The sequence below is a fragment of the Hyperolius riggenbachi genome, chromosome 1, assembly GCF_040937935.1.
Source record: "Hyperolius riggenbachi isolate aHypRig1 chromosome 1, aHypRig1.pri, whole genome shotgun sequence".
NCBI classification, from domain to species: Eukaryota; Metazoa; Chordata; class Amphibia; order Anura; family Hyperoliidae; genus Hyperolius; species Hyperolius riggenbachi.
The window spans coordinates 545,744,607-546,321,322 of record NC_090646.1 but is presented as its reverse complement, the minus strand read 5'-3'; the positions used below and the strand labels follow the sequence as shown (position 1 = coordinate 546,321,322).

The following is a 576,716-nucleotide window of genomic DNA, read 5'->3' as shown; positions in this document are numbered from 1 at the left end:
GTTAAATGCAGAGAGCCATCTGAGTAACCTCTCAGTTACACCCTGCTCAGTGAAGCAGGTTATCTTGGTGCACGGCACTGAGTGGCGAGTGCTGAGACTGGGCGCCCCATAACCGCACCGTAATGCTGCGGGGGCACAAAGCGGTAATTTGAGGCTCTGGCCGAATCACATCTGTTTCTAACTTAGAGGGGCAATAGTATTTAATGCCGCCGGGGAGTTTTGCAGCAGCGGGGAGAGCCGTCATTCTGCTCGCCCCGCGCCGAACTGCCCGGCGCCGCCACAATATATACTCCCTGCTCAGGGCTCTGTATAGGGAAGGAGGGAGCAACTCGGGGAGGGAAGTGGGCCACCTTTCTATCATCACGCGCTTGTAGGCACGTGCCTACAGTGCTTTATGGTAAACCGGCCGAGCCAACAAGATACTTTCCTTTCAGCTGCTTTACACTGCAGTGGGGAATCAATCAAATGGTAGTAACGCGTGCAGGATCATTAGTCTTCAGAGTTCAATGAACCCAGATGGTAGCATTTGATTAGTTCTCTAGCTTGAAGGCTGCCCTCAGTGCAACATGCAGTAAAAGAGTCACATGCAATGGGTACTAATGTGTCATACCCGATGGGTATGTAACTTTTGGTTCACTGATTCTCTTTCAAGATTTCAGACATTATATACATATCATTAAACATGTACTTCATTTAACTGGTGGTGTGTCGAAAGCAAAGCCTTATTTTACATTTTCCAAGCTCGTCATTAGTCATTGGAGTACTAATTCCTTGATTGCTTATTATAATTCTCTGTCATATAACTACACGCAGCAAATGCTCAAGGCGCTGAACACATGGTTTAAAACAAATATATTATCACAGAGTTTAAAGTATGGCATTTTTTTTCTTTTCTAAAACACTATAGCCCCACTCACAAAACATATGGATATTCTGAAATCGTGTAATTATATTTTTGCTGGTTTAACAGTTTGAAGCTAACACTTAAGGTAGTAAAATAATTGAGTTATATTAGGCACAGCTGCACCAGCCACAGATTTAGCCTTCAGCTTAAAATTGATTGTTGGTGAAGTTCCAAGTTTCGAAAATAAGAGTTTTCCATATCAAAACCAATGCAAAAGCTAGTGGGGCGGATGAAAGTATTCATTTCCAAGACTGTAACATTTGTATGAATGGTGAAATTAAACGTTTGGATAGGCTCTGGAGACTCTGGTTACTTCCAGCGTGGCCAAGTACACCTGTTGACCTGTTTAGTGAACTTGAGAGATAATCACTTTATTAACACCATGCAACTTCAGGTGTCGGCAATAACATTTGCTTACCAGATGTTCCTTTTTCTAAACTGATTTTCTCTTTCGGGATTTTGTCCTGGACTTTACATGTTAGCTAAATCCCTACAACATTATGAAATAGCCGTATCAGGTTTGTAGTTATCTCAGATATAATCAGAGATTTCCACTAACATGGAAATCTCTATTCATCCAAGGAAAGGAAGTGAGGACCAACAAATCAAAGCTGCAAGCTGCCAAGCAATTAGCTGACAGTTTAAAAAAATCAGATGCCGGCTAAGGGATCAGTGGCTATCTGCTGCATTTTATCTTGCTGGGCAATGGGGATTTGCATGTGAAGTGAATTCATCACTGATAAATCCTGTAGCGTATTCTTGCAATCTGTAAAACAATATCCCTTATCCTTTTTAATCCACTCTCTTAAAAGGATTTGTTTAATGACAATATGTAGAAGACAATACCCAGTTGCCACTATTTATCTGCTGCAAGGATTGGTCCTCTTATAAAATGACAATTTCCAGGCTGTAATAATACTAATATTTCATCTTCAGAAGTTTTATTAATACCTGCAACATGCATGCAGCCAATAGAATCATAATGAACTTTGAACAAATGATCTGCATACTTTTTAAAAAAAAAAATGTGACTCAAAGGACTGTTTAATAGTGCAAATCCTTATTTGTACGATATTCTGAGTTTTGTTCAATAAAGTTTTACTGTAAAAAGAAAAACTGTTAAAAAAATAGTGCAAATTGCGAAACATAATTGCACATTTTTTTGCTATGCGATTTTTCTGCAATTGCATTTTGCAATTTCCACTGGCTTCTAGGAACTCATGGAGAAACGCAGAAGAAATGCAATCAGGCAAAGTCGGAACGCAATCAATAAGTATTAAGGGCAGCCCAAATTTTCTTTAATTTGAAGTTGTCCTTGCACTTTGAATAAAATCACAATACATAGCAAATCGTATCTAGTAAAAAACATCTCTAAGTTTTAGCTGCAGTGGATCAAAACAATAGCCAGGTAAGTAGCATATTAAAAAAGGGTATTAAATGACAGGTTCCATATCTCTCTTAGTGCAATTTTCCCTTACGTTCCCATTCACTGCTCACAAGATCGATGATGCAGTTGCAGTTGACAAAGACAAATAACCTTTTAAATTGCGCTTTTCTCCTGGCGGACTCAAAGCGTCAGAGCTAGGCCACACTCTAGCAGTGTTAGATGGGTCTTGCACAAGGTCTCCAGGTGATCAGGAAGAGCCAATATTCGAATCCAGGTCTCCAGGTTAACTGGTACACTGTCCAGCCACAGCAATTACATATACAGTGGTTTGCAAAAGTATATTGAAGTTTTCCACATTTTGTCACATTGCTGCCACAAACATGAATCAATTTTATTGGAATTCCACGTGAAAGACCAATACAAAGTGGTGTACACGTGAGAACTTAGAAGTGGAAAGAAAATCATACAGGATTTCAAACATTTTTTACAAGTCATTAACTGCAAAGTGGGGTGTGTGTAATTATTCAGCCCCCTGAGTCAATACTTTGTAGAACCACCTTTTACTGCAATTACAGCTGCCAGTCTTTTAGGGTATGTCTCTACCAGCTTTGCACATCTAGAGATTAAAATCCTTGCCCATTCTTCTTTGCAAAACCGCTCCAGCTCAGTTAGATTAGATGGACAGCGTTTGTGAACACCAGTTTTCAGATCTTGCCACAGATTCTCGATTGGATTTAGATCTGGATTTTGACTGGGTCATTCTAACACATGGATATGTTTTGTTTTAAACCATTCCATTGTTGCCCTGGCTTTATGTTTAGGGTCTTTCTCCTGCTGGAAGGTGAACCTCTGCCCCAGTCTCAAGTCTTTTGCAGACTCCAAGAGGTTTTCTTCCAAGATTTCCCTGTATTTGGCTCCATCCATCTTCCCATCAACTCTGACCAGCTTCCCTATCCCTGCTGAAGAGAAGCACCCCCAGAGCATGATGCTGCCACCTCCATATTTGACAGTGGGGATGGTGTGTTCAGAGTGATGTGCAGTGTTAGTTTTCCGCCACACATAGCGTTTTGCATTTTGGCCATAAAGTTCAATTTTGGTCTTATGTGACCAGAGCAACTTCTTCCACATGTTTGCTGTGTCCCCCACATGGCTTGTGGCAAACTGCAAACGGGACTTCTTATGCTTTTCTGTTAACAGTGGCTTGTTTTGTGCCACTCTTCCATAAAGGCCAACTTTGTGCAGTGCACGACTAATAGTTGTCCTATGGACAGATTCCCCTACCTGAGCTGTAGATCTCTGCAGCTCATCCAGAGTCACCATGGGCCTCTCGACTGCATTTCTGATCAGCACTCTCCTTGTTCGGCCTGTGAGTTTAGGTGGATGGCCTTGTCTTGGTAGGTTTACAGTTGTGCCATACTCCATCCATTTCTGAACGATCGCTTGAACAGTGCTCCATCGGATGTTTTAAGGCTTTGGAAATCTTTTTGTAGCCTAAGCCTGCTTTAAATTTCTCAATAACTTTATCCCTGACCTGTCTGGTGTGTTCTTTGGACTTCACGGTGTTGTTGCTCCCAAGATTCTCTTAGACAACCTCTAAGGCCGTCACAGAGCAGCTGTATTTGTACTGACATTAGATTACACACAGGTGCACTCTATTTAGTCATTAGCACTCATCAGGCAATGTCTATGGGCAACTGACTGCACTCAGACCAAAGGGGGCTGAATAATTACGCACACCCCACTTTGCAGTAATTGATTTGTAAAAAATGTTTGGAATCATTTATGATTTTCGTTCCACTTCTCAAGTGTACACCACTTTGTATTGGTCTTTCACGTGGAATTCCAATACAGTTGATTCATGTTTGTGGCAGTAATGTGACAAAATGTGGAAAACTTCAAGGGGGCCGAATACTTTTGCAAACCACTGTACTTCACATGTAGTTTGCATGCAGTGTGGAGCATTTTATAAATACTTTGACACGCAATAGCTCCAATCTGCAACATAGGCTTCCAAATGTACCTAACTCAGGCTGCAACATACTCTGTCATAAAATAACATTGTGGCATGCCAAGTATCACTTTAACTAATTAATGTACATTTTTTATGGATTTATGGTTACTAACTATAGTATTCTCCTCATATGGTATGTCCAGTAATCTGCACCTCCTCCCCCCTCTTCAAAGGTTTATTCTTCTATCACTAGATTTATGTGTCCTTCAACCATGTTTGGATGGCAGTATCAGCTAATCAAAAAAAAAGGTGTCAGTATGTCTTCTATGCAGAGCTAGGGAAACATCAAAGCAAATTTACACCTACACCATATGTGATCACCACCACGCTTTCCACAGTTCCATGTGGAGCATACCATTTTTGAACCCCCACCCGATATGCCCTGCACATTTTTGGAACACATGCATGCTGGTCTGTATGTAGTATGCATGATGTTATTTTGGAATGTCCCGTGTGCTCTAACAGATAATTTACATAGTGCCTGAAAGCACAGTATCTTTCTATGGATGTTCACTATGCAAGTAGAATCTACTACTACTCCCTATATCGCCTCTCTCCAACCCCACCTACACACCATGCATTTTTTCACCATTTATGCTATCTCTCATCAACCCCACTTACCTCCAAGTGAAAGCATAGTATCAAGCAACCAAGTGGCTAGACTTGAGTAGGACCTTTTTCGAATATCCAGCTACCTCTTATGTCATCTTTCCTCACCAACCCCTCATGTACTCTCCTACCCCATGTTACATTTATCCATGTCCACTTACCTCTCATCTATAGTGATGGGCCGAACCTCCGATTTTAGGTTCGCAACCGGGTTCGCAAACTTCCGTGGAAGGTTCGGTTGGCGGAAAAGTTCGCAAACCGCAATAGACTTCAATGGGGAGGCGAACTTTGAAAAATAGAAAAAATTATGCTGGCCCCAAAAGTGATGGAAAAGATGTTTCAAGGGGTCTAACACCTGGAGGGGGGCATGGCGGAGTGGGATACACGCCAAAAGTCCCGGGGAAAAATCTGGATGTGAAGCAAAACAGCGTTTTAAGGGCAGAAATCACATTGAATGCTAAATTGCAGGCCTAACGTGCTTTCAAACATCTTGCATGTTTATACATCAATCAGGTAGTGTAATTAGAGTACTGCTTCACACTGACGCACCAAACTCACTGTGTAACGCACCGCAAGTTACCAGCTGTTTGTGTAGTGACGGCCATGCTGGACTACTGCGCAACATGGCGAGATTGCTCTTCCTCACTCAGTGATGTCAGGTAATGTGTGACTGCCTTCTCAACTTTCCATGGCATTGTTAAAAAGCTTACGTTTTGTTTTTAAATTACATTTTCTACTTGTAGCGGTACTTGTTCAGTACCGCTACAATGAGAATCCTATGGAGGCGGGCAAGTCTTGCATTGTGACCCCGGGTAATGGCCGGGGAATGAGGGATGGAATCCGGTGTGGAGCCTGAGCAACGGCTACCACTACACATCCAAGGAGGGCAGCAGTCAGGCATGCACGCCCGCCCCGAGGTAGTGACCAAAAATAACAATACAGGAGGACTATGGAGGGCTTGCTGTATTTGACATGAATGTACTTTAAATCCTTTAACGAGAACCAGTTATGGCGGGCAAAGATGACACCACATTCCTTTCATGAGAATCATATAGAGGCGGGCAAGTCTGCCATTTGTGACCTCGGGTAATGGCCGGGGAATGAGGGATGGAATCCGGTGTGGAGCCTGAGCAACGGCTACCACTACACAGGCAAGGAGGGCAGCAGGTAGGCATGCACGCCCGCCCCAAGGTAGTGACCAAAAATAACAATACAGGAATCAGGAGGACTTTTGAGGCCCTAATTGTAATGAATCAACTTTAAATCCTTTAATGGGAATCCGTTATGGAGGGCAAGTCTGCCATTGTTTGTCACCCCGGGTAATGGGCGGGGAATGAAGGTTGGATTCCGGCCCGAAGTGGGAGCCTGCTGAGACCCATGCTGTAGCTGACCTGACCGTGCTTTGCAGACCAGGCATCTGTGATCAGATGGACCCTTGACCCAGCGGAAGACAAACCAAGTCGAAAAAGCATTTGCCAAGAATGTTTTACGGAGGGTAAGTTTTCTGCCTTTTTTTTCAATCGTTTGAAACTGTAGATGGTTGTATTTTTAAATTGTTTGAAAATGTAGATGGTTGTATTTTTAAATTGTTTGAAAATGTAGATGGTTGTATTTTTAAATTGTTTTAAAATGTAGATGGTTGTATTTTTCAATTGTTTTAAAATGTAGATGGTTGTATTTTTCAATTGTTTTAAAATGTAGATGGTTGTATTTTTCAATTGTTTAAAACTGTATCCATTCAAGTGCAAGTTATGCACTGACTGCCAGGTATAATGTGCAGTCACAGATGCAGTGAAAGGTATGCAGTGACTGCAAACAGCCGTTTGTGTAGTGACGGGCGTGCTGGACTGGTGCGCACCATGACAAGAGTGCAGGTGATGGTGGCTTTTCAGCCCACATGGTCGCCCGGCTGATGTAGCTGAATGACAGAACAGTGACTGTCCAGCTGATCAAATTTGGTCTGACCACAATGAAACAACGACCTTATTATTTTTGGTGTGCCACCCCCACCCGAGACACTCATATAGCCGGCGGGCATTGCTTCATTGTGATACGCAAAGGAGATTGCTGCCGTTGTCACACACCACGTTGCCGATCTCCAGCTGGTGCGGGGTCAGCCATTGCTCCACCTGTTTGTTAAGAGCAGCTAGGAGAGCTGCTCCAGTGTGACTCTCCGGCTTTAAGGCAAGACATGTCTAAAATTGCGTGACATCGTCGTACCTGGCATGCAGCGTAGGCTCTGGGGAGATGGGGCTGTGTAGCTGGAGAGGAAGAGGAGATGGCAGCACCGCTAGAGTTCAACTGACACTCGGCTGAGGAGGAGGAGGTTGAAAGCGAAGAGGATGTAGCTGGAGGAGAAGGAGAGGAGGTGGCAGGAGGCCTGCCTTCAAGCCGTGGAGGTGTGACAAGTTGGTCCGCTGAACAGCCACGTACTCCCTGCTTGCTGCCACCGGTCACCAGGTTGACCCAATGAGCTGTGTACCTAATGTAGCGGCCCTGCCCGTGCTTGGCAGACCAGGCATCCATGGTCAGGTGGACCCTTGACCCAACGCTCTTCGCAATAGATGACACCACTTGCCTCTGAACTGCACGGTACAGTTTGGGTATGGCCTTTCATGAAAAATAAGTGCGGCCTGGTATCTTCCACTGCGGTGTCCCAATGGCCACAAATTTACGGAAAGCCTCTGACTCCACCAGCTTGTATAGTAATAGCTGGCGAGCTAATAGTTCCGCCACATCAGCTGTCAGACGCCGGGCAAGAGGGCGACTGGCTGAAATTGGCTTCTTCCGCTCAAAGACTTCCTTCACGGACACCTGGCTACTGCTGTGGGCAGAGGAGCAGGAACTGCTCAAGGGCAGAGGCGGTGTGAAGTAGGGTGGCTGTGAAGGTTCAAGGGAGAAAGCGGATGAAGACGATGCACCTGAAGGAGGAAGAGGAGAAGGAGGGTGGCTTGTCTTTTGAGGGGTGCTGCTTTTCCTCAGGTGTTCTTCCCATAGCTGTTTGTGCCTTCTCTCCAGGTGCCTTCGTAAGGCACTTGTCCCCACGTGAGAGCTGGCCTTTCCACGGCTCAATTTTTGCTGGCAGAGACAACAGATGGCTTTGCTCTGATCTGAGACACACACGTTAAAAAATTTCCAAACCGCTAAGCCCCCCTGGGGTGATGGCGCTACGGTGGCATCAGCAGCTGACGTTGAAGGGCATGTTGGCTGGCTGGCCATAGCTGGCGATACATGGCGCCGGACACTGCCCCCAGCTGTTTCTGAGGACGAGCTCCCTCTGCTTCTATCATGGAGTCGTCTCCTCCTACTCCTCTCTGGCTCCCCCTCTGAACTGTCCCCCTGGTCATCTCCTCTATTGGGAACATACGTGGCATCCGTATAATCGTCATCATAATCCTCCTGCCCAGCTTCGCTTTCCTCAGACAACTCCACAACTGTACCAACGTCAGGTGGTTCATCATGGCTCTCCTCACACATTACGTCCATACTATTGCCACCTAACTCAGACGTATGAGGTGGTGTACCTGCACCTTCTTCTTGTTGTTGCAGTAGTGGCTGTGAATCAGTGATTTCACCACCACCACCACCAAATAACTCCTGCGATGTGTCAAATGCAGCGGATGTGGTGCTTGTACTAGTGCTGGTAGCACTGGCTGCGGGAGATGAGGTCTTCTGTGTTAAATACTCAATCACGTCCTCACAATTTCGTGCGGAACTGGACCAAAGTACAGTGCCTTCTTCTGAGCACTGTACTTTGGTCCAGTTCCGCACGAAATCACAGCAACACCACCTCGCACAGACCTGCCAGTGCCAGGTGGCCTTCCTCTGGGTCTTCCTCTACCTCTTCCTCTACCTGGTTTGTCTATTTTGTCCATCTCAGGGGGAAGCTAGGTATATGCAGTGAGGTGAGTTCACTCAACAGAAAAGGTAGATATGCAGTGAGGTGAGTTCGCTCAACCCAAAGGTAGCTATATATGCAGTGAGGTGAGTTCACTCAGCCCAAAGGAAGTTATATATGCAGTGAGGTGAGTTCACTGAACACAAAAGGTAGCTATGTGCAGTGAGGTGAGTTCACTCAACCCAAAGGTAGTTATATATGCAGTGAGGTGAGTTCACTTAACCCAAAGGTAGTTATATATGCAGTGAGGTGAGTTCACTGAACACAACAGGTAGTTAGATGCAGTCAGCTGAGTTCACTCAACACAAACGTAGTTATATGCAGTGAGGTGAGTTCACTCAACAGAAAAGGTAGATATGCAGTGAGGTGCGTTCATTCAACCTAAAGGTAGCTATATATGCAGTGAGGTGAGTTCACTCAGCCCAAAGGTAGTTATATATGCAGTGAGGTGAGTTCACTGAACACAAAAGGTAGCTATGTGCAGTGAGGTGAGTTCACTCAACCCAAAGGTAGTTATATATGCAGTGAGGTGAGTTCACTCAACCCAAAGGTAGTTATATATGCAGTGAGGTGAGTTCACTGAACACAAAAGGTAGCTATGTGCAGTGAGGTGAGTTCACTCAACCCAAAGGTAGTTATATATGCAGTGAGGTGAGTTCACTGAACACAACAGGTAGTTAGATGCAGTCAGCTGAGTTCACTCAACACAAACGTAGCTATATGCAGTGAGGTGAGTTCACTCAACAGAAAAGGTAGATATGCAGTGAGGTGAGTTCACTCAACCCAAAGGTAGTTATATATGCAGTGAGGTGAGTTCACTTAACACAACAGGTAGTTAGATGCAGTCAGCTAAGTTCACTCAACTTAAAAGGTAGTTATATGCAGTGAGGCAAGTTCACTCAACACAAAAGGTAGTTATGTGCAGCGAGGTGGGTTCACTCAACACAAACGTAGGTGTATGCAGTGATGAGGTGGGTTAACTAAACACAACAGGTACTAGTAGTAGGTAAATGCAGTACTGGGTAGGTCGTACAATGTGCAGCTCCCTGTCACACACACAGGTGTCACTGAATGTGCTGCTGAATGCTGGTGGGCTGCTGGCAGTGGGACACACACATTATGAATTAGCAATGTTGTCTAAGCAACACAAGTGTCTCACACACACAGGTAGTAGTCACTGAATGTGCTGCTGCTGCTGGCAGTGGGACACACAGTATGAATTAGCAATGCTGTCTAAAAAACACAAGTGTCTCACACACACAGGTAGTCACTGAATGTGCTGCTGCTGGCAGTGGGACACACAGTATGAATTAGCAATGCTGTCTAAAAAACACAAGTGTCAGTTTCAAACACAGAAAAAAATAATTGATCACACGAGCAGGATGAGCTCTGAAAAGAGCTTTTCTGGGGCGCTATTATAGCAATAAGATTCAGCTAAGCAAGCTAAGAAGGCAAGAGCCTGACTAATCTGTCCCTAGGAGAACAAGTCTGCAGCAGCTGTCCCTATTCTGTCTCTAGCAGGCACACGAGTGAGGCTAATGGCCGCCGGAGCCTGCCTTATATAAGGGGGGGGGGGGGGTGCTCCAGGGCTTAGTATAGCCGGATTGGCTACAATGCGCCTGCTGACTGTGATGCAGAGGTTCAAAGTTGACCCTCATAGAGCATTATGGGGCGAATCAAACTTCCGGGAAAGTTCACCCGATGTTCGCCTGGAACCGTTCGCCGGCGAACCGTTCGGCCCATCTCTACTCATCTACTCTACTACCACCTATATCTCCTCTTCCCAACTCCACCTGACCCTCATCTATTTTTTTCACCCTCTATGTTATCTCTCTTCCACCCCATGTGCCTCCAAGTGACATCTCTTGACCCTCACCCATCCACCCTCAATCTACCTTTCTAATCCTCTTCTCACTCTATGCCTCTTCATCTGTCCCACGCTCTAAAACTGACCATCATCACATTCTATGCCCATATGTGTTTTCCATTCACCAGTGTCAAGCCCGTCTAACTCTATCTAATAGGCCTGCAGTGTGCCCCTTGGGCATGTATTTGCTAGCAATTTTAAATGCATATTTTTATAACAAAATTTTTTTGAAATGCAAATTATGAAGATGAAGGTGAACTTGATCTCAATATAACAGGCTGGCCACTTACGTTTCCAATAGTTTGCAATTTTACATTTATGATGAACACAAAGAATATGAAGACACTTTCACTGAGTTTACCGAGCTTAGTACCACAAACATAATAAAGTTACCAAATTATTTTATTACTATTATTGTTATTATTTTTAATTTATGTAGCAGCATCATCTTCCATGGCAGTGTTATACACGATAAGTGCAAGAAAAGCATCAATTGCTGAGACTAGAGTAACCAATCTTCTCAATTCATAAAAAAAAGTAACCACTGCTGCGCTAATTCTCAATTAAACTGGAACGGTTGCCGTGGACAACATCTCCGCTTTTGCTGCAAAGTTGTTGATATCTCTGAAATACAATTTGTGAAAATTGGTCCAAGTTTCACTGCACATGAAAAATACATTAAAGGACCTCTGTCGCAAAAATCTTAAAATTTAAAATATATGTAAACACATACAATTAAGAAATACGTTTCTTCCAGGGTAAAATGAGCCATAAATTACTTTTCTACTATGTTGCTGTCACTTACAGTAGGTAGTAGAAATATGACAGAACCAACAGGTTTTGGACTAGCTCATCTCTTAATGGGGGTTCACAGGGATTTCTTTATTTTCAAAAGCGCTTAGTGAATGGCAGCTGCTCCATCCAACTGGCAAAAAAGTGTGCAGCGAGCAGGGAGGCTGGTCAGCATCTTTGTATACATCTTTTTCAGGGAGTGTCTTTATAAAGAATGAAGGCCATGCTGAGAATCCCCTATGGAGAGATGGACTAGTCCAAAAGTAATCAGTCAGTAATGTCAGATTTCTACTGCTTACTGTAAATGGCAGCAACATAGGAGAGAAGTCATTTATGGCTCATTTTACTCAGGAAGAAAAGTACTTCTTATTTGTATGTGTTTTAAATGTTAAGATTTTTGCGACAGTTCCTCTTTAAAGAGGGATTGACAGACATAACGTCAACTTCCAATTACCCACTGCTCTGTTTATTAAGTGGTCTACATTATGACCCTGCATTGCAAGCATTCCAATATAATCTTTTATTAATTAATTTATTTATTGTATTTATAAAGCGCCAACATATTACGCAGCGCTGCATAAATGAGTCTGCTGTAAGTAATCTAATCTCAGTCTCCCCTGGCTCTTTTCCCTACATTTATGGACAGAGGGAAGCTAAAAAAAGCCTTGTTATCTTAGCCTCATCCCCTCCCACATTCCTGATGGGCTGATTGGCTGAGGGCAGTTCAGGGAGATTGTGTGACACGAGGCTCAGAAACTAGAACTAGAACCTAAATCACCCCACCTCTCTGCAGAAGCTGCTGAAATCCAATGTGTGTTCTGCTCACGTGTGTTTACAAAGCAAACTAGAAATGACAGTGCAGTTCCTAGTACAGAGTTCATTGGGGAGGAGGGCAGGCAATGCATTCACCATTTCAGGCAGAATAGATAAAAAGAGTAAGGGAGGAAATTACATCAGGATTGGCTTCAGTCAGAGGCAGTAAAGATGGAAAATGTCTGGAATGGTTTTCTCTTTATCTACTAATATAAAAAAATTCACTGAAGTCAAAACGTGAACAGTACAATACATATATTATGTATATTATGTAAGTATAACAAGTATTTATCTACTTATATATGTGTTTTTTTTTCCCTGGGATAGTATAGCTGACCCTTGTGCTCTAAAGATTTTCTTGATAACAGAGTGGATTTGACAAGATGTTCAAATGAGACCCAATTAGAAAATCAGACAAAGTCTTCTATGAGTCTTATTCTAAAGCCTTCTGCTCATATCCATACAGCAAAGACGTGTGTTGAAATTTAAATCATATTAATAACAAATCAAATTATTTTGTATGGAAGAAATGTCATGCATCATGTCAAATCTAGTGAGTCATAGCACATCAAATAGTGAAAGAACATGGCCTACTTTTGTATTAATCCTTCACAGGCTTATGCAAACGAATAGCTTCAGATTTAACAAATGTGTGAAGAATTGAAATTAAGCACACTGAATTAAAAAGATTCATTCTGACATCAGTTTCCTACAGAATGAGTTTGACCATGAGCAGCTAGGCATCACCCTAGGTCACAATGTGAATGTATTGTTCTTATTATTTTTATTATTAAGCTGTAATTTGTTTGATTAGGTTTTATAACAGAGCATACCATCCAATGAACAAATTCAAGAAAAATAAATAATAATAAATAAAAATAGTCGCCTGAGCTGATTTACTAATACAAAAAATAAAAATGAAAGGGAGAATAATGATATAAGCAGAATTCAGCTAAACCAAACAATGGGAACATAGCTTTTTGCAATAATTAAATCTAAAAACAAACAAACAAACAAAACGCACATTCAACCAGCTTTTTGAAAATCCAGTATTTTTTTCATTCAGGGCATTCAAACTGCACACCACAAGTAATATGTAAATGGGGGTACATTGATCATTTTTATCAGCACAGGGAAAAGAGATCAGGAAAAGATAATAAATAGGGTTGAAAGAGGGTGTGTTAAACTCCCATAAATTTGCATATCACAATCCCTGTAGGGGAGTACGGAATCCAGTAATCGCGAGTAATGTCTAGTAAAGCATCAGGTATGCAGCAATCCGCAAATAGTCAGCTGTAAATCTATGTACCCATGGCCAGAGGTGGCCTTAGAGTACGCGGGGCCTGGGGCGAGTGTCATATGCGGGGCCTAGAGACATATGCTGTGGATACACACGTTGTGGAAGCACACACTCTGTATAGGTTAGATGGGTAGGTGCCTCCAGTATAGGTTAGATAGGTAGGTGCCCCGCAGTATAGATTAGATAGGTGCCCCGCAGTATAGATTAGATAGGTGCCAGCCTGCAGTATAGGTTAGATAGGTGCCAGCCTGCAGTATAGATTAGATAGATAGGTGCCAGCTTGCAGTATAGATTAGATAGATAGGTGCCAGCCTGCAGTATAGATTAGATAGGTGCCAGCCTGCAGTATAGGTTAGATAGGTGCCAGCCTGCAGTATAGATTAGATAGGTGCCTGCAGTATAGGTTAGATTGGTGCCAGCCTGCAGTATAGAATAGATTAGTGCCCCGCAGTATAGATTATATAGGTAGGTGTCCTGCAGTATAGATTATATAGGTAGATGCCCCGCAGTATAGATTATATAGGTAGATGTTCCGCAGTATAGATTATAAAGGTAGATGCCCCGCAGTACAGGTTAGATGTGGCTGCAGTGCTGGGGAGAGCGGGCATAGTTGTTAAAACTCACGTGTCTTCACCGATGCTCACAGTCACAGCTACCATCTATTTCCTCTCCCAGCATCTGTGTATTGGTAACAGTGCCCCCCTGTGGTGACATGCGATCACGTCATCATAGGGGGCGCTGTTACCAATACACAGATGCTGGGAGAGGAAATAGATGGTAGCTCTGAGCGAGCATCGGATGAAGACACATGAGTTTTAACAACTATGCCCGCTCTCCCCAGCATTGCAGAGGGTGCGGGGCCTCCTCAGGCGCGGGGCCTGGGGCGATTGCCCCACTTGCCACCCCCAAAGGCCGGCTCTGCCCATGGCCAGATGGATTGGGGACCTCCACGGATAAACTATCATTCCCCAATTCATCTGGCCAAATCTGCAAACCTCGTTGGTGACCATGGAAACAAACGATGATGTAAACGATCCTTTAACACAATCACTGCAAAGTAAAAAAGAAAGACAATGGGGATCTGAATGATCCTCCACTATATGATCCAACATGGTGGCCATTTAAAAACAAATGATCGCTGCGGGTGGCCTGCATCATGTATCATCATTTAATGTATTGAATGAAATGCAATATTGCAAAAAATGTTGTTTGGCTTGAAAGCATTGTCTGAAAAATTACATCGTGGGTATGGACCAATATACAAATGGAGGGAGGAGAAATGGGCTGAGAAAAAGCGGAGACAGAGGGGTCCAAGTACAACTGGTGAATGATACACAAAGATTCAGAGACCCTCAGCTCCCTTGTTGGCTGAATCTGTCATCTGACAGTGTCAGCTTTTGTGCTTTTTGCCACTATCTGGGCACAGAAATCATCTGGTATCAGCAGGAAGCAGGAAACTCCATCCAGGGAAACCAAGTGGCTCCAAAATTATGCAAAGTGACACCTTTTTTGGCTATAAACTCATCCATTTTATATACACAGTTTGTCCTCCTTTAGAAAGGAAACAGAACTGCATTTCCAAAAACTTGGTATGAGAGATTCTTGTTACGTTTATAATATATATATATATATATATATATATATATATATATATATATATATATATATATATATATATATATATATATGGTGTTCCTAATAATCCTTTAGGTGAGTGTGTATCAAGAATTGCACCTTTAACCCATTAGCAGCTTCAACAGAGTTATCTTGTTTGAGAGAAGTGAACTGCTTTAGACCTCAGCCGGCAGAAGTCGTTGTGCTGTAAATTCTTGGAATGCTTAGATCTCTCTCTACTAGCACAAAATATAGAAAGCAGAAGTCCTCTGTTGTTGTCTCACACTGCCGCCTAGTGACAAGTGGCCATGAATACACATTACAGCAGTACTAATTAGAAGCAGGGAAATATAACCTATAAGAAAAAAAATGTGCCAAAATAAATGGACCTGGAGCACTTGCAAGCCTCTAAATAAAATGGCTGCTAAAGGGTTAATACACTTTGATTTCATGTTTTAGGTAGTCCCTCATATTACATAGAAGTGGTAAGATTATACATATATCAAGATTGTATCATTAATGGGCATCTTAGGGAACATCATTTCTAAAGTGTAAATAGATATGGAAAAGCCGTATATAGGACAAGCATACTGTATTACTTTTTTTTCTTCTTAAAAACGTAACTTTATGGGGAATAGTAAAAATAATAATAAGTTATAGCAAGGATAATTCTTTCCAATTTCACTAATCTCTTTACTCAGTGTAAAAAGCACTCCTGTCTAATAATTAGTAATCATGCAAGTGGACTCCAAGCAATGTCTAGTCTGGAAGCATAAAACCTAATTAGGTAAGCTTTTTGTGTGACACATTGTAGTTCACAATGGAATTATCCATAATTTCATCAGTCAATGCGATTTTGCAGTCGGGTAAAAAGAAGCCATCCAGTTAATACAAAGGACGATGATCTTTCAATAGCGTTTTCAAAGGTTCTGTACAAGAACAGACACAAAGCCTAGCCACTGAATACAAATCACAAGCCAGCACTACTGACTGATTTATAATTAAATAGGACAATCTGCAGACTGCTGGGTTGTATCTTACAGCAGAAATGATAACTATAATAGTATTGACTAACGATGAAGACTGTTCTTTTTCTAATGTCATCATTAGGCTCAGCTACCAGTCACGGTGGCGTAGAGGTTAGCTCTCTCGCCTTGCAGCGCTGGGTTCCCGGTTCAAATCCCAGCCAGGGCACTATCTGCAAAGAGTTTGTATGTTCTCTCCGTGTCTGCGTGGGTTTCCTCCGGGCACTCCGGTTTCCTCCCACATTCCAAAAACATACGGATAAGTTAATTGGCTCCCCCTAAAAATTGGCCCTAGACTACAGTACTTACACTATATAATATAGACATATGGCAATGGTAGGGATTAGATTGTGAGCTCCTTTGAGGGACAGATAGTGACAAGATATATATATACATTGTACAGTGCTGCGTAATATGTTGGCGCTATATAAATACTAAATAATAATAATAATAATAATAATTAGGCTCCTACATCGCTGAACACAGAAAGAGGGATTTTTTTTGCAATAGTGGCTACCCCTGGCCTTCACTAATATAGACTTATGCTACAGTGGCGTAGCTAAGGAGCTGTGGGCCCCGATGCAAGTCTTACAATGGGACCCCCCCAAGCACTCTATACATAACAATTGCTACGGCGCACCAAAACCTGCCAATGGCAACTACGGTGTCTGAGGTGCAAGAAGGGGATGGGGAACAGTTTGTTAATGATTACCACTATTCAAAGTATCTACAGAAGTGATTATTATGAGCACAGGACCAATAGAGAGCTAATACTGTAGTTGAGGGAGGGCCCTTCGGGGCCCCTCTGGCCCAAGGGCCCCGATGCAGTTGCTACCTCTGCACCCACTGTTGTTACGCCCCTGCTTATGCATACAGCACCTAAAAGCTATTTTCCTAATGAAAGATACGCTCCTCAACTATACAATCACGTTCGATTTAAAGCTGGAACCTGACAATGCTCCTTATTTTTTATTTAGTCTTATTCTTTGTATTATGCATCTCATACACTAGATCACTATTTACAGATTATTATTTAAAGTGGTATGAAACTCAAAAAATAAATTTTTTGCCCTGAATTATTCAACATAGCAAAAACCAATAGAAAACTTGAGAAGACTGTTATTACATTACTAAAAGTCATGATCACAGTTCACTAAGGGCCTGTTTCCACTGGCGTTTAGGATGAGAGTCGATCGTCGCATCGCTTCGCATTCCCTCTGCAGGTACTTCTGGTTGTCTTCCATACAACTGGATGTGGTGTCATGCGGCTTCCTGTCGGCGGCTATGGGGACTCGGATGCGTGCTGTAGAAAACTGCAGCATGCTATCCATAACTACCCCCGCATCGCGCCAGATCACGTAGGTAAATTTGCGTCAATGGAAACTACTCCATTGACGTGAATTGGTTGCGGTTTCCTTGCATTGCGATGCGGAGCAGTTTCTGCATAGCAACACGTCTAGTGGAAACTGGTCCTAAAGCTAACTGAGAACATGGCCGATTTGCAGAATAAATAGCCAGATTTACTAGTAATAAACTAATTGCTGTGCAAACAAAAAAAGAAAGATCTCTGCTTCTCCCCTGGATCCAGCAGGAGCTATTCTGCATTGTTCACACAGCTAAGCATGGCTAAAGGCAATCTTATAATTTGAGCACAGTAACAGCACTCGTATTAATTAGCTACTGAGTGAAGTAGAAGTTTCAAAACCTTTTTTTTTTTTTTTTACAGGGCCGGTTCTCTCATGAGGCAAGGTGAAACATTTGCATCAGGCGCAGAGATTACAGGGACAGCATGTTTGTACTGTGTTTTTAAACCCACAGCATGTAGTCATAGTAGGAGGAGAAGCAAGAGGAGAACGAGCAAGGTGAAGCAGTCATCATTGGGTAAAAGCAGCTTGTTGTGCTGTGTGAGAAGTCTGACAGTGAGCGAGAAGGGGAGAGGCAGGAGAGCAGCAGTGCTTCATTTGACTTGCACAGCATAATGAAGGAGGTGGCACTGCTGTCCTGACTGAGGAGGAATGGAGGACGGCCGACTGGCTGAGAGTGAGCAGTTTGTTTGTCACCAACTCACAGCCAGTCAGTGTGCTACTGTGTTGAGCTGCAGCATGTCCTGTGAGAACATTAAATGAAGCAGAGTAAATTGTCGGTGCTCTGTGATAATTTCAAATTGCGGGTAAGGGGAGGGCGCATCTATACAAGTTTGCCTCAGGCAGCAAAAAGTCTAGAAGTGGCCTTGAGTATAGGGCCTCTTCCTTGGATCTAACTTCCCTCCGTTGTGGCTAGTAAAACACACACACAGCTTCCCCCCACTGCCTTGGCTCCCATCTGTCCTTCCCAGTAACTGCGCGCTCTATACTTCCATACCTCCAGCTTCTGATCACATGACATGCATTTGGAGCCAGAGGCTGTCAGGAAGACTAGAGTAGACTCAACACAGCACTGAAGCAGCTGAATATTAAACTACTCCACTGCACCACTCTGCAGAATGAAAGGAGCGGGGAAGGAGCAAGCCCTATCCCACCCCACCACCACCACCACCACCATAGTTAGGCCATTTTATTTGAGACAATGTTGCCCAGGACTTAGACTATGTTTTAGATTTTGGCCCCTTACATGATTGAGTTTGACACATTATTGATTCTAGACAAAAGTGCAATTTCCCTTAAAGTAGATTAGTCACATAAAAGTCAAAGAAAAATCAGTAATTTCTCCACACTAGCTCCAGGTAGAAGGCAGATATCTAAAATGGACAGCAGACAACTTATTAACTCCACTTTGAGCTTCATGCCTGGAACTAATTAAGCTGTGATATATATGACAAAAAAACGTTCCACACATGGTAGGGATCCTGGCTGGGTGGTCTGAACACATTTAGATAATAAAGCAGACAACTAGAATAATTTATTGTCTTTGCTCATCCTGCTTTAATATTACAGGGTGGGGGAGATGTGCGGAGATTGAGAGCTTACTTCCACCTTCGCAGACCAAACACTGGTTTGATTCCTTTATCATGTGTATGATTGGTAGAGGTACGACATTCCATAAACAGCATTTTCACAGGAAGAATTGCTTTTTTTTCCATTTAGCTGTCTATATGACCAGTTTAGATACATAAATGTGACCTAATTTATTATACATCTCGAAACTGCATTAAGTCAACAAGTAGCAACTATAATGCAGCTCGGCATTTAAAAAAAATATTTTTCTCTATCCATAATATAGATTGCGGAGATTAAAGAGACTCCGTAACAAAAATTGCATTCTGTTTTTTATCATCCTACAAGTTCAAAAAGCTATTCTAATGTGTTCTGGCTTACTGCAGCACGTTCTACTATCACCATCTCTGTAATAAATCAACTTATCTCTCTCTTGTCAGACTTGTCAGCCTGTGTCTGGAAGGCTGCCAAGTTCTTCAGTGTTGTGGTTCTGCTATGAACTCCCCCTTCCAGGCCCCTGTATGCACACTGCCTGTGTGTTATTTAGGATTAGAGCAGCTTCTCTCTTATCTTTTACAAGCTGGATAAATCGTCCTCTGAGCTGGCTGGGCTTTCACATACTGAAGAATTACAGACAAGGGCAAAGCTGTTTGCAGGAAGAAACAAGCAGCCTGAAACTTCAGTGCATGAGAACAGGGGGAAAGAAACACACAAATAATTTCTTGAGATTCAAAAGGAAGGTTGTATACAGCCTGCTTGTGTATGAATGTATTTTCTATGTGTGGACATACTGTACATCAACCTACTTCCTGTTTTGGTGGCCATTTTGTTTGTTTATAAACAAACTTTTTAAAACTGTTTTTAACCACTTTTAATGCAGCGAGGAGCGGCGAAATTGTGTCAGAGGGTAATAGGAGATGTCCCCTAACGCACTGGTATGTTTACTTTTGTGCGATTTTAACAATACAGATTCTCTTTAAGGCTCAGCTAAATCGAAAAATGAACAAGAAAATCTAATAGAAATCAACATGATAAGTGAATATAAATGGTGTATAGAAACAAAATGGTTGGCACTGGGCAGTTTGCTTTTTCATGGGAAAAACATGCTTGCCAGTACATTACAGCTTGCTTTCTCTTCTCTCTGGATACACCTTGTGACCAAGTTAGCTAGTTGTGTCACCAAGGGACTACAAGAGGTTGCTGACATGTATTGAGCCTTACATAGAAGAATTATAGTAGGAAGTTGGAAATTTCTGGGTGTATTGACCTATGTGTCTACAGTCAATGATTCATAAATCAACTACCTATGATTTTAAATTACTTTAGTTTTTTGGTTCAAAGTGAACATGGCAGCATCTCCAAAGAAATTCAATGCGGAAGAGAATAGGACCATTATCATGTTCCTGACTTCCTGTTTCTTCAAAAGAAAGGTGCAAAGCAGATCTATGATGAAATGTCATAAACTTTGGGTGACAGTGGCTCTTCATATGCAACAGTTTCAAAACTGGTCATTTTGGTGTTGAAAGTGAAAAACCCAGTGGAAGGCCTCTCTCTGTCTCTGTGCCTGCAAATATGAAAGCCATACATTACATGATTATGCAGGACTGGAGAATATCAGCAAAAGGTATTGCTACATATCTGGGAATATCATGTGAGAGAGTTGGTGCCATTATCAACAACAACTTGGAAATGAAGAACCTTGTCGCAAAGTGGATCAGATACCAAAACTTTTGACAACCAAAACAAAAAAGGAGATGTATGGAGACATTGATGGCTGTTTTTTAATTACTTTTCAAGAAATATGTTTTTGGGGAATATCCTGGACAAACTTGTTACTGGTGATGAGACATGGATCTACTGTTATGATCCTGAGACCAAAGAACAATCTAAGGAATAAAGGCACAGTGGGTCCCCTAGGCCAAAATAAGTTCTGTGTGTAAAGGTCAATGCAGAAATGAATGCAAAAAAAAGGTGATTTTTTTTTTAGGTTACAAAGGGAGTTCTGCTTGTGGGCTACTGGTTCAACCATCGAAGCAAAATATTACTGTTCTTTATTGACAAAACATCAAGGAAGAACATCTAGGAAAGCTCTCCAAATGTGTCATCCTGTTGCATGACAATGCCTCATCACAGGCAGATGACAGTATTGCAAAAATGACCTCATCTGGCATTCAAATGATGCCCCATTTACCCTATTCGCCCAATCCGGTTCCTTCTGATGGCGCTGGTAACGGCTGCCTCGGCACACAGCTCCCGGAGGATTTCCTCTTTTCCCCCTTTTTTCGTTGTTTGTTAGTGTTTTTTTTAGTCGTTTTAGTCGTTTTAGTCGGTTTGTTAGTAGCTTACAGTTTAGTCGCCAGCTTAGGATAGTTTTTAGTAGGTGCAGTGCAGCTTTTGCAGGACACATACCTCCCGACCTCCTGACCGCCACGGAACGCAGGTGCAGACAGCCCGGCTCTGGTCTCCTGCCCCCATCCTGCCGCTCTCCAGAGGGACCTCATCCTGGCGCCACCAGAGGGACTTCAGCAGCGTCCCCGGGTCCTCGCCCGCAGCGGTGGCTCCTGGACTCTCCGGCTGTTCATAGCCATATCCAGCTCCCACGTGCTCTCCTGGACCCCCCCGACGTCAGTGAGCGCTGTTCAGGCTGGTCTCCAGCCTCGGAGCCTGGGTACGCAGCGCAGCCCTTCTGCCTCCAGCTGCGGGCCGCTGCTCTCGCCGCTCCAGCACTCCATCTCCAGCACCCACGTGCTCTCCTAGCCAGAGAGCGCTGTTCCAGCCTCCAGCTGCGGGCCGCTGCTCTCGCCGCTCCAGCCCGCCATCTCCAGCTACCACGTGCACACCATGTGGACTGCTCCTCTCGGCTGGACCCAGCACTGGAGGGGAGGCTCCACCAACGCTCTGGACACCAGCTCAGCTGACCGGGTGTCGGCACCTCTCCTTGGCCACCCACGTGGAAGCGAACCTCACCGCAGCTAATCCCCACGCCTGGAAGGGACTCCACCGGCAGCCGCAGCACCCCTCCTCCCTCCACAAGGCTCCTCATCGCCTGCTCATCAGGGTAAGCCTGCTGCCCCTTCACATTGCTGCTGCACCCCTGTCCTAGAGCCGGCATTCCCATCACTAGAGCCCCCTCTCCTTAATGCCCGCTGAACAGGCCCAGCCCTGCACTTGCCACTACACAGGCACAACTGGGGGTGATATGTCCCTAGGGCCGGCTCCTCCAGCTTAGAGGCACACTGCAGAATCTGCCCCTAGTACTGGGCTTATGGACTATCTAAGGGCTCGGTGGTATATGGACTTGCATAATGAACTGTATTAAATGCACTGGGGCAAATGAAATGAAATGAACTGCTTGTTAACTGCACTGGTGCATATGGACTGTTATCCTAACTGCACTGGGGCACATGAACTGTTTTAACTGCACTGGGGCTAAATGAACTGCTTGTTAGCTGCACTGGTGCATATGGACTGTTATTCTAACCGCACTGGGGCATATGAACTGTTTTTAACTGCACTGGGGCTAATGAACTGCTTGTTAGCTGCACTGGTGCATATGGACTGTTATTTTAACTGCACTGGGGCAAATGAACTGTTATTTAACCGCACTGGGGCAAATGAACTGTTATTAACTGCACTGGGGCAAATGAACTGTTATTTAACTGCACTGGGGCAAATGGACCATTATTTAACTGCACTGGGGCAAATGGACCATTATTTAACTGCACTGGGGAAACGGACTGCTATTTAACTGCATGGCGGCACATGGTCTGTTTATCCAACTACTTAAACTGAAATGTGGCACACAGATTGCTGTTAACTGCACTGTAGCATATAGACTGCTATTAACTGCCACTCTGTAGACTCCCACTGAGTGGGTTCTACACCCATGGATCCCACATGGCACCCCCCACACACCACCTACTCTAGAGCACAACTCCTCACATGGGAACACACTGTAGCCCCACACCCAGAGGACAGCTTCCTGTCCAACGCCGTATGGAGCCACGTCCAGAAAATCACTGCCCCCGAGCTGGAACCCCGCACAAGCCGGCGACACAGAGGCTGTCGAGCAGGCGCACGGGCTAGATTGAAGAGGAAAGGCCTGCGGTCAGCCATCCCTGCAGCCCTCCTCGCGAATGTCCGCTCCCTCCCCAACAAGCTGGACGAACTGAGACTCCTCGGGGACAAACGCGAACTTGGCAATAACACCCCAATCCTTTGCTTTACAGAAACATGGCTCAATGATAACATCCCTGATAGCGCACTACATCTCCCAGGCTTCAGCCTCATCCGCGCAGACCGTGACAGCACCCTCACGGGGAAAAAGAAAGGGGGAGGCATCTGTTTTTACATTAGCTCTGCTTGGTGCTCCAACTCCACTGTACTCGCGAAGAAATGCACACCAGAACTAGAGCTCCTTCTGGTAAATTGCAGGCCGACATACTCACCCAGGGAGTTCTCCTCCTTCGTTCTCGCTGGTGTGTATATCCCACCTGATGCTGAAGTAAAAAATGCCCTGAGGGAGCTCAGCGACACTGTCATGCAGTGGGAGACGGCCCTCCCGGACTCACTGTTCATCGTCATGGGCGATTTCAACAAGGCCAACCTCTGCCAAGAGCTTCCCCGCTTCTATCAGCACGTCACCTGCCCCACCAGGCATGCCAACACACTGGACCACTGTTATACGGTCCTGAAGGATGCATACAAAGCCTCCCCTTGGGCAGCTCTAGGCTCATCCGATCATTGTCTCATACACCTGATACCAACTTACAGGAGACGCCTGGAGACATCGAAACCGGTCCTCAAATCCTCCAAAGTGTGGTCAAGCGAAGCGAAGCTACAACTTCAGGCATGCTTCGACCGCACAGACTGGCAGATCCTGGAATCCCCAAACTTGGACGAATGGGCAGACAATGTTACCTCATACATTAACTTCTGTGAGAATCACTGCATACCAACGAAAACCTTTAAACTCTATCCTAACGACAAACCGTGGTTCTCAAAAAAACTACGGCAACTGCGCAGAAGCAAAGAGGACGCGCACAAGTCAGGAAACCGGGATGAATACAGAAGGGCCAGAAATGACCTGAACAGAGAACTGAGGGCTGCCAAGAAGGGCTATGCGGATAAACTGGAACAGTACCTCTCCTCAAGCGACTCTCGAGCTGTGTGGAAAGGGCTCAAGGCCGCCACCAACTATAAGCCTCCCCTGCAGCACGCAACACCGAGTGCTGAGCTCGCCGAGAATCTCAGTGAATTCTACTGCAGATTTGAGAACCAGTCTCCTCCACAGCAACAGGCACCTCCCCCCTCCCCTGCCCCCGAGGCCCCGAGACCAAACTCGCCCCCTCCACCGGTGAACGAGGCGGATGTTCTGCAACACTTGTTGAGGATAAATGTCAGGAAAGCCTCTGGCCCGGACGGTGTGTCACCAGCCTGCCTGAAAACCGGCGCACGACAGCTCGCCCCTATTCTTTCATCCATCTTCAACAAGTCCCTTCAGAGTGGGAAAGTCCCCGCATGCTTCAAGAGGTCCACCATCATCCCTGTCCCCAAAAAGCAAGGCGCCACCGACCTCAACAACTTCAGGCCCGTGGCACTTACATCAGTCATCATGAAGACTCTTGAAAGGATGGTGCTCCCCCTCCTCAAGCTCACCACTGAGGCCCTGCTGGATCAGCACCAGTACGTATACAGAGCAAACAGGTCCACTGACGACGCCATCAATATCTGCCTGGAGCTCGTCCATGGACATCTGGACAAACCCGGCACGTATGCCAGGATCCTCCTTCTTGACTTCAGCTCAGCATTCAATACCATCAGCCCCAAAGTACTACAGGAGAACCTTGCCACACTCGGGGTCCACCCCACTCTATGCCTGTGGATCACAGACTTCCTCACCAACAGATCCCAGGTTGTAAAGCTAGGCACCATCTCCTCTCATCCACGGATTACAAATATAGGAGCACCACAAGGGTGCGTCCTGTCGCCGTTCCTGTTCTCCCTCTACACGAATGCTTGCAGATCCACAGCGGACTCCGTCAAAGTGATCAAATTCGCTGACGACACCACCATTGTCGGCCTCATCACTAAAAATGACGAGGAAGCGTACCGCCACCAGGTTGAGAGCATCTGCCACTGGTGCAGGGAGAACGGGCTGGTCCTAAACACGGCAAAAACTGTTGAGATGATTGTTGATTTCAGGAAGCACGCCAGCGCCCCCCCTCCAATTTGGATCGATGACAAAGAAGTTGAAAGAGTTCCCTGTGTCCAACTTCTGGGCACAACCATCTCCAACGACCTGAAGTGGAAGGCAAACACCTCCTCCATCCAGAGGAAAGCCCAGCAGAGGTTATTCTTTCTCCGTCAACTGAAGAAGTTCGGATTGTCCCCGAAACTTCTGACCAGCTTCTACTCTGCTACAATTGCATCTGTCCTCTGCTCTTCCATCCTAGTCTGGTACGCCAGCTCCTCCGCCAGCGACAGACACAAATTACAGAGTGTCATCAGATCAGCGGAGAGAATTATAGGAAAACCGCTACCTGCTCTGGACCTCCTCTACCACTCAAGGCTGAGCTCTAGAGCTTTGAGGATTGTAAATGACCCCTCGCACCCAGGCAACCGTTTTTTCAGCCAGCTTCCTTTGGGCCGGAGGTACCGGTCCATCTACACCAGGACCACTAGACACAGAAATAGCTTCTTCCCCTCAGCTGTAAACTCACTAAACTCACACCACGCACTCCCCACCACAACGTGATCATGTACTGCCGCCACACATATCCCTCACACACCTGAGTGCTGTGTATCTATGCAAAAATTTGGAAATGTAAATGTAAATTGAGTGTTGAATGTTGTCTCTGTATGTAATATCTGATATAGTGTTGATCCTTTTGATGTATTCTGTGTACCCTATCCTACCTGTATCTGTACGTGCCAAGACCAATTCCGGGCACGACCCAGTCGTGCTTGGCGAAAATAAAGATTCTGATTCTGATTCTGATTCTGATTCTGATTATCATCTGTTCCATAATGTCAAAAAAACACCTAAAGAGACAATAATTTGGGAGTGTTTTGAAGGCCATTAATGCTGCAAATGAGTGGCTACAACAGCAGTCAGATAATTTATATTTCCATTGAGATAGAAAGGTGCAGGGCAGATGTCCAAGTGCATTGTCATCCTGGGGGAATATATAGAATAATGTGGCAGTTCCTAGCACAATTGTTTCTGGGTAAGGCTCAATACTTGTCAGCACCTCCTTGTATATGAGGAGGCATAGTTTAGTTTTGACTTGTAGTAGATTGAATAAAATTATTTACACATGTAATATGTGGACAATTAACACAATTCCCTCTCCAAAAAACAGTACGCTCGTAACTGATCAAACTTAGAAGTATTTTGCTTTGGTGAGATGCACAGAACATGTATTGTCAGTGGGCAAGTTTGAGAAGCATGATTTATACTAATTTTGGAGCTTAGCTGAGCCTTAAAACGCACATTTTCCATGTATGGTCCCTACCACAGTTATGGGTCCTTCCACAGGAGGGCACTGGAGGTGGGTGACATCTTTTTCCATAAATGAAAAATGATACAAGCCCACTTTCTGCTTAGTTCTTGGCAGTCACATCCTTAGTTAATATTAGTCCCGTCTGACTATTACTTTCCCTAGTGTACACAGAACACTGCTCAATCCTGATGTTAAGATTGAATACCACAAATCATCCAGTTGCTGTTATAAAGAGAATTAAATAGTGGTAAGGGAGAGGATGGGACCTGCAAGAAACAGAAAAATTCATGTGAAAGGTCAGACCAGCATAATGACACCAAAGCACTGCCTATAATTGTGAACTTACAAATAACCTCCAAGAATGGAACCTGTTTCTAAGTAGGGGACCTCCTGTATATTACATTGCTTTCAATTCACAAAGCCTTACTGCATTTGGTAAAGCAGAAAACATTTTATTGAACATCTTGTCAAATGTCAATTCACCTAGTCTATTACTGCATGTAAAAGTAAAATTACAGACTGGTGCGGTCAATGCATATACCTAAAAATGGCGCAGGGTAAAAAATGGCGCACCGTTCCGCCGATATGTGTATTATAAAACGTTATTTACCTTTTTAATGTGAATACATTAAAATGTTAAATAGCGTTTTAAGATACATTTATTGGCAGAACGGTGCGCCATTAAAAATGCAGGAGGGGCTAGTGTTAGGCAGCGGGAGTTGGGGGGGGGAGAGGCAGCGAGACACTGGTGTCATGCAGCGGGGTGGAAGGAGTAGGGTTACGTGGAGGGAGGATCGGATTTGTGTGCATAGGCAGCATACATTACCTAGTCCCAGCTGGCGATCTCTCCTTCACTTCTTCAGTTAGTTTGCTATAGTCCTGCATCCAGCCAATCACCATGAGGCTTCTGTCCCCACATGGGGATTGGCTGGCTGCAGGACTCCTGCAAACTAACTAAAGAAGTGAAGGAGAGATCGCTGGCCAGGACTAGGTAGTGTATGCTGCCTATGCACACATCCGATCCTCCCTCCACCTAATCCTACTTCCTCCACCCTGCTGCCTGACACCAGTGTCCCGCTGCCTCCTGACACCAATAACGCTAAATAGCGTTTTATAATATAACTTAATGCAATGCATTTTTAACATTTAAAATGCTATTTAGCGTTTTACAGTATATCTTAATGCAGCGCCATTACTTTTTTTGCCTGCTCCAGCGGTGAATACCTCAATAAATGTTAATTTACAAAGATTAGAGCATTTTAACTACTTACCCGATTGGTACCAACATGCTGCCGGGTGAGACATAACAAAATAAACAAAACACGAGAGGCAGGAGCAGGGCACAGTCATAGAGGTTTCCCCTGTGACCCTTTAGACATGATCAGGGTAAGACTGCGTTTGTGTTTTTTTCAGCAGATTGACAGCAAGGAGCAGTTAAGGCAAGGTGTGCAAGGGCTGGTGGTTAAGGTTAGGCATGGGGGAGGTTATGGTTAGGCATTGGAGGGGGGTTGGATATGGTTAGACATAGGTAGAGCGGGTTCTGTGAGAGAATAGGGTTAGGTTTAGCTGTAATAAAATATTGTTATATATTTACAGATATTTTACTATCATAATTGCACTGCAAAACAGTAGACTATTTGTAAAATTGCCAATATTCTACTATCTGCTTTTTCTAGGCACCCTTTTTTGCATCTACACCGCCGTAGATTCCTTTTACTCTTGTACGCTGTCACAGTACAGAAGCAGCAACTTGCAAAGGAATAGCTCATGTTTTATGAAGACTACTGGAAGAATCATCACAACTCTGACCAGAAGTGGGAAATCCCCACCATAGCAGAACACAACTTCTGCTCCATAGCTATTAGACTTCTACTTTTTACCGAAAAGGTCTTAGGGAATTGTACTGTAATGCAGTTTTTTGGTGGATTTCAGAACTATTACAGCATGTGTAAATATCTTAGTGAATTTGGAAGAAAAAGGTCTAAAACACCAAATGCGTTAATTTACCGACTTATTATTTTTTACTACACAGTCTTAGTGATTTGAAGCCACTATACCTGGTGCATCAGTAGTGGTTGGATGTGCCCTTTTGACAAGCATATTTTGTCTATTTAATAATTATGGTATTGCTTTTCATGGTATAATATGTTAATTTTCACATGGTTTGCCATATGAGAAAGACAGTGAACTGCCCTGTGCTCCACGGCCCCCTTAACTCACATGTCCGCGACCCAGCAGAGAGTAACCATGGTAACCAAACGCTAAGCGGCAGGAGACTCTCCTGCTGCTTAGCGTCAGGTCGCCATGGTTAGTCCCGGTGTGGACGCCTCCATGATGTATGTTCTCCTCTCTCCCTCGCTGCTTCCTCCTAGTGCCGGCTTTAAGTGATTGTGTCACTATGCGACATTAGCACTAGGAGGAAGCAACAAGGGAGGAAGAGAGAATGCTCATCATGGAGGCACCTGCGTTGGCAGCAGGTGAGATGACTGCTGATGCTCCAGGGAAAAAAAGAGTCACAGTGGGACAAGGGGTGGCAAAGAGGGGGACAAAAGAGGCACAGGGGGGCATGAGGTGACACAGGGGGACATTAGGTGACACAGAGGGGCACCGAAGAGACCCAGGGGGACATGAAGTGAAACTGAGGAGGACTTGAGGTGGCACAGGGGGAATGGAGGTAAAATGGGGACAAAAGTGGCATAAGGGGAACTGAGGTGGCACAGGGAAAACAGAGCTAACACAGAGGGGAAAAAAAGGCACAGGGGGAACAGAGATGACACAGGTGGACAAAAGAGACAAAGGAGGATCAGAGGTTACACAGGGGGACAAAAGAGGCACAGGGGGAAAAGAGGTGACATACAGGGGGACAAAGGAGGCACTGAGGTGACAGTGTTCAGGCTTTAGGTTAAGAATGAACCTACAGTCCCTATCTTGTTTGTTAACTGGGAACTACCTGTATTTCGCTAGCCACTTTATTAGGTAAGTCTTGCTAGTACTGAGTATGACCTTTATTGAATAAGAACTGCCTTAATTCTTCATGTCATTCTTCAGAGATTTTTGGTTCATGTTGACCTGACAGCAACATGCAGTTGGTTCTGCCCACTTCATGTCATGGACATGTCACTACCTTCATTGGGGGGTACGTTCATTTTTTTGCCACTCCCTTTGGTGCAGGGGCGGACACATAAATTATGTGCAGTTTGGGGCCACAAAAACCTTAGCAGCACCCCTGGAGGAGAGTTTCATGTTGAGACAAATTGATAGTTGCATATGAAGTGACTTCGGATATGTAGTGCGCTTAGTCATTTACATAACAAAAAAATAAAAATAACGGTTAGTAACTGCTAATCTCTCATCTAATCTGAGCAAAAGAAAAAAGAAAACAGTGCTGGAAAGAAATGTAGTTTTTTCTTTAAACACGACTTTTCTGTCTTTTGATGATTTTGCAGCAAATGTCACAAAACCTAACAAGAGTGACGCAGGATGTCCTATTTTACTCCTAATAGTACTTAAATTGCAAGGTGACAAGTCAGAAGGTGTTTTTTCTTAATAATAGACTTTCCAGTCTCGTTACTTTATTTCATTATATTCACTATATTTCATTTTCACACCTTTTAGCCTATTGTACATTTTTATCTTTAAAGAAAACTTTCATCTTCATTTTTTAAAGTCTATTTATAAACAGGAGTCTGCAACAGCAATTGAGATTCAGAATTATGCATGTTATGAAGATATGGTTTAATTCCAACTTGCATGCAAAAATAACATAATAACATATATTTGCAATTTGGATCAATTGGAAAGATGTTGCCATTTTTGAGTTTCCACTGGTTTTTGCCTTACTTCCTGTTACTGTGACTTCCATGGCATTAGTAACAACTGTGGTGATCCCAGGGTCAAGACATGTGGGACAAGAAAGAACCCAGCAAACTCTTTCCTACTCTGCAAAATAAAAAAGATTTGATTCAGTCTCAGCAGTCTCTGTTGGTAAATACAGCTGATTCCTCCCAAAATTTTCCCTGGTGGCAACATTGACAATAATATCAAAAGGGGGCAGGATTATTAAGCCCAATTAGCACTACACACACACACGCACGCACGCACGCACGCACACACACACACACGCAAAATATCCCAGTTTTATTGAAAATAATACACTATTAGCCAAGATTAAAACCAATTAAAATATCCTCTCCATATCAAATCCATCTCGAATAATATCACCGTAGGATTATGTAGGATAACTTAGTGTCACTCTGTAGGCAGATAATAACCATCAGTATATAATATCAACTGAAGTGCTCCAGAATTTAGCTCCCATCAGGTAATGGACCTGGGTTCACTTGTACTCAATAGTAAAGTGCATGAGTGAAAACAAACAATAATAAATCTGATTACACATAAAGAATAAAAACATTAGTGAAACAATAATAGTGAACAAATAGTAAAAAGGCAAATACTAGCTCATCAGAAAGTGGCAAAGTGCTTGAGGCAATATCTATAGTTACTGTGAGTGCAGGTGTGCATATATGTAGTGCACAGGAGAGCACAATACCATACCCAGGGAGAGAGGACACTGGAAGTCCGCTAGTGGAGGAGGGAGGAAGGAGCCCCTGGCGGACAGAAAAGTGTCACCCTTTAGTGTCCAGTGAATTGAATAATTATTGCCCTTCTTCTACTGAGATAAGATTGTTTATTTCATACTTCTTCACAACTGTTCACAATTTTGGGGGTGCCTCCTCCCACCTATTGGAGTTCCCATATGCCATGCATGTGTCTGGTTGGTCTTTGCTTTGTAAATGTGTGTATGCTAGTGTCTAGCATTCATGCCTTTGTTGGAGGTTTATGAACTAAACTGAAAATGCTGTAACATGGAATACCACATTTTAATCTGGGCCAGGACACTATCTGTGTGGACTGTGGATTGTATCTTCTACCCATGTTTGCATTTGGTTTTCTCCATTTTAATAATAAATTAACTGGCTCCCCTCAGAAATAGGCCTTGTTATGATAGGGAAAAATGTCTATCACTATGGTAGGGATAAGATTGTGAGCTCCTCTTTAAGACAGCGACATGACTATGGACTCTGTACAGTGCTGTGGAAGAAGTCAGCGCTATATATATTCTCAATAATGATAACAACCTTTTATGTCATAGGAACCATCTGTGGATTTGTTAAGGGATGTTGTGTGTGTTCAGAGGTCAATAAATCCTCATATGTACGCAATGTACTCATATGGCTGGGATGGAACAAGTAAGGTTGCACAGCGTGAGGTTTGGTTGTGACTGTAACACAGATGTTTTGTTTTGCTTTGTGACTTAAAACAGGACACATAATTTATAGGAAGACCAGCATGATCACAGTCAGATTCTCTGATGTTTATTGATCTATAGCTTACCATTTCAATAGCTGTGAAGGCTTGGATTTATTCCAAGATTTTCCAGATTACTAGAGCTTTTTGATCATTAATGATCTAAATATCATCCCCAAACCTTGTCTTGTAGCGTTTTGTACATATGATATTAAATATCACTGCTAGAGATTGGCAGAGTTGGCAAATTCTGTGTTCATTGGCCTATTGACTTTCTAATCTAAATTCCTACTTACATTCCAATGTTTGGCTATTCTGACTAAAATGCATTAATATCTATGGTGCTGCCTTTTCAAATTTGCAAAGTTCCCACAGCAAGTCTTTGTGTCCAAAAATGCTGCAGAGGTAGTGGAAATTGAAATCCACTTAAGTCCATAGCAAAGTAAAATCCTGATTCCAAAAAATGCAAGAGGTCCTAATATCTCTTTCAGCACCACCTTTAACTGTAAATGTAAGCCTGGTACCTACTTTCGATAATGATTGACCAATCACTGACTAATTTTACTATGTCCACATAGTATGAGAGCCTCAAGTTCAAATTCCATTTCTAGCGTCTGTTCAGGGTGCCTTTAAAGTATTCAGGAAAATAAGAAAGTTAACTATAACAACATGTTCTCCTTTGTTTACATTATTATGGATTAATTAACTACTTCCCTTCCCTTGTCATTTTCAAAGTTCAGCTCAGCTCTGATTTCTTTGGCAATAACTTTATAAATAATTATCACAACGAAATGATCTATATATTGTTTTATTCGGGGCAAATTAGGCTTTTTGTGGCTATTTGTTTTTATTAATGATCTTATTTTCTATGTATTTTAAAAGGAAAATAAGGGGAAAAAAGTGAAAAAATACAAAAATATATCCACTTTCAAAACACATTATAGCTTTAATGCAAATAGCTTATATTGTACATTAACCCCACACATTTTATTTGTCTATTTCTCCTGTTTATTTAAACAGTTCATTTGTTTTAGTATGTATTAGTAACACATTGTACATACCCTACTCTCTTGTTACATTTGCCTGCTCCTGGAATGTTTGTTTTACACTTGTTTACACGTTAATCCTGCCATTGAATTCCCTGGGAGGAAGAGAGGGGTTTGCTGTCATTCCTTTACAACTGTGAGTATTGTTATCAGCTCAGAGATAAATAAACAGTGTTAACTAGGATATTGTAGGGGACGGAGTGCAGAGACTTTTTTTCATGTCATGGGGCAGGAAGTGGTTAAGAACTGTTAATACGATAATAATGGTTTTGAGCTGGTACAAATTGTATTTAATTTCATGCACTTTAGACTTACTTGTAAATAGAATAAAAAAAAAATGCCATCTGTATAACATCTTTCATCCGATTTCCCTACACTCTAATACTCCATTAAAAAATAAATAATATAATAAATAATATAATGTAAAAATACCACATGATTCCTTAAAACACTGAATGAAATACTGCATGAGGTACAAATGTTTGTGAATAGTCATGCATTTATTTTTCATTTAACAGAAATTCAATAAAAACGGTCGGTTATACAGAAAAATCAAAAGCTCTTTTTCTTATTCATTTGAGAAATCTGATTAAATTTCCAATTTTTTTCCCTTAAACATTGATCATGAGTTGTGGATTTTTTTATCAATCTTTATGAAAATTTAATGGTGTAGGGGAGATTTTCACATTGTTGATTTAAAGATCCAAGCAATTTTCTCAGTTTTCAATCATTTATTTTTATAATTGGGGAAGACCTGCACACATGTGTGGCGCATTGGTCAGATTTTTCAAATGTTACAATTAATCAGAAACATTGATTGTAATTCTTAAAATGCATCTGAGATCTAGAAAGAAAAAGATTTTATACACGTCCGGGGTTTCCTCCAGCCCCATAAGCACCAATGCGTCCCTCTCCGTCCTCCGGAGTGCCTCCGTTAAGCCACAATTAGTCCCTGTAATCTCGGTCAATCGCACCAGCCTCCTGCACATGTGCAGCCTCTCCAAGCATGTGTAGAAGAGCCGACTGGTGTGACTGAGCCAGAATACCGGGGACTAATTGCAGCTGAACGGAGGCACTCGGGAGAGCGGCAAGGGACGTATTGGTGCTCATGACGCTGGAGAAAGCCCCGGGTGAGTATAAAATCTTTTTCGAGATCTCACGTTTACTTTAAATTGAAAAAAAAAATTGTATGGTGTGGACCACCTAGTGAATTCAAACCAATAAATAGTATATTCCACTCCAAAAAGTACAGTGCCCAAATCACCATGCCAAAAAATTACCATCTCTGTACTGCAGCTGTCTTCCTCAACTGTAATACAGTATTTCTTGAAGAGTTTCAAAACAAAATCTACATTCGGAATTGATCTAGACAGGGCTGTAAATAATGAAGGGTATTCTAGTGAGTAAGCAGGCACTTTTAAAAGCACTTTGAAGGCCAGTAGGAATTTTAATTTGACACTGACAAAATGCTTTTGTCAGATGGGATAAACTTATACTTTAAGTTTAATAGACCTTTCAGTAAGAAGCGAACATTCAATAGGGTCTTGGCAATTTTCTCTTTCTCTGTAAATTCATTCTGGTGCCCTAGTAAGGGAATAAGGCCAAATGTGAGGCCCCCTATAAAATGTCACACGGCTCACCAGTGCTCCATGCAACAAGGGAATTGGTAAAATGCTTCTCATCCATACACTATAAAAAGACAGATATGGCTGGCCGGTGAGAATTTCCACTCTTTGAAGTAAGCTATTTAATTAAGACAGATGTGACAGCAAGCAGCCACTGCTATGTCCACAGGTGTGATTAGCTCATACCATGAGAAACAGAAGTACAAATAAATGTCACTTCAAACCTTTTATTTTTTTATTCCTCCTATAGTTTCCCCAGTGTACAGAACTTCAACCTCATTTGCAGTGTTATGCCAGGTAAATGCCAAACCAATTCAGGTTGGACAAGAGCCCCAGAAGCAATAATCAGGACATTATATCATAAAAAAAGGTTAAAAATACAATGCAACACATTGCTGTGATTGTTATATTTGTATACATGTATGTTTGCACACCCTGTACTCTAGCTATCTGTCTGAAGCTATGGCCGATGCATTCAAACCACCAAGGGTACTTGATACCCTGGAGCTTGTCTGGAACTTCATCAAGGGTTACTTATCTTGAAGCACAGTCTCCCCTCCCTAATGCTTAATGGGTTTGTTTAATCTTAGCCTGTGGGCAATAAAGTCTAACTAGAAGAGTACTTATCTGCCTTTCATCTTCTGTTGCTTGCAACCAGCTTGCAGAAGGAGGAAGTAGAGGAAGTAGAAAAATACTGCCTGTATTTAACCCTTAAATGTAAAAGGTTTTTTTTAATAATGAGCTACATTTTTAGCATGCATTTTTTACTTGCTATTGAGCTGCCCTGGGCGTTAAAATAATGCTCGGTTCCCTTTAACTGATAAAAAGATCTATCTTTGTAAATTAGCCATGACAGGTGGTGCTAATGAAGAGAAAAAAAAAAGGTGAATCACACATGTCTCAGTGATGGAACTACTAAAAGATATGATGTTTCAAAAATATGAGGTCCAGTGCACAGCAACCTTGACAGCAGGTTGTAGTGAAAGGAAAAATCTTTGGCAAAAGTGTAGCGACATCGGAGGATGTAAAATACACATTGATGCAACACAAGACTTCACCAGTTCTTCACTCTCATCCACTGCAATAGTGAACAAGGTCATAATCGACAGATCATTTTAATTTCATGTTGACCAACCGAAATTCAGTGGGAAAAGTCCCAATGGGTCTTCTAATCACAAGAATGGATGGTGCGCAGGGTTGGCAATCAAGCCACAGAAAAAAAGTACAGACATGAGTAATAGAATCGGAAGAAGGATGCCTACTGATAAAAAAGAAGAAAGGGGTTTCATTAAAATATTTATTAAAATAAAATATATGTTTTGGGGGTATTTCAGCCCTTTGTTAAAAATAGGTAGGCGATAAAAAATTATCCATTTTACCTGTTTGCCTAGGAGGAAGGTGACATCTGGGGACCACCAGTTTCTATTAAAGGCGGTTCCACCATATGTGGCCATTCTGCCGCATATGTAGTTCTGAGCACCAAACCAGGGTTGGGAGAAGCCTGTAGTGGGTAGGGGTGTGTGGCCATGCCAAATCCCCCTCTTTTGCAAAGTGCTCCCTCCCCAATAATATGTGGGCTGGATTAGCTCAGAGGGGTGGAGACCTTGAGAAATACCTGACTACATGGGGAGAGGGGCTAATAAGTCTTGGGAAGGCAGTGGCTTTATTATAATATTTATTAGAATTATTATTATTTTGCTTAAAGAAGCACTGTAGTGACATCTAGTAGAAAGGAGTCAATTATTCAGGATACCCACTTTTATGCTAATTATCTTGGTTTCAGCATCAAAAACACTTCCTATATCTACACTCACCTAAAGGATTATTATGAACACCTGTTAAATTCCTCATTAATGCAGTTATCTAATCAACCAATCACATGGCAGTTGCTTCAATGCATTTAGGGGTGTGGTACTGATCAAGACAATCTCCTGAACTCCAACCTGAATGTCAACATGGGAAAGAAAGGTGATTTAAGCAATTTTGAGCGTGGCATGGTTGTTGGTGCCAGATGGGCCGGTCTGAGTATTTCACAATCTGCTCTGTTACTGGGATTTTCACGCACATACATTTCTAGAGTTTACAAAGAATGTTGTGAAAAGGGAAAAAAATCCAGTATGCGGCAGTCCTGTGGGCAAAAATGCCTTGTTGATACTAGAGCTCAGAGGAGAATGGGCTGACTTATTCCAGCTGATAGAAGAGCAACGTTGACTAAAATAACCACTCATTACAACTGAGGTATGCAGTGAAGCATTTGTGAAGCCACAACATGCACAACCTTGAGGCGGATGGGCTACAATAGCAGAAGACCCCACCGGGTACCACTCATCTCCACTACAAATAGGAAAAAGAGGCTACAATTTGCATAAGCTCACCAAAATTGTACAGTTGAAGAATGGAAAAATGTTGCCTGGTCTGATGAGTCTCGACAGAGTCAGAATTTGGCATAAACAGAATGAGAACATGGATCCATCATGCCTTGTTACCACTGTGCAGGAGGGTGGTGGTGGTGTAATGGTGTGGGGGATGTTTTATTGGCACACTTTAGGCCCCTTAGTGCCAATTGGGCATTGTTTAAATGCCACGGGCTACCTAAGCATTGTTTCTGACCATGTCCATCCCTTCATGACCACCATGTACCCATCTTCTGATGGCTACTTCCAGCAGGATAATGCACCATGTCACAAAGCTCGAATCATTTCAAATTGGTTTCTTGAACATGACAATGAGTTCACTGTCACCAGATCTCAACCCAATAGAGCATCTTTGGGATGTGATGGAACGGTAGCTTCGTGCCCTGGATGTGCATCCCACAAATCTCCATCAACTGCAAGATGCTATCCTATCAATATGGGTCAACATTTCTAAAGAATGCTTTCAGCACCTTGTCGAATCAATGCCACGTAGAATTAAATGGACCCTGACCTCTAATAATAAACAAATTTGGTACTTACCTGGGGCTTTCTGCAGCCCACCGCAGGTCGGGAGGTCCCCTGGCATGGTCCTGGCTCCTCTCCTGGTCTCTCTGCCGCATACCGCACCGCCGACACCCGGGCCGGGTGTCGGGCTCCCACTTCCTGAACCGAGACGCTCTTCATCATCACGTCGGCCGCTGCGCATCATCACGGCGGAGGGGGCATGACAGTACTGCACATGCACGGTTAAATCTCGCATGCGCAGTACTGTCACGCTGGCCACCGTTATGACGCGCAACGGGCGACGTGATGATGAAGAGCGTACCGGTTCAGGAAGTGGAAGCCCGGGTGTCGGTGGTGCGGTATGCAGCGGAGGGACCGGGAGTGGAGCCAGGACCATGCCGGGGGACCTCACGACCTACGGTGGGCTGCAGAAAGCCCCAGGTAAGTACCAAATTTGTTTATTTGAAAGCTCGGAGTCCCTTTAAGGCAGTTCTGAAGGCGAAAGGGAGTCAAACACCATATTAGCATGGTGTTCCTAATAATCCTTTAGGTGAGTGTATATATTCCTGTATATCATTATGTAAACCCACTCTCGCAGTGAAGTTACAGCCTAGGCTGTACAGCTATGGAGAATTCTCTTCCCAGAGCATTTTGGGGTACCAGGTATTATTTCTACTGCCTTCAGAAGACTCAGTAAAAAAAATAAAAAATCTGCAATGATGCACTGCCAGTACTTCAAATGTCACCATCTGTGATAAATTTCAAAAGTTAAATCAAGGTGAGGAAAGGGCAAGGAAAGATTTTACAATAGGAAAAATTTGACTAAATAATTTATAAAGTAATGTTGTAAAAAAAACAAACAAAAAAAAAAATATTTTATTAGTTACATTTTCAGTACAGTTCAGAAGTTAAAAAAATGAACATACGATCCGCGGGATTCCGACGGGTTAGTATTTAAGGGCACGTCGAAATTGCACGGATGAAATTACCTTTGAGAAAGAGGCAAAGATCCTACGCTCCCATTTCAGAGAAAGGGGATATAAAGATTGGTGGTTGAAGAGTGCATACAAACGGGCAAAATCCACACAACGTTCCGAGCTACTCGCGAAAAGTTGCAAGGTCTCAGATGGCCAAAAGACATCACGATTGATTACTAGATTTAGTGATCAGAAAAACGAGGTGGTCAGGATCCTCCGTCGTCATTGGCATGTTCTGATGAGCGATACTAAGATCAATCAGTTCATTTCCCCCACCCCTCAGGTTACTTATAGACGCAGTAAATCTTTACGTAATTTACTTACTTCTAGTCATTTTTGGGGTAAAGATGGTCCCCATAAACATTGCATTACAACTGGCACGTACAGCTGTGGAGGATGTGTCTACTGCCGATACCTGGAGATAGGCAAGTCGGTGATGCTACCCAATGGCAAGAGATGGCTGTTGCAACATTTTGTCAATTGCAACACCATTGGTGTAATATATCTGCTGCTTTTATGTAGGCAAGACATCACGAGCGTTTAAAGAAAGGATTAAAAACCATGTGGGCGACATCACGGGCTGTAACTTCAGGTCTCCGATTGCTAGACATGTCCATTTGGAACACAGAGGGGATGCCAGTTTTGTTAGATTTATAGGCTTGGATAGGGGCCATCTACATCCGAGAGGTGGTGATCTTGATAGATCGCTCTTACAGCTCGAGTCTCGGTGGATCTATAACTTAAGGGCCACAGAGGACAAAGGGTTGAATGATAGTATTAATTATCGAGTCTTCTTACCCCAATAATGTTCCACTTCCTGGGCCCCCCACATTTTCGCTCCTTCCCCCCCCTTCCATTCCACCCTCCTGTCCCCTTTCCTCCCTCTCTTGTCCTCCCCCTGCTTCCACCCCCTGCCCCCCCTTCTTCCTTGATCTTCTCTTCCCTCCCCTACCGTCCCCCTCCCCCTTATCCCTCCTCCTTCCCTTCTCTCCCCCCCTCCCCCTTCCTCCTCCTCCCCCTGCTGCACCAGGGGGTCTTCCCTCTACTGTTGGCAATTTTCTGGCCTTTTGTGACTACGCTGGGTTGTAGTTTTATACACCCCTCTTTATGGTTCATTTATTGTATTGTGAGCCACTTACCCATTCCTTTCCCATTTATAATTCAAATGATTTTGCAGGGCATGATGTTTGTCTGCCCGTCTGTCTGGGAGTCCCTGGCTGGCTCTGTTTACTGGTAGCGGTTCCCGTGGGGACGGGCATTCGACCTATGCCTTCTTTAGTTTTTGTTCTTTTTCTCATATATTTTTTATTTACTCATTTATCTCTGATGTTTAGTTTATCATTTATTTAGTTTTTTTTTTTTTTACTTTTTGACTTTTCCATAAAATATGTTTGAATGCCTTGCCCGCCCTTCCTCGCCGGGTTCTCCCCTTGCGTCTTCGCCATTGCGCATTGGGTCACATGCGGCATCCCTGGTCAGCGCAGGTTGCGCATCCGGGGGCCGCTTCTATGGAGCGCATTTGCGTTTCAGTGACGCGCTGCGCACGCGCCCGCCTATGGCTTAGGGCGGGCGTGTGTGGTGACGCTTTGGGTGAGCGTCGGCGAGGTGGGCGGGACCCTCGGCATTCAAAAGACGCATGGACGAGGTCTCCACAACTTATCCTACGGCTGTCTAGCCTTTGAAAAGGCCGCTAGAGCGGCGAAACATGTCAGGCAGTGACTGACAGCCGGCATACTTCACCGGGCACTTCACATGAGTCTTCACCGGATTCTCCTCACTTCCTTAAGGCAAGACTTCACTAAACCAGATTGGTAACTATGCGACTCCACTGCTTTTGACCACAATTTTGATGCAAGGACCTGTTTGGCATAGAGCTGCATGGACAGTGACTTCAACCATTCACATGGACTTACTCCATATGCTTGCTGCACCTTATCTGCATTGTGGCTGTGCTGATTATTATCTTTGCCCTGCGATTGGGGGACCTTCAGCTGGTGTTGCTTACACACCACAGCTGGCATTGCTTTGCTTCAACCAGACCACGACATCTGTTGCTTGCAAAAAGTATCATTCAGATTGGTGCAGTGTGAATTTATGAACTTTAGACAGGTAACCCTGTGATGGGATGATCCTTATTATGTTAGATCCATAATCCTATGCTGCAAGAATCCATTATGACCACCGTGATTGCCACAGGCTTGCTCTGCACACGCTGAATTCACCATAAGAATATCTATTTATGAATGTCGCATCATTTGGCCTTAGTAGCATTTGGCTTCTGAACTGCCTTTGAACCACATTGGAAGCTGTTGTGGGGGACTGCAGCCCCCTTTTGTGATCTGGTGAAGTCACTATGCCCGGTTGAGGTAGCTTCTCGTTTTTAGCGTTTGTAGGGGGGATATATATATTTTTTGATTGATTTTTTTGATTTATTTAGTATTTATAGGTTTTGATATATTTGATGTTTTTTGTAATAAAGCCCTATTTATCTTTTCATGCACCCAAGAGCCAATTCTCTTCTTTGTTGCTGAATCATTAAAAAAAATGGAGCCTCTTCAATAACCAAAAATTATTCACCCTCCTAGTCCATTAAGTTTTTTGGTGTATACTTTATATGGAGGTTTTGTCCTTCCAAACATTTTAGTTTCAATAGTTTTTATTGGGGTTTTGAAAAGAGAAAAGAAACAGTACAGCCAAATAGGCAGTTGTATAAATTTGTCCATAAGAATTTCACATTGGTGACAATAGCAAAGCAATTATAACGGCCGTTGAGAACAGTTTTTCAGATCAAAACAGTATTCATAATAATGAAAAACACTTGTGTTAAATGTCATATATGCAGTAATAGACAAAGTAATGCAATAAACGCATAAGGATTTACGCAACATATTGTTGTTAGTTGTATTATTAGATAAACGTTTCATAATACAAAGAGATTGATGATACTTCAATAGATAAATGATTAATTGACTATGTTGTTTTGAGATTAGTTATAATTACAATTGAGCAGATCTCCCTAAGAGTTGGGAGACCAAAACCACCCTGCTGAACTCTCAGGGGTCGCATCCATCTCAATATGGAATACCATAGTCATATATGTGTTTTAGGTTAACAAAAAGCTAAGAAGCTACATCAGCTTATGTATTTTATGTTGTCTAAGCTTATTTGTGTCCTTTCAAACTTTTCAGCTGCAAAAGTTTTTAATGTTTCTAAAACTCCTGTGTGTGACCCCAGGCCTTAAAAGAAGTCAGATTTTGTTTGGGTGCAAGGATTGGATAAGCTCACCATCTGTTACGGCTTGTTCACACTATGAGTGTTTACAGATTTTTTTAAGCGCTGGCGATTTTTGAAATTGCTCTAAAAGCGCTTGTGCAATAATGTCCTATGGGAGAGTTCATATATGAGCGCTCCGCTTTCTATTGAATCACAAATGCGCCACCTGTACCATTTTCTGAGCATTTGCTCTTCAATAGAAAGTATAAAGAAATCACAAAGCGCTTGAAAAATTGCTTTGAATGGCGATTTCCCATGAATAAATGCATTGTAATTATTCATTTCCGGGTACAAGAGTTCACTTCCTGACTGACTTCAGGAAGTGAAAAAATCCATCGCTCAACAAAAGCACTTAGAAAAGCACTTATAAAAGCTCTTTTCTAAGCGCAAATCACAGGGAAAAGCTCTTCAAAAATCACAGTATAAATCGCTCAGCGCTTGCGATAGCGCTGGCCATTTATAATGTGAACAAAACCTTGCTCCTTTTCTGTTGTAAAGTGAAATTTCACCTTAAGATACAATAACCTCTTCTCTCAGCTAAGCACTACATATTGTCAAGATTAATGTCACATAGAATTCCAAATTGCTTAACCTTTATTAATGAATTCAAATGCTGAGCTACTTTACACTGATAGTAACACAGCTGATGTCAGTTAGCTCTTGTTCACATCTAAAATCGCAATCGCTGACGCCAGCGTTGTGATTTTTTGTAAAGAACTTTTCCAATCACTTTTGCAGAGTGATTTGGTTTTCACTTCCTGACGCAAGTGAACTCTTTGACCCGGAAAAGGATAAACACAATGTATTTATTCTGAAAAGCTCTGGGGAAATCACTATACAAAGCGCTTTTTCGAACGTTTTGCGATTTCCATGTGCCTTCCATTATAGGCAAATCGCCCCAAAAATGGTACAGGCAGCGCTTTGGTGAGCGGATCAGGTTCGAACAGCTCATTTGTGAACACTCTCATAGGGAATCATTGCACAAGCAATTTTAGGGCAATTTTTTAAAATCGGCAGCGCTTAAAAAAAAGCCAAAAGCGCCCATAGTGTGAACAAGAACTTACTGTTGTTGTTTGAAGGAAGTGGAAGGTTCCTGAGCTGATTACACAGAAAACCACTGTAACAGAGTATAGATACCAGATTAGAAAAACTAATGCAACTTGGGCATTCAGTCAGTTTTGAAAATTCATAGCTGCCTGAATTCTAATTGGACTGGAACAGTAATATTTAATAACATAAAATTGCAAAAGATAAGTAAATTAATAAAAAATATGCATCAGTGATTCACACTTCCAGGAAATATGTAGCAAGAGTAGAATTTCAGCTTCAGAACAAGTCTACATTAGTTCTTTTTGCTCAATATAAACTTAAGCTTTTTTATACAGTTGTGTTTCCCACACAGTATTTTCTATATACCTCAGTTCTATTTAACAGCAGGAGTGAAGAGAAACCGAATAGGAACAAACTGTTAGTACGCCGGTAGTTAAAATCATAATCAGACTTTAGTATGGTCTCTGCATGGGACATTGTATACAAAGCCTGCAGTTTTCTATTCCTGTGATGTCGCTGTGTTCTTGTGATAGAACAAACTTATGACAGGTGTGGAATGGAATCATATTGATGGTAAACGGTGCTTCTTCTGAAGGAGATGGATTATAATCTGTTTGAGAAGCAGACACTCCATAAACAATCATAACACTATACTCAGCTCAGGTAGTCATCATTATTACTGTTATTATTAATAACATTCAGCAAAAACGTACATAAAAACTGTTTAGTTTAGACCAAATTTATAATTTTGTATCAACTACTGGATGATGATGACAGAGTCTGGAGAAGCAGAAAGTTGTCAACCATGCCAAAGACTAATAAAGTTTAATTTAGACCAAATTGATAATCTTGTATGAACTATTAAAGTCCTTGATTGAAGCAGGTCATGTGGGCACACGCACGGAGTTGCGTGGCGCCAGGCGATGGCGCGGCTACAGCTCCAATGCCATAGTCCGCGCCCCCTGTGTAAGGGTAATTCGGGGGTGTAGGCGATCGTTCGACCACAAATTACTTCTCCCTCCAAGTTGCTGGGACTTGGAGGGGGAATAGTATTTAACACCACCCAGTGATTCAGCGACAGCAGGGTGAGCTGTCATTCAGCTCGCCCTGCACCCAACTGAACAGGGGGCATACTAATATGTAGGCTCCTTGATAACTGATGATGACAGATCCTGGAGAAGCAAAAAGTTGTCAACCATGTCTAAGACTGAGGAGTAATCAAGAAGGATTCCCCCGGTTAACGAATAAGGTTCAAAACTCTGTGCCATCTCTGTCCACTGTACCTCCTCTATGTTGCCCTGTGCCTCCATTGTCCCCCTTTGTGTTTTCTCTGTTCCCCATGCCTTCGGTGTTTCCCTCCGTGCCACCTCTGGTACCGGTAAAAGGTCCAACCCCCGCCATTACTTGGTTTAGTCTTTGCGTCCATGTAAGCATGTCGCTATGGCGGTGGGTGGTGCACTGCGCAGGGAAGGCTGGCCTTGTCACAAAAATATGTGGTGCAATGTCAGCGAAGCGATGTCTATCCAGCATCACTTTTAAGCCACACCCCCAACACATCAAATCTTCTGCAGGCAATAGAGTACTTGTTGCTAGTGATGTCGCGAACCTCCGATTTTCGGTTCGCGAACCCCGTTTGCGAACCTTAGCGGAAGGTTCGGTTCGTGGAAAAGTTCGCGAACCGCAATAGACTTCAATGGGGAGGCGAACTTAGAAAAATAGAAAAAATTATGCTGGCCACAAAAGTGATGGAAAACATGTTTCAAGGGGTCTAATACCTGGAAGGGGGCATGGCGGAGTGGGATACCAGTCCCGGGTAAAAATCTGGATTTGACCCAAAGCAGCGTTTTAGGGGCAGAAATCACATTGAATGCTAAATTGCAGGCCTAAAGTGCTTTCAAACATCTTGCATGTGTATACATCAATCAGGGAGTGTAATTAGAGTACTGCTTCACACTGACACACCAAACTCACTGTGTAACGCACCGCAAACAGCTGTTTGCGTAGTGACGGCTGTGCTGGACTGATACGCAACATGGCCAGAGTGCAGGCCGTGGCAGTTTTCCAGCCCATATGGTCGCCGGGCTGTGGTAGCTCAATGATAGAACAACAGTGACTGTCCAGCTGATCAAATTTGGTCTGTCCACAATGAAGCAACGACCATATTATCTTCTTGTATGTAGGTAGGCATAGGTAGGAGTCCCAGTATAGGTAGGTAGGCATAGGTAGGTGACTCAGTAGTTAGCTAGACATAGGTAGGAGACCCAGTATAGGTAGGTAGGCATAGGTAGGTGTCCCAGTAGTTAGCTAGGCATAGGTAGGTGTCCCAGTAGTTAGCTAGGCATAGGTAGGAGTCCAAGTATAGGTAGGTAGGCATAGGTAGGAGTCCCAGTATAGGTAGGTAGGCATAGGTAGGTGCCTCAGTAGTTAGCTAGACATAGGTAGGAGTCCCAGTATAGGTAGGTAGTCATAGGTAGGTGTCCCCGTATAGGTAAGTAGGTGTCCCAGTAGTTAGGTAGGCATAGGTAGGTGTCCCAGTATAGATAGTTAGGCAGGGCCTGGCTGGCACAGTAATAACAATTACAAAGGTCCAGCTGCAACAGATAGGGCTGTATAATGTCAGTGTCAGTGAGCAACACACACCAAAAAAAAAACACATCAGGAAAACATTAGCTCTCAAAAGAGCTGTTGAGGGGTGCTATTTTAGCAATAAAAATCAGCCAGGAGCAAGCCAAGAGCCTAACTAATCTTTCCCTAGGAGAAAAAAATCTGCAGCAGCTCTCCCTAGTCTGTCTATTTGCAGCAGGCACACGAGTGAGTGTCATGGTCAGCGAGCCTGCCTTATATAAGGGGGGTGGGGCTCCAGGGCTTAGTGTAGCCTGAATGGCTACAATGTGCCTGCTGACTGTGATGCAGAGGGTCAAAGTTGACCCTCATAGTGCATTATGGGGCAAATCGAACTTCCGCAAAAGTTCTTCTGGTCCAGGCGAACGCAAACCACCAAAGTTCGCCTGGAACCGTTCGCCGGCAAACCGTTCGGCCCATCTCTACTTGTTGCCAACATTTGGATCACAACAGTGAGTCAGTGAAGTGCTTATGCAACTTTCTGCATATAATCTGGGTGCTACTACAGGGCATCCCTGGAGCGGAGTGTCTCAGCAGCTGGGAGAGGAGATCACAGAGCCATTGCTCTACCCAGCAAAATCCTCATCCAGAAGTGGAGTGGGGGTGCAGGGGGGTCTTTGCTTGGTTGTAGATATAGAAGAGAGGGCCTGTCTCACTGTAGACTAGAGAAGTATAGTCTGGAAGTGTAACCTCTCCCCTTGTATAGGGATGGGGGGAGGTGGGTGAAGTGGGGCACAGGCTTCTTGCCTCTGCATATGGGATCTTCTTGTTTTCCATTGAGAGAAAATGCAGCACTACATGTCCCAGCAACTTATCTAAATGTGTATTTATTTATTAATTGTGTATTTATTATTAAATGTGTAATTATTATTAAAGGTGTATTTATTATGTTTTTTGTTATTTGTTTGGACACTTATTTCATTGAGACAGAGCTCTATCTCCCAGTGACAATCAGAGTGATGTAGACCTTGCCTTACACTGCTTAGTTTCATATATGATTTGCTGCATGCCATATGGTCTGATTTTCTCTGCTCTTTTTTTGCTCACCCTCGGTCTCTTTGTCCGTTGTTCTCTGCTCTCCCTTTGTCTCTCTGTACTTCATTCTCTGCTCATCCTCTGTCTCTCTGTCCTTCATTCTCTGCTCATCCTCTGTCTCTCTGTACTTCATGCTCTGCTAATCCTCTGTCTCTCTGTACTTCATTCTCTGCTCATCCTCTGTCTCTCTGTCCTTCATTCTCTGCTCATCCTCTGTCTCTCTGTCCTTCATTCTCTGCTCACCCTCTGTCTCTCTGTACTTAATTCTCTGCTCATCCTCTGTCTCTCTGTCCTTCATTCTCTGCTCACCCTCTGTCTCTCTGTACTTCATTCTCTGCTCATCCTCTGTCTCTCTGTCCTTCATTCTCTGATCATCCTCTGTCTCTCTGTCCTTCATTCTCTGCTCATCCTCTGTCTCTCTGTCCTTCATTCTCTGCTCATCCTCTGTCTCTCTGTCCTTCATTCTCTGCTCATCCTCTGTCTCTCTGTCCTTCATTCTCTGCTCATCCTCTGTCTCTCTGTCCTTCATTCTCTGCTCACCCTTTGTCTATTCGTCCGTCATTCTCAAGTCCACCCTCTGTCTCCTTGTCCCTTGTTCTCTGCTCTCCCTCTTTATCCCATCATTCTCTTCTCACCCTCCGTCTTTCTGCCCCCTCATCTTTTTATTGGGATCAAAAAGATAGCATACATAATAAAACAGAATATGAAATATACAGGAGACATGTATCCCATTAATTATATACAGGGGTGTAACTAAGCCCCACCGGGCCCCCCTGCAGAAATTTTAAGTGCCCCCCCTGGGACCCATTCAGGGCCGTTTTGGGGGGCTGGAGGGGTCGCAGCATGAGGGGAAAGCTATGGCCACACTCGGACGGTATCCCCCTCCCTCACCTCACCCTCACCATGATTATATATTAAAAACAAAAAACAACAGGGACTTATTATATTATTTATGTATTTATATAGCATGAACATCTTCAGCACATTATCTTCTACATACTCATGTTATTGACTGTCCTTAGAGGAGCTCACAATCAAATACCTTCCACCATTTTGTGGTTAAAAAAGGTGACCAATGTGAGTTTATGGTGGGAACACTAGTTACTTGTTTGAGGATCACTTTACTCATATTTGAGGAGGAAAGATGGGCCCACTGACTTTGGGTTGCTCTTTTCCCAGGATATATTCATTGGCATCACCCACTGCCTGTTGTGGCCATGACCCTGCCTGTTGTGGCCACACCCACTGCCTGTTGTGGCCACACCTTCTACCTGAGCATAAAAAGTATTACCTGTTGGGGCCACACCCACCTTCACCAGTTCCTTTTGGGGGGGGGGGGAGGTGTCATAGGTTTGAAGTGCTATGGGCGGCACAAATCTTAAATAAAGCCCTGGAAACACAGAGAAAACATATAAACTCCATGCAGACAGTGCCTTACCCAGGGTACCCAGCACTGCAAGACAACCGTGCTATTCACTCAAACTACTTAATACTTTTCCTGCTCATTTTCTTTCACCAGCTGTGTAACCTCCCCAGAAACGGTGTCCCTGGGTCTTAGAAAGTTTACATCGTACTGTTCTTCTAAAAGCAGGGCTCATACCTAAATGTGCATAAAAGAGGGACGTGATTTGCTCCTTTTTTGGACACCATGCACATTCATATGAAAAATATTTTTTTTTGTTTTACCACAGCGTTTTTAGGCGAACTCCCATTGAGGGAAATTGCATGCAAACTGGTCAAGTGAGATTCCTGCCTCAGAAGGGATCACTATACCTTGTCTCTTCCCACTTATCCTCACTCGCCTCTGCTTAGATATTACCATCAGCTGTTGACTGAACTGTACAATTCTGTTTATGTTTATTAGCTCAGAGATTGCTCTTAAAGCATTGAACACACTTGACTGTTTTTGTGCCCATTTTTTGCACATAAATACTGAAATCTTATGTTAATCAATGTAATAGTTCACACTTCATGTATTTTTCACACGCAGAAAAAAATGTGACATTCTGCATCATGGTTCTGCACATATTGGCCCAGTGCACACCTAAAACCTCTAGCAGATCTGAAAAATGCTAGAGGTTTTTGAAGCAGATTTCAAAGCAATTCTAGGCATGTTTAGAGACGTTTTCTACACATGCCTAGCGGTTTTGGAGCGTTTTTGTGTAGCAGATTACAAATATTGTTACAGTAAAAGCTGTTACTAAAGTAGCGTTTTTCAGAGCTGTTTTCCACTTTTCTATACTCTTACATTGAGGCAGAAACGCGTCAGAAATCAAAAAAATGCTGCAGCCCCTGAGTTTGCGTTTGTGGAAAAAACGACCCGCTCTGGTGTGCACCATCCCATTCACTTTCATTAGCCAAGCGGTTTTCCCCCTGCAAGCACGTTAATGTGCGAAAAATTCCCATTAACCCTTTTTTCGCGCCACACCCGTTTTTTAACGCGAAAATGAAAAGCCGTGCTTAGAGCCGTGCTAACAGTTAGCACCGTTTTGTGAATCAAGCCCTTGGTGTGCAGAAAACACCCGCAGAAGAACGCACACAGAAAACTGAAAGGCAAGTGTGTTCCCTGCCTCAGGCAACGCACTGCACCTATATATTCAACATGCCTCAATTATCTATGGGGGAACAAAGGTATGACTGTCCACAGCATGATCCCTTTAATTTCTACCTATTCTGATGTGTCTGTTACATCAGACATGTCATAGATAGCATGCTATCTATGACCTGTGTCTTCTGTCCAGTGTCTGGAAAGTCATACTGGTCAGAACTTTGTGTTCCTTCTCCACAATGCAGTGTTGGTGGAGCAAGCACCCATGCAAGAGGACAAAAAATTCAAAAATGTATACCATAACTAGTGTCTCTAGGTACTTTAGTACACACAAGAATTCCAAAGTGCAAAATGGTCAGCAGCACCGTGGGTTACTAAAAAAGTTTCTCTTTATTAAAGCAGGTTTGAAAACTAGTACAGGGACAACCTACTGTTTCAGGCACGATGCCTTTCCCCAAGCTGTGCTGCCTCAATATTATTGTATTGAAGCTGCACAGCTTGAGGATAGGCTTCGTGCCTGAAACAGCGGGCTGTCGCTGTACTCAGCCTTCACCACAATGGGAACAACAGACAATGGACAGAATGAACATATCAAAACATCTCTTCATGCATCCATTTCTTAGGATCTGTCAACGTGTCTGTTGGTCCGTTGTGTGAAACGGACAGGTTTAATCCTGAGGTAGAACATAGCCTAAGTCTTTTTACTTAAACAATTTAAAGGTAATATTATATATGTAATAAATAATATAGAATTGAATACAATATAAAACATGTGTTCCCCTATATGTCTTTTTTCTCCTTTGCATCTTTTAGTATTCTGAACAATAAATCATTTTCCTTGCTTGTAGAAAAAAAAGCCACAGATGGACACTCACGGAAGACTTCATGCTGGGTTTAATATTAACAGCTCAAGTATATTGGGTCTAGCAGCAGCAGCATCTTTGTGCAGGGCTATGGGAGGATGAGCCAATAATTGCTAAAAGCACCGAACGAACAAGCTGTATTTTTAGTAAACGTTATTTTGTAAGAACTGCAATACTGTTACATGTCACACAGGAACTAGATAGAAAATGTTGCTAAATATTGTATACACTGCATTGCCTTGCAGTGCAAGAGCTTCAGGTTCATATTCCAGCTATAGGACCTTTTGCATGGAGTCTGTATATTTTCCCTGATTATCTGGGTTATTTTCAGTTGCTCTACTTTCCTCCCACAGGTCAATGGACTTCCCTCAAAGTGGGGCCTAGATTGGGAAAGAAACAATGCATTGTGACCCCACTGATGGACAAAGCTTTTCTCCTGCATTATCTCACTTTACTTATTTTTCACTTTGGTGGTCAAAGTGGCCATTCATCTATCAACTTGGTGGCAGATTGACAATGACAATCTGATTCGATAATTCTCAACATTGGATGAAAATCAGTGCCGCCAACAGCATGCCCAATCGTCAGTGCAATTCATTTTGGGCCAAAATTGATCGATACATGCAACTAGACATGCTGTAAAATGTCGGGCCATAATGGTTGATCGGGTGAGCAGCGTGACGAGGACGAGTGGCAAATGTGACAGAACCCTCGGTGCTGTCCCCCCAGTGTAAAATGTGCCTGTCTGGTGCAGTATACTTTACCTATCTGTGTCCACCGCAGGCTCCGGGCTCCGTCTGCAATCCACATACACGTGCCCCTTGTGGTTGCCAGGGTAACATGGGCACATGTGTGACGTCACACACACACCCTCCTAAACACGGATTGCAGACAGATCCGGGACCCAGCAGCGGACAAGGACAGGTGAAGTATACTGCACCAGGCACAGGGGGGTTCCTCATTTTACCTTAGGGGGGACAGCGCAGGGGCGGCGGGGATGGCATCACAAGGCCAATCCTTAAGAGATTTCATGCTGAAATTGATTGATCGATCTCTCTCTAAACAGGTTCGAGAGAGATCTGTCTCTTGGTCCATCTGCCCATACATCATTTGATGTATAGGCACCTTAATGATGGGTTTACACGAAAGTCTACATGAATAGAGTCTGAAGAAGGCTTATTATTAGCTTAAAGCTTAATCTTTTAAAAAAAAAAAGTTTAATAGATGCCACGCCAGTTCTCTCCCAGCAGCCCGCAGCTCACCTCAGCCTGCGGGAGTTTTTGGGAGGCAGAGCAGGGCTACGGGGAGATGGTGTCCGAAGCCCTGCACTGGAGATTTGTAGTACAGGGCTTCGGGGGCCATCTCCCCATAGCTCTGCTCTCTGCCTGTCAGCGCAGGAGATTTGCTGCAGGAGGATCGTCGGGGAGCTGCGCGCCAGAGGCCAGCTGGGAGAGGAGACTTCTGCCAGGTGAGTCAATTATTATTATTATTATTTTTTTGCAGGTGCATTATTTTCTGCTGAAATGCTGTCCACTTTAAGATCATTTTCTGGTGAAATGCTTATGCTGCCCACTTTACGATTCATTTCTGGTGAAATGCTTATGCTGCTCACTTTACAATTATTTTCTGGTAAAATGCTGCTCACTTGACGATTAATTTCTGGTGAAATGCTGCCCACTTTTTTACGATTAATTTCTGGTGAAATGCTGCGCACATTATGATTATTTTATGGTGAAACATTGCTGCATTACTGCATATGGAGAACTTATTTATGAACTAAACAAATAAGGAGTGCTAATTCACAAAATAATCAGAGAAGGAAAGATAAATTATGAGTTAAGACAGATAGGGGTTTATTCTAAGAGGTCAGTAAAATATACATATGCAAACAGTGCACATAAATTGTTTTTGGTGTTGCACAAACTAACTTCACATAGTTTGAGCAACTGGCGTTATTCACGGAACATCTATGTTGAATGTATGACCCAAGTTATGCAGACTGCATAGTTTGCATAACGCCCAATAACATTTACGTGCACTAAGCTCATACATTTTACTGAGAGAGAGATAAATAATAAGGGAGAGATAAATAATCAGTTACGGTAATTCAGATAAGGAGAGATAAATGTTAATGCATGAGATTTTGTGACTCAAACTCAGTAAATGATGTGAATGATTTGATGTTCTCTGTAAGCCACTGCGAAAATAAAATGTGTAAAATAGATATGCTTCATTAAACAAGAATTAACTTTATTACTGAGTAATTATTTGCAGACATTCTTGTGGCTCCAGTAAGCCATATTTTCTGCTGTTTTGAGAAAGTAAGTGTTTTTTAAAAGCCAACAGTTCTGTAGCTCGCTTCTCCAACACATCATTGTTCACACCTATTTCACTGAAGGTGGATTGATGCTATGGGTTATTAGTATGTATAGCATCATCTGGTCATCAAAAATGAGATGTTAATGCAGTTGAAATATCACAATTTATTTGTATCACGTAGCCACAGTCATTTCATCTGACTAGAGCTTAGAGTGGTTTAACTCAAGATAAGTCACAGATGAACTTTGCATTTGCTTTGACTTACAAGGCACTATGGGTCATTGATAAGCTACACTAAACTATAAATAATTATAGCACAGTCTGGCCTTAGTCATAATATTTATTTAAACAAAACTTATTAAAATTAATGCGAATCTGCAAGCAGTAAAACGCCTAACAAAAAGGCATCACAGGGTCTTAAAGAGGACATTCAGCCTAAACAAACATACTGTCATTAAGTTACATTAGTTATGTTAATTAAAATAGATAGGAAATATAATCTCTTACTCACCCTGTTTTAAAAGAACAGGCAAATGTTTGTGATTTAATGGGGGCAGCCATCTTTTTCATGGGGGAGGGGGGGCAGCCATCTTTTAGGTTGAAAGGAGGTGAAAGGGAGCATGAGACACAGATCCAACTGTCCTGTGTCCTGATGATACCTCCCAGCTGCGCGTGCTAGGCTTCAAATCTCACATTCAAAAAAAAAAATTGCGCCAAAAGGGCAGAAGGAGAACAGCAACATCAGAAGTTCCATCATGCTTTGCACATCATCAGGGGAAAAATGCCAGGGCAATTTTCATCTGTGCAGCTAAAAATGAGGCTTGGGTAAGAAAAACAAAATTCTGATGCTGTGAAACTGCTTTTTCAGTGCTGCTGAGTAGATTTTTAGTCTGGAGGTTCACTTTAAGACTTACAGTACACCTGCTGTGTGGTTGATATCAAAAGCCACATGCATGGGGCACCAAGCAGTCAACACCATTAACACTTTCATCCATGAACTCTATTTTGTACTCATGCAAATCCTACCCAGGATGAACATTCTACTGCAGCAGGCACAAATCCCATCATCCAGTGGGGTACAAATGAAGCAGTCAACTGTCAGACCATGGACTTACTTACAAGACGTTATGAGCAATAAGAACTTCAGACACAAAGCCTGCTTTATTGTTCATATTTTGCTCTTATTATAAAACTGCCATTTTATTTCACAATTTATTCACTCATTTTTCAAAACGCCAACCTCTCCATATGTGTTCCATACACCCTCACTTTAACACGTTATCATACTGAAAGCTTTTAGTGTGAACTTTTTATATGCAATGTTTCATCAACAAGGGGGTCACCCCCAGCTCTGGTGCCTAGGAGAAGGTGGGGCAACTACCTTCACTCCTGTGGGGGTAGGCCTTCATGGGGGTGGTTAATGTTGGCATCTGGGGGTCCCCCTTAACAAGGGGGCCCCATATGCCCCTCCCCAAAAGTTAATTGGATATAATGGCAGTAATGTATTCCTTTACTCATTTCCACAAAGAGTTAAAATAGAAATAAAAAAACATAACCACAAAGAAAGTCCTTTAATATTCTTAATTAACCATAAATACTAAACTTTAATTAATAAACCTACACCAATATCATCAGAAATGCCCCACGCCAATATCTTCCAAGGTTTTTCTTAAACATCTCAGCTAAACACTGCAGCACATGTCACTCCCTGCTGTCGCTTAAGTATAGCAAGCCCCAGCAAAGCATCTTTAAAGGTGCCGCTGAAGCACTTAAAGGACTTCCAAGGCCCACACTAAAATCTGTTTTTTACTCACCTGGGGCTTTGTCCAACCCCTCTCAGCCATCTGAGTCCCTAGCCGCAGCTCCGGTGGTCTCCGCTGTCCAGTTGGCGGTCCGTGATGATTGTGCCCCCGCCGGCGCATTGGGTCTTCTGTGCCTGCGCGGGCATTCATGCCCAAGCATCCATGTCATCTGGCGTGTACTGCACCTGCGCAGTTCGAGGACATGAACGTGCCGGCACGAATGCCTGCACAGGCACAGAAGACCAGACCCGCCGGCGGGGTCGTGATCATCATTGGCGCCCAGCTGGACAGTGGGGACCACTGGAGCTGTGGCTAGGGACTCAAACAGCTGCGAGGGGCTGGAAGAAGCCCCAGGTGAGCAAAAAATAGATTTTAGTGTTGGCCTCGGAAGTCCTTTAAGTATAGCAAGCCTTCTGGTCCTCGTGTGACAGCCACCAGCACCCGCTGCCCCCCCAGCCACCCATAACTCGCCCCTCACACACCAACTGCCAGCACCCGTGTTCACCGTTGCTCAACTACTAGGGGAACCCCGGCAAAAGCATCATTTTTCCGCCAGGATTTCCCATTCATTATTACACTGACCAATGGGATTCCTTAAAATTGAGCTATTAGCTGTTAAAGTTGGTACCTTTGACTTCAATGTAATATGTTCCTGCTGGCGAATTTGCGAAAATTTAAAAGGTGAATTGAAAAGCAAAATACGTGGCAATTCTGCAGACATTTGGTAAGCGACAATGGCTCAATTTTCTGTGAGATCAAACTTCACAGTGCTCATCACTAGTCATAAGTAATCACACGCCAAAAAACAATAAGGACTTGTAATAAACCCACCTACCACCATGGTGGGCTAACTATAATAGTGTACAAGAATGTGCCAAAATCATAATAAATATCTAAAAGCAGGTTAATAGAAATGGTTTTACATACCTACAAGGAAAACAACAATTACTGTAGATAAAAAAAATATCTTAATTAAACACATGCCTTGTGTGTCTAATAAAGACTTTTTGAACTAGTTGTGGTTGTCCTGGAAGAAGGAGACAAGTCATCACACTTTCTCCTTTTAACACGTTTTTAGGTTTTGTATGATTTTTGCACTTTATATATTCTTATGAAAAGTGCATGCTCCTTGAATGTCTACCTGGTCCATGAGCTAAAAATGTTACTAAGAAACAAAATTGTCTGACATAGAGGATTAAAATGAAAGCATAATTTACTTGTTAATAACTTAGCTGCCAGCTAACTGATCAGTAGCTACTGTATTTAGAGCTGCATTGCCAAATCAAACAAATTCATGCATTTTTCCACAAATAAAAAATGCACAGAAACGCACGTGCGGGTGTAAGTGCGTGAAAAAAACTGACAATATGCTGCATCTTCCCACACGCATGTGACTTGCGATCAATGTTTTCATATGGCGCTGCAAAGGAATGAATATTCGTGTGTTTTTCTATGTGGAAAATAATTGCGTTTTTCCCAAGATTCCCAAAAATCTATTTCCGCCCGGTTGCTGTTTCCTGTTTATTCCTATTAGTGACTGCAAGTAAGTGAGATGATGGAAAGCTCCACTTTCAGCATTGAGGGTATAATCTTCAAAATCCATGGGAGGGGATGCTCATGGTCTCTATGACCAACGCCTTCCTTCAACCCACACAGAATGTAGCAACTAGGCAAATGTTATAATATGTTATTCAGTAGGTGATAAGCTGTTGCTGGGTAGAATTTTTGGCAATGTGGAACAAAATGCATGAGAAAATCCTAGGATTCCACACAAGCAGATTACAACGCATGTGTGGAAATGCAGCCAGATTGTTTCAATTGCAAGCTAGTGGAAAGTGTGTATATTGAAAAACAAATGTGTTCATGTCTGTTCTCTATTCAGAAGTGACTGCTCCCCCCCCCCCACCCACCCACCCACGATAAAGCAGATGACCAGAGTTGTAGCAAAGAAATTATGTTGACAGAAAAGAAAGTTTGAAAAGTCAGAAAAAAAGTTAAAAAGGTTAACAGTAGCAGCTACAATATCCTTTAACTGTGTCCCTCTGAAAAAGGGCTCATACTCCTCTGTTTTAGTGTGTATGAACAGGAAATATGAAAAGATTAGACTCCCTTTGACTTCCTGTAAGTGGATCTGAAAGGCACTGAAGAAAGGTGACTATGCACCACTAGAAAATAACATCTCACTTGGAAAAGTAGCTAGCATCAAAGAAATACAATTATCGCACAAATGAAAAGACTGCTTTTCCCAGCGCATGTAATCACAGTCTAACAACACACTGTACTTTTTTTTTTAATAAGCAAAAGCTTTCTCTTGAATCTCGAGACGTAATGAAGGGGTTCGGCTGCCACAGCTCCTCAGTTATTCATTTTTAAAATGTCAGCAATTCCTTTTCCATAAGTTAACTTTTACACTGTCTCAAAAAAAATGTAATAAAATTGCCAGCAATTCATCAGTACCGTGTTCCTGAGATTTATGTTGAACCCAGCACAATGCTAGTGGAATGTAGGATTGCTTATGGCAAGAAGCCCAGAGAAGTGGTTGTCTGCGTAGCCGAGACTCCTCCACTGGCTGACTTGGAATCCTACAGGAATATTATGGGATACAGCTGCAGTTCAAGCGCATCAGGTTACCTCAGGATAGGATCAGCACATGTGGACTGAGGATGGTGCTGCAAATGTCACAACAGAATATCAATTGAACTGTGAAAACATGCTTTTTTGCAGAGGGCTTTTTATGTGAAGTAGTATTTTAAATGGCTTCCTCTTTCACTGTGATATTGTGTTAGGATAGCTGTTTGGCCAACTCCTCATATTTTACTTTAGTAAAAGGCACAATAAACACAAATCTTATTGTCTTTGGGGAACAACTGATCTAATTTACATGAGACAGATGTGGACCTGACTGTCAGTCCTGCCTATTGCTTTGCCTTGATACAAAACAGAGGGTTTTTGTAAAAGCAGACATTTTGTAGGAACCTGGTGTCTGGTCTTGAAGTTCACAATATGAAATAATCATAGGTATTTATATCAGCTCAGTGGCCACCTCACACAGTGAATTTCAATACTATATTTCATACTATGAGATCATCATTAAACTTTCATGGTGTCATTACATAACTATAAGGACTCTGCAGGTCACAAGCTGGGTCCTGCTTTCTGTTCAGGCTCTCGTAAAACTGAAATCCTTCCCGAATATAACATATTTCATTCAGGAGCACTCAAACCAAACATCAACAATGCTTATGAGGAAATTCTTCAGGCTATCTCATGATGCACACTGCCACCACAGCAACCAATCAGTGGTCAAGGTTGGGCAATGTGTACTACGAGAGTCATCCGGAAAGTAAAGACCGCTTAGTTACAATAAATAAATAAAGTGTCCATATCCTATTCACTTGTTTCTTCAGATATCCTATTCACTTGTTTCCTCAGATGCAGTATTTCAAAAAGTGAGGACACCTATCACATTTGTTTTATTATATATTTTCAAGGGACAACACTGAACACATGACGCTTTGATACAATGCAATGTAGTCAGTGCACAGCATGTATAACAGTATAAAGTTGCTGCCCCATCAAAGTAACTTAACGCACAGCCAGTAGGGCCTGAGCCCACTAAAGGTCCTTTTCCCAGCAAAATGCAAAACACAAAAGTTTGCATTTGCGTTTTTGACCAATTTTGATGTGTTTTTGTGCGTTTTTTAGGCGTTTGCGTTTTTCTGATTGGCTAGTGTTGTCTTGATTTTCGAAAATCGATACTAATGCTTTTTTTATGCATTTTTATGCGTTTTTCTACTTTACATTGAAACGCGAAACGCATCATAATCGCACAGACATGCATTTGCATTTTTTTTTTATCGGAACGCAGCAGTGGAAAAGGCCACCCAAGATTGTTATTTTAAACAGGCTGCACTTAAGAATCAGCAAACGCATGCGTTTTGAGTTTTTTTGCAAAAAAAAGTGGAAAAGGGCCCTTAGGTCAGGCCCTTAGGTCAGGCCCTTAGGTCCGCTTTTCAGCAACACATCAATGTTACAGATGCTGAAAGGTGGACAAAAGCGGATACAACTGCATTAGTGGGCTCAGGCCATTAATGTCTAAAATGCTGACAACAAAAGTGAGTACATCCCCAAGTTAAAAATCATGTTAGTTTCTCCTTTTTCTTCTGATTATCTCCCCATATAATCACCACATATGTTTAAAGGATACGTCCAAGCTGCTGAAAAAAACAAAATCCTTTTATCTGGGGCTTTCTCCAGCCCCAGGCAGCCGTCCTGTGGCCTTGCCGCAGCTTCGCTCACTGCCGGTGTCCTCCGCTGCAGAAGCCGACCTCGCCAGGTCGGCTTCCTGGTCGGCTTCTTCTGCAACCTGGCGAGGTCGGCTTCTGCAGCGCAGGACAACGGCAGCCACCAGAGTTGCGGCGAGGGCACAGGAAGCCCCAGGTAAGTGGATTTTTTTTTTTTTTGCCTGGACCTTCCCCTTAACCCATTCACGTTCCGTCGTTTTCACTTGAAAAATGTTCACTTCCCATTCATTAGCCTATAACTTTATTACTACTTATCACAATGAACTGATCTATATCTTGTTTTTTCCGCCACCAATTAGGTTTTCTTTGGGGGGTACATTTTGCTAAGAGCCACTTTACGTAAATGCATTTTAACAGGAAGAATAAGAAAAAAATGGAAAAAATTGATTATTTCTCAGTTTTCAGCCATTATAGTTTTAAAATAATACATGCCTCCATAATTAAAACTCACGTATTGTATTTGGCCATATGTCCCGGTTATTACACCGTTAAAATTATGTCCCTATCACAATGTATGGCGACAATATTTTATTTGGAAATAAAGGTGCATTTTTTTCCGTTTTGCATCTATCACTATTTAAAAGTTTAAAATAAAAAAAATATAGGAATATTTCATCTTTACATTGATATTTAAAAAGTTTAGACCCTTAGGTAAATATTTACATGTTTTTTTTTTTATTGTAATGTTTGTTTGTTTTTTTATATTAAACATTTTATTTGGGTAGTTTTGGGAGGGTGGGAGGTAAACAATAGGTTTATAATGTAAATGTGTGTTGATTTTCATTTTTTTTTTACTTTTAGTTGTAGTATTACTTTTTGGCCACAAGATGGCGGCCATGAGTTTGTTTACATGACGTCACTCTAAGCGTAACACACGCTTAGAGCGACGCATGGGGGAGGTAACAGCCAGAAAAGGCGCAGCTTCCGAGAGAAGCTGTCGCTTTTTCAGCCGGGGGAGAGGAATCAGTGATCGGGCACCATAGCCCCGATTCACTGATTGCCTGGCTAACGAATCACGGGCCGGGAGCGCGCGTGCACACGCGCGATCGGCCGCGGGAGCGCGCATGTTTCCTGGACGTAGTTTCTACTTCCAGGAAGCAAAATAGGTTAAGCATCTAAAACATTACATATTACAAAGTTTTCAGTCTCTCTTTGTAGCACCCCCTCTCCACTTGGCCACTTTGCCTCCATACATGATACTGCAAAGGCCACCCCTCCTCCCCCCACCCCCCAACATAAATAAAAAATATAAATACTGACGAGGCTTAACACTAAGGACCTTTCATTAAGGTTTAAACTATTTATAATGTTTTTTCTGTCCTGTAATACTCTTGTAAACCAACTTTATTATACTAGCATAATTGAACAATAAAATCAATATCAATTCCTCAGACTTTAATGTACTGTACCCCCAACCTAGGGGCAACATTACCCAAATGCAAATCTAGAACCACTAAACTATTTATTTATTTATTCAAGTATTTATATAGCGCCGACATATTACGCAGCACTGTACAGAGTTTATTGTCTTGTCACTAACTGTCCCTCAGAGGGGCTCACAATCTAGTCCCTACCATAGTCATATGTCTATGTATGTATCATGTAGTGTATGTATCATAGTCTAGGGCCAATTTAGGGGAAGCCAATTAACTTATCTGTATGTATTTAGGATGTGGGAGGAAACCGGGTGCCCGGAGGAAACCCACACAGACACGGGGAGAACATACAAACTCCTTACAGATGTTGACCTGGCTGGGAATCGAACCGGGGACCCAGTGTTGCAAGGAAAGAGCGCTAACTACTACGCCACCGTGCTGCCCACAGTAAACTAAGATAGCCTGCTGCCTAAACTATTAAAGGGGGAAAGGGGGGGCAGAGCAGTCCCATAAGTCCAGCACACTAACTGATTGCAGGTCCAGGCATTTTGCAAAAGTTGACAGTGAGCAGGCTGCAGAGATATTTCAGCATTCTGTGCTGGGGCCGTTAAAGTACTCAAACGATCAGAGATAGAGGTCAAAGACATACCATTGACTGATGTCAAAGCATTGCATTTCTTTGAGAAGGGAGAGAAGGCACACTTGTAAAGAAAGGAAAGAGCTGGGTTGATCAGTGATGTTGGTCACTCTTGTGCTCCTGTAGGTCTCTTTCCCTCTTTTTTGTTGTAAATTGTCAATCTGCAGTCCATATCATGCCATTGCAGCTGGTCATAAGCACTTTAGAACAATGGAGAATGGGCATGGGCTAATTAGGAGCTAGTGTTACTACTGTATTTATACACAACTAGATTGACATAAGGGTATAGAGGTAAGGGTATAGATGCCATTACCTCCTTTCCACACAAAAAAAGCACTCAACAGCCCCTTGATGGACTTTCAACTGAGTTATTTAAGATTTACACAGAGGTTCTTTCCACCTGCTAACTCGGATATACAGTGAGTCTCTCCTTAGGGGTCAACTTCCTAAATACATGCTTACAGTCCTGATCATTGTACTGCCCAAATCTATAACCCCAGTGCAATTCATATAGACCCATATTCCTCCTGACAGTAGATATGAAAATCCTTGTAAAAGTTCATAGGGCTCAACAGGCTTTACTCCTGGAAAGAAAATAACACTGAATATCCGTAGGCTTCTTGAAAGCATTCAGCGGGGCATATCTTGTACCAGGAGTACATTCAATTCAATTCAATTCACTTTATTGTCATTGTGTAACACAACAAAATTACTTTTCATGACAACCACACGGTGCATATAGGGAACATAGTGATAGTAACAAGGAAGAGAAGAAATTATACAAGTATGCCAGGTATTACAGATGTTTAAACAATTTGTACACAGTGTTAATTATTTCAGAGAGGATTCAGAGTTCATCAAGTTTATGGCGGATGGGAAAAAGCTGTCTTTCAGTCTGTTTGTGTGTGTGCGGATTGATCTAAAACGTTTACCTGATGGAAGGAGCTCAAACAAGGCATTTCCAGGGTGAGTGTTGTCCTTGATAATGTTTTTGGCCCTTCTCACGCTGCGAGTATTATACGAAAGTTCCAGTGATGGTAGTTCAGTGCCAATAATGGCTTCTGCTGTTTTAACAACTCGCTGCAGGGCTTCTCTAGTAGCCTTCGTGCAGCTGTTGTACCAGGCCATCATGCAATTGGTCAGAACGCTTTCTATAGTGCATCTGTAGAAATTAACCAGCAGCTTCTGTGGGAGGTTAGCGCTCCTTAGTTTTCTCAGAAAGTAGACAGGTTCTCTGCGATGGTGACTCCCAAAAATTTGAAGCTGGAAACTCTCTCCACAGCCTCTGCATTGATCATTAGCGGTAGGGGATTGGTCTTTTTGGTGGTCCTAAAGTCCAGAATAATTTCTTTGGTCTTCTTTGTATTTAATAACAGGTTGTTAATGTCGCACCATGCAATCAGGTTCCTAACTTCTTCTCTGTATGCAGCTTCCTCATTGTCTGATATAAGCCCAATGACAGTCGTATCATCTGCAAACTTAACAATTATGTTTGAGGTATGGATAGGCTGGCAGTCATGGGTGAAAAGTGCATAGAGGAGAGGGCTTAATACACAGCCCTGTGGCACGCCAGTGCTCAGGGTAAGGGTGGAGGATGTCTGTTTTCCTAGTCTGAAAGTTTGAGGGCGATTAGTAAGGAAGTCCAATAACCAAGTACATATGGAGGGAGCAAGACCTAGTGCATGGAGTTTGTTGGTCAGCTGGCTAGGTACAATGGTGTTAAATGCTGAGCTGTAGTCAACAAAGAGCATCCTAACATAGGAGTTGGGCTTTTCCAGGTGTGAGAGTTCAGCATGGAGAGCTACACAGATGGCATCCTCAGTCGATCTATTTGTTCAGTAAGCAAACTGGTGTTGATCTAGATTTGCTGGGATGGAGGCCTTGATGTGTGTGGCTACCAGTCGTTTAAAGCACTTGGTGATGACAGGGGTTAGAGCAACGGGTTGATAATCATTAAGACAGGTTATCCTAGGATTTTTTGGGACTGGCACAATGGTTGTAGATTTAAGGCATGATGGGACTACACCCAAGAACAGAGAGAGGTTGAATATTTGTGTAAAAACTTTCGCTAGTTGACCAGCACAGGCCTGGAGCACACGTCCTTGCACACCATCAGGACCTGCAGCTTTCCTGGTGTTGATATTTGTGAGTGCTTGCTGCACTTCATGTATGTGAAGGATTAAAGGCTGTGAGTTTGTAGTGGGCCCAAAGTTGACTGGAGGCCGATTGTTGTCTTTTTCAAATCCAGAAAAGAAGTTGTTAAGTTCCTCTGCTAGGCTGGGGATGTTATTGTCCAGTGTATATTGAGTGCTATTCTTCTTTTTGTAATCTGTGAATAGTTGAATGCTTTGCCACATCCTCTTTGGGCTTGAGTAATTTTCAAAGTTTTCCTCAATCCTTTGTTTGTATTTAAGTTTTGCATTTCGTATGCCTTTTTTCAGACTTATCCCACATAAGCAGCTTGACAGGCTTTTGTGGGATAGTAGCCCTGTCTAAGATCCATCTATCTAAGATACCCCATTTCAGTGCTTTCCTTTTCCTTTATCCTACCCAGGACTGCTTTATCCATTACAAGTTGTGAACTATATAGGCCAATGAGCAATGAAACCAATATACTTGTTAGCTAATGGCGATTGCAACATGTTGACCATCAGAACTGCAGAATGTTGTAGAATTTAGGTAACTATTTTGTACTATATCTTTTTCATTCTTGTATAAAAAAAATTGCATGAAATAGTTATTAGCAATAAAAATTAGCTCTTAGCTGCCTACTGTTATTAGACGACCCCTATACCCATCACCAGACATTGCCTTATTAACCATTTTCTTTAACCTAACTAACACCAACCTCCCTCCTCACCTATGGCCAACAATAACCATATCACTCCCATAAGCTCAACCTGATCTCCCTGGCCTCCCACAACAGCTACATTTACCAATCCAGTTCAAGGACATAAAAAATATGTTTTAGCATTGTACTGAGATCCTCCAAGGAGAATCACTTGAATGGAAAATAGTAAACAGAACAAACTGTGTTTAAATTGACTTTATAACCATATTACCAGCTACAATATGTGTGTGAGGCGGGCCAAACATGGAGCACGTTAACCTTACGCTACTTCAAACTTAAATTTTTGTTGACAATGCCTTGAGTCAATGCACAGTATGCTGTGTGCTACAATTGAGGAAATTCCCAACAAATCGTTAAATTACTCAATAAAATAAGATTAAACTTACCCATGTATTTATAATTTAGGCAATGTCAGTCATGGTAGTTAAAGGGTTTAAGTGAAAACTTCCCCAGTTTAACTTACCGTATTTTTCGCCGTATAAGACGCACTTTTTCTTCCCAAAAAATGTCTTATACGGCAAAGGCAGGGAATCCCCGACTTCAATACACCCGCCAATACGAACCGCCGACATCGGGGATTCCCTGCCTGTGTCCCCCCAGCATCTTCATGTGTCCCCGCTGGCCTGGCCTGCCCCCCGCTTACATCTCCGGCCCCCCCGCTTATGTCTCCGGGTCCCCGTGCAGTCAGCGGCAGCAGCTTACCATCTCCATCTTGCCCGCGCCGTTTGAAGACATCCGGCTTCAGTGTGTGGATTCCTCTAGTGCCGGCTTCTAATGACGCGTCATCAATTACGCGTCATTACGCAGAAAAGAACAGAAAAGTAAATATTACATATATCATTATAGGAAAAAGTACAGATAGCCATACACTGTACAATTCATTTGCCCAATTAAACATTTGATTAGACAAAACAGTCTAATCGATCATATACCAAAGTGGATTTAAGTATTTAAGATCATAATTACGATCAACATTATGATTCTAAAACCGGATTTCAATGATGGTTTTTGGTTGGGCGATCATAATGTTGATCATAATATCGATCATAATTATGCATACAAAAATTGTATAGTGTATGGCCAGCTTAAGTACCACATCCTTTACTATTGCATTTTCTTTTTTCTATCATAAAAAGCAGAAGTTCTGAAGTGGAATAAATCTACTAAGCTAACGATCTGTGTCAAATGAAGGAAATTTCATTAACGAGCATCTGCAGTTTGCCACAGCTGTGAGCAGAAAATTACAAAAGCACCTGCGCCACTCCGCGCTCGCTTTCCCTACGTCGATTCAAACGGGAAAGACGGAAGAGGTCTTTGTGCAGTGTAAATCTTGCAAAGGGTTTTGCATAAATAAAACAAAAAATAAAATACAAGTAAAGATTTGCTCACTGCACAGGAAAGGCCTTGCTGAAGGCCGAGTTAATCTTGTAGCTGAAATAATTGTCAAATATCTGTTAAAGCATAAAACTAAATGCATGTTTACGCCGTTTGCCCAGACTAAACTGATCATCGGAGATTGGCTTGCAGTTTTTTAATGAGGGTTGAGTAAATCCATGGGTGTTACTAAAAGACCCCAGGGCACCATGATTAAAGCAAAATGTTGCAGGTCAACTAAAAAGTCATGGTGAAGTGTGGGAGTAGCTCTGTCCTTTCCCTCTATATCACCCCTCTACTCTCTCTTACTTGTTTTACCCTTGCTTTATTTACTTCATTTTCTATTTGATTGACTCATTCATGACTCTCAGCTTTAAAACAAATGTATTTTGACTGCATTTTAGATTATTTTCTGGTGGGTTTAATAAGAGTTAAACGTTTTAAAAGAAACCTACAGGCAGCTTTATTTTAAAATAACAATGTTGGTATCATGTGCTTGCAGGCTTTGAGAACTGTAACTCTGGTGCAATTTATCCACCTTGCATTTGTAAGCGGTGTCGTGTTGTTGCTTATTCAAATCGTAACTGAGGAAAGGCTAATCACATATCATAATTGCTTTTTAGATTTACACGGTCACAGAGCAGACACAGGGAGGGAACATACAATAATAATAAAATAACATTTTAAAGCGCTTTTCTCCAATAGGACTCAAAGCGCATAATATATAAAGTAGTGGCATAACTGCAATTCATGGGGCGCCCCAAGGGTAACATTGATAGTGACCCCAATGTTCACACCCCATCTTGCCCCCCCCCCCCAGATGCTTTTCACAGCCTTGAGGCCCATCTCACAAGGCTCATAAAAGAAGTGTGGCCATCATGATCTTTACACCCATAACAAGTGTAACCACAAACACACTTGATGTGAATTATAGTCTCCTATATCGGAGGAAGGGAACTTTAGTAGTTGGGGCCCCCCACAGCTCTTGGCCCCCTGTGATCGCACGGCTGCTCCCCTCTAGTTACGCCCTTGATATAAAGGTTTGCTATAAGACCAGAATTGGGTTTAGGTAAAATTGGGCCTGTGCAAAAATGGACATTCTTATTCGGTACTAACAGTAAACTTGGGATCTTTACAGTCCCTGACTTGTGGCCCCCCTAAAAAACTTGGGGCCCTCCCACTTTGATGACTACCAGAAGAATCTGGAACGTTGTACATTTGTTTTCATTTATGATACAAAACAAATAAAAATTGTTTGAAAAAAAAACTTGGGACCTTGAGCAACTGCCCAGTTTTACCCTATGGAATAACCGGCCCTGTGTAAGACATTAAGGCAATTGTGGTTATGTAGCCCTTTTGTTCGGTATATGTTAGTAAGAAGGATAACAGGATGACATCATTTATTGGCAGCCTTTAATTGAGAAAATGGAACAGGGTTCTGGTGTAACTCCACTAAGAAATAAACCTAGTGAGCCCTATATTATTTTTTTCCAACAATTCTTTTCCTCTTGTGTGTTGTTCGCTTTATTTACATTTGGTCCGTTGCACAAGCAAAGCTGTATGATCCATAGTGAGGAATAATTTGCTATGAAAGTTTACCTCTTGCCAGATAGCCAAGGTCACGACAGCTTCTTTCCAGGGAAAATAACTGGGTCATTGATATTCATTAAAAAACTATACTAGTTGAAGATTAGCAATTATTGTTATAATTATGAAGCATAAAGAATGAGGAGGGAAATGTATTCATCTTCCTGCAGAAAGTCCCCACATAAATCTGATAGCCGTGTGTAATGTGTTACATGGCAGTGCAGTCCTCTTCATAACACTCCTTCCACGCTGCACAGAGGCAAAGGTGCCTCAATTCATTTCTGATTCTGTCACCTGTTTCTGCCTCTGCAAATCAATTATACATCGCCATGAAATACGACGCATTATGGAACACGGGCACACCTCACAAAGTTAAAGAAACTACTTTCCAAATGAGTTACCACATGATTCCACATTGATAAACGTCACTCTGGAAAAAAGTGTCTACTTTTGCTCTTGACGGTCCATACCGGTTACCAGAAATTTAGAAATGTTCTTACAGCCAGGCTATGAAAAATGAGTGTGCAGCACACAACATCTTAAACTCGAATACATTTTGGCATGTGTCGTTTCAAATCGAGAAGAATTACCACTTTTAAGGTAAGTGTTCATTCATCGTATTACAATAATATCTTGAACCTGAACTCTGTGAAGACTTTAAATAAAGCCTGTCTGCATTTCTCATCTGAGGCATAATTATACATACACCTTACATTTTTCTGGGAAGAGCCAGTCCTGAAATGTCCTTACTTTTTTTTTTTTTACATTTATTTACTTAGTACTTATATATTCTGCAGTGCTTTACACAATATATAGTCTATATACAATGTATAGTCTTGTCACTAGCTGTCTAGATGGGCACACACTCTAATCCATACTACAGCCATATGCCCCTATCTATAGTCCCTACAGCCATATGTCCCTATCATAGTCCTCTACTACCATATGTCCCTATCATAGTTCCTAGAGCTATATGTGCCCATTATTGTCCCTACAGCCATATGTCCCTATCTATAGTCCCTACAGCCATATGTCCCTATCATAGTCCCTACTACCGTATGCCCCTATCATAGTTCCTAGAGCTATATGTGCCCATCATTGTCCCTACAGCCATATGTCCCTATCATAGTCCCTACAGACATATGTCCATATCATAGCTCCTATAGCCATATGTCCCTATCATAGTCCCTACAGCCATATGTCCCTATCATAGTCCCTACTACCGTATGCCCCTATCATAGTTCCTAGAGCTATATGTGCCCATCATTGTCCCTACAGCCATATGTCCCTATCATAGTCCCTACAGACATATGTCCATATCATAGCTCCTATAGCCATATGTCCCTATCATAGTCCCTACAGCCATATGTCCCTATCATAGTCCCGACTCCCTACAGCCATATGTCCTTATTATAGTCCCTACAGCCATATGTATAGGTAGTCAGGCATAGGTGCCCCCAATAGGTAGCAAGGTATAGGTGTCCCCAGTATAGGTAGCCAGGTATAGGTGCCCCAGTATAGGTAGCCAGGTATAGGTACTCCCAGTATAGGTAGCCAGGTATAGGTGTCCCCAGTATAGGTAGCCAGGTATAGGTACTCCCAGTATAGGTAGCCAGGTATAGGTGTCCCCAGTATAGGTAGCCAGGTATAGGTGCCCCCAGTATAGATAGCCAGGTATAGGTACTCCCAGTATAGGTAGCCAGGTATAGGTGTCCCCAGTATAGGTAGCCAGGCATAGGTGCCCCAGTATAGGTAGCCAGGTATAGGTACTCCCAGTATAGGTAGCCAGGTATAGGTGTCCCCAGTATAGGTAGCCAGGTATAGGTGCCCCCAGTATAGATAGCCAGGTATAGGTACTCCCAGTATAGGTAGCCAGGTATAGGTGTCCCCAGTATAGGTAGCCAGGTATAGGTGCCCCAGTATAGGTAGCCAGGTATAGGTACTCCCAGTATAGGTAGCCAGGTATAGGTGTCCCCAGTATAGGTAGCCAGGTATAGGTGCCCCCAGTATAGATAGCCAGGTATAGGTGCCCCCAGTATAGGTAGGGTATAGGTGTCCCCAGTATAGGTAGCCAGATTTAGGTGCACGCAGTATAGGTAAGCCAGGTACAGGTATCCCTAGGGGGTTACTATGAAATGGAATGCAGGACCACTAAGTAAGTACATGCGGCTTGTGGATCCCGGCAACGTAGGTGTTGTGATTGCCCCGCCTCGGCCGCAGAAATCAGCCCTCTGTGACTCTCTGTTCACGGGCCCGTGTGAGTGCGGGGCCATGGGCCCTATGCCACTGGCTGCAGCCTGCCCAGCCCCAACATAGCTGCCGAGCTGGGGCAGGTCGCAGCAATGCAGGTATATGTATCCACAGAGCTTTGGAAACACTTCAGCCAACCAAGAGGGGTGGAGTTTCAGAGGTGCAATGATTTACTGGGTGAGTTACTAACCCTAGCATCCACCAATCCTTGCATCACTGACACAGAGCTTTACATACAGGCTCTTTTACACACAATATTTTTAACTGTGGTCCTCTTTAACTTAATGTTTACATTTGCGCTCAGTAAAGCCATATGTAAAGTCAGCTGCTGCTCGCTAGCATTGAACACAAAGCTGCACCACCTGCTGGAGGAATGCCTTCACCTTGATACTTTGAACAAGGCTGAGTTTGGATATGCAGAATGCTTGACACGCTGGCCAGGATTACCATTCCAACAACCCAGGCCTCTGTTGCTAATGAATGGGAGAGGTCTGGAATCAGTCACATTTTCATATCATATTGAAAAGTTTTTATTTATGAATTTTCTTTTCTCTATAAAATATTAATGTGTGAGAGCAGGAGGTCACAGAGAGCCATGGATATTACAGATGCAAATAAACAAACAAAATCATGCAAAGTCACCAGGAGCTCATCTAACCATTAAGTGAAAGACAACACCTCCTGGCTGCTCAGTTATACAAATATGTAGCCTGCTTTCCCTGTGCAAATACAAAATGCAACACCACAAGCTTCCCAGGCAATCAACAAGGCAACTATTTCACAAGGGATAAACAGCCTTAAAGAGAACCTGTACTGAGTAAAAATATTTAAAATAAACACATGATGTACCTGCAAATGAATATTGCATACTTACCTCACTGTCAATTTCTCTCAGAAGCACACCATTTTCTTCTTACAACGATCCCTTCCAGTTCTGAAAGATTTTGTCAGAACTGAAATATATCAGTTGCTGTCAGTTATATATCAGCTGTTGTCAGTTATAACTGAAAGGACAAATGATGTGGGAGGTAATGTCCATTTTCCCCTATGGCTCAAGTAGGCAGTATTCCAGTTTAAAGTGGAATTAAACCCAGCATTTCTTCTTTGCTCTAATAGATTATTTACACCATATTATATACAACCAGCATATTTTTTTTTACTAGAACAGCATTCAAAGGGTTAAACACAGACCTTAGAAGCTCCCCTGGAGGGAAAGCTGGACAAATCCGAACTAAAGATAATGTTATCATGTGTTTAATTGTATCAAGTGAGAAATGTAAACAAACCCTTCTCTGCCACTGCAAACTCTCCTGAAGACAGTGAGACAACCAGAAACCATTAGAAAGCATTTCTGCTTTCGTTAGAAGATGAATAAAGCAGTTATGAATACAATGCAAAGTCAGCTTTCAGAGCAAAAGAAGTGTACTTTGGGAACATATAATTTCTAAATGAATAATAATACTTATGCACAAAAGCAAATATGATAACTGTATGGCATATAAAAAGTAGGAAAAACTGTTTTTATTGAATATTATGTCAGGGTTTTATCCCGCTTTAACAGTGTGCTGACCAGGAAGCGGTTATGGGGTAATGGTCATTTTCAAAATGGAGGATGGACAATTCCATTGCTCACAGTGAACAAAACAGGATGCGGGAGAGGAGAAAGAGATTGATGAGTAGACTACACAGGAGGGAAGTATGACTCACGTATGTTTATTTTAACTTATAATTTTCAGTTCAGCTTTGCTTTAAAGTGAAATCCACTTATTTTGTGATTTTCCTGCAGGTGCAATGTAACCATTTTCACACTGGGGCTGGTATAACCGGCTGACGGAGGTGTTGTGCACATTAATGATCACAGCATTGAACTGTTACCTAAACTGTAAAGAAGTGAATTTTGAACATCTAGCAGTTTTTTATAAATTCATAACTGTCTGTATATTAAACTGGAAATACAATATTTAATCGTATTAAAAAGTAGCTGCTCTTTCCCTTGGAAAATCCATGCTTACTTTAACTCTTTACACGCAACAAACATTTTAACAATGTAAACAAAAAAGCAGTAGTTAAGGCATCAACGACAGTCTCAGATGTCACCACTATCCACTTGGGTGTGCTGTAGTGAATTCCAGTTCACATGTATAAAGAGATAGGACTTTCTCCACAATGATCAGTGTCCTGAAAAAGATTAAAGTGGACCTGAACTCTTGCACAGGACAGAAGGAAAACAGGGAAATGCACCCTGTATATATTTAGAGAGTTTAGCCTGTGTAATTCCCCCTCATCTGTATCTAATCACAAGTTGTAATTTGATCTCTGCCATGTGTCACCTGACTGTCACGGCAAATAAGCTCATTTGAAAGCACAGGATGTTAAAGTGACACTGAAGCAAAAAAAAAAAAAAACAACCCTCATGATATAATGAATTGGTTGTGTAGTACGCATAATTAATAGAACATTAGTAGCAAAGAAAATAGTGTCATATTTTTATTTTCAGGTATACAGTACAGCTTTTTTTATAACATTGCATCATTCTCTAATAATTTCAGTTTCCACAATACACTCAGCATTGTAAATAATTTCACAGTGCAGGCTACTGAGCCTTTGAACTTTTTGCTGCAGAAAAAACAAACAAAGAAGAAACAATGAGAGCCGAGTTGAGATGGGTGCTTCAAAAGACAGTGCTGCCCACGACTTTATAAAGTTGCAGAGCTCACAGAAGCTCTTTTGTATAGATAACAACTGAAGTCTCTTAACTCTTCCTGTACTAGAAACAATATGAGACTCTTATATGTGCTAATAATGTTTTTTTTCCCTAGCAGTATTACACATACAAATCATTATATCATAAGTTTATTTTCACTTCAGATTCCCTTTAACAATATGTCTGCTTCCATGAAAGCAAGAAGTATAAACACTGCAGATTTATTGTAGGATTTGTGTCAGCTGTAACAAAGAAATGTTTTTCTTTAAAGGTTATTATGCTGTTGCATATCTTTTAGAGCAGAGAGGAAGTTCTGAGTTCAAGTCCGCTTTAAGGCCCATTGCTTTAGCCTTCCTGCACGCAGGCTAACTCATTGGCAAAGAAAGTGTATGGGGCCTAGTACACTAACTGTGTCACATTATTCTGGAAGTACCCAAATCACCGCCAACCGCTGCAAAATTAACAGCTTGTTACCTTGTAACTTACGTGGCGACAGAATGCAGGAAGTCAATACGCGATGCAGAAATGTAAAATTTGTTACAGCGGCGGTGCGGCACGCCTGATGTAAATACGACAGGGATGCTAGGAATCCCAGTGGGGTACTTCCTGTCCAGCAGGGAGTATGACATTGGGTGAGGGGCGGTGAAGGGCATGCAGGGGGTGTCGCTATGCATATGACCCTATCAGGACACTCTGCCACAAGGTCATAGGAATCTATTTTTTGGCATTGCGGTGCGATTGCGAAGGGGCGGAGCATCGCACGGCATCGCACCACAACCCAGTGGCCATGTGTAAAACTGGCCTTAACCTTGCATAGCGTAATACTGTTGCAAATACTCCACAATGCTTTTTCATCAGCAGCTCACCAGGCAGTTTAGTCAGTCAATGGAATAGGTGTGTGATAAAGTATGAAACACAAGGTGAGGGGAGTACAAATCTGGGGGAGGGGGGGGGGATTAGAGACATTAGGTGAAAATATCATGATTTATATTATATGGAAAATGTCCTTGCGATCAGAAAAACATATAAATAGAAAACTGAGTCAAAATGCATGCAGTGTGACAGCGGCAGCCTCTAAGGGCCATTTCACACTGCACCTGGATTTCTTCATTTTGCGTTCTGTTTCTGATCGCTTGCAGATTACATAACACAAGAACATTAGGTGTATACTGGAAATAGCACAGGGATGTTCAATAATTGGGATGTGATTGAGTTGTACATTCTTAAGCGATTGTGCTTCCGAAATAAGTATAGGAGGACAGGAAAGTCGCATAGCAAATTGTGTTACTATGTGATTTTCTTGAGATCCAGCAATGTAAAAAAATGTTTCTCTACCCCCATTCTGGAAATCAAAAACGCAATCAGGCATTGGAACCCCTTTCATACGCTAATTGTGTCGCAATTATGTCCACACAATGTATGTAGAGGAAATCATGATCATATTAGCGGGTGATAGTGATCTCCAGTGTGAATGAGCCACAAGACAAAGAGATGAGGCGTCAGCCAGTGATGGGCTACACCCTATTGTTTGTGGCTGGATAGTGTGCTGGTTATGGTCTCTGCCTCTGACATAGGTGACCTGGGTTCATATCTCAGCTCTTCCTATTCAGTAAGCCAACACCTATTCAGTAAGGAGTAATTGGGCAAGACTCCATAGCTGCTAGTGTTACTGAGTGCACTCTAGTGGCTGCCTCGCATGCGCTTTGAGTCCGCCAGGAGAAAAGCGCTATATAAATACTGTTATCATATGTAGTTTTAGGCAGGTGAATAGTAAGTGTCGTGCATGAGAATGCCGCCATTGATTTATGTTCCTGCTTGTCACGTCTGCCATCTAGTTTAATAAAACCCTCTATAAAATATACAGGAGTGACTGGCACCCATAAAATATCAGAGAGCTGCACTGAATCATTACAAAGCCGTGCAGAGCATTATCCCTGCAGGAAAGTATTCATGAGACGTCAGGGCAATGTGATCTGTTTGCCAACTAGTACTCAATCCACTGGTCTTCGGGGACCTGGGGGTAAAGTATTATTTACTGGATGAAAATGCCATCTACAGTGCAGTAACCAGTCTTTCTACCCGCAGTGTTTTGAGTCACAAAATCAAAACGGTTTTTGCATTTGGATGAAAAGCTAATCTTGCTCACAGACTGATCTCCTTACAAAACATGATTTGCTTTTTGCAGAATGAGAATGTGAAGAGTGAATTTATAGTCAGTGCATGGCAATGATGAGCTTACAATATTACCCATGAAACAATCGCAGCATTCTGGAGGCTTGGAGCTTGTTAGATTCTCACTGTAATCATTTCCATCAAGTTCTGTAAAACCTCCTCCATTTATGAAGAAGTCATTTGGTTACAGTGAAGCGTATGTCTGAATAAAGGATCCCCTCTGATGGGTGCAGATGCTCCAGGAATCCTGGGAATGTCCTGACACCATTCCATGTGTGCTAATCATTTTCCAGAATCATGACAGCCGTTTGCAGACACGCGCATTAAATCTCCCAAATATGCACTGAGGTACATAAGAATGTCTAAGCCATATGAGATTTAATATAAGGGTTTGCAGCGCATACTATAAGTATTCTTCCATTCTTGGATGCACAGTAGAGATGGCCTGAACTGTTCGCCAGCGAACGGGAACAGGCGAACTTCGGTGGTTCGCGATCGCGGAGAACCGCAAACTTTTTCGGAAGTTCGATTCGCCCCCATAGTGCATCATTAGGGTAAACTTTGACCCTCTACATCACAGTCAGCAGGCACATTGTAGCCAATCAGGCTACACTCCCTCCTGGAGCCCCCCCCCCCTTATAAAAGGCAGGCAGCGTCAGGCATATGGACTCACTCGTGGGCCTGCAGTAATTAGAGAAGGGAGAGCTGCTGCAGAAAGAGATATAGGGAAAGCTTAGTTAGGCTGTTGTAGGCTTGTTAGCTTGCTCCTTGCTGATTCTTTTGCTAAAAAAGCACCCCTCAACAGCTTTTGAGAGCTAATCTTGTTCTTGTGATCTTTTTTTTTTGTGTGGCCCACTTGCATTATATACAGCCCTGTCAGTCAGTCACAGCTGGCCTTTGGCCCCTTAATTCCTACTGTGCCACTGCCAGGCCCAGCACATTCAGTGACTACTTGTGTGTGTGACAGACAGCTGCACATTTGTAATCCCAATCACTGCACCTGTTCACTGTTCAGTGCACCTACCTACCTATACCTACGTGAGCGCACGCATTGTTAATACCACCAGTCATTGCAGTCCGTGTGTGTGTGTGACAGGCAGCTGCACATTTGTAATCCCAATCACTGCACTTGTTCACTGTTCAGTGCACCTACCTACCTATACCTAAGTGAGCGCAGGCATTGTTAATACCACCAGTCATTGCACCTGTTGAGGGTACCACTGTGTGTGTGTGTGAGACAGGCAGCTGCACATTTGTAATACCAGGCAGTCACTGCAACCTGTTCACTGCACCTGTGTGACCGCACATTGTTATACCAGCAGTCACTGCATACCTGTTCACTGCACCTGTGTGACCGTACGCTGTTTTATATACTAGTCCATGCATACCTGTTAACTGCACCTGTGTAACCGCACATTGTTGTACCAGCAGTCACTGCATACCTGTTCACTGCACCTGTGTGACCGTACATTGTATTAGTCAAGTCAGTGCATACCTTTCACTTCATCCCCCCAATATGGACAGAACAAAAGGCAGAGCCAGAGTCAGGCCACCTGGCAGGTCTGTTCGAGGTCGCGCTGTCGTGATTTCATGCAGCCCTCGACCAAAGTACAGTGTTCAGAAGAAGGCACGTGCCATCAACCCCCAATATTGTCAGGACGTAGTTGACTATTTAACACAGAACACCTCATCTTTCTCAGCTTTCACATAGCTTCCTCCTCCTGCTCTGATTCTGGCACCCCACTTAACACTCAGTCGGCCGCCACCACCAAAGTGCCATCACCCCAGGGCTCAGCGGTGTGTGGACATTTTTTTTGTGCGTCTGTCTCAGATGAGAGCAATGCCATCTGTACTCTCTGCCACCGAAAATTGAGCCGTGAAAAGATCAAGACACGCGTAGGGACAACTACCGTACGAAGGCACATGTTGACAAAGCACAAACTGCAATGGGATGACCACCTGAGGAAAAGCAGCACACAAAAGCAAAGCCACACACCGCAGTGGAAGATACCAGGTCGCAATTATTTCTCAAAAAAGGCGATACCTAAACTGTACTGTGATGTTGAAAGGCAAAAGGTGACATCTCTGGCACACAGCGTTGGGTCAAGGGTCCATCTGACCACTGATGCCTGGTCTGCAAAGCACGCTCAGGCCTGCCCGAAGACTAAGTCAGTCCCCACACACAGCATCTCTTCCTGCACGCCGTATGACTGCCTTCTCTGCCGCCACCAACAGGGTCCACCAGGACTCCAGGCGGGTTCCTGAATTTTTAAGGCCGCTATAATAATTTTTCTGGTGCGTGTACATGCCTGCCTAAGTTTTCTGGTTGCACTGCAGTTGCAACAACAAAACAAAAGGCATGTACATGTGTCAATTCCCCTTCGTGATCGTAACCTTGCCGCGGTGTAGGGGCTTGCGTATCATGAAGCAATGACCGACGGCTATATTAATGTCTCGGGAAGGGGGGGGTGGGGCACACCCAAGATAATAAGGTTGTTGCTTGCATCTGAAAATGAATATCCTAGTGGAAAGGGAACCTTAAAACAGAGCAAAAATGAGTTGCATGGCTCCACTCACTGTCCATATATTACCAATAAGTAATTTTTGGATGGTACATCTCTTTTGCTTTAAAGTGTACCCGAGGTCGTGCAAGGGGGGGGGGGGGGCAGATGGGACACTGCTCCATGCTATGCCTCTGTGTCCTCGCTGTACCACTCTCTGTCCCCGCTGTGCCACGCTGTGACCCCCCCCCCAAAAAATTATAAACAGGGGTGTCCTTTGCAGGAGAGGCAGTCCTGCAAAACTTCCCCTCTGGTGTTAGTAATGCCCCTTTCCCAGCTCTCATTGGCCCAGCTCTGCCTCTCCCCCGCCCATTCCCCTCCTGTGATGAGACTCACAGAGCAGCGAGCTGCAGCGTTGTGCCCCCGAGGTGAAGGCCATTTTTTTTTTAACAAAGTGAAACTAAAGGTGGCCACTAACATCCAATTTCTAGCGAAAAATCGTTCGAGCGATCAGAAATTCTGATCGGAAGTGAAATCATTCACTACACCATCAACAAACCAATCTTTGCTTTCTATCTATCACAACCAACAAGAAAATCCAAATTTTGGTTCGACGTAAATCCAATCATAATCCATTGTGCCCATCAACAGAGATTACAACCAATCAGAATTTTTGATCGCGCAAACGATTTTTCGCTAGAAATTGTACCGTTAGTGGCCACCTTTATCAATTACCTTGAGCAGGAGCAGTGGTAATATATGCTACCTGATCAGGCTAGTTGTGTTCCCTCCATGTCATTCATTATCCCCCATGTGGTTGTCTTTCATTATGAGAATCATTATCTTGTGAAGATGGCAACACTATATAAATAAACAATAATAATATGGTAGACACACATTAGACCAGTGTTCCTCAAACTAAGGCCCGCGGGCCGAATGCGGCCCCCTGAGGCTTTTTTACCGGCCCCCCACACACAAAATGTATTACTTATAGATGCAGTCAACTACATCTTTAAATATTGGTGGTCCACATATGGAATAGCAGTGCTGGCTGGCACCACCCATCCACATGGAAGCCAGAAAGCAGTAATTCCTTGGTTTCCGATCACATTTCACATCAGGTGACACTGCTGTCCAATTGGATTTCAGGTTGTGTCACCTAAGTATGCTTCACTGTCTGGCCCGCGAAGACATCATTTTATGTATACTCCGCCCCCCCAGCAGTCTGAAGTATGTTGACCCGGCCCTCGACCCAAAACGTTTGAGGACCCCTGCATTAGACTATGATTATGCTAGGGATTACATTGTAAGCTGTTACTTTCCTGTGATGACAGTCAGTAACATGATTGTACTCTGTAAAAAGCACTATGGAATATATCAATGCTGCAGAGATACAAATTAATATATTATTATTAATAATAATGGTATGGTAGGTTTTGTTTTCACCGTTTACATTTGTACAAGTTTAAATCTTTTTCTTAGAAGCACGTGACATGCTGCATGAGGAGCAGTGATAATTGCTTGCGGCCCAGCTATGTATGAGGCATTATGAATAGCTAGAAAATATGTGCTACAGTAAGGCCCGGCTCACACTGGCGTTATGTGAAAAATGGATCAGTGAAAACGGCTCTGATTACCGGTCGATCGGATCCGTTTTCACTCTGTTGCCATACAGCTGCTTCCATTCCGTTTCCTCAGACTCCCTTCACCAAAGTAGATTTTGCTGGCTAGTACGCTCCGTTTCTTCACTAGTGTTTTTTTCATTGCTCCCAATGCAGTGTTTCAGATTCCGTTTCCATTCCGCTGGGCTTAACGGTCCAGAAAAATTGCTGCAGAACCAATTTTTTTCAGCGGATCGTGCAGAACGGATCCGTTCTAACAGATCAATGTGAATAGATCTAAAGGTTAAGATTGGGTCCGTTCACATTCATTAGGATCCACGAACAGGCGTTTTTTTTTTCTGCCATTGGGAACCAGGTCTTATATGGTGCCTACAGAATGTAGCCTAGGTTCACATTCTTTTGTTATTGATCTGTTATGATCACGCTCACTTGCATGGGTCTTCTTACATTTATTCTGCACAAGGGCCCACTGCTGGCTTTGCCCACCACTAGCAAGTGCATATATTTCTATAGAGTGCATTTTAGTTTTGTGTGCTCTTGATTTAGGGCTGTATATTTTCATTATGACATTTGCCTGGAATTCTGAATTAAAAGATCCCCAAGGTGTCATGGTAAGATGGATATGTGTATGTACAGTGCCAAGCACAGCTGTGTTCATTTTTTTCTTTCTCTGCCTGAAAGAGTTAAACATCAGGTATGTAAGTGGCAGTCCCTGTCTGAGTCAGGACTGAGTCAGACTACATTGTGACTCTCACTGATAAGAAGTTCCAACTATAAAACACTTTCCTAAATTCCTAGCAGAAAATGGCTTCTGAGAGCAGGAAGGAGATAAAAAGGAGCAATCGTTCATAGATTTTAGCTCTGGCATACTTCAATGAATGTTTTATTGAGCAAAAACAATAAAACAGTAAAAAATTAAAAAGTAGATTTAAATATAAAATAGAACTGTGGAATATATTAAACAGTAATTTTTAGGAGAAAGAAGATAGATACAATTGTTTACTTCATTAGTTTATTTTCACCTCGGGTGTCCTTTAAAGACAAGAAGCAAAAATAATGCAATAGAATTATGCAGTAACCAACAACCATCATAAACTCTTGAGAAAACATTTTTTTTCATTCTTGAATGCAGTTTCCTATTAATAAATAAGATTTCACATGTCTTAGAAGAAATACCTCTGAAGCAGTTTTGCAGTAAACCGCTTTTTCACTTTTCAGAGTTCTGCTTTTGGCTCTTTTTTTTTTAATACTGTCTGGCTAACAGCAATGTTCCGTTTAGCAAGCATAATAACTTAATAATGTTGCTGTGTTTTATTTGTATGCACAACTTGTTAATCAGCCTGCTTACATCCTATTTACTGCAGCAGTATTAGCTTACAGAATTTCAGCGCTACAGGAGATCTTGGACTAGGAGCATTCAAACAAAATAAATGAAAAACAAAAATGATCAAGAAAAGCGACTGCAAATGCAAACATACCTGATTACCAGGGACCCTTAAAGGACCACTGTTGCGAAAAAAATAAAAATGTAAAATACATATAAACACATACAAATAAGAAATGTGTCTTCCAGAGTAAAATGAGCCATAAATTACTTTTCTCCTATGTTGCTGTCAATTACAGTAGATACATAGGCAAACGCAAGTGGGGATTACAGCTGCCCAGAATCCCCACTCAGCCCAGGGCCAGTGCAGTGTCTGGGGACAGGCAGAAGCTGAGACACCAGAATATCTGCAGGCATCCTGCAGCTCACAGCACTGCCCCTTTCTTTCCCGGCTACAGTTGACTTTGGATGGAGCAGCGGCATGTGTACAGAGCAGCTCTGGGGAACTTAACAGAGTCAGGTATGAGCACAGCTCTAAAGTTAGCTTGACCTTATTACAGGAATTAGAGGAGGAGGACCTAAAGGCTGTGGATTTAAAGATAAAACAAGTTTTGGAGTCTCTTGAGACAGTTAAAGAACATCCTCTGTTTAAAACTAGAAGTGACAAATTAAAAACTCATATTGAAAAATATAATAGAGATATTGTAATCAGGAGGTACAATAAATTTGAAAAAGATAAAGCAGCCTACAAACTAGTATACGCCTATAGGTGGGGCAAAGCTCCGCCTGACTAAAGGGGCCCTAAAGTACCCCCCCTCGGGTCTTCCAAGGGCCCTGCCGGCAGATACCCCAATCTCTAGTGCACCTGAAGATTCGGACTCTTCAATTAGTGCTTCCAGTACAACATCATTATCATCTACGGGAGTTTTATCTCCCGCGGGTCCAAATACTAGGTCTAAAACCTTTGATAAAGAAAAAGAAAAAGAAAAAAAGAAAGATATTAAGCAGAAGAGACAAAAATCAGAAAACAAAAAAGAAGGTCCGATTAATAAGCATCTATCAGGATGCACACTAACAGAGGAGAGTGGTGGGGGACCTGGCGGGGCTGTTGGGGGGATCTGCTACATCTTTGTCCTCCTCTTCTTCCTCTTTTTTAGAGAGGAATACCCAATTGACAGGAACAACTTAGTTGAAGACGGAGCTATGGACTTGGATTTTGGGCAAGCGACACCCCCGGGTGCAGATGCAAGTACTTCTGTGCAGGTGATCAACATTTCTAATCTCCTCGCTGTTCAACCAAATGTAAGTTACACTTTTTTTGCTTAGCTGCTCCCAAGGTTTTAAATTTAGGTTAGGTCACTTGCCCGGAGGTTTGCCTCACCGTGGCGCAAGTGTCTAGTATAATATACTTTGCATGCAAACCATATTGGAAGCTAAAGTTCCTCCTAGTTTAATAAATGTTAGCACTTGTCTTGGATGCAGGGCATGCATTTTTCAGTCTGGCAGAGGCGGTGTATGCCTGTGCGATTAACCATTCAATTGCAACATGTGTTTAGGGATGCGCAGCATTTCCCCCTACCTTTCCTCAACTATGTAACTATGTAACTGTCAGGTTAGCTGCTCCCAGACCCTCCTCCTGTGTTTCCTGTTTGCATGATAAGTAGTAGCAGATTTGCATATGATTTGCATCTGAATTGAATGCGAAGTGTGCAGAAAATCTATTTAGGTGCTGCACACTGGGCTGGTAGACTAGTCATTTCAGATGCAGCCTTAGTGGTATGCGCTGGCGTTCTCCTAGCTGTTCAACAAAATGTAAGTTACACATTTTTTTTGCTTAGCTGCTCCCAAGGTTTTAAATTTAGGTTAGGTCACTTGCCCGGAGGTTTGCCTCACCGTGGCGCAAGTGTCTAGTATAATATACTTTGCATGCAAACCATATTGGAAGCTAAAGTTCCTCCTAGTTTAATAAATGTTAGCACTTGTCTTGGATGCAGGGCATGCATTTTTCAGTCTGGCAGAGGCGGTGTATGCCTGTGCGATTAACCATTCAATTGCAACATGTGTTTAGGGATGCGCAGCCTTTCCCCCTACCTTTCCTTAACATTTCTAATGTAACTTTGGATTCCAGTTTGGAACAACTTTTAAGGAGAGGTCTTGGTTTTTGCCCGAATCGGGCCTTAGACCGTTTTGAGTTTGTTAAAGATTTACATATTTTTAGTCGTAACATTGTGTTGAAGAGCCTGCATAGAAAAAAAGCTGCAGCACCTTCGGGGGGTGTAATTAATGACTGGAAGGATTGGACGAATAAGGATTATAGAGCACTCATGGATTTGACATCTTTGGGTGATGAGAGCAATTGGGAATCGGGAGTTTTCGATGATCCAAAAACTCAAGCCCTTACTAGCAAGAGGAAATTTAAAAGGAGATCCACCTCATTCCCACCTTTATCCCTTTGACCGGGGGTTCAAAGTTTTATATCTCTGGGGGAAAAAGATATACGAAATTTATGGCTGGAGCCCAGTAGGGATTCCAACCTTGAACTTAAAGAAAAGGAGGCTTTACAAGATTTTCAAAGAAAGGAACATCTAGTTATTAAGCCCTCGGACAAGGTGGGCAATGTGGTTGTAATGACGGTGGAAAAATATTTATATATGTGTCACAGGATTCTGAGCAATAGGGAGCGTTATCATAGGATCTCCCCGTCCAGGGTCATTGAGAACCAGCGGGCCCTCTTTTCCTTAATTGATGATGCAGTTGTGGTCTGTATTATTGACGTCGGTGTGGGGAAATATCTGAAGATTGATGACCCCATAACCCCGACTTTTTATGCTCTGCCAAAGGTCCACAAATGTCTACATAAGCCACTGGGTCGCCCGATTGTATCGTGTTGTGGGGCCCTGACAGAGAACATCAGTAGATATGTGAACCATTTTTTACAACCTCATGTTCAGAGGTTACCTTCTGATGTGAAGGATACAATGAATCTTTTGAGCATTTTGGAGGGTCTTCAACTACCCCCGGTTCTCTTTTGGTGACCCTGGACATAGAGGCCTTATACTCCACTATACCCCAAAATAAAAGTGTAGAGATGGTAGGTAGATTTCTCTCAGAGAAGGACATTGGGGAGGAAGAGCATAGTCATTTTCTTTTGGATTTGTTGTCCTTTATCCTCGGGAACAATTTTTTGTTTTCGATCGGTGCCATTATCTCCAGGTGCAGGGCGCGGCAAAGGGGACAACTTTTGCCCCTTCACTGGTGAAACTGTACCTGGGGGAGTGGGAATCGACATATTTTGGGAATGACTCTTTGGCCATGTACCTGTGCCACGTTGTATCGTGGAACAGGTACATAGACAATATTTTGATGTTTTGGACCGGGGGTGTTGATCTTTTAAACAACTTCGTTCTGACATTGAACCATAATGATTTCAATTTGAAATTTACAATGAATAGTGACCCTGTGACTCTGTCATTTTTGGACCTGAAAATTAATATCAACACTGAAGGGTATATTTACACAAAGTTGTACCGTAAAGAGACAGCTACAAATTATTTTCTGAAAGCTGACAGTCGGCAACCACAACATACTATTCGGGGAATCCCCATAGGACAATATTTGAGAGTTCGCCGTAATTGTTCCAATGATAATAATTTTGAAGGGGATGCCAAATTGTTATGGGTCCGCTTTCGGGAAAGGGGCTATAAGGACACATGGCTTAAAAAAGTGTATAAAAGAGCAAATAGTACCCCTCGTATCAATTTATTAAATATGGATAAAAGCAATGGAACCAGTAATATAGAGAAACAGACTGTCGGTTCGAATGAGGAAGTTCGATTTGTCACTCGGTACAATGATCAGGAAGTTAACATTCACAGAATCCTGCAGAGACATTGGCATGTGCTCACTGCTCCGCAGTGACTCATCTGTCGGTAATTTAGTCTCAGAAAGGCCACAGGTAACATACAGATGGGCGAGAACCCTAAATCTTATGACGAATAGCCACTTTGATCGATGTTCAAGGTCTAGGCATTGCACAGTGGTAGGAACTTATAGTTGTGGTGGCTGCGTCTACTGCAGATATTTGATGATAGGATCTGAAGTTGCACTCCCTAATGGGCGTCTTTGGAAGTTGCGACACTTTGTCAACTGTAATACTAAGGCTGTTGTATACCTTTTGATGTGTAGATGCGGTTGTTTTTACATTGAGAAAACATACCGTGAATTTAAGGAACGAATAAAAGAGCATACTGCTGATATTAGGGGGTGCAACTTTGAATCGCCTATATCTTGACACAGGCGCGTTGCTAGCGCTATTCGATCGTGGCTCATGCCACGAACCTGGCCTTAGGGTGCCCCTGATCTATTAAATGGGGTGCCCAGCAGAAGTGCCCCGAATGTAGGGGCACAAGTTATCAGCAAACGCAGCCGCCGTTCGCTCACATACGGCGGCCGCATACATTTCCGGCTCCCGACATCACACTTAAAAACTGACAGCATGCGCTGCCTTAATCCGCCCCCCTGCCGCCTCCTGCTCCAATCAGAAGCGGAGGAACACCTGGCAGGGGGCGTGGAGTTGCATTGAACGGCAGGAGGCTGGAGCCGTGGAGCGTGAGTAGCTCCGCCCCCTGCACAGCGTGTGACCCGGGCCACCAGGTGAGCACATGGCATCATATTGGCGGCACCGTCCGCACCCGACAAAACTTTAGCCTGCCACCAGACCATCAGGCACACCAGCCACAGACTGCTCCACGCCTCCACCACCGTCTGGCCTCTGGCCTCGCCGCCTCACCACCGCTCGACCAGCGCCCCCCACAGTGCCCTTCTCAGGCAGGTTTGGACTGGTGACTGTGCCACTGCCTGCCAGAGTGGCTGACTTAGTCAGTCAGTACACCCCCGTCCCTCTCCCTGGCATGCCGCTGCCAGATGCCCCAGACCACCTCGTGGACACTGACTGGTCCTGGACAAGGAAGGAAGCAAGTAAGGTGCCACTGCCTGCAGCCAGATGCCAGAGGCCACCCACCAGGCAGCCTGCAGCCAAGAGCATTCGTAATTCACACAGCAAGTGGCACCCTGGCCCAGCAATTGCAAGTGGCGGGGGTTTGGTGGGTGAGGGGTGAGGAGAGTGCAGCACTGTCTGCAGCCAGAGCCAGCTAGCCACACACAGCCAGCCAGCCTGCAGCCAGCAGAAGCCACTAGCCAGGTGGGGGGTTGGGGTGGAGGAGGGGGAGAGTGCAGCCAGAGCTAGCTAGCCACACAGCCAGCCAGCAGTCAGCCCAGTAGTAGCCACAAGCCAGGTGGGGGTTTGGGGTGGAGGAGGGGAGACAGTGCAGGCAGAGCCAGCTAGCCACACAGCCAGCCAGCCTGCAGCCAGCCCAGTAGTAGTAGCAGCCACTAGCCAAATAGCACCTGGGACTGGCTGGGCCTGTGAGCTGTGCTTTCTCTGTGTACTTATCTCTGCTACCTCCAAAATGTACAGTATGAGCTGTTTTCTGTGCCTGCACTGATGGTAAACTAGCTGCAGTGTGTGCTGATCTATGCTACCTCCAGTATGTAGAGTATAAGCTGTTACTCTGTGCCTGTACTGATAGTAAACTAGCTGCAGTGTGTGCTTATCTCTGCTACCTCCAGTATGTACAATACAAGCTATTACTATGTGCCTGTACTGATAGTAAACTAGCTGCAGTGTGTGCTGATCTCTGCTACCTCCAGTATAAGCTGTTACTCTGTGCCTGTACTGATAGTAAACTAGCTGCAGTGTGCTGATCTCTGCTGCCTACAGTATGTACAGTATACGCTGTTCTCTAGTGCCTGCACTGTGTGCTGATCTACCTCCAGTGTGTACAGTGTAAGGTGTAACTCTGTGCCTTTACTGCTTGTAAACCAGCTGTATTGTATGCTGATCCCTGCTACCTTCAGTATGTACAGTATTAGCTGTAAAGCCTGGTACATACAATTTTGATTAGCCAATTTTAGCTCTGTTCATATTCATTGTCTGTTGGCCCACTTACTACATGGGGGTGGTAAAATTGGTCAGTGATTGACCAATTTAAAATTGTATGTGTGTATACATCTTTAATCTATGCCTATACTGATTGTAAATTATCTAAATAAAGGACATGGAGCTCCATCTAATATTTCGATGGGCAGGCCCGTTATCTGTAGCTTACACCACTGCTAAGTTCATGTACATTTGGCCCCACCCATGACCACGCCCACTCACAGAATGGCCACACCCTGCACGCGCCGCGTTTATGCCCCACCTGGTGCCCCCAGGTGCCACCGATCTTCAAGGACCCTAGGAACGCCCCTGTCTTGACACATTAATTTGATGCATAAAGGCAATGTGGACTATGTCCGCTTTGTTGGCCTGGATAGAGTCCACACACATGTGTGAGGAGGCGACATTATTAGACAGTTGCTTCAAGTGGAACTGAGATGGATTTTCGAATTGAATGCCACTCAGGGAAAGGGTCTCAACGATGCGGTACACTATGGAGCTTTCTTGCCCCCATATTAAACAAGAGTAAAAATAATAGAAAATACATAGTCCAGTGAACATGTGACCAGTGACTTCTCCTTTCCTCCCCCCCCCTCCCCCCCCTTTTCCTTGTCCCTCGAAATCCCCCCCCCCTTCCCTCTCCCTTTTGTTGATATTCCCTCCGCTCTCCGTCCTGTCTATATGGACGGTGTATCTCGCTCATAATGGGCATGTCCTGGTGAGTCTTTTGTGACCAATACACATACATATAAATGCATTTGGGTTTTTTCTTGATGCGCAGTGCACACTATTCTAGTTATTATCATTTTTCATCGATTTATGTCTGTGGGGGTCCTGCTTTTTTCTGTGCGTGTTTGTCTATATTTACATATGCGCACATTCTCTGTGCGGGGACTTTTCCACAGTCAGTATTATTATTATTTTGTGATATGAATATATATGTAAATAAGATTTTGGTAATTTTACAGTAATTAGTCTATTGTATTTGGTTGTGGCCTTTTGGCCCCTCCCTCTTCTCTCTCCCCATGTCTGTGTGCCGGCAGCTGCATTGCTTTATGGCGGCCTTCGGCATCCAGTGTACGTGTCCGGGTTTCTGCCCTTGATGGGAGGGCTCTCATGGCACACATTACGGGGCCGAACCTCCCGCTGAGTCTCTTTGTGGAGCGCACTTCCTTGCGTTCCACGCTGACCCGCACGACGCTTCCCCTTCCTGTCTTCCACTCGGGCGGTGGGCGGGCTGTGTGGATGTCGGGCTCTGTGGTTGGTTGGGCTGACGGCACTCGGGAGAGCTATGTGAGGACATACTTATGCCTACTCAATGGCGGCTCTGGCGTTCTAAAGAGCTCGTGTTAGTGTATATCGCGCTTCATTATCTGAAGAGGCTGACTGTGGATTCAGCGAAACATGTCATGGTAATGAGGCGCTTTTTGAACCACCTATCTAGGACTTAACCCCTTTACCTAGATCATCCCCAAGATCAATGAGACTGGTAACTATAGATGGTCCACGCTACTTTGTGATATTCAATACTGGCATATGAACTGATACAAGCTTCTGCTGTTTGGCTTAAAGAGAATCTGTATTGTTAAAATCGCTCAAAAGTAAACATACCAGTGCGTTAGGGGACATCTCCTATTACCCTCTGTCACAATTTCGCCGCTGCTCGCCGCATTAAAAGTGGTTAAAAACAGTTTTAAAAAGTTTGTTTGTAAACAAACAAAATGGCCACCAAAACAGGAAGTAGGTTGATGTACAGCATGTCCACACATAGAAAATACATCCATACATAAGCAGGCTGTATACACCCTTCCTTTTGAATCTCAAGAGATCATTTGTGTGTTTCTTTCCCCCATGCACTGAAGTTTCAGGCTGCTCTTTTCTTCTTGCAAACAGCTTTGCCCTTGTTTGTAATTCCTCAGTATGTGAAAGCCCAGCCCGCTCAGAGGACGATTTATCCAGCTGATTAGAGCAGCTTCTCTCTTCTCTCTTATCTAAATAACACACAGGCAGTGTGCATAGAGGGGCCAGAAAGGGTGAGTTCATAGCAGAACCACAACACTGAAGAACTTGGCAGCCTTCCAGACACAGGCCGACAAGTCTGACAGGGGAAAGATACATTGATTTATTACAGAGACTGTCATAGTAGAAAGTGCTGCAGTTAGCCAGAACACATTAGAATATCTTTTGGAACATGTAGGATGATAAAAAAACAGGATGCAATTTTTGTTACGGAGTCTCTTTAATATAAGATTCTTTTTGCTGGAGGCATAAGCACATTTATATGACTGACATGGGTATATTTCTTCAGTTGGACTGCGAGTGGGTCCTGTGACTCTGAGATTTATACACTGCTTTGCATCATCTTTAACAGCCTGCATGCAAGCTTCCTAATGCACGATCTGCGAGTGAGATTGTGGTGTATATGGAATGAAGAACTTCTGCTTGCTTACTAACATCGAAGCCTTTATTCAAGCATCATCTCTCTGCTTTATTCACCTGGCCGTTTTGCTCTTTTGCTGCATATGGTTGTCTGAAAGCCATCACCAATTTGTTTTCATCAGCGTTTAGGACCAGTTCAGTGCATTTTAACACCAGGAACTGTACCAGGGTGGAGGATTGCAGCCGCTTTATTGTGAGTTCATAGATAGTGTGTTTCACTTTTAAGATGTGTGTATTTGTTTATATGTATATTATGTGATTTGGTAAAGATTTGTAAATTTGTCATAATAAAGATTAGTTTTTTGTATGCACCCAAGAGCCAGTTCCTTTTTTGTACTATCTCATATTTAATTGTTGGCATGACATGAAACGTTATTTGGACGGTATGATTTTTCTTTAATAATATTTTCCACGTATATTAGCCTCTCTCTGCATGTTTTTCCTTTTACCAGTAGTGATATAATATGAGCACAGCCCTGTGCCCTGCTGTGTGAATACATCACTTTCCTCTTCATTAGCAATGTTGGCTGGGCTGTCCTCATTATTATCTGTATCCAAACTGCTCCTGATCGATCCGATTGTCGGTCGGGAAATTGCATGATGTCCTACCTTATTATTATACTGTATTGTGTGTGGCTGAAATAGACCTTTGAAGAACCCCCTCCCTTGAAAATCCTGGGTTTGCCCAATAGTAGACAGAAGGTTGGGTGATGGGCACCTTTGAAAAAACACAGAGACAACGGGAGCCCAATAGTACAGTATGCCACTTCTTTTTGTGGGGAAATAAGACTTGAAGAGGTATTATACTCACAAAGGTGGGTTGCATAAAGGGGCAACCAACCAAATGAAGCAGGTGGAGAACTTTAGCCTTTCTCGGGTACTGGTATGAATGTAAGGTGGTCGCACTCTGGGAAAATAATTAAGGCCTGCAAGTAGGTAGTAGACAGAACTGATAGGTTTTGGACTAGTCAATGTATTTATGGGGGATTTTGTAGTATTTTGTTTTTACCAAAATAATCCCTGGAAGGGATTTACACAAAGATGCCCGCTTCCCCCTTACCTGTTTGCACACTATTTTGGCAGTTGAGCAACTGTCATTCACTTAGGCCCTGTTCACATCACAAACACGGACAGCCGTGCGTTCGGAACGCAACGCATACGAACACACGCCATCTGCGTTTGTATGCGTTGCGTGGCTGATCCCATTCACTGAAGTGAATGGGTCAGCCATGCGCTTCTGTAAATAATGCGTGCAGCATGCGTTCGTGGACTGCACTGGTCCGGAACGCATGCAGTGTGAACATCAGACAGTGCACTCAATGCACTGTCTGATGTCGTGCGTGTCGGCCTCCTGCACGCATTCCCAAAACGCGGCTGGAAACGCGTGCAGTGTGAACGGGGCCATAGTGTGGGGCCTAAGTGCTTTTGAAATAAAGAAAACCTTGAGCTTTCCCATGAGGAGACGAGCTAGCCCAAAATCTGTCAGTTCAGTCAGATTTCTACTACCTGCTGTAAGTGCCAGCAACATAGGAGAAAAGCAATGTATAGCTCATTTTACTCTGGGAGAAATGTACTTTTTAGTTGTATATGTTTAAATGTGTGTTTAATTTTCACGATAGTGGTTCTATAAAGCGAACCTGAAGTGACAGGAATATGGCGGCTGACATTTATTTCTTTTTAAACAATGCAAATTGCCTGGCTGTCCTGCTGATCAACTGCATCTAATATATTTAGCTATTGACCTCGAAGAAGCATGCTTGCATCAGATGTAGTGAGACTGAAGTCAAACTGGATTAGCTGCATGCTTATTTCAGGTCTGTGATTCAGTCACTACTGCAGCCAAAGTGATCATGAGGACTGCCAGGCAACTGATATTGCTTAAAAAAAAAAATATATATATATATATAGCAATCTCCATATCACTTTCACATCATTCTTAACTGAGGGGCCATGTGCATGAAGTGGAGGGATATAGGAAGCCTGTATTCTTTTTTTTGCCACTGGTCATCCAGCCAATACGTGTGTGCTCCTGTATACTCACCATCACTATCCTGATGGTCTTACCCATGTGCACCAAGCCACACGGACACTTCTGGCCATAGACAACATAAGTACTGTAACAAAAAAAAAATGATGACTATTCCACGTATTCTTGCCAGAAGGGTGGGATACATACAGTAAACCCCTTTATAATCACATTGCAGAAATTGCAGTTAAGACATGCATGCACATGTACCTCTTTTCTCAATCTGTTCTCCCTGTGATATCTGTTCTACAAGGTGCCGTATCATCCTACTCCTCTTGTAGGCAGAACAAGGGGTTACTTAAAAAAATAGCCAAAAGCAGCTTGACCTAAAATAGGCAAGTATTTCCAAACAATACCCCTGATCTGATCTGAGCTCAGGTGCTTACCCAAAGAGAGGAAAGTCTCTGAATCCTAATGAGGCTTCCCATGGCGTTCTCTGGGCCCCCATTGCTGCTCATAAGCCTTCTAGCTAATTGGGCCACACTCCTTCTGGCACGAGCACGGCTGCACCTGCGCAGTAGCACGGAGCTGATAATACTCAAACTAATCTATACTGTTTTTGTACTACTACTCTAATCATTTTTTTGTAGTATAAAACTGAATAAAACTTTTTAGGCTGCAAGACCTGTTATATCTCAACTCATCTTATCTAGGAGGATGTTGAGGAAACTTGATTGCTCTCAGGTATTTAGCTGTTAACACTCAGTCTGACTCCTGCTGTTTCCTCCAATAGATCATGCCGACAAACAAGTCACTAGCGTGGATATGCAGGGCCTGAAACTTCCTGTCTGAATAACAGCCAGTCAGATTAGTTTTTAAATGTGGACTTCTTCTTATGGGAATCTTCCACTTCTTAAGCTCTTGTATTTACCTTATGACCATGCATTACTTGCATAAGTTTCTAGATTTCATGATTCATTTTACTGCCATCTTTCTGTTTTGGATAAATGGAGTCATACAATAACAGGTTTTCAGATACTAAATTGCTGACTGTTTATAATCTGTCAGTATCAAAAAGTATTCAAGGACAAGAAACAGAGGGTTTTGCGACATGTTGCCATGCTTTTTTTTTTCCCGCTTCCTTATCACAAAACTTCTTGATGCATAGGTTTCAGCTGTGCTCAGAAATCACACATGCAAATGGGGTTTCCAGAAGTAAGCATAAAAGTCATCGCCTATCATTAGGGAACACAGAGCTATAGGGTCACACCATGTGTATCAAAGAACATTAGAGGTGTGGCTTTATTCACTGTGGGACACAAACAGGATTTGGGGGCCATTGCAAAACTCACTCGACTGTTGATTTAATTCCAACCAATGATGATAGAAATTTGTCACAATTAGGCTTAAGAAATACAGAATCCTCTCTGACATTTGAATGGTTTTAGGTCATGTTTTAGGTCAGTCAGATGCCATTTTCTAGAGAGCAGTGGCGTAACCGTTTTAGTGGTACAGCTGGGGGGCTTATTGCAGAGTTAGCACAGGGAAGCAGTGGCAGCTCTTGTACACTTACCTTCTTAGTGCATAGCATTCTTCCTCATGTCTGTCTCGATGTCCAGCCGGGTGTCTGGGTCCTCATATCTGTCTCCTGCTGATGGCCTTCTGGTAACTTCACGTTAATGGCAGTTGGATATGAAGAGAGAAAAGGGAGCTGGAAAGTAAGGCAGATAGGAAGAATATCTAACCACTGCATCTGCTTCATTAACTCTGCATGAAGGGACCATGGAAGCGGCAATGCTGTGTCGGGTGGACATAGCAATGCTGTGGACTGGGGGGTTTACTATTAGATGGGGCGTGTCCCTAATGGGAAGTGAGTATGGGCATGATTCAAAAAGCTTTTTCCCCTGTTTTCCTTTGTTTTCACCTTATCTATGTTACGTTCTTAAGCTTCCAGAAAGCAAAAATATAAAATAATTAAGGCAAGAAATGTAATGTTGAAATGAAGTTCATCGGAAACAACTTACTTTGACTGATTGTTTTGCTTGTAAATCTGCTGAGAGGTTATTTTTATCAATTAGATGATAAAAAAAGTCATTTATGAGAAGTTTTGTGAATAGAGCCCTATGTGCCTGTGTATGAGAGAGGGGAAGGTGGCAATAATGACCATACTGGCTTGCTTAGGGCCCTAAGTTTCCAAGCTTTGCCCCTGTTTAGAGGAGTATAATTTTACTTTAACAGCACAAAAACTGCATATTCATTGCAATAAAATTTTGTAGATAGTACTTCCCAGAATTCTTACTAGCCACCCTACTTCTGTACCTGGCTTACTACTTTTCACAATAATCAGCACATGGTTTGAAGGCAAATTCCTAAGGGTATGTTTAAGGTTGTGCTGGGGAGGTGAGGGGTAGAGTTTGTTATTGATATTTCAATTCATTTTAGTCATATGACTATAATAGACAAGTTCTTCCATGTAGCTCTGTGCACTGGGATGACTTTGCTTAGTGTACAGTTTAATTTTCTAGTTGTATATTTGAATATTCCGGATATATACAATATATCCTTTTAAGCACTAATAACGAATGATGAATTTATTTACTGGAGAATGTGTGTCCTTAAAGCCCCTCTCAGAAATGCTCTTGTATAGAAACAATTACCAGTGCTTGATATTTTCCAAGAAACAGTGGTTTACATTATTTGTGAATTACTCAATTTGACTTATTTGGAAAGAACTAAAAAAAAAGGTATAGAGTGAAGTAATAGTCCTGTCTGGTAACCATCAGCTTACAGCTGTGGCAGTTATGATGACATTACCAGTAAGATGCTGAGATTTATTCAAATGATCCTGATCTGAGGAACACTGCTGAACACAGAACATAAGCGATCCAGCAAAAGTAGATTTTTTTCTTGCATCTTTTACTGGGTGTTACAATATTCTGGGCCATATCAGGACATAAGATATTTTTGTTTTCTGGAAGGACTAGTGAATTAGCGTTTATGCTTTTTTTTTTTCAATAAATCCAGGACAACCTGCCTTTGTTAAAAAGTGTGCATATGACTGTAATAACACAAACCCTAATTATTAAAATTTTAACACATCCCTGAAATGATACAACTCAGATAGGTGCTATACACTTTTGCCACATAATAGTAGACAATTAAAAAACAGAATCCAGTTCTGGTTTGCATGATTACTTGAGTTGTCTCAAGCAGTGTATCTACAGAATCATCTGTAAAAGTGTACATTTTACACTACTCTGCATTGCTTTGTTATAGATGTAAAATCAATAAACATTATATATGTAAAATCATATGATATTGAGCATCAAAACCTGATTTTTAAGGACAATTGTATTGTGAGAGGTGAAAGCAGTTACAGGGGAACCACTCGCTAATGGTTGCCACTGTTTAAAGCAACTACTGTATAATGGAGATCAGTACTACTAGAGCATCAGGATTGCTGAAGGAGGGCCCTACAGGGATCCTGGTAGCATAGACATATTCTGCATCCCTTATCCCTGTGCCACTGGTTCTCTTGTCTTGTCTTCTCCAATACTCCCCTGCTTATGAGAACCCCAATCAACTGATGTGCGTTTTCCTAATAAGATTTCACATACTAAAAAGAAGAACCAATACTTGCCTGCTGCTTCCCCTGAACGGCAGACTGCGGGAGGACGGGGAGGGACTTGCACGTGTTTATGCTGCAGGAGGAAGCAGCGAGTAAGTATTGGTTCTTCTTCTGTCAACAGCTATGGTACACTTTAACCTCTTGAGGACCGCAGTGTTAAACCCCCCTAAAGACCAGGCCATTTTTCTACAAATAGGCCACTGCAGCTTTAAGGCTTCGCTGCAGGGCCGCATAACTCAGCACACAAGTGATCCCCCCTCTTTTCTCCCCACCAACAGAGCTTTCTGTTGGTGGAGTCTGATCGCCCCTAGTTGTTTATTTATTTTTTCACAAATATTTATTGTATATATTTTTGAATAAATGGTGTCATTTTTTTTTCTTTTTCTCCCTCGCCCTCCCTCCATCCCAGAGCCAGCCAATCATAGCGATCGGCTATTTAATAGTTTTCACTGCATTCTCATTATTATGAGCACGATAGAGGTGAAGGCGGCTGTGACGCACATGCACAGTACAGCACACCTTGGGATGACTGGAGAGAGAGAGTGGGTTGGCCAGAGGAGGATAGGAGCATCCCAGGAGGATGGTAAGAAAGCCCACGGGGCTGGAGGAAGCCCAAGGTAAGTATAAATGATTTGAATTCCCTGGTGCTCCAGTGACAGGTCCCTTTAATTCCCTGGTGGTCCAGTGAGTCCTTTTAACTGCCTTGTGGTTTAGTGGGTGGATCTGTGCAGGGGCATAACTAGAAATCACTGGGTCCCCCTCATCCCCTCAAAACTGAAATTGGAAAGGCAGGCCAGTTAGTCAAGATGTAGCCCTCCAGTATAAGTGCCTCCAGTATAGGTAGCCAGGTACAGGTGCCCCCAGTATAGGAAGTCAGGTATAAGTGCTCCCAGTATAGGTAGCCAGAGACAAGTGCCCCCAATATAGGTAGCCAAGCATGGGTGCGCCCAATATAGGTAGCCTGGTATAGTTGCCCCCAGCATAGGTAGCCTGGTATAGGTGCCCCCAAAAAGGTAGCCTGGTATAGGTATATCGGCATGGCTCCTGATCCGTGAGGGGAGATGTTAGCTGTCATATGATAGCTGATTCTCCCCCTTCAGTTATGCGCGATTGCACCTGGAGCAGCAGGCCTACGGTCAGTTACAGTTATGTCCTATCAGCAGCAAGCAGCCACAAACAGGATGTAACTGTAACATCCTTAGTCCTAAAGATGTTAATATTTTTGTTTAACTGCCGAATGCAACTTTACCATAGAGATCTTTTAAAGCAGAGTTCCCCAACCCTGTCCTCAAAGTCCACCAACAGTACATGCTTTGCAGGAAACCACAAACATTCAGGTGGGGTAATTAGTGCCTCAGCAGAGCTAATTAACTACCTCTGTTAGCTAATAGCTATTTAATTGAGTTGGTCATTTGCAATATCGGTGAGCGGACAATTTTGTTGAAAAGACTCATTTGACTTTTTTGCCGATAAAGTCGTATTCGCGATGTTTGTTTGCAACGACTTTTGTATAGTGTGTGTACAGACCGTAATCCTCTTCTCTCTAAAACTTAAAAAAGACAAAAGTTTTGCTTGGACTTAAACTCTTAATATATGTTTTCTCCAACAGATCCATTATCTAAGTAATTGTGTAAAGATATATGAAAATGATAGAAGTCTCCTTCAGTTGACATTTGCTTTAGTCATTTCATAAATCTGCCAGGCTGAAATGTTTTATTATATTTGTTGTGCCAGCTCTTGCAGCTACATCATGTGGCTGCATTGGAAAAGCAAAGGGCTGCCAGCTCTGTATGCAAGGCTTGCTAGTATAGCTGTCCCACATTTGCTGAACAGTCTTTCTGTTTATCCTGTATGACAAGAGCCAAGGAACTATCCCATATCATCACTGGCACTTAGGGCAAGTGTTCTGCCTGCTCAGCTAAATCCAAGACAATGTATAAAAAATTACATTAAAGCTAAACTCCAGGTAGACAGCTACATTGTGCACCAAGAAATACAGTATATATTAACTGTATTCCTTGGTAAAATATCCAACAATGGCCTCAATTTTGGTAGGGTTTTCAAACAAATTATAAATTGCATGGGATAATGACATTTAGCAATTCTAGTAGGTTTTAGTCATGAATTACCGCATGTGGTAACTTGCATTCATTTTACCGAAAATCGCTATTCTTATGGAATTTAGGGGGTATTTTGGCACATAATTTACCGATCAGTTTAAGCTCCTGAGCGTTACACCACTCAGGAGGATTTGCACTATTAGTCCCCCCCCCCCCCCCCCGCGCTAATTTATTCATTTAATTGTAACTATTAGATACTAGCTAGCACTGGGCTAGCTAGTATTGTGTGCTGGCATCTCCGGACCTCCCCGATCCCCCCCGATTGCCTGCTGGATACATTAACTTGCCTGGATCCCGCGATAGGTGCAGCCTCCCCGCTCAGCTCCAGTCTTCACTACGGGGAGGATCGTACATGACGTCTTGACGTCACCGACGTCATGCTCAGTCCCGATCCTCATACTGAGGACCGGAGCTGAGATGGAGGCTGCTTGACCGCTGAATCCCGGTGTGGTAATGTATCCAGCGGGCAATCGGTGGGTGCCGGAAGACAATACTAGCTAGCATAGTGCTAGCTAGTATCTAAAGGTTACAATTTAACAAGTAAATGAATTCCGGGGGGGTCCCGATCAGCCAGAAAACCTCTGTAGCGGGATGCCCGACACAGTGTCGGGCATACCGCTAAGGAGGTTAAGGCTGGATTTACAATGTAATTTGCCTGCCACACCACCAAAAACAGGCCTTCAAGGAACACCACGTTACTAGTACACGGTCGGCCAAGCAGGAAGTGATGCGCGCTTGCAGTCACTTCTTGCTTCGGTTGTGCGGAAGAGCAAGTGTATTGTAGAAATACGCATCCACGCATGCGTGTCATAACGTTGTCCACTGCCAGTTTGCAATTTTTAGTGGAGTTCTCATTCAGGCTGTGTAATAGAAAATAATAGTAGAAATAAAACTCTAAATATTTACTGGATTATTATTTTTTTATAGGGGATGCCTATAGATATACTTTTCATCGGTTGCTACATAATCAAATACACCTTCCCCCCACCCTCAAAAAAAAAATCTTCCATAGACTATCGTAACATATGGAAGACAATTAAAGACTACTATTTACTTACCATGTGCTTACCACTGAAATACTACACTTTTCACCGCACTTTATGCATTTACTGCACGTTTTACCGCATGTTTAGAAATGCAGAAAAATCTTTCAGAATTGCTTAAAATGGAGGAAAATATGGCGACATGAGGTATTATACTGACAAAAAAGTATTTGCCGCACATATCTACCAGAATTGAGGCCGATTGTGTCCAGCCAATCCAAACAGAAAACAGGAAGTAGAAGCAGCTCTGTTTTAGCTGCTTTCTCCCCTTTACAGACAAGCAACTTACAATCTATACATTTAAACGTACTGCAAGTTAAAATGGGCATGAGATGTCGCCACTATTCCACCATCCCCTTATCTTATACTATCCTCACACTAAATATCCCCTCCCCCCCAAAGTCACCACCACTAACTGGAGCTCAGCTATACATTAGCCAAACTCCATTGTCGCGCTGCCACCACCACTCCCCTTGAGTACGATGTGACACAATAGCGATACACAGTAGTCAATATAACACAATGGAGATTGTTGGAGATGCTTGGCACATGGGTGGGGGTAGAGAAGACAATATATACATGAGCTCCTGATGAAGTTGTTATTTGAAGTTGTTACGTGGAGTGTTTGCATGACTTCCTCTACCCCTACTTGATTGCTGTGATCATCACTCACCTACACAGGACCATCTATGGGTATTGTGTGTATCACTCACTTGGCTTGTCTTTCATTTGTAGGCCTGCTTTATCATCATTAGTTTTCTTTTTCTTTTTTATTGCTTATTTTCATACACACAAGGTATATTGTTTTGATCTAAATATATAAGCATGTTTACGTAATTGTGACGCCGGGCGACGCCCAGTCGGCCAAAACGCGATTGCGGTCGGTTAGCGACGCAGATCGTTAAACCAAGATTTGATGTGTAGTATCCCTCTGCCTAGGAACAGCTGGGGGATTTGTCTTGGCTGAGTGAAAGCCTGGGGGAGGTGTTAATTAGCTTGAACATATTCCCTGTGGAAGGCAGAATAACCTGGAGGCATTAACTCCCCTTTCTGTTCTGGGAACCAGGTGACACCTAGATGTTAATTAGCCAGCAAAGAGCCCACTCTGCCTTTTGGGAAAAGACAGGATGAGCTCACAGCAGGGGGCTATTCAAAAACCTGCTTTACTCTAGACTGGCCGGAGCCATATAGGCAGAATAAGAAAGCATGGAGTTTAGGATTTTGAGCATGTTTAAGCAATACCGTTCAGGTGAGAAATGTGAAAGTTATATCATTCTGCTGGTCCGGATCTTGTGAGTATTTTGATATTAAATTTGGGCCACTGGCATAACCAGAACTCTGGGAATTCCACCGTTTTTTAACTGGGCATGCAAACATGCCCAAGTTTGATATCATATTAATCGGTAGGTTCTGGGGATCAAGAATATGTAATTATTATTTGTGTGCCGGCCGCGCAGGTCTGTCTAGAGAAGTGTCAGGGTTATGAGGGCTTGTGGAGGCCCCTGCCCCAGATGTGATTACCATAGTCCGGCCTGGGGGCCGACTCTGGAAGCCCGCCTCTGAACTCAGCTCCATTAAAAGTGAATGAGCTGCCCGGGCGAATTATTCCTCCATTTTACATCTTCATGAACACACGGCCACCGTGAGGAACAAGTGGTGGCAATCTTGCCGGAGCTGAAACAAAGGGCACATGGCTAGCGGCCATCTTGTCTGAATTGAAACAAAGGACATCCTCCATTTTGTTTGGATTTTAAAACTTGCTGAGCTCTGAATTTATCTCTGGAACAAAGAACTTTGCAGAACTTGAAACCGTTTTGCTTGGACTTTATGATTCGTCCCACAAAAGGACATATTTCCACAAACCCTAAGTATTTTCTCCCTTTTATTTTTTATACTGGCTATTACTGTTTTAATAATTGTTGATTTTAATAATTGTTTGTACATATTAATTATTTATATTGCTTTCAATAAACCGACGCTATCGTCAGTTGTTGTTCTAGCTACCCTACTATTCAGCACGCACACAACTGAACCAGACCTCTGAAGAGACGTTACTATTGTTTGTTGTTGGCTAGACAGAATACAGCGTGTTTTAACCGTTTTTATTCGCAGGACCAGTCAGTCAGTAAATCGGGTCCACTGGCCCATATCAGTGGTGGTGGCAGATACCCTGGAATCGTGTGTAAGTTGTAATTACCGATATCTCACAGGCTCCCTTCTGGTTTGTCTGCGGTTTGTCCCAACGGTTCCTGCGCATTGACTGCGACCAGAGTTCGCACGATCCGTGCGCTGGCACCGTTTGGAAGGCCATTTGCGGTCTGACCACCAGGGCTCCTGTGACAGTAATGCACGTTGATTCATTATTCACTAAGCACTGCCACTTTTCCAACCCCCATTACCCAGACCTGGATCTCAGAACCCCAAGTCAGGCTCTTTTTAAACCGACGTGGATTTAATCACACAGTGCATGAAGTCAATTAAGATGGTGAAAACACTTTATATTGTGAGTTAAGACACTTTATATTGTAGATCCTCCAGATTAATATCTGGGTTCATAGGTTTGTGCAATGTTGTTCAACACATCGATTTGAAATAGTTTTATTGCGTATTGATCCTGTTGTTTCTATTTTGTAGCAATAAAAATTATTGATTGAGATACATCCGTTCTCATTCAGGATTTCTTTTTCTACTCTCACTAATCATTCAAATAAAGTTACAGAAAACAAACAAACAAAATGTTTAAAATGTTTTGGGTTTTTTAAGTTAAACTGTCACATTAAAAAATAAACTTTTTGGTGAAGTGTTAAAGTGTACCTGAGATGGCAGAAATTAAAAAAATATACATACATGGGGCTTCCTCCAGCCTTCTTCAAGGTAATTGGGCCCTAGCCATCCTCTTCCATCACCTGTAGCCTCAGCAAATCGTCCTGGTAATCTGGTCAGTCAGCGAATACGCAGTCCCGCCGGGCACTCTCCCGCAGCTGGGAGCATTCTGTGCCTGTGCAGTAATACTGCACTAGCCCAGAACTCTGCCGGGCCCTGCAGGCGCAGTACGCTCCAACTAGCAGAGCTACTGATACGGCTTGCGGAGGCTACAGACAGCAAAGGAGGACAGCAAGCACCCGATTAGCCTACAGGGGACTGGAGGAAGCCCCAGGTATGTATATTTGTTTTAATTTCTGCCATCTCAGGTACACTTCAGCTTTTTACAAACCTTCCAACCTACTCTGCCTGACATTAACCTGCCCTTTCTTCAGCTTAACACTACCCTATACCTGTTCTCTGCCTAACACTAACCTAACTTTTTCTGTGCCTAACACTAACCTCTCCTCTCCCCTTCCCCATTAAGACTTAAACTCTGCCAGGTCGCATATAGTACTACAATACTAGCACCAGCGTATAGTGTCACTCAGCCTCCAGTTCCCATCAAGTGCACTGACCTGCACTAGACTCCTAGACTAGGCCTGCACTAGACCCCACCCCTTAGTCCAGCTGAGCCCATATCTCAGAGCTGTCCCTCCACCAATCACCAATATGTATGGATGGAAAGACTATGGCACCAGACATGGCACCCCACTTACCAGGGCAGGTTCTAGACTTTTTGCTGTCTGAAGCAAACATTTTGAGGACATCCCCTTCCCCCTAAACATGCCCTCCATAAGCAAATGCGGCAATAAAAATATGAGATATCAACCATACAAATTACTATCATAAGCTTAATAATACATCAAATAGCACATAAAATTGATAATAGAGCCAAACTTTATTGGCAAATACAAACGGTCATAGAAACTGACTGAAAAAAACTCACCTAAAATCAATATTCCCCACAATATCAGCCTTAAGATTTCTCATGGGAAAGGAGGATTCAGCTACTGATTGTAATGAAGTTCAAACTTTCTCTTTAAGTATAAGCCACATACCCACGTGAAGATGTACCAAGGATTAACTGTGACCAGTGATCATTCCCTGATCCATCTTCCCTACCGCAGATTGTTTAAACAATCACAGTAAAATTATCATGGCCGGCAATGGGGATCTGAGCGACAGGTCACTCAGTGATCCATCATGATGATCGTGATTGTCCCATGTTGCCAAACATTGTTTAACCAATTTTTGTTAAATGATGTTAAACAAATTCCCAAACATGATTGTTTGTCACGGAAAAACTCAGCAAAAAAATCATGTCATGGGTATAGACCTTCAGGAACACTGATTGGCTCAGGGATGGGGCCCCATGATCCCTTGCACCAATTATTACTACCTTGGGAGGCATGAACATTTTTTTTTAACAATTTTTTACTTTACACATGTATTCTTACAATTTTTTATGATAGTGATCATTGAGGTACATTGAGGACACTGATTGACCAAGCGATCACATGATCCCTTGGGGATCACATTGTCCCTTGGCCCAATCACTGCAGCCACAGGGGTCAACAGATCATATGATCACTTTGAACAATCAATGGTGCAGCACGGGGTGCACATGCACACACGATCATTACAGGAAGTAATGTACTTCCTGTATACACTTTACAAAAATCATTGTCACTGTTTGTAACAGTGACCATTGCAGGTTAGCGGGGCTCTGATAACGTAGAGGAACCACATGGTCCCTTTCGCCAATCGGTGCTGAAGCGGGCAGATGCACACGATCATTTGCGGCGGAGGGTTTCTCAATGACGTAGCTCTTATGTCCAAGAAGCATGAGCGACCTGCTTTTGGAAGTAGGAGCTACGGCCTTAATGCATAAGTAGTTGAATATATTTATTGCAAAAAGTACAGACTAGCACTGTAAACTTTAGGCCCTGCTAATTAATGCAAATTTACTATCAAATGCATTAAAAAATGGGAGGCTGAACTGGGACTTTAAAATGTAGTGAACAGCTTTTTAAGCACTAAAATGCATCACATACCTTTGTTGGTTTATGACTGATAGAGCCCCGCAGACTTGGTTATTAAAGATATAATTAAAAAGTGTAAATGACAAACTGCTCTAGTAATTCAAGAAGGCTTTTGCCTAAATGAACAGCCCTCAGGGGGTTATTTTGGATTGGTATCAGACATATAGAAGCTGTTTTGCTGCTTGTTTTGAATTGCAGACGAGTTCCTAGTGATATTTTGTTTGTGGCTGAGCATGCATCCTGACTGTCTAAAAATACAAAGCTGTGGATCAGCCTTATTTAAATGTGTTAAGACGAGATTGCAGATTAGAAAAAAAAAAAAGAAGTTACAGACAGTTTGTCCTTTCACTGACATATTTAATATTTGCCAGGCTCTCAGACTTAGAGCATGTGACAATATGTCTAACACGGGTCTATTTCTAGCACAAAAATACTGTCTCTCAGTTCCCAGTCTGAAATGCCATTTTGATTGAAAATGTCTGACAGTTCAAGAATTTTACATTAAGGTCATTGTGTTGAGGAATGCCATTGATTACTACATCACTGTATCTTTGATAATAAATGGGAGATGTATACAACAGCTATTGTGAACATTCGACAAAAACATGGTATTGCTTTGCAAAACATGGAATCCACATTGGATGTGTTACATTAATACTGAATGATTAAATATCTGTTTGTGAGCTGAGTAGTGAACAAGGTCCCGACCTTGCTTGTTGTTAGCTTGTGAACATGAACAATACAGAATGAATCTGACTGCAAATGATTTTCAGAACAATAATATGAACCTCTCATAAGGTCCTATCAACCATGAACAAAGCAAAAGCTAGTAACTTAGTATAAAATTAATGCTTTGCTTGCTTCCAATGTAATTGACCATTTTTTTCAGCAGAAAATTTACTATTTAGTATACAACATTTGTAGTGTAGACTTTCTAATGTACAACAGGAATACATGATTGGGGCTTTCTGACATATTAGCTCTCATAAGTATATAGATTTAATGGAAAGGTGGCACAACCTATAAAGATTACAGGTTCAGTTGCTGTTTATTTTTGAATTGTGTTTGCTAAATACATATCAAACTTGTTGCAGTGGCATAAAAGTGTGGGGATGGGAAGAGATTATCCACCTTTTTTCGCTCCATACAGTGGCCCCACTCTTGTACTTCCCTGGTAGTCACCATTGCCATCCCAAGTTGCTGTGTCCGTCCATGTGAACGTAGTGTCCATTGAAGCAGTCATGTCTCGGATGGCATGCCCATGTACCACCTGTTGTGCTAATTTCCAGCCTATTTATACTCCATGCCTCCTCCTTCTTTTATGCCCTTGGCTCCTGTAGTCTTCCCTTCTCCAGATGGCCCTATGTCTCTCCATGGCCCATATGCAATAAAGTTTTTACCCTGAGATTTCTCCTAGGAGATTTTTCATCTTCTATTTAAAATAACTTCCCAACACTTTGTAATTGAAAAGGTACCAAAAAGTAGGTGAAAAAGTACCACCAAAACTAATTTTAGCATTTTCTTGCTTGCTGGTGTTTTAAAGGGGATTTTATTGACAAGTTTAAAAATATCACCTAAGAGTTTAAAAATAAACTCAGGAGAAAAAGTTAATTGGGCCCATATATCATTATCCCATGTAAAGACTGCTAACCTTAATTACAATGATTAACCACCCATTATAACCACTTCTGGATTTAGACAAGACAGGACAAATAACATTTATATCGCACTTTTCTCCTGGCGGACTCAAAGCACCAGAGCTGCAGCCACTAGGATGCGCTCTATAGGCAGTAGCAGTGTTAGGGAGACTTGCCTAAGGTCTCCTGCTGAATAGGTGCTGGCTTACTGAACAGGCAGAGCCGAGATTCGAACCCAGGTCTCCCGTGTCAGAGGCAGAGCCCTTAACCATTACACTATCCCGCCTTTTTCTTGCTAAAAATGACCAAGTACCTCATCCTGCCACTCTAAGCCATTATACCTTTATAACATGGCAACCAAGATTTAACAAAATCATGCAAAATCTCTACAGTTTTAGTCAATCACTTCAACCAGCTTAATACCTCATGCTGGCTGCTGCCCAAAAACCTGCACTGCCAGGTTCAAGGAAGCCCCCATTCCGAAGAAACAGGAAAAGGGGGATCTAAAGGTGGCCAGTGGCCACGAATGATCCAATCTTTTTATCCAATTTTACCAAATTTATGTAGTAGTAGGGTAAATTGGTTAAATATATTGAATGGATAATTCAGGCAGTTCCCTTATATTACATAGAAATGGTAAGATAGGATGTAAAAGATTGGGTCATTAGTGGCCACCATTACGCTAATATACACCTGCTCCCCTTTCCTAAATACCCAACATGCACTTTGAATAAAGGGAACAGTTGCTGTTATATAAAAGTTGGCTTGCACGTGAAACAAAAGTCAGCTCCACTTGAAGGCGGTGCTGTCAACATTATTTTGAGTATTTGTTTGCTTGCTGGTGGCATAAAAGGCATTTTATTTTATTTACAAGTTGTGAAAATATCAACTAGAAGAAAACTCAGGTGAAAAAGTGAACTTCATATAGTCCATGGTTTCATAATTTAAGCACACTGGTCCTTTCTATCATTAGGTTTCCTTCATAGTAACACCTGAAGATCAGAAATCAGTACCTACGTATTATACCGTCTGGAGAGTTTGGCAGTTCCTTGTGTAATGCCCCACTACCGAGATTTAACCCTTTTTGAAAAGCTGAAAGTCCTGGCTTTCCATTACACCAGGTTCCGTGTCAGTGTAATGCTCCATTGCTAAGTTAAATGGGTTTTGAAGGAGGGGTGTCCCCTGCATCTTGGCTGCACAAAGCGTGATTGCAGAAGTACCCGACAAACCTGACACTGATGATCAGCAGCACCCCGGGAGGTCTTCTGTTGCAGGGGTCTCATTACAGAAGATGAAGGAGCAGAAATGATATGCATCCTTCTGACCTCTCTCTGTGTGTTACTGGCCGGGGCTGAAGACTCTATTAAGACGAAGAAGCAGCCTCTTCACCTCTCAAGATGCAGGGGAGACCCCTCGTTCACAACCCTTTAACTTGGCAACGGAGCATTACACTGACACGGAACCTAGTGTAATGGAAAGCCAGGACTTTCAGCTTTTCAAAAAGGGTTATATCTTGGTAGTGGAGCAAACAGAACTTAAACAAGGAACTTCCAAACTCTTCAGACGGTATAATACGTAAGTACCCAGAAAGATATCAATTTAGAGCACACCTGAAGTGATAAAGACATAGAAGCACAAGTAAAGTATTATAAAGAATGGCATGAGAGCAACATTCACCTAATGTACATAACTGACACAGATTACTAATGCAACACCTTCTCTGTATATAAAGTTAAGCCACTGACAAGTCATTTTATAATATTTTCCCTTAATGGAGCCTTAATTGGGAAAACATTGCCTTGCCATTATCACTAGTCTGCCCTAACAGGTTATTTATGTTGTTAAAACATATTGGTTTTGCTTGATTGGAGGTTTCTGTAGATTGTTGTCATAGTACTGTTGCCGTGGAGATGGATACTCTTTCTCCCTCTATAAATACAAGACAGATACAGTACAGCTGTTGTGTTACTAATATGGCAATTATCCCCCTCCACCAGTTAGACATCTGTCATTATCTAAGCCGTATACCTTTCCATCTGCACAATTTTCATTCATGCTCCTCCATGATCAGCCTCTACGCACTGCTTTTTTTTACTCCACAATCTGCTCTGGTAGGAGTCAATAAATCATCCGCACAACATGATCTGCCACACAACTTTTTTACATGACAGGTATGACGACAGGACAGACACGACTCACGATAATCAACTAAACAACCAACTCAATTAAATACAGCGTGTGCACTGACAAATCCACATTCAAAAACAACAAGTTATTCAAACTACTTGTACACATGTAGCCAACCTGCACTATAGTTGGGCAAGTTGATCCTCCAGTTGGATTGGGCAAGCCGCCTGTTATCAGTTGGAAATCATGTGGTTGATTCACAAAGCATAGCGCAGAGTAACAGTGTGAGTTAGCTACTGTTACATGTGCTAGTGAATCAAAGGGCCTTAATTCTTTCTCCCCGCATGCTAGTGGCAGCATAGCATGCGTAATCAGGGGAGCGGGCACTCTGCACACGCTATGCTGCTGTATTGCAGTATAGCGAATGCTAGTAACGGAACGTCGACTCCACTCCTCCTGCCCTGAGCACCTTCGGGTCCAGTCACAATAAAGGACCTGATCCCTGCACTCTGATTGGCCCAATAGGCTGCCTGTCACTTGACAGACAGCCTATTGGGTCAATCAGAGTGCGGGGATCAGGTCCTTTAATGTGAGTTGACCAGAAGGTGCTCAGGGAAGGAGGAGTGGAGCCGACGTTAAGTTACTAGCGTTCGCTATGCTGCAATACAGCAGCATAGCAGTCGCTGAGTGCCCGCTCCCCTGATTACACACGCTATGCTGCCACTAGTGCACGTAGCATGCAGGGAGAAAGAATTAAGGCCCGCTGATTCACTAGCGCACGCAACAGTAGCTAACTCACGCTGTTACGCTGCGCTATGCTTAGTAAATCAACTCCCTTGTCTTTTGCCAGCATACACATGCTCAACTATCATCCAACAGACCAAGTTCAGATCATAGTTGGGTGGAATAGTTGCACATGTGTAAGAGCATTTAGGAAAACTGTAAGATAAGCAGATGTTTTTGACAGTTTCAGGTTTGGCAGCACAACCGGCCAGATCACAGTAAACAAACATGTTGTGGATCTCATTTTCTCAACCCAGAGAACCAATCTGCTCTAAGATTCGGTTCCCACTTGCACAGAAAATGTATCTGCTCGGAACGTTTTGTGCAGAGCAGCAAGCTAATCTTATATTAAAAATAGCTTGTGCTTCTACTTGCTATTTTTAAGTGATCCGTTCAGTACATTGCGTTAAACGCAACACAAATTCCTAACTTGCAGAGTTTTTTCAGATAGCGGTGGTGGAAACACATCTGCTTCATGAATCGGAGAGGACACTGAACTGTCTGCTCTAATCTGAACAGGCCATTGTACAGTGTTGCAACTGGGAACCGAGCCTCAGATATGGAGCATTATGAGGTTTACTTCGTACTCATCTGAAGCTGAATACTTAGAAACACATTCCATTTTAAGAAGCTAAAAATGAACTTGCCATTGCTTTTTAATAAGACCCTCTTTACACAATGTGTTGCTTTGCGTTGCATCCCCTTTTCCAAAGTGGGACACAACGTGATCCAAATCAACACAACTCAATGCATTAAAGGGACACTTAAGTCAAACAAAAAAAATGAGTTTTACTCACCTAGTGCTTCCAATAGCCCCCTGCAGCTGTCCGGTGCCCTCGCCGTCTCCCTCCGATCCTCCTGGCCCCGTCGGCAGCCACTTCCTGTTTCGGTGACAGGAGCTGACAGGCTGGGGACGCGAGGGATTCTTCGCGTTCCCAGACACATTAGCACCCTCTATGCTGCTATATAGTATATGATATATGCTATAGCAGCATAGATGGCGCTATTGTGGCCAGGAACGCGAAGAATCACTCGCGTCCCCAGCCTGTCAGCTTCTGTCACCGAAACAGGAAGTGGCTGCCGGCGGGGCCAGGAGGATCATTAAGTGTCCCTTTAAGTGTAAACAGGGCCTCTGGGGATTTTTTTGTTCTTTTTGGCCCTTTACAAAAATGTGGTTCCTCCTGACTTACAGTAACTGTTTACTCTGTTAGATCCATGAGACCTAAGAGATGATCTGAGCCCAGCCAGTCTGCTGGTTGTGACTAATCCAGTCAGGCAGGAGTTCCTGCAATATTAGTCTCACACAGACTGCTGTGCACAAGGCTGGCGTCTGTAAGTACATGTGGTCAAGATGTGCCACCTGTGGCGTCATGAAATCTGGGCACCAGAGAGCCACCAAAGTTTAGGCGCCATCATAGGTGCCCAAAGAAATAGCGGTGAAATAAGGAAACTTGGGCGCCTGACAATTAGGGGGCAGCCCCGGGGGCCTTTGGCATTCAAGTTTCCTTCTTTCACCGTTATTTCTATGGGTGCCTATGACCACTCCTGACCTTTTTTTTTTTTTGCAGCCTGTTTGCATTGAGGGAATGATTAAGGTGATCAATAAGGGGGTTAGGCTTTAGAGGGGAGGGTTCTGTATGAAAGTGGGGTTAGCTTTAGCTGTACTAAAATATCTAACATTTTCTGATAGTTTACTCTTAAAAATGACCACTGTAAAGAGTAGAATATCTGTAAATGTAAAGATATTCTATGACCGGCTAATTCCTGGCACCCAGACTTACCCAGCGTGCTTTTTTTTTATATACACCGATGAGCCAATAAAGAAAATTGGTTACCAAACAATACATCTGATTATACAGGCTGCAACTGTCCTGCAACTGTCCTGCTTTCAGATTGACATAAGTGACACATCAGGAGCTACAGCACTATGGGGCACTGGGCTACACACAAACCCTTGGCAGTAACTGAAGTCCACCATCAACATCTGGGCTATACACAGTGGCGTAGCTAAGGAGCTTTAGGCCCTGATGCAAGTTTTACATTGTGTGCGCCCCAAGCTTTCTATACATAACAATTGATATAGCACACCAAAACCTGCCAATGGCAACTACACTGCCAGAGGCGGAAGAAGGGGATGGGGAGCAGTTTCTTACTGATTACCACTATTCAAAGCATCTATAGAAGTGATTATTATGAGCAAAGGACCGATAGAGAGCTAATACTGAAGTTCCCCTCCGGCCCAAGGGCCCCGATGCGGTCGCAACCACTGCAACCCCTATTGCTACGCCCCTGACTATACCATTCTGTGACTACAGTGAATACTTGACTCCAGTTTACCACTGACTAACTTGCTCAGTTTCACAGTGAGAAACAACAGACTCTCTGCTGGCCATAGAAACAAATACGCCTGTAATATTTTGTTCTGTATGAATTTAATAATCTTGTCACTTTCCTCTGATGTCTTTCAATATCAGGTTCCAAATATTTTTTGCTGTGCTCCTATTGGTTTACTTGACAAATTGATGCTTAGCAGTCCCCTGATATTGTCCAGCTCTGCAATGAGTAAATAAATCTTCCCACTTCAAGAGATTAATGAGTGCCAAGTGAGGTCTACCAGCATACCTCCATGTCTCAGTGTGGCCATAAACAATCGGATTGAGCCACAAGGTCTGATGTCTGTGAATGCTTAGAGTTTTCTAAGTAACCAACTCTTTCTTGAACTCTAAAAATAAAAAAAAATAAGAGCGATAACAGTCTTAGGAATGTTTCTTTTAGGAAAAAAAAAACATTCATTTTTTCTGTTAGTAATCTGTGAATTAAACATAGTTCACACTGAAATATTTAAATTTGATTATCAGCACTTCTTTCAAAAACTGTTTTTTTCAAAGAGATACTGTCATTTTCAGAGAAACAAACAACTTTAATGAGGGGAATTAAATTATTTGTTTAGGACACCATAAACAGTAGATCAACAAAGTGTTCATAAACAACGTTATTCAATTAATTATTTTAGATAAAATAGGTGCTATCAAAAAACACTTAATTTAATAAACAAAATGTCTTTCCTGGCATTATTTCATCTGCTCACATTCAAGCAGAAAACCCCACAGGCAACTACTAGTGTTAGTGCCTGCAGGTTCATTGCTGAATGGTGCTGAATTGTGGTGTTCAGGTGAATTTAAACACTACCAACTACCAACATAGAGGACATGCATGCTTGTTCAGGGTCTATGGCTAAAGGTATAAGAGGCAGAAGATCAGCAGGACAGCCAGGAAATCGACACTGTTTAGAAGGAAATAAATATGGCAGCCTCCATATCTTTCTCACTTCAGGTGTCCTTTAACCATTTCAGCCTTTAGTGTTTTTTCACCTTATGCATTCGAGCACTTTTCACCTCCCATTCATTCGCCAATAACTTTATCACTACTTATCACATTAGAATGATCTATATCTTGTTTTTTCCACCACCAATCGGGCTTTCTTTGGGTAGTACATTTTGCTAAGAACTATTTTATTCTAAATGCTTTTTCACAGGAATATTAAGAAAAAAATGAAAAAAAAATCATTATTTGTCAGTTTTGAGCCATTATATCTTTAAAATAATACATGCTACCATATTTAAAACCCACGTATTTTATTTGCCCTTTTGTCCCGGTTATTACACCATTTAAATGATGTCCCCATCACAATGTATGGCGCCAATATTTTATATGGAAATAAAGAAAGAATTCACAGAGCTGAAACCTCATCGTTTTCTGCTGGCAAATGTTCCACCTCCATTTCAGTGGCCTTTGTACATGTCCTGATAAACTATCCACTATGGGACCCCATCTGTAAAGAATGTTACAAACACTTATTTCCCAACAATGTCATGTGATCCAAACTGATCAATCAGAGGCCAGCAGAAAGTTTATCACAGCAGTGTTGATTTTGTGCACCAGTGTATGAGCATATACGCAGGGCAGCACTCGAAAAGGCGATTCGCTGCTATTTTATAAAAAGGCCCCTTTATGTTATGAAATGTACAAGTGATATCAGAAGGCTTGGCAGTGTTTGCTGCAGAAGATGTACCATGTGTTGAAATAAAAAACATTTACTAACAAAGATTCTGCTCTTCTACCTAGAGAAGCAGCTATGATCCTTTTCCATGTGCTGATCTTACAAGAGAACGTAAAAGTCAGAAAGAAACATTGCAGCACGTTAATCGCTTGGTAACTGCTATACATGCATCTCATGATGTAGCTACTGCCAATATTTGATGAGCTTCACACAACAATGGTTCATATTTGGCAAAGAGGATCCTCAACCAGATGAAGGTGGTTGTGATTAGTCACATTTCTATCTACTTGTGCCATATCCATCACAGAGAATTGAAGACTCCATAACTTCTTATTCCTTAGTACTGATAGTGTTTTGTGAATGTCAGCTTTATGCGTTATACCCAATGTGTTCTGTACATCTTTGCCATATGCTTCAGGTATGCATACCTTTTCCAGCCTAGACAAGACAGAACATTTATATCACGCTTTTCTCCTGGTGAACTCAGAGCACCTAAGCTGCAGCCACTAGGGTGCGCTCAGTAGGGAGTAGCAGTGTTAGGTCTTGCCCAAGGTCTCCTCACTGAATAGGTGCTGGCTTACTGAATAGGAAAAGCCGAGATTTGAACCCAGGTCACCTCTGTCAGAGGCAGAGCCTTTACTCAGTACACTATCCAGCCTAGACACTGTCCATTCATGGCACAGCTAGAAAATATCTGCTTTCCCTTCCTGAAGAGTCACTTTGTCTGAAAGCTCTACTCTGGTCCTCTGGACTCCTTAACTCTTTAGTACAAGTTGGACCCCCTCCTCTAATCAGAAGCTTGTGCTCAGCATGTAGAGTTAACCAATTTTGGTTCCTGGACGTAGTTTCTACGTCCAGGAACCATGCGCGCTGCCGCGCGCTCCCACGGCCGATCGTGCACGCGCACTCCCGGACGCGGATTCGGTAGCCAGGGAATCAATGTATCGGGCTATGGTGCCCGATCATTGATTCCTCTCCCCCGCTGAAAAAGCGACAGCTTCTCTCAGAAGCTACGCCTTTTCTGGCCGTTCCCTGCCCAATGCGCCACTCTAAGCGTGTGTTACGCTTAGAGTGACGTCATGTAAACAAACTCATGGCCGCCATCTTGTGGCCAAAAAGTAATACTACATCTGTAAAAAAAAATAATTTAAAATTAACACACATTTACATTATAAATCTATTGTTTACCTCCCACCCTCCCAAAACTACCCAAATAAAATGTTTACAATAAAAAAAAAAACATTACAATAAAAAAAAAACATGTAAATATTTACCTAAGGGTCTAAACTTTTTAAATATCAATGTAAAGATGAAATATTTCTATATTTTTTTTATTTTAAACTTGTAAATAGTGATAGATGCAAAACGGAAAAAATGTACCTTTATTTCCAAATAAAATATTGTCGCCATACATTGTGATAGGGACATAATTTTAACAGTGTTATAACCGGGACATATGGGCAAATACAATACGTGAGTTTTAATTATGGAGGCATGTATTATTTTAAAACTATAATGGCTGAAAACTGAGAAATAATGAATTTTTTCCGTTTTTTCTTATTCTTCCTGTTAAAATGCATTTACAGTAAAGTGGCTCTTAGCAAAATGTACCCCCCCCCCCCCCCCCCAAAGAAAGCCTAATTGGTGGCGGAAAAAACAAGATATAGATCAGTGCATTGTGATAAGTAGTGATAAAGTTATAGGCTAATGAATGGGAGGTGAACATTTCTCACGTGAAAACGACGGAACCTGAATGGGTTAAAGAGGAACTTTAACCAAGGATTGAACTTCATCTCAGTCAGTAGCATATACGTCCTTGCCCATGAGAAATCTTTACCTTTCTCAAATGATATTGTGGTGAAACCCCTCCCCCAGTGTGATGTAATGACCATGGTCCTGACAGTTTGCTGTCTGTGAACCTTGTTGCATTGTGGGAAATAACATATTTTTCCAACTGGCAGGCAGTAGCTCCCTCAGTGCATAGAACTCTCAGTTAACAAACATTTTGCTGAGATCACCAGGCAAAACTACTGCAAAACTACAAAATACTACCACCTGTAATAAATCTTTAAATGTAAAATAGGGAGAAGAAAGCTTTTACACAGGGCAAACACTGACTGAATAATTTATAAATAAATAGTATTAAAAAAAAGCATTATGTTATTTTCACTACAGTCCCTCTTTAAGCCTACACAATAAAAAGTGCTTAATTACAGAGGAACAGGAACAGAATGTTATCAGTTTGCAGATATAAAAGTTTCAGTCCCAACCAGGCAAATCACAAAATTGCCAGATATCGGACAATGAAATTTATGATTTTCTCACTTAGCACATACTGTGTGTAAAGTGTTGCCACATGTATCCCATTGGTATAAATGAAATCTAATAGTATATTCTGCTTTCAACACATTGGCCTCCTTGCCTTGTCTGGGCTTAAATTACATGGTACTTGCTGTATCACTCCTGCACACCAAGTATATACTTTACAAGAAATTCAGCTTTTCCAGCAGTGTCAACCTCTACATGTGAAAATATATTACGGGAATAAAGTGCATGGTAGGTTTTAAGTGTTGGATGGAAAATGTCATTATTATTGTGCTGGTGATGCAGTGAGATCAATTCTCGTCTACAGTGAACTCTACAACAAGACTTATAACCGAGTTCTCTGAAATACTGAATTAAACCTATTACACATATTTTTCTATATTCTGTTCAGAATTTTAAACTTATAAGAATATCTTCCATTAAACCATTACAATCCTTCTACCAATAACATATCCCTTTGTATTCCCTGCCTTTGACATCTGTATTGAAATATTGTACGATTTTATAGTAACTTGCAACTTTTTTTTATGTTTTACAAAGCATCTAAAATTCTTTAAAGGGACTCTGTAACAAAAATGTCATTGTGTTTTCTACCATCCTACAGGTTCCTAAACCTATTATAATGTGCTCTGGCTTACTGCAGCACTTTCTACTATCACCATCTCTGTAATAAATCAGCTTATCTTTCCCCTGACGGACTTGTCCTCCTGTGTCTGGAAGGCTGCCAACTCTTCAGTGTGATCTGCTATGCATGCCCCCTCTATGCACACTCCCCTGTGTGTGTGTGTTATTTACATTAGCCAGCTTTTCTCTGCTCTCTTATCTTTTACAAGCTGGATAAATCCTCTGTTCACATACTGATGAGTCACATACTGCAGAATTATAGACAACTGGGCAGAGCTGGCTGCAAGAAGAAACAATCAGCTTGTAACTCTTCAGTGAGCTGCAGGGGGAAAGAAACACACAAATGATCTCTTGAAATTCAAAAGGAAGGCTGTATACAACCTGATTGTGTATGGATGTATTTTCTATGTGTGGACATACTGTACATCAACCTACTTCCTGTTTTGGTGGCCATTTTGTTTGTTTACAAACAAACTTTTAAAAACTGTTTTTGACTACTTTTAATGTGGCGGGGAGTGGAGAAATTGTGACAGAGGGTAATAGGAGATGACCCCTAACACACTGGTATGTTTACTTTTGTGTGATTTTAACAATACAGATTCTATTTAAAGCAGTTTAAAACCCTGACATAATATTCAATAAAAACATGTTTACCTACTTTTTATATTCCATATGGTTATCATATTTGCATTTGTGCATAAGTATTATTATTCAATTATAAGTTATAGGTTTCCAAAAGTACAGTTTGTTGGTTTGTGAGCTGACTTTGCATTTTATTAATAACTGGTTTTATTTGTTGCTGTTTTGCAGGCAGACATGCTTTCAGTGTCTCTCTGTCTCCAGCAGCTCCTGCACAGTCAGAGGATGTGTCACATTCCTCACTTGATACATTTAAGTAAACACAAGATAACATTATCTAAAGTTCGGATGCATCTGCAAATCACTGCACTTAACTTTCAAGCTCTGTGTGTAACCCTTCAAATGCTGGTCTAGTAAAAATAAAATGCTGGTTGCATATAATATGCTGTAAATAATGTTTTAAAGCAAAGATGAAATGCAGGGTTATATTCCACTTTAAAGGAAAACTTAAGTGAACTATAAAAAATGAGATTTACTCACCTGGGGCTTCCCTCAGCCCCCAGCAGCCAATCGGTGCCCTCGCAGCCCCGCTCTGACGCTCCAGGACCCGGCGGCGAACACTTCCAGTTTGGCCGTCACCGGCCGACAGGCATGGGAACGCGAGTGATTCTTCGCGTTCCCAGCCTGTATATTGCCCCCTATGCTGCTATTGGGACCAACTGGCCGCAATAGCAGCATAGGAGGCGATATACAGGCTGGGAACGCGAAGAATCACTCGCGTTCCCATGCCTGCCGGCCGGTGACGGCCAAACCGGAAGTGTTCGCCGGCGGGTCCTGGAGCGTCAGAGCGGGGCTGCGAGGGCACCGATCGGCTGCTGGGGGCTGAGGGAAGCCCCAGGTGAGTAAATCTCATTTTTTATAGTTCACTTAAGTTTTCCTTTAAGAGACAAATAGAATGTGGTAATTTCCACTTCATGTAAATACTAGATTTATTTAAAAATGGTACAAGGATAAAGTATTAACCAAAGCAGAGGGTATCGGGAGAGAGACGTACAAGGTGCCTCTGCAGAGGGTGATGAGGGCCCGAAAACAGTCTCTAGGGCTAGGGCCTTGTTTGTAAATATGTTTTCTCACACAAGAAGTAGACAGGCCTTCTGTTATTACCATCAATAGGTTGTTTTTAATCTCTTGGGAAACGCTTACATGCGGTTACATCAAGTTTTCCTTACTGGGTGTTTCCAAGGGGAGTGCTCTTGGAGTAGTGGGTGCCAGGTAATGGAGAGCCCGATGACTGTTTCACACTGTGATCTCTTCATCAATATATTTTCTCATGCACTGAATGAAGCAGAGCAAGCTGAGTTGGAGAAGGGGCTTGGATTTTCCTTGGTTTACACAGTGGACATGCATTTAAAATATTCAGGGGACTCTGCTGAGAGCCAGGCGAGGGAACAACTTAAAAAAACAAAAAAAGTAATTGTGTTCCAGAAATTAAATCTACTACTCTGATGACTTTTGAATCATGTGACCCTAGTCAGAATATATTTGTATACTTCTGCTAAAATGTCTGATTTCTCTACCCACCCCACTTCAAGAGGGCAATAGGCACTTTTGATGTTCTATACAAATCCAGCTGTTTTCTTGTTTATTGGCAACCCATTCCATTACCCCATATGTGATGCAGGCCTGGTGATATTTGTCTTTATGTCTGGTACACCCGTACTGCGTACATGTAATAAAAGCAGCTGCAAAAAAAAGTGCCAGAGTTTGCCACTAGTAGAATAAAATTGGTAAAATTACTGATATTCTACTATTTAATTCCAACACTAAAATATTGGTAATCTTTACTCATATTTTACTATAACCTAAAGCTAACCCTACTCTTACCCAGAACCCTCCCTCTACCAACGCCTAAGCCTTAACCCTCCCTTTACCGATGCTTAACTCTTAATCCTTTCTCTACCAATGCATAACCCTCAACCTCGCTCTGGTGGTGACTAAGCTTTAACATTCCCCTGGTGGGGCCTAACCCTTAAACACCGTGATCAGCAGAATTACAGGGGAAAATCTGGGCTCCCAGAGACTTACACTAATTGATTTTTGTAATGAGACTTGTAATTGTGGTTATATGAATTCCCCTATGATTTTTGTATTGAGACTTCCATTACATGATCTTCATATGGATACTTCTTATTGCGGTTATATGAATTTCCCTATGATTTTTGTATGGAGAATTCCTATTGCGGTTAAAAAATTATTATACCGTGGGCACCGCAAAAGCTGCTAATAACTGTGCTCTATGCGGTGCCCTTTTTAACTGCTTGCTGTATGTGCCCTTCTTACCAACTTCGACACATACTAGTCCTGTCTTTGAATCTTGCTTTTAGTATCAAATCATTTCCACAAAGTTAGATCTCAACTTTAGGATAAAGGAACCTGGAAGATTTAATTTAACGACCTTCATTAAATAAAATTTTGGAAGGTCATTTATTTTCACAACATCCATTCTGCCCAGCTACAATTGGAGATCCTTCATCAGCTTTTCTAAAAGATAGAAAGCAACTCTGAAGTATACAAGAAAAAGAAAATGCAAAAATCAAATACCTGCCTCCTGCAAATACCACAAAGCATCTTCATTATTAGCTCCAGTGTGTCGTTCGGCCGCTAGATGCCTTGGAATCCCAGGTCATCGATTTTCAAAATGGCACCAACCTTGTAACAGCTTCCGGTTCAGTGCATGGCAACTTTACCAGCTTGTTCTCTGCTCTCTGCGTTCAGTCAGAGAAAAGTGAGCGTGCACAGAGGGGCAGATGAAGAGAGGGTGGTAATGGGCAGGAAAGGAAAGGACCAATTGAGGTGGTCAGCCTCTTTCTGTAGCTTTGATATTTGACTTTTATCAAATATTTTACTGGCTGATTTCCAGGACTTTTGACAACACTAAATAGCTAGAGGGGTATGTAGAGACAAAAGTACAAAAAAAAAATACCATTTCAAGGCTAGAGAGGTTTGTCTGCCGTACAGGCACATGCTAGCATAGCCATTTTACATTATTTAAAATGAGTTCAGGTATGCTTTAATACAAAAGAATTGCATTGCTACTCCTGTCAATTGGAACTTGAACTGCTGCTTGCATGTCATCATTGTCCCTTAAAGCGGATTAAAACCCAGCATTTCTACTTTGCTCTAATAGATTATTTACAGCATATTATATTCAACACGCATTTTTTTTTTACTAGAGCTGCATTCAAAGGGTTAACACAGGCTTTAGAAGCTTCCCTGCCTGCAGAGCTGGCCGATTCAAAACTTTACATAATGTTATCTTGTGTTTAATTGCATCAAGTGTGAAATGTAAACAAAGCCTTCTCTAACACTGCCCGGTCCCCTGAACAAAGTCAGACAAGCATAAATGCTTTCTGATGCTTTATGATTAAGTTAGAGTTATAAATAAAACGCAAAGTCAGCTTTCAGAGTAAAATAAGTGTACTTTAGGAACGTATCATTTCTAAATGAATAATAATACTTATGCACAAAAGCAAATATGCTAACCGTATGGCATATAAAAAGTAGGAAAACATGTTTTTACTGATTATGTCAGGGTTTTATACCACTTTAATGCAACATTTAGAGTCCACAATTCAGGCTAATTAGTTTTGAAATAAGAAATCTTTACATAGAACTAAAAAGTACAGAAAAGACTTGGCAGAGTTGTTAGATAATGGATTTAAGAATTGTCGTTTATCAGCAAAGTTTATCAGCAAGCAAAGTGTTTACGGTAATTATAAAAATTATAAGTAATTTTAAGAATCTAGCATGTGTACAGGAGCCTCCAATGTCATCTAAAGATCCAGCATACTGCAACTTTAGCAATGCCCAATGCCAAACTAACAACCCAATTGTTCTCCTACTCACCCTTCCCACCAGAAGCCGCACCGTTGTGCGCCATGTCATTCCTCCTCCTTGTTCCATCGTAAGAGATGCGTCACTAGCTTCACTAGTATCTAGGCTCTCTTAGTGTCAGTGGACACGTGGAACCTCTTTACCAAACACTCACTCAGCCAAAGGTCTATATCTAATACCTTTGTTACAGTGCCTGTAGCTTCCTTCCTTTGTATAATTAAAATTATTTAGCATTTTGCATTTATATGATAATAGAATACACCATACTTTGTGGTGCATATGTGAATATTTCTCTGAAAGGTATCTATCTGCTTGTCTCAAAAGATGTGGTTTAAGGGTGCATTTGAAGATTGAGAGGTTTGAAGCATGGTGGACAAGATGAGGAAGAATCCCACTTGGTTGTCCATATTAAGAACCCAAATTAGGTGGTAGATACAGTCCACAGTATTGTGGGCTTTTATTGTAAGAACCACAATATTAAACTGCAATAACTTGTCTACTTGGATCAAGGTTGTTAAAAGTTTTGACAAAGGGTGTTGTCAAGATGTTCTTAAAACATGTATTATATGAACAAACTCATTAGAGCATGGACCTTTTTTTTGCGGTTTTATTTCCGTCAGTATCACTTTTTTTTTGTAAGTAAACGTGATTCTAGGTCTTTTGCCTCTACATTTGTTAACAATCATAACATGCTCTTGTCTTCAGCTGATTTTTGTTTGCTTCAATGTTAATATTTAATTTAATGTAAATATATTTAAAATAAATCACAGTGTATATTCTTTCTTGATGTCTAGTAGCATGTCAGGTAAAGGTATGTACAGTTGGTAAATGAAATAAAGGAATATCTATTTAGCATCTCTGTATTGTGATAGGCCTATAGTACAGAGTAAGAAGACAGGAACAGTGTGTTTTGTAATCCTTTCAATCCTAAGATATCTCTACATCAAGTATTGAGAAACATGAGTTCCAAGAATTGAGCCACACACTAGGTAATGTTGTCAATGCTTACTAAACATCCCCAGTTTCAGAAAGTTATTTGATGGAAATTAATTTAGCATAACTGCTAATCTTTTTAGAAAATAAAAGCCAGGGGTGTGTATATGGAATAATCAAAAGCATTTGGTAAGTCCCAAATGACCACATTGGTGTGTAACTGTTACAGGAGCTTAAAGAAAACCTGAACTGAAAATTAAAAGTCAAAATAAGCATACACCAGTTATACTTACCTCCTGTGTAGTCTACTCCTCAATCTATTTTTCCTCTCCTGCATCCTGTTTGTCCACTGTGACCAATGGAATTCTCCGTCCTCCATTTTGAAAATGGCCATTACACCATAACCGCTTTCTGGTCAGCACACAGTTAAACTGTAACATCGTCCACTTAAGCCATAAGGAAACATGGACATTAACTGGCACATCAGTTGTCCTTTCAGCTATAACTGACAGCAATTGATATATAACTGAGAGCAACTGATATATTTCAGTTCTGACAAAATGTTGTCAGAACTGGAATGGATCATTGTCAGAAGAAAATGGTGAGCTGCTGAGAGGAACTGATGGCGAGGTAACTATGTAATGTTCATTTGAAGTTACCTCGAGTGTTTATTTTAAATAATTTTACTCAGTACAGGTTCTCTTTAAGTATAATGTGCACTGTACTGTATATAATGGTGTACATATAATGTACGCAAAGGTTAATGGCGTTATGCATAATACATATATGTTTAATAAAGAATATGATCTAAGCGTCTAAACATTATTTAAAAAAAACATATGGTTTGGAATAGAAGTTAATAAGGGTGTTTATAAGAACATATTTTTTCATCATATAATTCACGCATATTTCAATTGCTCTCTTAAAAAAAAAAAGTTTTGTAAGATCACGAAAATCCATTTTCTTTGAAACCAGCCCAACACAAAATGGAAAAAGGATTAACTCAGGATGCAAGGAGAAATGATCTGACCATAAAACAGTTACATTCTACAATTTCATATGGTAGCCCCGGTGAACAAGGCTGTTACTTTAATTAAATCCTTTGTCTCCAACAGTGGACAATGTCAATCTTCTAATCTGGATGTTGCCAACAGCAGAAAGACAAAATAAATAAACGCCGCCAGAGATGTTAAGCCCAGGAATTAAGAGGGCACCCTTAGCAAAACATAATTTACTCTGGTGAGATAAACTAAAATTAAACATGAATGATCAAATTACAAAAGCTTATTTGTCTTGTGAAAGGTTAATAATCAGTGTACTATTGTATAGCACAAATAACATTTGGTTTTAGTAACATTAAGGAAAAACTATGTGAAGAATGCAGTGTTTTTAAGATAGACACACAACAATCGGTTTAAAATGGTATACATTTAGAAGCCATTTTTGTTACACTAATGGTACCATCCATGATTGTATGCAAAAAGCATTGACTCTAACTTGGTAAATGATATAGATAGATAGATATATAGATAGATAGATAGATAGATAGATAGATAGATAGATAGATAGAGAGAGAGAATAGTGGTGGTATCAAAGTAAGCACAACTCAGCACTGTAAAAATGGAAATATATTGTAGAAGAGGTAACTGCCATACTTGGCAGCATGGTAGCATAGTGGTTAGCACTCTAGGCCTGCAGCGCTGGGTCCCCAGTACGAATCCCAGCCAGGGCAGTATCTGCAAAGAGTTTGTATGTTCTCCCTGTGTCTGCATGGTTTTCCTCCAGGCACTCTGGTTTCCTCCCACACTCCAAAAACATACAGATACGTTAATTGGCTTCCTCCTAAAATTGGCCCTAGACTTCAATACATACACTACACGATACATACATAGACATAGGACTATGGTAGTGATTAGATTGTGAACCCCTCTGAGGGACAGTTAAAGGGAACCTAAACTGAGAAGGATATGGATGGTTCCTTTCAAACAATATCAGTTGCCTGGCAGTGCTGCTGATCTCTTTGGTTGCAGTCGTAATTGAATCACACACCTGAAACAAGCATGCAGATAATCCAGTCTGACTATTATAGTCAGCAGACTGTGATGTCATTGAAATGAAGTTCCTGGTTGCATTACAGAGCAGAACACACATACCAGGCAAAGCTCCACTTTCATAGAATGTAGTTGAGCTATAGGGCATCTAACTAGATCAGATGCTATATAACCAGAGACAACTCCAAATCATTTTCTAGCCAAGTTTTGTACCTTAGTGTGAATGTATAATTTTCAAAATCATATCTGGCTATATACTAAATACTAGTCTTTGACATGAAAACAACATCGGTGACAAAGTATATCCTATTTAAATAGGATCTGTAATGCAATGAAATGTCTGTGCAACGCACTCTACCCTTAGAAATCTGGATTCAGCAGAGGGGGCTGATAGATTTAAAGCGGACCTGACCTCAGAACTACTTCTCTGCTCTAAAAGATACACAAATTCATAATAACCTTTGAAGAAAAACATTTCTTTGTTACAGCTGATACAAATCCTAAAATAAATCTGCACTGTTTCTACTTCTTGCTTTCATGGAAGCAGATTGTTAACATCCTGTGCTTTCAAATGAGCTTATCTGTCATAGTAGTCAACTGACACAGCTGAGGGGGAATCAGAAAGGCTAAACTCTCTAAATACACACAGGATGCATTTCTCTATGTTTTCCTTCTGTCCTGTGCAAGAGTTCAGGTCCGCTTTAAGGTGCGTATACATGCACAATTACTTAATCCCTCGGGCAACAGTTTGCGGCAGAGTTCTGCACAGATGCATCACAGGCTTTACAGCCTCAGCCAATAAATATATAGTATGTGTACAAGGCTTTATGCCAAACACAAAAAGTCTTGGGCCCTTATTCAATTCACTTTGCGCAATATGCAGTTATCTTTTTCTCTTGAGTTTTCTCCTAAGTGATATTTTCACATCTTGTTATAAAATGACTTTCAAGCCACCATCGAGCAAGAAAATACTAAATAAATAAAATTGATAGTACTTTTTCACCAACTTTTGGGTACGTTTTCAATTCCAAAATGCTGAAAAGTTAGTTTAAAGAGAAGATGGAAAATTATCTCCTGGGAGATAACTCAGGTGAAAAAGTTAATTGCATATGGGCCTTTTTCTCCTAAGATTTCTCCTAGGAGATTTTTTTAATTTTCTCTTTAAAATAACTTTTCAGCAGTCTGCAATTGAAAAAGTAGCAAAATGAAGATGAAAACGTACAGCCAAAATTATTCTGATTGTTTTCTTGCTTTCTGCTGACTTAAAGGGAACCAGAGAGGATCAAGTATACATACCTGGGGCTTCCTCCAGCCCCATACTCACGGATCGCTCCCACGCCGCCATCCTCCGCTGCCTGGAACCGCCGATACCGGGTCCCGTCATTACCGCCAGTCGGCCGGCGGACGCGGCCAATTCTCCGCATCAACGGGGGCTCCCTCCATACAGCTACGCGTGTGGCTGCCTACTGCGCAGCCGCATGCATACGGGTATGGAGGGAGCCCCTGTGATGCGGACAATTGGCCGAGTCCGCCGGAAGTGACGGGCCCGGTACCGGCGGATCAAGGAAGCGGAGGATGGCGGCGTGGGAGTGATCCAGGCTTATGGGGCTGGAAGAAGCCCCAGGTATGTATAAAATCTTTTTCTATTTTAAACAAGCATTCCTCTCTGGTTCCCTTTAAAAGGCATTTTATTTAAAAAGCGAAAAAATATCCCCTAGGAGAAAACTTGAATTGAATAAGGGCCTTGGTAGGTCTGGGTTTCTGTTCTATAAATGTGTTACCTGCAGTACAATTTTTTATAATCTATAACATGAACATTCAAACTTATTGTTAAGCTTTGCATCTAACCGAATGCCACTCTCTAACCGAATTCACATATCAGTAAATATTACAGTATGGGAGTTTGTGTAGTGCTTAAAGAGGAATTGTTGCAAAAATCTTAAAATTTAAAACACATACAAATAAGTAAATTTCTTCCTGAGTAAAATGAGCCATAAATGACTTCTCTCCTATGCTGCTGGCATTTACAATAAGTAGTAGAAATCTGACATTACTGACAGATTGTGGGCTAGTCCATCTCTCCATAGGGTATTCTCAGCATGGCTTTTATTCTTTATTAAAACATTCAATGAAAAGGATTTATACAATGATGCTGGCCAGCCTCCCTGCTCACTGTACACGTTTTTGGCAGCTGGATGGAGCAACTGCCATTCACTAAGTGCAATTTGAAAATAAAGAAATCCCTGTAAACCCCCCCTGAGAAGATAGGCTAGTCCAAAACCTGTCGGTTCTGTCAGATTTCTACTACCTACTGTAAGTGACAGCAACATAGTATAAAAGTAACTTATGACTCATTTTACTCTGGAAGAAACATACTTTTTAAAGGGACTCCGAGCTCAAGTTAAAAAGGAAAATAGTACTCACCCGGGGCTTTCTGCAGCCCAGTGCTGGTCGGGAGGTCCCACGATGGCGTCCTGGCTCCTCTCCTAGGCCCCGCTCCGGAATGGCTGCCCGGCGGCAGCCTGGCGACACTCCACTCTTCTTCCACGTATGACGCGGCTGACGTCACCACGCCGGCCGCCTCGCGTCATCACGGCGGTCGGCGTGACAGTACGGCGCTTGCGCGATTAAAGCCATACGCGGAAGAAGAAGCCCGACACTCAGCCCAATGTTGCCGGGCTGCCGCCGGGCAGCCATTCCAGAGTCCCTTTAACTGTATAAGTTTACATATATTTTAAATTTTAAGATTTTAGAGAGGTCCTTTAAGTGATACTGATAAACTAAACTGCATAACTTTATCCTTGTCAGCAGCTGCATTTACCTTATAGATGATCGAAATATTAGCAGTGCCTGTAGAAAAACCTGCCACCCCTTAGGAACTTAAGCAAAGCAATCTTCTATACATGTGCTGGTGTGGACAGACGTGTACCTACAACCTGCACAAATTGTGTTTTTCAGAGAGTAAAAACTTGAATAATCTATTTTAGAAGCTGTCGTGGGCAGTTTAATGTAATAAATCTTGCTTTGTTACATAGTATTCTTGTAATAGAGTTATTTCATATAAATAATCACTGACAATTTATAAACACTTTTTGTATTTCTTTAATTTTTACAAAGGAAAGTACAAAAAAAAAGTGGGGAAAAAATAGAAAACTATCTACAATGTGCAGTCCTAACATCTATAAATATAGATTAAAAAAATTTAAAACCTAAATATAAGATCCTAAACAAAGCAAAATACTTGACAACAGATCAACAAAACACAAAAATACTGACAGTTTACTAATACTTGTTACAGCACTAGGAAATTATTCTGCAAGCAATTGTAACACAATACTTCATTTTCTATCACATGGAAAATACTAAGCGTGTTTGTTCTTCCACTACAAATTAGCTTCCTTGTGTAAGGATACATTGTTATACATCTCCATTTATGTATGTACTGAAAAACTTTGCCATTAAATGAAATAGTTACTATGTTGCAAAGTATGAAAAAAGTATAGCAAATATTGCTTTTTTTGCATTTGAAAATACACAATTTTATAGAAATGTAATATAGCTAAAAGTGTACATGAACACATATATATATCAAACAAACAGCTACCACTAAGCGGGAAGTGGCAGGTGTCTACTCTCCTTGGTCCTGTATTGTACTCATGGAGCTTCTGACTTTGCTATGCAAATCTCAAAGCCTCTGGTTTTCGAGGTTTGGATATGCACTCTGACACAGTAATAGTTGTTGGTACACAGCAGGCCATGCTACATGACAGTACCACTCTGTTCATAACCAGAAAGGAGCAAACTAGTTATCCTCCTGAGTTGTAGTATTGTTACAGAGAATATGAGCATTTGTCAGATCAAACACATTATGGTGTCAGTTGCATAATTGGGGAGAGGGGTATATTTAGGGATGGGCAAACTTGTTTGCGGGTGAACGGTGCCTGGTGAATAACAACAGTTTGCCGTTCATTTTTTACGGCAAAATTTTGCTCCCAAAATTTGCATTCGCATTTAACATTGAAGTCAATGGCCACTGACTAGCGGTTAGTAGCAAAGCCCCCATCTATGCTAGAATCATTTTTTTCATTGTTTTTTATTTTTTTCATTTTAACTCTTTGTGGAAATGGGTAAGGGGTGCATCAGTACCACTATACTCATTTCACCTGGGGAAGTGGCGAGTTTCTTGGGGTAACATTCTTGAAGGGTTCTCTCAGATGTCACCATGAACACCCCCCACCAGGCATCGATGCCCCTACCTCCTCCATAGATTGGACAAGGTCTCTGGGGGAGAGGGGGAGGCTTGGCTGCACCTCTCTTCCAGAACCCCCCGTAGCATTGATCATGTGGGATGGTCGAGCTCAGGCTGCAGGGACCCACACAGTCTGGACAGCGCAATCAGGCTATCCTAGCCTGCATGGGTGACAAGAAGATTTAATGTAACTTTTTAATGGCCAAATTACAGTTACATTTTTAAAAAATGATGTGGGGTCTCCAATCCCAAGCCTCTAACTGCTTGTCACCCATGCAGGCTGAGATGGCCAGATTGCGGAGCAGGGAACACATGGGGCTCCTCAGCATGAGGTATACCAGCCCACATGGGCCATGGTATGGGGGAGCTCTGGAAGAGAGGGCGGGCCAAGTCTGCCAAGCATTCCCCTCTCTCCAGAGCCCTGGCCCAATCTATAGACAAGGGTCTCTTCCCCTCCTCAGGTGCCCAGGAGGTGTTTAAGAAGGGGACCCCCAAATACCCACTCCCTCCCCAGGTAAAATGTGTATAGGGGTACCGATTTACCTCTTAACCCAGTACCCTCAGAAATGATCCAGGGCCATATCCTCTCGATTCCCAATGGTGAATGGTGTGTGCGTTGATCCCAGCCCCGATGACTGAAAAATAGTGCTGCACACATTCCCAGCCTTGGACTGGCTATACTAGTATAGCAAGCCACAGAGCAAAGATATTCTGAATCCTGCTGCAGAATGCCATTTTGCTTTCTGCGTGTTAGAGATGATCGCCGCCGCTCGCCGCCAATTCGCCGCGTTAAAGGGCCCCCCCAAAAGCCGAGACCCTGTGCGCAGCCTGGCCAATCAGTGCCAGGCAGCACTGAGGGGTGGATCGGGACTCCCGCTGACGTCACAACGTCGATGACGTCATCGCGATCGTCGCCATGGTGATGGGGGAAGCCCTAAAGGAAATCTCATTCAGAACGGGATTTCCTTATGGGCAAGCGTGCCGGTGGCAATCGGAGGGGTGGGAGGGACGCCGCAGGGAGGGGGCATCATGTAGCTAGCGCTAGGCTAGCTACATGATTAAAAAAAAAGCAGGGCCGCGGAAATCAGAACGGCAGGGAGGTTAAAAAACATTTTCCTTTCAAGTATTCAAAATTGATTTTCTCAAAAACAACTTGGTCTACTTGAACTTTTTTTGTTCTTGTTCCCAATGTTCTCCTTAACATACCCTTGAAATTCGGTGATTCTAGAATGTACGTGGGTTTGATATTAACCGCTAAAGTTCTTAGACATTCGCCTGCCATTAAAGTCAAAGGTAAAATTCGGGAACGTCTTGGTAGACGTTCGTTGGGGATGTTCACCCATCCCTAGGTGTATTTTGTTTGTTGTTTTTACAGGAGTGTAAGGTTTATTTTAAGGCATTTGATATTTGCACATATGCTCTTCTGCTTCCTCAAAGAAAGGAAATAATGCTTCATTTCTACAGATAAAATAATCTTAAATACCTGTTTTTCTTTACACCTGACCTGCTTATTCAAAATTAGAAGAGAGCGTCAAACACCATTAAATTAAACTCAATACTTCGATAATGATTCAAACAAAACAGGATTTAAGAAAAAAAACAATTATGTATTATCAGTTACTGAATTTTATCCTGACCACTTCAAAATGATGTGATTGGGGTCACACCTTATAGGAATGCTCCATGAAAGACATTTTTGAGGTTTTGTCAAAGGCAGGACTCTATTTCCCTGTTATTTTAACACTGTGGGCATTGTATTGTTCAACTAATCAAAATCAACTATTTGTTATTGAAATCTTCTACATCATTATTGTTCTTCCCACCAACCAAAATGTTTTTTACTGTATGACTGACAGATCACTGAAGCGGTGGGGAGATAAAGCGGTAATGAGCGCAATATTACACCCAGCAGTAAAATAATACAATTTGGTAATACACATGTTGCAATAATACCTAAAACAAAGTTACCTGGTTTGCCTCAAATCAGTCCATATGGGTCAATATCATGCAGTCACTGTCTAGCATCTGAGTACAGGCAGACAGATAGATAGATAGATAGATAGATAGATAGATAGATAGATAGATAGAATGTCAGTCAATAAACGGGAAAAGAAAAGCAGCATTTCTATAATAATAAAGAAACAGACATAATTACTCACATGTTCTAAGTAAGATCACCTACCCATACTAACTTAAAATATTACACAAAAAGTACCCTTATCTCATCTGAGCCCACGGTCAGGACATCTCCAGGACCTGGATCTAGATGAAATCATGCTAGGAGAGTTCTGAAGTCCATTGCTGTACATGAACAGGACTTAATTTGTTATTCAATATGCAGAAGACATCCTGGAGCAATGAGGACAGTAGTGGTGGAAGCCTCTACTTGTAGAACACTACTACACAGAGGTTTCCAAAGTGGCATCCAATAAGTGCATCAGCTTGGCTTACAAAGCCCCACCTAGCATGATACTCAAGTGCATTAGCCTGCACAATTTTGCCCTTGACACCAGTGATTTCAAACTCCTCAGCACTCTAAGGCTAACAGTAAGTGGAGGTGGGAGCACACTGGCATCACACTGAGGACTTATTTCGGTCTTATACCTGCAAAACTTTTGAGAACAGTCTTTGTGGTGTGTTTAATACTGCTATATTCAATACTTAGTAGAAAAATATACATTTTTCATATCTATCTAGGACATTTGTATTACATGTGCATAGTGATTTAGAAAAATATTTCTGTGAAAAATATTATAAAAAGAGAAGTAGAAAATAGATACATTATAAGTAAATTGCCCCAAACTTGAAAAAATATTCCAAGTTGAAGACTGTTGTGCAAACTAGAAGAAACAGAAATTGAAAGTGTTCATAACAGTAATCTCATCATACGTTTTACAATATATGATGAACTACTGTTGCAGATGGTCCCAGTAAAATGGAATCATTTTTAGGAGGTAGCCACTATCGTTTACCGTGCCCTACAATGGCAGATGGCTCCAGATGGTGAACGGACCGGCTGGGTCGGCTCATTCTACTGCCATGAATGCGAGCAAATGCCTTGGGTGGACTTGGGGCTGCAGTCACATGTTCACTTCTCCGAGGAGCAGAAGGCTCTCCACCACAAGTCCTGCTAGACAATGCTGCATCCTTAGAAGCACTAAATAGCTGGATACCTTGTTGCATCACACTTATGAACATTTGTGAAGATTGCTGATGGTGTTGGGACATTAACAGAAGATTGGAGGCAATTTTTTCTAAGATTGCGTTCTGCTGAGCAAGAAGATCAGTACTGGACTTCTCTGAAGCCACGATCTGTTTCAGGGATTTATTAATATCCTTCACATGACCATTCAGGGCATTAAACTTCCTGGACATCGTTTTCCGTAATTGGCTCTGTTCCGCATAAATGAGAGCTGTGTGCTCGCTGATGTCATTCCGCATAGCAGGCGGTACTTGATCACTACTGAAAGGAGGCATCATTGGCAGTTCATTGTATGCCTCAAGGGAGGCTGTCTTTTGTACATTTATGTGCTCTTCTTTCTCCGGTTGAATGTCCTGCTGCATAAAGTAATCTTTCTGCTTGGAATCTAGGTGACTTGAAAGAGGAGCCATATATATTGCTGCTTTTTCTTCTTCTTCTACATCACTGAAGTCTGCCTTGTCTTGAAGAGCACCAGTCTTGGCCAATCCAGTAAATATTTCTAAATAAAAGTAAGAGAAATTTGTTAAATGACATCAATATACAGATTTTTTTTAAATAGGTCTGAAAACCACACCACACATACAGTATTATAAGCTGAAGTGTAGGTATTATGCAGAAAATGTAATCATAAATGAAAAGACCACTACGGTCTACTAAAACTCAATTCGTTCAGAAAAGTAAAAGGCTACGGTTTACATGAAACAGTAGACTGTATGTGTAAAAGTTATAAGAAGTTATCAGAAGTTTGAACCTCTGAGATTATAAATAACTGGGGCATAAGAGGTCAGAATTATCTCTTTCAAATTTCGGGAAGGTAATTTAATTGCCTAAAAATATTACTACTGATGGCTTCTTATAAGTTGTTTTCTAGGTGGATGACCAAGCATAGTGAACACAGACAAGCAGATAGAGCAGCACAGTGGCATGTTCAGATCCCACTGAAAGCACAATCTATTTGGAGTTTGAATGTCCCCCTTTTGTTTTTGTTTGCATTTCCTTCAGTATTGACAAAACATAAAGAAAGGTCAATGGGCTCTCCCAAAATCGCTCGTAAACTTTGACAGGAACACCAGAGTGCAAGTTCTTTTGAGTAATCATTGCTCATGAGAAATGTTCAATACACTTGGTCGAGCAGAAGTTTTCTTGGTACGATACATATATGTAAAATAAATGTGTAAGGTAAATACATTTAGTAACGAATGAGTGAGAGACACCTGCTGGGTTCTCAGATGAGACAAATCATTCCACTATCAGGTGCTCAGATAAAGCTTTTCTCTGATTATAAATCAGATCTTTTCACAAAGATATCTCAAGCTAAAAGGGACTTCTTGGTGCCCTCTACCATAATCCTTTATGGGCCACACTGTACTCGAGTGTCACCTATGGCAATCAAATAAGCAGTAATATCAAGATCGGGTTGTGTTGACAATATATGTGACATGGGACACTGGAATAGCTACTCGACTACAGGCCTGACTGCCAATATTGTGCTGCATGTCTAAACCTCAGTTCTGCCACACTGGTCCTGGTTTAATAATACTACTACATCACACCCCCTGCAAGTACTGTGGTACCTGAACAAATACTCATACACCACAAGTACTGCTGCCCCTCTCCAGTACTGCAGACTAACCAAAACTACTATTAACTCTGCTAAAATATTGCCCCCCGTACTGCTACCAACCACCTGAATATTGCTGCACATTTCCCTATACATATTGGTAACCCACCCCTGGGACCATCTCCCACTGTAAATTTGGGTTTAAAAGACAAGTTCTCCTAGTGTTCAAACTTACCGGCTTCTCAATGTGTCTTTGAAAATAAATACTTAAACATAACTTTTTTTATAGGTTAGCATTAACATCTTACAGCTGTGTTTCTTGATTGAACTGCCAAGTGTGTTTAAAGGTTACGTATACTTCCTTTTATTCTCCTACTAATAAGGATTTTAGAGGATATGAAAAGTACGGTACTGAAGGCCAAGCTTTGACTTTTTTCAGAAGTGAGACTGGTGACATATATAAGTATGATGTAGCATGATTACTCATCCCTTGATATCTAGCTTTAAAAATAAAAAAAGATTTGTCGTAGTCACAAGGACATGGGGTATATTTATTTTTATATAAGTATTTATATAGCTCCGACATATTACGCAGCACTGTACAAAGTATACTGTCTTGTCACTAACTGTCCCTCAGAGGGGTTCACAATCTAATCCCTACCATAGTCATTTGTCTATGTATGTATCGTGTAGTGCATGTATAATAGTCTAGGGCCATTTTAGGGTGAACTTATCTGTATGTTTTTGGGATGTGGGAGGAAACCCACGCAGACATGGGGAGAACATACAAACTCCTTGCAGATGTTGGCTGGGATTCGAACCGGGGACCCAGCGCTGCAAGGTAAGCGCTAACCACTATGCCACCATGGGATGTATAAGGGTTGTAAATAACTTTTAATACGGTAACATCAATAAAAGAATAACTAGTCTTCACCTTAACTTGACTCAAGTTCTGCATTTTATTTCCCACGCTTGCTCACTGCCTGCTACATCAAAGAGGCCGGATCAGAAGCCACTTTCGCCTAACCATCGAAATGGAGGAAATGCTATGCCTATTTAGGTTTGAACAGTATGCGCTATATAGCATATAATCTCAGCAGTTGAAGGAGGACCCCATCTAGGCCCTCTAGAGCTAGGCCTATGTGGTCAAAACCCTATGTTACGCCTATCCCTATGCTGTTGTGTATTAAAAGGATATAGAGGCGCCAAAAGGAATATTATAAATATATATATATATATATATATATATATATATATATATACTGGGATGCGAAAGTTTGGGCAACCTTGTTAATCATCGCAATTTTCCTGTATAAATTGTTGGTTGTCACGATAAAAAAATGGCAGTTAAATATATATAGGGGACACATACAGTGGTATTTGAGAAGTGAAATTAGGTTTATTGGATTTACAGAAAGTGTGCAATAATTGTTTAAATAAAATTAGGCAGGTGCATACATTTAGGCACTTTTGTCATTTTATTGATTCGAAAACCTTTAGGACTAATTATTGGAACTCAAATTGGCTTGGTACGCTCAGTGATCCCTGACCTACATATACAGGTGAAACCAATTATGAGAAAGGGTATTTAAGGGGGTCCGTTGTAAGTTTCCCTCCTCTTTTAATTTTCTCTGAAGAGTAGCAACATGGGGGTCTCAAAACAACTCTCAAATGACCTGAAGACAAAGATTGTGAACCATCACAGTTTAGGGGAAGGATACAGAAAGCTGTCTCATAGATTTGAGCTGTCTGTTTCCACAGTTAGGAACATATTGAGAAAATAGAAGACCACAGGCTCAGTTTAAGTTAAGGCTCAAAGTGGCAGATCAAGAAAAATCTTGGATAGACAGAAGCGACGAATGGCAAGAACAGTCAGAGTCAACACACAGACCAGCACCAAAGACCTACAACATCATCTTGCTGCAGATGGAGTCACTGTGCATCGTTCAACCATTCGGCACACTTTACACAAGAAGATGCTGTATGCGAGAGTGCTGCCGAGGAAGTCTTTTCTCTGGCCACAGCACAAACATAGCTGCTTGAGGTATGCTAAAGCACATTTGGACAAGCCAGCTTTATTTTGGAATAAGGACGAATTAAACTAAAATTGAGTTATTTGGGCATAACAAGGGGTGTTATGCATGGAGGAAAAAGAACACAGCATTGCAAGAAAACACCTGCTACCTACAGTAAAATATGGTGGTGGTTCCATCATGCTGTGGGGCTGTGTGGCCAGTGCAGGGACTGTGAATCTTGTCAAAGTTTAGGGACGCATGGATTCCACTCAGTATCAATAAATTCTGGAGACCAATGTCCAGAAATCAGTGACAAAGCTAAAGCTGTGCCGGGCCTGGATCTTTCAACAAGACAACAACCCTAAACACTGCTCAAAATCTACTAAGGCATTCACGCAGAGAAACAAGTACAACATTCTGGAATGGCCATCTCAGTCCCCAGACCTGAATATAATTGAAAATCTGTGGTGTGAGTTAAAGACACTGAAGCGAAAAAAAAATGATGATATAATGAATTGGTCGTGTAGTGCAGCTAAGAAATAAAGCATTAGGACAGGATACATAAGTCTAATATTTGTTTCCAGTACAGGAAGAGTTAAGAAACTCCAGTTGTTATCTATGCAAATAGCCATTGAACTCAGTCGCAGAGAGTTCTGACTTCTCATTAGGTTATGTCAACTGTATTGTGTTTTTCTTTTGCAGAGAACAGTTCAGGACAGGTCAAAAGTTCACTGCCTGTTCTGTAAAAACATTAAGAATGCTGAGTAATGTGTGAACTGCAAGTATTAGAGAATGATGCAATGTTATAAAAAAAAAAAAAAAAGATGTATAACTGAAAACAAAAATATGAGAATATTTTTTTTGCTACCAACGTTCTAGTAATTACCCCTACTACACAACCAATTTTTTTTTCCGCTTCAGTGTCTCTTTAAAGAGAGCTGTTAATGCTCGGAAGCCATCAAACCTGAATTAACTAGAGATGTTTTATAAAGAGAAATGGTCCAAAACCAGAATCCAGACTCTCAATGGAACCTACAGAAAGCATTTAGGCCTGGTGCACACCAAAAACCGCTAGCAGATCCGCAAAATGCTAGCAGATTTTGAAACGCTTTTTCTTCTTTTTCTGTAGCGTTTCAGCTAGCGTTTTGCGGTTTTGTGTAGCGGTTTTGGTGTAGTAGATTTCATATATTGTTATATTGTTACAGTAAAGCTGTTACTGAACAGCTTCTGTAACAAAATCGCCGGCAAAACCGCTCTGAACAGGCGTTTTTCAGAGTGGTTTGCGTTTTTCCTATACTTAACATTGAGGCAGAAACGCATCCGAAATCCAAAAAAATGCCTCACCCCGGGAGGATTCATTTCTGCAAAACGCCTCCCACTCTGGTGTGCACCACCCCATTGAGATACATTGACCAAGCGGATCCGCAGCCGCAAGCGGCTGCAGAAACGCTGAAAAAGCTGCTCGGTGTGCACCAGCCCTTAGAGGCTGTAATTTCTGCAATAGGAGGATCTACTAAATAGGAGGATCTACTAAATATTTCATTTATTGTCTAATCTTGTTTATATCATTATTGCACACTTTCTGTAAATCTAATAAACTTCATTTCACTTCTCAAATATCCCTGTGTACGTCTCCTATATGATATATTTAACAGACATTTTGTATCGTAACAACCAACAATTTATACAGGAAAATCATGTCGATTAACAAGGTTGCCATCCCACTGTGTATATATAAAGCAATAAAAACAAGGGGAAGTAACACTGAATGAAGAGTTTTAGACAAAAAATGTCATCAGAAATGTTTAATTTGTACTCCAAATTTGTTTTTGATGACATTTTCCATCTAAAACTCTTCATCGGGGAGGTAAGTATTACTTTCCCTATATATATTTTATCCTCTTGATGCCTCTGTATCCTGTTTTAAACAACCGTTGGTGGAGGGGTCTACCCCAGTCTTTTTCCATTTCTACAGAAAGTGACATCTTAACCACCCCGAGGGGACGGGTATAAGTTCCCCTCCTACCGTAAAGGTGGTTGCCTATCTGGTATTCAATCTAAAAAAAAAAATCTCCCTTGATAAACAAATACTACACCATAAAGGACTCTCGATTTCTTCTCTTCTCTATGCTACTGAACAGAGATTTTTGTGTATCGCACTCAGTGTGTGAAAATCTTGGGTTGGAAAGCTCGGCCCTGGCTCAGGAAGCAAAAAATATGTTCCACCAGATTCCTGAGCATTTTCCTTGTTTCATCAGAACTGCTTTTGGCTACTGAGAATCATTTTATGGGGGCCTAATGACACTTCCAACATGCAAGTAGACATTATTGTCAAGTAATCCTAACACTGCACTTGCCCAAGAGACAGCTACTTTTGACCCTCATTTGCTTCTTGTCAAAGGAGATGGAAAATGTCTGATCAGGGCAAGAATGAGTGTTAGCATCATATTCTCTACCCTTTTTTTCCCCTTATTATGCTAAAAAAAATCTTGCGCTGTTTTCCCATGTTACATATGGCAGCAGTTCTGGTAGGAAAATAGTTAATAATGAAGATTTAAATTCATTTTGTATTAACACAGCTCAAAGTATTCTTTTTCCAAAATGCTACTTTTTTTTTTGCTCCCTCTTGCTCTGCACTTTTCCCAGCTGCTTCTGCGGGTCTTAACAGAGCTACACAGCCAATGCGAAAGTAACTGTCAATTGTATTTCTTTGTAGCTACACAGCTTTTTTTCAGCAGTCATATTCACACTCCAATCAAATGTATAGATCAACAAGAGGAGAAAAAAAAATCAAACACATCACCTTTGAAAGTATATTGGTGGCCCACAAATATTTTATACATCAAGGACCCATCAGAAATGCTTAAAAGTTTATGAAGTCTTTAAAGTTTTCTGTATTTGTATATGAATGTAATCTAAAGCATCATCTTATTTTCAAACAAGTCCTAAGGCTTAGTTCACATTGCAAAACACAATCGCAAAGCAATTACCGATACAGATTTTACAATGTTATTATCAGAGCAATTTTTAAAGAGGAGCTGTCAGCTATACTATTAAAAAAAAATAACCAGCACATATATAAGTAGATAAATACTTGCTCTATGTACATAACGTATGTATTGCACTGTCCAAGTTTTTATTTCAGTGAATTTTAAATAGTAAATAAAGAGAATTATGTTTCAGGCATTTGCCATCTTAATTCCCTCTGACTGAAGCCAATATTGATGTCATTTCCTCCCTTACTCTGGGAGGAGGGCGTCCAATGCAAACACAGACAGTCTTCAGACACTCCCACCCAGATCCACAATAGAAAGTGCATTGTCACTGTGTAACTCTGTAGCTTGAGAAACATGAGAAATATTGGCCAATCAGAGAGGAACAGAGGTGTGCCAATCAGACTGAGGGGATACTAAACAAGCAAAAAAAGACAACCCAGCATGCCCTGAAACTTCCTTTGTGCGGCAGATGTACCAAATAAGAGCCAGGGAAACTGGGGCAAGATGTTTTATGGATAAGAAAAAATAAAAGTGATTTTTAACTTTTGGATTGCCTGGTTAGCATCCATATTCCGTGTTTACCAGATAAAAATAAATAATTGATTTTTATTTTATGCCCGGCAGTTACACTTTAACCACTTAAGCCCGAAGGGTTGACATTTTTTTACATCCGAGCAACTTTCACCCCCCATTCATTTGCCAATAACTTTATCACTACTCATCACAATTAATTGATCTATATCTTGTTTTTTCTGCCACCAATTAGGCTTTCTGTGGGTGGTATATTTTGCTAAGAGCCACTTTACTGTAAATGCATTTTAACAGGAAGAATAAGAAAAAAATGGAAAAAATTCATTATTTCTCAGTTTTCAGCCATTATAGTTTTAAAATAATACATGCCTCCATAATTAAAACTCACGTATTGTATTTGCCCATATGCCCCGGGTATTTCACCGTTAAAATTATGTCCCTATCACAATGTATGGCGACAATATTTTATTTGGAAATAAAGGTGCATTTTTTCCGTTTTGCGTCCATCACTGTTTAGAAGCCCATAATTTATTAAATCATATTGATATACTCCTTTGACATGAATATTTAAAAAGTTCAGACCCTTAGGTAACTATTTATGTTTTTTTTTTTTTTTATTATTGTAATTTTTTTTTTTTATTTAAACTTGTATGTGGGTATTTTTTGGTGTGGGAGGTAAACAGGGTTTTTTTTTTTAATATATTTATAGGTTTATTCTTAAAACTTTTTTTTTTTAGGTGTAATTTGCTATTGGCCACAAGATGGCCAGAATCAAAAAGTCCTGGGAGCGATCGATCTCGCTCCCAGGCAGAAGAAAGGAGACCAGAGCTCAGAAAAGCCGCAGCGTCTGAAGAGACGCTGTCGGCTTTTCTCCGGGGGGGTCCGATCAGCGAAAGGGATTTATAATCCCTTTCACTGATCGGTGGGCTAGCGGCCAGCAGCGGGGGCGTGCACGGGGGGGGCCCGCGGGGGCGCGCGCGCGACCCGCGGGAGTGCGCGCAGCCCAACTGGATGAGAAATCTCGTCCAGTTGGGCTTAAGTGGTTAAAGGAATGTCTCTAAGGGCATATTCACAGTGGGATGTTGCGGTTTAATGCGGCATTAAAGTCGCCACCTGTCTGCATTTAGCAGTAATGCACTGCAAGCAGCGAGTTACTATAACGCTAAATTTTTCAAGGCGACATTAACGTTGCACAGTGAACGTCCCATAGGATTATCATTGCAGTGCGGTAAGCTGCGTTATAAGACTTTATAACTCAGTTCCGCAACGTGCCACTGTGAATGCGACCTGGAAAATAGTACATGCAGCAAGATATCATGTTTCCAAAACTCAAAATGCTGCAGTGAGAACACCCTTATGGGGCGACACTGCACTGGCGTTTTGCCAATCGCTGGCGTTCAGCAATTGGCCCCAGATTGAATGAGCCCTAAAAGTATATGAAGAAAGCCTACTTAAACAAACAAACAAAAAAAGTTACATTTATGTATATATTAAAAAGAAAAAAAATATCTGCATATAGTAAAAGACAGTAAATCATGCTCATCGTATATGGTGTAACCTCCTTGTGCCACAATAACTGCAACTATACCTTTGCAGTAACTGTTGATCAGTCCTTTCAATAAAAACAGTTACTTAAATTTTTTTACGTGATATTAAAGGCACCTTATATTTAATTTTTGAGTCTCCATTCCTACTTTAACTTGTATAAAATAATAATCCAAATTATAAAAAAAAAACAACACACGAGAATCAAATGCAGAGTGCATCAATCACACCAAGTCGCATACCAGCTCAGCTTTATAAGCCTCAACTTACAATATTTTTGTCAAACTGGGTTTTCTGGAGAGGAAAATGTAATATTGATTTTTGGCAACTCATAGCGAAAACAACTGCATTTCTGTTATGAAGGTAGAAAAGGTGATTATTTTTTTTTCTCTTAAGCAAAACACAACCAAACATACATCCAGAAAGGTTATTTTCTTATCATGTGCTTCTAACCGAAGAAGCAGTCAAGTATTGATTTGTTACAAGCACCAATCAGCTCTTCTATGAACAAAGCGGAATGTATCTGTACAGAATTCAGGTCATCTCTTTGCTATTATATGTCTATTCTTTGTAGTTTGGTTAAAAAAAAACAAAAAACGCTGGATGTTCTGAAAACAGTGAACAATAAGAATGAGCACAGACTCTAATCAGTTGCATAGCACTATCCAACAAACAGGACCAGACTGAATAGAATCCTGGCCAAAATCCAGCCCTGTTCGACTATTTTCAGATGGGATAATCAAGATATATTATTGGCAGTGAAAGAACATTTTGACAAAAGCTGTTAACCACTCAAGCGCAACCAAAATGTTTAACATTTTTGACTACCAGTGTTTATCTGCTCAGTGGAAAATTATTTTTTGCTTGTAATAATTACTGGAGGCATAGATATTTCATAGCTAAAATATTGGCGACTTTCTTTGGTACCATTTCCTACTGCGCTCAAGGGTAACGGCACTAGACACAGCTGGGAAAGGGCTTTTTATTTGCGATTGTTTTATTACATAATCAAACGTGCCAAAAAAACTTTTTTTTTTACACAGCTGTTGAACTTTTAACTGCAACATGAATAGGGAATCCAAAATCCCTGCTAATTAAATTAACCATTCTGTTAAATAAAGCAAAACTTTGTCATGAAATACTAAACAGATGGGTCGCTGATTTGTATTTGAGCCCCAGAGCTTGCTTAGGATGTTTTTGGGCCAGAATGCTGATGCGGATAATTTGACATTACATTGATTGTGATATTTTTTCTATTTGACTTGTATTACCCTTTTGGAAACCAACAGTCCACCCAGACAAATGGTGTGCACAAACTAGAGTCTGGGTGGCAGAATAATAGTCAAATGTTAGATCAATACATAGAACAATAACATGGATGTAAATCAAGTACAATTACATGCAGATGCATAACTCGGGAATGGAATATTACATTTAAAATTGCCTTACATTTTAGAGTGCAACTCTTAGGGCTGAATTTCTGGACAGGCTACAATGGCATGGGCCTTGGGCAGCTGTAGCCTGAGGGGGTGGCTAGACATAGGTGAAGGTTTTCTGCATACGGGATATAGGTTGCCAATGGAAAAGTGAAGCAGCAAATTGTGAGCAACATATAGAAGAAGGCAGCTGCACATAAAAGAGGGGGTACACATGAAAGAGAGGGCTGTACATAGAATGGGAGAGGGACTGCTGTAGATCAGAGGAGAGCCACAAGAAAATTGGCATAGTGCTAGAAGAAAATATACTGTATATTCAGCTTTGATAACTGAACTACTTGTAAATCAGTAGAAGGATTAATCTGGCCTTTCAAAAGCAATTACTCTCCTATTTCACATTTAAAAACCAATGCCAAGTAATTCTGGGTTCCATCAACTGGCATTTTTTTCAATTATTGCCTATTCATGTGAAAGCAATAGTCTTGAATCTAATACCACTTAATTTCCAATCACTGACTGTACTGATGTAGTTTATAAATCATACAAAAACTTTGCTTTACATGCACTGAAATAAAGTCTAATATTAACACGTCTGGGTCCTAGTGAACGGCAGCTTCACTAACTACAAACACTAAATGGTTTTATTAAACAATGAACCAACAGAATTAGAGAAAGCCCTTTCATAAGAGGCATGTGGATGCATTCTTTTCAGACCTCTGTCAGAAAATTGTAGGCTATTGGCTGTAATACTGAGCCTCTGGCGAATGTAATATCCCCTTTTACTTAACTGGGGCGTCTTTCAGCCCCCATTGACTTGTAGGTCCCTTGCTGTTCTCTTGGTCCTCTTTCTCAATTGATTTTCTGTAGGCCCCAGTAAAGTCTTCAGGTTGGCCAAGTTGTGCACTACTGCACTGTGGCACTGATGTTTAATCACGCTCGAGTGGATAAGGAGCATTCTGTGCGTGTGCGGTTACGAGTCTTAATGTACTGTACATGCACAATACTATGTTCCATGGCCAACTTGTGGACTTTATTTGGTCCTTCGGTGGATTGAGGAAGAGGACCAAGAGGACAGTGAGGGACCTACAAGACTATGGGGGCTGGAAGAAACTCCAGGTAAGAAAAAGGGGACACATTACACATCCTCCTCTATATCCTTTCAGATAGAACTGCAGACACATGGAAAACTGGCATTTACATACATCTTTTGTCTTTAGTTCTCTAAAGTCTAAAGGGAATTTTTAATATTTGAAAAAGATAAATGTTTCATATCATTTCTTTGAAAGATTGCATCAAGTTATTATAGCAATTAGCAATAGATTATAATGCTTTTGCACTATCTCTGAGTATTTATAGAAACAAATCTATGAATAGAAAGAGTTGGTTTGGACTTGTGGAGATACAGTCACCACTGATGCTCTTAGATTTATATTATGCCTGTTTTTAGACTTGCTAGCATCATGGGTGTAATAACAGCCGGTTAACTTGTTATATCCACGTACCTGGGTGCCATGTGACAGTGACATTATTCACAGTACATTTACTCAACTTGCCACATATTTATTTCTGTAATATGGTTTGAAAATGACATTATGTCTGTCCTAGTTAGATTCGGTAATGTAACAATTACTTTAAACTTGTGGGATAGGTTTCTGTAGCCTCCTGATTTTTCCATCTGTCTGGTGGTTACATTTATAAAGTATAAATGAGCTTATTGCTGTGAAGCTGGGAATTTTGTGAAGATTTTAAGTAGCACCTCTGGCTATTCTGAAGCTTGCCAAAGCAGATTATACCGACACTCGTACAAAATAGAGCAAGTTCATTTTATTTTCTTGGAATGTAACCATCTGAAAGAGGTAGTCACATTTTTAAAGGGACATCCTGGCCAAATAAAAAATGATATCCTCAGAAATGTTTCTGAAAGGCTCCATTCAAAGCTATTCACAATCACGAGAGATTTTTCCCTGTATGATAATTCAACATCTTACCCTGAATGATTCTTGCCTTCCTTCCTACCCCAACCAGGAAGATGAACAGCTCTTACAGAATATACAATGGAAGGCTGCATAGCTTTGTACTGCACTGAGGAGTACAAAGCTAGCAGTGCAAGAATGATCATTCATTGCGATTCCAATGTGCGTTTCCGATTTTCCCTGGATACTATCAAAATAGGAAGAAAAACGCTGAAAAAAAGACCAAACTTTCTCATAAATATAAAAGTGCTGTGCAGCTTATGAACTGGCCACTAGAGCTCCAGGCTCACTGTCATGTAACCGCAGTGAGTTTGGCGCTCTAGATTCCTATTCAGAGAGCTGCCAGGGACACTAGAGGATGCAATCCGGAGTGAGGACAGGTAGCTTTACATACTGCAGCACGGTCCTAGTGCACTGTGCATACGGGGCCCCCTACACATATAACCTATAATATATCCCCCATGGATAGGCCCGACCACCCTGTCTGTAAGCCTAACTGTCTGATAAAAGCTAAAATATTTTTTTTTCCCCAAACACAAACTTTTGCAACATCCTTCTTTGTGGTTAGTCAACAAATTTGTTGACACCTCTCCAGTTCATCCTAGACTTGCAGTTTGTTACTGAAAAATATATTTCCCACTGCACTGCTCCCACACAGGCTAAACAGCTGATAGTCAGCAACTCTGAAGCCTTGCACACATGCCTGACTTAAGTCGGCTGAGGTGGCCAATAACGACAACCTCAGCCGACAATCAGGCATGTGTACAGCAGCCGGCAACACTCAAGCATTCCACCGAGCAGATTTACTCACCTCCAGGGACGTGATCCCCCGGCTGATCCAATAATTCGCCTCAATGTCACACATGCGACACTCATCGGCCCTCCATCGCGCCATGCATAACACAGCGCGTCATCAGCTACGTAGCTGACATGCGTGTGTGCAGCCTGGCCCAGCGATGTTGCCCCAAGGGTGACATCCGTCAAAAGTGTGTACCCACCTTTGGGATACTCTGCACCCACCCACTATCCAATTCTGGAAGAGTCTCACTCTAACAGCAACTGTACAATTTTTCAAGGGAAACAAGGCATACTGTGACTTAGTGGCTACCTTCTTATAGCATGTCATCTGTGACTGGAACTAAGTCAAAAGGCCTTCAGAGTTGTGGAGACATGATTTAGATCCCAGAAAGCTTAGATTCCCCCCACGCCTCGAACAGGAAAGTATACTAAATTCTCTGGACAGAACCTTGCAATCCATATTAATTCATCCCTAGCATGGATTTTTCTTTTCCCAAAGATTGTGAGCAACATTCAGATTAATCAAATGACTATCTCCTTGTTATGCTTGTAGAAGGCAGAGCTTGAAGCTCCAAAACAGTATAAAAGTGGAAAATCAAACCCGTGGAATGCATACATACATATATTTGCTCTTAACACCAGTGATCAGAGACTACATTATTTATACAGTAGCTGGTTGAAAAGATTTAAAGCTAGATAATAATGTAACCTTTGAGGATTCATGTTTTATTTAGACATTTCATTCCATAAGGGATATAAATAAGGTAAAAACACCTGACAAGTCAACACAGGAAAGTCAATCAAGCGCCGGCTGCAAAAACGTATGAATACTAATCTTACCACTAATTCTCCAGCCACTGTTATTAAGGGGATAAAAGAGCAGCAAAGGCTAGAAGACTATTTTTTTTAAGAAAAATGTGGCAGCCATATTCCACATTTTGATTAACTATTGTTCTAATAGTGAGGCTCATCAGAACCAATGTCTTAAAATAAAACTTCAGCTAAAAGTTATTTTAGTTCAAAAAGAACCTTTCTAATTTTCTATTGCTTTAAAAATATTGGTCCACGGAATTAACTTACTCTGCTAAGATGCCAACCAGGACAGGTGCTTGCGACATGGCTTCTTCACAGAGTTGGCTTGTCAGACGCTTACATAATATTCTCAGTTAGGGTGGCAAGTAAACAAAAACTAGGAGATTGATGGTATTTCATTTAAATATAGTATATGCTACATTAAACTTACGAAGAACATATACTATTTTATCATATTTCGTTAACAATAAAAAAAAATAAATTTTTTTTTTTTACTTGGAAACATATGAAACATTACAAAATGAATGTTTCAGTCGTTTGGTGTGGCACCTGAACATCAACTTGTTAATTTTTTGTATGCAGAAGAGAGTGCCATTTATCTGTCAAAGTAAACAAGTCAAGGCATCTTCACTGCACTGCCACAAAATGAAGCTGTTATCATACGTACAAAGCATGCCAAGTCACATTAAAAAAATTGGGGATTTAGAAAAAAAAAATCAACTTTAAACTTAATAAATAAATAGCAAAAATAAATAAATAAATAAATAAAACCCCACAAAACAAATGATTCCATTTAACACCACTGGAGAAATGTACATATTAAGTTCTTGGAAAAGGTTTAACCACTTCGCCACTGGGGGTTTTACCCCCTGACCACCAGAGCAATTTTCACCTTTCAGCGCTCCTTCCATTTATTCGTCTATAACTTTATTATTACTTATCACAATGAAATGAACTAGATCTTGTTTTTTTGCCACCAATTAGGCTTTCTTTAGGTGGGACATAATTATGCCAACAATTATTTTATTCTAAATGTGTTTTAATGGGAAAATATGAAAAAATGTGGGGAAAAAATTATTTTTCAGTTTTTGGCCTTTATAGTTTTTAAATAATGCATGCTACTGTAATTAAAACCCATGAAATGTATTTGCCCTTTTATCCTGGTTATAAAACCATTTAAATTATGTCCATATCACAATGTTTGGCGCCAATATTTTAATTGGAAATAAAGGTGCATTTTTTTCAGTTTTGCTTCCATCCCTAAGTACAAGCCCATAGTTTATAAAGTAACAGTGTTATACCCTCTTGACATAAATATTTAAAAAGTTCAGTCCCTAAGGTAACTATTTATGTGTTTTTTTTAATTGTAATTTTTTTTTAATTACAAAAAAAATATATTGGGGAGTGTGGGAGGTAAGGAGTTAATTTTTAGTGTAAAGCTCATTTATTTGTATGTTAAAAATGCTTTAGGGTGTAGTTTTACTATTTGGCCACAAGATGGCAACAGTAACTTTTTTGTTTAATGCGAGAAGCAGCGGATCATTGCGGGGCTTAGATTAACGAACGGGAATGAATTTTCCTGTTCATTGATCTCCGGGCGAGCGGCCGACGGCGAGCGGAAGCGCGGGCAGCGACGCGGGCAGTGGCGGGAGCGAGGAATCCCTGGTGGTGAAAGGATGGAAAAGGTGACAAAGGTGACAAAGAAATGCGTACGCCTGGGGTTAAAGTGGTTAAAGGTCGGAGGAATTTCATATTTGTTATATTTACTATGTTTATTGTATGGTTTCTAATTATGCGGTTTAAAAAATGTGTATTCTTGCACAATGATTATTCTAGTGCTTTAGCAGAATGACTGAATGGGGATTTTTCCAGTTTATGCTCCCTGGTCTCTAAATTGAACCTACACTCTGCTAACCTTCAGCTGATCTCATGTCTGCCTTTTTTTACAGAGATAAAACAAAAAAAAAACCACAATTGTACAATTGCACAGTGCTAACTTTGAGAACCTTGCTACAGAATCTGCTGTTCCCTGGCAGAAGTCCTGCTGCTACCTGATTGCTCTAATAAGTAAAGGGGAAAAAATTATTTTGTTTATTTGGTCTGTAATTTTTTTTTTTTAAATGTAAAATATTATTCCCTCCATTTTTCTTCTCTCTCTCACTTCTACATTATTTTTTTGACTGCAAAATGTTTTGGCATGATAATATTGGAGATCGCTCAATCATCTTCCTGGAAAACAATTTGCCTGATGTCCAGTGCCTATACATTTGCTTGGATTCCCTTAGTGACATCACTAACCATTCATGGTCATGTAGCAAGAATAACAGGATGAAATTGTTAAAAACTGTTTAAAAGAGGAAGAAGTGATTGACTTACCTCCCCAGTAAGTAGACACCAAATTGGTTGATTTAATAGTCAACAATAACATGTATTTATACACTCCACTATGAAACGTGTTTCAAAGGATCAAACCCACTTCATCGGGCAATAACTGGTGCAATATCTAGTACTGGTCAGTGTAGCAGCCAAACACCTCTATGACAGAGGCATTCTCTCAGCAGCATATCACAGATATGTTTCTGATGTACCAGATACTTTGGGCTCTATACAGGACAGTGGCTTTGACACTTACTAGAGTTCCTCCCCTTCTTTGTCCACTGGGTGTACAGTTTCTGTATAATAAGCCACTGCATATCGTGAGGCACTTCCAAGTCTTCACATCGGCATCCTCTATGTTCTCCTCTGGCCAGTGAGGATGAGTGAAATCTTCCCCACACTTCTGCTTTCACAGTGGAAGTTCTGGTTTAGAAGGCAAAAGTGTGGGGAAGATGGAGAGTAGCATGGAGCACTTCCGCAAGAGGCGGCGATTAAGGCGAGTTAATCCCCTTTGCATGTCCCACATGCTCCAGAACTATTTAGTTTTTCATAAAATTGATCTTGCCAATCCCTATTGGCCTGCTTAGCACACCAGCCGGGCATCTGATAACTGGCAGCACATATGCATTAATGGTATTCTTCCCACTGAGCCTCTGGTGGTATTTGGCCGTTGCTGTCTCCCATGTCTCTTCAATGAGGTTCCCATGTGACTGTGGGATATCAAGGTACCTCTAGTACATCTATGCCAGTAACCCTGGCAGCTGCACCACATCAGCCTTAAATATTTTCCTCTATCTACTACTACATGGCCAAACTTCTCCAGTTCTAATGACACCCCAATTTTCTCAATGCAAATCCATGTCAGGTGGATTAGCAAATCAAAGAGATAGCATATCCTAGCAATCCACATGCTAGCCTTGCAATGATCTGGTTGAGGGGTTCAAGGCCTGGAGCCCTAGCTCAACTGGCTTGCACAGGTATGAAAATTAAGATGACTGTCTTTATCAGTAATGTCCAACTCCTGTCCTCAAAGGCAGAGGTCCTCACACATTTTTGGCACAGGTCATTTTAATTGATGGGAGTGAATCGGCAAAGGTGCAATTTATCAAGTAGAACACATTTCTCTGTTCATCCTAAGCACTGGCATGGATATGGCCCTCAAGGTCTGGAATTTGACATCCCTGGTCTGTAAATAGTGGGAAGCTATTCTTGGGCATGTAGGATGGGGACTTTAATGTTAGATCGGTTTCCAAGTTAAGATTCAGATGGCTACAGGTTACATTTTGTGAGTGAACACCTTTAAAATAGCAGAATTCAACAATTTGAATGAGGTTTGCCAAGCCTGGGTTGACTGCAGGGGTGGCACAAACATGCTTTGCAACATAATAACTCCTTAGACCATAATTGATGTACCTTTGCTTATCCTTACACTGCATTTACCCTCCAATTTGTAGGTTTGTAATTAGTTGTAATTGATGCCAATTTTCTTATTAAACGATTATGTTTAGGTTTTAGACCTTGGTGTTTAATTTATTTTGTTATGAAAACTTTAATAAAAAAATGGTTGAAACTAAAATGGTAGAATTAATAGTATTAGAAAAACTGCCAAATACATTGTTAAAGTCTATTGTCCAATAATATAAAATTAAATTTCATTTCTTTGTAGACACTATAACATATTAAAATAAATTACAATAAGGCTGTAAGGTGCATCAAACTCAGAACTTACAGCCAGAAAGGAAATGTCACAGTTAATTGTCACAGAGCAGAAGAGACAGATCAGAGTACATTAAAATACATATTTAATTCATCCATTATGCCACAAAAAATGCACATGAGAGTGATTGGATCTGATGGCAAGCAGATTCTAAGTGCTCTCAATTTGAGTAAAGTATCAGATGCTGTCTCTCTTGGTACCACTTGATGTTAGAATTTGTTGGAACAAACAAAATGGAACACCATCTAAGATGTCTGTTTCTACAGTCTATGAACCTATGAGAATAATGTAGTACAGATGACTGGAAGGGCATATTGAAGGGATATCTCAAGGACACTCAATGCAAATATGCTTTAACCAAATTTCCAAAATTCTTGAGTCATAACAGATACATACTGTACATATCTTCTAACAGTTGGATTCTACCTGGAGAGAACTCAACAGTGTAACTTTAAAGCCATACAAGTAAGCAGATTAGGTTGTTAAAGGGAACCTAAACTGATAGGGATATGGAGGTTTCCTTTTAAACAATACCAGTTGCCTGGCAGCCCTGCTGATCTCTTTGGCTGCAGTGGTGGCTAAATCACACACCTGAAACAAGCATGCAGCTAATCCAGTCTGACTTCAGTCAGAGCACCTGATCTGCATGCAGTGGCGTAGCTAATGAGCTGTGGGCCCTGATGCAAGTTTTACACTGGGCCCTCCAAGCACTCTATACAAAACAATTGATACGGCACAACAAAACCTACCAATGGCAACTACAGTGTCAGAGGTGCAAGAAGGGGATGAGGAACAGTTTTTTAATGATTACCAATATTCAAAGTATCTATAGAAGTGATTAGTATGAGCAAAGGACCAATAGAAAGCTAATACTACAGTTTAAAGAAGGCCCTTCGGGGCCCCTCTGGCCCAAGAGCCCCGATGCGGTCGCTACCTCTGCACCTCCTATTGCTACGCCTCTGTGTGCATGCTTGTTCAGGGGCTGTGGCTGAAAGTATTAGAGACACAGGATCAGCAGGAGAGTCAAGCAACTGGTATTATTTTACTTCAAACTTACTTCTCAGTTTAGGTTCCCTTTAAGCATGGGGCAGAAGATAGTTGTGGGGGCGCCAACTTCTCTATATTTATATATATGGATGCTTAAAGGAGCACTATCGCAAAAATCATAACATTTAAAGTACATGTGAACATATACAAATAAGAAGTACATTTCCCCCAGAGTAATATGAGCTATAAATTACTTTATCCTATGTTGCTGTCACTTACAGTAGGTAGTAGAAATCCGACAGAATCAACAGGTTTTGGACCAGCTCATCCCCTAATGAGGGGTTCTCAGTTTTTTATATATTTTGAAAAGCACCTAGTGAATGGCAGTTGCTCCATTCAACTGCCACAAAAGTGTTCAGTGAACAGGGAGGCTGGCCAGCAGATTTGTATACATTTTTTTCAGGGAGTGTCTTTATAAACAATGGAGGCCATGCTGAGAATCCCCCATGCTGGGATTGTCCAAAACCTGTCGGTTCTGTCAGATTTCTACAACCTGTTGTATGTGACAGCATCATAAGAGAAAAGTAGTTTATGGCTCATTTTACTCTGGATACTGAAAATACTTCTTATTGGCTTGTGTTTACACATATTTTAAATTTTACACTTAATATAAAGGGGAAAGAGGCGCCCAGAGAAGATAAAATGAGTTAAAAACAAATAAAATGAAAAAAAAAGTGAAGTGGCTCACCTTATTGAAGACAAATTTACATATTAATAACATTTTATTGCACTGGCAATGCGTTACGTGGGTGCATACCCACTTCCTCAGGCCAAATAGCAGTGCCTAATAGTGCTTGAAGCCACAAATAAGGCGCCTCTCATTTGGTGATAGTGGTCCTTTAACCCTCTGGGCGATACAATTATATCGCCCAGGAGGTGGCGCAGCACTATTTTTTAAATTTTTTTATTTTTTAAATCATGTAGCGAGCCCAGGGCTCGCTACATGATAGCCGCAGCGCAGCGGCATCCCCCCACCCACTCCGATCGCCTTCGGCGATCAGAGTAAGCATGAAATCCCGTTCTGAACGGGATTTCACGTTTTCTCTGATCGCCGGAGGTGATGTCGCTGCACAGCGGCTATCATGTAGCTAGCGCTAGGCTAGCTACATGATTTAAACCAAAAAAAAAGTAAAGTGCTGCGCTGCCCCCTGGCGGTTTGATAAGACCGCCAGGGAGGTTAAAGCAGATTTCCCCATCTCTGTCCTCAAGGCCCACCAACAGTACATGTGTTGTAAAAAAACCACAAACATTTACAGGTGGGGTAATTAGTGTCTCAGCAGAGCTGATGAATGAGCTCTGTGATTTTATACAAAACATGCACTGTTAGTGGGCCTTGGACAGGGTTGGGTAACACTGCTTTAAAAGATGTGATCCAGCACTTTGATTGCCCCAATAGGCTGCATGTCACGACATCACTTGACATGCAGCCTATTGGTTCAAAGTGCAGGGATCACGTCCTTTACAGTGACTAGACCCACAGGGGCTCATGGCGGGACAAGTGGAGTGGACATAAAGTAACTAGCGCATGCTATGCTGCACTACAGAAGCATAGCGTGCGCTCCGGTGAGTGATGTTAATTACGCACGCTACACTGCCAGCAGCGCGTGTAGCATGCAGACTGATTAAATCATGCGAATAACAGGAGGTTACGCACGTTATGTTAGTGAATCAACCCCATACTGTTTGTGCATTACAGAGAAAGTTGGTTGGATACACTTCAGACTGACTATTTCCTTCACACTAGTTTCTGCTGACTGCAAGACTGAAGCAACTAAATTTTGAGAGATGCTATGCAAACTTTCACACCCGTGGTTTTCAATTAAATATTCACAAGACTAGGCATTAAATAACATTTCTCATTTTTATCTATTTAGTTTTTTTTATTAGCCATTTTAAATTACTTCAGCCTGTAGCCCACAATAACAATTTCTCAACGCAAGAGTTTGTAATCATTTCTAAGCTGTCTTTTCAGGCAGCTCACCAATCCAAATGCAAGAAACCTGGCGCAGGAGATTTGGGTGCAGCCGGCGCCACCATAGACCGTAATAGGAATTACGGCTATAGCGGCGCACAGTCAGTAACTTCAGCGCCATCAGAAGATGGTAAGAAGAAGTAACTTCATTACTTTTAAAACACTGTAATTTGTCCGCCAGCAATAACTGGCAGTCGAATTACATGATTCCCCACCATCCACGGCGACCTGGAAGGAAAATAGTAATTAACGCAGCCGGGACTTGTGCAGCAGCAGGGTAAGCCATATATCGGCTGTAGCCTGCGGCCAAGTCTCCCGGTGGTGATTTCCTTTTGTATCCCTCCAATCAGGTTCCTGCAAATGCCATTGTTATATTTAAGAGCCCAGCCAACAGCTCCAAAAGGAAATGCATTAATTGGTTTGCCTAGGTGCATGTGTTTATTTCATTTATCAATGAGCTCTTTCATAAAGGGATAATTTCACTACAGTATATCTACATCCTCTGTGACTTCATCTAAACCTCAAGGGCATGGATATACGTCAGAAGCAGTGCTGTGCATGATAGGGCATTGCTCCTGTGCACACTTCTGGCACTATCTGATGCAGCACTAACTGGTGAAAGGGAATATATGTTCCATGAGCTAATGAGATTGATTTTTACCATTAAAAATACTTTTATTTTTTCAGTTCATAGTGAAAAATACACACTGTAGCATTATTTCAGAATCCAATATCTTCACCATAAATTGTAACAAGATCATAATAAAAGTTTTGAGGAGCGGTAAGAATAGCCAAACAAAATTTGTGTTTTTTTATCTACAGTAGCACTTTTTAAACTGGAATTGGTGAAACAAAGAAATGTGTTTTTTCTATTTTTTTTTCCTTTTTTCCCCATTAAAATGCATTGAAAACATAATTGTTTAAGGGAAAGAATGTCATACAATGAAAGCCTAGTTTGTCCTTAAAAAAGCAATATATATTTAATGTATGTGTCATAATAAATAGGGATAAAGTTATTGCTGATTAAATAGGGACATAGCTAAACTGTCAAAACTGCTCTGGTCTAGAAGGGGGAAACAAGGTCTGGATACGAAGCGGTTAACAACCCGTACCAAGCCTTAAACCCCCCTTGTGGTGCCTAACCCGCAACATTTTCGTTGCCATGGGCTTGATTCACAAAGCCGAGTTAACTGTTTAGGCAAAGTGCCGCGATTCACGTGATCGCGGACTTTTGCACGTGCAATTTGCGCATGCAAAAGTCAGCGATCGCATGAATCGCGGCACTTTGCGCGCGCAAAAGTCCGTGAACGGCTCTTCACGTGCTAACTGTTTAGCACGGCTTTGTGAATCAAGCCCATATGTGGCAATGGTAAAATCGGCTATAAGCAGTAAATAGTATCTATAAATTGCTAAATAGTGGTTATAAGTGCCTAGAAATGGTAAATAGCAGCTAACACCAACTATTTTATCGAGAATCCATATCGGCGTTTACAGCTGCTAATCGGGGCTTTTTAACCATTTCAGCCCGCGGGGATTTTTCGACTTATGCATCAGAGCAATTTTCACCTCCCATTCATTCGCTAATAACTTTATCACTACTTATCACAATTTATTGATCTATATCTTGTTTTTTCCGCCACTAATTAGGCTTTCTGTGGGTGGTACATTTTGCTAAGAGCCACTTTACCGTAAATGCATTTTAACAAGATTAATAAGAAAAAAATGGAAAAAATTCATTAATTCTCAGTTTTCGGCCATTATAGCTTTAAAATAATCCACGCTACCATAATTAAAACCTATGTATTTTATTTGCCCGTATGTCTCGATTATTATACCATTTAAATTTTGTCCCTATCACAATGTATGGCGCCAATATTTTATTTGTAAATAAAGGTGCATCGTTTCCGTTTTGCGTCCATCACTATTTACAAGCTTATAATTTTAAAAATGTTTGTAGTATACCCCCTTCAAATGCATATTTTAAAAGTTCAGACCCTTAGGTAACTATTTATGTCTTTTTTTTTTTTTTTCTAATTGTAATTTTTTTTTTTTTACTATTAAAACTTTTATTTGGGGAATATTTTGGTGTGGGACATAAACTGTTAATTTTTAATGTTGTTTTCTGTGTAAATTGTTATGTTTAATATGTGTAGCTGTAGTTTACTATTTGGCCACAAGATGGCCACCTTCGTTTTTAGTTTCCCTCCTTGTACTTCCTGCTACGCGGAAGTACAAGGGGGATGCGGAAATCTGGCCGGGCAGAAGAGCCGGAGCCTCACAGGTGAGCGCTTCGGTTTTTCTGCGGGGGAAAGGGATCGGTGATCGGGAACCATGTTCCCTTTCACTGATCCCAGGGCTACCGGGCGGCACAGCGGGGATGCGGGGGCGCGCCCGCGATCGCGGGCGGGAGCGCGCCCAAGCGCGGGAGCGCTGCTGAGCTGCCGCCCAGACGTGAGCTTCACGTCCGGGCGGCGGAAATGGTTAACATTGACACCCCTTCTTTGTGACCGTTAGCTCTTCCTATAAAACTCTGCATTATTTAGAATTAAGGAGGTCACTTACGGTCCAATTTCTAGTGAAAAATCGTTTGAGCACTCAGATAATTCTGATTGGATTGGTTGCAAATCTCCATTGATGGGCACAATCTGTTACGAACAGTTATAATCTTCCGATTGGATTTTGTTGAACCAGAATTTGGATTTTCTTGTTGGTTGCAATAAATAGGAAGCAAAGATTGGTTCGTTAATGGTGTAGTGAATGAAGTATTATGATATTTCACTACCGATCAGAATTATCTGATCGCTCAAACAAGTTTTTGCTAGAAATTGTATTGTTAGTGGCCACCTTAAAGGAGGAGCTCCAGATTCCATAAGCAAATCTGTCGCCTCTGATTAGAATCACCTGGAGGATTTTAAGCATGTCAAGCCTGCTTTTGTATATGTTACGGCCAAAACCAGAAATCGGCCAAAGTGGGAAGTGGCCGGCCATTTCTAGAACTGGCCGATTTGACGTCGGCCGAAGTCCAAAATGCTGGGAATTTCCGACATTGGCTGGCCAGTTTGCAAAATGGCCAAAGTCAGTTGGCCAAAGTCCAAAATGCACAAATCCCAGCACATCCCAGCAATCCCAGGGTCCTGTCCGGCAGCAAGAAAGGTACTCAAAACTTCCTCTCTGCTCTGAAAGATACAGCACAATGTTTAAAGAAAAGCATTTCTTTGTTACAGCTGATACCAATCCTGCAATAATTCTGCAGTGTTCCTTGAAAGCAGACGAAGTGTTGACATCCTGTGCTTTCAAATGAGCTTATCTGCCATGGCAGTCAGGTGACACAGGTAAGAGATCAAATTAAAACTTGTGATTAGTTACAGATGGGGTTAATTAGACAGGCTAAACTCTCTAAATACATACAGGCATGCATTTCTCTCTGTTTTACTTCTGTCCTGTGCATTTGATGGTAAAATTCTGCAGGGTCCTCTGCAGGGAAAGCAGCTGCAGCTGACAGTATGAAAGGCAGTCCCGGGTCCTGAGAGAGAAGACAGAAGGCAGAAAAGGAAGGTGGCGGGTGCGGAGAAGATGGAAAGAAGACAGAAGGCAGAGAAGGAAGGCGGCAGGGAGAAGATGGAGAGAAGACAGAAGCCAGAGAAGGAAGGTGGCGGAGATAGCAGCTTCAGTCGGCTGCAGGAAAGGCATCCCTGGATCTCTGCGAGACAAGATGGAAGGTGGCGGTGAGCGGCAATCTGCTTGGGGAGCAGCTGGAGAGCAGATCAAAGGCAGTGGTTAGCAGTGCAGACAGAAGGTAGTGGGAAATTCAGAAGGCAGATGCGGTGCTGTCAGAAGCTGGCGAGTAGGAGGCAGGAATCGGTGAGCTGCTCATCCCGACTTGGCTGGCCATGGGAAACAGTAGAGTCAGAAGCTGCCGGGTAGAAGGAGGCGGGAAGTGGTGAGCTGATCGGGACTTTGCCGGCCATGGTGCAGTGAGAAGCCACCATGTAGAAGGAGGCGGGAAGCGGTGAGCTGCACGGGACTTCGGGACTTGGCCGGCCACATTTAGTCACATCGCGATCTGGCCAGCCAAAGTCCGCAATTAACGCTCGTTTTGCATATTGGCCGCATCAGGCAGCCACTTCTCGTTCTGACCAGCCAGAACCCGAAGTGACCAGACTTTGGGTTCTGGCCGTAACATATACACCCCTTGTAAGCTTACAAAGCTTAGTACATTTGATGATGTCATATCAGTTTCCCCACCTCATCTGCTGCACTCATGTGCAGGAAGCTTAAAAGATACCCGAGGTGAGAGGTATATGGAGGCTGCCATATTTATTTGCTTTCAAACAATACCAGTTGCCTGGCAGTCCTCCTGACCATGTGTCTCTAACACTTTTAGTCATAGACCCTGAACAAGCATGCAGCAGATATTCTGTATTCTGAGTCAGTTGACTCATGTTTTACTGGATTAGCCATATGCTTGTTCCAGGGTTTTCACCCAGACACTACTTATTCCAAAATATCAACGGGGCTGCCAGGCAACTGGTGTGGTTTACAAGGAAATAAATATAGCAGCCTCCATATCCCTCTCACCTCAGGTTCCCTTTAATTTTCAGGGCACATTCACAGTGAGACGTTAATGTCTTGCATTATAAAGTCATTTATAACGCAGGTTAACGCACTGTAATGTTAAGCCTATACGACATTCAGAGAGTGGGGTTAACGTTACGTTGTAAATGTTGTGTGCATGCAGTGCGTTACCTCTAAACGCAGACGTTTAACAGATACAGAGAGCATACTTTTCATTGACTATGCTCCACTGCATCTACTGTATGCCATGGTAACACAGCGTTAAAGAAAGTCTAAAGCGTCCCTAAATCATTGTTTTTATTTCACAATACTGTTAGGCATGATTGCCCTACCTGAAACGCCACATCCCTGCAGCTGCAGTCTCAATTAATCCCCCCAAAATCCCTTGGGGAAGATTTGGGCAGCGCTTCCTGTAGAGGCAGAGCTTTGAGCAGTAGCTCTGCCTCTATTCCGTCAATCTGCACGGATCTCCACCTCCTCCCCGCCCTCTCAGTCTTCTTTCACTGAGAGGGGCAGAGAAAGGCGGAGATCAGCACAGATTGATTGGGCTGGAGGCAGAGCTACAGCGCAAAGCTCTGCCTCTCTCGGGCAGCAAAATCCACGACCAGGAAAGTCGTGGATTTTTGCCCTGTGGTTTTGGGGGATTAATTGAGATTTCAGCCGCGGGGATGTGGCGTTTCAGAGGGGGCATTCATGATTAACAGGGTTGTGAAGTAAAAACAGTGATTTAGGGGAGGCTTCAAAGTCTCTTTAAGGTGCATTACCACCTTTTTTTTCGTGTTGCAGTGTAACACTGCGCTGCGACTGTCGCATTACAACGCAACGTCCCACTATGAATATGCCCTCAAGCATAACTTAATGCACACCTTAATGGAGAGAGATATGGAAGCTGACATTTATTTTCTTTTAAATAATGCAGATTGCCTGGCTGTCTTGCTGAGTCTCTACCTCTTATGCTTTTAGGGTCCTTTCACATCTCTGCCATTGCATTGCACAAGTACATCACATCCTGATGCAGAAGCACTGATAGCCTTATGTGGCCATCACATTGATTGCGGTGCGTCAGGTTCCCTAGGGATAATGCTAGTGATTCTCTTGTGCTATGTGCATTTACAGTGAGGCATACTTTCATTTTACTGTATGCCTCACTGCATGGTTGCGCCACACTGTTGCCGTGCATTGCACACTTTTGCAATGGAATGTTTAAAAGGAACCCAAGTTATGAGAACTACGGAAGCTGACATATTCCCTCTACCATTTAAAACAATACCAGTTGCCTGCAGTCCTGCTGATCTTTCTGGTCAGTAGGGTCTAAATCACACACCTGAAACAAGCATGCAGCTAATCTTGTCAGATTTGTCAGACATCTGATCTGCATGCTTGTTCGGGGTTTATGGCTTAAAGTATTAGAGGCAGCGGATCAGCAGGACAGCCAGGCAAAGTGCATTATTTGAAAGGAAACAAACATGTCGGTCTCCATATCCCTCTCACCTTGGGTTCCCTTTAAAGTGTGAAAGGAGCCTAAGCCATAGACCAGTGATGGCTAACCTTGGCACTCCAGCTGTGGTGGAACTACAAGTCCCATAAGGCATTGCAATACTCTGACAGCTCTAAGCATAACTCGGGGAGGCAGAGGCATGATGGGATTTGTAGTTTTGTCACAGCTGGAGTGCCAAGGTTAGCCATCGCTGCCATAGACCCTGAACACATTTCTGACTGAAGTCTGACTACATTAGCCACATGTTTGTTTCAGGTGTGTGATTCAGACACTACTGCAGCCAAAGAGATCAGCAGGACAGCCAGGCAACTAGTGTTTAACAATAAAATACATATAGTAGCCTTCATATCACTCAGTTCAGGGTTTACTCTAAGGATTTCACTGGTATGTACAAAGTGTGTAAAGGGGGGCTGAAGTATAACAATTGTGTTTAACCTGTGATTCGAAAGGGTAGCATTCTGGAGACCGTCAAGTTTCAAAAGATTCCTGTGAGCCAAATTTCTTGACTAGTTAGACCTATAAACACTAGACCTGTTATGATAAATTACAGGAGGTTTCAGTTCATTACAAAGATGTACTCAACTGGCAAGCTCTCTATTCTCTGCATCAGAGATGAAGAGAAGCAGAGAGAATGCCTGTTGCCTCAAGGAAGCCAATTATTTTGTCTTTCTCCTGGTTCAGGCCTGCTCAGCTAAGACATGCTAAGGGAAATCGACTACAGGAGCTGAAAAACAAACGTGTACGTCTGTTAAGCAGTCATTCACATCACTTTAAAGAGCAAACTCTTGTTGCGGAAAAATACAGAAAACTCTTGTAGAAAAAAAAAAGTGTACATTTACTAAATGTATAGTGTAAAGGTGGCCACAAATGATACAATTTGCTGAACGTTTGATTGAGAACGATTGTTGGTATGAACGATCGTAAATGATGGTTTGGGACCACTAATGGACAAAAATCTCCTAACCAATCCGATCAGATTAATAGGCTCAAACTAAAATATGGATCGCCTTCTTAAATCTGTTCGTATTGGTTAGGAGATTTTTGTCCATTAGTGGTCCCAAATGATCATTTACGATCCTTCATACGAAGAATCATTCGTAACCGATCATTCCGAAAATTGTATAATTAGTGGCCACCTTCCCACCTGAAACCAACGATGTAATGTTGTAATGTAAAAATTTGGACTTTAGATTATATTTTTCTCTGGTGCAAAGATCGATATTGGGCCTAACTGAAAAAAAAAAAAAAAGCCCACAGGAAACTCTCTGAAGCCTGGGACACACATCCACTTTTAATTGGCCAATGATCAACTAATTTTACCACTTTAATGCCGCATTGGAGCTTTCCTGCACAGTCTGTTCATAGTAGTTAATATTTGTTGGCACTCATACTACATGGAGCTGGAAACATTGGTCAGTCACTGGGCATTCAAAATTATATGTGTGTACTCAACCCTAAGGAGGACCTTGGTTTGTTTAGGCATTTAAAGTGAACCTCCAGACTAAAAATCTACTCAGCAGCACTGAAAAGGCTTGGTGTTTAACAGTTTCACAGCATCAGAACCTTTTTTTTCTTACCCAAGCCTCATTTTTAGTTGCACAGAAGAAAACTGCCCCGGGCATTTTTCCCCTGATGCTTTGCAAAGCATGATGGGATTTCTGATGTTCTCCTGCTGTTTTGGTGCAATTTTTTTTTTTACATGTTGAATTTGAGATTTGAAGCCTAGCAAGCACAGCTGGTAGAAGTGATCAGGACACAGGACAGATGGAACTATATCTCAAGCTCCCTGTACCTCCTTTCACCCAAAAAGATGGCTGCCCCCATGAAATTTCAAACATTTGCCTTAAAACAGGGTGGGTAAGAGATTACAGGATCTTCTCAAAAAATTAGCATATTGTGATAAAGTTCATTATTTTCTGTAATGTACTGATATACATTAGACTTTTATATATTTTAGATTCATTACACACAAGTGAGGTAGAAAAGTGTTTTTGAAACAAAATAAAAAAAAAAGTTTTTGAAACAAAAAAAGTTTTTGAAACAAAAAAAAAGTTTTTGAAACAAAAAAAAAGTCAACCTTCAAATAATTATGTTCAGTTATGCACTCAATACTTGGTAGGGAATCCTTTTGCAGAAATGACTGCTTCAATGTGGCGTGGCATGGAGGCAATCAGCCTGTGGCACTGCTCAGGTGTTATGGAGGCCCAGGATGCTTCGGTAGCGGCCTTAAGCTCATCCAGAGTGTTGTATGTAATGAGTTGTGTGTAATGAATCTAAAATATATGAAAGTCTAAGGTTTATCAGTACATTACAGAAAATAATGAACTTTATCACAATATGCTAATTTTTTGAGAAGATCCTGTATATTACCTATCCATTTTAATTAACATAACTAATGTAACTTAATGACAGTATATTTGTTTAGGCTGAAGTTCCCCTAGAGGGAACACCTATAGGGGGTCCATATACATAAATTTTTATAGCACTGAAGAGTTTCACAGTGCTTTACAGAGTACATAATCATGTCCCTACCTGTCCTACAGAGGAGCTCACAATCTAATCCTTACCATAGTCCTGGTGTGGTGTCATATTATTATTAGGTAGTATTATTATGTACATTACAGAGTAATTACTATGATTTTGGTGTGTGAGAGAACACAGAACATAGTGAAAACATACAAACTCCCTATAAATACTATCCCTTTCTTTCTCACTTCGTCATGGTTTCTTTATTTCTCTTTTTCTCCTCACTCACTTGCACAGGAACAAAAGAGAAACATTTTTCCTGCAATAAACTAATTAAATTTATACTTTTAATAATGTGGCATTTGCAACTCATTAAGGTTACAAATTAAAGAAAAACTCCAGAATGTGTTCAACTGTTCCTTCAGTCACGTCAGTTATTGCAGCTTATTTGGAGAATATGGGTTTCTTTATGTATAATATGCTGTAAAGTGTACCTGCGGCCTTGTTCACATTGCGTTTGGCTCGTGTGTCCGTCCGCGGTGGGCGTTTTCTTAAAGCGTTTTCCAGCGATTTTCTGCGCATGCACTCATTTTTGTGCACGTTTTTGTAAGCGCTTTTGCAGAGCGCTTCCGTCTTTTTATCAGGGACAAAATCCGGAATACATACAATATTTTTTTTAAAAACACTCACGCAATCGCTTGCCAAAGTGATTTTGTGAGCATTTTTCCTATACTTTCCATTGAGGCAAATCGCCTCAAAAATGGCACAAGCACACCTTTTCAAAGCGGATCGCAAACGGACCGCTCTGATATGAACTCTATCATAGAGAATCATTGCACAACCGCTTTCAGGGTGATTTTGAAAATCGCTTGCGCTTAAAAATGTTTCAAAAACGGATATAACGTGAACAAGGCCTGAAGTGGTTCTTAAACAGTGAACGCTAAACATGCCTCCAAATATCCTATACTCTTCCGAAACATCTCATTTTTAAACAAATCTTATAATTTGTCCATAGTGTAAGGTTAAAAGTACTCCCCATCCCATCCGTGAGGCCTGGAACCCACTACAAAGTGCTATCGCTAATCGGAATCGCTAGCGTTTTTAATGAGCATTTTCTGGCGATTTTGGTAGAAATTTTAAAAACTGTAGGCTTTTTGCCAGCGATTGTGTAGCGATTTGCGATTAGCGTTTTTAATTATGATTGATCCTTTCAATGAATTTTCATTTTTTTACAGTGTACAGTAATTTAAAAATGCTAGCAAATCACTCTGTATAGCAATATATGAACCAGCGTTTATATACTTTACATTGCAGAAACGCTAACGCTCAAAAATGCTGCATGTCCTGCGTTTGCGATTTTGGTAATCGCACTCACTCCAGTGGAATTTGGCCAATCCATTAACATTAGCTAAGCGTTTAGGGAAATTGCTAGCGTTTTGAAAACCTCCCTAGACACAAAAAAAACAAAAAAAACAACAAAATGCTCTAGTGGGTTCTAGCCCTGAAGGATAAAGTTCATTTTTTCCCCAGAAGCTGAACATTACCCTTGTCCATCTCCTCATGCAGCCAGTCGTACAATTCCCTGCCCACCTTTCCCCATAATAAAGGTGCGTGTTCACTTAACTGTTTGAAGTGCACCTGACCTCTTGCACAGCACAGAAGGAAACTGCTAAATGCACTCTGTATGCATTTAGAGAGTTTAGCCTGTCTAATTCCCCCTCATCTGTGACTAACCACACCTGTAGTTTGCTCTCTCAGCTGTGTCTGCTCAGAAATCTCTGCTGCCTCAGGAGGGCATTGAATTTGTAAACAGCATGTTAACCCTATATCTGCTTCTGTGAAAGCAGGAAGTAGACACACTTCAGATTTATTGTAGGTTTTGTATCAGCTGTAACAAAGAAATGTTTTTCTGTAAAGCTTATACTGTTGCTTATCTTTTAGCACAGAGAGGAAGCTCTGAGTACAGGTCCACTTTAAGGAATATTTAAAGATCTCTTTGAATTTTTTTTTTTTTTTAATTTTAACCACTTCACATCCAGACCTCGTTTTCCCCTTATTGACCAGAGCAGTTTTGACGTTTTAGCTATGTCCCTATTCAATCATCAATAACTTTATCCCTACTCCCTACACCTAATTGATCTATATATAGTTTTTTTTCAAGACAAACCAGGCTTTCAATGGGGGGGGGGGGGGGGGTATTTACTCCCAAGAACAATTTTGTTTTCTAAGCACTTTAATTGAAAGAAGGGAGCAAAAAAAAAAAAAAAATCATCATTTCTCAGTTCTTAACAATTCCAGTTTAAAAATAAAAAGTGCCACAGTGAAAAACCCATTCCACCAGTTTTATGTCCCCCCTAATATAGTCAGATGTGCCCCGAGTATTAGCCCAACCTTCCCAGTTTAGCCAGATGTGACCCCAATATCAGCACAGTATAGTCAGATGTGTCCCTTGTATCTACCACCCCCCAGTACAGAGACAGTAACGCCGCCAGGATTGACACCCCTCATTATAGGCAGATGTGTCTCCAGGATAAAATTTCCCCCTTTATAGCCATATTTGCCCCTAGAATTGCCCCCCACCAATTATAGCCAGATGTGCCCCAGTATTAGGTTACCCCTCCCCAGGTAACCAAATGATCCCCCATTGTTATATTTTATCCACCAGTTACCCAGATGCCTGGCAGTTGTTTTGCACCCCATAACCCCCCTCCCCCCCAGTGTGGATAGCCAGATGTGCGCCCCCTCCATCAGGCAGCCCCTCCATGCACAGATGGCCAAAAACATGTAAATAAAGCTGCCACTCTTACCTTACCTTGTTCCAGCGATGAGCCTGCAGCCTGAGCATCCGATCCCAGCCACGTATTGCCGGTAACCCGGGTCCCGGCTTGATGACGTCATCTGAGTTCAGAGCTGGGATCGGATGCTCGGGCTGTAGGCTCATCGCTGGAACGAGGTAAGGTGAGAGAGGCAGCTTTATTTACATGTTTTTGGTCATTTGTGCACGGAGGAGGGGGAGATGAAGGATCACGTGGTTTGCTACAGTGGTGATCGTTCATCCCCGGGGGGTCACTAATTGGCTACAAGGGAACATGTTCCCTTTTGCCAATTAGTAAGGCAGCCGACAGTGCGGGGGGGCGCTCTGAAGCGCACCCGATCGTGCACAGCAGGGCTGAAAGCAGGTCAGTATATCTACGTGGCTGTGGCTTGGAGGATGCCACAGCTGACAGATATACTATAGTGGTGGGGAAAGTGGTTAAAAAGATACTGTAAAGAATTACACAAGTAGTAGGAAGCTTCTGGATGGTCCAGCGGCTTCCCAGATTCTTTTCTTTGTGGCAATGCTCCCATCCATGTTACAGCTTATCCGTACGAAGCATGTGCAAGCACACAGTCTGTGCATGCCCAATGACGCTGCTCATGCATAGAGGAAAAAGAGCATGGCCAGTACAGATATTATACTGTATGGATGGGAGCATGGCCATGGCCATATTTGGCAAGCTCTAGTCAGATGTATTCAGAGGGACCAAGCACTGGATTAGCCCTGAAAAGTCTCAGGATTATCCAGAGGCTTACTACTATGGATGTACAGTAAGTATCTAACTTTGGTATTCCTATTCCATTGCCACGTCATGGCATTCCTCTGCAAAGGAAAATCACCTGCTAGAAATCTTACATTTTTTTTTAGGGCTCTTTCAAACAATGGGCAGTGCTGTCATTTATACTACACCATATATTGGGCTCGATTCGCTAAAGCGTGATAGTAAAATGCTCAAGTGTGAATGGGCCCTAAAGCGTGAACTGCTATCGCAGCAGTTATCACGCGATCTGCTGCGCGCAAAGGTTTTCATGCGCACATTGTTGCTTCACATGATAAGTGAAGGTTAGCGCGTGATCAGGTGCGCGATCAGGTGCGCATTTCACATGAAACGTGCACGTCATCGTGTGCAAACCTTCGCTTATCACGCAAAATAACTGTGAGCGTGAAAACCTTTGCACGCGGCAGATCACGTGATAACTGCTGCTTAAAAAGCGCTAGTGTCATAATACCCTATGGGCCCATTCTCACTTGGGCAATTTGCATTAATCGCCGGCGATTCACGCAAATCGCCAAATGCAAATTTGTATCCTGCACCATTTTCAGGCGTTTTCCCGGCGATCACGTTTCAATGCTATAGAAGCGCTAAACGTGATTACGGAAAAAAAAATAAAAAATCGGCAAGTGTGAATGGTGATTTTTTTTCAATCGCCTGAGCAAAATGATAGTTTTGCAAGTGTGAATGGGCCCTTAGTGAATCGAGCCCAATGTGTGCAACACACATGGTAATGTGCAAGTCCATTGACTTTCATGTTACCACTCACAATATAGAAAGTGGTAACACTAACGGATGATGCACGTGATTTCCCAGCAGGTTATGTGTTGGACCCCTCAGCGCAGTTTGTGCATGCGTTGTGTATTTGTTTGAATGAGCCCTTATAATACTGATCATTTTTTCCAGCCCATTTGTAGTCTCTTTCTGGATTGATATAGGATTTTAGTAATTTGTAAGGTTTCTGGTGGAGACAAAATGAACACACATGAACTGAGCCAAGTGTAGAAAGACTGGTCAATTATTTGGAACAAAGTGTCAACAGTTTTGGCCAGGGTCGTGTATTATGGGCATTTTAGGTGCAAATAATGCCAGTGCAACATGCAATGGAAAGGTCATTTCATAATTTGGCCTATCCCCATTTTCATTAAAGAATTCATATTTGTGTAGGAAATTATGTAAATGTGCACAATTTTTATAATGTTGTAGACATTCCATCTGTCACTAGACAAATAATCATAAAAAAAAAAAAAAATAGATCACAGAAGATACTTTTTTTTTTGATACTTTCCAAAAGCCTAGGCTGATTCATATGGGGATTCGGGGAATATGTTGAATGTAATATTAGATTAACTCAGAAAGCTCACAGTCACACTGAATCATGCAAAAAAAAAAAAAAAAGTCCTCTGCCATGGTCAAAATTCCAGGGGAAGGTGGTGTGATAAGCTTCAGAGCACTCCGATATAATAAAACCCTACTGTCTCTGCGTCCCGTGTCCCTGTGAATGTCCCATCTGCGCATGTGCAGGGACGCAGAGACCATGAGGAAGAGTGACGTGAGCCGCACAGCCAAGGGGCGGGCGAGCGCGGTTCGGGTGCATGTGCGGCGGGCGCATGTGCAATGAAGACCTAGCCCGTTTTTAAACGGGCTTAGGTCCACTAGTGTGAAATAATTGTTTATAGAAGTTATGATGTGGCCAACCTGCTGAAGAAGAGGGGATTGCAGTTTTACACCCCCCCCACTAAAAAAAAATAAACAAAATAAAGCTCTTCTTGTGGCTAGCAGGGCCAGATTTAAGCTAAGGACACATAGGCCACGGCCTAGGGCACCACAGGATCAGGGGCGGGTGGGCAGCAGGCTATACTAGGGGGAAGGAATGGGTCACCTGGCTACATATACTAGGAGGGGGTCATCAGGCTATCTATACGAAAGGTGGAGTGGATTATCTGGCTTCTTATACTAGAAGGAAGGGGGTCATCAGGATACCTATACTGGAGACAAGGGGAGGGATCATCAGGCTATCTAAACTGAGGGGATGGTCATCTGGCTACCTATACTGGGGGGGGGGGGGAGTCATCTGTACTGAAGGGGGTGGCTGCTGACAGTGGCCTTGGGCAGTAAAGTACATATCTGGACCTGGTGGCTAGGTTCCCATTAGTGCAATTCCAAAGCTGCTATTTCATTGGCCTTTCAGTAACTCTTATAGTCCACGTACAGTGCTGCAAACTCTTCCCCCACACAAACCGATATTTTAATACCTCCAATGATCACTTGAGCTAAAAAAAAAATAAAAAATCATAGTATAGCAGACCCATAATGCAAATACAGGCTGCACTTATAAACTAACTGCAATATTTATATATAATTTCTTGTTAAACTGTACCTGAGACCATGAAAAAAATTATACATACCTGGGGCTTCCTCCAGGTTGCCTGGATCCGCCGCTAGGTGGCTTTGAAAATACACCAGTCGGCGCAAGTGCAATACTAAACCTGGTGCGTCTATAATGCAGGTGTTATGGACCCTTTTTCCCACAAAATTGCCCACCTGTACTACCCCCACCAACTACACTTACCCCTGATGCTACTCCATTACAATAACTTACAATTCCCACCAGTTACACTGCACTACACTAACCCCAGATGACCACCAGCTAAGCCACACTATACACTAACCCCTGCTGCTGCCGCCGCCCCACAGCTACACTATACTACCCCTGCAGTGGATGATCTCACCTGATCCTGCTGCCACACTCCTCTCCTCCTCTGTCTCCGGTCATCTTGCACTGTACACTCCGATCCTCCAAGGGTGTTGTCTTTCACACATCAGGACTGTAGCCAATGCGCTCCTCTTCCCCTCAGGCTCCATCTGCAGCAGCCACACATATGCCCTTCCTGGTTAAGGCAAGTGGGCAACAGTAACTAGAAAGGACCCCGTAACCAGGAAGGATGGTGCGTGTACAGAATGATGATGTGGTGGATGCAAATGGAGCCTGAAGGGAAGAGCAGCACTGGGGTCCTGATGTGTAAAAGACTGTGCTTTCATGAGGTCTGGAGCATACAGTGCAAGATTACCAGAGACTGAAGAGAGGAGCATGGCAGCAGGATCGGTACTCTGCACCATACCTTCTTCATAGAAGTTGCAAACAAGGTAGAAAAAAGTATCCGGGCACCAATCGCAGCAGTTTGATGCTAAACAACCTTGACCTCAGCCTCCTGGTAATGACATACAGCAAGTTGCGGCCTGAAAGCAGTTTCACAGGATTAACCTGCTTCTTCAGAGGCAACCATTACAGTAATCATTACCACAGGGATGAATTAAAGGGGAACTGAAGAGAGAGGTATGTGGAGACTGCCATGTTTATTTCCTTTTAAGCAATATCAGTTGCCTGGCAGCCCTGCTGATCCTCTGCCTTTAATACTATTAGCCATAGCCCCTGAACAAGCATGCAGCAGATCAGGTGTTTCAGACTTTAAAGTCAGATCTGACAAGACTAGCTGCATGCTTGTTTCTGGTGTTATTCAGATACTACTGCAGAGCAATAGACCAGCAGGGCTGCCAGGCAACTGGTATTGATTAAAAGGAAATAAAATATGGCAGCCTCCGTATACCTCTTACTTCAGTTCCCCTTTAAGGCCCAGTGCAGGGATGCTGTCACGAGTAGATTAGAGTGGCCTAAGCACTCGAACTCGTGATTCAAATGAGCAATAATTAATGCAGGTGAGGAGCGGGACATAAGGGGTTATTTACCCATAAGGCTGCGTGCTCCCTGCGCTCCAAATAGGATCCATACGTGTCCTATTCATCGCATTACAAGCCTCGCTGCAGGCACTTCTTCCGGCTTGAAGGAGGAAGTGCCCGCAGTGCCTGCAGCGAGGCTTGTAACGCAAAGAATAGGACGCGTGTGGATCCTATTTGGAGCGCAGGGAACACGCAGCCTTATGGGTAAATAACCCCTTATGTCCCGCTCCTCACCTGTATTAATTATTGCTCATTTGAATCAAGAGTTCGAGTGCTTAGGCCACTCGAATCTACTCGTGACAGCATCCCTGGCCCAGTGCACACTGGGCGGATCCGCCGGCCGCATCCGCCTGAAAATCTGCGTGGCTAATGAATCTCTATGGGCTGGTGCACACCGGCGGTTTGAGGTTTTTAGCAAACCGCAAACGTGCCTCTTGCTGCACGTTTGCGGTTTGCTTAAAGGGATACTTAAGTGAAAATAAAAAAATGATTTTTACTCACCTGGGGCTTCCCTCAGCCCCCTGCAGCTGTCCGGTGCCCTCGCAGCCCCGCTCCAATCCTCCTGTCCCCGCCGGCGGCTACTTCCGGGTTCGGCGACAGGCTGGGAACGCGAGTGATTCTTCGCGTTCACAGCCACAATATATCGCCCCCTATGCTGCTATTGCCTTCTTGCCGCAATAGCAGCATAGGGGGCGATATATTGTGGCTGGGAACGCGAAGAATCACTCGCATTCCCAACCTGTCGGCGGCTGTCGCCGAACCCAGAAGTAGCCGCCGGCGGGGACAGAAGGACCGGAGCGAGGCTGCGAGGGCATCGGACAGCTGCAGGGGGCTGAGGGAAGCCCCAGGTGAGTAAAAATATTTTTTTTTATTTTCACTTATAAGTATCCCTTTAAAACCTCAAACCGCCGGTGTGCACCAGCCCATAGAGATACATTAGCCATGCGGATGCTGAGGCGGATGCGGCCGGCGGATCGCATCAAGATCCGCCCGGTGTGCACTGGGAGTAAACTCTGTCATCCGCACCCAAAACCGCTAGCGTTTTGTGGATCTGCTAACGGTTTTGGTGTGCCCCAGGCCTGAAGGTTGTTTAGCATCAAACTGCTGCGATTGGTGCCCAGATACTTTTCTCTACCTTGTTTATAATTCATGGCTGTTTAATCTGGAGGCACAGTTGTTGAGACCTGCTACCCCCTGTGTGTCTGCAATCTGCAGCATCTTGTGCCAATCATCTTTATCTACCTACTATTTTAATATAAGTTGCACAGACTTTCCCCAACCCAGTTTTAGGGAAGAAAAAGTGTGATTCCAAAAAATAGAGCATAATTTTAATGTACCAAAAAAACTTCAGCACTTAGCAAATTAAGAAGTACTAAAAACAAGGTTACAAAAAAATATCAAACTTATTTTGAGTAATTTCTTGTTTGGTGGGAGCTTTAAAGGTATTTTGAGAAGGCTTGAACATATTTCCTTGGAGAAAACTAAAAGAGGCTAAGGGCCATAAGGTGAAGAGACAAAGACAGGCCCATTAAGCTATTTGCAAATTCAGTCTATAAGATGAACCATTTGATCCTGGTTCTTTGTCCTGTTTATCAGTTATCTGTCCCAGTCAGGTGAGGGTTGTTTTGTGTTGTATGCTGGGCATACACGGGTTGACCTTCTCTTATCAATCGAGGCGCTGATGGCTCGATTGATAATATCCTGTTGAAAAAGTTGTGACAGCGCTTCTCTTCTTATTATCTACACATCTGAAAAGAACAAGCTCCACATGGTGCATTACTGTTGATAAACATTGAATATATATGCATCCACCCAGTGAAAAATAGTGACTTGTGTTCCACTCCAAGTGACATCCAAATCCACTCCCTTTAGTACAGCCGCTCACCGGATAGATGCCACCTCAAACTCCAGGTGGGTCTAGCGCTTTGCATGGCAACAAACTTCACAGCTCCAAAGGCTCAACTTGTATAAAATCTCCAATTTAATCCACATAGAACCAGACACCGTGGTGAGAGAGCGATATTGCTGGGCTGAGAAGCCCGATAAGCGCATAATTTCTGACATTCAAGTGAGTCCACTGGAGTGCGCAGGCCAGGGGATTTATGTGCAAATGGTATTATGCTATATACTATTTATTTGTTTTTACATGTTCTATGTGGATTAAATTGGAGATTTTATACAAGTTGAGCCTTTGGAGCTGTGAAGTTTGTTGCCATGTGGCAAAGCGCTAGACCCACCTGGAGTTTGAGGTGGCATCTATCCGGTGAGCGGCTGTACTAAAGGGAGTGGATTTGGATGTCACTTGGAGTGGAACACAAGTCACTATTTTTCACTGGGTGGATGCATATATATTCAATGTTTATCAACAGTAATGCACCATGTGGAGCTTGTTCTTTTCAGATGTGTAGATAAGAAGAGGAGCGCTGTCACAAATTTTTCAACAGTATCTGAATGGACTTGTGGTAGCGAATACTCAAAGACAGAGATCTATTAAGGCAGGCACAGTTTGCATGTATATTGGATTGAAAATAACCGACCGGTCCAATCACCGCGCAGATCGATTCCCTGTTCGATACCAGACGAGTGGGAATCGATCCGGGCGGCCGCGCGGATGAGCGTGGATGCGGCGGGAGTCAATCCGGAGTCTAATCGAGCCGCCGGATCGCTTTGTGTATGCCCAGCATTAGACAAAGATAGAACTCCACTAGTGTGACCAATATCAATTTAATGCTGGGAATACACCATGCAAATTTTTGGCAGATTGTTCGATTGAAGATCAGACATGTCGGAAATTATCTATCGATTTCTCATAGAAGTGAATGGAAATAGATTGGAAAAATGATCAAAAAATCGATCGGAGAATAAACATGATGAAATATCTCATGTATTTCCAGCATAATCTAATGTTCACACAACTACTAGACTCCTCTTCTTACTGCCCATACAATCTAAATGCAAATTTACATTTTACAATGCAGTTGGCTGTGTGTTAGGGCTGGAACCCACAAGAGCGGTTTTTTGAGCATTTTGGCAGCGCTGCGATACGCTAGCGTTTTGCCAAAACGCTCAGCTGATGTTAATAGATGGGGCAACTTCCACAGGAGCGTTTGCGTTTCTGGGAAACGCAAACGCAGGACCTGCAGCATTTTGGGAGCGTTAGCGCTTCAATGTAAAGTATTGAAACGCTAGCAGAAACGCTCAGCAAAACCTAAACTGAGCGGTTTTGCTAGCGTTTTGCGGTTCAGCACACTAACAAAATTAAAAATAATTCACAGGACCAATCAGGATAAAAACGCGAAACGCAAAACGCTACACAACCGCTGAGCAAAAAAATACACTGTTGCAAAACGCGACCGAAAACGCGCATGAATCCGCTTGCGAACCGCTCAGACAAAACGCTAGCGGTTGCGTTTTGCGTTTGCGGATTTCAGTGGGTTCCAGGCCTTATACTGCATTCGTGACATTCAATAAGGCAGTGACTAGGGATGGTTAATGGAATGCAAATAATTAAAGAGTTGCTGCAAAATTTTACAAATGTAGTAGGCAAACGTCTTCAGCTTGAAAGTGGACCATTTGCATTCCACCTGGGTGGAACTTGATAAGTCAATTTCCAAGCTGCATACATTTGCATAATCCTTCAGCAATTCTGATTTATTTGCATCCCATTAACCATCCCTAGCAGTAATGCTTCTTCATTATGCTTGCACAAAAATATGTATTGAAGGGCATATATGGCACCTGACCCATATCAAACAACACAAACAAAAATAATGTATGTGTAGCGTGGTACATTGTGTTGAAATGCATATAGCGTTATTGGGCCCTAAAGGCCAAAAATACTTGAGTAGTAGGCCTCCTCTTTCACAGGGATCGCTGAATAGGCAAATTTGTCTGGCAGTTCAGTATCCAGTCTGCTGGCCATGAGTGCCATTTGGGTGCAATTAAAATGCATCTGGATGGAAGCATTTCCAACAACATGCATGTTATTCTTTGAGACACTGTTACCCGGTGGCAGGTGCACAAGCAGCTGCAATTAGGATCGTCTTAAAAGTCCAATATGAAAAAATGCAACATGTCACAAACCGGAAGTCAAAATAAGCTTATGAAATAATTAAAAGTATGTGTAGCATGGATGTTAAAGTGAACCGAGCATCATTTTTAACACCCAGGGCAGCTCTATAGCAAATTAAAATTGCATTCTAAAAATGTGGTTTATTGTTAAAAATAAACTTTAATTTTACCTCATTTTTTTTTACATCTAAGAGTTAAATTAGCCACTTTGTCCATTGGTCTGCAAAGGACCTGTGTTCCCTGAGCAGGAGATGGTGAAAACAGATAAGAAATCACCTCTTTAGACTTAATTGACCACAAACAAACCCCCATTGTACTTCAAACAGAAAACATCAGTTACAGTTGAAGAATGTCACACCTAGCTTGGATAACAGCAGTCGTAAAACAGCAGGGGTTGAGCTTCTGAACAATGGCAGCCCTTGCAGCTATTTGAAGCCAAGAGCTGCTTGGATCCCTTTAAATGGAACATTGGCAGTATGGAAGATAGTCATTTTTATTCTCCGTTTTAGAGCTTTAGGCCTCTTTCAGAGTGCGACGTTAAAGTCACACATTAGAAAATGTTTTAACGCAGACTAACGCACAGCAATACTAAGTCTGTGCGACATTCACAGTGCACACGTTGCGTTTGTGTGTAACGTATAGCGTTATTAGAAAGTGCTGCATGCTGTGCGTTTAGCAATGAATCTGCTGCGTTATTTGTGTTGCACATGCCTAGTAATTTTTTTTTTTAATGTAATGCATGCACCGTTTTCTTTGCATGTAAAGAGCCCCAATAAAGGTCGCACCACATTCATTTCAGTATTTCATAACACTTAACGCGGTGTTAAAGAACGCACAATAACGTCCAAGTTAAAGTCTATATGCGTTGCGTTAGGGCCATGTTGTGCGACCTTAATGTCGCACTGAAATGCAACGTCCTACTGTGAAAGAGGCCTTATTTTTTTTAACATTGCAGCAGACTGTCACAGTTGCAGTTTAGAATGCATACTCCGCCTTTTTGAGCTGAAAAGAAGCAGAAGTAGTGACTCTGAACTTTCCTGTAGTATTTCTGCAGCTTTCTTTTCCCAGGAAACCAGACTGAATTTCACAAGCTGTTTTGCATAGATAAAAACTGAAGTTTTTAACTCTTGCTGTACTCTAACAGAAAGGGACTTCAGATAATTTCTTAGTAGGGCTAGTGCTATGTGTATAAGAAACACCAATTTTCTCACTAACTTCCCCCATCTACGATTAACACTAACGTTTCATCTACTCCCAACTAGAGCAACCACAACCTGGACTAAACGGATGACAACCATGATTACAGGCTACATTTTGGTCAGTCCCCTGTACAGCTGCAAGATCTGAAGTTAGTAGCATATATAGGTGAGGGGGTTAATGTTGGGAGTAGATGAAAAGTTAGTGTTAAGCGTAGATATAGGAAGTTAGTGTGAGAATTGGGTTAAGGTATTACCATGCACCTATTTTACCGGGCAACTTTATTGAATGTACTCTTTAGATTGTATAACGTACATCTGACCTTTCATTTTCTAAGCCTTTGATCACAACTTAAAGCTAGAGAAGCTTGCAAACAATAGAACCTTGCACTGGCATTCACCTAAAAATGCTGCCTGCGAATCATTGATCTAAACCAGGGTTGTTCAGCGTCCTTAGAGAAGAGGTCGTTTTTGAGACAGAACATACACACTCGGGGCTAATATCCGATTTGCATCTCTGGATTTAGTTTTTGAACCTAGCAAATTTTGGCAGCTAAAAAATAGACAATACTTTCCTGGTATTGATAGTTTACCTCATCTGCCAACTTACACAGGTAGATAAATGTTAAGCCAATATTTTGATGAAATATCTGGAATACCCTAGTTTTTAATCAGATTTTAATGAGATTTGAGGTTTTCATTGAATAAAACATCTCACCCATTAGAAAGGTCTTATAACCTATGCCTAACCATGTTCTCCGCATTCTAACAAACTTTAATGCTAACAAGTGACAAGTGGACTAGTAGCACTACAGGAATACAGCATGCGGACTAATCACTACCGTGTCTGAGGAACGAAGGTGATTACTTCCATGTAGCTATTTAACTACTGCTAAGTCAAAGGAGAATGAGTGACAATTCTGTGTTAAGAGGCTGAGTGACCATCACAAGAGACTGAATACACTGCAGTGTTATGCTGAATTAAATTCATTGGAATAGGAGAGTCTCATTGATTGCTACTACGTCAGCAGGGGGGGCAAGTGCACTGCTAGATCACTAAAAACTGCAGTATCCCAGACGTCTCAGTGATGACTGTTGAGCAATGATGGTCCAGGTCTAGGAGAAGCATGTGATAAGTTTTTCAAATCCATCAGCTGATCAATCTAATTTGTTGTGATCAAATCATGCTTTCTCATATGATCATAACTTATATATCCATCACTTGACCAAACTGATCACATGCTTCTCTAGAGGGGACTATCACTACTGTTGTGCCATGGGAAAAGTAGCTGGGTTTTAGGAAGGTTCTGTAAACAAGAGAAATCAGTGATCATGCCAAGACTTGACTGTTTCTCTTTAAACTAGGAAGTACTTTATGCACATTAACAACCTCTGTAGACTCTCTAGGGTAGTGCAACATGCATCTACATTGCTTCTTGGCCTCCATATTTTATATTGAGCTAAACACTGCTGGTATTAATGGTCCATCTTACAGTCAACTCTTGTGACCTTGTTTTAGGGGTGGCATCCATCCCATATAAAACATTTGATCAGATGGATCAGTCGCCTGAAAGTGAAACCCCCAAATTGCTATAAACAAAGTGATGTAATGTTAATTAAATGTTAATTTCATTTATTTTTTTTAATTGATGGCAAGCTCTATACTGTACTAGCTTGCAATTGTGGGTCCAGTACGGTTTAGGGTGTATAGACCACTAATACATTCCCACTTGAGTAACCCCACAGTGCACAATCCTTTGTTAAAGAGGACCCAAACTCTTGTACAGCACAATATGAAAAAAAGTTTTCCTTCCACATATAAATGCTGCAGAATCCACTGCAGTGAACTGTGTGTGTTTGTTTAGCTACATAGGAATGTAACTAGCCTCATCAGTAGCTGTTAATGAGAGCAATAGAGACTCTGCCTGTACAAAGAAATGACTGAGGCGTAACTCTTTCTGTGCGCCTTTCAAAGTTAATCCAGTTAAAAATGTCAAGTTTTTTTTTTTTTTTTAGGATTTTCATAGAGATTTTTCCTCTCAAAGGTTATCATGCTGTACCTAATCTTTTCAGAGCAGAGAGGAAGTTCTGAGTTTAGATCCACTTTAATAGGTTTCATACTTGTATAAATCAACTGAACGTAGGGGTTCTTTATCCCTTGGAATGTCGAAGATATGCACATTAGAAAGGTGTAATATTTTCTGCCAAAATATTTGTAATCAGAATAACTGAAGTCATTTTCACATGTGACAGAGGTAAGACTACACTGTAGTATATTGCTGATACAAGAACAGGTTGTCATATGCATATTCATGAGGGTGTGTGTCTCCATCAGCTATGAAGGTTTTAATTTTGACCTTTGTATCTGTCTGCACTTAGGTACATTCACACTATTGTCCGCTAATATTTTGTGGACAGCTGAGGTTTTCAATAAATTTCAATAAATGTAATGAAGACATGTGTGTGATAACCTGCCTTGGTCCTTTTTTTTGCTAAATAGCTGACGTGAGGAAAGGTTTTTTCCCTCTTAAAAGTGCTGTTTTTGGCACTGTTTTTGTGCCAGCATTGCTTTTTGCCTTAAGAGACATATCAACAAAAGCATGCAGTTATAGTGCAGAAAATATATACTGGAACTCCACTTTGCCATTAATGCAATACCTAGCCTCAAGGAGATTGTACGCATCATAAAAAGGGGTCGTATGATGGTTTGTGGCCTCAGGCCATGGGCAGAACATGTCTGATCTACACTGTCTGAAGACGGAGTCTCTCTGATGCTGTGGTCTATATCTGCCAGTTCGACAACTTTCATGTATAAGTTCTGTAGGCAAATTCTGTGACAGAGATCATGACAACCAAAACAAATGTAGAACAGTCTGTTTATTACCTTATGTAATAAAGTTTTTTTTTATTTTTCATTTTTTGTACAACATACATTAATTTGTGTATCAGATGTTAAGGGATGTGGAGATGAAGAAAAAATTTGGTGACATCACAATATTTTACAACAATACACAATTAGGAGTCTGAATTTGTTCAATCTCTCAATGTATAACAAGGGTGGATAGCAAAAGGCACACATAGGTTTATAAAAATAATAAATAAAATGAATACATATGCAGCCATGAGCCAATGGCCTATTGAATAAAAATACTGAAAATGCGGATTTAAAAACTATAGGGGTAGAGTGTACAATGGAGAAACTAATAACTGAATGTTGCCCAAAGCAGCAAATCACATTACTATTGCCAGCTATCTGATTTGTCGCTATGAACACCACCCCTATATTCATTTCCTCCAGTATCATAGGATTGGGTTGTTGGAATATTGATAGTGTGGTAGTACTTTGGATTAAGTAGTAAACTTTGCCATATTACTGTAAACAAAAGGGTTCAGTTAAACTTCAGAGTAAAGCTTACATTTCTAAAAGGATCATTTAGAACTAAACTACAGTTGTGTACATAAGTTTACATAACCCGGCCGAACTTATTTCTTAACCGTTTTTATAGAATATGAATAATATCACAAAAATGTTTATTTTACTCCTGGTTAATGCTTGGCTGAAGCCATTTTTTCTCAAAGAACTGTGTTTACTCTTTTTAAATCATAATCACGTCTCAAACTACCCAAATGACACTGATCAAAAGTTGACATACCCTGGTGAATTGGTCTGATAACATGCACACAACTTGACACAACCAGGTGTTATAGCTATTAAAGGTAACCTTCATCTGTAATAGATTTGCTTGTAATTAGTAGGTGTGTATAAAAGGGCAACATGTTTCTGGACTCCTGACAGACCCTTGCATATATTATGCAGTGCTGCACTGATGTTTTGTGGATTCTAAGTAGTGGGAAAAGCAAAAGAAATGTCAAAGGCTCTGTGTGGAAAGTTAGTTGAACTCAAAACAGGAAAGGGATATAAGAAAATATCCTAGGGAATGAGAATGTCAATCAGCAGTGTTCAAACTCTAACAAGGGGAATATTTTGGGTTTTGTTGAAACCAAAACACGTTCAGGAAGAGGAACTAAAATTTTAGCCACAGCATACAAGACTTTCTGAAAAATTAGGCGTGGCAGTTTCAAGCTGCACAATAAGGAGGCACTTGAAGAAAGATGGGCTGCATGGTCAAGTTGACAGAAGAAAGCTATTACTATGCAAATGCCACAAAGTATCATGCTTATAATATGCCAAACAGCAGAGACAAGCTTCAAACCTTCTGTCCCACAGTCATTTGGAATGAGACTAAAATTAAACTTTTTGGACATAAACGTTACATTTAGAGAGGAGTCAACAAGGCCTATGATGAAAGGCATGCCATTCCTACCGTAAAACATGGTAAATGTTCACTGATGTTTTAGGAATGTTTGAGAATTTGCACTCATCTGCCAGGAAACCGAGCATGGGACGTACTTGGTCCTTCAAACATGACAATGATCCAAAACACAAGAACAAGTCAACATGTCTTTGGATACAGCAAAATAAAGTAGAGGTTCTGGAGTGGCTATCTCAGTCTCCTGCCCTTTATAACAACATTGAGTCACTCTGGGAAGACCTCAAACATGCAGTTCATGCAGGACAGCCAAAGAATTTACATAAACTGGAGGCTTTTTGCCAGGAAGAATGGTCAGCTTTACCGTCTGAGAAGATAAAGAGCCTCATTGACAACTACCATAAAAGACTTTAAGCTGTCATTGATGTCAAAGGGGGCAAGACACTGTATTAAAACTGGTGTATGTAACCTTTTGATCAGGGTCATTTTGAAATGATGAGGATTTAAAAAGCCTAAACACAATTTGACAATAAATGGCTTCAGCCAACCACTAAGCATGAGTGAAAGACAAGTTTTTGTGTTTTTCCTATTCTATAAAAATGTTTAAGAAATCATAAATTCTGCCAGGGTATGTAAACTTATGAGCACAACTGTATACTTTCAGTAGATATTTCTATATTTTTATTTTTTTTCAATTTTTGTATTTTTTAATTCCTGCAATTAGAATCAAACTACCCTAGAGTTCCCAACAAAAAATAATAATCCCCATATAGAGAGTTAATAGTTAGCAAAAAGTAAAACTAGGTACTTGAACTGCACTGCAGTTAGCTTCATCCACTCTGAAGTAGATATAATCAGTATGACTGCCATTACAGCAATTATGGATCCTCCAAAGCATACACCTATTCACATAAATTGAAGACACACTAGGAATGCAATATGCAGTGTATTTAGTGTCTCCATCGGTCATGTATAATTTCAAGGATAACAGAAGTATAATATATTTATTCAACACATGGCATGTACTGTAGTTCTTCAGAGAGCTAGAGTTTACATGGGCTTTCTCTGCACAGAATCTAAATCAATATGGAAATGCTTTCTTTCAGTAATACAATGTACTGAGTATGATTAACTCAACTCAAAATGATGGCCTCTTATTGGCTGGTTGATGCTGCTGTGTTCTATATAGTTGTATATGTATGAGCAGACCAGAAATCCTTTTATGAGCAGACCTCTCTATGGTCAAAGAGGTTAAAAAAAACAAAACCCATATAAATGCCAGTCTCTGTAATTGCAGTTATTTTGCAGCTACTGTTCCACTGAAGCATTAGGGTGCAGAGATAAAAACAGAAAATCTCTTCAAAGGATTGAGTTGCATACATTTTTAGGCTGAGTTCACACTGTGTGCATCGCATAACACATGGGTTATAATACATGTGTACTGAATGCACAGTGCACGGCAAATGTCTATTCAATGTGCACATATTGGTACATGTTCAAAGACTCACTGCATACAGAGAGTTGGAATAAAAATGTGTTAAAATGCAGAGATATGAAAAAGTGAAGTATGTATTGACTGGGCGCTGCTCCGTTCGTCTCTCCCTGCTGCCGCTAAACTCCGAGGTGGCGTTAAATACTATTCCCCCTCCGAGTTGTCGCAAGGAGGGAGATGTAATTCAGGGTCCCTGAACTACCGCTATATGGGGTGCACATCATAGCAATGCTAGGATGGTTCCCAGCTTCGGCGCACAGTGCTCAGCGCCACATGCTGAAATAATCTGCTTCGGAAAAAGCGAGTTCATATGCAGAATTAGTCTGCAATGCAATACACAGTTAAATTTACAGGGAGAGGCATCTCAGGTTCCATACTTGCCCCGGGATGAATTGCCGGGAATCAGAGCCACCCGGGGAGATGGCGAGGGATGAGTGGGCTTAAGGAAGCCCCAGGTAAGTATGGAACCTGAGATGCTTCCCGTCCCAGGTACACTTTAAGGCCCTTTCACACTTACCACGGCCCGTTGCACAAAAATGCTGCATACCATTGCAGAAGCAGTGATAGCCCTATGCCGCCTTCACATAGAAAGAGGTATGGCAAGTTCCATTGTAACCATGCAAGAGTATCTGTGTGTCGTGCACATTTCACTCAGAAGAGAGGCATACTTTGGAAAGTATGCCTCACTAGATAGTTGCAAGGTAACGCCAACATGTGGTGCAAACTTTCAGGAAATTCACACTGCAACTGAATGACTGAAATATGAAAGGGGCCTTAAGTTAACTAAATTATATACACTGGAGGTTGGTAATTAGAGTAACTTTCCATGTGCTATGATCTACCTCAGTCTCATGTCATAGTATAACTGCAAAGTACACAGTCATAAATTCATGGACACAGAATTCCATGTATTTGCCTTTTCAGTGGTGGTTTTGTTTTTTACAAACATATCAGTGATAAGTTAGGCCTGAAGAGATATTAGAGGTGGATCAGAAAAATTCATGTTTAGGACTATGGTGAGGGGAGTAAGAATCGGTTAACATTCTAAAATATCTGTGCCTGTTTCCACAATTCCCAGGTCACCTTTCCTATGGAAATAGTGATTGGTGCTGTAACAGAACTGGCAATCGAAAAGAAAGTCCATCGGATGACTATACTAGTAGTAAAGCAATTTGTGAAACATGAAATTGAAAATTTTTTATAAAATGTACCAATGATATGTACACACCTGCCACAACCATAGATTTGAACTTTGGACAGGAAAAGTTAGTAAATCACAGTGCCAATGCCCTGGCTTCCCCTTCTCACCAGCCTGATTCAGAATGTCCAGAATTTCAATATGGAGGTGAAATCGAGACACTTCAGTTAAACTCCGTTGAATTGTAACAGAGTTTATACACAATATGGCTAAGAATGATTGACATCTCCATTCCTCTTGACATGCAGCTCTGGACATCCTAAATATTCCTGGTGAGAGGAGGAGGAGGAGGTCAGGGGCTGTAGCTCTGTGAGCCCTTGACACTTTTCTGCCCAGATTTAGATCTCATGTAAAAGGTGGCCACTAACAGTCCAATTTCTAGCGAAAAAAATCCCTCGAGTGATCAGAAATTCTAATCAGACTGGTTGTAAGTCATCGTTGATGGGCACAATCGATTATGAACGATTAAATAAACCGTTGTCCGATTGGATTTTCATCGAACCAACATTTGGATTTTCTTATTGGTTGTGATATATAGCAAGCAAAGATTGGTTCATTGATGGTGTAGTGAACGATTTCACTTCCGATCAGAATATCTGATTGCTTGAACGATTTTGCAGATATTGTAAAGTGGTGGCTTTAGTTTTATACATCTTGTAAACAGCACTATCGCTTGCATGGTCATCTGATGACCCCATTTCCTAATGGTTTAATGATAAAGTCTCACTGATTATTTCCATACGAAGGGTGGCAGGGAAGTTTTGGAGAAGAGAGGCAAACATTCTAGGAAGTAAACCGTTCTTTGTTAAAAACATTGGTGGTATTATACTGTATTAGGGTGTTTTTTTTTGTGTATTTTAAAATGGACCTTCACTTAAATTCCTTATGTTTAGCCTGTCTAACAGTTTTACAGTTAAGTCATCAGTTAATGTAGTTATTAAATCTTCCCATGTAAGCACAGTTTAATGCAGACTTGGAAATATACTGTAGCCAGATCAAAAATTTCTGTGGAGCATGTGGGGAAAGTCACATGACCAGCTGTGGGCACATTGAAGAGAAATCGGCAGGAGGTTTTCCTCAGGGGGAGGCATTGGACTGATTTGTCATCACCACATAGGACATGGCCATATTCATCTGCATGAATTTGAGTACTGGCTGTTGATATCACAATAAGTGGGAGACACTTCTACAGCATGTAGTAAAAATGACAGTGCAGACATGTCTGCTTTGGAAAAGCTAAATGGCAGATTTAATTTAAAGTAGATCTCTGCTTACATTGAGCATTTTATACAAGATCCTATTTTTACATGAGTTGAAGTCCAAATATTTCCTTGCTTCCAACAACATTTGGTCATAACATTTACTACATCAAATCATTTGACAAACTTTGGCCATGGATAGCTGGTTAGTTGGCAAACAGATGACAGGGTGCAATAACAGTTGTTTGAATTTGACAGCCAAATTGTTGAAAATATAATAAACATCAATTTTGAGTAATGGCAAACCAGAAATGGAATGAAATGCAACCACCCTTGTTATACACATTGTTCTAAACCATCTTGATTTTGTAAAAATCACTTATACATGATGGATCTTTAAATAACTAAATTTGAACCAATTAAATTACATCTAACAAAACTGGTATAAAAGAACACAAAAACTTAAAGTAAAAAAAACCAAAACAAAAAAAAACAAAACAAGGTCTCTAAAGTATGCTGATACAGATGTTACAGTAGGTAGGTTTTGTAAAATATATCCTCTGAACAGAAACTAACAAAATGCAAAAGGAAAATTAAAACAAAATTAACGGAAAAAAAATATATATGTACTTGCAACATCCTTCTGGTTTTCCCTATTCTAACATTATTCGATTACAGCAGGAGCCAGCCTGCTTTAGGCCTATCTAAATGTATTTCAGACTGTACATACATACTGCGAGTGTGGTTCGAACATTTTTTTACGGAAACCAGCCAATCACATTCCGTATTAAATCCAGTGTGCACACCAGACATTAAGACAGTACATTAGCTGATGCATAATATCACCATACTGAAATGATATAAGGGAAAAAAATGCCACCCACAACAGTGGGACATACTGATGGTATGATACAAGGGTGGACTGAGAACAAGATTGGCACATCCAGAATGATCACATGAATTACAGGGTGCAGTACTGTCTTGGGGGATTATGGAGCTGTGTATTTCGCTACATTCTTCTCCAAACTACTATGGTTTAATCTCCAAAATACCCTGCAGGCACTGCAAGCACTGGTCAGGAGCAAGGAGGTATGGGTAAATAATTATTGGGCATCTATCTGATGGGAGAAGTTTTAGGTACTACAGCTCACAAGTACACAAAACTCAAGGTGTAAGGCACAAATTTACATGTGGAAGAAAAGGTTATTCACAGATACAGTCTTCCGATAAACAACCTGTAAGATCAGTCTATGCATGGTTTCAAAGCTGGCAGATTACTTGCGTTCACACCATTGGTGGATTTCATTTTGTTGACACACATGCAACATAAAGCAAGATGGCACAACACAAAATGGTGCCTTCACAGAAAAAGAAATCACTACTGACAAGGCAATTTTGACAGCAATGTTGTCCGCAGAAGTGCAAGATATACCACAAGGAGGATTTTACAGGTCCTACTTGACATTAAATTAAAATGAGATCCTTGTTTGAAGATGAAATGGCCCCCCTTCCAAAAAATAAAATCAAAGGCCCAGCCAGTGAATTCTTCCTAACATAAAGTAAATACTCCCCCTTTTAATCCTATGCATATGGATGGTTCTATAATATACTCTTGAACATTTCTGGATATGATAAGAGTTAAACATTTACAAAAGCGGATGAAGAAAGGAAAAAAAAAAAAAAAAAAAAAAAAAAAAAAAAGAAGAGTAGAAAATGGAAATTGAAGGGAGATTGAAACGAAATCCAAACAAATTTTCAAATGCCAGCTTAAAATGATTTCCTCTGTCAATTTATTGGAAAAAATAATTATAATAAAATAACTCAACTACTCCAGTTAGCAGTGTCATGTTGAATAAGAATCATAAGTTCATCATTTATCTGTTTCTGTCCACAGAGCTGCTCATAAGGTGATTTACAGGACAGTCATTTCCTTAGGAAAGACAAAATGAAAAATAAATAATCAAAGTTACTATTGTTAACTGGTCACGTTATTAAAAAAAGAGAAGTGTAGCAGAGATCGGAAGGAGCAGCGCCCAGTTCGGCATCCATCTGCTAATCAAGTGGTTGTAACACTGATGGGCATTTCACAGTATCTGCACGTAGTAAACATCTGCTATTTTTTTCTGTTTTTTTTCTTTTAAGTTAGCGTCATGTCTGAAATCATGCGTCCATTTCTTTTTCCGTTGTCTGTTACTCTTCTGCCCTCCATCTACCAGTCCTGGAGGAGTTTCAGGAGGTAACTTTCAACATTCAACGTTGTGCTTTTGGCTCATGAGATGTGATGTTTTGGGGTTAAGTCTTTAATAAAGACAACTGTATAAGATTGTGTGCAAGTCCTGCAGTTGCAAATATAAACCGTACATCACTTATTTCATAAGAAAATATTTCACTTTTCTTTCCAAAGAGTCCTTAGCTTAACTATAGCCTTCTTGGAAATTGAAGTTTATTGATGAAGTTGCAGTACACTGGCTCATAATGGCAATTTCTTTTCTGCTGGTATTTACCCTTCTGCTTTAATTATGTACATGCATCACTGGACTTAATAGAGGATGAAAATGAAGGTTTGGGCGGTACATCTGGCTTTAAAGAAGGAGTACGTTTTACACCTGATCTGGGCAGAGAGTTATAGGCATTGATGCTAGGCTGCCTAGTAAGAGTCACTGTCTGTCCTTGTGCAGCACTGAAATGTATAGAGTCTACTCTTTGAGGAGCAGGGGGAGGGTTGTCCCCTCTACCAAAGCTCTGATGTCTGGAGAGATGAGAAGAATTGGATGAATTAGTATTGTTTCTTTTGAGAGTCGATGACTGGTGAGTTCTTGTGAGAGAATTTGTAGGATAATTTCTCTTGTATTCCACACTGTATGCTGAAGAATGCATGTCTATACGTTTTCCCATTCCATTCTGGGACATCGAAGAACTTGGAGGACCCAGTGAAGCCTCTCTTTGTGGAACTTTTGGTGGAATGGTATCTAAACTTTCCACCAAGTTAACACCATGATTCGGACTTTTACTGGCAAGATGCTCCTTGATTGTTTTATACTCTAGAGTGGAACTCTGGTTTTCAATGGATATTTGTGCCACTTCTGTTATTTTTGGCTGGTCTACATAATCATGTTGATACCCTTGTTGAGTTATTGGAAGCACCACTACACTTGGAATGTGGCTGGGTGATGCACGAAGAGGCAAATCAGTTGGAATAACAGGTGATGGAATAGGTGGCATATCTTTTGTACAGGCATTAATGATGTTTTGATTTCTTTCCCAGTCCCTGCTACCTCTACTGGGCTTTCGCTTTTGTTGCAAAGTTGGAGTGGACTCAGGAGTTGGAAGAGCAGCCAAATCTAAGTGGTGCTGTTCAGCTTTGATTAACATTTTTGCAGTTGTGCCTGGTGTGGAAAGTTTTCCATTATGCATTAAAGGTGTAAGGATGGCCTCTGGTTTAGGCTCCTTGCCCTGCCCATCACTAAAGAGTCCACTTAACTTGGTAACACTTGCCATTGAACCTCTACGGGAGTGATTAAGGTCTTTGTTTTTTCTCTGGACCACATCCACATCTCTCCTGCGGTGGTCACAGATACAATACACAATAATTCCAGAGAAGACTGCACCCATGACAAAAGCAAGAATTACAGCAATGGCCAAAAGTGTGACTGGAACAAGCTGGTCGTGACCTTTGAGATAACTTTCGCGAATCACTCCTGCAATAAATATGACAAAGAGTTAACTAAGTAAAAGTGTATAAATAACAATGGCTATTTTCATTTTGTTCTGCAAAGTGCTGATTATTAAGTCATACATTTTCATATGGCTATAATATGCTACATACAACATATTAGTATGTGTTTCATGTCTTTTGGTTCTATCTATTTTAACACCTTAAAATTATGGCAAAGATATGATGAAAAGTGTGTGTTACATTTTAACATGCTGGAACGACTATAACCTCACTGCTTCTATTTATTTGCTAATCAAGAATGTCTACTGCAATTATACATATGTCCCCCCATCATACTGACAGCATAAAAGTGAATGTGTCACAATGTCATGTTTGATTAATTTAATAAAAATAACATATACTATTCTAAGTGCCATAACGGTGGCCTGGGGATATTTTCATGTATAAAATTGAATAGTGATGGCATTATAATTAAAGGAACACATTCTGTGCACCACATACAAAACAATCAAAACGTTTGTCTGTGTGCATAATTCACCTGCTATGCACTCAAAATAAACACAATGTACATACTATGACTATTACCGTAAATGCAGATTGTATGCAGAATAGTGCAGTATGCACAATAAAATACTAAGATTTTAGGATTCAGAATGGAGTGTAGATAGCACATAAGATAAATAAGACTGTGGGCCGAGTACATTTATAAAAGAACTGGAACTCCATGGTGAATCTAAAACTGTACACTAAGACAAGTACTGATACATGGCAGTGTGTGTTTGTTGTAGAAGTTTGTATATTTTAAATTAAAAAAGGGAAAACTATTAAAGCCTTTAGAGGAATTTATTTAACTACTTAAGGACCAAGATAATTGAAATCTATGCTGTGTTTTGGTGGGCTCCTGGCTGGCAGGGTGTAGATTTCAATTAGCCACCGCTGCGCGCATCTGCCGTTTCCATCGCTCCCGCCGATTTCGGCGCTTGATCCGACGTGTGTCGCCACAGCGCTCAGTCTCTATGACGGCAGAGCCCTGTGAGCGGGTCAGAAGCCAATTTCATTGGCTACTTGCCCAGTCTTTCAATGTAATCCGTTCCCATTAGCTTACATTGAAAGACAGAGTCAGGAGCCAATGAAAGCAGCTCCTGACCAGCTCACAGAACTCTGTCATAGAGAAGGCAGAGTGGGTGGCCCAGGATACTGACGTGCGGCGGTGACTGGTATGTGCGGCGATTCGTAGATATTCCGTCGGGATTCCGCCATTTCTGTACCAGCGGTCTCTGGTCCTTAAGGGTGGTTAAACTGTTATGCCGTGCATAGACGGCTCGTTTTATGCGCTGGATCGAGCCAGCGGCTCGATGCCGGAGCATCCCTGCTCGTCCGCGCGGATTGATTGCCGCTCGTCCCCGCCGGCGCTTCCTTATCACCGCTCGATTCCCTGCCATTGTCCGCCGGCGTTAATTGAGCGGGCGCGGGTCGAGCGGCATGATCGGACCAGCTGAATATTATCAGCTGGTCGATACACGGTACAGAAACGTACCGTGTATCCCCAGCATTCGATACGAACTTGAAACTAGCTATTCTGATATTTTACATTTACTGGATTTAAAAAACTAAAAATATATATTTTATAACAATGTATCAAATAAAAAAAAAAGTATACATTTTAAATAGCAACAGTTTAACAATTTAAACAGTACTTTAACAGCTATTAAATTTATGAAATATTAAAAAAAAAAAAAAAAAAAAAAAAGTCATCTGCCACTGCCAGTACAAAATAATTTGAACTGATGTAGGCACATAGTTAACTGGATGTAGTATAATTGCTAATCTGCCTAGTTTTGCTTTTTTTCCCCCAATCTCAAGTAAATAGCATTCTATATGTATGATTACATATATCTCAGTATTAAATACAGATTATTAAAATAAAAATACAATTTTGATGATCGTTTAGGTGATTCTTGAACTTCAGGACCAATTCAGGCTGATATGTAAGTGACCCAAGCACCATTTTTAGCACCCAGGGCATCTTAATAGCACATTAAATATGCATGCCAACAATGTGGCTCATTATAGCCTGTCCAATCATAGAAGTTTCAGGCAGGGCAGGGAAGGACTGATGGATTATTTTATTGCACAAATTAGCAGAAAGCAAACAAAAGTAAGTGTGTGTGCGTAAGTGTGCGTGCGTGTGTGTGTAACACTTGACCTAAAAAGGTTTACAGAAGTCACAGATGCTATCTTCACAACTTCCCCTAGGTAAATAATGGGCAGCTAGAAGGGGAGGAGGGAACATGGCTTTTATATATCTATTGGAAACCAGAAAAAAAGTGGTGATTGGTTTCCTTTGACAATAAACCTTGCAATACTAAGAAATAATGAAAACAATACATATTTGGTAGATTTGTAAATGTATATTTATAATATTTGTATGTATACTAAATACATACACTGCTAATCAAAATATTTAAAATATTATAAATTCCTTGTAATGCTAGACACACGCAGAAATTAAAATATTCTAAAACTATACATTTCAAAATGAAAAGATATAAAATGATATAGTTTCAAGGTTTTAAAATTATCGATTTAGTTTGATTAGATCTTAATTTCCTGGCTGTCTCAAAAAAAAAAATTGTCACATTTGATATGTCACATTTGATATATTAAAAAAAAAAATAAAAAAAAAAATAGATAATTCTCAACTTATTATAATTTTGCATAGATTAAATTGTTTTATTGAATGAAAGGTATCATATATATGAACACGCATGTTATACCTAAATTAGCATGGGTAAAGGCTGCATATAAGCAAAGATTAATATGTAGAGGGAATGCCTATTTTTAAACTGTGTTAATTATTATACTTCATACTTTTTTTTATAATACATTTTTTAAATCAAAAATAGTGAAATCATAGCTCAAAGTCCTATGATCCATACTTTACTGACAGGAATGATAGATTGAGTACAATTATGGAATTAGTTTTTACAGTATTAAATGCAAGAACTTAAGTTTGCCAGTGCCACCACCAAGTGTACACACACACACACACACACACACACACACACACTTTTACATTCTTTTGGTTATTAAAAAAAGAAAAAATTGCACTTACCCCAATAGACTAAAGGTACGTACACACATAAGTCAATGATCTTTTAATTGACAAAAGAACGACCTAGCTTTTAAAGGTGTGTAACGATCTAAACGTTTATGAACGAACGATCCGGAACAACATCACATACTGTTCCTGGAAGTTACATCATAGCAAGTTCCGCCCACACGTAACGAATGGTTCAAAACGTACGTTACACTGTAAAACTAACGTTACGCATATGACATAACAAAATCTCTATTTCATACTGTCGGTATGTAGTAGAGCATCTAGATAATATAGTGTTGACAAAACATACAAAAATACACTTTGTCCTGTTAAAATAAAAATTATGGTATAATCATGTAGTATACAACGCATCACTGGGCACAATCATAGAATGAACGTTACATCGCGAGGGGAAAATTTAATGTGCTGTGACTATAAAACGAAGTGCGCATGTCTCGCCTACTACGAACGACCGTAACGATGTACTACTTTTGCTAACGATCGTCGTTTAAAAAAATCCGCCAGGACAGATCTTTCGTTTTTAACGATCTAGCTCGTTCATCGTTTGACTTAACCCTCCTGGCGGTAAGCCCGAGCTGAGCTCGGGGTAAGCCGCCGGAAGGCACCGATCAGGCCCCGCTGGGCCGATTTGCATAATTTTTTTTTTGCTGCACGCAGCTAGCACTTTGCTAGCTGCGTGCAGTGCCCGATCGCCGCCGCTACCCGCCGATCCGCCGCTATCCGTCGCGCCGCAGCCGCCCCCCCCCCAGACCCCGTGCGCTGCCTGGCCAATCAGTGCCAGGCAGCTCTATGGGGTGGATCGGAATCCCCTTTGACGTCACGACGTCGATGACGTCGGTGACGTCATCCAGCCCTCCGGGAGATCCCGTTCTTTGAGGGGCTGGGGGGATCATGTAGCGAGAGCGGCTATCATGTAGCGAGACTTTGTCTCGCTACATGAAAAAAAAAAAAAATAAAAAAAAAAAGATTTGCTGCCCCCTGGCGATTTTTTAGCAAACCGCCAGGAGGGTTAATGATCGTTGGCTGTTTTTTTTTTTTAAACGATCGTCGTTTGAAATGATCAGGGAACGATCGTTTCAAACGACTATAGTCGCATGTGTGTAAGGTGTAAGGCTTGGTTTACATTGACATAAAATCTTTCCATAAAAAGTTCCATTTATCGGAACGAAACAAACGATCCAAATGGATATGAACGAATCCCATGCAAAGCACTAAGATCCAGTCTCATCACTCCATTCGAGAATGGATCCATTCATTCCATTCTGACAAATGGAGCGCAAGTTTGGGTAGTCTGCAATACCGTAATTCCAGACTGAACTAGATTATCGACAGATGCAAATGAATAATAACCCCTGCACTTAAAGCTTATACTTGCATCAACACATAACAGCAATAAAAACTGTGAAACAAAATAGGGAATTTTATTTATTAAATTAAGCCAGTCCACCATATCCACTTATGCCAGTCAGCTACAAGCACACAATTAATGCACACAACTTGAAATTTAGACTGGGAGCACCTGGGGTTCTTTCCCTTAAAATACAGGAAACACAAGTATGCATTCAGCCAAGGACGTACAAACTCACTCTCACCCAATTAAAATAATGGGCTGTAGTGCTATAAGGACAGGAGAGTGACAACTTTAAAAAATGACCAACATGGCGCCCAGCCTTTGTTTGAGATCAGGGGCGTCGCTAGCCCTATTTTAGGGGGGGCCCGTGTCCCTGTCACTCACTACCTAACCTGGGGGGTGCCTGTCACTCACTACCTAACCTGGGGGGTCCCTGTCACTACCTAACCTGGAGGGCGCCTGTCACTCACTACATAACTCCCTGTCACTCAGTACCTAACCTAGGGGGCGCCTGTCACTACCTAACCTGGGGGTCCCTGTCACTCGCTACCTACCCTGGGGGGTCCCTGTCACTCGCTACCTACCCTGGGGGCGTCTGTCACTACCTAAACTGGGGGCTTCTGTCACACTACCTAAACTATCCAGGCCAGCCAGCCCAGCATGGCCACCAGCCAACCAGCCCAGAATCCCTGTCAAAAAGGCCACAGTATCACCACCAGTCAGGCCAGTTTTCAACCACTTGCCAACCGCCCCCAGCCGATGGGCGGCGGCAAAGACTGGGAATAAACGACCGCAATACGCCCATCGGCGGAGGCGGCGGTAGGCGTGGTTATGCGTGACGCGATCAGCCGCCGGCGACTGGCTCCGCCCCCCTCGCGCTGTAACCCGCCGGCCATTCGGAAGCGCCGGCGGGTTACTAGCACCCGGATCGCCGCACGAACAGTGTATAATAGGCTTTGTAATGTATACAAAGCCTATTATACTGGCTGCCTCCTGCCCTGGTGGTCCCAGTGTCCGAGGGACCACCAGGGCAGGCTGCAGCCACCCTAGTCTGCACCCAAGCACACTGATTTCCCCCCCCCCTGCCCCCTGATCGCCCACAGCACCCCTCAGACCCCCCCCCACTCCCCTGCCCACCCCCCAGACCACTGTTAGCACCCAATCACCCATCAACCACTCCCTGTCACTCTCTGTCAACGCTATTTTTTTTTAACCCTAAACTGCCCCCTCCTGATCACCCACCCCTCAGATTCTCCCCCCCCCTGTGTACTGTATGCATCTATCCCCCCTGATCACCTGCCAATCACCTGTCAATCACCATCTGTCACTGCCACCCATCAATCAGCCCCTAACCTGCCCCTTGCGGGCAATCTGATCACCCACACAAATAGATCGCCTGCAGATTTGACGTCAGATCACCTCCCAAATGCAGTGTTTACATCTGTTCTCTACCCTAAACACCCACCAATTACCCAGTTTTGAGCGCGCCCAGACTGGTGCTGCTGCTCTCTAAGGCTGCTCCAGACATTACATCTCACTTCTGCTACTTTAAACCTCTTAATGAAAAGACTGGACAGTTTGGCATTTGCAGAAATATAACTTTTGTTGTGTGAATACTTCATCCTACTAATTACTGAATCTGAGAGAGCCTAAGCGCTTTGAGTCCTATGGGAGAAAAGCGCTATAGAAATGTTATTGTATTGTATTGTATCAATCACCCATCAATCACCCCCTATCACCACCTGTCACTGTTACCCATCAGATCAGACCCCAATCTGCCCCTTGCGGGCACCCAATCACCCGCCTACACGCTCAGATTGCCCTCAGACCCCCCTTATCAATTCGCCAGTGCATTATTTACAACTGTTCTTCCCTGTAATAACCCACTAATCACCTGTCAATCACCCCGTCACTGCCACCCATCAATCACCCCCTGTCACTGCCACCCATCAATCAGCCCTAACCTGCCCCTTGCGGGCAATCTGATCACCCACACCATCAGATTGCCCCAGACCTACCCTCAGATCACCTCCAAAGTGCATCTGTTCTGCCATCTAATCACCCACTAATCACCCATCAATCAGCCCGTCACTGCTACCCATCAGATTAGACCCCTATCTGCCCCTAGGGCACCCAATCACCCGCCCACACCCTCAGAACGCACTTAGACCCAGCCCTGATCACCTCACTGTAAGGAATTTTAAGCATAAGTATATACACTGTCAGCAGCCATTTTGTCTCTTCTGCAGCCATCTTAGAATCCATGTATAATATAGTGAGTTTCTAACTAGCTAAGAGCTTGAAGACTGTAGCTGTCATGCAAGACTGCTTTGTTACTTCTGCTTTCCTGACCTATTTTTGCCATCGGCCGAATAAAACCGAGAGTAACTTCTAACTGTCAATAGCACCTGCTAGATATGTCATGGGTTATGCTGGGAAAGTCCTCTCATGTATTATGTAAATCTTGTAACATGTAAATCGGGGCTGGAATTTCTATGTCTATTGAGTTTGCGCAGGGTGTACAAAATTGTGTATAAATAATGATCAAAGGCAATACATTTTCAATCTGTCTATCAGTCACAACCTGTGTGTGTGTCTCTTATTGTGGCTGACCAGATTCAAAGCCAGTACTGGTAAAGAAATCACAGAGTATTATTTCTAGGTCATCCTCGAGGGTCCAGTGAGTCTGTAAAGGAACCAGTCCTTACAGCTGGGGATCTCGTCCTGGGATTCTTCGAACACCTCACTTCTCCAATTCATGTAAGTACTAATTATGTCTTTGTCTTGAAGACTGTTTGTTACTTATGTGAATTGGTGTGGGTGTCGATGCAGGCAACTCAGGGTTTGAATAGTATTCAGACTTGGGGTCTGGATTTTTGATAGTATACTTTAAATATATAGACCTTAATTTGAAAAAATAAAAAAAAAAGGGGGAGGATGACAGGTAATAGGTTGATAGGTTGACTTTTGGTAAGTCTAAATTTTCGGACTTTTTAGGTAAAAGTCTGAATGAAGTGGGTGTTAGATTTTTTGGGAAAATCTAATCTGTCTATCTGGGTTTGATCAACTCAGCAAATAGGCTTCTGTAGGGAAGAAGTTTATTTTCCTTTTGGTAAGGAATATAGGAATTTATAGGCCATAAGAGTTTAAGTATAAGGGTTTTGATAGGCACCATAGTACATATTGATTATGTGGGTTCAAATACTTTGTGATTTCTAAAATATGTTTGTCTGGTTGTCTGCTTATCTTATCTGTTGCATAGAAGTATAAGATAATTTGTTGGTTTTTGTTTTTCATTTGTGTGGAACTTCAAGTCCAAATCATTATATAGAGTGATTTGGCTCCACTGTATTGTGTTCTTTACTAAATAATAGATTGGGTTTAAAGAGAATCCCTAGACTTGAATAATATATATAAGAATCCCTAGACTTCAATAATATATTTCTCTACTAATACAGTAACCTGAATAGATGGCCAAGAAAGTATATTATAAACTTGAATTGAGTGAAGAGGGCCAGAACATTGTTAAGTTAATTCCTGCCCCTACGCCTATGAGTTTTGAGTCATGTGTAGATTTTGTTATAAGAGTATCTGGAAAAAGATATTTAGTTCATCCCTGGGTAGAAAATATAGTGGAAAAGACAAGGGAAATGAATTTTAGTCCACAATTCCCCTTAATTGGTAGTCTAATGCATATGGACTTAATTAAGGACTTATGTTTAAAGAGAAAAAAGGATTTGTCATAGAATACTAACTGGGATTATCAATATATGTACCAAGGAGCGAAGAATTGGTTAGAATTTGCCCCGCATTATTATTACCGAACAGTTGACTAACAACGTGTGTTTTATGTCCGTCTGGTTGCGCAAGCGATGGTATAAGATTCTTACTGTATTTCTGAAAGATGAGTAGTAAAATTAATATTGAAGACACTCATGAAATTCGGATGAGAACGGTCACTTATCAAAATCTACAGTATAAATTCTATGTACGTACAAACCTGGTTCCAGATGCCATATTCAATAAATATCTGTTTATACTGAGATCTGTACATTGACCGTCAGAAATTATCTGAATTATCCATGGGTCATTTAGTATAAACTTTTTTGTAGGAGAACATTTCCGAAATACAGTAATGTAATTATTTCCTATAAATTAGGATCTAGTTATAAAAGAACATGTATCATAATGTATTCATATATATTGTATACAACCTGACACATATGTGTGTAAAGTGGGAGATTGTATTGAGTGCATGTTTGTGATGTATGATAGAGAGGTGATAACCGCAGGGACGTAGAAATAGAGGGGGTACACTCCTCTACTTGCATCCCTGCCACTGTGTTTGTCTTTGACAAATTTTGGCACGCTGTATCAATTGCCCTGTATAGAGTTCTTGGGGGGGGGGGCCTGATGTAAAATCTACACCATGGCCCGCAGTTCCTTAGTTACGTCACTGGGCACCCGCTAAATTATGTGTTGAAACCATGGGTATATCTGCCTCTTTAAACTAGATTCTCTTCTTTCTCATTAGGAGATTACTTCTTTAATTAGTTAGACTGATCCTGCAGAGTTATGGGTAATGATTTTTTTTTTAGCTAAATGCAGATGTAATTTTGAAATAATCAGGAATACTTAAGTAGTTTTATTAAATAGTGTTAGAATTTCCCCTTTAATTTGAAAGGGTTAAAGATGAGGACATGTCATTTTTAAGGGATCTAATCTGCGCCCGCCAATATCTGTGTGGGTTTCTCTTCTGAAGTAGTCAGTGACAGGAAAGTAAAATGAGGAGAGAAATGAGGAAGTAAAAAGTTTATTACTTTTTACTCTAATAGGGTTTAACATTAAAACATTAGATTAATTAGGAAACATATATGTCCGTATGTATGAAGAAATGTCAGAGATATTTGCCTTCTGAAATAGTATTTTTTTTTCTCTGTTAATAATGATTTCTGCATATATACGGATGTATACTTGATAGTGGCAGAGTATGGAAAGGGTTAAATGTCATTTTTTAAATGTGGGTTTTTTTTCTCTTCTCTGAGAAGCTACGCCACCAGAAGTAAAATGAGGAAGTAACTGGTGTTTCCGCCCGGTTAATTACTTAAACGTACTAGTTTTTTTCCTGCTGAAGAAAAAGAAAGTGCATTCTGAATACGTAATGTGTAAGAATGTAATTTAATTGTCATACGTATCTAAAACAACATCTTAGGTTTTTCTCTTAGTTAGTTATACGTGTCCAAAAGGGATTCTGATATTTTTTCATAGGTAGTATAGTGAAATCATATATCATAGTTTGGGGCCAATCTGGAAGGAAGCCGGTTGATTTGTCTGTGGGTTTTTTTGGGTGAGGAAACTGAGTGCCTGGGGGAAACCCATGCAGACTCCGTGCAGATGTTGACCAGTCAGAGATTTGAGTAACATTGTAAGGCGAGAACACTGGCTGCTACGTCACCGTGTTACCTTAGTTTCATAGTGTAACGAGAATTGAGTTTTAGTACAACCTAATTCCCTTAGTCTAAGGTGGATTAATTGAGTAATGGCGTTTGTCACCCAGACTTATACAAGTGAGTAGAGTTAAATCATTTCCCCATGTAATGGTAGTTTGCCATAAGTTTGTTAGAATAATGTTCATATTTGAACAGAATTTATATAGCTTGTAACTTTGAAGCATATAGATTCAAATGATTTACTTAATAGTTCTCCATGAATAAGTTCCTTCTTGAATATTGTATCATAGTTGGTAGGCTGTATTTTATATAAATCGCAGCAGAAAAGGCATTTAATGATGTTTGCAACTCATTGTTGAAGTGTTACGTGCTATTGTAACTAAACTGTGTCTAATTTAATTCTTCACTGGCCTGGTCACCCAGTTGAACGAATTCTCTCAGCTTGCTCCTCCTCCAAGCCATACTGATAAAGCACAGTTATTGTAACTTCAATATTTCTAAATGTCATGCAACTATCGAAAAAAAAAATAATGCATTGTATACTGTTTGTACTTATATTTTAGTGGATATTGTGAAACTCTGAAAGCCATATTCATTTGGGAAAATGTATGGAAAACATTGAGGACATATTAAATAGTCAGGACAGGTATACAGTTTTAGGTCAATTTAGATCGCATGTGTAGTTCTGGGTCACGATTGCTGTTTATTTCATATCACCCTTTAGATTATGGGAATTCCTTTCCAATAGTGGGGTTTTGACCTTAATAACCCCTCTTCCTGTTAATAAATCCATCTCCTTTAAATTCAGAGAGCTGTTTAAGGCTCTGACTCTAAGTCACTCATATTTTTAGTGAGAATATATGTTTTTTTTTGTAAGCCCAAAATCCACTCAGCATAGGAAAATAAGTACATTTTTTTTTTATCCTTAGAAAAATAGTTTATTTTAGTTTGCTTGAACTTTTTGACAAACTGCAGAATCATTTGATGTTGGTATGACAATTATTTTACGGACTTTTCACTGTTCTGAAGACTCCGGAGGAAAAAAATACACTGTTTTATAGTGTACTGCCTAGAAGCTTTACCCCTGACAGGATGTTTAATTTCTGTTCTGCTTGATCTGTAGGTCAGTGTCTGTTTAGTAAGGAGGCCTTAGCCTAGTCTTGTAGTGCTGTTCTTTGTATATGTGCCTATAGAAGTGTGTCTCGGGGACAACCATAGGTATAGTACCTTAAGCGCACTATGGGGAAAAGGACACTATAGATGTTCTGTGTATGTCTGTAACTTTAAATCTGAAAGGGGACCCAACCCTATTACAGGGAGACAGTGCTGGCCACTGTTCCCCTGTACTGGGACCCTGCTCATAGTATGCCTTATAACTTACTAACTCTGACCAGACATTAAAATAACTTTAATGTATGGTCAAATGGGGGAAAAGAGGAATATGTTAGTTTGTTGTCTATACACATGTCCAGCCCTGCCCAGGCCTAGTGATCTGTGTCATGTCATTTCATGTAATGGTGTAGTAAGAAGGGGTAGTGAGATATTGCCACCTAAGTTCATATTGCACTAGGGCCACCTAAGTTCTTTAAATACATCACTATTTAGGGTTTGGTATGATTGTGGAAGGTATGATGGAATGAGAGTGTGACTTGTAATGGAAGAATGGAAAAGTGGGAATTCATTATGGTGTAAAAATTCATTGGGAATTTATCCTCTCTGCCATGTATGGAGTCACATACTCGCACGGGTACAACGACACGACGTCATGCGAACGGGGTATTGCGAGAGATCCGTTAGGATCATAGAAAGAGCCGCTAAGTATGTTTTGAAGTTCATGGTGGAGAGTATGAATCATATTAGTATTACAAGTACTGGGAAAAATAAATGACTTATTGGATTTTTGGGAAAAACATGATGCTCGCACATTTTTCTTTATTCTTTCAGAAACAACTTGTCAGACATCTATCCTGAGGAGGATAAGGGTTGACTACCTGACCAGAGCCATCCGGAAGTCATCCATCCAGAGGGAGTCTGGGGCTATCCTGAGTCTATCTTTAACAAAAGGATTTTCTACTGGTTCCACTGTAGAGGGTGAAATAGGTCGACTAAGTCCTGAATCCCAAGAAAAAAAAAGAGACTATTCATCAGGTGGACAGTAACGCGTGCTCTGATAAAAGTTTCATAGTTGCGTGTGTCATGTGTTGAAGAATGGAACAAGATCTGGATCTCAGATCCAGGAAGATTGTATGGATTGTGGGACATTCTTATGTGTATTGGGCTTGTAGGAAAGCTACTAATAGTGACTATGGGGAAAACCTTGGGTTATCTAAAAATAACTTCATGATCTATTGGTTCAGTATTAGAGGGATGATTTGGAATATGTTTTTTGGTAGGGTTACTTCTTTAATGCGGAGATTTCCTATGCCAGACATTCTTATTTGTCACTTGGGTGGGAACGACGTGGGTAAAGCTAACACTATTGATTTGTTACACCGCATGAAATATGATTTTATGCGCATTCATGAGATCATTCCCCAATGTGTGTTGGTTTTTTCTGAAATCATTCCCAGACGGGTGTGGATTTTTCCCCAAGATAGATTAAGGGCCATTAAGACATTCATTAATAGGGCATTATCTAGATCCCTGCCAGCTATAAGGGGTTTTTCTTACTGGCATAATAAGCTTGAGGGTTCCCGGCCTAACTTATTCCGCCCGAATAGGGTTCACTTGTCTGATCAAGGATTGGATATTTTTAATGCCGATCTTAGATCAATGATTGAATCAGCTGCTATGAGGGGTGGGTCACCATATTAAGGATATGATAGAAAGAGAGCTAGTTGTAAGTCACATTATGGGTTACTGCTTTCTGAATTAGTAACAGCCTTCATCTCTGCTATATCATTCTTTAAGTAAAAATTAGAATTAGGGTTTTTGTAAGTTAGATAATGGGTTGATATGTAATGAGCTGATATTTTTATCTCAATTACTAACTAAGGCCAAATGCCGAATAATCCAGGGATTTTTTCTGATTGCCATTTTGGAGTCAGGAAGGAATTTTCCCTTTATGGGGCTAATAAAACTATGCCTTATGAGGGTTTTTCGCCTTCCTCTGGATCAGCAGTGAAATGGGCCGGTGTGGTGCTTTGTTTTGGTTAAACTTTATGTACACACATCTTTCTTCAACCCAGATAACTATAAAAGTGTATATTTATCAGACAGTAAAATATATATATATATATATATATATATATATATATATATATATATATATATATATATATATATATATATATCTACATACCCACGCTTACGTGTTGCTACACATATAATTCAGCAGACCTGATCTCAGTGGGCAATTTTCAGGGTACAAGTCTCCTATTTTTGGTACCTTGGTCTTTAGTAGATTCAAGTTGGCCATAGTTGTCTTGCTAAGCTTTGCTAGAGTATTATATTTTGTCCTATCCTGACTATGAGTATAATTGCTGAGTGTCCATATGTGTGATTAGCAGAGTCCGTCTAGTATGGTTAAATCTTTGAAAGAGTATCTATGACTTCAGTTGCTATTAGTTACATCTTTTTCTGCTCTGATTTGTAGGGTGTCTGTATAGATATTTACCATTACTGTGGTAAAAAGGTCAATTAGTTAACATTCCCTTCCCTTGTTAAATCAGAGTTGTATCTGTTTGTCTGAGCAAGCATAACAGGCTTCGGTTGGTATGATTGGTGTGATGGACTACAATTTCACAGCAACACAGTTGCCTTGAGCAACTGGATTGGTATATTTAATATGGGATAATTGGAAGGCCAGAGATGTTGATTGTCTCATGTAACCTTGTTCCCTAAGTCTCCTGCTGTGATCTGTGCATTCCTTCTCACAAATACGTGCTGTACTGAGGCCTGTAGCTATGTTTTGATTTGTTTGGTGAGTTCTGGCAGTACTCCTGTATTTCTGATCTCAGCCTCTGTACTCTGGGCATTAAGGCCTGAGTATGATTGTATTTGGGTTGGTGTCCACCCCCTGGGTTAACAGGAGTGTGTGACTCTGAGTAAAGGACGCAGAGATAGCTTGGAGTACAGTGGCTGATGGAAGATGAGTGGCCTGCCATGCCTCACAAACGGTTTGTGAACTAAATTGTAGAGTCAACACCACCCTCTCCCAAATATAGCCACCTTATGCCTGTGTTAGTTGCTATCATAAGGGTTTTTGACCTTGGCCTACCTAAGGCCTAGTATTTAGAAAAGCCTTTTTCTAGACAGGAGCAGATGGAAGCTTCTCTTGGAGGAAGTGCTGATATAAGGCAGTTTCTTTCTTGTATTGATCTAGGGGAAGTGTTCCTGCCGCAGGCTAGGTTATACGCATGAGTATACCCTCGCCTGCGGTACACATAAGATTTTTTGTTGTATTACATCAGGAAAGAAAGGTGTTCTTAGGTCTGATCTGCATCAGGAAAAATAATTGTTGGGTTTTTTCCTGAGGTACTTTCTGATTTAGTTCTTTCATGGTTAGTTTGAGTTGGTTGACCATTGTTTAAATGGTTGTTCAAGATCAGTTTGCTATTCATGTACTGTGCTAGAGTTAATTTTGCAAACAACTTTTCATGTTATGTCCATTATCTCATTGGGAGACTGTGGCCAGAATCTTGCCCACTGATACGGTAGTTCTGTATAAGGCTAAATAATTGACGTTGATATGATTATCTTTTTTCATAAAGATACAATTAGATTGGCATCCCCCAGGATACTAATCCTTGGGGGACGATACCAGCATAGTCTGTGTAGCCATTTTTCCTTTGGAAAATGTCTAAAAAGGAGGGAATTGTAAGGAATTTTAAGCATAAGCATAAGTATATACACTGTCAGCAGCCATTTTGTCTCTTCTGCAGCCATCTTAGAATCAATGTATAATATAGTGAGTTTCTAACTAGCTAAGAGCTTGAAGACTGTAGCTGTCATGCAAGACTGCTTTGTTACTTCTGCTTTCCTGACCTATTTTTGCCATCGGCCGAATAAAACCGAGAGTAACTTCTAACTGTCAATAGCACCTGCTAGATATGTCATGGGTTATGCTGGGAAAGTCCTCTCATGTATTATGTAAATCTTGTAACATCTAAATCGGGGCTGGAATTTCTATGTCTATTGAGTTTGCGCAGGATGTACAAAATTGTGTATAAATAATGATCAAAGGCAATACATTTTCAATCTGTCTATCAGTCACAACCTGTGTGTGTGTCTCTTATTGTGGCTGACCAGATTCAAAGCCAGTACTGGTAAAGAAATCACAGAGTATTATTTCTAGGTCATCCTCGAGGGTCCAGTGAGTCTGTAAAGGAACCAGTCCTTACACTCACCAGTGCATTGCTTGCATCTATTTCCCCCCTCTAATCACACCTTGAGACACCCATCAATCACCTCCTGTCACCACCTGTCACCCCCTAGCACACCTACCCATCAGATCAGGCCCTAATTTGCCCCGTGTGGGCTCTTGATCACTCGGCCAAACCCTCAGACCCCCTTCCGATCACCTCCCCAGTGCATTGATTGCATCTATTTTCCCCTCTAACCACCCCGAGACACCCATCAATCACCTCCTGTCACCCCCCTAGCACGCCTATCCATCAGATCAGGCCCAATACAACCTGTCATCTAAGAGGCCACCCTGCTTAGGACCGGTTCCACAAAATTTGCCCCCTCATAGACCACCTGTCATCAAAATTTGCAGATGCTTATACCCCTGAAGTCATTTTGAGAAATTTGGTTTCCAGATTACTCACGGTTTTGGGCCCGTAAAATGCCAGGGCAGTATAGGAACCCCACAAGTGACCCCATTTTAGAAAAAAGACACCCCAAGGTATTTTGTTAGGTGTATGACGAGTTCATAGAAGATCTTATTTTTTGTCACAAGTTAGCGGAAATGGATTTGTGTCATTTTCCGCTAACTTGTGACAAAAAAAAAATCTTCTATGAACTCACCATACTCCTAACAGAATACCTTGGGGTGTCTTCTTTCTAAAATGGGGTCACTTGTAGGGTTCCTATACTGCCCTGGCATTTTAGGGGCCCTAAACCGTGAGGAGTAGTCTAGAATCCAAATGCCTCAAAATGACCTGTGAATAGGACGTTAGGCCCCTTAGCGCACCTAGGTTGCAAAAAAGTGTCACACGTGGTATCGCCGTACTCAGGAGAAGTAGTATAATGTGTTTTGGGGTGTATTTTTATACATACCCATGCTGGATGGGAGAAATCTCTCTGTAAATGGACAATTGTGTGTAAAAAAAAAAATCAAACAATTGTCATTTACAGAGATATTTCTCCCACCCAGCATCTGTGTGTGTAAAAATACACCACAAAACACATTATATTACTTCTCCTGAGTATGGCGGTACCACATGTGTGGCACTTTTTTGCACCCTAAGTGCGCTAAGGGGCCCAAAGTCCAATGAGTACCTTTAGGATTTCACAGGTCATTTTGCAACATTTGGTTTCAAGACTACTCCTCACGGTTTAGGGCCCCTAAAATGCCAGGGCAGTATAGGAACCCCACAAATTACCCCATTTTAGAAAGAAGACACCCAAAGGTATTCCGTTAGGAGTATGGTGAGTTCATAGAAGATTTTATTTTTTGTCACAAGTTAGCAGAAAATGACACTTTGTGAAAAAACACAATTAAGATCAATTTCCGCTAACTTGTGACAAAAAAAAAAAAAAAAAAAATCTTCTATGAACTCACCACGCCTCTCACTGAATACTTTGGGATGTCTTCTTTCCAAAATGGGGTCATTTGGGGGGTATTTATTCTATCCTGGAATTTTAGCACCTCATGAAACATGACAGGTGGTTAGAAAAGGCAGAGATGCTTCAAAATGGGAAAATTCACTTTTGGCACCATAGTTTGTAAACGCTATAACTTTTACCCAATCCAATAAATATACACAGAATGTTTTTTTTTTATCAAAGACATGTAGCAGAATAACTTTCGCGCTCAAATGTATAGGAAATTTTACTTTATTTGAAAAATGTCAGCACAGAAAAGTTAAAAAAGTAATTTTTTGGACAAAATTCATGTCTTTTTTGATGAATATAATAAAAAGCAAAACACGCAGCAGCAATCAAATAGCACCAAAAGAAAGCTGTATTAGTGACCAGAAAAGGAGGTAAAATTCATTTAGGTGGTAGGTTGTATGACCGAGCAATAAACCGTGAAAGCTGCAGTGGTCTGAATGGAAAAAAAGGCTCTGGTCCTTAAGAGGCGAAAAGACTGTGATCCTCAAGTGGTTAATTCAACCAGCCAAGCACAGCCCAGCCAAGTCACAGCATCACCGCCATCCAACCCAGCCACAGCATCGGCCACAGCATCACCGCCAGCCAACCCGGCTACAGCATCACTGTCAGGCCTTTCAGCCCACACATCCCCAATCCAGCCAAAACCAGTATTGCCGAGCACAGCAGCCAGTAGAGGAGAATTCAGAAGCCAGGTGAGAGGTGTCTACCATATTAAGGGGGCATTCCGCCTATTTATGTGAAATGCTGTCTATGTGCCTCATGACTGCTGAATTTGTCTTGTTGGGGGCCTCATGATTGCTGAATTTGTCTTGAAGGGGGGGCCTCATGATTGCTGAATTTGTCTTGTTGGGGATCACATGATTGCTAACTGAGAGACTATAGGAAAAGCTGAATCATCATCATATGAGACAATAGCATTAAACCTACTTTTTTAGCTTTTTAAAACAGAAAATAGAACTGGGAGGTTCTAAAAAAAAGGAATACATTTTTCAGGAGTAGGATGGATGAAAGTTTATCTTCACATTTTATTTTCAACTTGGATTTTCCATAATGTTCATGTATGAGTTAAAACATTTGTACAGTATTTAGTTTAAATTGCTGTTGCCACTTTGCGATAGATAAGTGACTTTTGGGTTGCAGTTTGGGCACTCGGCCTCCAAAAGCTTTGCCACCACTGTCCTTATCTAATGTCCCACCATTGCTAAGTTCATGTAAATTTGTCTCCACCCATGACCACACCAACATTGTGGTCCATGGCCCACTCATTTTTCGGCGCACCGTACAACGTAACCCTCATATTTTTAGGCACGCTAGCTGCAGTGTGCTGATCTCTGCTGCCTACAGTATGTACAGTATACGCTGTTCTCTAGTGCCTGCACTGTGTGCTGATCTACCTCCAGTGTGTACAGTATAAGGTGTTACTCTGTGCCTTTACTGATTGTAAACCAGCTGTATTGTATGCTGATCCCTGCTACTTTCAGTATGTACAGTATTAGCTGTAAAGCCTGGTACACAAACAATTTTGATTAGCCTATTTTAGCTCTGTTCATCAAATTCATTGTCTGTTGGCCCACTTAATGCATGTGGGTGGTAAAATTGGTCAGTGATTGATCAATCAAAATTGTATGTGCGTATGCATCTTTGATCAATGCCTATACTGATTGTAAATGATCTAAATAAAGGACAGGAGGCTCCATCCAATATTTCGATGGGCAGGCCCGTTATCTGTAGCTTACACCGCTGCTAAGTTCATGTACATTTGTCCCCACCTAAGGCCACGCCCACGCACTGCACGGCCACGCCCATTTTTGCCACGGCATGCGCCGCATATACCCCCCACCTAGTGCCCACAGGTGCCCCCGATCTCCAAGGAACCTAGGAAAGCCCCTGTTCGAGATTCAACAAAGGAGGGTATAGCCAGCCACCTCAGCCGAGAACCATCTAGGGTATGTTGTATGAAGCTAAAGCTTGATGATCAAATGAAAACTACATGAAGTTTTTATGGGGCATCACACCTATTGAATGCTGCTCTACTTCATATCCTCATTGTCTTTCTACAGGATACTGCTCCCCCTCTTTCCACTTAGTTAATGGGATCACTTCATTCATCTCTTAGGTGACTTTTTGCTTCCTCTACCACTTCCTACACCGGGCATTTGGGGAGTTGCACACGCCTTGTTACACATGGTCAATATTTCCCACCTTTAAGGAAGTGAATGGTGCCTTCCAAAATGTTCACTATGCTTGCATAGCAAGTCCCTGGTTAACATACAAGATAGGAACTGTAGGTTCGTTCTTAATCCGAATGCATCAAGTTCTGAACAGTGTGCCATCTCTGACCCCTGTGCCTCCAGTGTCCCTCTCTGTGTCACCTCTATCCCTGTCCCTTCAGTATCCCCCTCTGCCCCCCCCCCCCACTGTCACCTCTGTCCCCTCAAATGTGCACCCTCTGTGCCACCTCTGCTTCCCTCTGCCACCCTGTCTTAGTTTGTGCATCCTTCTGTCCCTCTTTATCCAGCACAACATAGGTTTGCTTTAAATAACAACTGTAGCGAGAGGTATGTGGAGGCTGCCATATTTATTTCCTTTTAAGCAATTACAGTTGCCTGGCTATCCTGTTGATCCTTTTAGCCATAGACCCTGAACAAGCATGCAGTTAATCTTTTCAGATCTGACAATGTCTGAAACACTTGATCTGCTGCATGCTGGTTCACGGTCTGTTGCTACAAGTATTAGAGACAGAGGATCACCAGGACAGCCAGGTAACTGGTATTGCTTAAAAGGAAATAAATATGGCAGCCTCCACATACCTCTCACCACAGTTGTCCTTTAAAGGACAACCAAGGTGATATGTGACATGATGAGATAGACATGTGTATGTACAGTGCCAAGCACACAAATAACTAGGCAGTGCATTTTTTTCTTTCTCTGCCTGAAAAAGTTAAACATCAGGTATGCAATTGACAGTTTCTACCTGGGTCGGGATCGGGCCAGACTATAGCATAACCCTCACTGATAATTACTGGCATAAAATAATTTCCTATCAGTAAATGGTTTCTGAGAGCAGGAAAGAGATAAAAGGATCAAGGATTCGTAGATTTGAGCTCTGGCATACTTCAATGAAGGTGTTATTGAGCAGAGACAATGAAACCGTAAAAATTAGATTTAAATATAAAACTAAACTGTGGGATATCTAAAAATTGATGAGAAAAACAATTGTATCTATCCTCAGTGTTTATTTTCACCTCGGGTGTCCATTAAAAACGCAGAACTCGGAACTTGCTATATAGTACACTGCAAATTGTCATTTTACGGAGTTTAAAAACGTTTTTTCTTTGAATTTTTTAAAATTATTTTCCCCCCAAAAAACTATAAGGTGTATTTAAAAATTTTTTCGACTTGTTCCCATTTTCATGCCATTATTCGTATTGGTGGGTCGTTTGTAAGTTGGACGTTTGTAAGTCTGGGACTACATATATTATGAAGGCTTTCTATACTGCAACCATTCTGTGGCTCTGTATGCACTTTGTATGTTTATATTTGCTACAGTGTGAATTACATTTTTATGATCAAGTATTAGTGAATGCATTGTGCACACACAGCAGGCTGTACATGGGCACTTCTAGAAGTGTGAATTTGAAACTTTAATGCTATACAGTACTGTTCTGATCATTTTTGTGTTTACAATAAAACTTACTATTATGCTTATAAATTATGTAAGCAATAACTTTACATTACTGTATTTTACGTACGCACGCCCATAAAGGCTCTAATTTGCAGCTCTTCCTGCTCTCCATTTGATGTATAAGTTTAGGGTATTTCCCTTCACCCCAAGTAATGCCATTTGGGTTAAAATCTTATTTCCTCTTGGTCACAATCTGCTAGTAATGGAAACAACCATCCAGCATAATAACTTAAAATTTGTAAGACATACAGCGTTTTCAGTCTGTACAGCTTTCTACCAGTGTAACTGGCACACAGACTTTCCTTGCTACAAACCAAGCCTTATGTTCTGCACTCAGATTCAAGCTTAATCTTTCTGCAACCTCAAGGGCTCGTTTCCACTGTTGCGGTGCGGAATCGCCTGCATTCCACCGCGGACGAAATCGCATGCGGGTGCGATTCCGCATGCGGTTTTGCCCCGATTTCGCATGCGATTCCTCATGGGTAAGGTTATGTGCGAATTTATGTATGTCACTGCCTGTGTAAATTAACATTATACCTATGCGAAATCGCATGCGACTTCGCGGCAAAAACCGCATGCTCAACCCGCAGGCGGTTTCCCTATTAAAAGCATTAGCGGCGATTCGCATGCATTCCTCTCGCACGCGAAATCGGACGGCTCTGCCATGCAGATTCCTGCCGCACAAAAAAACGCTCCCGCAGCCGCACAAGTGGAAACAGCCCCTTCCACTTGCATTGCCTATGTGAATCCGCATGCGGACACCGCATGCAGATTCGCTATAGTGGAAACGAGCCCCAAGAGATCAGTGCAGCTTAAGCCTCCTATACACATAAGTAAGAGGAGCTGCAGGGATTGGGACTTGATCTCTCGAGCAATAGTTTGGGCCACAAAATGGATGCACTTCAGGTGAAGGGATGTGAGAGAGGCAGGAGTTGGGGGCATGAGGAGGAGAGCAATGTACTCTATGGATCTTTAGGCAACATTGGAGGGTTCCTGCACAGACACTTAATTCCCGGCCAATACAGTCCTCAAAGTCAACCAGAGGTGAAAATAAACTGATGAGAATCAGTTGCATCTATCCTCTTACTCCTAGAAATAAACTTTTTTAGATAGCCCATTGTTTTATTTTATATTTAAACATTTTCAAAGTAGAATGAATGTCTTGTTGCCTCTGCTCAGTGGCAGCCTATTAAGTATTCCTAAATCAAAATACATGAACTATTGACCTTTTCCTAACTCCTTCTGCTCTCAGCAATTGTATTCTTCCAGGAAAACTTTTATGGCTGTAATATCAGTGATGTTTACAATATTCCCAAGGTAACGATAAGACAGAAACCGACACTTCCATGCCTAAAATGTAACTCTTTCAGGCAGCAAAATAAAATGATGATCATTTGGTAAAATGTTTGCAGCACTTTATAAAGCCTTTGGTGGAGTTAAAAACATAATTACAGTGAATAGGACTGTTTGCAAATTTGAGATCTTCCTTATTTATATGTAGTGGCTAAAACTGCCATGGGCAAGCATCCATACTAACTGGTAATACAAGTAACCACAAAACCCTAACCAACCCTGCATCACTAAAAAAAAAATGGGAACGGATGTTCATTTCTTAAACACTGCGGCTACTTACATATACATATATACATATATACACACACACACACATATATATACATATACATACATACATACACACATACATACATACATACATACATACATACATACATAAACAAATTGTAGTTATTGGAAACACCAACTAGCAAACAGTGTAAACTAAATATGACCTGCTGTTAGATAGGTTTAAATACATTATCCTGATGATGCTGGTGGATTGAAAAGTGACCTAATGTATATAGGAAGAAGCTTTCAATATTGAAATTGGATAGTCTGCTAGTATCCAGTTGTCAGTTTCCTATGAATGTTAAAAAACCCCATGTAATTCCATTTGGCTGATAAAACAGCAATTAGAGGATTTTAATGACAATAATGAAATGTTAAAGAGGAGCTGTTAGGTATAGGGTCTCAGAGAAAATAAACACATATATCAGTAGCTAAATATTGGCTGTACTTACATTACATATGCATTTCACTGTCCACGTTTGGATTTTACAGAATTTTTATATAGTATTTGCAGAGAATGATGCCCCTGACAGCTCATGGCAGGTTTCATGTTTGTCTGTCTCCTATGAAGCCAATTGTGATGTCATATCCTCCCTGCTTCCTGATTCGACTCACAAAAAATATCCTAATGGTTCATGATCTGGACAACACTACTGTGCAGTGAATATCAATTAGCCATGTGGCTAGGAACAATAGCTGACTCATGCAGTATACTCTAACGGAACATGTGCCCTGTGATTTTTCAGTGCTGTGAGTTTAGGCTGCTGTTACAAGCTGCTGTAACATGAGCCTGTAACTTCTCACTGTGAAAGCAGCCTTAGGGCGTGATAGGGAAATGAAGGGGAGGACCCAAGGTAGTGCACTGGGGAGAAGAAGCAGCCCCAGAATGCTTTGCAGTATCTGTTGTGCATCCTGCCGGCCTCCTTATGAGCTTGGGAATAACAGCCTTGCTGTTCAGCACACATCAAAGTAAGAGAGATTTTTAACTTCAGTATTGCCTTTTTGGCTTCCTTCTAAACTGTTTAACACAGGAGAATAGAGGTTTAAATTAGCTTTTGCAGCCTGACAGTTGCTCTTTAATGATTCTAGAAGCCTTAATAGTGTGAATGAAAGCAGGCAAGAAAGAAAAATAATGAACTGAATTGGAAATGTCCGATTACCTATTGGCGGGGACTAGTAGGAAAGATGACCGGCACCATCCATATATTCATGCTCTTATTTTTATACATCATACATTGCAGCAGTAAGGCAACGTTTCAGGGTAACCACCCCTTTGTCAAGCTGTGCTGTCAATGCTGACAGCACAGCTTGACAAAGGGGTAGTTACCCTGAAACATTGCCTTACTGCTGCAATGCATGATATATACAAATAAAAGAGCATGAATATATGGATGGTGCCGGTCATCTTTCCTACTACTACTACTAAGTGATCTGGAGTGCAGCTGGATTCACCATGGCACATCCATCCTTATCCTTTTGATGAGTGCTTTGCTACTACAATTGATAGGACTATTGACATGGACTAGAAATATGGTAGGCGTGGCCAAAATCACATATAGAAATATGACGGGGCTCAGAGGCGTGTCTTGTGTAATGTATTTTATAAGAGCCACTACCTCTATATATTCAAAGAGAGAATTGCATAAACCGGATTGTCAGGCAAAGTTCTTTTTGAACAATCCACAAGCAAATTTAGCTTGACCCAATATAAAAGTTTCAGAAGATTTTTTTCCTTTTGTGAAATCCTTAATTAGCCACGTATAATGATAGCAATGGTTCGGCCAGATCATTGTCTGTACAGATTTTTTTTCTAGCCGTAGCCTTGTTGAGTTCTTTCAAAGCAGGCCTTGACATATAAGGCATACAAAAAGCTTTGCTCTAAGCTACAAAATGTGAATGCTAGTTGAAACACCAATCATGTTGACTGCAAAAGAAATGAAATGGCATGTCGGAGTTCTTTCAGAAGTAAGAATTCATCGGTTTTTTTTTCGTTTTTTAACAGGCTTGTAATAGTTTTCTCTTGCTGTCTAAAATATATTCAATTGATTAGACCTGATAATACACTTCTGATGCATAAATATGTACAATATAAATTACAGATTAAAAAAATATATAGCTTTTGCTTCTAATGTTCAGTTCTGTACACAAAAATTAAAAAAAGCTTCAAAAAATTGCTAATTGTAAATAAAAAGTTCCAGTTAATTTGCAGGGACCCATAACCACAATGACTGCATATATGAAAAGACAGGTTAATGTCCTTCACTCCCCTCAAATTTCATCTCTTACATTAGTATCAGTCTAAAAATATTTATCATCTATATAGGCACACAGATAAAACCGCATACTACTGCATATAAACTATTCATTTTTTTTTTAAACATGCAGATGAAAGAGGATTGGACAAACCATTCTACCATACAGCATTCCAACAGTAATTTATTCTATCGGCCAGAAAATTGACATCTAACAAGTGGTTATTATATAGTTAAGTAAAGCGGCTTTCTAGTGATGAACAAGAAATATCCTAACATGTAAATTAATCAGCAGCTAAAGGCTTTGATTTGCTAAATGTTATTCTCCCCCTGGATCAGTGGAAAGTTGCTTGTTATGGCCCATACTCACGGGCTACAATTGTCGCCGCAACACGCGGCGCGCTCGTGTTGCAGCGACAGGTCGCCCCTGAGTATGCGGCGTTGCACGGGCGCGCACCCCGAACTGTCGCTCATCGCTGATGTCGGCAGGTGATTGAACCGCTGAGCCGCCGCAACTCCGCCGCCACTGTCGCTAGTCCGCGTGAGTACGCGGACTAGCGACAGCAACAAGAAAGGAATACATTGGGCTTCCGGCGGGGGGAGGAGCAACAGCGACAGCTTCCGCCGCATCAGTTGCCAGGTCCCTCCGCCGTGTGTATGCGGCAGGACCTGGCGACGAGCTGTCACCGGCCTGTCGCGCACACGCTCACGTGTGCTGGCGACAGGCCAAAAAAGTTGCCCGTGAGTATGGGCCATTAGAATGCTTGCCTAATGAGCAGATTGTGGCAGGAACGTGGATATTAAATAAGACACCTGTACTAATATTGAGTGGGGAACTATAGCAAGGTGGTAAATAACTTACCACATCTGCTTTATGTGTGGCTAGCACAAGTCAAATCACTATGACGATGTTACTGTTGATTTAAGGTTTGAGAACACAATCAAAGAAATCAGGATTTTTTTTTAAACAAACTAGATAGTATAAAGCAAAAACTTAAAGGACAACTAAAGTGAGAGGGAAATGAAGGCCGTCATATTAATTTTCTATTAAGCAGTACCAGTTGCCTGGCTATCTTGCAGTTCCTCTGCTAATACTTGTAGCCATATACCCTGAACAAGCATGCAGCAGATCAGGTGTTTGACATTTTCTGACAAGTTTAGCTGCATGCTTGTTTCTGGTGTTATTGTTCAGACACTACTTTAATTGCCGCACCTGAGCGGCTAGATGCGGCGGGGTTAAATACCCATAATGCCACTCTCCGCCCAGCGTTTCAATGAGGTGCAGGCGTCCTAATGGATGCGTTGCAAGCCTCGCTATGCAGCACTTCCTCCTTCCAGCTTGAAGGATGGTGGGGGGTTGGAGGAAAGCCCACGTATGTCCAAATTTTAATTTTATGCCTCTGCTCAAGGTCCCTTTAAAGGGAAGGTTCAGGGTCGATTAAAAAAAATAAATAAAAATCCGCATCCACTTACCTGGGGCTTCCTCCAGCCCGTGGCAGGCAGGAGGTGCCCTCGGCGCCGCTCCGCAGGCTCCAGGTGGTCTCCAGTGGCGCGCCCGACCTGGCCAGGCTGGCGGCCAGGTCGAGCTTCTTCTGCGCTCCAAAATGCGCCTCACGGCGGCGCGTTGACATCGGACGTCCTCAGGGCTGTACTGCGCAGGCTCAGAACTACTGTTGCCTACAGCTTAACCCTTTAATTTTAATAAAGACTCCCTTTTCCACCTATGTGAGTCTTCTGATGAGGTAAGATACCTCTTATTTTTTATATTTTTATTAGAATACTCTATATTGGTTTTGATACGTTTTAAGGGCGCCTCCACCGATTTGCCTCCGTATCCCATACCTCTTTGAGGTGCCACTATATTACTGGGGAGACCTTCCACCAGTATATAGGACCATAGGAGGAGAGCGACCGTCTGGTCCCAGAGTGTTCCAGAACACCGAGCGGAAACAGGATTTTTTCCGCATGCGATTGTCATTGGTTGCATCAGGGCAACCCACCTTTGTAAGTATTCATTACCCACATAATTATATAACCCACTTGTTCTAACGATACTACACCATAAGGGCTCCTGGTCTCATCCTTCCCTAGGCCGAAGACATTCTCCCCCTTAGTGTGGTGATCATCAAGGACCTTCTCAGTCACCACCAATTAGGCTTTCTTTGGGTGGTGAAAGACATCCATGGCTATAATTACTAGGTAATGCCCAGTGGTTTTGATCCAGGAATGTTATCCGATTGCCATTGAGAGTTGGGAAGGATTTTTTTCCCTATTGGGGCTAATTGGACCATGTCTTGTAAACGTTTTTCGCCTTCCTCTGAATAAACAGGGATATGTGAAGGAGCAGGCTGGTTTTGTACTTTGTTTTCTGGTTGAACTTGATGGACGTATGTCTTTCAACCCAAATAACTAATTACAGTGGTGTGAAAAACTATTTGCCCCCTGCCCAAATTTCTTATTCTTTTGCATGTTTGTCACACTTAAATGTTCCTGCTCATCAAAAAACGTTAACTATTAGTCAAAGATAACATAATTGAACACAAAATGCAGTTTTAAATGATGGTTTTTATTATTTAGTGAGAAAAAAAAACCTCAAACCTACATGGCCCTGTCTGAAAAAGAAATTGCCCCTGAACCTAATAACTGGTTGGGCCACCCTTAGCAGCAATAACTGCAATCAAGCGTTTGTGATAACTTGCAACGAGTCTTTTACAGCGCTCTGGAGGAATTTTGGCCCACTCATCTTTGCAGAATTGTTGTAATTCAGCTTTATTTGAGGGTTTTCTAGCATGAACCGCCTTTTTAAGGTCATGCCACAACATCTCAATAGGATTCAGGTCAGGACTTTGACTAGGCCACTCCAAAGTCTTGATTTTGTTTTTCTTCAGCCATTCAGAGGTGGATTTGCTGGTGTGTTTTGGGTCATTGTCCTGCTGCAGCACCCAAGATTGCTTCAGCTTGAGTTGACGAACAGATGGCCGGACATTCTCCTTCAGGATTTTTTGGTAGACAGTAGAATTCATGGTTCCATCTATCACAGCAAGCCTTCCAGGTCCTGAAGCAGCAAAACAACTCCAGACCATCACACTACCACCACCATATTTTACTGTTGCTATGATGTTCTTTTGCTGAAATGCTGTGTTACGTCTATGCCAGATGTAACGGGACACGCACCTTCCAAAAAGTTCAACTTTTGTCTCGTCGGTCCACAAGGTATTTCCCCAAAAGTCTTGTCAATCATTGAGATGTTTTTTTTTTTAGCAAAATTGAGACGAGCCTTAACCACTTGATGACCCACCCTTTACCCCCCCTTAAGGACCAGCGCTGTTTTTAGTGATCTGTGCTGGGTGGGCTCTACAGCCCCCAGCACAGATCAGGGTGCAGGCAGAGAGATCAGATTGCCCCCCTTTTTCCCCCCCTATGGGGATGATGTGCAGGGGGGGTCTGATCTCTTCTGCCTGCGTGTGGCTGGCGGGGGGGGGGCATCTCAAAGCCACCCTCCGCGGCGAAATTCCCCCCTCCCTCTCCTACCTGCTCCCCCCCGGTGATCGAGGCTGCACAGGACGCTATCCGTCCTGTGCAGCCAGTGACAGGACGTCCCCTGTCACATGGCGGCGATCCCCGGCCGCTGATTGCCCGGGGATCGCCGATCTGCCTTACGGCGCTGCTGCGCAGCAGCACCGTACAAATGTAAACAAAGCGGATTATTTCCGATTGTGTTTACATTTAGCCTGCGAGCCGCCATCGGCGGCCCGCAGGCTATTCACGGAGCCCCCCGCCGTGATTTGACAGGAAGCAGCCGCTCGCGCGAGCGGCTGCTTCCTGATTAATCAGCCTGCAGCTACTGCGTCGCTGATCCTGCAGCTGCCACTTTGCCGACGCACGGTATAAGCGTGCGGTCGGCAAGTGGTTAAAGAGAACCCGAGGTGTGTTTAAAGAATGTTATCTGCATACAAAGGCTGGATCTGCCTATACAGCCCAGCCTCTGTTGCTATCCCAAACCCCCCTAAGGTCCCCCTGCACTCTGCAATCCCTCATAAATCACAGCCGTGCTGTGAGGCTGTGTTTACATCTGTAGTGTCAGTCTCAGCTGCTCCCCCGCCTCCTGCATAGCTCCGGTCCCTGCCCCCATCCCTTCCCTCCAATCAGCAGGGAGGGAAGGGATGCAGGCGGGTACTGGAGTTCTGCAGGAGGCAGGGGGAGCAGCAGACTGACACTATAGAGATAAAACACAGCCAGCTCTGACAAGCTGTTTGTCAGCAGCGTGGCTGTGATTTATGAGGGATTGCAGAGTGCAGGGGGACCTTAGGGGGGTTTGGGATAGCGACAGAGGCTGGGCTGTATAGGCAGATCCAGCCTCTGTATGCAGATAATATTCTTCAAACCCACTTCGGTTTCTCTTTAATGTTCTTTTTGCTTATAAGTGGTTTGCGCCTTGGATATCTGCCATGTAGGCCGTTTTTGCCCAGTCTCCTTGTTATGGTGGAGTCGTGAACACTGACCTTAATTGAGGCAAGTGAGGCCTGCAGTTCTTTAGATGTTGTCCTGGGGTCTTTTGTGGCCTCTCGGAGGATTTTTCTCTGCGCTCTTGGGGTAATTTTGGTCGGCCGGCACTCCTGGGAAGGTTCATCACTGTTCCAAGTTTTTGCCATTTGTGGATAATGGCTCTCACTGTGGTTCGCTGGAGTCCCAAAGCTTTAGAAATGCCTTTATAACCTTTACCAGACTGATAGATCTCAATTACTGTACTTTTGTTCTCATTTGTTCCTGAATTTCTTTGGATCTTGGCATGATGTCTAGCTTTTGAGGTGCTTTTGGTCTACTTCTCTGTGTCAGATAGCTCCTATTTAACCACTTGATGACCCACCCTTTACCCCCCCCCCTTAAGGACCAGCGCTGTTTTTAGTGATCTGTGCTGGGTGGGCTCTGCAGCCCCCAGCACAGATCAGGTAGCAGGCAGAGAGATCAGATTGCCCCCCTTTTTTCCCCCCTATGGGGATGATGTGCAGGGGGGGGGGTCTGATCTCTTCTGCTTGCCTGGGTGTTGCGGGGAGGGGGGGAACCTCAAAGCCGAAATTCCCCCTCCCTCTCCTACCTGCCCCCCCCCCCCCCCCGGTGATCGGGGCTGCACAGGACGCTATCCATCCTGTGCAGCCAGTGACAGGCTGTCCCCGTCACATGGCGGCGATCCCTGGCCGCTGATTGGCCGGGGATCGCAGATCTGCCTTACGGCGCTGCAGCGCCGTACAATGTAAACAAAGGAGACATGTGTCTCCTACGTTTACATTTAGTCTGCGAGCCGCAATCAGCAGTGGTTAAGAGATTTCTAGATTGAAACAGGTGTGGCAGTAATCAGGCCTGGGGGTGACTACAGAAATTGAACTCAGGTGTGATAAACCACAGTTAAGTTATTTTTTAACAAGGGGGGTAATCACTTCTTCACACAGGGCCATGTAGATTTGGAGTTTTTTTCCTCACTAAATAATAAAAACAAGCATTCAAAACTGCATTTTGTGTTCAATTATGTTATCTTTGACTAATAGTTAACGTTTTTTGATGAGCAGAAACATTTAAGTGTGACAAACATGCAAAAGAATAAGAAATCAGGAAGGGGGCAAATAGTTTTTCACACCACTATATATACACATTATGCTAAGAATTTTATGCTAAATGCATTTTAACGGGAAAAATAAGAAAAAGAAAAATGAAAAATTTAATTATTTGGCCATTATATTTTTAAAATAATACATGCTACCATAATTAAAACCCACACATTTTATTTGACCACTTTCCCTGTTATTAAAATGTTTAAACTATTTCCTTAGTACAATGTATTATAGTATTTTATTTGGGAATAAAGTTGCATTTTTTCAATTTTACGTCTCCGGTTCAAATCCCAGCCAGGTCAACATCTGCAAGGAGTTTGTATGTTCTCCCCATGTCTGCGTGGGTTTCCTCCAGGTACTCCGGTTTCCGCCCACATCCTCAAAAACATACAGATAGGTCAATTGGCTTCCCCAAAAAATTGGCCCTAGACTACAATACATACACTATGCTAGACATATGACTATGGTAGGTATTAGATTGTGAGCCCCTCTGATGGACAGTTAGTGACAAGACGATATACTCTGTACAGCGCTGCAGAAGATGTCGGCGCTATATAAAAATACTAAATAATAATAATAATAATAATAATAATAATAATAATATACCCTTTTGACGTACATATTAAAAAAGTTCAGTCCCTAACGTAACTATTTTTTTTTTTGTCTTTATTATATGCTTATTTATTTACGAAAAACTATGGGAGAGTGTGAGAGGGAAAGAGTTCATTTTAAGTATGGGTCTTTTTATTAGTAAATTTACACAGACATGCATTTTTTTATTATTTGGCCACAAGATGTCCTCGCACATTATTTCCTATTAGCGTACTATAAGTACGCTAAACTGAAAGTAACGCATGGACGTGTTACTCCACAAGATACAATGACGCAGGCGTCTCATTGATGCCGGTGATCATACCCACGGGGACTCAGATTAATGAAAGGGGAACTGCGCTCCCATTCATTCATCTCCCCTCTAACGGGTGGCAGGAGTGAGCGGCAGCCATTGACAATGATCTCTTTGGCTGGGCAGGAACTGAAGTCCTGCCCGACGTAGATATACTGAAGCAAACCACGGAAGTGGTTAAAGAAGAATATAGAGTAGAGGTTAGGTGGGCTGTTTTGCTTTAAGCCATGAGTTTCATGAATAGAAGAAGACTTCAATAACATGAGTTGATGCAGCTAGAAGATTTCATCACTAGATGTCAGTTCAAAGAAAAATCTCTTTTTCATGGGTTGCAGTCCTTTACTGCTGTTTGTGCCATGTTACTGAATAAAGCTCAGACCACAGACTGCAGGAACTCATTCTTCCTGAGTGAGACACATGAAAGGTCATCTCTGCATAGATGCGCATGTATTTATATGTTACTTATAAATGCACAGAGAACAGTAACTGATTATCAGACAAAAATGGACAAACCAACACTAAAGCCCAGTATACGCAAGCCAGTTTCTGGTTGGTCAGGCATCTACCCCGTGCCTGTCTTACCACTTTGCACTATTGTATAGTCATACAGCCTAATGCACATGTACCTTGGGTGCCATCTATTGGTGAGGGTGCACACTGCACCCTTTCACAATTGCAAATCCAACTTCATTCTTGAATGATTCCATTAGAATGCATGGAGAGTAGTTGGTGGATTTTAAGCTACCAATAACCACCAGAAAACTAAGCGTTTAACCAGGGGTATAGCATAGCAAAAAATCATGGGGCCCCATAGCAAGGTTTTGATGCTGCCCCTCCCCCCCCAATAATAATTAGAAATGTATGTAGTGCCCCCCAGTACTGATTAGCCTACCAGTAATGGTAACCAGAAGAACCCCCTTTCCCCCCATATTGGTAGGCAGAAGTAGCCCCCTCAGTAAGAGCTGGTTCACATTAGATCCGGAAACGTATCCGTGGCTCCATTTTTCAGCCCTGATTAAAAACCGAGCCGCAGATAGCAATGTTAAAAATAGCAGCCGTCCTCACCCAAGAAAAAAAAACGGATCAGTCTGCGTTTGCATGGACCAGTTTTCAAAACCTGAACGGAAGGTCCGGATCTGCTGCATTTTCACGCAAGGGACCTGGACCCTGATACACGCAGGGGTAGTGGCAGGCAATAAGAAAACAGATTTCCCTCTACACAGGCACATTTTGACACAGAAATGGATGCTGGAGGGTGACAGCGGTCGGCGGGGATGTGGGACATGTTTCCATGGACTGGAAACATATGCACCAAAATAGCACAAAAAGTAAAAGCAGAGGGGGAAAAAACAAACAAAACAAAAAAACCGGGTCAGTTTCAAACTGATCTGATCTGTCACGGATCTAGTGTGGACCTAGCCTTAAGGTAACCACATGGCCCCAGGAGCAGACACTCCCCGCCCCCCCCCCCCCCCGATTATATGCAGTGTGAGTAATGCCCCTCAGCATTGGTAGCTAAAGGACTTCCAAAATAAGTACCCAGAAAAAGCCCCTCCAAGCATAGGTAGGGAGAAGGACCGTCCCAGTATATGTAGCCAGAAAATGCACCCCCAGTATAGATAGGCAAAAGAACCCCCAAAGAGTAGAGGAAGAGGTGTAAAAGAGAAGTGACTTCCCTCTCCAAGCATCCCAGTCTGCCCTCTTACCACATAACCTGATGAGAGAGGGTGCTGTAGTGATGTAGACGGGGAGGCCTGGAGACTGTAGATTGCCAGTAGAGCCTGGAGAGGCGAGTCACTTCTCTTATGCTCGGTTACCACCATTCTGTGCCTCAGGGGCCTGAAGCGGCCAGCTGGGAATTCCTGTATCGTCACTGGCCATGCACACCAGCCCCCTGTGGCTATAGGCCCCATAGTAGCTGCTACAATGATCCCTACACCACTATGTCTGACAGTCTGTACAAACCCTTATGCTGTCTCACATGTATAGGTTTTAAAACACTCTTCTTAAACTAATTTTTTTAAATGATTTTTAAAACAATATAATACAATTGCATGAATGATATTTAAACTAATTTACTTCAATGTAATTAACATTTTCCCGCTTTCCCGTAAGCTAAATTAATTGCATGTGATTGAAAGCGGACACAAATAATTCTTAACTTGTCAAATTGATTTTGCATAATAAAATTTCACTGATTCTAAGGTGCCATTGAATGATCACAACTAAAACGTGTGGGCAGCATTACGGTATCGTCAAAGATTTACATTCAGGTGAAAAATTCAAGTGACGATTGTGAAGGCAGAAGCAGGCAGGAAGGGTTTAGGATTAAAACTGTATCATCGACTTAGTCCTAGTCGATTTATCAAGGGCTGTTTGCATAAAGTGTACCAAAGGCGATATGGGACATGAGATAAACTTGTATGTACAGTACAAAACATTAATAACCAGCATGTTTTATTTTGCTGCCTGAAAGAGTTAAGTTCTCGGAATGGAAGTGACAGCTTCAGTCTTGTCAGTAGCTTGTGGGGAATATAGTAAACATCGCTGATAAGCATATTACAGCCATAAAACTTTTCCAGCAGAATACAGCTTCTGAGGGCAGGGTAAGATAAAATACATGAACTATTGACTTTTTCTAACTCTGGGACACTTATTAGGCTGGACAAAGACCATAAAACATTTAAATTACGATTTAAATGTTTAAACCTAAAAGAAAATCCTGGGATACTTAAAAAAAAAGTCATTTTTAGGAGTAGGAGGATAGACAAAGGTTTATCTCATCAGTTAATTTTCACCTTGGGTTCACTTTAATACTGTATGTTTTGAATGTGGGCAGGGCAGTGGGTTATCCTAACCAGGACACCAATGTGATGTAATACCAACCCAAGAAAAGGCTAGGTTGGTAACGAACAAGAGAAAAAAAAAAAAAAACAGACACAAAGTAAACCTTCCACTCCATTAGTAGTATGAAATATCTGACGCAAAACAGCAAGGTCGATCATAAATCATACTACAGCACACAACGGTGAAGCCCTGCTACTTTACAGAGTTCCTTGTTAAACCAAAACTTCTTAATATAAGATTTTAACTGTGCTGTGTTAATGGCTTGAGGTTAAGGAAACAGACCAATGAGTTATACAGAATTCTCCATACAACTCTTTTTATACCTTGGTTAGGTGCTACAAGCCAAAAACCATTCAGTCAAAAATGTGCTGAGCAGGCTAAAGAAAATGACCACTATGTGCACCTCAGGCGTGTTCTGCAGATGATGGCTTAGCCCTAGAGTATTAAACACACAGTGTAGAGGTGTGAGATTTCTTGTGGGAACAGAAAGCCTCAATATTAATATCAGGATTCCGTACTAGAGTATCATTTTCCTGATGTGAATACTGAATAACCCAGCAGTTCAACTAAAGAATGTAGAAATGAGGTCAACTCCCTCTTAGAAGCATTAATCATTAACAACAGGGGACATCTACTTGGCACTATCACAATGTTCTAGTTGCATACAGCCAAACTTCCACAGCACCATGGATCGGTAAGGCTGAATAAAAGACTGGGATTTACAGCTACAGTACAAGTTGATCTTACACAGAATAACAATGTAATATAATTCAAAAACCTGTGAGCAGAGCAGGCAGCTCAGTAAACAAATATCAAACTGTCCCAATGCATGGCTATCAAACTATAAATATCTCTGTAGTAAAAGTAAACCGGCTATTTCACTTATTAAACCAATGCAGATATTTAAAGGGACTCTGAGCAGTGCAGGAACTATGGAAAGATGCATACCATTTTGAAGCTCTCTTTCTCCTCTTTCCAATGATATTTAAACAGTCACCCTAAGCCTTTTAGTGTTCGTCATTTTCGTCCGCCATCTTGGATTCCTTATTCAGCATTGTATTATGCAGGACGACCCTTTCCCCAGTGTCGGCAGCTCCATTCAGTGCAATGCAATGAAATACAAGGAACCCAGGGGGATATAATTACAAACATCATGCCGGTAGGTGTGAGGATATAATTAATTAGTTGTGGGTATGCTTAAAGGCATACCCACAGGCACTGCTCGGAGTCCCTTTAAAATACCTTGAGACACCTGCATGCACTATGAATTGTTATTTGCTGCAGAACTGGTGAAGGAGAAGACTGGGTTTGAGGGTGCGTACACTGAAAAACCGTGTCTGGAAATTTGGGTGCTGAGTGAATTAACAATATCCTGCTATCAGGCAATGGATATTGTTGATTGTAGAATATTTGTTATATTACCGATATTCTATAGCTTTAACTAACCTATATCTCACACTAACCCCTACCTACTCCTTACACCAGGCTTTCTCAACCCCCAGGGTTCCTTGAGTACTCTGCAGGGGTTCCTTGCCATTTTCCCCCATCGTGGGACAAGTATGATCGAGCACATTATATATAGTAGAGGGTACTGTAAAAATAAGCACTAAATTGGGGGTCAGAATAATAATTATCACATTAATATAAACCACTAGGGTAAGGAGACAGTATAATGAGTGGCTTTGTAAAAGTAGGTGAGGCTATTTATTTCACTACCCCCTATTAAAGACCATGCGTATCGCAAAATAAATGCAGGGGTTTCTCAGGATCAAAAATTTGTTTGCAGGGGTTTCTTGAGATCCAAATTTTTTACCAGGGTTCCTCCAGAGTAAAATTTTTGAGAAAGGCTGCCTTACACTAACCTACCTCTACCTATGCCCAACACTAAACCCCTGGCTAACACTATCACTGCCAATGTGGGGGCAACCTACATCATAGCCATCCACACCCCTATAGGTCCTTCTGCTGCTTTCTGCACTATGAGCTGCTTCGTCGGGAGTTGGGCTATGTGCGACCCTCTTATTATACAGTGGGCATTGCAATAGCTGCAATTAATATTGTGGTCTATGGTGGCACCCAAATAACCAGGCGGGCAGACGCGCCCAATTCACTTCATTGTTGGGGAGAGGGGTGCAGAATGTTCTTTTCTTTTTTAGATCACATTTCTCTTAAATCTGACAGTGAACACTAAAATGACAGGATAGGCAAGCTAATAAATAGTGTCTTATTGGGTTATTTATTAGTGTCTTATTGGGTTATTTATTAGCATTTTTTCAGCTAATATGGAGTTTCATCCCACTTTAAGCTCTGTACACACACACACAAAATATGAAACTTGGCCGAGGCATCGGATATCGACCACCTCTGCCGAGAATGCAGTGTTTGTACAGCAAGGCCCAACTCCTCTCAACCACTCATTGCTGTACCTTTAAATCAGCTGACTGGTTTTACCCTGCAGACAATTCCAATAGCCATTTGCTGCTTGGGAATGAGCATCTGCATCTCCTTGTGATTGATTTGAGTAGTTTCCCTGGTGGTGAGGGGGTTATCTACTCTGCCCCTGTGGTGGTCCCAATCAGTGGTAGCGCTTGGGACCCTACCCGTACTGCTCAACTCTGATTTCTAAAAGTGTAAAAAATCCATTAGAACATTGTGCCTCTTCCCGATGTAGAGGAAATACAAAGTACTTGTAAAATAGAACTAAACTCAGAACTTCCTCTCTGCTCTAACATTAGTCACAGCATAAACAGGTGGGGACTTTTGTTAATTACAATTTCTAGAAATCCTATAAAAAAATAAAATAAAATAAAAATAAAGATTATTAACTCAGTTTCACATGCCTTTGAGCACAAAAAGTGTTAAAGTTGCGTTCACACCTGACTAATTTCACCCATTGGGGTTCGGGATCTGATACCCTTGGGTAACAGTGGCGCAATGCTGTAATGATGCAAAGTCAGCTGTATAAGCGACATAGCCTTCTGCTGCTAAATGGGGGAGGGGGGGGGGGTGGAGGGACAAGAGAGTGGAGCGTGTATGACATGCAGGGGGCGGGGGAGCGCCGTGCACAATGCAGTCAGCCATCACCTGCCAAGATGATCCACCCTACAGATCACTTGCAGGGTGGTGGACGGGGGTTACTGTACAGTTGTCTGAATGTTAATCAGCCACCACTAACTAAGTTTGCGTATGGGGCTTTAGGCTCAGTGTTTACTTATGAGCAGAGAGCGGAGGCACAGCTCTGATTCTTAAGCTGCTGATAACGTCCAATTGGACAGTTTAATCTGCTTGGCCAAACACAGAACACACAGCAGTGAATTTATTCAGCAACTATATATGTGGAATAAAAAAAAAATTTTCATTGTGTGCTGTGCAAGAGTTTGGGTCTGCATTAAAGTGGATCCGAGAAAAAAACTTTTACTCATTGCATAATTGTGTTCCTTACATATAGTTTATAGAGCATTCCTCAAGCCAAATACTTTTTTTTTTGTTTTAATACGCTAACTCCCTAAAAGCTAAACAAGCCTCGCCCACAGCTCAAAGTACCATGGCACTCCATGTAGCAAGGGCTTATGGGAGCTCAGTCTAGGCAGGAGGAGGAGGTTGTTACTAGCCAGAGATTTCAGAGGCAGAGAGGAGGAGGATAGGGGAGTGAGCTGAGGGCTGGAGATACAGTTGCAGCTTGCCTGTGTGTAATGTGACAAACTAAACATAGCCGCTGTCATTGTATCACAGGAATAAATAAAGTATATAGGTAGAAAAAAAACAACGTTTTGTAAGAAATAATACCTTTTAATAAATTAATTTTTAAGGAATAAAGAAACAAACTGTCGAAGCCGTTTGCAGCTAGATATGCTGCGTAAACTATCTAAACTTTAGATACAATATGTAGACAAGTCACTTGTCATAGTTAGTTTTTCATCTCGGATCCACTTTAAATTACCCCCCCCCCCCCCAAAAAGTAGAAAAAAGCAGCACACAGCGATTGTACCGATACTAACACTGGGGGAGCACTGCCTATTATCAGGACAACATGTGCATTGCTATAGTAATGTGCACTACCATAGTAATGTGTGGCACTATTAAATTAATGGGGCAGTGATCCTCTAACATTACTATCGGTGAAATTGCCACTCTTACTGCTGGTTGGTGAATCAGGACCAAAGAGATTTCCGACAAGGTCCCTCTATTGTTAGTTTTAGTCAATTCATATTAGGAGATACTAGACAACTTTACTAAACAGGTTAAGGCAAAGCAATGATCAGAAACTGATGTACCCTGACAGGTAGGGTGACAATGCAGAATTAATTCTCCCGTTTCATGCATAGTGCAGATATCACCAAGATGGCATGATCATTGCAAGGAGAGAATTAAAAACAAAACAAAAACACACAACCAGCAGAAACTAACTACAAAAAAAAAACATACAGGGGCGACGATGTCTGTCACCTCAAAACACAGATAATGTGATAATGTCACATTATTTAAAGCTTTATAGGTTTACATTACAGCAAGCTGTACATTTTTCTTTTCTTTAACATTAGCTGAAATCTATAATATCATTAAAGAGAACAAATGAAAACTACTAGACCATAAAGCACACTGAATTTCTTTGACAAAGAAATGGTTTTGTCATGTTAGCGTACTAGTTCCTGCTGAGCTGCTACAGCCCACTGGTTCATTTTTCCGAATGAGCCTATTAGAGCCCCATTCACTCAACACTCACAGCTTCAACCTGTTCCTCTAATGATTGGGCACAGACTGCTAAGCGCAAGACCAATTGGAATCATTTGAAACAGAATGTAAGATCCAGTCCTTCAGTGCTTACACAGTAATGCAGAACAGATGGTATTGTATGAAACCTAAACATTGCCAAATGGATGTGGAATGCCATAAATTAGAGACGAGGCTTTTTTTCATGAAGCTACTAATTAGTTGCAAACTTCTAATAAAGGAATGTGTTGCAGCCAGCGAGTTGTGCCTACAGTGGGTGTTAGAGCTATATTCAGCTTTCTCATCTTCAGGCAAAGCTTAGCACAGATAGATGCGATCAGCCCACTTGCCTTCCCACCACCTCCAGGTATAGTTTGCCTGATGGGAAATTATAGCCGTATATATCAGAGAGATTCTGCTGAAATTTTCTTCAATCACTTTCCTTGCATGCGTTCTTCATTCACACAATTCTTTGAGCGTAATAGGACAGAGGAGTCCGTCATGTTTGGATAATGGAACGGTAGCTTGCCAGGCTTATGACAAAATAACAGAGAACATGCAGGGAATTAGCCGATATATTCCCCAGATGTATATATGCAAAGCTTCAATGGAAATGTGCAGCATTCTAAACGTCAGGTTCAGAAAACAGCCAGCGCTGCGTTCCTCCAGGCTTATAAGGTAATAGAGCACAGCAAGCACTAGGAGTCAATAGCCTTATTAACGTGTACCTGCATTTAGGAATTCTATTGCAAACTAAGCTTCACTCATAATCCCGGTTCTACAGCAGTATTGTTTTTTGGTACTTTTCCGTTAGCCGGGCGCATCCACTAGGTGGTGATAATTACTATTCCCCTTCCAGGCCGCCATGGATAGTAGGGAAAGATTTAATTCTGGTGGAGTTTTAATCGCCACCTAGTGGATGCGCCCATCTAATGGTAAAGTACCGTTTTTTTATTTGTGTTTTTGTAGATTCTTTTTTTTGTGAAGTGAGCCTTAGCCATCACAGATGGTCCGTGAGAAGCTAGACATTCCAGAATGCATGCACATTTTAAGTGGACCTGAACTATTGCACAGGGCAGAAGGAAAACCGAGAAATGCACCCAGTTTGTATTTATAGATTTTAGCCTAATTCCCCCATCTGTGACTAATCACCACTGTAATTCGATCTCTCAGCAGTGTCCGCTCAGGAATCTCCTCTGGCACAACAGAGCAGCTAATTTGTAAACACAGGATGTTAACAATAGGTCTGCTTCCATGAAAGCAGGAAGTAGAGACACTGGATTTATATCAGCTGAAACAAAAATATTTTTCTTTAAATGGAAACTGAAGTGAGTAAAATTATTTAAAATAAACACCGGACGTACCTGCAAATGAACATTACATACTTACCTTGCCGTCCGTTCCACTCAGAAGCTCACCATTTTCTTCTTACAGTGATCCCTTCCAGTTCTGGCAATATATTGTCAGAACTGAAATATACCAGTTGCTGTCAGTTATATACCAGCAGCTGTCAGTTACAACTGAATGTGCAAGGTAATGTCCATGTTTCCCTATGGCTCAAGTAGGTGATATTACAGTTTAACAGTGTGCTGACCAGGAAGCTTTTATGGGGTAATGACCATTTTCAAAATGGAGGACAGAGAATTCCATTGATCACAGTGGACAAACAGGACACGGGAGAGGAGAAAGATTGATAAGTAGACTACACGGGAGGCAAGTATGATGTGTTCATGTTTATTTTGACTTTTCATTTTCAGTTCAGGTTCTTTTTAAAGGTTATTATGATGTTGCGTATCTTTTAGAGCAGAGCGGAAATTCAGGTCCGCTTTAATGCAGATTGGATTTAGGCTAGTCAAAATAAGCAGGAAATGCATCAGAATGGTCCTGTTCCAAGCGCCATGTAATCTGCATTACATTTGTAATAGTAGGCGATTTTCTGCTCAAAACCTCCATCCAACATGTGGCAGTATAGGCCGCACAATGTCAAGTGGATATAAAAATGCTTTATTCAATCAGGCATAAAACAGGCATGAGATCAACATGCTGACCTGTTTCGGACGCAAATAGTCCTTAACCACTTAAGAACCGTGGTGTTAAATCCCTAGTGACCAGGCCATTTTTTACTAAATAGGCCACTGCAGCTTTAAGGCCTCGCTGCAGGGCTACACAACTCAGCACACAAGTGATTCCCGGACCTCTTTTCTGCCCACCAACAGATCTCTGTTGGTGGGCTAAGATCGCTGCCAGGATGGTTTTTTTTTGTATTTTTATAATCACCCCTCTCTCCCTCCGCCAGCCAATTATAGGCTTCAGCCTATGACAGCGGATCGCCTTTGTGCTTCTGGAGGGGACAGCCGAGTGACACGGCTGTCCCCTGTACAGCTCTGCCTTAGACCGCAGCGCTGTACAATGTTAATAGACGGCGGTTTCGCTAACAGTCTCCAAGCGGCAATCGCCGATGGGAGACTAAAGGCGGAGTGGAGCGTCGTCATTCTAGCGGCGATGCGCACACATCGGCGCGCACAATCCCCTGCAATCACTGCCCAAAGCCAATCATGTCAATCGGCGTGGAATGGTCCTGGGGCTGCCACTGCGTTCACGCCAATTGGCGTGGATCGGTCGGCAAGAAGTTAATCATAGCATGGGTATAAAGATTCAGATGTCGTCCTTAAAGGACTTACGAGGCAAAATGAGGAAAAAAGTTAATCACTTGCCGCCGTCCGCGCCGATCCGCCGGGTCCCCCCGCTCATTAGCCCCCCGGGCCGGCTGCCGACCCCACGGCCCGGGTCGGGCTCTCTTGCCTCTCCTAAAATGGCCGCTTGCTCTGGCCGCGGCTGCGCAGTCCGCATAGAGGCGAGTGCGGCTGCGCAGCTCTAATGCCAACCTCCCCGATCCACGCTACGTAGCCTCACCATCAGTTCCTCTCAGAAGCTCACCATTTTCCTCTTACAGTGATCCCTCCCAGTTCTGACAATATTTTGTCAGAACCGAAATATACCAGTTGCTATCAGTTATATATCAGCAGCTGTCCGTTACAACTGAATGTGCAAGGTAATGTCCATGTTTCCCTATGGCTGAAGTGGGTGATATTGCAGTTTAACAGTGTGCTGACCAGGAAGCTGTTGTGGGGTAATGACCATTTTTAAAATGGAGGACGGAGAATTCCAATAATCACAGTGGACAAATGGGACGCAGGAGAGGAGAAAGATTGAGGAGTAGAGTACACAGGAGGTAAGTATGACCTGTGTATGGTTATTTTGACTATTTTCAGTTCAGGTTCTCTTTAAGGACTACTCACGTCCGAAACAGGTCAGCTTGTTGGTGTTGGACTCATGCCCGTTTTATGCCAGACTGAATAAAGCATTTTTATATCCACTTGACAATGTGCGGATACACTGTCACTTCCTGCATCACATTTGCACACTAAGAATGATTTCACTAGCGCTGCAAGCCATACGAGGTAACAGCTCAATCTGGCTAATGGCTGGTATATACCATCCAATTTTCCATCAGATCGACTGGGCGAATTGATAATTTCCAACTGGCCTGATCAGCTCCAGATCAATAACAGGAGTGTGCAGTAGTGATCGGAAAATCAATCCAGTTATCAATTAAACCCATTGATCTGATGGTTAATTGCATAATGTGTTCTGCACCCCCTCCTCCCAAACAAATCCATTTGGATATTGATTGGGTGAAAGAATTCGCAAACATGTGTAAAGCATGGTTCTGCTGTTTGATATACAGTTCATGAGCAGTGGCCTACATAGAGTGACGTCAGTAAGCTCTCCTAGTACTAAAAAGGGGTAAAGAGGCGCCCAGGTATATATAAAACAAAGTTAAAAATCGCTAAAAACAAAACGTTGAGGTGGCCTATCTAAATGACAGTCTCATGAGACAAAAAAAAAAGAAAAAGAAAAAAAAAATGTTTATTAACCCATTCGCGTTCCGTCGTTTTCACTTGAGAAATGTTCACCTCCCATTCATTAGCCTATAACTTTATCACTACTTAGCACAATGAACTGATCTATATCTTGTTTTTTCCGCCACCAATTAGGCTTTCTTTGGAGGGTACATTTTGCTAAAAGACCACTTTACTGTAAATGTATTTTAACAGGAAGAATAAGAAAAAAAACGGAAAAAAATCATTATTTCTCAGTTTTTAGCAATAATAGTTTTAAAATAATACATGCCTCCACTATTAAAACTCACGTATTGTATTTGCCCATATGTCCTGGTTATTACACCGTTAAAATTATGTCACTATCACAATGTATGGCGACAATATTTTATTTGGAAATAAAGGTGCATTTTTTCCCGTTTTGCATCTATCACTATTTACAAGTTTAAAATAAAAAAATATAGAAGTATTTCATCTTTACATTGATATTTTAAAAGTTTAGACCCTTAGGTAAATATTTACATGTTTTTTTATTGTAATTTTTTTTTTTTATATGAAACATTTTATTTGGGTAGTTTTGGGAGGGTGGGATGTAAACATGTGATTTATAATGTAAATGTGTGTTTGAATTTTATTTTTTTTTACTTTTAGTTGTAGTTTTACTTTTTGGCCACAAGATGGGGGCCGTGAGTTTGTTTACATGACGTCACTAAGCGTAACACACGCTTAGAGCGATGTATGGGGTACGTTACAGCCAGAAAATGCGAAGCTTCCGAGAGAAGCTGTCGCTTTTTCAACGGGGGAGAGGAATCAGTGATCGGGCACCATAGCCCGATACACTGATTGCCTTGCTAACGAACCGCGGGCCGGGAGCGTGCGTGCACGCGATCGGCCGCGGGAGTGCGCGGTAACGCGCATGGCTCCTGGACGTAGTTTCTACGTCCAGGAACCAAAATAGGTTAAGGACAGCCTTTTTTTTGTGTATTTTTAACTCTACAAATCACTACAAGTGCCAGTGTGCATTCTGCAAGACACATGCTGGCTCAGTGGAAACTGGCCCTAAGAGCAATTTATCAGCTCTCTCTAAAAAGGCAAGACAACATACTGCACTAATAAAACATGTTATTTATTTATGTACAACATGGCAGAGGTGGGCTGAAGCAAAGAAAGCTTTAGTTTCCGATGTGCATAAATAGTATGCAAACAAATTATCCTAAAGTTGCCTTATCTTGATATAGGCCAGAGTACGATCAGAGGTTCCCCATGAAGGGATTTCCATTCTATAGATACTGTACATATGAGAGACGGCAAACACATTTTTAGTTTTAATCACCAGTGGTGCACTGTCCCTCAACTCCTGTATGACCATCGCTGAACTCACCCCTCGGGTATTAGAAATGTGGGTTGCAGCTACTGTTCAACATACCCTTGCAGTACAGCACCTTTCATCCAGGAAGTTATGTCACTTCCTGAATTGCCAGAGTGGCTCGTAGAACATCCTTGGCAGCCTGTCCTGTTCTATGGAGATGTGCAGAAGGCACCAAGCCGGAGGAAGCAACTGAACGGTTCAGGCAGGTATATACTTATGAATATAGCATGTATATACTTATGTAGCAATTGAATATTGTAAGACATGTGCTCAGTTGACTATGAAGCAGATGGCTCCTATAACCATTTTTGCTTTTCTTTTGTATCACTTGGCTTGCTGTGTTTGCAAAACTGACTTCCCGTGTAAAATGTCATATGTAGATTGGCTAGATTGAATTGGCAGTCTAAACTCCCTGGGAAGGGAGACCAGTCAGTATTTTCCTGCCCACAGAGTGTTCTCCTCCCTGTGCTGCACAGGAAGGAGTAGCAGGAAGTAGGTGGGGCCGAGGATGGTTCTGGGCTGGGGAAGAAATTTCCTCTGTGCTGGTATCTCTATACTGCATTTTTTAGATCTATAGGCACATGACTGACTTTTGCAAAGCGAGTTTCCCTGGAACGGCTGCATCATATTTAAAATGTGCGAGTAAGGGTGCATTCACGCTGCGGCATGTTCACATACCTGCATTGTAACGGGCCACAATATCCACAGTGTGTTTCTGGAAAATGCAGCAGAGCGAACTAGGGATTTATATATACGGAGTGTGCTGAAAAAAATTCAACTCAATTTTCACTTCAATTCTCGCCTTCCTGCATGCATGGAAAATATGTCTATTGGAAGTAGAGAACATATGGCGGTTTCAATTAGCTGCCTCTGACCTTAACCTGAAAAGTGGAAGCACCTTGAAGGTCTACTTTTTTTTCCTGGTTGTCTCCTAGACACCAAGACATGTAATTCAGAGCGCTGTCCTCTGTGTATACATCTAAACACAGCTAATGCATCTTGAAAGCCTTTAAAGTCGTGCCACTGTGTCTCCTTGACAAACCAGTTATTGGTTCAGTCAAATTAAGATAAATACAGCACAAACAAAACAGAGTAGAGGGAAGAAATAGAGCATTAAATACCGTAAGCAATAATGTAAAGTCTGTACGGCTACATGGCACTGAATTGTACACCAGTCTAGTGGATTTATTTATATACATTTATATTACGGTTAGGAAATCTGACCATGAATTCTAAAAACACCAAAGGAATTCAGGAGAAAAAGTAGTTTAGCATTATCAGAATAGTTAACCTCCCTGACGGTACGATAATTTCCTGATTTAAGGGGCTAAAAAGCGATGTGGTACAATTTTTTTTCCACACATTTTTAGACCCTAACAGCAGGAAAAAATACTGCAGTGAGATTAGCGACAACCTTGCACTTACTCAACCCCCTGGGATCCAGTGCTGCAATTCTTCCTCCGTCCTCCAGGTGGTGCTGTGCACCTATAGTGAGATCGCCGTCTGTCGTCATGACAACCGTCGATCTCGCCAGAGGGATTGAGAGCCTCTGAAGACTGGAAGAAGAATGGCTGCCAGCGTCAGGATACCGGTGGAGGATAAGTTATATTTGTTCTGATTTTACCATCAGAAATCGAACGTAGTAAGGATTGTCAAGATATTAGGTTTTGGTGTGACTATGATCTTCTCTGGTGTTGGTAGAAACAAAGTGTTTTTTTGCATCATGTTTTAGTGTTTATGATATAAGGTCACCTATGATGGGAAAAAAATGAATGTAATATTTCCTATAAAATCCAATTTAAAACATGAAATATGCATTGCATTGCTGATCTGTCCAAAGTTCTTCAGAAACGCAGACCAGACATGAAATATAAACGCACCTGTACACAAAGCCCTTTCACTTAACCTCTAAACCAACTAAACTCCTGCTTGAAAACGATATACAGCCTGTTCCCAAATCAAACAGCTGTCAGAAAAGTTTTTCAAAGAGAATGCAATTCCGTATGTGTTGTTTTGACTTGTGTTATACAGTACATGTCATTTCAGCTTAAAATCCAACCGCAGCTTATATGTATTGGATTGGGGGGGGGGCGCACAGAACCTGTACAGGTTTTTTTATTTTTGAATTTTTGTTGAGAAACTTTCCCATCATTCTGCACACTGCTGGATTCGGGGTCTCTGTTCTGAGCTGAGGTACCATGCTCCCCTTTTTTCTACAGAACGGTCATTTATTCTTTCTGTAGAAGTCTTGACATGCCTCCTGGTATTACCAGCATAGGAAATGAGGAATACAGCCAAAGGTAACAAAAATAAAAACCCTCCCTTTCTCAAGAACACAGGGATTAGTGTAAAGGGGACAATAGCTGATCAGAGCATTGCTTTAAACACTACGGCCTGAGCACACTTCCACAGTCCTGTGCATTTTTCAGCTCACATCAATGTTACATTGAGTGATCTATTTTGTTGGTAAAGTGCACAGAAGTGTGTTCAGCCACCCCCCCCCCCCCCGGTACACAGACCTTATCCTGACCAGTTTATTTGTGCTATGCTTTCAGAATCTAATTTGGACATGCAGAAGTACTGTAAAAATGGTATACAGGCTTCTGAAGTGATCATATATACGTCACAATACTTTATTTTTTTTATATAGGAGACAGTGTATCTTAAAAGCGCAACATTTATGGTGCTTTGTGATGGTAAAACCTCTACATGGCATCAGTAACGACAAACCTCTACAAACCTTATAGACTTGCTATATATCTGCTCAGTTACAGTTACAGTAGGCCCTTCAACCTTGCAGATACCCTTCAATGCATCATGAAATCAAGCCAATAAGCAGTTTCCTGCTGCCAAATTTAATTGTGCTACCAGCTTGCCAAAATACATATTGGCCAGTTGGTATGTCTGCTTGAGATGCCCATTTCTAAATAGATTAACAGTGATGACAACTTACTGGCTCGACTTTCAACAAGACATTAAAATGAGAAAGGAGGACAACTTACAAATGTGCTCATGTTGAAGCTCACCTCAGGAGAATAGCAGAAAACATTCTAATCTCTTATAAACAAGAATAGACAATGCCATTATAACGCCCTATACCCTTAAAGAAGCACCTCTGCTAGCTCCAGTGCTCTGCTGACATCAGACTATGTATGGTGTAGGTTGTCCTAACACCTAGGTTCTCAACATGCGGTACGCGTACCCCAGGGGGTACTTCTGATGGGTCCAGGGGGTACTCGGGCTTGATATACTTAACCAAGAATAACAAATTTAGAGATTTAGAAAATTATAATTCTTATTTAAACATCAAATTAGTATTTTAGCTAATTAAAAGCAATAATAAATGCTTGCACATTGTTTAGAACCAATTATCATGTAATACGATTAAATATATATTTGTCAAGGGGTACTTGTGATCATGTTTACTAAGCTAGGGGGTACTCGATGAGTACAGGGATTTAAAAGGGGTACACACTAATAAAATGTTGAGAAACACTGTAAACAGATGCTCTCCATAATATTCATCACATTGTAATCCTTCAGTTGAACACAACTAATCTACCTGCTTTGCATCTCAGAAAGGTAATACTGTCTTCATATGTAAAGCAAACTGCTCTGCTAGACAACAGCGTCCTTGTAGTTATCTAGATGACACAGAGAGTCTGGTTACAAAACAGCATTAAAATCCATAAGCCCTGTGGTATTCTCAGAAATCTGGAGTCTGAGAACTGCCAGTAAACCTAGCTCTAAACCATGCATGAAAAACATTTGCACAATAAAGTTCTCGTAAACATTTGCTCATATAGTTTGCCAACCACAGCATTATTATGCAAAGGTAAAAAAAATATATATGTCTAGGTCTTTAAACCGAGAAGAAAAAAGGTAATGGAAAAACAGCGGGTCTCTCGGTTTTCACAGAATGGAAAGCTGCAGACTTTCCTGAGCTGATCAGTATCCATTTCAGGTCTGAAGGTTTGAAAGACATCTGCTTCGTAAAATATTTATCAGTATTGTCACAGGTGTCTCAACCCAGCCTTTCAGTGACAGACAGGCAGGACTCTGCAGCTGACACTGGGCAACTGTGAGCAGCTCCATTTGGCAACCACTTTAGTATCACAAAAGAGAACCCTGACATGTTTTCATCTAAACATTGCTCTGAAAAATAGCATTTCAATATAAGCGATAAAAAAACTGCAGCACGTTTACATAATGCAAAGCTATTTTTAAAAAAGTACTTAAAAAGTAGAAAGTAAAATTAATTTTTTTTGTGAAAAAAAGAGACTGATACGTATGGACAATAAAAAAAATTAAAACACAAAACAAAAAACAAGATGTCTAAATAGCTTCAAAAAGTCTCTGCAACAGGATCAAAAGAGCATGATAGAACCACAATTTTTCTACATGCCCATATTAGTAAAATAATTAATAAATACTGTGCTCAACACAGATAAAAGGAAACAAAGGCTTCTGCTTTCGTAACTAACTGGAGCATTTTCTTAGGTTTCCTCTAAATACTCCTATTTTCTCCAAAATCCTCCTCAATTGTGGCACTGGGATGTCCATAGCACATCCATACCCAAGCAAGCCACTTTGTACTTTGTGTTCTGGCACCCTTTTCACATGTTCAACCTTACAGCAGATACATGTTAATCAGATCACTGCTCATTTTGAAGAAAAGTTGAATACTTCACTCTCACTGAAAATTTTGACCAAAGATGGGCTTCAATTTTGTTTAAGCAATTTGTGCTAGAGTAGATCTCATTTTGGATCAGACCAGGTGGACACTGCCCCAGTCACTTAGTCATAATAATTTTCATCTTGTCAAACCTTAATCCTCCTACCCCAATAAAACAATATAAAGATGAGCTACAGTTAAAGCCAAAATAATTAGCCCCACTTATGAAATTAGACAACACTTGATTTCTCCATGAAAATGACCACAAGGGTTTATTATTTTGGATAAAAAAAACAATGCCCACTAAGTTTAATTAGGATATTTTATTGATACACCAAGTTGAAATAAGAAAGGGCAAAAATGAGACATCCAAAATTAGCCCCATGGCCATTAATAGTGTACCGTTTCTGAGAAACAAATGACAATCTCTTCGAGTAGTTTTTGTTACTAGGTTGGCACAGGTCTCCCAAAGGATCTTGGCCTATTCTCCTATTGCAAACTGTTCTAGCTGGTCCAAATTACATGGTTTCCGAGCATGGACATTCACTTTGAATACTTGTCACATATTCTCAATAGGATTGAGGTCAGGGCTCTGTGCAGGGCACTTCAGGATCTTGGTTTTGGTATCCTTGAGGAACTGTTGGACTAATTTTGATGTATGCTCTGGTGGTCAGAGTCTTGTTGGAAGACCTAGGGACGATCTAAGCCTAAACTATTAGCAGTTTTCTTTATATATTCTACCTCAAAATGTCAATGTAATTTTCTTTTTCATGATTTCATACACCCGAACAAGGTTCCATGTGCATGAGGCTGCAAAACAGCCCCACAGCATGATATTCCCACCGCCATGTTTAACTGTGGGAACTGTGTTCCTAGGGTTGAAGGCCTCTCCCTTTCTTCGCCAAACATAAGTGACAGCCATGTGCTCAAACAGTTCCAGTAGTCTCATTAGACCAAAGCACAGACTTACAAAACTCATCTTTACCTTTAAAATGTTTGTGGGCAAACCTCAGTCAGGCTGTGATGTGCCGTTCTTTGAGTAAAGAGGTCCTTCTGGGACATTGGCCTGAAGCCCACCACAATGAATAACCCTCACAACTGTGTTCCTTGAAACATCAAATCCAGAAGAGGCCAGGTCAGCAACAATCAACTTGGCAGATGTCCAGGGCTCCTTGCTGAAATTTCTAACTATTTTCCACTCCAGAGTTTTAGAAATCTTGCACTTATGGCCACATTTGCTTCTTACAGAATTTTTCTCATTGTACTTGGCAATGATGCAACGTAAAGCAGTTGTAGACCCTGAATTGCTTGGAAATGGCAGTGTAGTCTTCCCCTGTATCGGGAGCCTCTACTATTTTTTTTTTCTGAGCTCCAGACTGATTTCCTTTGTCTTAGGCATGGTAACAGTAGTCCCTCGTGTTCAGGTGCCCTGGTACTTGGAGTCTTTATGTTGATTGAATGTTATATAATTGACTGCAGGTGTTGCTAGGAAGCCAATGCATTGCTCAGGTGTGGGTTGAAAGCTGATTGGTTAATTATAATACGTGTGTTTTAAAGCAAACATTCACATTGGGCTAATATTTGTGACCCCCCCCCCCCCCCCCATTATTACTATATTTGATTTAAAATCTAAAAATGTATTTTATATTACAAAACGTACCAAAAGCTACTAAACAGCACTGGTTTGATTGTATTGTGTTTCATCAATGCTGCAAACACTGGGACAAAGTTTAAAAAAAGTTCCATAAAGCCTGAAAACATACATTTCGCATTAACTAGTTAAATTGCAATGTTGCTTATCAATTGCAGTGTAATTAAAATGGAGGAGTTTTACAAAAGACTCAGTATGGAGTTTCACACTGTTCCCTCTTTAACAGACAAATAATTGACCAGTGCCGGCGGTGGGGAACGGAGGATGGCACTGGACATGACAGCTGCAGGGGGCCGATAGAAGCCCCAGGTAAGTGTCAGTTTTTGCTCTTTTTAATGATCCACAGAACCCCTTTATGGACAACAGAAGTCAGAAGAATGTGGAGGCTGCCATATTTATTTACTCTTAAACAATACCAGTTGCCTGGCAGTCTGGTTGATCTATTTTTCTGCAATAGTGTCTGAAAACCACCAGAAACAAGCATGCAGCTAATCTTGCCAGATCTGACAATGTCAGAAAAACCTGATCTGCATATGCTTGTTCAGGGTCTATGGCTAAAAGCATTAGAGGCAGAGGATCAGCAGCATAAGCAGGTAACTGGTATTGCTTAAAAGTAAATAAATATGGCAGCCTCCATAACCCTCTTTCTTCAGTTGTCCTTTAAAGTATACTGAACTAAACATAAAAAGGTAAACAAAAATCAGCGACAGCTACAACTTTTCCTCTGCTGTTGGCATCAGCATCATGCACAGCTCCTGAATGACTTATTACAACACCTAAGCATAATCACATGAGTATAAGGTTATGTCACAACTGGAGCCTTAGAACTTATGTTTGTTTCTATTACTTTCTGTAGTTCACGCAAAGCACCAAACAGAAAAAAATATGGAGGCTTTTATTATTGTTCTGCTTCTGAAAATGCTAGTTACTCATCGGCTATATTGATTTTCTTACTTCAGTACTTTGTCCTGGAACAGGCAAATCAAGTCTGAAGGGAGTCAGAACTCTCCATCAGCCCAGCAGATCACCACAGCCAAAGCATCAACAGGACAATCAGAATAATAACACATGTTGTAGTTTTATAGCGATAGCAAAAATATTTTTCTCCTGACTGTACAGTGTATGTATACTGGTAACATGAACGGCTCATTTAGCAATACAATTTCGAATGCTTTGTTGCAAATTTCTTCTACATTTTACACTACTATTAAAGTGACACTGAAGCGTTAAAAAAAAAAACACCTTAAATAATGAATTGTATGCATAGTATGGATAATTGATAGAACATTAGAAGTAAAGAAGAGAGTCATTTTTACTTTTTTTTTTTTATAACACTGCATGATTCTCTAAGGGCTCTTTCACATTAGGGCAGACTTTGTGCATTAACGCAAACGGCAGCCGTTTGCGTAAACCAAGGTAAGATGAAAGTCCATAGACTTTCATTTTACCTTTCACACTCAACGCTGCGTTTCGATGCGTTGCGGTTCCGACCCACCCGGGCGCAGTTTTTCCTCCAACGCACCCGCGAGCCGGCGTTTTCCGTCGGGTTTAATTACCAGCTACCGCCGCTGATTGCGTCGCACCGCAGATACCCGACACGCCGCAGGCAGACAACGCGTGCAGGAGAACGGCTCCTGTTCGCGTTGTCTGATGTGAAAGAGCCCTAAGATTTGCAGTTTTCAAACTACGCTCTACATTTTAAACTATGAAACAGAACAGAGTATGACCCTTTGAACTTCCCTGCAGTAAAATCTTATCCAAAGTCGTCTTTGAGGGCCCGTTTACACTATCGCGAATCCGCATGCGTTGTCCGCATGCGGATTCACACAGCCAATACAAATGGAAGGGCCTGTTTCCACTTTTCAGTTTTGCTGTGCGTTTTTCTGTGCAGGATTTTTCTGCACGGCAGAGCCCTCAGAATTCGCCTGCATGTGGAATGCAGGCGAATCGCACACAATGTATTTAATAGGGAAATCACATGCGTTTTCCCCATGCGTTTTTTGCCGCAAATTCGCATAGGTACCAATGTAAATTCACACAGGCAGTGACATGGTTAAAATCACATATACCCTCACCTATGCGAATTCGCGGCAAAAAACGCATGCGGAATCGCATCCGCATGCGATTTCATCAGCGGTGGAATCCAGGCGATTCCGCACCGCAATAGTAGAAACCAGCCCTCACTGTTTCTTTGATGTATAAGTGCTTCAGAAAATAGCACTGTAGCTGACCAAGTTTCTTAACAAACCACTATCCCGAAAAAAAAAGTAGGGAGTTAAAATCTGACAGAACCGACTGGTTTTGGGCCAGTCCATCTCTTCATGGGGGATTCTCGGGGTTTTCAACAGCATTTCCTGAACAGTTGCAAAGTCTTTTACTGACAAAAAAAAGTGTGCAAGTGATTAGGGAGGCTGGCTGGTATTTTACCATTTTGGCAGTTAAACTGTTGTTCAAGAAAGCATTTCTTGAAAACAAAGAAACCCATGAGAATCCCCTATGAGGAGATGGACTGGCCCAAAACCTGTCGGTTCTGTCAGATTTTAACTGCATACTTTTTTCGCGATATTAGTCCTTTAACTCTTCCTGTACTGGAAACCATAAGAGACTCGTACCTTTGCTACTAATGTTCTCTTAGCTGTGCTGCACATAAGTTTATTTTCACTTCAGATTCCGTTTATTCATTAGTTCTGTAAAATCAGTATACGCTCCAATTTGTTTTGTTTTATGATAATGCAATGAGCTATACATTTCTGTCATTTTGTGAACGTGTGCGTTCATACCCAAAGCATGCTGAAACGTGGGCATGTCCAATCAGCATCTTCAGTATAAACATTTTGCCTCATTAACCAGGGGAGTTTATTTTCTGGTACAAATTAATGAGCCAGTAAACATATAATACAATTTGATACAATATAAATAGTGCATATAACATGCATAATTAACTGTATAAATTTTCAGATCGTGCCAAACTTGGCAAGCTGTGTCAAGTGTCTGCTCTCACTTATTCCAGCAGACTTGTTACTGCAGCCCTCACCGGCTAAAGACAACATACTGCAATCTTTACTTATTAATATTCCCCCCCAGTTCAGAGAAGCACCCGATACTGGCTGAATTGGAATTACTGTAAAAAAACAACAACTTTTCCATGCAAACCTCTACTGTATATCACTTCCTCCATGAGCGGTTTGTATAAAATGCTAGGCATCAGGTGTTAGGCTTCGGCATACACAGCATCTTCCATGGGATGCATCATTTGGGGACATTCTAAATAAAACAAAGTCCTGAAGTAGTAAGAACTCCTTTGATTGGCTTCTGTGAGTGTGTGGTCAAGTATTCTTTCAGTGGATTAGCTAATCAAAATCTGTGTTCCTTTACAGTGAACCCGAGGTGAGAGTGATATGGAGGCTGTCATTTTTGTTTCCTTTTAAACATTACCACTTTGCCTGATAATCCTGCTGATCTATTTGGCTGCAGTAGTGTCTGAATAACACCAGAAATAAGCATGATCTTGTCAGATCTGACAGAAGCACCTGATCTGCAGTATGCTTGTTCAGGGTCTATAGCAGGGGTCAGGAACCTTTTTTGTCTGAGCAAGCCATAAATGCCACATTTTAAAATGTAATTCAGTGAGAGCCATACAATAGGTTTCAAACTGGGACAGTGGGGCGCACGTCTCTGTTGCCATGGTAATGTGTATACAGTTGAACCGCCGGCAGCGGAAGTGTTGGACACGTCTTCAGCTTCTCTTGGGTTTCAGCAACATCAGTAATTTCCCAGAAAGCCATAGGTGAAATACCAACAAACAGCTTGTACAATTAGCTAGGTGACTTGGGGTTGATTCACTTTGTAGGATGAGATCCCCGCACTTTGGCCCAATAGGCTGCCTGTCAAGTGACAGGCAGCCTATTGGGCCAATCAAAGTGCGGGGATCTTGTCCTATAAAGTCACTGGACCCGACAAGATCCAGAGTGGGACAATTGGAGCAGCCATTCGTTTTGGGGTAGCGCAAGTAAGTTAGTAGTGTATGCTACAGCAGTGGTGTGCACTACTTTGAAAATGTTACTTGAACTTCCACACTAAGCTGTGCTGCTAGAGCGGTGTAGCTTAGTGAATCAACCCCTAACTGAGCCAGATGTAGCCATCAAAAGAGCCACATCTGTCTCCCGAGCCATAGGTTCCCTACCCCTGGTCTATAGCTAAAAGTATTAGAGGCACAGGATCAGCAGGATAGCAAGGAAACTGGTATTGCTTAAAAGGAAATAAATATGGCATTCTCCATAGCCCTCTCACCTCGGGTTCACTTTAAATGCTTTCCCTTAGGATAATCTAAAAGTATAGCAATCTTGTTAAAGCATTAGATACATCACAAAACTGAACACTGAAAAACCTAAGCAATTCTGGCATGGATTAAAAAACGGTCTTCGGTGACAAACATTTTTGTTCTCACCTGAGTCATATCAGAAAATAGTGAGTGTTGCTAAAATGCTGGTGTATTAATGCTTGTGGGATTGCAGTTCCGTGCACATGCCCATTTAAAAAAAAGAAAAAAAATGAAAATCAAGATTATCTGGAATTATTAAAAAATAAAAGTTCTAACTGTTGGCTTGTGCACGTGGCTGAAATTGCAAGGTGCAAATGCTAACTCACTAAGCAAATATTGGTATAGTCCAATACGGCCCAGGCAAGGGACCTACTAGCAGATTATTCACTACTTAGGGATCACAACAAAAAGGGAAAACATCCGAAACAGCTAGTGGTACTTCATAAGGCTTTAGTAATGTTGCCCAGCATAGTGAGCAAGGTGGGCATCTGACAATGGTTAAAGGACAACTGAAGTGAGATGGATATGGAGGCTGCCATATGCATTTCCTTATAAGCAATACAAGTTGCCTGGCTGTCCTACTGATCCCCTACCTCTAATACGTTTAGCAATATACCCAGAACAAGCATGCATCAGATCAGGTGTTCTGGCATTTCTAAATGCTTGTTTCTGGTGTGATTCAGGCACTACTGCAACTAAAGGTTGCCAGGCAACTGGTATTGCTTAAAAGGAAATGAATATGGCAGCCTCCATATACCTCTCACTTCAGTTGTCCGTTAAACAATAATTTGGTATAATAAGTAGCAACTTATATTGCTGCAGTGTACAGACAAAACTGATGGTCACCTAGTGGCTATGGGTGCCCTAACGTGTCAAAAAGGTTACTGTAAAATGTGGAAACCTAAAAAGTTATGCTTTTAACTGATCATAGGCTTTATGACACAGAAAATGTGAATCCATTCAGTCTAATTTAGAGCACAAATATATAGAAGACATTCTAAAGTGCTTCTAGATTATTTGTTTCCTGCAAAATTAGTTTTCATTGGTGTGGATCCTCTTAATGGTGTCTAAAATGTCCCCAATAATAAGGTAAACAAGCAGCGTCTGTTGACAAGTACTCTGCTTTGCACTCTTAAAAATACATTACAGTCTCCTTCAATACAGAAGTGTCAACTGTGCTGAAATATATGCAAATGTGAGAATTAGCATTTTCACATGTTACATCACAGAGCAAGAGCTAATTTATGTAAATACAGCACAAGGCTGATAAGCCTATTTATCAGTGTTTCATCCTCATGTTTACCCCTGATAAATATTCTTGGGCAAACATTGACTTAAGCATGTGTCATTCTACATTGTGTGATGCTAATGCACAAATTGAAATTAGATGTCTCATTTTATTAGGGAGTCGAGCACATCAAAACCAAGGGAGTGATTCTCTATGTCAGGAATCTTTATTTGATACATTTATTGTGCCAGCAATATAGAGACTAGCTAAGCCTCTCAAAGTAAGTCTGTTTACTCCGATAACAATGGGAATGTACGGTTGTGGTTAAGAACACTGAAAAAAAAATAAAGTCTTCATAGATGACTTTTAAACTGGGACACCTTCCTGATCTCTTCACTAAGGGAAACAAAAAGTCTATTTATTTGTTGGCTGACAGATTGTCAATATATAATTTTACTTTCCACAATCATTTCACCACCAGGGGGCAGAGCTCTACCAAGACCTGCAGTTCTTTAGGTTTTTAATTTAAAGCGGATGTGAGATGAAAAACTAACATGTAACTTGTCTACATATCTAAAGTTTAGATAGTTTACACAGCAAATCTAGCTGCAAAAGTTTCAAAAGTTTATGATTATTTATTCCTGTGATACAACAAGGGCAGCCATGTTCTGTTTGTCACATTGCCACAGGCTAAGGGCTGGAGATGCTATCAACTTGCCTATGTGTAAATTCAGTCCCCTCTCCTCCTCCCCTCTGCCTCTGAAATCAATGACTAGTAGCACCTCCTCCTCCTCCTGCCCAGACTGAGCTCCTGTAAGCCCTTGCTATCTAAAAATGCCAAGGCACACTAAAAAGCTGTGGGCGAGGCTTGTTTAGTTTATAGAGAATTAGAGTATTAAAACGAAAACAAAAAAAGTATTTGGCTTCAGGAATGCCCTATAAACTATATGAAAGGAAAGCAATTATGCAATGAGTAAAAGTTTATCTCGGATCCACTTTAAAGTAAACATTTTATTTGTACTTTTATCTGGCGTTACTGTAAAATTTATATCATAAAGGACAACTGTAATGAGAGGCATATGGAGGCTTTCATATTTCCTTTTAAGCAATACCAGTTTCCTGCTAATCCTCTGCCTCTAATACCTTTACCCATAGCCCACTGAACAAGCACATGCACATCGGGTGTTTCTGACATTGTCAGATCTGACAAGATTAGCTGCCTGCTTGTTTCTGGTGTTATTAAACCACTACTGCGACCAAATAGATCAGCAGGGCTGACAAACAACTGGTATTGCATAAATGGAAATAGCTATGGCAGCTTCCATATTCTTTACACTTCAGTTGTCATTTAAGATTCTTAATTTCTAAAATTGTCCATCATGTCTGAAACAAATGATTCAAAGAGACTGAAAACTAAATGTCTGAAACAAAGCTTGAAGCACACTAAAATACAACTTCTAGTAATTTAGTAGGTTGTAAGGTATGGGCAACCTAAAAGGTGCCAATCAACTTTTAAGCTTTGAAAATATGCAGTAGCACATAGTAACTTCTTCCAGGACTTGATGAAGGTACAAAAGCAGATACAGTCATTGGCTTTCCTGTCCCTCCTTTCCCCCATCTCAACATCTAGTCAATAAAAATTTTACTAAAATTAAAAACACAAGAAATTTAGTAATTTTATTAAAAAGGTCTTTCAATTTCAGTCTGCAGCCACCAAACCTTCTACACATGTTTTTTTGCAACTATACCAACAGTATAACTTTTCAGTGTTTTCCCCAGACATTTTTTCCCACCGGGTGGCATGACAAAGTAGCCGGGTGGGGCACGACCGGGGAATGCAAGGCCAATGCAACTTTGCTTACAGCATTGGAGGAGGATGTGGACGTGAGCCAATGGCAGCCAGGTGGTCACCAAAATTAGCCAGGTGGAGAACCCGGCTAAAAGAGCCTGGGGAGAACACAGACTTTTAGTACAAGTAGTGTCCCAAGTTCTAAATCCTGAGCTTGTATGATTGCCTAGATAAGTAGGAAGTAAACTTCTGATATCTCTAGCACAAATCCATAGGTAATACATCCTGAATGCGGTGTCTGCTTCAGTCATCAGGATGGGGACTATGTAAACTGATTCTAAAAAGCAGACAGCCTGTTTATTATTAGGACAATAAACATTTATAAAGGTGTAATAATATTGCTAGATTTTAATATAAAAAACAAAAAGAACAACGTGTATTTAGTACTCCTCCAGTCCCAATGTTGTGACACATCTGCAGTGCATTCTATTATGTGATGTTATACAATCACTGGATGGATGTAGATTTCCTGTTCCTGAAAGCATTTCCACTTCCCTAGTCAGACAACTGCAGACATCTCCATAAAATGAATCAATCAATCTACAGCACCTAACAGTTTCAAGTCAGAAGTTTTGTTTACACGCAAGATTTATTTTGTCAAATTTATCTCAAAATTTTACATTTTCCACATTCACTATTGGTGAGACTGAAGTGTGATACTTATGCATATTTCAGGTATTCAATTTGGCAAGCTTAAAGTATAAGAAGTCTTGATACATCAATGAATGACTAAATCTATGCACAAACTGAAGTGGTCTACAGACATCGTATCATTAATCAAGCGGACGTCATGTGACTGCCCATGTTTTACAGGATGTGAAAAACAAAACAAAACGGAAGAGATGTGTATAGACTTGGCTCAACTGTGAACAAAGTTTATGACTACGAAGATGGGAGGGTGAGAAATCAGGAACCAGGCAGCAGATGCTGAAATCACAACCTGGTGAAGAGGAAAACAACAACTGTATATTCTATGTCATGTTTCACCTAATGGTCAGCAACTGCAGTCAGGAGCCTCAGGCACATGACCATCACTCAGTCAATCTAAAAACCGCTAGATCAGGTACTGGTCATCTCAAGTCTGTACTTTGATGTAGAACCCTCAAGTGTAATGCCTAGGGTAGTGGTGCTGTTAAAGCCACTGCATTTCATATAGCCCCAGAGGTCAGAAGAGGAAGGATGCAGCAACCAAGTTAGAAAAGAAGTTCAAGAAATTATTCTAATGAGTCACTACAGTGGCCTGCTTAACACAATTTTGGATAATTGAAGAGGCTCCTCAAGGAGCAGTTATCTTCTGTAGGATGTAGTTTGTATTAACTTTTCAATCTACAGGTTTTTTTTATTGTATAAAGCCAAGGAATCTCCTGTATATAGTGCGGTCATCCAAAATGCCCTGTTCAGTCTCCTCATACCTGCTCTCACCTCATACACAGACGCTCCAGGCTTTGAGTGATCTGAAAAGACTTGTTGGCAGCCAATGCCACCTGGCTGCGTGAGTCTATTTTAGGGCTGGAACCCACAAGAGCGTTTTTTTGAGCATTTTGGCAGCGCTGCGATACGCTAGCGTTTTGCCAAAACGCTCAGCTGATGTTAATGGATGGGGCAACTTCCACAGGAGCGTTTGCGTTTCCCAGAAACGCAAACGCAGGACCTGCAGCATTTTGGGAGCGTTAGCGCTTCAATGTAAAGTATTGAAACGCTAGCAGAAACGCTCAGCAAAACCTAAACTGAGCGGTTTTGCTAGCGTTTTGCGGTTCAGCACACTAACAAAATTAAAAATAATTCACAGGACCAATCAGGATAAAAACGCAAAACGCAAAACGCTACACAACCGCTGAGCAAAAAAATACACTGTTGCAAAACGAAACCGAAAACGTGCATGAATCCGCTTGCAAACCGCTCAGACAAAACGCTAGCGGTTGCGTTTTGCGTTTGCGGTTTTCAGTGGGTTCCAGGCCTTACAGCAGAATCTAGGCCGACTAAGCATTGGAATGAACAGTAAGGGCCCATTCACACTAGAGCATTTTGCCGGCGATTTCAGCAAAACACTCAAGCGCTAGCGCTTTTTAACCACTTTACCCCCGCGCGTACGTATTTCTCCGCTCCTTTTTCCATCCTTTAAAAACCAGGGACGGAGAAACACGTACTTTCCGCGTTCCCGACGCTGCCCGCGCTCCCGCTCGTAAACACGCCGCGCGCCGCTAGTAAACACGCCGCCGCCCGCTCGCCCAGAGATCAATGAACGGGAAAATCCATTCCCGTTCGTTGATCTAAGCCCCGCAATGATCAGCTGCTCTCCTATGGGCAGCGCGATCATTGTGAGAAAAAAAACTCACGTGTCCAGCCTCCTTATTCTTCCTCCAAGCTTCCGGAAGGAAGCTTGGAGGTCGCATTAAAACAAAAAGTTACTGTGGCCATCTTGTGGCCAAATAGTAAACTACACCCTACACATTTTTCACATACAAATAAATGACTTTTACACATAAAATTAACTCATTACCTCCCACACTCCCCATTTTTTTTTTTTTTGTAATTAAAAAAAAATTAAAAAATTTACAATTAAAAAAAATACATAAATAGTTACCTTAGGGACTGAACTTTTTACTTTATAAACTATGGGCTTACTGTTACTGTTTACTGTTACTTTATAAACTATGGGCTTGTAATTAGGGATGGACGCAAAACTGAAAAAAATGCACCTTTATTTCCAAATAAAATATCGGCGCCATACATTGTGATAGGGACATAATTTAAATGGTGTAATAAGCGGGACAAATGAGCAAATAAAATACATGGGTTTTAATTACGGTAGCATGTATTAATTTCAAACTATAATGGCCAAAATCTGAGAAATAATGATTTTTTCCATTTCTTAATAATCCTTTAAAAAAAAATTAGAATAAAATTTTTAATTTGCGTCCATCACTCTTTACAAGCCCATAATTTAAAAAATTATATTAATATACTTCTTTGACATGCATATTTAAAAAGTTCAGACCCTTAGGTAACTAGGTTTCAATTGCAATTTTTTTTTATTTGTATGTGGGTCATTTTTGGTGTGGGATGTAAACTGCTAATTATAAATGTAAAAAAATGTATTTATTAAAAAATGGATGTGTGTGTAGTTTTACTATTTGGCCACAAGATGGCCACAGTGAAGAAGTCCTGGAAGTGTGATCGTATGCTTCCAGGAAGAAGAATGAAGACGGGGAACTTTTTGAAACTCAGAAAAAACGCACCGTCTGATGAGACGCTGTCGGCTTTTCTGCGGGCGGCTTCGATCAATGAAAGGGATCTATAATCCCTTTCATTGATCGCTGGGCTAACGGCCGGCGGCAGGAGCACGCGTGGCCTGCGGGAGTGCGCGCGACTCCAACTAGACGAGAATGTTCGTCCAATTGGGCTTAAGTGGTTAAAGCGCTAGTGCAATAATACCCTATGGGCCCGTTCTCACTTGGCCGATTTGCGTTAATCACTGGCGATTAACGAAAATCGCCAAACGCAAATGTGTAGCCTCCACCATTTTCAGGCGATTGCATTTCAGTGCCATAGAAGCGCTAAACGCAATCGCGACAAAATCGGCAAGTGTGAATGGTGATTTTTTTACGTTCAACGCAAAAAAAAATAAAAAAATAGCCTAAGCAAAACGCTAGCAAATGCGCTAGCATTTTGCGTTTTACACGTGTGAATGGGCCCAAAGGCTGCTTTCTACTCAACATGGTCATCCAGTTGTCAGATAAAGTAAGTAACAACAAAAAGAACAAAAGTAGAACAAACTACTTAAAAAGTGAAGTGAGAAAAATTTGCAACCCTTACATGTTGGAATATGGCCAGAATTGCCAAAAGCTTAGTGAATTTCTGCATTAGGTGTCTTAATAAATCCTGGACAGCTTACAGCTATTAAACAGCTTACTCTAGTTGCATATCTTTGATTACAGCCAATCAACTACTAATGTATATAGTCTTGCAACTCCACTAGGTTACGATTTGAACACCTACTGGAAAAGAGGTTTTTCAAAATTCCCTGTGTGCTAAAAGACTAATGTTCTAGTGTTCTCCAGCTTTACTACATCAATCTCATTACTTATCCAGCTCCACGAGTTAAGACTCTCTTAAAGGATCTGGCCTTCCCAATGAAAATAATTACTACTTTAATGGGTCATAGAAGGCCAGCAGACCCAACTTTCTCCATAAACAATGAAAAGTCGGTGCATACTTAAAGAGGAACTCCAGTGAAAATAATGTAATAAAAAAGTGCTTCATTTTTACAATAATTATGTATACATGATTTAGTCAGTGTTTGCTCATTGTAAAATCTTTTAAATCCCTGAATTACATTCTAACATTTATTACATGGTGCCATTTTTACAGTTGGCAGGCGATTTAGCTGCTGCATGCATTTTTGGCAGTTGGAAACAGCTGTAAACAGCCATTTCCCACAATGCAGCAAGGTTCACAGACAGGAAACTGCCAAGAGTTCGTACTCAGAATCTCTTTGTGGGAGGGGTTTCACCACAATATCAGCCATACAGCGCCCCCTGATGGTCCGTTTGTGAAAAGGAATAGATTTCTCATGTAAAAGGGGGTATCAGCTACTGATTGGGATAAAGTTCAATTCTTGGTCGGAGTTTCTCTTTAAGACTCAACTGTGTCTACACTGCAAATAATGTGAGCATTTCTCTGAGGAAACAACACACACCTTCAAACACTGATGCACACAAATTAATAAGCTAGATAGTGCATGCAATAAAAAAAAATCAGGTTAAAGACTTATTAAAATTGTACCGTGTTATCTAAAGACAACAGTGCAGCTTCAGCATTTTCAAAAAATATGGTCAATCTGTAAAATGTTTACAGTATTACTACAGCTACTAGTTCTTTTAACACGAAAAGCAAAACCTGCTAAGGCTCAAAGAACTCTTCTTTTGGAGAAATCTGGTCTTCAAAACAGAGCAATAGCCAAAGATAACACAACAGCCCGGTATAACAGTTAATGTTGTTTTAAAAAGTAAGACCTTAAATAGATTTACATCATTTGTAAGATTCTCCAAAGTCGTGTTAGTTTATCATCGGTTGGTCTGCAGCTTCAACAGGGCTCAAAGTACACCGGTACATGCAGAAACAACAACGTTTGTAGCTTGGTAACCTCAGTCACACATTGAAACAACACAGTAGCTACAGTTATTTTCCACTAGTCAGGAATGAAGATCAGACAAATTATGTCATTTAAAAATGAAAAATTACAAATGTGGCTCTATGATACAATGAGCTGCTTCCTTTGTTTGCCTTAAGTCAATGTTTAGTTGCACCAGTTATATCTCAGTTATCTATGTGACAACAAAGGGTGATTGCATACATTCTGAACATTGGTCTACATTTCACATATGTATAGGGTTAAATCCAATTTTCACATTAAGTCACCATTAATCACAGTCTGCCCAATATGAGCCAGAGGGGAGGAAAAAAAAAAAAAAGACTGCAATAATCATTTTCCATTACCAAATATTAAAAGAGAAGCAGGAACACAAGACGTGAATTGTTCTAACCAACCTGGGCTTCACATGTGTGTTTAATAAGACAATATAACATAGGTATGAACCTCAAGCAGCTTGCTACTGCGGCTAATTTATAAAGCTCATTAAAAAGGCTGGGAAGGCTCCAGACGTTTGGAGACATGAAGATGAAACAAGGAAGTTGGAAGCGTTTACCTCTATGTTATAAACAACTAGAGAAAGGTGCAAGAAGGAGAATAACTCAGACGAGGACCAGTAGGGAAGGTCATGGGAAATGCAGCTTAATGAATGAAGAAAATGAGTTCATTTTCTCCCCCACTGCATTCAGACACAACTCTGACATCTACAGGTTCTGTTAGTATATCTAACACACATACACAAACATTATGTCATCACTAACAGGGTAAAGCCTTGGAATACGTCACAAAGAGAGATTGGATGGTTTCTTTTTTTTTTCCTTTTAGTTTTAAAGACAGTAACACCTTAAATTAAAGTTGGACTCATCCCTAGACAGCATATGTGAAAAATGTTTTCCGTTAGATAATGTCCTAAGGCATAAAACCGCTCTTTCATCGGTTGCTAACACAGCGATGGTGGCATAAGCACACGACTGGCTATTACACCCATAATGGACGTTTCACTTTTAGATGGAAGATTTAGGATGACTCTCCTGCTGACTTCTCAGCTGTTCCATTGGTGAGATCTCTGTACCAAGGTGTATGGTTTACCTACTAGCATTAGGCTTGACAATCGACTCCATTTATTCTACATGAGGGAGTATATTAAGTATGCAGAAAGTGTAGGGAGACCCTGAGATGGGAAAAAAAAAAAAAGGACGACTGAGATTCCACCGATGGGGTGTGTGTGTGTGTGTGTGTGTGTGTGTGTGTGTGTGTGTGTGTGTTTAACCTTTCCCCTATGTGATAACACTGTTGTGCAGTTTACCTGTCCTACCACTCTGCATCATTAGATAAGGTTTCAGTAGAAATATTGCCTAAAATGGAGCTCACCTCTATAGCCATTAGTTTTAATTCCCACAATGCAGTATATGCTTTGACACACCCTGATCACACCCTGCTGCCCGTGAAACAACACAAACACACACACACACACACCTGTCTGAGATCCATCCCCCTTCCCGATCCTCCACACTCCTAGTGGTTTCTGGCAGTATCAGTTCCCCAATATGCCTATTGTAATATTAAATCTAAGGTCTACTCTGTTGGAACAGTCGATAAGTATGTGGGCACTGTAATACTAATTTGCCCTTGTGCTCCAATGTGTTAAAGGTTGATTTAGGAGTATCTGCAATAAGTTACAGCTTTAACTGCATCCTAATGTTTCAGATTAAGGAAAAGGTTAACATTCTAGTGTAATAAGGTGACATTTAGGGTAAGGCATTAAGTGTTAAAGTAAGCAAGTTAACATGTATTACTTGTATCAGTATCTAGACCACAGATAAAATATTAATTCAGAATGATTTGATCCAGGTTGATCCATTGGATGAGCACATTTTATGCCTTAGTAGTGTACTACGAAAACACTCTTCTATGCCTGAATGACTAGCAGTGCATACTGCAGTATGCACACATGAGCCCTATTTAGTTTGAGATGTTAGTGAAACTTTAAAAGGGAAGTAGTCAAGGAAGGCCAAGTACAATGGTAGCAGGAGGAGGGAAAGGGTTATTGTAGGACGTGAGGTTAAGTGTATTTTTTTTCAAAGGTGAACAACACACAAGTCAGTGAAAAAAACAAAAAACATTGCACAGGAAGATATGCACTGGAGTTGTAAGAATTGAATATGGTCAATTTAAAAAAAAAAAAAAAAGAAACCCTAAGGTCAAAAAGGTTGAAGCCCAATTATAGGATATTTATTTTTTATCTAACCTTGGATAGTGAGGAAAGGGGTTAAAAACTTTTGGAGTTCTTTTTGCCGTCTATGTCTCCTTGTAGAGATTTTACTTACATCATGTCAATGGGACATCCAGGAAGCTTTGTGGCTTAACTGTGAAAACTAGTAGTTGTGGGGAATAATAAGGGACAAGGCAAACCAGCCAAAGATAACTCCTCCCCATTCAATTAGAATAAATAAATATCTGTCTCACATCCTCTCTGAACAGGATGTGATGGAAATTTTCACACATGGGGACACAAGACCACAATAATAATAATGATAAAAAAATAAGCATCTAAACATTTTTTCACATCCAAAATAAAAGCTTCTGGAAATTGGCTTTACCAGCATCTAATATAAGCTAAACAAAATAAGTAGACACTGTCAATCATGGGTGGCAATGTTTTTTTTTCAGGGTCCATAAAAATATAAAATCAAACAACTCCAGAGTATATTTACGGTTGCTAATTAAGCAGTGGGGAAAAAATGTCACATCCTGCCGAGTCAAGCAATTTCAAGGGCTACTCTTCCTCAAAACATCAGGTATCTGAGCTAGAGTGCATGCTGACCACATGGATGTGACATCATCAAACCACTGGTTGTTATTGCAAACAAAGCAGTGAGTGAATAAGGAATTAGTACAGAGAAAGGAATTTTACTCTCAGCGTGAAAAATGAAAGAAAACACCTTTCAAAGAAATTACACTAAATACACCACAGAGCACTTTGCAAAACAAAAAGTCAAAACCAAAATTCGTAGTTTGACAAAATAAAAAATCATTGGTTAAAGTGTAAAAAACAAAAACGAACGTAAATAAACAAATAAAAAAAAAAGAACAAACCCATAAAACATCAAGCTCTTTCTACTTAACTGCTGTACAGCAAGGTTACTCATTGTCTTTCTGCTCATGATTAATATCGATACCATGTATAATGTACAGAGACAGACAAGGAGTATTAAAGCACACAAATGTGAAAATGGTAAAAAAAATTAAATTTAAAAACACCCATGCGTAACCTCTGCCACCATTGTGCCTTTTTATAACATTACTAGTTATACGTTAATGTGCAGGTTGCTTTCAGCTTTATCAATATGATGACACTGAATACAATTGTCCATAGCATGTGTAATGATAGAACGTCTAATTAAATGTTGAAACTATAAATAAAAAAAATATATAAATGGTGTTTTAAATAAAAAAAGTAAGCCAGTGAATGTGATTGGAATGTACCTGGCACAGATTTTTGAACTGTAAAAATAAATCCATAAGATCTTGGGAATGTAATACTTTAAATGCCCAGTTTAACTTTTGCTTCAAATTATACAAAATAAAAATTGCAGGGTAAAAACAAAGAAAGTGTTTTTATTTCTATTAGCATTTTGTGTGCCAGTTCTGTGGTTCAGGTCCTTGTTCATTTATCATGTCTGTCTACCACTCTTGAGAAGCAGTCAGGCAGAATATAGCATCTATTATTTGCTCAAATGACAGGAGAGAAGCACTAAGATGATGTTAAAAAGTGTGCTTTGGATGAGCTAATGCTTTTATTCAGTGTACCTTTTCTTCATGAATGGATCAGAAATCTTTGAGGGGATCTGTTCCAAATTTGACAGCAGATGATGAAATTACATAGTGCATAAGGCATGCCTCTAGTCTCCTTGAGTTAATAATGTGTGTGTGGGGGGAGAGGGCTATTTTAATCAAACGTGAACCTCTACAATAAACATTATGCTGGGTTCTGCTGTCGGCTATTAAGCATAGAAGGAATTGAAGACCACGGGTCGACCAGTCTGGGTTACAGGTCAACAGTCTTCATCCTGGTACCAATTTCTCATCATACAGAGAAGGACACCAGCAATTAATTTACAAAATGTCCCTTCTGAAGTGATACGTAAGTTAATGCATTTCGTGTGCTGGAGGCAGCTTTTGTATACGCACAACAGTTAATATAAACTGGTAGTCATTATCTCCTTAACTGGTACTCATTATCTCCTCATATAGGTTAAAGAGAAGCGGGTGTATTACATTAGTGTACAGTAACCGCACATTTTTAGTCTAATATTCTTACAATCTAAACTCAAATAGCATCCAGATTTCCTTAACAGGTTTCGTAAGAAGAAAGCTGCCAGGTGCTGGTAATGAAATGAGGTTATAAATTCATACTGTTACTATTTCTGGATAAATCAAAACGATAACTGTGGAGGGAAAATTCTGTGATAGGTTACATGCAGAATTGAGTATAGTATACAAAATATGTGCTGTTTACAATCAAGCCAATCTTTCTATTCTTTAGGAATAAAAGGTTTTCCTAGTTAAAACTTTCAAAATCCAATAACCTGCTGCTGTGAGTGTTTGTAGACAGCATGTTTAAATTCGGAGTAAAAAAATTTGGAGGAAACTTTTAGCAAACGATCGATTCTATTTTATACTAATGGATACGCCTTAAAAGTATTCTCTGAATTTGTCTTGATAGCCAAGACCATAAATAAAAGCGTATCATAATCAACTAATTCCTACAAAGAATGACAACTGTATAAATGTGTGTATGGGTATAAAGACAGTAAAGAAAACAAAAACAAAAAAGGTATAAATTAACTTTTTGCTTTTAACTTTTTTTGTAGTCAGGCCACGCAAGTTCAGAAAGGATTGAGTACATATTCATCATATTGAATTATTCCAGCTGAAAGCATCCACACCATTTACTCCACCCTCCCTCCCCATTTGACCTCTCAATGTACATAAAAGCATGTTTTCCAAGGCCTTACCCTTTTTGTCCTGGTGATTATGGAAAGAGTCAGCCATATGAGGGTCTGTGTTCTCAGAGGAGTCATAAGTGTCCTTCCAGTCCAGGACAGTACCCCTATCGTAACTCTCGTGTCTTCTGGAGTGAGAGGTTGTGCTGGGATCTAAGGAATTTGAGGGTTTAGTTTTAGCAGAAACATTGTTAGCAACAGACTTTTCTTTACAGTGCAGTCTGACTTATTGATGCTCTGGCAAGATGTCTACATAAAACACATTTTTCATTATTCTCCGGGATTTTTATGAGGGGTGCTATAAAACTTGCCATCATCGGTTAAGACCAGCCATCTCTATATCACTCTATTATGCTGTTTTGAGAATAACCGTTTATTATCCCTAGACTTGCTCAGCAATGCACAGTGTCTTTTTGTTCCTGAGATGTACATTCTACATCCACGGTAAATCTTTCTGGTTAGATGCATGTGTGGGTTTTTGTATTGCTTGGTTATTCTGTGTATTTTGTTTTACCTTACTTTGTAAATTTGTATAAGGTAGCAACACAACATTTATGAAAATGTAGCTTATAATAAGTAACATAAGAAACAATTTGGCAAGTGTAGGTAGAAAGTGAGGTTTGGACTAACTTAAAACAGATTTGATTAAAAAGGCTAAACATTTAATGGTGTATAACATACCATAGGGATCTAGACTCCACGCCCATCCAGCTCAAGATGTCATAGGCTGTACTCAAGTATCTACATTTATTATGTGAAGTTTGGCCCTCAATTCCATATCACAGAGTGTGGTCATAAGGGAAGAGGTGGTTCAGCATGGGAGGATTGGGTGCAAGCACTCAGCTACACAGCCATCTTTGAGGTTCAGCATTCATAAGGCATTGAGAGGAAATATTATGACATAGTGCTAGTGGAATAGGTACCAAGCACTGATGCCAAAACAATGAAATGCTATTATTTTGGTTAGGCAGAAAAGAGGAAGGTTAGATTCTGGTGTAGATAAAGAAGGTTCGGGTAAGGAAACAGAGTAAAAAGATGTTAATTTTATCAAGGATAGAAGGATAGAGTTAGACGGGTTCAGAAGGGGACTTTCAACAGGGAGAAGAGTTTCAGGTTAGGTGCTTTTGTCAAGGCGTACAGGTTAAAGTCCGGTATAAAAAGTAGAGATTAAACGTTAAAACCCAACTAAACCCTGGCCCATGGTGCAAAGTCTTGAGAGTTGGGAGGCCTGCTGCAGTGACAGCAGCTGTTAATTGGCACACTGTAAAGGTCAGTCCTCAATCGAAGATGGATCGAGGAAACCTCATCAACATTATCCGATGGATGAGCATTCCCCCGATTTATCTTCCTACTTGTGTGATCGCGATGGCCATGAACAAGCATTCAAGTAATCACAGCACTTTACACGGGAGTCACCGGGGTTCTTAAAGGAAACCCGAAGTGAGTAAAATTATTTAGAATAAATACAGGACGTAGCTGCAAATGAATATTACATACTAACCTCACCGTCAGTTCCTCTCAGAAGCTCACCATTTTCTTCTTACAGCGATCCCTTCCAGTTCTGACAATATTTTGTCAGAACTGAAATATACACCAGTTGCTGTGAGTTACAACTGAATGTGAAAGGTAATGTCCATGTTCCCTATGGCTCAAGTGGGTGATAATACAGTTTAACAGTTTGCTGACCAGGAAGCTGATATGGGGCAATGGCCATTTTCAAAATGGAGGATGGAGAATTCCATTGATCACAGTGGACAAACAGGATGCAGGAGAGGAGAAAGAGATTGAGGAGTAGACTACACAGAAAGTAAGTATGACCTGTGTATGGTTATTTTGACTTTTTATTTTCAGTACAGGTTCTCTTTAAAGATCCAATCCGCGGTGTGCAAAATGTAGTTCGCTTAACTACCCACACATACCCATGTCACAAAATCACAGAAACTATCACTTGTCACACAAAATAGTAAAATTGCTGGTCACGGGGGAAATGAAAATAGATTGAGAAATTGCAACATGGGTACGTAGCTTTAGGAGCTGTGGTTATTGTACAAGATCAGCCCACTGAGAAGATTTCTGCTATGCCACTCTTTGCAATTGCATTATTATTATTATTATTATTACTACTATTATACAATAAAGACAATGTTTTATTATTCACACCTCATTGGAGATATGAAAGTAGGTGGAGGGGACAAAAGCCATTTAAAGGAATACTGTAAGGGGGGGGGGGGGGGGGTCGGGGGAAAATGAGTTGAACTTACCTGGGGCTTCTAATGGTCCCCCCCAGACATCCTGTGCCCGCGCAGCCACTCACCGGATGCTCCATCCCGCCTCCGGTTCACTTCTGGAATTTCAGTCTTTAAAGTCTGAAAACCACTGCGGCTGCGTTGCTGTGTCCTCGCTCCTGCTGAGGTTACCAGGAGCGCACTGTGCAGGCCCAGTATGGTCTGTGCCTGCGCAGTACGCTCCTGGTGACCTCAGGCAACACAGGCGCAGTGGTTTTCAGGGCTGTGGAGTCAGAGTCATGGAGACGGAGCAATTTTGGGTACCTGGAGTCGGAAAAGAAATGTACCGACTCCTAATAACCAATTAAAATAGAAAATATTATAAAATGTGCTATTTCTCAGATAATAATCATAAATAATTTATATATACAGTAATAGCTGTGCTTAGTCCACAAAAATGAAATAAACCAATCAAAAAATAGTTACTTGTGCTGCTTCAATAAAGCAGTCCCCGTATTTTTAAAGTCAAATATACATATCTGATTGTGACTGTATATATGATGTGTACACCGGAATTTTTTATATATACTAAATAAGATCTATGCTGTAAGAATAAAGCCTGATGTGTAGCTGTGTCACTAATGGAGATGGTCAATGAGATGGAAACAATTCTGTGCTGATGCTGGTTTATGCAAATTTATGCACTCCCTTTGCTCATGAAATCAAATAATTTGATATGTTGTTAAAATTTGGTTTGTTGACTACGAATTAAAGGGAACCTGAAGAAGAAGAAGGCCGGCACCATCTGTATTATGCTCTTTAAGTAGAATTTATTGCAATAAATACTACTTGAAGAGCATAATACAGATGGTGCCGGCCTTCTTCTTGACGTATATGGATTGGTGATCCTTATGCCGGGCACATCACGGATACATAGACAAGAGTGCAAGTCTACAAGTTTTAAAAAGGTACCTGAGACGGATGAAAAGTAAAGTTGTATACATACCTGGGGCTTCCTTTAGCCTCCTTCAGGCTAATCAGTCCCTCGCTGTCCTCCTCCGCCATCTGGATCTTCTACTACGAGTCCTGGTAAATCAGCCAGTCAGCGCAGTCCGGCCACGTGCCGCTCCGTCAGCCAGGAACATTCTGCACCTGCGCAATAGTGCTGCACTGGTGTAGTATGCTCACTACACCCGACTGGCTCAAGTACCTGGACCCATAGTAGAAGATCCAGGAGGCGGAGGAGGAGGACAGCGAGGGACCTAAACTGAGGAGTCGGAGGATTTTTGTACCGACTCCACAGCCCTGGCACTGGTTTTCAGACTTTAAAGTCTGAAATTCCAGAAGTGAACCGTAGGCGGGGCCGGAGCATCGGTGAGTGGCTGTGCGGGCACAGGATGTCTGCGGGGGACCATTAGAAGCCCCGGGTAAGTTCAACTCATTTCCCCCTGACCCCCTTACAGTATTCCATTAAGCAGGAAGATAAGCTAGGGTTTGCTGAATGACTGGGGGACAAGTGATGAAAACCTTTGATGAAAATAATGTAACAGTTGAATCGTATAGGTGAAACCCAAAAGCTCAAATCTTCCCATGCTACATCTACACATTCCCAGACCTATAAAGTAGCTTTACTGCTTGAAGGACACTAGCATAGTTCAAAGCTGGCATCTTTTTAGATAGTCAGTCCTTTTAACATTCAAATAGTTATTTCTCTTTTAGGCACAATAAAAAAAGCAAATTGAATTTGGAAATGCACTTATTAACTTTGTGTCCAGGCCTTTAAATCAATGTGTGGATAGCGGAGTAACCAGGCCATCATATTTTAGAGGGATACGATACACTATAAATCTCATATCACTTCCCAAGAGGAAATCTATGCAGATGAAGTATTAGCCAGGGATATAAAGATCATCCTAAGTAGTTCTGATAAGCTGTTTGTAAGAGCTAGGATGTTTTTTATATTCTTACTAGATTTTTTTTTAAATGTTAAATGATTTCATGGTAGCAATATGGCAGTTGCCCATTGTACCCCTTCTCTCCTGCACATCCTATGGATTTTCTGCTTAAAAGGTTACTGACCTACAATGACCATGCAATAAGTAAATATGGACTTAGTTACATGATTGTTTTGGTTATGGGCTCTATTAGTAGTAAAACAATGGCATGACTGCCAAGGAGCTACAAAAAAACTTTAAAATGTCATTCCTGGCATTTCACATTTCGAGTGGTTCACCTTACCAAGCAGATTCATTGTAAAAAATTAAACTTCAATGCCATTTTACATTGTTACATAACCCTTTAAAGAAATGTTAAGGTTGTTTATTTTTATCCATGTGTATAAATGACATTTTGTTTTTCTCCTTATTACAATATTTCTACTGTGCTACAGGCTTGATGTAGATCTTTTTTGGCACAAATATTAGGAAATACACAAACAAATCAATACATCTATCTTCGTCTGTGTTTTGTGTGTCTTTCTTTGGACCATTGTGTTCATTGTGCGTTCAGGCATCTATCATTTGTGTTCCACGAGGAGTCAATAAAATTGTCATCTTGCTACAATGAGACTAAGTGTACTTCAGACAACTGCCCCACTGTTTGACCCACTTGTGGTGTAGAAGTACCTGCAGGTAACAAAGCGGCACCATTCCTTCCATCAACAAAGACTCTTTGTTGGAGGATTGTGTGCAAAGTAAACACGACTGCTTGACTCCGAGAGACCATTGTGTTAGAAACAGAGGCACAAAAACAATGGCGCATGGTCTCATTCAGAAGTTGTGCTGGTCATTTAAGGATAATGCGAGGAACACAGTACTAGTTTGTATCTGTCTCCCCCTCTGTCATCGGTTTATCTGAATTTAGATCTCGGATTTCAACAGTACATTGAATATACCCATACCATTCATACCATTATTGAAGTAGGACTCTACCCTTTATACATAAAGTACAAAAGCAATCTGTCGATTTTGGAGACTTTAACAAATCATCCAGTACAGCATCAACTGCAAAATATAACTAAGGGGTTAACGAATAATGACCATTACATTTGAACTGAATAGATCTATAGCTCAATCTAGATCACTCATTTCAACTATTTGTAGTTGGACTAAGTAATAATTGGGTGCCTGTATGGGTAAATAATTGGGTGCCTGTATGGGTAAATAATTGGGTGCCTGTAAAGGTAAAGGATTGGGTGCCTCTACGGGTAAATCATTTTGGGTGCCTCTACGGGTAAATACCCAAGTGCTTGTACAGGTAAATACCCGAGTGCCTGTAAGGGTCATCCTGTGATCTGGAATTAAGGGTTTAAGGGAAAAGCAATTTGCCAGGTTGGATCTTCCTGGTGAATCACTGCTGCTTTCTCTGAAGTTGGAGATGAACTGCTTCTCTCCCACCTTCACAAAAACATGCATGCTTGACCTAACTGTTTTTGCCTAACCTAACATTTGTATAGCGCTTTTCTCCTGTTGGACTCAAAGCGCTCAAGGGGCTACCCTGAAGTGTTGTGTAAGAGACGAATGAAAGTAATGCGTAACATGTTAAACTATATCTGAAGTTCATGCGTAGCTCAAAGCTTTAAGTAAATGAACAAAAGTTCAAATATATAACTATATTGAAATAATTTGATGGTATACATTAATATGATTTCCTGGAATCTCCCATGACCACACAGTGATATGTAGATTTTTTTTTAAGACGTTCATGTGAGTACATATTTTACACCTTTTACATAAGACATAGCTAAAGTAACATATTGACTATTATTAAAATCAATACACAAAGAACTCCATCTAGTCTAGGATTTCTACATTAAATGCTACATCATGAGTATTGCGTTGTAACAGACTAGCTGGTAATAGCTACAGAAACCTAAGGAAACGTGGAGAAAGAATAAGGTATTAGTAAAACAGAGGTGTATAATAAAAGCTCCAGTTCACCAAAATTGCCTCTGCTAAAATAAGGAACAGACAGCTGAAGAGAATGGATTGTAGTTCCTCACGGATGCTGGCCTGAAATCTAGACAGGCCTTTGACAGAGTCAGTAGGCCGTGCATGGCCTCAGGCAAGTTTTGCCTATCAGACATGCAGATTTACCACACATATCAAACTGGATTTAATTAGAGCCTTCTTTTCAGTGTGTGCCTCCACTTGTCAACATACACCCCTCAGAAGCAATTCAAAAACTGTGCGAGATGTACAGAAAGTTCTGCATAAATTTAGACATGTCAGTTATCCACCTACATGTTCAATGATGGTGAAGAAATGTCATTCCTATTGTTAATTTGTAGGGAAATACTGTCAGGAAAGCAATCTTGAAGGCTATTAACCACACATTATCAGGTTAAAGGAAATTACTGCATTATTAATGCAATATCAATTTATTAGGTTATTCTGTGGCACTGGATATCAGCCTTCCCCCATTTCATATCCTATGTTTCATTATCAGTGAAATAAGACACTACTGCTGATGCACGAATACATACTACCATTACTGCAAAAATGTCAACGCAGGAGAAATACTGTTATTTCAGCTCGGTTTTTATTTTAAACATACTGCAGAAGTGCCCACGGGGAAAAACTGCCAATGTAACTGCCAAAAAGCAATCAGATACAGGCGTTCATTCTCCCATAACCCTTTTCATTGCACGTTTGAATCTGATTGGTTGTTGTAACACAACACATGCCTGTCTGAAAAGAGAAGCCTATTCTGCACATTTTGTAATGCTCAGAAAGTACACTGGTACAGTAAGGATCTAGTGCTCTGTTTTGAAATGAAGTATTGAGTAGCAGGACTGAAAGTAGAGCTTAAGTGCCCATGTAGGGCAGGAGGTGCCCTCACGTTTTCGGCTTGTGAGCTACTTCAAAAAATTAGCAGGTCAAAATGATCTACCTATGTACAATTTTAGGAGCACACTTGTATATACAGAATAAAAAATGTAGTGGGTCGGGATATACCATAAGTCTTTTGGCGATCTACCGGTAGATCGCGATCTACCTAATGGGCACCCCTGATATAGGGACTGTATGCATATAAATCCACCGTTATATATTGAAACAGATGCAGTTTCTTACCAGAACACATTTTGTTTGGTCTTACTTAGCCCTATGAAAACAGCATTGCAGGTCACTCTAGCCTGCTTGCTGCCTTCCATGTGATCATTCCTGACCCCTCCCATCTGATGATTCATGCTGTCTGCTCTCTACCCTGGGTAGCATGACATTTTAAGCGAGAAGTGTGAGGAGTGATCACCATGTTCATCTGTGACTGGACTACTCAATAGTTGGAATGAATTGTAAGATTTTTGTATTGCTAGATAAGAGAGCAAAATACTCAAGGTAAAGTGCATCTGTACTTTGGATTCCCTACAGGGCCATTAAAGAGCATATGCTACTAGTAGTAGTGCATACTACAGACAATTTGAGCAGCAGTCAGTGATCAGATATATATATGTAATTACTTGTGTAATTTCTGAAAATGACTAGCCAGTGAGATGTAGCAATGTGACAAAGGTTTTCCTCTTTTCAGATCGGCGCTTTAAATGGATGCCCCGCTGATTATTTGACTGTCCTCAGAGCTACAACAGGTAGCAAGGTTTCCTTACAGCAGAGTTACCATCAAGCTTGCTTTAAGGAAAGCACACAGGACAGAACCATGGACGTTATCACTGCTAACTTGCCTTAAAAATAATAATAAAGTTTTGGAGTGGGCTTTCACTTCAGCTTCTGTACTTCTAAGCTTACGATTTCTTTTAAAAACCGAGGATACAAACCCTGGCGTATACACATTATGTCCAAGCTATAGCAAATACAGTGGTGTCACTAACAATATTGGATGGATATGAAGCCTAAACACAATGTGTAGAGACTACAGGAATCCTTACCGAAGCATTGCTGGCTCCAGCTTAGAATCCCACACTAGCCCTGTCAGCCCAGAAATAGACTCGCACAAAAGCAAGGCTTTTCCAGCAAATGCCAGAACTGCTTCATTACCAAGTTGAGCAGAGTGTAACCACTGAAGCATCATGGTTAGAAAACTTGCCACAGAAAAGAAAAAAAAAATGAGATAGGTGATCTCATGCGAGTATGCGCCACAAAATGACTTTAGACAAAGTAGTAAAAATGATATGGCATTCATTGGAGCATAGCCAAACGCTGACCCCACATGGAGCTATTGCAATCTATCCAAAATTAGATAATGCAAACTATACACTTAAGAACAATGGATTTTAACAGTTTTCACTCAAACGTGACAATTTTATCTCTTGGGACAGCTGTAAAATCTTGACCAGGCAGAATCCAATGGATCCTTTTTAAAGCAACACTATAGATTTTTACTGATTGTTTTAAAACTGATCATTTAACATAATTTGATTAAAATTTAAGTCTACTTTACAACAATAAAAATGCTTATCTACTGGAGATCTTTCTGGATGGAAAGATAATGCTTGAAAGAGAGTGGGCCAGGTGTGTGGCGGAAGATTAGCAGTTGATCGATTGACCTGGTGTAGGTCTACCTCCAATAAAAACAGTGCTCGCCCGGGCCCAGGCAGAGTGTTGGCAGCGGAACACACACCTGTCCACTGGCGCGCTTTTTCCTGTGTCCTGTCACCATCCCTGCTGGTACACCTTTTCTCCGTGACCTGGCGGCATGTACATTACATGACTACATACATGCCATGGTTTACGGGGGAACAGGTGGCTAGCAGGGATGGAGATAAGACACAGGACAACAGGTGCACTGCCAACACCCTGCAGGGGCACCACAGGAGCACTAGATGGAAGGAGGGGGGACCTGGGAGGCCTGCCAGTCAGCCCACCCTGCGGCGTTGATTTTTTTTTATATCTAGATTTCAAGGTGAAATATATTAAAAATCTATTTGCAGTGTGTGGCAGTAATAGATGCCTCTCTGGTCAGATTTTGATCTGAGAGGGATTTGTTGGTCAAATCTGGTGGCTGTCTACTAGTGTATGGCCACCTTAACTTTGAGAGCAATTTGTAACATTCTACAGTATAAATATATCTATCTAGAAATTAATAAACAACTCCACTGGATAACTTTAGCAACTACTGTGACATTGAGGTTCTAACGATAGCACCCTGGAGGACATCTCAGAGTCAGCAAGGCTACACTTTAAAATAAAATTTTCATATTTAATTTACCGATAGAAACTCCACCCAGTTTTATGCAAACAACTGTTTATGGTTCCTAAGTATTATTGTATGTGTTTTATAGTCAGATGTATTTTTTTTTTTTTGAGGAAAATGCGGTAGCTTGCAGATCACCAATGATTAGCTGTTCCTTTTTATTGGCAATTTTGGTAAACCCAGAACGACAGCTAAAGTAGTATAAAAGCTATCTAAAACATAAAGGTGACTACAAGGAGTCTCTTAGTGAATGTTTGACAAACATGTATAAACTGACCATACACTGTGTAATATATTTCCTGATCTGGAGTTGAAGTTGAGAATTCTATGGAAAAACAGTTTAGGTTGAAATTTGTAGGCACAGAAAGAAAAGGAAATAATAATAAAAAATACAGCAAAAGATGCAAGTCAAAGCAAAAGCAGAAATGCTAAAAAATGTAGGAAAGAAGAATGGGTTTAGCTTTTTTTTTTCTTACCATTTAATGCCACAAAAGAATCTGGAAAGAGAGAGAAACAAACAGTTACTCCAACTTGCACAATTCAGGCTGTGGTTTTTGAAATATAACACCTCTTTATGATCCGCCTACATCTCCTGTGATTTTTTTTCCACCACATCAGTCCTATATACATTTACCCCCTACATTCTCCATTCTGCAGACGTTAAGAGTTTTTTTCAAATCCATTTCACAAAGATAGGATTCTTTTAACAGCAAAGTGTGTCTGCTATTGTTGTTGCAGGTAATGTTGACACTGGATGAAATAAGCCTTCTAAATTTCCAAAGTAAACAGCAGAAGGATTCTTTGCTTACTTTGGCAGTCGCCTAGGCCGTCTGTATTGCCATGCTCTATGTCTTGCTCAAACGATGCTCTGAAGAGGAAAAGAAATATTGAATTAGAAATCCTCGAGTACAGGCTTCATACAGCTAGTATAAAAACATCAAAGATACATGTGCAGAATTTGGACAAAAAAACTACACGCATCACAGAGACAAAAAGACAAAAACAACAACAATAGACCTGGAATGCCTGCAGATCTAGTGACACTGGATGTATTCCATTAAAAATAATTGGACAGCTGGTTAGGACAAATCTTGCAGATAACCGTGTCTTAAATACTGTGATTCTTTGAGGCAAATTGTGGAATTATACATATTTAAGACAGAAGGAGACTTTCTACTAGCCATGTTAAACAAAAAATAAAAGGGAACTCCACTATCCTAAAACAGTGCTATACACAATGCTGACTATTCTCTGACTGGCATCTCTTTATAATGTCTAAAAACTAAATCTTGAGGATGCCTTTGGATACTTTTGACATAATGATTGCACCCTGACTAAATAGTAGGGCTATTTAGAAGGACTGATGCCACCTTCTGTGCCATCTTCTGTTAGACATAGAGCTACATGTCACACAAGATTCCAAGTGAAGATGTGGTCACCACATATGCCCAACTCTCCAGAAGGTGCATGAGTAAGCTATCAAGAATAGTCTGAGCAGTGATGCTGGCCAGATAATCTGGGTGGTATTACAGCATGATGAAGCCAACAATGGCTTATGGCAGTTAATAGTTCTGTTGGCCATCAGATGAAAAAGGAGAATCACTATAACTAAAGGTGCCCACACACAGGTCTATTGAATAGATTTGATATAGTCATCGATATCAAATGAAAACCTATTGAAATTACAACATTTTCAACCTATATTTTGATCAATAGATAGATCAAATATAGATCAGAAAGGTCTGTTCGCTTGTGTGATCGATCTGGGGTTACTGGTCAGGAACCGGAAACTATGTCCAGACTTTATGTAGGTTGTTGTTGGGTTAGACAACGCAAAGAGCACCAATGTTTCTGCAATGCATCATGATTGGGGAGGGCATGGCCATAGGTTTTGGTCAAAGAAGAGCTCCCACTAGTTTAATTAGTGTAAAATGTTTTTCAGTTATGCCAATAAGTCAATGTCTATTTAGATGTTTCTTTGTCATACTAAGCGGGCTTAAACCAATGGATTGAATATAAAATTAGAAGGCAAAAAAAAAATTCCCTAAAAACCTCAGAATGACTATGTCCATCTTCACTCCATAACAGCCGATAGCACAGCGAACTATGCACATCATTTGTGGACAGCACAGCATGTGTCAACCAAGCAGCATCTTGAACAATAACAGTGTTGTGTCTGTGTGGATCATTTCCTCCCGTCAGCTGTGGTCTAGAATGCTGCTCAGATGTAGGTATATTTTTAGAAAACCCGTTCCATACGTTAGTCAGATGTTGGCCTACTACACAGTAACTTTTGCTTTCAATTCCTCCCCACTGATGAAAACATTATGCAGATGACTGGCAATGGACGAAGGGATTTATTTTTTTGTTTTTAGTAAACGAACTCAAATTGTACACAGTAAACTTTTGAAGCGGTAATGGCTTACTACAAAATTTAACATCACAAAACAAAAATGAAAAAAAGGTTTTACTGCTGGGCGTTACTGTGCTCTCAGCACTATTATGTAAGAGGCTGAAGATATTACAGTTCTCACAGCTGTTTCCAGTTTATTGAAAATCTTCTAAATGTCCTTGCCAGACTTCTTTAGACACCTCTAACACTAAGAGCTTTAAGAGGCTATTAAGAATGCTTTAAAGCAGTATTTCAGTCTGAGAGTTGAAACACGGTACAAGTGATATTACAGGTTTGCCCAAAGATTTTAACATTTAACACAGCCAGTTTAGATCCTTAAGGCTCATTTCTTCTACAGCATGCCAGTACCCTGCTGACTAGACAACCTGGTGGTGTGGTGGAGCAGCAGCAGCAGCATAGAGCTGAGTCACCATTCAGCTCACTTCTCCTGCATATCTGCTAGCTCTGCAATAAAGTAGAACCTGACAGGCACTATCCCTGGCGCCCAAATTACTACAGTGCCTTTTCAAATGTAGGCCACCAGAACAAGCTTATCAGAGCTACCGTATATACTTGCATAAAAGCCGACTCGCGTACAAGCCGAGGTACCCACTTTTCCTTCAGAAACCAGGAAAAAGTAATTCCCTTGTGTATAAGCCCCCTCCCCGTTATAGCCCCCTTCACAGTAGCCAGATGTGCCCCCAGTAAAAGTCATCCCCTCTCCCAATACCCAGATGTGCCCCAAGGATGATACTGCTGTGTCTTAAGAGGCCACTAGATGGCGTCAGATATGAGACAGCGATTGCCACACAGAAATAATCCCTCATCATTGCACCACTGACACATTGCTGGCACACTCCGCTCCACAAGCTAGGGGATTTGGGCAGCCCGGGGGCCTAGCGGTTAGCACTCTCGCCTTTGAGCGCTGTGTCCCAAGTTCAAATCCCAGCCAGGTCTTCATGTGCAAGGAGCCTGTATGTTCTCCCTTGTCTACGTGGGTTTCCTCCAAGCAATCTGGTTTCTTCCCACATTCCAAAAACATACAGATAAGTTAATTGGCTTCCCCCTTAAAAAAAATTGGCCCTAGACTACGATACATACATAGGACTATGGTAGGGATTAGATTGTGAGCTCCTCTGAGGGACAGTTAGTGAACTCTGTACAGCTCTGCGGAAGATGTCGGCTCATTATTAGGCTTAGGCGAAGTTTCCACTGTACCGTAACATTTTCCCTGCAAAAAATCGTATAAGATTTTTCTGATTGGTGAAAATTTGCATGTAAATTTGTATGCGTTTTTATGCGAAATTTCGTATGCGAAAATTCACATTAGTTAAATATACATAATCTGCCTAGTAACAGCTTAGTCATGAATGTTGACAACTTCTTGTAACCATGGATCTAATGCAAATTTTTGCGTAAATAATGCTAAAATTCGCATTGCCTATACAAAGCATTGTACGTGAAGTCCGAAAATATGATGCAGGACCTCAGATTTTTTCATGCGTACGAAAATTCGCATGGAGTGGAAACTGCTGCATTGACTTACATTAGTTTTAAAATGTATGCAAATTTTCTGACCCAAAAAAAAACTGACAGAAAACTGACAGTGTAAACCAGGCCTTATACGCGAGATTATAAGGTATATAAGTAAGAGCCTGGTGGCAATGTTAACGTATTTACTGATCTAACTTACAATACCCACTTAGTCAGAAAAGCATATAAAAGGGAGAACAACCATTTATACACCAATGAAAACATGCTTTATGGAAACGGTGAGCAGAAGCGAATAGGCAGCAACTATTGTAGCACATAAAATAAGTTAAATGAATTGATCATTTGGTTCATTTAGTTCGGCCTCAGCACAAGGCTTCTGTGTCATCATTCCTCCCAAAAACTGTTTACTCGTCTTTCACTTTTCACCCGCATATTCCATGTGTAACAAGTGACTGCTGTAAAGTTGCTGGATGAATTGAAAAGTCCTATTATATTATCCATAACTGGCCATAGCTGGCTCACAGACACCTGCCAGCCAAGGACAACTCCTCCTTGTTACAGATTTCTGCCTTCCACGCGCTCTGCAAAATCCCTCCCATACAGAATGGAAACATTGGCTCATTGTGCAGATCTGACTGTATGTTATTCATTTTGCTATATAATTACCAGTGTATCGCAGCAGTCAAGGCTGTGAAACAAAGTCAAGTGCTTATCAAAATGAAAACATTCACTGATGGAACCTCTGGAATAGTTATATCAGTTGATTTGTATCAACTTACTTAGAACCAGGTGGCAGCTGTGAACATGTCCCTGCATCTCGCATCCAAACGCAGTATGGGTCTCTGGAAGCTATGCAAGTCCTGCGCACAGTGAAAAAAGGAGAATTACAATTTCACATTATTGAGCTCAACAGACAAATTCCTGTAAAATGTTTAGGATACCAGTGCCTAACTGCACCCCCCCACCTAGCAATATAGGCAAATCGTAAAGGAGAACAACATTTTTCATGATAATAGATCCTTTACATATGAATGACTTTGGTGTTTAGTACCAGTTACCAGCAGCTGTCACTAGTCCAGTAGTGATCTCACATACTGCAGTGCTTCTGTGAGGCCTGGGACTAGTCGAAAAAGCCAGCTGTACACATCAGAAAATAGGTGGACATGAAATAATGATCTGAATGCCTGATGAGGACTTTTGATCTAACTTCACATATACATAAATAGTGATTCAGCCAAATATTCATGTTCTGCTGTGGGTGAGGTAAGTGTATACTGTATATCTTATTCTGAGTGTAAATGGCAAATAACTATACTCTAGGAAAGCTTTCGGCTTGCAGCGTCTGCATATTCCTACACACTGGAGTCTTCTGTCCATGGCTTACAATTAGCAGCTCCACTAGAGTTGTCTCATGTTCGACTAGGACTGCATAATGCAGAGTGGGCACAGGGAGCGCTTTCATATTTTCCTGTTCCAATGCTGGATAGGCTCTCATGTTCCTCCGGAGCGGGTGCTGCAATGCCAACATCCTCTTCTGGGTTCCGATCACGATATGACATGATCAGGACCCAGAGGAAGGTGTCAGATTTACAGCACCGCTCAGTAGTGGAAGACTCTCTTCCACTACTGCGTGGCATTGCAATGCCGATACCATCCTCTGGGTCAAGGCATATCATATAACCGGAACCCAGAAGAGGAGGTCAGCATTGCAGCGCTTGCTTCAGAGGAGGAAAAGGGAAGCAGATCCAGTGCCTGGAACAGGTAAGTATGAAAGAGCTCCCTGTGCACACTCTCCACATTATAGCCTGCGGGGGGAGGCACACTAGGGAGGCTTAAAACAATATGGTGCTGCAGCGTAAGGTGAGAAATAAAAATCAGCTTGCACAAGGTTAACATACCAGGCAAAGGGGGAAACAAAAACACTAGCTTGGTGGTTGGCATACACACCTTGCACCTCTACAGTATTAAGTTATGACAAAATACTACATGCATCATATTTCTGTGAGTTTCCTCTGGGAACTCCAATCTCGTCCCACAAACAGGTTAATAGACATTTAAAGGGATACTGTAGGGGGTCGGGGGAAAATGAGCTGAACTTACCCGGGGCTTCTAATGGTCCCCCGCAGACATCCTGTGTTGGTGCAGCCACTCACCGATGCTCCGGCCCCACCTCCAGTTCACTTCTGCAATTTATGACTTTAAAGTCAGAAAACCACTGCGCCTGCACGCCCGTGTCCTCGCTCCCGCTGATGTCACCAGGAGTGTACTGCGCAGACACAGACCATACTGGGCCTGCGCTGTACGCTCTTGATGACATCAGCGGGATCGAGGACACGGCAACGCAGGCACAGTGGTTTTCAGACTTTAAAGTCTGAAATTTCAGAAGTGAACCGGAGGCGGGGCCGGAGCATCGGTGAGTGGCTGCGCCAACACAGGATGTCTGCAGGGGACCATTAGAAGCCCCGGGTAAGTTCAACTCATTTTCCCCGACCCCCCTACAGTATCCCTTTAAGCAAACTAGGCCTGGCAATGCACGTATACAGTGAGATTGGACTGTGAGCCTTTTGGCGACAGACAGGATATGGGGGATACACATACTTTTTGCACTTCATGTGACGTTCACATCTTGCAAGTGGAACCCAGATGACGCAGTTAGAAAATGCCACATAGAGAAGATTATTCGGCTTGTCAAGCTGCAGCCCAGTAATCCTCTTGTCGTCTGTTCCTTCATAGCTACACCTGTGCAAATTAACGGTGAATATATAGATCAGTATCAGCAACAAAGTAAATCCACATTCACTTGCTCACAAACAATTAACTGTAAGGTATTTTCTGCAAGATGACAGAAGAAGACAGTGCGATTAGTTATTCTGGTTTCCGCATTACTTTAAATTACCACTACTGCAGCCCCAGATGCATTTCTGCCATTCAGAATCACTGTTAAACCTTTGTAGCTATGTGTACCATTTCCTAAGAGTGTGGCTGCTCTGTCTCTCAGCTAAAGCTGTCACTTGAATCTATGCACAATGTCTCATTCCCTGCGTGTCTGGTATAAATACTCTTTACAGTTAGGCCATTTACCAGCACCTAATCAAGACAGTGACAAAATGGTTTGGGGAGCCCACGGTAATGGACACTAATAGAAACTGCTGGTCATCAGTTTAAATCACTGTGTTCCTTCTAGCTGTCACCACGGTAAGCAAGTTGTTTCATGGAGTATTTTCAATCTTGCAGTGTCTACTAAGAGGCAGATGGACGTGAACCTTAAAGTAAAATTCCACTCTTAAGATATGAGCAATCCCTTCACTTTAGTGCTGCATATTGCTAGAAATAATGCCTTCTAATATTTAAAATTATACAAATGGATTTAAAACGCTCAGCTGCTCCGCACTGAATATGATTGTGTCTCTAAATAGCGAGAGTATCAGAGCTTCCTGCCAGTCACTCTGTCCGAGCAAGTGTGGAAAATAAGCAACATGAAAGTGGGCGGATCGTGTACTGGTTACGGGTGGCACCTTTGATGTAGGAGACCAGTTTATAAATCCTGGCTGGAGCTAGTACCCAACTAGTGAGTCATGTCTAGGAGAACTCATGAAGAAGCATGTGATCAGTTTGGCCAAGTGATAGATATGCAAGTCTCTAATTTGCTAGTCATGATCATGTGCAGTATGTGACCGCAGAAAGTCAGAGCTTTGCAAATCTATCAGCTGATCAAACAAATCACATGCTTCTCCATGAGTTCTCCAAGACATGACCATCACTATACCTAACCAGTAGAAAGTCCTTGGGAAAAATTCCCTGACGTGCCCAGAAATTTCACTTCAAGGCTTCTGCTTAGATTCCATGCTCTGTTGAGAATAATGTAGAATGTCAATGTTTTGTTAGCCACAGTTAACCCAAGTTTAAATAAGAAGTTTTGAATCTGGGTGATATTATTTACTGGCTAACCTAGAAAAAGAAAGGGTAAGCTTTTGGCTGATAAGCCTTCTTCAAAACTGTGCAACAAAAATGTTTTTAAGTGGAAGGCGATAGACCCACACTTGGGTTTTATGACAGTCTGTGTCCCTACAGATAATTATGTTTCTCATAACTTCCCTTTACTGGAAATGGAAATTAATAAATCTACTTAACAGGCAAAGGGTCAGCAAGAAACACTTGCACTATAGAACAGAAATATGTGGACTGCCTCTCATTCTATTGTTTCCTTCACTAATGTCCTACCCCCAGGCCACCAAGTTTTCTACTAAAAGCATGACTAAGGCCTAGTGCACACCAGAGCGGTTCTGCTGCGGTTTGCGATCCGCTTGGGGGTGCGGATCCGCTAGGGTAATGTATTTCAATGGGCTGGTGCACACCAGAGCGGGAGGCGTTTTGCAGAAACGCATACTCTCGGGCTGCTGCAGATTTTGTATTGCGGATGCGTTTCTGCATCAATGTTAAGTATAGGAAAAAACGCAAACCGCTCTGAAAACGGCACTTCAGAGCGGTTTGCAAGGCGTTTTTTTTTTGTTACAGTAGCTGTTCAGTAACAGCTTTACTGTAACAATACATGAAATCTACTACACCAAAAACGCTTCACAAAACCGCAAAATGCTAGCTGAAACGCTACACTAAAAGAAAAAGCGTTTCAAAATCTGCTAGCATTTTGCGGAGCTGCTAGCAGTTTTTGGTGTGCACCAGGCCTTAGGCCTGGTGCACACCAGAGGAGTTTTTCTGAGCGTTTTGAGTTTTTAAATCTGCTGCTAATGTTATCCTATGTGTCTGTGCACACTGGAGCGATGAGGTTTTGTAAAAAACCCCATAGCATTACATTGGGAAGAGCTTTTGAAACCTCTAAAAGCTCTTCCCAATGTAATGCTATGGGTTTTTTTACAAAACCTCATTGCTCCAGTGTGCACAGACACATAGGATAACATTAGCAGCAGATTTAAAAACTCAAAACGCTCAGAAAAACTCCTCTGGTGTGCACCAGGCCTAACAGTTAAACTATCTTATGCTGGGGATACACGGTATGTTTTCCCCCTTATCAATCGAGCCGCTGATGGCTCGATTGACAATTTCCGACAGGTCCGATGACCCCGCGCGATCCCCGTGGGTGGACAATAGCGGGGAGTCGAGCGGAAGATAAGGAAGCACCCGTGGGGACGAGCGGGAATCGATCCGGCGGCTAATCGAGCCGCCGGGTCATACTGTGTATCCCCAGCGTAAGACCTCATGTTTCGGTATCCATTCATGAGACTCCAAGGTGAATACACTTCATTGTAAAAGCTTTCATCTAAACACGGAAACCTGTAGACACTACTAAGCAGTGACAATTAATAAAATGAATCAGTTGTTGGTTAATTGACCACAGTTCCCTAATCTGATTAGCCCCTGCAAATGCATTACATAAAAGTACTCCCCCCCCCACCCCCTCCTCTCCCCATCACTACTGGTAAGTTAAATCAGACCCGGGACAAGGTCCTCCAGCACCTAAGGCTGAGACATCAAAGTGCCATCAGAGGATGAGAGTCCCAATATTTATGGGTGTCAGTCCTTGTATGTGTGTAAGAAAGAACACCTGAAGAGAGGCATATGGAGGCTGACATACTTCAAATTGCCTGGCGGATCCTCTGCCTCTGAGCGCACACACGCCTATGCATAAAGCCAGGAGATTTTTACCATGTGCATTTCTGCATTCTTCTCTGAGTTTTGTGATTTTGGTTCTAAGTCTTTGTATGCGTTTGCATTTGTGATTTGCAAATTATTTTCATGCGTTTGCGTTTTGCTTTTTCATAATTTCCCTTCAATACAGTATCGTATTTTTTGTAAAAAACACATGGAAAGCATTGTATGCAAATCACATGTAATTTGCATAAAGTATGCGGAACGAGCCAACCTTCTGCACTTTTTGAAAAGTAACTTTACAAAATGCAGATGGATGCGTTTTGCAATGATGCCCATAGACTTGTATCGTGTCAGATTTCGCTGCCGTTTTTAGCACACAAAGGAAATGCACGCGATTAAAACAAATGTACTGCCAGCCTAATACTTTGAGCCACAGACCCTGAACAAGCATGCAGATCAGATGCGCTGACTGACGTCTGACTCAATCGCAAGCACACAGCTAATCCAGACACTACTTATACCAGGAAAATCAGCAGGACAGCCAGGCAACTGCTATTGTTTAAAATGAAATGAATGTGTCAGCCTTCATATCCCTCTCACTTTTGGTAGGTTTTCAGGGTGTACTTGATAGTATTGCAACCAATTCACTATACTCATTTTTCACATGAATACAATATATCATGCAAAACAAACTTTAAAAAGTAATTTCAGTTGATCAAACAAACATAAGGGAATGTTCAGAAAGCTTTCATAAATCCTTACAGATGCTCCTAACAAACATGTGTCAAAGTGTAGTGGAGAGGATTCTAGTCACAGCAAGGGGTACGTGGTAAGCGCTGTACTTCATAAAAGAGCACATACTGCAATAATGTTGAGACATACTGACACTATTGTAGCCCTTTAGCCATTACAAAAAGCTTTCTGCAGAAGGGTAAATAGCTACAGGTCAGCGTGCGCTGCTATCAGACAGTTACTGACATGTAGCCCTCTCTCTGCCAGAAAGGCAGCACAATGGAGAACAGCACAATGATGTATACAGCAAAACCTACTTCTCAGGATTGTAAACATTCATTTCTTCCAGGAAGAGACTGTCACTAAGGAAGCCACTGTATCCAGTTCTCGCCAGAAACTTCAGCACAACTCCCCTTTCCGATCCCAGGAACACTACAGTGTGGTTGTGATATGGACCAGCAGCCGAGTCGACCGCAATTTTCGTTAAGCGATACCTAGGGAGAGAATTAAACACACGCATGACTAAAACCCATGACCTTGCCATTGTGAGCACTTTATTAGAACAGAAATGTATTTAAAACACTACAGCAGAACTTCAACAAAAAAATGTGACATTTTGAATGTGGATGACACCAATATGTTAAAAACCACAATCACTGCAATTTTGGCCAGTCCATAACAATAAAAGCCGCCCCATCCAAATTGGGATCTCTAACATGGTAACACTATAATATGGGAACTTTAATGAGGAGATGGAGAGTACTGTAAGGTTGATATATTAAATAGGGGCTAAACATGGGAGACTGCTGCAAGGCAAAAAGTATTTAGCAATGCCTAATGACCAAACCCAGCTGCAGAAAAAGAGTAGCAGTAGAGAAGAGAAAGGGAGGTGGAGGAGAGACTATGGAGATGGAGGGAAAGGAGAAAAGTGGACCATATACAATTACCTTTTTTTCGAGTTTTCTTCTTTAAAATAACCTTTCAGCATTTTGCAATTGAAAAATTACCAAAAAAGTAAATTAAAAAGTGCTATCAAAAACATTTTGAGTTTTTTTTTCAAACAGTTTCTGGTGGTTCAAAAGGCATTTTATTGACGTGTGAAAATATCACCTTGGAGAAAACTCAGGAAAAAAAAAAAAGGTAATTGCATATGGGCCAGGGTGTCTATTGGCAGCTTAAAGAGGTTTCCTCACTTTGGGCTGGGGCACACTGAGCGGGTTTTTTTTGGAGTTTTTACAGCCGCTTGCGGCTGCGGATACACTTGGTTAATGTATCTCAATGGGGTGGTACACACCAGAGCGGGAGGCGTTTTGCTGAAACGCATACTCCCGGGGTGAGGCATTTTTTGGGTTGCGGAGGCGTTTCCGCCTCCAATGTAAAGTATAGGAAAACCGCAAACCGATCTGAAAAAAACGGCAGTTCAGAGCGGTTTTGCAGGCGTTTTTGTTACAGAAGCTGTTCAGTAACAGCTTTACTGTAACAATATATGAAATATGCTACACTGAAATCCGCAGCAGCAATCAGCAAAACGCTAGCAAAACGCCTCATAAAAATAAAAAATAGCGGTTCAAAATCTGCTAGCATTTTGCGGATCTGCTAGTGGGTTTTGGTGTGCCCCAGGCCTAAGGCCTCTTTTATACAAACAGCTGAAGGCAGTGAATTCACCACCTGTCAGCTGCTCTCTTGCACCTGCTGGGCACTGATGGTGGACATCTCAGCGTGGCTGCAGCTGTGCTCTGATATGGCATGTTGCGGTCGCTGCCACTGGGTTACGCCACTGCATTTCAAGCACTGACACGCATGGTGTCAAAAATGCTACCACTCGGCTGCATTTTAATTGCCCTTGAGTGGCACTTGTGGCAGATGGGGTGCTGAACTGCCTGACAAGCACACAGTTCAGCTTCCCATTTGAAAGAGGCCTTAAGGTGGTTACACACATCAGATAAAAGTCTTTGGAAAATGAAACATCACAGACCAATTTTACCCCATTCCATGTAGTATGAGAGCCATACCTACACAGTCTATTCTATTGAGCTGAACTCCCCATCAGCTAAAAATCTTTTCAAGATTCTATATACACACAGATGCTGTACACATGCAACAGATCAGTGTCTGCAAAAGATCTGTTCCTGAAAAAGATCCGTTCCTTCAAAATGCATTCATAGTCTATGATATCTGCAGATCTCATACACACTTTAACGGACATTCATCTGCAGATCAGACAATCATCTGCAGATCTGAAGATCCATCCTGGTGGATCTGATCTGCAGATGAATGTCCGTTAAATGTGTATGAGATCTGCAGATATCAGACTATGGGCTCGATTCACAAAGCGGTGCTAACCCAGTTAGAGACTTTAGGCGTGATAGCCATGTTTATCATGCCTAAACTCAGTTTAGACATGATAAGTTTAGGCATGATAAGTTTAAATAAGTTTAGATCGCATGCAAAGTCCCGCACGCAAAGCAGCGCCATTAAACTCTATGCAAAGTGCACCAGACTTTGCTAGCGCAAAACTTTTGATCAGCTGTGCACTGCGGTGCTAACCCAGTTGGTGCTTAAACTTATCACGCCTAAAAATTTATCACACCTAAACTTATCACGCCTAAACTTATCATGCCTAAACTTATCACACCTAAACTTATCACACCTAAACTTATCATGCCTTAACAGAGTTTAGGCGTGATAAAGGGCTTTTCACCAGGGTGCTAACTGTTAGCACCGCTTTGTGAATCAGGCCCTATGAATGCATTTTGTAGGAATGGATCTTTTGCAGATACTGATCTTTTGCATGTGTACATCATCTGTGTGTGCAGCATCTTGCAAAGATTTTTATCTGATGGGGAGTTCAGCTCAATAGAATAGACTGTGTAGAGTATGGCTCATTACATGGAAGGGGGTAAAATTGGTCTGTGATCTTTCATTTTCCAAAGACTCAAAGACTTATCTGATGTGTGTACCCACCTTTAGACCTGTGTAACATAAGGCTGTTTTGAGGTGTGGTTGCTGCACAGTCTATCACTGCTGACCCCAAACAACTATGTAGATATCTGCACTGTGATGCATGTGGTACTGGGTAAGTGTGTCCTTCAACTGTCCTCCTAAACTAGCCCTTAAAGCAGTAGGATCAGCCATACTATTCCAGGAGAAAAAACACATATATAAGTAGATAAATACTTGATCTACTTATATAACACATGTATTGTACTGTCCACGTTTTGATTTCAGTGAATGTTATATAGTAAATGACGAGAATTCTGGTCCTGGTGGGGGCCATGTCTTTTGCCCACAGTAAAGGCTAACTCGTGATGTCATTTCTGCCCTTTACTTTTTTTTCTTGCCTCCTCCAAACGCTGAGTCACCTCAGCCTTGCTTGTAAACACAAGTGAGTAGGGGATCAGGTTTCAGATAAGCAGCAGGCAGGGAAGGGAAGAAGAGGAATATATTATAGATAAAAAGAACCCCCAGCATGCAATTCTTTGGCACCGACTACTGAAGAGCCAGTGCTCCTAAGGTATATGATAACTCCAAATCATAACAGTAGAAAAGGTTTTGAAAGTTTTGAATGCAGGGTTAGCATCTTTATCACTTAATACACTCAGACCAGTTGATGTTGAAATTTGATTTTTATGGTGACGATACCGCTTTAAGGAAATGGACTCCGGTTTACATACACATCAGGGAAGACTAATGGATGCCTGATAGCAGCAAGCTTTTATAGTAAAGATTGACTGGTAAAATCAATCAAGCACTGAATGCTGTGGTAAACATCATGTGACAAGGTTTTTGGAATTTAGCATAAATACATGTTAAACACCTTACAATGCACACTTACCAAATGACAGGAATATATTGTATATACTGTTATGATGCACACAGACACAAAAATCAGTTACAAAAGTCTTGTTATAGAAGCCAATGATTCAGTCTGTCTGGACTAGATTATATTATACTGTGTACCACAGAAGCACAAAAATTAAATTTGGTTCCTTCCATTACTCTCAGCTGCGACAGCATTTAACAGCTAATGTGCACCATATTTTTCTTTCCAGGCTTTTTCTTCTCCAGAGAGGTGCTTTCTGTGCCACTGGTGTGCCAGGATGTGCAGATTTCTATAAAATGTTATTAATCGGGATAATCTCGGAACCTCAAGAAGGGGCAGAGGGTAATGGCTTAAAAAGTAAATTCACAAATATGTCAGCGTGATATTGAAAGTTTTATCCCCTTCTACCCACATGAGGCGAGCTAACCTTCTGATCTCTATCTTCACTGACATCTGCTTTTAGCAGAGCCGAAATGACATTTCATATCTTGAAAGCAGCCCTGGGACGTTTGTGGCATCTGCCCTGTGCTCTCATCAGTTCATGTTGGAAAAAGGCCAAGAACAGCAGAACAGCATGGATGTTTACAGACAGTCAGAACTCCTGTCACACATTTCCTAACAGCGGTGCACACACACCACATTCTGTTCCAAGTCTTTCGGAAACCACTTACCTAACCATAGTGCGCAGGAACAACGGCCTGTTGACTATAGAGGGCACCGCCTCGTCCATGAGAGGATGTGTTTTAATGAAGTTCAGGGTGTCGTCTGGAAGGTCATTGGATGTGGCGTATCTCTCTACTGTGGCGGAGCCAGCACAGCAGCCAGGCCTGGAACACAGAGCGGAAGGAGGAGGATAAGACAGAGCACAAATTACAGAGTCCTGTAAACATTGGTTTCCTGACCACAGCCTCAGCAATGCTTTTACGCAAAACAAATTAAATCATACTGTTCGTATCCAAGTTGTGAATACTTTTTTTGTTTGTTTTTTTAAATCGGGAAAATTTGTTCCAAATTTAGTTCCTTTTAAACAATTCCAGTTGCCTGGCATCCTGCTGATCTTTCGAAAATCAATAGTGTCTGAATGCCACACTTGTAACAAGCATGTGGGTAATCCAGTCAGAAACACCTGATCTGCATGTTTGGAGTCTATGGAGGCCTGTACACACGCTCAACCAAACCACCTGGTTGTTATCAGATGTTGGTCTGTTGGACGGCAATCAGCCATGTATATGTGTGGCAAATGAGACAACAAACTGATAACAGGCGGTTTTGCCCATTCATTCCCTGTTGCCCGGTGGACCAACTCACATGACTGTAGGGATGATATCTTGCAACTGACCAGAAGTGTAACAAAGTCATTTGAACAACGTACTTGTTGTGATGCAGCTATATTATGCAGTTTGGTGTTTTGCATGCAGTATTTAAAGAGAACCCGAGGTGGGTTTGAAGAATATTATCTGCATAAAGAGGCTGGATCTGCCTATACAGCTCAGCCTCGGTTGCTATCCCAAACCCCCTAAGGTCCCCCTGCACTCTGCAATCCCTCAAATCACAGCCACGTTGCGGACAAACAGCTTGTCAGAGCTGGCTGTGTTTATCTCTATAGTGTCAGTCTGCTGCTCTCCACGCCTCCTGCAGAACTCCAGTCCCCGCCTGCATCCCTTCCCTCCCTGCTGATTGGAGGAAAGGGACGGGGGCAGAAACCGGAGCTATGCAGGAGGCGGGGGAGCAGCTGAGACTGACACTACAGATGTAAACACAGCCTCACAGCACGGCTGTGATTTATGAGGGATTGCAGAGTGCAGGGGGACCTTAGTGGGGTTTGGGATAGCAACAGAGGCTGAGCTGTATAGGCAGATCCAGCCTCTGTATGCAGATAACATTCCTTAAACACACCTCGGGTTCTCTTTAAATGAGTTGGTCGTTTAGATGTTTGGTGTGCGGAAAATACAAGTCATGTCAATTTTGCAATGTTTAAAAGGAAATAAATATGTCAGACTCCACATCCTGCTTGGTTCTAATGTGCTTTACATGCAAATAGTTTTTAGCATTCAGCCAAAGCAATACTGCAGCTCCAGCAATTGTCCAGCGTAGTGGAATCTTACACTGTAGATGTGCAAATTTGGACAGAGGCGCCAGGCAGGTTAAAATGATCTAAAAACAACTAAAAAGGAGTACAGGTGGACTTACCTCCTGAAATGATGGGCAATCGAGATTGTTCAAATCGCAAATAATTTATTTTGGCACTCCGCAACGCGTTTCGCAGGTATAACCCGCGTCATCAGGCAAGGAGTGCAAGCTCAAAAAGGTCCAATAGTGGCAATGCGCCTCTGTACTTAATTATTTCGCCAACAATTGTTAGACTTACTGCACTATATTGGGCTCTCGGTTTTTCTTTTTGTTTCAAGTGCATTACACTGTAGATATGCAACTTGCATGCTAACCCAGAATATACACATCTCCCCTACCACCTCTGCTCCTGTCCACCAACACATAATTCAGCTCCATTGTTCATAACAGACCTATCCTTACTACACAGCTGTAAAACAAGCAACATTTCTAGATACAAATCCTGCAAACCAAAGCCGCAGATAGATCAAAATAAGAAATATCTGTAGTTTTATATTTGTATTCTCAAAACAATAAGTGTTTTAATACTTAAAAATTAAAACAAAATTGAAAAAAAACAAATTTTTTTTTTCTCAAAACAGGTATATAAAATTCCTTTGCTATTTACTGTGTGGATTTATTCATTACCTTGGCTTAGGTACACGATCGTCAGGTACCGGCGTCCACGTGGAGTCTGGCGACTTCTGTTCCTTGAATCTTCCAGTGAATGCACTTGCGATGTCGGCCATGTCATAGGCGCAGACGGCGGAGCCTGGGATGCTGCAATGTGACATTTCCCAGAATTTCTTAGTCACTCCACAGTTATGAATACAATTTGCAGCTGAAATACATGCTTTATAGAGGCCTTTCTGTCACAGAATGCTTGGCTGTGAACTCTGTGACCCCCTCGCTATTGCTAACTAGGGGCAATCCCATGCAAAGCAGACAAACGTAGCGCCAGCCGAGTTTCTGTTAGCAGCCTTGTTCCTCAATGTATTCTGTATATAAAAAGACCTAATTACAGTGAAGTTACAAAGAAAGAAATCCCCTGAGGAAGTATCACTGGCACGGGGTTTGCTCACTAGGTAATAGGCTGCTGGAAAGGATGGCCTATTATTTTGAAGTGTTGGCTTGTGGATATGATCAACACATTTCTAATGTTAATTCACAAAAAAACCCCACTGCGCCTCCGAGCCAATCTAGGCCTGTCGTGGATGTAGCTTAATGCTAAAGCCTCCAATTAAGACACCGTCAGAATGACATCATTTGACATTCGTGTTCTCCAGTAGACTACTACTAAAAGACAGGTCAGATGGGTCAGGGGATTTATTTCCAGGCATTACAGCGCTTTTCAAGTCATTCTAATAGCAGTTTTATTCTATGTAAAAGTGCACCTGTCAATTTGTTTGCCAAATCAAACAAGATAATTATAGGATGGAAATTCTAGTGTTGAGCAGAACATTTAACTTGCCTGCCCTAGATATTGTACAGACTGTAGGCTGTGCATATAATGCTTATTCAACTCGCAATTCTACTTTTCAATTTTAAATCTTTAAGAAAATATAAGGTTTAATTGTGAATAAAAGGACATTCAAAGTGCCCCTTACCGATTTGTTGTACTGTCTGCTTAAAGGATTGCAGGGTCAAAGCATTTCCAGGTGGTATAGTTAACCACACATTCTATTAGTACAAACTTTTTATGAGAGCAGGATAGGGGATTCTGAAATTTCATTAGAAGATATTTCTACATCACATGATCTTCTGTAACCAATGACATGCAATTATAACAGCTGGCAAAGAAGCAAGCTGGGTAACTGGAGATAACCTGGAAGTGACAAATACCAATCCCTCACTGCAGTTGCAGTCTATTTTTCATAGGGGGCATGCACTGATTGGGAAAAAAGGTCATTTAGACCTCCGTACCATTTCGCAAGAGCGGGCAAAACTGCCACTACCAAGGTGCAACTTCCCAATTGTAAATACAGTGCAAAGTATAAGGTAATGTATTCTAAAAGATGCTTTTCATAGTGTGATTTGCTGTCAAAATGATATTGAATGGACAAAGTTCCTCTGGTCAATACACCATATAAAATAACAAAATGCCTACTCCTTATTTCAGCTTGCAATGCCCTTTCCTTTGTTATACTTTTGTTAACTTTTTCTTTTTTATTCATTGTCCCCAATGGTCCCACTGAGTGCCATGGCGTTAATCTAGTTGTAAAACAATTATTTCTTTCCAGGGAATGTGACAGTAATGGCCCATACTCACGGGCTACATTTATGGCCTGTTGCTAGCACACGGGAGCGTGTGCTCGACAGGCCGGTGACCGCTCGTCGCCAGGTCCCTCCACATACACACGGCGGAGGGACCTGGCAACTGATGCGGCGGAAGCTGTCGCTGTTGTTCCTCCCCCCGTTGGAAGCACAAGGTATTCCCTGCTTGTTGCTGTCGCTAGTCCGCATACTCACGCGGACTAGCGACAGTTGCGGCGGCAACTGTCGCCAGGCGATTGACCGCGCCAATCGCCTGGCGACAGCGACGAGCAACGGTTCGGTGTGCGCAACCCCGAAGCCGTGCAACTCCTCATACTCACGGGCGACAATTGTAGCCCGTGAGTATGGGCCATTAAGCAAGTGCCAAGACACTCATGTAAACTCAGTGCTCATCATATATTGTTCAGATAATTCCTGAATATAATTCAACTCCAGTTCCAGGTAAAAAGAAATGATGGTGTTGGGAAGGAGAAGGTTACTACTAAGGCATTGCCAACATTGGAGAAACACAGAAAGCCCAGACAAATGCAAAGTCACTAGTAAACTATTATGGTGCCCATACACGATACAAAATGTTCGATTTTCCCATTTATTCAATCTAAATGATCGAATCGATTAAAAGTAAAAAAAAAAAAAAAAAAAATGTTTTTGAACAAGAAATTTGATGGATTATCCAGTTTGTTCGAGAAAAATCTTTTTCTCGAAAAAACGGGATAATCATTCAAATTTCTTGTTCAAAATTTTTTTTTTTTTTTTTTTTTTTTACTTTTAATCGATTCGATCATTTAGATTGAATAAATGGGAAAATCAAACATTTTTATATTCGATCTAACTGAACAATCGCACTAAATTATCTAATCAAAAAAAGAAAAATGAAAAATTGTACCATGTATGGGCACCTTTAGAACAAGCTGGTGGGTGGGCAACAATGCAGAAAGGTTTACTTTTTGATTCACACTTATGGTGGCCATACATGGTACACATTTTTCATACAATCTTACCATTTCTATGCAGTATAAGGGTAAATTAAGGGAATATACTGAAAGGATAATTTAGGCAGTTCCCTTATACTACATAGAAATGGTAGGATTGTATGAAAAAAATTGTACCATGTATGGCCACCATTAGAATGGTTAAGTACTCATGCAGTGGAGAAAACAAATGCACTATGAAGCCAATGGACAACCACCGTTAAGGGGAACCTGATGCAAGAGGTGTGTGGAAGCTGCCATATTTATTTCCTTTTAAACAATACCATGTGGATCTATTTGCCTATAATAGTGTTTGCATAACACCAGAAACAAGCATGCAGCGAATCTCGTCAGATTTGACAAAAATATTACACTTGATCTGCTGCATGCTTGTTCACGGTCTATGGCCAAAAGTATTAGAGGCAGAGGATCAGCAGGGCAACCAGGCAACTAGTATTGCTTAAAAGGAAATGTCAGCCTCTCACCTCAGGTGTATTTAAATGTATTTGAAGTTTGATTTAAACAAGCTTCTCATGAACACCAATCCTGGTGTAAATCAAGAACCCCCATGTATAATCAGTCGGTAATGTGGACAGAGTTCATCGATTCCATATATAGCATCATTAGCCATGGCCAGTAGTATTTATGGTGTCCCTAATAGCTCGCTATGAAATCAATGTGTGATTATTTTAGCCATGCTGTAACCATCCTGTCATGTTGCAATGCTTCCACATACAACATTATTAAAGGGGAACTGAAGAGTGAGGTATATGGAGGCTGTCATGTTTATTTCCTTTTAATCAATACCAGTTGCCTGGCAGCCCTGCTGGTCTATTTCTCTGCAGTAGTATCTGATTAAAACCAGAAACAAGCATGCAGCTAGTCTTGTCAGATCAGACTTATAAGTCTGAACCACTGAAACACCTGATCTGCTGCATGCTTGTTCAGGGGCTATGGCTAATAGTATTAGAGGCAGAGGATCAGCAGGGCTGCCAGGCAACTGGTGTTGTCTAAAAGGAAATAAACATGACAGCCTCCATATACCTCTCTCTTCAGTTCCCCTTTAAGTACTCTGCAATAAGCAGGAGCAAAATGCCAGCTTATTTTTAACAAATCTGCATGTGATGCTGAGAAACAGAGGGGAACAATCTCAGCCTTGCGGCATCATTCTGAGCAGTGAATTATTAAAAAGGCCTGAACAGCGTGAGGCAGGAGCGTACCTGTTGTACGGTGTGGAGAAAGTGGCTAGAACAACGTCCCGCCCATTAATATGGATAACATCAGTAACAGCTTGCAGGATGTTGAAGTAGAAATGGGAATCACCGGGGACGGAGCAATTCAATCGAGCTTTAAGAAATGAAGTCCACTGCTTCTCAAGCACCCTCTGAGAGCCCCCTATGTCATTCTTGCAGACCTGGGCAACTCTTGGAAACACCACCTGCAGAACAAAACAATATTTCAGCCGCAGCAACAGAAAACGCCAGAACGTGTAATGGGATACAAAAGCTATATAATCCTCTGGAGAGAGAAAATAGTCACCAAAAGGAAAATTCAGCGCTGAGACCATGTGCTGCAGGAGATAAGACCGTGCCATTTAAAGCAGTGCAATAAATCCCCCGGAAGATCAGATGTCTGCAATATATAAATTAATTTCTAGAAAGACTGCTTAGCTTTCCATTTCCACAGACAAAAGCACATTCTGCATTTATAGAGAAGATTACGCACAGAGTTGGATGCTTTTCCAAATCTCTGCTCTCTATAAATGTTCAGAGGATCTTCAGAGGGTCCCCCCTCTTTCACTAACCCCCCCCCCCCTCCAATCTTCCTTTTTTTGTAACTCATTTTGCTCACCGCTGTCTCTCTCTGTTTTAATAAGCAGGGAGTCTCTATGACATTTCAATCGCTGAAGTCATTCTAACAGTATTTTGTTTTGGTTTAATTAAAGATTATGCAGAATTAGCATTTGCACTTATGAATTTATAAGCTTGTTTTGCTAATCGTTTCAAGTGCTACATATTCACTGCAATATGTGTGGGATGAGCCTGAAAAATTAGCTTCTACTGGAGTTGTGATATCCGCCATAACACCCAGCTTTATGTGAGGTATGCATGTTTCTGCTGGAATGATACACAACAGGTAGGCGGGAGCAGGCTTTTATAGAACCTAGTCCTAGTATGGGACGCAGCTATTTACAGTTTTGCTAGGCTCAGAACATCAAAGCTATTAGTGTTAGGCCTCTTGCATACTACATGCAATTCCGTTTTTCATACAATCAGATTTTTTATTCTGATAAAAAAAACGTAGCAGCATGCAGTACTTAAATCGAATCGTATAAAAAACTAATCGCAATCGCATGTAGTGTGCAAGAGGCCTTATACTCTGCTAGTAGTTTTAAAGTACAACTGTAGGTAGACATCTGAATATATAACCGTGTTTCCCTGAAAGTAAGAAAATGGCCTCAATTCACTAAGATCATGCTGGAGATAAGGCAAGAGAAAACTTACCACCACAAATCGATCTTGCCTTAATAAGGTGTAGAGATAAGTTTTCATGGTGAGAGAGTTATCTTATCTCTTCAGTCCTTAAGTTACCTCCTCTATAGTTATTTTCACATGCAGTCAATTAACAGCCTGTCTTTAAAGAGACTCTGACCAGTACTGCAAAGTACCTAAAGATGCAAATCTTTCTGTAGCTTGTGCTCTCCGCTTCCATTTGATGCCTGAATCACCCTTCTACACCAAATCGCTTTTGTTTGATTTCAGTTTAAAAATCGCTAGGGCCATCTTGGCTATGTTATAATGACTTTGCACACATAGCTCGACTTTGTTGGAAGTCGTCTGGCCCCATGCATTTTAGAGCGGCAATACCAGGGGGAGTTTGGACAAAGCAAGTGGTGATCTGAGAGGTGCTCTTAGTCCTTTTAAAAACTTTAGAATTCTGGAGTTAATTTAAGGATTGAGGAGTTAACTTTAGAGATCTCTCCTTAACTTAAAGACAGAAGAGTTAACTTTAGGTTTGCCTGAGATAAAATGTTTCCTGAATACTACATGCCTTATCACCATGGTCATAACTCTAGAAACGTCATAACTCACAAAAGGGCACTTTACAAAACTCATTTTTAGAAATGTATAGTTTCTAGCATATTTAAATTTAATTTGCGTGTTAAGTGATAAAAAAACAAAACAAATCTAGCAACTATAATGGTTTACTAGTACAAATTGGTTTCTTTTCTTACCGCTCCTCCTAGTTACTATTAACTATTATAAAGTATACAGTTCTCTATGGTGGTAGTTTATCTTTATTACACTGCAGTAAAAACACTTTAAAAACCTAATTATTCTAACGGTTGGATTTCTAAATAAATAAATTCAAATATTAAAAAAAAATTCAAACATAGAACTCAAACACACAAAAATTGATCATTGTGCAATCATCTTAATGACTAAACACATTCGACTTTTTAACCAGGAAAAATGAGCGACCACTGCTGATTGGTTACACATTGCTACTATATCTGCCTTATTAAATAAAGTCTTAGGTTTCAAACTGAAAAGCATGCACAGTGGTAACCTCATCAGCAAAAGCACACCATAAGGCTTAACTTTAAAAGCCTGAATGATTGAAAGCATCACAGCAGACATATATTACTATTGACATCACATTTTTTTTTATATCAGCCTGAAGCAAATCTATATTTACTTATAGCCACTACATCACTGCATAGTAATGTTTCTGTATGGGTGATTATGGGCTGGAGAGAGTGTGGATGTGCAGAGTTTGAGCAGTCCAGAGTTCAAATTTCACTCAGTCTGAGGTTAATGTTCCTTAGTTACATATTCAGACCACAGACAGTTCTTAAATAGCAGCTTCTTTTTATTGCTGATCCCCATTACTGGAATAGTCTTGAAGCTAATGTACTGCTCATTAACTTTATTTTTTGTAATTACTTTACTCTATAGGGATAATAAAAGACTAGATTATTATCAGGTACAAAATGCACTATTTAATATACGTTTTGCTGACAGCAAGTTTAAGAATACATACTGTATAACACTTTTCTATAGATTATAAAAAATATATATATGTGTAATTTTAGAGTGAACCTGTTACAAAGATTACAAAAAAACAAAACAAAAAAACAAACAAACAGAAAAGTTAGATACTTGCCTAGGTACAGAAGCCTCTGCAGAGGCTTCTCCAGTTCTCTTCCAGCCCACCACTGTTCTCTACTTTTCAGCCACACTCCCGTCTGTGCACGAGCATGGCTTCACTGTACAGTCAGCATGTGGACCCGTGCATGCAAAGTAGCAAGGCGCTGCTCATGCACAGAGGCAAAAGCAATGCACAAGTGACTGTTACTGTGTGCGCTGTCTTTGTGGCTGCACAGTGCAGCTGCATTCATACACTGACTTGTGGTCTTTATTTTCTAATTGGGGACAGGATGTTTATTATTTAGTATTTATATTGTGCCAACATCTTCTGCAGCGCTGTACAGAGTATATTATCTTGTCACTAACTGTCGCTTAACTGGCTCACAATCTAATCCACAGGTGTGGAATTCCAGGCCTGGAGGGCCAGATCCATGCCAGTGTTTAGGATGGACTGAGAAAGATGCCTGATGGTCCACACCTTTCCTGATTCAGACCCATCAATTCATTTGAGCGGTGTAAAAAATGTGTGAAGATCTCGGCCCTCGAAGGACCGGTTTGACGTCCCTGAATTAATCACTACCATACTCAAATGTCATTTATGTATCCTAGTCTAGGGCCAATTCAGGGGGAATCCAATTAGCTAATCTGTATGTTTTTGGGATGTGGGAGGAAACCCACGCAGACACGGGGAGAACATACGAACTCCATGCAGATAGTGATCTAGCTAGGATTCAAACCAGGGGACCCAGCGCTGCAAGGAGAGAGTGCTAACTACTATGCCACTGTGAATCCCAGGACAGACAGTTCAAGAAAAGGACTGTACTGACTAGGTTTAGTTTAGAATTTTAAACCCATTTCCAGTTGACTAACTACTTGCCGACTGCTCGACGGCAATTGGCGCGAGCAGTGCGGCAGCAAAAGGACCGCTCCACGCCAATTGGCGTGAACAGTCTTTTATGGGGCTAGCAGGGGATCGCACGCACGCTGCATTCACATCTCCTGCTTGGGGGGCAGAGCTCCGCCCCGCCTTCAGTCTCCGAGTGGCGCTCGGGAGACTGTTAGACGGCTAAACCGCCGTCTAAGTACTTTGTACAGCACTGCGATCTGCAGCTGCGCCGTACTGGGGACAGTCGTGTGACACGTCTGTCCCCCTGGCCCACAGGAGAGCGATCGGCTCTGATAGGTTGAAGCCTATGACAGCCGATCGCGTCATTGGCTAGCTGGGGGGAGGGAGGGGAGTGAAAAAGAAATAGTAAATTTTATTTAAAAATAAATAAATATATATATATATATATATATATATATATATATATATATATATATATATATATATATATATATATATATATATATATATATATATATATAACAAAAAACAATGGGGGCGATCAGACCCCACCAACAGAGAGCTCTGTTGGTGGGGGGGAAAAGGGGGGGGGGGGGAAATCACTTGTGTGCTGTGTTATGCGGCCCTTCAGCTTTGCCTTAAAGCTGCAGTGGCCCAATTAACTAAAAATGGCCTGGTCATTAGGGTGGTTTAACACCGCGGACCTCAAGTGGTTAGACTACAGGTTTTAGGAGCTCAGCCTACTCAAATTCTAACTGACAAGAGGAGAATATGAAAGGTACCAAGTGGGCTACATGAGGTCACAAATCCCACGCTTCACATAAATTTTTAATCATCATCTCTCCTTATAGCAACTTTCTTTTAGTTGTGGAGAAGTCCGGTATAAGAACTGTGTTGCCTGTTGCAATTGTTGTGTATCAAAAGTTTTTTTTCCCCTAATTTTGCTTCACTACCTTCTAAATAAATAAAAGCATACTTCAGGATTAAAAAACAAACAACAAAAAACAAACTCTTTATAGCTAAAAACCACTATCCTATTGAATGCTTACTTTCGAAATCTAAAGGGACATTCAAAGAGCATGCATGCAGGAAGTAGGGTCAGGCAACACTTATGCTAGGTACACAATGCAATTTTGTGACAGATTTACTGTCAGATCAATTCTTTTCAACATGTCCGATTTGATTTCCAATGATTTTCTGCTCACTTCTGATTTCAGATCGATTTTTTTTTTTAACGATTTTACATAGATCGAACATGTTGGAAATAGCTGATCTGACAGTAAATCTGTCAGAAAATTGCTTTGTGTGTACCTAGCATTGCTCTGTTGTGATAAAATAGTTTATGAGTAACAAATAGTAAATGGTCTTGAAAGTTAGCCTGGCCACATTGAAACCTAAATTCTTCCATTGGCAAAGTTATACTTTCATTGGTGCAGTTTGGAACCAATCACCTTTTTTAATTTCCGAGAGCTACACCATAAAAATACTTTGCCATCAATAGAAAACCTGGATTCATGGAAAATGTGTCTGAATTAAATAGACGCTCAGTGTATTCATAGTATAAATGCTTCTCATTATATATTTCCTGTCTGTTGCGCACACTGCATAAGGAGACAACTGTTTACAGCAAGCTAGTTCTGCAGAACAACTGTTCAAGGCTGTATAAATAGAAGTGACTAACACCAGTGAAAATATATGTTCTGCAAACTGTTGCCTTTCACAAAGTCATATAGCCACCTACTGCAGTTCTAAAATAAAATAATTAAACAGGAACACTATACCAATCGAACTCCACTTGCTAGATCTTTAGAGTACTGGTACTGTATAATGGACTTATTTTTTTTAGCTCTATGGGCAATATTTAAATCCAAATACTCAGCATTTTCCATAAGTAGCTTTTGCTTGCACTGGTAGTTTTAAAGTTCAAACTGAGCTACAATTGTTGTCAGCCATTTTGGATGGAGATGGGTCAAACAGCTGTAGCCGATCCTTGTATTTAAGTTACAATACAGTTGTGGTAAGGAATTTTCCTAAGGGCTCGTTTCCGCACAGTGCAGGCAGGCGTCTTGGTAGACACGATGCTGACACAGCTATGATGCAAGATGCATCCAAATCTCTCAAGCTGTGGCATGTGGATGCGGGATGTGAAAAAAAAGTGTAGCATGCGGTCCGTTTTTTTACCCTACATGCGAATCGGACGGCATCCTATTGATTTCAATAGACTGCATTTCCCTATCCGAATCGCATGTGGTAGAAGTGCCTCTCTCAGCTCCCTCCACCAGAGTCCAGTGATGTGCATCCTCATGTCCTTGGTGCTCAGCTCTCCCTCTAGTGGCATTTCTTCCAGCATGATGTGTGATAATACAAGTGCAGAAGGAGATGCCGGGCACTAGAGCAAGAGCTGAGCACGCATGAAATGACAATGCTTATCGCTGCACTGCTAACACTGCCATGTCCATAATCTGCGTTTTATGTTGGGGAAGCACAGGAAGGGACCAAGATACCGGCTGGGCCACCAACCACAAGACCACCAGGGAAGTTTAAATGGGAAGGAGGGGGGACCAGTAGACTACAGGAAGGCAATATTGGGGGTAGAAAGCCCTAGACCACCAGTGAAGCAATGAGGTGTGAAGCACTAGGGACAAGAGAACTACATAGGGGTGGGAGGGGGACTACTAGACACCAGGGAACTTTATAAGGGGGAGCCTCCTATATAAAATTGGGGCGGGGCTAAAGGTGTGGCGCTGCAGGTCTTAGGGTCCTTTTTTCTTGGCAATAAAAGTTATCACATCTATTCGGAGAATAAGATCAGTGTGTTGGACTATAAATATATTATTGTTTGGAGGGCAATGTGAAGCTGATTTAGCATACATAACTAGGGCCACATACAGACATCAGACTATAGTCTTTGGAAAATGAAAGATCACAGACCAATCTTACCACCCTTCCTGTAGTATAAGAGCTATACTCTACACAGTCTTTTCTATGGAGCTGAACTCCCCCATCAGACAGAAATCTTTGCAAGATGCTGCACACACAGATGCTGTACAGACACAAAAGATCAGTATCTGCAAAAGATCTGTTCCTGCCAAAAATCCATTCCTGCAAATTGCAATGATAGTCTATGAGATCTGCAGATCATCATACACACATGATTTAACTGACATTCATCTGCAGATCAGATCCACCAGGATGGATTTTCAGATCTGCAGATGAATGTCAGTTAAATCATGTGTGTATGATGATCTGCAGATCTCATAGACTATCATTGCAATTTGCAGGAATGGATTTTTGGCAGGAACAGATCTTTTGCAGATACTGATCTTTTGTGTCTGTACAGCATCTGTGTGTGCAACATCTTGCAAAGGTTTTTTTCTGATGGGGAGTTCAGCTCCATAGAAAAGACTGTGTAGAGTATGGCTCTCATACTACATGAAGGGTGGTAAGATTGGTCTGTGATCTTTAATTTTCCAAAGACTATGGTCTGATGTCTGTATGTGGCCTAGGAGTATCGTGCAATTTCAGCATTTCAAATAGGTTTCCTCTGACACAATTTTGGCAATACCGCCTTATAAAACGCATTTTTACCAATGCAGAGTTACACACATAGACTGATCAACTTAATCCAAACAGTGCAATACATTAAAATGTAGTGGTATTAGTCACACTGTATGGATATTTGAAAGCTAAAATGATGTTATGCAGAGATGGCCATTTGCCTGGCTAATTGCCAAGCAATATTGCCAACTCACCCCTTTTAGCTACTGACATTTATGATTTACACATTTACTATAAGTAAGGTTCAATGCAGGTAACTGTAAGCCTGAAGATGTATTACTTAGGCTTGCTGGCTCAGCTTTTAATTGCTGTCAAGTCTGACTGTCCACTTTCACATGTAACCTGTCCCAAGCACTGAAATGATGCAGTACAAAGAGACTTACATTAGCAGTAATCTGCCTCATAAGGGCACTACACTTGAGAGACGTTACAAAGTTTCAGGATCTGCAAAGCAATCTCCCCAAAAGGTGGCCTTGTCACGGTGATTAATGGCTCTCATTGCAAGGTCTCTTATTGCTAGAATGGCTGGAGAGCAGTTGTACAGGTAATTTACTTCCATTTTTGCCCTACCTTTCCCATGCTGTTGTATTCCACTGCAATTTCCCGATAGAAGAAATAGATAAGGTCTCCATAATCCACGCCATGCACAAAGTATGGCTCTGCAAACAGAAGAGACAGAAATGTGAGCAGACAAAGGATTTCCTCCTATTTAGAGACACTATATAGGACCATTTACCATTGTGTGGGCAGTCCTTATCTCCTAATCTTCAGGTTTCAAATACGCACTTAAAGGGAAATGTATGCCATTTGATGGCAGCTGCCATTGTTTGACTTACAGGCCATATGACAGCACTAAAACACCAGCATCCTTGTGAGCACAGGGACTGCCTGAAAATAAATATACTGCATGCTAGTCAGACAATGGCAGCTATTCTACAATAGATTCTTTTTAAAGCAAACCGGTCACGAACCTTAAAAACAGAGACTGAATGTATGAGAAAAATATTCAGAATTGATAAGTTACCTTCAAGCTGCATGTCAGAATGACCACATATTCTACAGAATAATGACCCCCACCAATGCTCACATTACTTAGGTAGAGCGGGTCGTGCCAATCAGGCAATGACGCTACACTGCCGGCGGTGCATGGCAAGCTTACTGTAGGTTGGTGAATTAGGGCCAAAGGATGCTGAACACACAACACCCATTCATACCACCACCCTGTACCTTGCAAATCACACTAATAGATCTGTAATCTAATACGGGTCTTTAAGGACCGCCATTTATTTTTAATTTGCTTATTAAAGCGGACCTGAACGCAGGACTTCCTCTCTGCACAAAAAGATACGCAAACAGCATAACAACCTTAAAAGATAAACATTTTTGTTTCAGCGGATACAAATCCTGCAATAAATCTGCAGTGTGTCTACTTCATGCTTTTATGGAAACAGACCTATTTTTAACATCCTGTGTTTACAAATTAGCTTCTCTGCCATAGCACAGGAGATTCCTGAGCAGACACCTCTGAGAGATCAAATTATGGTGGCGATTAGTCACAGATGAGGGGGAATTAGACAGGCTTAACTCTCTAAATACATACAGGGTGCAGTTCTCTAGGTTTTTTTTCTCTGTCCTGTGCAGGAGTTCAGGTCTACTTTAAGAAGTCTATAACTGTATCAGGGACCCTGGCAATGTGAGAGTGCTATCCACTATGCCACCAAAGATTCAAATTGTGGCATTATGTGTATGGAGCTTGTAAGATCTCCTTGTGTTTGTGTGAGCTTATGCTGGGCGCTCAAGTATCATCCCACATCAGAAAAACATACTAGCGAGTTAATTGGCTCCCCCCCCAAAAAAAAAAACTGTATGATGATGGGGGCACTACTATGGTAGGGATTAGTCAGTGAGCTCCTCTTATGATACCCATACATGATACAATAAAAACGTTTGATTTTCCAGTTTATTCGATCTAAATGATCAAATCGAATGAAAGTTGAAAATATTTTTTTTTTCGATCAAGAAATTCGAACAATTATCCAGTTATTTTTAGAAAAATCTGATCGGACATGCTAGAAAAATCTTTATATTCGATCTAACGGAATAATCAAACTAAATTATCTACGGTAATAAAAAAAAATGAAAAATTGTACCATGTATGGGCACCTTTAGAGTCAGTTAGTGACATGACTATATATTCTGTAAAGCTCTGTGAAAGACGTCAGTGCAACATAAATGCGCAATAATAATAATAATAATCTAGTGCCAAAACATTATGCTGCACTGTAGAACAAACAACGTGGGTGTAAATGACAAACTATGACAGGAGAAGAGGACCTTGCTTAGTCATGCTTACAGTCTAGGAAACTGCTGCTTATCCTCCTACTGGCCACTTACCCTTCTGACATACAGCTTTCACTGATGGCAATCTCAAATTCTATAATTAGGTACAGATATATTATTCATCCCTTATTCTATAAGAAAGTCTTATAACATGATGAATACCTAGAGGACTGTACTCCCTAAAATCAGTCTGCATTTTTTTTGCATGTCTAGAATTTCATATACGAATAAAATAAAGTACCTGCAAGCCGGCCCGTTTATGTACTTTATTATTATTCAGTGCTGCTAAATATTTTCACGCAATAAATTAAAGTCCCTCTCTGTGCTTTTTATTTTCATTATTAATATTAAAGCAGACCATCCTTTACTCTCCCAGAGGTCACATCTATAGTAATAATTTGCAAGGTGGCTGCTGTGTGTCTGTGTCCCTCTGACCAACAAACGTCCCGCCCTGGCCTGCATCGCTGACTGGATGGCGAGTGTGCAGTGGGATGGCGAACCTGATGTCTAGAGAGATGGGACGCACACTCCTGACCCACCTAGTGTGTATTGCGTGCCACCAAGTAGAATATAAAGGTATAAAAAAAAAAATGAAATCAGGTGACCAATGTTGCACCAATTGTAAAGGCTGACAAGTCCCAATGTAGGCTGCCCTTAGGGCGTGCCCCCCCCCCCCCAATTGACTTTAAGGTGTGAGTGACAGCTTGGTCATGCTTCCCCTTCTCTGGGACACACTGACTGGGATGGGTGGTGAGTGGCAGCTTTGCCATGCTTCGTCTCCCAGAAGGCATGTAACGGTAAGCAGTATAGGGACGAGCGCCGAGCACGACGAAACCCCAGGCAGTGCTCCCGCAATGTATAAAATGTATGAAATGTGTGCACTCATACATTACCTGTTCCGTGTCGTGGTGTCCATCCGTCTTCCAAATCCCCATACAAGCACCGCCAGCATGATTGCGGCTATGGAAGAGCAGAGGATTCGGAAGAGGACGGGCTCCGTGACACGGGACAGGTAATGTATATACATTACATACATTTATACATTAGGGAAACAGTGGCGATGCGGCGGATGGGAGAGATTTCATGCTGAAATTGATCGGGAATCGGCCTGCGGTGAATGGACAGCCGACAGAGCTCTCTTTAATCAGATTGGTTTAGAGAGAGATTTGTCTCTAAAGGTGGCCACACACCATACAATTTTTTAAAAATCTTTATTCAATTGAAGAATTGCAATCAATTTTTCTGACCAATTGTAACATTTCAAAAATATGACCAATGTACCACACACTTATGTTCAATTTTTTCCTCAATTATGGTAAAAATGATTGGATATCAGAAAATTGCTAGGGTGTGTATATTAACCATTTAGTGGCATCCTAACGCATTAATACGTCATGCTTTACCCTATTAACGGCAACATGACGTATTAATAAGTCGCGCGTTCCCGCCGCTGCTACCGCCGTGTGCGCGCTGCTGCGGCCGCCGTTTCCGTCAGGATCCCGTGCTGAGGGATTGGGGAAGAGGACCAAACGGTCCTCTACCCAAATCGCAGTGCCTGGAGTGAATGGACGTGACTGCGAACAGCGGCTACGTCCATTCACAAAAACAGGAAATGTAACAATTAAATAAAGTGTACAAAAAAAATAAAATTGAACACTTACTATAACAAGTGTTCACTAGCGCCATCTTGTGGCCAAAAAGTATATGACACGTACAAAATACATACATTTACAAGTACATACACATGAGTAATAAAATTCCACTTCCAACACTCCCCCTCCAAAAGAAAACACTTGTAAAAAAAAAATCAGCTTAAAATAAATAAATAAATACTTGCCTTAGGGACTCAGCTTTTTTTAATCTATATTTTATGGGGGAAAATTAATTTTAATTTATTACATTGGGGCTTGTAATTATGGCCAGAACAAAAAAAAAACAGAACAGAAAAATAACACCTATATTTCAAAATAATATACTGTTGCCATACATTGTGATAGGGACATAATTTAAATGGTTTAATAATCGGGACAACTGGGCAAATACAATGTGTTTGTTTTATCCACAGGAGAATGTTTAATTTTAAAACTATAATGGCTGAAAACTGAGAAATAATGATTTTTTTTCTATTTTTTTGTTTTTTTCTCATTAAAATGCATTTAGAATAAAAAAATTCTTAGCAAAATGTACTACCCACAGAAAGCCTAATTGGTGGTGAAAAAAAACGAGGTATAGATCATTTTCTTGTGATAAGTAGTAATAAAGTTATTAGGGAATAAAAGGGAGAAGCCCTGACAAGTGAAAATTGCTCTGGTCCGTTAGAGTAAAAACCCTTGGGGGTGAACTGGTTAATAAATTAACAATCCAACACACACCATACAATCTTTAGTAGAAATTGGAGAACTATCTGGCATTCTGGATCGATTTAAATCGGAAAAAATTGGAAATCCGTTCGGATTTTTGAGTCGAATGAATAAAATTTTTTCGATTTTTTCGAGAGATACGATCGTTTCTATCGAATTACTGTAAAATCAAATCGTTTTATTGTATCGTGTGTGGCCACCTTTAGTCGAATCTGCCCATCATCGCTAGATGTGTGGCCACCTTAACCCTTTTAAGCACTGTTTTTAAACAAGTTTGTTTTCAGAACTTTTAGAACGGTGTGGCCAATAAATTGGAACAGATGGGAGATTTTGACTCAGTAAAATCATTAATGCGATTTATTTTTTCTAGAGGTACAGCAGTCAGCAGGTTATGAACAGCCAGATTAACACAGCCTACCTTTCAACCACTTAGAGTCATATTTGACTGTTCGTAGAGTTGGGCTTTCTCCTAGACTTCGATAAATGACTGCATCAATGGCCAGGAAATCAGTGACCGTTGCAGAGTACAGCTTCCCATCTACAAAAGAAGATGTGGATAAATAAGGAATAAAGATCATACATACACAGCTTACAAAAAAATAGAATTCACATGTGAAAAAAAAAGTCAAGGCACACAGTGTGTTTTACGAAAGAAAACCTAACTGATTTCACACCATGAACTTTTACTTACAGAAGATACGTTGTAGCAAAACCAGACAGAGCGGTCTGAAGCAAAGTGAAATCCAGAGGCAGTTTTGCCTTTAGTTAGCTACAAAATTAGAAACTATTATCCTGCTTAAATGTTTCAAGTCTTTCAAACTACAGACGTATAAATGATGACTGCTGCCAGCATAGTGAAATATATAAAGCCTACTATAAAGGCTGATTTACATTATAATCAATCTAAGCATGGGTTTAAATGAAGGACAGAAAGAAGCAGTTATGCAGGCTGAAGGTGGAACAAGGAAACCCGTGAGAATAATAGAGAGAATAGCCTTGCCGTTTGGCTAAGAAAGGTCTGACAACTTGATAATTTTGTTGCACTGTTAAATTATTACAACCTCATAAAATCTGTTTAAACCTTCATCTAAAACAAATGAAAATAAAGAACACTTCTAAATGGAAACCTCTTGGACAGTACAATGTCCGAAACCACTTCAATGTCACAAAACATTTAAGCTGAGTACACAAACTCGGCCGAGGCAGCAGATAACATTTGCCAAAAATCTAGCATGTGTACAGTGGTCTCCAATGCCTCAACCAGCAATTAGCCCACCAGATCGATTCAGCCCAGTGTTGGCTGAGAGCATGTTCTCCGTACTCGCCCCACCCCTGCGTGATGCACCTCTCATGCCACTCCATCCAGTGCTCCTAGAATCGGAACAAGTTGCTAGACTGCAGGCTAGCAACCCGTCTGAACAGCCTTCGCCCTTTAATGTTGCCCAATGGATCGAGTACTGCTAGGACACATGACAAGTACGCATGTACGAGGCATTAAAGTTTAAGGATTACAAAGTTAAAGAGGACCTCCATCCTGAAAGAAAAACAATGCAGCCCTGCGGTTATGAAAAGTTATATTTACCTCCGGAGTCTCGTCCCACAAAGCCGTCCCGAAGTCCCCGCATCATCCCACTTCCGACACTTGGCCCTGCCTCCTCGCTCTCCTCCAAGAAAAAACGCCCGGGTATTTACTGCATTAAATTGTTAGGCAAGAGAGAAGAGGTGGGGCCAAGCGGCGGAAGTGGAGTGATGCGGGGACTTTGGCTTTGTGGGACAAAACTCAGGAGGTAAATATAACTACCACCTTAATCCACCCATCCAAGTCAGGATGTCCCAGCGAAGGGGAGCCATGACCAAGCTGTCACTCACACCTTAAAATGAAAACTATATGTACACACATTAGCTAATAGTTGCCTGATGTGGTTATGATCAATCAGGCAATGTCTGTATGGGGAAGGGGGGGTCAGAACTAACATCTTCAGCCTATACTGCCAAAGCCCATGGTGTGGGCCATCTGCTACCTTTTCATTCATTTGGGCGCCCAATATATTGACATTATGCCAGAAGTACCAAAAAAACTGGGGCTCCTATTAATAAGCAAGTATCAATTATTTTATATGTTATGTAGGACATGCCATGTTAGGAAGAGGCGAGTTTAGCCCGAAACGTGTTTGAGGCACTTGAGAGGGAAATTAGAGTTGGGTTAAAAGAAAGTGGTGGGGCTAGAGCTGGGTAAAGGAATCAGAAAAGCCCAAAACTTAAATCTGGCACACATAAGATATGTCGCCCAGATATCAAGCCTCAAATCTTTCCCTTCTTCCACCCCCTTCTCTATTGAAAAAAAAAAAACAAGCATATTTGCAATACTTAGGTAAGCCAAATGCTAACACTTGCAAATACATAATTGGTCAAAAAGAAAAAGCGCTGATGCAAATCACAATTACCCTCTTATGTGTGTACCTAGCTAAACACTGTCATAAGGGCAAGAGAGCATTGGCAGGAAAGTCATTACTATAAGTAGAATTCAAAATGTTCCATAAGTGTGGACTAAAGAATGTATTGTACTATAAGGCTCGGTTCTCCCAGGTATAAAAAAACCAAAACCGTAAAAATACCCGTTGGGTAAGTTTTTCCAAGTGGAGGAAGCGGATTCTATTGTTAAAAATAGGATCTGCTGCCACTTGCTAAAAAAAAATGGATCAGGGAACGCAGAGTCAGAACTAACTGCATTTTTTCAGACAAGTGGATGCGTTGCCCATAGAGGCCTCTGGTGCAATGCACGCACCTCCGGACGCGAATGTGCAGGTAAAAACAGAGTGGAGCAGACCCAAAGCGGTCTGTGCTGCTCTGCGCCAAACAGATCCGTCACAAATGGGAACTGAGCTTAACTCTACTACATTCCCAAATGACTGGTAGAATATTATAGCTCAGAGGTTGTAACACAAATAAGAAGATTATCCAAGTGTTTTATTCTATGGAGGCAGTGCATTTCTTTTACTATGGAAACAGCAGATCAACAACTACAGGCCTCCCAAGGATGGAGCTAGGAACGGTGGTTAAAACATGTAAATGGGATTATATTTCCAGAGCTTTGCTCTATACTTTACGGTAGAAGAGCTTCAATGAATATTCACATCATTTATACCAAGCTAATGGAGAAAATCCCCTCATTTGCCAGGGAGGATTTCCCTTCCACAGCACATGGCTGCACCTGAACTCCCACGTTACGTTTGCTTGTTTATAGAAGATTATAAGGTTGATGTAATAGGGAAAAGCATGTCGCTCCCTAAAGAACTAATGAGGCCCGGCTTCCTATGGATTTGTGTCTTATGGCTGATTGTTTCCAGAAGAGTCTGAGATGAAGTGGATCCCTGTTCAACCTGGCAACGATCGGAAAACAGGCCGACGCAGGAATTATTCCAGAAATCCTATGCTAATTTAGATCCCCAGGCAAAAGTAATATGTTTCATTTCATTCATCCCCTTCTTATTCCTTTCATATTATGTCAGGCTGCTAAAAAAATTACTGGCACAATGTAAGGCAGGAGAAGGTCAGAGGAAAAGTATCAACATTAAGAGTAAACTTCAATTCCTTCAGGGGAAAAAAAATATATCTTCCCAGCTACAGACTTTCCAAAGGATTTAGCAAACATTATTGCAGACTCTTGCCCGATGACTCTTCTGCCCATATTGAAAAACGGCAACTTTAGTTACTAAGTCAATAACATGTAAAGAATTCTGAGTTGTTGGTGAATTATGCAGGTTTTTTTTTCATGCAATTTCTTTTGCAGCATGAAATGGACTGAATTCATTGACTATCCCTATTAGTTATTGCTAAGAAGTTCTAAATGGGAGTGCCCCTCTGCTATAATGTCAAGTGAGACCCAGAGTTGTTAAAAAGATAAAAACCTTGTCATGATCCCAAGAGCAAGCAGCAGCCTTCATTTGTACAGCTTAAAGGGACCTTGAGCTCTGCCTAAAAATCTCAATTTGGACTTCGGACACGGGGCTTCCTCCAGCCCTACGTACAGCATTTCGGGACGTCCCCCTGGCTCCTCTCCCACTCCTGCTGGCGCCTCTGTTAATCGGCAACTTTGGCCTGGTGATGGCAGTGTGCGCTTCTGCTGCGCATCATCATGCCTTGTGGGCATGAGAGTCCCGCGCATGCGCAGTTTAGTCTTGACGCGTAGCATGGCTAACTTCAGGCTAAAGTCACCGATTAACGAAGCCACCAACAGGACCAGGAGAGGAGCCAGGACACCAGGGGGAGTCCAAATTGCGATTTTAGGCAGAGCTCAGGGTCCCCTTAAAAAAAGTCTATAAGTTAGGTAAACCTACAAACTTTAAGACAGTATAGGATTTTGAGGAAACACAATAAGCAATTTGGGAAGTATGGCTGCTATCGGTGCTTCTTAAGATTTTCTCAACTCATTAAAATATCCTTCATCTTTAACATCTCCATGTGCTCTATGCACTAAGCATTTTATTTACAAGCTGCCATGTCTGCTCACATGCATAGAGCCCCATTAAAATGATCCTTCGTGTCCACGATTTCTAAACACAGCACTGTCTGTAGGATCCAATCTTGGCATGACGTCTGGAACTCATGATCTTGGCATAAACATACTTGCATGGGTCAAAAATTAATGTTATGCGTAGGTGGTAAGTATTAACCTTATTTTGCAGGTGTTGGCTCAAGGGAAAAAATAACAATCATTTGGGAAAATCTATTCCAGCTGACCAAGGCTTCCCCTGAGATTCAGTTGTTTAGGTGCCGGCAAACTGATCTGTTCATTGCAGATGGATCACAATGTCTATAAGCAGGCTGTATGCATGTTGGATTGGTGTGGCTTTCTAAAATATATTAGCTACAGGCTCTCTATACACCAGCGGATCTAGATGGGCATCTGGCTTTCAGTGGAATTAAGAGATTGTTTACATATTTTGAAGTGATGCATCTTGGGAAACCACAGTTGCTCACTTAAAGCTGAATTATAGCAAACTAGACCTAATGCTGGATACACACAGTGCGTTCCCGCACTCGATGCCCCACTCAATTCACGGCCGCTCGATTAATTCCAAGCATTTCCGAGCGCTTTTAGATGATTGTTAGGTCGATTCTCATGCAAAGTATGCCAAATCGACCTAACGATCCATCGAAACGGGAATTGGACATGTCGGAAATAATCGAGTGGCCGGGAATCAACAGGAATCTAGTGGGGGAATGCACCCTGTGTATCCAGCATTAGGCCCGTTACAACAACAGGTGCTAGGCCTCTCCCCTCACTACCCCCCTCCCGCCCCTGTTGCTGCCACATCTCCCGCAAGGTTAGCACTCATATGGCCGCGACATGGCCCGACCCCCTGGCCCTGACCCAAAGCATGCGCGGCAAGCCAACGCACAGACAGGGACAAGGGAGGACGCAGGGACACAGAGGGATTATTAAAAAGAATACCTTCTGTTTTAAGAAGACAAACTATATCTAGCATTGTTTTTTTAGTAAGAGGACTTTTCGGTCTCTTAACCAATTATTCTGTCCTAATGGTTCTGGGTCACCCTGAGCTTTCTGGGTATTCAGAAATGTGTATGGGATGATCATATCTGTCATACCTACCTGCCAACTTAGTTATTGTCCAGATTTACCAAATTTTGCCAAGATCAATAGTAACTGTTTATAAATACCTTTGGCTACACCGGTATGTCTGATTGCTCAGTCAAACCTTTTCTCACAGGCTCACAGCAACTGGCTCTTTTGCAGGCCTCCCGGCAGACTGCTGCCAATTCCTTATTCCTAATATCAAGTTTTACATAGTTTTATAACAATGTCCTGAACTCATCCCAGTTTCCACTAACACACATCGATAACATCAAGAGAAAAAAAAAAAAGACATTTCAGTAACTCGGTGTTACATGCCAGATTATTTTGAGTACTGCAGATGCCTTCAATTACTTTCTTATACATACATGAAGTTACATGGTTGTTTTGGATGAGACTTAGGGCTAGCAGGAGTCATGGGAAATTATCTTTCTTTCCAATCTCATTATCCCCTCTGGATTCTTTTTTACCATATTTTTTTTCAATCTGTTGTAGTCGAGGTATAGTAATGAAAAACAGCTCAAACTTGGCTGCAGTGAACACTGAAAAAGCTCTTTACTAGTCAGAGAGGAGTGTAACTTCCAAATGATTGATAGCTTAGGGGTGAATTGCAGTGGTGGTCACATACTATGCAGTGCATTTGCGAATAGCAAAAGGCATGCAGAATAACAGCAGGAAATTCACCATAAAGACCTGGAAAGCTTTTGGAGGCCCACTTGAGTTTAGCATTAAGAAATGTATGTAATACGTAAAGTGATCAGCGACTCTAGGATTTAGCACAGCAAAGGAGTTTTTGCCAACAATGAAATGCTGCACAGACACATCCATCAAAGTTCCAGCAAATAAATTCCCTATTTCTTGGAGGTGTGTTCAGGGACTGCTTACAGTGTGAAAACGTTGAAAGCAACACGAATAAAAGCCAATTACGTAAAAGACAAATGCTCATGTGAAAAATACAACAGAATACATCATAGTAACGTTAAATACATTTACTGCATTCGTACTTGTATTCTGCTGAAAAGCAGCAATGAAAACTGTTTAGATTTGTCTTAGCTATGTAACAAGTACTCACTGTAATGTGTATAACTTGTTTGACCACTAAAAGTAATATATTTTTATTTAAGGTTGGCATCAAAACTACACAGTCAAAAGATCCTGGCTAAGGCCTCTTTCACAGTGAGATGGTGCACAACGTGCCCCTAACGCAGCGCATGTAGGTTATAAAATTGGACGTTATTTTGTACTATGTTATGTGTCTCTTGGTGCGCCATCTTCGTCGATGGAAGGAAAACGGTGCATGTGTTACATAGTTACATAGTTATTTGGGTTGAAAAAAAAGACATAAGTCCATCGAGTTCAACCAGAGAACAATGTATAACACCAGCCTGCTCCCTCACATATTCCTGTTGATCCAGAGGAAGGTGAAAAACCATTACAAGGCATGGTCCAATTAGCCCCAAAAGAGAAAAAAAAATTCCTTCCCAACTCCAGATGGTGTTACATTTAAAAACAAACAAACAAACAAACAATTACTGAGCATGTGTAACACACATAACGCAGCAAATGTATTGCTAAACGTACTTTATAAATATTGCTACACGTTACACACAACGCAACGCGTGCACTGTGAATGTTGCACAGACTTAATATTGCTGTACGTTAGTCTGCGTTGTAACATTTTCTACCGTGCGACTTTAACGTCGCACTGTGAAAGAGGCCTAAAAGTGTTATATTGCTCAGTGCTGGAAAGGTCCAAAGGGAAACTTAGTAAATGTCTTATTATAGTGTAAAATATAGTTTTAAATTAAATTTCTAGTTCACCCTCCTGGGTTTTTTGATTGTTAGTAACAATAAATGGGAGTAGGTTGTCCTTGTGGTTCCAACAAAGAACCCCATGCAGACTAAAACCTGGGTTTCAAAAGGCAATACAAATTACAATGATATAACCACATAGAAAAAAAAATGATAGTGGCTGTACCCACACTTAAAATGCTAAGCCTGGTATCCATGAGTATTAAATCTAATATGCTGGAGTGCTAAGATCATGAGTATAAAACAATAAACCACAAATATGAATATAACACTATAAAAGGTATATGGTATATACATAAAACAAACAACACAAAGTAGTGACAAAGCAGTGCCAGTTATGCATGTATAACATTGGATATGAATACTGTGCAAAAAGACCACCAGTGGTATAAATGAAGAGATCAGAGCAGCATATATAGGATTAAGCCCACAGGTATTGGCTAAATAGTGGCTATTTAGCCAATACCTGTGGGCTTAATCCTATATATGCTGCTCTGATCTCTTCATTTATAGTGTGATCTCAGCAACAATATGGAAGATACTTCTACTGGAGAGAGTATGGGTAAGGTAGCAAGAGGATCCCAAGTATGGCAAGACAAGTGGAGGATTTAGGTAGCCAAATGGTCATACATAATTTGCAGTACCGACACTGGTACCAGGAAGGTTGTTGGGCCTTCTGGCTACCTAAATCCTACCCTTGTCTTGCCTGGTTTGGTATCCTCTTATTACCTTACCAGGACTCACTCCTCTAGATAAAGTATACTCCATATTGTTACTGGTGCCAGGAGAGGCGATTTTGTTTTAGTGGAGGAGATTAGGGTTAGGCACCAGGAGGCGGGATTTTGTTTAAGTGGGAGAGACTAGGGTAAAGGTGGTCACTAACGGTCCACTTTATAGCGAAAAATCGTTTGAGCGATGAGAAATTCTGATCGGATTGGTTGAAAATAATCTCAGTTGATGGGCACAATAAATTATGAACGATTATAAAAATAGTCGTCCGATTGGAATTTTGTCAAACCAAAATTTGGATTTTCTTGATTGGTTGTGATAGATCGGAAGCAAAGATTGGTTTGTTGATGGTGTAGTGAATGATTTTTTCTTCCAATCAGAATTTCTGATCGCTCGAACGATTTTGCAACAGGAGGGTGAGTTAACATCAGGGGGAATTGCTTGAGTTTGACAGTCGATAGGAAGATGAAACACCGAGGAGCAAACCAGTAATAAAACTGGTTATCAGGCGCTGGCACCCAACCTACCCACAGTGAACCTGTATGTACTTTGTGGGCAGTAATATTAGAATGTTTTGCTCATCATTACAAAATACAACATAGGACATATCTAATCTAAGGGCTCGTTTCCACTAGTGCGGCGTGCGCCTCGTAGACGCACGCCGGCACTGAGCGGGTGGGCGGGATCGCAGGCGATTCCCATCAGCCGTGCCATGCACGGCTATGGGAATCGCAGCCTCCGCCGCGAATTCTGTGGGGGTTTCCGGCCGAATCGCTACTGCAAGCGATTCGGCCGGCGGCGCCGTTGTCCCCTATGGCAGAGTTTCCCCGCGCGATTTGCCTGCGGGGAAACTCTGCGGATTCGCGGCCGTTTCCGCGAGAGTGGAAACGGGCCTAAAATCTAGCGGTATGTGGGCAGACTAGAATAAGAGATGGACGCTGCTCTGAGCTGGAGGTGACTGCAATATGCCTTTCACTGAAATTAAAATGCTTCTTTTCACACAATCAAGCATGCTAAAAACAAATCAGTGAAATTAGGCAACTAAGCTGACCTTCGGAAGGAAGACATTGTGAGATGAATACACTGACCTTTCTGATCTATTAAAGTAATATTTCCAATCACATATGACATTTCATCTTAACAATGAAAGTTTCATACTGTCTCGGAAAAGCGTGTCAAGGTGTAATCAGAAATTTCATCCAAATGGCAGAAAGCTTCCATTAGCCATTTGCAGAGGACACAATTTCAATAGGAAAACATTAAAGTGCTGCTATGCATGGCACTCATTAAAAATAAGACTGTTGATGATCTTACCCCCCTTCTTTTTAATACACTACTTGGTAGAAACAACATATGCTGCAAAGCAATAATGAGTTACGGGAGGTAATATGTAAGTAAACAGTTGCTAATGATTATATCAACATTCCGCTCAGTCTCTTTGTACTGGCTGCCTGCTGAGATGTACTCTGCTGAGACAAAGCTAACTGAGTGCTTCAGAGCTGGCAGGTCTTAATGAAGAACTGCTAGGCCTTTTTGGGATGTGCTGACACTGATCAAATTCCATAGACCTGATAATGCAGAATATTGTGCTGCTGGAGAGGTGTAGGCTTACAGAGAGGTTCAGGCTAAAGACAAGTTCATGTAAATAAACTAGAACTGTACATCTAAAATAAAATTAGACAGTTTGGAGGGTTGTTTGCTTTCTGTATCCCTGAATGGCATCATGAGTTGTGATATGTCATTTAACCATTTCAGCCAGCGGGGATTTTTCCTTTAAGTATCAGAGCAATTTTCACCTCCCATTCATTCGCTAATAACTTTATCACTACTTATCACAATTTATTGATCTAGTTTTTTTCCGCCACTAATTAGGCTTTCTTTGGGTGGTACATTTTGCTAAGAATTATTTTTTTTATAAATACCGTACTTTTCGCCGTATAAGACGCACTTTTTCTCCCCAAAAAATGGGGTGAAAAAGTCCCTGCGTCTTATACGGCAAAGGCAGGGAATCCCCGACTTCCGAACGCCCGCCGATACGAACCGCCGCTATGTCGGGGATTCCCTGCCTATTTCCCCCTGTGCCTGGCTCCCCGCTATGTGTCTATCCTCCATCCGCCCCCAGCTTACATGTCTAAGCCCCCGCTTACATCGCCGGGTCCCCCCTGTGTATGCAGCGGCAGCGGGCAGTAGCTTACCTCCTCCATCTTGCCCGCGGCGATTGAAGACATCCGGCTCCTGTGGGCGGCTTCCTCTAGTGCCGGCTTGTAATGACGCGATGACGCGTCATTACAAGCCGGCACTAGAGGAAGCCGCCCACAGCAGCCGGATGTCTTCAATCGCCGCGGGCAAGATGGAGGAGGTAAGCTACTGCCCGCTGCCGCTGCATACACAGGGGGGACCCGGCGATGTAAGCGGGGGCTTAGACATGTAAGCGCGTGGTAGGATAAACACATAGCGGGGAGTCAGGCACATGGGAAACATGGAGGGGGCGACAAGGCACAGAGGGGGCAGACCAGAGGACACAGAGGGGGCATACCATAGGACACGGGGAGCAGACCAGAGGGCACAGGGGGGACCAGAGGGGGCATACCAGAGGACACGGGGCAGACCAGAGGGCACAGAGGGGGCAGACCAGAGGGCACAGGGGGGACCAGAGGGGGCATACTAGAGGGCACAGGGGACCAGAGGACACAGAGGGGGCAGACCAGAGGGCACAGGGGGACCAGAGGGTGCAGACCAGAGGGCACAGACCAGAGGGCACAGGGGGGACCAGAGGGGGCAGACCAGAGGGCACAGGGGGGACCAGAGGACACAGAGGGGGCATACCACAGGGCACAGGGGACCAGAGGGCACAGAGGGGGCAGACCAGAGAGCACAGGGGGGACCAGAGGACACAGAGGGGGCAGACCAGAGGGCACAGGGGGACCAGAGGACACAGAGGGTGTAGACCAGAGGGCACCGGGGGGCAGACCACAAGGAACAGAGGGGACCAGAGGACACAGAGGGGCAGACCAGAGGGCACAGGGGGGCAGACCAGAGGACACAGGGGGAACATCACAGGACAAAGGGGAGAGACCAGAGGGCACAGGGGGGAGTCCACAGGACACAGGGTAGGAGACCAGAGGACACTTGGGGTAGACAGGGGGAGATAAGGACACATGAGGTACACAGGAGGACACCATTTGGGGGAGGACATGTACAAGATGCTCCTGAAATATGGACGCACCAGGTTTAGTTTATACTTTTTTTCCCTGTTTCTTGCCCTCTAAACCTGGGTGCGTCTTATATTCCGGAGCGTCTTATACGGCGCGAAATACGGTACATTTTACCAGGAATATTAACAAAAAAATGGAAAAAAAAAAATCATCATTTCTCAGTTTTCGGCCATTATAGCTTTAATAATACATGCTACCATAATTAAAACCTATGTATTTTATTTGCCGGTTTGTCTCTGTTACTACACCATTTACATTTTGTCCCTATCCTCTATCACAATATATGGCACAAATATTTTATTTGGAAATAAAGGTGCATTTTTTCAGTTTTGCGTCCATCACTATTTACAAGCTTATAATTTAAAAAATGTTTATAGTTTATCCCCTTCACATGCATATTTAAAAGGTTCAGATCCTTAGGTAACTTTTTTTTTTTTTTTACTTGTATTTTTTTTTTCCATTAAAAATTTGATTTGGGTAATTTTTGGGTGTTGGGAAATAAACAGTTAATTTTTAATGTTATAAATGTGTGTAAATTGCCTTCAAAAATGTATGTAGATGTAGTTTTACTATTTGGCAACAAGATGGCCACCTTGAGTTTTTTTTTCCTTTGTGCGTCTCGCTTCACGGAAGCACAAGGAGGACGGGGAACTTCTTTTTCTGAAAAACTGCAGCCTCTGATAAGAGACCGTCAGTTTTTATGCTGCGGACTTAGATCTGTGAACGGGAACCATGTTGCCGTTCACTGATCTCAGGGCTACTGGGGAATGGCACGGCGGCGCGATCGCGCCACTGCAGTAGAGCAGCCGCCTGGATGTGATGATCACGTCCCGGCGGCTGAAATGGTTAGGGAAAAAAAAAAAAAAAGAAACAGACCAGTTGAAATGCCTCATTTTCTTTCAGGTGCACCCCAATCTAAAAATGCGAGCTAACATACTACTATCATAAGACTCGGTTGTTTCATAAACTGAAGAATCTGGCTCAGATTTAAGGTACCAAAAATTGCTCCATCGTCTAATTTTTACAAAGGCTGTGGCTGAAAATTTAAAAAAAAAAAAAAAATCACCCGACTCCTCGGTTTATCGAAACTACCGACTCCGACTGCAAGTACCCAAAGTTGCTCAGACTCCAGCTCAACTCAGACTTCACCGCCCTACATACTACAGCAACAACATTTGCAAAGCACATTTATCTCTTAAAGTGGGATAAAACGCTGACATAATGTTCAATAAAAATGTGTTTTCCTACTTTTTTTACCCATATACGGTAGTTATCAAATTTGCTTTTGTACACAAGTAATATTGTCTGTTTACAAATTACACTAATGTTACTAAAAGCACTAATGTTCTTGCAATTATCCGTATTACAAAAACAATTCATTATATCATAATGTATTTTTTTCGCTTCAGTGTCTCTTTGTTGATTTAAACTTTATCAACTCTATTCAAAATCAGTTGGTACAAGGCAGTGAAAGGATTGCTTCTCCCTAATTATCTTTAGATTGTAAGCTCCCAAGGGCAGGGCTCTCTCCCCCTTTTGTGTCTTGGAAATCATTATACATTTTATTTATGTTACTTTTATATCACTGTCATTACCAATTCTGTATTCTGTATCATTTTTGTATTTTGTCACTAATTATGTATCTTGTATATTGGTGTACACCATTGTCTGTATTATGTACCCCATGTTTATTTCTTACTTTGTACAGCGCCACGGAATATGTTGGCATTTTTTAAATCAATAATAATAATTAATAGCCAAGGCATCAGCTGTGGCTCCCATTCTGCTGCGTAGCCACAGCCTGAATTGCTAAGCTGTACCATGCATGGCTATAGCGATTCACCTGCTTGCTACAGAAATAATCAGCATGCCGTTTAGATTTGCACCGCAGGCAGTGAAACTGCAGAGGTAAGCAGCGTTTCCTCGCCTCTCTCGTACATGGGGAAACGCTGGAGATTTGGTCCAGATTCGGGCTTAGGGAAATAGGCCCTTACAATGAGCAGTAAGGTTTAGCACAGGCTAAACTATAGAATGTGTCACGAATGTGTACTTTTCCGTTTCCTCTTGAAGCATGAAGCATCCATTGCTAGGGTATGATAGCCATCATGTAATGAACTGTATAAGATCTGGAATAGAACAATATAAAATGCAACTCATACCTGCAAAGAGTGCAACATTGGGATGCTTGGAATCGTACGGACATCTAGCCATCCCACTTATTTCTTCATCAATTAAATCAAGTGTATCCATCTGAAAAAGAAAACAAAGATGACATGAATAGGTAGCACTGCATTAACTAATAGAGTGCGAGAGCAGGAAATGAAGGGAAAGAACGTGTTGCCTCTACCAACTCATAAGAATCAAACTGTTTCAACATTATAAGTTAGAAGATGAAGTCAGATATATGACTGGATGCTATAAGGCAGTATTCCCAGTATGAATGCAATGTGCTTCTCACACATCAGCCAGAACATCATGCTGCAATCTCAGATTTTAAATTTACAGCTTCAGCCCTTGAGAACTGTGGCTCTGGCAGGATCACCGGGATATAAGATTATCCATGGATTCGGGTGTTACCAAAAAGCAGCCTGCCTACTTATTGGGTATACAAGTACATAATGGAGTCCTGTGTGCAGTGCCAGATTTGTAGGTAGGTCTCACAGGCCCAGGCCTAGGGCGTCTGCAGCCCAAGGAAGGAGCTGGACATGGAAGAGGAAGCTGCAAAAGGGGAGCAACACATGGGTGAGGGGAGCAAGTAAGTTGGCCTAGGAGCCAAAAAGTATAAATCCAGCTCTTTCTGTATGAATTCTTCTGCCATCTTTGCCTACATTTAAACCCTTATAAGAAAATCCTTTTACATCTGCATCACTATATATTTGTTATAAAATGTTGATAAAAATCATGGCTACTTTTGATAATCCCCTATGGCGTATATTTTTTTCAACTTCCAATGTATATAAAAACTTCATTTAATGTAAACCACCAATTCAGAGAGTCTCCCTTACATCCCTTTCACGAAAACGCCTCTTCCCCTTGCTTTCTGCCGATACTGCATCAGTTTATGGGATTTCATTCTGAGCTGTATCTGCCTATGTGGTCTGTGGTGACTGGCACACACTCAACACACAAAGTAGTAATAAAGTCTTCTCTGTTCAGAAGAACAAACTTGGAGAAGTTCCAGGTAGCAGCTAAACACTGGCTGATGTAGGTCACTAGCCTGGGTGGAAGTCACATGAGGGCCACCCATGCGCCACAATAACCCACATCACTGGCTATATTTTTGTTCCAGGGCCATGACTGACACACTGCTGAGGCCAAAAGGTCAGCATGACAGCCAAGCAGCTGGCATTAAAAAAAAAAAAATTATACTAAAAAAATTGCAGCCTGCATGAACATCTCAGTTTACGTTTCCTGTAATAATCACAAAAAGGTAGGCCAAAGTGTAGTCAGTAACAAAAGGAAACACTACACTGATTAATCTCCAAGCAATATAGTTACTCCAGCAATACCACTGACCAGTTGCTTGAATTGCTCAGAAGAGTAGAGTGAAATTGCACAGGAACATTGGATTTTTCAAAAGACTACCGTATATACTCGCAAGCAAGCCGACCCGCATATAAGCCGACCCCCCCCCCACTTTTACCCGAAAAACCAGGAAAAAATGATTGACCCTCATATAAGCCGGGGGTAGGAAATGCTGGCCACGTGATCCCCCCAGTGTGTCCCAGTATAGCTAGTATAGTGCCCAGTATGGGTAGGTAGTGCTTCAGTATAGCTAGTATAGTGCCCAGTACAGCTAGTATAGTGCCCAGTATAGGTAGGTAGTGCTCAGTATAGCTAGTAAAGTGCCCAGTATAGCTAGTAAAATGCCCCAGTATAGCTAGTATCGTGCTCAGTATAGCTAGTATAGTGCTCAGTATAGCTAGTATAGTGCTCAGTATAGCTAGTATAGTGCCCAGTATAGCTAGTATAGTGCTCAGTATAGCTAGTAAAGTGCTCAGTATAGCCAGTAAAGTGTCCAGTATAGCTAGTAAAGTGTCCAGTATAGCTAGTATAGTGCCCAGTATAGCTAGTATAGTGCTCAGTATAGCCTGTATAGTGCCCCAGTATAGCTAGCATAGTGCTCAGTATAGGTAGTATAGTGCCCAGTATAGCTAGCGTAGTGCCCCAGTATAGCTAGCGTAGTGCCCCAGTATAGTGCTCAGTGTTGGTAGGTAGGTAGTTAGTTTCCTGCCCCCCCCGGCGCCGCCACCACCACCGCTGCTGCTATTACCTTACCGGCGGCCTCTAATATTCCACTCTCCGTCTCTCCGTGCAGGCATGTAAATAGTTCGCAGCAGCTCGCCCTACAGCGGCTGCTGTGTGATGACGGAGGAAGCATGGAGAGCGGCTTCCTGTAGCGGCGATTTGTATCGCCGTTACTATGGGAACCGCTCTCTCTACGCTTCCTCCGTCATCACACAGCAGCCGCCGTAGGGCGAGCTGCTGCAAATTATTTACATGCCTGCACGGAGAGACGGAGAGGGGAATATTAGAGGTCGCCGGTAAGGTAATAGCAGCGGCGGCGGCCGGGGGGACATGACTCGCAAGCAAGCTGACCCCCCAACTTTTGGCCCACTTTTGGGGGGTCAAAAATTCGGCTTGCTTGCGAGTATATACGGTACTTGCTTTTGAATGGTTTTGCACTTCATGTTGTACAAAACAAACGCTCCACTCTTGAGCACTGAAAATGTTCTGCCATACCCAATCATAGTTGGATCAATTTGGCCATTCATCAAAATGTATTGGACATTTCACAATTCCTAATGCAAGGTACACACCAGACAATTTCCCATCAGATTAACAAGGCAAACCAATAATACAGACATGTCTAATCTGCTCTCTCAATAACTGGATCAATTTTCAGATCACTACCGCAAAAAATCAATCCAGATTGGGAGCAGGCAGATCAGACACGTCGTAAATTACTGGAAATTGTATCATGAAGCAAAAGGCAGATTTGATAACAATGACAGAATCTATCAAATATCAATTGTCACAATCTGTGGCAGTTAAGGGAGTTAAAGGGAACTTGAAGCGAGTGAGTATTGGAGGCTGACATTTATTTCTGAAGTCTGACTGGATTTGCTGCATACTTGTTTCAGATGTGTGATTCAGTCACAACGGATTAAAAAAAAAATAAAAAAAAAAAAAAAATAAAAGTTATCTACTCACTTGTGTACAGGGAAGGCTCCGAATCCAATATAGCCTTCCCGATCCTCTCTCCGTGACCTCGGTCCACCATTGTTCCCCGTAACAGTTATTCAGCTGAGTGGTCAAATACGCATACCCAAGTAAGCGCAGTATGAATGTGCTAATCTTCAGAAGCATTCAGGGACATGAGTGCTTCCGAAAACTTTCGGAGGACTTCCAGATGGCAAATTTGAACAGGGGACAGCGGGGGTATGAGTACACAGAGAGACGACCAGGAAGGCTCTGGGATCAAGAGGTAATTATCTTACTTACTCTATCTTTAGAGGACTTTGCTTTAAAAGGAAATAAACATGTCCACCACCATATCCTTACGTGAGACTACATTCAAAAATTTACTCCAATAGAGAGGAACTACAGGTAACCGCACAAAGTCTGACCAAACAGGACTTGGAAAGGAGCATCCAGTGACAGGAACTTCCGCAAACCATCCATAATTTCTTTGCCATTTGGTAAACCTGAATATAATCTGTCTCGCAGATAAATTCTGAAGATTGGTACACCTGACATAAATCAAAAACTGTGTATGGCTCATGAGGAATAACCTTGCTTGCCATACTAGGCGGCAATTAATGCTTTAACTCATATGTTATGATGCTTTCATCGCCTAGCCGAGGACCTGTCATTTCTTTCCTGTCATGAATCTTCACTGTCCACTCAGAAAGCAATTACTTTTGTGGGCAGCACAATTAGGCTAGAGCTGGAATTGTCAGCAAAGAGAAAATAAGCTAGTTCTATTCCACCTATTATGCCCATCTGCGTTTTTACTTTGCAGCCCAGGAAAGCGGCTCCGTCATCTGTTCTGCGTGTCAAAGGTTGATGGAATGCCATCTGCAAAGCTAGCAGAACAGACAGGAGGAACACAGGTGTCCATGTTAACTGTTGTGAGTTCCCCCTGCTCGTCCCACTTGTGGTTCAAATGACATGGGCAGCAGGTGATGATATCTGCAGAGGCAGGCGATTATTATAAGGAAACATCTGTGGGAAAGGATGAGATGGATCGTTTGTATTCAGTAAGTTATGCTGCCAAGGAAGAGTAGAAAAAAAACCCCAAAGACAAGGACAGAGCAAAAGAGCAGAGGCGACTTATTTGAATTTAATTGTAACACACGAGAAGGAAGCGGTGGCAAGGCGGGTAAGGGTAGTCAGTGCTTGGCACGGATACTGGGGAGCCAGCTGCAGTCTCCTCACAGCTACAATCAGAGAATGGTGGAGGTGGAGGAGAGCAGGAAAATGTGACTTTCCAATCTCATCGCCACTGCCTACCAGCAAAGACAGATGAAAGGAATTAGAAAGAAATAAGCCCGCTCTCCTGCTACCAGCATCCCTCATGATCCTCTACACAGGGACCCGTTTTTATCTGTACAGCTCAAGTACTCAACAAATAAAAAGCATTGTGACAATATGGAGGTTTGTACAATCCAATAATTTGTGACTGAATATAGCAGGAAACAAACGTCGAGTGATGCGTATTTAACAGACTCCCACTCCTTTCATTAGAAAACAGCGAGAAAGCATTCATTTAAAATAAAGCATTTTGTTTATTCACTTCAGTATGATAAAAATAAACAGGCTTCAGCTCCAGCTTTGAATCTAAATGCTGTAATATGCATTCAGAGAAGGAAGGGAGAGAGCTACAGGAGGTAAACAGCGAGGGCAGGCCCCCACGGCTATGGACGTTTATCAGTGGAATAGACAGGCCCTTAGGTGTGGGAGGTTGTTTTACTTCTCTAGGCCTGCAGCAGTGAGAAACAGGGAAAGAGAGATAGCAAAGCCAGTTGTGCTGCCATATAATTTATCTACAAGGCCTGATGACAGGAAACTTGGCTAAAGGTACAACCTGATATTAGCTGGTAAAACGATTCGCACATCGGCGCTGTCACATTCACTTATCTCTTCTGGACATGCGGCTGGTACCTATGGTTACCCACAAGCTCGATAGTGTGTCGAGTCTTAACCCTATGTGTTGGGACACAAACAGGCATGAGCAAAGCCTTTGCCCATGATGTGGTTTAAGCATCTGCATTGAAGGCATAAAAGTGCATTTTCGCCCAAACGTGAGAATACCCTCGTGCAAGCACAAATTAACAGGAAGCAAGCATGGGGGAAAACCACTCCCTAGCTGCTAGAGCACTGCAGTGAGTTCTGTTGGGGCCATTCACATGTATCGCGTGATGTCGTCAAGGACAGGGAAAGTCTATGGAAATCTTCATACTCACAGGATTATTACCTCGTGGCCATTTTTTCCTGATGCCCTATGTACATGTATGTCTTAAAGCACATGTGTCGAACTCCAGGCCTGGAGGGCCAGACCCATGCCAGTGTTTAAAATGGACTGAGAAAGGAATGTGTTCTACCTGATGGACCACACATTTTCTGATTCAGACCCAGCAATTTATTTGAGCTGTATAAAAAAATGTGTGAGGATCTCGGCCCTCGTAGAACCAGTTCGACATACCGGTCTTAAAGGGAACCTGAAGTAAGAGGAATATGGAGGCTGAAGCTGGAGGTTTAATTACCTTTTAAACAGTGCAAATTCCATGTCTGTCCTGCTCACCCTGTGTCTCTAATACTTTTAGCTATAGACCCTAAACAAGCATGCAGATCAGGTGCTCTGACCGAAGAGGTTTGTTTCGGGTGTGTTATCCAAATACTACGAATGCAAGAAAGATCAGCAGGAACACCATGTAACTGGCAGTGTATAAAAAGGAAATACATATAGCAGTCTCCATATACCTCTCAGATTCCCTTTAAGGAAACTATGGGCCTAATTCAGTGATGGCTAAACTTGGCACTCCAGCTGTGACAAAACTGCAAAACCCATCATGCCTCTGCCTCCCCAAGTTCTGCTTAGAGCTGTCAGAGTATTGCAATGCTTCATGGGACTTGTAGTTCCACCACAGCTGGATTGCCAAGGCTTAGCCATCACTGGCCTAGTGCATAAAATGTTGAGAGAATTTCTTTTATGTTGTTTTAATTAGCCTTCAGAAGTCCTGAAAAGTTATTTTATAAATACATTTAAAACCGGATGAGAGATAACTCATATGAGATACATTTTGTGAATTAAATCCAATAATAAGAACATATGGCAGCCAATTTGAATCTTCCTCATACTGGATTTAGGAAAGTAGACAGTAACTGGCTGGAACATCCATCTGAATAAGTAGGTTGTTGTCTTACAGAATTGCACTAATAGCAGTTTCAGTTCTCAGTGCCTTAGTTAAAATGTGTATGTTTACACAGCTTGGAGCAATTTTCTTTATACTGAAAGCAAACCGCTATTTAAACAGGGTAATAACAAGGGTCACTATCACCAGTAAATAAAAAGTTTAGTGCATGGACCCAAGGAGAGGAAAATCTTTGCAGTTATCGTAGCTGTAATCCTCTCAAATTGCAACATGTATTTGTTAACACTGGAGCTTGATAAATTCATGCAAAAAAACAAAAACCAGCTAAAAACATACCTTATAGTTTCTACAAGCAGGATTGAAAGCATTTGTCCCGCATACAAACAACGTTTCTTCATCCCTTCTTAATAGAACTTTAATAAAATTGTGGCATTCATCCTGCAGGAAAGACAAGAAAAATGCGTGAAGGTATTTGCAGACAGTAATAAAGAACTCACTACATTATCTACAGGCATTACATTAGTTTTCTACCATCTCACCATTAATAACGGCAATGAATGACAGCTGGTTTGTAGGTGTGCCCCGCCTCCTGTCCCCGACAAAGCTTTTAAGTAACAGGCGCTACAGGAGTCACACCGTCCAAACACCGCCCACTGCTCCCTGCACCACTCATCTCATAGGCCTTTAAGAGAGAGGTTGAGTGGCACACAGCCCCTGTGCCCTCACAAAAACAGTGCAGCTCAGCCATGCTTGGAAAATAAAGAGACACTGAAGCTCTGGCAACCTTAACCTCAGCCGCTTTGAGGATTCATTTTTTCATGTGCAGCTAAGTCAGGGCTGTCTTTTCAGCAAGATAAAAGTATTTAGTAGCTTCTTCATTAATCATAAGTTTAGAGAATAAAAGAAAGGGTAACAAGGTGTTTCTTTAATAAAAGCTAGACACAGGGGTAAAACAAAACACAGCACTGCAGCCTTCGGCAGTACACATGTTCACCATTCCCAAAAATCTTGTGCAAAATTCATCTTAGCATGGTATTTATGAGTAAACAAGCAACTGTTCAGCAATTTAAAATCACGGGCTTAATTGAAAAAGTAATTACTACTGGAGCAGCGTGCGTGGTGATCCGTAGCACACATGCGGTTCAGACCACAGACAAGAAGCTAAAGGGTAACCTTCGGTGTCAGCAGAAGAAATGGAAACTGCTTACCTTATGCTTTCCCTTCATTCTGCAGGTGTCTACATCAAGCTGCTTGGATTTCCATGTCAATTTCTGCAATTAGGAGAGAAGAAAATCAATTAGTGCTCCTCAGGCTGTGATATCTTTGAATTTTTCTTGTGGAATGTCAGGGTTGAATTTGGTGAAACAAGCTGCAGGACACAGGTTTAGCTGAAGCATATGCCTCTCTTACGATTCATTTTCATCTCTTTAAGGTATCCTATGATACAAAGGCTATACAGTTGAAAATGAATGACAGCAAAACCCTCTCCTCCCCCAGGAAATTCAATGGCAGGGCTAAGGAGTAAACAAATGTAAAATAAACATTCCAAGAGCAGACAGATGCAACAAGTAAAAAGGGTATACAATCGGTTAATAATACATTATGAATACAAATGAACTAAATAAAATTTTAAACAGGAGTGATAGACAAATACAATGTGTGGGTGTAATGTACAATAGACCTGCTTACATTACAGCTATAATGTATAAAAGTGGATAAATTGTGTATTTCACTTTTTTCCTTATTTTCCTTTTAAGTTGCATAGAAAATAAATTCCTAAAAACAAATCAGCCACAAAAAGTCTAATTTGTCCTGGAAAAAAAAAAATATACACAGATCATTTAGTTGCGATAATTATTGATAAAGTTATTGGCAAAGTAATCAGAGCCGAGCTGAACTGTGAAAATGACCAGGGTAGGAAAGTGGTACAAATGCCTGACTTGTCCTCTATGACAGATGCATGGTCACTCGGGCAATACAGATGTATAAGGCTGTGACAGTTCCTGAGTGCCCACCTGTACGGAAGCCACAAAATGCCTGTTTAGCTGTCTCTATACTCTTTTGTGGTTGGATGAAATGTATTTTCTGTTCTGCATTGGTGTGTCATTCATAACAGAGGACCGCAGATGTAAGCTCTGCGAACGTCAAGCTCAAAGAGAAGCGGCATTCCGATAGAGGCACAGACATGACATACATCGTTGCTGCCTGTATCAAGGGATAGGCTTATTAGTGCTTTAGTTCTTCTCTGGTGCACCACAGGCATAAGAGTATGCTAATGAGGCGTGCAGTTCCAGCAGGCCATATAGAAATCCCTGGGTACAATTCCACGCCATCAGCATAATAACACTGAGCAAAGTACAAAGTTGAAGAAAGATGCTCAGCATTCTAAAGCAGGATTCCTGTCTCTTTGATGTGAGCTCCATTATATATCATAGCTAAGAGTAAGGAACCTATGCATATTCAAGAAGCAGTATGGGTTTTCTAACTAGCACAGAACGCAATGCCTGTAAGTCCTCCTCTATATTTAGCACAAATTGGTTCAAGGAGGAGGCGCAGATGTTGTTCCCTTGAAAGTTATTAGACTAAAAGCTGGGGCTTGGATAGTGCTGGATCTAATCTAAACCCCTCACAGCCCATTCTTCCGATTAGTTCTGCCATCAAATCATCTGGTGCATCATACCTGTGACTTTAAAGTTACCAAAACACAATGGATGGTGGTGGCTAACACCGACGTCTTGTCACAATAATTAGAATGCTAAGCCCCACTCTGTGATTATTACTATTCTGAACAAAAGACATCAGAGAGTGATCATGAAGTGGATTTCTGCACTTCATACTGGTAGCAACACTGTATACAATGTGCTGCACTACATACTAAAAGGAACACTGTATACTACATGCTGCACTACATACTGGTGGTAGTACAGTACACTACATGCTGCACTACATACTGGCAGGAGCGCTGTATACTACATGCTGCACTACATACTGGTGGTAGTACAGTACACTACATGCTGCACTACATACTGGCAGGAGCGCTGTATATTACATGCTGCACTACATACTGGCAGGAACGCTGTAAACTACATGCTGCACTACATACTAGTGGTAGTACAGTACACTACATGCTGCATTACATACTGGTGGTAGTACAGTACACTACATGCTGCACTACATACTGGCAGGACCGCTGTATACTACATACTGCACTACATACTGGTGGTAGTACAGTACACTACATACTGGTGGTAGTACAGTACACTACATACTGCACTACATACTGGTGGTAGTACAGTACACTACATGCTGCACTACATACTGGTGGTAGCGCTGTATATTACATGCTGCACTACATACTGGCAGGAACGCTGTATATTACATGCTGCACTACATACTGACGGTAGTACAGTACACTACACGCTGCACTACATACTGGCAGGAGCGCTGTATACTACATTTTGCACTAAATAATGGTGGTAGTGCTGTATATTACATGCTGCACTACATACTGGTGGTAGTACAGTACACTACATGCTGCACTACATACTGGTGGTAGTACAGTACACTACATGCTGCACTAAATACTGGTGGTAGTACAGTATACTACATGCTGCACTAAATAATGGTGGTAGTACAGTATACTACATGCTGCACTAAATAATGGTGGTAGCGCTGTATATTACATGCTGCACTACATACTGATGGAAGTACAGTACACTACATGCTGCACTACATACTGGTGGTAGTACAGTACACTACATGCTGCACTACATACTGGTGGTAGTACAGTACACTACATGCTGCACTACATACTGGTGGTAGTACAGTACACTACATGCTGCACTACATGCTGGTGGTAGTACAGTACACTACATGCTGCACTACATACTGGTGGTAGTACAGTACACTACATGCTGCACTACATGCTGGTGGTAGTACAGTACACTACATGCTGCACTACATGCTGGCAGGAACGCTGTATATTACATGCTGCACTACATACTGGTGGTAGCACAGTACACTACATGCTGCACTTCACATTGGTGGTAACACGGTATACTACATTCTGCACTACATACTGGTGGTAACACTATTCTACATGCTGCACTTCATATTGGTGGTAACACTATACACTACATGCTGCACTACATGCTGGTGGCAGCACTGTATACTACATGCTACACTATTTCACACACAATGGGGGTTGCCCACAGACCTCAGGAATCACTCTGTTAATCTCGGGGAGTCACAGATCATCGTAGGAGGTCCATCAAGCCTCCAATCATAATCCAGTCCATACACAATCAATCGATTCCGGACTCAACCCTTGCACGAATAATTTTCAGAATTTATTGTAGTAATGTATGCGGTTTCACACATCACCATTTTACCATCAATAAGTATTTGCCTTGCACAGCAAACTGGAATAATATAAACCATTAGGCAATAAAGTCTAGTATTCAACTAACATTTCTTAGATCTGTTTCAATAATTTGTGTCTTCATGTTTTCAACTTATGAAAACACCTACAAGCTTTATACACATCTTTAAAGATGTGAAATACAGTTTTATCGCTCACTTCACTGATACCATTTTTGAAGGTGCTAAGTAGCACTTACACTGCAGCATTTTTGTTTCCATCAGAGTAGTGAGGTTTATGTAACATTTACATGGTGGCACTGAAAAAGAGTTTGAAATCAATGGGGTGGGGGCATAGATGTATGGCCCATGGAATTCCACTGCATCAAACAGTGCAATGCTGCAGTTCCACTGATGATTTTGCTGATGAAATCTATTGGAAATTGGTGTGCAGTGTGTGGCAGGAATCAATTCCTTCTGATTTAATTCTCTTCAAAAAAAGAATAGATCATTTTGTAACATGGGGTGGAAATCTATAGCCAGCATTAGTGTGAATCTTGGAATATATACAAATATAACGTAATGAAGATTCATTTTATGATTTATAACAACGCTAACTACTCTCCTCACCATCATTACAAAGCAGTGGCAAAGCACCAGATAAGATTAGACTTAAAGGGACTCCGAGCAGTGCAGAAACTATGGAAAGATTCATACCATTTTGAAGCTCTCTTTCTTCTCTTTCCAACGATATAGAAACCACCGCCCTACGCCTTTCAGTTTGCTATTTTCGCGATCAAAATTGCGGCCGCCGCGATTTCGATCGCGAAAATATCGAAAACTAAAAAGGCGTAGGGAGGCAGTTTATGTGTTGTTGGAAAGAGGAGAAAGAGCTTCAAAATGGTATGCATCTTTCCTCTTGCTTGTATTACACAGGACGACTTTTCCCCAAAGTCGGCAGCTGAATGGAGCTGCCGACTTTGGGGAAAAGTCGTCCTGTGTAATACAAGCAACTATGGAAAGATTAATTTTCTTTATTTTCGATTTCGATCCCAAAAATAGCGAAAACTAAAAGGCCTAGGGCGGCGGTTTATATATTGTTGGAAAGAGGAGAAAAAGAGCTTCAAAATGATATGCATCTTTCTATAGTTTCTGCACTGCTCGGAGTCCCTTTAACTTTATTCACCAAGTGCGACAGATGAAGCGCCCAGATTTTTTTTGGTACGCACAGCAATTAACATGGCGAAAACAACAACATATGACATAGTGCAACAGGGAAAAGGCAAATGTAAGGACATGCTTAAAGGACTAGGACAAAGGTGCAGTACTCCAAGTCTCCAGAGATGCTGAAGGGGGATTCAGGGAGGAGGAATGGGGAGGGTGCTTGAGTTCAGGAGGAGGCCTGCTTGGGGGGGGGGGGGGGGGAAGTATTCCTTTGCCTGGAGGATTTGGTGGCGATGGTCCTGTAGCAGCAGCCTTAGGGGAGGTGGTTGAAGAAACATCTGCCGGGGTGAGAGGTGTCATGGGATATCCTGCTGGCCCTGGACCATATTGTCACACACACACACACACACACACACACACACACACACACACACACACACACACACACACACACACACACACGTAGTATATAACTGTATAGCCCTTGCTTGCCCATGTTATTTCTTTGTAAAATGCATGATACAGCACTTTACAAAATAATAACTTGTCTGCTCAAAAAGCAAATCTTGTTTTTCTGTACTGGAAAGGTTATAAATGTATTGTTTTGTATCTCTCGAAAGTCATATGTTTCTGATTTTTTTATTATTACTTTGTGCGACAGTATACCTATTAGGTAATGCATCAAGTTGATGGGAAATTGCGAATAAAAGCGCCGTGCTAAGGCAATCACTTATTAACAGCAAGACAAAACATTGCTAAAACCGCCGTTTGTGTTTTAAGTAAATGTTAACACATAATGCAAATGCATAACTCAGCTGGATGAAAGCCATTTGATGGATAATCCTGCAGGGATTCTGAGACATTTCCAGAAAGGCAGCATACGGCATGGGCTAAAGCCATTCTCACAAATGCAAGTATTAAGGAATAGTATTTTCTCCAACTTGCTTTGTCATCATGCGGGAGCAAACATCCTTAAAGTGAACCCGTGTCCCACTATTTATGAAGCGAGATTCCTGAGTGGTTACTTGTGCAGTCTCTTCCTTCCTTTACTATGGTAAGTTGTTGTATCCAGACCAATGCCAACTAATCCTGTTCTAGTGATGACAGTCAGGAAGGACACAGTTTACAACTCTACAGAATGAGACTCCGGCCAAACCGTTGGCTATAGGTTCAGATTAAAGTGGACCTGAACTCTTGCACAGGACAGAAGGAAAAGAGAAAAACCCACCCTGTTTGTATTTAGAGCATTTAGTCTGTCTAATTCCCCCTCATCTGTGCCTAATCACAAGTGTAATTTGATATCTCAGCTGTCAACTCAGGAATCTCAGCAGAGCAGCCAATTTGTAAACAAATAATTTTAACCCTATGTCTGCTTCCATGAAAGCATGAAGTAGAAATCCTGCAATAAATCTGCAGTGTGTATCAGCTGAAACGAAAATGTTTTTCTTCAAATATTCTGTTGCTTATCTCTTAGAGCAGAGAGGAAGTTCCGAGTTCAGGTCCGCTTTTAGGCAGCAATAATTTACCAGTGTGGTAAATTATGAATATCTACCCAATATCAGTTTACCACTGTGCCCCAGCGGATATTACATCAGATCTCAGCAGAGGTCTGGGCTCATATTCATCTACCCACCACAGCCGCAAGATTAGTACTGCTGGCTGTAGTACACAGTTCAGACGTTGGGGTCTTGCGTTGTTCCTCCCCATGGCCAAATGCTTGATTTTCTGTATAATGGCCTTTCCTGATCAATGTTTAATCAGCACAGCAATCAAACACCAATCTAGACAGGTCCTTTTTCCCCTGCAAACTCTTACACGGAATGCTATTCAGTTCCACAGAAACTGCCATTAGTGTAACCCTTATTGCTGCACCCATCACCTAAAACACCACTCACCTTGTTGAAATAGATCTCTTCCGTGTGTGCTGTGTCCAGGTCTATCGTAAAAATGTGATCCCTGGAAGGTAATAAAAATAATGATTGATAATAGATAATGGTTATACATAATTATACATAAAGGGAACAGCATAGGCTTACTTCATGTAAGGTTGGGGACAACTGTTAAATAGCAATGGGGTCAGTGAAGGCTGCATGGTAAAAGTAAGCATGTCAGAAGACGTGGGTTGTCAGGAGTGGTAATAAAAGGGAAATGCATGGTGCCAAAGTTTATAGAAAAGCGAGCCACATGACAGGCAAAGGGTTGTTTCTATACCACCAGACATTTTAGTATGATCACAAAGTGGCAGTAAATTATAGATGTATATAGCCAACATGTTAACGTTTACCAGCATTTAGGGAAACTGCATAGCATGTATGCATTATACAGATTGTGTAGCGCACATTATACACAAAACGTCCACATTGTTTGTATACTACAGACTTGGTCAGGGTTTGTCACCGGGTAATGCAAGTTATCCATGTAGCGTACGGGTTGCATGTATACCACAAGTTACGCTATTTGTGTAGCACTTGCGTAATTTGTGTAAACTCAACTAAAATTTACATCTGATGCTAGTGCAAGTAACCTTTTTGTGAATAAAACCCATTTTTCCAGGTTAATAGTTTGTAAGGTCACTTAAAAGGGACCTAAACCCTTGCACATCAGACAAGGAAAACACAGTTTCTGAGAAATTCACTGTGTGTTTAGTGTGAGCAGCCTCTGCCAACGGTGTGCCATTGTTTTGTGCTAATATGAAACACTGAAATTTAACCCTTTTTGTGTTCCCAAGAACATCCAGGAAGTAAACACTGCAGGTTTATTGTTGGAGTTCTACAAATTGCAATGAGGAAACGTTTTTCTTTCAAGGTCATTATGCTGTTGCTTCACTTTTAGAGCAAAGCTGAACGTCTGAGTTTAGGTCTATGCAGAGTATAGCGCACAACAGAGTTTTTAACTTACCTCCCAGGGGATCCAGACGTCGGTAGCCGTTCTCCTTTCTGTCCTCCAAGGCTCTGAATCACTCTGGTAAGATCGCAGTCATCGATCTAACCACAGTGTTACAGCGCCACCTGGAGGACGGAGGTAAAATTGCAGTGCTGGAGCCCGGAGAGGTGAGAGAGCAGGGGCTGCTGCAGAAACACTGGCGGCATGATTTTTCCTGATTTTAAAGTCTGAAACTTTTCAAAAAGACCCTAAAATCCAGAAATCATACCGTTAGGGGGTTAAAGGACAACTATAATCAAAAATAAAATCGTAAGATACTCACCTCAGGGGAGGGAAGGCTCTGGATCCCTTAGAACCCTCCTGTTCTGTGGAGATATATTGAGGTGCTGATGATATTAAGGATAACAGGAACATATTCTTTCATTTTTTCTGCCAGAAGGGAGCAGGTTACCTTGAGTTGCTTGGGGCAAGGAAATGGGTGATTGTCTTGACCATATCAGGTGCTTTGAGTCTGTATGCAGTTCCTCTGAGAGTGCTAATGGGATTATCTGCCTGACTGTTTGAACTCAGGAGACGGCCCATTGTCTCAATACACAAAGCCAGAGGACCAGAGTCTGGAGACTAACACAGGAACGTTTGAAATGTACATGACAGGCTATTAGAAATGGGTGAAGTCCTGTTGATACCATTTTTTGCCTGTGGAAATTAAATCATTAGTGGAGGTGCTATAGTACCCTTTTCATGTATGTGGATCTCTGGAAATCCCATTTATGTCTGAGAACTGAGACAGGAAAAAGCCATAATCAAGTTTTCACCTGGAGTTGAAAGGCTCACTTCACAATCTTTGATGTATGGACTTTTACCTGGAAATGGAATATGTCTGAGATTTAATTAAAACCTAGTTCCTCCCCTCCCCAAGGAAGTTGCAGCCTACAGGCGTAGCTCAGAGTATAAAAAGCAGAGGCGGATGCCTAGTGACTGTCTTCTCTCGGAGGTAGCGAATAGCTAGGGAGGATCGCGACTCCTGGTCGAACCGGCGTCCTCCCGTCAAACAACGTTCTAACCTAAGCTGGTAACGTTTTTTTTAATCCCCATTTTTATTTTACGCAAATATCCGTGTGTGTTATCTTTGTAACTTTTATCTTGTAACTATTTTTACTTTGTTTTTTGTAATCTTTTTGTATATATTAAGTTCTGCATTGTTCTATGTTTTTCTAGAATATTAAATTATTATTTAATAAGTTTGACTTCTGCCGTACTAAACTAACACTCATAGCCTAGAAGAGACTGAAGTGTAACTGTGTATAAGTTCATGCCTAATTGTACGCTTGAGCAACACTACCGTATGAAATTGTAATTGCATTGTGTGTGGGGGCGTTTGTCATACGTTGGCCTAAGCGCGCAGCTGACCCAACGTACGAACAACGCCAGTGCGAGTAGCGACAGCAGAGTGGCTAACCGTATCATTCGGAACGACTGTTAGTGGGTCTTTGCTTCACGACAGTGTAAGATTGCAACTGTGTGTGTGTGTGTGGGTGCGTGGCGTTCCCGTATTTGGCCTAAGCGCAAAGCTGACCCAAATACGAAAACGCGGAGTGCGCGCTGAGGACTCGACAGCAGAGTGGAAGTGTCTAGCGAACCGCTAGTGGTGGCAGTGAGAGGTGTTCTGAGGGGTCCCAGCCTTGTTTTAGCTTGACTAAGGCTGCTTCCCCTCTCAGTCTGGTCAAACCCGCAGTCGGGAACCGTATACGCGGGCCGGTTCCTGACATAATTGGCTGGCAGTGGTGGCATCGTTTAGTACATTAGTACGCAGTTTAGCTCGCTATTCTGAGTACTAAAGGCTGGAAGCTTGCTAGAAGCAACTAGCCTACAGAAGTCTACTCAGTGCAGAATCTATATACGTTTTTTTTTTTTTTTTTTTTCAAAGATACACACTTGGTATTTGCTTTCCCTTCCCCCCTTTTTTCTTTTTATTTTTTGCAACACGATGGCTCAGAAAGCATCCAGCTATGCAAGGCAAAACAAAGAGATACTACTCAACCTGTGTGAGCACAAAGGCATCGAGACGGTGAGCGGCCAGACTAAGGAGCAGTTAGTTTGTGCGCTCGAGGAGTATGATGAGGCAGAGCGAGCCCGTGCTTCAATGTCAGCGGATGCAGCTCACGACACGCCAGAGGAGGAATCGCTCCCGCCACAGAATGCGAGTGGAGACGATGTCCTGGACGATCCACCAAGCAGGGAGATGCCATCTCTGGAAGCTGATCTACAGCTACTGAACTCTGCTGATCCTGAACTGCGCCTAAAGCTGATCCTACTGCACCGACAGGCAGAGGAGGGAAGAGCTGAATGGCGACGCCAGGCCGAGAGGGACAGACTCCAGGCCGAGAGGGAACAAGCTGCACAGCGACACCAGGCCGAGAGGGAAAGTGCTGAACGGCAACACCAGCTGGAGCTGGCTAAACTTCAGCAGCAGAACCAGTCTGCTGGACCCGCAGAACGCGAAGGTGAGCGAGTCCACAGAATCCCCCTGGATAAGTTCCTGGCTATGGACAAGGACTCTGACATAGACACTTTCCTACAGGGGTTTGAAAGGACTTGTCGGCAGTATGGGGTGCCCCGTGAGCAGTGGGCAAGATATCTCACACCAGGCCTGAGAGGCAAGGCCCTGGAGGCGTTTGTGAGTCTCCCCCAGGAGGAAGAAACAGACTTTGAGGCGATTAAGAAAGCCATTATTGCGCGATACCACCTCACGCCAGAGGTGTATCGCAAACGTTTCAGGACAGTGCAGCGAGGTCCTAATGACAGCTACCTGGATCATGCTTGCAACCTGCGCACTGCCTTCCAGCAGTGGTTAAAAGGACTGTCGGTTGAAACCTTTGATGCCCTGCAGGAACTGATAATAAAAGACCAGTTCCTCCACACTTGTCCTGTTGAGGTCCGGCAGTTTGTACGGGACCGAGAGCCGAAGACCGTGGATGAGGCCGCAAAAGTTGCTGATGCCTACATGTCCAATCGAGCATCTGACTTTCGAAGGACTACGGCGCCCAGCTGGAAGGGAGAAAAGCCTGCGAGACCTTCTCCTCTGAGCACCCAGCGAAGCCAAGTCCCGCAGCCGCCTGGAGGTAGAACAGCCACCGTTGACACTCGGAGATGTTTTGCCTGTAACAAACCGGGTCACATCAGTGCTACATGCCCAGAAAAGAAGAAGGAAGCCCCAAACTCTGGCGGGGCCCAGAATGCGTTGTGTGCCACCAGGAATGCAGGTAGCTATGCAGAGAATCTGCAACCTGTCACGGTTGGGGATACGGTTACCACCGGTCTAAGAGAGACTGGAGCAGAGGTGACTCTAGTGCACCCCCAGCTTGTGAACCCAGAGGAGTACATTCCTGGCAAGACTATGGCTGTCAAAGGAGTAGGGGGTGTCACCCCCGCCATACCCACCGCCTTGGTCCACCTGGATTGGGGGGCCGGCAGCGGAATGAAAGAAGTGGGGGTAACGGATGCCATCCCCACGAACGTTTTGTTGGGTACTGACCTGGGACGGTTAGTGGCCCGGTATGAGCCTACTCCAAACCTCATGGAGCCTGCCTCCCCCGCAGAAGTTCCGGACTCTGGCAAGGTACTGTGTGATAATGCTGTGCAAGCGGGGAGTGCTGGTGAGGCCCCAGGGGCTACGGACTGTGTACTAGGAGCCAGCCCTAGTGAGTCTCCAGTGCCCAGGCCTGGAGGAGGACACGTTGTTACCATGAATGCAGATAATGTTGATGTAATATGTGATGTGTTGCATGATGACATGTGTACAGTGAACGCTCCGTCAGCTGCAGTGGTGACCCGCAGTGCTCACCGGGCTGCAGCAGACGAATTGTCCACTGAAGGGGCTGATGTCACTGGGTCGGGCTCTTCCACTTCAGAGCCTGGCTCTGAGGACCCAGAGGCCTCTCAGTTTGCCACCTCCCTGGTGCCTGTGGCCGACAGCGCTGAGTTCTCCGAGGCTGTGCGACTTGATATCAGCCTGGAAGAGCTCAGGAGTCTGGCGGACAGGGCACCGGTGGAGGGCGACAGAGTGAGGGTGTACTGGGAGCACGGCAGACTGTACAGAGAGGTTATTCCCTCTGAGCCATCTGAAGTGGAGGAGGCCGACCGGCAGTTGATTGTTCCCCACAGGTACAGGGAGCAGCTATTAAGAATAGCACATGAGGTGCCCCTGGCTGGTCACTTGGGGATCCGCAAGACCAAATCCCGGCTTGCCCACAATTTTTATTGGCCCCACATGGGGACAGATATTGCTGATTTTTGCCGGTCTTGTGTAGCCTGTCAGCGGGTCGGCAAAGCAGGTGACACCGACAAAGCCCCACTGAGGCCCTTACCCATAATAGAGGAGCCCTTCCAAAGGGTTGCTGTTGACATAATTGGGCCTCTAGCGATACCCAGCAGCACAGGGAAACGTTTCATTCTTACGGTGGCAGATTATGCCACTCGCTACCCTGAAGCTGTAGCCCTGAGCTCCATACGGGCAGACAAGGTTGCGGACGCATTGGTGCGCATTTTCTCACGGGTCGGTTTTCCCCGTGAAATGCTCACAGATCACGGCCCACAATTCATGTCGCGCCTAATGGAATGCCTCTGTAAACAAATGCAGGTCGAACACATCATGGCCAGCCCTTACCACCCCCAGACAAATGGGTTATGTGAGCGGTTCAATGGTACTCTGAAACAGATGCTAAGGGTGTTTGTTGAATCGCAAGGGAGAGACTGGGAGCGATACCTGCCCCACTTACTGTTTGCTTATCGTGAGGTGCCCCAGGCATCCACCGGGTTCTTGCCCTTTGAGCTCTTATATGGGAGGAGGGTACGCGGACCCCTCGATCTCATTCGAGAGGTCTGGGAGGGGCAGGACATGGGTCCCGGGGTCTCCATAGTGGAATACGTTCTAAAGTTCCGGGAAAAGATGGACACCCTGGTGGGGTTAGTGCGAGGGAATCTGACTCAAGCCCAGGCCACCCAGAAGCAGTGGTATGACCACGGGGCTAGGGAGAGAGTTTATGAGGTAGGTCGCAAGGTATGGGTCCTAAACCCGATGCGACAGAATAAGCTGCAGGCCGCTTGGGATGGGCCCTATACCATACATAGGAAGATTAGTGATGTGACCTATGTGGTCGCGCTGGATGACCGAGGTAAGCAGCTGAAAACATACCATGTAAATATGTTAAAGGAACATCATGCTAGAACCGCTTGCGCTCTCCCTGTTACATTAAAAATAATGTAAAAAAAAAAAAAAAAAAAAAAAAAAAAAAAAAAAAAAAAATGTACTGTTTTTCGTTTAAAAATAATGTTTGAAAAAAAATATTGTACTGTTTTTTGTTTAAAAATAATATTTAAAAATGTATAAATCATTAAATAATGTGTAATCATGAGAAGCAGTAATAAAACATTAAGTCTCCGGGCGCCGCTTTTAAAACGTTATTTTTCTCCGGCGCCCTTTTTTCCTATCGGGCGCCCATTAAACGATATTTATTATAGGAGTGAATGGCGGCGCCCGATTTGTCCACTAGCCTCAGGCGCCCGAATTTACTGTTTCCGCCCTAAAGGGCCTGAATAAAGAAATTTGTACTTTTTAGCGCTTAGAAGACACCCCTCCAGCATGTGAAATTAGCTGCACAAGTCAGGAATTTTTACAACTCTACAAGAGTAGAAGCTGCACTAATCCAAAAATGGTCACTACTCCATATGCTTTCAGGAAGGCTAAGGCTCTGCTCCTACTTGAGTGGAGGAACGGACATTTTTTGTCCGTTTTTTATAAATAGGAGCCGTTCACACTTTGTCACGCTGCATCGGATCCATGGGACTTCTGTGCATTTGGCGATCATCCCAGGAACAGTGATGCATTCCCCCATATAGCATATAGGGGTAACACATCTGCCCCGGGCTACAGCTGGACCACAGCAGAACCATCAGCTCCCGCTGGGCGCATGTGGTCCAGAACAAGTGGGGACACCGCCTACTGATAACACCAATGTAACACCATTGGAATGATAAAATGTCTTGTGATGTGAAATATAACAAAAGGATACATTTAAACGCAGCAAGGCTAGTAGTGATGAATTCAGCATTGCCTTGTATGCCTTACCCACCAGAGCTGTTGCTTTATCTTCTGTAGTGGGTGTGTAATCCCTAAACCCCACTTCACCTATCCACTTCCCACCCTTTCCCATGGCCATCTGCAAGGTCTAAGCTCTGACTGTAGCTTCTTTTACACGTCCAGTCAGTCAGCGCTACCCACAGATTTAAAGGGCACCTGAACTAAGAGGGATATGGAGGCTTCCATATTTATTTCCTTTTAAACAATATAGATTGCCTGGCTGTCCTGCTGATGCTTTGCCTACAATACTTTTAGCCACAGACCCTGAGCAAGCATACCAATCAGGTGCTCTGACTGAAGTCTGACTGGATTAGCTGCATGCTTGTTTCAGGTGTATGATCCAGCTATTACTGCAGCCAAATAGATCAACAGGACTGCCAGGCAACTCGTGTTGTTTAATAGAAAATAAATATGGCGGCCTCCGTATCCCTCTCAGTTCAGGTGTCCTTTAAGTAGGTGACATGCATGTACTCTTGGTCAGGATGGGGAAGCAGGATTTCATCCACAAACAGCTGTACCTGAAAATCCTGTAGAGGATCACATGACTGGAATAAAGTGCTAAGGCAACATACTGTTCTCAGCCTTGGTAAATCCAGGTATATGGCTGGACTTGCTACCCCCTTGGCCTGGCCCTCTCAGATGCAATGCTGAGGCCTAGCAGATTCCAGCTGTACAACAGCTAACAATGTTGTAGTATGAAGGCTGTACCATACCCAGCCTTACCACCTATTCAGTACAGTATGTAGAGGTCCCCAATACAAGGTTGTGTTAAAAATCAATTCTATTCAGACTATCAGAAAAAAAAATTCTGACTATCAGGAACATAATATATTTTACTTCTTTATGTATATATGTTATACATGCCGCTGGTGTAATGCCCTTTTATTTTTTACTTTTTCAAAATCACGTGAAAATGACATTTACTGTATTGTAACCGCAACAAGGGATACATGGAGTGTTCAGAAAAGAAGGGGTTAATAATCCTTTTCAAGCCTTTATGTATTGAGTCACATGCCAGAATAACTAGAAACGAGTTGAGGATTTCCAACGACTACTTAACGCTTGTGGCTAAATTCTTTTGTAATTAGGTTTTATTGTCTGCCAAATTCTGCAATATGGAGTGTTCTGGTTTACTGAAGAAAAGAACTTGTGTGTTCTTCCTAGGAGCTGGGCAATGCAGTTTATCACGCAGTTCACTTAAATGGCTCAACCGCAGTCTGGGTCATTAGAAGAATAACATTAGCTTTCAACTTCATTTGCTGTGCCCACTTTGTGTTCTACTGCAGAGCAAAAAACTGCAACACACAACAGACACAATAGGAGCAGCCAATCGCTTCCAACTAAATGTTACAAAGTGAGCATTAGGGGGGGGACACAACGCCCCCCCCCCCCCCCCCCCACCTTGCTTGGACTGTGCCTAAAATTGAATTGGCCAGTTTGCTATTTGGCCTTACAAAGTACTTCTGAAAACAAGCGTACACGGTTTTTATAAGCAGCATTATGGGGTCCTTTCACTGGGACAACTCATAATTGCCAAGGAATCTTAATTAATACAGTCACATTGAGAAAACCTGAAAACCTTTCTGCTTGGCTTCCTCTTTCCCATAATGCAAAGTCCGGCGTATAGCATAAGCAGCTCTCTTTCTCCCTATGAAGCCTAATAAGGGGATAATTGCACTTCCCACCTGTGTTTGTTAACACAGCGCAAAACCTCCATCTCTAGCGCAACCCAACAGGTTTACTAACTACGGCTCATTTTCTTGTAGACAAAAAGACTTTGTGTTGCCCAAACAGTAAATTCCATAAACCGTACATTACACCAGCTTTTCATTCAGCTGCATGAGTACAAACAGAGAATAAAGTTCTTCTCAGACCTCGGAGCGAGATTCTGTTACCATGACATAAGTCTTTTGCAGTAAGACTATTTGCTCAATGCCGGTGGCTGTTCATGACCCATGGTCACTCATGTAATGTCTGTTTACAGGATGTGCGCAGCCACAGCTGTTCACTGAACAGTCCTACAGATTCCTGAAGGGTGTGAATCTTCCAACATGTTGCTTTACACAGTGGGAAATCATTCAAGCCTTCTGGCAAGGTGGGTGTCCAGTGTGCTGATCAGAATACTTGTACTTTAATGCTTTCATTGTATTACACAAGCACCGTGACATGACTGCCTGTCTACAATATTTACTTTTCAAACAACGGGAATCCATTTTAAATGGACACCTGGGAAACCCTGGGGCCTGAACTTTGCTCTTTAAAGCTATAGCATCTTTAGACTTGTGGAAGACACATACACCTAACCTTACTTTAATAGGGTAATAGCTAGAGAGAATTAAACCTTAAAGCTAGCCATATATGGGTCAATAGCAGCCCAATTAGGCAATTGATCAATGGCACTGGGAGCCGCTTCAGCTCCAACTGGCAGAGTGTAGCATGCGCCCCACAACAACCCTCCCTACAACAGCCCAAGAACCCCTACATTGTACCTAGGATATAATCACTGGAACTTACAGTGTCTGGGGGGTTATACATAGTAAACACTAGTGTTGGGGTTTGAATTCGGCATAGCTAATTTGGAACACCTGAATACTTCTGATTAATGCTATTCAGCACCGAACAAGGGGACAGGGTCAGGAGAAGTTCACTGCCTTGCATGTCACATTGTGTTTCATTACTCTGATACTTCCTTCTTCCAAACCAGCTGTCGGGAGTATTCGGTGTTCCAAAATTGGCTATCCTTAATTTGAGCAACATGCAACACTAATGAGCACTGTTCATGCATGTGCCTTTATGGCATGGTCACCTTGGAGCAACATAGTTATATAAAATACTACTATAAAATGTTGGGCATACATGATTTCACCAGAGTAACACACCATATGCAAATGCAAAGATAAAACGTTCAAAATTTTAAGAAAAAGCCAAACGCAGCATAAAAGACGTGAAATGAACAGGAGCCTGGTGCTTTCATTATTATTGCAGATTTTACATTTCTTGAATAAAAAGAAAAATGAATGCATATGCATGATTGACGTGAACATTTTCACTGGTAAATAATCATCTATGAATTACATTCAAAGGCCCATAATTAGAACAAGCCCATATCCCCACATTTATTCCAGTCTGATAACACGAAGCGAGCAAATCTTATTGCCTCTATTGTCTGCTATGGTAATTACCTAAGCACTTTTAACTGGTACAGCATTCTGCATGAGAAGTGCTGAGAACAGAGAGATGAAATTGTACACTGCGATGATGAGAAGGATAACGTACCAGTAAAATGGGTCCAAGGCTCACAGTAATTAAAAGGAGACAGATTCTTCATCACAGACAGCGCAATGGCAGAGATGATCTCTGCACATTGCTCAGTTACACCTTGTAATGGAAAATACAGAGTTGACGAGCCATAGGCAGAAGTGCCCACGTCTTGGTGTCTCCTGTCTCTCATAGAAGAGCTCTGTGAGGAAGGAAAGGCTGTAGGGGGCCTATCGGAGCCTGACTATAGATGCCTAATATTACAAAGCACAATGATAGTTTTGTTCAGAACAGGAGTTTTCCTTTCTTGTAATAACAAGTCATTAGGAGTCATTTTCAGTGATTGACTGAAAATGTTTAAACTGTGCGAGGAGCAGGAAATTAAGTTCAGTCTTTAGCACATTAAGCCTTCACCAGGAGCACAGCGTCACTGTGCCAGATCCAAGTTCTATTTGACACCTTACTTTTCAGAGTTTGGCCTTTTAAGGACCTTTACTCAATGGCCACATTGTGATTTTTTTCCCCTTAGAACTAGAGAATTATTTGTCTGTCATTCAGCTGAGGAAATAATGAAGCTCAGGAAAGTCCTCACTACTACAATCCAATACAGTTACAAACTATTTACAAAATGGTTATTAGTTTAAGTGATTTATAAACTGGATTCAAGGTAATGGTTTTGTTTATGAGATGCATAAGGCACAAGAAGTTTTTACACAAAACACATAACTATCTAATCTACTGGAAGCAGATGGCCATACATCAGGCGATTTGGTGCAATGATGCAATGTGGCTGTCCCAACAAATAATTTAAAAACAAGACAAGGGTCAGCACATCCCTAGATTCAGTTCAAAGCAAACCTCAGTGTAACATATATATGGACAATCATTTCAGGACCGCCTGGGATAGATTCCTCATAGCACAAATAATGGCATAAGCAATAATCAGCATATAGGACACAGCATGACGAATACAGATTTTTTTCATTGAAATGGCTTTAGGAATGTGTTGATCCTTATCTTACGTATATTTTTTCACAAAAGCGTAGACTTCTTTTGAGATGATTAATATCACTGTAGCTCCCAACCTTCCCACCAGTCCCAGAACAGTGAGGCATTTATCTGGCATTGCCGCAAGTGAGGTCACTGCCTTGGAATGGGTATGCAGCTTGTGAGTCAGCAAGTGTAGGCTTCTGCATTGCTCACTCTATAGCCAATAAAAAGCATTTTCAGATATTTCTTTAATTAAAAAATGAAAATATGAGGTAAGGTCCCCCACCTAGCAGCAATATACAGTGTCCGGTTCATTATGATGATCTGCTGGATGTCCATTTTGTGCCTCTGTGTGTTGTTCCTTCCTGGTTTGTGCCCCACAAATACCGGATACTGCTTTGTATCTGTCAAGAAAAGAAAAACAAAAACAGAGTATTTAGGACAAAAATATCACACAATTTTCAGGTCTTAGGAAGTTTGTTCACACAGTCTTCCCTCCTTTTAGATGCACAGTCCATTATTCTGAGGGCTATAGTAGCATTAACAATGAAATGACACACAGTGGACATTGAAGAAGCTGAGACCTACTGAGAACAATGGTTTCTTCAGAAGATTATTGCTTTCAAGTACCTCAGTCCTCACACTGAGTTTCAGGAAATTTTTAAGAAGCTTAAAGGTTTCAGGGATCATCTTTCCCAACCCTCTTCCTCCCCCGTCTCCTTCAACAATCATTTAAGATTTATGGGTAGAAATTTGAAACTGATCGTTTGATAAATTGCTCGCAATGCCATTTTCCATTATGAGAAATGAACACATCCCCGAGGATTTCCTTCAACAGAATATGTTCTCTTAGAGATAAAATATAAACCTTAATAAATAAACAGTTGGTAAGAATATAAAAATAATCAAGAGAAGAGGAGAAATTCCAAACATTGTATATTTTTCGCTTTAACACAAACTGTGCTGTTATTTGAACAACGATGGTAATTATGCGTTTGTCAGTGGCGTGGCTGTGAAGTCCCCCGCAGTAGGGTGTTTGTGTTACATCTGCCCAGTTGCCATTGAAAACGTGTTCAGCCTTTCTTTTTGGACCATTTTATTAAAATGTATTAACAGTCACAAAATTGGGGTTTAAAATCTGTTTTGTATCAGAATTCTTAGATAAACTTCAAAGTGGCTTATGGGCATCTTCTATTCAACACTTAGGGCTGATTCACCCTGCAAGAGCTTTTTTTAGCACTAGTGATCTGAAAAGCTCTTGCTAATACAATGCTATGGGTGATTGTTATTAAATCACATTGCTCAAGTAAGAACACACACTTCGCATTCAATGAGCAAGAGCTTTTAAAATCACACTTAGAAAAAGATTTGCAGTGTGAAGCCCTCATAATACATCTTTAAAGAGTCAAGTACAGATAAGAGCAACACACATCCCCTTTTCCTGTATTAAAGAGTAACTGTCGGGCATAAAATCAATTCTTTATTTTTATCTGGTAAACAAGTAATTAGGATGTTAATCAGGCAATCCAAAAGATAAAATCACTATTACTTTTCTTGTTGATAAATTATTCCCCAGTTGATAGGACTTATTTGGTACACAGAAAATTTGGTACACAAAAGAGAAGTTGCAGGGCATGCTGGGTTGTCTTTTTTTGCTTCCCTACTTCCCCTCAGACTTAACTAATGCAGCCCGATTGGCTAAAGCCTCTTTCCCTCCTGTTTTCCCCTCCCACACCTCGGTTCCTCTCTGATTGGCCAAAATTTCTCATGCTGAAACAATACACTTTCTATAGTGAAGGGTGGGCAAATCAGGCAGAGGAGACTAACGGACGACCTGTCGCCGCAACACACGTGTGCCACGTGGTTGCGGCGACAGTTGTAGCCCGTGTGTATGAGGCTTTAGACATAAGAATGTTTTCTTCTTGACAGCTGCTAGTGTTCCCGAAGCTGGTGTCAAACTCTATAAACATGCTTGCCAAAATACTCATTTGTACCACATCAAAGAAGGAGTATTTACATTGCACATGTTCAATAGTCCAGAAAATGCTGTTTTAGCTGGTGGCGATGTCAATGTTGGTCCTAAACAGACCAATACCTTTCCCCCTAATTAGTTCAAATCAAGCATCAGTCCCTTTAGAATATGTTCATATCAAGCAGGAAATTTCTTTCAGGAAGAGATCTCCAGTTCAGCTGAAGCTAAATTCTAATAAACCCGATTTCCTTCAGTCTATTCACAAACATGTGGCCCTTAGGAGGACCAAGGAACCCCCACTGATCAGCTGAATAAAAAATAAACTTTAATATGGTGCAGTTCTTTTAAATTATGAAATGTGTAGGTCAGACACGGGAAAACGAGGTTCTTTAGATGGGGTAAAAAGAGGCTTTTATGTTCTCTAACACAGAGGGTTATTTAGCAGGCATCTTTTCTCTGTTATAGGACTACTCTATTTCAGTTTTGCGAGCTGCCAGGAAGCTTAATGTCATGACAGCTTCTTCTATATTTCTCCTGTGGTGAGAATATGTCCACAAGTATTCCCAATCCCACCCATCTGTTGCAGCCAATAAAAGTCAAACTGATGATGTCATGCTCCCCAATGCATTCTTCATAATGCAGAACAAACAAATAATTAAGACTCCAGCTGCAAGGCAACAGCATTATGGTTTTGTGGAAGGGGATGGAGGAAAAGTCTGCAAGAAAAGATCACCATTGCTATTCTGCTATAGATGTTAGAAAAGGATAGGGGATTTCAAACACTGGCATCAATCAAGTACCTTTTGGAGTAGCCCAATTAAATAAAGGACCAAAATTATGCATCATATTTAAATTTGCTTCTAATATTTATTAATGCAAAACAGAAGCAGCAATATAATTACTAGGGATGATCAGAGAGACGCAAATCTCTCCTTGCATTCAAATTTCATATACAGTATCTTTCAGAATATAAGAAGCACTATTTGTTCCCTGAAAAAGGGGGGGGGGGGGGGGGGAGGGGGAGGGAAAGGGAGAGTGGGCGAGTCTTCTACTCAGACTACACAGTGCAGAGTGAGCAGGGAAGCACTTGCCGATCCTGCTGCCATACTCCTGGACATACTCCAGGAACATAGCAGAAGGATCAGGAGAGATCTTCCACTGTTAGTGTAGCTGGTGGTAATCAGGTGTTCGTGTAGCTTAGCTGATGGGACAGCAGGGGTTATTTTAGTGTTGTGTAACTGGGGGGGGGGGGGCCATTAGGGGTTAGTGTAGTGTAGCTGGTGGGAGCAGCAGGGGGTAGTGTAGCTGGGCAGTGTAGCTTAGATAGAGACAGTATGGAGGAGTGTAAGGTTGATTGGATGCGCCTGCGCCATAAACGCACCAAGTTTAGTATTTTTTCCCCTGAGTTTTGTCCTCTAATACTAGGTGCATTTTATGTACAGTAGAGAGTAGATTCCGCACAATGTCAGTAGGAACAAACTTGCTTTATTCAATCACGTACATGACAAGCTAAAAATCCATCACCACATGCTGACATGTTTCGGACGTTACACGCCCTTAATCATAGCATTTTATGTGTCATGTGTCCCGCAAAATATGGTAAATGTTATGCAGCTTGAACTTGTACCAATAAAAATGGACAAGAAGTTATTCAAAATGGTCCAATTTGAAGCTGCATTACATTTACATGAAATTTGAATGCAGGAGAAATGTGAATTTAATTGTTAATCCTTAATTACCAAGTGGTAGAGAGAGAGAAGCAATTGATGGAATATCTGATCATTCCAAACATACAATCGTGTAAGAATTCCTCTGCACATGACTGGATGTTTGAAGTAAACAGAGTAAAAATGTACCGGATTTTAAGGCACTACTACTTTAGCAAATCGCACCCAGTGCATCTAAACCCATGTAAAGTCCATACAACAAGCAGAAGTACTTTCTCTAGAACGTTATATACTTTTCCTGGTCTCCTTCGCAATAAAAAAAAAAATGCTAGAAGTAATGTTGAAAGGAGGCCTTAAATAGTGTTGGGAATAACCTCACTTCATATGCATACAAATGAAAAAGGTTTTATATAATGGACCAGCTTGCAAGCTAAAATTAACTTTAATATGTTATTGAGCCTGGGTTTATGCATTTTTTAATTTTGCCTCTAATTTCATAAGCATGTGGTATGCGCCTGTTAATCCTCCCTGTCTCCGTGATTTAAATACATGTAATTGAATTTGTGATTATTAAATATCACAATTATGGTTTAGCGCTGGCGAGAACGTAGGCTTTCACTAGCAGACAGATCTCTGTGGTTTTTGTGATGTAGCCTACTGCTCCATATTAGACTTGTATATCCTTGCAGTATTAGAATGCAATGCTGGCTCATGGTTAAGTTGATAACGCTAATAAAGATGAACTAAGCAAACGGCAAGGTCCATGTTCATCACACGAGTCTCCAGATCTTAGCAGCAGCAAGGAACCACGCCATGCAAAGCTGGGATAAGCTACAGGAAGACACACTTTTCAGAAAAGTCAAGTCTATTCTGCAGGTAGATAAGGCGGAAAAGTAGGGGACTGGCCATGTACTTAAGAACCTACAGCTTTTAAGAAGGTTAGCAGAGGGGATTAGTAGGAGATGCACAGATTATCCCCTGTGCAGACAAAAGGACTCTGACTGCAGTCAGCAATTTAAAAAATATTTTCTGATTATTATTACTTTCAAATTTATTAAGAGATTTTGTTTCAATCTGCTGCAATTCCTTCTTATGTAATGTTAAGTCATATCTAACAAAATATGTGTGTGTAATTATATATTCACACACACCTATAGAACTCCTCTGACACCACAACACATCAGTCACTCTCGAAATTTTGAAATCTTTAACCACTAAAGGTTTTTTTCCCCTTTATGACCAGAGCAATTTTCAGCTTTCAGTGCTCCTCCCTTTCTTTTGCCAACAACAATAACTACTTATGACAAAATGAACTATATAGCTTTTTTTTTGTTTTTTTTGTTTGCCACCAATTAGGCTTTGTTTGGGTGGTACATTATGCTAAGAATTGTTTTATTCTAATTGCATTTTAAAAGGAATAATAAGAACAAAAAGATGGAAAAAAATGCTCAGGTTTCAGCTATTATCATTTTAAATTTAAACGTTCTACTGTGAATAAAACCCACACATTTTATTTGCCCATTTGTCCCAGTCATTGCAATGTTTAAAATGTTTCCCTAGCACAATCTATGGTGACTATATTTTATTTGGAAATAAAGGTGTATTTTTTCAGTTTTGTCTTCATCACGAACTGCAAGCCCACATATGCAAAAACAGTAATATACCCTCAAGACATACATATTAAAGAAGTTCAGTCCCTAAGGTAACCATTTATGTATTTTTTTTTTTTAAATATGCAAATGTTTTATTTGGGTAACTAGGGGAGGGTGGGGAGGAAAAGGGTCAATTAAAAAAAATGTAGGTGTAATTTGACTTTTTGGCAACAAGATGTCCTCACAGTTTTTCTCCTGTGCCTACTGTTAGGCCTCTTTCACACCAAGACGTTGCGTTTTAGGGGACGTTAAGGTCACATAACGTGCCCCTAACGCAACGCATGGTGGTGTTGAAGTTGAACGTCAGATTGAGCCGCGTTATGCAGCCCTTGGTGCGCGGTTTTCGTTCTATCTATACTGATAGAACAGCAGCTCCAGGATAGTGATAGTGATGGGAAGTCAGGATCTTTTCCAAGGATTCGGATGATTCGAATCGGATCATTGAAAAGATCTGGATCTTTGAACCGAATCATTTGAATCATTTTGCTAGGGAAGCAGACTGGGGGTAAAATGACTAGCAGGACAGGAATTTCCCTGCACTGTACATTCTGTATGCTCTTGTTTCTTCCAGACATCCACTGTGAACCGAATCGGTCATTGTGATGATCCGGATGATTCGACTCACAAAAAAGATCCGGATCAAATGAAAGATTCATTCATGATCCGGACAACACTATGAGTCCAGGTTACGTCACCACAGTGCAGTGAATATTAATTAGCCATGTGGCTAGTCACTCAGCATGTGCAAGCAGTCTAACGCAGCTAAAGCCCAGTATAACGCACAGCATGCTGCACCTTCATTCAACGTGTAGTGTTACACTGTAACACAACGTGTGCACTGTGAACAGCCCATTGATTTTTCATTACTGTGAGTTGGGCTGCGTTACAGGCTGCTCTAACGCGCGCCTGTAACGTCCCACTGTGAAAGCAGCCTTAGGAAGTAACGTGTACATGTTTTACTTAGTTTGTTACAATGCCCACTGGCATCTCATTGACACAGAGACTTGGATCAATGTATGGGAACTGCATTCCAATTCACTGATCTCACTGCTAACGGGTTGCAGTGAGAACGCACAAGGGAATGCTTGCAGCGCCAAAATGAAGTCCTGCAGGGGTAGATACTGCAAAATTCTCCGACAAGCATAGGCTCTAACTTAGGCCATTCCACCTTTGACCTCTAGCCAAGTTGTACTCCTTACTAAATAACCTAAAAACACACTTCCTAGAGGTATGAATATTGTATAATATCCCACCTCTTGCTCCCCCACCCCATTCCTTTAGATTGCAAACGCGCAAGACCAGGGATCTATCACCCTTTTGTGTCTTGGAATTTGCTATCTGGAAACACTTTCAGACTATAGCATTTATTTTACCATCATTCAGACAGTTTCTGTGAAACAGAAAACATTCAGTCCACCCTGGCCCACAGAACACACACAGATAAGGAAGGTTAAGCTTCATTTCCATGAAGGAATGCCATCAGTTTGACAAGTTCCAACCCACTGCATTCAGTTCAACACTCAAGAGAGCTTCACGGTTAACATGGTATTGTCATTGCAAACTAGTGACATCCTTTTGGGCCAATAGGTAAGAGTCAATTTGTTTTCACTGTTCATGGATGAATGGTTTTGCATGCAGTGAAATGTTTTACTTACAGTTGCCATGCGAAATACTGATTGGCTCAGAATCTTCTGGGAATCCAGCCCCAACGAATTGCAGTATTGTGAAATATAGCAGCAAAGCTTCTGACCTCATAGTAGTTTAGCTCGAAGACTTTACTTTTCACTTCACCCTGAAAAACAGAACGTGTACAAAAAATCTTGTTAAAAGAAAAAAAAATTAGTCAGATCAAGCAAATTTATTAATATATATAAAATTAGGTAACACTGTAGGAGGAAAAAGGAACAGAACACAGGAGCAGATCAATGCACTTTTATATAAAGATACAAATTGCACTAATTCCGTATTCTCTTTGAATGGCTGATTGCCACAGAAAGTACATCAAACATGAACATCTTCAAGCTAGATGTGCATATTAATGGTCAAGCAACTTACAATAAAAAAATAAATAAAAAAATTGTATAAAAAAAAAAAATTGTATTAACACTTTCATTTACCACCATAATTTTATTTTCACAAGGTCCATCCCACCATAATAAAGCTGTAGGGAACTCTGGTGATGTGGCCATTCAAGGTATGTTCCCCTTCTAACCTCGACAGGCAGAAACTGTTCCATGGCGCAAAAAGTAATCATCACTCTTCCCCTCTCCACACAAACCGTACACATCGCTCGCTCTCTGTAACGCTTGAGTCCAGAACTGCCACCCTAGTGACCGGGTCTCAATCGCTACAGGCAATTGTCATCAAGATTTTAAAAGTAATCTCTTTCAGACAAATATTTATGTGTACATGTATGATCTAATTATATTATGTATGGCCATCTTCAAAGGAACCCAAGGTAAGAGACATATGGAGGCTGCCATATTTATTTCCTTTTAAAGGGACTCCGAGCGCCTCTCTTTGGCATGCCTTTAAGACTCCGACCAGTACTGCAAAGTACTTAAAGATGCATACCTTTCTGTAGCTTGCGCACTCCTCTTTCATTTGATGCCTGAATCTCCGTTCTACACCAAATACTTTTAGTTCAATTTCAATTTAAAAATTGCTGCTGCTATCTTGGCCATGTTATAACTTCCGGGTCAACCCTGTCTTCTCTGTTAGAGAAGTGCATCACTGAATTAAGCAGGAGGAAGTTACACGCATGGCCATTACAAGAAGCTCCTCCAGAGGGGTCATAGCATGACTTTGTTGGAAGTCGTCTGTCTTAAAGGCATGCCCATGAGAGGTGCTCGGAGACCCTTTAAACAATACCAGTTGCCTGGCTATCCTGTTGATCTTTCTGATCAATAGTGTCTGAATCACACACCTGAAACAAGTATGCAGCTAATATTGTCAGAGACCTCTCATCTGCATGCTTTCTCAGAGTCTATGGCTAAAACTATTCATGCCCGTAGCCACTGTGCGATTTTTCGAGCGATCGTTTTCACGATCTAGCTATGTGGGTACAAGCATGCAATTACGTGGACGATAAGCATTGTGTGACAATGACCATCAGGGCGGATCGGATCTATCCGACGACTCCCATGCAAAGTACCGCAATGGCTTGTACTCTCGTTCATGCCCGTTGTGTATACCTGCAGCCAAGGAGATAATGATCGAGGAGAGCTTGTGGTCGTGGGATGTCACTGGGATCCATCTTCCTGGGTCACAAGGTGAGTATTCAGCTTTAGAAGCTTAGGATCAGCAGGACAGCCAGACAACTTGAATTGTTTAAAAGGAAATAAATAGGTCAAGCCTCCACATGTCTATGGTCCGAATGTTTTCTTTATAGGGAACCCAAGGTCAGAGGAATAGATCTTGAAAGGGAAAGGGGGGGGGGGGGGGCATAATATGCAGAGATGCCCAATGATTCTGGCTTTTCTTTTCAATCAATTCTTTAATTGGCCCAATTTAATTTTCATGGAATTTGTATACAGCCGGAATTATGCGCATCTCATTGACCATCTCCTTGATGGATCAGGATTCAGGAATGGATGGTTTAATGTAACTCTAATCTGCCTAGGATCATGTGACCTTTATTTCAAATTCATCTTAAGGTAACTCTAGGAAAATCACACATTTCATTGCTTAAACTATTGATGCGGGATTATTATCAATCTACATGTGCGTCTGGATTGCTGCCTGAGGCTCATCATTAAATCTGTCTTAAAATAATATCCGAGCTCAGGTGGGATTAGCAGCTGACAATTTGTATGCTTGAACCGAGTAAAGCACACAAAACTTCAGAAGATGAATGCTTTTATTCTCATTTAGTAACGTGTGATGCTGCCAGTCAGATTATCTCTCAGAATAAAGCCGTGTCTGAGCCTGCGGTGATTCACTCAGCATTTGCTGTACAAAACAGTGTGCTGCACATTAATAAACCTCTAAACTGCCATTTACAGTTAATGTGTCATAAATGTGCCGGCCTGACCTTTCCAGGAGTGTTCTGTGTATGAGGCACCAAAATGGCAATATGGCATCCGAGCTCCATCGCTGCGGCTTGCAGATCGCTCCCTACTGCTGACACTGGCTGCTCAATTAGCAGAAGTAATAAAGCTCATCATAATAAAAGGAAAGCACCGGCACATCTGTGACAGATCCCAGTTCAGAGAATACCACAATTTAGGGTAACCGCACTTTTGTTTACAATAGAGAACAACCCAACCATCAAAAGTTTTGTTTTGGGCATAAGCACATGTATAATCCAACCATCAAAGCATACAGCAGAGGCAATGGCACTGTGGCAGGGGAATGCTGCATTCATAATGAATAATAACAGGGAATCAGCTGGGGAAAAAAAAATCTATTTGTCTGACGGTCATGATAATCATCTTATATGCTAAACTCACCAGAGCTGGGTAGCATGTAGTTTTAATGGCTTTATGAAAAAATAAAACCACCAGTGCCATTAACGGAAATGAATATGGCAGGAGCCAATTCTGGTTTCTTTTTGTAAGGATCTCTGCCTTCTTGTGTGGATCCTCAACATATGAGACACTGAATCAGTTCTCTGACTACTTACCACAGCATGATTTTTGTAGCAGTGTAAGGGTGCATACACACATCATTCTGATAGACCAATGATTGGCCAATTTTACTGTTTCACAAAACAGATTGTGCAGGTTGTGAGATTGTGCAGGTAAGTTCCCACACTACATGGAAGTGGCACAATTGGCTAGTCAAAATTGGATGAGTGTCCTCGCCCTACAAGCTTTGCTTCAACCCTCCCAGATTCAGTAAAGCCTGGGGTCCACTAAGAACGCTTTTAGCAGCATTTTGGAATCCCTTAAGAATCCAAAAGCATTAGCTTAATCAAGATCAATGGAATTGATTCCACAGTAGCGACTACGATTCCCAAAATAATCACGGTGCCTGCAGCATGTTTGGAGAGTTTGCGCTTCCAAAGGATCACTGCGAAATCACTTTTCAATCGCTGTCCAAAGCAATTTTGTGGTGGTTTTACAACACAAAACCACTTGTACCCGTAAACCCTTGCGCTAATGGAAATCACCATTAAAAAAAACAAAACAACTCTGCAGAAATCACTCTGGAAAACACTGAAAAATCTCAAGCACTTAATTGCGATTTCTAGTGGGCCAAAGCACTAAAGGTAAGTAGTCACAAAACCTCATTAGTTTAGGACTATCAAAAATAGTAGGCAAGGCTTGCAGGCTACAGTTTATGCATGGAGTTGGGGGCACTGCCAGGCTAGCATTTGAGCATGGGTTGGGGGCAATGCTGGGCTACAGTTTATGCATGGGTGTCATCACATATGTATGCCTAAGCCGGTGTATAAGAACAATGCCAAGGGAAGGTATAACCATATGAAACAAACAACTGGCAGTGGCCCTGGAAAACAAAGAAACAAAGAAGCTATAGTCTGTCTTCCATTTTCATTCAAGAAACATTTCCTTCATAAACACAAAGACATTTCATTATTTCACTGCTGTTTGCACCCCAGCATACAGATGAATGAGAAATATTTACATTTGAGTGCAAATAGTAGGGTTTATTATTCTAGCAGGGGCAAGTTTGGGCAAAAGGACGACAAACCAGGATTTTTATTACACGTACTGAGATTATGGCATGAAGCTAGGTGTTATATGACATCACATATGATTATTATGGCTTTTGACGCCTTATCAGTTAATATGGTTGTCACCAAGGAAGCAGGCTCTATCAGATTCCATATATCATTCCTTGAAGGGCCTCAGAGAGGATACATGTAATTAAATGTGTGTTTTCATAACACTATGAGCTGTTTGAGCTGTTTTCATGGCACACTGTATTTATAACTGTAAGCAGGGAAAAAAGTGAATGGAGTGGAATGTTTGCACGCTGGGGTGCAGTTATTTCAGATTTCTGTTTGAAGTAAGCAAATTGTTTAATGTAATGTCTCTATTTAAGTGCCACTTTAGGCTAAACAGCCAATATAGCCTTTCCCTGAGGGTGTCACTTCCTTCTTTATGTCAACAAGTTTATGCTGTCAACAAGTTATGAACGCACATATTGTGGAACAGATAGATGCACTGAAAGCCGCATACAGAGATCTTTCACGTTCTAACACCTAAACAGCCTACATCTGCTTGTGTTCTTGTCTGAGGCTGTTGTCAGAACAGAATACATCGCAATGTTTTTTTCCTGCTTGTTTTCCCTTAGGATTATGAGACTTCATTATCATGGGCCAGCCTTTACACAAACGGTTTTAAGCCTCTTGCTGAGAGAAATGGAGGTTGAGAAGTCTGACCAAGCTTGGTGGAATTAGCACATTTTTGAGAGGATCTGCCTACTTAGCTACCAAGCTTGGTGGAATCGCATCAATGCTTAGCGCTGCCTACACTCCTTCCAAACTTGGTGGAATTACCACAATGCTAGGTGCTGCCTACACTAATATCAAGCTTGGTGGAATGACCACAATGCTGAGCACTGCCTACGATTCCCATCACGCTTGGTGTAAACGCAACAATGCTGAGTGCGGCCTACATTTCTTCATTCTAAAGCAAAAACATAGCATGAAAACACTATACAACAACAGATAGCGGGTGCAACACTATACAACAAATAGAGGGTACAAATTTCAATTTAGCATTCATAAAACATACTGTACTTTTATGAATAAACCCAGTTTCCTCCAATAAACAAAAGATAATTTGATCAGTCAGGTAACTACTGAAAGCTACACTATGTTAGTAATGTTTGCCAACTGAATGAGCCGCTCATTCTGATGTTATAATGCCAGCTTCCCCTATTTACCACAGCCATTTTCTCTTGAACCATAATGTCAAAGACCTTGATTTGAGTTCTACCACCATAATATAGATGTCTCTGTTTAGAACTAAGGAGAGAGCCTCACTGGCAATGCAGTGCATTGCAATACTGCTTCGTCAGTGTGGTCTGAAGCCTGAAGTAACAACTATTTGTGTGTATTCCCCAATATGGGATCCAGCAGACAACCTTCTCCAGGAAAGTGCTGAAAAATCAGTCTCAGCAACGACAGAAAGCCACATAAGGCCTCTTGCACACTGCACGCGATTCCGATTCAGATTCCGCTTTTTAACCAGTTTTTATATCCGATTCAGATTCCGATTTGCAGTTTGCTCCCTGCACACTGCAAATCGGAATCTGAATCGGATGTAAAAACTGATTAAAAAGCGGAATCGGAAATGCATGCAGTGTGCAAGAGGCCTAAGAGTTCATGCACATCAGCAGTCAACGCCATATGGCTTAAGTCCAAACATTTACAGGGCCTACAGTTATTGGTTACACTGTTCTAGCCTTGGGAAACTAGGCAACCACATACAGAAATCAAACATGGAGAAGTTTTTTTTTTCTCCCAACAAAGTCACCCACCAGCAAGTATTAAAGGACAACTAAGATGAAAAAAATGTAAAAACATATGTACACAGACATAAGATATACCTGTACATAGATGCCGACTGGCAGGCCCAGATTTACATCACATGAGCCTATAGGCACAGATGGTCTGGCACCCTAGACTGCGCCCTTCATGAACCTACAAACCACCACCAAACCACACCGCAAGTGTGCTGGCTGACCTAGCTGTCACTTCTCTCCCTTACTAGTCATAGGTAGCTACAAGTGCCCCTTAGCATTAGGTAGCCAGAGGTACCCTCAGTACTAAGTATGCAGTGGTGCCCCCGACTGAAGGGAGATCTTGTCAGTGGAATACAGAGACCCGGTGAGTAACCTCATTATGCTCTGTTTGGGACTCTGCAGAAGGAGCTTGGGGAGGGGAGTGAGCCGCCTTTCCAACATCAGGCGCCTATAGTGCCTTATGGTAAATCCAGCCCTGCCGACTGGCCTGCCTACTCGCAGTCCACTATTCTCCCGGCTGCAACACCTGCTGATATCAGGCATTAGGCTCCGCCCACCCACCGGCTATTTAGAAGCGGAGGAGGGTTAATGCATGCAAAGTGTATAATACACTTTGTATTATATACAAAGTGTATTATACAGGATGCCTCCTGCCCTGGTGGTCCCAGTGATCGAGGGACCACCAGGGCAGGAGGCAGCCCCCCTAGTAAACACCGGCACACTGATTCTGCCCCGCCGGCCCCCTGATCACCCACAGTTTGCACCCAATCACCCATCAATCACTCCCTGTCACTATCTGTCAACGCTATATTTTAGATTCGGTCCTAAACTGCCCCCTGGGCGGTCCTGATCAACCCCCCCCCCACCCCGCACACCCCCCCCCCAGCTCCCCCCCCCCCTCAACTTGTGACAAAAAATAAAATCTATGAACTTTCCATACTCCTAACGGAATACCTTGGGGTGTCTTCCTTCTAAAATGGGGTCACTTGTGGGGTTCCTATACTGCCCTGGCATTTTAGGGGCCCTAAACCGTGAGGAGTAGTCTGGAAATAAAATGCCTCAAAATGACCTGTGAAATCCTAAAGGTACTCATATGACTTTGGGCCCCTTAATGCACCTAGGCTGCAAAAAAGTGTCACACGTGGTATCGCCATACGCAGGAGAAGTAGTATAATGTGTTTTGGGGTGTATTAACACATACCCATGCTGGGTGGGAGAAATATCTCTGTAAATGGACAATTGTGTGTCAAAAAAAAAAATTAAAAAATTGTCATTTACAGAGATATTTCTCCCACCCAGCATGGGTATGTGTAAAAATACACCCCAAAACACATTATACTACTTCTCCTGAGAACAGCGATACCACATGTGACACTTTTGCAGCCTATGTGCGCTAAGGAGCCCAACGTCCTAGGAGTACCTTTAGGATATCACAGGTCATTTTGAGGCATTTGGTTTCCAGACTACACCTCACGGTTTAGGGCCCCTAAAATGCCAGGGCAGTATAGGAACCCCACAAGTGACCCAATTTTAGAAAGAAAACACCCCAAGGTATTCCGTTAGGAGTATGGAAAGTTCATAGAAGATTTTATTTTTGTCACAAGTTTTTGTGACAATATGTAATATATATTGTGACAATATATGTAAAAATACACCCCAAAACACATTATAATATTTCTCCTGAGTACGGTGATAGCACATATGTGACACTTTTGCAGCCTAGGTGCGCTAAAGGGCCCAAAGTCCTATGAGCACCTTTAGGCTTTACAGGGGTGTTTATAATTTAGCACCCCCCAAAATGCCAGGACACCCCACAAATGACCCCATTTTGGAAAGTAGACACCCCAAAGTATTCAGAGAGGGGCATGGTGAGTCCGTGGCAGATTTCATTTTTTTTGTCACAAGTTCGCAGAAATGGAAACACTTCGTTTTTTTGTCACAAAGTGTTGTTTTCCGCTAACTTGTGACAATAAAATCTTCTATGAACTCACCAGGCCCCTTAGTGAATACTTTGGGATGTCTTCTTTCCAAAATGGGGTCATTTGGTGAGTATTTATACTATCCTGGAATTCTAGCACCTCATGAAATATGACAGGTGCTCAGAAAAGTCAGAGATGCTTCAAAATGGGAAAATTCACTTTTTGCACCATAGTTTGTAAACGCTATAACTTTTACCCAAACCAATAACTATACACTTATTGGATTTTTTTTTTAATCAAAGACATGTAGCACAATAAATGTGGACAAAGATTTATATAGAAATTTTACTTTATGAAAAATGTCAGCACAGAAAGTAAAAAAAAAAAAAAAAAAAAAAAAAAAAAATCATTGACAAAATTCATGTCTTTTTTGATAATTATAATAAAAACTAAAAATCACAGCAGCAATCAAATAGCACCCAAAAAAAGCTGTATTAGTGACAAGAAAAGAAGGTAAAGTTCATTTAGGTGGTAGGTTGTATGACCGAGCAATAAACCGTTAGAGCTGCAGTGGTCTAAATGGAAAAAAAGTGACTGGTCCTTAAGGGGGTTTTAAGACTGCAGTCCTTAAGTGGTTAAAGAGGCAAAATTGGCCAATCAAAATTGGATGTATGTAGCATGAGTTAGCCTCTTCAATGCAATACTCGATTTGGCACCTTAATTGGCAATTGAAAAACTGCCGGTACAGCTGAAGGTTGCTTGCTTTTACTGCAGTCTTTTTATTTAATAGGGCAATCCATTGCACTTCTGACTTCAAGAACTTCAGCTATAAATCACAAAATCTTTATCCACTGCAAGAAATGGCTTGGAGGGTCAATCATTTGTTACAGTGAGAAAATTGCTTGAATACAGTTGCTGCAGTGATATATATACACAAAATGTATGCAAGAAGTGTTGCAAAAATAGATTACTGAAGTTGTGTACAAAGAGATGCTTTTCTGCATTTCTATAACGTTCCACTGTTAGGGCCCATTTCCACTATCGCGAATCTGCATGCGTTTCCTGCATGCAGATTCGCACAGCCAATACAAGTGGATGGGCCCATTTCCACTTGTCAGTTTTCCTGAGCGTTTTTCTGTGCAGGATTTTTCTGCACGGCAGAGCCCTCAGAATTCGCCTGCGTGTGGAATGCATGCGAATCACAACTAATGTATTTATTAGGGAAATCACCTGCGGCTTTGGTATGCGAATTTTCATGCGAATTCGCATGGAAAATCAGTGAAAAAGCACACCGGCACTGCCATGGTTAAATTTGCATACAGCGTCATCCATGTGAATTTTCATGAAAATTCGCATACAACCGCACACAAAATTCGCATCCGCATGCAAATTTTTACCGCGGCGATTCGCACCGCACAAGTGGAAACGGGCCCTAAGTTCAAGAGAATCTGATCTACCGGACTTAATAACAATTGCAAATAAATCACGCTTGGCAAAAGCTTATTAATAAACTGTTTCTAAATATCGAATGGATTTTGCTTAAGCTGATTTAATTCCCTACCGTGATGGCTGTAAGTCAAAGCGGACTTCACATATAAAGCAAGAATGCAGAAAACCTAAAATATGGTCAATAAGAGGTCTATTAATATTTTTATAGACAAATAAGACAAACTACATATATACTGTGCTTTTCTCCTGGCGGCGCCATAGCTGCAGTCACTAAAGTGCGCTCAGTAGGCAGTAGCAGTGTTAGGGAGTCTTGCCTAAGGACTCTCTGCTGAATGTATTATGTAGAACCGAACACTTTCATTCCAGCGCAGGAGATTTGGGCACAGCCGGCGCCAATATAGGCTGTAATAGGAATTATGTCTATTGCAGCGCACAGTGAATAACTTCAGCGCCGTCAGAAGACGGAGCTAAAGTTACTTATAAAATACTATAATTCAACCTACAGCAATTGCTAGAAGACAAATCATTTCATTCCCCACCATCCATGGTGGCAACTTGTGCAGGAGCAGGATAAGCCATACAGGCTGTATCCTGCACCCAAGTCTCCCGGAGGCGATTCCTCTTGTACTCTGTAGAAGTACCGCAGTTGTAACCACTGGGGAACCTGCTAGCTGACAACAGTTCTGAAGCCGCTCACACTACGGAACTGGATGACTATGGTCTACCCAATATTGGGCACAACCTGAAAAAGCACTCGGTCAGCAGTAGTGAAGCCTTCAGTGATATACTGTATTAATTATTCTCTTTCAATTTCAGCCTGCAACTTTCTAATTATGGTAACAAAATCAGAGTAAATCTGCTGGAAACCACGGCAACAGTATACATTACACAGGATTTCCCACAATTCTTAACTCTTTGTAACTCATTCACAAAGGTCCACACAAAACATGAAGTAAAAGTTAAGACATTACCCACATCCCCCGCAGTAGTGTTCCTAGTTCTATTTGAATGCCCCAGTCATTAAAGCGGCCCTAAACTGAGAACTTCCTCTCTGCTCTTAAATATAAGCATTAGCAGAATATCCTTTAAAGAAAAACATGTGTTACAGCTTGTAGAGCTCCTACAGAAATCCTGCAGACTGATTCTGTCCTGGTTTCCTGGGAGCACAGAAAGGGTTAGGCACTTGGTGATTACTTGCTGATCAGGGAGAATTTTACAGGCAGTTCTATGAAAACACACACAGGGTGGATTTCTCTGTTTCCCTTGTCTCCTGTGCAAGAGATAAGGTCTGCTTTAAAGGACCAAAGGACCACTATTGCGAAATCGTAAAATGTAAAATACATGTAAACATACAAACAACAAGAAGGTTTCTTCCAGAGTAAAATGAGCCATACATTACTTTATGTAGCTGTCACTTACAGCAGGTAATACAAATGTGAGAACTGAAAGGTTTTGGACTAGCTCATGTCCTCATTGGGGGGGGGCCTTAGGGTTTATTTTTCAAAAGTTGCAGTTGCTCCCTCCAGCTGCCATAAAAAGTGTGCAGCGGGCAGAGAGGCTGGCCAGCATCTTTGAATAGATAATTTTCAGGGAGTGTCTTTAAAAAGAATAAAGGCCATGCTGAGAATCCCCCATGAAGAAATGGACTAGTCGAATACCTGTCAGTTCTGTCAGATTTCTACTACCTACTGTACGTGACAGCAACATAGAAAATTAATTTATGGCTCATTTCACTCAGGAAGAAATGTACTTCTTATTTGTATATGTTAACAAGTATTTTAAATTTTACAACTTTTCACTATAGTGGTCCTTTAAAGGGGAGAATAAAGGATGATGCCTAATATTTTTAAGTTAACTAACCACTCGTATTCCACACTCCAGCAAGTTATTGCAGTGCAACAGATGAGCAGCTCCAGAGCGGTCACCTTTATGTCAAATAACACAACCTGGTAAAATACTTGCAATGTATTAGGATAATTTGCTCATTTCATTTTTAATAAAGGACAGCGGAGTTACACTTAAAGCTTCCAAACAGGCAAACATGCAGGTATTCCCAGGCCACATAAGACAAGGTGAAGTCAATAGGGGTCATGTGAAATCATTTCCTCTAGGGCCCACGAAGACAAGTTACATTCCTCTGTCAAAACGTCCAATTTCATTAATTCTAACATACATAACCATAAGGTCATTTTGCAAGCATGCAAGTCATTTATCTGAACGCAGTGTGCAGAATGTGAAAGCGATGCCCACTTGATGGCATACTTTCCCATTAGAGAATTAGCATCTGTGATATCACACGAGCTGTGTGGAGTGACTCACGCAGCTTTTCAGTAACCATGCTACATTAGCAGTGTGAATAGAAGGAAGAACCTGGAACGCATGGCAAAATTAAAATTGCTTTTCACTTTATTACCTTTTTTCATTATCTCGGAAGGCTGTGCGTGGGTATTTATAAATGCCAAACTATCACAAAGTTGCTAAGCAATAATTTGATAAACAGAATGTGTAGTGATCCTTAGCGAACCTATCAGTCATTTCTGAAATATAATTACTCCTGCTTTTATTTTTGTATGGTGTAAAGGTCGTCTTGTTGCTCAAGCTGAGGAAAAACGAAAAACACAGCTAACAGTGTACATCGTGTCATGCACAACAACAGCATCCTCTATACAAGTCGCCTGTACCATATCTGTAAGCAGCATTTCAGGCATCACAAAAGATGAACTTCAATCACTGCTGCAATCACCTCCCATTGCGCCACACCTTTGAAGGACAACTAAAGTGAGAGGGATATGGAGGTTGCCATATTTATTTCCTTTTAACCACTTCAGCCCGTGGGTTATTTTCACCTTAAAGAGGAACTCCAGTGAAAATAATGTAATTTAAAAAAAAAGTGCTTAATTATGTATAAATGATTTAGTTAGTGTTTGCTCATTGTAAAATCTTTCCTCTCCCTCATTTATATTCTGACATTACATGGTGACATTTTTACTGCTGGCAAGTGACGTAGCTTCTGCTTGTTGTTTTGGCAGTTGGAAACAGCTGTAAACAGCCATTTCCCACAATGCAACAGGGTTCACAGACAGGAAACTGCCAAGAGTACGTATGCAGAATTTGTGGGAGGGGTTTAACCACAATATCAGCCATACTGTGCCCCCTGATGGTCTGTTTGTGAAAAGGAATAGATTTCTCATGTAAAAGGGGGTATCAGCTACTAATTGGGATTACGTTCAATTCTTGGTCGGAGTTTCTCTTTAAAGTGATCTAAGCAGCTCCTGGCTTCAAATAGCTGAAAGGGCTGCCTAGTTTCAGGAGTTCAAAAACTCCTGCTGCTTTTACAATGTCTTATCCAGGCTAGGTGTGAAATTCTTCAAGTGCGTCTTATGTTTTCTGTTTGAAGTACAATGGGGAAGGCTCAGGGTTTGTTTGTGGTCAATTAAGTCTAATGAGGTGATTTCTTATCAGCCTTCCATCTGTTGATCTCCTTCCTCTGCAGGTCCTTTCATGGACTCAAGAAGTGTGTATTTTAACCCTTAAATGTAAAAAGGAGGTAAAACAAAAAGGTTTTTTTAATAATAAACCACATTTTTAGAATGCATTTTTAATTTGATATAGAGCTGCACTGGGTGTTAAAAATGATGCTCGGTTCACTTTAAGGGCAGAAGCAATTTTCCCATCTCATCGCTCCGCTCATTCATTTGCCAATATCTTTATCACTAGGTTTCTCTCCTAAATTAGCTATATCTTGTTTTTTTTCCTGCCACAAATTACGCTTTGTGGGGTTGATGCTTGTTTTCAGTAATGTTCTATGCATTTTATAGGGAAATACAAGGAAAAAAAAATATACCATTTCTCTAATTCCATTCCCTATAGTTTTAAAATAAACAAATGCTACTATAGATAAAAAGTTAAACCCACACATTTTATTTGCCCATTTGTCCCAGCTATCACAACATTTTTTTTTTTCACGTGTGTACATTTGGTAGCCTGTGAATGAATAAACATGATTCAAGGTATTTTTAATTATTCACAGGCACTTAGACTGTCGCAGGGAAAACATATTCCCTTTCACCAATCACTGACCTGTAAATCCTGCCATGAACGAGCATGCACTCCCCTGCAACACTGGATGCATGTACATGTCCAGATTGATTTACTGTGGCTCAATATGTCTGTACAGTTGAGTTAAGTGGTTAAACATTGCATATGGCCTGGCAGTCCTGCTGAATCTCTGCCTCAAATACCATTAGCCATATAGATCCTGAAAAAGGATGCAGATCAGATGTTTCTGTAATCTGAGAAGATTAACCACATGCTTGTTACAGGTGTGTGATATAAACACTACTCCAGCCAAACAGATCATCAGGACTGCCAGGCAACTGGTATTGCTTAAAAGGAAATAAATATGGCAGCCACCATATCCATCTCAGTTCAGTACTTTTGGGATTCCACTGTCATGATAAAAAAAGACCATGATCAAATTTTTTTTTCACTTCAGTTAAAAAAGTCAACTTATGAATTTTTGAATACCAAAAACTGGCAGAATCCCGATTTCCAAGTAACAACAATCAATAACAAGTGTACCAGAGCGGAGCTAAAATACAATTTTTATACATACCTGGGGCTTCCTCCAGCCCTATGCACACGGACCGCTCCCACGCCACCGTACTCTGTCTTCTTCGGTACCGGGTCCCGTAAGTTCAACCAGTTGCGGCCAGTCTGTGCAAAAGAAGTGTGCCCTCTACGTATCTCTCCAGCAGGCGGAGAGATACATAGAGCGCACACTTCTCTTACGCAGACTAGCCGCGACCAGCTTAAGTTACAGGACCCGGTACCGGCAATTCAAAAGTACAGAGGTGTGGGAATGATGTATGTGCGTGGGGCTGGAGTAAGCCCCAGGTATGTATAAAATGATTGGTTTAGCTCAGCTCTGGTTTCCTTTAAGGACCCGTTTCCACTTGTGCGGTGCGAATCGCCGCGGTAAAAATTCGCATGCGGATGCATGCGAATTTTCATGCGAATTCGCATGGATGATGCTGTATGCGAATTTAACCATGGCAGTGCCGGTGTGCTTTTCCATTGATTTCCATGCGAATTTGCATGAAAATTCGCATACCAAAGCCGCAGGCGATTTCCCTATCAAATACATTAGCGGCGATTCGCATACTTTCCACACGCAAGCGAATTCTGAGGGCTCTGCCGTGCAGAAAAAGCCTGCACAGAAAAACTGACAAGTGGAAACAGGCCCATCTGCTTGTATTGGCTGTGCGAATCTGCATGCAGGAAACACATGCAGATTCGCGATAGTGGAAACGGGCCCTAAGCCTTATACACATGAGGCAGCTGGTTGAGGCTGAGAATCTAGCTGTCTACAGCAGACCCCAATCCTCTCACCAATGTGATTATGACTAAAATATGCTTCCCCGCAGCACAGGTAGGGAATCAGCATGCACAGTCACACATTCCCACCCAATTCCTGTCATTGTTACCTTCTATGCACTGTGGCTGAATGGCTTAATTCAACCACAGCGACGGGTGGTGCCCACAGCAGCTTCAGCACACAGGTTTTTATGGATTCTGTTTAAATATATATTTTTTTATTAACTGCAAATTAATTTCATAATTTAACTTCATAACTAACTTTATAAAATCCAAAAGTAGGCATCCAGAAACCCAAATATTGAACACAAAAAGGCGGTGCTATTTATTGGGATGCGACTTAATGGACAACTGTAGTGAGGTATATGGAGGCTGCCATACTCATTTCCTTTTAAAGTGCAACGGTCGAGCATAAAAATCAAAAATCAATTCTTTATTTGTATCTGGCAAACAAGTAATAAGGATGCTAACTAGGTAATCCAAAAAAGTTAAAATCACTATTACTTGTTGATAAATGAGCATTCCCCAGTTTACATGACTCTTATTTGGTGCACAAAAAAGAAGTTGCAGGGCATGCTGGGTTGTCCTTTTTTGCTTCTGTACTTCCCCCTCAGACTTTGCTAATGCAGCCTGATTGGCTGAAGCCCCTTTCCCTCCTGTTTCCCCCTCACACACCTGTTTCTCTCTGAGGGCTCGTTTCCACTATCGCGAATCTGCATGCATCTAACGCATGCGGATTCGCACATGTAATGCAAGTGGATGGGCCTGTTTCCACTGTAGCGTTGTTGAGGTGCGTTTTTTTCAGCGGTGAAAAAACGCACAAAAGAGCCACAAAATGCGCCTGCGAGTGGAATGCATGCGAATCACCGCTAATGTATTTAATAGGGAATTCGCCTGCGGCTATGGTATGCGAATTTTCATGCGAAATCGCATAGGTACCAATGTAACTTCAAACAGGCAGTGACATGGTTAAATTCGCATATACCCTCACCTATGTGAATTCGCGGCAAAAACGCGAAAATATTCGCATCCGCATGCTATTTCATGCTATTTCATCAGCGGTGGAATCCAGGCGATTCTGCACCGCAATAGTGGAAACGAGCCCTGACTGGCCAGTATTTCTCATGCTGAGAAGATGCACTTCTATAGTGGAGGGCGGGTAACGCATTAACAATCCGGAAGAGGAGAGTGAGGGAGGAAATTACATCAGGATTGGCTTCAAAATAGCCACACTTAAAATGAGAAATGCTAAGAAGGATTTTCTCTTTTTGTACTATAGAAAAATCACTAAACTCAAAACATGGACAGTGCAATACATCTGTTATGTAAGCAGAGCAAGTATTTATCTACTTATATATGTGGGTTTTTCCTGAGATAGTATGGCTGACAGCTCCTCTTTAAACAATACTTGTTGCAGGCAGCTCTGCTGATCTATTTGGCTGCAGTAGTGTCTGAACCACACCAGAAACCAGCATGCTGCTAATCTTGTCAGATCTGTCAATGAAGTCAGAAACAACTGATATGTTTCATGCTTGTTCAGGGTCTATGGCTAAAAGCAGGGCTGTTGGGTCAGTACAAAAATCATCTGCCTCCCCAACTCCTCAGTTTATGAAACCAAAGACTGATTCCAGGTACCCAAAAATGACTCCACAGCCCTGGCTAAAATGATTAGAGGCAGAGGATCAGCAGCACAGTCAGGAAACTGGTATTGCATAAAAGAACATTATCATGGCAGCCTCCATATCCCTCTCACTTCAGTTGCCCTTTAATTATTCAAGATTTGTATGCTTGCTGGCTCCAGTTCCGCAAATGCAGATCTAGTGAAGATATAAGAATGTGTACAGTAGCTACACAATTATAACAAGAGTATAGAGTAAAAAAATCTTTATATATTGGTTTATAATAAGCCCCCGAGCAATTATATAAATTTACTTCTTTGTTCATTTAGCTCTTATAGAGAAATATGAGAGGACAGCACAGCCTCTTTAATTACAGATGGTTGCATCACAGAGTCTGCAGCCACAAACACTTGCCTTGGTAACACTCACATTATGCTAGTCCAGTGTATTATACACAGTATTTACCCATCATACAGTCAGTCCAGAAGACACCAGCAGCCTTTAGGCCCAGATTACACAGATGGTTTCCCAGCATTCAGCTGCTACATTTAATGCTTTACAATAGCTTTTGTGAGAAATCTCAATTGATGCCAATGGGTCAGTATATATAAGAGCATTTTTATGGAATCATGTTTGAGCAATTGGTTATTATCGATTTATAAAGCACCAACATATGCCGCGGTGCTGTACAAAGTAGGAAAACAAACAAGGGATACATAATGACACAGACAATGATAAACAGGTAGTCCACAACTTACGAACAGCAGATACGAACAGCATGGATTCAGTGTTTCCATGGGAACAAGCCAAAACATTTTTCTAATTGGACTTTGAATTTTTTAAAACCAATTTTCTCAAAAACTACAAGAAAACATGGCTTTTAAACTTGTATAAGCAGGCACAAAGGGCAGAGGTGACACAAAGGAGGACACTGGAGGCACAGGGGGACACAGAGGAGGTACAGGGGACAGAGATAGCACATTGTTCCGACTTAAGAACAGATTCAGGTTAAGAACGAACCTACAGTCCCCATCTCGTTCGTTAACCAGGACTACCTGTACATCAAATTTGGACACTGGTACAAAATACAGAACTGGTGGTTACAATGACAGATGTAGCATAATGAATGATGTATGCAGCAACTGGACAGTGTTACAACGAACAACGCAAATGTCGCCAACCATTCTACCGATAATGGAGGCGGCACAGGAGTGCTTCTCTTGGGCATTTCAAGCACTTTGACACATTTAGAGTGGCTGGAATTGCTCTTAAATGCATTGTGTTGAGTAGCGTCGCAGCATGCTTTTTTTTCAATGGGATGCAATGCAATGCAACTTGACGCAACTCAACATATCTAAGTGTGAATCCAGCCTAATTCTTGAAGAATGCATTGACAGAGGGATATTTGCATTTCTGAAGGGTTTTGCAGGCGTTAACGCTCGCATTAAAAATGTGTTCCAATGCAGATTTATGTTAGCAAGATAGAAAACATCATCTGACATTCCTGTTGTGATACAGCATGCATTTCTGTCTCATCCAGTGTGCAGTCCTATTCAATGCTTTACATGTGGCCATGCTTTGGCTTGTACTGGGGTAAAGTAAACAATTAATGCTTGAAGATGCAAATGCTGTGTGTACTTTTCCAGGCATTTTTATTTTTTAATGCTGCTTAAATTAAGCCTTAAAGTGTACCTGAAGTGACGTGTGACATGCGGAGATAAAACATGTGTATGTACAGTGCAAAACATAACCAGGCTGCTTTACTATACATATATTTTTGCTGCCTCGAAGAGTTGAAAGAGTTATTTTTTAGGCATGGAAGTGACAGCTTCTGTCTTGATGGTACCATGTTGGGAATAAAGTAAACCTCACTGATAAGCAAATTACAGCCATATTTTTTTCCTGGCAGAATACTACTTCTGAGAGCAATAGGTCAATAGTGCATGTATTTTAACTCTAGGGTGCTTAACCACCCTGGCGTTCTGATTAAATCGCCAGGGTGGCTGCGGGAGGGTTTTTTTTAAATAAAAAAAAAACTATTTCATGCAGCCAACTGAAAGTTGGCTGCATGAAAGCCCACTAGAGGGCGCTCCGGAGGCGATCTTCCGATCGCCTCCGGCGCCCAGAATAAACAAGGAAGGCCGCAATGAGCGGCCTTCCTTGTTTTGCTTATATCGTCGCCATAGCGACGAGCGGAGTGATGTCATCGACGTCAGCCGCCTCCGATCCAGCCCTTAGCGCTGGCCGGAACTTTTTGTTCCGGCTGCGCAGGGCTCAGGCGGCTAGGGGGGCCCTCTTTCGCCGCTGCTCGCGGCGAATCGCCGCAGAGCGGCGGCGATCAGGCAGCACACGCGGCTGGCAAAGTGCCGGCTGCGTGTGCTGCACTTTATTTGATAAAAATCGGCCCAGCAGGGCCTGAGCGGCAGCCTCCGGCGGTGATGGACGAGCTGAGCTCGTCCAGACCGCTCAGGAGGTTAATAGACTGCCACTGAGCAGAGGCAACAAAGCATTTAGCCTACTTTATAAATAATTACATATAAAAGAAAACCATGGGGTATAAAAAAAAAGTCATTTTTAGGAGTAGGAGTATAAATACAATTGTTTATCTCATCAGTTTATTTTCACCTTGGGTACACTTTAAGGACTTTCTGGTAGTTGGGCAGAATGTGGGAAGTAGCAGCAGACAGTACTGCCTTTGTGATCAGGAGGTTTCCATAAGGTTGGACACATACTAGTGCTGCAACCATCTGTAAACAATGGTGTTGTGCTGTCTTCTCATATTCCTTTACTGAAAGAAAACCAATAACACAATATATATTTATCATTGATCAGAAGCTACTTTTTTATGAACCAGGTCTGAAAAGCCCAATTGATAGGTGGAAATACGTATGCCTCTGGTAGCACTCTGGATATAGATTAAGGACTGGATGTCATTCCCCAAATTTGCATTCCAATGCTGTATAACTGCTGAATACGGAATAAAAACACTTAAGTGAGATGCTTTCTAACAGACACAGTCAACCTTAATAAATGCAGCTCTAATGAGATGCTGGCACTTTGGGCAGTGAAGACAAACAGCCCACGCTGAAATTGGAAGCGGCTCAAGGCGATCGATTCTGGTTGTAACCTTTACTGTAAACAGTCTCTGGGGATCCCATGAGCCACCTGTTCCGTGATATTTGCATTGATATATAGCAGAAATAGAAATGAGATAGCGGCTTCCAGTTTTTTGATAAAGCATCTGTTCCTCTCCATTTCTCATGTTTTTCCCTGAGACATGCGGTTTCAAAGAGGGGGAAGTGGAGCAGGCTGGAAATCCCAAGGCGTTATAACTCACGAACAAAAACCAACTCATTCTCCGCAGTCACAAAAGTCTCAGGCTTAAATAACAAAATGTAAATGCATTGTGCTAGGTTGCAAAATCCATTGTAGGTGTTGACGAGGAACACTGCATTTCTAAATGCGAGCTGCTTACCTCAACACCTTTAATTAGAAACAAAGTCACACCAGCCCCTTTATGGGATGCTCGAATAAACCTCAGGAACACTATTCTGAACAATCGCACCAAACAATACAGGTGGTGCCGGAAACACCTGTAATGGGAAACTAGCACCATTGTAAGTGCTCAAAAGGCCGGGGCTCCACATTCAAGTTCTTAAGAAGTTTGGGTTAATAGCCTCTTGTTCACAGCACAAACGAGGTATAAAGTTATGAGAGATTTCACACTACAATAGCGGTTTTAAATTATGTGTATCATTCAAACTCTGCTATTTTTATAATTTCCCACTGAAGGATTACTTTCAAAAGGTAGTCATTTCTCACCTTGCTGTAACAAAAGGTTAGTGGTCTAGCTGTCATGTGGTTCTCTACCTTAAAGTTCAGGCACAGTTATTTTATATGTATTTAGTAGATTTTTATTAGAACTATGCATAAAAATGTTTTGTAAAAACATTTTTCCCCTATGTGGGGGCAGAGCAGCACAGAGTCACGTCACGCGGCAGGCATGGTAAGTAGGGAGGACAATGTCCTCAGCTCTTGCCAAGCCGAAGCGATCCACCAGGTCAGATCACTGGGTGAGTGATTAAGGGGGATTGGGGGCAGCTGTGTAAGAAGCCTAAAGGGAACCAACCACCACTTTTGTCTCCTGGTTTCTAATGTCTCCTGGTTTCTAATAGCTATAGCAGCTGCCATACCTCCCCCCTTCTAGCTGCCCATTATTTATCCAGGAGAAGGTGTAAAGATAGCAGCATCTGTGACATCTGTAAACTCTGCAGCACAGTCTTCAATCTACCCCCCCCCCCCCCCCCCCCCGCTGATCAAAAGCGTTCTGTTTGCTCTCTGCTAATGTGTGCAATAAAATAATTACATCAGTCTTTATCTTATTGAGGGCTCGTTCCCACTATCGCGAATCTGCATGCGTCCAACGCATGCAGATCCGCACATGTAATGCAAGTGGATGGCCTGTTTCCACTGTAGCGTTGTTGAGGTGCGTTTTTTTCAGCGTGAAAAAAACGCACAAAAGAGCCAACGATTTCGCCTGCGTCGGGAATCCGTGCGAATCGCCGCTAATGTATTTAATAGTAAAAACGCATGCGTTTGTTACATGCGTTTTTACCCGCGATTTCGCACCTTTTTCAATTTTATTTAGCCCTGGCAGTGTCATGGTTAATTTCGCATGGCACCCTGCCATGCGAAATCGCGGGTAAAAACGCATGCAGAAACTCATCCGCATGCGTTTTTACAAGCGTCGGAATGCGGCCGAAATCGCGTCGCAACAGTGGGAACGAGCCCTGAAACTTCTGAAGTTGGAAGACCTCGGAAGCAGGCTAATAAAACCATCTATTTTTTTAAATGTAAAAAGAAGAGGTAACAATTTACTTTTTTTTAATTAATGAGCCACATTGTTGGCATACATTTTAAATGTGCTATTGAGATGCCCTGGATGCTAAAAATTGTGCTTGGTTCAATGTTTACTTCAAAGATAACATCCAATTTAAAATGATCTGTTGCGGTCACATTAGGATTCAGCTCTTCTGTTCAACCATTATAAAGTTCTTGGGGGAAACCTAAAAAAAAAAAAAAAAAAAAAACTGTTCCGTATTACTCCAAATGGAACTCGGCTGCTGTTCAGAACTAAAAAAGGAAAATAATTTGATAGGACATGTATAGAAAGCGGAATCTGTTTTTATTTGAAATTGTAGACTTTATATATTTTTATTTGTTAACCCCCTGTAACACCACTAGCTGGTATTAGAAAGCGGAATCTGTTTTTATTTGAAATTGTAGACTTTATATATTTTTATTTGTTAACCCCCTGTAACACCACTAGCTGGTCTATCACAGTTTATGGCAATAGTACAATGCCTCACATATTTTTACAACTAAATCACATTGTACGTGGATCAAAAGAAAACCCATCAGAAAATGATGTAATCAGATAACCTCACTACTTGGCAAAGACGAGAAGATGCAGCAAATGTTATAGTAATAAAGATTACCTGAAAGATAAAATCTAAGATCATCATTCAGAGATACATATATCTGAAATAAAAGTGCATGCATAATACAAGTGTGTCCTGGCATGTCTCAGGGATGGGCTATTACCATCTTAACACGGCTTCTATTTTTGGTTATATTAAACACACAAAAAAAAAAAATAAGTACATTAAAACCTCTCTCTCTCTCTAGTCTCTTATGGAACTAGTACAGCATTCATTGTAAGAAATCAGTGAAGGAGAGGTCAAACATTTAAACATTTCACCAAACAAGATGCACTGGAACTGATGTATCAGATGTATCGGATGCATCAGAACCTGCACAGAGAAACTGGAGGAAAACTGGTAAAGAAAGGTGGAGCAGTTCCTCAGTGACCAATCAGAATCCTCAATCTGGGCATCTGCTCCACTCTTGCATCCATTTTTATTAACCTAGTTTTAGTAAATCTCCCCCAATGATTTCAATAAATCTGCCTTTGATTTGTTATTAAACATCTTTTGCCACAGCTAACCATCCTCTGTAGGATATACAAAGGAAACAGGGCAATGATATGACATACGAAGATGCATTACCCTAAATTCCAAATAAAGAAAAGCTACAGCAGCTGCCCAAATCATGCCGGTGTCTAAAAGTTCCAACATACCGCAAAGGACTGAGGTTGGAAAACAGTGGAGAATATCAGTAATGCTGCAAACTTGGACTCGATCTAAGTGGCAACATCTGGGCGATATCAGATAATCGTAAGAACTGCTAAAAGTTCAGTGAATGGCAGTTGCATGCACAAACATTTAGTACATCCCAGAAAGATATGATTTATTGGAACAAAGTTCTCATGGGGACATGTACGAAAGTGCGCAAACACAAGAAATTTCTGCAATATCCACCGAATTCAAATGTAGGCGATGGTTCCAAAAGCTTAACATCTTGAGATCCACTAATTCTTCATTAAATCCAAGCCCAAAAAGCCCAAGCTTGAGAACCAACTATCAGTTTGAGATGAGTTTTTATGTTTAAACTGTCTAAATTACGTGCGTTTATCCACATTACCTGCTGTGGAAGAATACAGACTTGTTTGCATTGTAAACAGTTATGGTGTCTGGAAAATGTGTGCAAAGAAATGCTTGTTCTTCGTGAAAACAAGTAAATATCAATGACAACATTTGCAATGTTTTGAGTAGTATTTACGGTACATTTGAGAAGGTCTCCAGGGGCTGTCTCATCGATCATGTAACTTTCCCCAAAAACAATCAACCCAATTCTCAGTGTACAGCTGAGACGTGTCAAGTTTGTCTTAAATTAAACCATAATCATAGCCTCGGTTCCTACTTAATACACACCCGTCCAGCACGGAGTGGTGCTGACAGTTCAGTGCCTGCTACGCTTTTTTTTTTTTTTTTTTTTGCGTTCGCATCCGGGGTGGCTGCGTTAGCAACGTAGATGGCTATGGGCAACACATCTGTTTGTCCAGAACAGAGCAGGTCTGGACTCTTTGGTGGTACATAGCAAATGTATCCCTTTTTGTTATTTTAGTTTTCAGAGGTGGACCATACTTTTAACAATAGAATCGGCTTCCTGCGCTGCTCAGAGCTGCAAAAAAACAAACAAAAAAAAAAATACTGAAGGATACGGTTTTGCAGCAAGTGGGAAGCAAGCCAAAGAAACCACAAGGATCAGGCACTATGTGTTGGCTGCCACCTGCATTTGTGTAAAAACATTGTCGTGGCTATGGTTAGGACTGTTCTTGTGTCAGGTTTTTAGAATACAACCCAATGGTCGTGGTCAGGCACTCCATCAAAGAGTTATAGGGTGCTTGAAACTGAGACATAGGCAATGCCCCCACAATGGTAAACAGGTTTTTGGAATACGCGCATGTACCCATGCTCTCACCTTCAAGTGACATTACCTGCCTGGTGATGGGCTAAGTGTTATGTACAGGAGGCCCTCTCTGGCTGTTTGTGGTACTGAAGAATTGACAGCTGCTCACATTATCTTTGGTAAGCACAGATGTATAAGTGAGTGCTTAGCACATGCCTATGTAAAGAAGGCCACATTTTAGAGGTGTTCAGTAAAAGTTGTTCTGTCTCTGATGAACATTTCACGTCAAAGCTGGTGCAGCACCTCATGTGAAGACTAAAGTTCTGCAACAACAATACACAGCAACCATTGTTCCTAAAATAAGTCATGTTTACATTGACCTGTGCTTCATGTAACCTTACTGTGAAAACATCAAAGAGCTCTTTTATACGAGCCTGCATGCTATTCCATTACTACATGTATAATAAATCTGTTCTTCCATTAATATGTGGGATGTCAATTTAGTACATTTACACAACAGGATGCGCAACGTCATGGTCATCAGTCAGGTCCACACAGATTAGAGACTTTCTTTCCCACCTCTTAACATAACAATTTTTTCTTTAAACCAGGAAACGAACAACTGACTTCACAGGAACATGGTTACAGGATATTTTAGTATCGGAATCAGGAAGATAAACAGTACAATTTACAGGAACCTTTCCTTGCAAAAAAAATTCCAATAAATGCAAAACCAGCTATTCAAATTGTTAATTTAATAATTGTTCAGCTTATTAGCCGTATTTAGAGAAGTGCGTTAATGGGTTGGACATTTAACTTTGTAACTTACATCTAATCAAAATGTTTCATTATTCAACAGTAATCAGTCCAGAGGCTTACTATTCCATAAGCTGTCTGGCTAGGGGGCTCTCTGAGTTCAAACCAGGAATAAGACCACCTTTATAAATGTTTCCTGCAGAGCTGGGCAAATCCCAGAGGTCAAGTGTCTAATACGTAAAAAAAAAAAAAAACACACACACACACACACACACACACACACACACACACACACACACGCGCTTTTCTATGATTGCTGTCAAAGGAAATTACTTGGAAATTACTGGTATAGAAGTCGATGTTCTGCAAATAACACTGATCCATATTCCATAAAATGCATAAAAAAAATGGCAAAATCCTGCACAAATTCCATCTTGATGGGATAAGACTGACCTTTTTTGGAGCTGCATAAATTTGCATACAAAATGTGCATAATCCTGCATCAAGACGGAATCTAATGGATCATCCGTACACCTGCGTTTCACAATGTTTTTTTCACCTCTAGCTTAACAGCTTCTACAGATAAAGACACATTTAGAGGTACTATAAAGGGAAACCTCTCAGGGGAAGAGCATTCTTATTATAGACACCGATGAGGTGGCTAGGATACAGCCATTAACACCTTCCCACACAGGAAACAGAAGTTTTTGCAGCATACCCTATAGGGTAAGAACATATTTACTGGCACTGCTCTGTGGCTGGCCACTTCTGTGTACACAGCTTTCTCTGGGGAACACTAAGGTTTGTGTACATGGACTAACTGATTTTCAGCAGGTTGTGACACATTCACTTGTCACTTTTTGATAGGGAGCCCTTTGGAATGACAGTTTTACGTGCATATAATTACAAAATGGAATATTACGTTTCATTAATCCTTGCAATATTTTGAATGTTAAGGATGAAGTTTTCCATTAAAAAGAAAAAAAATTACTGTTAAAAGACAAGTGACAAACCATACACAAAAGACTAAATATAAAATATCTGGAAAAGCATAGCAAAGGCTCCTGGCAACACTTTCCCAGCTGCTGCTAGTGATCTGATTGGTTGTTCTTTGATTTGATTTTCATTGGTTATTTTCTTTCCCCTTTGCTTTTGCCACATTTTAAACATCTCATCCCTGTACATCTTACTGGTAATTTGCCTGTCATATCGAATTACTAAAATGAACCGGCAGCCTCTCAAATGGATTCTCCGAGCTGAAAATACCCAATAAAATTATATTAGGAAAAACATAACAAGTGTCAAAGCTTTGCCAGATTTCAAGCTGAAATCAGAAAAGCAGCTTCTGAATTGCTTTGCATAATTACTGACATTCTGATGGGAATGCAATCGCAGGTGAAAGTCATAAATGCTCCTGAAGGCGCTGTACCGGGCACCCAGGAAGCAGCTGAGGGGAGGCTATGGTAATCTTCACCTTTACCTCTATTGTTCCCTCACCAAAGAGCATTATCTAGCTTCTCTCACAATTCTGTGTATCCGGTACAAGTCACATTATGCAAGTCGCCCATGAAAATGGATCATTAATTGAATCAGCAATATCAAGCTGCACAAAAACTGTATTATTTCCATAGCAACAATGGACGTCTAACTGAGAAGCCAGTGTCATTTACACTATAATCGTTAAACACAAAAATAAAAGACTCACGTTGATCCAAACCAATGACTTCTTTAAGAATGGATATTCCGACATTATGCTCACAATAATTAGGCTGTATATAGAAAGTGAGGGAGAATCAGTCCCATAACATTAAAGATCTGATCAAAGCTGGCAATAATTAAGCCGTATACAGGAAGAAACAAGAGAAAACCAGTTAGAGGATGCAGCCAGGAAGAGATTAAAATCTAGCAAACCTGTGTTTACCCTCACATGGGAAATCTTTATCACTCCACCATTGTAATAATATTTGTCAGTGCAAATTAGATTATCCAATACAGTAGTCATGCTTTTTTATAATGCTACGAGTATACTAACAGATATATTTCACATTTATCACCCAATCTCAGAGCTTTCGACAACCATTACAATGTAAACCTTTCACAATTCTTTCTTCACTTTTAAATGTTTCTAGTTCATGTTCCGTCACTCCACAAATGGCTGTTTGTTTCGGGGGAACAGTCTGATGTCTCCATAGCCACCTCATCATTCTCCTTTACAAACTCTGCCAGGGAAATGGCAACCTATGTTGCAGTAGACCTACTGGCTCCTCTCCTCCACCTCTCTATAGTACAGTACATGCTGTTCAGCTAAATCCAGCTTGCGTGTCGGTACAGGGATCGCTCTCCAGACATCAGCTGCTTCACGCTTTGTGTTTCTCAGCTATAACCTAATGTCTGCACTAGGCTGTAGAGGTCACATCTACAGTAAAACTTCAGCAGAAATTCCTTTGTAGCCATCTCTAGTGAACAGCTGACTTATTTTATTTATTTAAGTATTTATATAGCGCCGACATATTACGCAGCGCTGTACAGAGTGTATTGTCTTGTCACTAACTGTCCCTCAGAGGGGCTCACAATCTAATCCCTACCATAGTCATATGTCTATGTATGTATCGTGTAGTGCATGTATCATATTATAGGGCCAATTTTACGGGGAAGCCAATTAACTTATCTGTATGTTTTTGGGATGTGGGAGGAAACCAGAGTGCCCGAAGGAAACCCACGCAGACACAGGGAGAACATACAAACTCCTTGCAGATGTTGACCTGGCTGGGACTCGAACCGGGGACCCATCGCTGCAAGGCGAGAGCACTAACCACAACAACACTGCTGACTCATACACTGTAGACCTAATGCATAAACACACCCCTCATCCCTTTCTCTGCTCCTCTGATGAGTTTCTGAAGAATTCCTCATGCGTTGTCTTCCCAAACATGGCCTCAAGACTTCTCTAGTGCTCTGCCCTCTATCTGTAGCTCCCTCCATCGCCTATTAGAGTTGCTATTATGTTAAAATCCACATCTTCAAACTCCTCTACTCATCTCTCTAACTAACACTCAGTAGCAACATTTCCATATTCATTACCATAGCAAAGAAATGAACAGCGCTACTTAAAAACAGATGAATGCTTACCTGCAAAAAAGTGCAGACCCCACTCATGGGATACAAATACACAATGAGCACACATACAACCTGTCTACCACTTGGAGGATGTTAGTTTTCACTAACAGCTTGCATGCAATTTGTTAGGTACTCGTCCCTCCCACTGTCGAAGAAGTCTTTCCTCCATGGGAGGTTGTATGTGTGCTCATTGTGTATTTGTATCCCATGAGTGGGGTCTGCACTTTTTTGCAGGTAAGCATTCATCTGTTTTTAAGTAGCGCTGTTCATTTCTTTGCTATGTTTGATTTAATTCTGGTCAGCTGCTCCCACTTGTTAGTTTTTCTTTGGTGTATATGCAGAGCCTCTGTTTGGGTTCAAGGTGCGTTTGTAGTCTCTGGGGGGGCTCAGCGCATCTCTGAGCTGAGGCCATTCAGAGGCGGCCTGGTGATGCGCTGATCCCACTTTTTCTGCGCATATTCATTACCAGTTTGTTGTAGTACCTTCCCCCCTCTCCTTGATTGTAAGCTGGATAGCGCACGGTCCTCATCTCCTCCTTTGTACACATCATGTATGCGGGTTTGTTATCTGTACCCATATTCACTGTTCAATGGTGTGTAATATGTTAGCATTTCATAAAAGAGATAACATTTTATCCTTTGCCAATCATAACAGTCATTTTTCTTCTCCTGGGAGTAGGAATTTGCTGCGGGTGGTTTCACCCTTTCATTCAAAGGCATACATTTTCACGCTCAACTGACCCAAAAATGCACGTTTGCAGCAAGCCCAGCCACAAGGATCCTCTTTCAAGAGTCAGATCATGCTTGTATGTCCAACAGCTTTCTCATAGAAATGGACAGACATACAGTGCTGTCATTCTGACTATGGGGTCACCACTACGCAAGTCACCAAAAGGGATGAGGAAAATTTCTACTCACAAATTTCCACAGAACGACATCAAAACCTGCTGCTGATTAGCTGGTTAATTCAAATCAAATTAAAACCTGGTGCACACGTTTAATTTTGATTGGCCAATCACCAATATCACCTCCACGTAGCATGAGCGATTACCTACACAATCTGTTCATAGTAGACAGAATCTGTTAGCCTTTATACGGTTGGCCTTCATGACTGGCCAATGGCTGACCGATTTTGCTACCTTCATATAGTATAATGGCCATCAGTTTGTGAATACTAGGAACATATTTTGTAGGTAACCTCCCATACAACATGAGTGGTAAAACTGGACAGTCATTGGCGAATTGACATTGCGTACCCTGTTAATTTCTAAAAACATTTTTTTTGTTCACTTTTTGCTGTTTATGCATGTTTGCATGTGTTTAAACATGGGATTGGATAACATGTATGGTGTCTGCAAAAAAGTGGCTCGCTTTTCACATTCGGCATTTTCACATTCAGACAACATATCTGTTTCAGCCTCTCTGCATAACAGTAGAAAATGTGTCATGTATGTGAGGATTCAAAGCAGTTTACAGGAAGTGATTAGTGGTAAGTGACTATAGTCCTTTTTTTTCCAATCACAAAAGTGTCTGCATGGTTTACAAGCATAAGAAAACATATTGGTACTAGGCAAAATAAGAACTTGTACAAGTGAAAAAAAAAAAGTCAGGCCCAAATCAGTAAATCAATATTTGCGTAGTAATTCCCTCACTATTAAAAGGATAAGTATAGTTCTAGTTCACATATCTACTGCCTCTTCACAATAAAGTCTCTCTAAGATTAATGATCTCTAAGCTAGCCAATAAATGGTATATTCCTGATTCAAAATTTCTCACAATAAAATGAAAAAGGAGGAGATGTTCACATTTCCTGAAATCACCCAAGTAAGTCTTCCTTTTCCTCAGAGCTCTAGCAGACAACGTCCTTGATGGCTTCTAATTCAGCGGCCACTAGAGGTCACTAACAATAGATGTATTCTTCAGCTCTTTACTAGAGTGAATGAAAGCCAAACTGCTCTGTCCATTTACCAAAAGACATGGGCCCATATGCAATTAACTTTTTTTCACCTACTTTTTGACACTTTATTGCAAAGTGCTCTTTTGCAGAGAAGATGAAAAATTACCTCAGGAGGAGAAAACTCAGGAGAAAAAGTTAATTGCACATAGACCATGGACTCATTTAATTAACCTCTTCTAAGCTATTGCCTAGGTGATATTTTCACACCTTATCAATAGTATACCTTTAAAGAGACACTGAAGCAAAAAATAAATAAATAAATAAATAAATAAATAAAGATATAATGAATTAGTTGTATAGTAACGCTTAGAAATAAAGCATTAGGGGCAGAGACATATTTCTAATATTGGTTTCCAGTACAGGAAGAGTTAAACTCCAGATATCTACGCAAATAGCCATTGAGCTCTGAGAAAGTCGCAGAGAGCTCTGACTTCTGATTAGGTTATCTCAGCTGTATTGTGGTTTTCTTTTGCAGAGAACAGTTCAGGACAGGTCAAAAGTTCACTGCCTGTTCTGTAAAAACTTTTAGGGCCTGTAGAATGCTGAGTAATGTGTAAACTTCAAATATTAGAGCAGGCTTCCTCAACCAGGGTTCCCTGGAATCCCAGGGTTCCTGGAGTACTCTACAGGGGTTCCTTGGCATTTTTCCCCATTATGGGGGTTGGGGGTAGTACGATAGTGAGCACACTATAATAGGGGGTACTTCACAAGAAGCACTAAAATGGGGTTCAGAATAATAATGAGCACATTAATAAAAAGCATTAGAATTTGTACTAAAGGGAACTGTAAGGCTCCCTGCACACAATTTTGATTTTTAATCTTTTTTTACATCTGATTCAGATTTTTAATAGTAACTGCATGCTGCGTTTTTTTCCTCAGTTTTTCTATTATTCAGGGAAAATCGGAATCGCAAAATGGATTTGCAGTGTGCAGGGAGCCTAATAGGAGATAGTGCCATAAACAGCCACATCAGCTTTTAAAGACCATGCCAGGGGTTCCTTGAGATCCAAAAAGTATTTGCAGGGTTCCTCCAGGGTAAAAAGGATAAGAAAGGTTGTATTAGAGAATGATGCAATGTTATAAAAAAAAAGCTGTATAACTAAAAATAAAAATGAGGATTTTTTTTTTTTGCTACCAATGTTCTAATATTAACCGTACTACACAACCAATTCATGATATCATATTTTTTTTTTCACTTCAGTGTCTCTTTAAGGCACCAGCAAGCAAGAAAATACTCAGAATAATTTTGACAGTACTCTTTTTTTTGGGCACTTTTTCAGTTGCAGAATACTGAAGTGTTATTTTAAACAGAAAAGAAAGAATAAGAGAAAACATAGGAGAAAAATTAAATAAGGGCCAAGTAGTATTCTCTAATCTCCAAATAAGGAGAATGGTTGTATACAGATCAGCGGATCAGACGATGCAGGTTGCAGCAGGGAAGACTAATCTATAGCATCACTGTAGTGTTTTTTAGCTGGAGACACTCAGAGGCTCTGGAAACTGGATAAGCATGCTATAAGTGCACTCATTAGTTACAGAGTAAAACTCTAAAGCCAAGCGAGTACAACACGTTTTCTCCTCTGTGCACTGAAATGTCTCAGCATCTCTTTTACCCGTTAAACTTGACTAACAAAAAGAATTATGCTAGGTAAAGCATTCCCTGAAGTCTGGTTCCAAAAGCACTTTCTAGGGAGAAATAATTGGACATTTGTTGGGAAAGCTGATTACATTACCACAGATACAGCCCCCGTGTGCCATAGAGTGCTGGAGACCTAGTGGTTGGAAATGAATGTAATAACTCTTCAGCACTACAGATATCAATACACGGAGATCCAATAAAAAGATGTCTATTTCTCAATCCAGCTCGCTGTGCTTTACCACACAAGATTTGCAAGCCTTCAGTTGCCACCAATTATCCTCTTGGTGTGTAGCACAGCTCCTTCCTGCAGCACTAACCCCACAGAACAGGGCCTGTGAGTCATTACTAATCCTTTTTCATAAAAACCATTCTATAGACCTAATCCAGCAAATGTAAGCAGAGGGCTCGAATGGAGCGAGAAATAGAAGCAGGAGAATCGCGCTCGTTGAAAATACATATACACACGCTCAGTGACATTAAGCTGTAACCTAACCACTTCTGTGAGACGCTTTCTTACAGATACTTCACAATGCTACATCCTGTTTATGAGGAAACACAAAGGAGAGGACTCTTTCTGAAAGAGCTGGGAAGTCAGAATTTCCAAAATGTATATTACAAGGCCTTAAGGGGCACAGTTCACATTTTCCATGACGTGAAATGGAGAAAAATGTGAACACACTTAGCTGCTTTATTAAACTGACCAATATCGAAAAAGCAGAATTAAAAAGTTACACGCTTTCATTGCAGTATCATTTAGAGAATCTCTCTCTCTAATGGTGCCCATAGATGGTACAATTTTTTTTCATCCAATCTTACCATTTCTATGTAATATAAGGGAACTGCCTAAATTATCCTCAGTATATTCACTTAATTTACCCTAATATTACATAGAAATTGTAATTTTTTTTCATCCAATCGTACCATGTATGGGCACCATTAGTATATTAACAGCCAATCTATGCTCTATACATTGGTGGATTGAATTGAACAGGAAGCGGATGAACTTCTTGGTGACTTTGGGCAAAAGCTTGTTGCCTGCAGGATTTATTCTGAAGAAGTGTTCCCTCCCTGTGGCCCAGAACACACCAGGAGCACTTTGTGATTTGAAAAGCTCTTGCTAATGTAATGCTATGGTTGCGAACCCACTTGAGTGATGTGAGTTTATAAAAATCCCCCATGGCATTGCATTAGCAAGAGCTTTTTCAAATCACTAGCCCTTAGAAAAGGCTTCTAGTGGGTTTGAGGTGTGTGTGTGAGTGTGAGAGAGAGTGAGTCGGGAGCAAACAGTGAGACTGCCCATCATATGCCTCTTTTTACCTTTCATACTGCAATCAGCTGTGGACATCTTGGTCTTTGGAAGGATGATTAGGAGTGGTAGGACCTGCACAGCTGCATAGTTGTAGTATGCTGTATCAAGGGGGCAAACGTGTGTTTTCAATCATATCAACAAGCTGTATAAGGGTCTGTACCCACTTGAGCTGAGAATGGACATTTTTTTGTCCACTCTTGGCTCACTGATTAATGGATAGTGAACGGCTCCTATTTTTCAATCGGATTACGTTTCTATGGCCAGTTTAATTCAAGGGACGTAGAGCCAGGATCTTCTTTCGCCCTACTAATTATATCTCTCTACAATGGGCTGGCCTGAACAGCTATTTGGAATTCTATGCTGAAATAGTAATTTGGGTTAAACACGTAAACTGATACCTGCCTGATCCCCTAGAAAATTCTGTACCCAGAGAGAATTCTGTACAAAACCTTACACAAATCATTGTAAAGATCTTAGAGCTATACAGGGTACATGAATAATAATTACAAAAGCTAATTTCAGAACTCAAGTTTCATAATAAGAGTTGCACAAACATGTTTAGATAAGATTAGATCATCGAGTTGGCAACATGTTTATTTTCTGTACACAGAAAACAGGTTTAGAAAAATGACTACCTTCTCTAATTGTCCAATGTAAATAAAACATGCAGAGGCTGTGAATCTGACAGATTATCCTACATTGATTTACACAATCTGGGCAACTGAATACAGCAATAACCGATGTAGCACCACCATCCTAGGTTACTAGGAGTAAAAATTGTGCCACCCATATGCACTGCCAACAAAGAGAACACTGACCTCTATCATAGATATCCACCTACCCGCCCTCGGGGGGGGGGGGGGGGGGGGGGGGGCAGTTAATTCATAAAACTAGCAGCATGCAAGGATGAGGCACACACAAAACATGGATCCCACAAATAGGATAGCTTTGCTGTACAAAATGGTACATGCTGAATTTATCAGGTTTACTACTAAAATGAAAATGTTTTAAAAAGTCTGGCCAGCTCTGTAAGCAACAAGCATGGCCTAATTTCACTGTAGGAAAGGATAGACAGATGCATAGACAGTAACGGGCCCAGTCAACAGTCACCAAGCCTGGGGGTGTTCAGGACTTGTCCATATGCTATGCTATGGCTGGTAATAACCTGGTAAATGAGGCAGTCCACTCAGAGCAAGGTCATATGCTCAAGGCACCCTTTACATTAAAGACCACTGTACATCTATGGGCCATGCCCAGCCAACCATAAACCACTGAGTTAAAGGACTACGATCGCAAAACAATTAGGCACTTAAAATCTGGGGGATTCTCAGGGTTTTCTTTGTTTTCAACAGCATTTCCTGAATAGTATTGCAAAGTCTACTGACAAAATAGTGTGCAAGTAAGTAGGGAGGCTTGCTGATATCTTACTATTTTGGCAGTTAAACTGCTGCTCAGGAAATGCTGTTGAAAACAAAGAAAACCCTGAGACTCCCCCATGGGGAGATGGACTGGCCCAAAACCTTCCGTTTGTCAGATTTTAACTGCCTACTTTGTTTCAGAATCAGAATCAGAATTTATTTCGCCAAGTACAACGGTGGGTTGTACCCGGAATTGGTTTTGGCGCATACAGGGTCGTTGATGAAAAACAAGAAAAATAGCACGGTTAAGCATGGTACAAACGTAGACATTGGACAAGCATACATAGGACAACATTACAGTTTGTGCGTGCATTTAAGCAGAGCGTCGTATTCAGGTAAGCATGGTACATACGTATAAACAATAAAAGCAAAAACAAAAACAGAGCATTACAGCATACACGTACGATTAACGTAATACAACATAGCAACATACACTGATAGCAGGAACAGAAAAAGAGTGGGACTGGAGGAGCAGCCTGAGAGCTGATATGAGCGCTGCCATTTTCGGCACTGGACGCTACACAGCGACACGCTCCCAACTAGACAGGTGCTACCGATTGTCCGCGAAAAGTAGAAAGGAAGCTGAGGGGGGAGGGGGATCTTGATGGAGGCAGACGGCAGAGTTCACTTGAGCCAGGTTGCTCGAGGAGAAGCGCTCCTAATTTCAAAGTCCGCACGGCTGGGTAATGAGGGTGCAGACGCAGTGGGGGTCCTGTGGTGCCAGGGGGCACCCTTACTGGGCAGCAGTGGTGGACGTGGGGCCTGGGGCCACCCTGGCTGGGCAGCAGGGGTGGACATGAGGCCGGGGGGCACCCCGGCTGGGCGGCATTGGTGGACATAGGGCCAGGGGGGCATCCTGGCTGGGCAGCAGTGGTGGACATGAGGCTGGGGGGGCACCTTGGCTGGGCAGCAATGGTGGACATAGGGCCGGGGGGGAGCACCCTGGCTGGGCAGCAGTGATGGACAGGCCAGGGGCAGCATACCTTCTCTGTGGCTGCGATGGGGCAATAGTGGTCCTTTAATATGCATAAGTTTGTCAGGGTATAGTGTAAAAGAGGGCTTAGTGAATGTACAGCCCATCTTACATTGTCATTCAACTAAACTGTTTTGGTATTGTCTGAAACCTTTTTTATTGAGCATTCATGAACAGTGGAAATAGTTTGCCCTCCCTGCACAGTGCGATTACTGGAGGATTCAATTTAAAACAAATGAAATGGAGAGTCATATTCCAGTGCTTCACCTCATTCATTACTGCTTATGTCTTGTAGGCTATTCTTCCTGCATTCCTATACTACTTACATTTTATTCTACTTTTTCAGATGTTTATGGATCACATTTTATCAGCCAACAGTAACAAATTGCTTGAGCCAATAACTAGGTGTTTTCCTATGAAATAAGCAATATTACATTATCTGACTGTACAAGCAGAGCTTTGCTCAGCTCTGTGGTTTAACAACTGCTTGGATGCAAAAGGAAATCAAGAAACTAATGTCATGCTTGACAGACTTATTTAATAATGGTGCACTTGCCTCCCACACTGTATGAACTCTAGGTCTAATTACAGGTCTCACACATGATGGCTTCTAATGGAGCCCATACTGTGTGAGAGAAGTCGGTACACCATTGCAGTGCAGGCCACACATCAATAGCACACGGATTAGCTTCCTGTAGCGTACTCTGTGTGTTTATTTACAGATTTGCATCATACATGTCACAGCATAGTGATGCATGAAGAGAATAAGCTTATGATATTGCCAACACTGGAGGGGGTGTTAGAAGGCATTATCCCAATAATGCTCTACTCTACACACAGGCATGTTGGGCTTTATAGATTGTATATGAAACCAGCAATAGATTAATGCAAGTGGCAACCAGATGGTCTGTTCTCAGAGTAACCCTTTAGGGCTAGTTCACACAGTGCTCAGAATAATTCTGCATGACAACTCACTGCACATACCAATATTATTCACAGTTCACAGTACTGCATTGTAAGAGATTACTTTATTCTAACTCGCTGCATGCAGGCTTTGTATGACAATCTATGTCCATTCTCCATTGCCGTTCACACTTATACGTGCGTTATGCAACTGACCACTGTGAACTTAGCCTTAAAGTAATCCTGTAAAGCAAAAAGTGCAACTGAGGGCACCCAGTAGGGGGATGCCCCTGGATGCTAATGAGGCTTACCCCTGTCCTCTTCAGCCAAGGGGATGCAGCGCTGGCAGCCCCCGAACAACGTGCAGCAATATTTACCTATCCGTGCTCCTGCACAGGCACAGTACGTGCTTCCCCTCAGGCTCTGGCGGAAATAGCTGAACCTGATTGGGGCCGCAAGTCACCTGCACAGTAGAGCGGACCTGATCGGGCTCTGCAACTTTTGCCGGAACCAGAGTGAAAGCTTGTACAGGTAGTCCCCAACTTACAAACGCCCGACTTACGAAGAAAAAAAAAAATCTTGTATAAGCAGGTACAGAGGGCAGATGTGACAGAGGGGGACCACTGGAGGCACAGGGTGACACAGAGGGGCACATTGGAGGCACAGAGGAGGTACAGGGGACAGAGATGGCACAACGTTCCAACTTCGCATATTCAGGTTAACGAACGAACCTACAGTCCCCATCTCGTTCGTTAACCGTGGATCACCTGTACTGCACCTGCACAGGGGAACATAAAAATTACTGCGCTTCCCATCTCTCCCCCACCTGGCCGATCCAACCGTGAACCATACAGCAGAATGGGTTGCTTTTTGCATTTGTGTACCGACTGATCCTAAACGGTCACCTGAAATAATCAGAAACACGACATTCATCCTAGGCAAGTACAGTGCATCTCTTAAACACCTAATAACCTGCAAATAGTGTCTACAGCTCACTACAGGACATACCTGAGCCACTAAATAAAGCAGAGAGACATACTGGCGATTAGTAGGAGTGGCCACCTAATGACTGAGGAAAACAACACTTTGCTGACTATACTGTCCTAATGTGGGTGTAAATATAATATCAGTATTTTCACTTAGAACGTTGCTGATATTTTTAACTGACACTTACTTCCATGCTGTAGATGTAGTTTTACAGAAAGGCCCAGTGCACACCAAAACCGCTAGCAGATCCGCAATTTTCTAGCGGTTTTAAGAGCCGATTTCAGAGCGATTCTAGGTATGTTTAGAGAGGTTTTCTAAACATACCTAGCAGTTTTGGGTGCGTTTTTGTGTAGCAGATTACACATATTGTTACAGTAAAAGCTGTTACTGAACAGCTTCTGTAACAAAAACGCCTGGCAAACCGCTCTGAAGTAGCGTTTCTCAGAGCGGTTTGCGTTTTTCCTAAACTTTACATTGAGGACGAAACGCAAACCGCAGACGTGCAGCAGGAGGCATGTTTGCGGCTAGGCAAAAACCTCAAACCGCCGGTGTGCACCATCCCATTGCAATACATTAGCCAAGCGTTTTTACAGGCGGATGCGGGCGGCAGATCGCTCCAAAAACCGCTCGGTGTGCACTAGGCCTAAGACTGGTTGTGGCAGTAGAATGTAAGAGTACACACCTTTCTCTGGGATTTAGGAGAAGCTACTTCTGCATGTCACCACGTATTTCACACCTGACTGTCCATACACACCAATGCCTGCACCACCATATATCATGGCCAGTATAATGAAGACAATAAGTCATATGTCAGCTGTCATGCATCCATCTGTGCAGGTCTTGATTCTTCCATAATCCATTCTGTTTCCTGCCATCTGCATATCCTAAGGGATCTTAACCAAGTGCAATGACTTAGTTTTAAGAGAGTCAAATGACAGCATGATTGATTAACTCTCTCTTTACGAACAGTGTCGATAATCTGATAACTAATGCTTTGGGGATGGACTATCACAGTGGCAGTTTTGATGCTTCATGAAATGAAATGCTCTGGGGTATACATGATCATTTAAGAGTAGCGGGCTGGTGATCATTAAGACGATTCAACAAGAGACTTGCCTAATGGCCATACACTATACAATCTGATCTTAATGCAATCATCCATTTTCTTTTATCTACAGTATGGAGGGTAGAGGTGTGTTGATATCTTGGGGGGGGGGGGGGGGGGGGTGTTGAGTGATGTTACCAACATTCACACTACACTGCTCACTGCTTGCAGATTCCGTGACGAAATTACTAAGCCGTCAGTGGCAAGCTCATACATGTATATTACTACAGCCATTCAATTCAACTGCAAATTGCTGAATGGGACAATAGTGTCTGAATATATGATCAGACTATCGATCAGGCTTTTACATGCAGGAGTTTATTCTTGGGAGAAATACATGGAGAAGGGCACAGATGCAGCCATCCAGCTTCCCACACTGCATATCTCACAGGGAACAATTGCCTAGATTGGACATACAATTCCCCCTCTCACATTCTTGGCGAAACAGGTAATCTCATGGCTGATTGGCAGCCATTATTATGGTAGCAGTTGGCAGTCTAAGTATGGAGGCCCTCATCTAGTGTATATGACCAGATTCATTGGCCCATTCATTCTGATAAAATGAAGTCACAACTGACATACAAACCAGGCAATTCCAGAGAAGGTACTTTTCCCATCAGCCTCCATAAAGTAGAGACCATCAATCAGGAGGATTATTGCATAAACAAGTCAACACATACAGGAGTGCCAGCCTCGACATTTTTTACTGCTTTGATTATCCTTTTCATGTATCCAGTCAAACCAGTTAATTCTAATTAGGCCCAATTATTAGTCTCCTGACAGCTGGCTCCAACAATAGCACACCTGTTATCAGGAATAAGAATGAAACAACAAATCTTGCTTATAATGAATGTCTCAAATCATATCCCCCGGGAACCACAGGAGGTATAAACTACCGTCTATGTTTTTTCAGGTAGTAGGAGCATCTGTGTGTGCTGTACACAGGTTATTTATCATAGGCATGCCATACAAGGAACCAAGTGCTTACATTTTACTACACTCAACACTAAAACAGCATTTAAAGAAGCACATATTGTAGAATGCTATAAATTATTCAGGATACCCACTTTTACAGTAATGGTTTCAGCATTAGAATCCCTTCCTATACCTATATGTTGCAGTATATTGATATGTAGCCCCGCCCTCCCAGTGATGCTTTGCCTAGGCTGTTTAGGTATGTGGAACTCTCCTCCCAGAGCATTCTGGGAGACCAGGCATTATTTTCACTGGCTTCGGATGTCTCACAATCAAATATTCAGAAGAGCGGCACTTGACAGAACTAAAGACATCACCACCTGTGATTAATTTCAGAATGTAAATCGAGGTGAAGAAAGATTTTATAATGGTCAGTGAAAATAACTTATTAATGTCTTATTTTTTTGTTTATCACTGCAGACACAGTAGTGGTCAGTACTGGGGTGGCTACAATTCAATCACCCGTGAGCCAATCTTCATTAAGATACAACAGCAGAGTGGTCTTCCCAAAACATCCCTCTCTACAGGAACAGATACAAATAATCCTGAATATTTATGTATGTGCAAGATAGTCATCATTACTAGGGTCCACCATAAACATACATGTCCTAACATGCATATCTCTACTGAACCAATGACTGCAAATCCAAGACCAGGAAAGGGAAGCCACTTCATGCAAATCAAATGACCAGCAGCTAACTGATCACTGTAACAGGCTTTAATTGATTTGCACCGTTTACACTGCCTCTTCTGGTGGAGATTTGCAGGTTAGAAGAATTCTCTTTTATTACTGTACAATGACAAGGAATGCCTTAAAGAGAACCTAAACTGAGAAGGATATGGATTTTTCCTTTTAAAATACCAGCTGCCTGACTCTCCTGCTGATCCTGTGTCTCTAATACTTTTGGCCACAGCCCCTGAACAAGCATGCAGATCAGGTGCTCTGACTGAAGTCAGACTGGATTAGCTGCATGCTTGTTTCAGGTGTTATTCAGCCACTACTGAAAGCAAAGAGATCAGCAAGACTGCCAGGCAACTGGTATTGTTTAAAAGGAAACATTCATATCCCTCTCAGTTAAGGTTCCCTTTAAATGCCTGTTCCCCAGTTCCTCACACCTCAGATTCTAAGTCGTCATGTTGATCTGTAAGGAAGACTGTGTGCCATCTGACCAGGGTACCATTAGCCCATTCTAGAGAGGGGTGTGTAAATTAGCCATAACATACCCTCTTTATGCAAAGCACATATCTGACCTTGGCTGCAGGTATTCATCTCCCAGAACCTGCTCAGCAAAACAGGGCTCCGTACGGGAACTGTTCAAGTGTGAACTTGTGGTTAAAAAAACAATATACATAGTCTAAATCTGTAAAAGGCAATTTCTGTATTATAGCTTAGTATTTTTTTTTTTAAGTGGGTCCCTACATCAAGTAGAAAATAAAACATTCCTTTTGGTCATGTTCCTGTACCCATCAGAAATAAAAGTAGTGCAGGACTGACAACCATCGTGCATATCCAGCGGAATGTGACCTTGTCTTTCATTTAACTAGTGACAACCTATGCTGGGAACATTATACATCCCTTCCCAATGTTCAATCGTCCTGTTGAAGATGGGCTGTTCTGTGGGAGACCGAGTGGGCCAGAGTGCAGGGCTGAGGGAAATAAATGGGGCACTGGTGGAAGCACTCTCCATAGCGATGAGAGCTAAGTTTTTACCGCAGCAAGTACTGTAGTACAAAGCTTGCGGCTGTAGTAAGAGGATTATTATAACAGATCTCAACTTTGATCTGATCTAAAGATGCGTACAAACCATTGGTGGAAGTCCCCTGTCAGGGATCAGGACCTGTTCACCTTGGGCAAAATCTCTGGGCGGGGCACCACGTGTCAGCAGTGTGGCTTACATGCTGTGTGTGGGCTTGATTCACAAAAACGGTGCTAACTATTAGCACGTTGTGAAAAGTGCTTTGCGCGAAATTTCACGTGATAACGCTTTGTGGGCAAAAATTTGCGTTCACGCGTTTAACGCTCGCACGATAAATTCACATTGCGCAAATTTGTGGGCGAAAAGGTTTTTCACGCGAAAACACGCTAAAAGCCGTGCTAACAGTTAGCACCGGTGTGTGTGTGTGTGTGTGTGTGTGTGTGTGTGTGTGTGTGTGTGTGTGTGTGTGTGTGACGAGCTGCGCATGGGTAAGGTCACGTGGCAAGTGTGTGTGTGTGTGTGTGTGTGTGTGTGTGTGTGGGGGGGGGGGGGGGCTTGGGGCAGCCAGCTGTTGCCCACACGCCTGATTGTCGGCTGAAGCATTCGTTATCGGCTGCCTCAGTCGACTTAAGTCAGGCACGTGTACAAGGCTTAATACCTACTGACAAAATGCTAAATGAATTATATGAGGTAGATATTGATCCTTTAACATGTCTAGCTTTAGATTAACTCGTGACAACCCCATAGAGGAAATGTAGAATCAGAGGCTTCAGGAACCATTGTAAGCATCCTGACCACAATAGCTGTGACCGCTTACAAAGAATCTTGAAACAGTGGAACAACCGATTACAGTAAAACAGCATTTTCATGGTATTCAGACAGCAATTGCAATTAGAAATGCAATTCAGTTGCTAAAGTGGAGTATTTATGAGGACAGCTGAAAACTTTAAAAAAACAAAACCAAAAACAGAAACCCTGCAAGTTCCAAGGTCCTTGAGATGCTGCACTCAGTAAAGGCAATGTTGAATGCATGCTGCAACCAACAATCCACATGTATGGTACCTGACATTCGCATAAATTACTATGTATATAGATGCTCATTATCCTAGTGTTGCGCAACAGTTCCGTTGCATCGTCAGTGAATGTGTATTACCTCAATCTAGAGACCAGATTAAATAGTTTGCATCGCTTTTGTCTGCCATGCACGGTTTTCCAATCCATGAGGAACGGACTTCTGACCATCAAAGTCAATAAGAACAATGTGTAAGCACTGATGTGGGTGCCACACATGCTTACCATCAGTGTGTTGAAAGACAACCTCAGAATATTGAATAATAAAATCTACATATGAGAGCATTTTAAAGCGTATTAAGAAAATCAAAAAATTTTCCAAATGCAATTCACTTGTATAATTTAGTCCTGTCACACAAGGCACGGATATGCTGTCATAACACAGCCTGAACACTTTTAGAACAGTTGAATATAATCGTGTGCATCTATAAGGCTTAGCTCAGCCCAATGCCGCAACACTGGGAGGAATTCCTCTATGGAACAGCTGATGTCATTAAAAACTTAAATACTTCCACCCCTACATGTACTTTCATGTTAGCAACTCTTGCCAATAGCAATCAAACTCAGACAGCAAAATGGATGATTAAAGGGTACTGCAAATGCTAAAAATAAAATTAGACTTAATTAGGCTTTAAAAGGCATAACAATTATGAAGCAATTGATTCTTTCCACGAAAATGGGCACATCTACCACAAAACGTAGCTCCAATTGTCAACCACAATTGAAAAGGTGTGACGTCATCAACCAATAAATAAGGAGAGAGAAAGGAAACCATGGCCCCGATTCATCAAATCTTCCCCTGAGTTTTGTCACAGGACATGCTTTTCACATCTTTCAGACCCCATGAAGAAAAGAAGCGCTCAAACAAATCTCCTCAATTTAGTTTACGGAGGACCCATAATTATATAGAACAACGTATTACCGTAAGTTATTCAGAATACCCAATTTAAACCTTAATTATCCTGCTTTCCACATCAGAAATGCTTTTCATATCTATGTATTGGTGTATATTGGTATATAACCCCACCTTCCCAGCAATGTTTAACCTAGGCTATGTCATGGGCAGTGTGGTGGCGTAGTGGATAGCTGGATCCCCGATTTTAAACTTAGACAGGCTATATGTGCGCGGAGTTTGTATGTTCTACTCCTATCCATGGCGCAGGCACAGACCATACTGGGACTACGCAGTACGCTCCTGGTGCCATCAGCGGGAGTGAGGACACGGCAACGCAGGTGCAGTAGTTTGCAGACTTTAAAGTCTGAAATTCCAGAAGTGAACCAGAGGCGGGGCCAAAGCATTGGGGAGTGGCTGCGCGGGCACAGGATGTCTGCGGGAGACCATTAGAAGCCCTGGGTAACTTCAACTCATTTTCCCCCGACCCCCCCTACAGTATTCCTTTAATATAGCACCAACATCTTTTGCAGTGTCGTACAGAGTTTTGTCACTAACTATCCCTCAAAGAGGCTCACAATCTAATCCCTACTACAGTCATAGATCTATTTATGTATCGTAGTCTGGGGCCAAAGTTAGGGGGAAGCCAATTCACTTGTGTGTATGTTTTCGGGATGTGGGAGGAAGAAAAACATGCACTGAAGGTGGACCTGAACTTTATGCACATTTCCTATTTTAAGAAAAAATATAGTAAGAATGTCTCCTCTCCTGTTGCAAGAATCCATTTTCCCCATACATATATTTTCTGTTATGTAAAAAGCCAAAGCCACAATGAATTCCACATATATACACACACACACACACACATTATGAAAAACGTGCACATCTAGACATCAAGCCAGTGTTACAGCAAAACGTAATTTACATAATTTTGCACAGTAACAAATCCTAACAATCTTTGTTATGATTTCTGGTCTGCTTTAACCCCATAGTGTATGATGAAGCATCACCTAACATTGCATGTAATGTAAACTAATAGGGGACATGTCAGCATTAACAAAACACATTCCAGCATTTTTACTGTCCGTAGCATTTTGACAAGCGTAACATCATAGTTCTGCACAGGAAGTATAATCTGAGGTTTTTAGCAGGATGTTGGGTTCAGGGAAATCCATTTTTGTCTTTATTCCCATACATTTGTATAAACAGAAAAACAGCGCAGATGTGGACTTCTGTTTAGAGTTACCCTCGCTTTGCCTAAAGAAACAGCTCTTCAGGACAAGAAAAAAGCAGCTGTGTTTTTCCATAGGCATTGCTGTGCTATTTTAGTAAACTAATCATTCTTTGGAAAGAAGACTTTTTTTTTTATACAATGGATTTAAAAAGTTAAAACCTAAAAAAAAAAAAAAAAAAAAAAATAGTGTTCAGAAAACCTCAAAGATCCAAGTGGTAAAACGCACGCACGCACGCACGCACGCACGCTGACTGTCACCTTGGGAAGGTCTTTTCATCTCATCTTTGGTCTCAGTCACTTTCGTGGCTGGTGCTCTTAGAACCAGGAAATGGGATACACAAGAACTTTACAGGGATTCACCGCACCATTTTTGTATTACCATCTACTATTGGAGAAAAGTAATCACTTCCTGTGAGGGTAGAGAGTAAATTAAATTCTCTCAAGAGAGAAACATTCCAAAACCAGAAGAGAGTTTACAAGCCCTTTATACGCTACCCAAAGCTTACAAACTGTTGTTCTGAAGTTGGGCTTCCAAAGAATTAAGGTTGAATTACTGAAGCATGTGTTTAAAGATCTATAATAATACCTAGAAAGGGAAACATTAGGGCTCTATTTACTGTGGCAGAAATACGCACTACTACATTTCAAAACGTGGCACCCCCTTTACCTCTATAGAATTGCACCACTGTGGGCGGCTGTAGAGCCAAGTGGAAAGCCATGGCACAGCTGCACTCGTAGTGTAAAAAGCCCTTAGTGTTACTCATCAATTACATTATTGGTCATTGCTTTCTCACTTGTGATTGGCTGCTTTTAGGCAACAGAATATCATACCTAGGATTTTTTTTTATATATAGATTTCAGTAGTTAAAGAATACGGCTCTTCTCCTGTATTCTATTCTCAAAAATAAATTATACATGAGTTCTCTGAAATAATTACAGTATTCAATTACAAATGGCTCAAAACAAATTAATTTTAAAAGTGTAATGATTACATGTAGCATGATAAAATAAACTTGTGCAACAGTACCAATGCTGTTTACACATTACACGTTTGCCTGTCTTTTTTTAAATGTAATAGTTAAAGCAATTGGGATTTGTGCCTTAAAAGAAAAGCCAGATACTTACGGTACCTAAGGAGAGGGAAGGCTGTGTCTAATGAGCCTTCCCTCTTCTCTCCTGGTGCCCGTTTCAGCGCAGGTTCCCCCATAGCAGCATTCAACCAATTTAGTCAAATGCTGCTGTCTCCGCCACCAAAGGGAGACTTGGGAAGCGTTCATGCGTGCCCATCTTCAGCAGCACTCAGGCTCCCGAAGACTTCCCAAGCCTCCCTTTGGTGGGGGAGACAGCAGCATTTGACCAAATTGGTTGAATGCTGCTACGGGGGAACCTGCGCTGAAACGGGCACCAGGAGTGAAGAGGGAAGGCTCATTAGCCTTACCTCTCCTTGGGTAAGTATCTGGCTTTTTCTTTTTAAGCACGGTTCCCAATGACTTTCTTAAATCGGAATCTGTGCAGGTGAGGATGAAGTCCTAGTGAAGAAATTGCTCCCCGACAACTAATTAGAGGCCATAACATTTCTGTGCCAATGTTAACAATCCCCTGATGGCAAATTCAAGATGGTAAAACTTTTAAAGAGAACCAGAGATGAAGCACCCGTATGCATGTATGCATACATACACACATACATATCAATGGGAACATGACAGTAAACACCTACCCTGCTCTCCGTTTCATTATTCTCTGCTAAATCTGCCTGTTATCAGCCCTGATAAGAATCCCTGACTGAGCATTCAGTCTAGCTTCCCTCCCCCGGAATGATTATAGCGGAGTCAGTCTTCTGTGATGTCTTTTCAAGCCCAAGCCCGCCCCCTTGTGGCTCTGCTTTGCTGCTTCGAAGATAAATAGCAGCAAAGCAGAGCCACAAGGGGGCAGACTTGGGCTTGAAAAGACATCACAGAAGACTGGCTCCGCTATAATCATTCCAGGAAAAGCTAGACTGAATGATGCTCAGTCAGGGATTCTTATCAGGGCTGATAACAGGCTGATTTAGAGAAGAATGAAACAGAGAGCAGGGTAGATGTTTACTGTGATGTTCCCATTGATATATTGTAAAATACATGAGTGCTTCGTCTCTGGTTCCCTTTAAAGGAAACCTGAGGTGAAGCTCTGGTGAAAAATTAAATACTAACCTAAGGAGAGGGTAGCCCCTGGATCCTCCCGAGGCAGTGGGGCCATGTGCCTCTTCTGGTACAAACAGCCATGCTGCATCCACACGAACAAACCACGCCTGCGCAGTAGCATGGAGCGGATTGTGCACGAGCGGATCAGCCTTACTGCACAGGTGTGGTCTCGCACAGGTGCAGGGCGGCAGCTGTCATGTCTGAAGAGGAGCACAGCCCCAATGTTCATTCAGACAAGCCCTTGCACATTTCCCAAGCAACAAAACAGCCATGCACATGCATATGGGGGGGGGGGGGGGTGTTAGCTTGTGAAAATGTGGGGAAATTCACTTTCACTAAGTGAATCTGTGCTGGTGCATTTACAGTATACACAGTAGGGTACCTTGAAAGAGGCAGATATCTGGGGATCGCCCTACCCGCCTACCTCCAAAGGCATAGGGATTGGTACCCTTACTTTTGGGCACAGTTTATAACACTTAAGAGTGGTTTGCAATGGGAAGGAATCATTGTTGCCCCTAATATGTTCCCAATATTATAGACCATGTGGGCTAGTACTGGTGTTAATGGGTTCCAAATGCAGTGGGGAATACCAGCTTGCACTGGGGACAGCAGGTTAATAAGCTCAGGAAGAAAGGAACAATGCTATTTCTTTAATCTATTTTGTATGTTTTATTTTCTAAGAAAACCTGTTTTTGACATGCTAGCCTGGATTTAAACTTTAAAACCAAAGATGAGAATATGGTAAAAGTCCTACTTAGGATAATTTCTTTGGATACAATTGTTTATCTCATCAAATTTAAAAAAGGCACCAGCAGTGAAAACAAACCGGTTTCTATCCTACGGCTAATCCAGCCCTATCTTTTTTTCTTTACCTAGACTAAATGCAGCCTTCATTATAAGAAGTACAGCTAGAAATAGAATTAGACTTGATTCGTAAACCTTATAAGCCTGGCCTTGGAAATTAGCCCAATGAAAGAGAACACTGGACCTCCATTTCCTTTATACTAATTAGTCTCAAATATCCACTCAGCTAATGACAGCAGAAAGTGACGTGACAGCTCGTGCCATGGATGCTTTTACTACGGCAGCTGACTGTAAGGAAGCTCATGCTCACATCATGTCACAGACACAAACACTGCAGTGATAAGGCTACTAGTAATTCATAGACAACGTACATATAGAACACCAAAACTGCCTGATTATAGGTTGTATGCTACAGCTTACCAGAACCCGGTACATGAGGCAATCGGGGCCAAATGGCTGAGAATACCAAGCAACAAACATGTATACACTTGCTTTTCCCAAGTTATCGACTTACATCTATACAGAGCAACACGCACACAACCGATCAACCTTTAGCAGTATTTCCTGATGCAATTGTTTATTGATGTTTTTAGATTGGCTATCAGAAGAATTCATTTCCAAGAATGAGACAACCTGATCATTTTGCTTTTGGTCAATTATGATTTGTTGATCTGAAATTAATATTAGCTCATTTAGTAGGCCAACATAAAACTGTAAAGGTAGCCATACACTGGTCGATTTGCCATCAGATTCGACCAACAGATAGATCCCTCTCTGATCAAATCTGATCAGAGAGGGATCGTATGGCTACTTTTACTGCAAACCGATTGTGAACCGATTTCAGCCTGAAACCGTTCACAATCTGTTGTGGTGCTGCTGCTGCTCCCCCCCGCATACATTACCTGCTCAGCCGGCATGAGTCCTCCCGGTCACCGCTGCTCTGTCTGCGCTCTGGTCTCCAGGTCCGGCATGCTTTGCTTCTTCCTGCCCGGCAGGAAGTTTAAACAGTAGAGCACCCTCTACTGTTTAAACATCCTTCCGGGCAGGAGGAACTGAAGCATGCCGGAGACCAGCGCGGACACGGAGCAGCGGTGACCGGGGGTAGTCGCGCCGGCGGAGCAGGTAATGTATGCGGCTCTATTGCGTCGGTCGTCGGGCAATCGAACGCCGCTAGCGACGCGCTCCCTATCCACGAGCGATCGACAGGATCGGACGAAATGGATCGCTGAGCGAATTGTTCAGAAACAGCCTTATCAGTCCGCCGACAGCGAGTACACATGCACTACTGTTGGCTGAACATCCGCCCAGCGGACGTTCAGCCGCTGGTAGTGCATCGTTGCCACTGGTAGAGCATGTGTACGCACCTTTAGGCACACAAAGCATGGCGCAACTTGCCTTTTAACTGGATGCAAATATAGTCAACAGCTTGTAGTGTAATAACCTTTGGTTATTTGGATCCTTACCTGTTCACCAAGTGTCATGTCTATAGACTCTTGGAATCCCGTCTTCCAAAGCACAAGCTTCACATTCTCTTACTAAACTACACTTCCTCCCCAACACACACACACACACACACACACACACACACACACACACACACACACACACACACACACACACACACACACACACACACACACACACACACACACACACACACACACACACACACACACACACACACACACACACACACACACACAGGACTTCAAAAAGCCCACTGCTCACTTAACATGTGTATGTTATCAGCAATGAGTATGTCGTACGTTCTGCAAGTTGAGGCACAAACATTAACTGAACCGGTCCAAGACCCATGTACCCATGTACAGGGAGGGCGTTTTTTTTTGTTTGTTTGGTCTTATGGGAATAAAGCATTTTACAAATGTTTTTGTTGTTGTAGTCTTTTCTATTTTTTCAATAACTTAAAACTAGATCCACCTTATGTATGATAGTCTTGATTCATCATATTTAAGAAGCAGATCTATATATTGCTCAAAACTATTTCTAACAGTGTCAAACATATGACAAGTCCAATTAATGGTAATAGTCTTGTCTTCGTTAAAGTCAAACCGCACCCATTTTTATCATTACACCTCCCACTTCTGTTTACGTGCTTCAATTAAATTGTCTGCATAATAACTATATACCTGAGAAGTTTCATGCCATAAAAAACAAGAGAGAGTGAAAGTATGTTTAGTAGAAGATGAGAAAAGCTCAATAAACAGGATAGCAGGTGCTAAACTGATTAACCCACTGCATGTTTCACCTACATTGGTTCACTCTAGTCCCAGCTGGCAATGCACCTTTAAATAGACTTGTTTAGCTGTATGACTACTCTCATTAAAATCAGCTGTGTGGCTCCATGCCACTGCTTCTCAGACACCTTAATCACACTGTGCCCTAGTAAAGTCAAATACCCACTTTACATGCCACTTGGGAAAGGGTGTGTCAGAGAAGATGCACTTGCTTCTCATCAGGCTCTCATGCTGCACTCAAGTATGAAGCAATATGCCAGCGGTATTACATAAAGACATTAATGTGTTGGGGGGAGCATGTGTTATGTGTAGTGTAGTCTTCACAGAATGCCTGGAAAATGTAGGAGAAGATGAAGTGTATTATTTATGACACCATATATGCCTAGATGGACATCTTCTGTAAAAAAGCATTGGTTTTAAGCTAAAAGGTCTGCTGTACATATCAGCAAAATAATAGCGCACACATGCAGAAGAAGCTTTCTTCATCTTTCTATACTGAAATCATGGTATTTCATGCGTCTCTGTGTATCATTAAAACAGAGGACTGGCTGACTGAGGCATGTGTAGCAGTCATCGGTGACCAGAGCAGTCTTAGGGTTAGGCACCTCCGGGGGGGGGGGGGGGGGGTGTTTAGGGTTAACCACCATCGGGTGGTCTTCGGGTTGGGCAGCATGGGGGGGGGGGGGGGGAGGGAGTGTCTTAGGGTTAGGCAGGCACCAGGTTAGGCAGGGTTCTGTTGAGTAGGGAGAGGTTAGGTTATAGTAAAACAACAAGTATTAAAGATATTTTACTATATGAAGTAGTTTAATTGTACGTCATACTGGTAGCTATTGTACGAAATAACTTCAATATGGTTTATATCTGGCACACTTTTCAATCAGAGCCTTCATTATATGCACATGTAAAAAGACAAGTGGTCCTACAGTGGCATGTGTTTGTACAGTAACAGTTTGATGACAGTAAAGGACTTATTACAGCATAGCTTCATATTAAGGGTTAGAAAGCAAAGTAATGAGTCAATCTCTGAGGCCTTGAGTGCAATTAACTAGGGATTTTTCCTACAAATCACCAGTGTGACAGTCTAGGTGCTTCAGCGTTCTCATTTATAGAACGATAAAAACTGCATTCTATTCTCTAGCGATGCGCTACAAAAAAGGTCACAGCGGAGTGGAAACAATGCAGAAAACCTTTAAATAACATCATACGCTCTACTACAAATCTTCTTATAATAATAATAACAGGCTTCAAAACACTACTTCCGTTGTTACTGAATGAAATGTGGTTTAAAGGGGATCTAAAGGATCTTTAAAGAGAAACTCCAACCAGGAATTGAACTTTATTCCAATCAGTAGCTGATACGCCCTTTTACATGAGAAATATATTGCTTTTCACAAACAGACCATCAGGGGGCACTGTATGACTGCTGAAACCCCTCCCACAAGAAGCTCTGGGACCACGGTACTTTTGGCAATTTGTTACAATGTAACAAGGTTCACAGACAGTAATTAGCTGTTTACAGCTGTCTCTAACAGCCAAAACAGCTAGCAGCAGCTACATAACCTGCCCACAGTAAAAATGTCACCATGTAATAAATGTCAGAATGTAAATCAGGGAGAGGAAAGATTTTACAATGAGCAAACACTGACTAAATCATTTATACATAATTATTGTAAAAATGAAGCACTTTTTTTATTACATTATTTTCACTGGAGTTCCTCTTTAAGATTTAAGTGTGTGTAAATGTGATGAGCTCAATCATCTTAGTATTGTTAAAATAAAACCAGCTCTTCCTGTCCAATAAAAATCTGACTATGTATGCAGCTTTAGGAAGATGGAATGAGTGAACTGAACACCCCCCATTGTTTCCAGACAGAAATAGAGAGGACAACTATCAGTCAAACCTGGTACAGGTAGTCCTCCTGGTTAACATAGGAGATGGGGACTATAGGTTTGTTCTCAAGTTACATTTGTATGCAAGTCAAAACATTGTACCTGCCTGTGCCTAAAGTGTTGTTCTGTCCCCCCACTCTGTAATCCTATGTCTCCAGTGTTCCCCTCTGTCCCCCAGTGTTATAAACTGCCGAAAACATCCCACACAGCTCTGACAGGCTCTCATTCAATGTAAAAGTGACATCATTGTGACATGCATGCCATTTGTATTGGAACATATGTATCCCACTAACGACCTGTATACTTAAAATTCCATGCGGAAAAAGGATATACCGCATTAACCTTTGTAGGACTAAGCCTAGAATTTCACTAAAGGCTTGCTTTCTACGTGTGAGAACTTGCATGCAAATTCACACACAAAAAGAAAAATGTGCAAGTTTTTAGGCATGCAGAAAAGGCTGTGGGCTGTGGTTTTTGTTTTGTTTTTTGAGGGGGATGTACAGTAGAACATGAACAAAATTTCACATTTAATGGACAAAAACAATTAACTTTCATTAGCACTTTTTTCATTTTGCGCTAACAAAACACAAGAATGGAAACAAGGCCTTGGCTTGCAAAACTTGCGAAGCTGTTTTTGCCAGATGGTAGATTTTTCCCAAAATAAAAAAAAAAAAGGGGTGGGGTTCTATGCCCAAAATGATATCCAGAGGTAGAAATTAAACCGCTAATGTAATCTAAGAATAGCATTTATGGAAACATTGAGGCTAGGTTCACAGTGGTCAGCTATATAACACACGCGTTATAATGAGGGTTAACTGCAATGGACACGGCGTAGAGATACAAAGACTGCATGCAGTGAGTTAGAATAATATGATCATTTACAACGAAAAACTGTGAACTATATGGGCAGAGCGTGTATATGCACAATTATTCTGCAGCGTAACTGACCACTATGAATAGGGCCTAATAGGAAAGTAAAAATGTTAGTTATATCAAAAATATTTGGCAAACTTTTCATGCAGCTCTATTAACAGTTTAGATTTTCTTAAATTATAATTTGGTTATTGCAGCTCTGTATAATTCTTTACAACATCCAGTGTTGCTGAAGAAGCTTTATTTTCTATTGGCAATGGAAAAGGCTATTTAGCAGGCAGAGTGAGAATATAACATTTTTTAGATTAGAATTAGCACATAATTTGCATCCGTTTTGCATTCAAGGCATGTATTTAGTCCCAGAGGGGCTCTGCATTGCCACTGTTGGTTTACATTCCAGGTGCAACCTCGAGCACTGTCATTTGTCTGTCTGTTTGCTTGATGAAATGTGTATACCATTTATGATTAGCAGCACGAGGATTATTATGTTTTTAATGCTAGACTAGTGATAAGGTCTTCCGAGGGGGTTCGTCACCTTCGTGGGGAAATCTATTAGGTAATCTGTACACACATCACTGAAGCCAACACCCCCCTTTGCCTGTAGTGAGTGCTAGGTGTGTAATATAGTCCAGTTATTAGAGCTCTGCACATCAATGCAGATAAATCATTCAGGTATAAGTTTTGTTTGAAAGCGCTGCTATGTCTCCCGCTGTGCAAATTGAACGTAGGTATACTAGCGGCTAGCTGCATTCATTGCTTCAAATTTACTTAAAAAACAAACAAACAAAAAAAACAAAACACATTTTAGATTAGAATTAGCACATAATTTGCATCGGTTTTGTATTAAAGGCATGTATTTAGTCCCAGAGGGGCTCTGCATTAACTCTGTTGGTTTACACTCCAGGTGCAACCTTGAGCGCTGTCATTTGTCTGTCTGTTTAATACACATGTTGCCTCATTGAGCCTTGAGGTGACCTTATGGTTCATGACTAATCAATGGTGCTTCATTTAGAAATGAAAGCTTCTCCAGAATCAAAAACTTTCGTCTAGGTGGCTGTGAACAATTTGTTTTTTTTACCATTCTCGTGGACTCTTGTGCGGTATATGATCACAGCAATGGTGTCAGGCTTACAACATGCTGAAGAAAAGTCTACAAAAGGATGCTACTGACTTCCTAACATTCTTGGTCATGCCTATTTTGAATCCAAACATGCTCACCAACAAAACTCAGAAAACAAATTCAAACATGACATCTAGACCACATCCAATTCAAGAAGTGCTATATTCTGCTTTCAGTCATGGTAAAGACTACAGAGAGTTCTCCGGAAACTGCTGCCAAAATAAGTGTGATGGGAGCTTTCCTCCTTGTTAAGAGTAGTCATGCTGTGAATGGTGCCAGCTGGAACATTTCCCAGTGGGTGGCAGCAGTTTACTGTGCCAAATTCTTACAATACAGGTTTCACTTCCTAATAATATGACAAACCTCTAACAAACACTGAAATAATCATTTGGCCTACCGAAACGAGGATTATTTCCTCTCTGTTTTCCTTCTTGTCTGCAGGGGCTTACACAGACGACAACACGTAACCAGCAGGTAATGAAGAATTCCATGAAGTGTCACTGGACTGGGGATTAAATGGGAACAACATTTGTAACTTATGCCTAGTACGTTTTGCTTTTCCTTTAAAAGTAAATCAGCAGAAAAACTTCAGAATAACGTGAAGACTCTGTTCAGCTTTCTCACTAAAGATGGTCATAAAAAACTATTCAATTACTTTAACAGATTAGACTCCATATAAACGTCTAATGAAAATCTATTGAAACGATGGCACAATCAATCAATATATATTACTATCAACATATTGATTGTATATAGATCAGAAATGCTGAATCTATGGTGGCAACCAACGATCCAATCTTTTTCATCCAATATTACCACTTTTATGTAATATAAGGGAACTTCCTAGATTATCCAATCAATTTACCCTTACACTACATAGATTTGGTAAAATTGGATGAAAAAGATTGGCTGATTAGGGGCCACCTTTATGCTGATCGATCCTGCTAGGAGGAGAGGGGTGGTCGAGGGCAGCAGCATGCCATGGAGGATCTGAATAGCTTTGTTTTGCATCAGTATTACAAAAACTTGCAGCTAGAGTAGCAAGATCAATATTATTAAAGTTTTCTGCTGAAATCTTGTCTAACATCTAACCATGCAGAGTGGTAGAACACGTAGAAGATTCAAATATTCAAGTTTACTTCTTGTTAGTTGATCTTCGACACATGTAATTGGCCACCTTAATGCCTGCAATTTGGAGAAATAAAGAAACCCAGAGTTTGACTGAGAGATACAAAGATGGTAACCTTGAAAAACAATATACTATGGGAGAGAACCTGCTCAACCATCTTGCAACAGCAAGAGCTATAGAAAGGCACCTAGGTGGCACTCAAGTGATTGATCGTTGTTTATCCACTACAATGTCATCGTCGTCAGCCCCCCCCCCCCCCCAATGCACTCCCAACAGCAGTAACTGAGATTAGAAAAGCCTACCCCAATCTATGTTCATTAATTTATTTTATCCCCCCCATCTATCAGGACAGGACATAGTGAACAGATTTAATTAACCCATCACCACAAGGGAGACAGTTTCACACCTTATTTTGTGAAGTCTGTTGGGAACATCTAATGGTGTATGGGTACTATAACTTTAGGGCAAAACAAAGAAGGCTCCTGTGATCTTTCAAAATGGATTGAAAGCGAGAGAAACAAGGTGTTTGCCAGAGTAATGCAACAGCTAATATAACTATGGGGATACTTTTAAATACTTGACGTGGCTACACAGGTGTAACTAAACTGCTTATTATACTGTCTACATGATCCCTAGAGAAAACAGTTTTGATTATATTTAGGACAAATATATCTGGGAACAAACGTAAATATTTCAGAATATAGAATTAAGAAATCCGACACTTCATCACCTTTCATGGAACACATTTACAGCAATATTCCCTATGCCTGACGCTTCTGTTTCCTGCAGTAGATATACAGTGTTTCCTGTTCAAAAGTTTCAGCTTTATAAGGATTTGCCAGCAAAAGGTCAAACGTGCCATGGAGCGGCCTGGCAACATCCCAATTCTGACTTTGAAAGGCTCACACTGTTAGTCTTCCCTGTGGGTTCTATGCCGTCAACAACAAGATGTTCTTAGTCAGCACTAAAATACCGGATGCTCAATACAAGAAACAAATGCTTGACCGGCTTTGTCAAACGGCCTGGTGTGACAAAGCCAGCATGCTTTTGTTCACCACATAAACATTTGTCCTGAAATTGTAGTCACCGTGCAACTTCGAGGCTGGGGGTAGAATAGATTGTCGGGCACAAAATAGGTTGATTTTATTTGCTAGAAAGATTAAAAATCACAGATGAGCAAAATATGACTGCAATATGCTTTACACCAGTATTAAGGTCTCCCACATTATGCTGAATTCTAATGATCCTATAGCAATATAGTGTTGTTAAAGTGTAACTCCAGACAGTGGATTGTTACAGTACAGCTTTCTATATGTTCCAACTGGACGCCAATAGAATATTGTGTCTTATAATATAGTTTCCAACAGATCCTGCAACAGTTATCCAAAAAACTGCAGTACATCATTTAGTGTTATGCTGTCTTACACTAATCGTTCTTCAACAGCCGGAGAGAGGAACAGGATTCTACCTCATCTGATAGTGTGAATGTGGTTCCTTTGTGAGAAGGACTGAACCTTCCTGTAACACTACTGATCCACAAAGAACCAAAATGGGTGGAATGACAATAGGTTGGGGGAGGAAATACAAATGAGAAATGTGCCATTTTTCTGTGCCAATGTAAAAATGACAGTATTTTAGGCCTAGAACCCACTAGCAGTACATTACTAAGCAATTTCTAAGCGCTTGTGGTTTGAAAAGCTCTTGCTAATGTAATGCTATGGGTGTGTTCCTGTTTGAGCGATGTGATTTTATAAAAATTCTTCATAGCATTACATTAGCAAGAGCTTTTCAAATCACTAGCGCTTAGAAAAGGCTTCTAGTGGGTTTGAGGCCTTATGCTGCATACACACTTGAGATAAAAGTCTCTGGAAAAGGCAAGATCACAGACCAATTATACCCCATTCCATGTAGTATGAGAGCCATACCTTCACAGTCTATTCTATGGAGCTGCACTCCCCATCAGATAAAATCTTTGCAAGATGCTGCACACAAAGATGCCCGTACACATTCAAAAGATCATTATCTGCAAAAGATCTCTTCCTGCAATAGATCCATTCCTTCAAAATGCATTCATAGTCTATGAGATCTGCAGATCATCATACACACCTTGTTTAGCAGGCAATAATCTGCAGATCATCTGCAGATCAGATCCACCAGGATGGATTTTCAGATCTGCAGATGATTGCCAGATATGCAGATGAAGTCTGTTAAACAAGGTGTGTATGAGGATCTGCAGGAATGGATCTGCAGGAATGCATTTTGCAGGAATGGATCTATTGCAGGAAGAGATCTTTTGCAGATAATAATCTTTTGAGTGTGTAAGGGCATCTTTGTGTGCAGCATCTTGCAAAGATTTTATCTGATGGGGAGTGCAGCGCCATAGAATAGACTGTGTAGAGTATGGCTCTCATACTACATGGAATGGGGTAAAATTGGTTGTGATCTTGCCTTTTCCAGAGACTTATCTCAAGTGTGTATGCAGCATTAGAGTTGAGAAAAATAATCCTCATAGCCATTTTTATGAGTCGACACTCACTGGATTTTTCATTACCGTCAGTGATAATTTTACCCTTAGGCTTCTTGCACACCAAGACGTTGTGTTAGGTGCCACGTTGAGGTCGCATAACGTGCACCTAACACAACGTATGGTGCTGCAAAAGCCGACGGTAGAGTGAGCCGCGTTCGGCGGCTCGATTCCTATAATGTCTCCCAGAGTGGCGCTGATTGGCCAGCGGGACCACGTGATGCGGAGCGAGACACTCCGCATCACGTGGTCCCGCCGGCCAATCAGCTGCCGCCAGTGCAGTGAATATTAAGTAGCCATGTGCGCGGCTACTGTAGCTGGCTCTCCCCGCCTCCTCTCCGCCCCCCACTGCGCATGTGCAAACAGTCTAACGCGGCTATAGCCGCTCCAACGCCGTAGCATGCTGCACTTTGCACCGAACGTGCAGCATTACATGTAACGCAACGTGGGCTGTGTGAACAGCCCACTTGTGTTACATTGCTGTGCGTTGGGGGAGCGTTACAGGCGCACTAACGTGCGCCTGTAACGTCTTGGTGTGTAAGCAGCCTTAAAGTAAAATTCCGCTCACAATTTGCTATAAACATGTGCCGCACAAATGTTCCTTTTTGCAATTGAATCCTTTAGCTGCTGCACAAGAGTTATCTTGTGTGAAATAACAGTGCAGAGATGCCATAAACAGGTATACCAGACTCCTGTCTCCATGCATAGTAGCACATGGAGCACTGATATTTACCTGATCAGATACACTGCATCAGGTCCCCTCTTCCTCCTAGGAGCCATGCTGTATCCGGACATCCTCTGGCTGCGTATCACATGTAATGACGTGATCTGTAGCCAAGGATATTTTCTATATGAAGTATGAACTTAGCCATTCCACCCTGGGCTCTGAACAGCTGGAATGTGACTGAACAGCCCTTCTAACTGCCTTGTGAAAAATAGTATGCCCACTGGGGATCATTAGAGATGCCTTGGTAAATGAGGCCCTCAGAAATATTTAACAGATTTAGCAGCTCTGGTGGGCCCATCAAACCTAAGACTCTGCAAGGGGAAGCGGTCATTAGAAGTTTATCCCATATCTGGGCACAGCTGAGTATTATTTCAGCTATCTAGGGCTTAACAGTAAATTTAGCTTTACGAGTTAGCTATATTCTGACATATAATATTACTTTCTAAGTGCCGATTTACTTTACCAAATGTTAAAAGACGCTTAGAGCAGAGCGACTAGCAATGAAAGAGTTAAGAAAAAAAAAATCCCAAGCTATTTATAAACAGCTAATTGCTTTCAACTGAATATTGCCATCAGCTGTGACACAGGCCTAAGAGGTCAATAAATGCTGGCTCAACAATATGGCTGAGAAGCCTTTTATAGCCCGTTCATAACAGTCTATGTTAGCTACATGATGACTTCTCTACAACACAACCGTACCCTGAAAAGAGGAGCAGTGCAGCATTTATATTGCATAACCCAATACACAATATGATAAGTCAAAAGCAACATTAATGTGCTAAACAGACTTGCCATCCACAGGGATTAGACTGCAATATTATCATTGAGCACACAGAAGCAGACCTTTTCATGCACCAGTGACTTGCCAAAACAATGGCATTATTTACAGTGGGGTCCATATGTGGAGCGAATGCTGCATATGTTATATGCAAACACAACCTCCTGGCATAAAATGACAGAATAAGAGAGAATGGGGCAGAGAGGAAATTACCTGCAGTTGCAATGCATGTCTAAAATGTATAGAGCATGTCCAATAGGAAGGTAGATGTTTAATCAATAACACAATCTTCATTATGGATTTCATTATGGGTTATAATTAACGTTGCTGTTCTAGTTTGGCCTCAGGTGATTTTCTAGCCCGAATAGTGTGTTCATTTACCGAAAACGGCCATTTCTGTTATATAAAACACGTCATTGCTAACTCAAAGCCCTTGTAAACAGCATTGTTTAATCATAAACCCAGTCAGTAGCACTGGCTGTACTTCTGCCCAGCAGTTATGCTAAGAATGATGGGTAAGGGGACAAGTGAGAACTATAGGTAAATGGCATCAACAACCTGAATATACAAATATATGAATGCCTTATTGAGTTATTGGTGCATAAAACTCTGTGGGTCAGTAACCAGAAGAAAGGACATTTTAGGCTGCCATTATGATTCAAGGTTGGTCTAGTCTGTTGGAAAATGCAATTTCACATGAAGTCTGCCACAATCAATATCTAGTTAGAGGTCTGCTTAACACTGACACTAACATTATTTAGTAAAAACCGCTAAATTATCATTATCTTGGCTGCTACAGTATACATGTACAAACAAACCTCATAGGCAGTAGAATGCAGCAGGACAGATAGACCATTCACTAAGGAAAGTAGATACCACCAGAAGAATCCCACTCAAAAGACTCCACAAGAGCCAATACATTAAGGGTTGGCAAATGCTGGGCTCTCGATAAATGTAGATTGCTGTATATGGAAACAGGAAACAGTCACTAGAAATTCATGATGAAATTAAAGGATACCACAACTGACATGTGGCATAATGAGATAGACATGGGTATGTACAGTGCCTAGCACACAAATAGCTATGCTGTGTTCCTTTTTTTCTTTCTCTGCCTGAAAGAGGTAAATATCAGGTATGTAAGTGGCTGACTCAGTCCTGACTCAGACAGGAAGTGACTACAGTGTGACCTTCACTGATAAGAAATTCCAACTATAAAACACTTTCCTAGAAGAAAATGGCTTCTGAGAGCAAGAAAGAGATAAAAAAGGGGGAAATTCTTATCAGTGAGAGTCACACTGTAGTCACTTCCTGTCTGAGTCAGGACTGAGTCAGCCACTTACATACCTGATATTTACCTCTTTCAGGCAGAGAAAGAAAAAAAGGAACACAGCATAGTTATTTGTGTGCTAGGCACTGTACATACCCATGTCTATCTCATTATGCCACATGTCAGTTGTGGTATCCTTTAAGGGTTCGGAGGTTTATTATGATGTTCCAAAATGAGATGGCATTGTTATATTTCAATAAATGTTGATTGTTCGTGAAAAAAGACATCCCCTTAAAATAAGCCCCAACACATTTTTGGATCAAAAATATACCGTATATAAATACAAGTCGACCTTGTGTATAAGTTGACTCCAATATTAAACCCTCTTAAGCTGGGATTTTGTTCTGACTCAAGTATAAGTCTATCCAGCAAAGAATAGCTGCACTTGGGGCTCAGGAGGGGTTAATGACTACTCTGCATACAGTATTCCAGTCATTAACCCCTCCTGGCCCTTAAATGCAGCCAATAACTCCTCCAGGCCCAAGTGCTGCAATTATCCACTCCCTTTTATGTAGCCCAGTATTCCCCCCCCCCCCCCCCCCCTTACCCCTTTCCTTGTTAATGATTGTGGCCAGGACTTTCAAACCTGTGCTTTCTTGGCATTTCCTTTCCTCAAAGTGTCACTTACCACTGGGTAAATTGCTGCATATGGGAATGTCACTAATTGCACACACATTACTCAGTGTGCTCAGTGTTGCCCGTTCCTCATTTATTAGTCGACTCCTATACTTTTATGTAGTGAATCAGACCCAAATTTCTAGACTAAAAACCTCGACTACGTACAGTATACAAGAACATGGCTTATTTTCGGGGGAACCCGGCAGATGTATTACGAGGTAGCTCTAATCTACTTTCCAATAACCAATTCTAGTGTAGTAGAAACATACGCATCACTGCAAGGTGGAATGTTAATTAAGAGATCTAGTGGACAAAACATATTCATGCTCATAGCTGGCTTTACAGAAAAGGAACAAAGCCTCATGGATTTTCTAGACTGTAGATGTCAAGTGAAACAAAAAAAAGGGAAAAGCAATACTTGTGCTAACAGCAAGCAATTTACCTACATCGAAATAATAGAATGTTACTGCAACTCCTGTATGTCAATATTTCAATGGCAAAATTGATTAGCACAGCCACTTGAGCATTTTACTATCATTGTTTTTTTCTCATTCACTAATGCAGGCTAATTAAAATAAGAGGTCCTTCCACAACACAGTAATTCTGCAACACACATAGATTATCAGGACAGATCAATCTATTGAATCTCTGCTAAGGTTTAAAGAGATGTTCATACCAACAAAAGGAAAATAGTTAAAGAGGAGCTGTCAGCCATACTAGCTCAGAAAAACACATATATAACTAGATAAATACTTGCTCTACTTACATAACATACAGTATGTATTGCACTGTCCACGTTTAGATTTTTTTTTTCTACTGTAGAAAAAAAATCACTACAGAGAAAATCCTTCTTAGCATTTCCCATTTTAAGTATGGCTATTTTGATGGCTCCCTTAGGCCCGGTTCACACTTGCGGTGGCCCTCCGGAATCGCCGTGCCGGAGCCGCACCGCCTGCAGAACGGACGGAACGGACGCACGGCATAGCAATTAAAGCCTATGCGTCCGTTCACATGGGTCCGTTCTGCAGAACCGGAGCCGGGCCGGATCCGGACTCCGGCCTCCGTTCCAACATGCGCTATTTTTTCATCCGGCCCCTCCGGCAGCCGTATCCGGGGCGGAGCCGGACTGCACCATCCGGCCAATACAAACAAATGGGAACCGGAGGCCGCACAACACACTGGCTGAGAAATCCGGATGTTCTACCCCACTTCCTATGCGGATTTTTGCGGCGATATTGGCTGGGGACACATGGGCAAGCATTTTGGAGTGGAGCAGCACGAGCTGGAGGTGTTGGCAGGATGTTGGCAGCATGTCGGAGGTGGAGGTGAGTGCTAAACAGCAGAGGGCCTGATTCCACAGGTCCCCCTTCTGCTGACCTCCCAGACCCCAACTTTTTTTTTTTTTTTACGTTAACTTTGCCAAACGGATCCGGATCGCATCCTGATTACCACCTGATGCAACCTGACCGGATCCGGATCGGATCCGGATCAGAACCGTACGGTTCCGATCCGGATCCGGTCCGGATCCGGTCAGGTCATCCGGTCCGTTTGGCAAACAACCGCTAATGTGAACCGGGCCTAAGGCCACATACACACATCAGACCATAGTCTTTGGAAAATGAAAGATCACAGACCAATCTTACCACCCTTCATGTAGTATGAGAGCCATACTCTACACAGTCTTTTCTATGGAGCTGCACTCCCCATCAGACAGAGATCTTACCCCCTTCCATGTAGTATGAGAGCCACACCTACACAGTCTATTCTATGGAGCTGAACTCCCCCATCAGACAGAAATCTTTGCAAGATGCTGCACACACAGATGCTGTACAGACACAAAAGATCAGTATCTGCAAAAGATCCGTTCCTGCCAAAGATCTGTTCCTGCAAATTGCAATGCTAGTCTATGAGATCTGCAGATCATCATACACACATGATTTAACTGACATTCATCTGCATAAATTGTTGACTGTCTGAATCGCAGTCCTTGCCTGTGTCTGTTTGGAGGGGGTAAGACCACCGCTGCCTCCTCTGTTTAACCAGTTGGTTTTTTAAGTTCATTTAATTACCTTTTATTCTTTTGGCGCCTCTGTATCTTGTACACTACAGGAAGGGTGGTAAGATTGGTCTGTGATCTTTCATTTTCCAAAGACTATGGTCTGATGTGTGTATGTGGCCTTAGTCTCCTCTGCCTGATTTGCCCTCCATTCACTATAGAAAGTGCATTTTCTCAGCATGAGAAATATTGGCCAGAGAGGAACAGAGGTGTGGAAGGGGAAAACAGGAGGGAAAGAGGCTTCAGCCAATCAGGCGGTATTAGTTAAGTCTGAGGGGGAAACAGAAGCAAAAAAGGGACAACCCAGCATGCCCTGCAACTTCTTTTGCGTACCAAATAAGAGTCAGGTAAACTGGGGAATGATCAGTTATCAACAAGGAAAGTAATGGCGATTTTAACTTTTGCATTGCCTGGTTAGCACCTTTATTACTTGTTTACCAGATAAAAAAAGGATTTTTTATTTTATGCCCGACAGTTACTCTTTAAAGTAATGTCATGGATCACACTCTGCAAAACAGTGCAGACCGTTTTGTAGTAAATCTTTGAATATAATATTTAAATACAGGTTGACCTTTATTCCAAAAAGATCTCATTGCAGTTGTGCCCAGGACTCCCCATATTGTGAATCATCCCTTCCTCTGCAATTACCTTCCAAAACACCACCACCACTCTCCAAACCTTGCACCCTTAAAATGCATCTTTTCAGACAAGCATACAATCTAACTTAGGCAATTCCCCAGAGCTGTGCTCCTGAATATATTATATAACACAAAAACGCTGGTTGAAAGCTTTATGTATTGCCCCCCACCTCCTCCCGATTCCTTTAGAGCGTAAGCTTGCAGGACAGTGCTTTCTCCCTATTGTGTCTGGTAAGCTCCTGTACATTTTGCCAATCACTATATATTAACTATTATATTGGCTATATTTTTATTGACCCAGGCTCATTTCCTTACTCTGGACAGGGCCCGGAAAATGGTGACGCTATATAACTTAATAACTGCTATTTCACCAATATTTTGGCAATCCTAAAGCTACATACACACGGCGGGCAATTGTCCCCTGTTGCATGCATGCACGTGAACAGGGAGCAACAGCTCCCTGCCAGCGATAGCTGTCCACACGTCTTGCCAGAAAGGCAGAGACGCGGTGGAAGCTGTTTGTGAATGGAGCATCCGCCGGCCAGATGCGCCATTCACTTGCGTAGGTCTCCTGTCGCTAGCCCGCGTACTCACACGGGACTAGCGACAGTTTCGGCGAAGTTGCGGCGACAGCTGTAGCCGGCGATTGAACATGTCAATCGACGGGCGACGGTTCGGGGCACGCGCGTTATACACACGGGCGACCTGTCAAAGCACGCCAAAAATTGATCCCAGCTTTTTTCTGGAAGCTCTCAGAGCTCCAATGATGTAAATGACAACCCCTGCAGGCATACTCAGCACAGGATCTCAGGAAACTGAAATATCTGCTTTGTTATGAATATGATGAAATTGAGTGGCAAGAAAGCTTGATGTTCCAATATGCCCTTGTCTGCAATAACAGGTACGCCTAGCATTAAAAAAAAAAAAAAAATGTATTAGGTGGAAATATTGGTAAATTTCCACATGATCCTGTCTGGGCTTTAGTGAAAGGTTAACTGTCAAATTGCACAGAGGCATCAGCTATTAAGGACCTGATTTTACAAAGCCAATTGACCACACATTGCTCAGTGTCAGCAAGGTTTACATGACTCAGTTAAAGGTTACACCACAAAATATTAGCTCCAATACATTATTTTAGTGGACAACAGCGGCTTTCAGCCTGAAGTGTGATTGTAGGGCTTTCATGAGACACAGACGCTACACGAACCATCGAATTGCTTCCTTGGTGTCTGTACAGTGACCTGTTTTTCACATACGGCTAATTGAATCTCTTCCCATTTCACCAGGTCATGTCCGCAGAGCTGATTACCAGTTATGTAATGCTTCACTATTCCTTTCAAACGCAGGTTTTGATCTGTAATTCATTATAATCTAGATGTCAAGGTAAGATATTTGAAAAAAAAAAAAAAAAAAAAACCAAAACATTTTTCTGAGCCAAAAATGTCCCTCAACCTAGATTTAGATAAGCTGTCAACTAAAGTTACCTGACAGAAAATATTTCCTCAACCGCCATTATAAGTGCTTAAAAGCAAAACAGAGCGTATTGCTGCTGCCGCCATATGATTGTTTGAGCTGGACATAAAACATCAGAGTTCTATCACTGTAGGTAGCTAGATTCAATCATTTTATGGACATGGTTTTCCTTTCTTCTGGAGGGAAAACTTGCCTAAGCAGTGCGAGCAGCACAGATAATATAACATAAAATGCTAAACACAAGTGTTGATATCTACAGAGTTATTTTAATACGTTCATTGCGGAAAAAAATAGAGTGAACAGAGTGGGTACTTTAAAGCACCCCTGAACTTATAATAAACTTATGCTGGGCATACACGGCTCGTTTTTGCTGCTCTATTATCCCGTTTAGGCCCATATACGTCAGATTTTTTTAAAATGACGGGTCGTTTGGACATCCCATCGTTTGGACGCCGAATCGGGCGTGTGTACAGTCTGTCGTTCAGCTGATAAGACTAGTTTTGAGCGATCCAGTCTTACCAGCTGAACGACGAACTGTACACAGGCCCGATTTGGTGTCCGAACGACGGGACGGCCAAACGACCAGTCGTTTAAAATAAATCCGACGTGTGTATGGGCCTTTAGATTGTTTCGCCGCTCGATTCTGCAGTTGATTCTCTTATCTTCCGCTTGTTTTTCTTATCTTTTTCCATCCACTGCTATGAGGATCGAGCGGTGAAATGATCGAGCAGGAGATCGCCCATGTCAAAAATTATCTATAGAGCCATCTCAATGGCTCAAAAACGAGCCGTGTATGCCGAGCATTAGAAGATAATTGTATGTATGTGCAACAATGCCTTCACCTCCAAATGCCTTGGGGGGCTTCCAGTGCTATACGTAAAACTCCATCTATAATCCTTATTTCAGGATGCACAAAATTATGGATAAAAAAGACTATGGCCACGCACTTCTAATGAAAACCTCAACGCTTTCCAGTGACTTACGAAAGGGGGCATAGCCTAGACAACAAATTGTTAAAGACTGTTTAAAATGTGCAAGGCTGAACTGGTTCTGGTTTAAAGCCCATTTAAAACTACAAAAAAGAAAAAAAAAAAAAAAGAAAAAAAAAAACCACCACCAACATAACGATAATTCTGACAAAATTGTGTGTGTGTGGGGTGTGTGTGTGTGTGTGTGTGTGTGTGTGTGTGTGTGTCCAGGAATTTTCCACCTCAGTTTAGTTTCGGCAATCATAGATCCAATACAGCCTTATTCTATGGGAGCTGGTGCCAGGAAAACTAGGCAGACACAATGTTGCCCTACCCTGAAGACAGTACTGACTGCCTGGCAGGAGGAGAAGGCCTCATTACTATAGAATATAGCAGCAGGGAGCAATGAAGACCAGTGCTGAACCAGCCCTGCTGTGTGCCTTTTTAAATTTAGCTTTAGATGGCTTTAAACATACCAGCAGTGGCAGTCTTTGTACAGAAGGGATTCAGGATCTTTTCTTGATGCCTTTATGATTGATAGGAAATAGCTGGAGCAGACTTTTAAATAACCAGCAATGATGTCCTCTGCAGTCACTTGATGTCTTTGTCCTTCTGTATGCATTTCTGTTTATCGGTGTTGCAAATAATGATCAATGCCTTTAGTCATCCTGATCAATAGCAAACCAGAAAGACATTGCTCTATTAAATCATTTACAGTGGAGGCAAAGAAAACAGAAACCTCTCATTTGCTGCAAATCCCAAAAGCTTGCAAACCATTAGCAGAGTGATGGGAGAGCGCTGGATACTGGAGACACTGTGAGCTTTGTCTGCTGGGCTCATTAGTATGGCAGTCATATATAATTCTGTGTCCCGTTTCATGAAAGAGCACAATATCACAGATGAGAGTTATGATTGTACATGCAACTGCAGCGATAAAAGACAAGAATGGCGAGACAAGAAAGCGTGTTGTCTTATTGAAGTAAACAATTCTACCAGATATTGTGCTATAAATGAGATCTGGGTTCTCAATTCAAACCCAGAGACAATGGAGTCAATAGCACCGAGCATCACCAATTCAACTTGTCCAAGCTCTTTTAATCAGGGCTGCTTTCCATGCAAGTCATAGTAAAGGGAAACAATCAACGCTCTTACATCTTGAATGCTATCACGTTCCAAGGAGCAATGCGTCATGAATAAAACGATTCATACGTGGGTCAGAAACAAATACTGATAAAGAATTTAAACAAAGTGTCCATGCTTTACACTTCTAACTGCATTTTTTTTTTTTAATTATGAGAATTATTGCATTAACTCATTGTGTGTAGAAATTAGTTGGATATTCATGTAGTTGCAGCTGTGATTTCAGTTAACTCCCTAAGAGGTCAATCTTGTATGCTTTTAAAAATGCATGAACTCATTCTGGAGTATGATATTTTAAGTCTTTGTTTTGTTTTACACCTTAAGAGCTGGTCCACACTAGACACAGTTGCAGGACGGACACTGCAGTCTGGATCAGGCGAAGTACCCACCGTACTGCAAACTGATGAAAGTGCATCAGTTTTGCATCAGTTTCCGTTCAGGTTTTTCCCTGACAGAAAACGTCTCCATCATTAGGAAGGAGTGGGAGGATTTTTTTGGGCCAATCATAAAGCTCAGGCTATCCGTTTTAACATCCTTTTTTTGCCAGTGGAGCTGGAGATGCCTTTTCTCATTGCTTTCACTACCCCCTGCGTGTATCCGTGGTCCTGATCCGTTGCGTGAAAATGCATCAGATCCGGACCTTCCGTTCAGGTTTTGAAAACGGATCCCCGCAAACGCAGACGGATCCGTTTTTTTACTTGGGTGAGGCTGGCTGCTATTTTCAACATTAGTATCCGGGACTCCGTTTTTCATCAGGTTTGAAAAACGCAGCCACGGATACGTTTCCGGCCCTAATGTGGACCAGCTCTAAGACCTGGGACCCACTAGCAGCGCTTTTCTAAGTGCTTGTGATTTGAAAAGCTCTTGCTAATGTAATGCTATGTATGTGATCCCACTTGAGGGATGCGATTTCTTTAAAAAAAAAGCCCATAGCATTGCATTAGCAAGAGCTTTACAAATCATAAGAGCTTGTAAAATCTCTACTAGTGGGTCCCAGACCTTGGGCTGAGTTTCCACTGAGTCAGAATGCTTCTGTGAGAGGCAATGCAGTCACTTGTAATGCAATAAGGCATCTGAATTCCTTTTACCATGCCATGCTTTATGAATGCACATACCTGATTCAATTTTATGCTGCTGACTGTGCTTTTTTTGCCTGTGCGCAAATTCAGAGGCAGTCTATTGATTTCAGTAGGCTGCGTTTCCCCATCCAAACTCGAGTGTGGGGACACATATGGCTATTGCAGCTGTGGAAACCTAGCCTAAATCTCTACACCTAGCAATGAACAGAATAAGGAGTCTACAAGCCATAGAATTAATCTAGTCTCAAATTTGTGAGCTTCACTCAAACATCTGATCTGCATGCTTGATCAGGGTCTATGGCAAAAAGTATTAGAGGCAGAGGATCAGAAGGACAGCCTAGAAATTGAGTAGAAGGCAAAGAAATATGGCAATCTCCATAACCCTCTCACGTTAGTTGTCCTATAAGAAAAGTTCATCCTACTTTCTACACCACCGCTAGTCTGTCTTCATTTATCCCTAATCATGGATTCTAAACAATTAGGATATATTGATCCACCTGACTATAACAAAGCTTGTTCCCAGAAAGAAGGTACAGCAGATCAGGGATTACTTTGAACAGCTAAGCAGAGCACAACTAATGGTTGCTTTATATGGACTCTAATGCCACAGCTTTTTAGGCCAGTTATAAAAATTCATGCTCAGATTCCAGAGTTCTAATGCCCTGGAAGCTGTGAGCCTGGCCCTCTGCAGTAAATCATGGGCAAGGAGCAGAGGGCACCAGTCTGGTCCCTCAATGAAGCCTGATATTCTGGAATGCAAGCATCGTTATTCAGAAGAAAGGGGGTCACTGGAAAGTAGAAAATGTAAATTAACCTGTCAGTTTAATGTGTGCAAATGACAATTACATACTTTATAGCCAGTGAGAGTTGAAGAAAGCCATGCGGCCATGCTAGACCCGGCACCACCCTTACATAATCGAAACTGACACATTAAGGAAACCAACTATTTCTTTGTGGCAGCAAAGCTCTTTTGTTCTCATTTCAGACCCATTTCAACTATGACTCTCTAAGGAATAAGACTTTTTAATTTTAGTACAAGATTATTAATGAAGGTGGCATCTACCCCAACCACTGAAGTTTTGATCTTTGCAAGAGGCTTAAGAAAAACACCATGATAAAATATTCAGGTCATCCTTTATTGTGCAATTTTGTTATCGCTGGTGAAAAAAAAATAACGTATCTTATTGAATGTAAGAACTTCTAGAATCTCTGTGATGTTCCCATAAGTGCTTACTAAAGGATCTACAGCAAACTGAGCAAGTCTGTGACTCACTAAATACAATACTGTAGAAAGAATATGTATACAGCTGTGGAACACGCACTTTAAAAGAATAACTTTACTTATTAACATAACGCAATGCAAATAAGGGAAGGCAGAGGTGCCACGCCTGTAATGGGCCATTTCCTGTCTTGGTAAAATCTGCATACTAGACCCACTTCTGAACGGTGCCATTAGTGACTGCCAGAAGCACCTGCTGCAGTATTCCATCTCTGTACAGAAGACCAGAGCTGTGTAGTCTGAGCACAGACTAATATCAGGGCTGTGGAGTGGGAGAAATTTTGGTTACCTGGAGTTGTTGGTACAAAAATCTGACTTCTCAGTTTTATGAAACCAACTCCACAGCCCTGGTAAGTATTGGACTAAGGAGTCAGAGCAATTTTTGGTACCTAGAGCCGGTTTCATAAACTGGGATTATGAGTCAGAGTTGGTTGATTTTTGTACCAAATCCACAACCCTGCCCAATATATCCATATGTGGAATACCTAATGACAGATAAAATTGTGAAAGATTCTGCTGGTAGTGTTCTCCTTAACTAATAATTTGGCAATGGCAGCTCCCATATATCCATCATTACTGACATTCTAATTTATGTATTTGGTATTTCTATAGCGCTGACCTCTTTCGCAGCACTTTACAGTATATAGTCTTCAAACTTCATGCAGACAATCTTTGTTCTTGGGCATGTGTCTACAATATGATAATTTTCTGCCACACGCATGAAAAAAAAATCTAGCTTGATTGCAGTTTTGAACTTGTCTTTTATTCTTTTGGTCTGAGAATGTATTTTTGACCTTAAAACAGCATTTTGCTTTGGCCTACTTTCAGCCCAGACAGTTTAATGGTAACATGCAATGCGATACTGCCAAAACCATCAGCCAAGCATTAGGGAATGTAGTATTTTTTTCCGAAATGAGCCTACTTTTAGCCGCCTTGTAACATACTCCAACACGAGAGATCTACAACATTGCTTTGTGTGAATCGCATTCACATCTGATAGCCGTGCAAAGCTTCAAGAACAAATCAAACCAGAAGATCCAATATAAACAAAGAGGGTCTAAAGAGGCATCCATACGTTTGGACAGGTTCCACATTCCTGAACGAGTAGAAAACGCTGGCACAAACTGCACTCTTTAATAACTGAGGATTTACACATTTGGCTTAAAATTAAAATGGTGATAACAACTAGAAACAGATGATCCACTTTCAAATCTTCCTCTAGATAAACTCCTTGCTGGTGGTTAACCCTCAGAACATTGACGTTATTTTAAACCTAACAATGTGCCAAAGAGCCATCATTCTATAGTGGCAGGTAGAAACAACTCACATAACCGAGTCATTAAGGCCCCTTTTACACTCAGTTGCTCTCAGTTATAAAACGGAAAGAAAACTGATTTTCAAAGTAATGCCCATGGTTTCCTATGGCACCTTTCACACTTAAAGAGAAACTCCGACCAAAAATTGAACTTTATCCCAATCAGTAGCTGATACCCCTTTTACATGAGAAATCTATTCATTTTCACAAACAGACAATCAGGGGGCTCTGTATGACTGATATTGTGGTGAAACCCCTCCCACAAGAAAAGTTCAAACTTTTGGCAGTTTCCTGTCTGTGAACCTTGTTGTATTGTGGGAAATAGCTGTTTACAACTGCCAAAAACCATGCAGCAGCTACATCACCTGCCAACAGTAAAATGTTCACTGGAGTTCCTCTTTAACGAGTTTTAACTGAAATCATCTTCCCAATGCACGGCTATGGAAAAAATGCACACCACGCACACTAACGCATGCCAACTTATTAAGTGTAAACGGGGCCTCAGAAATCCATTTTTGGATTCGGAATTAAAAAAAATAAAATATGGATGCATGTTTTAGAATACAGTATCCATAGACAGGGAGATGCCACACTGAGAATAAATAGGAGTCACAACTGGCATACTGTCCTCCTTTCCGACTACCCGCCTGCCATGGCACCTGTGGCAATCTTCTTTCATCCTATGGACAGCTCATGAGAAAAAAAAATAGTGCTCTATTCTCTATCTCAAAACATGCTAGTTATTGATATCACACAAACAGTGTTCTCCCCAGGCTCCCCAGTGTTCTCCCCAGTGCTCCACCCGGCTAATTTTGGTGACCACACGGCTGTCATCGGCTCACCTCCTCTGCTGTAAGCAGAATTGTGCAGAGAAGCGTCGGCCCTGCAATCTCTCATCTCGCCCCACCCGGCTACTTTTTCATGCCACCCGGCTGGAAACAAATTCTGGGGAGAACACTCCCAAAATGTTCATCAATGCCACTGAACAGCTTGACTTTTGCAAGTGTTCATCAGTCTGTTGCATCGTTTAGTGCAAGTTGGTATTTATGGTAGCCCCAAGAATAAGAAGGATAAGATTTATTTTTCTAACAGATTATGTAGATATTCTTCCGTTTACATGAACTATGGATTTTCTAGTTATCTGAAAGACCCCTGATTTTTTCTTCTATACACAGCACTGGTACTTTAAAGCTGCACTCCAAAGCAAACTGTTAGGCTGTGTCCCCACTTGAGCTGAAACGAACCGCACTTCTGTGTAGTCCATGATAATCCCGCAAGAGCAGATGTCATACAGCCTCTGGGGGTAACACCTGCCGTGGGGCTCCAGCCGGACCACAGCGGACCATCAGAGGGGGCGGGCCACTACACAGGCCAAATCAAAGGCTGGGTTCACACATAAAAAGTGTACAGTTTTATTCCAGTCATGTCATTTTTTGACAGTTGGCATCAGTTTCATCTCAGTTTTCGATGGCTTGGTTCGCACATAAGAGGCACAGTTCTAATCCTTTCAGGTAAAAAAACAGATAGAAAAGCCAAAAACTCTGCACAGAAAGCAACTTTAGCTCAATTTTGACAGGTTCGGACATGCTTGGTTCAAACATAAATCTGCACATTTCTGTCCCAGTCCTGTCAGTTTGCATCAGTTTTCTATCAGTTTTACCTGACAGGATTGGAACTGTACACTTTGTGTGAACCAAGGCATAGAAAACTGATACAAAACTGACAGAACAGGAGTGGAAAGGAACTGTACATCTTTTTTGTGTAAACTCTGCCTTAGGCTCGGTTCCCATCTGCTGTTGGACCATGTGTGGTCAACAGGAGAGAAGAGTTTAGTGGTACAACTGTAGCCGGGGCAGATGCGTTCCCTCTATAGGCTATATGGGGAACGCATCCATAGTAGGCTCACAGTGTAATGCTAAGTATAAAAAGAACCGGAGCTGAAAATAAAAAAGTCAAAATAGCCATACACAGGTCATAATTACCTCCTGCATAGTTTACACCTCAGTCTCTTTCTCTCTTCTCTCCTGCAGCCCATTTGTCCTCTGTGATCAATTGAATTCTCAGTCCTCCATTTCAAAAATGACCATTACCGCCTAGCAGCTTCCTGGTCAGCACACTGTTCAACTGTAATATCGCCCACTTGAGCCATAGGGAGACATGGACATTACCGTGCACATTCAGTTGTAACTGACAGCTGCTGATATATAACTGACAGCAACTGGTATATTTCAATTCTGACAAAATATTGTCAGAACTGGAAGGGATGACTGTAAGAAGAAAATGGTGAGCCTCTGAGAGGAACAGACGGTGAGGTTAGTATGTAATATTCATTTGCAGCTACATCATGTCTATTTTAAATAAATAATTTTCCTCGCTTCAGGTTCCCTTTAAGTTGACTCAGATACTTAAACGGTTCAGTTAAAGGACCACCATTGCGAAAAAAAAAAGTAGGCAGTTACGACCTGACAGAACCGACAGGTTTTGGGCCAGTCCATCTCCTCATGAGGGATTCTCAGGGCTTTGTTTTCAACAGGATTTCCTGAACAGCAGTTGCAAAGTCTACCTGACAAAACCAGGTGCAAGTGAGTAGGGAGGCTGGCTGGTATCTATTTTGGTAGTTAAACTGCTGCTCAGGAAATGCTGTTAAAAACAAAGAAAACCCTGAGACTCCCCCATGAGCAAGAAGTTTTGAATCAGGATGATACCATTTATTGGCTAACTTAGAGATGGATAAACAGTGAGCTTTCGACTTATAAAAAGCCTTCGTCGGACTGATTCCTGACCAAAATTGCTAAAGAATGTTTCTCCTCTGTATGTCAGTGTATATAAGCTGTGTTTTTCAGTTTTGGTCAGGAACCAGTCCGGCTGATTATCCATCTCTAAGTTAGCCAATAAATGGCATCATCCTGATTCAAAACTTCTTGCTTTTACTCATGGCTAACACGGTACAACACTTTACTGCTTCTACTCCCCCATGAGGAGATGGACTGGGCCAAAACTTGTCAGTTCTGTCAGATTCTAACTGCCTACTTTTTCACTATAGTGGTCTTTAACGAATGGTCTATTGAGAATCAACTGCCACGCATTTGTTATATAATGCAACTGACTGTTACCATTTATGACAAACACTAACTGAACTTTGTGTCTGCCCACACAATACTTAACCTTGAACAGTTATAAGCCACAAATATATTTTTTCCCCTCCCTAGCCCCATAGCAGTGTGGCAGTAAATATATTCTAGTGCTGACAACATAATGAGTCCATAACATCAGATCTGGCCCTACCATATTACATGCCCTGGCATGTTTGTATCAGTCTTCGCTTTCATTTGGAACATATAGCACTATACAAAGACTTAAGCAGATGCTTAGGGGCTGTTTGAAAGGGATATACAGTTTCATGGGTGTTAAGCTGAGACGTAAATCAATACAATCCATTCCACAAGTACACTGATCCCTTCTATACTTTCAGGTCAAGCATGCACATTATGTTTTACCTACAATCCCTCGGCACTCAACATTTCAGGGATGAGCATGGGGGTCGTGCCATCAAACAGCCAGCATGGTTGCTATTATTTCCACTAGTACTGATGCCTGACAAAGCCTGCATTTCAATTTCTACTTCATATTGAATTCAGAAACTTTAATTAAAAGCATAGTATCTTAAAATATGCAACTTGTGCCTGGGTGAACACGCGTCTTCCATCAGCCTGGCAATATGCTTACGCATTAATAGCAGGCTCCGGGGCACATCCGCATAAATACATTGCACCAGACACCCCGGTAAATGGATTCTATCAATTAATTTAAATAATAAACCAAATTCAACTAACTGTGAAATCTAATGCTTGGAGCGTGCAAAGCTCTGGCAAAGCCTCTCCCAGACGCCCCTTGGAGTAGATTGCGGCACTACATTTTTTTGAAGGTCCACAAAGCCAAAAAAAAATACTAATGAGGCAAAAGTAATCAGCAATTTGCAGTATACACATACAAAGGAAAAAAATTCTCGGCAGCTGTGTATTTTGAGAATATAAATTTAGGCTTGTGAATGGAATGGTGTATTGGAGACAATTAAAAAAAATAAAAAAAAAACCATCAAGGGTTGAAATTTCACCAGAGGCCATAGGGCAGCAGATGCGGTTCTACACATCTTTCCTCTGCGGCACTGGGATATCCATTCATTTGAATGCAGTGCTCTTGGCAGTACAAGGACCAGGTGCTGGAAGGATCACAGCAATATTCGCTGCTTCAAGCCTAGAAATCCCCAGGAGAGCTAAACCTCCTGGCTCCTGAAACCCAGCTCCTGCAATGGAAGAGTAATGAACACAAGTGCTTCATGTCTAGACCTGGCGAGCATCACCTTACCATATTCTACTTAAGTGCCTTGTAGTCCTCATCGCAATCAGGCTTTCACAACCAGTTCCAGCAAAGGCAAAAAACCCAAAACCTTCCAAGATGTTAACACTTCCCATAAGCCCTCCACACTCTATCTCCCAATCCTGTCAGTACCTGCCTCACTTTAAATTAGGGGTTAAGATCCTACTCATATTCACCAGTAGCTCTAGTGCAAACTGAACTAATATCCACCCAGGTAACCAGATAACAGACCCTATAGCAGTATGTACAGTGGCTTCAAAAAAATATCACGCTCTTCACTTTTTTTAAATGTAGCTATATTGGAGCTCGTTATACATGCTCCGATGGTCGCGCTCCGATACAAGCACAAGCTTCTTTGTATTGGGCATGCGTGGGTACAGTCCACATGTACAGAAGAAAGCCGCCACCCACTTACTGGGTTTGTGCAGACTGTATTCTTGCATGACCAGTAGGAAAAAGCTGGTACTTAGATGGGAGCATGGCCACACAAAAAAGTCTGAGCTCAGTAGATTTTTGAAGCCTCTGTACCATCCAAAAGGCTTCTCACTACTTGGGCACATATCTTTATTTCGCCCCTCACAGAGGGTTTGCTTTAACTCACAGAATGTGGCCTGGAAATGGACACTGAGAAGCATTGCTGCAGTCAGTGTTTGTGCTTAACCAGGGAAATAAAAATGGCCAGAATAAAGATTAATAAATACTTATAATCATCTGACTGTGCAGCCAACCTTTAATCTTCCATGATTTGTATTCTTGCCAGAAAAAAGAATTGTGCTGGAGCTTTTTAGGATTACAAATGCATGTTAAAGGCGGAAACTGCATTATTTTATCAAATTATTTCTAAGCCAAGGAAATAAATTATACACAACACATGTGGAATTGCTTATTGCGCTCCTATACTTGATTTTTCCGACCAGACCGCTAGAATACAAAACCATCCAAACAAAACAATCTCCCACCACAATGGGCTGTATAAAAATATACATCGTACACAATGAAAAAAGTCAAATGAGAAAAAAAAAAAAAAAAGGACTTTTGAATCATCTCCATCAGAGAACAATCCCTTTTGACACTGCCACCTAAAACAGCTGGGTAAGCAATAATAATGCTTTCAAAGGAACAATATAAAATTTAAATGGTTGTTCTTGAAGTTCCAGCTGGAGTTAAAAGTTGCTGCATGTGTACAGAACATATGTCTGCGTACCTACAATTATTACAATGGTAATACTGGGGAAAGATGTCTAAAACACTTTTTCATTCATTGTGTTCTCCATTTCTATGCAACCAGACTTGAAAACATTGTTTTGTTAACAGCAATGGCATGGTCTGAATCAAATATCCTTTAAGGCATCTTAAACAGCATACAGACACCAATTCAGATGAAATAAAGACATGTATATATGTATAATGTGATGGCCTCTCTATTGAAGAAAACGAGAATACTCTGCTAACAAAAGAACAGATATTGAGGCCATTAAAAAGGATAGAAATCTTAAGGTATAGCCTATGGTACATTGCTGCACTCAAGCTGAGTGTAACTACTATGGATAAAGAATCATGGTGAGACTAGAGCCAGGTACCCCCAGACCAGGGGTGTAGCAATAGGGGGTGCAGAGGCTGCGACCACATCGGGGCCCTTGGGCTAGAGGGGTCCTCCCTCAGCTGCAGTATTAGCATTCGATTGGTCCTGTGCTCATAATCACTTCTATACAGTAGATACTTTGAATAGTAGTTATCACTAAAACTGTTCCCCATCCCCTTCTTGCACCTCTGACACTGTAGTTGCCATTGGCATGTTTTCATGTGCAGTATCTATTATGTATAGAGTGCTTTGGAGGGCCCCATGTAAAAAACTTGCATCGGGGCCCACAGCTCATTAGCTACGCCACTGCCACAGACAGATTGATCACGGGATCTGCACCAGCAGCAGCTCACGACAGAGCAGGACGGCGGACACATCGGCATCACTACACACACGCACTACATCTTCAGCACCTAGCGTGTACATTCAACCCATCTGGCCTTTGGCAGCTAACCAGTACATGCGATGCAAATGAAAAAGGTTGCAGAGGTAATGTGAGATGCAAAATTACTTGGAAGGGTTCCTCCAGGGCACAAGGCTAGGTACACACGAGACTGGGGCCCCCGGCTCTCGTGCGAACCAGTGTTTGTGTAGGTACACACGATGCAATTTTCTGACAGATCGATCATTTCCAACATGTCCGATCTGATTTCCAATAGATTTTCTGTTGACTTCCATGGAATCAGTTCAGACATTTTGGAAATCAATCTGACAGTACATCTGTCAGAAAATTGCATTGGGTGTATCAAGCATCAAAGGAGCTAAAAATCGAATCCCTACCATAGTCATGTGTCCATCGCAGTGTACTGTTCATTTTAGGGTTAAACCCTGGCATTCTATTAGAACGGCCAGGGCGGCGGCGCAGCAATTTTTATTTTATTTTTTTATGTTTTTAAATCATGTAGCTAGCCTAGCGCTAGCTACATGACAGCCACTGTGCCGTGGCATGCCCCCGCCCCTTCCGGTCGCCTCCGGCGATCAGAGCAAACAGGAAATCCCGTTCAGAACGGGATGTCCTGTTTGGCCTCCCCCATCGCCATGAGGTCATCAACGTCATGGCGTCGGAGGGCGTCCCAATCCACCCCTTAGCGCTGCCTGGCACTGATAGGCCAGGCTGTGCACAGGGTCTCTGTGTGGGTCCACAGATTTTGAATGTTATGAGCAAATTGTGTAGGAAAGCTCTTATTATATACATGGGTAAAATTGGTCAGTGAATGGCAAATCAAAATTGAAAATGTACCATGCGTTAAGACTAACAAGAAGAGATAAACATATTAGAGAGAGAATTGAGAAGTTTTGTCAATCAACGTTTTTACTTATAAAAACAACAACCATTTCTGTATTGCTCTAGCATGTGCTTGTGGTAATTACTCAATAGCACAAAAATTCTGCAAGATGGTTTGATACTTACGACAAGAGAAACAGAATAGCAGTTTTGCATTTTAGTATAAAGCAAGCACCTTTAAAATGCACACATGAAATATAGATCATTTCCATATATAAAAACAGCATGTAAACAGCTAAGCACTCTGTGCAAAGTTATGCAAAACCCATACAGCACGTTTATGCTGAAACATTAAGTTGCATGCCTAAGCATTCTCAATTAATCCAAGTCAACATAGCTGAGTAAAAGCAACATGCCTCAGCAAAAAAAGGAAGCACACAATTGCCGCATAAGAAGGAAAAAAAAAAAAAAAAAAAAAAAAAAAAAAAAAAAAAAAGGAGGACATAACCTTTAATCTAAAGACAGGCTTATTTGCAGTTCATTAGTGTGGATTATAGTTTTTAATTAGTATTCCTTCAGCTGTTTCAATACTCCTTGACTATCACAGATGAGTTATATTAGCGTGAGCTCTAAACATTAAGTCCAAAACCCTGAATAATTTGACGCAGGAAAATTTATATGCAAAGAATTACAATGATAATGTGAAATGTGTATTAATCCATAGCGACTCACTTCAATCAGATTTAATATGAAAATCTAACGAGAATCTGCAGATCCTCTGCCCCTTCTCAGCAATGTTTATATGCCACTCAGCTTAGCAGAGTGGAATGTACTGTACTCTGGAGACTGAAGACTCTCCTTTGTTGGGGAATACAATGACAATTAGTTGATTAAAATATAACATGGCTAATCGCTGTCTGCCACAAGCTGTGTTGGGCGCGGCGAATGTGGAATTCCTGATCAGATGGAATGTAAAAATACTCAGACCCGTCTTATGAATTCCTCATCTGACATCTCACAGCCAGTGTTGTCTTCTCAGGGCCACCAGGAAAGCCATTGTGTGAACTGTCCAAAGACACTGACCAGGGGAAGAAAAAAAAAAAAACACACGATCTCATATACAATTAAAGCAAACCGAGAGTGAGGAAGCTCAAATCAGGCTAGATACATAGAGGGAAAGCTCTAGATGCCTTACAGGCCCATACACTGGTAAATTTCAGCCATCGATCGATTCTATGGAATGGATCGGAAATCGATTCTATCAAATCGATCGATTTGCAGCCAATTGTGATAGATTTTATCTGATAGGATGGAAAATCTAGGTTGAGCTGCTGCTGGCAGCAAATCGATGGCCAATAGAGTTGCATTGGATCGATTTCCAATAGATTTCATTCTGAAATCTATTGGAAAGCTGTTCCTAGTGTGTGGCACACAGATAGATTCCTGTCATATTCGACTTGACAGGCATCTGACAGAAATCTGATGGTTCAATCTGCTGCAAGTGTATGGCCACCTTTACCAATCTGTCCCATCATACCTGTGCCGTTGAGGTTCTGTGAGTGGCCAGGTCTTCAGAGCTCTTCAGGCAGCCTCGGAAGTACTTGCATTCCAGAATGTTTACAAAGAATGCTTGTGGATGTGCTAGTCTTCGGAAGTCATGGGGGACATGAGTACTTCTGAAGGGAGCCTGAAGAGTGCCAAAAATGTAATCAGCCAAGCAGGTAGAATAACTTCAGTGGGGGGTGGTGCTGTAATGACAGGCCAGGCAGTGAACTGGAAAAAGGTTCTATGTTATCCAGGGAGAAACCGTGACCAGGAATTGAACCTCATCCCAATCAGCAGCTGATAGCCCCATTCCCATGAGAAATCTATTCCTTTTCACAAACGGATCATCAGGGGGCTCTGTATGGGTGATATTGTGGTGAAACCCATCCCACAGGCAACTGAGGACCATGGTCCTGGCAGTTTCCTGTCTGTGAACCTCGTTGCATTGTGGAAAATGGCTGTTTACAACTGCCAAAAAAGCAAGCATCTTCTTCCAATGACATCACCTGCCAGCAGTAAAAAAGCAGACCATGTGATAAATGTCAGAATGTAAATCAGGGAGGGGAAAGCTTTTACAATGGGCAAACACTGATTAAATCATTTATACATAATTATTGTAAAAAGTAAGCACTTTTTATTACATTTTCACTGGAGTTCCTCTAACTCTATAGATCAGGATCTAACCTGAACAGAGAATTTTCCCACTTCAGGTTTACATTAATTTGTTTAAGGCTCAACTGTAGACAGCTCTAAGAATGTCATTGAGAGTGCTCAAATGTTACCTTTTTTGTAGGAGATGAAATGCCTTCAGATGAAATTTAATTACACAAGCAGATGCAACTATGTTCTATTAGTTTCAGTCTATATGGGCAGGGATGCTGCTGTTGTCTGGATTCCATCATCCTGCTCTTCAAACTACAAGCAGGATGGCACAGACTGAATTTCTTTGAGAACTCTGCTGCCTATTGCAGTAATAGTCTGAGGTGCAGGAAGTGGACAATGTTTGATATCAGGAAGTTCTTACATAAAATTGTACCTAGAATAGGGCTTTAATTGTACTTGAACAATTGATGACCACTTTGACATAAAAGAATGGACACCATAGAGCTGCCATATTTTTCGCACAATCTTCAGTGCTGTTAAAACTGAAGAGAGTTGACCAAGGCTTACCACACAAAGCTAAATGGAGACAGGTCTCCAATATTCCCATTGGATAATGCCACTTAACAGCTGCTGACAAAATTACAGGGAACATTCATAAACTATTCCCAGGAGCCTGCTGGAGAAAAAACAACTAGGACTGGAAATCATATAAATAAATGATAGGTGTAGTTTCAAGTCCATGTCAATAGTTGAAGGACACCACACAATGAAACAGCTATATAAAAACAAAATAAGTAGGTCAACACGCTTCCAGTGCAGAGAAAGAAAAAAAAAAAAAACACCGCACAAAAACACCCCAAGTCTCCATTGAAAGGCTGCAAATACAAAGAAGATATTTTTCGAAAGATAATTCCATGAACAATGACTACAGGAAAATCATAAAAATTACAACAACATTTATGAGCAGAAGATTAATGGTTGTGGGTTTCAAAAACAGACAAGCAAAAGGATGCTGTTACTAATATAAAACATACTATTACACATCCTTTGTGTCCTAATAGCAGATAAGGCAAAGATCTAAATAACACAATCACTGAGAAAACTGTGGAAAATGTCAACGTAATATACAAGTGTAAATAATTATTAATAGGTCTATAGCATGGAAGTCAAAACCAAGTCAAGTTGTAATAAAATGAGGTGGGGGGGGAGCACCGATAACATTTTACCGTACTTCACAGCTTAGCAATCACACACGGATTGTGTGCAGAGAAGTAAAATATAGTGTAGGGCACAGCATCTGAACATGCCCACTGACCAGAAATAACTCCTCTCAGGGTCAATGAACACAAGGGCTGAAAAGCTGCTAAAACCCTCAGTAATCATAACCCAGAATTTCAGCCCAAGTTAGATAAAAGACATTCATCTCCATGATGAGAAATCTCCTAAACATTCAACCAGGAATGCTAGTTTATTAAAAGCATCAAACAGCTTTTCAGGCTACACAACAAAACCAGTTTTATGTTTACGAGTGTGCACATGTGCATTGTCTCTCCTGACACAGGCTCGCTCTATGCCATGTACGGGTTTGGCAAGACTTGCATGTTCTATGCTTATGATGATGCCTTTAAGTATTAAAAAAAAAAAAAAAAAAAAAAAAAAAAAAATACACACCTCTAGAGTATACTGTGCAGAGGAGGAAAGCCAACATAAAATGCATTCTCGTTTTCTAAATCTAAAATAAAAAAAAAAAAAAAAAAGACAGAATCCATCTCAAAATATGTCAAATTGTAGACATGTAGATGTAGTGTGCATCAGTGTAGCCGCATCTACACGCGTAGATGCGGTGCCGATGCTTCTACACGCTGATGCGGCTCGATTGATCAGATCCGACAGGACGGATATCCGTGCCGCCGATTCCCTGCTCGCTCCTCGCGAGGGGACAATGGCAGGGAATCGAGCGGAAGATAAGCGGCACCGGCGGGGAATCGAATCCGGGGGACGCGGCGGGGACGCGGAAGAGGCGATCCGGCGGCTAATCGAGCCGCCGGATCGCAGCCTCATCTACCCGTGTAGATGAGGCTTTAAAACGACCTTCAGTCAGACAGTTTATATGTACACCTACATAGAGCATTTTTCTTTATCTGTATTTTCTGTATTTAGGAGTCTCAGAACACTAATGGCCCATACTGGAGCACGGGTGTGCACCCCGAACTGTCGCCCGTCGCTGATGTCGCCAGGCGATTGAAAGTTTCAGTCGCCGCCGCACCTCCGCCGCAACTGTCGCTAGTCCTCATGAGTACGCGGACTAGCGACAGCAAACTCCATTGAGGTATGCGGAGCTTCCGGCAGGGGGGCAGATAAAGCTTGCTTGCACCGCGATGCTGCAATGCATATAAGCAAAGAAATTTGTCATTTACACACTGAAAATAAACTTAGCAACCGATCAGCGTTTCTCATTTTTTATATTCTAAAGACATTTATGCAGCTTAGTTCTGCCTGCAAATTGCCTGCCGGGAGCCATAGCGAGGCATGCAGTGTACAAAGTAAGGTGTTGCTCGCAAGATAGGAGGTGGCCTGTGCTCCAGCAGCTGCATACCGCAGCTCCCTTAAAACAAGGCAGCTTATTGTTAGACCTGCTTGGCAACATCCAGATCATCACGGTTCTATTGTCTTAAGGTTCACTAAGCTTTCTGCACAGTAATAACTATTGTCAGCAGATGTGAAAATGTATTTTTCTCTCTAGGGGGAAGGGAGAAAAAAAAAAAAAAAAAAAAAAAAAAAAGCGGTTCATACTAGGTGTATTAGAAAAAAAAGAAAAAGATGCAGCCCTATTTATTCAAAATTTTAGAAATAAATGTGTCAGGATATACTGAGTACATTTACAGTAATAAACATTCCAAAGACTCTGCAATGGAGTAAGGGCCCGTTTCCACTATTGCATTGCGGAATCGCCGGTGAATCACCGCAGGCAAACCGCATGCGGGTGCGATTCCGCATGCGGTTTTTGCCGCGATTTCACATAGGTTAGGGTGATGCGATTTTAACCATGTCACTGCCTGTGTGAATTAACATGGGTACCTATGCGAAATCGCATGCGAATTCGCGGCAAAAACGCATGGGAAAAACGCATGCGATTTCCCTATCAAATACATTGCGTGCGATTCGCCTGCATTCCACACGCAGGCGAATTCTGCAGGGTCTACCGTGCAGAAAAATCCTGCACACAAAAAACGCAAATGAAAACTGACAAGTGGAAACAGTCCCATCCACTTGTATTGCCTATGCGAATCTGCATGCGGATTCGCGCTAGTGGAAACGGGCCCTAAAACTTTCAAAGAGATGGAATCTCTTTTCTGGTGGTAGAAGTCTGGTGAGTGAACTCCAGCCGCAAAGTCCATTAGATGACTCCAGATTTGTACCAAGGCCTACAAAACTTGATACCGATGTCTACAAATGTACAAATCTGTTGGTTTTTGGTGCCACAGTTTTAGGATTGTGGCTTTGGCTGTGATTTATTACACAGCATTTTTGGTACCGTTATAAACTATCAAATAATCCCAACTAATAACATATGCCTAATCCTATTATTTTGGCAACATAGACTGGGGGAGGGGGGAGGAAAAAAAAAAAAAAAAAAAAGGAACCATGGCCCTTAACCTGGCTATGGGCCAATTGTGGACATGAGGTATAGCGTGTAAGGTCCTTATTATTGGTTGAGTAGAGATGTGCGCATGCAAATAAATCTAGCAGGTGAATGTCAAAGAAGAAAGTCCAGCAGAGTCATATTGTGTGTGTATTCAGGTTTATTCCCCGGCTTCTACCTGCACACCCAAATCCATTGTAGGATCCTCAAGCTTGCAAATGTTTATACCGAATACATACTATTATTATAAGCCAACACAGGTGCTGTGCTGGACACATGCTTTTGCATACAAACCCCATTGTTATCCTGGATATTACACATTTATATAGCAATCACATTTTCTACCTCGACTTACAGAGTCCACTGAACAATTCATGCTACCAGCTGTCCCTCAAAGGGGCTCGTCATCCCCAGTTTAAGGACAGTTTTGTGACAAAGACATTTAATCTACCAATATGTTTTTGAAATGTGGGAGGAAACTGGAAGTCCCAGAGGAAATCTATTCAAACAAACACAGAGAAAACAGATATACTCCATGCAGATAATGTCCTTGCCGGGATACAAAACTTTGGACTCGAGTACATCTGCCCCCCCCCCAAAGTTCTTTGAAGATCCAGAATAGTGGATTGTTTAACAAATAAGCCCACTGTTCCCCTCCATACCCGCCTACAGAAAGGTGCTCCTTCGTACACTGTGCCATCTTCGCTCATCCCCTCTGCATTGGACAGTACAGGTCATACAGCTGTAGCCAAGACATGCATCATACCAGGAACTATCACTATGTGTGTACACAGTTACTCTCCACACTACTATTGTCTCCATTGCAGTCCTCATAGCAGGATGCATTCTACTCATTTATCCAACTCCCCTTTCCAAAGAACAGAACAAGCTTCCCGTCACCCTCTTAATCCTATCATCGGGGGTGTCGCTAGCCCTATTTTGGGGGGGGGGGGGTCACGTGCCCCCAATCTGTCCTGGGGTGCCACGGATCTCCGCCCGGCCGCCGCTCACCCCCTCTGTCAGCGGCTCCCTCCAGCCGCCGCCGCGTCACTCAGACCTCGATCAGGCGGCGACCAATCGTGCGGGCGCTAGGACCCAGCGCCCGCACTGATATGCGGAAGTGACATCACTTCCGCATATAGAGCGGGTGCGTCTGGCGCCCTCTCGTACTACTGGTCGGGTCGCCGCTGCCTCCTATTATGCCATTATTTACGAGTGGAAGACTATTCTTAATTTTGTGCACGCTAGAGCAATATTGCCTCCAAAAATGGTGCTTCTCTTGCCGAGGGCCTTAAAAGCCAGAACAGCATATGCACCTTAAAAAGACATCAAATCCAAATCTAAAACAATGCATTGAATCTCCCTTTAGCAATACATTAAATCAGAGCCCATTGTTTTAGCATTAAAACCTTACTTATGCGTGTCACATGACAATCCAGACAAAGGAACATTTATGGTCTCATCTCATCTGCTCTCCTTGTAATGTGATCAAGTCATATCCATTTTCCAGGCCGAGTTTATCCATACACCACACGAGGCACAGGATAAGCCAGCACATGTTTTCTTTTCATAGTAGCGGAGGTTTGGGTGCTAATTGCAGGCTATGGTGAAGGCAGACTGCAAGATCAAACACTACTGTGGTGCTTAAAAGCGTTCGTCTACTCCCCAAAGAATTTCGGCGTCTGGGATTCTACAATAGCTAGTCACAATAAAAGCCACATTATCCTTTTTATTACCTTTAAAATATATTACACTTTTTTCTCTTAAGCTTCCAGATTTCCTTTCTGTATAAAAAGGTGATTACGGTATTATGCATAAAAGGTGTTGAAATTGCCCCACATAGAACATAAAACCAGATAAAATCAGATGCATGAGCAAAATATATATTAAAGCAACACACCATTACAAATACAATAACTAATATTACATTTCAAATATGAATGTCATGCTATTCTGCTACGGTCTCATTTATGTTTTTAAATAGATCTTAATTGTATGTATTGTTTTCATTGCTGTATGTATCTCAAAGGCGAGATTGTTCATATAAGCACCTGAAACAGTCTCAGTGGACAAATAGCTACATTTCTGCAAAGCATGTGGATAGTGTAAAGCAGGGCGCACACTTCGGATTTAACTCAACCACAGTCTATTTTGGAAGCCAAGGCCCTCCATTTTTGAAACCTTATACAATTTTGACACAGTTTGTAACGCTTCTAGACAAGACTACATTTATATTGTTCTTTTCTCCTGGAGAATTCAAAGCTGCAGCAACTAAGGGCGCAATCCACTGGCAACAAGGAGGCTTGCTCAAAAGACGCCTTACTGTTTTAGGTACTGGCTTGAGCTGGGATTTGAACTCTGGTCAAATGCTCAAATCCTTCATCAGGATGGAACATCCTTAATCAGTGCCCTATCCAGCAAGCGTTCCTACTAGAGTTCCAACTTGTTGCAATTGTGCGTTTTGAGTGCAGACAGAGCGCATATTTGTTTGTGTGCCTCATGTAGGTAGGTAACAAAGTTTTTTTTTTTTTTTTTTTTTTTTTTAAGTTTGTACTACTGGAAACCGCTAATTTGAAAGAAAAAACTCCACTTTTACTAAAAATTTGTAACACAGGTCTTTAGGCCTGTAATTGTAATTCATCTTATTAAAATTATATAATCGATTTTACATTTGCCAACTGTGAATTTCAAAATCTAACTGCATATATTTGCAGCAATGGCGATCATTTATGTTGTAATTCCTTAAGGCGCGTACACACACCATATTTCCGCAAACGACGCTGAGCAGATAATTAAAGAACAGCCTTATCAGTCTGCCGACAGCGCGTACACACGTGCTACTGTCGGCAGAACGTCTGCACAGCGGGAGGGTCTGGCGGACCTGTCGTTTGCGGAGATATGGCGTGTGTACGCGCCTTTACACTGAGCAGGTGGTTTTATCATTCTCTTTGCACACCTGAAGTAGACAAGTGATAACTGGCGGACTGACATTCCTTGTAGCACTTCCTGCTAACACCACTTTGGAAGGACGGTTTCTATATGCACATAAAGTCAGGGTAAGCAAGCTGAAATAAAGTCTGCCATTATTCGGGTGAAAAAAAAAGCAGATTGCTTGATTTTATTTTTTTTCCCCTAAGAAAAAAAAATTCCTTTAAATGTGATACGACATAAGCCAATCAAGGAGCTTACACACAGATCAGGAGACACTCTGCCACTGGAGGCCCACACAGAACTAGGGATACATCTGTGCCCAGAATTGGGCTCAGTGTAAAGGACAGTGTGTGGATTTGTCAATACATAGAGACGTGGGAGACAGGGCCGGACTGCTTTCTATGTTCAGTGTGGGATAATAGCCTTGTGCCTGTATCAAGTCATTTCACAGCCAGTTCCATACAGCCCTGTTTCTCTGCACACAGTTCAAACTGCTCATTCAGAATTTATTGACAAGCTTTCTGGTGGGTGCTGTAATAATAACTTAAGATGAAAACATCAGGAAATAGCCTGTGATTTTCAGCTAAAAAGACTGCAAATAAAATGCAACTTTGTTTGAAAAGCCTCTTCATCATCCTTTTTATCTGTGAAGATAAAAAAAAAAAAAAAAAAAAAAAAAAAACGTAAATAAAATAAAGATTTACAACCATACACACGCATACCCACCACACGAGCTGAAAATACAACAAGAAACTTTGCATGCTTTAGGGCTGGATAAGGTTACCCGTTTTGTTCTCTGCGCAGTAGACTCCAGTAACACTCACCTCAGCCTGTCACCACCATGGCCAGTCTACTTAATTAACTGGTAAGAAATACCCGCCTCATATAACAATTTGTGAATAACTGAACACAACTCTGCAGTTCAATTAACCGCAGAAGAGTTTCAGTAATGCAAGACATGAAAGATACTGTAACTGCTTTGCAAGCTCTGAAAGAAAGACTGGATTTACCATTATTATAATATTGCACCCTTTGTCCTTCACTGGTATTTAATGTCACCTGGAGCTTTGCTTAGTCTGATACGCCGTACAATATTGTGCATTTATATAGTGCTGACAATTCCTCAAGTGATTCACAGATTGCATAAAAAAAAAAAAAATTATATACAGTATACCGGTATATAGACACTTAGAGCTCATGATTGTTATGTAACTGCTACTTGCACCCAACTGACAACCACAAATTCCCATGCGTTATTGCAGGATTTGCAGGGCTGTGGAGTCGGTGCAAATATCATTCGACTCCTCAGTTTATGAAACCACCGACTCCAGGTACCCAAAAATTGCTCCGACTCCACAGCCCTGCTGATTTGTCATGCGGATGTCGAATAACGTTGCGATTACAAATTGCAAGACAAACCGCACAGTACCATGTTTGCTATGCACTTACATTTATTTTAACCCAAGCATTATGCAGGAAAAATGTAACGTGCACTAGGTTTGCAGTTGATTAAAAATCAAATTGAGCTGAATTGCTGCAGTGGGAATTGGGCACTGTGATTACATTGATAATCAGTGCCCTCCGATCGGCCCAGGACTGGAAAATAATGTCCAATCCAATTTTATGTTGGAAACACACACTACAAATTTTGGACATATCTGATTGGCTCCTGATCGATAGATTTCGGAAAGGCGTCAGATTTGGAGCAGTTTGGACAAGTACACATGATGCAACTTCCTGTATTATGCTGGGGATAGACGGTGCGTTTCTTCATCAATCGAGCCGCTGATGGCTCGGTTGATAATTTCCGACGCGTCCGATCACGCGGCGGATCGATTCTGCGCTCGATCCCTGCAGGCAGATAATGGAAGAAAATGAATCGCTGATAAGGAAGTGCCCGCGGGGACGAGGCGGGAGTCGATCTGGTGTATTCCCAGCATTAGATTACATGTCGATCTTACATGAAATTGCATCATGTGTACACATCATTAGGATCAAATGCAGGCAGTGGAAAAAGGGCTCGTAAGCTGGCCATACACTAGGCCGATTCCCCGCCGATCGACAGCAGATTCGATCACTGGGATCGAATCTGCTGTCACATAGTTCACGCTACACGCTAAATTTCGATCTATATCGTCCCGAAATAGATTGATCCCGTCGATCGCTCCGTGCGTGAAATTACCGTCGATTGCCCGCGGGTAGGGAGCGCATCGCTAGCGGCGTTTGAGTGCCCGACGACCGACGCAATAGAGCGGCATTACCTGCTCTGCCGGCGCAACTCCCCAGGTCTCCACTATCTTCTCCACTCTGGTCTGGTCTCCGGTCCGGCTGGCTTCCTTCATTTCTTCCTGTCCCGGCAGGAAGTTTAAACAGTAGAGGGCGGGGGGGGGGGGGGGGGGTGGAGGAGCGGCGGCAGCACCACCACCGATTGTGAACGGTTTCAGGCTGAAATCGGTTCACAATCTGTTTGCAGTAAAGGCAGCCATACGATCCCTCTCTGATCAGATTCGATCAGAGAGGGATCTATCTGTTGGTCGAATCTGATGGCAAATCGACCAGTGTATGGCTACCTTAACTGTCCCTCAAAGAGGATCACAATTTAAATCTAAACATAATCACATTCACCAGTCTGATACCAATCTGGGATGAGTAAACTAAGACAATGGTATCATGGGGATGTGTTAGGGCCTTTTTCCACTAGCCTGCAATTTGCGATTTGCTTCTGATCGCAAATCGCAAGGTACATTAAACTAATGGAAACTGCAGCAGCAATTTCCATTAGTGCGATCCGATTGCGATGCGATTTTGGTGAAAGCGCAATCGTTGTCCTGCCGCGTTTTGTATGCGATTGAGCTGGACTATGAGTATAGTAGCTCAATCGCAATATGGAAATTGAAACGCGATTGCGATCGGAATCGCGATCGCATTTCATAGTGGAAAAGAGCCCTTACTTTTTTGTTGTTGCTCTGAATGCTTGTCCATTGGGAAGGCGGCGGGGAGGCCTTCTTGGCTGTCTTGTAACTGTATTGGATTGTAGATCATTTCCATAACATCCAAGCACAGTTCCATCACTAGAAGCATCAGAACTACTGGGGAGGTTTCCAGGATCAGCTAGCTATTGGGCTGGCTCCTCAACTTGAGCCACCTTATAATGTATCTACATGCAGACACCTGAAGGACAAGCTGCCATAAGGTCTCCTGATTATCTTGAGTCATATTTTACAGGCAATGAAGCAAAGCTTGTATGTTACATTATTGTCTGCTGAAAACTGGACCAATAATGAAAGCATCTGGATTGGTCACAACCTCATATTCTAAAACTGCAATGCAGGACCAGTTATAGTATTGCAATGTAAATGTAATCACAGTTCATCTTGCTTTGTCACTAATTGTTGGCTGTATTAAAACAGCACTATAGAAGCAGAGCTCTGTGTCTTCCAACATCCTGGAAAGCTAGTTAGAAATCAATGTGCAAATATAGGGCAAAAGGATCCTCATTTTCTGCATCTTTCATGGTACTATGGGCAATTTGTTAATGAATGGGGACAGTACGCACTTTAAGAGAAATCATATTGCACGGGTAATGTATATGTGACCAAAGGATATGTTATTACAGTCACCAGGGATGTGTGTTGCTGGAGGTGACAATAAGAGAACAAAGAGGCATATAGTGACTGATCACTGCCACTCCTCCAGGTATTGTGAGCAGATGGCATGCTGCACTCAGCAGGGGTCGTATTCATTAAAATATGATCCCACAAACAAGGAACACCAAAACACAAGGTCTCCACGTGTCCCAAATCTGTCACCATCCAAGCACTGAAAGACAAATTCACAGCTTACAATACCACACTTCTTCCCTCCATAATAAAGCAAATGCATTCCTGTATTAGAATGTGAATACCATGCGGCCGATTTATCAAGAAAGCCGCAACAAAATTGGAGAAGCTGCATAAAGCAGCCAGCCTGGGTGTCCCTGTATGGAAAGGATTCTGACTGGTCATTGTGTGATTTTCTCCCCAGAACCTATTATGATCAGAGGTGGAAAGCTATGAGACACCACCATAAACCTTTCTTCAGGGAGGGTAAGGGGGGTGTTCGGGACAAACAAGGAGTTGGGGCCCAGCCTTGCTGTCTGTCACCAGAAAGATCACATCAGTGGACCAAATGCTACTTAAAGGACAACTGTAACAAGAGGGATATGGAGGCTGCCATATTTATTGCCTTTCAAGCAATACCAGTTGCCTGACTATCCTGCTGATCATCTGCCTCTAATACTTTTAGCCATAGACCCTGAACAAGCATGGAGCAGATCAGGTGATTGACACTATTGTCAGATCTGATAAGATTGGCTGCATGCTTGTGCCTAGTGTTATTCAGCCACTACTGCCGCCAAAGACCAGCAAGGCGGCCAGGCAACTGCAGTTATTTAAAAAGAAATAAATATGGCAACCTCCACATCCCTCGTTACAGTTGTCCTTTAAGAACAAGTCTTTACAGACTTACCACTTTAGGACTTTTTACTGTATCGAAGGGAACAAGGAACTTAGAAAATTTGGAAGGCCCCACTACTGACCCCTCAAATACATTTGGTAGACTATCTCTTGAAAAATGTTTTATCATGTAGATCCTTCCTCTTCAGCAATCTGCTAAGTTGGAAAGTCCTCAACTGGTCAACAGGAAGCTAGGCAACATTTACGTACAATGATCACTGCCACACTATCACCCCCAAGCAATCATGAAATTATTTTTTACCAGTAGTAGATCTTGCATGAATATGTAGCTTACGGCTGCTTACACACTAAGACGTTACAGGCGCACGTTAGTGCGCCTGTAACGCTCCTCCAACGCACAGCAATGTAACACAAGTGGGCTGTTCACACAGCCCACGTTGCGTTACATGTAACGCTGCACGTTGTTCGAAAAGTGCAGCATGCTACGGCGTTAGAGCAGCTATAGCCGCGTTAGACTGTTTGCACATGCTCAGTGGGGGGCGGAGAGGAGGCGGGGAGATGCAGCTACAGTAGCCGCGCACATGGCTACTTAATATTCACTGCACTGGCGGCCGCCGATTGGCCGGCGGGACCACGCTGTGTGTGTGTGTGTGTGTGTGTGTGTGTGTGCGTGCGTGCGTGCTTTCGACTCCATTGGCTTTTTGCAGGTATACGACTCAAATACTACTAAAATGCAAAACATCAGTAAGACAGCCAGGCAATGGGCATTCCTCTTCCCACCGGTCATCTTTGAAAAGATTACAGATACACGTTGACGTTAAACAAGCTTTGCAATTTACCAAGCACAAGGAAAATTTCTTAACAATTACCCAATGAAGACAAAAATGTCAACTGAAATGAATGTTGGAATCTGGAAACTAACACCAGCAAAGGTCCATGGTTAGGTCACACACATTTACCTGAATTGACACGTATGGCCTTAACAGTCTCATTAGCCTAGATATTTATCCCTGGTTGAGATGAAAATCAACCTCTGCTGGTTTTGACGGATTAAAGTAACTCTCCTCCTCTGAACAGTTTTTTGTTTTTTTTTACTTCATTTTACAAAGAGCAAAGAAATAAAATATACACCCGGAAAAACACATATCAGCTGGATGTTCATATAACAAGGTCCACAGAGACACATCTAGGAGTTGCCTCTTTTAATCCAATGCTGAATAATGTTGGATATAGCTCTCTGTTCTTTTTCAAGCTCTGCTACTGCCAAAATAACTGCAAGGCTTGCAAGTCCTGTTATACTGAGAGCCTTCCCCAAGGCACCCCAACACTGAGGCCCAGGCACTATGGCAACCGCATAAAAAAGCAGCTTCCATGATTAATAGATGAAGATCAGGCAACAGTGTGGTAGCTAGCTATCGCTAGGCCATCATTTAAAGATGCTGGAGGAATTAACTAAAGAGCAAAGCGAGTTGAAAAGCTGTCAGCTGGAAACAGGAAGCACAAACACCGTATACGGACCTCAGCAGTTAATAAAATTCACAGAAGAAACGCGTAGCCTAAATGTGTGACACAAAAAGGCTCCATCTCCTCAGAACCTTCTTTGTTCCCTCAACAGCTGCTGGGTAATTAGAACAGGTAGGAAGACCCCAGAGGAGTTTACTGTGAATGAGGTTAACCTTTTTAACCAATGATCACAAGAAGTCATTTGTCCCCCCCTTAAAATATCAATGATATCACCAGACCAAGGCCACATTGGATTGGGTATTTTTGTTCCTCTCGGGGGAAGAGGAAGGGAAATTTAGACATAAAAATGTCCCACTTGATCGTCTGGGAGTGCTTCGTAGCCTTATGTAAAATTGATGAAGACTGAATCATTTAACAAGTAGATGTTCTTTATGATAATGTCTGCAAACCAGACTGCAGTAGAATTATTTCAATGTGAGTAATATAAAAAACAAAAAAACAAAAAAAGATGGGAAATCACAATATTTTGATAGATTGTATTAATACAGACATCTGATTGGCAGATCCTCAGACTAAAGATTTACTAAATTTAATAAAAAAGACACAAGAGAGGTATGTAATAAAATAAAAAAAACCTTGAATTGGTACTGAATATGAAAATAAATACAGCACATAAACTGGCGTGTATCATTTTGGTCTTAACTGAACAAATAGGCAAAAATGTTATAAAACACGGACTGACCACACTTTTTTTCTAAATATAATATGCTATTTTAGTCAACAGGATACTAATTTGAATTGGAAATGTCCATACATTATAGAAGAAGAGTGCCCCTAGTGGCTAACTTATCTTCCTGCAGCTCAATGCTGTCTGCAGCTTATAGGTTTGAATCAGCACAAGCATTACTTTCAATTGAGAAAAACAATATATCAAAAATTTTCATAAAATAGAACTACAACTGCAAGCACAAAGGCTATCCATTCTAGGTTTATATAAACCTAAGCATTGAGTTCTGTAAAAGGTCTTAAACACGTTTCTTGGCAGTGTTCCCCATCAATAAAACATCTTTAAAAACGAGTGCTATACTATTCAATGGCGATGCGGCAGGCATAATTTATCTGGCTGTTTGATAGCGGCATTTGTTTGGCTGTTACGTAAACGCACTACAAGTAGCATGTTAGGGCTGATGTGTTTATTTATGCATCTCTACTACATTTTTATCTGCAGGGTGAGCCCCATACAAATACAGCCAAATCTTAGTAGAGTACACAATGGAGGAGGGCCATCATTGGCTTTGAATGTACATGTCCTTTTTTGGATCATTGAAAACATACACAACTCAAACTGTGTTTCTCGTAGCAACCATGCTTTTCCTTTCAGCCAACCATCCTGCACTTAGAAACTGTATTGCCTTAGAGATGGTTCTTTCATTTATGATGTTGAAGTATCCCTGGAGCCTGACATTTATTTTCCTTTAAACACACACTTCGGCCTCAAATACCTTTAGCCATAGACCCTGAACAAGCATGCAGATAAGAATTTTAACTGAGGCTAGGAACACACTAGGCAGAATCGCTAGTGTTGCAGAAAATGCATGCATTTTTGCCCACAAGGAAAGTCTATGGGCTGCATAATAAAGCATATTCCTGCATTTTTCAAAAACTCACTGCATACTTCTCGAAAGCGCATGTAAAAAACAAAAACAATGTATTTCACAGGAGATGCACAGGATGTGCTTATTACTGCATTTTTAATGCCACTTTAATTAACCACTTCACCACTGAGGGGTTTTACCACTTGAACACCAGAGCAATTTTCACCTTTCAGCGCTCCTTCCATTCGTCTATAAAAAACTTTATTACTTATCGCAATGAAATGAACTATATCTTGTTTTTTTTCGCCACCAATTAGGCTTTCTTTAGGTGGGACATTATGCCAAGAATTATGTTATTCTAAATGTGTTTTAATGGGAAAATAGGAAAAAATGATTTTTCAGTTTTCGGCCATTATAGCTTTTAAATAATGCATGCTACTGTAATTAAAACCCATGAAATGTATTTGCCCATTTGTCCCGGTTATAAAACCGTTTAAATTATGTCCCTATCACAATGTTTGGTGCCAATATTTTATTTGTAAAAAAAAAAAAAAAAAAAAAAGTGCATTTTTTTTCAGTTTTGCATCCATCCCTAATTACAAGCCCGTAGTTTATAAAGTAACAGTGTTATACCCTCTTGACAAATATTTAAAAAGTCCAGTCCCTAAGGTAGCTATTAATTTTTTTATTTTTTATTTTCTTTTTAAATTACAAAAAACGAACAAACAAAAAAAAACAACCAAAATTGGGGAGTGTGGGTGGTAATGAGTTAATTTATTGTGTATAACTAATGTATTTGTATATGTAAAATGCTTTAGGGTGTAGTTTTACTATTTGGCCACAGTGAGTTTGTGTTCATGCGACCTGTAAGCGTCCGGAAGGACGCTTACAGGAAGCACTACGAGGCTGGGGAAAAAAAACAAAAAAAAACAAATGATCGCGCTGTTTCTCATAGAAGCAGCAGATCATTGTGGGGGCTTAGATCAACGAACGGGAATGGATTTTCCCGTTCATTGATCTCCGGGTGAGTGGGCTGACTAGATTAGTTACATGCTTGTTTCAGGTGTGTGATTCAGATACTTCTGATGCATGGAAGATCAGCAGCTCAATGGAATTGTTTAAAAGGATATAAACATGGCAGCCTCAATATCCCTCTCACTTCAACTATGCTTTAAGTGACCCAACATAGAGGGCTATCTGAGAATAGTGCCATGATGTCTGAACAATAGTAAGCAAAAAAGGACAACATTGAATAATTCAGTACAGACAGACCAATTGATCTACAGTGTAAAGAAAAATAGGTGGGAAAAAAAAAAAAAAAAAAAAAAAAAAAAAGTGTTATATGTTACGAGTTACCTACCACCAACATTTTAAATAAAACAGAGGGGAAAAAAAAAAAAAGTCCACTATTTCTTCAGCTTGTTACATGCCTTATAAAAAAAAAAAATCTAAAATGTGCGCAGTACAAATGGTTTTATGTGCTAAGCTAGGGACATGATTTAAAGCAGCTACATTATAACTGTGCATCAAAATAAATAAAATTCCCCTATTATCCAAAACATACCCCTAAATATGCCCTCACTGCTTGCCAAGAAAATAAGAGCCATTTTAAGCTTTAGCTTTGTGAACAATGTTTTTCAGCCCTGGAAGGGATTACAGCTGTTTATAGAGCAGCCTTCATAAGTGATGGGTTATTTTGCTTTCAGCAAAACCTTAATTTCAGTTTTTGCTGTTTATTTTTCAGCACTTGCATTTGTTTTAGTCCACAACAAGCCTTCTCTTCTGTGCTAATGAGTGTGAGGGGCATAGCCTAGCATGGATTTACAATGACTGATAATGGAAGGTGCCATTGCTAGCCCAATTCTAAGGCCCAGTTTAAACACCTCTGTATGAAAGCCCTAAAAGAGAGGGCTGAACACCACAACCACTCTAAGACAAGGATTCTGTAATGATTGGTGTCAGCACACAGAGAATCTGATTATTGGTGATCTGCAGTATCACCAACAATACAAGTATGACTAACCTCTTGACACCTAATAGAGTGTAAGTGTTTGGTGCAACTGTAGGCTATCTCCCGTAGGGCGGGAGACACATAACTTCGAGCAGAGACCACCTGAGGAGCAGGTGGCCCTTGGCTGTGCAGGAACTATCTCCTAAGAGAGGAGATAGAGATAATCTGGCAGCCAGTGATTCCCTGGTAAACTTGGAATCAGACTGTACTGTAGCCAGAGGACTCCTATGGGATAGAGTCCCCGGCTGTACTGCAGGAAGGACTCTCTGAGGAGCAGGAGGTCCTTGCAGCTAACTGACACTTGGTGGAATAGTGTCACTGCTAGTACAGATAGACTGAGCACTCAAGGGATGAGTGACAGCCTGGAGGGTCGGGCAGGCCAGGTCGGCAACACACGAGCAGATAAGGTACAGACAGAAAGGCTGATTCGGTAACCGGGTACAAGCAGGGTCTGGCAACAGGTAGGCAGATATGCGGAGGTACCGAATCAGAAAGCAAGAGAAAGGTTGACAGAGCAAATAGTCATAACATATATAAAGCACAGTCCTAGTCTGGGGTGTGAGGTCCATGGTCTCGACACCCAGGAACTAGTCTAAAGAATAACTCAGTAATGACACAGTAATCCTAAGCTTGGGTGTGAGGTCCTTGGTCACAACACCCCAGAACTGGTCTAAAGTATAACACAGCAGTAATCTGGCTAAGTGTGAATTCCCAGGTCCACCTGGTTCTAACACACTGTGGGATCTGACTGAGGTCTGAGTGCTCACACGTAAGTATTCGCAACGGCAGACAACCAGCAACTGACAAGCAAGATCTATATATACTTGCAGTGCTGTGCAGCTCCGCCCGAGCCACTCAGCCAATCCAGAGTCCAGCTGGGATCAGCTGATCGGCCTGATCAGCTGATTCCCCTTCTGCTGGTATAAAATGTCCTGTCGCCTGGCGCGCGCACGCGTAGCTCTCCATCTGTGTGCACTAGAAGGTCCAGCCAAGCCAGACGCGTGTCGCTGTGCGGAAACCACCGGTCTGAACGCGGAGATAGCCTCCCTGTCACTAGACCACGTGGCGGCATCTCCGCTGTTCATTACAGATTCATGTTTGTTTTTAAAGTGTATTGTGTGGAATACATCAATTTGCAGACCAACGAATCTCATAACTCTGTGTACTCTACATAAACCATTTTTTATTATTTGTTTTGTAATTTCCCTAAATTGGGTTTGCAAAACTGTCTTCCTGTGTGAATGTCAGATGCTGCTCAATTAGACTGAACAGATGTCTGAGTCGTCCGAAATCTGCTCCTTTCCCATCACCACTTTCATTATGAACAGGGAGCGGATCACCTGACTCTGCCGAGTCCCCGCCCAGTGTAACAAAGCGCATTGCATTCCCACACACTCCATACTGTCTTTATGAAAAAAAGTTACATAAAAAGTATACTTTTTTTCTTATTGCAGGCAGAGGGATGAAAGGTAAACATGGCTTTTATAAAACTGGGGAATGAGTGGTAGGGGTTAAATTCATGACTGCACACTGGGCGGGAAGGAGCTACTAAACTGTAAATGCAGTCCTGACCACAAAGAGTTCATCTCTTTCAGCAGTAAAAGCAGGTGGATAGAGAGGTGATCTGCTCTGTGCTGGGGAAGGAACTTTCACTCTAGCAACAATAAGGATTCACTAGATCCTCATACTGCTAGACCTTTCTGCAGCCTTTGATACAGTTGACCATGACATCTTGATAAACAGGCTACAGGAATACTGTGGCATTGATGGCATAGTTCTTCAGTGGTTCCAATCCTTCTTGAGTGGCAGAACCCACAAAGTGTCTATGGGGCCCTTCCTGTCCACCCCTGTATCACTTAAGTATGGGGTGCCCCAGGGCTCAATCCTCTCTCTCCTGCTTTTCACGATTTACATGTTACCGCTTGGAAAACTAATCCAAAAACATAGCCTGACATACCACTGCTATGCAGACGACACCCAACTATATTTTTCCTTCAAGCCTGGTGTGACAGACCCAACTCTAACTATAAACGCCTGCTTACGTGAACTACAGCAAAGGATGAATGACAACTGGCTGAAACTCAATGCAGACAAAACTGAAGTCCTTCTGATTGGAGGGCAGAGCATGATAACAAAACAACTTAACTTGCAGTCTTCATCACTGGGAATAGGAGGCACGGGTCTACGCAGCTCTGATCATGTGCGTAGCCTGGGAGTTCTAATTGAAGGGAATTTAAACTTCAGAACTCAAATCTCTGCTGTGGTGAAATCATCATATTTTCACCTGAAGAACATTGCAAACTTCAAGCACCTCATCCCCCCAGAAGAAGATCTGCCAACCTTAGTCCATGCCTTCATCACATCCCGACTGGACTACTGTAATGCTCTCTACACTGGCCTTTCAAAAAAGGTCTTGTCCCGCCTACAGCTGATACAGAATACTGCTGCCAGACTGCTAACCAACCAACCCCGTCACTGCCACATAACGCCAGTCCTGCACTCCCTTCACTGGCTACCTATAGAATGGAGGGTCCTTTTCAAGATCGGCCTACTGACATTTAAATCCCTGAATAATCTGGGCCCTGGATACATGAAAGATATGTTGCAGCTGCGTAGCAATCCCCGCATTCTCAGGTTCTAATAATCTAGTCATACCCAGAGTCCACTTGGAAACTTTTGGTCCCAGAGCCTTCTGTCATGCTGCCCCTACGTTTTGGAACTCCCTACCTCAACAGATCAGGACAGCTCCATCCCTGGCCGTGTTTAAATCCAGACTGACAACCCACCTGTTCAGTTTGGCATTTGCAGAAATATAACTTTTGTTGTGTGAATACTTCATCCTACTACCAATTACTGAATCTGAGAGAGCCTAAGCGCTTTGAGTCCTATGGGAGAAAAGCGCTATAGAAATGTTATTGTATTGTACTAGATTCAAGCAGAAATTTATATGTTGGGAGAATTTTGAATTGGAGATAACCAGTGTACAGAATCAATAATACCTGTTTCACGGACCAAATGTGCTAGGAACTGCAGTTCAGTGCAGCTGGATTTCTGTCCTCTCTGGATTCTTTTGTTGGGTGGGTCAATCTGATGTGACCATATAACACTCAAAGAAAAATATGATGCCAGACTACATTTCTCAGTATTCCTGCATTACAGTACAAACCGCAAGTCAACAAACAGGAGGTGGGACTTTATTGTTCACAGAAAGTAGGTGATGAGCGATTCCAAGACAACAGCTCTTCCAACCAAAAACATGGAGCAAATGGGCAGGTGCTCAATTATATACCAACACAGCTCAGAAAGGTATTTTTGGAACAGCAAAAGTTCAGTAGTAATAATTTACAATAATTAACATGTTTGAGAAACTTCTTTGTTCAATTCTGGGTACACTGGGTTGTAAAATAAAAAGCAACATCTTACAATGTTGAAGTAATGGGCACACTTATTATACAGCTCTCTAAAAGGTTGGAGTAACAGGCCCGGTTTCACACATGCTGCTAAATAATGTATCAGACGACAAGCCAAAATTATTACGTGGTATGCTTTTCACAGAACACAAAGAAGTATTCTACTTAAACAAAGTAGTGCCTACGCTAGAGAGGTATCTGTAGTGCATTTAAGGGCTGGTGCACACTAAGAGCACTTCTGAGTGCTTTTCAGATCGTCGGTGCTTTGCAAAATGCTTGGCTACTGAAACCCTATGAGGGTGTTCCTACAGCAGCGTTGGGATATTTCTAAAATCACAAACGTTCTGCATGTAGCATTTTTTGGAGCGATTTAGCTTGAATGAAGGTGCAAACGACGTTCATCCATAAATCACTCTGAAAAATTGCTTCACAAAATTGCTAATTGCAAAACCCTGAGCGCTAGCGATTGCAAAAAGCGATTTTGGTGTGCACTAGCCCTAAATTGGGGCTAATCCAGAAATTAGTCCAAGTAGAGGTCATTGCTACACCGACACAGCCAACATATCAGTGGGAAAACAGAGGTATCAAATTCTATATATACATGAATACATACTTCCCATTTCTCTGAATAGGTTTGCACAGAACAAAAACATGTGGTAGGGATTATTCTAACAAGTTTTGCTCTGCTGCACAGAGACCACCAGGTTTACCAATTAACTAACCCGTTTAGCTGCCAGGATGGCTAAGGCACGTAATACAACTAACTCCCTGTGGGCCGCATCAAAGAGGAAAACAAATTTCCCTGGTTAGACCTATTCATTTTCTCGTTCAGCCATTAAGTAGACAAAGCAAACATTCACATGGAAAGTCTCCATAAAAGAAACAACTTGTCACTCCATAATAGCCATTGTCTGACTGAAGGTGTAACGACTCCACACAATATAGGCAAAAGCAGTGACAATGGTCTGAAGTGGAGGCTAATCCATCATTGCAAACCTCAGCATGTCCACCAGGGGACCCATTGACTCACACTGCCTCTATATGTACACATCAGTGGTGATTTACTAAGAGATGAAGAATGATGAGCTGCAATGTCTACTTCAAACATCCAATCATGTGCAAGGGATTACCAGGCCAAAGTTCATCCTTTTCAAATGAATTCAACCCTAGGGGATGAATCACTAAAGTTAATGTTCAATGAAGTGAGCCTACATAGATTCATGCCAAAACAGGCCTGGACTACACAACATCACTTGAAAACAGCAAACTTAACACCTTGTGACATCTGCATCAATTAAAATTTGTTTATTGCAAATTAAGCCAAAGTCTATAAGGGCCCTTCCATGCTGAAAATAGCAATCGCAATCACGGTGCACCGCAATTGAGACTTGCATGGGGCATGCATATCGTTGCCATTATTGATGCGATTGGCAGGGGCAGGATTATGATGCGCAATGAGAAAAAAAGTGGGAATTTGTTTTAAATTGGACATTGCACCGCATTTGCTCCCATTTATTTAACCTCATTGCAAACACAGGCAAGCTGATGGGGGGGGGGGGGGGGGGGGGGTAGTCCAGGCCTTATGCTAGGTGTATTTGGGTAGTCCAGGCCTTATGCTAGGTGCACACCTAGGATAACTGCCTCCCTGATCATCTTAGGTGACAGTTAAGGAATGATCACTGTACAGACAGGTTGCTCACACCATCTCCCTAGCAGTGCTATGGTTGGAGGAATGTCTGAGTGTGAAGCACTCCGCTGCAAGGACAATAAATAGCAAAAATGGAGGCAGTAGGGAACACCAGTACATGAAATGGTCACAAATGAGACGTCCTGGCGAGATGAAAGTCCATAGTGTTTACATTGTTTTTAATGACCATACAAGGCAGTGATTATTTGACCGGTTCAAATCAGTTTGATAGCCTGACCTCCTACCTTAATAGTCAAACATCCAGTTGGTTTTGGACATTTCATGACGCTAAAGAGTCATTGAGAGCCAGAAGGAGTGGCACGGGATCAACAAACAGATTATTGCATTACACTGAGCACTACAATGCTAGCAGAGCTACTGAAATCTAACATACATTACAGAGTACTAGATGATATATCAGTCTCTATACTCCCTGACCAATCATGTACTGAATCAGGCCATAACTATCTACCCTCACACTGAAGTGAATTCACCTTACAAGACAATACAAATAACATTCATATTGCGCTTTTCTCCTGGCGGACTCAAAGCGCTTGAGCTGCAGCCACTAGGGTGCGCTCCGTAGGCAGTAGCAGTGTTAGGGAGTCTAACCCAAGGTCTCCTTACTGACTAGGTGCTGGCTTAGTATAGCACTCTGCCCTTGCCTCAACACATAGAAACTGGGTAGACCAGCACCCAAATGGAGGACAGACATGTGCTAGAGTGGAGAGACCCAATAGCCCTCAGAGGGTCAGCAAAGTCCAACACGAAAAGTCCACAGCACCACGTCAGTAATGTATAGCTCTTTTATTTAAAAGAAAGACAAAGAGATAGCCATAACAGCGACAGACGCTGTTTCGGACAAGGTCCTTCCTCAAGCTGTATCAGGCTCTCTCTGAAATACAATCCAAATGCTACTCCTATATATACACTAGCCATGACCAATCAGGATGCAGAGAGTATATGGAGGACCTGATGGGGAACTGCACAAAAGCCAGGTAAGCCTCTTGCCTCAACACATGCAGCTAAAATTAGATATAGGCTTGAATCGTTTAAACACTGAATAAAGAATACTATTAAAACCTCTAGACAAATGTCAGTTGTATCACTGGGCAGATCTGATACAAGAACAGCAGGTTAGGAGGTGAGTTTTCACAGGCAGCTCTGCCTCCCTCCAACAGGCAGCGTTATCACAAAATAAATTAATACGGCCTTTGATATAATAGTGAGTGGCAGACAAACAGAGAGAGACAACAGTAGCCCAGTCACTATATCTGTCAGCGCTGCACAATGTCCCCTTTTAAAATGTCAGTCTGTGGAGCTGGCAAAGCAAATGAAGGAGTTTCCTTTGTAATTTAAAACAACCATGCAAACAAATTTGCTGTCATCTATACACAAAAACACATCCTTGGATTTATCACAGGATATACACCCTGGCAGGTCTCGCAGTAATGGCACCTTCTAGTCTAACCCTGAAAGACCCCTTCCAATTCACTGCATTAAGCAGGCTAGTCTCCCACACTGCACTTATTAGATCACCAGAGAGCTACATACATTCTGATGTTATCTCCAAGTAGCTAGGCATTAGAAATCCATGGCTCTTAAACCAATACGCACACAAGCAGCTATACATTTCACCTTCCTTATCCAGCTCAAGAACACACTTCTAAGCTTATCACTCAACACATCAAAGCTAAACAACTTCAGCCTAACTAAAGTCATAAGACTGAAGGGGAATAAACACTAGAGAAACAAAAGTTGCCACATCCTATATCTGCGATAGGAATGATCCTTCTAGTCCATGAGGATATGACACATTTACAAAGCCTTACTTTGTTTCATTAGTATTTATTTAATCTTGGTTATCAGTAATATTTCGTACATTGTTAAAAGACTTAGCAAAGTCAACACAGAACAAACAACCCCGTACATAAAGGTCCAAAGCAAACTAAACCAGTATTAGAGGAAAAGGAAGCCAATATATTTCTGTCTGGGTGATTATACACTTTAATGAATGTACCTGTGTTGGAACATGTCTGCAGCCTTATCATTTAGGAGTAATAAGCACAGAAGTGCTTTTGTTTATTTTTAAGTTGATAGAAAAAAAAAAAAAAAAAAAGCCATCAGGATTGAGCTATTCTTGCGAATGTCGGCTTTTAAAGTGTTACAGGCTCAGATCAATAATGTAGTGCGTCTAGCATGGATTTCACTTTTGTTCTAAAATACTGAACTACCGGTATGTTAGCTTTGCCACTGTTTAAAAGCGCAGACAAATGAACCAGATGCAACCAACACACCCATATAGCCCTACTCAGTGTTTGCAGAGGTCTCCAACAGACGGAGAGCTGATACAACGCTAGAAATAGTGGGCACCGCTTCAGAAGCACATCACTCAAGCAGAGAGCAGCACAGGCTGAAGCTAGTTTACCAGCCCTATCAGCAGAGTATAGCTGGGCTCAGCACAGGCTGTAGCTAGGTGGCTAGTGAGTGTAGCTGGGCTCAGCACAGGCTGTAGCTAGGTTGCTAGTGAGTGTAGCTGGGCTCAGCACAGGCTGTAGCTGGTTCACCAGCTCCATCAGTAGAGTGTAGCTGGGCTCAACACAGGCTGTAGCTAGGTTGCTAGTGAGTGTAGCTGGCCTCCGCACAGGCTGTAGCTGGTTTATCAGCCCCATCAGTAGAGTGTAGCCAGGCTGTAGCTAGGTTGCTAGTGAGTGTAGCTGGGCTCATCACAGGCTGTAGCTGGTTTACCAGCCCCATCAGTAGACTGTAGCTGGGGTCTGCACAGGCTGTAGCTGGTTTACCAATCCTGTCAGCAGCAGTTTTCTCCCCAAGCTCTTTTAGCCAGGTACTCCACCCAGCTAGGTTTTGGTTAACACCAGGCTGTTATCAGCTCACCTACTCCTATGCTGTGAGCCGAGTTGTGCACAGAAGCACTGGCCCTGCATTCTCTCATCTTGCCCCACCTGGCTACTTTTTCATGCCACCAGGGTGAAAAAAAAATATTCTGGTGAGAACACTGAGCAGAGTGTAGCTGGGCTCAGCACAGGGTGTAGCTAGTTTACCAGCCCTACCAGCAGTGTAGCTGAGCTCAGCACAGAGATTGTAGCTAGTTTGCCATCACTAACAGCACACTGTAGTGGATGCAGGATTATGCAGTTCTGAGGTGATGCAGGATTATGCCTATTTTGTTTGCAAATGTATACAGCTTGACATAGGCCAATCAAACTTCACATCAGAATATAACCGGTCAGATTTCAAGCTGCATATGTTTGCATAATACTGCTCAGCCTTATTTGCATTTCACTAACCAATCTGTACTCAGCACAATTTATAGCTAGTTTACTATCAGTATAAGCTTACAATGTCTACGCGAATTTACACGTCTGCATCTTAAAAATGGAATAAAATAAAGTTGCCTTATTGACCAGTAACTCATTTTAAAAGTTCCCTCAAAACACACTTTAGTCCGAGTACACTTACATCTAAACTTAGCAGCTACAAGATATTTCATTTTGCCATTCAATGAAATCAAGATTTTTATAGGACCACTAATGCCAACTGGACACAAATCAATGCCCTCTGCTTTTCTGGAGACGCACTTCTGTCCACTTTAAAGTGGAGTAAATTATTAACTGTATAATAAAGACTGGAGCTGGGACAGACTGGAAGCCAGCATAGGACAAGCAGCAGCAGTAGGCAGCCAAGCAGTGGCAGTTAACATTTTATGTCTTTTCTATTTTAGTGGACTGCAGCACAATAATCCCTCAGTAAAGACTTTCTCTCTTCTCTGCACATACTATTAATACTTTATCATTGCTGTCTGGGCATTCCCTTATTTCAGCACCACAAGCAAAATGCGCTTCTCATCCAAGCTCAATAAACAGAGCGATCAGCCAAATGCCCACACGTGTGTTAAGTGCAACACATTGATCCAGAGGGGACTTAAACAGGTCCTTCTCTGATTTTACATGTTTAATAGTTTGAAAATGGGAAAGCAAAATCAAAAAGGGACCCAGAGCCATAAACAAACAACTGCTGACGGAGCGGTAAAAACAGAAGCATGCTTAGGGGAAATAAGCACTTTTATATTGTATTGCCATTAGGAGATTCACTGCTGTGGGCACAGCCGAGGTGAAACAGCCGGGAGTCCAGACTACAAGCCAGTGCAGACACACAGCAGACACTGGGGGCTTCACACAACTAACCTCTCCCGTATCTTCCAGGCACCCACTCTATATTGTCTACTCTAACAGCAGAAAAATCTAAGGCCATGCAATCAATAGGACTGAAAGCAAGGTTTCTTTACCTGGCTGCTAACAAACTCCTACACAGACGTGTATATATCCACCCTCTGGTATCTTTCTTTGTCAGGCAATATAATTAGAACCCCAGTCAAGAGGAAAGCAATTTTAGTCAGAACTAAGTAGAGGACCAGGAACAGTAAAGCACAATAACTACACAACACTATTACCAAGCTAGCACAGCCCAAAACTGTTAACCTTGGCTATCCTATTCATAGTGGCAAGCCATACACATAGAAATAGGGCTCTGGGAGTATTAGCAGCCACTGAAAAGATAAAGTACATGACGCTGATGACATTCAGATGCTAAGCTATAAAACAAATTAACTATAGGCAGCCCTACGATGTTTCTTATTAGTCCTTGGACCTAGATGAGAAGTCACAATATATATTGCACTGAGCGTGCTCATTGTGTGACTTCATTCACTATTTAATTAACCATTTAAATACTGTGATGTTCTGGGGTTTGGTGTGCAGGATAAATAGGTCATCTCACATATTCATTTATCACTTGTCTTCCTATAAAACAGCACAAAGCTGTAATCCACAGAAGAGCTTTCCCCTGGGATGGACAGTGGGTGGTGGTTATTAGCACCCAGCCTTGGCAATCCTCTGTATCATGCTTCTTGCTTTTGCCCAACACACACTTAACGCATTTTATTGTAATGATCTCATTTTGCTGTAGGGCCCCATTGGGAGTGAGGCAGCCCACCAACTCCCTGACTTTCTGCTCCATTTCCTCAAATGTACCAGGCAGAAGCAGGCTCCAGAAGGCAGCAGGGAAAACAACACATGGGGGGGGGGGGGGGGGCTTTGGATTTGCAGGCAGCTTCCCAAAGCTCCCACTAGCTCAGATTCACAGCCAGAGCACTCAGAGAGCATTACTCTCAGCTGACTGGCTCATACACTGGGGAGAGCAGAGCATTAGCAGGCTGCACTTGTGCAGTGGGTGCGGGAGGCAGCTCGTGTCGCACTATAGTGGGCAGGAGGCAACTAGTAACCCAACGTAGTGGGCAGGGGGCAATTAAACACTCTTAAAAAAAGTGGTTAACTGAGCAAAAGGCAACAAGCTGCTCAAAACAGTAGTTTAGTAGTAGTAGCCAGTTAGCAGTGCACTGTAGAAGGCAATCAGCAGCACATTTAAGTGGGTAAGACGCAACCACCGGTGCACCCATAATGAGGAGACAGCTACCAATGCATGAGTATAGGCAAGAAGTACTGTGGGCAGGATGAAGCCACCAGTGCACTGTAGTACTTGTGAGGAAGCCACCAAGACAGTACAGTGAGTAGGAGGCACTGATGCAGTACAGTGGGAAGGAGGTAGCAACCAGTGCAGTGTAGCAGCCAAAAGGCAACTTCCAATGCAAGACAGGCAAGCATCAATGCAGTGCGTGGGCAGGAGGCAGCCCTCCATGCACAGCAGCAGGCAGAAAGCAACCATCAGTGCAGTACAGTGGGCAGGAGGCAGCCCTGTACAGTGTAGCAGGCAGTAAGCAACCCCCAGTGCAGTACAGTGGGCAAGAGGCAACCCCCATACAGTGTAGCAGGCAGAAAGCAAACCCCAGTGCAGTACAGTGGGCAGGAGGCAGCCCCCATACAGTGTATCAGGCAGAAAGCAAACCCCAGTGCAGTACAGTGGGCAGGAGGCAGCCCCCATACAGTGTATCAGGCAGAAAGCAATCACCAGTGCTGTACAGTGGGCAGGAGGCAGCCCCCATACAGTGTATCAGGCAGAAAGCAAACCCCAGTGCAGTACAGTGGGCAGGAGGCAGCCCCCATACAGTGTATCAGGCAGAAAGCAAACCCCAGTGCAGTACAGTGGGCAGGAGGCAGCCCCCATACAGTGTATCAGGCAGAAAGCAATCACCAGTGCAGTACAGTGGGCAGGAGGCAGCCCCCATACAGTGTAGCAGCCAGAAAGCAAAAAAGTGCAGTGGGCAGCCCCCATACAGTGTAGCAGACAGAAAGCAAACTAGTGCAGTACAGTGGGCAGGAGGCAGCCCCCATACAGTGTATCAGGCAGAAAGCAAACACCAAAGCAGTACAGTGGGCAAGAGGCAACCTCCATAAAATGTAGTAGGCAGAAAGCAATCACCAGCGCAGTACAATGGGCAGGAGGCATCCCCATAAAGTGTAAAGGGCAGAAAGCAACCACCAGTGCAATGCAGCATGCAGATTCAGGCAGGTGGCAGCCACCAATGCAATACAGTGGGCAGGAGGCAAGCGACAATGAGAGCACTGTAGCATGCAGGAGGTAACCACCACAGCAATAGAATGAACAAGAGACAACTATAGCACACCCTGAGAAATTAGCAAATAGCAATGCACTGGGGTGGCAGGAGGCACCGACAAGCCTCTACCCTAGATACATTTATGAACCTTTGCTGTCACCAGTCTCATTCCACTTTTATAAATCATACTAAACAAACTTGTCCAATGACCTATTTAAATGCACCATAATTACCAGACTAGCTGTGACACTTTCAGCATGCTACATCCTCCTGATATTCTACAATGTTGCAGCTACATAGTACCGGGGAGCCCTGTGTGTATATCATGAATACAATGTACATTGGTGGGTGTGCCGCTGCACTGGAGCTTCCTAATAATGTAGAATGCCTAGAGCGCTGTTAGGTGACAGAAGGGGATGACAATAGGATGGTCGGGGAATTTGTGGCAGGAATGGAGGGTGGGAGAGAGGAAACGGGCTTGTTTTCATACAGCAGCTATTTAGAGACGACCCCAGCACGACCCTTTCATCCTTGTTAAACCCCTAAGTGCTGGAGGGGCATAGCGCTGCCATACAAAGCCAGCCAGGGGACTGAGGACTCCGCCAGTGGCTCACCAGCAATTAGCGATCCTCGGACCTCTCACAAGTTTCCAGCATTAGCCGAGCTGGCACTCTGCGTCCATGCATGGTCGTTTCTAGGCATAGGCAATCCAGGCCATTGCCTAGGGTGAAACATAGGGAAGGGGGCAACACAGATTCGCTGTGCTTTATGAAATTCTTATACACAACTGCTAGCTTCATTAAGAAAAAAGGTTAATATAAAGTGGATTTGGGACAGTGAAGTGAATCTGGCTTGAATGCATACATCATTTATAGATTGTTTTGAAAAACACAAAAAACAAACAAAAAAACACACACAAAACAATTTCTGTAAATAGCCTATCATTTGTTTTATTAGTGCCTGAAAAACGAATTAATGTAGGCAACCATATCCCTATGCACACGATTGGGGGCGGCAAAAGATGCCCTGCCTGGGGCTAGAAACAGCTTCCATGCCATAGGAAGGAGAGCTACCCATGCCCCCCCAATCAGGCGGCCACACCAGGCGATTCCTAGAAGCACATGTGACACACGTACCTTGGGAGCATGCAGAGGCAGTGCACAATCAGCTCATGTAGAGTCCCATTAGTAATCCACTGAGAGGGATCCCTCTGGAAAAACGGATCCAATAGGCTCTCCTTCGCAATCCTTAGTCATTACTACACATGTAATGCAATCGGTGGCGTGAATGCTGCGCTCGGCTGTTCAGGAGGCGCAGAACTGGGATTCCACTATAACAATGTAACAATAAAATCCAAAATGCCAACAATGAATGACTCCGCTCAGAGAATAGGATCCCCTTCAGTAGGACGTCGCTGGATGAGGACAAGTCACGGCAGGTCTGCGCTGGCTGATAAGCGACATGCAGGCTTTCCCCTAAACTCCAGTGATGTCCCCGATCCCTGCAGCTCTTCCCTGCACTGGCTGCTGCTGCCACCTCCACCGCCGCCGCTGCTCATTCAAGTGTGTTTGCTGAAGAGTTGAGCTCAGCCTCAGCCTCTGTCGCAGGCCCCGCCCCCTCCCCGCTGATTGCCTCCAAACTCCTGTCTCTGCTACTGGCACTCGGCTCCAGTGCAGGCGGCAAAACGTGGAGCGGATCCCAGAAGGGAGAGCGCGGGGCTAATTACAAGCCGTGTCTGACAAGTGCAAGATACAGCGCAAAGCACAGCAAATCCCCGCACAAAGTCCTTCTCTCCGTTCCCAGATAATCTCTTATTACCCAAAAAGATGAGAACATTTCTCAGGCAGCAGCATTAAATATCGGCAGCAGCTGACATCACACAGGATTACATTATGCTGGCTGCGTCTGCTGATGGATGGCTGACGTTGTCCTGCAATGAGAATATTGCATTTACTAGATGGAGTCAGAGAGTCATGTCGTCAGTCGTGGACGTTGAGAGCAACCTGATTAGAATAGATGCTAGAGAGGGCGTGATCACACTTTTGTCAGCATGAAACGCAGACTTGTGTCTGCAGTAAACGCAGACGATTCTTCGCAAGCATTTTTCTCCATAATGGGCTGGTGCACAAATAAAAACGCTAACGTAATCGCAAACGCTCAGCTTATTTAGAAGTGATTTTTCTACATGTGCCTAGCAATTTTCTAGCTATGCCTAGCGATTTTTGGAACGTTTTGGTGTAGTAATTATCTTATTTTTTATACAGTAGAGCAGGAAGTGTACAGCTTTTGGAAAATCACACTGTTGAGGGCTCTTTCACACCAGAGCCCACTTCTGGCGTTTTAACGCAAAGTCTTTACTTTGCGTTAACCAAGGTAAAAGGAAAGTCCATAGACGCTGCGTTTCGATACGTTGCAGTACGACGCGTCCCAGCGCATTTTATCGTCGGGAATCGCAGTTTCCCCTTCGGGGTAATTAACTACCACCGCCGCTACTCAGCGTCGCACCGGGGTTTCCCGACGACACGCCGCAACGCGTGCAGGAGCCGTTCTCCTGCACGCTTTTGGTGTGTAACGAGCCTAAAGCGCTTTTTAGGGCCCTTTTCTACTAGCAATCACAAATGCCAGCGATTGCGATGTTTAATTATTTTGTTATGAGTTTGCGATTTTTCATTTGCATTGCATTATCCCTCGTAAAATCGCTCCAGAATGCGATTGTGATTTGCAAATCGAATCACTATAGTGGAAAATACTTCTCATGATTTCTATAATAAAGTAGCAACCCTAGTGATTTGAAAATCATTAGCGATTTTGCGATTCAGTTGTGTGGTGGAAAAAGAGCGATATTCCACTTTCCTATACTTATCATTGAGGCCGAATCACCTCAGAAATGCTGCAGGACCTGCGTTTACATTTGGGAAAAAAATCACATCGCACTGGTGTGATCGATCCCATTCAAATACATAAGCAAAGTGCTTTTCAAAGCGCTAGCGTTTTGAAAAGCGCTCAGAAGCACTCTAGATGTGCACCAGCCCAATATGTGCATTTGTCTACAATTGAACTAAGGCTTTTTTTTTTTTAAGTAGCCAGTGAATTTCAATTTGTCAAGCTTCATTTACACTGCAAATTTGAGATTCCAATTTGCAATTCCGTTTTGCGTTTTTCACTGAATTCTATCAACACAAGAAAAAAACAAGAACGCAGCAAGCAGGACTTTTTAAAATTGCATCAAAATCAGAATCACATGTAGTGTAAAAGAGCCCTCACACTCTATTTTAATGCACGTTTTCTGTACACAAAAAATGCATTTAAACTGAGAACTCATGTTAGGGCCCGTTTCCACTAGGAGCAAATAGCGTTTCCCCGCATCTGAGCCATATGTTCAATGCTGCCTATTCTGTTCAATAGCATGCTGTCCAAATCGCATGCAGGCGCGATTCTGGATGGTATGCAGCAGCTTTTTGTAGCATTCGGTAGTTCTACCGACTATTATCCCACTGTTTTTCTAGCTATACTTGTCTAGAGAATGTTTGCATCCTATATAATAAAACCCCTGTGTCCCTGCATCACGCTGTCCCTGTGTAGCTGGGTCCGTGCTTTTTGCTACTGCGCATGTGCGCAGCACGGACCCAGCCTCACAGTGACAGGAGGACGGGGCCAGGGAGGCGGGCGGGCGTGTGAGTGGGCGGCCGGGTGTGCGGCAGGTGCGCATGCATGCGCAGTAACAGGCATCGGGCGGTGCAGAGAAAACACAGACCTAGAGCCCGTTTTTAAACGGGCTTGGGACTGCTAGTATTTTTATATTATGCTGTGTTTATCGGATTAATGAAGCCTTTTTTTCCTTGAAAAAAAAAAATAAAATAAGCTGCTCTTATAAAAATTAAAGGACTTACGAGGCCTGTTTGCTCAAAAAAAAAAAAAAGTTAGATACCTGTGTCAGTTTGTGAGGCACGGAGGACGCCGTCAGCGCCCTCCGTGCCGTTCCGCCGGGTCCCCGCCGCTCAGTATCCCCCCGAACGTCCCCCGACTGCACGGCCCGGGTCGGGCTCTCCAGCCTTCACAAAGATGGCCGCCGGAGCTAGCCGCGGCTGTGCAGTCCGCATAGAGTGCGGCTGCGCAGTTCGAAGGCCAACCCCCCGATCCACGCTACAGGAAACAGCTTGTTACGTGGATCGGGGGGTTGGCCTTAGAGCTGCGCAGCCGCACTCGCGGCTATGCGGACTGCGCAGCCACGGCCACCTCCGGCAGCCATCTTTGTGAAGGCTGGAGAGCCCGACCCAGGCCGTGCAGCCGGGGGACGTTCGGGGGGATACTGAGCAGCGGGGACCCGGCGGAACGGCACGGAGGGCGCGGACGGCGTCCTCCGTGCCTCACAAACTGACACAGGTATCTAACTTTTTTTATTTTTTTTGAGCAAACAGGCCTCGTAAGTCCTTTAAGTAATATGGAAGCCGTTAAAATCTACCCAAGACGAACCTCAGGTACAAAAGCATATACTTATCTAAGAAGAGGGAGGCCTCTGGATCCTATAGAGCAGCTGTGCCCAACCTACGGCCCGCGGGCCATTTGTGGCCCGCGAGGCCAGTTTCTGTGGCCCGCACGGCGGTGTCCTGCGGAGGGGGAGAGGATCGGGTGGTATTGTGTAGTTATAATATCGGCGCAGTCCCGCGCATACACCAGCGTTTGCTCCATATTCAGCCCCGGGTAGCGCTGGGATAGTTAGAAAGCCTCGCTCATTGGTTACTGCAGGAACCTTCCTCCAATAGGAATCAGCCTGATTCCTATTGGAGGAAGGTTCCTGCAGTAACCAATGAGCGAGGCTTTCTAACTCTCCCAGAGCTACCCGGGGCTGAATACGGAGCACACGCTGGTGTATGCGCGGGACTACGCCGATACTTTAACTACGCAATACCACCCGATCCTCTCCTCCTCCGCAGGACACCGCGGGCAGCCCCCTCAGCCCCACACAGAGCTGACAGCCCCCTCAGCCCCACACAGAGCTGACAGCCCCCTCAGCCCCACACAAAGCTGACAGCCTCCGCAGCCCCACACAGAGGTGACAGCCTCCTCAGCCAGCACACTACAGGCAGGCCACGTGTGGGTAATTAGGCCTCTGTTCCTCCTCAGCAGAGCTGACAGCCTCCTCAGCCAGCACACTACAGGCTGGACTCTGATTCCATTGCTGCATTAATCTGCCTTGTGCATACACCCAGGTACCATACTGGACTCTGATACCATTGCTGCATTAATCTGCCCTGTGCATACACCCAGGTACCATACTGGACTCTGATACCATTGCTGCATTAATCTGCCCTGTGCATACACCCAGGTACCATACTGGACTCTGATACCATTGCTGCATTAATCTGCCGCAAACTTGTCATTAAGAAAATGTGCATCAAATGGTGAGTACAACAATTCTTATATTGTCGTTTTCTTTCCATTTCCAACACCATGTTAACTGTTACTAGAAAAACGTTAAAAGTTTTACATCGAAATTTTGTATGCATGTGTTCCGGCCCTCGAGATTTTTCTTGATTTGAAGTTCGGCCCTCGGGCCAAAAAAGGTTGAGCACCACTGCTATAGAGGTTACCCACAGTGTTCTCCAGTCCCCCATTGCCAAGGGCAGACTGCAAAGATTGCCCCTCTTCAGGCATGAGTGCCACCGTACTGTGCCTGCTCAAGTAGTACAGCCATGCCTGCATCAAAATATTCCCCATCCGCCCCCACACATGCCTAACCGCACATACATCTGCCCCCCACACACACAAGCGCACACAAACGCAAGCCTGCGCACACACAGATGCACACACAAACCTCCCCCCACGCACACACATACATCTTCCACACACAACCAACCACATAGACACCCCCCCCTCCACACACAGACCCGCATATTTGTGCATACACATAAACACATGCACAAAATCACATACTCGCACATATGCAAAACCTCTCCCAAAGCTGAAAAGAGTGTGTCCAGCATTTCATTTGTGTGCAGCAGTAAAATGTTGGTGTCACAGTTTACTGTCCGACAGCCAAAATTAGTTTGACATGTATTTTTACTGCATAACAGCCTAATGCCGAGGGCCAAAAATCACTCCCAGTAGCTGAGACTGCTGTTCAGCTGTAGAATGCCAGCTTCTTTTCTGAAGCACTGGTGCCAAAATTAACACATCCACTTTAAAAGTAACTGTGCATAGGAATAAGAAATCGGTATCCATCAACCCAGGTATGTTACAGATGTGCAATGATATCTTTGGTTGAAGGGATTGGCAGTAGTGGTGTAGCTAAGGAGCTTTGGGCCCCAGTCCAAGTTTTACATTGGGCCCCCAAGCATTCTATACATAATAATTCATATTGCGCTGCAAAATCTGGCAAGCACATCTACAGTATGAGAGGTTTAACCTCTTGAGTGTTACGCTGCTCAGGAGGTTTTGCATTGTCCATGCCCTCCGCGATAATTTATTCGTTAAAATGTGTACTTTAGATACTAGCTAGCACTAGGCTAGCTAGAATTGTCTGCCGACACCTCTGGATGGAAGTGATTATTACTAGTATAGCACCGTTGAAGCGCAATACTGTGGTTGAGAGAGAGCCCCCTAGTAAGCCCCTCTGGTCCAAGGGCCCTGGTGCAGATGCAACCTCTGCATCCCCTATTGCTACGACACTGATTGGCAGATATTTCTAACACTACTTACTGTACATAATCACTATAGGATTAGAATTTAGTGAAACTTTTTTTAAACTATACTTTTGCTTTATATTCCATGAGCAGGCAGCGCATACAGTACTTAGTAGATATCCATAGAGATAGTTATCCTGGGCAGCACAGTGGCGTAGTGATTAGTACTCTTGCCTTGCAGCGCTGGATCCCCGGTTCGAATCCTAGCCAGGCCAACATCTGCAAGGAGTTTGTATGTTCTCCCCGTGTCTGCGTGGGTTTCCTCTGGGTACTCCAGTTTCCTCCCACATCCCAAAAACATACAGATACAGTAAGTTACAGATAAGTTCACCCTAAATTGGCCCTAGACTATGATACATGTGATACACTATACATACATAGACATATGACTATGGTAGGGATTAGATTGTGAACCCCTCTGAGGGACAGTTAGTAACAAGACAATATACTCTGTACAGTGCTGCGCAGGGCCGGGCCGAGGCAAAGGCTGGAGAGGCTCCAGCCTCAGGGCGCAGTGTAGGAGGGGGCGCACAATTCATTCAGCTGTCATTCCAAATTGTGTTTGAATCAGAAAGAAATAAGAAAAGGGGATACATGGCAGTGACTGCAAGCCAGATAATTAGAGATTAAGGTGTTGGGGAGGTTGTGGGCTCTGTGGCGCCTCTTAGTCTAATAGCAATCAGTGTGTGACGGCTGGGGTGGAGGGATGGAGGGGCGCACTTTGGTGTCTCAGCCTTGGGTGCTGGAGGACCTTGTCCCAGCTCTGGTGCTGCGGAACATGTTAGTGCTAAATAAATACTGAATAATAATAATGTTCCCAGATTGCTGAGACACTGAATCCCTGCCTTGGTCCTGTGGATGGTTGCCTAGCCTGCGTTCACTGATGGTGGCACATAAGGACAGTAATGGAAACTCTGTATTAGATTATACTGGCTGTGTCTTTCTGACGTTCTCCACAATGTCAGCATTGCATTCAGCAGACACCCTCAGCCAGTCTGGGACACATGATAGCTGGAGATAGATATTTCTGCAACCTGATTCTTCATTTTTTCTCTCCTGGAATAAAATGCATCATAACAGTGAGTAATATATGTTTGTTATCTATTTTGCAGAGATAAGCAGACTCTTATTAAAAAAAAAAAAAAACAAGTCATATGATAGCCATTAAATACGAATTGCAAAAGTCCATTTGCTGGCGGTTTAGGAAACAGTTTTCCATTACCCCTTATCTCCGCCATGCACATGCAATGCAATGAGATTTTTCCATTTTGCGAATTGAGCCCTCATTTTTTTCCTCACTAATGGTGACAAATATTTACAAACTAAGAGCTCAGTGTGGCTGGGAAAAGACCACACTGCGCGTTGCTAATATAGTCTTTACATATCCAGGCCTGAGTGTGTCACTGGGATTTGCTGGCAGCCCACTGTGGTGTGAGGCATCCCTGCAGTTCCCTCAGATGGCCAGAAGGTACCGCCTGTCCAGCTGAACAGAGCAGAGTTGGGTTGCTCATGGCTCATTGCTCACACAGCTCTGTCTGTGCAGCCAGCAGCAGGTGCCAGACAAGAGCAGCTGTGTGAAAGCAGCTTACCTCTGCAGCTCCCACTGGTATAGCATTGTCTTTTGGGGATGTCTGTGTATGCTGCTTGAGAAAGCCTCGCTTGTAAAAACTGACTCTACAGAACTACTACTATGATAATCGTGCACAGGGGAAGCTCTACCACACGAGTGCTAATTGGGAATGTCTGATATGTAATTCTCGGTGGCAGCATTTTTTGATAACTGATCGGAAGCATATATTAGATGATGGTTTCTCTGTAAAAGTCATATAAATGTCTCAGCTGCTTATCGGATCAGACCTGGCAATAATCTCATGCTCTGTCACCTTGTAAATAGTGACTGCCAATAGCCCCGGCAAGGCACATTAGCACCTGATTTAATGGACCACTATCACGAAAAATTGTAACATTTAAAATACAAGTGTATAAGAAGTACATGTGTATAAGAAGTACATTTCTCCCAGAGTAAACTGCATTATAAATCTTTTGTCTCTTACTGTATGTTGTTACGGTAATGTAACGATTGTGGAATTCTCTCGCCCTGTGCGCTGACACTGCGGAAATCCTCCACAAGCGTATAATTTGAGGGAACCCAGCAAAAGGTGCAATGCACCTGTAGAGGGAAATTCCTGTCGACAGGTGGAGCTGTGGAGTGCAGAGGAACAGCTCCTCTGCCCTACCACACACGCCAGACAGGAATTGTACGAAGGGAAGAAACGCAGGGCAAGATAGCCCTGAAAGAGAGAGATCAAAGCGACAGAGGGTATGTGTGTCCACCAATCTAGTCGCCACCCTGCGACGATGAACACACAACCATGAAGATAAAGTGAGAAGGCAATCGCCAGAGATGGCGATTGCTAACAGCGACACAAGACCGAATAAGCACAGATGAGGAATGTATGTATGTCCACCAATCTAGCCGCCAACCTGCAACGGTGGACACACAACAGAAGAAACCAAGTGAGAACGCAATCGCAAGAGAAGCGATTGCGGAAGAGAATGAGCACAGGGACAGAATGTATGTATGTGCCCCAATCTAGTCGCCAACCCGCGACGGTGCACATACAACAGCAGATATGAACTAAGAACACAATCGCGAGAGAGGCGATTGCCAGAGGTGACACAAGGCTACAGCAAGGCAGAGCACGAGAGTAGCAAAGGCACAGCGAATCATACAATGAGAAGATAAGGAAAATAACAAATGCTAACTAAACGCGAACACTGCACTCATTCACAACAGTGCACGCGTTTATGCGCGGTCTCCGCGTGTTAAGCACAACAGAGACAAGCACGCCTAACTAACCACCGACAGACAAACATGAAACAGAGGACACAAGCGCTTGCTAAACGGTTACCTCACCGAGCCTCCAGCAAGCGTTCGTAGCAGACAAGACAGATACACGAAAACAGGAATAAGTGAGAGATACGATCCACTGCTCTTTCCGCCAGAGCGAGTGCGATCCAAGTATAGAAACGGAGCGAGCTGGATCCACTGCTCTTTCCGCCAGAGCAAGTGCGATCCAAGTACAGCAAGAGAGATGGAGATCAGACGGATCCACAGCACTAGCGCAAGGCGAGTGTGATACAGGCAAGACAGATCAGATGAGATAGCTGGTAGCAACCGCTGCTCCAGCTATACTCCAAGAACAAAGATCAGAACGACTTCCTGTCGACCACCGCTGGGACAGGACAATCGCAACAGACAAACAAAACAGATATGCAATCCTAACTGCACTAGGGAACCTGCCTAGTGCAGTCCCAGGAATTACTCTAGGCTAATCTTCAAACAATGAGCAAGACTGACACTCCAGGAGTGTTTCACAGGACAGACCCTTATGACCAGCCCAGGTCTGTGATATCACATGGTATATATAGAGCAAGCCTACAAATGATGTGGCTAGGCAATCTGCATGACAAACGTATGCAAATTCCTCAGCAGCAAGCTGCAAAACCGACAAAAGGTCTCTCTTCCAGAGACCTGCAGAATGCAGACCTGAACAGTGGTCAAAAAGCTGCCTGCCTGCGCAGGCAGCTGAGCGGATCCTCACAGGTAAGCAGTAAAAATCTGGCAGATCTGACAGGTTTTGGACTAGTCCATCTTCTCATGGGGGATTCTCAGTATCTCCTTTATTTCTTACAAATGCACCACCTAGAAAGAATTTATACAAAGATCTCAGCAAGCTACCCTACTCATTTGCACACTGCTCTGGCAGTTGGACAGAGCAACTGCTCTCCAGGATGTGCTTTTAAAAATAAAACCCTGTCAGATTTTTACAATCTATTGTAAGTGACCGCAATCTAAGAAAAATAAATTTATGGTGCACTTTACTCAGGATAAAATGTAACATTTAACACATATGCATATTCACTCACTTTAAAGTGAATGTGTACCGTTTTATATTTTGTATTTTTGTATAGGGGACCACTTACTTCATTGCCCTCTATTGTTCTGTCCTCATTTCATTTGTTTTGTTGCAGGCTGGCCCCCAAAATCGGCGTTTATTCTTTTTGACCAGTTTGGTCAAATATTCTTGGCTAAAGAGAGGAGGCAGAGCTTCTTTTCCCTGCTCTGTCACTCCTCCGTCATCTCCGCCCCTTTGCTCCGCCCTGTCAGTCACGCTTCCGCTGATGCGCGGCTCCCCTGCTCTCATTATAAGAGTGCGCAGCGCTGGGGGCAGGTGTTCGTGCGTGGCTCTCTGCTGTTTGATAAACGTGAGCGCACGTGCACTGGCTCACGGCCGCGCACACGACAGTCTCCATTGTCTCGCGCTATTTTATCGGCGCTTGAGACTAGGAGATATTGGGAAGGACGAGGCTGCCGACCCGGAAGATGAAGCAAAGGTCGGCAGCCATCTTGGATTTATACTGAGAGGATTTGGGGCTATATTTCCCGAACCGAGGGCGGTTTTGCGGCGAAAATAAGGAGAGGTACAAGTATTTTCATTTTGGAAAACGGACATGTCATTTTTTTTTTAAATTTATATGTGTTTCCCAATGGCTTTCAATGTTACATTTTTTTTTAACATTTTAATTATTGCAATTGTTTGCAATAGTGGTCCTTTAAAGTTACCCCGTAATGACAAAGATATGCAGGCTGCCATATTTTGTTTTGTTTATCTTTTAGAAATGCCAGCTCCCTAGCTTTCCCGCTGTTCCTTTTTTTTCCTTCTTTAGGGGCCTTTCACACAGAAGGGCTAAAAGAGGTACAACTACCACCTGTCAGCTCTGCCTGTTTATCTACAGGTCTCTTCAAGGCGGGCTGCAAGCATATAGCATGGCTGGTGTGCCCATGTGCATACTGTACATCTGAGTGGGCAGCAGCTGCCTGCTAGATGTGCTGGTTTTCTACCAAGCAGTAACTGCACCGAGTGTCAACCAGTGACACATGTTGTTACGGATGAGCCCGTTTGTGTGTGTTATAGGGCAACCAGAACGAGATAGCTCCCAGCATTTTTGCAGCTGAATGACGTGATACATACACTGTTCAGCAGTTTGTGTGAACGGTTCCTCATGGCCCTTTAACACTGGTGTGGTGGGTCATTTTATCGCACCTCACTGCTATGCTAATGAAAGCCTATGGGTGCTTTCATACAGCATGCGGTGCGCCAGAAGTCGCCAATCTACCGCACAGACAAACCGATGCGGCGATGTGCAGCGGACCGGAAGTCATGTAAGTCTACGGCGACACAGAGTTTGCCAAAATGCTGGCATTGGGGCGAACATGCGCGGAAGCGTATTTTTACAATATGCTTCCACGCACTTCCGTATCTCCAAAACAGGAAGTGACCGCAAGCGAGCATCACTTCCTGTTTGGATCCTGGCCAGAAGGGGTTTACCGCATTCTAACGCGGTAATTCCCAAAGGCTTTGTCTTTTGTTTTCTAAGCTTTCTTTGGGTAATATTATTTTCTCAAAATTATTTTATTTTATAGTCATTTTATGGGGAAAAATAAGGCGTAAATGCGGAAAATACCCATTTTTTTCCTTTTTGCACCCTTCCTAATTCTCACATGACACATCCCATAGTTATAGAACACATAAAAGTGAATTATTTGGCCCTTCCCGGTTAAATTGATACTCCATATGCTATATTTTATTACTAGCTCAGCATGCGGAAGACTGTTACCCTCAGCCTGCATGTCTGTAACGATCGGATGCTTTCGCTAGGGAGACAGTTCAGGGGCCATAGTGCTGTACAGAGGCATTGCAGGGGTTAACAATGGGTTAATAGGCTAGGCTGGGGTTACAATTTGACTGGAGAGTAAAAAAAAACAAACACTTTTTTGTTTATTGGGACCATGTCACTTTCATTTGTTTAACTTGTAAATGTTTTTTTGCCTAACTTTATTGAATGATTGTTGCTATTTGCTAGCAGCAATCAGTCACAGGACCGTGCATGTGCAGAAGCGTGCATGATTGATCACCTGCACGCATGGCAGCGTACACGGACACTGTGTTAGTAGACTTGATTAACTATATCTTGTATTTTTCTTTCTCATTTACATGAGGAAGTTTGAATTTTATCTTTCCCCACCCTCCTCCTAATATACTTCGTTATAAAGAGAGAACACTGAGATTATGTATATTCCCTGTAGACATATATAGAAAAGCAAGACAGTGAGGGGTCAGGAGATCAGCAACTCAGAGGTTTTCAGTGCAGTCTTTTCCAATTGTTTGTCTACTCATAGTTATTTTTCGATGACTGATCCTGGGATTAGATTTCCTTTAACAATGTGTTTCTGCAACTGTTTAGATCATGTTGCTCATTCGGATCGGTAAAGTAAAATTTGTCACATGTGAAGCAATATCACAGATTTATAGGACACACTGAGGCTATCGGCCTGATTTATTAAAAGGGAAAGTGTCTATTTTTTTTTTCATTTTATAATTTTTTCCTTTACAGTTTGTATATTCAAACATTCTGTATGTTATCTTCCATTGAAATTTCATTTTGCTGTGTTTTCACTATTAATCTGTTTTTAAATGAATAATGTCTGCTTCTGAATTTTAGGGGTGTGGCTTCAGATTATGCTGGGGGTGTGGCTTAGTCTATTATAAACTATACACCTTGTTGGTGGATCTATTTGCTCCTATTCTGCTTCCCTCTTACCCTATATAAATAGACACTTTGCTCCATGCCTTAGAGGAAAGTTTGCCATAACCCAGTCCTACTGCTAATAATGATAAATTATAGTAAGTGTCAAAAATAATACTGAATAATAATTATTAAAAACTGGATAAAAGAAGGATAGGTGCTTCTTAGAAGCTCACGATTTTCTGTTTTTGTCAGAACTGAAATATATCATTTTCTGTCAGTTATATATCAGTTGCTGCAGTTATACCTGAAAGGACAACTGATGTGCAAGGTAAAGTCCATGTTTCCATATAGGTGAAGTGGACAATATTACAGTTTAACAGTGTGCTGATCCGGAAGCTGTTACAGGGTCATCGCCATTTTTAAAATGGAGGATTGAGAATTCCATCGATCACAGAGTGGACAAACAGGACGTGGAAGAGTAGAAAGAGATTGATGAGTAGACTACATGGAAGGAAAGCATGACATTTATTTTGACTTTTAATTTTCAGTTCAGGTTTGCTTTAAGGGTGTGCATTATGTTTTCCTGAGATTAGTTATAAAGTACTTATAAAGGACATTAAAAAGCAAAAATGGTTTACCGAACAGCCTACTTAGATGAAAACAGACAAATCATTTCTTTAAGTTCCGATGGTTTCAAAAGCTAAGATCCAATCACTTTAACATTGTAGCAATATTTTATACCATCTTCTGTGATTTTTAACACCTTTTCTAAACACAATTATTTAAGCGTAAAACGATATCACTGCCATGATGTTCTCTCATATGTTGCATTAATTATGACAGACCTTTGCTGCTATAAATAGATCTACAATGCTCCTGATATCTCCTTAAGCATTCTAATGCTTTTTATTACACAGATATAATTACATGGGCAAACATTTGCATATATAACACCCACACTTCTTCAATTTGTAGACTCTTTGAACTTACAAAATCCACCAAACTTAAAGAGAATCTGCACTCTAAAATTCTTACAATAAAAAGCATACCATTCTATTCATTATGTTCTCCTGGGCACCTCTGTTCTGTTTCTGCCTCTCCCTGCTGAAATCCTGGCTTGTAATTGCCATTTTTATGCAGTGTTTACAAACAAAAGACATAGCAAATGATAGGCTGAGAGTAGCTCAGTGTGTGAGTCAGTGCAGGGGGCCTGGAGAGGGACTGTATAGCTTCTATCCAATCACAAGCAGCACAGCACATTCCAGCCTGACTGCCTGAGCCCGACAGACCCGACACAGGAGAGAAGATTAGATCATATAACAGAGATAACACAGCTACTGGGCAACTAGGAAAGGCTGTAGTAAGACAGAGCACATTAGAACATCTATAGGAACTTATAGGATAGAAGAAATAGGGCTCAAAATTTTGTTTCAGAGTCTCTTTAAAGAAACTTTTCTCTTGTATAATGACTCCAACACAGATAATTACCAGAGGGGTTGCTCAATGTCAACCAATTTCTTGCAGGTTTTCTAATGAACTCACTTATGACCAATAAATCCTTCACATTTCCAACCCTCTTAAAGGAGATACATGTTCGGGTTTCACATTTATCTTTAGACTGTTATCATCTTGCAGTATCAGAGGGTTTATATAATTGATGTCTCTGATCTTGTTGGACATCAGTGAATATGTTAAATACATGAAAAGACATTTTTTTATATTCTTCTTTTTAGGAACCAGTTATGAACTTCCTTCTCTACTGGATGCGTTTTAAATGCTGATTCTAATAATTTTTCATTATAACTGCAATGCAGGCCCTGTTCATAGTGCTCAGTTGCAATGCATAATAATCCTGCATGTCAACTCACTGACCATACAATTCTATGGGCCTGTTCACAATCCTGCGTTGTAACTGATCGTGTTATTTTAACTCGCTGCATGCAGGCTTTGTATTAAAGTCTATGTACAGTCTCCATTGCAGCTCACACTCATTAAAACACATTAAAATACATGCGTTATACAACTGACCACTGTGAACCTAGACTTAGGGCTGGTTTAAGGGGCCCTGGGGCAAACTACTCCCCCACGGTCATTATCCAACTACCCCCAGGGCCCTCTGCATGTGTAGCTGCATTAATTACTCACCTGTCCCAGTGGGTGGTGGCTGCACTGTACGTGCACTCTTAGCCATGCTGTCTGTCTCTCCTCTATCCGGTCCGGCACGTGTATAGAGAAGAGGCAGACAGAGTTGCTGACGACTGCACGGACAGTGCAGCCACCACCCACAGGGACAGGTGAGTAGTTAGTGCGAGGATAGCAGCATTTGGCAGGTGGCACGGGGACCCCTGCAGAGGTCGATGACTCTGGGGCGATTGCCCCCTTTGCCTGTATGGCAGTGCTGGCCCTGCCTAGCCTCAGTAGTTTTTTTTTAAGTTCTAAGTTTTAGTGTTTGTTTTTCAAATGTGTATGTATAGCTTCACAGAAAGGACTGTGACTGTATGGTTGGCTTCATAATAATGAGGGTGGGTGATAACTATTTGTTTGTAAAGCTGTATTGAAGAAGTGGGTTTACGAGTTTCTTTCAGTATTATCCCACTTTGCATTTTGGTATCTAAATCCAAAACTTAGATACGATTGCTCCTTAGAGTTGTATTTGAAGAAGCGAGTTTCCAGTGTTTCTTTTAATGTTATACCACCTTGTCTAGACAGATAATGCAGACAACATCAACACACATAGGAAACTCATTCCTATTTGACTTGCAGTGAGAGGTCGGCATGACGATGGGAACCCCTGTAGTGCCCGCTTATGCCAGCCCCTTTATGGGAGGCAGACATTATCTGCACACATGGAAATGGGTTGCAGTGGATAAAACTCTGCATCAGCTCTGTGGAAAGGCTTGGCACTTAGGCTGCATTTGAACAATTTAAACAATACATCAAAAACAATGATGTGAATATGCCCTTCATCTTACAATGGGGAGGCAATCACATCCAATTTTTGGATATAGATATCAAAATACAAGGCGGAAACCCATAGGGGCAGAATGGACATAGACAGAGGAGACCGAAGCAATAGCTGAGTAATGCAGCAGGCTATTCAATGTTGAGCAGAGTACGGATAAGTTGTTATGATGTAGTAGTGTTAGTTGTAAAGTGAAACAATTACCAACCTCTCTGCACTGTTGGCTTCTCACTCTAGTGTGCAGCGAGTTCCGTGTATGGATGGAATAAAGGTTGTTTTAAGATGATGGAAGTAGAGTAGGAGGAGCATCAAAAACAAGTATGAGAGATAGTCGCAGACACACAAACTATTCAGTATGCTGTTCCTACCTTGAATAAGTAGTCTTCTAGATAGTTCGTAAAAGTAAAATCCTTTATTGGGCACGTTATTTAGACAATGCGTTTCACTGTGTAAGCCGCTTCCTCAGGTCGAGTGTTTGTGCTTTTTCCTCTGAGCAGCACAACTGTCAGTCCAAACACATGCATTAACCTGCAGAAGCTACTGCTTCAATTGTATAGAGCTCCCCGTAGATTAGCAATGCATGGTGTGCGCATTGGCACGCACTGCACATCATAAATAAATGGAAGCAGTAACCGACAGAAGAAGCAGTAGAGACACATTCACAGCTCCAATACAAAAAAAAAATTTGACTGGGACAAGAAGGCCATACAGCCTACAAAATGGAAAATAGTGGCAGAAGTAGGTAAGCTATGCGGGTTAGTAGTGAACTAGTTAGCTCTTTTCCTTCTCTGTTTTTTTTTCAGCTTTTAGTTAGGCTTTAACCTAGCCATACACTATATAACCTTCCTAATAGATTAGATATTTGAATGATAAACTCATCAAATTTAAATGCATTAAAATTTGGTGCCGGTACTTCCTGCTTGATTTCCAATCATTGAGATATCGATCGTTTGGCTGGTCCGGTTGCCATGAAATAGTGTATAGTTAACATAAGGCAGCACTAAGCAAAGACATCTTTAGTTACCTTGTCTAGTTCAACCTTATGAAGGATTGGGATATTAGAGGAACAAGTCTAAGTGCTGTGAAATTAAATAGCTGCATTGCTCAATCATGGGACATCGATTCCTCAGTCAACTGCAAAATATCTTTTGTTGCAGCACTCGTTAAAACTAATGTCTGGCAAATAAAGAAAGTGATCCGAGAAGAAGGTAGTCATGTGACAGAGTGGTATAAAATTGCCCATTTTGCCCAAGGCTAAGTGTATCCTTGGGATAATAGTCTTATCTCTGAATAACTGTTCAGAAATCTCCTTCAGTAACATCATATCACACTTTTTTCTCTTTCAAAAATATTTATTCATTACCTGAGATTCACATTATTACTGTCATGGATGTTGGTGTCTTCTGATGGCTGTACCTTGACCGACAGTGACAAGAACTACCATGCCATGACAGTTAAACTGTTTAACCACTTCATTTTTTTTAGTACTTTGTATCTACGCTCATAAAAACCTCATCTTAGCCTCAGGGGAGTAGATATACATACTCCACCGCAATCGCCGCTATGCATGCTCCTGCTCACTCATGCGATCTCGCCGCCGCCTGTTAGCCCGGAGATCAATGATTGGGAACACAGTTCCCATTCCCTGATCTAGGCCCCCGTGTCAATGATCGTAGCATCAATGAGATGCCTGAGGTCATTTGTAAACACTGTAAGTTACACTTACAGTCATTACTTCCTGTTTCATGTGCTAAAAGCGCGCAGGAAGCCAATGTGTAAAATCTTGAGGCCAAATAGTAAAATTACACCTACATACATTTATTTTAGTAAATAAGATCAAAGAGACTGGCACAGTGGGTATGAGCTTTAGGGAGGGCTTCCACTACACGGTTATTAGGATGCAGGGTATCGCCTCTTGCGTGCATAGATTAGTGACATAGATGTATTATAGCTGATAACAAAGAAGAAAAGCAATCTTGCACTGCTCCATGGCTTTTATTTAGTCAGTTTAACTGACTAAATAAAAGCCATGGAGCAGTGCAAGATTGCTTTTCTTCTTTGTTATCAGCTATAATACATTTATTTTAATAAAGAGACCTACACATAATTTAAAATCGACTTCTTACCTCCCACACTCTTCCATAAATACCCAAATAAAACTTTTGCATTAAAAATATACAAAAAAAATAAATAGTTACCTTAGGGACTGACCTGTTTAATATCTATGTCAAGAGGGTATATTACTGTTATTTTTGTAAATGGTGGGCTTATAAATAGTGATGAATGCAAAACTATGCACCTTTATTTCCAAATAAAATATTGGTGCCATACATTGTGATAGGGACATTATTTAAATGGTGTAATAACTGGGAAAAATGGGCAAATAAATACATGGGTTTTAATTACGGTAGCATATATTTTTTTAAAACTATAATGGATGAAAACTGAGAAATAATGAATTTTTTCAATTTTTTTCTTAACATTCCCATTAAAATGCATTTAGAATAAAATAATTCTTAGCAAAATGTACCAGCTAAAGAAAGCCTAATTGGTGGTGGAAAAAACAAGATATAGATCATTTCGATGTGATGAGTAGTAGGAGCACAGAAATGTGAAAATTGCTCGGTTGCATAAGGTGAAAATACACTGAAGGCTGCAGTGGTCAAAGAATCTTGTGCCAAGAAACAGTTGTTTTAGACATGCATTTCTAGGCTCTAAACAAATTGTAGGGAGGATTTGGGTGGATCTTACCCTTTAACCACTAGTGCAAATGCCCCCCCCCCCCCCCACACACACACACACACACTTGCAGTTGTCACATACTGCTACCAATCTGCTCTGCCCTCTTCCCTGACTATCTCACAGTGTCTTATAGCAGTCAAAGTTCTAAAATCTTTCCCATGGAAGTCCAAGTACTATTTCTTGACACTGTTTGGTGTAACCATTAAAGGGAACCTAAACTGAGAGGGATATGGATGTTTCCTTTTAAACAATACCAGGTGCCTGGCAGTCCTGCTGATGTCTTTAGCTGTAGATGCAACTAATCCAGTCTGACTTCAGTCAGAGCACCTGATTTGCATGCTTGTTCAGGGGCTGTGGCTAAAAGTATTAGAGGCAGAGGATCGGCAGGAGAGTCAGGCAACTGGTATTATTTTAAAAGGAAAAATCCATATCCTTCTCAGTTTAGGTTCCCTTTAAGGAGGATGGTCCTCCACGAACGATTCTGGTCCGGTATGCTGTGTCCTGGAAAAGCGGGACAAAGTGCGATTGCTGATCATCCCATACAGGTACATTAGTCCGCAGGGGAGGTTAGAGCCTCCACTCGCGGCTTTGCCTATTTTTTGTATATCACCCTGAGTGTGCATTTGTCTGCGTCCTCCAGTTATCTGCACCTTATGTTAGTTGGAGCAGTGCTTCGCCACACCTACATTGATGACACTCTCTGATTACTGAACAGAGCACCTTTGATGCAGCACGGTGACAGAGCCGTTAATACTCTCGCCTTGCAGCTCTGGGTCCCCGGTTCCACTGCCAGCCAGGGCACTATCTGCAAGGAGTTTGTATGTTCTCACCATATCTGTGTGTTTCCTCCTGGCACTCTGATTTCCTCCCACATCCCCAAAACATACAGATAATTTAATTTGCCCTAGGCTACAGTGCTGGGCTTAGGCAGTGGCAAGAGAGGCTCCAGCCTCAGTGCACAGAGTAGGAGGGGGCGCAAAACTCAGTCAGCTATCGTTCCCCTATTGTGTTTGAGGCAGAGAGAAATAAGAAAAGGGGATACATGGTAGTGACTGCAACCCAGATAACTAGAGATGAAGGTGTTGGAGGGGGTTGGGGGCCCTGGGGTGCCTCTTAGTCTAATAGCAATCAGTGTGTGATGGCTGGGGTGGGAGGGATGGGGGGCGCACTTTGGTGTCTCAGCCTTGGGTGCTGGAGGACCTTGTCCTGGCTCTGCTAGGCTACAATACATGCACTACACAATACACAAAACTGGCCTTAGACTATGAAACACACATAGACATAGGACTATGGTAGGGATTAGATTGTGAGCCCCTCTGAGGCACAGTTAAGTGACAAGACAATATACTCTGTACAGTTATGCGGAAGATGTCAGCTCTATATGAATGCTTATATATGAATAATAATACTCACATACGGACTGATTAGTATTTTAGCTCTTACCTTGGATGTTATGCATCTGATATTGAGATCATTACAGTAGTTGCTCACTCCTAATGTGTGACTCTTGCCCTGTATGTTAAATCACCACACCAATGGGTATGGAGACATACAGGGCAAATGCAAATCAGGTTGCATATTATGTATGAACAAGTGATTGAAACACATTTATTCTCTGAGGATGTGACGCTGTAGTCATGAAATGTGCATCAGGCATGGTTACTGATGTTTAACCTTGAGTTTTATAGATGCATGCTATAATATATGGAAGTAATACGGAATAAGGATATGCAATTATTCAGTATTTTGTACTGTTTTCCATTATTGTTGTTTTTAAGGAATTTTTTTTTTATACAACAATTTGTGTATAATGATGAAATACGATAGCAAGAAAAACTTGTTTATATTGTTTTTATAGTTAAAAACTCCATAGGTTTTTTTGAAGCTGATAATTCATATGCAGAGTCATATTCTACTTTCTGGATCAGGTTAAACATTTTGTATGAACATTACATAAGGAGAGGAGATCGAAATCTTGTAAGGACTGGAAGGAATCATTGTTAGAAGCAAATGGTGAACTTCTGAGAGGAACTGACGGTGTGGTAAGTATGTAATATTTATCTGCAGGTGCATCATGTGTTTATTTTAAATCATTTTACTCGGTTCAGGTTCCCTTTAAGCATCCTGTGTGGAAGTGGCCTAAGTCAACCAGCAAACATGGACTGTCATTTTTATCTACCATCAGATGTAACAATTTGCTACCCTCCCTGATCAGAACAAAGTGGGTTGCTGATTAGCGAGCACATCAGAAATGTTACACAGCACACAGAGTGAGGACTTTCCTTTTAGTAAATCTAAGCTGGATTTTAACAAGTTAAGTTAGCATTGTGGGTGAGTATACAGTATGTACTGCAGTAGTGCAAACTGTAATTCACTATGATATGACCCAGGCAAGGGTAGTAGAAACATTTAAAAAATCCAGCCCAGGTTTTTTTTGCATCTCTCCACCCTTTATAAATCAGCATCTTTGTGCCATTCACATGTCTGCTTTGCTGGTTATAGAAACACTACACTACTGTTATAGCTACACAGCCTGAATGCCAAGGAGCATCTTCAGCCTATAGCCAGACCTTCAAATACGGTCTGCGGAATATGGAGAAATTCCTTCTACAACCTCCTGAGAGCATGTGTCTCCATTTGCTCATTTAAATATTAGACCCTGAAACTGATCATGTTGTCTTAATGATTTTGTACGGCACAGATGCATGAATCCTCTCTTTGTTCTGTCAGAGTTTGTGTGTGACCACAAGGTCACCATCTTTGTGCTCGCAGATGCCAACCTGACCTTCCAGGGATGATCAGAGCACACAACTGATAAAACAGAATCACATAGCCAGGAAAGCTGCTTGAGCTGCTCTCTTTCTGCTCACTGGCCAGTCTTCAGCAACATCTGATTTCCTGACACAAGTTATCCTCACCTCCCAGACTGCCTGTATTTTGCAGCAGTGAAACCTGGAAAAGTATCAATGTGTAGGCTGATCTATGAGGTGCATGGATGCTAGTGGATTAGGGATCCAAAGCTAGATATGAGGGGGGGGGGGGGGGGGATTGGATATTCCCCTTGATGGCGCGATCTGGAAATCCTACTCATATGCAGCTCTATGATCCAACATAGACAGGCTAAAACCAAAAAAGAAAGAAAGCTAGATATAGACACAAATAAAGGTCTGCTGTCAGCTTCACAACTATCATATCATTGTCATACATACAAATTGAACTACAATGTGTGTCACATGATGTAGTAAAATTATTTCACCTTTCTTGTAATCTGCTTTGAAAGGTTTTCGGAAGTTTACTAACTGTATGTCCTCTTTACGCATACAAAATGTAATAACATGCTTACGAAATGAATATTTCTGACCACTCATACCTTATTCTCTCATGAAACACCTTACCACTGTAGAACTCCAGCTTTCTTCTTTGCTTGAAGATCTTATGGTCTGTCTTGACGGTTGGGACGCCTGTGCTTATGCTGGACATGATTTACAAACATCTAAACAGTTTAGTGGTCATCTGTAAATGACGAAAAAATGGATTCTCTTGCATAATTGCCTACACACAACTTATAAGGCCACAGCCACAATGCATTTCTTCCCACCTCTCATTATGGTTCTTTTTGACCACGGTAAGTGCTGCAGACTCCAATAGTTATTGATGCTGCGTTTATTAATGTTTTTTTACTCCAGGCACAGAGAAGAATTAATAGTCAGTTTACCCTTCTAAATCCCACTGGTTCTGGATCCACCTCTTCATTAGAGATGGCCCAAACCTCCGATTTTCGGTTCGCGAACTGGGTTCGCGAACTTCTGCAAAAGGTTCGGTTCGCGCAAACTTTCACAAACCGCAATACACTTCAATGGGGATGCAAACTTTAAAACTAGAAACATTTATGCTGGCCACAAAAGTGATGGAAAAGATGTTTCAAGGGGTCTAACACCTGGAGGGGGGCATGGATGAATGGGATGGATGCCAAAAGTCCCAGGGAAAAAATCTGAATTTGACGCAAAGCAGCATTTTAAGGGCAGAAATCACATTGAATGCTAAATTGCAGGACTAAAGTGCTTTAAAACATCTTGCATGTGTATACATCAATCAGGAAGTCTAATTAGAGTACTGCTTCACACTGACACACCAAACTCACTGTGTAACGCACTGCAAACAGCTGTTTGCCTAGTGACGGCCGTGCTGGACTGGTGCGCACCATGGCGATAGCGGTTTTCAAGCCCATATGGTCGCCGGGCTGTGGTAGCTCAATGATAGAACAACAGTGACTGTCCAGCTGATCAAATTTGGTCTGTCCACAATGAAGCAACGACCTTATTATCTTCTTGTATGTAGGTAGGCATAGGTAGGTGCCCCAGTATAGGTAGGTAGGCATAGGTAGGTGCCCCAGTATTTAGCTAGGCATAGGTAGGAGTCCCAGTATAGGTAGGTAGGCATAGGTAGGTGTCCCAGTATAGGTAGATAGGCATAGGTAGGTGCCCCAGTAGTTAGCTAGGCATAGGTAGGAGTCCCAGTATAGATAGGTAGGAGTCCCAGTACAGGTAGGTAGGCATAGGTAGGTGTTCCAGTATAGATAGATAGGCATAGGTAGGTGCCCCAGTAGATAGCTAGGCATAGGTAGGAGTGCCAGTATAGGTAGGTAGGCATAGGTAGGTGTCCCAATATAGGTAGATAGGCATAGGTAGGTGCCCCAGTAGTTAGTTAGGCATAGGTAGGAGTCCAAGTATAGGTAGGTAGGCATAGGTAGGAGTCCCAGTATAGGTAGGTAGGCATAAGTAGGTGTCCCAGTATAGGTAGATAGGCATAGGTAGGTGCCCCAGTAGTTAGCTAGGCATAGGTAGGAGTCCCAGTATAGATGGGTAGGTGTCCCAGTACAGGTAGGTAGGCATAGGTAGGTGTCCCAGTATAGGTAGATAGGCATAGGTAGGTGCCCCAGTAGATAGCTAGGCATAGGTAGGAGTGCCAGTATAGGTAGGTAGGCATAGGAAGGAGTCCCAGTAAAGGTAGATAGGCATAGGTAGGTCCCCCAGTAGTTAGTTAGGCATAGGTAGGAGTCCCAGTATAGGTAGATAGGTATAGGTAGGTGCCCCAGTAGATAGCTAGGCATAGGTAGGAGTGCCAGTATAGGTAGGTAGGCATAGGAAGGAGTCCCAGTATAGGTAGATAGGCATAGGTAGGTGCCCCAGTAGTTAGTTAGGCATAGGTAGGAGTCCCAGTATAGGTAGATAGGCATAGGTAGGTGCCCCAGTAGTTAGCTAGGCATAGGTAGGAGTCCAAGTATAGGTAGGTAGGTGCCCTAGTATAGGTAGGTAGGCATAGGTAGGTGCCCTAGTATAGGTAGGTAGGTAGGCATCAGTAGGTGTCCCTGTATAGGTAAGTAGGTGCCCCAGTAGTTAGGTACACATAGGTAGGAGACCCAGCATAGGTAGGTAGACATAGGTAGGTGTCCCTGTATAGGTAAGTAGGTGCCCCAGTAGTTAGGTAGGCATAGGTAGGAGACCCAGTATAGATAGTATAGATAGGTAGGCATAGGTAGGTGCCCTAGTATAGGTAGGTAGGCATAGGTAGGTGCCCTAGTATACGTAGGTAGGCATAGGTAGGTGCCCTAGTTTAGGTAGGTAGGCATAGGTAGGTGTCCCCGTATAGGTAAGTAGGTGCCCCAGTAGTTAGGTAGGCATAGGTAGGTGTCCCAGTATAGATAGTTAGGCAGGGCCTGGCTGGCACAGTAATAGCAATTACCGAGGTCCAGCTGCAACAGATAGGGCTGTATAATGCAGTGTCAGTGGGCAACACAAAAAAAAAACACATCAGGAGAACATTAGCTCTCAAAAGAGCTGTTGAGGGGTGCTATTTTAGCAATAACAATCAGCCAGGAGCAAGCTAACAAGCCTTCAAGAGCCGAACCGTTCGGGCCATCTCTACTCTTCATCCTTTTCAACCCGTCTACTTCCTGTTTTATTGCAGTAATACTGCTTAAAATTACCCTGCAGGACAACGCCCCATCTAAAAATCATCCTATTGCTCCATTTCTATTTGTAACAACGGTGCAAAAGATGCAACTGCACAGGGCTCTGGGGTCTGTCACCCCCATAAGTGTTCTCTAGTTCCCTACATATTTGAGCACTAATGATTATTGCTAGGTTGGGACGCACTATTTCCTGAAGTACAGATATCCCCTTGTCTGGCTGCATGGCCATCATGAGGGGGTCAGGAAGAACCATAATTATAGATACAGGATAAACTAGCCAGTACCTAGAGCTGTCATTGGGTGACAGCAACACTCTTGCCAGCTCTCATGGCCCATACTCACAGGCTACATTTGTGGCCTGTCGCTAGCACACGGGAGCGTGTGCGCGACAGGCCGGCGACAGCTCGTCGCCAGGTCCCTCCGCATACACACGGCGGAGGGACCTGGCAACTGATGTGGCGGAAGCTGTCGCTGTTATTCCTCCCCCCGCCGGAAGCTCAAGGTATTCCCTGCTTGTTGCTGTCGCTAGTCCGCATACCCACGCGGACTAGCGGAGTTGCGGCCCGCTCCAATCGCCTGGCGACAGCAGCGATGAGAGACGGTTTGGGGTGTGCGCCCGTGTTGCGTCTCATACTCACGGGCGATCTGCCGCCGTAACACGCGCGCGCCGCGCGTTGCGGCGACAATTGTAGCCGGTGAGTATGGGCCATCAGTCTGACAAATCGACGAAGAGCATAGTGGGAACACATAGGATGCATGCGTGCCCACAGGATGCCAGATACATTCCAGTTCCTACCAGGTGTTTGGGGTTATGCTAATTGTTATTTGGAGTATGATATGTACCTATGTTATTTGAGATCATGCTACCTAATTGGAGTCATGCTGATTAAATATGGTATTTGGGGACCTGCTGCCTAGATATGTTATTTAGGGGTCATGCCACCTAAGTATGTTATTTGTAATGAAGGCCCCAAGAGCTGTCCATCAATACCACTTCTATTGTCTTCCTATAGCTTATGTGACAGTAAAGTGACGGCGCAGCAGCTGATTTGCAATAGGAGCGCGCCACTGTCATTTCTTCAAACATTGTAAAGATGGCTTCAGAAGTAACTTGTAAGCTTTTTAGTTACTGAATTTATTGACAATAGATGTGCATGAGGTGTCTGATATGCCTATATGCATTTTAGATTCATTACATTTCTCTTGGAAGTTTTTGTTTCTCCTGTTTTTTTAACTTATCTATACAATACCTTTTCAGCACCTGAAAAGCAAAAAAAAAAAAAGCCCTTGAAATGAATTGTCCATTACCAAATAAAGTTTCAAGTTACTTTTTGAACTTACTTTTATCAATTTTTCTTCTACCAGGAGCTTAAAATGCACTATACAGATAAGGTAGGAGAATTAATGGGAAAAGTACAGTGGATCATGGCCAACGTATTTTATTAATTTCCATAACACTGAGAAATTCCGCAATAATCTGCACAGTGCACTGATCACATCGCTCCTTGCCCCTAACAGGCTAATGTGAAGAGGCTAATGTGCTCACCACAGTAATCCTAAATACACATGCTCTAGCACTTATTCCTGATAACCAGCAGAGGCCATTTGTTGCTAATCTGAAATGAAAATGGAGTGCTTATTAGTATGCATTCTGTAGATTTTTGTCTGAACTTCCAGTCTGAAACAGCCACAGACCTCGCAGTTGTTTCAAATCAGAAATAGAACTAGAGATAAAAGGGATGCAGAATTGGAAGCGTAATTCACCAAGTACAGAAAACCAAATACATATTCCTTCTACCTCTTCCTTGCCAACTAGCAAAGAGCGCCAGTTAATCCAGCATGTAATCTAAAATAAGAGCGAGGTCTCAGTTGCATGCATACAATAACAAATATAGAGCTGGAAACTATATTATATCACGGACGGTAAAGTAGACCTGAACTCTTGCCATCAATGCCAGCTTGTAGTACTTCTGAAAAGTGCAAAAACTTTGTAAGAAAACTATTCATATATATATATACATACATATATATATGTGTGTATATATATATATATATATATATATATATATATTTGCAGATCAGTTTTAGGCTACTTACACACCAAGATGTTGTGTTTTAGGGGACGTTATGGTCACATAACGTGCCCCTAACGCAACGTATGGTGGTGTTGAAGTTGGACGTCAGATTGAGCTGCGTTATGCAGCTCTCAAAGCAGCCACTCCAGGTTAGTGATAGGAAGTCCTGATCTTTTTCAGGATTTGGATCATTTGAATCGAATCATTGAAAAGATCCGGATCTTTGAACCGCATCATTTGAATCATTTTGCTAGGGAAGCAGACTGGGTGAAATGACTAGCAGGACAGGACTTTCCCTGAACTGTACATTCTGTATGTTCCTGTTTCTTCCAGACAGACATCCACTGTGAACCAAATCTTTCATTGTGATGATCTGGATGATTCGACTCACAAAAAAGATCCGGTTCAAATCAACGATTCGTTCATGATCCGGACAACACTACAGTCCTATCACGAGTCTCTGCAGTGCAGTGAATATTAATTAGCCATGTGGACGGCCGCGGAGGAGGAGGGGAGACCTCCTCCTCCAACATTACTGAGCATGTGCAAACAGTCTAACGTGGCTTAGCCCAGTATAAACGTACAGCATGCAGCACTTTGTTTAAACGTGCTGCGTTACTATGTAACGCAACGTGGGGGCACTGTGAACAGCACAATTGATTTTACAATGCTGTGAGTTATGCTGCATTACTGGCTGCTATAACGTGGGACTTTAATGTCCCGCTGTGAAACCAGCCTTAGTCCATAAATATTTTCTTAATCTATGGGTCTAAAAGAGCAAGTGGGATGTCATTTGTCCTTGCTGCTATCTGTAATGTTTGATTTCTCTCCTCTTCCCCACCCTCCTTTGTACATGCTTAAAGCCTGTTTACATATATTTATTCGGCCTCCTGCCTAACACTATGTAGGACCAATGACACCTCAAAATCATCCCTATACTCACCCACTGAATTTCTACTGAAGACACCATGTTGGGTTTTGGGTGGGGCCCCATGTTATTGCAGTGACATAGTCTACATAATAACATGGTGACCACCCCCTCCCTTTGTCATCAGTTGGATGCAGGCATGTTTTCTGTTTAGAGGAATTATGGGAGCAGGGCTATGATGTGGCAGGGGTTACTCAACATAGTGTGGGGCTAGATGGAGATGGGGCAGCTAATTTGGGGCGTGGGGCACAAGGCCCTGCAAGCAAATTCAAGCAAGTCTGCTGACAAGCTTTTTATCCAATCACTGAAGATATGTGTACTATCATGAACATGCACATTATATGTATATAAAGTAATTGCATCCACCACTAGCAGCACCCCTGAATGAGATTGGCTTCGACGCTGGCTCGCCCACATGTCCGTGGATATGTGGATCCAACAATATCTGTTTTGTAGAGGTGTGTTAATATATATTTTGTGTAAATATTCAGTCAGAATTGGTTAAAGGGCTTTGTTTATGTTTAAAAATCTATAAATTAGAGCAGAGACAGGTAAGAAATGTTATGTAACATTGGCTGCCAGATGTCTTGCTGTCTTTTTTTCCCTTTAGGGTGACTACACATTTGTAGCTCTTATTTACATCTACAGAACTTGTGGAAGTCAGTCTGATCCAATCCAATCATAGACAATGTGGAGTATGTACTAGGCCTGAACGATTTTAGGAAAAAATGGAATTGAGCGATTTCTGTTCGAAATCATGATTTCGAATTAATTTACGATTTCCTTCAAATCAAGCTTTGTTTCCCCTCTGTGCCCCGCTGTCCCTGTCTCTCTCTTTGTGCACCCTTTTGGTCTCTCTCTGTGCCCCATGTCCCCCAAACTGCAGCATAATTCCTGTATGTCATGTGAACCAGGAACTACACCGTGCACAAGAGCTGGCAGCGTTCGACTCCTATGTCCAACACTGCCGATGCTGCGGATTTGGGGGAAGTTTGAAGCTGCTTCTTCAAACTTCCCCCATGTGGAAATAACGTCATCGCAAAAATTGCCACTTTGACGATTCCGAAATTGTGAGCTTGGTGATCACGATTTCGATTTAAATCTGATTTATCGTTCAGGCCTAGTATGTACAGTATGTGTAATAGTGGCTTTATGACTACAGAAAGGAAGTAAAGTATTTTAGTATTAATATGTGGAAAAAGTTCTATAAGAGTGTGCAATATATGTCTTCATTTTCCTGCTGTGGCTGGACAGTATAATGGTTAAGGGCTCTGCCTTTAACACAGGAAACCAGGGTTCAATTTTCAGCTCTTCCTGTTCAGTAAAGGGTCTTTGGGCTAGACTTCCTAACACTGCTACTGCCTACTGAGTGCTCCCTAGTGGCTGCAGCTCAAGTGCTTTGAGTCCGTCAGGAGAAATTCTCTCCCTGCTTTATGAGAACACAAATGCTAGGACACACACAACGTTAGATGCATGGAGAACAAGTTTACCCTGGCAGGGAATGGGTTAATGGTAAATATTGGCATCGGTAGAGAGGGGGCTTGTCTGGGAGTAGGGTTAGAATTAGCAATAGTAAAATATTGGTAAAACATACAATTTTACTATTGGAATTACCACTGCCCGATAGTAGACTATGGGCCTGATTCACAAAGCGGTGCAAAGTGTTTGCACGCCTGTGAAAAGCCCTTTATCATGCCTAAACTCAGTTTAGGCGTGATAAAATGAAACTCGCGCGAAATTCCTGCGCGCAAAGTTTTGCGCGTGCAATCGCGCACCGCACTTTGCGCGCACCGCCCATTAAGCCCTATGGGACCTTGAGCCTGCGCGTTTGCGTGCGCAAAACTTTGCGCGCAGGAGCTTCGCGCGAGTTACATCAGAAAGCGGTGATAACTTTGCTAGTGCAAAGGTTATCACGCCTAAAGTCTTTTAGGCGTGATAACTGAGTTATCATCGCTTTGTGAATCAGGCCCCATAAGTGATTTTTACCAATATTCTATTAGTGGCTATCTTCGACACCAAATTACTGCAACAACCTTTTTAGATGTACACCTAGCTACCCCATTCCTCATGGAAGGACAGCCACATACTAGACTTGTTTATGATAAATAAAAGTGACTTCAGATGTTTATGTCCAGGCCATTATGAACCAAAACATTATGTTGTATACAAGAAAATAAACATAAATGATGTGTTGTAAGACAAAATAATAATAATACTGAAATCACTGCACTGTTGGCCAATACCATGGTCAGCGTTTCATTTTTAATGATTCAAGCTTGTAAGAAGTTCAGAAGACCTGCAATTTATACTGAGCAAATATAGCACTAACAGTGCATGTGCTACGCCCCTTAATGTTTAGCCATTAACACAGGGATGGGAGATGCTGATATATTACTTCTATGCCGGTTCACAGTTAGCTGATAGGTGGCACATGTTTGAACTTGAGCTATTCACCATGTGTCATCTCCACAAAGCTTTGAATCCTGTCTACAGTGAGCAATGTCTGGAAGGTATACTAATGATATCTGCTTACACACACATAGGCTCTTAGCTACTTTTAAGACGTCTGATGTTTCATCTCAGTTGTCTTTAGAAGTCCTGGCCTATAATTTGTGATGATAAATGAAAATATGAAAAGCCGGTGCAGTGCATTGTGTTTTTAGTGAGCGTTTAAAGTGAGGTAATACGGACGGTCATAATTTATGTATGTATAACATCTTCCAAATGCAGAATCATCACAATTTATTATTTAAACAGAACAAAAAGAATGCTGATAAGATTAGAGGATTTCTGGAATGTGTTTATAGTAGATCTCAGGTCTGATGTACAATTATTTCTTGTCTGATGATGTAAGTGAGAGAAAGAGGTACAAGTTACAGTTCTGCATTAATGATGTCAATGAATGACTCGGGGACTGTAAATAGTAACTATATCCATGGAAGTAAATAAGAGAGCACAGATGTAGCTTGAGACAGCACTAACATTTATAAAATAAGGTAGGATTAGAGTGAAGAGAAGAGCTGCCTGTAGCACTTCCCTGAAAAAAATCAGTGAAGCAAGGTTTAATGTAAGGAATAGAAGCCCCTGAGGTTACCTGTCTTATGCCTGGGAATGCACCCATTTATACCACCAGATAAATCAACTTGTCTCACATTGAACAGCTGAAGAGACCCAAAGACGCTTCACCAGTTCATTAACCACTTCAGGACCACCGGCTTTACCCTCCCCCCCCCCCCCCCCCCCAAAGACCAGGACATTTTTTGTCAAATAGACCACTGCAGCTTTAAGGCCAAGCTGCAGGGCCACACAACACAGCACACAAGTGATCCCCCCCTCCCCCCCTCATGTTTTTCCCCACCAACAGAGCTCACTGTTGGTGAGATCTGATCGCTTGTTTTTTTTTTTTTATAAATATTTATTTTATTTATTTTTAAATACATTTCCTTATTTTTTTTTTACACTAAACCCTCCCTCCCCCCACCAGCCAATCAGCGTGATCAGCTGTCATAGGCTTCAGCCTATGAGAGCTGAGCACTTCAGAGCCCACAGAGGGGACAGCCGTGTCACACGGCTGTCCCCAGTACAGCGCTGCCTTAGATCGCAGTGCTGTACGGGTAATTAGACGGCTGTTTCGCCGTCTAACAGTCTCTGAGCGGTGATCACTGCTGGGAGACTGAAGGCGGAGCGGAGTTACGCCTACCAAGCAGGAGATGAGTGCGATCTCCTGCAAAAGCAAGCCCCAGGACTTTACGCCGATCAGCGTTAGGTAGTCCTGGGGCTGCCACCTCAGTCACACCCATTGGCGTGATGCGGTCCTTAGGCAGTTAAAGAAAACCTGTAGTGAGAAAAAGTTCCCCTGGGGGGTACTCACCTCGGGTGCGGGAAGCCTTCGGATCCTATCGAGGCTCCCCCGTCCTCCTGTGTCCCACGGCGGTCTTGCTGTGCGGGGATGTAAATATTTACCTTCCCGGCTCTAGCGCAGGGGCAGTATCGGCTCTGTTATGAGATAGGCTGAAATATCTGATCGCTGTTGGTCCGCTCTACTGCTTAGGCGCCTGCGTAGTAGAGCGGACCCAACAGATCGACTATCTCTTTGCTGAGAGCCACAACAGCGCCTCAGCTGGAGCCAGGGAAGGTCGCTTCGGGGGAGCCAGCGCTGGACTGCCTGCAGCTACAGCAGAGGGGGAAGCCTCATTGGGACCCTGAGGCTTCCCCCTCCCGAGGTGAGTACGCCCCAGGGGAACTTTTTTTGTTAAAGAGTCTCTTTAAAGTAAAGCAGAGGCACCTGGGTAAAATGGATGTTGCTATAGGTGCCTAAGGTAATAGCAGTTATTAGCAGCTATCATGGGTAATTTGGGCATGAAAGCAACCACTTTTTATAGCTGCAGTTTACATAGCGGACGGCCCCAGAATTACCCGTAATAGCCACTAATCACAGCTATTAACATAGGCACCACCTATGGCAACGCCCGGCATCATCGGGGTGGCGGGTATCTTAGATCTAGGCACCATTGTGGGAGGGTCTTAGGGCTAGGCATTGGTGAGGGGGGAAGGTATTAGTTTTAGGCATTGTGCTGGGTTTTAGGGTTGGGCATCAGCGCGGGGTCTTAGGTTTAGGTATTGCCAGGGGGTTCTCACGATACAATAAAATGATTGGATTTTAGGGCAATGCGATAAAAACAATTGCATCTTCTGAAAAAATCAAAAGCTTTTTTTTAATTCGACTGAAAAATCTGATCGGATTTCCCATTTTCTTCGATTTGTATCGATCTGGAATGCCAGATATTTTTCTTCAATCTTTCTAAAGATTGTATGGTGTGTGTTAGATTGTCAATTTATAAATATACACACCCTAGCAATTTTGTCAGCGTTTCCAATCATTTTTATAATAAAAAAATTGAACATACATATGTGTGATACATTGGTCATATTTTTGAAATGTTAAAATCAGTCAGAAAAATTGATTGCAATTCTTAAATTGAACAGATATTTAAAAAATTGTATGGTGTGTGGCCACCTTTAGGCATTGAGAGGAAGGGCTTGTATGAAAGTTAGGTGAGGTGAGGCCATAGTAAAATATTACCTATATTTTACTATTGGAATTAGTTAATTTTACCAACATTCCACTAGCGGCTTTTCTCAGTGCCCAAATTACCGCTGTGCTCTTTTTAAATGTATGCTCAAAAAGGCATCTCCACTGTTTATGTGTCCATATCTATAAAAACACTCTCCTTCTCTGACAGATGGATTCCATATTTCAGGCATAGTTGTGAAGGCAGGGAATTATGGGAATCTACATCCTGCCAGGTTCCTCGCTCCCTCATTTAAACCATTTTGCCAATGATAAGGAGCGAAAGTTCGTGCTAGTAGAGAATACATACACATTGGCTAGCAGAACTTTACTGCCCAATTGCTACAAAATTCATCTTTGGCATGTTGTACATGCATTCATTTTGTCACCAGTTCTTGGACATTGAAACATCACTAAAATTAGTCACACAACAGCAAATAATGCCAAATTACAATCACCATACCAAGCCTAATGCTGGTTGAGTGCACAATCACACTATGCCAAAGGGGTACTTTATCCATTTTTGACAGATACAGTAGGGTTTTTGTATTCATCTTAAATTGTATATTTATACAGACACATGGTCGGGACCTGAGGACTGAGTTTACTATAGCCAGAGGTATGAACACTAGAGATGTGGCGAACTGTTCGCCCGGCGAACATCTCTGGGGCTTTTACTACTTCAAGGGTCACACTGACCCAGAGTAGTACGCCTGCGCTGCATGGCGGAGCGCGTCCTAGATCGCGCTCCTGTTGCCGGGCACTCTCTACGCATGAGCGTGACGTCACGCTCATGCGCAGAAAGTGCCCGGCAACAGGAGCGCGATCTAGGACGCTCTCCGCCGGGCAGCGCAGGCGTACTACTCCGGGTCAGTGCGACCCGGAAGTAGTAAAAGCCACAGGGATTTGGAGATGTTCGCCGGCAAACGGTTCGGGAACCGTTCGCCACATCTGTAATGAACACCACATTTCTTCTTCAAGAATACATTACAATCCTATATAATAATTAGCGTCCAGCAGTTACCGTATTTTTCGGACTATAAGACGCTCCGGACCATAAGACGCACCTAGGTTTAGAGGACAAAAACCAGGAGAAAAAAATACATACTAAACCTGGGTGCATCCATGGTCCAGGAGTGTCTTATGGACCTTTCCTTCCCCCCCCCTAGATGTTTCTGTCTGTTATACTGCCTAGCTACATTAACCAGTGCTGCCCCCACAAACTAAACTAAACTTCAGTGCCCCCGCTGCCCCCCACCCCAGCTACACTGCACTACACAAACCCCTGCTCCCTCCTCATCCCCCTCCCAGCTACACTGCACTACACTACACTACACTACACAACCTCCTCCCCCTTTTCCTCAGCTATACTAACTAACCAATAACATTACATTAAATGATATCTCACCAGCCTGGGTGTCCATGCTGTGCAATTGATCTTAATGAGATGCACAGTGGGGTGGCAGCAGCAGCACCATGTGATCCACAATGTTTCAAAGTGTCTTAGCAGCAGCCGCTGTAAATATGCAGATTACTGGTCCTTTGATCTTAATCTCCCCTTCTTGCCCCGCAGGAGCATGTTCCACAATGTGGCATAGTTGAAGCCGCTGATATCCCCAATGCTGGTCCTTTAATCTTACATTCTTTATATGTCCCACAGCAGCGCGATCCGTAATGCTTCTATGCGGCATAGGAGAAGCCGCCGATATCCCCAATGCCAGTCTGTCCCGCAGCAGCGCGATCTGTAATGGTTGTATGCGGCCGTTTTTCCCAATGCTGGTGCTTTGATCTCGCCCAGCATCAGTGCAATCCCGGTGTATTCAGCTGCTATAGCGCAGGGTCCTCAGAGGCTTCCGTACTGCCCTGTCTACTTGCGCCCTCTCATGACCTGAGGCGCACGTGTGCCGGGTCATGGGGTGACGCACATAAACAATGTAGTACGGAAGCCTCTGAGGACCCTGCGCTATAGCGGCTGAATACACCGGGATTGCACTGATGCTGGGCGAGATCAAAGCACCAGCATTGGGACGAACGGCCGCATACAACCATTACAGATCGCGCTGCTGCGGGACAGACTGGCATTGGGGATATCGGCGGCCTCTCCTATGCCGCATAGAAACATTACGGATCGCGCTGCTGCGGGACATATAAAGAATGTAAGATTAAAGGACCAGCATTGGGGATATCAGCGGCTTCTATGCCGCATAGAAACATTATGGATCGCGCTGCTGCGGGGCCCGCTAAGAAGATTTAGATCAAAGGACCAGCAATTTGCATAATTACAGTGGCTGCTGCTAAGCCACTTAACACTCTGGATCGCGCTGCTGCCGCCTGCTACTCCATGTACAACTGACGGAAACCAGCACCAGGGGAGGTAGGACTATAACATGTTACATTCGGACTATAAGACGCAGCAACTTTTTTTCCCCACTTTTGGGGGAGAAAAAGTGCGTCTTATAGTCCGAAAAATACGGTATGCAGCGTCTCTGTGTCCCTGTTATTTTGTTATAACAGACAGCTGGAGGGACCAGGGAGCGAGGTGGGCGGGCAGTTGCGTGCGCGCGGCAGGCACGTGCGGTGGGTGTGCGCGCATGCGCAGTAACTGGCGGCGGCGGTAGCAAAAAATGACCTAGAGCCCGTTTTTAAATGGGCATGGGTCTACTAGTACGTTATAATACGGTCAAGAAAAACAAATTTTTCTTTCCAATGCGAAAATTTGCAGAAAACGCAAAAAAGCAAAACGTCACAAACATATTACAAAATGTTTTTCGAGGCATTTTTACTCAAAAGTCGAATTTAAATTATTTTTGCGAGTACTAAAAAGGTGAAGTAGCTATTTGTGATGATCCGCTCAGCTGGCTGCACAGGCAGACAGCTGTTTGTCCATTCCTCTAGTCTGTGGGCTGCAGGTCTCTGGAACAGAGACCTGTCTTTCCATTGCAAGTTTCTGGTCTGTTCTCTTGCTGGGGAATTTGCATACATTCGTTATGCAAATCCCCTACCTGCCTTCTTTGATGACTGGCACTATAAGAGCTTTATGTTTCCCAGAAGGCTTTGCTGGTCATTTCCCTTCCATGGTCTGTTCCTGATGGACACTGCTGGAGTGTCAGCCATTGCTATCTAGTATAGTTAATTCCTGGGGGTTGCTTTAGGCTCCCCTTCTAGCCCAGTCAGGTTGTATTATCTGTATTGCCTGTTCTGTCTTGTCTTGCCTGTTGCCATTGTCCTGTCCCACGGTGGTCGACAGGAAATGGTTCTGATTTCTGTTCTTGGAGTATAGCTGGTGCAGCGGTTGCTACCAGCTATCTCTTCTGTTCTGTCTCCTGGGATCGCGCTAGCTACTTTTCGCTAGCGCAGGGGATCCTATTTCGCGCTTGTCCCTGTTTTCGTGTGTCTGTCTTGTCTGCTACGCTTGCTGGAGGCTCGGTGAGGTAACCGTTAAGCAAGCGCTCGCGTCCTCTGTTTCATGTTTGTCTGTTGATGGTTAGTTAGGCGTGCTTGTCTCTATTGTGCTTATCACGTGGAGACCGCGCATAACCGCGTGCACTGTTGCGAATGAGTGCGGTGTTCGCGGTTAGCTAGCGTTTGTTATTTTCCGTATCTCCTTATTGTATTATTTGCTGTGCCTTTGCTACGCTCGTATTCTATTCTGATCTGCCTTGTGTCACGTCTGGCGATCGCACCTCTCGCGATCGCGTTCCTATTTCATATCTGCTGTTGTGTGTGCGCGGTCGCGGGGTGGCGTTTGGATTGGCGCACACACATACAACCTGTCCCTTTGCTCAATCTCATTCGCAATTGCCTCTCTTGCGATTGCGTTCTGCGCTTCGTACAATTCCTGTCTGGCACTTGTGGAGGTACAGAGGATTGGTTCCTCTGCACTCCCCAGCGCCATCTGCCGACAGGAATTTCCCTCTACAGGTGCGTAGCACCTTTTGCTGGGTGCCTGCAAATATACGCTTGTGGAGGATTTCCGCCGTGTCAGCGCACGCGTTGTGCGCTGATCACGGAGAAAGTTTCACAATCGTTACACTATTAAAGTTAAAATAAATAGTAGTGTTCAAGAAGCTGATAATACATGGTTGTATAAAAAGCCAGAACAGCCAACTAACATTTCTTAATTTAAATGCAGTGAACTAAAATCTGATTGGCTACAACGCATTACTACCCTTTTCACATAGTTATAGCTAGCACGTTGCCCTAAAATACTTATACTGTAATATGTTTGTCAAACGACTAAATTATACAAAGTAATCAAAATAGTCCCATGGATCTGTTCTACTGCTACCATATCCCCATTGAGGCTCTTTATATTATTATATTACACATAAAGTATAAGTACAAGGTGAGTACATTTTCATTCTTATTCTGTCAGACGGGTTTGCCGTGGTCAGAATACCATTGATCTCTGGGCTGCAAGTCATAAAGCATGCTGTATGTTAGCGAGAGCTGATTATAATTAGCTTGTCAAGGTGAGAAGTAATGAATGGGGGAGCAAGTAGAGTAAAACACAATTTAAAAACTCATCAAGTTCTGGCCTCTAACAAATACATCATAGCAGGAAGCAACAAGATGTTGTTTTGGTGGAAGTTAACTCCGTGTCAGTAAGATAAAAGGTAGATCAAATGGAAGTCCGCACCGCCTCTTAGGGTAAATCCTGTTTTATTATAGGTATCAAAAAGACAAACACATTAAAAAGAACCACTAGGCAAGACAGTCCGCTGTTTCAGGCTCCTGCCCTTCTTCATGTTGCCAGGTTCTGAATACATGTTCACACACAACACATATATATACAACAGAGTAACCAATCAGATCAAATGCCCACAGAAGAGGACCTGATGGGGAACTGCTTAATTTGAATACAGGACTCCACCCTCCCATGTAACTCAGTAGGTCCATGGGACACTAGTGTATTTTAGTTATGCATTAAGTGCACAAAAAATAAACCCCAATTTAATTCAATAAAGGTTAAATATACCTGTACAAAATGTCCCCATACATCAGGAGGTTCCCCTGGCTACAGATCGCATCCACATAGGTAAAGTAGTATATCGCCGGCTTGTAAACAAACCACCGTGGCTGCTGTCCAATCGGAGCGCTCTGCCTATCACCGTCATGGTCAGAGGTAAGCCCATGCTGTGCCGACCAATCAGAAACGAAAGCGTCAAATTACGCATATGACGCGGCATAATATCCGCACACAATATGCCGACCAATAGGATCATGCGCCGCCTGCCGACCAATCAGAGGGAAGAAACGCTCCAACTTGTAATGCCAACGCGGCCATACGGCCGCTATGACACGCATAAAAAACGCCGACAAATGCCACAAAAATGCAAAAAACAGTAAGGACGCAAGACATCCCCCAGACAAGGCACCGCTGTGTCAAAGGGGAGGGCACGCGTCACCATGTAAACAAAAACAAGTACCGATAAACGCGTGATTCAAGCGGGACATGGTATCAAATACCATGTCCCGCAGGATACGATCATATGTTGCCAGAAGAACCCTCATTAATTTTTACTGACTATTTTACTGATCAGGGAATTGGATACGATTAATTCTGGATTAAATAGGGATTATGATTTACGCCTGGATTGGTAGTTGGTCTGCTCGTGTTGTATATATATTTGTATAGTTCACTAGGGATCCTTTATTATATTAGTATTTTATTCCAGAGTACAATAGTCAGTAAAAATTAATGAGGGTTCTTCTGGCAACATATGATCGTTTCCTGTGGGACATGGTATTTGATACCATGTCCCGCTTGAATCACGCATTTATCGGTACTTGTTTTTGTTTACATGGTGACGCGTGCCCTCCCCTTTGACACAGCGGTGCCTTGTCTGGGGGATGTTTTGCGTCCTTACTGTTTTTTTGCATTTTTGTGGCATTTGTCTGCGTTTTTTATGCGTGTCATAACGGCCGTATGGCCGCGTTGGCATTACGAGTTGGAGCGTTTCTCCCCTCTGATTGGTCGGCAGGCGGCGCATGATCCTATTGGTCGGCATATTGTGTGCGGATATTAGGCCGCGTCATATGCGTAATTTGACGCTTTCGTTTCTGATTGGTCGGCACAGCATGGGCGTACCTCTGACCATGACGGTGATAGGCAGAGTGCTCCGATTGGACAGCAGCCACGGTGGTTTGTTTACAAGCCGGCGATATACTACTTTACCTATGTGGATGCGATCTGTAGCCAGGGGAACCTCCTGATGTATGGGGACATTTTGTACAGGTATATTTAACCTTTATTGAATTAAATTGGGGTTTATTTTTTGTGCACTTAATGCATAACTAAAATACACTAGTGTCCCATGGACCTACTGAGCTACATGGGAGGGTGGAGTCCTGTATTCAAATTAAGCAGTTCCCCATCAGGTCCTCTTCTGTGGGAATTTGATCTGATTGGTTACTCTGTTGTATATATATGTGTTGTGTGTGAACATGTATTCAGAACCTGGCAACATGAAGAAGGGCAGGAGCCCGAAACAGCGGACTGCCTTGCCTAGTGGTTCTTTTTAATGTGTTTGTCTTTTTGATACCTATAATAAAACAGGATTTACCCTAAGAGGCGGTGCGGACTTCCATTTGATCTACATATTTACATCTCTGTGGTATCCGGAGACAAGTCCTGCACACCTCACCCCCTTGCTTTGATATAGGGTGGTGTGCCAGAAGAGTGCGATTGGCTCTTTCTAGTAAGATAAAAGGTGGCATCAGCAACAAGGACAGTAATGTTTTTGTAGTTGCGCAGCCATGCTATGCTCACCATACACTGGACAAAATAATAATTAACAGGTGTTTTAGCCTAAACTAAACTATAGATTGTAAAACAGGTAAGCTGTACACAGAGTATGAAAACCATATATTGTAATGCTAAACAGAAGCGAATAAAGTTATGTATGTTTTTGTGGTATAGTTGAGGCTCGTATGTCCCCATGTGACAAATCCTTTAGCATCAGTTTAAAATTAAATCACTGGTCTAGGGTTTTTTTCCTAAGTAGAATTGGTTATAATATGATTATGGAACATTTTCAGAAGAGCCAGGCAACCTTTCTGCCCCTCAGACTTGTTATTTCTATTATTAAAATAAAATTCCATCTTTGTTACAAAAATTCTATAACTTGTATCAGAGTTACACAAATCATTTTTTAATTTAGTTTAGCCAGCTATGCCCGTCTAAGAGGAAATGTAAGTTCAAGCAGCATTAACTTACAAAAATGAAATCAGTACATTCTGCCTTTGTGGTACAGCAGCAACTCTCATTTTCCTGCATAAGAAATTAGCTGCACAGAGCTGGAAGCATTGCTGCTCTGGAGTAATGATCTGCATTGAGCAGTACACACCCATTAAAGAGAATCTGTACTCTAAAATTTTTACAATAAAAAGCATACCATTCTATTCATTATGTTCTCCTGGGCCCCTCTGTTCTGTTTCTGCCACTCCCTGCTGCAATCCTGGCTTGTAATTGCCATTTTATACAGTGTTTACAAACAAAAGACATAGCCAGTGATAGGCTGAGAGTAGCTCCGTGTGTGAGTCATACAGAGTGTGCAGGGGGCCTGGAGAGGGTGTGTATAGCTTCTATCCAATCACAAGCAGCACAGCATATTCCTGCCTGACTGCCTCAGCCCGACAGAGCCTACAGAGGAGAGAAGATTAGATCATATAACAGAGATAATACAGCCACTGTGCAACTAGGAAAGGCTGCAGTAATCCAGATCACATTAGAACAGGGATAGGAACTTATAGGATAGAAGAAATAAGGCTCAACATTTTGTTACAGAGTCTCTTTAAGCATTGTACTGTTAGCAATCTCTTGGTTAAAATCAAGGTAAAAAGAAAGCTGAAGTAGGGCTCTTTTCTACAAGCAAGCTATCTCGATTTTTCATTTGCATTGCATTATCACTCTTAAAATCACTCCAGAAAGCGATTGCGATTTGCGATTTCCAAATCTAATCACTATAGTGGAAAATACTTCTCATGATTTCTATGATAAAGTAACAAACCTAGCGATTTGCGATTTAGCAATTCAGCTGTGCAGTGGAAAAGGGCTCTTAATGTTTGAGCGATGAAAGAGGTCATATATGTCAAACTGGAACAATAATTTCTAAACAGGGGAGGAAGCTTTTGCACAAAAGAAAAATCAGGAAACCAGACCTGGAGCCACATGCAATTCACTTTTTCACCTGAGTTTTCTCCTAGGAGATAATTTTTCATCTTCAAATTAAAATAACTTTCCAGCACTTTTCAACTAAAAAGGTACCAAAAAGTAAATGAAAAAGGACTATCAAAATTATTTTGAGCATTTACTTGCTTTATGATGACTTAAAATGCATTTTATTGACAAATGTAAAAATATCACACAGGAGAAAACTCAGGAGAAAAGGTTAATTGCATATGGGGTTTTGTGTATTATCAATGCTAATCAGCTGGTAGGTACTGAGAGTGTAATAATACTTACAAGGATGGGTTGTCCGGCAGACAACCACTTTAATGACTTCAGGGGTGTTTTCTTCAGTACCGCCCCCTTAATGATATGTAGCATTTTCTCCTGGGTTGTTCTCTTATAAGATTCAGGGCCATAATCAAAAAAGCACGATAAACTTTCCAGGCCATTTATTTACCATTATTTATTAGGACAAGGTAGTGCATGTTGCGCAATTGGCGCACTCGCATTACCTAGGCAACGCAAGTGATGGTAGTGAAACACACACTACTCTGCTTACATAGTGTGTGCTACTCTAACAACGCTATTGGCACTATTGTCTGAAATAATAGAATTACCTGTATTTATGAGGTGTCTGTTCATGAGTCTCCTTCACTTATTAAAACTGAAGAAGTAAGGTTAGGTGGCCGCAGGATTAAGGATAATTGCCCACTGGGGGGTTAAGGTAAGACGCCCACTGAGGAGGGGGGGGGGTAAGGGTACGTTGCCTACCAGAGGGGAAAAAGATAAGTGCCCAATGGGGGGTGTTAAGGCTATGCACTCACCAGGGAGGTTAAGGTTAGGCACCCACCAGGAAATGTTAAAGTTAGGCGTCCACCAGTGGGCGTTCAGCTTAGGCACCTACCAGGGAGCATTAAGATTAGGCATCCACCAGGGGAGGTTAAAGTTAGGCACCCACGCCACATGGGGGGTTAAAGTTGGGGGCACACCAGGGGAAGATTAACACACCAGGGGAAGATTAAGTTTAGGCACCCACCAGGGGAGGTTAGGGAAAGGCATCACCAAGGGAGTTCTGTGTGAGAGTGAGGAAAGGTTAGATCGTAGTGAAATTTCAGCAAATATTACTTATATTTCACTTTATGGGCTTGATTCACAAAGCGGTACTAACCCAGTTAGAGACTTTAGGCGTGATAACCATTGCACAACGCTGGTGAAAAGCCAGTTTAGGCGTGATAAATTTAGGCGTGATAAGTTTAGGCGTGATATGTTTAGGCGTGATAAGTTTAGACAAGTTTAGATTGCGCGCAAAGTCCCGTACGAAAAGCAGCGCCATTAAACTCTATGCGAAGTGCACCAGACTTTGGCAGCGCAAAACTTTTGATCAGCTTTGCACTGCGGTGCTAACCCAGTTGGTGCTATAGTTATCACGCCTAAACTTATCACACTTAAACTTATCACACCTAAACTTATCACGCCTAAACTTATCACACCTAAACTTATCACGCCTAAACTGAGTTTAGGCGTGATAAAGGGCTTTTCACCAGCGTGCTAACTGTTAGCACCGCTTTGTGAATCAAGCCCTATGAATTAAGTAGTAGAATACCTGTAAATTTACCGATCTTCTACTACTAGATGTTTTTTGCACCCTTTAAACCATTTTTTTTCTTTGGTACACCCAGCACCCAAATTAGCTTGCTAACATTATTTTCCTGGATTGTTGGCTGTGTACATACTAACAATCCATGGAATAATTGATTTTTATGTGTATCGTTAAGTTAACGCACAAATAAATAACTGAAGGTTTTTCTCTTTTTGTAGAATTGACCTTCTGAATGAGTGTTATCTGCAAGACTCTGCAATTTGAAAATATTTGCAAAACTCTGGCCGTAGTATAGTCGTATAACTTGTCACCTCTGCCAACTATATAGAATGATCAACTTATAGGAATACTCCTGATTTTCATTCTGCTTTTGATTATCTCCTGCTGTCGGCACACCTAAATGGTTGGTTCTGAGGCAACACAGGCTTCCAAAAATTGAAAGTACTCACATAGGTTTGCTAATCCCCTGTTGTGTGGCCCCCAACCTCTCGAGGCCTCCCCAAATGAGCCAAGTTACCAATGACGTCATTTGAACTTCTTTAATGCTTAGATGGCTTAAACAAGCTCCTTTTATATTCTAGCCTTTATCGGTATAAAAGACTTAGGCGACATCATCTTTACTCTTCTGGACTGATTTACATGTTGATTGTGTACGAGAAAGCTTCTTTAATTCGTAGAATTAGGCTGAGTAAACGAATTGTTTCACATGCTGAATCAAATTAATTCTCTGGTTTAGCTCCTTCCCTCAGAGAAACAAACAATTAAGTTGTCTTGTTGGCGTCTTGGATGTATTTGGAGGAAGAAAGCTTGCTCTATTTTTAGGCTGTTCAATTAAATCATCTCTGCTATTAATGTTTAGTTTTACTATTTGTATCAACAGTCCTGTCTTATTAGATACTTATTGTAGGAAAATATTAAAGTAGTAGACAGTACTTCCTTTGCAGTACACCCTATTAAAAGTGTAGGTAAGGGATATTTGCTCTCTAAAGCACAGGTTGGTATATATTTGGCTTGAGGTAATGGGATTGAATTGAAGATGTACAGTACCACATTGCGATCTGGGGGCTCTTATATACAGTGGGATGCGAAAGTTTGGGCAAATTTTTGTTAATCGTCGTGATTTTCCTGTATAAATCATTGGTTGTTACAATAAAAAATGTCAGTTAAATATATCATATAGTAGACACTGTCAGGAAAGAGTTTTATAGCTGTCATTTCCTAGCAGTGAGTGTTATGCTATAGTCTGACTACTAGGTCTCGACTGGAGGAAAAGTGACACTTGCATAGACAATGTTTACCTCTTTCAGACAGAAAAAGAAACAAAACACAGCATAGTTGTGTGCTTGGTACCATACATACACATGTCTACCTCATCATGGGGTTGATCCACTAACAATAACAAGCAGCGCGGGTGAATACATGCGAGCGCACGCTACGTGCAGTCCTGTCAGTGTAGCGTGCACTCTTAACTTCCCGCATGATCATTTGAACTTCAGCCGGATGGGATGGTAGCATGACCACAAAAACCATGCAGTTTTTACAAAAACCACACATGTGCAGGAGGCTTACGTCGACAGGTGTGTTATTGAGCCGGGTACGCGGACGGGCCACACATGTGCTCACGACTTCGACCAAAGTCAATGGGTTAACAGAGCCACCAGTGGGACCATGGAGGGGACCCAGAGGATGCTGAGGGACCTGTCGAGGGCTACGGGGGGGGGGGGGGGGGGTTTGGCTGGAGGAAGCCCCAGGTAAGTGTAGATTTTCATTTTTAAGACCTGCTCAGGGTCACTTTAAGGTGAACTGTGAGGGTGACCAAGTTATTAGATCCTTTTGACCTCAGATTGGGGAGATGTGATGCAGTTGCAACAAATCCTTCGGGAATCCTGGGTTCAAATTGTGTAAAGATTTAAATGCTAAAAGGTCAGTCTTGAAGAGGATTCTCCATTTCACAGGTAGCCAGTGAAGTGAGTTAAGGAATGGTGTTATGTGACATTGGCGGGGTTGGTTTATTGTGGCTTCATTCTCTACCAACTGCAAGGGGTGCAGGTCTTTATTTGGAAGGCCTGCAGAGAGAGCATTGCAAGTCCAGATGTGAGGTGATAAAGGGACGAATAAGGGTTGGTAGATCTGCTGGAGGTATAGGGTGTCTAATTTTTGTTATGTTCCTTATGTGAAAAAAATATATATTTCACAAAAGCTGAGATTTTATTCCTGAAGTTTATTTCCCCATCAGTCAGCACATCCAAGCTGTGCACAATTTCTGAGCTACTCAAGTCTAAAAGCTCTGTCCTTAGTGGTGCTGATTGAAACTGGAGCTGCTTTGCTGTGAAGCACTGACCTCTGATGACAAGAACCTCTGTTTTGTCAGCATTTAGTTTTAGCCAGTTGTCATTCATGCCCTCTTGAAGCTCAGCCTCGGTCTCTTGCCATGCAGATCTGAGTGAGGGACAGCTGTGATGTGAAGCCAGATTGTAGAGGGTCAAAGATGTTGTTTCTCTAGCGCCTGTCTTCAAGTTGGAGATAGACAGCCTTTTCAATAACTCTTCCCAGAAAGGAGAGGTTGGAGATTGGTCTGTAGCTTCTCTTAAGCAGGCCATACACTGGCTCGATTCACGGCCGTTTCGACAGCAGATCCGATCCTGGGATCGGATCTGCTGCCAATCGCTTGCGCTAAACGCACCCGCCGATCCGATTCCCTCCCGAAATCGGATCGGACCGTCGATCGCGCCGTGCGGGAAATTACCCTCGATCGCCCGGCGGTAGGAGCGCGTCGCTTGCGGCGTACGATTCGGGCCCGATCCGAGCATGTATACATTACCTGAAGCTGGCTCCGGGGTCCTCTTCTCCTCGCTGCACCGCATTTCCGCATGTCCCAGTGTACGCTTATACTTCCTGTGTCACTCCGGTGACCAGGAAGTTGAAATAGAGGGCGCTCTATTTGAACTTCCTGGTCACGGAGTAACACAGGAAGCGCCGGGATGGAGCAAGAACAGCGGTGCGGTGCAGTGCGGAGAAGACGCCCGGGAGCCAGCCTCAGGTAATGTATACGGGGGGGGGGGGGACAGGCGGCAGGAGCAGCTGAACAGATTGTGATCGGTTTCAGGCTGAAATCGATTCACAATCTGTTTGCAGTAAAGGCAGCCATACGATCCCTATCTGATCAGATTCGATCAGATAGGGATCTGTCAGCTGGTCGATCTAATGGCACATCGACCAGTGTATGGCCACCTTTAGTATCTGAGTTTATGGTTTCTTGAGTAGCGGCCTGACGATTGCGTCTTTCAGGCAGGTGGGAAACCTCCCTGCTTGTAAGGAACTGCTGACTATTTTGTGAAATGCTGGTCTACGCTGGTCAGTGCAATTCAACATGAACGTTGTTGGACCAGGGTATAAGTCACAGGTAGTCTTTCAAAGGTTTAGGAGGATTGCTAAGGTTTCTTTTTCAGTAACTACTTTCCACCCCACACCTCTCAATAATGCACTAAGATAAAAATGTCCCATATTTATATTACCAGTATTGCATAATAACCCTGTGGACAATCAAGCCAGTGTCCCAATACTAAACGGCTGAACAGTACCCGCCCCAAATACATAACCAAGAAAAGACTTTAAATACTGTGGACCATGAAATATTAATCCAGTGGTTAAAGGGCTACTATGGTCTAAGAGGAAATGCTCTCAGTTGGTTCCAGTACATCTTGTCTTGCAGATCACACCACGTTTGTATATGTTCCAACTATTGTAACCTAGTCCCACTGGAGGGAAAATACCTTGGGCCAAGGTAGAGGCTCAGGAGGAGCTCCCATCCCCCGAGTCCTCCCCCTCTTGCTTGGCCATTGCAGAGTCATGACAGGAGCGCTGTACAAGAACTGCAGAAGTTACTCACCTCACCTCTAGGCGCCGTGATCTCTTCAGTCCTGTTGTAGATGTATTTTCATCATAGACTTCTGTTGTAAATGCAACCGCTATCTGGAAAAAAAAATCATGTAGATCCAAAATTTGCATTACGCTTATCGCCTGACAAGTGTCAGTTTTCCATTGCGGTAGAACGGACACAAAAAAATTACGGTTTTGCTCTATAATGGGAAGGGAGTCTATACAGTCACTGTTTTCACTGCCAGCAAAGTAAGAATAATAACTCTTATGTGAATAATGTCTCCCGTTTGATACACCCATTCATCTCTTGTACCTCTAGAGAGCAGGAGCCAACATTTTCAAGGTTTTATCAATAGCCAGCAGCACAATTATTTGGCAGCAGTATTTGGGGTATTAGCCTAGTCTCACAATAATGAGAGCAGTGTATGCAAACCATTTTTTCCTTAAAGATTTCTTTGAATGCTTGGAAGTGGTTGTAAATGAAAGAGGCGTGGCACACAGATGAAGACAGTTTTACTTTCTCTTACTCAAAATGCCTGGGAGGCTCAGTGATGCAGGTCTGGTCGAAGTCATAAAAAGCATGAGAAACACTGACATCACTCACTGCAAACTGTTTTCACTCAGCAATATTATTTAACAAGACTGTTTTGATCCTCTCAACAAAAATCTTTAACTCTTGACATCAACAAATGTAAATGATTTTACATTTTATATACATATATATATATTGTTTGTGATATACACGTTAGGTTGTAATTATATAGGTTTAAAGCAGGCATGGGCAAACTTGGCCCTCCAGCTGTTAAGGAACTACAAGTCCCACAATGCATTGCAGGAGTCTTACAGCCACAGTCATGACCCATAAAGGAAAATGCATTGTGGGACTTGCAGTTCCTTAACAGCTGGAGGGCCAAGTTTGCCCATGCCTGGTTTAAAGAGATGACAAATGTGACAGAACTGATGGTGAAGTCATAAAACCAAACACAATGCCATCCTAATTGCCATTTGTGTGCAAAACAGTATTTTATGTTTCTTTTTATCTGTTGGAGGGTTCAGGAGGGGTACTTATACCCATGAAGAAAACACAGAGGCCCCATCTGAGAAGCCCCTCTCAGCTACTTCTTCCCTACATACCTTTTTCAGGGGTATTAAAGGTCTCTCTCAGCCCAGCACAATATAATCATATGGTAGGACATAAGACTATGACAGGATTCGATTGTGAGCTCCTCTGAGGACAGTCAGTGACATGACTATGTACTCTGTAACGTGCTGCAAGAAATGTCAGTGCCATATAAATACATAATAATGATATGGTAGAACATTAACATGATAGATAATTTAAGATTACTGTTCTGCTTGGAAAAACTTTAATAAAAAGATATGTCAAAAAAAAAAATGATAGATAATAATAACAATAGGATGATAGGGATTACATTGTGAGCCTCTCAGAAGACAGCCAGTGACAGAACTATATACTCAGTGCTATATAAATAGTTAGATTGACACAATGGTGAAAGGGAATTCTAGGCACCAGAAATCCCAACCCCCCTCCCCACCATCTCAAAATGCCGCTGTTTACCGTATATACCTTTAGGGCCCTTTTCCACCTGCAGTCGCTAGCGTTCACGCTGAACGCTAGCGATTGCTGAATCGCAAAATCGGGGATTCCCCGACGTTTTGCGGCCGCGATTTTGCTATGCTATGCACTGCATAGCAAAATCGCGGCAAATATCGCTCCGCCGCGCGTTCGCGTTCGGGTAAAAAATGAATCGCGGTAGTGGAAATGACCTACCGCGATTCCTATGTTAAAAAGCAAACCGTAGCGATTGTAAAATCGCTAGCGGTTTGCGACTTTGCGATTCAGCCAGCGCTGGTGGAAAAGGGCCCTGAGAGGGCCTTCCATGGCCACCCTCCTCTTTTGTCACAGAGTTGTTTGTGAGTGCAGGCAGTGATGTCATCATGTGCTACATGCTCTGAGACATTTCTGCCCACATCCTGTGCATCAGTTAAAAGGGTAGGAAAAGCATTAGATGGGTGGGGACAGCAAGCCAGGAACATTGTAACGTGGGATCGAACTGGCTTGGCCATTCTGGAGGCATGCTTACTTGCATGTAAAATGGACCAGAGTGAGCATCCACTGAGGAGGATTGCTTTTATTATTTTTATGAAGAGTCCCCCCATTTACCCCTGGTTTTTGGTGAGGATTTACCTGTAAACGTCATGCTTACTTGCCAAGTTGCCAGGACCTTGTTTACATTTCAGGAACCTAAAGGCACAAAAAAGCCCTGGCTCTTCAGACCTTTGTCATTAATATCGATGCCATGCTCAATCCAAGCCAGGGCCACCATCAGAAATTTTTGGGCCCCCTACTGGGCAAACCTACTGGGCCCACCTCACTGCCCTCACATTGCAAATCACAATCTTTGAAGGCCTGAACACACTAACGTCCGTGCATCCACTTTTCATGCATTCCCATGGCTGGGTGCGTTCTGCGTATGCTCGGTAACTGTGCTTGCACAGAATGTTCCCAGCTCCAGCGACCCAGAACAATGCATATGCAGTCAGAAAAAAAGCCCTAAAATGAGCACTCCCCAGAACTCACGAATCACAAATTTCAGCGAGATATGACTTGCTGCATGTGGATAATGTCACATCAAAACATCCCTCTATAATATATTCTATACAAAAACATGCACTACCACTCCCACCATTCATATAGTCTTATGTCTAGTATAGTCCAATTATATGCCTTCTGATAGTCTCCACAAGTGTAACTGTCCAAGCGCTGTTAGGATGGCTTCCATCAATCAGTACCTCAAAGTAAAAGTAAGACAAAAACAGAGAATCATAGCGTAGTCTGCATCAACAGATTTTGTAGCAATAGTGTATAGTTCCCCCTCACTAAAACAGAGATCCCATGTGTTCTGATCTAAAAACACCCAGGGCACGCTTGGTGTGAACCCATCACCTCTTGGCAGTTTGCTCACCTGGCGTGGTAGCTGCCCAGACCCACAGACAGCACCACAAGTATTTTATCAAATCCCCCTGGCAATGCAGTAATGCAGCTCCTTCCTCCGATGTTTCTTCCTATACAGTCCTCGTGCAATCAAAACAAACACATCTCATTGCACAGGCTGTTTCGTTAATCAGTATCTCCTCCACCAACACCAGGAGGCTGAAGAACTGCGATTACTACAGCAGATTGAAAAAGCTGCAAGTAAAAACGAGGTCATAATTATGGGCGACTTCAACTTTCCAGACATTGACTGGGGTATTGAGGCTACCCATTCTGGTAAAAGCAGCAGATTTCTGGCAGCACTACAGGACAATTACTTGACTCAAATGGTAACGGAACCAACTAGGGGGAATGCGTTACTGGATCTGATCATTTCTAATAGACCAGATAATGTATCAAATGTGCAGGTTCAAGAACATTTGGGAAATAGTGATCACAACATGATAACGTTTGATCTGGTGACTGATAGGCCACGGGGCAGCGGGACCACTAAAACTATGAATTTTAGAAAAGCAAAGTTCAATCAAATTAGGCAGGCACTAAGTTTGGTGAACTGGGATAATGTACTACAAGGGGACGACACTGAAGGGAAATGGCAAGCTTTTAAACGTATTCTCAATCAATATTGTAGTATGTATATCCCATATGGAAACAAAATGTCTAGGAATAAAAAAAGGCCTCTATGGATGAATAGAAAGGTTAGGGATAAAATGAAGAGGAAAAAGAATGCCTATAAGGTCCTAAAACAGGAGGGGACTGAGGCTGCACTAAGCAATTATAAGGAGTGCAATAAAAATTGTAAAAAAGAAATTAGGCTGGCAAAGATCGAAGCTGAAAATCAAATCGCTAGGGATATCAAATCTAACCCAAAAAAGTTTTACAAGTACATCAACTCTAAAAAAAGAAAGGTTGACTGTATAGGAATCCTAAAGGATGAGGGTGGGAACTCAATGGTGGACGACCAAGGTAAGGCAGAGTTATTAAATGCTTTCTTTGCTTCTGTCTTCACAAAGGAAACAGCACTGTTGCAAATTACAGAGGCAGAAGAGTCTCAATCTTCTAACTGTAATATTAAATACTTAACGCAGGAAGAAGTAAAGGCAAGACTAAATAAATTAAAAATAGACAAGGCACCTGGCCCGGATGGCATGCATCCTCGGGTCCTAAGAGAATTAAGTTCAGTTATAGCTAAGCCCCTTTATCTTATCTTTTGTGACTCTCTTGCAACTAGCAGAGTCCCAGTGGATTGGCGTACAGCCCACGTTTTCCCATTATTTAAGAAGGGCAAAAAATCTGATCCAGGAAATTATAGACCTGTAAGCTTAACATCAGTTGTATGCAAACAATTTGAGGGGTTACTAAGAGATACTATACATGACTTCATAGTAGAAAATAATCTTATTTCTCAGCATCAACATGGGTTTACTAAAGACAGGTCCTGTTTGACTAACATGCTCAGCTTTTATGAGGTAGTGAATGCTAATATGGATATTGGGAATGCTGTAGATGTGATATACTTGGACTTTGCAAAGGCCTTCGACACTGTTCCCCACAGAAGTCTGGTGCAAAAGTTGAGGATGCAAGGACTGGGGAAGAGTTTGTGTGCATGGATAGGGAACTGGCTAATGGACAGAAAACAAAGAGTTGTGGTCAATGGATCGTACTCAAAATGGGAGACTGTTAGCAGTGGGGTCCCACAGGGGTCTGTACTGGGTCCAGTGCTCTTCAATTTATTTATTAATGACCTAGTAGATGCAGTAGTGAGCAATGTTGCTATTTTTGCAGATGATACAAAATTGTGCAGAATCATCAACTCTCAGGAAGATAGTGTCATATTGCAACAGGATCTGGATAGGATGGCTATATGGGCACATACATGGCAGATGAAATTCAATGTTGACAAATGTAAAGTCATGCATTTTGGTCGTACCAATGGTCTAGCACCATACAAAATAAATGGGATACAGTTGGGAACATCAAACTTGGAGAAGGACTTAGGAGTACTCATCGACAACAAGTTAAATAATCGTACTCAATGCCAAGCCGCTGCAGCTAAAGCGAACAAAATTTTGGGATGCATTAAAAGGGAAATAAAAACTCGAGATGCTAGCATAATATTGCCCCTGTTTAACTCTCTAGTAAGGCCACATCTGGAATATGGAATTCAGTTCTGGGCACCACATTACAAAAAAGATATTGCAGTTTTAGAGCAGGTGCAGAGACGAGCTACAAAATTGATACGTGGGATGGAAGGTCTCGCTTACCAAGAAAGGTTAGATAAACTGGGTTTATTTAGTCTAGAGAAAAGACGCCTTAGAGGAGATCTAATTAACATGTATAAATACATTAGAGGGCAATATAATAGCTTGGCGGATGAGCTTTTTGTCCCTAGGCCTTCTCAAAGGACTAGAGGACATGAGCTGCGCATGGAGGAAAAACGTTTTAGCCATTTATTTAGGAAAGGGTTCTTTACAGTAAGAGTGGTTAAGACGTGGAATGCATTGCCACAGGAAGTCGTTATGGCAAACTCTATACCTGCATTTAAAGGGGGCTTAGATGCTTTCCTTGCGTTGAAAGACATCCATGGCTACAATTACTAGGTTATGCCTAGTGATGTTGATCCAGGGATTTTATCTGATTGCCATCTGGAGTCAGGAAGGAATTTTTCCCAATTGGGGCTAATTGGACCATGCCTGGTGGGGTTTTTTTCGCCTTCCTCTGGATCAACAGGGGTATGTGGGGGACGGGCTGGAGTTGTACTTTGTACTGGTTGAACTCGATGGACGTATGTCTTTTTTCAGCCAAAATAACTATGTAACTATGTAACCAGGGGAGACTATAAGCCAGAGTGAAATATAATCAGGGCCACCACAGTAAGCACCGTGCCCACCACCAGCAGGGACCAAGCTCACCTTCTTCAATGGCTGTCACACATCCACAGACAGCATATATAGCTCGTGTTACAGGAGGATCTCTCCAATGCTTTCCACATGAACCCACATACACCTTTAAACCAATCTGCAAACTGAAGCAGCCCCCAATGTGTAAAATCATCAGATTTATTGGCTATTAAGAAGAGTTATACTCACAAACGTGGCTAAAATAACAGCATAAAACGAGGATGTCTCCTCATACTCCACAATAGTCACTTCCTACCCAGGCCTTACCCAACGCGTTTCATCAATGACTCATCAGGGGATATACAGAAGAATAAGTAATATAAATACTGAAATTGTAACAGCTATGCTTTCAGCAATGGTGGAATGTAGCTGGACTACACAGTGATGTTAGGGATGCCCCTTGGAAACTATGCCTATTCTGTGATGTCACCACCTGTCTATCCTTGTACTTACTACACTTTGGCCCATATGCAATTCACTTTTTCTCCTAAGTTTTCTCCTAGGAGATAATTTTTCATCTTCGATTTAAAATAACTTTTTAGCACTTTACAATGGAAAAAGTACCAACAAGTAGGTGTAAAAGTACTGTCAAAATTATTTTGAGTATTTGTTTGCTTGTTGGTGAGTTAAAAGGCATTTCATTTACACATTGTGAAAATATCACCTTGGAGAAAACTCAGGTGAAAAAGTGAATTGCATATGGGCCCTTGTGAGAAGCAAAGCTATACCTACATGTGTTCATGGAGGGAGCCGTGGCAGAAAGGGTTGTCACCTGCATGTCCACTTCTTGCTGCGACACTCCACACTGCTCTCCATCCTTCCAACACTCCTTCATGAGCTGTGGCTCTGAAGCAGGAAGTGTCAGGAGGATGGAGAACAACATGGAGAGGTGCGGCAAGAGTCAGGCATGCAGGTAACTTAATATTCTCTGCCGCGGCCCCCTCCTCAAACACACATGAGTACAGTATTACTTCTACTTGCTCTCGTGGGTGAGATAATAAGGCATGTAGATCATTAAGAGATGCAATAAATAAAAGAAAATGGAGGCCCGTAAAGGGATGGAAGACAATTATCTTCATGGATGGAAATGGACAAAATGATTTGTATGATATTTTAGATAAATAGATGAAATATAGAATAATAATAAAAAAAATTAATTGAATTGAATTTAAAATGTTGTTGTTACATTAGATTTTAATATTCCCTAAGCTGTCAGTCTAGCTGGTTTTCTGGCAGGTTTCTTTGGAGTAAGATGTACAGTATGTCCACAAATGCTTGACTGGCAGCTCCCAAAAACAGAACGGGTGGATTCTGTCTGAACGATATTGCTTTTTTTTATTGAAACAGCTGAGGGAGGAAGCATGAGCCCACTGAAAGACTTCTTAGATTCATACTTTATTACAGAGTCTTTACGGGAGCAAACCAACGAAGACTTTTTATAAGCCGAAAGCTTACTGTTTATTCATCTCTAAGTTAGCCAATAAATGGTATCATCCTGATTCAAAACTCCTTGCTTTTACTGATGGCTAACACAACAACACTCTACTGCTTCTACGGGAGCAAAAATACCTTTTTGTCAACCTTTCATTTACCTTTTGACTGAGCATACTTTGACTTAAAAAAAACTGATGCATTTCTGAAATGCTATCAGGTAACATTTATTATCTGGGCCCTAGATGCTTGGCGGTGTTTAACCAAATATGTTTGGGCATGTTTAGATGAAATTGTATCTCTGATGATCAGTCCCCAGAAGCTGCATGTCATCATAACTTGGATGCTCAGAAGTGATGCCCTGAAAAGCCACTCGTGTATACTGGCACACTAGCATCAATAGAGAATGACATTTTTAGTTGTAAATAAATTGTATACTTTAGAGAATTTATTTTTTGTATAAAAGAAAAAGAAAAAACTCCAGGAATGTCTTAATCACATAGATGAATTTGAGGGATCTGTAATGTTTTTGCTGCTAAAAGATACATAGTTCTGACCACTTGAAGTGACCAGAGACAGGGGACTAAACAAATGTATACATACCCGGGGCTTCCTCCAACAACAACAACATATAACATTTGTAAAGCGATTTTCTCCCGTAGGACTCCAGCCCCCTTCAGGCTGTTCGCTCCCTCGTCGTCCTCCCAGGCCACCTGGATCCTTTTGCTAGCTGTCCCTGTAATGTGCGCCTGCCCACATTGCGTTCCCATTGCTGGGAGCAGTCTGTGTCTGCGCAGTAATACTGCTCAGCTGGAGAATGCACCTGGCGACAGGAGGGTGAAAGGGTCACACGTGCGCAGCTGGCCTGTACATGCGCAGTATGCCGCAACTAGAGAAATTACTGGGACAGCTAGCGAAGGATCCAGGCAGAGGAGGTCAGCGCCGAGGAAGCGAACAGCCTGAAGGGGGCTGGAGGAAGCCCCGGGTATGTACAGTATACAGTTTTTTAGTCCCCTGTCTCAAGTACAACTAGTGATCAGAACTGTGTATCCTTTAGCAGCAAAGACATTTCAGATACCTGAAATCCATCCATGTGATTATAGCATTCCTGGAGTTTTTTGTTTTATAAAAAAAAATAAAGCAAACAGCTTGAAGGGGATAAAGGAAGCCTTCGGTTTGTATAAATGTTGGTATTCCCCCATCTCAGGTTTCCTGTGAATTGTTACCCACAGCTACACTGAATAACCAGCACTATTTTGTGTTTCAGATTTGCAGATTCCTTTGTTCTTTGCTTTCTTGCTGGTAAATTAACGAGCAGTGCATTAATTCTAACTCCTTGTCCGGTGAACCAGTGTGTGACAGAAAGCTACAGAGCTGAAATAGGAAACAATGCCTTCACCTGACTTACTGTCCTGTGTGACAGAGGTGTGGTTGGATGGAATTACAAACCCTCTGGCCGTAAAATAGTTCACATAGAATTATTTTTATTGTGCATTCAATTGCTTGCCTGGAGGTTCCACTTTCAAGTGCTACTCCAAGCAAAAATATACATCTTCCTTTCAAATGAATTAGTAAAACTATGTTATGTAAGGATGCAAAACATTGCAGAGATGAGATCAAGTGAAGGAAAGTTTAGTTTAGGTTTTGCTGAAAATTGTCCAGATCTTCACTTTAAAGAGACCCTGTAGTGGATCAATGACACAGAAGTATTAATATTATTGTTATTTATTGTATTTATAAAGTGCCAACATATTACGTAGCGCTGCACAATAGATAAGTGGATTAACATACAAGGTAGGACATACAAGGAGCTCACAACAAAGCAAGATCATGCAAATAATTTGATAACAGTAGTTCAGTGTCTTTGGTCAAAATAGAGACTGTTTTAGTTCAAAAGAGGAGTGACAGACAGTAAGATTGCATAATCAAGCTGGAAACACTAGGGGGAGGGAGGGCCCAGCCAGAGGCTTGCTATCTATAGGGTAGGGGAAGACAATAAGGTGCATCTGCTGAGAGGGTGCCCAGCAGAACATATTATAGTACTGATGTGGGGGGTAGGTGGCAAAAAAAGGTCTTGAGTGCATGTTTAAAGGTGGAGGTGAGTCTGGTGGCTGCCAGAGAGTGGGAGCAGCCCTAGAGAATTCCTGCAATTGTGCATTGGAGTGAGATAGTATATTTGATCAAAGGACAGATGCAGATTTACATATCTTACCTCTCCCCCTAAGCAAACATTCTTTTGCCTCCTATGTGCAGCCACCTTTCAAATGTTCCAACCCCCCTGCCATGTGCAGCAGCAACACTTCCCCGATGCCCCCCCCCCCCCCCCCTTCATCCTCATACAACTCTCACGTGCAGCAGCTCTCCTCCAACTCCATTTGCAATCTTAGTTTGCAGCAGCTGTTTGACTCAGATACAAAAAAAATCCTCTCTTTAATTCACTAGCTCTCCCTTGGCAACCATCTTCTACGTCAGACTTCCATTTGTACCTTTTTCATTTGCTGTCAGGGATGTTCCTGACTGCAAGCTGTAGCCCTGTATTCCATGTCCAACCACTTAGGCAGCAGCTGCTCCAGACCATGGCAAATTGTAACATGACAAGATTTTCAAAAAGCCTTCCTATTCCGAATGCATTTTTTTTTACAGTCACATGAATATCCTACAGTTCACTCAAGCATGTTACTGACTCCCACTGGATCTCTCCTGACCCCGTACCTTCTAATGAATCATGCTGTCTGCTCTCCACCCAGACAGTTTTAGTCATCAGAAGGGAGTGGTGAGGAGTGATCATGTAGCGTCAGAAAGTTCAGCTGTGACTTGACTATTCAGAGGTTAATTTAAAGTGCAGGATTTTGCTGTGACTGCATAAGACGGAATAAAAGATTATCAGGGTAACAGTCAACAGCTGTACATTTATAAAACTCTGCTGTGTTTTATAAACATAGGGCACAGAAAACCAGGCTTTAAATCTTGTCTCTTCCTGTTCAGTAACCCAGCACCTATTCAGTAGGAGACTTTAGGCAAGACTCTCTAACACTGCTACTGCCTATAGAGCGCGTGCTAGTGGCTGCAGCTCTGGCGACATGAGTCCGCCAGGAGAAAAGTGCGATATAAATGTTCTGTTTCAGGTTACACCATGGATTCACTAGTAGCATGTTAAAGGACCAGTATTACGAAAAATAGTAACATTCAAAATACACATTTGCACATACATATAAGATGTGCATTTGTCTCACAGTAAAATGCATGTAAATAAGCAAGTACTTTTTTCCTATGTCTCTTCAAACAACAATAAGTAGTAAAAATCTTACAACTCTGACAGGTTTTGATCTAGTCCATCTCCTCATGGTGGATTCAAAGGAACCTATTCAAAAGCGGTTACTGAACAGCAGTTACACAGTCCAATTGCCAGTACGTAGTGTGAAAAAGAGCAGGCAGACTTGCATGTTTATATCGATCCTTTTCGGGGAGTGTTTTTGTAAAAAACAAAGGAACTACTGAGAATCCTCCATGAGGAGATGGACTAGTCCACAACCTGTCAGATCTGCAAGATTTTTACTAACTGCTGTAAGGGACAGCAACATAGGAACCAAGTAAATAATGGTGCATTTTGTTTTGTGAGTAATGTGCTTCTTAGATTCACGTGTACATGTATTTCAAATTGCACACATTTTCACAATAGTGGTGCTTTAAGTTTTCTTTGTGTATTTAGCTTCATAGTTTTGTGTATTTAACTTCACTTTTTTTTTTCTATTACATTGAACTTGGCTATCGTGCATCATGACTTTAGCACATGAAGGAAGACGTTAACTCGCTGATGCTTCTCAGAAATACAGATATGGGAATTTTCAGTATCCCAGCAGCTGATAGAAAAGCTGTTCTCTGACAGTGCAGAATGTCAGTGCCCTGGCAGTTTCCAGCAAGAGGGGGTCAACACTCAAAACACTGTTTCAAAGCATCAAGACTCAAAGAAAATTCTGACTCTACAAAAGTATTGTGTACCATCTTACAGTCGCTCTCACCCACAAACCAGGAATCTCTATTCACAAAATGTAAGGTCACGTGGGGCAATGCGAAGAATGTGATCTCAATTCATTACAGTTAATTTAAAAAACACATCCCACAGCTGGAGTACAGTGTATTGTGCACACTGTACTACAGTACACTCTTGGCCTCTTTCATGAATGGCAGTGCTGGGTTCTGTTTTCTGGGTTTTGAACAATAATGCCACTGTATTCATAGAATTATTCATGGTGGTTTTGATCTTGAAATGTTATGAACATAACTGAAATGATTGCATGTTAAAAGGTGGCAAATATATAAATGAAATCACATTTAAAACAAATTGTCGGACAGTAAGTCTTGTTAATACAATAGCCATAGGGCTGAGTTGGCTCTGGTACATTTCATGAAGAGAAACTATTGAACGTTTATAATCTGTATTTACTGCATATTTTTATATTATTTGATAAATAAATTATTTTTATATGTTTTTGTTTTGTTAATATTTAACTTAAATATTTAACTTAAATTCATACTCTGGTATGGCTTGTCTTTGTCTGAGTATAACTTCCCTGAGTTGCTGTTGTGAAATAAATATCTTTTTAAAGAGAACCTTAGCTGAAAGTCGGGTTCAGAAACACATACTTACCTAAGTCCCTGGATCCTATTGAGACTTCCCTCGCTGTGCTCTGGTCCTTCAGACCTCGGCCCCTTCCTGGGACCCTTCAGCAGATCCTGAAGAACCTTTGCTCCTCTTTTGACATGAGCACAGCCGTGATGCAGCTGCGTGAGCACGGACATGCCTGCACAGAAACATGAAGCTGCTCATACACGACACGAGCGGCTCTGGTTTAATGGGCAGGTGTGGCCATACTCATGTAGGCACAGTGCGGTTGGCTCGTGTTTAAAGAAGAGTATGGGCCAGATCAGATTACTGACAAGTACTTGATGGTAATCTTTGGAGGGTCTGCGCTCAGTGATGGGGGACCAGAGGACAGTGAGGGGAAACTTCATGAGGATCCAGAGGCTTGCTTCTTCTTAGGTAAGTATGTGATTTTGTACCCGAACTTCAGCTCAGGTACACATTAGGCCTCTTGCACACTGCAAGTTATTCCGATTCAGATTCCGCTTTTTAATCAGTTTTTACATCCGATTCAGATTCCGATTTGCAGTTTGCTCCCTGCACACTGCAAATCGGAATCTGAATCGGATGTAAAAACTGATTAAAAAGCGGAATCTGAATCAGAATCACTTGCAGTGTGCAAGAGGCCTTAAAGTGTTTTTTTTAGGAGCCCATACATTGGCTCTCTTTCTGCACTGTATATGGTCTGTCACTATTATAGGTTGTAATCTGCCCACAAATATTGAGTCTGTGCCTGCCGCCTTGCAGTCTGCACAGCAGGATGATGCAATCCAATCAACAGCAGTAGCCCCACTCACCAAGCCTGAAACTCCCTCAACCCTCAGATTACTAAGTCATTAGATGTTGTGTGAAGGTTTGTGTCTGGAGATGGGATTTCATTTTGTATAAGAACTTGAAATAACTGATATAATGTGTGTGCCTCCAGGTATTCATACCTATATCATAAGCATCACTATTAGATTTGTGGTCACTTTCATTAGACTTTTTTTTTTTTTTACTCTATAACCTCTTGACGACCAGCTAACGCCGATTGGCGTAAACTGGTCGTCTGCGGGTTACCATGGAAACACGGCCGCTCGATCGAGCGGCCTTTCCATGTCAGTTCACGGAGGGTGTCTCCGTGAACAGCCGGAGAGCCGCCGATCGCGGCTCGCCGGCAAAATGTAAACAGGCGGGGAAGAAATCCCTGCTGTTTACATCATACGACGCTGCTGCGCAGCAGCGCCGTAAGGCAGATCGGCGATATCCGGCCTCTGATTGGCGGGGGATCGCCGGCATATGATAGGCTGAAGCCTATCCTTCAATGCGCAGGACGGAAATCTGTCCTGCGCAGCTCACAGGGGCAGGGAGAGGGAGGGAGCGGGAGAGACGGCAGAGAACGCTGCGGAGGGGGGCTTTGAAGAGCCCCCCCCCCCCCCCGCTAAGCAAATGCAGCCAGCGGTGATCAGACCCCCCCAGCAGGACATCCCCCTAGTGGGGAAAAAAGGGGGGTAGTCTGATCGCCCTGCTGCACTCCTGATCGGTGCTGCGGCTGTAGAGCCCACGCAGCACCGATCACTGAAAAATCCTCTGGTCGGCAAGTGGTTAACTATTCAGAAATATATGCTAAGCTACTATTGGGATTTAGTAGCGGATACCCTCTTTCCCACAAGAAATCTTTAAATTTTCTTTTTTCCATTAGATGGCTTGATTGATAATTTCCGACATGTCCGATCACCCCCCGGATCGATTCCGTGCTCGATAACGTGGGCGATACAATGGAAAAAGATAAGGAAAATGAACAGACGATAAGAGACGGGAATCGATCTGGCGACATAATGTAACTCAATGCAGAGGATGCCTCTGCACTGTCTGTGGCAAGATGTAGCAACTGCATAAGAGCAGCTTACTGGCGGTGGATTTACTACAAATACTTACTGAGAATAAGTGATATGAGAGAAAACTTTGTATATAGATACATACATGATCCTGCCATGTTTTAAGAACACATCCAGTGTATGTTACTTAAAGGAAACCTAAACTGAGAAGGATATGGATTTTTCCTTTTAAAATAATATCAGTTGCCTGACTCTCCTGCTGATCCGGAGTCTGTAATACTTTTAGCCACAGCCCCTCAATAAGCATGCAGATCAGGTGCTCTGACTGAAGTCAGACTGGTTTGCTGCATGCTTGTTTCAGGTGTGTGAGACAGCCACTACTGCAGCCAAAGAGATCAGCAGGACTGCCAGGCAACTGGTATTGTTTAACCACTTGAGGACCGCAGTGTTAAACCCCCCTAAAGACCAGGCCTTTTTATTGTTAATTGGCCACTGCAGCTTTAAGGCCAAGCTGCAGGGTCACACAACACTGCACACAAGTGATTCCCCCCTCCCCTTTTCTCCCCACCAACAGAGCTCTCTGTTGGTGGGGTCTGAACGCTCCACATTTGTTTTGTTTTTTTATAAATATTTATTTTATTTATTTTTAATAAATTTTGCTTTTTTTAAATTTATATTCCCCTGCTCCCTCCCTCCCCCCGCCAGCCAATCAGGGTGATCAGCTGTCAAAGGCTTCAGCCTATGACAGACGATCACTCCCCAGTCTCAGGAGGGCACAGCCGTGTCACACGGCTGTCCCCAGTACAGCGCTGCTGCCGATTGCAGAGCTGTACATGTAAATAGATGGCAATCACGCCATCTAACAGTCTCCCGAGCGGCGATTGCCGCTCAGAGACGGAAGAAGGGGCAGAGCTCCGCCCCCCGAGCAGGAGATGCGCGTGATCTCCTGCAAAATGCAGCTCCAGGACTTGACGCCAATTGGTGTTAGGTACAGAGCCGGGACAAGGTCCTCCAGCACCCAAGGCTGAGACACCAAAGTGCGCCCCTCCATCCCTCCCACCCCAGCCGTCACACTCTGATTGCTATTAGACTAAGAGGGCCACAGGGCCCACAACCTCCCCAACACCTTAATATCTAGTTATCTGGCTCGCAGTCACTGCTATGTATCCCCTTTTCTTATTTCTTTCTGCTTCATACACAATTGGGAATGACAGCTGAATGAATTGTGCGCCCCCTCCTACACTGCGCCCTGAGGCTGGAGCCTCTCCAGCCTATGCCTCGGCCCAGCCCTGGTTAGGTGGTCCTGGGGCAGCCGCCGCGACCACGCCCATTGGCGTGGGGCGGTCTTTAAGTAGTTAAAAGGAAACATCCATATCCCTCTCAGTTAAGGTTCCCTTTAAAATTTTAAGCACGTAATACGTAATGGCATTCTTTTAGTTCCTGGATGCAACTCTGGGGATTGAATGGGTGAATATATGATATATTCTGGTAATTTTGATGGTAAATAACCATTATTGTTAAACCCTGCCCCTGTTGAAGACTTGAAGCCTTGACCGCGGCAGCTGAGCTGTGAGTGCACCATGGTAACACGGGTGGGGGTGGCCAAAGAGCTCTGGACTTCTCTGCAGGCTTTGGGCAAAAACTGCCATGGCTTTTATTAAAAGGGGGCAGGGTTTAACCCCAGTTGGGTTTAATTCCATTTACTGACAAACTATAAGGATGCTATAATAATAAGTAAAAATACTCTGGAAGGTAGCAGGAAAAAAGGCACTGGCTGAGGGTGGAGGAAAAAGGTGCTGTCATAGTCTTTAATGCAATTATTGTTAATATAGGGAAAAAAGCATAAAAAATGGCGCGATAAACATCGTTAAGAACATTAGAACATTAAAGTTTTTGAAGTATGGTATCGTTTTAGAAGCTTGCAACGTTATAGTTTATTGTCATATATTGTTGTTTGTATGTACAGATTTAATGTTATCAAAGATATTATCGTTTCTATGTGTAAAAGGGTGTTTCTGCAGAGGGAGTGTTTAGGTTTAGGCACCACCAGGGGGAGTGGTTAGGCACCTCGGGGGGGGTGGTTAGGGTTAGGCACCTCCGGGGGGGGGGGTTAGGGTTAGGCACCACCAAGGGAGTGGTTAGTTTTGGCACCACAAGGGGAGGATTCTGTGTGAGAGTAAGGTTGGGTTAAGCTGTATTGTTGAATTATTTCCTGTCTATTTTTACAACGGTATTCATCGTTAACCAAGTTTGACAACAACGTTTATCGTTATCAGATTTCGTTATCCACAGGCCCCATTTCGTTATCGAGCCGGGCCCTTTTTTCACTGTGCCCTTTTTTCCTGCACGCCTCTGGAGGTATTATTTTTAAGCCAAGTAGAACTGTAGAGTTACCAGATTAGGCTTTGGTATCAATGATAATAATTTTCTTTATCTGAGGTTAGTTTTTCAATATCATCTCATTTCCAATATTGAAACCAGAATTGTTTGTATTATTATACGGAGGTGTCAAGTCTGCATTCCAAAGCAAACACATAAAAAGGACATGCAATTCTCATTACTTTATCCATCTAAGGAACTCACTAAAGTCTTTACACCAACACACAGAAGTACATTCAGTATGCTTTGTGGCTCTCTTTGCTAATAATGTTGGTAAAGTAAAATGTCCTCTTGTTATCACTGCAAGTTTGATTGACTTAACTCGTATTACCCAAGCTGCCCATTCTGCCTGACAAGACGGCACAGTTATATTAACAGGCAAAGAGATAAGACAGATGATACAGATTCTAAATCAGAATCATTTTATTTGGGCAAATAAGTTTGCACTGAGAAAGAATTTGATTTGGCACTCGCGTAACGGACACTGACAATATGATACAAGGACAGACAGTATAGATAATTACAAATCAAGGACAGTAAAATAGTTAAAATAATTGGAAAATGGGATGAAGCATTCATTTTCTAGCTCCAGTTCTGTTCAATGTGTGTGTTTAAGTCCTAGCAGTTTCAGAAATAGCGTGGTTCTGCATTAACCAGGGCTACCGCCTGAAGGAAGAAACTGTTCCTGTGCCTGGGCTGAAAGTTTTTGTTACAGCTGACCAGTATCTCACTGCGGAAGGCAGAGGTTGGAAGATGGAGTGGGCAGGGAGAGAAGTGGTCAGAGGCAATCTTGGTTGCTCTCTCTCTAGGAAACTACACCTGTGGGACTTTCACATGCTTTAGACTTACTAATAGATACACAGGAACAATCACTGCCAGCGGGCAAAGATATATGATCAACAACAATATTGATAAGAGCCTACTCCTACTAAGAGAATCCTCTTATATCTTATGGCCAGATCCCGAAGTTGACCACTCCGAGATTTGGCCGGCCAATACATGAAATGGCTGACTGATGCAGCCATTTAGTGAAGAACTTGCTCCTTTCCAGGGATGCTCATACGGATTCCAGATATCCGGGTAACCCCACCACCACCACCACCTCTCTCTCTCTCTCTCTCTCTCTCTCTCTCTGATTTTGTCTTCCAGGGATTTGTAGGCTGTCAAAAGCAAGCTCACATACATTGGCCAGGAATCAAACCCAGGTCAACTGCTTGGAAGGCAGCTATGCTCACCACTATACCACCATTGGACGGGAATCGAACCCAGGTCAACTAACATAACAGGCTGAAGCCAGCCATTTCACTCATCTCTTCAACTTCAAGAAAGGCCCAGGAGTAGTCTTAACTACCGTAATATCTTGGTTACAGCAGGGCCCTTATTACAGTTTCTCTTACAGAGCTATGGAAACCGTTTTGCCCATGCGATAAAGCGAGGTGCAAAACTTATAGCAGAGGATGGTTTTGATCCATCAACCTCTGGGTTATGGGCCCAGCACACTTCCACTGCACCACTCTGCAGTCTGCTTACAAAACGGTTTCCATAGCTCTGTAAGAGAAAGTGTAATAAGGGCCCTGCTGTAACATAGATATTACGGTAGCTAAGACTTCTCCTAGGCCTTTCTTGTAGTTGAAGAGATAAGTGAAATGGCTTGCTTCAGCCTGTAATGTTAGTTGACCTGGGTTCGATTCCCGGCCAATGGTGGTATAGTGGTGAGCATACCTTCCAAGCAGTTGACCTGGGTTCGATTCCTGGCCAATGTATGTGAGCTTGCTTTTGACAGCCTACAAATCCCTGGAAGACAAAATCAGGGAAAGGGAGGAGGTGTTTTTGAAGGTTAAAAACGTTTTTAAACCATTTTAACAGGCACTTCCGGTTTGTCTAACCGGATATCCGAATAGGTCGGATATCCGCAGATAATGCGTTCGGATATCCGCATTTACGTGGATATCTAAAAGGTCGGATTCGGATATCCGAACCGGATTCGGATATCTGGATATCCGGATCCGGATCAATTCGGATTTTAAAAAGTAATATCCGAGCATCCCTGCTTTTTTCCTTACTTAGCTGGCCAAACTATGAACTCACCAGAGCAGGCCAGCCATATCCCACAGAAAACAACAAATTTACACAGTATCTGCAATATCCCAAGTCCCGGTGTCCTCTCTCTCAAATCTTCACGATGCACCTTCTGTCCCTTCACTTCCCATTTGTCACAGGAAAAATGACTGGCCAGCCCTCCCAGCAAGGCACCTGTGTGTGGCCCCTCTGGCTTGTTATTGCAGCCCCTGGATGGCGTTAGCTTATGCTCACCGCTGCAGGTCCACCTCCCATTGCATGGATGCCAGCATAATAATGCTATTATGCGGCACAGTGTGGTGCCTAAGAGGATTAAAGTGTTGGATTTTGTCCAAAGCTGTAATTCAAATAGGCTGATGCCTTGCCAAACTAGCAACGGCATCCTTAGTGGGGAGCGCAAACACGCCCACATAATACTGATATTACGTGGTGGGAGGTGGAGCAAGGAGCAGGTGTAGGTCTAGTAACTGTGCGGTACTAGATCAAACATTAACAATGGCAGTGGCACCCCTAGCGGCAGCCATAATTTCATGTGTCAAACTATATCCGACATTGGTGCTGTACTAGAAAATGCCAATATCAGACACTGGACTGCAAAGAATTAATCAATAGTTTAATGTTAATGACACTATGGAGGCGCCCTTACAGAGTAAAATTACAGAATCTATAGAAATAATGGAAAAGCGTATAAGGGTTGATAAACAGATATTATTTCTATTGAAACTGCCCCAAAATGCCCTAAATTTAAAGGAAATGACTTAAAGCCTTGAAGTTCTTTTTTTTACAGTCCCTCAGAAGATGTTGATGTGGGTGGGGGGCCATGTACTAGGTCTTTTGACAAGCTGGCACAACACTTGCCGTCAGAGCAAGAATAAACTGCATACTAATGAAGCATAGATTAAAACAGTTCAAAGTATATTTTGCTTGCTGACTTAATCAGTGCGAGATTGAATAACAGCTTTTGTGAGCCTCATATGAAATAACAATGGTTTCCAGATTTTTGCTCCAGTATGGTTTAGTGAAATGCTTACAATATTGCATGTATTTACATTTTATATTCCTTTTGGCACAGCGATGGTGGGTTTCTTATTTTCTATTTGTAAGGTGTGAATGAGCTTATTGTTCCTTATAAATTGTTTTCCCTAGATGTAGCCCAGATCTAATTTTCCGATCTAACAGGCACTGGGCTGAGTAACAAGGGTAATTTGATGGCCCAGTTCTTCCCACAATGCCACTAGACTCACGTGAAGAGTAGTTAGAACACATGAACAATAATAGCTTTATAGAGAAATGATCACTTTCTGCCCATATTCTCCACTGCAGTGGATTTCTCATGAACTCTGGGTAATTGCCTTCAGGCTGTCTTCAGAGTTCAAATACAAAGCAGTTAGTCTTCATTAGACATTTGTATTGGCAGGTCTGTTAATAGCTTTCTGTATTTCTGTGCTGTAACGGCTCCTTGTATCAACCTGAGCACACTATATATAGGAAGATATATTATTCTAATTTAATCTCATAGTAAAACCCAGCGTGCGCACCTATGGATTAGGAAGCTTGCAGCAGTATTCATACGTAATTATGAAACATAAATGGATCTTTGATAAGAAAATGCTAACCATACCCTTTTCCATTTAAAGTACTAAAACAGAACCAAACTACTCTATTTTTTTTTAAGTGGGAACATCAACCAAATGACTATCGTCAAGAATACATGAATTGGGAATAATATGGTGGCTACCATTTTCATTTTCTTTTAGAAAAGGACAGTTGCATGACTCATCCTGGGATAAAGAGCAAGAAAGTGAAAAAAAGAGCAGGCGAAAGAGAGGGGGGGGGGGGGGGGGGGGGGCGAGAGAGAGAGAAATTGAGAGAGAGAGAGAGCAGAAGAAAGAGGAAGAGAGTTGAGGGTGAGGGAGAAAGAGAGGGAGAGGGGGGGAGAGAGGGGGAGGGAGGGAGGAAGAGAGAAGGGAAGAAGAGAGGGAGAAAGAGCGTGGGTGAGGGGGGAGAGAGAGCGTGGGAGAGAGAGAGAGCCAGAGAGATGGAGGGGGGGGGGGGGGGGGTCGGAGAGTGACGGAGAGAGAAACTTGGGCCCGCAATTCACTTTTTCTCCTATGTTTTCTTCTAGGAGATAATTTTTCATTGGCTGTTTAAAATAACTTTTCAGCACCCTGCAGCACTATCATTGCCGGTATCGTCATGTGCAGGCGCAGTACAGGAAAGCCTCTTACTACGCCTACGCAGCATGCTCCCAGGAAGCGAGGACATGGTCGGCCAGGTCTGCGCAGTTGCAGTGGCCCGCCGACTGCAAAAATGAAACTGAGCCGCAGCGAGGGACTGGAGAATCGTTTTGTCCCGGCGCGGGCACAGGATGTCTGCAGGGGCTGGTAGAAGCTCCAGGTAAGTTCAACTTTTTATTTTTATTTTTACTTCTTCACAGGTTTTCTTTAAGCCACCAACCAGCAAGAAAATATGGAAAGAGAAAAATAATAAGGTTAAAATCTAATAGGTGTAAGCACTGGCAAACTTCTGAGGAGGCATCCCCTGTGGTCTGAGATACAGAGCCTCTTTCAGTGCTTTCCTTGGTGACCACTACTCTGCCAGTCCTGCTGCTGCTTCCCCCCTCACAGGATATGACAGTGTTGATGAATTAGGTGTTTTTCCATCTGGGTCCTCCTCTTTGTTGCCCACTGTCACTTAGTTACCACTGTCCATCTGCACCCAAGTTTTTGGGCAGTTACATTATCACACACCAGGTACAGTCAGGCCCGGATTTACCTCACAGAAGCCTATTGGCACAGATGTCCTGGCATCTTTGAGTTTGCCCTCCATGAACCTACAAACTCCACCAAACTGCACCGTAAGTGTGCTGGCTGGCCCAGTTGTCACTTCTCCCTTACTTCCCTTGCCCGTCATAGGTGGCTACAGGTGCCCCTTAGTATTAGGTAGCCAGAAGTACCTGAAATATTAAGTATTCAGAGGTGCCCCCAAGTATTAGGTAACTAGAGGAACCTCAGTATTAAGTAGCTAGAGGTGCCCCGACTGAATGGAGATCTGTCAGTGGAACGCAGAGAGCAGGGTGAGTAACCTCTCATTTACATTCTCATCAGGACTCTGAAGAGGGAAGGAGATGCTTGGGGAGAGGATTGACCCGCCTTTCCATCATCAGGTGCCTATATACACGTGCCTACAGTGCCTTATTGTAAGTCCGGCCTTAGGTGCAGTGATGTCAGACATCAGACCCTATAAATCTACTATAAAATAAACTAGAGGCATGGCTGTGCTCATATCTATGTACAAGGAGGAAAATACACTTACTAAAAGATATATCAGTAATAATAATAATTTCTGAGTCATTCGCTGTATGTATGTGTGTCTGCCTAACCCAGACACGCCCCCTCCTGCCATGATTGACCACTGTGATTGGATGCAGTGCTTATTGGATGGCACATGCATATGGCAGCATGACGTACGTGCAGCAGGATGGTGCGAGTGACACCCAGAGAGATGGTGCGCGCCTCCTGACCCACACAGCGTAGCGCGCGCCACCAGATAGTACCTTATATATAACTCTTGAAAACAAATTTAACTTTGTTATTATTGCACATTTTTAAAAGCTTTGGAAAGAAAAATGTAAATTCCTGAGTTTTCCTGCACCGCTATCTTTGGCACACAAATCATTTCATGTACACAAACCATATGGGTGAGGCATTCCATTGTGTTGGATTTCAATTTATTAAGAACGAGATTAGATCTCCATTTATTAGCAAGAATACAGTCTTTCATCTCCTTCTCCCTGTCATCTCTAAATGATCGCTTTGAGTAGTGTCAAATGTTATAAGCACACTGCAAATTTTACTAATGACAACATCACAGTTTTGAAGCATGTGTTCAGTGTTTTAGTTGTGGAGTTGACAACTTAGTTTCATATCCAGAGATTTGTTCCAGGTTGGCCTCCGATCTACAGAAAATGAATGTTAGGAATAGGAGGAGGGATGGAAATTATCTATGGACGACTAGTAGGAAACTTGACAGGTCTGGCTTTAATCCAGTGAACTAAACTTACGATTCAAAGCAGCTACAAAAAGCTGTTCTGCTTCCAATGCATTTTAATGCCAAATGCAGTTGAGCTCTGAGACTCTTGGAGAGGGCTGCCTTTGCCAAATGAAGATTTAAGGCTGCATTAATAGTCTCTCCGTTTATTGTCCAAAACACGGATTAGAGAGAGATTAAAATAAAAGGTATCACAAGTTCTAGACACTTCCAAAGGCAATCCTTCATTTGTTTTATGTTTCCGTTCATAAAATAAAACTCCTATGATCTCTTCCTATATTGAAGCCCCAAGATAAATTTCCAGTAAATTTCGTGATGTCTCTTAAAGTGGACCAAACTCTATATTAAATGAAATTAAAAATAAAAAACATCCATTAAGAAATTATTTATTCTGTTACTTTTAGTGTTCACTGCCAGATTTAGGAGAAATGTTATTTTCTTTTAATCCAGCTCATGGTTGATTTTCCCTCCCTACTGCCACAGTTTACTGTCCCTCCCACAGCAAGCATCACCTAGACAACAGGCTTACATCATTACGTCAATTCTTCAAAGGGAGGGGCATTCGATCACCTTCTGGTCATAGTGTCCTTATATTATCCAAAATAGGAAGCTTAATGTAATTTTCCTGCTGAAATAAGCTTGTTACTGTAGCTTAAACAAAAACTTCATATAATCCTGCTGGCTCTGCACAGTTCTTGCAAGTAGGCAAAGGCACCCAGACCAGGTAAAAAGAAAAAAAATTGGGGGACATATAGGAAACTAGTTTAGAAAAAGGGTTTATATATGTGTCTAGGGCACTAACTATTTTGTTGGTAATGTTTTTTTTTTTTTGGGGGGGGGGGGGGGGGGGGTTGGGGGGGGGGGAGGTATTACAGGCCCCTTTAAGCTGGATATATCTCTAAGCTTTTGCCACCCAAAATTATCTCTATAGGATAGCAGTTTCACAATGATCACCGTACAGGCATGCTGCTTGACCACCCTCTGGAGAGGGTAGATGAGCCAGATGGACACACTTTAGCTTTACTTTTTAAATACCTAAGATCATATTCATGAAGACATTGCCATTTTACTGAAAACAGCAATAATACAAATGATTTTACACCTCTATCAGCTAGGATGGTTAACTGACTCTATTCATGTTGGCCACAAGTACTTTCCCTGGTACCCAATTTATATACTAACATCATATCCAAGTAAATGGTTGAAAACTTTAACATTTCAGAGCAAAATCCTATTGAGAGAAAAATCCTTTCCCCGGAAGGTGTCTCATATTCACATGCATTCCTCAACTTCTTCTGTATCCAGAATGATATCTGTAGAGGCGTAGCTATGGTTTTCAGTACCTGGGCGTGGCCACACATCAGAATGTGGGTGGAGTCAAAAGTTATTTAGATAGCTATATGTGCCCCCTTAACCCATTCAGATAGCCAGATGTGCACCCCTTTAAATAGCCAAATATTTGCCTCTGTAGTTAGCCAGATGTGCCTTCCTTCACCCTGTTTAGATAGCCAGATGTGCCCCCTTTAGATAGCCTTATTCTGCTGCTGTTAACACTTCGGCAGAGGGAGGGATAGAAGCATGGGCACTTCGGGCAGCCAGCGAGCCGCCTCTCATGCATGTGGGGGGGGGGGGGGGCAATGGCCATGCTGAGCGCCCTCACAGTACTGCATCTGAGGATATGCCATATGTCCCCCTTGCCCACCATAGCTACTCCTCTTGATATATGGAGGCCTCATAACTGCTGTTGAGAAAATATCACTTAACCTCCCTGGCGGTAAGCCCGAGCTGAGCTCGGGCTATGCCGCGCAGGGGGAGATCTCAGCCCCTGGTGGGGCGATTTTCATGCTGTAAAGTGCTGTACGCGCAGCTAGCACTTTGCTAGCCGCGCGTACAGCTTCATCGGCGCCGCTCTGCGGCGATTGCCCGCACGCAGCGGTGCAAGAGGGCCCCCCCCCCCCCGCCAGAGCCCTGCGCTGCCCGGACCAATGAGTTCCGGGCAGCGCTATGGGCTGGATCGGAGACGTCTGACGTCAGGACGTCCGCTGACGTCCATGACGTCATTCCGATCGTCGCCATGGCGACAGGAGAAGCCAAACAGGGGAGCGCGTTATATACGCGTTCCCCTGTTTGATATTGTTGCCGGCGACGATCAAACTAGAGGGACACATGCGCCCTCTAGTGGAGTTTCATGTAGCTACCACTCTGGTAGCTTTACATGTAACATAAAAAAAAATTGGATTTCTGCAATTTTTGCAGAAAAAATTAACCGCCAAGGAGGTTAATAACAGAAAACATTCACAGTCTGCATGAAGATATTTATATTCGCTACGTTCACTACACACCTGTCACGCTTCTCTGCGTGTAGGTAGTGTGACTAGTTCTAGTCAACAGCAGAAGTAAGCGTAGTCAGTTTCAGGCCTGAAGTCGTACACAAGGTCAGAGATATCGAGGTACAAAGTCATAAAGAGAATCGAAGTCAGTAACCAGGCTAACTTATGGACAAAGGTCAGATGTCAGTCGTAATGTAAGGATTAGGCAATAATGTAGTCAGGGATAGGCCGAGTCGGTAACGAATATCTGATGGCAGCAGTACAGTAGGACTAGACAGGAGCGAGGTCAAAAGGCTGGCAAAAGTCGGTACACAGATAATATACAATGAGATGTTACAATAATAATATTATGAGAATATAAATAGGAAAATAATAAAGACTGACTAACTGGAGTACATATATATTGTGCGTCTACACAATATATCAATGTAGCTCAAGGAAGCTATCTAGGCTAGGAACCAGCGAACTGATTAGTTTCAAAGCCAACGAGTGACTGAGAGCTCAGACCTTAAAGAGACTCCGTAACAAAAATTGCATCCTGTTTTTTATCATCCTACAAGTTCCAAAAGCTATTCTAATGTGTTCTGGCTTACTACAGCACTTTCTACTACCACAGTCTCTGTAATAAATCAATGTATCTTTCCGCTGTCAGACTTGTCGGCCTGTGTCTGGAAGGCTGCCAAGTTCTTCAGTGTTGTGGTCTGATATGAACTCCCCCTTCCAGGCCCCTCTATGCACACTGCCTGTGTATTATTTAGATTAGGGCAGCTTCTCTCTTCTCTCTCATCTTTTACAAGCTGGATAAATCTTCCTCTGAGCTGGCTGGGCTTTCACATACTGAGGAATTACAAACAAGAGCAAAGCTGTTTGCAGGAAGAAAAGAGCAGCCTGAAACTTCAGTGCATGAGAGATGCAGGGGGAAAGAAACACACAAATGATCTCTTGAGATTCAAAAGGAAGGGTGTATACAGCCTGCTTGTGTATGGATGTATTTTCTAAGTGTGGACATACTGTACATCAACCTACTTCCTGTTTTGGTGGCCATTTTGTTTGTTTATAAACAAACTTTTTAAAACTGTTTTTAACCACTTTTAATGCGGCGAGGAGCGGTGAAATTGTGACAGAGGGTAATAGGAGATGTCCCCTAACGCACTGGTATGTTTACTTTTGTGCGATTTTAACAATACAGATTCTCTTTAAATACACATGAAAACTACAGGCAACCACGTGGAAGTCACCACAGCGGGACGTCAGGGATGCTGCCAGAGGATGTCGGCACTGAAACCCCGCTGCTCACCCGGACCATGCCGGAGACGCTGCGGGACCTGCCGCTGGAAGGTAAGGATGTTACAACACCTTAGTGGCCCTACTGGCTTACTGCAGGCAATCATCTAGAGCACATGTGTTGAACTCCAGGCCTGGAGGGCCAGATCCATGCCAGTGTTTAGGATAGACTGAAGAAGTGGAATGTGTTATACCTGATGGACCACACCTTTCCTGATTCAGACCCTTCAATTAATTTGAGCTGTGTCAAAATTGTGTGAGGACCTCGGCCCTCGTAGGACCGGTTTGACATCCCTGATCTAGAGCAAGTATCAAGAATGCAACATTTCCTATAGATAAAGCACACTTATCTGTCTATGTGTCAGAACGATCTAGTTTTCTTTTCTTTCTTTCTTTCTTTCTTTCTTTCTTTCTTTCTTTCTTTCTTTCTTTCTTTCTTTCTTTCTCGTTTCTCACTCACCACAGTTAATATGGTGAGGAGTCGGACTCCAATTACTGACAAGTGACAATAGGGCATCTGAGGGTTGCCTGGTCAGGTTGTGTGGGGGGTACCTTCAACGAAGAGCCAGACAGCAATAAAACGTGACAGTTGCAATGAACCTTTAGGCTGGTTTCACACCAGGACATTGCGTTTTAGGGGACGTTAAGGTCGCATAACGTGCCCCTAACGCAACGCCTGGTGCTCTCTGATGTGGATGTCAGAGTGAGCCGCGTTGTGCAGCTCACTCTGGCGTCCGTGATGCCGTGATGCGTATTCTTGGACGCATCGCCGCACAGAGCGGCCGCTCCAGGAAGTAAACACTGCACGTCACTGAGTGCAGTGAATATTAATTAGCCATGTGCCCGACCGCTCTCCCCTCCTCCCCAACATTACTGAACATGTGCAAGCAGTCTAACGCGGCTCTGCCGCTTATAAAGTACTGCATGCAGTACGTTGCCTTATGGCGCAGCGTTACTAAGTAACGCAACGTGGGCACTGTGAACAGCCCATTGATTTTTCATTGCTGTGCGGTGGGGTGCGTTACAGGCTGCTCTAACGTGCGCCTGTAACGTCTAATTGTGAAACCAGCCTAAATGCTAGTTACTTATGATTCAATTTTTCCGTACGATTATGACAGGTAATCTGATGGAAAGTTGTATTGTGTGTACATGTCCAAACTGCCCCCGATCGCTAATGGGAACAATTTTTCCATGATAACTTCGCAAAATAATAATTCAGATACAGCTCAATGCAAAAAAACTTATTTCATGAATTATATTTCTTTCCTAATCTATAAATAACTTTTTAGCACTTTCAAAGCAAAATATAACTGAAGGAAACTTTTCCTATTTAACTTAGCCTTCATGGTAATTGTCTTTCCATATGTTTAGTAGGTTTTTCTTTTTGCATGTTGGGTTTAAAGCGGACCTGAACTCAGAAGTCCTCTCTGCTCTAAAACATAATAACCTTTAAACAAAAAACATTTCTTTGTTACAGCTGATACAAATTTTACAATAAATCTGCACTGTTTCTACTTCCTGATTCATGGGGACAGACACATTGTTAACATCCTGTGCTTTCAAATGAGCTTATCTGCCTTATCTGCCATGGCGGTCATGTGACAAGGATAGATCAGATTACAACTTGTGATTAGACACAAATGAGGGGGAATTAGACACAGGCCAAACTCTCTAAATACATACAGGGTGCATTTCTCTATGTTATCCTTCTGTCCTGTGCAAGAGTTCAGGTCCACTTTAATCGAGATGAGATGAAAAGCAGATAAGGCAAGATGATTTATGAGACAATTTTCTGAACCAACCCTACAGTATGTTCACATCTCGAACTTACTGTATCTTCAGTCTTAGTGTGTGTTTGGGGCATTTCGCTCTCTGGGTTCTACACCTTAGATAAAAAACAAAAACAATCTAGAGTATTACAGTTTTGAAAATGATCTTTTCTTGAGCGCTTCAGAAATCAATGTCCCAAACAGTTCACCAGGAGAACAGTTCTCTGCGAACATGGGCTGTTCGCCGCTCACGTTTAACGCAATTTTTTAAAAAAAATTGCGTTAATGCTTTTTACATTGAAGTCACTGGCCGCGGACTTTAGCGGTTAATATCAAAGCCCCCTTACGTGCTAGAAACACCAAATTTGCTGGCATGAAATTTGGTGTTTCAGTTATACTACAAATATATTTGAGAGCAAAAGCATCTTTAAATTCTGGCTCCAAAGTTCCCCATTGGGTCCTTAACAGACCAATGGGGATCCTCCTGGCCTTTTTCTACCAACTTTCCTCCTCTACATACCCAGCAAATTTGGTGTTTTTAGCACATAAGGGGGCTTTTATATTAACTGCTAAAGTCAGCAGCCAGGGAAACATCCCCCACACACATAACAAGAATCTTAAAATCGATTTTCTCAAAAACTATAAAGTCTTTTTGAAAAAGTGTTTTCCTCTTGTACCCACTATCCTCATCCACATACACAGGAAATTTGGTGTTTCTAGCATGTAAGGGGGCTTTTCTATTAACCACTAAAGTCGGTGGCCAGGAAAACATTCCCCACACACAGAACAAAAATTTTAAAACCAATTTTCTCAAAAACGATAAGGTCTTTTTTAAAAAAAAATCCTCTTGTACCCACTGTCCTCCTCCAAATAACCTACAATTTGGTGTTTCTAGCAGGTAAGGGGGCTTTGCTATTAACCGCTTCAGTTGGTGGCCGTTCGCATGCCATTAAAGTCTATGGAGAATTTTTGCAGAAATTCGCTTTTGAAGTTTGCAAACCGAAAATTTGATGTTCGAGGCATCTCTAGAAATAATTTCTACCGTACTATAATTGCCACACAACATTAGCTGGAATATGCATACTGGCATTACTGAATGGAAATTTTTATAGCAAGAATCTTATCTGCAGATGCACAAATGTCTTACCAGAAACCGATGTGTGGGAAGACATCTGATTACCATCTACATTTACAGTACAAAACTATATATATTTATGGTTTTAAATTTATCCTGATCAGTTAAATATGAAATAGCAATATAAATATTTAATTACAAGCAATCATTTAGATTATTGCTAATGCTTCTTTGTAAACAATCAATTATCTGTCTGTGTATTTAAAAACCTTAAAGCGGATCCGAGATGAAAAACTAACTATAACAAGTAACTTGTCTATATATCTTATCTAAAGTTTAGATAGTTTACACAGCAAATATAGCTGCAAACAGTTTTAATAGAAAATTATTATTTCTTCCTGTGATACAATGACAGCAGCCATGTTGTTTGTAAACATTACACAGAGGCAGGCTTATCTGTATCTTGATCACTAAGCCTGTGGAAAAAACCTAATCCCTCCTCCTCCTTCCTCCCCTCTGCCTCTGAAATCAATGGCTAGTAACACCTCCTCCTCCTCCTGCCCAGACTGAGCTCCCATGAGCCATTGCTACTGCCAAGGCTCTCTGAAAACCTGAGGGCGTGGTTTATTTAGTTTATAGGGAATTAGAGTATTAAAACACACCAAACACTAACCACCCCCCTGGTAGTGCCTAACCCTAATCACCCCCTGGTGGTTCCTAAGCCTAACCCCCCCAGTGGTGCCTAACCCCTGACCACCCCCCTGGTGGTGACTAACCCTAACCACCACCCCTTGTGTTGCCTAAAACTAACCGCCGCTTAGGTGGTGCCTAACCCTAACCACTCCCCCTGGTGGTGCCTAACCCTAACCACTCCCTCTGCAGAAACACCCTTTTACATATATTAACAATAATACATTTGGAAACGTAAAATCTGTACTTATTAACGAAATAATATTACAAAAACGATAACGTTGGAAACTTCTAAAATGATAACTACCTCAAAAACTATAAGTTCTAATGCTATTAACGAAATTTTTCATGAAAAATCGCAATCACTTGCGTTTGCATTAGGCAATTGCTAGTGGAACAGAGCCCTAAGGCTGTAGTATTGCAATATTTCTTGTTACATTTTTGTACCTGAGATTTAAATGAGTGTTAAAGGAAATCTCTGAGCTTCATTGCGTAAAAGCAATATATGTATATATTTTTTGATCATCTTTTTGAATGCTTAGAATCTCTTTTAAAAGGATGGCTTTAAATCCTGAGACTTTAAATGAACTTGTAGAATGTGTACCACGCCTCCTGCCGTGCTGACAGAATAGGTATGAAGGTACGTGTGTGAATAGGTATGAAGGTACGTGTGTATGCTTGTTGGGTGAGGGCACATCTGTTTTGTGCTTTTAGTTCCTGAGAGAGAAAGAACATTTGTAGGTCAAATTTATTGGTAACCCTTCCATTAACTGTCAATGGCTAGCTTTCCACATGCATTCATTATTTCCTAAACGGTGTTTTCAAAACAGCTTTTATAGCTTGGCTAAAACATCCTTCCGAAGTTTCCCCAGTCAAGATGAATAAGTTTAATAAGGTGAGAAATGGAAAATGCTGGTTGACATAATTAAAGTTCATCTAGTTATTTATCACTCTTTTGGTGCTGACAGGATTGTGGTTAATATATTACACAATAAATATCGGATCCAAAGACATGCGAGAATGATTATTCCCAGTTGGGAAAGACTGTAAAATGAGTGATGATTATTTGTGAGCTTGTGCCTACTGGAATGCTTTGTCTTGTGTATTGTGGTTGAAGCCTAAAGAGAGAGGCGTTGTGGTAGCATAAGTATTGTGTACACAGCTGGTTTAGGGCTATTTTACTTCAAGTCTCAAATGCAATGCGATTTTGCTGAGGTTTTGCGGCAATTTTCAATAGATGCTAAAAACACACCGAGGAAACGCAGAAAAATACTACATGCAGGAATTTTGGGATCAGGCAAAATTGCATTGCAATTGCACTGGAATGAAAGACTGCCTGTGATTTTCATACTTTTGCTGATACCCTTCCGTTTTTGCGATTTGCATACGGTTGGAAAATGCAGCAAAATGAACGTAGTATAAAACAGGGATTACGCTTGAGTCCGTGGTAAATACCTTTGGTTTTCTGCGGGTGATCCTTTGCATTTTTGGCACACTTGGCCAACAGCCACCTGACAACAGCTGACTGTTGGCAATTGGAATTGCACGCGGTGTGCGATAAAAAGAAACAGAGCAGGTATTTTTTTCCTGCGCGTGGAAACACTCAATTGGTAGCACTCTAATGCGATTGTCAATAGGGAATCAAAAAAGGCGCTTTCAGTTACGATTTTGTATCACAGAAAAGCATATGCAATTCCCTCAAGTGTGATTCCTACCTTATTGCATTTTTTCTCTGCATTTTAACCGTGTTTGTGTTGCACTTTGAAAATACATCATGGAGGGGGATATTCCCCTTCCCTGTTTCTCATAAAGTACTACTGTCTCGTCTTTGTATGCCCCAAAATATGAGGTGGGTTATTACTGAACAGAATAGCAGATTGTGATGCTTTCTGGTCACTCCTCAATAAAGAGGTGACTAAATAGCTACCCTCACTCAGGTGAATAAGTAAAAGGTATCATTTTCTCACATCTTCCTCACCTATCCACACTAGGGGTTAGAAAGTAAAAAAAAACTGCTCCAAGTCCTATTTCACTCTTCAGGAGGAGGAGCTTGGCATTTTGGGAGTGAGGTATAGCTGTGCTGACACTCATTACCACTCCCAATCAGGGTTCTGGAGGCATCATTCAGCCACCCTCATTTTGGGGTAAATAGAGGGGGGTGGCACAGACAGTGGGTGAGAGAGACACAGCTCTGGAGACAGGTTCCTGGGTAGCTCTGGAGACAGGCTCCTGGGCAGCTCTGGAGACAGGCTCCTGGGCAGCTCTGGAGACAGGCTCCTGGGTAGTTCTGGAGACAGGCTCCTGGGTAGCTCTGGAGACAGGCTCCTGGGTAGCTGTGGAGACAGGCCCCTGGGTAGCTCTGGAGACAGGCTCCTGGGTAGCTCTGGAGACAGGCTCCTGGGTAGCTCTGGAGACAGGCTCCTGGGTAGCTCTGGAGACAGGCTCCTGGGTAGCTCTGGAGACAGGCTCCTGGATAACTCTGGAGACAGGTTCCTGGGTAGCTTTGGAGACAGGCTCCTGGGTAGCTCTGGAGACAGGCTCCTGGGTAGCTCTGGAGACAGGCTCCTGGGTAGCTGTGGACACAGGCTCCTGAGTAGCTCTGGAGACAGGCTCCTGGGTAGCTCTGGAGACAGGCTCCTGGGTAGCTCTGGAGACAGGCTCCTGGGTAGCTCTGGAGACAGGCTCCTGGGTAGCTCTGGAGACAGGCTCCTGGGTAGTTCTGGAGACAGGCTCCTGGGTAGCTCTGGAGACAGGCTCCTGGGTAGCTCTGGAGACAGGCCCCTGGGTAGCTCTGGAGACAGGCTCCTGGGTAGCTCTGGAGACAGGCTCCTGGGTAGCTGTGGAGACAGGCCCCTGGGTAGCTCTGGAGACAGGCTCCTGGGTAGCTCTGGAGACAGGCTCCTGGGTAGCTCTGGAGACAGGCTCCTGGGTACTCCTGATATAAAAAGCAGCCCTAGCAAGGGATTAATTAGCATAAAAAAGAGGATTTGTGGCACAGAATGACAGTTTCATTTTTTTTTATGATTGTCTGTTATACCTCCTGCCAGAGAAGGATTAAAATAAAATGGGGCCCAATGCTATTAGTAGTTTTAGCTCCTCCCATAGTCTTTTTGGTAATGTAAGGTAATCGAGGGGACAGAGAAGGTGGCTGCTGGGCCCCTTGATATCCTTTAGGCCCTAGGCACCTGCCTAGTTTTGCCTTGTGTATGATCCTGCTCTGCCTTCTGCTGCCCATACTAACATTGTGGACTTTGTCTTTCTATTTCAGAGAGAAATATAAGAGAAAATATGAAGCTGTGCTCAGCCTTCCTGTAGGTACAGGGATCAGTGGGCTAAGTGAAAGATAATAGTCAGATTGTGCTTTGCATGGTCAGCTATCATCTAACGCCTGTATCCAGCCTATGAATCTCTGTATGGTAAAATGTCTGTGTTACAGTGAGCTAGCGCCTTTCACACCCGAAGAGACAAAATACCCGCGTAATGCGGCCGAGGAAGAATAGGTGAGTCTATCAGATTAGTGGGCATCTGTCAGACATCTGTCTTCCATCCTTTGCGGTGATACACTTCCATTTCTATGACAGCTGGCACACAGCCCAGCCCTTGGCTTAGCATCATGCTCACATCACTGTGTAAGACATCACATTACAATATACTTTTCCTGCTCACTTATTTCAAAGAGAGAGGGATAGAGAAGAATACTGGAAGGTAGAAGAATGAAGTTAGGATATGAAGTTAAACTATGGAAGTAAAAGTCTAGTGCAAAAAAAGTTTTTCAATAAATAAATAATTAAGACTTTTAGGGGGAAAGTAACAGGCAGTAGGGATGGTTAGAAATGTCAATTTCCGATTCCAATGGATTTTCAATTCAGATTTCTGGAAATCGATAATGTTAGTTAATTGTAAAAAAAAGTTTGTTAATTGTAAAAATAAAAATACATTGTTTTTTGCTGAAACAGATATCTTTTGCTGATGTACGCTATTATCGGGAATCCACAGGCCAATCAGAGTTTTCTGATTGGCCTAAAATTTCTGTGGCAATCCGATTTCTGCGGCAATCCGATATTGTGGTGTAACCCCTCCCACAGTGTTATGTAATGACCATGGTCCTTACAGTTTGCTGTCTGTGAACCTCGTTGCATTGTGGGGAATAACGGCTTTTTACAACTGCCAACTGCCAAGCAAGCAATATCTTCCTCTGTGCATAGAACTCTCTGTAACAAACATTCTGTACAGATCACCTGGCATTTCAGAATGTAAATCAATTAAAAACTCGAACTAAATAATCTTATAAATGAATATTGTAAACAATAAGCAATCGTTTTCATAGGGCTTGATTCACAAAACGGTGCTAACTGTTAGCACGCTGTGAAAAGTGCTTCGCGCACAATTTCGTGTGATAACGGTTATCACGCGCAAAAATTCTAACCGGTTTTTCATGCGAAACCCAGTTTTTCACGCGAAGACGTGCAAAATGCCGTGGTAACAGCCATGCTAACAGTTAGCACCGTTTTGTGAATCAAGCCCATTATGTCTTTTTTACTACAGTTCCTCTTTTAACTTGCAACACTTACATTGCTTGAGTAACAGGTAATGTAAATAATGTATATAATGAATTACACAATTTACATTGATAGCTATGTAAATTACGTAAATCATAACATGCACTGTCTTCGCACATTGAAATTACCATTATTTTGTAAATGCACCCCTATAAATCAAAATCTTAAAAAATACAAGAATACTAGAAATATAATTATATACAATTTGTTACACACGGTGTGCCACTTCTGAACATACTTACATACTTTACAAACTCCACTTGTGTGACTACCAACTCAAAAAAAGTGCAGGATTGACAGTAGATCACTATGATTCGCAGAAGATTATATTGAGAAATGCAACCATTAGGAAGATTTCACCAGCCCTTGTACAAACAAGGAATTGATGAAAAACAACTTCTGTCTGACAGTTAAAGAAGCAATTAAAAAAAAAAAAAAAGATTTACTTACCTGGGGCTGTATCCAGCCTCTGGCAGCCTATCTGTCCTTCGCCGCAGCTCTGGTGTCCCCGGATCCCCTCTGTTGGAGGTCAGCATCTTTGCGCCTGCGCGAGTGGCGCGGCTGCACGCTCACACAGGCGCAGAAGATGCCGACCTGGCTAGGTCGGCATCTCCAACGGACGGGATCTCGGGATGCTGGAGCTGCGCTTAGGGACATATTGGCTGCCAGGGGCTGGAGGAAGCCCCGGGTAAGTAGATCTTTTGTTTTAAATTGCTTGTATGTGTCCTTTAACTGTTTTCTTTTTACTTCAGCCTCAAAATGATGTGAATTCTGCCGGATTTGTGCCTCGTTTTGGCATAACTAGCAAGGTGGCAGCTCCCATGCAGACAAAAAAAAGAACAGGCATGAGAAATCATCTATGGTGCCTTAGGAAAGTCAATGGTTAGTAAAACTGAACAGTATACACGGGGTAGGTACCTTTCAACAAAAAAGATATGAAGAGTCCTTGGATTTCCCACTGTCTGGTCTATATATGGACTGATGTTAATATCAGTAACAGCAATTTATATATTTCCTTTAGATGTATGAGTTGTGTTGAGCCTTTCATCATTGGCTCTGGCATTCTGAGGATACTAGGTGAGGATTAATAGGGAGGTGATTAGCAGGAGCGCAGCTCTGGCACATACATGACCTATCTTCTGACAGCTGATGTGTGCTAGGATGTCACTTTCCAGTCTGGCAGCCGAAAGTTGCTGGAAGGGAAATATACAGTATAACTTACATGCATGAAAGTTTCATAAATGTGTCTGTGTCGTGTCATGCTCAAAGTATGTATCTTGTATATATAAGCAGTAGCCACTGCCAACCACTGTCAACAAGTACTGTAGTATCTAGGGACGGGTGCCGTCTTTCTTCCTAGCACACTTTGTCAACATTTTTACCTACAGTCAGTGGTGCAGCGATAGGGGATGCTTAGACCTCTCACATTCTCTTGCTGACTTAGAAAGCAGTTTTAAATGCTTTGTATCAGATGATATGCATAGTGCTGGAGGGGTGGGGGGAGGGGGGGGGGGCAGTACAGACAGTCCCCTACTTATAAATTACTTGAGTTGTTTTCATGAACAAAATATTCAATACTTGGCAAACCAGAGAAAAGAAGGGTCTAGCACTACAAGCTGTTTATTGCTTCAGTAAAATATGAATTCCAATATTTGTATAACACTTTTCTCCTGTCAGACTCAAAGCACTTGCAAGGCAGCCACTAGGGCACACTCAATAGGCAGTAGAAGTGTTAGGGTGTCTTGCCCAAGGACTCCTTGCTGAATAAGTGTTGGCTTACTGAGCAGTAAGAGGCGAGATTTGAATCCAGGTCGCCTGTGTCAGAGGCAGAGCCCTTAACCATTGCACTATGCAGCCACTGACAGGAGCATATTTAGTGAAACAAAACAAAACCCATACATTTGCAGTATTGGCAACGTGGTAGTGTACTTTCCGTGACAGATGCCCTGGGTGCAGGGTGATGGCAGTAGCCACAAGCCTTCCTGGGTGCATCACTATATAACCTTTCCCTGAACAAAAAGGCGGGTGGAAACCGCTCACTCTGTTCCAGGACAGTGCCGGGACCAGGATAGCCAATCCAAGAGTAAACTGTCAACAAGGGAAGGACCGCACAATGTCCGCAAAAGACAAGTTATTTTATTATGGACATATCCAAATCACCATATCATGCTACTAAGTTTTGCGGACATTGTCGGTCCTTCCTTTGTTGACAGATTACCTTTCCCTGCTTGTACAGAACTTTTTGTGTGTTACAAAATATTCAATAATGTTATTTAATACTTTTTTGTTGTTAAATGTTACATTTTTACACTATATGTTACATTTTAAAAGCACATTGAAAACACCCAAAAAAATGTGTTTATACTGTATGTCCAAATCCAGAGTTGTCTAAAAGTAAATCCACGTTTCACCATGTTTAACACAGGACTCAACTTACAAACAAATTCAACTTACAACCAATCTCCCGGGAACAGATACTGTAGTAGGGGACTACCTATATAAATGTATACAGTATATATTATACCTATATAATTTTGGCATTGGGGCTCTTGGCTCCGAAACGTCTCTACTGCCTTCAGTCATAATAAGTAGAACAACAGAACTGAAAAAATGTAGTTCTAATTTTCATTTTTCCTAGCCAGATTCACTGATTTGCCAGTTGCAAAAACATTAAAGTAAAAGTTAAATAATTCCATCATTGGTGCCTTCTGTGGATACTGAGTTTTACAGTATTCTGCTGGAATAAAATTTTTTATTCTAACAGAAACTTTTGTACATACAAATACAGGATGGTGTACAATGTAAATTAGACCCCATGGATACTTTTCCTGTGGAGAATGTCCTAGAGACCTGTAGCATGCCCATTGTCAGGTCTCGTCATTTAGATAAGGCAGTAGCATTCATAAGCCAGCAGCCATCCAGTTCATATTACTGAGTATGTTTGTAACCTTAAAGGAAAGCTTAAAGAGAAACCGTGACCAAGAATTGAACTTCATCCCAATCAGTAGCTGATACCCCCTTTTACATGGGAAATCTTTTCCTTTTCACAAATGGATCATCAGGGGGCTCTGTATGGCTGCTATTGTGGTGAAACCCCTCCCACAGGAAACTGTAAGGACCATGGTCCTGGCAGTTTCCTGTTTGTGAACCTCATTGCATTGTGGGAAATAGCTGTTTACAGCTGTTTCCAACTGCCAAAAAAGCAAGTAGCAGCTACTTCCACTGACATCACCTACCAGCAGTAAAAATGTCACCATGTGATAAATGAAAGAATGTAAATCAGGGAGAGGATAGCTTTTACCATGGGCAAACACTGACCAAAGCATTTTTTCCTTAGTATTGTAAAAGTTAAGCACTTTATTTATTACAATATTTTCACTGGAGTTCCTCTTTAAGTGACATGTGACATGAAGAGATAGACATGTATATACAGTGCCAAGCGCACCTATAAATTTGCTGTGTTGCTCCTCTTCTTTTCTCCCTAAAAGCATCAAGTCGAGACCCAGTCAGACTCACTGATAAGGGATTACAGCCATAAAATGCAGGTGATAGATAAAAAGGTCAATAGTTCAAATATTTTAGCACTCTGAGACATGGGGCATTTAGCTGAGACAAAAACAATAAATATTTTAAAATGTTTTTTAAACAGCATAATACTGTGGGATATCTAAAAGTCATTTTTAGGAGTAGGAGGATAGATACAATTGTTTCATCAGTTTAGTGTCACTTTAAAGAAAATGAATAAAGTGATATTGTTTCACTGGGCTTAGTGACCCTCACTACTATATAAGTGGGCGCAGAGCTGCACCACAAAGCAGTGGGTATCATGGTGGCTTAAAGGGAATCTAAAGTGAAAATAAACTTATGATATAATGATTACTATGTGTAGTACAGCTAAGAAATAGAACATTAGTAGCACAGATATGAGTCTCATATTGTTTCCAGTACAGGAAGAGTTAAAGAAAAAGTGTAACATAAAACCCCCCTCTGGGGCACACTTACCTCAGGAGAGGGAAGCCTCTGGATCCTAATGAAGTTTCCCCCATCGTCTCGGCAATCCAGCGCTGTGACCCCCTGGATAGCGGCGAGGTAAATATTTACCTACTGCGATCCAGCGCAGGTGCAGTAGTGGCTCTTTGTTCGGGCTAATGCAGAATTAGCCGAGCCAGATCGTATCCGCTCTACTGTGCAGGTGCGAGTCCTTTGTGCCTGTGCAGTAGAGCAGATACGATCGTATCAGCCATTTCCTCCTTAGCTCGAACGAAGAGCCGCTACTGCGCCTGCGCAGGATCGCGGTAGGTAAATATTGCCGTGCAGGCTCACCACTTGTCAGGATTTGTCGAGGGACTTTCGGGCAGCCATTGCTGGATTCCCCCAAGCTACAGAGCACGGGGACGCCTCATTGAGACCCTGAGGCTTCCTCCTCCCGAGATCAGTATCCCCCAGAGGGTTTTTTTTTTGTTACAGTCTCTTTAAGAAACTACAGTTGTTATCTATGCAAAAGAGCTTCTCTGAGCTCTCCAACTAATTTAGCAGTGCTCTTTTCTGAAGCACTTATCTCAACCTGTCTCTCACTGTTCCCTGTTTGTTTAAGATTTTACTGTAGAGCTAATGACCCTTTGAACTTTCCTACTCTGTTTCATAGTTTAAAACACAGAGTATAGTTTGTAAACTGCAAATATTAGAGCCTGATGCAATGTTAAAAAAAATAACTATATAAATGAAGATAAAAATACGAGACACTTTTCTTTGCTACTAATGCTCTATGAATTACCCGTTCTACACATATAATCAGGGACGTAACTAGAAATCCCCGGGCCCCCCTGCAGAAAAAAAATCCGCCCCCCCCCCCAGGGCCCGCTCAGGGACTTTTGGGGGGCAGGAGGGATCACAGCATAAGAGGAGAGCATGGCCGAAGATCGGTGGGGAGGGGGGACATGGGCTCTCCTCTCAGCACTCCCCTCCTGCAATCTTTAGTGACAGCGGGCAGCAGCAGCGGCGGCAGGCAGGTCACATACCTCCTTCGCCCCGGAGGTCTCCGATCAAGTAAGTGCTTCATGTCACTTCCTGTGTAAACAGGAAGGGACATGAAGCTCTTAGACATCGGAGACCTCCGGGGCGAAGGAGGTATGTGACCTGCCTGCCGCTGCTGCTGCCTGCTGTCACTAAAGATTGCAGGAGATGAGAGCCTAATGTGAGGGAGGGGGGGGGGAATGTCCCCCCTCCCCACCGATCTGCGGCCACGCTCTCCTCTTATGCTGCAACCCCTCCTGCCCCCCAAAATGGCCCCTAGCGGGCCCTAGGGGGGCAGGGGTCGCATCCCCTATTGTTACGTCGGTGCATATAATTCATTATACCATACGTTTTTTTTTTGCTTCAGTGTCAGTTTAAAGTCTCAGGTTAAGTTCAAGGCATTATTCCAGGGCTGGATATTATCTGTGTTGATTTTGTAGGTTTTCCTTATGTTTGTGGGGCTTCATTCAGGACTTTGGTTTCTTCCAATTTCCTACAAACGAAGTATGTACTGTTAGGTAGATTGGCTTCCCCCTAAGAAACTGGCCCTAGACTGGGCAGGGGTAGCAGATTAAGAAAGTGTGTGCGAACACACATATTATATACGGTAGTTCCCAGGAGTCTAAAGTAATGTTTTCTAAAACGAAAACAACCATGGTGCCTTCATTCATTTCAGGCTTCTTTTAAGAGCATGAGTTGGTATTGGCAGAGGGGAAGATGCTTTCTTCTCTTTCCTATCTCTGTTGAGCAGTCAAAGGAAACACTGTAGACTATTGAAATTTTACGACTATAGTACCGAAATCACAGTATATGCACTTTACTTTGAAAAGTGATCGTGCCTTATTAAAGGTTATTTTTCATGCCTTAATGAAAGGAATATGAAAGGAATATGTAGAAGACATGGAACAGACTTAATTAAGTTATGTCATCTTGACACGTACTTTAAGAAAAGAAATATTGGCAGAAAAATGAGGTACAAATGTACAGTGCATCTGCTCATCGTCAGACAACCAAGGCTAAGTAATGTATATGTATTTTCAGGGAATGTGTGCAATGAACTCACTGGTGTGGAGAAGCAATCAGTTACGAGGAATTTATACCCACAACTGTGATTACTTTGTAGCTGTGAAGAAGGAGCTTGCATATGTAAAATAAAACAAAAGATGAGCTTGCATGCTAAACAATCCCGACTGTATTTATATCAAATTCTTCAAATAGACGTTAGATGGAGTATTTAAGCAAAGGATATGAGTAAAGTTCAAATGGTGACCTTTTACATTCACCATCAATTCTTCAACTGTGCCAGAACATAACTTATGGCTGGGCAAAATAAATAGCTGAGGATCAATAGAATAAAATATGTTTGAGAACGATAAGATTGCCCGGTGCGTCTCGTCACACCTTATAGAAAACTGTTGCAGCCAATTACATAAATAGCTTTAATTTTCTAACCTGCAGTAGAAAAGACATACCCGCATAAAAAGAGGCCCAGAAATATTAGTGCCGGATATCGCTGTAGAATATCAATAAAATTACCCATATTGTACTATTAGGCTCTTTGTAATTACAATAGTAAAGCATCAGTCTTTTTTGCTGATATTTTACTTTCACCTAACCTGACCCCATTCTTACTTGGACCCTCCATCTATCGATGCCAACCCCTCCAACCAATGCCTAACCCTAACCAACCCCCTACCAATGCCAAACCCTAACCGACCCCTCAACTAATGCCTGACCCTAACCGCCCCCTCAACCGATGCCTAACCCTAACCAGCCCCCATCCAATGCATAACCTTAACTGACCCCCCCAACTGATGCCTAACCCTAACTGACTCCCCCAACCAATGCCTAACCCTAACCAATCCCCCATCTGATGCCTAACCCTAACTGACCCCCAACCAATGCCTAACCCTAACTGACTCCCACAACCAATGCCTAACCCTAACCAATCCCCCATCTGATGCCTAACCCTAACTGACCCCCAACCAATGCCTAACCCTAACTGACTTCCCCAACCAATGCCTAACCCTAACCAATCCCCCCATCTGATGCCTAACCCTAACTGATGACCCCAACTAATGCCTAACCTTAATGGACCCGCCCACCCAATGCCTAACCCTAACCAACCCCCTCAACTAATGTCTAACCCTAACAGACCCCTTCACCAAAATCTTGGCAAATATTTGTGCCACTATCTATGCCTAACCTTAACCAAACTGCAGTTGGAAATAGTGGGTGCCAGAGGTTTCTACATAGCATGTGCTATTCATATCCCCAGTTTGTATAGTAGGCAGCCACGATGCCTGCTATTTTATCAGGTGCCATTGGCTCCCAAATTTCCAGTGAAAGCTGTTAATCACGACTATTATCAACATGGGCACCTATGATGGCACCCAAATTACCTGCTTCACTAGAAAAGTGATACCCGGGATCTATGGGCAATGCTTCCACATTTCTATACACTGAAATGAAATATGCCTTTAAAGAAGAACTTCATTAAACAGTTATTTTATAGCTGGATTTCTTTCTTTACAAAAAAAATAAATAAACATTTGCACAAAAAATCCTAATATCAGGTTTGAAGCTATCAGCCCTTTCTTGGACCACTGTGAAAACAGCTGAGGCTTTCTCTCTTTCCCTCATCCTTCCTTCCAAAAGAAAGCAGCCCCTCCTCTATGCATGTAATGTGGTAAATGTGATTTATCCCATGTGGGATGGCATCAGTTACGATACTTACCACAGTCACATCTTCTTAGTGCCTGACTGCTTACCCTGGCCTGTCAGTCACTAAGGAGGTGTGGCTATATCAATCAACCCTATTCCTCCATGATAATGTCACTGCCAGGAATGAGATTCTCACATAAAGAGGCAATGCAGAGTTGGCCACTGCCGACAGCTTACAGCCAGAACTTTACATTTTTATGTTATAAAACTGTTTATAATTTTGAATGCACATTTTATAGTTGCATTCCTGGAAAATGTAACTATAAAGAATCCTCCCTGAGCTAGAGCCTTAAAAAGCAAAACCATAAATTTAGTGATACGTGGATGTAGTACAAGTCATTTTACCTATTTTTATGTGCAGAGTGTATTGCTCCATAAAACACCTGTGGCAGGAAATGAAGCCTACCTAAGAAAATATCCAGATTTTTTTAGTTCAAAACGGCAAAATATTATGCAGTCTCACCAGACAGTGAGACTTACGTGGGCAGTGAGCTGTGCAGGAATGAATGGATCTAGCCTAAGATGGCCATACTGGCCCAATGGGAACAATGGACTTCAAAAGTTAGGATTTTAGCAAATCTGCTGTTACACTGAATATTGATGAATTTATTTTAATCCATTTTTAAGGTCTAATGGATCAAAAATTGTCTGATGGATCAAAAATCAGACAAATTGGAATATTTCAAATGGTTTTGATCCAAATTGATCATTCTGTACTGCACAAAGGCCCATATGTAATTCACTTTTTCTCCTGAGTTTTCTCCTAGGGAATATTTTCACTCCTTGTCATAAAGTGCCCTTTAAGCCCCCAGCAAGCAAGAAAATACTTAGGATAATTTTGATAGTTTTTTTTCTTCAACTTATGGGTACTTTTGCTGTTGTAAAATGCTGAAAAGTTATTTTAAACACTTAAGCTCAACTGGATGAACATTCTCATCCAGTTGGGCTGCGCGCACTCCCGTGGGCCACGCACGCTCCCGGGCGCGCTCTTGTAGCCGTTAGCCCGGCGACCAATGAAAGGGATTATAGATCCCTTTCATTGATCGAAGCCCCCCGCAGAAAAGCCGACAGTGTCTCATCAGACGCTGCGGTTTTCCTGAGTTCAAAAAGTTCCCCGTCTTCATTCTTCTTCCTGGAAGCGTACGATGACGCTTCCAGGACTTTTTCACTGTGCCCATCTTGTGGCCAAATAGTAAAACTACACACACATCCATTTTTTAATAAATAAATAAAACATTTTACATTTAAAATTAGCTGTTTACCTCCCACACCAAAAATTACCCACACATACAATTTTAATACAAAAAAAAAATTACAATTAAAAAAACAAAAACGAACAAACATAAATAGTTACCTAAGGGTCTGAACTTTTTAAATATGCATGTCAAAGGAGTATATTAATATCATTTTTAAAATTATGGGCTTGTAAATAGTGATGGACGCAAATTGAAAAAATGCACCTTTAATTCCAATTAAAATATTGCGCCATACATTGTGATAGGGACATAATTTAAATGGTGTAATAAGCGGGACAAATGGGCAAATAAAATACATGGGTTTTAATTACGGTAGCATGTATTAATTTAACTATAATGGCCAAAAACTGAGAAATAATGATTTTTTTCCATTTATTTCTTAATATTCCTGTTAAAATGGATTTAGAATAAAATAATTCTTAGCAAAATGTATCACCCAAAGAAAGCTTAATTGGTGGCGGGAAAAACAAGATATAGACCAATTGATTGTGATGAGTAGTGATAAAGTTATTAGAAAATGAATGGGAGGTGAAAGTTGCTCAGATGCAAAAAATAAACCCTTCGGGCTTAAAGAGACACTGAAGTGAGAATAAATCTCGCTTCAGTGCTTATATTCAGCAGGGGCATGTGTGCCCCTGCTAAAACGCCGCTATCCCGCGGCTGAACGGGGGTCCCTTCACCCCCAAATCCCCCCCTGCAAAATCAACGACCAACTTGGTCGTAGATTTTGCTGCTCTTGAGGCAGGGCTAACGGCTGCAGCCCTGCCTCTCAGCGCCGTCTATCAGCGGCGCATCGCCGCCTCTCCCCCGCCCCTCTCAGCGAAGGAAGACTGAGAGGGGCGGGGGAGAGGCGGAGATACGCGCTGACAGACGCGCGTGAGGCAGGGCTGCGGCCATTAGCCATGCCTCAATGCGGAAGTGATCCCCGCGCTGCACGGAGGGGATTTGGGAGGTAAGGGACCCCCGTTTAGCCGCGGGATAGCGGCGTTTTAGCAGGGGCACACATGCCCCTGCTGAATATAAGCACTGAAGCGAGATTTATTCTCGCTTCAGTGTCTCTTTAAGTGGTTAAAAAGCATATGAAAATTATCACCTAGGAGAAAACTCAGGATAAAAAGTGAATTGCATATATGCCAAAGTAGTTTAAAAGACTTTAAAAAACTAGAGTTACTGGCTCAATCACGTTCTATTACAAATTATTTTGTTCCAGTGATCATTTTGAATGCAGACACTTTTTAGGAAGGAGGTTGTTATTTGTGCAAGCTTGCACATTTTTACCTCGTTTACAAAGAGAAGGAAGTGGAGAGAACCACGTACATACAAAAAGATCCTTAAAAGAAAGCCTTAAAATAGACATACGCAAAAAAATAAATTTAGATAGTTCAACTATTTTAAAAGTCAAAGGAGAGTCAGTGGTATAGCAGTTGAGGATATAAAGGTGCTGCCTGATTCGGGGCCTCTGGTTGGGAGAGGCCATCAAGGACTGGTAATGATCACCCCTATACTGTATGTTTTTGATTTGTGGTTTACCTTAAACTTTCCCCCAAGCCTGCTTAAAGCAAACCTAAAGTGAAAATAAACCTATGAGATAATGAAATGTGTAGTACAGCTAAGAAATACAATATTAGTAGCAAAGAAAAGAGTCTCATACTGTTTTCAGTACAGAATTTGTTAAAACCCTTCAGTTGTTATCTATGCAAGAGAGCTTCACTGAGCTATTCGGCGCAGCTTGGTCCAATACAGTACTGTTTTCCTAAGCACTTAAACAGCCAAGAAACAGCGAGATACAGCTTGAGATAAGGTTTTACTGCAGGAAAGTTCAAAGGGTCATTATTCTGCTTAGTTGTATAGCTTAAAAGTCAGAGTGTGGTTTTAAAACTGCAACTGTGACACTATGATGCAATGTTATAAAAAATAAAAGCTATATAATTGAAAATACAAATATGAGTCTCTTTTCTTTGCTACCACTACTGAGTGCTGAGATTAGGAGGGTTATAGTTAGGGCATATGGGGGTGTATGCAGTAAACTGCATTAAACAGAAGTATGTGCATAAGGTTTCACTGTAAACATTAAATGCAATGCATTACACTCCACTGTTAGTGGCTAAGACTTTATGCACGTAATTCTGCTTTACACTTTTTTTTTGCATACACTCCCTGTTGTGGGGAAGTTAGAATTAGTTATTGAGGTTACAAGGTTAGGGTAAGTTATCAAAGAGGATTTAACACTAGGGAGTGGTTAGGGTTAAGCATCAGAAAGGTTTGAACATTTGGGGAGGTTGGCTTAGATGTCAAAAAGGGTATTTATCATCATCATAAAACACTGTATCAAAATAACCATGTATCAACAATTACTTTGCCGATACTGTCATTTTTAGGAGTTGGCATTCAAATGCAATGTGCCGAGTTGATATTTATCCCCTGTAACTCCTACCTAGGAACTTCTTCTTTTAAAGAGACTCTGTAACAAAATTTTCAGCCTTATTTCTTCTATTCTATAAGTTCCTATACCTGTTCTAATGTGCTCTGTCTAACTACAGCCTTTCCTACTTGCACAGTGGCTGTGTTATCTCTGTTACATGATCTAATCTTCTCTCTTCTGTCAGGTCTGTCGGCTGAGGCTGGAATGTGTGGAATGTGCTGCACTGCTTGTCATTGGCAGAAGCTATACACACCCCCTCCACACTCTGTGTGAGTCACAGTCTGAGCCTATCACAAGCTGGTTAGTTAGTTTGTAAACACTGCCTAAAACTCTCATTTACAAGCCAGGATTGCAGCAGGGAGTGGCAGAAACAGCACAGAGGGGCCCAGGAGAACATAAGGAATAGAATGGAATGCTTTTTATTGTAAGAATTTTAGAGTACAGATTCTCTTTAAGTAAACCTGAATTAATTTTTCCTCCATTTTATCTGCCAAATTAGCATTGTTTTACCAGCATATGACATCATGTCACTTTGTTGCTTAGTGCTGCAGAATCGTTTGCTTTCACTCCCTCACAGGAACTGTTATCGCTGCAAAAAATTGGCATGTATGTTACGTGTCACCTGTTTCCAACTGTAAAGGGTTATCTCAACCTCCAAGCAATCCTGAGAGTCGTGTGTTTACACTGGAGTGTCATGTAATATTAAGTTCAAACAGCAAATTATTGCTATATGCTCTTCAAAATGTCTTTCAAAAAGATTCTGCTATGAAAAAGGGAAACAGCAGAATGTGTAGAGTTGTTTTTGTGAGGGGAACTCACCCATGGGGGCTTGAGTCACTAAACCGTGATAACTCAAATATCACACCTTATCAAAGATATCACACCTTATCAAAGTTAACACGCCTTATCAGAGTAGCATAGCGAGTGCTACGGGCAGGACGAGTGCCATTGCCAATTAGCAGACATAAGTTCGTAGCACTCGCTATAGTACTCTCATAAGGCGTGTTAACTTTGATAAGGTGGGATATTTGAGTTATCACAGTTTAGTGAATCAAACCCATAGTGTTAATTTGCAAAATTTATCTACACAAAGTTAGAATAGATACAATAGATATTGTGGATAAGTGATTGTATGAAGCACTCATTTTAAAACACAAGACTGAGTGTGTAAAATATTGTCCACAAATAACCTTACAAAAAAATATATATACGGTATATATAATAATGATACTAATATAGTCGTACCTGCTTGCCTATGATTTATATAAAGCAGTGTCTCTTGAATTGTCTAACCTTCATTAATTATCTTTAGACACATCTCATTGCAGCATAGTTTAGATTTCAGCTTAAAATGAACACACAGCCGCACACTGTGATTTGTGAATGTGAGATTATCATAACCTTGTAGACTTTATATATAGAGAGCCTTATGCAGTTTCCTGCTCAGTGAAGCATATAATCTACTTTTGATGTTCACGGCACCAGGATAGGGCTTTTGTCTCATGGAGCTGACACAGGAATTTGAACTTCACGTCTGTCATTGACAGTATTAGACAAAGCATTTATCGACTGGGCCGGTCTATAGGCTGCGGTCTTTCTCTGTCTGGAAGCCAGTCACCTCAGAATATCCTGGAATCATCCAGTGCTGGTTAAATCCTGACAAGTGACATTAGGATGAAGTGTTAAAAGCGTGATTTCGGTATGTAAATGTAGGTCCCAGTCTGTTTTGCTTATATTCTCCCATCTGCAATATGTATGATTATTTTCATGTAATGCAATCAGGGTTGAAGCATCTGTAAGTCACAGTCAGATGCAGAGACTGAATGATAGGGGAGCATTATGATTCATCAGAATTCTAATATATCCATCATAGCCGCCTGGAAAACTCCCATCATTTGAGAGCAAGATTGTTTGCAAGGATGACATTCGGCTTATAAGAAAAAAAAAAGCTATGCATGACTTGTATGGAAAACACTGAGATTGAACTTGTAGCCGCTTTGAGGATGAATATTTATTTGAGCTCTTAAAGAGAATCTGTACTCTCAAATTCTTACAATAAAAAGCATACCATTATATTCATTATGTTCTCCTGGGCCCCTCTGTGCTGTTTCTGCCACTCCCTGCTGCAATCCTGGCTTGTAATTGCCAGTTTTAGGCAGTGTTTACAAACAAAAGACATGGCTGCTAACCAGCATGTGATAGGCTGAGAGGAGCTCAGTCTGTGACTCACACAGAGCCTGGAGAGGGCGTGGAGAGGGTGTGTATAGCTTCTTCCTATCACAAGCAGAGCAACACATTCCAGCCTGAGCCGACAAAGCTGACAAAGGAAAGAAGATGAGATTAGAAGATTAGATTAGATACCAGAGATAATACAGCCACTGTGCAACTAGGAAAGGCTGCAGTAAGACAGACCACATTAGAAAAGGTATAGGAACTTATAGGATAGAAGAAATAAGGCTGAACATTTTGTTACAGAGTTTAAAGTGCAACTCCAGTTAAAACTTTCATTTTAGTTTAATGTAAAGAACAGTGAGGGTAGAATTTTTTTCAGGATGTTTGTTATTGCTGTTTATATCCTGCTGGAAACGTTCTCACTTATTTCCTGTGGAAGTATGCCAAATCACCAGGACAAAGAGCAAGGTGGTGCTTCCTAAAGAGGGACACAGACAGCAGTAAAAAAAAATCAAAGCTTCCCCAAAGTACTGTAACAATTTTTTTATTACTATTTCAAAATAGCCTTCTCTGTTCCAATTGCAGAGATGCAGAGCAGGATCATCCACCAGGCAGGCTAGGCAGCTGCCTGGGGCCAAGTGGGTGCCAAGGGCCCGCCTGCTACCTTATCTGACCTCTCTCCGCTTTAGCTTATTAAAAGGACCACAAATCTACTACATTGACTAGGGCCCCATTACATGTTAATCCACTTTGCAGAGATGTCCCCCTTTTCATGTTGAGATCCAATCACTTGGAAGGAAACGAGGAAGAGACACAGACACCAATACAAACCTTGCAAGGGTTCATGCTTATATTCTGTTTCACTGTAATGGTGGTGACAGTGTAAAGAAAATTCTGGTGATAGTGTAGCTAAGATAACATAAACCAATCCTGATAGTATTTACAAAAATGGTGCAGTTGAATCTGAGATTAGCAAATGACAGTAGCGTCACTAGTGGGGCGCAGTAGGGTGTCACCAGCAGAGGGGATAACACCAAGCTCCAGGCTAAGGGACAGTGGAGTAGGGCTATGTAAATATAGACCAGACTATTGCCCAACTCCTCTCTCCCCTATAGCAAATGGGTCCAGTATAACCCATTCCCAACACCATTCTCAACAAATGTAACAATACTACAAAAAAGTATTATTGGTTTTGTTTAGCCTTGTAAGGTTGGAGGTTCATGGGTAAGAGAGGGGTGACATCATGAGTTTATGCACCGGATGACATCATCCCTAGTGACACCTCTGCTAAATGACGATGTCTTGCTTGCTCCATGTAGACAATGTTAGCAAGCCAAGATGATCTACGTTAAAATAGTAATGTTTACTTTCCGTCTAAAATGTTGTTTTTCAGCTGTTTCCAATAGCATGGGCATGCTGCTAGCTGGGAGAACCAGGACACCCAATATTCAAACTGTTAACTGTGGACAATGTATTAGTTCATGGCCCTTTAAGCGGTAGATAAGGATATTCTTGTATGTTTAAAGTCACTCATAGGTGTAACAAAAGCCCCTGCGACCCCTGCCGTTGTCCGGGGAGGGGGAGGAGGAGAGTCTTCAGCTTGGGGAGCATGGTCCTGTGGCATGCAGAGCTGCAGCTGAGTGTAGTATGTTACCCTCATCTGGTGGCGATACAGGTCCTCTTCACTCATCTTGTACAAATGCTGTGCAGCCAGCCAACCACTGTGCAGCTTCTGTCCCTGTCACATGACAGATCTTGTGGTCACACCTGCTTCTGCAGTTCCAGTATTCACTGAAGCCCCCCAGTGCCCAAAATTAACTTTCCCACCTTACGGCTAATTTGTGGATATGCCTATTTGGATGTCTGTATGTTTTTGAGAGTATGTTTTTGCAGGAAATTAAACTCCCAATGAACACCTGCAAATATGGCAGGCTTATTCATTACATCTGCCACTCCTCTTCTGCGGATGTTTACACCTCACATCACTCGCTTCGGGAGTTCTCCAGAGCTTCTCAATGGAACTCCCTTCCTCTCCCCATAAGGTTTGGCAGCCTGCACTACATTTAAGTTTAAGGGGAAAATAGAACAGCATCAGTATATAAGAAGCGCCCTTATTTCCATGCTAATCATGACGCCCTTGCGATTGGCTAAGTGCATACAAATCGCGTGCGATCCAAAAATCTGAACAAAACGTGGTCAGTAAAAAGACCTATTAGTGATCGTGCTGCTGATTTCTTTTCTTTCCAAATGCATATTATATAATAGTAGATTTCTTTTTTATTTCTGGTCTGTTAGACAATTAAATTGATTACATGTTCAATTATTTAATAAGAAGGAAGAAAAAATAGCCCAGCTTTGCTTAAAAAGGATCCAGTTCAGCAGCTTCAGTGTTATTGCTGTACAAAAAAATATAAGACCTAATTTCTTGAGGATATTGCGGACATAAATTGTAAAGCAAGAGCATGACTTAAGTGTAAATGATTAAAAAAGTAAATTCTGCAAGAAGGCTATAGGAACGTCCTGGAGAAATATATGTAGCACATAATGCTTTTTTCTTTGTCAGTACTTAAGAATTACATTTTTTTTTCACAGAAAAAGCTTTGGAAGCCATCCAGGTGGCATAATTAAGTGGGGCAGAGTTCTCGACCCTAAAAAACCTGATAGCCTGTGGGCAGCTTCATGCACGAATGTCACACTCACAATGGCAGCTTTCAGCAAGGATAGAAGTAAAGTAACCAGGCTGCTACACAGTGTCAAAACGTTCCCTCTACTGTGAAAACAAAGTTTGCTGTTGTCATTGTTGTCAAAGAATGAAGTTATTTTAGGACGCCAAGTGTCACAAGTGTTATAACCACCAACTGACATTGTCAAAGAAATCTTCACAACCAAATGTATTTTTTACTTTGAAGAGTTGTCCAGGTGTTTTAGGATTACAATAGCATCATTCATACTGAAAAAAGAAAAACATTGTTGTTCACATCACCTTAAATAAATCCCTCCTATGGAGAATGGTACATTTCTCTGTCTGCAAAGGAGTTGTAAGACGTGCCGACACATGTAAACACAGACAAGGAGCTGGCTCCCCATGTTCAGTAGGTTCATAATGTAAACTGCACTTTTTCTAGTAAAGCTTTGAACATGATTTTGTCTTAAGGTGGCCATTAGCAATATAATTCTCAAGATAATCAATCTTCCAATTCGATCAATGGTAAATGATCGTTCGGGCCAACTAACAGAAGGAACATTGCAATGCAATTTAATCAGATCTATAGAATCGGATTGATTCCATTTAATTGATAGAATGCATAGCAGCTTTCTTTCCGTTAGTGATCCCGAACGATGGTTTCCAATCAATGAGGTAACGAGCAGAAAGTGGAAACGCTGACACCACCGATGCATGACCCAGGGGAGCAGGAATCATAGGTCTTAATACAAGCAGCAAGGAAGGATGTTCTGCTGCACCATGGGTAGGGTATAAAGAAATCTTCAGTTTATTGTCACATCAGTAGATACACATAAGGCTCACGCATATCAGAGCTCACAATGGCTGTCATAGTGAGCTCCGATACGCATGAGCCTTATGTGTATTTACTGATGTGACAATAAACTGAAGATTTCTTTATACCCTACCCATGGTGTAGTGGAACATCCTTCCTTGCGATATCCAATCAATATTGCGATATAATCGGACGACCGATTGTGCGGAGAATTATATCAGTAATGGCCCCTTTGATATGTGTGAGCAGCACCTCTCCATAAGACTTTACTTTGGTGAGATGGGATGATCACTATACCAGTAGATGAGCTCATACCGATTTAATGTAGTACTCTAGGAACAAAACTTAGGGTGTGTACACTTGCACAATGACTGTCATTCAACTGGGGTCAAGTACAGATGCGTTGCTAGGCTACAGCTGAGCGACGTAAACTGTTGCTATGGAGTGGGGAGGATGGATGACTGCACAATGCATGAACAAGTGGTTTACAAGGAATGAGGATAAGGGGACAATGCACTTGCCTGAGCTGATCTGGCCCTCCAGACGCATCATGGCAGCTTTAGACACTCTAGATTCAAGGCCCTTTCTATGTTGGTAGGGGCTCAGTTCCCTTGTTTCATCACATCTCCAGTTCAAGTCTACCTTCACAGATTGCAATTTAATTAATGCAGAAAGCAGGAATAGGAAGTCAGTGCATAACTCTGGGCAAGCACATAAGCTGTTGGGATATTAGTGTTTCCCAAACTTGCTGTGTTTGCATTATTATTATTATTATTTAGTATTTATATAGCTCCAACATCTTCCACAGGGCTTTACACAGTACATATTCATGTCATTCACTAACTGTCCCTTTTAGTCTAGGGACAATTTAGGGATAAGCCAATTACCTTATCTGTATGTTTTTGGGATGTGGAAGGAATCTCGAGGAAACCCGACTAGCCTTTAAAGAGATGCTTACCTGAGGAAAATTTATGCGTGCTTTAACACCAAGTTTTAACCCTAGCAAGTCTGGCTCTGCAAATCTGGCACAATTGGCTACACACAACACAACACTCCAGAGGGGGGGGGGGGGAGGACAGGTGCAAACAACTCACTCCAGGGCTCACACCACCAGAGCAAGCCATCTTCCACCTGCCTCCAAAGGATACAACCACAAAAAATGCTTACCTGAGGAAAATTTATGTGTGCTCTAACACCAAGTTTTAATCCTAGCAAGTCTGGCTCTGCAAATCTGGCTCAATTGGCTATTCATGAGGCAATGCTCATGCAAATATGCATTTGCTTTCGCACGCCAAACTATGCAGGGTCAAAAAACGAATACCGCAAAGTGGTCGCCCTGCGGGAATTAGTTCATGCCACATAAGCACTATCCAGGAGCGCCACGGGAGGCTTCCCAATGCCCCCATACAACCGGGGGACCGCGGGGTCCCAGGCACTCTCACCCCCTGGGAACCGCAGCAGCACCTTGGAGGGGGAGGCTGGGTGGCACAGGCGACCCCCCCAAGCGTGGCCAGCACCGGGGGTTGCCGTCCGCTCCAACCTCCCAAAATTAAAAACAGGCACTTACCTTAACAGCCATTGCGTTCTGCTACATGCGCATTAACTTGGGGGCACCACATGAGAAAGGAGTGAAGCATGGGTCACCCCAAGCTTTAGAGCTCAGGGCTGGCTCACACACAACACTCCAGAGGGGGGGGGGAGGACAGGTGCAAACAACTGACTCCAGGGCTCACACCACCAGAGCAAGCCATCTTCCACCTGCCTCCAAAGGATACAACCACAAAACATGCTTACCTGAGGAAAATGTATGCGTGCTCTAACACCAAGTTTTAACCCTAGCAAGTCTGGCTCTGCAAATCTGGCTCAATTGGTTATTCATGAGGCAATGATCATGCAAATATGCATTTCAGCATTTCAGCTTGGGGTGACCCATGCTTCACTCCTTTCTCATGTGGTGCCCCCAAGTTAATGCGCATGTAGCAGAACGCAATGGACGTTAAGGTAAGTGCCTGTTTTTAATATTGGGAGGTTGGAGCGGACGGCTCCCCTCGGCGCTGGCCACGCTTGGTGGGGTCGCCTGCGCCACCCAGCCTCCCCCTCCGGGGTGCTGCTGTGGTTCCCAGCCGGTGAGAGTGCCTGGGACCCCGCAGTCCCCCGGTTGTATGGGGGCATTGGGAAGCCTCCCCGTGGCGCTCCTGGATAGTGCTAATGTGGCATCAAGCTGCGACCCGCAACTGAGTGGCAATACGAGTGGGGATGCCGACGAGAGCAGAGGGGTGCACAGCGGCTTATCGCTGGAGCCTGGGAAGGGAGTAAAGGTTGCTGCATACAGGGGGCCCAGCAAGCCCCTTCAGGGATCCGGCTGCCTGACCCCCCCCCCAAACGTGCCTACCCCGCATACAAATTCGGGGGGGGGGGGGGGCTAGGGGGGCTAAGGGGGGTTAGGCGGCCGGTCCACAAAGGGTTAAAATAAACCTGAGGTGAACCCTGGCCCACAAAATGATACTTACCTAGGTAGAGAGGAGCTTCTGAATCCTCCAGAGACTTCCTGTGTCCTCCCCGCCTCTACCATCGCTGCCTGAGACCCCACTGAAGATTATGACTGTGCTGCTCTTTGTGCAAAAGAATGTCCTTCTGCACACGTGAGTATGGCCACGCCCCCGCAGTAGCATGGAGTAGCTCGTGCATGAGCAGCACTGGCTTAATGACGCAGTCATACTTTTACAAGCTCAGTACGGCTGCACTTGTGCATGGAGAGGAGCACGGTCGCGATCATAAATCCGACAAGCTCTTGTTGGATTTCTTTTTGGAGTCTGCGTGGCAATAGTGGGGACCAGGAGGACATGTGAAGCCTCTGCAGGATCCAAAGGCTTCCCTTTTCTTAGTTTTTGTTTTTTGTTTTTGTTTTTTTTTGTCGCCTGAGGTAGACAAGACAAGACAAGACAAATAACATTTATATTGCGCTTTTCTCCTTGCGGACTCAAAGTGCCAGAGCAGAGCAGCAGCCACTAGGGCGCGCTCTATTGGCAGTAGCAGTGTAAGGGAGACTTGCCAAAGGTCTCCTACTGAATTAGTGCTGGCTTACTGAACAGGCAGAGCCGAGATTCGAACCCAGGTCTCCTGTGTCAGAGGCAGAGCCCTTAACCATTACACTATCAGCCAACTGGTACACTTTAAAGGGAACCCGAGATGAGAGGGATATGGAGGCTGCCATATTTATTTCCTTGTAAACAATGCTAGTTGCCTGGTAGCCCTATTGATCTTCTGGCATACGTGGTGTCTGAGTCAAAACCCTGAAACAAGCATATGGCTAACCCAGTAAAACCTGAGTCAGCTGAGCCAGAGTACCTGATCTGCTGCATGCTTGTCCAGGGTTTATGGCTAAAAGTATTAGAAGCAAAGGATCAGTGGGACTGCCAGGCAAATGGTACCTAAAAGAAAATAAATATAGTAGCCTCCATATCCTTCTCACCTCGGGTTCCCTTTAAACCTTTTTAGCTGTCTAAGCACAGAGGTAAGAATACATTTGTGCTTAATTTTCTTGCATTAAGCTATGGATCAGTTGTTTCATTGGTAGTTTCTCACTTTTGCTAGAAATAGTAATTCCATAAATCATGACAAAATGGCCTCAATTCACTGAGCTTTATCAAACACTTTATCGAATGTTTGATAATTTACCTAATGAGTAAAATCTAATTTTGAATTCACTAAGTTGTTATAGATTCATCGAATGTTTTATCAATAAATCGTTCAATAAATCTATAACACCTTAGTGAATTCAAAATTAGATTTTTCTGATGAGGTAAATTATCAAACGTTCGATAAAGTGTTTGATAAAGCTTATTAAATTGAGGCCAATGAGGGCAGATATCATACGTTCCTTCTTTCAGCTGCTTTCTGATCTGGAAGCTGTGAATAATAGTTTCATTTCGGCACTCAGACATGCTATTTCAGAGCTAGACCAGTAAACATCACCTGTGTCAAGGCAGCAGACAGTGATGACACTTTGCAGACAACCCCTGGAGCAAGGCAGTGGGCGTGTCAGTGACTGCATCTGTGTGAGTTTCTAGCAAGCTGGATTGTAGTCACATAGGAGAGCCCCTTTTCTCACAAGTGTCACTCTATTGGAGGGTCAGTCCCTGTTCTGGAATGGGGATTTCCTTGGTTCCCCTAAAGGTGGCCACACACCATACAATTTTTGAAATATCTGTTCAATTTAAGAATTACAATACATTTTTCTGACTGATTGTAATGGCCCATACTCACGAGGGACTTTTGTCGCCTCAACACGCGGCGCGCGCGTGTTGCGGCGACAGGTCGCCCGTGAGTATGGGCCGTTGCACGCGCGCGCACCCCGAACTGTCGCCCGTCGCTCTTGTCGCCATGCGATTGAAAGTTTCAATCGCATGGCAACAGTCGCCGCCGCACCTCCGCCGCAACTGTCGCTAGTCCGCGTGAGTACGCGGACTAGCGACAGCAACCTCCATAGAGGTAAATGGAGCTTCCGGCGGGGGGAGGAGGAACGTCGGCGACAGCTTCCGTCTCGCCGCTGGTCCCTCTTCCGCGTGTGTACGCGGAGGGACCTGGAGAGAAGCTGTCGCCGGCCTGTCGCTAGCACGCTCACGTGTGCTGGCGACAGGCCACTTCTGCAGCCCGTGAGTACGGGCCATTACATTTCAAAAATATGACCAATGTAGCACACACGTATGTTCAGTTTTGTCCCCAGTTATGATAAAAATGATTGAAAAATCTGAGAAAATTGCTAGGGTGTGCATATTAATAAAATGACAATCTAACACACACCATAAAATCTTTAGAAAGATTGAAAAAAAATATCTGGCATTCCAGTTCGATAAAAATAGAAAAAGACGGGAAATCACGATTTTTCAGCCGAATGAAAAAAAAGCTTTCGATTTTTTGGGGAGATCCGATTGTTTTTATCGAATTGCCGTAAAATCGGATCATTTTATTGTATCGTGTGTGGCCACCTTAAGAAAGGGAATTTAACCAGTTCCCAACAGCTTGCTTTTGTATTTATTTAGTTAGACAAAGAATCACCTGTAACTTCAGTCTTCCTTTCCTCTTCTACATAAACCACTTAAGCCCACAGGAATTTTTGCATCTGAGCAACTTTCACCTCCCATTCATTCGCCAATAACTTTATCACTACTTATCACAATAAAATTATTTATATCTTGTTTTTTCCACCACCATTTAGGCTTTCATTGAAGGGTACATTTTGCTAAGAATTATTTTATTCTAAATCCATTTTAACAGGAAGATTAAGAAAGAAATGGAAAAATGCATTATTTCTCAGTTTTTGGTCATTATAGTTTAACATTAATGCATGCTACCGTAATTAAAAACCCATGTATTTTATTTGCCAATTGGTCCCGGTTATTACGCCGTTGAAATGATGTCCCTATCACAATTTATGCCGCCGATATTTTATTTGGAAATAAAGGTGTAGTTTTTCAATTTGTGTCCATCACTATTTACAAGCCTATAATTTAAAAAATTATATTAACATGCTCTCTCGACATGCATATTTAAAATGACCCTTAAGTACGGTAACTATTCAAAAAAATTTTTTGAAATTGTAATTTTTTTATATTTTTTTTTTGTGTGGGAAGTAGACAGCTAATTTTTAAATGTAATAGAATGTATTTATTTGTAAAAAAAAAACATGTGGGTGTAGTTTACTACAAAAAAAAGGTCCGGTAAGCATACGATCACGCTTCCAGGAAGTAGAAAGAGGACGGGGAACTTACTTTTTTTTTGCAGTAATACCACGGTCTCTGATAATAGACCATCGTTTTTTCTGCGGGGGACAGGGATCGAGGAATGGGAAGTATATTCCCATTCATTGATCGGGGGTTAACGGTGGGTGGCGGGAGCGCCCAGGATCACGCGCACTGCACACTGACAGCGGTACAGCCTATTTGAATGAACATATTCATCCAGATAGGCTTAAGTGGTTAAAATATAATGTGAGCTGTACATAAGTACTGAGTGTCTCTGTTTAGTGAAAACACGTTATGGTCCCAGCTAGTGTTGGGCGAACATCTAGATGTTCGGGCCGAACAGGCCGAACATGGCCGCGATGTTCGGGTGTTCGACCCGAACTCCGAACATAATGGAAGTCAATGGGGACCCGAACTTTTGTGCTTTGTAAAGCCTCCTTACATGCTACATACCCCAAATTTACAGGGTATGTGCACCTTGGGAGTGGGTACAAGAGGAAAAAAAATTTAGCAAAAAGAGCTTATAGTTTTTGAGAAAATCGATTTTAAAGTTTCAAAGGGAAAACTGTCTTTTAAATGCGGGAAATGTCTGTTTTCTTTGCACAGGTAACATGCTTTTTGTCGGCATGCAGTCATAAATGTAATACATATAAGAGGTTCCAGGAAAAGGGACCGGTAACGCTAACCCAGCAGCAGCACACGTGATGGAACAAGAGGAGGGTGGCGCAGGAGGAGAAGGCCACGCTTTGAGACACAACAACCCAGGCCTTGCATGAGGACAAGAAGCGTGCGGATAGCAATTTGCATTTTGTCGCCATGCAGTCATAAATGTAATACAGATGAGAGGTTCAATAAACAGGGACCGGAAACGCTAACCCATCACAGATGTTCATTGTTCATGCTACTTGGTTGGGGTCCGGGAGTGTTGCGTAGTCGTTTCCAATTCAGGATTGATTCATTTTAATTTGAGTCAGACGGTCTGCATTTTCTGTGGAGAGGCGGATACGCCGCCGATCTGTGACGATGCCTCCGGCAGCACTGAAACAGCGTTCCGACATAACGCTGGCTGCCGGGCAAGCCAGCACCTCTATTGCGTACATTGCCAGTTTGTGCCAGGTGTCTAGCTTCGATACCCAATAGTTGAAGGGTGCAGATGGATTGTTCAACACAGCTACGCCATCTGACATGTAGTCCTTGACCATCTTCTCCAGGCGATCGGTGTTGGAGGTGGATCTGCACGCTTGCTGTTCTGTGTGCTGCTGCATGGGTGTCAGAAAATTTTCCCACTCCAAGGACACTGCCGATACCATTCCCTTTTGGGCACTAGCTGCGGCTTGTGTTGTTTGCTGCCCTCCTGGTCGTCCTGGGTTTGCGGAAGTCAGTCTGTCGGCGTACAACTGGCTAGAGGAGGGGGAGGATGTCAATCTCCTCTCTAAAGTCTCCACAAGGGCCTGCTGGTATTCTTCCATTTTGACCTGTCTGGCTCTTTCTTCAAGCAGTTTTGGAACATTGTGTTTGTACCGTGGATCCAGAAGGGTATAAACCCAGTAATTGGTGTTGTCCAGAATGCGCACAATGCGTGGGTCGCGTTCAATGCAGTCCTAGGCCGAAGAGGTCATAGCCTAGGGTCACAAAACCTGTTTATTGGGCAATTTCAATGGTGGCGAGTCTGACGTACATAAATCGCAGCAATGGCCGTTAGCAACGTCTGAATCTCACGAAATGTCTCATGCAGGTAGAAGACATATTGTTAGACTTGGGCTCCAAAGATGGGTTCCCTACATCTCTGCAAACCAGAGTTACAGGGCTCCAAATTTGGTAAAATCCCCCATAGGCTTTCATTGGGCCTCCTATGTACAGTTCCAAAATCTCACATCTTTTCAAAGGGCAATTACTCAGCAGTGGCAAATTTTCTAGCATTGTAGGGACCCTTAGGGGGAACATGACTGGTGAGTTTCGGGCCCCTAGGCCAAAGAGGTCATAGCCTAGGGTCACAAAAACCTGTTTATTGGGGCTATTTCAATGGTAGTGATGGTGACGTACATAAATCGCAGCAATGGCCGTTAGCAAAGTCTGAATCTCACGAAATGTCTCATGCAGGTAGAAGACATATTGTTAGACTTGGATTCCAAAGATGGGGTCCCTACATCTCTGCAAACCAGAGTTACAGGGGTCCAAAATTGGTAAAATCCCCAATAGGATTTCATTGGCTCCCTATTTCACTTTCCAAAATCTCACATCTTTTCAAAGGGCAATGGCTCAGCAGTACCAAATTTTCTAGCATTGTAGGGACCCTTAGGGGGAACATGACTGGTGAGTTTCGGGCCCCTAGGCCGAAGAGGTCATAGCCTAGGGTCACAAAAACCTGTTTATTGGGGCTATTTCAATGGTAGTGATGGTGACGTACATAAATCGCAGCAATGGCCGTTAGCAAAGTCTGAATCTCACGAAATGTCTCATGCAGGTAGAAGACATATTGTTAGACTTGGATTCCAAAGATGGGGTCCCTACATCTCTGCAAACCAGAGTTACAGGGGTCCAAAATTGGTAAAATCCCCCATAGGATTTCATTGGCTCCCTATTTCACTTTCCAAAATCTCACATCTTTTCAAAGGGCAATGGCTCAGCAGTACCAAATTTTCTAGCATTGTAGGGACCCTTAGGGGGATCATGACTGGTGAGTTTTGCCACTGCTGAGCCATTGCCCTTTGAAATGGTGTGAGATTTTGGAACGGTAAATAGGAGGCCCAATGAAAGCCTATGGGGGATTTTACCAATTTTGGACCCCTGTAACTCTGGTTTGCAGAGATGTAGGGACCCCATCTTTGGAATCTAAGTCTAACAATATGTCTTCTACCTGCATGAGACATTTCGTGAGATTCAGACGTTGCTAACGGCCATGGCTGAGATTTATGTACGCCACCATCACTACCATTGAAATAGCCCAAATAAACAGGTTTTTGTGACCCTAGGCTATGACCTCTTCGGCCTAGGGGCCCGAAACTCACCAGTCATGTTCCCCCTAAGGGTCCCTACAATGCTAGAAAATTTGGTACTGCTGAGCCATTGCCCTTTGAAAAGATGTGAGATTTTGGAAAGTGAAATAGGGAGCCAATGAAATCCTATGGGGGATTTTACCAATTTTGGACCCCTGTAACTCTGGTTTGCAGAGATGTAGGGACCCCATCTTTGGAATCCAAGTCTAACAATATGTCTTCTACCTGCATGAGACAGTTCGTGAGATTCAGACTTTGCTAACGGCCATTGCTGCGATTTATGTACGTCACCATCACTACCATTGAAATAGCCCCAATAAACAGGTTTTTGTGACCCTAGGCTATGACCTCTTCGGCCTAGGGGCCCGAAACTCACCAGTCATGTTCCCCCTAAGGGTCCCTACAATGCTAGAAAATTTGCCACTGCTGAGTAATTGCCCTTTGAAAAGATGTGAGATTTTGGAACTGTAAATAGGAGGCCCAATGAAAGCCTATGGGGGATTTTACCAAATTTGGAGCCCTGTAACTCTGGTTTGCAGAGATGTAGGGAACCCATCTTTGGAGCCCAAGTCTAACAATATGTCTTCTACCTGCATGAGACATTTCGTGAGATTCAGACGTTGCTAACGGCCATTGCTGCGATTTATGTACGTCAGACTCGCCACCATTGAAATTGCCCAATAAACAGGTTTTGTGACCCTAGGCTATGACCTCTTCGGCCTAGGACTGCATTGAACGCGACCCACGCATTGTGCGCATTCTGGACAACACCAATTACTGGGTTTATACCCTTCTGGATCCACGGTACAAACACAATGTTCCAAAACTGCTTGAAGAAAGAGCCAGACAGGTCAAAATGGAAGAATACCAGCAGGCCCTTGTGGAGACTTTAGAGAGGAGATTGACATCCTCCCCCTCCTCTAGCCAGTTGTACGCCGACAGACTGACTTCCGCAAACCCAGGACGACCAGGAGGGCAGCAAACAACACAAGCCGCAGCTAGTGCCCAAAAGGGAATGGTATCGGCAGTGTCCTTGGAGTGGGAAAATTTTCTGACACCCATGCAGCAGCACACAGAACAGCAAGCGTGCAGATCCACCTCCAACACCGATCGCCTGGAGAAGATGGTCAAGGACTACATGTCAGATGGCGTAGCTGTGTTGAACAATCCATCTGCACCCTTCAACTATTGGGTATCGAAGCTAGACACCTGGCACAAACTGGCAATGTACGCAATAGAGGTGCTGGCTTGCCCGGCAGCCAGCGTTATGTCGGAACGCTGTTTCAGTGCTGCCGGAGGCATCGTCACAGATCGGCGGCGTATCCGCCTCTCCACAGAAAATGCAGACCGTCTGACTCAAATTAAAATGAATCAATCCTGGATTGGAAACGACTACGCAACACTCCCGGACCCCAACCAAGTAGCATGAACAATGAACATCTGTGATGGGTTAGCGTTTCCGGTCCCTGTTTATTGAACCTCTCATCTGTATTACATTTATGACTGCATGGCGACAAAATGCAAATTGCTATCCGCACGCTTCTTGTCCTCATGCAAGGCCTGGGTTGTTGTGTCTCAAAGCGTGGCCTTCTCCTCCTGCGCCACCCTCCTCTTGTTCCATCACGTGTGCTGCTGCTGGGTTAGCGTTACCGGTCCCTTTTCCTGGAACCTCTTATATGTATTACATTTATGACTGCATGCCGACAAAAAGCATGTTACCTGTGCAAAGAAAACAGACATTTCCCGCATTTAAAAGACAGTTTTCCCTTTGAAACTTTAAAATCGATTTTCTCAAAAACTATAAGCTCTTTTTGCAAAAAAATTTTTTCCTCTTGTACCCACTCCCAAGGTGCACATACCCTGTAAATTTGGGGTATGTAGCATGTAAGGAGGCTTTACAAAGCACGAAAGTTCGGGTCCCCATTGACTTCCATTATGTTCGGAGTTCGGCCATGTTCGGCCCGAACCCGAACATCTAGATGTTCGCCCAACTCTACACGTGACCCGTTCGGCCAATCACAGCGCTAGCCGAACGTTCGGGTAACGTTCGGCCATGCGCTCTTAGTTCGGCCATATGGCCGAACAGTTTGGCCGAACACCATCAGGTGTTCGGCCGAACCCGAACATCACCCGAACAGGGTGATGTTCTGCAGAACCCGAACAGTGGCGAACACTGTTCGCCCAACACTAGTCCCAGCCAGTGAGAAGTCAAGCAGCTTCAACAAAACCTGCTGCTGCAGTCCATATATCATTCTTATGTAACAAAGCTCATGCCTTGAGGACTGCTGGTATATGGTCAGTGCCCCCATCAGGAGGGACAACTAACACTAAAATGAGGGGCCCGGGGACCTCAGACCCCCCACCACACACTGGCATTAACTACTTAAGGGCCTTAGTAGTTGAAATCTATGCCCTGTTTTGATGGCTTTCTGACTGCCAGGGCGTAGATTTCAACTCACCGCCGCTGTGCGTATCCGACGTTTTTGTCGCTCCCGCCAATCTCGCCGTCTCCCGCTGAATCCCCGGCATCTCCCATCACTGCTCACTCGCTCTGCCTGTCTCTATGACGGCAGAGCCCTGTGAGCGGGACAGGAGCCGATTTCATTGGCTCCTGGCCCTGTCTTTCAATGTAAGCAACTCCCATTGGCTTACATTGAAAGACAGGGTCAGGAGCCAATGAAAGCGGCTCCTGACTGACTCACAGATACTGCAAATACTTTCTGTTTTAAGAAAAAAAAATATATATATACCGATATATATATATATATATATATATATATATATATATATAGAGAGAGAGAGAGAGAGAGAGAGAGAGAGAGAGAGAGAGAGAGAGAGAGAGAGAGAGAGAGAGAGAGAGAGAGAGAGAGAGAGAGAGAGAGAGAGAGAGAGAGAGAGAGAGAGAGAGAGAAAGACAGAAAGGTGAGCGCCCTTTGGAATTCTCTCAGTGTAAACAGACCAGTAGGTGATTTCATATACAGTGGGATGCAAAAGTTTGGGCAACCTTGTAAACCGCCATGATTTTCCTGCATAAATCGCTGGTTGTTATGATAAAAAATGTCAGTTAAGTATATCATATAGGAGACACACACAGTGATATTTGAGAAGTTAAATGAAGTTTATTGGATTTACAGAAAGTGTGCAATAATTGTTTAAACACAATTAGGCAGGTGCATAAATTTGAGCATCACAAAAATGAAATGAAATTAATATATCCTCCTTTTGCAGAAATTACAGCCTCTAAATGCTTCCTGTAGGTTCCAATGAGAGTCTGGATTCTGCTTTAGGGTATTTTGGTCCATTCCTCTTTACACAGCATCTCTAGTTCATTCAGGTTTGATGGCTTCCAAGGATGGACAGCTCTCTTTAACTCACACCACAGATTTTCAATTATATTCAGGTCTGGGGACTGATAAAGCCATTCCAGAATGTTGTACTTGTTCATCTGCATGAATACCTTAGTGGATTTTGAGCAGTGTTTAGGGCCGTTGACTTGTTGAAAGACCCAGCCCTGGTGCAGCTTCAGCTTTGTCACTGATTCCTGGACATTGGTCTCCAGAATCTACTGATACTGGGTGGAATCCATGCATCCCTGAACTTTTTCAAGATTCCCAGTCCCTGCACTGGCCACAGAGCCCCACATCATGATGGAACCACCACCATATTTTACTGTAGGTAGCAAGTGTTTTTCTTGGAATGCTGTGTTGTTTTTCCTCCATGCATAATGCCCCTTGTTATGCACGAATAACTCCATTTTAGTTTCATCAGTCCACAGCACCTTATTCCAAAATGAATCTGGCTTGTCCAAATGTGCTTTAGCATACCTCAAGCAGCTCTGTTTGTGCTGTGGGAGGAGAAAAGGCTTCCTCTGCATCACTCTTGCATACAGCATCTCCTTGTGTGCAGTGCGCCAAATGGTTTAACAATGCAGAGTGACTCCATCTGCAGCAATATGATGTTGTAGGTCTTTGGTGCTGATCTGTGGGTTGACTCTGACTGTTCTCACCATTCGTCACCTGACCTCTGTCTATCCGAGATTTTTCTTGGTCTGCCACTTTGAGCCTTAACTTGAACTGAGCCTGTGGTCTTCCATTTCCTCAATATGTCCCTAACTGTGGAAACAGACAGCTGAAATCTCTTAGACAGCTTTCTGTATCCTTCCCCTAAACCATGATGGTAAACAATCTTTGTCTTCAAATCATTTGAGAGTTGTTTTGAGACCCCCATGTTGCTACTCTTCAGAGAAAATTAAAAGAGGAGGGAAACGTACAATTGACCCCCTTAAATACTCTTTCTAATAATTGGATTCACCTGTTTATGTAGGTCAGAAGTCACTGAGCTTCCCAAGCCAATTTGAGTTCCAAGAATTAGTGCTAAAGGTTTTGGAATCAATAAAATTACAACAGTGCCCAAATACATGCACCTGCCTAATTTAATTTAAACAATTATTGCGCACTTTCTGTAAATCCAATAAACTTTATTTCACTTCTCAAATATCACTGTGTGTGTCTCTTATATGATATATTTAACTGACATTTTTTATCGTAACAACCAACGATTTATACAGGAAAATCATGACGATTAACAAGGTTGCCCAAACCTTCGCATTCCACTGTAATAATGATTCTTGATCTTATGGGAAAGGTATGTAAAACAAAGCAAAATGTAAGGCAGTAAAACATACCATAAGTCTCTAAAATAAGGCTGATATGAAGGAAGAATTGAAAGTTTAATATTTAAATATCTCGCAGTTTTCTCCCTTTGTCCATATACAGACAAATATGTGTTAGGCCTCTTGCACACTACATGCGTTTCCGATTTTTTTATACGATCCAATTTTTAATTCCGATTAAAAAAAATACTGCATGCTCTTACGTTTTTTAATCGGAATCAAAAAATCGGATCGTATAAAAAATCAGAATCGCATGTAGTGTGCAAGAGTCCATTTTCTTCTTTTTTAGGCTACATTATGGCTTACTGCCATGAGTTTTAATCTTTATTCTCTTTCTCTCTCTTTCTCTCTCTCTTTTTTTTTTTTTTACTTTTAACCACATGTTTTATTTATTTAAACTGCCCACTATCAGCTTGACTTTATTAAGCAAAACTTATCTCCTTGATTCCAATTATTTATAGCTTGTATCGCCTGTGTGTGTGAATAGGAAGGAGTGTAAGTTTATGCGGGCAGATAAGGTTCCTAATGATGTGAGTATGAAATGTTATAGTGGAGATCTCCGATTATGAGGTGATCGCAGGGAAACTGCTGGATATTACTCCACACAGCTGTATTTTATATATGTTTCCATCTTGCTATTACAATTTGTGTGACTGCATTACCATCTGGAATAAGCACTTTGCTTTGATGCACGTTAGATAGTTCATGTTATTTCCTAAATATGAATTTGCAGTGACACATGCAGTTTTGCCTCCCGGAGAATGGAGTTGTTTTAGAGAAAAATATGTCATCCCTTTAGATGTATAGTCCTATCGCTCATGATGCGGAAAGCTTCATTGCAGGAAATCTAAAGACAGTACATGGCATGTCTGAAATTAAACTGGCTGCTTCGCATTGGCTTCTGAGAAAGGCGAGTAAACAGAGTTACCCAAGTACCGGCAGGAAAAGATGAACTATACGGAATTATATGAAATGTCTGCCAGACCAGGAACTGCTTTGCCTTCATGTCTTGCTATGCCGTGTTCCTGGTCACTGCTTTAAAGTGAACCCGAGGTGAAAATAAACTAATGAGATAAACAATTATATTTATCCTCCTACTCCTAAAAATGACTTTTTAAGAGTCCCATGATTTTCTTTTATATGTAAACATTTACAATGTAGGTTGAATGTTTTACTGTCTCTAATCTATGGCAGCCTGCATTAAGTGTCCCAAAGTTAGAAAAAGGTCAATAGTTCATGTATTTTATCTCTCCCTGCCCACATAAGTTGTATTCTGCCAGGAAAACTTTTATGGCTGTAATTAGCTTATCAGTGAGGTTCACTATATTCCTGACAAGGTTCTGACAAGACAGAAGCTGTCACTTCCACGCCTAAAAATTAAATCTTTCAGGCAGCAAAATGAAACAAGTAAAACAGCAATTAACGTTTTCTCCTGAGTTTTTTCCTTGGTGATATTTTCACATCTTGTCAATAAATGTGTTTTAAGGTAAACCAGAGCTCTAAAAATAGCAAGAATCGATACTTACCAGGGGCCTCCTCCAGCCCCATAAACACGTCTGAGTCCCTCAACTTCCTCCCGTCTGCCGTTCAGCCACGATCAGCTCCAGTAACTGGCTCATTCGCGTCAGTCGGGGTCTGATGCGCATGTGTGGATGGTCTGCGCATGCGCAGTAGACCCAGGCTGGACCCGACTGAGCCAGTTACTGGGGCTGATCCCGGCAGATCGCGGGAGGACAACTGCGAGGGACTCAGACGTGTTTATAGGGCTGGAGGAAGACCTGGGTAAGCCCCGGGTAAATATCGATATTTGCTATTTTTAGATCTCTGGTACACTTTAAGCTTTTAAGCAGGCAAGAAGATACTCAAAATAATTTTAATATATTCTGTTTCATCTACTTTTTAGTACTTTTTAAATTACAAAGTGATGAAAAGTTATTTTAAACAGAATATGAACATTATCTCCTAGGAGAAAACTTAGGAGATAAAATTGCATATGGGCCACATGTCATAGAACTATCAGAAAAACATACCGTTTAGCTAGTTATCACATTCTATAAACAAGGAAGAATCCATATGTGTGCAGATTACCTCTGGCAGTCCAAAAATTATGATATGATTTGTGTTCCACTGAAATGGCCTTTACTTTGGATCTGATTTACTAAGGTTCTCAGGGTCTGGGGACACTGGAGACCAATGAAAGACTTCAAGTTCTGCATCCACGCATACGCACTGCACCGCTACCCCAAGAAAAAAATTAAATCAACATGCTCACATTGACTTTGCTTGCATCACTTTCAGTACTGTATGCTGTGCACTACAATGTACTGAAGCTTCTGTCTCAGCTGGACCGTTGTCGGAGCATATCATCGCTTCGCAAGAACTTTAGCATGTTCCATTGACTTTAATGGACATTGCAGCGAGATGCAGTAGGGGAAGGTGATGCAACGTGACTCAACAAGGTAAGTATACAAGGGGCTTTAAAGTGACCAGCAAATCATGAGTTTTTGTTTTAATTTTTAATTTCTATTATTAGGCAAAGGGTCAAAGCAAATCATAGTCAGGATTGTTTAAAAAGGTAGTGAGACAGCAATTGGGCAACATCTCAAGGACAAATTACTCACTTTGGGTGCCTGCATGTATCTGGTATCGCACTTCTGCTGTTTCACTTACCTTTTAAAAAAAACTGCTGTAGTGCAATCCTTGAGTAATCCCAGGGATCTCAGGCGAAACATGTAAATAGATCCTCCCAGCAGCCCACATGGCTTAGAAGAGGTGCAGGACGGTGTATGAGTGCTCCAACGATCTGACTGCTGCTGTACACGTAAGAGGTATCCTGTTTCACTGAGATGCTGAGAAGCCGTTTTGTGCTGTGCCTTCGTGCTCTAAACTATTGTATTGGGTACCTGCAGATTATACGGATGTCTACCAGCTAATCAGTCATAAGTGGTTCATGGAATAGTGATACTTGGAAAAATTGAGGGTAAAAGAAGAAGTGGACGACAGAAGCTAAGATGGATAGACAGCATATGTGAAGCTATGAACATGCCTTTGCAACAGCCGAAAGAAGCAGTGATTGACAGAGACATCTGGGGCTCGATTCACTAAAGGGTGCTAAGTGTTAGCACGTCAGTGAAAATCTGCTTTGCACGTGCAAACTACTTAGCACCCAAGTTTGCACATGCAAAGCCTTAACACTCGAGTTAGCACATGCAAAGCCTTTACATTCGAGTTAGCACATGCATAGCCTTTATTCTCGACTTAGCACGTGCAAAGCCTTTACACTCGAGTTTGCACGTGGAAAGCCTTTACACGTGATAACTGAGTTATCACGCTTTAGTGAATCGAACCCCTGGTGTGCAGACGTACATACGGTCACGAAGAGTCGGAGTCGACTAAATGAATGAGGAGGAGCAGTAATTATTATGATGCATTTATATTGCCCTGACATCTTCCTTAGTGCTACCATTTTTCCATATTCCCGTGCATATGTTAATAAAATAAGTAGGTTTTTAGAATTGTCCATTAGACAGCACTAATACAAATGTGAAATGCAAGGTTAATTTAACAGTCAAGAGTGAAGAAAATAAAGAAAAAAAGTTTCTCTAAAATAATTAGAACCATCAAAGTTTTAGTTAATATTTTTGAAGATTCCCTGGCTTAATCCCAGGATAACCGAAAATGTAGCGTGACATTAATATTTGGTAATTGACATTTTAAATCTGCCTGCATTGAAAAAAAATGTTTCATATGAGAATTATACCATAGCTCTCATTCTAAAGGCAATTAAAGAAATAAAATTGAATTTTTCTATGTAAATCAAAATAATGTTGTTCACTGCCTATCAGGCCTAGTGAAACCACGGGGAGCATTAAACTGAGCCGTTACTGTGCAGGCACTCATTAATTTCAAAGCATTAAAGGAAAGAATGAGACGAGAATATTACATCGTTTTTTTACAGAACTCCCTTTTCCTATTTCTTCCAACAACAAATGGAACAGATCAGACAAAACAGGTCAAGTATTGGGTCTTGCAAGGAGAGCTGGCTTAGCAATGTGAAGGAGATAAGTCTTGAGAAAATATATTTTTACAAGTAGGTCAGCGTGTAATGATATTGTAAAAATATCATAGCAAAAACATCCCAGATTATTGTAATTCAGTGCATAAAAATGGAATTGCTCTTTTGAAAAGGTGGTCGATCTGCACATAAGTGCCAACTGATTCAGAATAAGGATGAAAAATAGGAGCAGTTCAGTGTGGTTCAGTCTGCCTTGTATTCCAGACATAGCACAAAGGATCAGGAATCTGAAGAAGCTGCAATAAGACAAAACAGTCTTCACTGAGGCCCATACATTTTTCAAATGTAAACTGAATCCCCAATTTCAAAATAAAGAGCAGACAACTTTTTCGAAGTGAGTTAATGTTCTGAAATGTGGCTGTATCAGTAGTCAGGAACTCAATCGCTAGCCTACCAGAATATGAATGGCAAAGCTGAAGACATGTTTTTGGCTAAGAACTGTACTGCGCTGTATAAAACAGAGCTTCAAATTATAATGTGTAATGAATGAATTAATAATAGTAGTATATGTAGTGTGTTCTTACTATATTTGTTTGTTTTTGGTTGCTACAATTTTTTTGCTTAAATTATTATGTTTTGCCTGGTCTCTATTCTCTACTCATATATGTTTTTTTGAGGTAATTGCTTGGCCTCATCCTTCGATGAGGTTCCATTAATGAGTTCAACTGTTCTAACTGACCTGATTATCCTGGCATTTCATTCTGGAATGTATTACTACTAACTCTTATTCTAGCATTGATGTCTGTACTAGTTCTGAGAATTCCTGAAGCCAGTACAAATAATACCTGGTCTCCCAGAATGCTCTGGGTGGAGAAATATGCATAGCTAAACAGCCTAGGCTCAGCATCACTTGGAGGGTGGGGCTACATACCAGTATACAGTAATATATAGATATAGGAAGTGTTTCTGATGCTGAAATCGGGATGATTACAGTGAAAGTGGGTATTCTGAATAATATACTTCATTGTACTATGTGCCAATAAAGGGCCTCTTTAAGCTATAGATTATTTTATACAGTCATGCCCATATATCATTACGTTCACATGGAAGATGCAATATGTTGTGGGGGTGTATTTGGCTCTTGAATAACCATTGTAACTGATCCCATATGAAAGAAATATCCAGGGTCTGCTTGGACTGCTTGGATATCTCTCAGGTTGGTCATGACTCCTGGTGGTCAGCCTTCTGCCAATAATGGGAAGTCTGTTGGTATGTGATTCAAGATCGGCCTACTGACATTTAAATCCCATAATAATTTAGGCCCTGGATACATGAAAGATATGTTGCAGCTGCGTAGCAATCCCCGCATTCTCAGATCAACAGGTTCTAATAACATAGTCATACCCAGAGTCCACTTGGAAACTTTTGGTCCCAGAGCCTTCTGTCATGCTGCCCCTACGTTTTGGAACTCCTTACCTCAACAGATCAGGACAGCTCCATCCCTGGACGTGTTTAAATCCAGACTGAAAACCCACCTGTTCAGTTTGGCATTTGCAGAAATATAACTTTTGTTGTGTGAATACTTCATCCTACTAATTACTGAATCTGAGAGAGCCTAAGCGCTTTGAGTCCTATGGGAGAAAAGCGCTATAGAAATGTTATTGTATTATTGTATTGTATTGTATTATGTGGGCAGCTGAATAGCTACACAGTTGTCACCAGGCAACTCTGTAGGGAGAGGTTTTTTAGGTATGGATTTTTTTTCTCTACAACTTCTGTAAAAAATCTTGTCTTGATTATAGACAATGCATTTGAATTTAATGCACTTTTTTGCATTTTGTTTAACATTTGTTTAATAAAAAGTAGCCAAAATAAGCTAATAAAAATAATATTGCTTTTCTCTCACAGGGCTTAATGCATAGTACAAAGCATAATGAACAACATAAAACAACTATATGGGATTCCATTCCAGATGTCCTGAAATGCACTCATAGTCAATAAACCTGTTGTTCACAAATTCATCTTAGACTTTAGGAACATACATACCGGTAGGTTTACTTATTACTTCAAAGTGAAGTGCATGCATTTCTTTCTTTTTTTCTTTTTTCTTTTTTTTTATGGCACAAAGATTAAAAATTATAGGGTTGTTATTTTGTCTACAGCTGGCCAACATTTTTGCTAATTTGTACTTGTGTTTTGGTGCTCTTATCATGGAATACTAGTCCTTTTTTCCTTTATGAGGAAGGAGGCATGCACCAACATCTAGTACTTTGCCACTAGTAACGCTTTCTGTATGTCAAAGGAGTGGCTGGAGGTGTGATAAAGGCGTGACTGGAGGTGTGACAAAGGAGTGACTGGAGGTGTGATGATGGAGTGACTGGAGGTGTGATAAAGGCGTGACTGGAGGTGTGATGAAGGCGTGACTGGAGGTGTGACAAAGGAGTGACTGGAGGTGTGATGATGGAGTGACTGGAGGTGTGATAAAGGCGTGACTGAAGGTGTGATGAAGGTGTGACTGGAGGTGTCACAAAGGAGTGGCTGGAGGTGTGATGATGGAGTGACGGGAGGTGTGATAAAGTTGTGACTGGAGGTGTGATGAAGGCATGATTGAAGGTGTGCTGAAGGTGTGACTGGAGGTATGACAAAGGAGTGACTGGAGTTGTGATGATAGAGTAACTGGAGGTGTGATAAAGGCGTGACTGGAGGTGTGATGAAGGGGTGACTGAAGCACCTAATGCTATTATCTGTGGGCTCATGTATGTACCTAATACTTACAGTTTATATGGAAACAAACAGGTCTATCTGAGGGTGGATAAATATTTAATTCCTCTATGTTGGGGCACATGGCTTCTTTATTTTTGTATTTGGGGACACTCAGCTACTTACTTTATCTGGGGACACTTGGCTAATTCTGTAGCTATGCCTCTGGGATCAATGCATTGTTTACAGAACAGATATCAGTATCAAATTAGTAATGGCAATATGCTGTAATTATATCGCCCAATAACCAATTTTAGGAAGTGAATGAAGAGGGACTCTCCTATCACTTAATTCATGCAACGACGGAGAGAAACAGTTCCAGATTCTGAAGACTAGTATGTAGAATGCTGGGTAATGTCATCATGTTCCTTTGTGCTATTGATTTAGATCACCTAACAAACATTTATATGTTGCTGTATAGCACTGTATGGCTTTATGCTAGATGTGGGCATTCAGCAGCTAACATTTTACAAAGCAGTTACCCAAAGTACGCTGACTGTAAGCACTGGTGTGTGTGACAGAATTTTCAGCCTTCGTCATTCATGTGTGATCTTTGACATTCAGATGTTCAGTCAGTGATGTTTCTATGCATACATTGTCTTGTAATCTAATTTCATAATCAGCTTATAGGCACCTTCAGGCTTTCCGCAGCAAACATGTGAACGCGTATTGTAACAAGAGTATGAAAGTCACAGACTTAGAGGTCATGTATTCCTCATGGCCCGGTTCAGGTCAGCACTAAATACTGCTTTGTGTCCAGCCATCAGCATGGCCAAGTCTCGTACCATTATAGCACATTAATCATGTTACTGTAGTAGGTAGAGTCAATTTGGAGCAATCTGGGTTCTTTGACGTAACCTATAATCAACAACAGCTTTTATCTCTTACCAACGGAGTGTCATAGTAGCTTCACTGCTATCAATGGAATTAAATTATGAGCATGCTCATAGGATGGGAAAATCACATTAACAAGGAGAACAATAATGCTGCTTGTCTGTGTTTTGATTTACTGATTTTATAGTGAGAATGGAGGAGCAGAAAGCCTACAGAAGTGGTATTATACTCAAATTTCATCTAAAGCCTTAAATAGGGGGGTGCTCATTCGGATTTTGCGTAATTTTAAATTTTTCGCATTTCTGATCTGATCAGAGATAAAGAAATCTGCAATCGGAATGCTGCGGAAAACTGATTTACCACAACTCGGTAATTTTAGCCCAATCACAGAACTCGGAAGCATTGGACCAATCAGAGAATGCAGATTAATGTGGTAATTTTAGACCAATAAGAAGATTCCATTTTTCTGATATCTGTTTTTCCGATTTCTTTTTTTTTTTCTTTCTTTTTTTTTTTTGTGTGTCATTTTTTTGCATTCTCTAATGCAAAAAAATTACAAATACAACAGTCGTCAGAAACTGGAAAAAATTGAAAATCTGAAAAATGAAAATCGGGAAAACTGAAAATTGTGAAATTGGAAAAATGGAAACTCGGAAATCAGAAAAATAGACAATCAGAATTTGGAAAAATGGAAAATCAGAAATTGGCATTGGTAGAAATTGGAATTTCTGCGGAATTGGAAATGGCATTTCTGACCATCCCTAGCCTTAACCACTTCGCATCCAGACCTTGTTTCCCCACTTATGGACCAGAGCCGTTTTGACATTTTAGCTATTTTGCTGTTTATTCAGCATTATCTTTATCCCTACTTATGACACGTAAATGAATATATATTGTTTTTTTCAAGACAAACTAGGCTTTCATTGTATGGCATTTTTTCCCTCAGACAATTTTGTTTTCTATGCATTTTAATGGAAAAAAAAGGAACACATATAAAACAAAACCCTTTATTTCTCAGATTTACCAATTCCAGTTTAAAAATAAAAAGCGCTAGATAAAAAGCACAAATTTTGTTTGGCTATTTCTGCCCTTTATCACAAAACTTACATTATGTTCCTGTCACAATTTATGGTGAGGATATTTAATTCTGAAATAATGTTACAGTGTGTATTTTTCACTATAAACTGAGAAAATAAAAGTATTTTTAATGGGAAAAATAAATCTGATTGTCTCAGGGAACATATATTCCCTTCCAACAATTAGTGCTGCAGCAGATAGTGCCAGAGGTTTGCACAGGAGCAATGCCCTATCATGCACAGCTGTGCTTCAGCTACAAGACGTATATCTACGTTCTCGTGGCTTAGATGACATCACAGAGGATGTAGATATACTGGTGGATACAGCAGTTAAACACAGTATAAAATGAACATTTAAGACCATCTCACTATTTTTCAAGGTAATGGAAGGCTTAAAACTGAAGCATTTTACCTCATTTAGGGCTGGTTCAGACGGACGCTTGCGGAGCGTTTACCGCAAGCGTTCGGACCGTCGCGGTAAACGCTCCCATTCAAGTGAATGAGAGCGTTTACACCAAGCTTTTGCGCGCTTTTACCCGAACGCGGCGTTCGGGTCCCGATTTTCGCGAGCGTTCGGGCTGCCCCTGGAAGCAACATGTAGCTTCCAGGGAGCGGCCAACCGCGACGGCTAATGTTCCCCTACGGGAAAAAAAAACCGCAACAGCATCACGACGCGACCGAAGGCTACTGAAAGCCTGACCGCTCAGCCGCCGCAACGCCCCCAGACGCGACGCTACGCAGACGTCCGTCTGAACCAGCCCTTAGCTGCTAATTGATTAACTTGCCTTTGCTACAAGCATTATCAGATTGTGCTGGAAGTGTAATAAACAAGGCAGAAAAGTTTGAGTGTGGAAGACACAGACAGACTTACAAACACAGGATAATAGACTATGGCAACACTATGAGCAGAAGACCCTCAAGGATGAGAATAACTTCCTGCGTCACTGCCACAACTATACCGCAACCAGGGATGCCTTCTTTAAAGAGAAACCGTACCCAAGGATTGAACTTCATCCCAATGAGTAGCTGATACCCCCTTTCCCATGAGAAATCTTTTCTTTTTCACAAACAGATCAGCGGGGGCTCTATATGGCTGATATTGTGGTGAAACCCCTCCCACAGTGTGATGTCAGGACCATGGTGCTGACATCACACTGTGGGAGCCTTGTTGCATTGTGGGAATAATAGCTGTTTCCAACTGCCAAAAAAGCAAGCAGCAGCTACTCCCACTGACATCACCTGCCAGTAGTAAAAATGTTGTCATGTGATAAATGCCAGAATGTAAGTCAGGGAGAGGAAAGATTTTACAATGGGCAAACACTGACTTAATTATTTATACATAATTATTATAAAAATGAAGCACTTTTTCATTACGAAATTGATGGAACTATTTCCAGACTTTCACGCATTAGAGGATGAGAGAAAACTCTACAGTCTACTAGAAGTTGAGGAATCCACAGCAACAATCACTGCACACTATGTCACAGCATGCTACAGACTGAAAGGAGTATAATTGAACTGTAAACCTAAAAAATGTCCACAAACTGCTTATCCGTTGTACCTCTATGCCAACCTAAACCCCAGAACTACCATAATCCCCTCTCATATACCCCATTTCCCCTTGTTTTGGCATTGACTGTATGCATCTTGGTTATGCCAATAAAGCTGTTTTTGATTTGATTTGAAGTTTCTGCTGTATCCAAGAGGGAAGCAGAAAAATGTATCTTCTATATTTGTTCCATAATCGCCTAACTAGGATTCTATCTGATAATTTGTCCTGCAGCCAGCAATGATATAAATTAGCTTCAGTGAAATGCAAATATGCATTCAAAAGACATCAGAACAGTCTTATAGTGGTTTTTATTCATTTTTTTGCTGTGTTTAATATTTTAGAAGAAAATGTTTATTGTGAGCATAATTCCACTATACAAGTTCCTCTGTTTCTCTGGCACCTGCCACCTCCTCACCCATTGTTGCAAACTCAAGATGAAATAGTTTGTCGCTGAGCTATCTGGTGTCATTTCCTTGTTACTATTATTTTCTCGAGAGTTATTCTGAAAAATGATTGTGACAGATGAAATGTTGTTCTTCATAAGTATTAACGGAGTAGTTTAAATGCACCCTCTTGAAATATTAACTTTGAGTTAGCACTTATCAATCACTGAGAAGTGAGCGTTTGAAATAAATTACAGTCCAAAAAAAGCCAAATTGCTATTCATTTTTTAGATGTAAGTATTACTGTCAGTGATCTCATCATTTCAAATGTGTGTAATTTAAAATTTCCTAGTGTAGGATGTCAAGCAGCATATGAAAAGCCTATGTGCAGTGTAATACAATAAATGAGATTAATTACTACAAGATTTCAAATATTCCATCGCTGGTCGGAGAATGAGTTCTACATCTTGTATGGATATGGAAAAAAAGAATGAATATTAAATATAAATGTTTGTAGGGCGTAGATATCACAGCTGCATTTGTCATTACGGAGTATACTTTTTTCCCTGCATGCATCACTAGGACTTCAAGGTGCCTTACAGAATAAAAGTGACAAATAGCGCCCATAGAGCCAGACCATTCATGATAAAGGCCCATTCCCTTACTTCAAAATATACATTAGTGTTTTGTTTTCTATTTGAAGAATATAATAAAAATACTTTATCTTCTAGATGGTTTGGAACTGTGATAACTTTGAAAAATTTGCTATTATGTATCAAGTAGGTATTACATGCTTATTATAAGATGACGAGAAGGGATATTTTTCCTTGGAAAATAAAATTGTTTAGACTGCAGAATTTTTTTTTGTCATGTTCTGGATCATTTTTGTTTTTTTTAAGGTGCAGATTTTCCTGCCAGAACTTAAAGGACCACTGTTTTGATAATTTGTTAAGTTTAGAATACATGTGTATACATAAAATACATATATAGGGCAGCACGGTGGCGTAGTGGTTAGCTCTCTCGCCTTGCAGCGCTGGGTCCCTGGTTCGAATCCCAGCCAGGGCACTATCTGCAAAGAGTTTGTATGTTCTCTCCGTGTCTGCGTGGGTTTCCTCCGGGCACTCCGGTTTCCTCCCACATTCCAAAAACATACGGATAAGTTAATTGGCTCCCCCTAAAATTGGCCCTAGACTACAGTACTTACACTACATAATATAGACATATGGCAATGGTAGGGATTAGATTGTGAGCTCCTTTGAGGGACAGTTAGTGACAAGATATATATATATATACACTGTACAGCGCTGCGTAATATGTCGGCGCTATATAAATATTAAATAATAATATAAGGCATACATTTTTCCCTGTGTAAACTGCACTATAATTTACTTTTTTTTTGTGTCACTGTCACTTACAGCTGGTAATAAAAATCTGACAGTTCTGACTTTTGTAGTGGATTAGTCCATCTCCTCATTGACGATTTTCAGTATTTCCTTTATTTATTACAAAAGCAATCCCTGGAAAGGATCTATACAAAGATATCATCTGCAGTCTATTTTGGAAGTTGAACTGAGCAACTGTCTTTCAGTAAGTATTTTTGAAAATAAAGAAAATCCTGAGAATCCCTCATGAGGAGGTGGACCAGTCTTAAACCTGTCAGAGCTGTCAGATTGTTACTACCTACTGTGAGAGACAGCAAGAAAGAAAACATGTAATTTATTGGGCATTTTACTCGGGGATAAATGTACTGTTTATATGTATGCATACACTTGTATTTTAAAATGTACACTTTGCACTTTGTAGTACAGGTCTTAATGGACATATGTCTTTTTACAGCTTAATTAACCATGTAACTGTTTTCTTTTTGCTTGTTACAGAGAATTTTGGATGAACGTAAAGAATATTTAGAGAGACCAATTGTCTGGTGTGAGCTGGCTGTCGTTTTTCCTCCCAGGGACATCTCAAAGTCACCTTATTATTAAAAAGAGGTTCCCACGTCCCAAAATAAGTTTCTGCAAAATCCTACCTCCTCCCTTGTCCCCATGGCTGGGGTGGTTACCCCACCTTTCCTAGTACATGGTGAGGATAAGCCACTTGTTCTTAAAGGAAAACTGAAGAGGGAGGTATATGGAGGCTGCCATATTTATTTCCTTTTAAGCAATACCAGTTGCCTGGCAGCCTTGCTGATCCTCTCCCTCTAATACTTTCAGTCATAGACCCTGAACAAGCATGCAGCAGATCAGGTGTTACTGACATTATTGTCAGATCTGACAGATTAGCTGCATGCTTTTTTCTAGAGTTATTCAGACACTTCTGCAGCCAAACAGACCGGCAGGGCTTTCAGGCAACTGGTATTGTTTAAAAGGAAATAAACGTGACAGCCTTCATAGTCTTCTCACTTCAGTTGTCTTTTAACATTGATAAAGGGAAATTTGCAAAGGAGGGGCGGGGGATTTTACAGACTATCTGATAATTAAATTATTAGATTTATATAGTGCCAGGCACTACATAGGCACACAAGGCAGATGGGATGGCATGTAGAAATAAGTTAGTTAGAAGAGTTGTATAAACACAGTTTACCACTTCACCTCCAATGGTTTTCCCCTTAAAAAACCAGAGCAATTTTCACCTGTCAGCTCTCCTTCCATTCATTCACCTATAACTTCATTACTACTTATATCACAACAAAACAAACTATATCTTGTTTTTTCGCCACCAATTAGGCTTTTTTAGGGGGTACTTTTTGCTAAGAATTATTTTATTCTAAATGTGTTTTAACAGTAAAAAGGAGAAAAAAATGGGAAAAAAATTATTTCTCAGTTTTTGGCCTCTATAGTTGTAAAATAAAACATGCTACCGTAATTAAACACACACATTTTATTTGCCCATTTGTCCCGGTTATTGCAACATTTAAAATTTTTCCTTAGTACAATGTATGGCGCCAATATTTTATTTGGAAATAAAGGTGCATTTTTTCAGTTTTGCATCCATCCCTAATTACAAGCCCATAATTTATAAAGTAACAGTAATATACCCTCTTAACATACATATTAAAAAGTCTAGCCCCTAAGGTAACTATTTATGTTTTTTTTTTAATTGTAAATTTTTTATTTCATATTTTTTTTTTTTTTTTTTTTTTTACAAAAAAAAGTTTGGGCAACTATTGTTGCCCAAAGGGAGTGTGGGAGGTAAGGGGTTAATTCCAAAAGTAAAAATAGGTCTTTTTATTTAAAAAAATGTTTTGGGATGTAATTTTACTTTTTGTCCACAAGTTGTCCATGCGCATAACTTCCCTATGCGTAGTATAACTACGCATAGAGGAAATAATGCGTGGACATGTAAGTATTGGGTTTTGCGAATGAGGGCGCCATCCAATAGACGGCGGCATTCATTCACATGAGGACTTATGGTTAACGGTTGGCGTCGGTAACGATCGCAGGAGCAGGAAGGGATGTAGTAGCTAGGTCCCTACACAGAGTTATGGCATTTTGCAGGGATGTAGTTATTCGTCCTGGGGGAGGGGAAGTGGTTAATAAGTTTCACTGTACATACTGGTGGTACTATGCTAACATTTTACCAGGGGCCCAAACCCTAAAATATAAAATACATGCAGTATTACTAAAATACTAAAATATAAAAAGCCCTATTTTCAGACAGTTTAAACACAGTTTACATTTAAAGTAGGGGTGGGACGGCAAATCCGGCGAATCCACGAATCCCTCGAATATTGAGAAATATTCGAGATTCGTGGATTCGAATCCCGACGCAATTTCCCCCTAAACGAATCCGCCGAATCCCGCTGCATCCCCGCGCAACCGCCGATCCCCCGCTCGTCCTATTCCGACCCCCCCGCGCCTCCTCCGCTGGCCGCTTGTATAGATGTGACCATTGGCTCACCTAACACCTGCCCTGGATTCCCTACCTGCCGCCAGCGCAGAGCCGCAGACCTCTTGTTTCCTCCTCTGTTCCCCCTAGTGATCCGCTTTTGCATCGCGTCATCACTGAAGCGCCGGGCGGGTTACTAGAGGGAACAGATGAGGAAACAAGAGGTCTGCGTCGCTGCGCTGGCGGCAGGTAGGGAATCCAGGGCTGGTGTTAGGTGAGCCAATGCTCACATCTATGCAAGGGGCGAGCGGAGGAGGCGCGGGGGGGTCAGAATAGGGCGAGCGGGGGATCGGAAGAGGACGAGCAGGGGATCGGAAGAGGACGAGCGGGGGATGCAGCGGGATTCGGCGCTGGATCCCCTTGTTAGGTGAGCCGATGCTTTTTTTTTTCTTTGTAGGGGGTGAGCAGAGGAGGCGCACAGAGGGAGGGGTACCCTAGCTAGCTACACTGAGGGTCCCTATACCTAACTAGCTACACTGATGGTCCCTATACCTAACTAGCTATACTGAGGGTCCCTATACCTAACTAGCTATACTGAGGGTCCCTATACCTAACTAGCTATACTGAGGGTCCCTATACCTAACTAGCTATACTGCATGCCCCTATACCTAACTAGCTATACTGCATGCCCCTATACCTAACTAGCTATACTGCATGCCCCTATACCTAACTAGCTATACTGCATGCCCCTATACCTAACTAGCTATACTGAGGGCCCCTATACCTAACTAGCTATACTGAATGCCCCTATACCTAACTAGCTATACTGAATGCCCCTATACCTAACTAGCTATACTGAGGGTCCCTATACCTAACTAGCTACACTGAATGCCCCTATACCTAACTAGCTATACTGAATGCCCCTATACCTAACTAGCTATACTGAGGGCCCCTATACCTAACTAGCTATACTGCATGCCCCTATACCTAACTAGCTATACTGAGGGCCCCTATACCTAACTAGCTATACTGCATGCCCCTATACCTAACTAGCTATACTGAGGGCCCCTATACCTAACTAGCTATACTGAATGCCCCTATACCTAACTAGCTATACTGAGGGTCCCTATACCTAACTAGCTATACTGAATGCCCCTATACCTAGCTATACTGAGGGTCCCTATACCTAACTAGCTACACTAAATGCCCCTATACCTAACTAGCTATACTGAGGGTCCCTATACCTAACTAGCTATACTGAGGGTCCCTATACCTATCTAGCTACACTGAATGCCCCTATACCTAACTAGCTATATTGAGGGTCCCTATACCTAACTAGCTATACTGAATGCCCCTATACCTAGCTATATTGAAGGCCCCTATACCTAGCTAGCTATACTGAGGTCCCCTATACCAAACTAGCTATACTGAATCCCCTTATACCTAGCTATACTGAATGCCCTTTTACCTAACTAGCTATACTAAGGGCCCCTATACCTAACTAGCTATACTGAATGCCCCTATACCTAACTAGCTATACTGAATGCCCCTATACCTAACTAGCTATACTGAGGGCCCCTATACCTAACTAGCTATACTGAATGCCCTTATACCTAGCTATACTGAATGCCCCTATACCTAACTAGCTATACGGAGGGCCCCTATACCTAACTAGCTATACTGAATGCCCCTATACCTAGCTATACTGAATGCCCCTATACCTAGCTATACTGAATGCCCCTATACCTAGCTATACTGAATGCCCCTATACCTAGCTATACTGAAGGCCCCTTCCTAGCTAGCTATACAGAAGGCACCTATGCCTAGCTAGCTATACTGAAGGCACCTATACCTAGCTAGCTATACTGAAGGCACCTATGCCTAGCTAGCTATACTGAAGGCACCTTTACCTAGCTACCTATAGTGTGAGCACCTAGCCTGCCTACCTATACTGTGGGCAACCATTCAACGGAACACAGGATTCGTTAGATTCGGGATTCGAAAGGTTCGAGATATTCGAGCACCTTTTTAGATTCGGATTCGTATTCGGATTCGAAGAAATTGTGGATTCGTCCCATCCCTAATTTAAAGGATACTAAAGATTTATCATATTTGATCATCATGTATGCCTGATTGCTTTGTGTGCAAACCCAATCCTACACTGAAACAACTGTCTGCAGTCACCACTGGATTCTTGAATGAACTGATTTTTACATACCTCCACATTAAAGTGAACCCAAGGTGAAAATAAACTGATGAGACAAACAATTGTCCCACTCCTAAAAATAGGAGTTTTTTTTTTTAGATATCCCATGGTTTTATTTTATATTTAAACATTTCCAAAGTAGATTGAATGTTTGTTTGTCTCTGCTCAGTGGCAGTCTATTAAGTGCCTCAAAGTTAAAATACATGAACTACTGAACTTTTTCTATTTCTCCCCTGACCTCAGCAGTTGTATACGCTTATCAGTGATGTTTACTATATTCCCGACAAGGTACGGGACAAGACAGAAATTGTCACTTCCATGCCTGGAAATTAACTCTTTCAGGCCGAAAAAGAAAAAAAGTTAAACAGCATGGTTATTAATATGTTTTGCACTGTACATACACATGTCTATCTCATCATGTAACGTCACCTTAGGTACACTTTAAATGACAGGTAATGGAGCAGATTCACTAAGAAGCATTAAAATTTGCAACATGCATAGACTGCATATGTAAATTGTACTGATGCTTACAAAAACGTATCAGGTGTTGCAGAAATAGCGCATCTTGCATATGTAACATGCAGGTTCCTTGTATATAGTGTGTGTAGCAACATGTGGGGTGTGTACATGAGGCGAGGTATGCTATTTACGCAACGCCCATTATATGCATTGCGGGAGCTGTCTGCACACATAGCTTTTAGCGCTGGTTAGTTAATCAGACCCAATGTGAGATGCAAAGTTTATATCTGTGTTCCCATGTGTCAAAAAAGTTTGTATGACTGCCTGTCATCACTGGACCGCTCTGTCACCTCTGGCCTGTGTCTTACTCTAGTCCTGCTTTGGTCATCTTAAATATGATTATGCCATTATATATTACACACTGCATTTTCAAGATTTTTGACCTCTCGTCTTTAAAAATAGACTGGTTATTATCATCCTGTACAGACAGGAGTATGAAGTCCTTCCGGCACAGAGTATGAAGTTAATCTCATTTAGGCCCTTTTCTTTCATCTAACTTCTGAGATTCACTCTCCTGAGTTCCCATAGTTTGCACTTCCACTAATCCAGTGGTTTTAGCTTTTAAAGTCGACCCTTTAAAGTCATTTTCAATATTTTAGTGAGGAGGAAGATTTAAAATATACTCCAGCATCTCAAGGGACTTAACCCCTTGGAGACATCTGTATTTTCTCTTAGGTTTTTACAGATTTAAGGCTTTTGAAGCACTTAAAATCCTGCAACTGGGCAATTTATTATTCTGTTCTTTGTGCACTAACTTTTCCTTCTGCTTCTGCTTGTGTTGCGATCTTCCTTTTAATATTCAGTTCATCTCTAAGACAACTGATGAGTTTGCACAGCTGCATCTGAAATGAAGATGGACACCAAATTATGCCACAAACAAAAATGAGAGAGAGAAATGAAATGACACGTCTTCTTCTCCCTTTCTTGAAAAAAAAAAAAAAAAACGATAAGAAAAGATTTCTTGATTATGTGATTCATTAGTATTGAGAAAAAGACTAAAAGAGTTTTTTATGTTGTTTTTATTCTTTTGACTACCTTTACATTGGAGGGTTGTGGTGCAGCAAAATGGCCGCGTTGCACTGCAATGCACCACCTATAGCAATGTTCACAGTGCTGCAGGTGTAGTGTGGTCTAACGGCATGCAGCATCCCAAAGCACTGCATGCAGTGCATCAAAACAAAACAGTGACATTAAAGCATACTTTTTATTGACTGTGTGCTTCACTGTATGTGATGCATAGCAGAGATAATGGCCTCAATTCACTAAGATCATGCTGGTGATAATAAGGCAAGTGAAAACTTATCACCAGTCATTGATCAGTATTTTAAGTGTTAATTCACTAAAGAAGCTTGTCTTATTAAGGTGTAGTGATAAGTTTTCATAGTGAGAGTGTTGTCTTACCACTCCAGTCCTTAAGTTATCACTTCTGTAGTTATTTTCAGATGCAGTAAAAATAACAATAATATTTTTATAGCGCTTTTCTTCCTGGGGACTCAAAGCGCTGTGACCCTGCATTATGCAGTCTTAAAGGGTAGGGAAAAGAGGTGAGTTTTTAGCCTTTTTTTTAAAGCTGTCCAGAGAAGGAGCCTCTCATACTGATTGTGGAAGTGAGTTCCATAGAGTAGGGGCTGCATAGGAAAAGGCCAGAGCACCAAATGTTAAGTATATCCTGGCAATAACCAGCTTCATATTATTGGCAGAGCGGAGGGTGCGTGGAGGGGCATAAAGTTCCAATAGATCCGCTATGTATTTGGGTCCCATGTGGTGTAGAGCCTTGAATGTCAGCAGGCAGATCTTAAAATTGATTCTCCATTTTACTGGCAACCAGTGAAGAGTACTGGGGTGATGTGTGAGCTGCGGGGGGCATTGGCTAGGAGTCTGGCTGCAGCATTCTGTACTAGCTGTAAGGGGCGCAGAACCTTATCTGTAGATCCGATGAACAGGGCGTTGCAATAGTCTAGGCGGGAGGATACAAATGCATGAACCAGGGCAGGTAGGTCTTCAGCTGGGATAAGGTGTTTGATTTTCACTATATTTCTTAGATGGAAGAAGGAAGACTTGACGACCGCTGATACCTGCTGTCTGAGTTTTAGATTTCCATCCAGGATCACCCCAAGGTTTCGCACAGAGTCTTTATACTGTACAGTATCTTCCCCAATTTCTAATTTGAGGTGGTGAGCGTTTTTAACTTAATCCATCATGTGTGGACCACCTACCACCAACACCTCTGTTTTGTCAGAGTTCAGCCTCAGCCAGCTGGTGTTCATCCAATTTTGTAAATCCACTAGACACGCATTTATGGATGCTGATGGGTCTTGGGTGCCAAGCTTGAAGGACAGATACAGTTGTGTGTCATCTGCATAACAATGGTATCCTAGGCCATAGTTCTGGATTATTTTGCCCAGTGGGAGCATGTAGACTGCAAAGAGTAATGGTGATACTACAGAACCCTGTAGAACTCCATAGGCAAGTGGCACAGTAGATAGGGAGGGGAAGAGCACACGTAGGCAGGATGTAGCTTCGCCCCTCCTGCTGCCAGACAATTACAGCTAGCCTTGGTAGGGCAGCAAAGAAAGGACACTTGGTGTCTCTCTCTCTCTCCCACCCTCTCTGCGCGTCTGCTGGTTATATTTGCATAAACTAGTAAAGAATAAAGCAGCTCAGAATGCTTCCTTTATATTGCAGTCTGTAGTAATACTCCACTTAACGACAGTTCAGGCCAGGTGAAAATTCCTCTCTGAATGAACAGACTAGGCCATATGCAATTCACTTTTTCTCCTGACTTTTCTCCCAGGAGATAATTTTTCATCAATTTGCAATGGAAAAAGTACCAAAAAGTAGGTGGAAACTTATCTATTTATACCAAAATTATTTTGAGTATTTTTTTTCTTGCTTTCTGGTAGTTTAATTGGCCTAATTGGTAGCAACGGGGAGCATGAATACCGGAGCGAGGTCGAAAGAATATGCAACTGGTGCAGGGTGAACAATCTAGTTCTCAACACAGCAAAGACTGTTGAACTAGTTGTAGACTTCAGGAGGAACCCTCCCCCCCTCCCACCTGTCCTCATTGGAGGAACAGAAGTCTCTACGGTGTCATCGGTTCGGTTCCTCGGCACGACTCTCACTAATAACCTGAAATGGGGGCAAAACACCACAAAAATTCAAAAGAAATCCCAGCAGAGGTTGTTCTTCCTGCGCCAACTGAAGAGATTTGGCATGCCCAGGGAACTACTGACCAGCTTCTATACTGCCACCATAGAATCCATCCTCTGCTCCTCAGTCATTGTTTGGTACGCGGGCGCTACGGCCAGCGATAAGCATAAACTGCAGAGGGTCATAGCGGATGCAGAGAGAATCATCGGGTCTCCTCTTCCACCCCTTGACCTCCTCCACTCCGCTAGGTTGAGGAGGAGGGCCACCATGATCTCCCGTGACCCCTCTCACCCTGGCAGCCACTACTTCAGGCTCCTTCCGTTGGGCCGTCGCTACAGGACTATACCGGCCAAAACCACCAGGCGGAAGAACACTTTCTTCCCTCAAGCCGTTCGGTCACTGAACTCTGAACTCTGACCCTCCCCGGCCTGCTGTTCTAACTGCCGGGAGGCCAGCTGGCCCCCGGTCTCAATCCGGGAAGGGGGGCCTTTTACTAGCATTTACTGGCATCACTATCTGTCTATCTGACTACTGTATTCAAATTGCATGTGTTTGTGTGTCTCTACTCTGTCTATGCCATGTGTACCACAAATAATTCCGATTATAGCTCTTGCTGTACTTAGCGAAATAAAACTGATTCTGATTCTGATTCTGATTCTAAATGGCATTTTATTGACAAGTTTGAAAATTTCACCTAGGAGAAAACTCATGTGAAAAAAATCAATTGCATATGGGCCAATGTCTTTAACTTTAGAACTCTGTTGTTATTTGCAGGATTGAAACCTTAACTTTAGAAATCTCTCCTTAACTTAAAGGACCTTTGTTGCAAAAATCTTAACATTTAAAATATGTAAATATGTAAACATATACAATTAAGAAGTACATTTCTTCCAGAGTAAGATGAGCCATAAATTACTTTTCTCCTATGCTGCTGTCACTTACAGTGGTTAGTAGAAATCTGACAGACTTTTGGACTAGCTCATCTCCTTATGGGGATTTACAAGAATTTCTTTATTTTCAAAATTCACTTAGAGAATAGCAGTTGCTCCATCCAACTGGCAAAAAAGTGTATGGTTAGCAGGGGGGCTGGTCAGCATCTTTGTATAACTCTTTTTCAGGAAGTGTCTTTATAAAGAATAAAGGCCATGCTGAGAATCCCCTATGGAGAGATGGACTAGCCCAAAACCTGTCGGTAATGTCAGATTTCTACTAGTTACTGTAAATGCCAGCAAAATAGGGCAGAAGTAATTTATGGCTTATTTTACTCTGAAAAAAACACACTTCTTATTTGTATGTTTTTAAAATTTTAAGATTTTCGCGACAGTTCTTCTTTAAAGACAGAATTCTTAACATGCTTTATCGCCATGATGATAACTGTAAGAACAGCTCAGAAATGTTATTAAAGACAGGAGATGCGCTTAATAAATTGAGGCCAATGAACACATTCACACGCGGAAGTTGCCATTTCAGTGCATTAGATTCCATCATAAGAATGCAAGCCCAGCTGTGTGCTAGCAAACACCATGCATGTTAGGCCACATACAGACATCAGACCATAGTCTTTGGAAAATGAAAGATCACAGACCAATCTTACCACCCTTCCTGTAGTATAAGAGCCATACTCTACACAGTCTTTTCTATGGAGCTTAACTCCACATCAGAAAAAAATCATTGCAAGATGCTGCACACACAGATGCTGTACAGACACAAAAGATCAGTATCTGCAAAAGATCTGTTCCTGCCAAAAATCCATTCCTGCAAATTGCAATGATAGTCTATGAGATCTGCAGATCATCATACACACATGATTTAACTGGCATTCATCTGCAGATCTGCAGATCTGAAAATCCATCCTGGTGGATCTGATCTGCAGATGAATGTCAGTTAAATCATGTGTGTATGATGATCTGCAGATCTCATAGACTATCATTGCAATTTGCAGGAATGGATTTTTGGCAGGAACAGATCTTTTGCAGATACTGATCTTTTGTGTCTGTACAGCATCTGTGTGTGCAGCATCTTGCAATGATTTTTTTCTGATGTGGAGTTCAGCTCCATAGAAAAGACTGTGTAGAGTATGGCTCTTATACTACAGGAAGGGTGGTAAGATTGGTCTGTGATCTTTCATTTTCCAAAGACTATGGTCTGATGTCTGTATGTGGCCTTACACCTGTGTTACAAATTAATGGCAATAATATTGTGAACTGAGAAGTGTGCACTACTGGAAGAGACTATTTGCGCATTGCAACAGATGCATTGTGGACTTGGCTTACTATTGTGTGGTAAGGATATGACAGAAAATTGGCTGTTGTTATGTATAAGAATTATTTACTGCAGCAAAAAACAAAAAACAAAAAAAAAAACAAGTCTCTTCTTGTTCACAAAGTCTATCAGCCAACCCAGCAGTAATATTTCATATGTTCCTAACA

The 576,716-nt window shown here is 42.0% G+C and overlaps 2 protein-coding genes across 6 annotated transcripts; both read right to left on the bottom strand.

The window, feature by feature from the left end:
- Positions 1–123,038: 123,038 nt before the first annotated feature.
- On the bottom strand, positions 123,039–444,320 carry SEMA6A (semaphorin 6A). Of its 5 annotated transcripts, none has more exons than XM_068247141.1 (20): positions 443,906–444,320; positions 336,050–336,186; positions 329,390–329,507; positions 317,729–317,789; positions 311,519–311,581; positions 310,647–310,748; positions 304,092–304,182; positions 290,999–291,118; positions 286,451–286,539; positions 278,545–278,762; positions 274,728–274,859; positions 272,642–272,797; positions 268,465–268,641; positions 264,407–264,547; positions 262,588–262,668; positions 258,732–258,790; positions 258,399–258,419; positions 258,200–258,247; positions 248,564–248,704; positions 123,039–127,812 (listed from the first exon to the last, which is right to left on the bottom strand). In XM_068247141.1, exons 2-20 carry the CDS (start codon positions 336,147–336,149, stop codon positions 127,073–127,075), a joined length of 2,658 nt encoding a protein of 885 aa, XP_068103242.1. In that variant the 5' UTR covers positions 336,150–336,186; positions 443,906–444,320; the 3' UTR covers positions 123,039–127,072. The 5 variants fall into 5 exon arrangements, with proteins under 5 accessions (XP_068103242.1, XP_068103250.1, XP_068103227.1 ...); XM_068247126.1 differs by lacking the exon at positions 123,039–127,812 and adding an exon at positions 179,120–181,085; XM_068247133.1 differs by lacking the exons at positions 123,039–127,812; positions 258,200–258,247 and adding an exon at positions 179,120–181,085.
- Positions 444,321–521,029: 76,709 nt separating this feature from the next.
- Positions 521,030–521,884, bottom strand: LOC137535768 (uncharacterized). The gene has a single exon (XM_068257695.1). The coding sequence runs from the start codon at positions 521,882–521,884 to the stop codon at positions 521,030–521,032; it is 855 nt and encodes a 284-aa protein (XP_068113796.1).
- Positions 521,885–576,716: the final 54,832 nt, after the last annotated feature.

Coding starts and splice junctions, on each gene's coding strand:
- SEMA6A (XM_068247126.1), bottom strand. CDS start 336,149: ATGAGGTCAGAAGCTTTGCTGCTATATTTCACAATACTGCAATTCGTT. Junction 274,860..278,544: donor TTCTCCACACCGTACAACAG/GTACGCTCCTGC, acceptor GTCACATTGCAG/CATCCCAGGCTCCGCCGTCT. Junction 272,798..274,727: donor GATCGTGTACCTAAGCCAAG/GTAATGAATAAA, acceptor TCTGTGTTCCAG/GCCTGGCTGCTGTGCTGGCT.
- LOC137535768 (XM_068257695.1), bottom strand. CDS start 521,884: ATGCTAATTAATCCCTTGCTAGGGCTGCTTTTTATATCAGGAGTACCC.